The sequence below is a fragment of the Bufo gargarizans genome, chromosome 9 (genome assembly GCF_014858855.1).
Source record: "Bufo gargarizans isolate SCDJY-AF-19 chromosome 9, ASM1485885v1, whole genome shotgun sequence".
Lineage (NCBI taxonomy): Eukaryota > Metazoa > Chordata > Amphibia > Anura > Bufonidae > Bufo > Bufo gargarizans.
The window spans coordinates 75881950-76458665 of record NC_058088.1 but is presented as its reverse complement, the minus strand read 5'-3'; the positions used below and the strand labels follow the sequence as shown (position 1 = coordinate 76458665).

The window sequence follows — 576716 nt, the reverse complement described above, 5'->3', positions numbered from 1 at the left end:
CCTCCTGTATATGAATAAATGAGAGATTAATCTTTATTGGTGGCGCAGTGGCCATAGCTCCTCCCCTCCTCCTGTCCCCTGTCCTCCCATTGGCGGCAGCAGCAGCAGCACAGGGGGAGGAGACACTGCTCCTTCTCCCCTGTGCTGCTGCTGAGGGAACACGGAGAGCGCTGTCAGCAGCGCGATCTGTGTTCCCCATACGCTATCGGAATATCGGCAAAATAAATGCCGATACCAATAGCGTTCAAAATCCTGAATATCGGCCGATAATATCGGTAAATCCGATAATCGGTCGATCCCTACTAAAAACCTCAATAAAAATGGAATCAGGGAAAAAAAAAAAAAAAAAAAAAGGGAACCTATATGTGTCTTCAGTACTAACTAGATGATGCCACTATAGCTCAGAATAGTTTTTTGTAATTTCCATTGTCTTGCCAGCCAGGTACAGGAACGTTGTTTTCATGCTGCCAGGGCTTTCTGTAGGTGGGATTACCACAGCAGTACAGTTACCATGATTCCTTTCCGCCCTTACAGACATTGCTTCTATTTCTAGCCTCCTCTGGATGCATGCTCCTCTATTACAAACTATAAGGTAATGTAATGTGCTCTGCTGTTGCTCAATGAACCGGTATAATCCGTTTCCCAGCTTGTGAAACACAATCCATCCCGAGACAGAAAGGGAGGGGAGAGCCAGGGTTCAGTAGAGATAAGAAGCATGTGAGGGGTTAAAAAAAAACATGCAGGTGTTAAATAGGAATGATGCTGTCCAGCATATGTCCATTATAAAAAAAAAAAAGGACTAATATCTCCATATTAAACTTGCACGCAATTTTTAATGACTGGAAAATCCATGGTACTAAAGTGGCTCAACAAGTCTATACAACCCCCGTAGTCTGCAGGATTGTGAGCATATCCCTCTCTACTAATATTTAATGCAGCCGTGCAACGAAAAATACTCTACATTTGCCAAACCAGCACCTGGATATGAATACTTTTGTAATTGCGCATAATTAAAAATTTAATATAGTCACTGAACTATTGAATAAAATGTATCTGTATAGCGCCGCCTGCTGTTTGTTCTTTTCCTTACTTCTTGTCCACCTCACTGAGGTGGTCACATGCTCGGTTTCAACCTTTGCCTGCTATATCTTCTGTACGAACCTGTGGCAATTACAGGGAAAGAGCTACAGCAGAAAGGGCACATCCCCTGAGCTGCCAGGCTGAACTAAACCTAGCAGAACAACTGGAGCAACGAGTGGGTAGAGCTCTGGAACCATGGGAGGCACAGGGCTGGTTCTAGCTTTGTTAGAATGAGATGGTCATGTACTGTATGATGTCTGATTTTTATTTTTCACATCACCCCTTTAACATTGTTCCTGATTGTAACTTTAGGCTACTTTCACACTTGCGTTCAGAGCGGATCTGTCTGGGGTCTGCCCAGATGGATCCGCTCATATAATGCAGACGATGGGATCCGTTCAGAACGGATCCGTCTGGATTATATTGTAGAAAAAATTCTGAAAGTAGCTTCAGACGGATCCGTCCAGACTTTACATTGAAAGTCAATGGGGGACGGATCAGTTTGAAAATTGAGCCATATAGTGTCAAATTCAAACTGATCCGTCCCCATTGACTTACATTGTAAGTCTGGACGGATCCGTTTGCGGAGGCCAAACGCTGCCAGACTGAGACTGATGCATTCTGAGCGGATCTGCATCCACTCAGAATGCATTAGGGCTGGACGGATGCATTCGGGGCCGCTTGTGAGAGCCTTTAAACGGAACTCACAAGCGGAGCCCCGAACACTAATGTGAAAGTAGCCTTACCCTGTAACATTTTGTTCAGTGCTATGGAGAATATTAGTGCTTTTTTAATAAAATTATTATTACACGCCATGCTTCAGTTGGAAAAAAAAAAAAAAAAAAAAAAAAAAAGGTAATACACAATCCTTCAGTGGCCATACTTAGGCTAGTTTCCCACTTGCGGCAGGACGGATCCGGCAGGCTGGCCTCCCTGTCGGATCCGTCCGTCCTTCCGCTGTTTCGCCGGACCGCCGCTCCATGCCCATTGACTATAATGTGGACGGGGGCGGAGCTCCGGTGCAGTACGGCGAAAGCCGCCGGACTAAAAAGTCGGACATGCAGGACTTTTTAGTCCGGCGGCTTTCGCCGTGCTGCGCCGGAGCTCCACCCCCGTCCCCATTATAGTCATTGGGGACGGAGCAGCGGTCCGGCGATAAGGCGAAACAGCGGATCCAACAGCGGCGGCTTTCGCCGTGCACCACCAGAGCTCCGCCCCCATTATAGTCAATGGGGATGGAGCGGTGGTCCGGCGAAACAGCGGAAGGACGGATCAGGCAGGACGGAGACCAGCCTGCCAGATCAGTCCTGCCGCAAGTGTGAAACTAGCCTAAGGCAGATTTCCTCAAGGCCTAAGTTCCAGTAACATGTCTGGCCTTGTCCGGTGTGACTCCTACTGCCCACAATGGACCCATAAAGAATCAAGCTATATATGGCCAATATTAACAGGATAAGCAAAAATGTTTGCGTTCAGCCCAGTGAACAGTTCATAGGTGGACAGGCGGTTACCTGAGGTCTGGTCCTTGGATTCCACCTAATGTAGTAATTCACCCACAGTTCCAGGTGGCTCATACTGGCGACCGGGTACAGCACATGGTGCTCATAATTCACATAGAAAGGGTTTGTAAACTCATCCACATGGCTATTAATGTACGACCATAAAGATATAGTCTTTGTCTGCACCTCCTAGATGGGAAAACACACAATGAACAATTACACATTGCCTCTTTCCATACACATACTGTGGGATATTCAAAATGCAAAGCCAGTTATACGTGGAATGGGATTATATGAGCAAAAACAAATGTCGTTATTCTATATATATAAAAAATGGATTATACTGAATACTAAGTTGCTTATAAAAGCAACACAGGGATCCTATCTCCGTGAAGCGGCACGGAGGCACTGCTTTACGTCCGATATTATGGAAACATGATGATCAGGAAAGATGTGAAGAATAATAATGACTGTGTCCAGGCCGGAGAGAAATCTGGAATATATACTGTGGCGCCACCTAGTGGCCTGCAAGAGAATTTTGACAGGTCATGTACACAGCTATGTGTCTCCTTCCAGATGGTTACTATTAGGACACATGTGTCATTACAAATGCTGTGTGGCATCTTACAAGACATTTTCTACTTTTCTGTATGGCCTAATACTTTAGCATCTGTCGTCTGGCTGAACCAACGGTTCTCGTAGAGCAGCCCTGTATGGGGTCTGCTGAGATGCCGTAAATGTGATCAGTACGAGTTCAGCATAATGCCGGACCATGACATGCCATGAAATAGTGTATGTATGTAACGTAATATATATATATATATATATATACACATACATACATATACACACACAATGTATACACATAATTATAAAAAATATAATAAAAATAATAATATAAAAAAAATACCTCTTTCATTCTCTGCTGCTCACTATTGTATAAAAATGTGCCAAACAAGCAGCTGTAGAGATGGTCCAGAATGGTGATGAGGAAAAGCTCATTAAATTCAAAGGCTGCGGGAAACTAAATGAACGAAACAAAGAAGAGTTATTACAATATACAGATTCTGTTCCGCACCAAGATGTCCGCTCCCCCTTCTCACCAGCAGCCAGAACATTTTCTGTACCCAAGATGTCGGGATCACAGACACTATTGTGACCATATGAAAAGATGAATAAAAGGCAGACCCGAACCACCACAGATCATAGACCAGAGGCTAGAATATGGCCACCATATGGTCAGGATCCAGGTGTAGTGGCATTATAGGGTCTGTATAACGGTGCAGATTACGCACAATTTTTCTGCAAGGATTTTGTGCAGGAAAAAAAAAAACGATCAGTCAAATCTCATGTACACTTGGCTTTTATACTTCTTAGGGTCCATTCACACGTCCGCAAAATGGGTCCGCATCCGTTCCGCAACTGGGTCCCTACACATTTGCAGTGTTTTGCAGTCCGCAAATTGCAGATCCCCAAAACACGAACACCGGTCATGTGCGGACCGCTGGCACTAAATAGAAATGCCTTTTCTTGTCCGTGTCTGCGGACAAGAATAGGACATGTTCTATTTTTTTGCGGGGCCGCGGAACGGAAGTGCGGATGCGGACTAAAAAAAATTAATGGGTCAGCACCGGATGTATGTGGACGTGTGAATCCTTAGGGCTGTTTTACACAAGCGGATGCCGTGCGTGACATCCGCTGCGTGAATGACAGCCAAGACCCGACACGGACTGCAGAGGCACGGAGCATTAACATGATTGATCCTGCTCCGTGCCTCTCTGTGATCTCTTTACTACGAAAATCAGTGAGATAAAGTTGTCACCGTGATTTCGTAGTAAAGAGATCACAGAGAGGCAAAGAGCAGGATCAATCATGTTAATGCTCCGTGCTTCTGCAGTCCGCATCGGGTCTTGGCTGTCATTCACGCAGCGGATGTCACGCACGGCATCCGCTCGTGTAAAACAGCCCTTAGGGTGCAAAAATTTACCTGCTGTGCGGATTTTGAAATCTGCAGCACGTCAGTTGTTGCAGGTTTTAAATTTTTTGTGGATTTCACCCTTTTCAATGGAAGGGTGGACTGAGATCTGCAGAAAATCCACATCAAATCCACAAAAAGTACTGCACCAAATCGCAATAAATTGTGCGGATTTATGCGTGGTTTTGGTGCGGATTTCGTGTGCAGCCACCGTAAGGCTCTATTCACACTGTCAGTTTTTAACAGACATTATTTTTACCTGATGCTTTTCTGAGAAACTGACGTTAAAAACGGTCCCCTTCAATTGTATGGGGGCTGCTGGTCAGTGAAGAGGATAAAACAGAACATCATCTATTTTTTGATGTCTGTTAAAACTGCTGACTACAATTGTTCTTAAAATGGACGTGTGACTGCCGTCGTGTGACTGTAGCCTTAGGGTACAGCGACAAGTGGCGTAACGGCTGTGGATTATCTGCATACTATCCACGCTATCAGCAGTATCGTCACACTGAGGAGTTTCCATAATAAAATCTGCAGACTGTCCATTTATTCCGCGGATTCACTCTTTGCAATGCAATCTGAAGTAAATCCATAGCATTTAGGCCACTTTCACACGCGTTTGGTATGGATCCGTCATGGATCTGCACAGACGGATCCGTTCAGATACTACAACAGTCTGCATCCGTTCAGAACTGATCCGTTTGTATTATCTTTAAAGTATATCTGTATTATCTTTAAAGTATATCTGCTTGGTGGCCCTATTTCAACTTTTCACTGTGCATTCAATTACCCCTTAATTCCACAGTTTTGTTCCCTGTACTGCCTACTTTTACCTGTGCTTAAAGGGAGTCTGTCAGCAGATTTACCCCTTTTTAACAGTTGCCATTATGCTGTAGCCGCAAAACAGACGATTAACACGGTACCTTTAAACGCTTTGGTGGACTTTTAAATCTGCCAAAAACAAACTTTGATGAGGGCTCGCAAGTGCCCAGGGCGGAGTCCACCGTGTTGGAGCCCAGGCAGCTCTGCCTCTTCGGCTCTTATCCCCGCCCAGCCTCCTCCTCTGCTCGCCTATCTGTTGTCTCTCCCCCTCAGCGAGATCCCGCGCCGACGCGATAACTTCCTTGGCCGGGGCATGCGCACTGCAATGCCCATTGCTGACACGGCATCGCAGTAGCTTATGCGCATGCCCCGACCAAGGAAGTCATCGCGTCGGCGCGGGATCTCGCTGAGGGGGAGAGACAACAGATAGGCGAGCAGAGGAGGAGGCTGGGCGGGGATAAGAGCCGAAGAGGCAGAGCTGCCTGGGCTCCAACACGGTGGACTCCGCCCTGGGCACTTGCGAGCCCTCATCAAAGTTCGTTTTTGGCAGATTTAAAAGTCCACCAAAGCGTTTAAAGGTACCGTGTTAATCGTCTGTTTTGCGGCTACAGCATAATGGCAACTGTTAAAAAGGGGTAAATCTGCTGACAGACTCCCTTTAAAATAAGGTTGCTATGCAGGTCCGTCTATGTGTTGAAGGACGGAGGACGCAGAAGCAGGCAGCGTGCAAGGTCAGATTACAGACAGCCAGGGACTGTAAGTAAATGATTAAAGCCAGGTCCTCCCCAGCAGCTGATAACAGTGCCTGGGCTGTGTGCACTTCTCCCTGTCCCTGCACTTGGCAGACGCTCCCTCACTCAGCAGAGCTGAAGAATGTAGAGTTGAAGCAGTGCAGACCAGAGAAGGGAGATCTGCCGTCTGCTCAGTGTATAAATGAAAGCAACATGTGGTAAGAGGACCCCTCTGTGCTGCAGGAGATTAACCCTTTAGGGGGGAGGGCTCTGGTTACTGACACTTTTGGGGGGCTATTGTTACTGGCTAGTCAGGGCAGGCGGGATTAGCCTCAGGGTGAGGGCAGTGGCGGCCATCTTAACTGAATAGTGAAATTGCAGTTTTATGCAGACTGGTTGCTAAGGGCTGAATCTTATTAAATATGGGGTAAGTCAGTCTAATAGTAACTGATTCTGGAATATCATGTTATTAGTAACTACATATATAAAAATTTAAATTAGGGTCTAAGTGTGACAGTTATCCTTTAAGGCTACTTTCACACCTGCGTTTAGGTGCGGATCCGTCTGGTATCTGCACAGACGGATCCGCACCTATAATGCAAACGCTTAGATCTGTTCAGAACGGATCCTTTTTTGTTCATGATAATGCAAACTGATCCGTTTTGACTTACATTGAAAGTCAATGGGGGACGGATCACTTCAAACGGATCTGTCCACATTGACTTACATTGTAAGTCTGGACAGATCCGTTTGCCTCCGCACGGCCAGGTGGACACCCGAAAGCAGCGTTCGGGTGTCCGCCTGCTGAGTGGAGCGGAGGACAGATGGTGCCAGACTGATGCATTCTGAGCGGATCCGCATCCACTCAGAATGCATTGGGGCTGTACGGATCCATTCATGACCGCTTGTGAGAGCCTTCAAACGGAACTCACAAGCGGAGCCCCGAACGCTAGTGTGAAAGTAGCCTTATATAGCCAAGACGGATCCGTCTTGAACACCACTGAAAGTCAATGGAGGACGGATCAGTTTTTTTTTGCCAGATTGTGTCATAGAAAACGGATCTGTCCCCATTGACTTACATTGTGTGTCAGGACGGATCCGTTTGGCTCATTTGCGTCAGACGGACACCAAAACACTGCTTGCAGCTTTTTGATGTCCGCCTCTAGAGCGGAATGGAGACTGAACGGATAAAAACTGATGCATTCTGAGCGGATCCTTTTCCATTCGGAATGCATTAGAATGCAAACTGATCCGTTTTGGAACCGCTAGTGAGAGCCCTGAACGGATCTCACAAATGGAAAGCCAAAACGAAAGTAGCCTATCGCGTAGTAAATTGACCTTCACAACCTGTTCTATTAAAGTTGTCCATTTTTTTCATCAAGAGTCAGCTTTTGGCCAGAGGTATGGAGATCCACATGCCTCACTGAGTTCCATAACTTTGGTCAAAAGTAGAATTTTCAGTCTTTGCCTAAAAGTTCAATTAAAGCATTAAAAAAAAAAATAAAAAAAGTCCACACAGATGTCATATATTATTAACCACCATCAAATTAAAAAAAACTATTAAAAAAAACTATTACAATCTAATGTACAGCGCATGGTCCTGCGTTTTAAACCCGTGCGATTATACATATACTGCTGCACCAATTTATTTTTATTTTTTTACTTTTTGAAAAAAAAAAAAAAGACCTAGATGTCATGAAAAAATAATACTGATAGCTCAACACAAAAGTTGCTAAAAAGCTTCTGGTCGTTCAAGCTAACGGGTTAGCAATTCATAGATCCACATTCCTAGGGGTATGTATTGTACCCCAGTTTCTTCCCACAGTTCCCCCCCAAAAAACCACCACATAGTATTCCAGGTTAGTTTGCGTCCCATGAAATGAGCCCTCGTGAGTGTAGATGGCGGGGTCCGCTGGAGGCTGGGGCTGACGTCAGCCATTCTAACCTTTGCGCTGCACTATGGAATATGTTGCCACCTTATAAGTCATAGGAAAAACTCCTTAGCCCAAATTTTAAACACAAACTACAGTAGCAAAATAAAGCACCACCTACAGTGGATAAAACTATACAAGTGCGCACAACATCTAGTGGACTTGTAGAGGCGGACTATGCCATAGCAATGAGGAAACATTTACCTGATTCGTCATCTGCCATACACAGTCAATGAACTGAAGAAAAATTGGGGACCGGTCTGCATCTGCGTGATTATCCTCCCCATGGCCCACTCTCTGGGGAAAAAAAAAAATATATATAAAAAAATAAAATTAACAAATTTACAAAGCAATCAATTTTATTAATGCAGAATAATTACCCATTACAGCATGAGGATGTCATAAACGGGTGCCCCCTGCTTTGGGACCCCCTTCTAGGAGCCAGAGCCGCTAGTAAGAGTGACCCCCCCCCCCCTCTCAGACTATATTTTAATAAGCACCATATAATATTATAAGTGGTCTCAGGAGAACCCGCAAACTGATCTAGGGCTGTCCATAGATCAGATCCATAAAGGGGTCCTCTCACTTCAGCCAATGGCATTTATCATGTAGATTAAGTTAATACCAGGCACTTCCTAATGTACTGCGATTGTCCATATTGCCTCCTTTGCTGGCTGGATTCATTTTTCCATCACATTATGCACTGCTCGTTTCCATGGTTACGACCAGATACTGCACATTCTGGTCTATGCTCGCTCCCACGGTCCAAACCACCAGAGAGGCTGGCACATTTTTTCCTAAAATGTGCAAGCACGGCCACTGCTGCTGGATTGCAGGATGGTTGTAACCATGGAAACGAGCAGTGTATAGAGTGATGGAAAAATGAATCCAGCCAGCAAAGGAAGCAATATGGACAATCACAATAAATTAGTAAGTGGCTTGAATTAACTTCCTCTACATGATAAATGTGCTGAAGTGAGAGGACCCCTTTTAAAGACCTGTATTAACAGAAGCAAATAAGTAACGGATAGCTGCATTTCTGGTGCCTTGTCAATCAGGTTTCTTTGCTCATTTACATTCCAGCTTCCACATACATACCATAGCAAACCTGTGGCCGAAGCTTATCCATTCCTTCTCGATCAGAACTTCAAAGCCCTTGATAGTCCTGTAATAGCTGTCCAGCATTAGCATTGCCAGTGATGTGAGCTGTGCCGTCCGGTCCCAGCCGTCACTGCAGTGAACCACAACCGAGGTCTTGCTTGATTCAACCCTGTCTGCAATCCTCACAGAACCTGCCAGGAGCATCTGAAAGGCCGGAGAACATTACAAACAACAGTAAAGAGAAATACATAATGTGAGAGAAAATAATTCTATGCCCCATGTGGAACCCTGTATACTGACACCGGACCAGACCCAGACCTAGACCTTTTCCCAAAAGACTGACCTCTTATGTCCATCATGTTTTCGTCAGCTTTGAGTTAAGGGGGTTGTCCCACAAAAAATTGCATGTTTTAAACATTTCAGTTATTCACTGAAATGTATCTGTATAGCGCCACCTGCTGTTTGCTCTTTTTCAAATTTCTGTGCCCTGCGCACTGAGATGGAAGCACATGCTCGGTTCCAGCCTTCAACTGCCACCAGCGGCAGTAGCAAGGACATCCCCTCTAAACTGACAGCTTGAAATCAATCTAGCAGAGCAATTGGGGCAATGAATCCATGTGAGGCACAGTGCTGGTTCTAAGTTTGTTATTATAGGATATCACATTTTTACATTAATTATAGGATAACCCCTTTAATGAATAATGCAGCTGTCTAACTATGATACTCAAAAAGCTGCTCCTCTTCATGTGTAAAGACACTATACATGCACTTCTAGGAGGATCGGAGGGAGGCGAAGCACCGCCAGGTACCGCCTACATATGTCCCTGCAGGTAAAATGTATGGCTGGCCACGACTTCAGGGATCTCAGAAGCCAGATCCACGGCAATCAGCATCAGGCTTCACCTTAGTTTAGGCGTCTGACACTATAATGAGCGAAACCACTGCCAAACCCAGCAGTGCTGCGCGCCTTACCCGGATATACTCGAGCCAGTGTGTTCCATCCACGTTGGTCAGCCAGCGAGCCTCATCAATGGATGGATACACAATCTCCTTCAGCTTACGCAGAGATTCCCTCATGACATGGATGTTGTGAATCTCCAGAAAAATGAGCTCAGCATTGGGATAAGCGGTTTCACCCTCGTATCCCCCTCCTTTAGCCTGAAACATAGAAAATACTAAATTAAGCTGTGAAATCGCAACCGGACAAAGACGTCTTACGCTATTGTGAAGTATGAAACTTTAAAGAACACCCATCACCACCCTGACATTATCTCTTTAATTGTAAAAGATAAAGAAACATTGTCTAAACATAAAAAAAAAAAAAAAAAGCTTTAAACCTTAAACATTTTAGGCAAATGACTCGCATCTGTGCTAAAGTGCATATGAGGAAAAAGATAAAGTGCTGTAATACAGCAGTTAAGAGCACTGTTTGAAGGGGTATTCCTAAATATGACGTTTATAGAGGATAACTGCAGGACCCCTGAGAATGTGCACTGCTGCTCCATTCATCTCTATGGGACCTTTCCGGAAACACCAGCAATAAAACCCCCACTGATCTAATAGGTAGATAGGGGATAACTTCAAATTGCTGGAATGCATTTTTAGCCCCGAGACCGATGGAGCCATTCTGTTGCTATGGCAGCCGCAGGACCTCTGAAAAAGCCGAGGCCTGCCATAGCGAAGTTCCTATGGATTGCAATGGTAGTTCATTGCAATCTATGGGAGAAGCAATAAGATGATCGCATGGTCAAGTCCCCTAGAGGGACTTAAAAAGAGTAAAAGAAAAAAGGTTCTAAAAATATGTAAATCACCCCCTTTTTCTCATATTAAGGCCTCATGCACACGGCCGTTGTTTTGGTCCGCATCCAAGCTGCAATTTTGGCGGCTCGGATGTGGACCCATTCATTTCAATAGGGCTGCAAAAGATGTGGACAGCACTCCGTCTGCTGTCCGCATCCGTTGCTCCGTTCAGTGGTCCGCGAAAAAATTTAACCTGTTCTATTCTTGTCCGCGCTTTGCGGACAAGAATAGGCAGTTATATTAAAGGCTGTGCATGCCGTTCCGCAAATTGCAGAATGCACACGGACGCCATCCGTGTTTTGCGGATTGGCGATTTGAGGACCACAAAACACACAACAGTTGAGTGCATGTAGCCTAAAAATAATAAATAAAAATAAAGAAATAGAGGTATTGCCGAGACCCAAAGTGCCCAAACAATTAAAATATAAATGTATTCCCGTGCGATGAACGCTGTAGCAGGAAAAATAATCAAAATGGCTGATTCGCTGTTTTCTGTCGTTTCAGCTCTCCGAAAAACTGAATTAAAAGGTGATCAGAAAGTCATACACCCCCCCAAAATGGTATCAATAAAAACAACAGATCACCCTACCAAAAATGAGCCCTCACACAGCTCCGTAGATGAAAATATAAAAAAAAGCTATGGGGGTCAGAATATGAAGATTCAAAAACATTCTTTAAACAAGTCTTAATTTATTAAAACACAAGAAAAATTGTATAAATGTGTAGAACTGTGGCGGAATTGCTTTTTTTCCCCAATTCCGCCTCATTTGGAATTTGTTTTCCAGTCACCACTAAATCTAATAAATGGTGCCATTAGAAAGTACAACTTGTCCGGCCATAAAACAAGCCCTCATACGGCTATGTGAACAGAAAAATAAAAATGGCATGGCTCCAGGAAAGCAGAGTAAAAAAAAAATATATCAAAATCGGAAACTGGCCCAGTCCTTAAAGGGTAAAGTCGGTCCAGTGAGATCTTGCAATAACTAGAGAGATCTCACACCTATGGGAGCACTGATCTCCATGCTGGGAGACCCTGGACCGGAAGTTGAGACCTGACAGCTGTGAGGAGCTAGGCCGCTGGCATTTACAATATGGTTAAAAGCACTATTTGGTCTTTTTTTAATTTATAATTTGTATTTAGAAAATGTAATTTAAAGAAAAAGAATACCGAGATAGAGACCGCACATCTAAGAAAGTATCAAATTTATTTAAAGCAACACACAACAAAAATGGGCTAAAAACCATTGTATACAATGAATCCGGGCCATGTGGACCAATCATGTGCACATGCCCCCCTGACTCATCACTTGTATTTAGAAAATGATGTGGATGCACATATCAGTAGTAATCAGCAACTGGACTTGTATTTTTCTCAATTAGAATTTGAGGACGAGGGGACCCAGTTCTGGTGCTCAGTGTGAGTTCCGACAGTCGGCCCCACAACGATTATATGTTTATCACTTATATGCGGCTGATAGGTGATAAATCGTATTGTTCATGGGCCGACCCTCTTAATTTCTTCAATGTCTGCTGCATTACAGCTCTGCTTCACAAAGGCACAGCCATTATCAGCGACAGCCGCTCAAGCTGCAATGCCTATTGTCTGTACATGACCAATATCTGATTTCTACAGATTACACAGCTTTCTCCACAAAGTAAGCTCTAGACAGATTTTCACAATTTCCCATAATATGTTGCTATGACAATCTTACTCAGTCGTAAGCATTATTGCTCCTTCGCTGCTTTACCCAGTATATAATATCCACCATAAACATGTTAGAAGGGTCTTCAAAAGCAAGGTGATGACCAGGTACCCCACCCCCCTCTGTGTAAGTGTGTATACAGATATACTTGTCAGTCACTGATAATTGTACACAGGGGAGGAGTTATCAGTGATTGATAGCATTTCCTGTGTAATTGTGTATACAGATATAGCTGTCAGTCACTGATAGTTGTACATGGGGAGGCGTTACCAGTGATTTATAGCATTCTCCGTGTAAGTGTGTATACAGATATAGCTGTCAGTCACTGATAGCTGGACACAGGAGAGGAGTTATCCGTGATTGATAGCATTCTCCGTGTAAGTGTGTATACAGATATAGCTGTCAGTCACTGATCACTGTATACAGGGGAGGTGTCATCAGTGATTGATAGCATTCTCTGTGTAAGTGTTTATACAGATATAGCGGTCAGTCACTGATAGCTGTACACAGGGGAGGTGTTATCAGTGATTGATAGCATTCTTTGTGTAAGTGCGTATACAGATATAGCGGTCAGTCACTGATAGCTGTACACAGGGGAGGCGTTATCAGTGATTGATAGAATTCTCTGTGTAAGTGTGTATTAGGGCTGCACGATATGGGAATTTTGTGCGATTGCGATTAGGGCCCTAAAAATTGCGATAACGATATGCGATGCAATATTTTAAGGGAATTGTGCTAGAGGTCTATTTGCTTGGATTTTCCCATATGAGCCGCTGACGCGGCTGGGGGTGACGCTGCTATGTGGGGGATCTGTGGATGACGCTGCTATGTGGGGGATCTGTGGATGACGCTGCTATGTGGGGGATCTGTGGATGACGCTGCTATGTGGGGGATCTGTGGAGGACGCTGTTATGTGGGGGATCTGTGGAGGACGCTGTTATGTGGGGGATCTGTGGAGGACGCTGTTATGTGGGGGATCTGTGGAGGACGCTGTTATGTGGGGGATCTGTGGAGGACGCTGTTATGTGGGGGATCTGTGGAGGACGCTGTTATGTGGGGGATCTGTGGAGGACGCTGTTATGTGGGGGATCTGTGGAGGACGCTGTTATGTGGGGGATCTGTGGAGGACGCTGTTATGTGGGGGATCTGTGGAGGACGCTGTTATGTGGGGGATCTGTGGAGGACGCTGTTATGTGGGGGATCTGTGGAGGACGCTGTTATGTGGGGGATCTGTGGAGGACGCTGTTATGTGGGGGATCTGTGGAGGACGCTGTTACGAGGGGGATCTGTGGAGGACGCTGTTACGTGGGGGATCTGTGGAGGACGCTGTTACGTGGGGGATCTGTGGAGGACGCTGTTACGTGGGGGATCTGTGGAGGACGCTGTTACGTGGGGGATCTGTGGAGGACGCTGTGACGTGGGGGATCTGTGGAGGACGCTGTTACGTGGGGGATCTGTGGAGGACGCTGTTACGTGGGGGATCTGTGGATGACGCTGTTATGTGGGGGATCTGTGGATGACGCTGTTATGTGGGGGATCTGTGGATGACGCTGTTATGTGGGGGATCTGTGGATGACGCTGTTATGTGGGGGATCTGTGGATGACGCTGCTATGTGGGGGGTCAGTGGATGACGCTGCTATGTGGGGGGTCAGTGGATGACGCTGCTATGTGGGGGGTCAGTGGATGACGCTGCTATGTGGGGGATCTGTGGATGACGCTGCTATGTGGGGGGGTCTGTGGATGACGCTGCTATGTGGGGGATCTGTGGATGACGCTGCTATGTGGGGGATCTGTGGAGGACGCTGCTATGTGGGGGATCTGTGGATGACGCTGCTATGTGGGGGATCTGTGGAGGACACGGTTATGGGGGATCTGTGGAGGACACGGTTATGGGGGATCTGTGGAGGACACGGTTATGGGGGATCTGTGGAGGACACGGTTATGGGGGATCTGTGGAGGACACGGTTATGGGGGATCTGTGGAGGACACGGTTATGGGGTATCTGTTGAGGACACGGTTATGGGGGATCTGTGGATGGCACTGTTATAGGGGATGTGTGCTATGACACATAGGGCCATGAGGGGGGCCAGCATAAGACACACATATAGCATCTTATTCTGGTCCCCCTTATGGCCCTATTTGTCCCCTCATAAGTCCTAAATTGTGCACATAACTGGCTTTGTGTGTAAAGTATTTTACTACTGTCTGAAACAATCTCTCTCCTATTGAAAAAATGGCCAGCCTCTGTACTCACTTTCACTATGAATGCACAGTAGCGAGCGGGCCGGCCGGCGCGTGACTGACGTCACGTAGTCACGCTCCTTCCAATTAATTCAGGAAGCAGGAGTGTTCTGCCACTTTTCTATGCCCGGACAAAAGTCTATATCCGGAAGTGATGTAGCTGCACCAGAAGCCGCTCCCTGCAGTGCATTCAAAGTGAAAGTGAGTACAGAGGCTGGCCATTTTATCAATAGGAGAGAGCTTGTTTCAGACAGTAGTAAAATACTTTAGACACAAAGCCAGTTATGTGCGCGGGGCCCCTTCGTATATAATCGCAGCATTTTTGGGTCGGCCAAATCGCCATATCACATTTGGCGATTATCGCGATTCGATTATTTTTTCGATATATCGTGCAGCCCTAGTGTGTATACAGACATAGCTGTCACTGATCGCTGTATACAGGGGAGGTGTTATCAGTGATTGATAGCATTCTTTGTGTAAATGTCCCTTTAGATAAAATAATTCAGCAGGCGATTGTTGGGAAGGAAGCGTTCCTACCAGGCAATCACCTGCTAGTCAGTGAAGGAGACCGTTGCATATACATGTAGTGATCTCCTCCACAGTATGGTGAGGAGTGACGCCAATGCCATCGCTCGTCCCCGTACAGACTCTTTGTCACTCTGTTTGCAGCAGAGTGCGATTAGATGGCACGATCTGCTGCTGGCAAATGGCCATTTCGTTGACCACACAAATAATCCAATTACCCAATGAACAAGTGCTTTTCTCGTTCATCAGCGACACCTTTACACCGCCAGATAATCACTAACTAGCATTCCTATGAACACTCATTAGCAATTATCTGGTGAATTCTCGGCCTGTGTAAAGGGCCCTTTAGTATGTGTGCAGAGATAGCGGTCAGTCACTGATAGTTGTACATGGGGGAGGCGTTATCAGTGATTGATAGCATTGTCTGTGTGATTGTGTACACAGAGATAGCTGTCAGTCACTGATTGCTGTATACAGGGTAGGCGTCATCAGTGATTGATAGCATTCTCTGTGTAAGTGTGTATACAGACATAGCTGTCAGTCACTAATAGCTGTATATGGGGTGATCTCAAGCTCAGAAAAAAGAGATATAAATGTATACATTACAAGTTTTACTGAATTTTGGCCCATAAAACTATATATCAAACTGCTCAGCTCCTCCTGCTCTATAACCTGCTGCCTGCAGATTGCACTGGATTTTGCGGTGACAGTTCCTCTTTAAAAATGGGACAGTTTCTGTTAAGAAGGCAAAAGTAAAGCAAACATTCTTGCCTTACCTTGTTAGTATCTGCCACGCTGTTCTGTCTGGCATCAAATATAATAAGTTTGTGTGACTGAGCGTTGGCATCCATGATGGTCTGTAAATACTTCTCATCCTCTTTACATCTCTTGTCGTTAGGCCCCACTAAAGGCTGGCTGCAACGGGTGATGGTTGCCTGGCTTTCTGGGTGAATCCATGACAAAACCTGTAACACATGAAACCATGAGCATCCTCCAGCTAATACACATCAGCATCTGCTGCATTTAAAGAGAGTTTCTATTTGCTCCATAAGTTTTACTTATGGAGCAAATACAAATTGTTTGAGGTTTCCTGCCGAGTATCAAGTCACAGTGACTTTTTTAGCCATGGAAACAAACTCCTCATCTTACCGGAATGCGCCCTTTGGATCTAAATGCGCCCACCCTGGTCAGATCATCATCTGCTACACTCGTGGGGACGACAAACACTGCCGGGTACGTGTCACACAGCTCATAGGTACTGTTGATCTTGGAGATTTTCCAGCTTTCATTGGGCAAACCCTAAATGGAGTAAAGAAAACTAAAAATAAATAAAATTGAGCCCAATAGTGTGGTAACATGGTAGACAGCTTCTAGGACAGGGATCAGCAACCTGCGGCACTCCTACTGTTGTGAAACTACAATTCCCAGCATGCTCCATTCATTTCTATGTGAGTTCTTAGAAGAGCAGAGCAAGTATGCATGCTGGGAGTTGTAGTTTCACAACAGAGTGCCGGAGGTTGCCTGCCCCTGTTCTAGGATGTAGGAGGATGTGTGCTTTTTACTCCTATTTAGCTGGCTGTAGATACAAGGTAACGGTCTAGTAACATAGTATATGAGTTTAAAAGGCTGAAAAAATACATCTGTCCATCCAGTTCGGCCTGTTATCCTGCACAGTTGGTCCAGAGGAAGGAAAAAACCCTCATGAGGTAGAAGCCAATTTTCCTCACTTTAGTGGAAAAAATTCCTTCCCGACTCCAATCAGGCAATCAGAATAACTCCCTGGATCAACGACCCCTCTCTAGTAGCTATATCCTGTAATATTATTACACTCCAGAAACACATCCAGGCCCCTCTTGAATCCCTTTATTGTACTCACCATCACCACCTCCTCAGGCAGAGAGTTCCATAGTCTCACTGCTCTTACCGTAAAGAATCCTCTTCTATGTTTGTGTACAAACCTTCTTTCCTCCAGACGCAGAGGATGTCCCCTCGTCACAGTCACAGTCCTTGGTATTAATAGATGATGGGAGAGATCTCTGTACTGACCCCCAGGGGTGTAGCTATAGCAGTATCAATTGAGACCAGGGTGCACCACCAATTATGGATTGCCGCTCTCAAAGCAGCTGTACAGTTAGGTGCTGCAGCGGAGCAATGGAGTGATGTATCCCTGCTCAACCTTTCCCTCTGATAGGCTTTAGAAGTGCCTGTAGCCTATCAGAGCCTGGCACAGGCTGTGCCAGGCAGCGTACAGCTCAGAAAACAGGCTGGAAGAGACGTGCACCGCGTCGTTGACAGTCACATGGAGGTATTTCAGTTTATTATTGTTGTTTTTATTTAGCACCGTGCTGTTAGGCCAACATAGCGGAATGGGGGGGCACTATGGGAGCATTTTTGTACAGGCACATAGAATGGGGCATTTTTGCACTGGCACGCATTATAATGGGCCATTTTTTGTACCGGCGCACATTATAAGGAGATATTTTTTTGTATTGGCACACATTATAAGGTAATATTTTTGTATTGGCACACATTAGGGGACATTTTTCTACTGGCATGTATTATAAAGAGAATGATTACTACTGGGGGACTATGGGGAAGATGATTATTAGTATGTCCACTATGGGGGCATTATTACTTCTTGGGAACAATGGAGGGCATTATTACTATTGGGGGCACTGTTAACACTAAGGGCACTATGGCAGATTATTTCTATTAGTGTAACTTTGGGAGCACTATTACTGTGGTGGGCACTCTGGCACAGTATCAGCTTAGCACAATTATTTTTGGGGGACATTATATATACACATTAGTGATAAGGACACTTTGCTGGGCTCAGTTATTTTTTAGAGCACTGTGTGCCAATAATTATTGTCGGAAAACTATCAGTGTGGTAATAGTATTTTCAGGATGACTGTTTCTGCAGTATAGTATTGGGGGAGCATAGTGGGCACTGTATTAGGGGTGGCAGGATGGGGTGTTCAGAAGATGGGAGGATGATGGAAAAGTAGGAAACTAAGATGTCTGTTTGTCAAACAGGTTTATGAACCTAAGCCATGTTTCTAGTGTGAACAGAGCCTAAGCTGGCCAGACCTTTAGATCAAGACTGACCACCAAACAGCCGGCCTAAACTTCATCACAGGTCATTTCCAACACGTGAGAACTTGGGACCAACAGAAACGCTCGATATCTTCCCTGTATTTGGCCAAATTCTTGTCATAACCAAACCAAATCAAAATGAATTCTGTATAATAATAAAGTTTAACAAACCCTCCTATAATTGGGGTGGTAAAGGTAGGAATTAGACCTACAGGTAATTGTATTTCTAGGAGTCCGACATAACAGCATCACATGGAGGATGTCTCCCCGACCACTATTGGGTCAGGAACAGAGAGGTTAAAAGTCCCCCCCCCACAAACACCCACCAGTGTTTTTTAAATTATCACACAATGATGGATGTTAAACTTAAACTATTTCTGAATTATTAACATGACTAAAGTAAGATAAGGGAGGGAAATCTGGGTGCTTGTGGGTCTAATTCCTACTTTCCAGCATGTCCTCCATGACAGCACCACATAGAGCAATACCAGATTAGTACACTCATTAGGGAGGGACCACGCCCTGGAGGATGTTACGTCCGAACCTCTGGTCATAGTTTCCTGCAATGTCTAATCTATAGTGTTTACAAAATATATGCGAACTTGACCACGTTGCTGCTTAGCAAATCTGATCAATTGAAGTTTCTGCATGCTCTGCCCAAGATGCCGCCACCACACTGGTAGAATGGTCTCTAATATTTTGTGGACAAGCCAGTCCCTGCAGATCGTAGGATTCTATACATTTCTATAATTGCCCTTTTTACCAATCTGGCCAATGTTGTTTTGGAAGCTTTCCTGCCTTTATTTCGGCTCGCAAACTGTATGAACAGATTTGTATCCTTCCTAAATCTGCTAGTAACCTCCAAAGACTCCAGAAGAGTCCCCCTGACATCTAGCATGTGGAAGGTCTTTTTTTGTGTTATTTTGGGGATCTGCACAGAAGGAAGGTAATACTATTTCCTGATTTAGATGAAATGTAGAGACCACTTTCGGTAAAAAGGTAGGATTCAGCTTTGGAATGACCCCGTCATCTAGAATCTGAAGGTAAGGTTCCCGGGTGGCCGATGTTATTGCCACTAGAAGAACAGTCTTCAGAGAGAGATGGTTTAAAGAGCAATTCTGTATTGGTTCAAAGGGTTCTTTAATTAAGCCATTGAGAACGGTCGATAAATCCCAAGGAGGAACAGTTGATTTCAGAGTTGGTCTAATCCTTGTTGTTGCTTTTATAAATCTGCTTACCCATCTATTCTCTGCCAAGGAATAATCTAGGAACCAGTTTAAGGCTGCTATCTGAACCTTCAGGGTGCTGGGTTTAAGACCCTTGTCAAACCCTTCCTGTATATATATAAAAAAAATAAAAATAAAAAAAATTTCTGCCAACTTCGGGACCATATTTTGTTGTAGATAGCTGAGGTTACCTGTTTATGGCTCTTTTGAAGAATTGATATAACCCTGTCTAATAATCTTAACAAGTCACTTTCAGGATCGATGCCGTCAATCTTAGTCTGTTTATTTCCGGATTCCAGATCGGGCCTTGAGAAAGAAGGTCTGGCCTTAGAGTTATCGGCTGTTCTGTAGCCATGGAGATTAGGAGTGGAAACCATGATTGTTTTGGCCAGAACCGAAATTACTCTTGTTGACTCCGTCCTGATTTTCCTGAGGACTGCCGGTATTGGGGGAAACGGAGGGAACGCGTATGCCAGCTTCATATCCCATTTTTGAGATATGGCATCTACCCCATCTCGATGATCTCTCGTATTTAGGGTGAAGGTATCTACCTGCGCATTCCAATTTGTAGCAAAAAGGTCTATTTAGGGATACCCCATACCTTTGTTAACTCCTTGAACACCTGTTTGTTCAGAGACCATTCGCTCGGGTCCAGGTAGTGTCTGCTCAGAAAATCTGCCGACTGATTTTGTGATCCTTTGAGATGGATTGCCGAGATTGATGAGACATTCTTTTCCGCCCAGGAAAAGATCTGGTGGGAAAGAGCTTGAGGAAAAGGGAATCTCGTTCCCCCTTGATGCCTGAGGAAAGCTACTGTTGTCGGATAAAATTTTTATGTGGTGACCACATAAAAGATCCTGGCTTTGCCTTAGTGTTTCTTAAACAGCTTGGAGTGCCCGAAAGTTCGAGGATTTTTCTTTCATTTGTTGGTTCCAAACCCCTATTTTGGCTCCCCATCCCTGCTGACTGGCATCTGTCGTTACCACGATATAGGGACTTAGGTTCCATCCCTCTTGAGAGAGAGTCTCCACATTTTTCCACCATTTCAGAGATTCTCAAGCTTTGTCTTATGTGAATTTTTTGATTCAGTGATTGTTGGTTTCCATCCCAGACCGAGAGAATCATCTTTTGTAATGTTCCAGTGGAACTGACTGCATGGGACTGTCATGATACAGGCTGTCATCAAACCCAGGATGCTCATCTCTTCCCTTATTGTACATAAGGATTTCTTTTGAAAGGCCGCAACTTTTTCTAATAGGCTCATCCATCTGTTTTCTGCAAGGAAGGATTTCTGTAACCTGGAATCTAGTACGATCCCTAAAAAGATCTTCCTGGTGTCTGGAACTAGGTCTGATTTTTCTAGGTTCAGGATCCAACCTAAACTCTGTAGGAGGGAATTAGCACTCTGGGTCTGGTCGACGAGAGCCTAAATTGAATCTGCAATCAGAAGAAAGTTATCCAGATATGGCACAATTTTTATCTCTTTTCTCCTTAAGAAGGCAACAATTTATATTATCAACTTTGTGAATTACCCGTGGGGCTGAGGATATCACAAACGGAAGGCATTGGACTGATAATGACTTACCACATTTTCCCTTATTGCAAATCTTAAAGGGAACCTGTCACCAGGATTTTGGGTATAGAGCTGAGGACATGGGTTGCTAGATGGCAGCTAGCACATCTGCAATATCCAGTCCCCATAGCTCTGTGTGCTTTTATTGTGTAGAAAAAAATATTTGATACGTATGCAAATTAACCTGAGATGAGTCCTGTAGGTGAGATGAGTCAGGGACAGGACTCATCTCAGGTTAATTTGTATATGTATCAAATCGTTTTTTTGACACAATAAAAGCACACAGAGCTATGGGGACTGGGTATTGCGGATGTGCTAGCGGCCATCTAGCAACCCATGTCCTCAGCTCTATACCCAAAATCCCGGTGACAGGTTCCCTTTAAATATTTTTGGTAGTCTAGGTGGATCGGCACATAATATGCATCCTTCAGGTCCAGGCTGCACATTACCGATCCTGGAGGAATTAGAGGTATAGTAGATCTGATCGATTCCATCTTGAAGCGTCGGTATTTTATTGATTTGTTAAGGAATTTCAAATTTATTATAGTCCTGAATGAACCGCCCGTTTAAAAAAAAATAAGAAACAGCCTTCCTGATGTTTCGGGAACTGAACTACTGCTCCTAATTGTTTTAGTTTTGAAATATCCTTTAAGAGGTTTCGCTGTACTGCATTTTTTCCATACCAAGTTATCAGATATTTTTGTTAAGGGATTTCCAAAAATTCTTTTTTGTAGCCTTCCTGGATTATCTGTTGCGCCCACGGGTTTTGAGTCTGAAGTCACACTGGAAGAAAGAATTTCAATCTTCCCCCCCACAGGTCTGGCGTCATTGTTTGTTTTGAGAGTTGGGGTTAAGTAAAAAACCCTTTCCTTTCCCCCCTTTTTGATAGGACCATCTTCCAGACTTTCCTTTGTCCTTAACAGTTTTTTTTTTTGTAGGAATCCTTTATGAAAAAACTGCTGCTTTCTAGCTTTTTCTTCTGGAAAGCCTTTCTTTTTGTCTGAGGCTTTTTCGAGGATATTGTCCAGCACTGGACCAAAGACTTAGGCCCCTGAGAATGGAATGGCACATCATTTACTTTTGGAAGCCAGGTCACCCGACCAATTTTTTAGCCACAAGTCTCTTCTTGCCATGTTTAAAAGAGCCCCATTCCTGGCAGCAAATCTAACCAGTGATGGCCAGTTCGCCGGCAAACACATGCGACTGCCATCTTAACTGACCGGTCTGAAATGAAATGCGGTCACCGGGAGCAGGCAGTTACGAGAACAGCCGCCGGGGGCCTTCATCGGGCTGTTCTCGGAACTGCCTGCTCCCGGAGACCGCATTTCATTTCAGAGGACTTGCCTGTGCATCGCCGGACTTGTCAGTTAAGATGGCAGCTCGCATGTGTTCGTGGGCGAAACTGGCCATCACTGAATCTGACTAAATCAGCCGAAGATTTAGCTAGAAAAGCTGTGGCAATTTTTAACAGGGGAATAGATTCTAGTTTATGTTCCCTAGGAGTCCCCATTTTTAGAAGGTTTTCAAATGAAGACAACCATAAAAAGCATAGATCTTGCAACTGATGACGTTCCTTTAGGTTGGAATTGACCAGGAAAATGTTCCTCTTTTTTGGTCTTAAGCCTGCAAAATCTCATCCTGCACTGATCTTTTTTTGTTGCTCCTCTTCTATGTCCATAGTTTTCTAATGGCCGATAGAAGAGAGTCCATATCTTCTGAAGAGAAGCAGTATTTCCGCTGCTTATCATAGAATGTGGAGGGAATGAATTCGTCTCCTTCCTCTTCATTCGACCGAGTATATCGAAATTCTATATCCTCTGAGTCGGATTCTAAGTCCCCTCTTGGTCTTTTGGCCCTAGGGGCTCAACTAACCCCCAGAGAGGGCATGAAGAATGAAACTGACGCTTTCACGTCTTCTCTTATAATCGTTCTGAGGTCCGTCAATAGTGACAGCTGTTCCTCCTTTACGATTTTACTGATACAATCACTGCATAGTTGAAGCCTCTTGTTGCATGTAGCACATCTTTTAGGCTTCTTTTTAGGTTCCACCTTATAGGTAGTTTCTTTTTCCCCCTAGGAAGATATGACGGACAGTCTTTTAGAGTAGATACCCCAAGGGATAAAGAAATGGACCGGATAAGATATTTACTTACATGTCCCTGCACAGGAGGCTCTGGAGATTGCTCTCTGCATATAGCCGAGGTATCCATAAGGTGAGGACCCTGATGCTAGCTCCCCTGAGGTCTAAATACCTCTGGCACTTACCCCTTCTGTTGCCGCAATGCCCCTCCTCTTCCTTCTGCGATTCATGCTAGCAGAGTCAACCGGATGGGACGCGAGGCCGGACGTTGCAATCCTCCTCACTGGCCACCATATCGTTGAAGCCACTATGGGCGCCGCCATCTTGTTTCCGGCTGACCTTCCTTGGTTAGGGAAATTACGGCAGACGCCCTGCGCCTCGTGCATACCGCATCTCCCATGCGGTCCTGACGTCCGTCGATGAGGAGGAGGAGGGAGCCTGTTGCCCAGATGGCAAACAACTCCCCAGCCCGCGGCCTACTTGGAACTCCGACCTTCCTATAGCCACTTGGCCATCGGGTACCGGAGGGGGAATTCACCGGAATTGCACTGATGCTGTGACATTTTAAAGAGCATAATAACTAACCCCCCCCTTTGTCGAACCGTTTTATTAATATATTCCTATTATTTTCTAGATCCCTCAGTGCTGCCTTGTCTTTCCTTGTCAAGTTATGCACCTCTGGCTTGATTTCCATTTTTTCTATTTCATTTAATACTTCCCTTTTAAAGACTTTGATGCATTCATTATTTTTGTTCTTGGGGAAAAATTATTTTCCCCGTAGCGATGTATGCGTAAATTCATTCTTTTCCTCAAAATTCTTTATTGGTGCCATTTGACTATTAGTGAAATACTTCACTATATTTATCTTCCTTACATATTTATGAACATCTAAAAAGACTTCAAATTTATTCATCCCTCTCATAGGTGCAAATTTAAGGCCCTTAGGGTCCATTTACACGTCCGTAACGTGTTCGTGAATCCGCAAAACACAGACACGGCAATGTGCGTTCCGCATTTTGCAGACCGCACATCGCAGGCACTAATAGAATATGCCTATTCTTGTCCATAATTTTGGACAAGAATAGGACATGTTCTATTTTTTTCGGGAACGGAAATGCGGACCCGGAAGTGAAATGAATGGGTCCACAATTCTGTTCCGCAAAATGCGGAACGAAATTGTGGACGTGTGAATGGGGCCTTACTCAGCACTCTCGTTTCTTGTTCGGACAAAGTGTAACTGCTCAGTTTAAAGATCCCGGTTTCTCTCCCTTGCTTTTTGGGGGGATTGGTCCTGTGTTTTTTTCCTCCCCTTCCCCCTCTATAAGTGTTCTTTTTTGGGGGCTCAAGGCTACCTCAAGCTCACCCGGAAGCCAGATCATGTAGCGCTGACCTCCATTACACAGCAAAGCCAGAATGGTATAATAGAAGATACAAGCAACAATACCACCGGTGCAGACAAACTGGAGTAAAACCCGCAAGAAAACCAAATTAATTTTACATTAAAATTGCACCTAAAGGCAAGAACACTCTCCTCTTATGGGACATGTGTTAACTAAATAGGCTAAAGGCATAGACAATGCAGTATAAGGGTCGGCTGCTGAACCTTTATCCACCATGCACGTGATCAACAGATCACCAATCTGAAAATCCACTGTATAAGAAAAAAAACACAAAAAAAAAACACAGCATTGCAGGGGTTAAATTAAAGATGCAAGCTGTCTTTATTTAAGAAGGCACATCCATCATGAAATGCAGCATTTTGGCAGTCGGGTGGTGCCGCCGAAACGTCACACCTCGAGGTGGCTGCGCCTGCTTGAATAGAGACTGTATGCATTTTTCATTTAACCCCTGCTATGCTGTGATTTTTTTTCTGTTCATACAGTGGATTAAAAGCATACATATTCCTCTATGACAGTATCTATATCATCCTTATAGATAATTCGATTTTAAGCAGAGACAGCAGCTCTATAAGAGAACAGATCAATGTATTCTCAGGGAACGGGATCTAAGGAGGAAAATGAATCACAGAGTTTACCAAATGTATTTCTGACTGCATACACGGGACAAAAAATCAATAGCAAATAGAGGAGCGGAGGAATAACATGCAATCATCGGGAATGACATTAAATCAGTCACTGACATCCGCAGTGTGGCATGCATGGCTTCTGTACGCCTCTTTACGTGTATTACGTGTGTACACGATATGCATATTATCAATAGTAAGATTACTGATTAATGCTGCCTTACAAGGGGATGACTAGGGCTGAGATAACGGGTGCTTCCTCTAGAGTCCTAGCATTCGCACGTCTTATGTAGGGATAGCAGACTGCTGACTCTGCTGGGAAGACCCTGATACGAATCAATGCACTCTCAGTAACCACCGCAGAGAATGTCAGCACAATATCAGTAAAGGATAACGATCTTCATTTATATTTACTGCAATACGTCTTCGAGTGATTGTTCAACAACCCTTAGATCAGCAAAGCAGCGGCATCTCTGCTACAATTGTCCCATATATAGTACAGATACTTAAAGGGGTTGTCTCATCTGAGATATTGGTGGCTTATCGCTAGGATATGCTACAAATGTCAGATAGGTGTGGGTCCCAGAGGTGGGACCTGCACCTATCTCAGAACAGAATCCCCAAAGTGAGAGGAGAGTAGTTGCTCGCAGGGGTCGTCTCATCTGAGATATTGGTGGCTTATCACTAGGGTACGCCTCTAATGTCAGATAGGTGCGGGTCCCAGAGGTGGGACCTGCACCTATCTCCAGAATGTGACCACCAAAGTGAATGGAGAGGAGCTCCTTACGGGGGTTGTCTTATCTGAGATATTAGTGGCTTATCACTGAGATAGGCCACCAGTGTCAGATAGGTGTGGTCCCAGAGGTGGGACCTAAATCCATCTCCAGAACAGGATTCCCAAAGTGAGCAGAGAGCAGCCGTTCACAGGGGTGGTCTCATCTGAGATATTGGTGGCTTATACTAGGATACGCCAATGTCAGATAGGTGTGGGTCCCAGAGGTGGGACCTAAATTCATCTCCAGAACAGGATTCCCAAAGTGAGCAGAGAGCAGCTGTTCACAGGGGTTGTCTCATCTGAGATATTGGTGGCTTACCACTAGGATACGCCAATGTCAGATAGGTGTGGGTCCCAGAGGTGGGACCTGCACATATCTCCAGAACAAGACCACCAAAGTGAACAGAAAGGAGCTGCTTATGGGGGTTGTCACACCTAAGATATTAGTGGCTTATCACTGAGATAGGCCACCAGTGTAAGATAGGTGTGGGTCCTAGAGGTGAGACCTGCATCCATCTCCAAAATGGTAACCCTGAAGTAAGCAGAGAGCAGCCATGCATGCGCGGCTGCCCCCCATAAATTTCTATGGTACTGCCGAGAATAACTGGGGTTAGCAGTGTATGGAGCAGGGGCAGGGCTTGCGTTGTACGCTCCCTATTCATTTCAATGTGACTTCCGAAAAAGCCGAACATGCTTTTGGAACTCTGATAAAATGAATGAAGAGCATGCCGCACATGTGCAGTGTGCTCTCCTTCACTTTCGGGGGTCTGTTCTGGAAATGAGACAGAGGAGGCAACCCCTGTAAAGGGAGGGTATCAAATGCAGTGGTGTAACCCTGACACATCCTGATAAATGTTACTAAGCCCTTTAGGCTCTGGTCACATTAGTCAGAAACAGCATACAATGGACACCAGAGACTGACATAGTGCACTCTTTTGGGTTTCCTTCGAGGTGTCGGCTGCTTTGAAGGGAAGAATAGCGCTAAAAGATACATTATTTTTTCCGTCAAATCTATTTCTATCTGCAATCCATCCTCCGATGCAGATGTGATGACAGAAATGTGGACAAAGTATATAGAGAACACTGTAAAATAAACTAAAATATAAAAATGGCTGAGTGCAGTAAAGCATGACACTATACCTGTCTCTTGTATTCTGCTGCAGGGTCGTAGACTTTCCAGCCATTTACAGAGAACTTTTCTTTATAGCTGAAAGCAAACAGCGGCTGGAAGAGAAGAGAAGGTTTTATGAAGTCCATTAGATGAAATTATATGGCTATCTGCAAGTTTCCAAACAGAATTTCAGCACAGATTCTTTCTGCCTTTCCACACCACAAACCGTATGTGTTACCTGCGGATTTCTTTGTGGATGTGATGCGGTTTTACCCCATTCAGCACTAACAATCCACAGAAGCTACTGACATGCTGCAGATCTTAAAAATCTGCAAGGCAGGTCAATTCCTGCACAGAAAAGATATGCAAATATTTACAGGGGATTTGTCAAATCTAGTGTTTTTCGAGCACCAAAGTGCTCAAGTAGAACACCTCGGTATGCTCGAGTACTCTACAGAGAACCCGAGCACAATGGAAGTCAAGGGGAGAACCCGAGCATTAAACCAGGCACCCCCTGCTCTGAAGAGGGGAGGGTGTCTGGTTCACAGGAAAAGGTCAGAAAATGATGGAAACACCACCTAAATGGTTCGGGAACAGCATGGGGATGATGTCTGGATGCATCTTGGACTCCCAGGTCGCTGCTGGGAAAGATGTTGTCAGAGTAGTACGCCACTTTTACAGACTGACAATAATACGGACAAAACCAAAGATAAAATCGATTTTAGAGTAAAATTTGTTAGGAAACATTCTTTACTTGTATATAAAGTGCAAAAATTACAAGGAAGAGGCACTCCGATACAACATGTATATCACATAAAGGAGGGCCTCATTCACATTGTGGTACAATTGTTCATGTACTGGGACTCCTACACTCATAAAGCCTATGCACTAAGTGAAAGGGTTGCCATTACAAGGAAACAGCACTACAATACACCCTTTATTACACGTAAAGGAGGGCATCATACACAGCCATGAAAAATTTTGATTGATGGCCTGCTGGTGACCCTCAAAAACTATTAGAGCAAGAGCCTGCTGATCTGATCATCTAAAACATTAGGGGCGAGGGCCTGCTGCTGATCTGACCATCTAAAACATTAGGGGCGAGGGCCTGCTGCTGATCTGACCAACTAAAACATTAGGGGCGAGGGCCTGCTGGTGACCCTCAAAAACAAGAACAAGGGCTTGCTGGTGACCCTCAAAAACATTATGGGCGAGGGCCTGCTGCTGAGCTGACCCTCTAAAACATTAGGAGCAAGGGCAGCCTAATAAGCATGTTGATATGATGGAGGAGGAGGACGAGAAAAGGGAGATTGAACCATATACCCTTAGTGGTGGAAGGGGTGCATGGGAATACAGTACACTACGTGCAGAATTATTAGGCAAATGAGTATTTTGACCACATCATCCTCTTTATGCATGTTGTCTTACTCCAGGCTGTATAGGCTCGAAAGCCTACTACCAATTAAGCATATTAGGTGATGCGCATCTCTGTAATGAGAAGGGGTGTGGTCTAATGACATCAACACCCTATATCAGGTGTGCATAATTATTAGGCAACTTCCTTTCCTTTGGCAAAATGGGTCAAAAGAAGGACTTGACAGGCTCAGAAAAGTCAAAAATAGTGAGATATCTTGCAGAGGGATGCAGCACTCTTAAAATTGCAAAGCTTCTGAAGCGTGATCATCGAACAATCAAGCGTTTCATTCAAAATAGTCAACAGGGTCGCAAGAAGCGTGTGGAAAAACCAAGGCGCAAAATAACTGCCCATGAACTGAGAAAAGTCAAGCGTGCAGCTGCCAAGATGCCACTTGCCACCAGTTTGGCCATATTTCAGAGCTGCAACATCACTGGAGTGCCCAAAAGCACAAGGTGTGCAATACTCAGAGACATGGCCAAGGTAAGAAAGGCTGAAAGACGACCACCACTGAACAAGACACACAAGCTGAAACGTCAAGACTGGGCCAAGAAATATCTCAAGACTGATTTTTCTAAGGTTTTATGGACTGATGAAATGAGAGTGAGTCTTGATGGGCCAGATGGCTGGATTGGTAAAGGGCAGAGAGCTCCAGTCCGACTCAGACGCCAGCAAGGTGGAGGTGGAGTACTGGTTTGGGCTGGTATCATCAAAAATGAGCTTGTGGGGCCTTTTTGGGTTGAGGATGGAGTCAAGCTCAACTCCCAGTCCTACTGCCAGTTTCTGGAAGACACCTTCTTCAAGCAGTGGTACAGGAAGAAGTCTGCAAGGTAAGAAAAACATGATTTTCATGCAGGACAATGCGCCATCACACGCGACCAAGTACTCCACAGCGTGGCTGGCAAGAAAGGGTATAAAAGAAGAAAATCTAATGACATGGCCTCCTTGTTCACCTGATCTGAACCCCATTGAGAACCTGTGGTCCATCATCAAATGTGAGATTTACAAGGAGGGAAAACAGTACACCTCTCTGAACAGTGTCTGGGAGGCTGTGGTTGCTGCTGCACGCAATGTTGATGGTGAACAGATCAAAACACTGACAGAATCCATGGATGGCAGGCTTTTGAGTGTCCTTGCAAAGAAAGGTGGCTATATTGGTCACTGATTTGTTTTTGTTTTGTTTTTGAATGTCAGAAATGTATATTTGTGAATGTTGAGATGTTATATTGGTTTCACTGGTAAAAATAAATAATTGAAATGGGTATATATTTGTTTTTTGTTAAGTTGCCTAATAATTATGTACAGTAATAGTCACCTGCACACACAGATATCCCCCTAAAATAGCTAAAACTAAAAACAAACTAAAAACTACTTCCAAAAATATTCAGCTTTGATATTAGTTAGTTTTTTGGGTTCATTGAGAACATGGTTGTTGTTCAATAATAAAATTAATCCTCAAAAATACAACTTGCCTAATAATTCTGCACTCCCTGTATATTCAATACATCATAAAAGCCACATTTAAAGTGCCTTTATGTTCAGCCGCTTTCCTCTGGTGGAGTATAGAAATCAGGGGCAATCCAGGCCTTGTTCATTTTTATAAGAGTCAATCGGTCAGCATTTTAAGTTGACAGTCGGATGCACTTATCAGTTATTATGCCCCCAGCAGCACTAAATACACGCTCAGACAAAACGCTGGCGGCAGGGCAGGCCAGCACCTTTAAGGAGTAGAGCGCCAGTTCGTGCCACGTGTCCAGCTTGGACACCCAATAATTGGTCTGCTACATACTCCTTCACCATCTTCCAAAATTTTTCCCTCCTTGTGACATTAGGCCGCGCATCAGGTTGAGGGTGATGGCAGGGTGTCATAAAACTGTCCCAGGCCTTGGAGAGTGTTGTCCTGCCTCTGTTGGAACTGCCGATTGTTCCCCTCCTCGGTTGGCCAAGGACTTACGTACTCTGCAGCCAGCTGGAAATTTTTTGGGTAATTTTTCCACAAGGACCTTCTGGTATTGCACCATTTTGCTCATCCTCTCCACCACAGAAATGAGATATGAGAAGTTCTCTTTGTAGCGGGGGTTGAGAAGGGTGAACATCCAGTAATCTCTGTTGGCCAAAATGCATACAACGCGAGGGTCACGGGAAAGGCAGCCTAACAAAGTCAGCCATGTGTGCCAGAGTTCCAACAGACAAGACTTTTCTGTCCTCATCAGGAGGATGACTCTCAATCTCCTCATCCTCTTCGGCCGTTCCACGCTGAACAGATGGAATTAAGCTTCCATTGGTACTACCCTCTGTAGCGGAGGCAACCGTCTCCACCTCCTCCTCAATCAACCAATTTGCGCTGAGAAGACAAACTGAGGGTTGTCTGGCTATCACCATGTGTACTGTCTTTCCCCATTTCCACCTCTTCCACATGCAAAGCGTTGCCTTAATTGTGAGCAGTGAGCGTTTAAGTAGACACAGAAGTGGGATGGTTACGCTGATAATAGCGTTATCGCAAAGCCTGGCCAACATGTGGAACGTGGAGTTCCAGCGCGTGCTTACGTCGCACAACAGTCTGTGTGCTGTCTGCTGCAGCGTTGCCAGACCCGCGGAAGCTGTCGATGACTTGCGGAAATGGGCACACTCGCGGCGCACCTTTACCAGTAGCTCAGGCAAATTGGGGTAGGTTTTGAGAAACCGCTGAACCACTAGGTTGGGCTAGGCATGGTATGTGTGTGAGCTTGTTGAGCTCCAATGCCACCAAGTTACGGCCATTATCAGACACAACCATGCCTGGTTCTAGGTTGAGTGGCGAGAGCCACAGCTCAGTCTGGTCCCTTATCCCCTGCCACAGCTCTGCAGCAGTGTGCTGTTTGTCACCTAAGCAGATTATTTTTAGCATGGCCTGTTGCAGCTTCCCCATTGCAGTGCTACACTGCTTCCAGCTACTGACTGATGGCTGACTGGTGCTGCAAGATGATAATTCAGAGGTGGAAGTGGAGGAGGAGGCGGAGGAAGAGAAGGGGGGGTTGCTGCCACTAACATAGGTGGTGGCGGAAACCCTGATGAAAGTAGGGCCCACAGTCCTTGGCGTCGGTAGCACCTGTGCCATCACAGGGTACGACTCGCTCCAGGCCTCCACAACGTTCACCCAGTGTGCCGTCAGGGAAATGTAGCGTCCCTGGCCAAAAGCACTTGTCCATGTGTCAGTCGTTAAGATGTTACGGGACACATGCTGTTGCAAGACTGGGACTGCGCACCGTGAAAAATATTGGCGGCTGGGGACAGAGTAACGTGGGACGGGCACTGCCATCAGGCTGCGGAAAGCCTCAGTGTCCACAAGCCTAAATGGCAACATTTCTAGGGCCAGCAGTTTGGAAAGGTGCGCATTCAATGCTATGGCCAGTAGGTAGGTGACTGGTTATTTGCGCTTTCGTTAAAAGGCCTGGGGTATGGACATCTGTACACTGCAATGGGACACAGAAGTGGATGTGCTATCTGATGGTGCTTGCAAAGGTCCAGGTGCATGGCGGGAGGCATCCGTGCCTGCGTCTTCAACAGGGGATTGGCCAGCACGCAACACAGGGGAAGAGGAGGCAGTGGTGTGACCCGCAGACACCGATTGTGGACTCAGGCGTTTGGCCCACCTATTGTTTTGATGCCATTTAGCGGATCATGCTGGTGGTGGTGAGGCTGCTAGTGTTCATGCCCCTGCTCATTTTGATACGGCACAGGTTGCAAATTACAATTCTTTTATCATCCGCACTTTCCTAAAAAAAAGCGCCAGACTGAGGAACACCTACCTCTTGGCAAGGGAGATTGCCGCAAGGGGGTGCTCCAGAGAACAGTTGCGGGCCTGTTTGGTGTGGCCCGCCTTCTCCCTTTTGCCACCCCACTGCCTCTTCTAGACTGTTGCGGTGCTGCGGATCCCTTCCCCTCTGTACTGCTGTCCTCGCTCGGCTTTCCACATTTCCAGATTGGGTCAGTGACTTAATTTTCCTCACTCTGGTCATCCTCCTGACTTGTTGACCTAACAAGAACCTCTCTCATTGACAACTGTGTCTCATCCTCATCATCAACCTCTTTAGACACTAACTGCGGTTTACTTATTGGCAACTTTGTCTCATAATCATCATCCACCTCGTGAAACACTAATTGCCGTTCTCCACCATCATCTTCTTCTGACTGTGGATGCTCAAGAGTTTGGGAATCAGGGCACAATATCTCCTCATGTCCCTCTTCAAGCGGGCTTGTCGAGAGGCCCAAATCAAGGAATGGCGATAAAAAGAGCTCCTCGGAATATCCGAGTGTGGGATCACTTGTTTGCCAAGACTCTCCATGGTAGGAGGAAGGAGTATCAGGGTGAGAATTCTGTTGACCAGACTCTTGACTACTGAGACTGGACTTTGTGGAAGATAGGGTGGTGCTTAACCGTCTGGAAGCATTATCTGCTGCAATCCAACCGACCACCTGGTGGCACTGGTCTGACTTCGAGTGGTGTCCTGCGCCACCCTGAAAACTGGGACATGAAGCTAAGTATTGTGGATAAGTGTGTTTCTTGTGCTCTAGCAGCAGGTACAGTTTCAGCGGACACTGTCTACGTGGTGGCACTATATTATGCAGCGTTTTTTCTGCATGGAAAATTCACACGTAATCGTGTGCAGGTATCCTAAAATATGAACTTAGCACAGAACGAAAACCTGCCGAGAAGAAAGAAGAAATCAGGTCTTGTTTACAGCAACTGAGAAGTAATCCCTCCTCAATTATCACTGTGAACCAGATACATTATCACATAAGCAGATCACTGCAGCTGAGGTGCACCGCCAGACTGCACCAGAAACAGAAGATGCTCTTATATAGAGAAACCTCCTCTGGGTGATGACTGGGGGTCTAAAACAGAGCTAACCATAGAAAACCAAAATCCTTACACGACTCATCTCTCTACTTCTCATCGCTAGACAAGACACCCAAGTCTTTTGTGAGGAGAGATCACAAAAGCTGTGGATGGGGAGGAAAGAATGTAGAAATGAAGAAGGTCACGGCACTCCAAAAGCTTCCTTATTCAGTGTTCTTTATTGCACCAAAAATACAGCAGCAACGTTTCGACAATAAAGTCTTTATCAAGCTTGATAAAGACTTTATTGTCGAAACGTTGCTGCTGTATTTTTGGTGCAATAAAGAACACTGAATAAGGAAGCTTTTGGAGTGCCGTGACCTTCTTCATTTCTACATGGTAACCTTGGGGGTCTCTGAGGCCGGGATCTGACGCCACGAGCACCGCCGCAAAATCTTTTGAGTTTTTCCAAGTAAGTGGTGCTGTCCTACCACCTATTTTTTCTGGGGAGGAAAGAACGCACATGGCAGTGTACAGGAGGGGGACAGTAAATCACACAGGTTGTGTACAAACAGGAGAGGATTCAGGGGGGAAGAGAAAAAAAAAAATCACACACTCCTCAGCGTCATTGTCTGTCATCACAAAGAGGTCCTTTATGGGCTGAGAACTGGGAAATCAGTCCAAGAATGAGGCTGTGCTGATACATGAGAACTAGTGAAGGCAGCAGTATCCTGGAACTGGGACCACCTTTTCCAGCAAGTATTACTAGAAAGTTCTAATGAGCAGGATGCAAGCTGCCTACTAGGGGGACTGAAAATGAATAATTGTTGCAGTACAACCTTTAAAATCAATGTAACCACTAACAAACATCTGTGAGATAGTTGTTAGTCTGCTAGTTTACTGGGAGACTAGCAGGACATAGGAGGCAGTCACACAGAAGAAATGACCATGAAGTCACAGTTTAAATACATTTAATCCAGGTAGATTAAGCGTCCAGGGTTGCACTGGATTCATCCTTTCCATCTCCACAGCTGTCTTTAGTCTTAGTAAACAGTTTTTTTAAGCTTCTACGATTAATATGGCGGTCCTTCCAACATAAGGGTATAGTTTTCCTGGCAGTGAACAGACGTACTCGCAGCAAAATAAGATTTGGTTCCAGTGAGGACCTGGTCACAGGACTAAAACATGAAAACTTATTCAATCACAAAACACAATTCCATCCAAACCTGAAACCAGTGTCCAGGGTTCATTACTCATGGTGAAGGTTTTTTACTGGCCCCGAGAGGGTCTGAATACCCAAGGACATGCTGGGTGGTAGAGATGCTGATCTAGGCAGGTTTAACAGGAAAGTTTGCTGGTTTTAACCACGCAGGACTCACAAGGGATGACCCCCAGAGAAGCACATTTGCAAAAAGTGGCCTTAAATTACATTTTGAACTTATGAGCAGTGACAAGGTACAGGAAGACATGGTAACAAAAAGATAACGATAAGTTAAGGGACTGTTCACATGGTGGGTTTTACCACAGAATGTTTGCGCAGATAGCCGTACAGAAATTTTGCTAACATCCCACCGGCGGCCGCATCCTTTCTGCCTCTCATTTCATTGGGAGACAGCATTGAGGATTGTGGAGCGGTGGCTTAAAGCTGTGGCCGCCCAAAGAATGGTCATGTCCCTTGTCAGCGCGAATGCAACTTTAAGCCGCCACCACCACCACCATGCTCCCTCCCATTGAACTGAATGGGAGGTAGAAGCCATGTGGTCGCCAGTGAAATTTCAGCGTGGGTGTCCAAGCCAAAGTTCCACAGCAAAAAATGCCATGTGAACATACTCTAAGGCTCCCAAAAACATTAGACGTTTATTGGCTGACCCCACCAACTAACTAATGTGTATGGGGCCCTGCAGACTCTCTCCAGACAGATGTGAGGTTTCTATGGTGTTTGTGTGTAGGGACTCTTAAAGGGGTTTTACAAGATTTAAATATTGATGACTTCTCCCAAGGATAGGTCATCAATATCAGATTGTTGGGGCTCCAACTCCCACAGAGCAGTTCTTTGAAGGGTCTGCAGAGATCTTCACACTATACCAAGCACAGTGCTGTACATTGTATAGAGGCTGTGCTTGGTATTGCAGCTCAATCCCATTCACTTATGGAACTGAGATGCACAAAGGCCATGTGACCGATGGACATGACATCACTGGCCTAAGAAGAGGATGTGGTGCTTTATATACAGCTGTTCGGCAGTAGCGCTGGGAGTCGGACCATTACTGATCAGATATTGATGACCTACTCTGAGGATAGGTCCCTGAAAACCCCTTAAAGGGATTCTGTCACCTTGTTTTCGGATATAGAGCTGCGGACATGCACGGCTAGATCGCCGCTAGCATGTCCGCAAAATACTGATCATATAGGGCTGTGTGCTTTTATTTTATTTCAAAAAATATTTTTGAGATATGTAAATGAGCCTTGTAAGGTGCCCAAGGGGCTGTACGAACCTTCCTGGTGCCCAGCCACGCCCCCATGTAAAGGAGCCCAGCACCGCCTGTGTCCTCCGAATCTCCTCCTTTCGTCAGTTAGATTGCTGTGAGCTCGCGCATGCGCAGTGCCGGTATAGTAATCCTTCCCTGTGCTGGCATCAGCCTCAGGGAAGGAACTGTGCATGCGCAAGCTCGCGCATCGCAAGATTACAGCAATCTAACTGTGACGAAAGGAGGAGATTCGGAGGACACAGGCGGTGCTGGGCTCCTTCACAGGGGGGTGTGGCTGGGCACCAGGAAGGTTCGTACAGCCCCTTGGGCATCTTACAAGACTCATTTACATGTCTCTAAAATCATTTTTTAACAGCCTCCGGACCGCCTAACGCAGATCTGCGGTCCGGAGGCGGCAGCTGGGCGCTCAACGGCGCATCATCTCGCGATACCCGAGATTTCCTGTGAACGCGCGCACACAGGCGCGCGCGTTCACAGGAACTGAAGGTAAGCGAGTGGATCTCCAGCCTGCCAACGGCGATCGCTCGCTGGCAGGCTGGAGATGTGATTTTTTTTAACCCCTAACAGGTATATTAGACGCTGTTTTGATAACAGCGTCTAATATACCTGCTACCTGGTCCTCTGGTGGTCCCTTTTGTTTGGATCGACCACCAGAGAACACAGGTAGCTGTGTAAAGTAGCACCAAACACCACCTACACTACACTACACTCCCCCTGTCACTTATTAACCCCTTATGAACCCCTGATCACTTCATATAGACTCCCTGATCAACCCCCCCCCCCCCCCCCCGTCATTGATCACCCCCCTGTAAGGCTCCATTCAGACGTCCGTATGATTTTTACGGATCCACAGATACATGGATCGGATCCGCAAAACACATACGGACTTCTGAATGGAGCCTTACAGGGGGGTGATCAATGACAAGGGGGTGATCACCCATATAGACTTCCTGATCACCCCCCTGTCATTGATCACCCCCTGTAAGGCTCCATTCAGACATTTTTTTTTTTGGCCCAAGTTAGCGGAAATTGTTTTTTTTTTGTTTTTGTTTTTTCTTACTAAGTCTCATATTCTACTAACCTGTGTCAAAAAATAAAATCTCACATGAACTCATACCCCTCACGGAATCCAAATGCATAACATTTTTTAGACATTTATATTCCAGACTTCTTCTCACGCTTTCGGGCCCCTAAAATGCCAGGGCAGTATAAATACCCCACATGTGACCCCATTTCGGAAAGAAGACACCCCAAGGTATTCCGTGAGGGGCATATTGAGTCCATGAAAGATCGAAATTTTTGTCCCAAGTTAGCGGAAAGGGAGACTTTGTGAGAAAATACAAAAAAAAAAAAATCTATTTCCGCTAACTTGTGCCAAAAAAAAAAAATTCTATGAACTCGCCATGCCCCTCATTGAATACCTTGGGGTGTCTTCTTTCCAAAATGGGGTCACATGTGGGGTATTTATACTGCCCTGGATTTTTAGGGGCCCGAAAGCGTGGAAAGAAGTCTGGGATCCAAATGTCTAAAAATGCCCTCCTAAAAGGAATTTGGTCCGCTTTGCGCATCTAGGCTGCAAAAAAGTGTCACACATGTGGTATCGCCGTACTCAGGAGAAGTTGGGGAATGTGTTTTGGGGTGTCATTTTACATATACCCATGCTGGGTGAGATAAATATCTTGGTCAAATGCCAACTTTGTATAAAAAAAATGGGAAAAGTTGTGTTTTGCCAAGATATTTCTCTCACCCAGCATGGGTATATGTAAAATGACACCCCAAAACACATTCCCCAACTTCTCCTGAGTACGGCGATACCAGATGTGTGACACTTTTTTGCCGCCTAGGTGGGCAAAGGGGCACACATTCCAAAGAGCACCTTTCGGATTTCACAGGGCATTTTCTACACATTTTGATTTCAAACTACTTACCACACATTAGGGCCCCTAGAATGCCAGGGCAGTATAACTACCCCACAAGTGACCCCATTTTGGAAAGAAGACACCCCAAGGTATTCCGTGAGGGGCATGGCGAGTTCCTAGAATTTTTTATTTTTTGTCACAAGTTAGCGGAAAATGATGATTATTTTTTTTTTTTTCTTACGAAGTCTCATATTCCACTAACTTGTGACAAAAAAAAAAAAAATTTGAGGAACACATTCCAAAGAGCACCTTTCGGATTTCACCGGTCATTTTTTACAGATTTTGATTGCAAACTACTTCTCACGCATTTGGGCCCCTAAAATGCCAGGGCAGTATAACTACCCCACAAGTGACCCCATTTTGGAAAGAAGACACCTCAGGGTATTCCGTGAGGGGCATGGCGATTTCCTAGAATTTTTTATTTTTTGTCGCAAGTTAGTGGAATATGAGACTTTGTAAGAAAAAAATAAAATAAAAAATAAATCATCATTTTCCGCTAACTTGTGACAAAAAATAAAAAGTTCTATGAACTCACTATGCCCATCAGTGAATACCTTAGGGTGTCTACTTTCCGAAATGGGGTCATTTGTGGGGTGTTTGTACTGTCTGGGCATTGTAGAACCTCAGGTTCTGACAGGTGCTCAGAAAGTCAGAGCTGCTTCAAAAAGCGGAAATTCACATTTTTGTACCATAGTTTGTAAACGCTATAACTTTTACCCAAACCATTTTTTTTTACCCAAACATTTTTTTTTTTATCAAAGACATGTAGAGCAATAAATTTAGCGAAAAATTTATATATGGATGTCGTTTTTTTTGCAAAATTTTACAACTTAAAGTAAAAAATTACATTTTTTTGCAAAAAAATCGTTAAATTTCGATTAATAACAAAAATATCAGCAGCATCGAAATACCACCAAATGAAAGCTCTATTAGTGAGAAGAAAAGGAGGTAAAATTCATTTGGGTGGTAAGTTGCATGACCGAGCAATAAACGGTGACAGTAGTGTAGTGCAGAAGTGTAAAAAGTGGCCTGGTCATTAAGGGGGTTTTAGCTAGGGGGGTTGAAGTGGTTAAACAAAATAAAAGCACACAGCCCTATAGGACCGGTATATTGCGGACATACTAGCGGCGATCTAGCCATACATGTCCGCAGCTCTATAACTGAAAACGAGGTGACAGAATCCCTTTAAGGCCCGATTACACGGGCAAAGCACCGATTACACTGCGCAATTTGCCATGTTAAAAGTTCTCATTTGCTTGTTTGCTGGGTGATGGGCAGCACTATTATACTGACAGATGACGGGTGGCGATCATCTTCACAATAATCTGCCTGTGTAATAGGGTCTTTAGGAAGGTTGCCCATCTAAATTAGTCATTAAATTAGTCCCAAGAGTCCAGTGTTAGAAGGCATTATGGAGCAGTATTACTATAGAGGAGAAGCGCTTCCTATAACTGCAGAAAACCCATCCTACAACATGTAACCTCACATATTTCAGTATCTCAGGCCAACATATTATCAGGGTCGATGACTTCACTTACCATCCCATTGGAAACAGGAAATGCATTCTTTATAAGATTTTCAAAGATTTCCAGTTTGCTCTGCTCTTCCTGCTTGTACGCTAGCCGCAAGTTCCTCATATCCTTGCCAGACATAAACATAGGGACGTGTTACACAGAAAGCTATAATCTAGGGTTATAATACAAGAATGTTAAAAGCAGAGGAAGCTCAAGAATTTCACTATTTACAAGTGTCATGAGAAAATAATAGTGAACGTTTCCTCTCCAGATGGCACTGCACCATGCTGATCAGTCCTATATTGTATAAGATAATGGAGGAACATCCTGCCCCATAGAGATATTGTACTCCTAGATCAACGGGGGTGGAAGGGCCCTCCCCAGAAGTGCACACCTAACAGGGCTGCCCAAGTTCTCTTCGTTATGCAATGTTCAAGTATCTGTGGACTGACCTCTTGTTAAACATACAGTAAAGTTGTTTGGTTGCTCTCGGAACTTTGCCTCCACCTTCCTCGCATCTGCCCCTGTCCTTCAGTGTCACCTGAGATTCCCCAAACCAATAAGCCCTCCTCTGCTTGCTCCCCGTCTCTGAGGCAGGCTGTGCATCACTTCCCTGCTGCAGCAGCTTCCACAGCAAGGCCTCCTTGGCACACACCCCCAGCATGGAGATGCATCCTCTTAGGGCACTCTCACACTAGCGTTTTTATTTTCCGGTATTGAGTTCCGTCCTAGGAGCTCAATACTGGAAAAATAACTGATCAGTTTTATCCCCATGCATTCTGAATGGAGAGCAATCCGTGCAGTATGCATCAGGATGTCTTCAGTTTAGTCACTGTACGGTTTGCATGCTGCAGTATTTTCTCTGAACAAAATTCCGTAACACTTATCGGAATGCCGGCATTATTTTGCATTGAAATGCATTAATGCCGGATCTGTCCCCAAGTGTTCCGGAAAAACAGATCTGGTTTTGCGGTTTGCGCTTGCGCAGACCTTTAAGAATGTGAAAAAGATAAATACCGGATCCGTTTTTCCCGGATGACAACCGGAGAGACGGATCCGGTATTGCAATGCATTTGTGAGACGGATCCGCATCCGGATCAGTCTACAAATGGTAACCGTTTGCATACAGATTGCCGGATCGGGCAGGCAGTGCCTGCAAATGTCCAACTGTTCGAAGATGGCTGCTCCTGAATAGGTATGGATTGCTGTCTGCCATTGGCAGCAGATTAGGAGATTATAGATTACGCATAAAGATTTGGATACTTTTGTGAAGACATGAATATCTTCACTCACCACATATCATACACGCAGCCCCACTTCCACCTTTAGCACCACAGAGACCACTAAATTGTATTTTATGAAATTTTACGTTTTTTTTTTTTTAATCTCCTGTGCTGTGGGCAACATTATCTTGTCCAGTAAGATTAGAGTATTGTGATATAAAGAATCAAAACTACAAGTACTCATGGTTAGGTCAGAACAAGCACGATGGCCTCAATTCAAAGTTGGTGTGTTTCCTAGACTTTTATACCGATGACCTATCCTCTAGATAGGACATCAGCATCTGATCGGTGGGGTTCTGACACCAGGGAAACCCCACCGATCAGCTGTTTGAGAAGGCACCAGCGATCAAAGTGGCACCTTGGTCTTCTCGCAGCTTAGCCTAGGCCGTGTGACGTTACATTCATTGATCATTCATTGAAGTGAATGGGGCCGAGCTGCGATACCAAGCACAGGTGTTATACAATGTAAGGCCACGGCGCTACGGACTTCTCAAAAAGCTGATTGGCAGGGTTCCTGGGTGTCAGACCCCCACCTGTCAGGTACTGATGACCTGTCCAGAGGCATCAGTATAAGAGTCTCGGAGCAGACTTTAAGGTAAAACACTTTCCTTATGTAATGCACACAGATAGATACCTTGCAAACTATCTCTATACCACACGAGTTACTTCCTTGGCTTTGAACTCCAATCTTCTCCACTCGGCTGATAACACTCAGAGGTACATCAAGGATGAACGGAGGGTCCTGCAATGTAATACCGGAACGTTAGTTACTAAGTTAGCAAACTAAGACACTTATCCAGTCATAGGAAAATAATCATACTGGCCATTCGCTGACCGTATCACAGCAAAAAGAAGTTTGCTATGTGAGTGATTGTGTCCACTAGGGGCAATAATAAGCTGGCAAAAAGCAAAAAATAATAAGAAAAAAATAATGAAAAAGAAATCAGCTTGTTAAAGGGCAGCATTGCTTCTTTCCTTTCCATAAAATCTGTATTTAAAAAGGAAACCCCAACAAAGCCCCATCCGCTTGTACTGTACATAGCAAATCTACAGAGTCTAACTGTTCTGAATAAACTGTACAACTACCGTACTGACAAGTACATATTCTGCAGCACAAACACCTATGAACATATATAATTAGGGGGGTCTTTTATTATACTGAAATACGCCTATATTAGGCTACTTTCACACTTGCGCTTGATCGGATCCGTTCTGAACGGATCCGATCATATTAATGCAGATGGAGGCTCCGTTCAGTACGGATCCGTCTGCATTAATAACTTAGAAAAATTTCTAAGTGCGCAAGATGCCTGAGCGGATCCGTTCAGACTTTCAATGTAAAGTCAATGGGGGACGGATCCGCTTGAAGATTGAGCCATATGGTGTCATCTTCAAGCGGATCCGTTCCCATTGACTTACATTCAGACTGCATCAGGGCTGGACGGAGGCGTTCGGGTCCGCTCGAGAGCTCCTTCAAACGGAGCTCACGAGCGGACCGACGAACGCAAGTGTGAAAGTAGCCTTAGGCGTATTTCAGGCGCAGATGGTGGCGCAACAGTTAGTTGCACTATCTGTGACTTTTCCCAGCTCACGCAGGTCTAAGAAGATGGGCATGGCATGGCGTCTCATATACCACTTTCTACGCCTGTTTCAGGAGTAGAAAAAGGTCTAAATGTAAGGCTGCTAGGAAGCTGCCTTAGATTTAGAAGCGGCGGTGGATCCGCCGAAGTTATGAAGAGACCAGCGCCTCTACAAAACTCCGGCAGATCTACTGCCACAGATGGGCGTTATTAAGACCAGTCTTAATAAATGACCCCCTATGTCTTGATCTGTGTGCTATAGTACAACTTTATACATCTACAAGTCTACAGGTCAAAATGAAAAATATGGGCATTTACTAATGTGCGTGCACAGAGATCCTAATGTAAACTAAAATTTGGCCCATGTAGGCTTGGAGGAATTATCTGTGCCTTGCCCGACATAGGAACACACCATCATGGGAAAGGGGCACCAAGTACCCCACAATTCTGGAATGAAATTCTGCCTCATACTAAGCCAACAGTAGGTAGAAGTGTAGACTGACACATCTAGCCCTGACCACATTTACCACCAAGCCCGAGTCCCTGTGATAAATCTGGTGCAGGTCTAGAGAGCCTGACTTTGTGATCTATAGGATTAGTAAATCTTCTCCACAATTTGTCCATTTCGGACAGGGGGGCGTTAGGATGGTGGTGCAATGTTTCCAATGTTGGTGCGCCTCTCTAAGGGCACTTTAACTGTCCTTGACTTTTTTTTTTCAGTAGAAAAATCTTAACATAAAACGCTAAGTGTGTGATCAGTGGTGTGGCCCGAGACAGAGAAGCGGCGTCAGTGCACACACCGCCAAAGGCCAACAGATATATGTGGTTTGTCCAAGCTATGGACCTGTGGGTTTTATAGCTTCTGGTCTAAATTACTACATTTCTGGTGACCACTTACCCTTTCAACATTTTTGAAGTACATCTTGAAATCCGTTACTGTTAGCGTCCCACTCACGGCTCCCCAAAATGGACAGATATACATGACATCCTTAGCTGTAAAATAAAATCATATTTTATGAAAGAGTGGAGGAAGGCTTGGCTGAAGCAGACTAAGCACCATGAGTCAAGCCTCTAAACCCATTCATCAGCAAGTTCAGAAGAATCTGAAGTAGAGGCCATCAAATTAATACATCTGGCCGACCATGTAAACACAGGTGAAATCTACCAAAAATAAGAGTTACCGTTTTTTTTATTTTTTATTAGAGACTCTCTATTGTGGCAAGCATTGTGTAGATGAAGCGTCAGGTACCCCGACAATGACAACTGAACCCCAGCAATCAACTTAAAGGAGTTGTGTCACTTCAGCAAATAACTTTTATTTCTACATGATAAATGCTAATACAAGGCACTTACTAATGTATTGTTATTGTCCATATTGCCTCCTTTGCTGGCTTGATTCCTTTTTCCATCACATTATACACTGCTTGTCTCAAGGGCTTACATACGACCACCCTGCAATCCATCAGCGGTGGTTGTGCCTGTACAATATAGGAAAAGGCACTGGCCTCTCTGGTGGCCAAGACTGTGCGAGCTCACATAGGATGGTGCTTTTTCCTATAGTGGGCAAGCACGACCACCACTGCTGCTGGATTGCAGGGTGGCCGTAACCATGGAAACAAGCAGTGTATAATGTGATGGAAAAAGGAATCCAACCAGCAAAGGAGGCAATATGGAGAATCACTATACATTAGTAAGTGCTTGGAATAACTTTCTGCACATAATAAATGCTATTTGCTGAAGTGAGAGGACCCCTTTAACATCGGAGGTTCACCTAACAGAAAAAGGCTGCCAAAAAACACTTTGTGCAGCATAGGTATTAGTCACTTGGATAGCTCACGAAAACAAAAACCTTCAGCATTTGCATCCACATCAGATTCGCATATTTTTGCGGATCACACACAGGCCCATTTATTTCTATGGGTCCATAGAAAATGTGGACGGCCAAAGGATGAGATCCATGTGTTGTCCGCATCTGTATGTCCATTCTTCAGATTATAGAACGTGTCTTGTTCTTGGCCTCGAATTGCAGTCTCCTCATTGTGCAGACCTGGAAACTCAGGGACAGCCCTCTGAGCCATGTGTAACTGCGCAAACTGGCCCAGGAACAGATGAAGAGCATGTGCTGCTAGGCCTCGCTATACTGGTGATAAGAACAATACCACCAAGATGCCATGGATTGATGTGGAGAAGCTCATCACTTTACTGCAGGAATGACCCGGGTTATGGGATAAGAGGTGCAACTCTACCACAACCGTGCCTGCAAGGATATGTCCTGGGAGGAGACTGCAAGGGAGCTCCTGCCATCGAAATGGGAGACTGCTAGCCGGGTAAAAACTGGTATATGTGGATGGGAACCCACTATAGCATCCTAAAGTACATTAGCTACCTACTGCATTATAAACTATGTTAACCCCCTATTTTAGCCCAAAGTAAGGGAACCCATGTAGGCATGGTTGCAAATAGTCATTTGTTTTTGGTATTCTGAGGCTCTGTTCCTTGTTAACCATTCTAACGCTGATTGCCCAGGGTTAGAAAAACATGGCAGCCCCCCCCCCCCCCCAAAAAAAAAAAAAAAAAAAAAATCAACATGTCTGCCCACTGGTTGAGTGTGGTATTGCAGCTCTGAACCATTCACTTTAATGGAGCTGAGCCACAGTTACAGACACAACCCATGGACAGATGTGGTGCTGTTCCTCGAACAACTCTTTTAAAAAGGAAAAATCCACCTTTGACCACAATTTTGCTATTCATTCTACACAGGACAGGTCTAACATTCAGTCCCAATTATTTCCTAGCAGCTTATTGCTATGGTTTCCAGTGTACCCACTAATAAATCTGTCCTCATTAAGCTCCCCCTAGTGGTGGCTGCTGGCGGACAGAATTGTAATATTAACCTTTATGGATATATGGCGCATTTTGGGGGGGGGGGGGGGGTCACACCTGAGCGCTGATTCCCATAAAGTTATATTGTATATTATATACACCATAGTAAATGTCAACTAAAGAGACATATCCAGCAGGTGAGTATTACATAGGGCCACGTGATCCTCGTCTCCACTTACCAATGGCCTTGATAGACTCTCCAGGGAAAAGCGGTGCCTCCTCCATCTGTGCCAGCTTGTTCCCATCTCTCAAAGCCTGGCAAAAAGAAAATCTGTGTCATATCCCAGTTGAAGTGTTCCTAGAAGCACTCTTCCCCCCCCTCGGAGGAGCATAGCCGCTTACAGAATGGGTGGTGAATACAGGATTACTAGGACACAGCAGGCTCCATCCAGTCTACATCACCTCCTGCCACAGCCATTAGCTCATGTATAATAAATGTCATCTTTCTCTGTCTTTTCTATGGCCAAACATCCAGGGCAGACATTGATTTCTGCGGGCTGGTCATAATGGTAATGCACATGAAGTTACAGACATGTCGGTATTATGAAGCTCTCTACCGGGAGGTCAGGCGCATAAATCAATGTACAGCTTTTATATACAGCGAGAGACAGGCGTAAAGAATCAAAATCAATGGAAGCCCTAGTTCTGTAGGTTGAATGGAGCCCGCAAAAACGGGCAGCGCACACAATACGAGCCATTAATGGGAGATGCTTAAATTCTAAAGCGCATCTAGACCCAATAAATGACACTGCAAAATGCTGAGGGACCAGGTGATAGCTACTACGTGCCTCTTACTGGTTATTAAATATATACAATTACAAGTTTTACCGAATCTTTCCCACAAAACTATATACCGTATGAAACCGCTCAGCTCCTCCAGCTCTATAACCTGCTGCCTGCACTGCATTTCACAACAACCAGCAGAATTGTGAATGCAGCTCTGGGGTATAATACAGGCTGTAACTTAGGATCAGTACAAGTAATGTGATGCATTTAGAAAGTTTGGCCTTATTCACAGGTCTGTGTCAGTTTTGCGGATAGCAAAGGTTAAATTTTTTTTTTTACTGTGGTTGATCTTTTTTTTTTTTGCAACCAAGAAAAAGGCAAACTTTTTCTTTGCAAAATTTTTTATGAATTTTCTATGTAATGGATCAGTAAAAAATAAAAAGGCCCAGACACGCATGGCATCAGTGTGCTGTCTGTAGCATGGGTGTGATCTGTCAGCAAAATGAGCCAACCTAGTGCATGCTTCCATCTTTTTCCTACCAACCAACAGTCTGTGGGGAAAAAACTGGTAGGAAGTTCAACAGATCCATATTCTGTCTGGAGATAACGGACAGCACTAGACAGGAATCACTGACACATGAATAAGCCCTTAAAGGGGTTATCCAAACCCTATAATGCCCGGGCTTCTCATACAGGTTGTACTTACCCCTCCCCCCCAACACCAGCGTCGCTCCTGATGCCTGCATGGATCAAAACATCTGGCCACGGTGGGGGCTCGGGGCTGGGGGGGTCTGCCAATAGCAGGTCGTGACGGGAACGAGCCTGCTATTGGCTGCAAATCTTTCCCCACGCGGTCGCCGGTTGTTTTGATGCAGCAGTTCCGTGCAGGCATCGGGAGTGACGTGGGGAGAGTACAATCTATAGGAGGGGCCCAGGCATTAGAGGGGTTGGATAACCTTTTTATAGTGTAAATTTATAATTTGAAGAGGAACTCTTTAAAATAGCTTTCTAACTAGAGTTTTTTTTTTTTTTTTTAAGTTTACACTCCCTGTAAATGAGCTAAAAATACCGAAAGATGTCGTACTTACCCCTTTTCCCCCTGCTGCTACCAGCGATACGGTTTTGCACCGCTGATGTCATTTGCCTGGTGACGTTAAATGCAGACAGGTTACGGTGCAGCCAATCAGCTGTATATGGAACAATGCTGCAGAGGCCAGTGAATGGCTGCAGCAGTGACCTGTGTGCACACAACGTCACCACTGCAGTCAAGAAAACAAACAGCAGCGGGGAGAAGTGGAGAACAGTGGAAGTGGCAAGGGACAAAAGAGGTATTGATTTTTATTTTATTTTTTTGGACCATTTACAGGGGCTGCCCGAGATTTTTTTTTAAGTCAGACAACCCCTTTAATGTAGAACTGAAAGCAAACAATAAAATCCGATGGTGCAGTGTTTTATGGACCACTACAGTGTAACCTACTGGGAGAAATATAAATTGAAGGGGTTATCCAGGATTAGAAAAATACCGCTTTCTTCTTAAACTGGCACCATGCCTGTCCAGGGGTTGTGTCTGGTATTTTAGCGCAGCTCCACTGGGAAAGGGGCTGAGCCGCAATGCCACACATGACCTGTGAACACGTGTGGTGCTGTTTGTGAAAGAAAGCAACGTGCTTCTAACCCTGTTCACTCCTTTTAAAAAGGAGTTTACTAGGATTTTGAAAGGCAATTTTTTTTTAAAACTGTGCAGAAAAGCCACATGTAAAAAAGCTGTACATCAGCAACTCAAGGTGACATCAGTAAGGCGACATGGCCACAATGTGTAATTCCATCCTTACAGGCTTATTGAATTGCATGCATTTAGTTATAAAAATGTTTCCTCTTATTGGGTTTAATTAAAAGCCTCATTTGGCTTCTGTATCTGGCATCTACAGTGCATCCGAAAAGTCTTCAGATCCTTTCACTTTTTTCACATTTTGTTAATTTGCGGCCTTGTATTAAAAATAAAAAACAAACATTCACGTTTCCCCCCATCTGCACTCAATATCCAATAATAGGAAAGTAAAAACAGAATTGAAGAACTTTTTTCAAATTTATTAAAAAGGAAAAAGTTGCCAAGAGCACAGTGGCTTTCATAATTCTTATATGGAAGACGTTTGGAATAACCATGACTCTTCCTAGAGCTGGCCCCCCCCTGGCAAACTAAGTAATCAGGTGAGGGTGGCGCGTGTTCGCCGCTGTCCCGCTTTTCCAGGCCAACACGTTGCTGCTTTACTCACCCATTTGTGGCTTCACCTGTAGCCCAGACGCAAGAGCCCCTCTCTGCCTCCTTGCGGTGGGTCTGGCCAGCGGTGTCTGACACCACCTCCTGCAGGCTGAGGCCTGGTCCTTGCCGGCAAAGGCCTTTACCTTCGGACAATAGGGCAAGCAAGCGCTGCCTCTGGTTCTTAAGGAGACCTTGGTGTGCACTCCAGCCTATGGCTGACCACTTAAGGCACCTTTCCCTATGGGAGAGTGCCTGAGCAATAGGTTTGCTAGCCTGCTAGTTCTAGCAAAGGTGTGCTGACCTCAGACTGTTGTTTACCAGACTGCCTGAACTCCGTCCGTCCTGATATAAGTCTGTCCCCAACTACGATTTTGCCTGATCCCTTGGTGCTCCATACTGGTATCTCTGACCACTGTGGGTCAGCAGTCAACCACACAGACTATTTCAGGAGGTAGTGACTTGGTGGCTCCCCTGCAGTGAAGTCCAGATCCCTGTATAGGGGTTAAAGGGTGAATACAGGGGACTTCCAGGATAACGCCCTTAGGTTTAGCCCAAAGCTAAATCTGTTGGTTGACTCTGCGGTTCCACATGCATACAGGCACCGCTCATCACTTCCCAATACCACCCTACAACAAAGCATGGTGGAAACAGCTTCATGATGTGGGGTATTTTTTAGAGGCTGGGACAGGGAGACTGTTCCATTCAGCTTTCCCTCAACCCTGACCAAAGTACAGAGATATTGGTGAAAACCTGGTCCAGAGTGCTCTGGACCTCAGACTGGGCCAAAGGTTCATCATCCAATAAAACAATGACCCTAAGAACAGCAAAGACAACACAGGAGTGACAGGGACAACTCTGTGAATGTCCTTAAAGGGTTTCTACCACTTCGGTGTCACATATTTAGCTGTCAGACACTAGCGATCCGCTAGTGTCTGCTCTGCCCAACCATCCTAATATAATTGCTTTTGGGGCAGCCGTTTTGCTAAAAAAAGAACTTTTATTAATATGCTAATGAGCCTCTAGGTGCTATGGGGGCGTCATTAGCACCTAGAGGCTCCGTCTACCTTCAGAAACTGCAGCCGCCCAGCGCGTCCCTCCAGCCCGCCCATCTCCTCCTGAATGCGATCCTCCTTGTGAGCGTATGTATTCTGCGCATGCGCAGTGAATGTCTGACCGCTTCCTTGCTCAGACATCTCCACTGCGCCTGCGCGATGACGCCATAGTGCTCCGAGGAACAGGCGCAGTGGAGATGTCTGAGCAGGGAAGCTGTCAGACATTCACTGCGCATGCGCCGAATACAGGCGCTCACAAGGAGGATCGCATTCAGGAGGAGATGGGCGGGCTGGAGGGACGCTCTGGGCGGCGGCAGTTTCTGAAGGTAGACAGAGCCTCTAGGTGCTAATGACGCCCCCATAGCACCTAGAGGCTCATTTGCATATTAATAAAAGTTCTTTTTTTAGCAAAACGGCTGCCCCAAAAGCAATTATATTAGGATGGTTGGGCAGAGCAGACGCTAGTGGATCGCTAGTGTCTGACAGCTAAATATGTGCAACGAAGTGGTAGAAACCCTTTAAGTGGCCGAGCCAGAGCCCTGACTTGAACCCAATCGAACATGTCTGGAGAGACCTGAAAATGGCTGTCCACTGACGGTCCACATCCAACCTGACAAAGTTTAAAGAGGATCTGCAGAGAAGAATGGCAGAAAAAAAAAATCACCAAATCTAGGTGTGCAAACCTTGTGGCATCATACCCAAGAACATTGGAGGCTGTAATTGCTGCCAAAGGTGCTTCAACTAAGTATTGAGCAAAGGGTCTGAGTACTTATGTCAATGCAAGATTTTAGTTTTTACTTTTCAATAAATTAGCAGATTTACATCATTCTGGTTTCTCATTATGGGGTAGAATGATGGGGGAAATTTTTATATATTTTTTATTTTATCACAAGATAGCAACGTAACAAAATGTAAAAAAGTGAAAGGGTCTGAAGACTTTCCAAATGCATCGCATACAGACTATAGAGCAAGTTGAACAATGCCATTTTATAATACCGAGAGACATTTATCAAGGCCTATCTGCCACAACTGTGGCATAAAAAAAGTCACAGATTATGGCGCACGGTATGTGTGCACCATAATGTGCAACTTTTTAAGCTTCTCAGCACTCTTCAGAAGAAAAAGGGGTCGTGGCTTAGCTTTTGCCAGAAAGTGGAAGAAGTTATAGCTGAAGACTACACCAGCCTATAACTGGCGTAGACTTCAGTTTCGGGCGCACGGCAGAGTAGAGATGCGCCTGATTTGTTAAGAGGCTTCACGCCAGCGCAGGGAGTTCAAGACTGGCGGATGGATTTGGAAGTTTTGATATATCTCCCCGACTGGCTTCTCACCTGAGCAACCTTCTAAGCTGATTTATGACCAAATCACAGTTCATCTAGGATTTGATTATAAATCATAAAGATCATTCTCTAGGGAAAAGAGGGACTGCAGACTACAACCTTCAGAAGGCCAGACTGATGGATTTTTTTTTTTACAGAAAAGAAGGACATTCTGCAGCTTGCTACATAGTGTAAATACATGGCAGCTTCAGAAGCAATACAAAGCAAAATGTGTCATTAAATCCAATAAAAATGTTTTTTTTTTATAACCAAGCACATGCAATTCAATGAAAAAAACAGAAGCATTGATTCCTTGATAACATGCCTGGTTGAGGGTGAGTGGCTGCCAGGTACCCTTGACATAACTAATATCTGAGAAACAAACAGGACTAGAGAGGGATAATCCAACCAATCTGATGTATTTCTCTCCCTAATGTAAACCAAGGATCAATCTAAAGTCAACTTAGGTTTACAGACATTCTGCTAAAACAAGAAATAACCCCAATCAAAAGAGAAAATTATAAAATTTTAATTAAAATGTGTATGAAAAATAACAGCTAAGAGCTATATCATATCTGATGCCTCAATACTACCCTGTGAGAATGAGGCAGTACAATCTGACAATGTAGGGTTATGTTCAGTGGAAAAAATCCTCAACGAAAGTAAAATAAAGTGCTTTACAAAACCTCATTCACATGTGGCAGAAACTTTAAGTAAAGTACCAGGTAGAGAACATTGTTTAAAATGATGTTCCTAAAATGGCAACATCTCACCGATCCACAGAATAGGTGATAAGTGTCTATTGGTGGGGGTCCAACCACTGGGTTCCTCACCAATTATGAGAATGGAGACCCCGTGTCCCCTGTTTGAATGGTTCGCTGGTTAAGAATGTTCCCTGCCTCTCTATTAAATTCATTGGGATTGCCTGAGGCAGACGAGTGCTGTACTTGACTTTGGCAGTCCTGTAGACTTCGAAGGGAGTGGCAGCACCCATGCCTGACCCTTGAGGGACACGATCCACATCCTTTTAGCTGGGATGGAAGGGGGTCAGTGGTTGGATCCCCACTGATCATACTTTCATCATCTATCCTGAGGACAGGTGATAAAGTATCATTATGGAACAACCCCCTTGACCAGTCCTAAACGACTCGTGACTTCAATGGAAATGAATGGGAAAATGAACAAGGTCATATGAATGTTTCAAGTCATATTATACAGTGTTTTATGGTATGTTGGAACTCCCCAACCCAGTGGAAGCATACTCTTTTGGCCTCAGTCAGGTGAACGGTGGCCTATGTTCTATGACTTCACGTCCAATGCAGTATGACCGTAGTCACTCGCCCAGGCCTTAATGGCGTAGTCTATAACATATGGTGTTCTCACGGGTGATGATGGCTTCTAAATGAGCAGTATACGTACATGATGGATTGTTCTAGGATAGATCTAAAACCTAGAGACATGCACTACGGTGATATAAAATATAGGGGTACAACTTGCCAACTGCTCAGCCTCCGTTTCGGAATGGTAGCCATTGTGCTCGTCCTGTATATCCTGTGTATGTACGAGGCGGGACAGAACAGGGGCAACAAGAGAGAAATAATCATGCAGACAACAGATAAAAGGACAGGTTAGACTTAAAGACAAGTTCAAGACGTTAGCCATAAGTACACACAAAGTGGAGGCTAAATGTCCTCTTTGGCAGGTAAGTCACCACATGCGGAACAAGGGGAAGGAATGCTACACGGGTATTTGTTCATATAGGAAACACTCCACTTCCAACCACTGCAGTAGGAGTATACATCTTAGAATTACTCCTCGGTGAGGGTTGTTGAGTTGTCATGGCCTCAAGGGCATCATCTGCACCAAATATATCAGCAGAGAACAGTTCCATGAGATCAATACAGTACCTATGTATTCAGACCATGCACCTGCACTTGGGAGCTGCAGGGACCCTGCGAGTGCCCCGGATATCAGCTCCAAAAGGCCAGATACACAGTTCTTCTTTTTTTTTTTATATAGTTTGTGTGTTGTAAAGGAATGTTCCACATACAATGCTAATAAATAAAACCAAATGGTAATTATTCTTTTTTCAAATTATATTTTCTGGGGGCAACCATCATGTCTGATCTGTTGTCAACAGCCTTCTGAGATATTCTGAGAGCCACATGGACCATAGACATAATAGACTGGAAGGGACTCGATAGGATAGTTTTCTAGACATGCTCTGTGACCTGTGCAGAGGTCATTCTGCAGGGAGGGAGTAGATATGTCAAACACCTACTGTGAGTGGTGGATCTTGTCTATGGAATCTGTCTATGAGACGACTGCTGAGGTGTCAGCCTATTATTAGGTTCATTGGCTAGTGTATTCTAGGATGCACCAACATTTCTTTGAACATATGTTAAGGTGGTTGTCCCATGAAAAATATTCTACATTTTTCAAACCACAACCTTGATCGGAATATTTTTGCACTTGCATGCAATTACAAATTTACTGCACTCGAGCAGCCTCCTCAAGATACCTGCTCTACGAGGCTGTCTGATCATTAGACTATTTCATATGTAATACCTCTATTGTGTCACCACTCATTTGATGCAATTGTACGTTTCTATTTCTTCTTGGTTTTAAAGCCGTTAGTAAACAAATATTTAAGGCTAGTTTCACACTAGCGGAAAGGAACTCCGGCAGGCTGTTCTGGAGGGTGAACAGCCTGTCAGATCCGTCTTGCCGCTAGTGCACGCGTGTCCCCGGACTACAGCTCCGGCCCCATTGACTTAATGGAGGTGAGCGGAGATCCAGCGGCAGCGCATGCCGAGAGGCGGCCGGACTAAAAGTACGACATGTCCTTGCCGCTAGTGTGAAAGTACCCTTAAAAGAAAACTCTAGCACACTCAATGAGCTAATCAATAAAATGCATCTGTATAGCACCACCTGCTGTTTGTTCATTTCCTTATTTCTCTGTCCACCACGCTGAGGTGGACGCACATGCTCCGTTCTATCCTACTGTTAGAAGCTGTGAGAGTTACAGGGAGGGAGCTGCAGCAGAAAGGACAATCCATCTGAGCTGTGATCGTGAGAGGGCTGCAGCAGAAAGGACATGCCCCCTGAGCGGCCAGCTTTAAATATAGCAGAGCAATTGGCGCAATGAATGCGGAGATCTCCGGATCTATGTGAGGTACAGGTCTGGTTCTAGCTTGGTTACAAAGAGAATGTCATGCACAATAGGATGTCCGATTTTGATTTTTTTTTTTTTTTTTACGTTAATCATGCGATTACCCCTTTAAACATAAAGACTTGATTTAAACAATAGGTCATTTTCAGACAAAACACACATAGCTGAAATGCTTACGCTGCACATCACGGAAACTTGTGCACTGCAAGTTTGAGCATAGAATTCAGCGGAAGACATACATAACATGACAGACAAGCAATTACAAGACAGCATTTGAAAGCAGCCAGACACACAACAACATGCATGTAATAAATACAGCAGAGCGGTTACGCGGATCACTGATCAGACAGTGGAGATGTAACCATCATGCCTCTTGCATTATCAAACAGAATATCAGGCACCATTACAGGATGGATATCGTACTCACACTAACATTTACCTGTAAGCAATCCAGTTATTATCAGCAATGCAATGCACAAATACACATTTAAATTAATTAAACCATTACAGGAATATTTACCCTTTACATATAAAGTGGTGCAGATGTTTGGTATATAGCATAAAACCTTATTCACCGTAAAACATCACAGAGACAAAGAAACAAAACAAGAAACAAGTAATGGTTATGGCCGGCAAGCAATATGGAGCCTAAACCAGGATGCGATAACACTGCGGTCTGTATTACCAGTAGTAATCATTTTAAGCGCTATGTAGGGGGCAATTTTATTATTGCCCCTTTCTCTGTACAGCTTTGTGATTCTCTAGTAGTGGGCTCTGAATCTTTTGATCCCTTATCCTACTCATCCTAATAGAGATCTATTAGGGTGAATGGGATTCTGACACACTTCCTGATGAGCTGTGCCTTGCCTCACAGATGCCACCATCACTGTTAAATGCGCCATCTGAGGGGTTAATTGACCAGTTTCGGCGTGATGGCTGATAATGGTCATTGCGGTCGGTTGTTTGCTGTATTATACAGCTAGCAAACCACAACACCCCGCTCCATACAATTCCCTGCTCATAATGCGCGCCATGTTCTCTGATAGCGACTGATACTAGGCTGTGCAATAGCGCAGCTTAGTATCGAAAAAACTCCAGCCCTAGTATATCAAACCAGGTATCAAAGTATTGAAAAAATATCGAGAACTCATCCAGACCTAGTCCAAAACACTTCCTGCTTGTCCAGCCCTGCTCTTGGATTGTCCGGCACCGTTCACGCGCACAGTGTTGACCAATCTGAGGGCAGAAGGAAGTATCTTGGACTAGAAATGCACAGTGTACACCAGGTAGTCTGAGAAGTGCTGCAGCCATCATGGATGGCAAAAAAAAGAGCTTAGAAATTGGTCGATCTGCAGCTGAAAAGGAGGCCACCAGGTAAGTGTTCTGTAATTCCTAGGTTAATGTGATTTTTTTTCTTGAAACAGACGGTCACTTTTAAAAGGCTATGGGCAACATTGCATAGATTTTTTCCACTATCTGATTTAAAATCATTATTTCCATGTCAGAGGTGTCCACAGCCTTTAAAAAGGCTGAGAGGAGAACTTTTGGAGGTACAGGTATTTATCTTTTTGAGGGAATAAAAAGCAATCAATCTGTAATTCCCTAGTTTGTTAAAAAAGGTTGCGAGGGACCACAGCGTTCCCCCATGTCACGACATCTAAAGCAGACCTGCAATGTAAGGACCCCAACAAATAAGTCCTCAGGTCTCACCTTCCAGGACCCCTGTGAGAGTGATATAGGGGAAAGACATATTGGGGTTTACTGCAGTAAAGTGATAACCTTATGTAACATGGAAGGAGGACAATCAGAAACCAGGAGATTAATATACAAATTTCTTACAGACTACTTGAAGCTGACCGGCTAGTTTAATGTTGAATACCGGATGTTCACTTAAGCTCAGTAAACACATTGAAAAGTTGAGGATCAGGCACGCCTTGTCTGTTGATGAGGATCAGGCGGGCTGGGCCGGGCAAGAATGGCACTAAACAAACCGCATCACGCTGCACAAATATTGATCGTCTTCCAATGATGTGAAGCAGCCTCGAGCAACACATAGATCAAGCTGTCAAGGATCCTTACACACCAGTAACAAACAAGAACGGTGGATTACATGAAACCATACGAATCCATATAATTCCAGAGGGTTCATTAAAGGGGTTTTCCAAGATGCCATACTGTGTAAGGCTTGGTGAGCCGAGAGAAAGCTGTGGTTGATCGTCGGGGAGTCTCGGACCCCCACCAGAAAGAAAGATACATCAGATAATATTTCTAGGAAAACCCATTTAAGGCCTTTTCTCAGGATAGGTCATTGGTATCTGATCAGCAGGGGTCACCGGTGTCGGACCCCCACCGATCAGATGCTGATGACCTATCCAGAGGAGCTGGAGAAGCTTTTGGAGAAGGCACCAGTGCTCCTGTGAGTGCCACGGCCTTTTCCCGGCTCACCAAGCACAGCGTTGTACATAGTATGGTGGCTGTGCTTGGTATCGCGCTCAGCCCCATTAACTTCTATGGGGTTGAGTTAGGGGTGCAGCGAAATGAAAATTCTGGTCCGAAACCGAAACTTCAGGATGCCCTTGACCGAAAACCGAAACCCCTTGTCACTCTCATTTTACACCCCCCCTTGTCACTCTCATTTTACACCCCCCCCTTGTCACTCTCATTTTACACCCCCCCCCTTGTCACTCTCATTTTACACCCCCCCCCTTGTCACTCTCATTTTACACCCCCCCCTTGTCACTCTCATTTTACACCCCCCCCTTGTCACTCTCATTTTACACCCCCCCCTTGTCACTCTCATTTTACACCCCCCCCTTGTCACTCTCATTTTACACCCCCCCTTGTCACTCTCATTTTACACCCCCCCCTTGTCACTCTCATTTTACACCCCCCCTTGTCACTCTCATTTTACACCCCCCCCTTGTCACTCTCATTTTACACCCCCCCTTGTCACTCTCATTTTACACCCCCCCCTTGTCACTCTCATTTTACACCCCCCCCTTGTCACTCATTTTACACCCCCCCCCTTGTCACTCTCATTTTACACCCCCCCTTGTCACTCTCATTTTACACCCCCCCTTGTCACTCATTTTACACCCCCCCCCTTGTCACTCATTTTACACCCCCCCCCTTGTCACTCTCATTTTACACCCCCCCCTTGTCACTCTCATTTTACACCCCCCCCCCTTGTCACTCTCATTTTACACCCCCCCCCCCTTGTCACTCTCATTTTACACCCCCCCCCCTTGTCACTCTCATTTTACACCCCCCCCCTTGTCACTCTCATTTTACACCCCCCCCTTGTCACTCTCATTTTACACCCCCCCCCCCTTGTCACTCTCATTTTACACCCCCCCCCCTTGTCACTCTCATTTTACACCCCCCCCTTGTCACTCTCATTTTACACACCCCCTTGTCACTCTCATTTTACACACCCCCTTGTCACTCTCATTTTACACACCCCCTTGTCACTCTCATTTTACACACCCCCCTCCCCCTCCCTTGTCACCTCTAGTGTAGCCTGTGTAGCGTGGCCGAGCTCTGTTCGGTCCGCGGTACAGGAGCTTTTGTTTCTTGTACCCGGCCGGACTGAAAGGAAGTGCACACTAAGTGAGCACTTCCTGTCAGTCCGGCCGGGTACAGGAAACAAAAGCTCATGTACCGCGGACCGAACAGAGCTCGGCCACGCTACACTAACAACAGCAGTAGCACAGAGCAGACACAGCAGGCTGCGCAGCACTGAGCCGGAGATTCTTTAGAGCGGCAAGCGTTTAGGAGGCACAGCATGAGGGGCGCCGCCGGCCGGCCGGCCAACCGAACGTATATAACCAACCATATTTTCTGCCGATATGTACCAATATCGGCCGAAATGGATTAGGTCCATTTTCGGCCGCCGGAATTTTGGTGCACCCCTAGGTTGAGCTGCTCCCAAGTCACAAGAGCAATGAACGAGTCGTCACTTGCCTAGGAAAAGCCATGAGAAGGCACCAGTGACTTCTCAATCAGCTAATAGGTAGGGGTCCCACCGTCAGCCAGGTGTTTACCCATAGCTATGTATGTCAGTGCCACTATGACGTTATTTGCTATTGCTGTCAATAATTCAAGAGTTTAAAAGGGGGAAAAGAACAAAAAAATTAAATCAAGAGTATCAAAAGATATTAAAAAAGGAGTCCTATGAGACATCCGAGTGTGATATACCAATTTTAAGGCCAATTGGAGCATATTTGATTCAGACACAAATATAATTTTTTGTAAAATTCGACTAATTGGACACAAAACGAATTTCAAGAAATTGTCTCATCTCTAGAACATGGTTCCCCATTGCCGTTTCTTCGAAATGCAGAACCTCAATGAAGAGTTTAAATGGAGCAGTGGTCAAGCATGTGTGGTGCCCCTCTACCCAAAGAAACCAACAGGAACAGCCGGCTACAACACTCCGCTACTTCCGTCAGCCCTCCACACAATGATCGGGAGCAGCAGGGTGTATGATTGAACGCAGCTTCATTCAAACCGCTGCTCACTTCAATTACATCAAGAGGAGGGTGGGGGGATTCAGGAACCTCACTGTAATTATAATGGGAATATCAAGCAATCAGATATTTCTGTCCTATAATGTGGATTGGTGACAAACATCCATTGTGGTAAAGCACCTTTAAAAGGGGATGACTGGTTTAGAAAACCCACTACCGAGTTACTAAATGGTCCACCATCTATTTGTCCGTGAGTGGCTATAAGGTGTATCTCTTCCTCAGGAAGACCTCTCACATCCATTCATTACACTGACGCCCCACCACCAATAGAAATGGTGTAATACTTCCTTTTTCCTGCGGAGGAGCTGCAGGAAAACTTAACACTTGTTGCCATGTTCCCCCACATTATTATCTTATGACCTTTCTAAGAAAAAGAGAGCTATGTGCTAGAGCTATAGCTCCTGCCAACTTTACTGGCTTCTGACCAGAGATTGGACCAGACGGTGTACCTTGTGCACAATGTTGCAAAGTGTAGATGCTATGGGCCCATAAGGACTCCTTCATTTTATACTAAGACACACAAAAGATGGTGCAAAAAAGACATTCGGAATGCTCAAGTTGCAAGGCATATTATGCTGGTGCTCTTCTGTAGAATTATTGCTTCTGGGATGAAGAAAAAAAGCATGCCTCACGGGACACCACATGGTGTACATAAAGGGCCACAAAAGGGACTCTATAGGTCCTCAAAGAACTGCCATACAGGGTCTGTGTATCTGCATAAGCTGTAAGGGTCTCATACACCACCTTCAATGGTTGATGGCCAAATGCTTGTTGACAGCCATCTCTCCCGAATGCCCCATACATGTGTTTCAATGCCAAGGGAAAGCTTCATGGGAGAATAAAAGGATTGGGCACTGAAATTCAACATGCCTGATTTTATATATATATATATATATATATATATATATATATATATATATATATATATATATTCCTTCAAAGAACTCCACAGCATTTTCTTAATATCTATATTCATTATACTGTCCTACAAGACGGAATTTTCAACAATACCAAAAAAGTTAAAGAATGCAAGGACCATGAAATCATCTGGAGTTACTGGCGCCCTCAGGATAAAACAAATTTTTAGCTTCTGTTGTCATTTTCATGAAAAAAAAAAAAAAGATTAAGCAGCAAAATTTGGTTCAAAGACAGCAACAAGCTGACCATCAGACGTCAATGTGGAGCCTGTTCAACCGTAAAATACAAAGCACAGACACCAGTGAGGCTACACAGCAGGCAAACACAGCACAACTAATACAAGCAAAGAACACAGGCTGGAAAACCTGAAAAAAAACGTCTTCACGGCAGAAGGAAAAGACAACCTGCAGGACGAGCATCAAGATCTCCAAATGTACAAGAGGGGTAAAAACCCCTCGTAATCCTGGGATCTGTTTACCCCATTTCAGATGATTTCATCTGCTTGGTAAATGTTCTGCAGTAATTTCTGCATCAGATGAGAGATTTTGATACTCAATATACAAAAAAAATAATTTAACACGAGGCACATAGTGAACAAAACAGGCAAGAGGCCAACCACTGGACACCGTACATATCTTACCCTTGTATCGGGCCTCTTGTAGACCTGTTAAAATGCACAACAGTGTCAAAACAAAGTCAAATTCAGCCGGATCTTTCTATAAAAAGTCACATTGTTAGTACACTACATGGGTGGGTTTTCTTTTTCAGAGAAACTTTCATTTATTTAGGCTATTTTCACATCTGCGTTGTGCTGTCCGGTCCTGCTGAACAAACCGGAACAGGGTGCAGCAAATGGATTCTGTTATGGTTTGTGGTGTTCCCATGCCGGACACAAAACCGCTGCTAACATCTTTTTTGTGCACGTCATGGGATACCGATCAAGACGGATCCGGCATGAAACACAATGTAAGTCAATGCTGCCGGATCCGTTCTTCAGGACACGAAAAAAAAAAAAAACGGTCCACAAGATGCGGTCCACAATGCACTGGCACCGGCCGTGTGAATCCCGGATTGCAGCGGGAACCCATTAACTTGAACGATCTTGTGAATGAGCCCTTAACAATGGTTTACATAAGCAGTTCACCGGATCTGTGGAGTCAATCCTATTATTGGAAAACCCCCTAATAATGAGGTCTGAGATGCAACACATACAATATTTTGGTGGGCTCCACTATATTCACACTCACCCTATAATCTCGAGAAACATTTTCGGGGGGCACTGAACCGGAAATCTGACTGGATATTGTGGCTGCAATCAGCTGCTTGCACCATTCAACGTGTGATCCAGTAGGACTGCAAGAAAGAAGACAGACACATGTAATAGGCCACGATTTCACAAAGTCACGGGTTATTATTCCGCAGCACCCCCGCTCCCCGACACCAAGACAGAAGAACCAGTAAGGGTGAGAGGAAACAAAATGTCCCATCAGGCGCTCTCTTATTTATAGTGAAAATAGCACTGCAGTCTATTCTTGCCACCAAAAATAACCAAAAAGCTCAAGAGAAACCCAAGACGCACATGTGAACAGAGCCCGAGATATGGCCGAACATCAGAGTATATTATCCAGTTATTCTCCGCTCTCAAGAGAGATCCTCTGGTCAGAGAGTGGTTACACAGAGCGTCTCTCAAACTTGAGGACCTGTCCTGTATTAAACAGACAGTCGTTAGATTTGTATAAGCACTGTGTAATGCTTCATTTCCAATGTGGTGGCGCTGGAGGGAAAATTTACTTACTACTCGGTTTTTCCACAGGTAATAGCTTTGAAACCCAGTAGCAGGCTGGACATATACCCTACAGGGAAATTTCCAGGTGGGCTGATGTTCGGGGGGTGGGGGGCTTGGGGGTGGCAAGTTTGAAGGGGTCCTCATAACAGCTGCCCGAGGCCTCCTAACAGCCGCTGGTAGGAAACATCTGATGATCTCAGCATTAATTAATGCTGGGAGCATCAGGTACTCATGCACCTGGCTGGTGGCCGCAGGTCCTCCTCCTGAATTCAACTGTGTTACCATCCTTGGTATGGTGATAGGGCAGTTTATCATACTGCACTGTGGTATTTGGTTCTGCTGGGGGGATATTTTGTGCTGCACAATGGTACTGCTAGCCCCTCCTACTTCTGTTGTCCCTGCCTGCTTATAGCTTGAATTGCCCCGCCTTCTATCAATTTGGACTCTCCTACAACATGGGGCCACTTTTACGATCAGCCCCTGTTGCGATCAGCTAATTGTCAAGGGATTGCCCAAAGCGGAGAACTTCTTTAACAGCTTCTGGCACATGGTCCATGCCATTAGCATGTTCATTTACGTGGGGAGGGCTGGAAGGGGGTTAGATAGGATCAGTATCTGAGATGAAGCCTGCACTTCTGAGACTTGGTTGCACTGAAGGCATCTACTACGCTTGCGTCAGATTTTCATGGATTTACTCATCTGGACTGCTGACGCTATTCACCATGGATCCCACTATTTTTTGTTGTTTTTTCTTGTCAAAGTAAAAAAGTTTCAGTCCAACACCTCCATGCAGGTCAGAGGGTGGCCAGAAGGTAGTGGTGGAGGACTTGGATGGGACTAGTCAAGAACATGAACCTCTGAAATATTTTGGCCTTGGGATATTCTGTCCAAAACTAAAATTCAATTTTAACAGAAACTAAAGTAAAAGACCTAAATCCCACGACCTTTCCATTAATCTCCGCCATTTTCTGATCAATATGGCACCATAGAACATTTTCCGTGTGTGGGTTAGAGAAGCTCTTGCCAACCCTGCTTAGTCTGGAAGGACTCGAGCTGTAAGGATTAATGGAAAAACTATCAGTGCGACTCATGAAGAAGACTTTAAGTCTCCAGTCTTAAAATGGGGTTTGGACAAGTGAATGTTGGAGAAACTTTCCTTGTCAGAAGTAATCAGGATGGTCCCAGGAAAGAGGGGAAAGAAATAGCTCATATTCGGATTAGTCCATCGCTCAATAAATATGACCTTTACAGGAAAGAAGAGGAGAAATTAAACTGGAAAAGGAGAGATCCAAGTAGGAATGAACTCATGGGCACTGAAGACCTCAGATGTTAAAGGTTATATCCACCTAGGGCTCAGTCAGTTCATCTGTTACCATCCTATTCCATCTGAAATTGCAAAATGTGGCAACTCCTAGGCAGACCTCTGTGATTCCATGGTAACAGACAACAAACAAGCCCCGTGTAGTCTGATCCCATAGTCATACATACATCAAGACCAACTTCTTTTGGTACTACTTGGTACTACAGCTCAGTCTCATTGACTTGAATGGGGCCGAGCTAGGCCATGTGACTGATCTACAGGGATGTTACTGGCCTAGGAAGAGACGCCAGTGCTCAAGGCCTCCTCTAACAGCTGATCGGTGGGGGTCCTGGGTGTCACATCTCCGTAGATGTGATACTGATAATTAGGCCGCGGCACTCCTCTTCAGCGATTACCCATTGCGCTGTCTCCAGTGTTGCAGTAGTGCAGTGTAATTACACTTGAACAGGAGAAGAAGCTGTAATTACACTGCACCACCGCTATAAAGTAGACAACAGGTAAACACTAAAGGGGACGGTGCTCACACAAGCAGCACAGCCGATCGGCGGAGGTGCAAGGTGTCGGACCACCACCAATTTGATACTGATGCACAAGGAGTCATTTCTGACGGTTGAGTGCATGAGCCCTTTTGCTATGTTTTTTTTTTTTTTTTTTTACACTTTCCCATAGACCAGGGGTGCACAACCTGTAGCAGGAGCGGGACGGGTCCCCGGCTGTAAGAGACAGCGGAGGAGCCGAGGAGAAGGCAGAAGCAGTGTGTATCAGCGCTTCTGCCTTCTCCTCACACAGTTGAACGGCGTGCTGTGCAGTTAAGACCCGGCAATCGCCTGGTGTCAGGGGCAGAGGACTGCAGAGCCTCGCTAGCTCTGTCTTGTACAAAGCCCTGCCAGGAGGCTGGTTTTCACTTTAACTGAGGCTCCTTTGGATGCTCCAGTTACAGTGGAAGTAGTGCAAAAAAAAAAAAAAAGTATGTGTCCCCAAAGGTCTTTTATGGACCTTTTGGGGACAAATAATGTGGCATATATATATATATATTAAAAGTTAAAGGGGCGACATACCCAGTTCATGCTCTGATGCTCTCCTTTGCCCTGCGCTAGATCGCTTTAGTGCTGCCCTAGCCAGTAAAACGGCTGCCCTAGCTGCCAAAGCCCGCCCATCAGTGCCGGTGACGTCACCAGGCTTCCTGGCAGCCCTATGGAGAACCCGGTACTCCCGGTAAAAAAGTACAAAAAAAAGGGAAACAAAAGTTCAAAAAGAAAATAAAAATTAAGGTCAGTGTCCCACTGGGGTCTTTTAAAGACCTCTTGGGGACACAGAGCTGCAAAACTATATTTAAAATAAATAAAAAATTAAAATTTTAGCAAAAAGATGTAAAATAAATAAATTAAATACAAGTAAAAGAAAACTATAAAAAGGAAAAAATGCAAAATAAAAAAGTCAGTGTCCCCCAAAGGTCTTTTTGTAGCAGAAAATTATATATATTTATATATGTGTAAAAAGAAAAAAAAGAATAAATAGTAAAATACATAAAAGAAGAAAAAAAACGGCCACACCAACCAAAACTATTACAATTAGGGGTGGGCGATATGGCCTAAAATCTATATTGCGATATAATTTTAAGCATGTGCGATATGCGATATATATTGCGATATATTGTTTTCTATATTGGGGGGGGTGTTTAAATTTTATTTATTTTTTACTTTTTATTTATTAACTATTGGCCTCCTTAAGGGCTAGAACCCTTGTCATATTCACCCTAATAGAGCTCTATTAGGGTGAATAGGACTTTACACTCTCCCTGCTGCCCTGTGCATAGTGCACACAACAGCAGGGAGCTGACCATGGCGCCAGCCTCTCATGTGCTCCCCCAGCCTCTCATGTGCTCCCCCAGCCTCTGATCTGCCCCCCCCCCAGCCTCTGATCTGCCCCCCCCCAGCCTCTGATCTGCCCCCCCCCAGCCTCTGATCTGCCCCCCCCAGCCTCTGATCTGCCCCTCCCCAGCCTCTGATCTGCCCCTCCCCAGCCTCTGATCTGCCCCTCCCCAGCCTCTGATCTGCCCCTCCCCAGCCTCTGATCTGCCCCTCCCCAGCCTCTGATCTGCCCCCCCCAGCCTCTGATCTGCCCCCCCCAGCCTCTGATCTGCCCCCCCCCAGCCTCTGATCTGCCCCCCCAGCCTCTGATCTGCCCCCCTTCCCCAGCCTCTGATCTTCTCCCCAGCCTCTGATCTGCCCCCCCAGCCTCTGATCTGCCCCCCCCCAGCCTCTGATCTGCCCCCCCCAGCCTCTGATCTGCCCCCCCCAGCCTCTGATCTGCCCCCCCCAGCCTATGATCTGCTCCCCCAGCCTCTGATCTGCCCCCCTTCCCCAGCCTATGATCTGCTCCCCCAGCCTCTGATCTTCTCCCCAGCCTCTGATCTGCCCCCCTTCCCCAGCCTCTGATCTTCTCCCCAGCCTCTGATCTGCCCCCCTTCCCCAGCCTCTGATCTTCTCCCCAGCCTCTGATCTGCCCCCCTTCCCCAGCCTCTGATCTTCTCCCCAGCCTCTGATCTGCCCCCCTTCCCCAGCCTCTGATCTTCTCCCCTTCCCCAGCCTCTGATCTTCTCCCCAGCCTCTGATCTGCCCCCCTTCCCCAGCCTCTGATCTTCTCCCCAGCCTCTGATCTGCCCCCCTTCCCCAGCCTCTGATCTGCCCCCCTTCCCCAGCCTCTGATCTGCCCCCCTTCCCCAGCCTCTGATCTGCCCCCCTTCCCCAGCCTCTGATCTGCCCCCCTTCCCCAGCCTCTGATCTTCTCCCCAGCCTCTGATCTGCCCCCTTCCCCAGGCTCTGATCTTCTCCCCAGCCTCTGATCTGCCCCCCTTCCCCAGCCTCTGATCTGCCTCCCTTCCCCAACCTCTGATCTGCCCCCTCTGGTAACGCAAACCCCCCCTCCCTCGCCAGTATTAATCATTGGTGGCAGTGGCCACAGGGTCCGATCGGTTACCATGGCAGCCAGGAGTCACGCTGCTGAAGTCCTGGCTGCCATGGTATGTTAGTGAGCAGAGAGCAGCGCATTATACTCACGTGCGCTGTGGCCGCCGGTCGCTCCTTCTCATAGGTCTGTGCGGCGCATTGCTAATGCTGTAAGCATTAGCTATCCGCCGCACAGACAGAAGAAGGAGCGACCGCCGGCCACAGCGCACGTGAGTATAATGCGCTGCTCTCTGCTCACTAACATACCATGGCAGCCAGGACTTCAGCAGCGTGACTCCTGGCTGCCATGGTAACCGATCGGAGCCCCAGCATTACACTGCTGGGGCTCCGATCGGAACTGACACTGCCACCAATGATGGGGGGGGGGGGAGGGGGACCCTGAGGGATATGGCCGGCACATTCATTGGTAGTGCAGTGGCCACAGTCCCTCCCCTCCTCCTCCTCGGTCCTCATTGGTGTTCAGCGGCAGCCGCGCACAGTGGGGAGGGAGGGACTCCCTCCTCCTTCCTCCTCCCTCCGCTGTGACGGCCGGCTCAGAACATGGTGCGCGCGATCATATCGCGGTCCGGCGATATAGGCGATATGGCAAAAATCCATATCGTGGCCCAAATTCATATCGCATATCGCCTATATCGCCCACCCCTAATTACAATTATCACCCCATTCATGTGAATATACATATTGTATAATAAAACGATCCAACACATATAGGGAGCTAATTTTAGTAATTTGCATATTTAAATAATAAGCTATAGTTTAAATAAAAATGACAAAAAAAATAAACAAATTATATATATATATATATATATATATATATATATATATATATATTAAAAAGCTTTGTTTTATGTAATAAAAAGCTGTAAAAGTTATTTTGGTGCTCCAATAAAAAAAAAGTTACAAATGTTTGAAGCGGTCAACTGGAAAGGGGGATCAAAACCTTTCGCCACATAGGCTTCCTTGACAGCCAACTGAGACCAACGGGAGATGGTGGCTTTGACGGCTTGTAAACCCTTACGCAAGCCCTCAGGGACAACAAAGAGAGAGTCAGAACGACAGAATGACTCCGTTAACTGGAGATACAGCCGGAGTGCCCGAACCACATCCAGAAGGTGGAGAGACCGCTCTCTGGGATGAGAGGGGTTGGGACAGAATGAAGGCAGTACAATCTCCTCATTAATGTGGAAGGAGGAAACCACCTTGGGAAGAAAGGAGGGAACTGGGCGCAGAACAACCTTGTCCTGGTAAGAAACCAAAAAGGGAGACCAGCAAGAGAGCGCCGCCAGCTCAGAGACTCTGCGAATGGAGGTAATCGCGACTAGAAAGGCAACCTTAAAAGAGACATAAGAAAGGGAGATTTCCTTCAAGGGCTCGAAGGGAGAGGACTGAAGGGCATCTAAGAACAGATTCAAATCCCATGGTTCCACTGGAGAACGGAAGGGAGGGACCCGATGAGCCACCCCCTGAAGGAAGGTTTTCACTTGGGTGATGAGCCACCCCCTGAAGGAAGGCTTTCACGAAGCGAGTTTTCCGCACGGGTGCAATTCGTGACGTGAACGCATAGCACCCGCACTGAATCCTGACCCAATTATTTAAATGGGTCTGTGTACATGAGTGTTGTTTTTCACGCATCACTTGTGCGTTGCGTGAAAAATCGCAGCATGTTCTATATTCTGCATTTTTGACGCAACGCAGGCCCCATAGAAGTGAATGGGGCTGCGGGCAAAACGCATTGCATCCGCAAGCAAGTGCGTGTGCGATGCGTTTTTCACTGATGGTTGCTAGGAGATGTTGTTTGTAAACCTTCAGTTATTTATCATGCGTGTGAAAAACACATCAAAACGCATTGCACCCGCGCGGAAAAAACTGAACGCAATCGCTGAAAAAATTGACTGAACTTGCTAGCAGAATGGTGCGAGTTTCACTGAACGCACCCTGAACGCATCCGGAGCCAATCTGTCACGCTCGCGTGAAAGAGGCCTAAGGCTGGGTTCACACCTGAGCGTTTTACAGCGCGTTCCTACGCGCTGTAAAACGCTCAACAAGGAGAAACCAATGATTCCCTATGGGAATGGTTCACACTTGGGCGTTTTACAGCGCGTACGATCGCGCTGTAAAACGCCCGACGCTCCAAAAAGTACATGAGCGACTTTTGGGGCGTTTGTGGCCATAGGACACTGTAGTGAATCACACAAACGCGCGTCAAACGCGCGTTTACTATTACAAAAACGCGCATAAAAATGTGCGTCAAAAACGCGCGTAAAACGCGCGTTTGCGCAACGCTCAAGTGTGAACCCAGCCTTAGGGCGGGCGTGCCAGGAGGGCCTGGCCTTGAAGGAAGGATGAATAGTCTTTTTGTCCTGACGGGAGGAGGAATCCCGAAAGGAGCGAAAAAGCTGTGATCGCGAAGCAGACATAGGACGGCGGCTGCGGGGACCGTTCTGGGGCAGGAGACAACTTTTCCGACCCGTGGCCTCAGAAATAAGCTCCTACAAACGCTTCCCAAAAAGCCTACCACCCAGGAAGGGGAGTGATATAAGCGCCTTTTTGGAGGCGGCATCCGCCGCCCAGGCATGGAGCCAGACCGTGTGGCAGATGGCAACAGAGTTAGCGGCCGCCCTGCTAGTACGGCGGGACGATTCCAGGGAAAAAAATAAAATCACAAAGATACCGGGAAGCCTGGAGAAGATAAGAGGCAAGGAGATGGAGATGGAGCTCCCCCCCCGGGGGCAAGGACTGAACCAGCTGTTTGGTCCAGACCACACAGGCCTTTGCCACCCATGACGCAGCAAAGGCGGGACGGATAGCGGAACCTGCTCCCACGAAGGACAAGGAGTCTATCTTCTTGTCCGACAGATCAGACAACAAAGCCGTGTCAGCCAAATGAAGGGTGATGGCCTTAGCAAGACGGGCCACCTGTGGATCTACCTGAGGAAGGACAGACCACATAGTAATGGACTCCTCGTAAAGGGAAGTAGGACGTCCAAACTCTTGGCAGGCTGAAGACACCTATCCGGGTGACGCTACTCCTTGGCCAGGAGTGCGTTGAGATCCGCATGGTTAGGGAAAACCAAAGCAGAGTGCCTAGAATGGCGGAATGATATGAATCCCTGAGCAAAGAAGAGTGTCCCTAACTGCCCTGATGAGATCCTGCATGGCTGCAGACAGGGCAGTGCTCTGCTCTGATCCGGAATCTGAGTCAGAGGTGTCTCCCGAGGTGGCGGAAGGTGCAGCAGGGGAGGATTTGTTGCCAGCCTCAGACTTGTCCTGGAAGTGACCCAAGGAGGAGCGGGACATAGTTGTGACAACCCGAGGTCGTTTGCAGGACCTGGTGTCTGAATGCGAGCGTGCCCCGTCTGCGGAGGGGTCCAGCAACTCTACCATGGATTGGGAGAGTGTCGGGCAAGGTTCTCTATGGCTTGGGACAGGTAAGAGTCCCATTCAGGAGGGACCGACAAAGAAGGGGTGGACAGGGAATCCTGAGAGGGCCTGGGGACAAGGCACTGCGCACAGACAGGGTCAGGCTGACCGCATGGCAACTTTTTATTGCAATGGGCACCTGTAATATACATGGCGACCCTGAGGGTGGGAAACAGGGGAAAGGGTAAACTCCCTAGGCCCCCCCGAATATCCCAACCCCTGGCCAGAAGAAGGGAACTAACCCTGGAGACCCCATGCGGCAGGGATACAGGGGAGAGTACTTAACATCCAACGTCTTCAGGCACCGCAGGATTACTTCTTCGGCAAACTCGCACTTACGTGGGATTGCCGGCATGCCACTGCGGATGCAGAATTGGGGGACTAGGTGACCGGTGAGGTACAATAGTACTTGCCTGCAGAGGGTGCTACTAAAGTGGAGTCCACAATGAAGCCCCATCCTGCAGCAGGCAAAAAAAATAAAAAAATAAAGCAGCAAGACCTGCAATAAAAACAGAGCAGGTCATGTCTGCCTCCTATGGACACTAGACTAAAACTGGTTAGTTTAGTGTCTGTGCAGAGAATATAGCTCATCTGGGTGGAACCAACGCTTTTCCTTTCTAGGGTCAGCCTCCTAGTGGCAGCTGGGCATATACCCATGGTGCTGTGTACTCCAAAGTCATTCATGAGAAAAGTGACTGGTCATTAAGGGTTAACCAATAAGTGCGCTTTCCCTGCTAGTAAGGCCTCATACACACAACCGTACCTTTTCTTTTGGTCCGCAGAACACCAGCCATGTGTGTTCTGCATTTTGCTGTCCGCCTTCAGGGAAAGTGCTTACTGGTTATTGCAGGGCACCTACAGTATATCTGGGGGTATATCTGGGGGTGCAGGAGGCGGTAAGAACCAGTGAGCGCTGTCCTCTGCAGTGAATAGGAAACGTCATCACTTAACCCCTTAGTGTCCACTCATACGTGTTTTTACGGCGGTCACTAAGGGGCCTTGGGCTGGAGCGGCACTTCAGCCCAAGTTAGCGATAAAATCAATCGCTGTAGCTCTGTGCCCGCAGCTACCGGAGGAAGCTGAGGGCTCGGGGCAGTGATCAGAGACCGTGACAAGTGCCGGCGCTACACTTTATCACGGTGATCACAGAAAATGCCGGCAGCAGAGCTGCCCACACTAAACTTTCTCCCTCCTCTCATGTAAGAGAGGACGGAGAAAGTCTCCAGTGCAGCGATCGGGTCCCCCAGCGTTTCTGGCCCTAAGGCTACTTTCACACTTGCGGCAGTGTGATCCGGCGGGCAGTTCCGTCGCCGGAACTGGCCGCCGGATCCGCCGATCTGCCGCTGACTGAAAGCATTTGTGAGACGGATCCGGATGCGGATCCGTCTCACAAATGCATTGCAAGGACGGATCCGTCTTGTACATTTTTCTAATTTTTACAGATCTGCGCATGCCGGAACGACGGATCCGGCATTCCGGTATTCTGAATGCCGGATCCGGTGCTAATACATTCCTATGGGGAAAAATGCCGGATCCGGCGTTCAGGCATGTCTTCAGTTTTTATCGCCGGAGAGAAAGCCGTAGCATGCTGCGGTTTTCTCTTTTGCCTGATCAGTCAAAACGACTGAACTGAAGACATCCTGATGCAAACTGAACGGATTACTCTCCATTCAGAATGCATGGGGATAAAACTGATCAGTTCTTTTCCGGTATAGAGCCCCTGTGACGGAACTCTATGCCGGAAAAGAAAAACGCTAGTGTGAAAGTACCCAAAGCTGGGTCCCGATCCTCACCCCCCCCCCCCCCCCCTTACCCTCAAGAAAGATGTCGGCCAGGCGCATGCGCAGACTGAAAGCCGGCCGCCGCCGCTCACAGTAAGGTCTCTCTCCTCAGGAGAGGAGAGCGAAGTTCAAATTATGCCCCGATCGGGTCCCCCAGGAATATTGCCCCCAGATATGTTTAAATAAAGTTATTAGGGCGCCCCCCCACATCTAATTAAAAAGATATATAATGGCGCAGACATGCGCACTGGTTACTGTGCTGAAGATCTGCCTTCAGCACAGTAACCATCAGGGACCAATAATAATGTGCTCTGTAGGAAAAATATGTCTTTAAATTAATACTTTTGTGTAAAAAAAGGAAAAAAAATTTTTTTCCACCTTCTTGGCATTCAAAAAAACTCATTACACCCATAGATAAATACGTTAAGGGGCCTAGTTTTTAAAATAGGGTCACTTTTGGGGGGTTCTATTATTCTGACACTTATAAGCCTCTGCAAACTTGGCTTGTTGCAGGAAAAAATATGTACCTAAATTTTTTAATTTATGTTATATTGTTAAAGGGGTTGTCCCACTTCATAAAATAGGTTTTATCTAATCTATTTACCCCCACACAACATATCTTCCTTTCCATGTTATTATCCAAAAGCTACCTTTCATTCAAAAAATCATGTAAAGCGATTCCTTTGTTGTTCTCTGTATCCCATGGATACGGCCTCTTTCGTCCGGCCGCATCGCTGTGCCGCGCCTGCGCACAACAGCTGAACAAGTACTCGGGCCGCCTCTCCATTCCTACAAGTACGCGCACGTCCGCGCATGCGCAAATACAGGAGGCGGGTGCCGGAATCAAATAGCCGGCACCCGACCTCTATGACAGGGAGCGGGACCTTAGGGGTTAACTGCCGCTGATCGCAGCCCCCTATCATAGAGGTCGGGTGCCGGCTATTTCACTCCGGCACCCACCTCCTGCATTTGTATTAACATTGGTGGCGCAGTGCGCCCCCCCCCCCCCTCCAGTATAATATACATTGAGTGCGGCCACCCCCCCCCCAGTATAATATACCTTGAGTGCGGCCCCCCCCCCCCCGTATAATAAACATTGGTGGCGCAGTGGGAAGTGCCAATGAGGGTTAAAAAAAAATAAAAAAAATTAACTCACCTCCTCCAATTGATCGCGTAGATGCCGGTCTCCTGTTCTTTCTTTAGGACCTGTGAAAGGACCTGTGGTGACATCACTGTGGTCATCACATGGTACATCATATGATCCATCACCATGGTAATGGACCATGTGATTAGCTCAGTGACGTCACCACAGGTCCTGAAGCAAGAACAGGAGACCGGCAGCTGCTCGATCAATTAGAGGAGGTGAGTTAATTTTTTATTTATTTTTTTAACCCTCATTGGCACTTCCCACTGCGCCACCAATGTTTATTATACGGGGGGGGGGGGGGGGGGGGGCGCACTCAATGTATATTATACTGGGGGGGGGGGAGGGGTGGCCGCACTCAATGTATATTATACTGGGGGGAGGGGCGCACTCAATGTATATTATACTGGGGGGGGGGGCGCACTCAATGTATATTATACTGGGGGGGGTGGCCGCACTCAATGTATATTATACTGGGGGGGGGGGCGCACTCAATGTATATTATACTGGGGGGGGGGGGCGCACTCAATGTATATTATACTGGGGGGGAGGGGCGCACTCAATGTATATTATACTGGGGGGGAGGGGCGCACTCAATGTATATTATACTGGGGGGGGGGGCGCACTCAATGTATATTATACTGGGGGGGAGGTGGCCGCACTCAATGTATATTATACTGGGGGGGAGGTGGCCGCACTCAATGTATATTATACTGGGGGGGGGGGGGGTGGCCGCACTCAATGTATATTATACTGGGGGGAGGTGGTGGCCGCACTCAATGTATATTATACTGGGGGGAGGTGGCCGCACTCAATGTATATTATACTGGGGGGGAGGTGGCCGCACTCAATGTATATTATACTGGGGGGGGGTGGCCGCACTCAATGTATATTATACTGGGGGGGGTGGCCGCACTCAATGTATATTATACTGGGGGGGAGGGGCGCACTCAATGTATATTATACTGGGGGGGAGGTGGCCGCACTCAATGTATATTATACTGGGGGGGGGTGGCCGCACTCAATGTATATTATACTGGGGGGGAGGTGGCCGCACTCAATGTATATTATACTGGGGGGGGGGTGGCCGCACTCAATGTATATTATAATGGGGGGGGTGGCCGCACTCAATGTATATTATACTGGGGGGGGGGGGGTGGCCGCACTCAATGTATATTATACTGTGGGGGGCGCACTAAATGTATATTATACTGGGGGGGGCCGCACTCAATGTTTATTACACTGGGGGGAGGGGCGCACTCAATGTATATTATACTGGGGGGGAGGTGGCCGCACTCAATGTATATTATACTGGGGGGGTGGCCGCACTCAATGTATATTATACTGGGGGGGGGGGGGCGCACTCAATGTATATTATACTGGGGGGGGCCGCACTCAATGTTTATTATACTGGGGGGGGGGGGGGCGCACTCAATGTATATTATACTGGGGGGGAGGGGCGCACTCAATGTATATTATACTGGGGGGAGGGGCGCACTCAATGTATATTATACTGGGGGGGAGGGGCGCACTCAATGTATATTATACTGGGGGGGAGGGGCCGCACTCAATGTATATTATACTGGGGGGGAGGTGGCCGCACTCAATGTATATTATACTGGGGGGGAGGTGGCCGCACTCAATGTATATTATACTGGGGGGGAGGTGGCCGCACTCAATGTATATTATACTGGGGGGGGGTGGCCGCACTCAATGTATATTATACTGGGGGGGAGGTGGCCGCACTCAATGTATATTATACTGGGGGGGGGGGTGGCCGCACTCAATGTATATTATACTGGGGGGGGGGGGTGGCCGCACTCAATGTATATTATACTGGGGGGGGGGGGGGGTGGCCGCACTCAATGTATATTATACTGGGGGGGGGGTGGCCGCACTCAATGTATATTATACTGGGGGGGAGGTGGCCGCACTCAATGTATATTATACTGGGGGGGGTGGCCGCACTCAATGTATATTATACTGGGGGGGGGGGGGTGGCCGCACTCAATGTATATTATACTGGGGGGGGGTGGCCGCACTCAATGTATATTATACTGGGGGGGGCGCACTAAATGTATATTATACTGGGGGGGGCCGCACTAATGTATGATTATACTGGGGGGGGGGCGCACTCAATGTATATTATACTGGGGGGGAGGGGCGCACTCAATGTATATATACTGGGGGGGAGGGGCGCACTCAATGTATATTATACTGGGGGGGAGGTGGCCGCACTCAATGTATATTATACTGGGGGGGAGGTGGCCGCACTCAATGTATATTATACTGGGGGGGGGGCGCACTCAATGTATATTTACTGGGGGGGGGGTGGCCGCACTCAATGTATATTATACTGGGGGGGGCGCACTAAATGTATATTATACTGGGGGGGGCCGCACTCAATGTTTATTATACTGGGGGGGGGGGGGGCGCACTCAATGTATATTATACTGGGGGGGAGGGGCGCACTCAATGTATATTATACTGGGGGGGAGGGGCGCACTCAATGTATATTATACTGGGGGGGAGGTGGCCGCACTCAATGTATATTATACTGGGGGGAGGTGGCCGCACTCAATGTATATTATACTGGGGGGGAGGTGGCCGCACTCAATGTATATTATACTGGGGGGGGGGGGTGGCCGCACTCAATGTATATTATACTGGGGGGGGGGGTGGCCGCACTCAATGTATATTATACTGGGGGGGGGGGGTGGCCGCACTCAATGTATATTATACTGGGGGGGGGGGTGGCCGCACTCAATGTATATTATACTGGGGGGGGCCGCACTCAATGTATATTATACTGGGGGGGGGGCCGCACTCAATGTATATTATACTGGGGGGGGGTGGCCGCACTCAATGTATATTATACTGGGGGGGGGTGGCCGCACTCAATGTATATTATACTGGGGGGGTGGCCGCACTCAATGTATATTATACTGGGGGAGGGTGGCCGCACTCAATGTATATTATACTGGGGGGAGGTGGCCGCACTCAATGTATATTATACTGGGGGGGAGGTGGCCGCACTCAATGTATATTATACTGGGGGGGGTGGCCGCACTCAATGTATATTATACTGGGGGGGGGGGGTGGCCGCACTCAATGTATATTATACTGGGGGGGGCGCACTAAATGTATATTATACTGGGGGGGGCGCACTAAATGTATATTATACTGGGGGGGGCCGCACTCAATGTTTATTATACTGGGGGGGGGTGGCCGCACTCAATGTATATTATACTGGGGGGGAGGTGGCCGCACTCAATGTATATTATACTGGGGGGGGTGGCCGCACTCAATGTATATTATACTGGGGGAGGTGGCCGCACTCAATGTTTATTATACTGGGGGGGGTGGCCGCACTCAATGTATATTATACTGGGGGGGAGGTGGCCGCACTCAATGTATATTATACTGGGGGGGTGGCCGCACTCAATGTATATTATACTGGGGGGGGGGGGGGGTGGCCGCACTCAATGTATATTATACTGGGGGGGGCGCACTAAATGTATATTATACTGGGGGGGGACGCACTCAATGTTTATTATACTGGGGGGGGGGGGGGGCCGGACCTCACATACGGCTCCACATGAACGAGCACGCAAGGACTGAGCTCTCAGGGTGAGTCATGAGGAGGCGTGGCCGGCCTTCACTCAACTGCAGGAGCCAAACCAGGAAGTTATCAGGACATCTACTGCTGGTAAGATTAAAAAAGCAAAGTGGGGCAACCCCTTTAAAGTCTCCAAAATAAAATTAAAAAAGTAAAAAAATTTTGTAAGTGCAGCCACAATTAAGTAAAGATGTGGAAATATATTTCTGATAAAAATATTGAATAGTATTTATGTATGTATGTGAAATATTGCAGTTGAAAATAGGAAAATGTGCCAATTTTTTTAAATTTTCACTTTTGTAATAAAGATACGCATATTTTATCGGTAGAATTTTACCACCTTAGTAAAGTACAATATGTGATGAGAAAACAATGTCAGAATTACTTTGATGTGCAAAACCGTTACAAAGTTATTCTCTGCTAAAATGACACATGTCAGATTTCCAAAATTTGGCTTGGTCATTAAGGCCCAAACAGGCTTGGTCACTAAGGGGTTAAAGGGGTCTCCCAGTTGAAATGGTTTTTAACAAGTTCCTGCAGCATGGCTGGTGGCACAGAAGATTCCTACTTTCCTGCTCCGTGCTGCTCTCGCGGTCTCCATCCTCCTGGCTCAGAGCACCTCTGCAGCAGATGACGGACTTTAGCGGTGACACGCTGCTTGTGGCCACATCACCACTGAGGCCAGCCGGATGTAAACAGCGCTGGAACCCGAAGATGGAGACAGCGGGAGCGGCAGGGATCTTCTGCGTCAGGCCCATGCTGCAGGAACGTGTTAAAAATCATTTTTTAGGGTACTTTCACACTAGCGTTGTTACTGGATCCGACAGGGCTCAGCAAAAATGCTTCCGTTACTGATAATACAACCGTCTGCATCAGTTATGAACGGATCCGGTTGTATTATCTTTAACATGGCCAAGACGGATCCGTCATGAGCTCCATTGAAAGTCTATTGTGTCAGAGAAAACTGATCCGTGCCATTGACTTGCATTGGATCAACAAAGGAAACAAGGAATCCCTCGTTTGTCGGCTGATTTGCATATTTTATCAGGATGAAAGACGTACAATTATCGTCAGCACATCTCACTGTGTAATCAGGAATGTGCCGCCGATAATCGACAGAAGTGAATGAGGGAGGAATGACTGTGGTAGCGATCATTCCTCCCCAGTCACTTTGCATTAGGGCTTGTTCACACGACCGTGCAGTGTTTTGCCATCCGCAAAACACGGATGCTGCCTGTGTTCCTTCTGCAATTTGCGGAACGGAACAGGCGGCCCATTATAGAAATGGCTATTCTTGTCCGCAAAACGGACAAGAATAGGACATGCCTCATCATTTTTGCGGGGCCACGGAACGGAGCAACGGATGCGGCTCATGTGCTGTCCGCATCTTTTGCGGCCCCATTGAAGTGAATGGGTTTGGATGCAGACCAAAACCACGGTCGTGTGACCGAGCCCTTAGCCTGAGTAATAAGCCGATGCAAACAATCGCTGATTAACTTTGTTTTGCGGCCCCTTGAAATAGAGCGATGTGACAATGCGGCCCCCAGACCACACAAGGCCGCGCTCCCCTGACGTAGACCGTTTTATAGGAAGAAAAAGGTTTGAAGACCATGCGAGTAAAAATCATCACCCCCCAATAAAAATAAAACAGCCGTTGACCTCATGCACACGACCGTATGAGTTTTGTGGTCCGCAAAAAACAAAACCAAAACAGATGACGTCCATATGGCATCCGTTTTTTTTCTGCGGATCCATTGTAATAATGCCTATCCTTGTCCGTAAACTAGAAGGACGTGCACTATTTTTTTTTGGCGCGGCTATGGAACGGACATACTGATGCGGATAGCGCACGGTGTGCTGTCCGCATTTTTTGTGGACCCATTGAAATGAACGGGTCTGCATCCTATCTGCAAAATAAACCGGAACGGACAAGGAAACAAAATACGGTCGTGTGCAGAAGGAGAAAAACGTAAGCCTTCCCACTGATACACACCGAGGGGGGTGACAGTGCCACCCACCGCGGAGTTCTATGGGCAGAGGATTTAGGAGGAGCCCCAGCCCTGACTGCACCGCACAGATCAGCACCATTGAATGGACTGCTGCAGTCTGGGAAACCGCATGTAACAAAAATCCTCAGTGTGAACATGCCTGAGAAGAGTCACCCTATGTATCAGAAGGTGACAGTCAGCAGCTGACATTGTCATAGAGAAGTCGCACATCTGGGACATTTTCCCAGACAAGAGTCGCGCCTTATGCAGGGTAACCCTGGACCGCAGAGCTGACACTCCCCCCCCGTACCTGTCCAGGGTCTCCACGCTGGCCTGCCGGGAGCCGGGCAGTGACGGCGGAGCCGCAGGTCGCGGAGGCTTCCTAGCGGCAGATGCTCCGGCGGTGCCGCCTCCTCCGCTCGCCGTCTCCAGCGCCGGCACTTTATCCATGGCTCTTCCCTTCCTCCCCGGATGCTCGGGATGCAGCTGAGCCGCTTATCGCACAGGAAGGGCCGGATTGGAGGCCTCGCTTCCTGCCGGCTTCCTGCTGTGATGGAGAAGATTCTCTCTGACGTCCCCGCTGTCACCCTGCACGGACCGGCATGCACCGCGGCAGCGACCAGCCACCCACAATGCACCGCGGCGGCCAGACTGCTGGGACCCCGAGCCCACAATGCACCGCGGCGCCCGCCGGCTTCTAGTGCGGAGCGGGAGCCGCGTCTTCCCGAGGCTCTGCGCACAGAAAACGGGTGCGGCCACAAGGCGACATTCGATGCAATTTTTACTTGAAAAGTGTCGCAGGCCCCTTGTTGGAAGGTTTGCAGAAAAATCCCACTTGGATAGATTTCTGCGACTGTCGCATGTCCCATAGCAACACTAATGAAATGTCGCCGTGTAGCCGGACCCTAAGGCTGATTTTCAAAATACATGTGTCAAAGATCAGCTCTGAATCCAAGCAGATTTTGACATCTCAAAATGACGCACGTTTTTTGATGCATTTTGCAGGCAGATCTTTGACTTTATTAAATCGTACAGCTTTGGTGCGTTTACGCATTTATGTGCGCATCTCAAATGGTGCATTTTTTTTCTGCTTCCCATTTGAATGGAAAAATCCACGCGGATTCTGCCCCACGATAGGACGCGCTGCTTCTTCCCAATGAAATGAATTGGAGGCTGTTTTGAGGCATTTTTGGAGCCAATTTTTGTGAAATGACCCTAAATCTAGGGCTACACTGGTCGTGCGGCAGCTGTTGTGGCCAGGACCGCCGAGTAGCGGTGATCCTGATCCCATAGAAATGAATTGGATCGCTGCGACAGTCACAATAAATCCAGCCGCGACTGCTGTCACCCTATGGAGTAAGGCTAGGGCTACACGGCAACATGTGTCACCTGACAGCAAGTCGCATGTCACAAAAACACAGCTGAGTACCAGGCATGTCACAGGTGAGTGCGGTGCTCGACACATTGGAGACAATGGAGTGAATGTCACGCGCTACTTGTGACACCAAATACATACATCGCACCTTTAAAGGGGTTGTCCAGGTTCAGAGCTGAACACAGACATATCTCCATTTTCACCCAGGCAGCCCCCCTGACTTGAGCATTGGAGCAGTTCATGCTCCGGTGCTCTCCTTTGCCCTGCGCTAAATCGCGCAGGGCAAAGGCATTTTCTGCAGTACCGGGCTTTCCATGGGGCTGCCAGGTGGAGGCTTCTGCCCAGCAGTGAGCATGGTGACGTCACGGGCACTGATGGGTGGGCTTTAGCAACATCAGGGGGGCTCTGCCTGGGTGTAAGCTCTGAACCCGGACAACCCCTTTAAAGGGGTTGTGCAAGTTTTAAGTCTTTTTTTTTTTTTTTTAAAAACCCCTCCCCCTTTCCCCACACTTGGCAGGACCTGTAAAGGGAAGATTACTCACTCGCTCCTCCTCTTTCCGCACTGCGAGGCGCCACTGGGCTCCATCGCTGTAAACATCCAGCCAATCACTAGCTCGGGTGTTGACCGGTGTTCCGTGAAATTTCCCTACACTCGTCACTTCCTGTTGTGACGCGGCCGCACTGGACATGACGTTCCCAGGTTTGGAAGATGTGCCACGCCGCGCAGGCGCACAACGACCGTGTAGGGAAATTTCACACCAGAGTTGGGGAGAAGGGGCCACCTAATGCGCTTTACCTCTCAGCTGGCTCCAGATGATCAGACACCGCACGTGCGTAGTAAGTGGTAGGGAGATTTAACAGAAAAACTGGACATCAGATCTCCCTACCCCCACACTACGCAGGCACGGTGATCGGATGGATGTTCGGTATAAGAGATCTCCCTGTCCGCTGGTGCACATGGGCAGTGTATCCCGACGGCAGTAGTTAGCCGCGCTTGCGCACTGGCCCGTAATTTTTCCCTACCCTCTAACCGCTGCTGAGGCTCCTGGCGCATGCGCAGTGTTGGCCGGTGTCCAGCTGAGAGGTAAGGCGCAAGCGCATTAGGTGGCCCCTTCTCCGGTGTGAAATTTCCCTACCCTGTCGTTCTGTGCCTGCGCGGCGTGGCACACCTCCTTCCAAAGCTGGGAACGTCATGTCCGGTGAAGCCACAACAGGTAGTGACTATGGTAGGGAAATTTCACGGGTAGAGAAATATGGAACACTGGCTCCCCTTGCTTAATAACAAATGGTCACATGACACAAAGGGAGAGGGTCACTGCCGTGGCCAATGATTGGCTGCAGCAGTGTCAAACCGGATGCCCAGCAGCAGGAAGCAAGTAAGCTTCCCTCTTCATAGGTCTGGCCAAGAGGGGCGGGGGGAGAGTTTTGTATTCCCCCTTAATCTATTGTAGGCACGTCTCTTGGCCCCACCCTACTGTGATGTGCCATATACGGACTGGGGGATCTTTGGGCTAAGCACTACCTCTGCCCTCCTGTAGCAGCTCCCCGGCTCCGTGCCTATTATGTGCACCCAGTAGTGGCAGGGTTTGATTTTCTTTTTCTTTATTATCACAGGATGCGCTGTCATTTTGCACAGAATACACTGTATGCCTTTAATCGCCATGGAAACATGTCAGAGACTCAATGGACCCCATTATAGTTGATTTGCCAAAGTTAAAAAATAACTAAGGCATGGAAAGGTAGTGAATAAAAAAAATTCACCGTCCCAAGCACCTCCCTCCACTCCTGCTGTCAGCGAATTACTGGCCTCATCACGCTTGTGTCAAGTACCGTTGAGGCCAGTAATTGGCTGCAGCAGTGATATGTTGTATAAGGGATCCCATCACAGCTGGGGGGGGGATTGGTAGGATTAGTATGGATCTTTATTTAATATCTTTTACAGTGAAAGATTTAATCTCTGGGTGACAACCCCCTTCAAGAGGCATTACAGCTAATAGATATTGATGCCCGTCCGCGAGGCATGGGCACCGTACGTGTGCAGACCTGTTCACTCTAATAGGTTCACGATCTGCAAGAAACATGTTCTATTTTGTTTGCGGTGCAGAGGCACGGACTGAAATGCCAAGGAAGCGCTCCGTATGTTGTGGATTGCTTACCCATTCAAGTCAGCGGGTACAGAGTGCACACAGCCGATGCCCTATGTTGCCAACCTGCTGTATGCAGGCCGCACTTCAGGCACAGCCCTAAGTCAATATCAGATCTTCGTGGACCCGGCCCCCAGCACCCCCCACCCATCAGATGTTTTGTCAGCCACCAGCGCCTGACGCTATACAGGGACTGGAAGCAGAAGGTTCTGTCCGTGGTGTAGTGGTCCTGCCAGCTCCTGTCCTCTTTAATGCTGCAGTAACACGATTGGCCATGGATAATTTCTGTCCAGAGTTCCAGACCGCGGCAAGAAGAGACGTGTCTTGGTGACATTTCTGCGGTTGACTGCATCGGGTGTCCAAACTTGGATCCAGATGCCTTCTGTTTTTCACGTAGCCCCATTCACGTCTAAGGCCCCTTTCACACAGGCGTTGCAGGAAAATGTGCGGGTGCGTTACGGGAACACCCGCGATTTTTCCACGCGAGTGCAAAACATTGTAATGCGTTTTGCACTCGCGTGAAAAAAATTGTGCATGTTTGGTACCCAAACTTCTTCACAGAAGTTCAGGCTTGGGATTGATGTTCTGTAGATTGTATTATTTTCCCTTATAACATGGTTACAGAATGCATAGTCAAATAGCGCTGGAGGGGTTAAAAATAAAGAAATAATTTTTTAACTCCCCTTAGTCCACTTGCTCGTGTAGGACCTGGGGTGAGCATTAATTACATGAGCACAGGGACGTAGCTAAAGGCTCATGGGCCCCGGTGCAAGAGTTAGGCTTGGGCCCCCGTTCCCTCAGTGCTTTGTGCGTCTTCTTATGCAGCACAAGGGTCTTTGGGCCCCCTCAGGCTCCTGAGCCCGGTAGCGATTGCTACCTCTGCACCCCCTATAGCTACACCCATGCATGAACAGGACCAGTGGTGACGTCACTCCGGTCATCACATGATCTTTTACCATGGTGATGGATCATGTGATGACCGGAGTGACGTCATCACAGGTCCTGTTCATGTAATTAATGCTCACCACAGGTCCTGTTCATGTAATTAATGCTCACCACAGGTCCTGTTCAGCAAAGGAGACAGAAGGAGATGCCGGCTACGCGAACAAGTGGACTAAGGTGAGTTAAATAATTTTATTTTTTATCCCCTCCAGCGCTATTTGACTATGCATTCTGTATTCAGAATGCTATTATTTTCCCTTATAACCAAGTTATAAGGGAAAATAATAATGATCGGGTCTCCATCCCGATTGTCTCCTAGCAACCGTGCGGGAAAATCGCATCGCATCCGCACTTGCTTGCGATTTTCACGCAACCCCATTCATTTCTATGGGGCCTGCGTTACGTGAAAAACGCACAATATAGAGCATGCTGCGATTTTCATGCAACGCACAAGTGATGCGTGAAAATCACCGCTCATGTGAACAGCCCCATAGAAATGAATGGGTCGGTATTCAGTGCGGGTGCAATGCGTTCAACTCACGCATCGCATCCGTGCAGAATATTCGCCCGTGTGAAAGGGGCCTAAGGGTCCGGGGCTGCATGAAAAACGCACAATATAGAACATGATGGGATTTGTTTCTGAACCTAGAGATGATCATTGATAAAGGACGCCCATGTATAAATGGGTCAGGATTCAGTCCGGACGCTATCCGTTCAATTCATTCATCACATCCATACGGAAAACTCGCTATTGAGAGAGGTCCCATTCATGAGTCCGTATTTTTGCTCCGCATCCAATCCGCTTTTTTTGTGGAATGGATGCAGACCCATTTATTTCAATGGGGCCACAAAAGATGCGTACAGCACTGTCCGTTCCGCAGCCACGCAAAAAATTGAATGCGTTCTATTTTCTGTTTTGAGGACAAGAAAAGGAAGTCACATGGATGTCATCCATAATTTTTTTGCAGAGTGCAAAATACATACGGTTATGTGAATGCACCCTTAGGCCTCATGCGCACAGCCGTTCCATGCATTGGGGACCACAATTGGCGGTCCCCAATGCACAGACACTTGCATCGGTCCGTGATCCATCAACACCACAAAAAAATTTAACGTACCTTCTGGATTGCAGACCCATTCAAGTGCATGCTTGCGGGCCACAATACAGTCACGGCCATGTGCATGAGGCCTTAGTCACGACTGGTAGGTGTAACAAGCTGAGCATTTGGAGCCAAATGTTTCCTGACCATTATCAGCTCGACAGGTTCTTCCCACCTGGCCAAAACCTTCTCAAATAAAGGGTCCGACAGATGAAGGCCCCATGGATAAAGGTGCAGGAGGCCGCTCATTTCTCACGCAGAGTATAGGAGAGAACACCCAATCAGATGTAATACATGGTCGTAGGAGTCGTAGAGCAGGGATCAGCAACCTTCGCCATTCTGGCTGTTAAACTACAACTCCCTGCATGCTTGGCTGTTCTTCTAACTCCCATAGAACTGAAAGGAGGATTCTGGGAGTTGTAGTTTCAGAAAAGCTGGAGGTTGCCGATCCCTGCTAGTGGTCTTGAGTGGAGGACTCCATCTCCGACATCCATATGCCCCAAGACAGGGATGCTCAAGCTGCGGCCCTCCAGCTGTTGTAAAACTACAACTCCCACGATGTCCTTCTGTAGGATGATTGCTGTAGGCTGTCAGGGAATGATGGGAGTTGTGGTTTTGCAACAGCTGGAGGGCCACAGGTTGAGCATGCCTGCCCTAACACAACCTCTATCTTCTGAATTAAAGTTACTTCCAATTTTTGTAACGGAAAAATATAAACAAAAAACACCCAAACACACACAAAGCCGACTATATACAGATTTATTTCAGTTTTTATGCTGTTAAGGCAAACAAAAGCCGTACATACATTTTAAGGGGGAAAAAAAAAACCATTCTAGGTCAAATTTGACTTTATATAATTACAGAGGAGAAAAAAAAACCTGTTAGAAATATTTTGTACAGGCAATATACAGTATGTGCTGTACCTCCAAAGACTATAAGACGTACGAGGAAACAACCGATACATCGCTCTCTACATAGTAAAATGATTGGACATGCCCCATGTGAGCAGACGTCTCTGCTGACTGCTAGTATGGATCTTCTAGGTGAGCAGTGCCCTACATGATGGTGACGGCTGAGTACTGACACTGTCATGACCAAGTAGATCCTCCTTTGAAGGCTCTTTGTGGCAAAATAGGAGAAACACATAAAGAGCATTTTACAAATATATTCCAACTACTCCAACAGTCACAAACTATCTGAGGAGCAGGGGAGTACGGGAAAGAAGGGCAAATGCACCAGCTCAGAGACTCCAGTCCCCATAAACTCTACCCAACGATGGCGCTGGAGAGAGCATCTGCGGGACCTCACATTTCTATGCATCCAGCCGGACCCAACCGCGCACTGCCCGATCCCCATTGACTATCATGGGATCCAGCAGTGATCTGGCCGGGTTTCAGCTAGACCATTACCTCTGCATGCGGCTACCGGATTCTAACACTACTGTAAATGTAGCCTTACAAGCCAATTACGCTGAGATTCAGGTAGGTTTCTTTTAAATTCTACTAAAGCAGGGATGCGCAACCTGCGGCCCTCCAGCTGTTGCAAAACTACAATTCCCAGCATACACCAAACAGCAGGACATGGTGGGACGCAGGTTGAGCATCCCTGTACTAAAGCATCGGGAGACATGAAAAAAAAAACTAAACGAACCTTCGCTTCCTGCTCTGTCACCTTCCCTCAGCTGCAGCCAGTGACATTCCATATACAGCAGCTGCAGCCAATCACGTTCTTGCACCATATACAGAGGCCAGTGATTGGCTGCAGCTGTGTTCAGAACACCACCTCTGCAGGCAAATATGTCATCTCCAACAGCCCCTTTAAGGCTACTTTCACACCTGCGTTCAGGTGTCCGCTCGTGAGCTCCGTTTGAAGGCTCTCACAAGCGGCCCTGAACGCAGCCGTCTGGCCCTAATGCATTCTCAGTGGAGGCGGATCCACTGAGAATGCATCCGTCTGCCAGCGTTCAGCCTCCCCTCCGCTCAGTGAGCGGACACCTGAACGCTGCAAGCAGCGTTCGGGTGTCCGTCTGGCCGTGCGGAGGCGAGCGGATCCGTCCAGACTTACAATGTAAGTCAATGGGGACGGATCCGCTTGAAGATGGCACCATATGGCTCGATCTTCAAGCGGATCCGTCCCCCATTGACTTTCAATGTAAAGTCTGAACGGATCCCCTCAGGCTACTTTCACACTTAGAAAATTTTTCTAAGTTATAATGCAGACGGATCCGTTCTGAACGGAGCCACCGTCTGCATTAATATGAGCGGATCCGTTCAGAACGGATCCGATCGAACGCTAGTGTGAAAGTAGCCTTATAATACTAAATACACTTTTGGAGCTTTTTTTTTTTTATTGTATTTTGGGCTACAAAAAGTTTTGTAATAAACAATTTTGGACCTTTTTAGCTTATGCTTCTCCGTACATAACAGCTGAAGAAAACCGTTCTGTGATGAATCCCGAGAGCTTGCTTGGCGGCTCGTTCTCCAGCTCTCCGGAGAGTCTTAGCCGGTTTATGAACAAATCAAAGTCGAACTTTGTTTCAAAGATTGTTCAGGAGAGGAAAGAGAGGGACTCTTTCTGCAGCTGCTATGTACTGGGAGATACACAAGCTTCAAAAACAAAAAAAAAAGGTGCAAACATTTTTAATATAAATCCACAATACTTTTAAATTAGATAAATAAAACAGCAATCCAAAACCTTTAACATACAAGCGAATGTGCACAAGATAGTGAACCTTTGGTTGTCACAGCATATTCCTCCACCCAAACGGATATGGCCATGGAGAGTCACACTTACATGCCTGGCACAGTGGCCGAGGCAACCATCCGATACCCATTAAACAGGACCTGTGCATGATGCTTGCTGGGCTTTGTAGGGTTGCTCTTGTGTCTCTCCACACCCGATAGCAGAAGGTATCTGGACAGCCCCACAGAGCACATAGAGAAAGCCTGCGAACATTATGCCATTTATTAAAATGTACAGTTTATATCCAGTTTTCATTATCTGTCGATATACAATTCTGGTACCACATCAACTATGTACACGTGTATTTCAAAGATATTGTGACTCCAGGTAAAAACGTAATAAATTTTTTAACCCACGTTATAAAGGGATATTCTGCTTGCATCAAGTTATCCACCATACACAGGATAGGGGGTGACTTCGATTGTGGGGCTCCAACCGCTTAGACCCTACCGATCATGATAACAGGGGCCCCCCCCCCCCCCCCCCAGTAATGAATGAAGCGGCAGACTGAGCGTGAGCGCTGCTGATCTCTTTGTCTCTATAGGACTGCCAGAAACAAATAAGAACAGTCACATAGAGATGAATGGAGCAGCAGTAGGGGCATCTTGTGATCTGAGGGGGTCCCAGCGGTTGTAGTCCTTATCCCCTATCCTGAGGCGATAATTTGATGCAGCCGAAATACCCCTTTAAGACTGGTTTACATGTGTCAATTATCTTAACAATTCCCAGTATAAGGGCTCATTCAGATTCAGTTTTGCGGTACTAGTGCGGCCCATTCATTTCAATAGGGCCGCAAATGATATAAAACGTCCTACTCTTGTCCACAATTGCAGACAAGAATGGGAATTACTGTATAGGGCTGGTCCGGTGTGCTCCGCAAAATGCGGAAAGTACACAGCCAGTATCCGTAAAACTTACGGCCATGTGAATGAGCCCATTGTTTCAAATTAGCTACATACACACATTAATATGACGTATATTTCGACTCTTCCTATTGAGTTGTAGGTCAGCATGATCAGGTTGTGTCCTAGTATGTACAATAATTGTAATCGTCCATGTTCTGCTCATTATCACGTCGGCCGTTAGGGACTGTTCATCAGTAATAAAGGTCTCATTTATCAAAACTAACAGAAAAAGCAACAGCAAGCAAGGGGTAGGAAAACTTTACTGGAGCAAAAATTTAATTTTCTAATTTTGCAAAACATCACACTTTACCAACCCTACACGTTACACACTGCCAAGAGAAGGGCTCCAGCAGTTATGGTCTAATCTAGTCTCTAATAGTCAGTTTTTAAAAAAAAAATCATTGTCCTAATACATCGAGAATGAAAAATGAAGCAACTTGCAATAGGTGGTAATAAAAAAACAAAACAAAAACATTACCGTTTTGTTGGCTATAGCTCCTGTGCAGACTATATATCTCCATGGTAACAGACAACAAACAAACCCTCTGTAGTCTGATCCTGCAGTCATTCTTCCTTCTGCTAAAATATCAGATGTAAACTAGTGTAGAATAAGGGACAAATGGAAGAAAGTATGTCACTGCAAGATTAGGCTACTTTCACATCCGCGTTTTCAATTCCGCTATTGAGATCCGTCATAGGATCTCAATAGCGGAAGAAAACGCTTCAGTTTTGTCCCCATTCATTTTCAAATGGGGACAAAATTGAACTGAATGAAACAGAATGCACCAAAATGCATTCCGTTCCGTTTGGTTGCGTCCCCATCGCGGACAGAAATGTCCGAATGTGGTGCGGAGCAAGACGTATACGTCCTGACACACAATGTAAGTCAACGGGGACGGATCTGTTTTCTGACACAATAGAAAACAGATCAGTCCCTATTGACTTTCAATGGTGTTCATGACGTCATGGCTATAGAAGACATAATACAACCGGATCCGTTCATGACGGATGCAGGCGGTTGTATTATTGTAACGGTTTTTAAGAGTTTTTGCAGATCCGAAACGCTAATGTGAAAGTAGCCTAACACTACAAAATCTGTCACTTGTCGGAATTGTAGAAACCAAACAAAAAGGTAATTTTTAATGTAGGCCTATTGTAAAGTTGTTTCATTTGAGCAGTTAAAAAAAATGTAGAATAAACATATCCGGAAAATAAATAGTCAAAACACAATAGGGTGATGACAGCAGAATGGCTGGTTGTCTCAGAAGTCACCACAAAATCCAGATATAAAAAAGTGACCCTTGTGATGAATACATACATTAACACATCTGTGCAAAACGTAATCTACAGACAGCAACTTCTTTTATGCTTTAAAAACATATTTTTTAAAGCAATTAAAGTCTCCAACCCTAATTCACTATAGTTTGTTTTCCTTTACTGATATACTATTGTATATACATAAATGTTTTACTATGCTTTTACATCATTTTATACAGTAATCTAAAAAAGTTTACAATACTTTACAATCTAATACAGAAGAAAACTTCCCTTCAAATACTGCAGTTTGTATCGCTGGCTAGATGATAAAGATGGGATAGATACAACGTATAGAGTAATGAAAAATTACATGAGAAACAATGGAGCATCTGCTATGTCAATGCGCTAAGGACCCTGGTTGCCTTTATAAAAGCATCTAGTGATGCATCTAGGTTCTTTCCCGATAACTGCCTGCTTAAAAGGGGCTTTCTACTAATGACCCATCGTCTGGATAGAACATCAGTGTCTGATCTGGGGGCCCTAGACTCTCTTTCTATTGAGTCAGAGAAAACGGATCCCTCCCCATTGACTTACATTGTGTGTCAGGACGGATCCGTCTTGCTCCGCACCACATCGCGGACAGAAATGCGCTGCTTGCAGCGTTATCCTGTCCGCGATGGGGACACAACCAAACAGAACGGAATGCATTCTGGTGCGTTCAGTTTTGTCCCCATTGACAATGAATGGGGACAAAACGGAAGCGTTTCCCCCCCCCCCGCTATTGAGATCCTATGACTGATCTTAATAGCAGAATTGAAAACGCTAGTGTGAAAGTAGCCTTATTCTCCTGTGGCTTTGGGTGTGAATTCTATCTGCAGCCAAGTGTGCAACACTGGGAATTGATTGCAGATTTTAATTGGGAGATTTTGCAACAAACCTGCATGCTTTCCGTGACAGAAATGGACACGCTGCATTATAAAATTCACACATGGGTCAATATCAACGCAAATAGTTTTCTGATGAGTGCAGATGATATTCATTAAAAACTTCAAACCTTCATATTCACCCTACTACCCCTTTCTAGTGCCGTCAGTTGAAAGCTGCGGTCTCTCTCCAAGGCCTCTTTCACACTTGCGTTGTCCGGATGCCATAGTAGGAGCGGGGAGCGGTATACTTACACAGGGGTGTGGAAATTTAAAAAAAAACTACTTGTCGAAGGACTAAAGCGGGGTCTCAGTCTACTTGTCCCTCATGACAATCTACTTGTCCTGATACAAAAAGTAATTTTAAATCAAAACCATATTTAAGTGAATCCCTTTAATGTACATGCCATACTGGGGCAGTGAATCCCTTTAATGTACATGCCATACTGGGGCAGTGAATCCCTTTAATGTACATGCCATACTGGGCCAGTGAATCCCTTTAATGTACATGCCAGTATGGGGAAGTCCCCCCCCCCCCCCTATTCATGGAGGGTGAGTGGCTGGAAGTTGGAACCTGGCAGTACTCCTATTGACACTTCAATGCCATGGAGAAGAATCAGAGCGGCAGTCTGACAGTAGAGCATAGCTGACCCAGAGCAGTCACCACACACACTACCTGCTGGGCTATCTATCACGGCACGGGCTGCCACCATGACAGGAGCTCCTACTACAGCCGCTGACTAACGTGTGCCTCCGCTGGGAGCTGACTTCCGGCCTGCACAGGAGCGCTGATAACTAGTGATGGGAAGTTCGGATCTTTTAGGTGAATCGGTTCATTTGAGTAAGCTCATTCAAATGAACCAATTCATGAATCGGATCTTCGGTTCACTTGGTGAGTCAGACTGCTGAGCTGACTCGCAAGTGAACCGAAGACTCTAGGTGCCGGTGCGCATGCGCAGATGCTATACAGTCACAATCACTTGCTGCTGCTGACTCAGTGCAGTCGGCTCTTCAGCTCTCTAATTAGTAATGAGTGAGTCAGGATCAGGAAGAGTGATTTATTATAGTGATAGTGAAGGGAAGCTGAGGCCGGACAGGAGGACGCAGGACAGGAGTCAGAAGCTGTCACTGTGGTGTGCAATGTGCATTGTTACCCACAGTGACAACAGTCTGACACTGATATTAGTACAATGAACCAAGTGAAGTGATGTGAACCCACCCTTAGCTATATAGCTACTTAACTGAATGAGATGCCTTTAACATATATATCTCCTGACAAGCCAATTTGATCCTAAAGGGTTAATTTAATTCAACCTGTAATCTAAACTCTTGTGTCATCTGTCACTTCTCCTATCCCTTAATCTTATCACTGCTGCAACAAAAGCAGCCTCAGCCTCAGTGTAAGCTGTTCTACACTCTGACTCACGGCTCTTGGCTCTTTTAACTCAAAGAATCGAATGAGTCACAAACTAAGTCGGATCTTTAGATTCTTTTAACTTGTGACTCATTCGATTCATTTCTATTCTTAGACTCCCCTGTGTGACTCAGACGACTCAGAGCTGCTAGTGCTGTGCTTGCCCTGCCCCCTCAGCTCTGGTCGGTGATTGGTTGGTGGGCGGGGAGGGGAGGGGCTGGCAGAAGCCAGCTTCCACTCTAAGATCATATTACGCTCCTCCCCGTCCCTCCCTCAGGCTCCTCCCTGCTGCTGCCAGCGTCTCTGCATTGTCTGTGTGACTGAGCTGAGCCGTTTCAAAGGGATCGGATCAGTCAGCCCTGCTACTTGCCCGCAGGGCTAAGCTGCCTGCACAAACTACCTGCCCGGCGCCCGGAACTGCATGTCCCGGGCGTCGGGCGATAGGAATTCCACACCCCTGCTTACAGTCCGAGCGGCTCCCAGGGCGCTCCTGAATGAGGTCAGAGCGCCCCATGCGCATGGATGACGTGCCCATGTGATCACGTCATCCATGTGTGTGGGTGGGGCGCCCTGACGTCACTCTGGAGTGCCCCAGGAGCCGCACGGACGGTAAGTATGCTGCTCCCCCGCTACACTTTACCATGGCTGCCAGGACTTTAGCGTCCCGGCAGCCATGGTAACCACTGTAAAAAAGCTAAACGTCGGATCCGGCAATGCGCCGAAACGACGTTTAGCTTAAGGCCGGATCTGGAACTGAAGACATCCTGATGCACCCTGAACGGATTTCACTCCATTCAGAATGCATTAGGATAATCCTGATCAGGATTCTTCCGGCATAGAGCCCCAACGACGGAACTCTATGCCGGAAGACCATAACGCAGGTGTGAAAGAGCCCTAACGCAGACAAACAAGCTGCCATAGAGTAAGGACTGATCACATACAAAACCAGAACCCCACTAAATGCTCAGTTCACCTATTCGCAGCTTGGTTGATACAATCTGATTATCTGTTCGCAAGCCTTAAAGGGGTTGTGCCACTAATGTAATTGTACCTAGTCCAACAGATCGCTGTTATATCACTTTCTTGAAATACTACAGCCTTTTTCAAATGTTATTAGCCTACCATTGCATCCTGTGGCAAATCAGTTTCGATTTTCAGTCGCTGTTGGTTACATTCTGCATCGGAGTCTTAAAAAATAGGACGTAGGAAGGCTCATTGGTAAGAACAAGAGGTGTCATATGATCTGCTGATGTCAGGCACATCTCTGTCCTAAGGCCTGACGGGTCAGCTGTCACATGACAAACCAGGAAGTAGGAGTCAAACATGGGGAGAAAACTGAACATATATATAGAACATATACAAAAAAAGAGAAAACTGCAAATGAGGGAAATAAATAAAAAAAATCCAAGGAGGAATGGGAGCTAGAGTAACTGATGAAAACACACTTTAGAGTGAAAATTTGTTTATGGCACAACCCCTTTAAAGAGGGGAATGGAGTCACAACACAATCAATTTCATCTACATGGGATTCATTTTTGGCATAAATCTGGCAGAACTACATACTTTGCAATTATGGACATGTACTTTAGAGAACAGATGGCATCACTATAATAATAAAAAACTGCCGTGATTTTAAGGATTTCACTGAACATACAACCTTCATAATAAGAAAACCTTGCTTGCCATCTACCTAGGGTACATAAAAATAGTAAAGGGAGAATGGTCATCTCTGGTGAATACTGAAAAATACCCCACATGGTGCCCTGTGTGACCAGCACAAGGAGATATGGCCCTGGGGCACACTGCACAATAACATGGACTGCTGCAAGAAAAAGTACAAGTAACAGAAAATAACAACTGAAAAATTGCAAAAGAGACGGCACCCTTTACTCTGGTTAATATATATTCACAAGTCCAATGTGATATGGTGAGAAGTCGGCCAGGGAACGTTTCCTACATATATTATTTAACATGACCTACCTACCAGTGCAACATATAAAAAGGATAATATGTCAGGATCGTAAAAAGGCACATTTTTATTCAACCATGAAGATTCAAACTTCATCCAAATTAAGGCATCATTCAAAATGGCCTCCTCAAAAACGAGCAGAGTCCTCATCTATACTTCATATAAAGAGCTTTTTTTCCCCTTATGGTTCAAAACGGGGTTTGCATGATTCGAGAAGGTGACGGCGGAGAGGTGGAGGAGTTGTTCATTTTTGGTGAATTTGAGATTTGAAGTTCTTCAAGTTTCTTTATATAATCATCTCGTAAAGCCAGAAGCTCCATGTATCGCTGTTCCACTGGGTTTGGTTGCTATTGAAAGAGGTTGAAAAGAGGAGGGAAAGGTAATGCTAATGCACCAACAATAAATACAAAAATACAGATAAACTACATGACCATTCTATATACAGCAGTGACTACTGAGTGTAGATATATATATATATTTGTTTGTAGCAATCTGACATTTCTGTCTGGGTACAGTTTTGTTTTTTGTCAATGAGTGTAAAATAATTGGCCATCCCCCTCTTTATTTGAGGCTGTCCCCGTTGGGGGGGATATATATTTTAAAAACTATAAACCAGGACATTTAAGGAACACCTGCATACTCTCACCACTTTCACAACCCAATGGGGACAGCCTCAAATAAAGAGGGGGATGGCCAATTATTTTACACTCATTGACAAAAAACAAAACTGTACCCAGATAGAAATGTCAGATTGCTACAAACTCGTCATGCAGGTAAGTCTCTCGCACATATGTAAATGAGTACAGGTGTGGTCTGATTAGACACAATGTCTTGCCACTACAGTAGCAGTGCTTTCCCCCCGCTGCCCTATAAAAAGGCTCCCAGAGGCCACTTTTGGTCAGTGAATGTCTTGGTTAAAGATTGGTGACTGCTAGACATGCCTCTACGACACACATGAAGACATTTGGTCTTGCGGACAGACTTTGAGAGGAAACACCTCATTGGATTGGGAGAACTGGCCACCATCTAGGCCGTTCCGACCTAGCTGTTAGGAGGTGTTGAGAGAGGTGATTACATGAGGATGCACACACAAATAACAGGCTCCAGATGGCCCTGACAGACCATCAGTAGAGTGGATTGTTTCATCCGTCAACAAGCACAAGCAACTGCTACAGTTTCATTGCTCACCATTCAGGCACAGGTGGCACTTTTATTACACCCCTGTTTCTGCCCTAGAACATTTCCAGGAACTTAGCAGAAAGAAATGTGGTGTTACAGTGCCCATTGCGTGTCCTGGCAGGGACAACCAGTCACCGTTGTTTACAGTTGTATCAAGGACTTGGACCGCTATGGACTGGAGCGATATCGTTTTCAACGACAAATCCAGGTTCGCTTTGGGAATCTCATGACAGTTAGGTTCCAGTATGGAGGCCTTTGCTGTGATCCGACACACTGCCCAACTGGCGGCATGATGATCTTGAGAGCCATCGCACATGACAGTGGGTCACCCCTACTAGTGATACGAGGAACAGCTCAGCCATATGGACAGGACATCCTGCAGCCATGTGTTGCCTCTCATGGCAGGGCTTCCAACTAACATTTTTCATCAAAATAATGCTCGCCCACACACCGAAAGGGTTTCCCAGAAATGTCTTTGCCACATTGCAACACTTCCTGCAACTGCCCGGTCACCAGATGAATTACCAATCGAGCACTTATGTGACCAGCTAGGGTCCAGCAACCTACGAGTGTGCAGGATCTAGAGACCCAGCTGCAACATCGGTGGGCAAATGTGCTGCAGGATACCATAGGAAACCTTTATGCCTCCATGCCCAACCGTATCTCATCTTGTATCCAGGCCAGAGGCGGCCCAGCAGCCTGCTAGAGCTTCCTTTCAGTTGTATTGTTTTCCCCAATAGACGTATCCATTCGCTCTAATAGTGTAATCACTTACATAGATCATCATTACATTCACACAAAGAAAGTTTCATTCCATTCCAAAAACTTCTTCTTGGTGCATAATTTTTTGTCAATGAGTGTATATCGGCTACTTAAAAATAAATAATCACCTTCTCTAAAATGACATGCACTATATTAATATTATTTGATGAATATGAAGCCTCTTACACGGCCAACTCCTTTTCTATCCAATCTATGAGAGCACTGTGGGGGAAACTTTGGAAGGCTGGTCGGGAACATAGGTGCCAGGCTTCTGACGACAGGGAGATGTCTCCGTTACAGTAGGCGTTGGTGAGGCATATGGTTCTCCATATTAGGCTACTGTCGCGCTACTGATTGATTTTAACCTGCGAGTGACAGCTACAAGACTGAACAGGGCTCATTGTATTCCCTAGGATGCAGCTGTCACTCAATAGTTAAAAAAATCATACTGAAAATCAATCAGCAGCACTACATCGTGCGCGTGTAGCCCAGGCCTTACTGCTTATTAAAGGCTATGGACACCTTTGGGGGCTTTTTTTTTTTTTTTTTTTAATTACTGCATTCTACTTATTTTGGGCTAAAAATATTTTTTTTTCAGTTGGCCTTTCCTCTAGCAGTGATGGCTAACCTCCGGCACTCCAGCTGTGGTGAAACTACGACTCCCAGCATGATCCATTCATTTCTATGGAGTTCTGAGAACAGCCAAGCAAGTGTGCATTTTGGGAGTTGTAGGTTTACCACAGCTGGAGTGCCAGAGGTTAGCCATCACACATCTATAGCTTCACTGCATTTGTTGATTCCTTCTCAGTGAATCTGTCAGAGCTAATTTATTTTAAAACCCACCTAGAGGACCTGAACATTAGATCACTTTTACCATAGACTGCAGTGGAAGTAGACACAAGAGTCATCAGAGCCAGGGTTGGACCTTACAGGGAAACTCCCCGGTGGGCCGGTGCCCAGGCGGCCAACCTGAGCCGTCCTCAAGACTGCTAGCCAGTAATGACCACACGCTCTCCTCCTGACTTTTGAATTTCAATGCATCGCCATCCTGAGGCAACTAGAGTAGGACAGAACATGGCAGCTGGCCACCGCAGAGGGGCAAGTTACTGGGGAGGTATTTTGTGATACACTGTGGTACTCTGTTCTGCTGGGGCAGTATACGGTGCTGCACTGTGGTATCTCGCTACTGGGGTCAAATTGTATTGCGGGCCCCGCCTTCTGTCAATTCGGACCCTCCTACAACATGGGGCCATTTTAAGTTCTCAGTCCTCTCCTGATCAGAGGCAGATTTACAGAGGCAAAGGAAAAGGATGGAGACGCAATGCAACTGAAAGCAATAGAGAAAAAAATAAAATAAAATGTTCATTATATTTAATAAAGACCAACTGAAAAAATATATTTTGCCCAAAATAAAGTAGAAAATGTGTTCCTAGCCTTTAACTCCTGTCCTCAAGAAGGTCATGTTTTCCACATGTGGTTAGTAGTGCACAAGAGATATAATTATTGGCAGTAAAACAGGAATTGCCACAAGGTATCTGATAACCTGCTGGGGGCCCTGTGGGACTGGAGTTGTTAAATAATGGTCAACGTTGATCCAACTACTCCAGAGCGCTCACTTCACAGAATGACCAAATTAACTGTGAGGGTTGAAAGTTATTACAGGTCCACAGCCGATGACCCCCAGGGCCACAGTCCACTGCCCTGCCTGGTCTGGTCCCCAATATGGCTGCTGATGGAGGGACACTAGACCAGACCCATTCCTCAGCAGCCTCCATCAATAACACTGCGCACATCCAAGTCTCCTATGACAATAAGCAGTGTTACACAGGTCGCTGAGGAAAGGGTCTTTCCACGTTCCTCCCCATCAGTGGTCACACTGAGGACCAGAGCACACTGCAAACAGGGGAGGGGAATGCACTAAACAAGTGGACAGCTCTGCAGAGCACATCAGCTGTGGACCTTTAATAACTAGATATTAAACTGGCATATTGTGCCGCAGTCCAGCACACTAATGTTTAAGTGGCCACCCCCTTTAAGGATGCACCCTGGTTCATAAGATGATACAGAAAGGTTACCTGCTGTCTGATTCTTGTATTCCACCTAATATAGTAATTGACCCAGAGCTCCAGGTGACGCATGCTGGCAACTGGGTACAAGACTCGATTCAGCTCCTTGGTGTAAAAGGGATTTATGTACTTTGACTTTTCACTGTTTATCCAGGACCACAGGGACTGTGTCTTTTCTCTCAGTTTCTAGGAGAGAAAAACATTAATCTGGCGATGGAAAATTACAACAAAACATGTTTCTGCTTCGCTTCCAAGCAAATACGGGCTACTGAGCAATTGTAACTCAACTTCAGGTTGCATTACGGGAGCACAATGCCGCCAAGAGTTTGTGTGCCCCCTGGGAGTGCAAGTGTACCAGCTATGCTGAGAAATATCCTCCATACAATAGGGCAGATTTATAGAAAAGAGCGCACATGAAAAAAGAACCCGTACAGACTCGTATTACAGCTGTCAAACTGAATTAGGGACCTCTCCAAACTTCCCTCCACCTGTGACATGTCAGAAAGTGCCGTCAGAGAGCGATTACGCACCCTAAAGAAAGTGGCAGAGCAGTATGGAATTAACTTGGCCCAACATATTGCAACTCTTTTTGGGTAGAGTGACTACTCCTGAGGCACATATTCCTATCTCTAGATAATGCTTGAGATCATTGAGGAATTCGATGAGCCTTTTATAACAAAGCCTTAAAAGGGGTTCTCAGGATTGAGTTAAAATGGCTGCCAGCAACCGGTCCTAAAATGTGGACTGGACTAGTTGCCTCCACTTGCAGAGCCCTCACTAGACATATGGGTGAGATCTCCTGTCAGGCTGCTCAGCCATGGTGGCATATCGTAGGCAGGATCTCATCATTCCCATCTCCTTACATTCTAGGACAGGTTGTTGGCAGCCATTTTAAAATATTCCCAGAGAACCCCTTTAATTTATATGCACATTATTCAGTGCAAAGTTTAGTGCTAAATAATTTGTAATGCATCTTTATAACAGTTACAGTTTTACACTATCAGTTCTCCAAAGACAAAGCTAATGTTTTATCCGCCTGCTGCCACCACTAGGGGGCGCTTAGAAGTGCACTGCAGACTGAAATTCAATCATAAAACACAAAGGTTCCCATAGTGACAGAGGCCAGAAATGAACTCTGTCTACACAACACATTTAGGAGCTGTATGTCAAAACTGAAAGTAATTGGCACTCTTGAATGTTGGACAAGAAAAGAAATGCCTCTTTCACAGAAGCATGTTCGGTCCAGGAAACAGAATCTGTGTGATGGGTGCATTTTCTGGACCGAACACTCTGACCTGAACTCAGAGGAGCAGTGTTTGGTCCAGGAAACGCTGCCATCGCATGGATCGGGTTTCTCTTACCGATCACGCTCGCATGAAAGATGCCAAAAAAGGAAGGAACATAAGCATTTTACATTTTTGTAAAGTTTATTACTATTTAAATGGCTATTTTCAACGCTATTTACACTGTTAACCCTATGAGTCTCGGGAAGATTATTTTTGTTTTTGAGTTTTCATTTTTCCTCCCTGCCTTTCCAATGCCAAAGCTTTTCTATTTTTTCTATTCACAGAAAGAACTGCGCATTAAGCTGGCACATGGGTACTTCTTTCCATGAGGCTGATGCCAGCACAGGGATGAGGGACCGTGTGGGCGCAATTAGGTGAAATGCGCACGCGTGAGCTTACAGTGCGGCCTCAGAATGACGTCAGAGGAGCTAGAAGGGGACTTGAGGATGAGGGGAGGCGCTAGGCTCACTTGGAATGGGCGCAGCTGGGCTCTACTGACGGTTAGGCCAGCCCCTTGGGCTCGTCACAGGTGAATTGCATATATTATAATATATATATATATATATATATATATATATATAGATAGATAGTTTTTTTCAGCAAAACTACAGCAATCATAGGCTACATACTGGTATATTTCCGACAAGCTATAGGAGACCTCCAATATCAGGTCAATATACGTAATCTTGCTGACAATCCCTTTAAGTACACATAACAGAAAGCTTGAAGGTACTTACCTCTTTTTCTCTTACAGACTCACAGTTATACAAGAAGGAGCCGAACCGGCAGCTGTAAAGATGATCCAGAATAGTGATCAGAAAGTGCTCATTAAACTCAAACGCTGTGGGAAACTGAGGGAAAAGAAAAGCACAAATGTCATCCGGAAACTTTAACGGACGCTTGGATAAATATAAGGTTTCATACGGACGGCTGATGAATGGCGACCATCACAGAGGTAGGATATACCTGCTTAGACATCTGCCACACACAGTCAATGAACTGAACGAAGATTGGGGATCTGTCCGCATCGGCGTGATTCTTGTCACCATGTCCAATTCTCTGAAATTAAAAGTAACAATTGGCAACCGATTTCTGTACAGAAAAATTAATGTAGGTCAACGGAAAGTAAATGTACCATTTACTAGGTATGCCCAAGAAGAGTGGTTCTGACCCATGGAGCAGATTTCCACCAATCAGAGCGGATCTTCCTTATGACAAACATCTTAATTATAAAATCAAGTCAGTCATTCATAAAAATGTTATATGAATGATTGATGGCTGCCATAGTGTAATGGTCACTTTACACAGGCTGCTAAATCGGGAACAACGATCGTTCCCAATAACTGACCCATGTAAAGGTGCCACCGATCACCCGATGAACGAATCGCTGATGCGGACGCCTAAATCAGTTTCTGGGCAGCAGATCATCCTGTGTAAATGGCGAACCGAAACAATGAATCTGTATGTAAATGACGAGCAGGCAATTATCGACAACAAAAGGTTAATTCCTGATAATTGCCTGCTCAGATGGCCCATGTAAAAGAGCCTTTAGGCTGCACAGAGGCCGTGGTCTCCATCAGACAAATGGAAACACATTGCCTCCTACCCAGTCAGACCTGGATCTAACATAACCTATGCCATAAAGATGAGAGATGAGAATAGGGTCAGAGTACAGTTTTCAGAGAAAAGATTACCACTTTGTGTACTGGTATTGGGGGGTGGGGGGATACAGACCGTTTGGTACTGTAGGATTTAAAGGGAATCTGTCAGCTCTGAAACTGGCCCCAAACTAGAGCAAGCGGTGTATAGTGCGAGCGATGCTCGGCCTGGTTATGCATTCTGACGCTGCGCTCCCACAAACCAGCAGTACGATGTATTGAGAGGACTCCCGAGCTCATGCACATAATGGGGAGGACTCAGAGGAGTCCTGTCAATGCATTTTACTGCTGGTTTATGGGAGTACAGCCCTGGAATGCAAGTGAGTATGAAGATAAAAATTTGATAATTAGACTCTGCAACGCTTATACTGTACATTACTTATTCTAGTTTCGAGGGGGGGGGGGGGGGGATGGTTGAAGCTGACAGATCCCCTTTAATTAACAGAGCTGCGCTGTGGTCCTCCCCAGGGACGTTTCGTGCACACAGGAAGGTGTTGTCAGAGTTGGGGAGGAACATGGTACAGAGCTGGAGGACGCACTGGAGAAAAGGGGTGAGCATTTCTTCTTTTGTTAATTTAGCAGATTAACAGGGGCTGCCTCAGCTTTTATTGAACTTGGACAATCCCTTAAAATCTGACGACACACAAGGCATCGGCCACATTTATTTCTAGTGTTTTAAGTGTGTACTCGCAATGTTTAGCAGGCATCTTTTTTTCAAAGAAGGGCATTCTAAGCATTTGCCAAAGATAAATATTTGAAAGTGAATGTATATTTCTGTGGTTTGAGGTGACGTTCCAGTCTGCTGCCAGGCTCCTGTTTAGCGATCTTTATGCACACGTGACCCTCCGTACACAGATCCCTTTATCTTGTTGAAGATCTAACTGTTCTCAAAAGACATTGTTTGCCAGTGCAGAGCCTTACGCTGACAGCACTTTATCCCTCGTCTCGTGATGTACTCCATATAAACATCATGCAAAATATGATGGATAAAGTGTGGGGGATGGGGGCGCAGACACCTCTTTAGACTTATACTGAAGTTTGAAAACTTTGACAGGGAGGGTCTAAAAATAAAAGGTGGTTTCTCTACCTACCGATCCAAACTTATGTCCGAAACTTATCCACTCCTTTTGTACCAACACCTCAAAGCCTTCAATGCTCCTATAGTAGCTGTCCAGCATCAGCATGGCCAAAGAGGTTAGCTGGGCCGTCCGATCCCAGCCATCGCTGCAGTGCACAACCACAGAACTTTTCCCAGAAGCCACCTTATCTGCTACTTGAATGGCTCCTGTCAAGACCAGCTGAAAAAGACAAAAGACAAAAGCTCAGGTTACTGCTAACTAGTACAGTTGCAAGAAAAAGTATGTGAACCCTTTGGAATAATATGTATTTCTGCACAAACTGGTCATAAAATGTGATCTGATCTTCATCTAAGTCACAACAATAGACAATCACAGTCTGCTTAAATAACACACAAAGAATTAAAATGTTACCATGTTTTTATTGAACACACCATGTAAACATTCACAGTGCAGGTGGAAAAAGTATGTGAACCCCTAGACTAATGACATCTCCATAAGCTAATTGGAGTGTGGTGTCAGCCAACTGGAGTCCAATCAATGAGATGAGATTGGAGGTGTTGGTTACAGCTGCCCTGCCCTATAAAAAACACACACCAGTTCTGGGTTTGCTTTTCACAAGAAGCATTGCCTGATGTGAATGATGCCTCACACAAAAGAGCTCTCAGACCTACGATTAAGAATTGTTGACTTGCATAAAGCTGGAAAGGGTTATAAAAGTATCTCCAAAAGCCTTGCTGTTCATCAGTCCATGGTAAGACAAATTGTCTATAAATGGAGAAAGTTTAGCACCGCTGCTACTGTCCCTAAGAGTTGTCGTCCTGTAAAGATGACTGCAAGAGCACAGCGCAGACTGCTCAATGAGGTAAAAGAAGAATCCTAGAGTGTCAGCTAAAGACTTACAAAAGTCTCTGGCATATGCCAACACCCCTGTTAGCGAATCTACGATACGTAAAACATTAAACAAGAATGGATTTCATGGGAGGATACCACAGAGGACGCCACTGCTGTTCAAAAAAACCATTGCTGCACGTTTACAGTTTGCACAAGAGCACCTGGATGTTCCACAGCAGTAATGGCAAAATATTCTGTGGACAGATGAAACCAAATTTGAGTTGTTTGGAAGAAACACTAAACACTATGTGTGGAGAAAAAGAGGCACAGCACACCAACATCAAAACCTCATCCCAACTGTGAAGTATGGTGGTGGGGGCATTATGGTTTGGGCCTGGTTTGCTGCGTCAGGGCCTGGACGGATTGCGATCATCGAAGGATAAATTAATTCCCACGTTTATCGAGACATTTTGCAGGAGAATGTCCACCAGCTGAAGCTCAACAGAAGATGGCTGTTGCAACAGGACAACGACCCAAAGCATAGAAGTAAATCAACAACAGAATGGCTTAAAGGGATTCTGTCACCTCCCCTAACCCAAAAAACGATTTTAAAGCAGCCATGAAGCACAGCTTACCTGGATTAGGCTGTGCTCTTTGATCTTGTAATCCGTCCAGCAGTTTCTGCAAAAAACGACTTTTATTGATATGTAAATGAGTCCTGAATGTGCCCAGAGGGGCGTTTTGTTCCTCTTAGAGAGCCCAGTACCGCCCCTCTTTCAGTGCCCAGCCCGCCTTCCTTGCACTGTCTAACCGCCCCCAGCCTGCCACAGCCTCTCCTCCCCCTCCCTCACGCCGAACGAACTTTCGCACAGGCGCAGTACCCACTGAGGGCTGCGCCTGTGCGATCAGCAGGAGACTGAGGGCAGGAGCTTCATCCTCGTCACTGGGCATGCGCCGAGCCCAGTGACGTCCGATGCTCGCTCTTTCCTGCTGACTGAGGGAAGAGCGAGCATCGGACGTCACTGGGCTCGGCGCATGCCCAGTGACGAGGATGAAGCTCCTGCCCTCAGTCTCCTGCAGATCGCACAGGCGCAGCCCTCAGTGGGTACTGCGCCTGTGCGAAAGTTCGTTCGGCGTGAGGGAGGGGGAGGAGAGGCTGTGGCAGGCTGGGGGCGGATAGACAGTACAAGGAAGGCGGGCTGGGCACTGAAAGAGGGGCGGTACTGGGCTCTCTAAGAGGAACAAAACGCCCCTCTGGGCACATTCAGGACTCATTTACATATCAATAAAAGTCGTTTTTTGCAGAAACTGCTGCACGGATTACAAGATCAAAGAGCACAGCCTAATCCAGGTAAGCTGTGCTTCATGGCTGCTTTAAAATCGTTTTTTGGGTTAGGGGAGGTGACAGAATCCCTTTAAACAGAAGAAAATACGCCTTCTGGAGTTGCCCAGTCAGAATCCTGACCTCAAGACGATTGAGCTGCTGTGGCATGACCTCAAGAAAGCTATTCACACCAGACATCCCAAGAATATTGCTGAACTGAAACAGTTCTGTAAAGAGGAATGGTCAAGAATTACTCCTGACCGTTGTGCACGTCTGATCTGCAACTACAGGAAACGTTTGGTTGAAGTTATTGCTGCCAGAGGAGGTTCAACCAGTTATTAAATCCAAGGGTTCACATACTTTCTCCACCTGCACTGTGAATATTTACATGGTGTGTTCAATAAAAATATGGTAACATTTAATTCTTTGTGTGTTATTAGTTTAAGCAGACTGTAATTGTCTATTGTTGTGACTTAGATGAAGATCAGATCACATTTTATGACCAATTTGTGCAGAAATCCATATTATTCCAAAGGGTTCACATACTTTTTCTTGCAACTGTATAGTGGTTATGTTGCCCAGACCATGTGCAGATAAATATATGCTATAGGCGCTTGTCCACACTTATTTATTTTAAGAAAAAAAAAAGAGGTGTGAAGCGGAATCGTAACAAACAGGGATGAGCGAATCGACTTCGGATAAAACATCTGAAGTCGATTTGCATAGAATTTGTTCTAATACTGTACGGCTCCGATGAGCCGAAGTCTTCGCATATTAACTTCAGAAATTAATTTGTACTGTGAAAAAACGTTTCCCGAACTCTGGAAATGTTTTTTTTACAGTAGAAATCATTTATGAAGTTATTACTCGAACTATTAGAACAAAGTTTTATGCAAATCGACTTCGGATGTTTCATCCAAAGTAGATTCGCTCATCCCTAGAAAAAGAAAGTATACAAGAAACCTAATCATAACAGTAACCCCCCTTCCCCCTCAACTGAATGAGGAATAATAGAAGAATGGCACAACAGAGTCTACATGCTCCAGAAATACTACTGCAAAAACAGGCATGACAGGAGAGGTAACAGGTCCTCTTTAACTCCTTAAGGACACAGCCTTGTTTACGCTGGGTTCAGACCTGAGCGTTCGGGATGGAGCGCTCTGTATGCGCAATTGTACGGGCGTTTGCAATCGCGCATACAGAGACAAGCGAACGCCTATTGTCACGCGTTCCCGCTAAAGTCCATCTACGGGAACGCGCAACAAGACGCCCCAAAGAAGCTCATGTACTTCTTGGGGCTTCGGGCGATACGCGCTGTAAAATGCTCAGGTGACAACCATTCCCATTGGGAATCATTGGTTCTCGCCTGTTGAGCGTTTTACAGCGCGTAGGGACGCACTGTAAAACGCTCAGGTCTGAACCCAGCCTTAAGGACCAGGCCATTTTTTGCAAATCTGACCAGTGTCAGTTTAAGTGGTGATAACTTTAAAATGCTTTGACTTATCCAGGCCATTCGGAGATGAAAAAAATACCAAATTTACCAAAAATTTGAAAAAAAGTTGCTAATTTCCAAGTTTCAATTTCTCTACTTCTATAATACATAGTAATACCTCCAAACATAGTTATTACTTGACATTCCCGGGTTTTGCGCATGGCGTTATATGGCTCGAGGACTTGATCAGAGAGATCAACTCCTCCCATATACCAATTGTAGTCGACGATACAATCGGGCTTGAGGACCGTTGCCGCGGTACCTCGCACAGAGACGGGGGTGGTGCTGTTACCGTAGATTGTGGACAGTACAAGGACATCCCTCTTGTCCTTATATCTGACCAGCAACAGGTTTTCACTGGTAAGGGCACGGGTCTCACCCCTGGGGATAGGTACCTGGAGGGGGTAGGCAGGGAGGCCGCGTTGATTTTTCCGCACGGTCCCACAAGCGGACGTGGATCTGGCGGCGAGGAACTGGAACAAGGGGATACTAGTATAAAAGTTATCCACGTAAAAGGTGGTAACCCTTATCTAGCAGTGGGTGCATAAGTTCCCACACAAGTTTCCCGCTAACAGCCAGAGTGGGGGGACATTCTGGGGGTTGAATACGGGAATCTCGCCCCTCGTATACACGAAACATGTAAGTGTACCCTGAGGTACTCTCACAAAGTTTGTATAGCTTCACGCCATACCTCGCCCGCTTGGAGGGAACATACTGGCGGAAAAGGAGTCTCCCCTTGAACGCAATGAGACCTCCCTTCCAGGTACATAGGCCTGTACAAATTTTTCCCCAAAATGATCGATGACCAGCTGTATCTTATACAGACGGTCATAGGCAGGATCACCTTGGGAGGGGGGGGGGGGGGGGGGGGGGGGGGACATGCTGCATTATCTGAATAATGCAGACATTTTCAAACCAGGAGCGTGTCATGGCCGTACTGTAAAGTGGGGCCTGGTAGAGGACGTCCCCACTCCAGTAAGGCCTGACACTAGGTTTCTTGACCAGGCCCATATGCAGCACGAGGCCCCAAAATGTCCTCATCTCGGCTGCACTGACCTGCGTCCTGCCACCGGGCCTGGCCAAAAAGGAGCCCGGGTGTTGAGCAAAACCATCAGATTTACCAGTGGGTCACTGAAAAAATGACAAAAAAAAAAAAGTCATTCAGTGTAGCCCACTGTGGAAATCTGGATTCCTGATTGGCCTACAAAATCAGGAATCACGGGCTCATATCGCTCTGGGGTACACCAGACAGGTTCACGGGCAGGGTGCTCCGGTGGATTTAACTGGTGGGCCGGAACACTAGTACGAGCCCCAGAGCTGCTAGTACTAGTGTGGGCCAAAGGGTCCCTAGCATGGCGGTCCCCTTGCTCCGCCTGGCGGCGTCTCCACCGCCTTGGGGGCTCATCATCGCTAGATGATGAGGACGCGGATGACAACAGGAAAGTGGGGTCATCCTCGTCCTCACTGGGACTCTCGGAGTCGGAGGCAAGCTGGGTGTATGCCTCCTTGGCTGAGAATGTCCGGCGGGCCTTAGGGGAGTGTGTGTCTCCATGTGTATGTGCGTGTAAATCTTTATTTGGTGTGCGTCTGTGTGGGGGCACGGGTGTTTGCGGACTTATCCCTAAAACTAACAGGAAAAAAAAAAAAAAAGACTAACAAAAAAAAAGGGGGAAAAAATGTGTATATAAAGTAAAAAGAAAATTCAAAACCGCTGATCAACCGTCTGAGTGCCGGCCACATTCAGCGTATGCACAACAATAAATAAATACATTTTTAAAAAATGCGCACCCCAAAAAGTTGTGGGAGGGAGGGAGGGGGCAGGGGGGCAAGCAGCAGCACCCCTGGGGGGGTCTAGGGTCACACAGCTGTGCTGTGGACCCCAGACACCCTACTTAGGGTGATGCAACCAAACTTTTTTTTACCACTAACTTTCCCTTTTATATCCCTGCCTAGCCCCACCTTTCCCTATACTTTCCCTAACTACCTGATACAAATGGGGGTGCTGGGGCACAGATCAGACACGTGCAGGCAGAGCTGCTATCATTTGAAACTGCCGCCGGCCCGCCCTCCTACCAATCAGAAGCGATCCTGAGAGGTGATGTCACCATCACCACTCAGGATCGCAGGATGGTGATTGGTGGGGTAAAATCACACCACCGATCACCATCCTGTTCCGGGTTATCGGGTCCTCAGAGACCCGAATAACCCAGAAACGCAGAAAACCGGAGGTCTGAATTGACCTGCGGTTTTCTGCGATTGCATACACTGGGTGGTCACAGGACCCCCTGGCGCATTTGCCCCAGGTGCCTGCTCAATGATTTGAGCAGGCACCTGGTTCCGATCACCACCAGCCAGTGATAAAAAAAAATACACAGGGCGTACCTTTACGCCCCCTGTGTCCTTAAGTACCAGGACATAAGGGCGTACCTGTACGCCCTATGTCTGGAAGAGGTTAAAGGGAGTCTGTCACCTCCATATGGCCATATACAGTGCTTACATGGCTCTGCAGAACACCTATACAGGATTGTAACAGTACCTTTGTCTTTGTCTTTAGACTTGCACCCGCAGAAAAACGGAGTTTAATTCATATGCAAATGAGTACTCGCAAGTGCCCAGGGAGGAGTTCAGTGTGTAAGTGCCCAGGCTGCTCTGCCTTCTTTTCACTTTACTCCTCCCCAGCCTCTGCCTTTGCCCGCCCTCAAGTCTGGACCTATCGATGAGGCAAGAGACTTGGAGGGCGGGCAAAGGCAGAGGCTGGGGAGGAGTAAAGTTAAAAGAAGGCAGAGCAGCCTGGGCACCTACACACTGAACTCCTCCCTGGGCACTTGGAGTTTAATTCATATGCAAATGAACACTCGCGTTTTTCTGCTGGTGCAAGTCTAAAGACAAAGACAAAGGTACTGTTACAATCCTGTATAGGTGTGCTGCAGAGCCATGTAAGCGCTGTATATGGCCATATGGAGGTGACAGACTCCCTTTAAAGGGGTTCTGCAGTTTTTTTTAAACTGATGATTCAAATGGTACCCTGGAACCGGACCAGAGTTCGGGAAATGTTTTTTTTACAGTACAAATTAATTTCTGAAGTTATTATCCGAAGTCTCGCAAGACTTTGTGAAGCAATAACTTCGGCTCATCAGAGCCAATACATTCTAATACTGTACGGAGCTCCTCCTCCATACAGTATTGGAACAAAGTTTTATGCAAATCGACTTCAGATGAAACATTTGCTCAGCCCTAACGACAACCACTGATGGATTGCAGGGTGGTCGTCACCAAGGAAACGAGCAGTGTATAAAGTAAATGAATCCAGCCAGCAAAGGAGGCAATATGGACAATCACATGGAAGTGCCGTGTAGTAACTTTCTCTACATGATAAATGCTATTTGCTGAAGTGGGACAACCCATTTAAAGAGGACCTGTCACCAAAAAATTCATCACAATCTGAGAGCACCATATTATAGAGCAGGAGGAGCTGAGCAGATTGATATATAGTTTTGTGAAAAAAGATTTTACATTTCTATGTGCAGCCCTGTGAAGTGCCATCGGTACAGGCCGAGGTGTTCAGTGGCTGACAGCTCTCTCTCTAGGAACACAATGCTATCAATCACTGACATCCCCTCCCACATAGGGCTGTTTTGAAACCAAAATTTGGATTCAATTTCAATACCATAAAAAAGTATTGCGATACTCGATACCACGCAGAAAAAAAAAAGAAAAAAAAACACCAAAAGCCACGTGCATTCCGCATTAAAAAAAAAATTGAGAATCGCGCATTTTTTATTTTTTTCCTGTTCTTGCATTCACCGCATAGAAGACTTTTTTTTTAATATTTGATACAGGAGGCAGGTGCCGGCTGCAGAATCACATAGCCGAGACCCTGCCTCTGACAGGGAGCTTCTATCAGCGGCAGTTAACCCCTCAGGTGCCACACCTGAAGGGTTAACTGCCGCTGATAGCAGCTTCCGGTCTTAGAGGCCGATGCCGGCAATGCGATTCTGCTGACGGCACCTGTATTTGTATTAAATGTTAACTTTAATTGGTGGCGCAGTGCGCCCTCCCCTTCTCCATTCCGCTCTCTTCTCATTGGTGGCAGCGGCACAGGGGGAGGGAGAGAGCAACTCCTTCTCCCCTGTGCTGCTGAGGGAACATGGCGGACGCCGACAGCAGCACGCTCCATGTTCTCTGATACTAAATGGCAAATCGCAGTATCGAATCGATACCGGGACAAAAGTAACGATTGAGCATCGATATTTTGATACCCGAAACAACCCTACTGTCACCTGTACTGATAGCTCTTCACAGAAAGTATAAAAAGCAGAGATATAAATGTATAAATTACAGGATTTACTGAATCTTTTCCCACAAAAATATATATCAATCTGCCCGGCCTCTCCTGCTCCACAACATGGTGCTGTCGGATTGTTTTGTTTGTTAGAAGGTCCTCTTTAAGATACGCCATCAATTTATGATCTGGATCTGACTTCTAGGACCCCCACCAACCCTGAGAAGGAAGGAACAGCAGTAGCCGCCCCCATTCATTCGGCCAGGGAGCTCTGTGCAGGGAAAGACTAGGAAGGGGCTGCAGTACTGAATGACGTCAGCCCCCTCATTCTCAGGACTGAGCAGGTACCAGAGGTCTCTCCCCATCGATCATACAATGATGATGCCATCACTTGAAGAGATGGGAATAACATTCACATGTACGAGATGCCGAATTACTTTTATAACTCAGTGTTGCCTCCGTTTCCTCCACGCTGCAAACAAATGATTGCACATTACCTTAATGTGTTCTAACCAGTGCGTAGACTCCAGGCTGGAGAGCCAGTGAGACTCCTCTACATGTGGGAAGACTATGTCTTTCAGTTTCTTCAGAGACTCTCTCATGACGTGAATGTTATGGATATCCAGAAAAACAAGTTCTGCAAATGGATATGCATCCTCGCTCTCGTAGCCCCCTCCTGTTGCCTACAAAAAGATTGGATGAAATGTAGAATACGCTGTAATGATCAGGTATGGGTTAAAGCGCCAATTCACAGAAACCACCTGCATACTGTAACCATCGGCAAGATATTATCAGGACAAATGTAGAAACACAATCCCAATTACGCTCTTCCATGACTTTCTGAAGGCTACCTTCTACGTACATTGGATTGCTGGAAAAAGCACCTTACTGGAAACAGAACTGCTTGTGTCACGCTTAGATCAATGAACTGACCCTTCATTTACTATACAGGGGTCCACATATTAGCACCCCTACAAGGCTATGAGGGTCATGCATCACTGGTGGTGGACAATATGATGGCAAATCGCAATCGTGCAGCAGCTTCTCACACAGCACAGCAGGCGGCAGGGCACGGCAGCGCATGGACAGGACTTGGCAATAAAGCAGAGCTGCAATCTCTTTTCTATCCTTAAATTTTACTTTTATTAAGAGCATTATAACATTATTATTATTATTTAAGGGGCTGTCTAGGATTAAAAAAAAATATATGGTTGCTTCCTTCCCAAAACAGCACCACCTCTGTCCACGAGTTATGTTTGGTATTGCAGCTCAGCTCCATTAGGGTCAAAGGGGCAGAGCTGCAATACCGCACACAACCTGTGGACAAGGGGGGGTGCTGTTTTTGGAAGCATTTAACCAATTCTGGACAACCCTTGAAAATTATTTCTTATTTGTGTATTTCTTTCTCTAAGTTTAGAATAATGTCTCCTTACTGGACAATGCATGGCTCAGACCACATTATTTTATTTTATTTTTTTATTTCCCAACCACACAAAGTAGAAAACAAGACAAAAATATAAAAAGAAAATATTAACATAGGTTTAAACACCCCATTTCCCAACCCAGCCTTCCTTCTACATCCTCATGTCGATTGACAAGAAACCAATAAAAAAAGGGATATTCTACTAAACCCTCCTGCATCTAATACTAGAGGCAACCCCCTTTAAAAAAAAAAAAAAGTATTATCCAGCAATTGATCTGGATAACCTATCCTCAGGTAATCATTAGGGATGAGCGAATCAACTTCTGATGAAACATCCGAAGTTTATTCACATGAAACTTTGTTTCAATACTGTACAAAGCAAGAGCTCCGTACAGTATTAGAAAGTATTGGCTCCGATGAGCCGAAGTTATTAGCATAATACCTTTAGAAATAGATTTCTATTGTAAAAAAACATTTCCCAAACTCTGATTCGGTTCCAAGGAACGGAACCAGAGATCGGGAAATGTTCACTTTTATGTGACACGGAGTGGGAGCTCATTGGCGGGGGTCCCGGGTGTTAGACCCTCACAGATCTGATATAGATCCTGAGGATAGGTCATCAATATAAATTTACTGGATAACTCTGAAGGGAATGTGTCATCAGAAAATGACCTACTGTTTAAATCACGTTTTAATGTTAAACATTATGGTTTTAAAAATTTTGGCGATTGTTTTTTGTAGAAATTCATGCGCCTACTGCAAGAAACCTGTGACTTTACCATAGCAGAATCATATGCCTCCAACATCCAAGTGGACCAATCTCACAGGGGCTCGTTCAGTGCATACAAACACATCCTCACTTATCCTAAATCATACAGAGAGTGAGGACATTCGTGAGATTCAGACAACGCCAAGGTGGCGCCTCTTACCTTATTAGCCACAGCATTTACATTTGGCCTGGCATCGTAAATTGTCAGTTTTGAGCTTTTATTATTGGCATCTTTAATTATGTCCAGGTACCTCTCATCATCTCTATTCCGCTTGCCGCTCATACCCACTAATGGCTGGCTGCACCTTGTGATGACGGACTGATTTTCTGGGTGTATCCAAGACAAAACCTGCAGGAGGAAGACATTTATTAGGGGCGTATTACCCGTCCATCATTACTAGCAGGCGTCACGCCCCAACTGCAGGTTCAACTGACCCAACTTCACAGCATCAGATATGCTGCAAGTTCAGGTCGGTTAAACTGGTGGTCTGGCTGTTACACAATGGAGGATGGATTATATGTCCAGGATACATTTGTGTGAACAGCTCCTTATTCAGAAGGCAGGGAAAACTGTTGAAGACTTCATTAAAGGGGTTCTCCAAGAATAAAAAAAAACTAAAATACTTAATTTATTTTATAATAAATACAGTGCCTTGCAAAAGTATTCAGCCCCCTTGACTTTTTTCGTGTTATTACATTACAGCCTTAAGGTCAATGTTTTTGTTAATTGGAATGTGATGTGATGGATCAGAACACAACAGTCTAAGTTGGTGATGTGAAATGAGAAAAATATATCTAAATAAAACTATTGTTTAGAAATAGAAAACAGAAAATTGGCATGTGCGTATGTATTCACCCCCTTTGTTAGAAAGCCAATAAAAAGCTCTGGTGCAACCAATTACCTTCAGAAGTCACATAATTAGTGAAATGATGTCCACCAGTGTGCAATCTAAGTGTCACATGATTTGTCATTACATATACACACCTTTTTTGAAAGGCCCCAGAGGACGCAACACCTAAGCAAGAGTCATCACTAACCAAACACTGCCATGAAGACCAAGGAACTCTCCAAACAAGTAAGGGACAATGTTGTTAAAAAGTACAAGTCAGGGTTAGGTTATAAAAAAATATCCAAATCTTTGATGATCCCCAGGAGCACCATCAAATCTATCATAACCCAATGGAAAGAACATGGCACAAGAGCAAACCTGCCAAGAGACAGCCGCCCAACAAAACTCACGGACCGGGCAAGGAGGGCATTAATCAGAGAGGCAGCACAGAGACCTAAGGTAACCCTGGAGGAGCTGAAGAGTTCCACAGCAGAGACTGGAGTATCTGTACATAGGACGACAATAAGCCGTACGCTCCACAGAGATGGGCTAAAGAAAGCCATTACTTTCAGCTAAAAACTAAAAGACACGTTGAGAGTTTGCGAAAAGGCATCTGGGAGACTCCCAAAATGTATGGAGGAAGGTGCTCTGGTCTGAGGAGACTAAAATTGAACTTTTCAGCCAAAGAAAATGCTATGTCTGGCGCAAACCCAACACATTACATAACCCAAAGAACACCATCCGTTTTTCAGCAGCCAGGACTGGGAAACTGGTCAGAGTTGAGGGAAAGATGGATGGTGCTAAATACAGGGATATTCTTGAGCAAAACCTGTACCACTCTGTGCGTGATTTGAGGCTAGGACAGAGGTTCACCTTCCAGCAGGACAATGACCCCAAACACACTGCTAAAGCAACACTTGAGTGGTTTAAGGGGAAACATGTAAATGTGTTGGAATGGCCTAGTCAAAGCCCAGATCTCAATCCAATAGAAAATCTGTGGTCAGACTTAAAGATTGTTGTTCACAAGCGCAAACCATCCAACTAGAAGTAGCTGGAGCAGTTTTGCAAGGAGGAATGGGAAAAAAATCCCAGTGGTAAGATGTGGCAAGCTCATAGAGACTTCTCTAAAGAGACTTGGAGCTGTGATTGCTGCAAAAGGTGGTTCTGCAAAGTATTGACTTTAGGGGGGAGAATAGTTATGCACATTGACTTTTTCTGTTATTTTGTCATATTTGTTGTTTGCTTCAAAGTTGTGGGCATGTTCTGTAAATTAAATGATGCAAATCCTCAAACAATCCATGTTAATTCCAGGTTGTGAGGCACCAAAACACGAAAAAAAAGTCAAGGGGGTTAATGCTTTTGCAAGGCACTGTATATTGACAAATACCTTTCATTACTTAGGATGGCTTGTTTTGTCTAGGGAACAATCATTAGGTTAAAAAAAATGGCCGCCGTCCTATCAGTACACACAAAACCTGTCCTAATCACATAGGAGGACAAGTTACTTCACCACAATGAGCCATAGTGCTGCCTCATCCTCCTCTATGTTCTGCTTGTCAGGAATCATGATCCTGAATACAGGTGAATCTCTGTGGGAATGGAGAAGATGAAGAGACATGAGAGGAGGGTGAGGTATGGATAATGAGCAGTAGCACTTGTATGCAGTATCCATTACCACAGCCTGTCCTGACCGTCCTCTCTGTACTTCATGTCTCTTCATGAACTAAATTCCCCAGAGATTCAGGCTAAAGTTCTTATCTGCATTCAGGATGATAATCCCTGACAAGTAGAGCAGAGAGAAGGATGAGGCAGCTCTTTAGCTCAGTGGTGTGAAGTAGCTTGTCCTCATGTGTGATCAGGACAGGTTTTGTGTGAACTGATGGGACAGCGGCCATTTTGTTTCCCCTGATAATTGCTCCCCAGACAAAACAAGCCATTATAGATAATGCAAGGTATTTGAGAATATATTTATAATAAAGTAATATTTAAGCATTTTCATTTTCTTAATTTCCGGAGAACCCCTTTAAGCCATGATCATGTAACGGGTTAAAAACATTACGTTGACTGGAAACCTGCAATACGCTCAATAACACAGAAAGAGACATTGATGTAGTTTACAACTCTTGAAGCAAGTTCAGATGTAGCAGATTACCTGTGGTTTGAGGTGTGGATTCTGCAAAGCAAATCCACAGCAAATTACAGTACAATACGCGCGGATTGGGTTTTGAAAAAGTTGTGCACATGTAGCTAAAAAGCAGCATGCTGTGACCATTCAAATCCACGGCACGGCCATTATATTCCAGAAGTGCTATAGATTATCGCCGCAGATTTTACCCCTTGGCCTAAATACAAGGTGAAACCGCACCAAAAACCACAGAAAAATCTACACGCAACATTCATTTTGCCGTGAAACTGCCACGGATCCGCAGAGGAAAGACTCTAACGTGTGGCCTGAGGCCAACTGCACACGTACGTATTCAATGTGAAAGAAATACATTCTATGTGTTAGGTATTTCCTGTCCTAGACGCTGCTTCTATGACATGGACCCAAGTAGGGCTGCAACGAGTAATTCGACACATGAAAATCCTCGATGCAAATTTTTTGCATCAAGGATTAGTTTGTGTCACGTGACCACTGAGTGGGAGCGAAGCGCTTGCCATTATTCCTGCTCCATGGTCTCCCGCTGGCCCGCAATGCACTCAGAATACTCACCTTTCCAGCAGGGGGCCTCCGGACACTCTGACATACGCACTGCACTGACCTTCTGACATACGCACGCCGTGACCGGACGCGCTGTGTGACGTCAGGCGTAGAGCAGTGCGGAACAATGGAGTGTAGGCGGCGCTGCTGCTGGAAAGGTAAGTTGGTGCGACTAAGACCAGGCGCCTGGAGTGCACAGAGTCAGAGCAACCATTGACGCTGTGCACTTCGCGTGTCAGGAGGAGCAGGAGGGGGAAGAGAGCTGCTGGCACAAGGGGGGGGGGGGGGGGGGCGGAGAGAGCTGATGCACCTGAAGATAGTGGAGCTGATGGTACCAGGAGGAACTGATGCACTTCGCGTGTCAGGAGGAGCAGGAGGGGGAAGAGAGCTGCTGGCACAAGGGGGGGGGGGGGGGGGGGGGGCGGAGAGAGCTGATGCACCTGAAGATAGTGGAGCTGATGGTACCAGGAGGAACTGATGCACTTGGGCTGATCGCACAGGGGGAAACAAAGGGTGTTGGGGACTAATAGTAGGTGTCCGATGAGTTTTTATAAAGGAAAACAGTATTAATTCATTTTTTCTTACTTGAGTACTCGATTAATCGTAAAAAATAATCGATAGAATACTGAAATTCTAAAATAATCGTTTACTGCAGCCCTAGACCCAAGGCAATACAATGATTTATAATACTGTGCGTCTCTGCCCAACCTCAACTGTAATCATTCCTACTTACATAATGCCCTTAAGGATCTGGTTCTGATGGTGGTGGAAAAAGAGGAAGGAACGATTCCTGTTATGTTTATATGAAATGAGCGTAGCCTGCTTCGTTTTGTAACCGGTGAAGTTAGTGTTCTCTGAAAAATGCCCACCCATGTCTTAGCACAGGGTAGAATGACCGTAACCGAGCACTGTAAGCACCATGCCTTCTTAAAGGGAACCAATCACTACAAAATGCAGTGCAGTCAGCATGTTATAGAGCAGAGGGGCTGAGCAGATCGCTATGTAGTTGATGGGAAAAGATTCAGTAAAACTTGTCTTCTTTATATAATGTTTGTGTGTTGTTAAAAGATAGACAGCATCCCCCATAACAGTGACCTCTACAGCACCCCACCCCCTTAACAGTGACCTCTACAGCACCCCACCCCCTTAACAGTGAACGCCACAGTCCAACACCCTTTAACACTGACCCCCGCACAGTGCCCCGTCTCCTTAAAATGGGACCTTCACAGCAGCCCATCCCCTTAACTTTGACCTTTACAGCAGCCCGCTCCTTTAACAGAGTTTCACAGCACCCTATTCCTTTGACATTGACCTCCTCAGGGGAGACCGCCCTCTTAACACTGATCTCCACAGGGGACTGTCCCCTTACCGGTGACCTCCACAGTACCCAGTTCCCTTAACAGTGACCTCTACAGTACCCTGCTGACCTAACAGGGACCTCCACACCAGCTGCCCCTTTAATAGTAGCCCCTGCCCCTTTAACAGTGACCTCCACAGGGGCCGACCCCCTTAACAGTAACATCCACAGTGTCCGCCCCTTAATAGTGACCTCCACAGCACCCTGCTCCGTTAAGGCTAGGGCTACACGACATTTTGCTGCACCAATGTCGTGCAACAATTTTTATAATGATAGGCTGTGGTGTTGCACCGTGACATGTAACATACTGCAACATGACAGTCGCAAAAAATCCATCCAAGATGGATTATTCTGCGACTGTCGCATCAACACCATAAACTATTATTATACAAATTGTCGTGCAACATCAACGTCGCAGTGTAGTTGTGCCCTATGTGTCGCGGTGTAGCCCTAGCCTAAGGGTCCATTCACACGTTCCGCAAGTGTTTTGCGGTCTGCAAATTGCGGTTCCGCAGAGCACGGACACCGGCCATGTGTGTTTCCACATTTTGCAGACCGCACATGGCCGGCACTATAATGGAAATGTCTTTCTTGTCTGTGGACAAGGATAGGACATTTTCTATTTTTGGAGGGGCTGCGGAACGGAAGTGCGGATGCGGATAGCGCACTATGTGCTGTTCCGCATCTTTTGAGGCCCCATTTAAAAATGAATGGGTCCGCACCCGTTCCGCAAAATTGCGGAACAGATGCTGACCTATTTTGCGGATGTGTGAATGGACCCTAAAGCTGACCTACAGCAGTGAAGAAAAATGGTTGGGTTGTTATGGAAACATGGAGAAAAACTGTGTGTATGTGGAGACTAAGCGCCTGCGAGCTTCTATTGGCTGATAAGGGACATTTGACCGTGTGTACTGCAGTTGGGATAAGAGTGAAAGACTTGCAGGCTTCTATTGGTTAATGCAGGTCATTTTTGGGAAATATCTCAGGAACGGTATGTCCCAGAGCCGAGACCCGGTCTAAAACCTTCCCGGACACCTGATGTACCTGTGTGCCAAATTTGGTGAAGATCGGTCCAGTCGTTTGGTCGCGCATAAAGGACAGACACTAATTTAAGAAGGCAGCACTCCAGGTTGTGATAAAAAAAATAAAGTGGACGGTTTATTCACCCAACCAGCATCAACGTTTCAGCTCTCTCTATGGAGCCTTTGTCTAGCTTTGTCTAGGCTCCATAGAGAGCTGAAACGTTGCTGCTGGTTGGGTGAATAAACCGTCCACTTATTTTTTTTTTTATCACAACCTGGAGTGCTGCCTTCTTTTTGCTCTCTTATCTACACTCGGGGCCTTGGTCACAGGTCCCTAAGGAGAATTTTTTGCACCTGCATTTTGTGTATATATAATATATTATATATATATATATATATATATATATATATATATATATATATATATATATATATATATATATATATATATATATACACACACACATTCTGCTCCATAACATACTGTCTGCATATCACACTGCATTAGTGGTAACGGGTTCTCTTACTTCCAGCTCAGATCATGGAAAAGAGGAAACAAATCAATTCCTTTTAGCGACTAAGTAATACTACTAACTGACAGACTGGCAGTGAACTCCACAGTGAGAAATACTCTTAGTAAGCACTATTCATACTTCCAAATGTAGTGACCTAGATATCAGACTTCTCCCAAGGCCATTTAGAAATTATTATTTTTTTTAAAAAGGAAAAAAGTTAATGTGCTTTCTTCTAGAAACAGCTCCACTCTCTTTCAGAGGCTATGTCTGGTAATGCAGCCCAGCCCAATTCACTTGAATGGTGACCTGCAATACTAGACCAAGCCCATGGCATGATTGTGTATCCTAATTTCAACCTTCCTCTCACTGGAATGTGTATCCACTGGGTGGCTCTGCTCTGGCTTCTCCTTACCAGGCTCATCTTCACTGAAAGTGTTTCTCACTATATGTAAATAAGCCAAGACCTGTTAATCCGGCTGATCTGGGAGTGGAGAAGCCGGAGAGGAGCCGTTCAGCTATGAGACACTTCAGTGCTTGAGACTTAAAACATTATTCCTTGCGATGTGGAAGCCAGTTAGTATTTCATCCAGCCATCGGTTAGGTCAGCATGAATCTACCAACAGGTTCGCTTTAAGCCATGCTCTACTTAATTTACCATGTACAACGGTCTACTCCTTTACATACCGGAATCCTGTTCCTGGACCTGAAGGCGGCAACTTTCCTGAGATCGTCATCTGCAGCATGAAATGGCACCATTAACAGAGGAGGGTAGGTGTCACAGAACTCATAGGTTTTATTAATGAAGCTTAATCTCCAATTATCGTTTGGTAAACCCTGGGGGCACAACAGGAAAAAAAAAAGATATGATGTCAGTAATTTCATCTCTTTCTGCTTTGTCCACTGTAGTGAGACCCTGTAACCACAGGGTGGTGATCACATCTCACCATATGAAGACATCTGCGCTATGGATAGAGAGAAGAGGACAAAAGACAGAAATACCAGGCTGAACAATTCACACCGGGAGCTTCAATAGTCTCTGTGAGCCGGCCCATGGTGTGAGGAGGGCCTGGAGGTATATCCGAGCCCTAAGTGGAAATGCACAGACACAAAATGGGTGTAATCGCTTTAATGGAATAATGATTGAAAATGTTAGGAGGGCGGAGTGGCCATTGAGCTGGCAGCTGTTGTACTAACAGGCTGACTCAACCTGGGCAGGGAGCCCGGATGCCTTGCTCATACCACATGGAAGTTTTCAGACAATAATGGGAAGTGCTTATTGCGCTGTATGTCGGACTGACAAGGCTGAAAATGAAGAAAGTGTTAATTATTAGACTGTGTGACCCTTGCTATGATCAGTGCATATTCACTTCAAACTCCAATTACGTAGGACATTGCTCTACGATGCAACCTGTGGCTCTCGGCTGGCTGCAGTACGAGTCGCATGGACCAAGTGCTGTACACTACATGGTCAGACAGTCTGCGCTCACACCCAAGGACAAGGAGGGATCGCTCATTTGAATCCATCTCCTCCCTTCTTGGACAGCAAAACCTGGCTTGTATATTCCTATGATTGCAAGCGTGGGTTTCTGTTCTCCAAATTGCGGAACGCACACTGCCGGCATCTGTGTTTTGAGGAACCGCAATATGCAGACCCCAAAACACGGCAGGTTTTGTGTACGTAGCGTAAGGGTCTATTCACACGTCCGCATCCATTCTGCAATTTTGCGGAACAGGTGCGGACCCGTTCATTTTCAATGGGGCCGGAATGTGCTGTCCGCATTAGCGGATCTGCAAAAAAAATAAAAAATAGAACATGTCCTATTCTTGTCCACAATTGCGGACAAGAAAAGGAATTTTCTATGAGGGTGCCGGCGATGTGCGGTCCGCAAAATGCGGAAAGCACACTGGCGGTGTCCTTGTTTTGCGGATCCGCAAAACACATATGGACATCTGAATGGACCATTAAAGAATTTAATTACTGGGATCATCGCTTTCACTTTTAAGGGGACTACGTCATTTATTTAAATGGGGTTTCCTCCGGATAGGTCATCAGTATCTGATGGGTGGGGTCAGACACCCAGCACCGATGCCGATCAGCTGTTGGAAGAGGCTGCAATGCTCTGGTTAGAGGTGCAGCCTCTTTTAGGCCTGTGGCGTTACTCTCATTGGTCACGGCCTAGCTGCAGCTTCTTCCCATTCAAGTGAATGAGACTGGGTTGCAATACCAAGCACAGCCACTATACAGCGGATAGCTCTGTGCTTGGTAAGCTACCAAGAGACCACTGGAGACTCACCAGTGCGCTGCAGCCCCTTCAAGTAACGGATCGGCAAACGTGGTGGGAGTCGAATCAAATCGACATGCCCCATCTTTTCTATCCCCCGACGTGCAGAATGTTCAGGGTTTGGGACATTATCTTTTTAAAGGGTTTTCCAGCTAATGTCAAACAATCCCAGAAAATTCGGGGTCTAGGAAGTTGAGAGGTGGTGAGTTCAGCAGGATCCTCCCTTTGGGATGCTTTAGGCTCTGTTCACATTAGGTTTTGTAGTCATCACTTTACTGGGACTCTGAATATGATTTTGGGGGAAGGGTTGTGGTCACACTGTAGTCAGACATGATCTTTTAGATTTCAAATTGACTTTAAAGAAATCAATCTATAGCTGGGACACATTCTTTCAATAACTGTTGGCGTACAGCTAATGCATGCACCCTTGATTTGGTTGCGCGTGCATGTGTTTTTAATAGGAAGAGGGCAATAAGCTGCTGCCTGGTCTATGGCAGATCAAGGCTGTATTACACAGCCCAATGTGGCAGTGCCCTCCCAGCAATTGCCTGCTCGCTAGTGGAGGAGACCGCTGTTATTACATGCAGCGATCTCCTCTGCAGCATGGGGGAGATCACTATGCCATCGCTCGTCCCCATGCTGTATAGTGGTTTGCCGGCAGCAGATCGTGATTAGACAGCACGATCTGCTGCCTCCAAACGATCATTTAACATGTCAAAATATTTGGATTGCCTAATGATCAAGAGTTTGCTTGTTCATCGGGTAATCAGCCGCAGTATGTATTACATTGCTCGATTTTTCGGCAGATGACCACATGAACGCTTGTTAGCGATCATCTTGCAGTACTAATACTACCGATGAATGAGCAAACGCTTGATCATTGGGCAAACCAGATCTTTTGACGTGTTAAAAAATGATCCTTTGCAGGCAGCAGATCGTGGTGTCTATACGGCATGGGGACGAGCGATTGCATAGTGATCGCTCTCCCCTATGCTGCGGAGGAGATCGCTGCATGTAATAGCAGCGGTCTCCTCCGCTGGCGAGTAGGCCATTGGCGGGAGGGAACTTTAACTGTGTAATACAGCCTTACGTCTAATATGTATGGCCACTTTAATAATTCATACTTATGCCTGAGCACTGGGCAGACATGGCGCACGCGACACTGGGCAGACATGGCGCACGCGACACTGGGCAGACATGGCGCACGCGACACTGGGCAGACATGGCGCACGCGACACTGGGCAGACATGGCGCACGCGACACTGGGCAGACATGGCGCACGCGACACTGGGCAGACATGGCGCACGCGACACTGGGCAGACATGGCGCACGCGACACTGGGCAGACATGGAGCACACAGGCTTTAGGCTGCGCTATACATGTTTCAGAAAGAATTAAGTCATGGCCATTTATTATTGCAGTCATCTATTCGCATATTCCCTCCACAGTAATAACATTGAGTTCACTTTGTAAGTCTGATTGGGCTGGCTTCCTCCTTCGGACCTGGGGCACAATGTGCAGAAAGAGGAGGATCGGGGGCTCCTGACAACGAGGTGCTGCCTGCAGATCAGTAGGGTAGGGCCTCACCGAGCCACAAGCCGCAGTCACATAACTTGTGGTGTCCTGGCCTATGAGGTGGCGGAGAGTTTTCATTTGGAAAATTTTGTAGCTTTTTATATTTGCTAAAAGGAGAATAAAGTACTACACTACTTCCTTATTCTTTCCACCCAATTCCTAAGTCTGTTTTGTTTGAAGTGTAATGTTCTCTGCGGCTTAAAGCTACAAACCTATCCGAAAGCCCAGTCACACCGTTTGGTATGTGTCCTCTATTCACTAATGAGATGCTATGGCAAAAAATACTTCAGTTATTAAACAGAAATATGCCTATATTAGGAGTATTTCTGGCACAGATTGTGGCACAGGGGTCCGTCTCATTTACCATTTTGTACGCCTGGTTTAGGAGTAGAAAATGGTCTAAATGTAAGACAATTAGAAGCCTGGCGCCTCCTCTTAACTACGGCGGGTACACCACCAGCATAGGGCCTTATTAAGGGTGCCCCTTGGTGCTCCTGTCCACCCAGGAGATGAGATCTGATAGAAGAAGAAAAGACATGCTGATTTCCTGGCAGCACAGACACTTCATTTCTTAATTTTTGCAATTGGAGGGCTCATAAGAGGTGGACCACCGCCAATAAGACATTGGTAGAGACATCTTGTTAATGCGATTGGTCTCACTATGTAGACACAGAGCAACTTCTAAAAGGCCCCATGCATATGATTGTATTTTTGGTCCACATCCGATCCACGTTTTTGCAGATTGGATGCAGACCATCCATTTCCATATGTCCATTCCACCAAAAAGATAGAACATGTCCTATTCTTGTCCGTTTTTCGGACAATAGGCATTTTTAATGTGCAGAACAGGAAAATGTGGGACACGCGGTCAGTAACCATGGTTTTCCAGATCCGCTATTTGCGGACCACAGAACAGATATGGTTGTGTGGCTCAAGTAACATTTATTAACTAAAGATGTAACCTACACATCATTCAATTTTATATTGCTCAGACATATACATTATATAGACAAAATCCTGAAAAAAAAAGGCCTTATTTCTGTGTCAGAAATCAGTCCAAAATTCTGTTCACCAGATGGAGAGTCAGCACCATACAAGGTACACATCGGGAGCGTCTACATCACAACAATCACTAATGGTGCTTCATTTAAGGCTCCATTCACACTTCCGAAACGTATTTTGCGGATCCACGGAGCCGCAAAACACGGAAAGCGGCAATGTGCGTTCTGCATTAGGCAGACCGCACATTGCCGGTACTAATAGAATATGCCTGTTCTTGTCCGCAATTGCGGACAATAAAAGGAAATGTTCTATTTTTTTGCGGAACAGAAGTGCGGACCCGGAAGTGCGGGTCCGCAATTCCGTGTCCGGGCAGCACATACTTTTTTATTTTTTTTGAGAAACGCTGGGAACACTCAATAATATTAAAATAACAGATACCCATGTCAGCTGCCTTTTGTCTGGCGTTTTCTGAGACTTATACTGATGACCTATCCTTAGTATTATGGTGGGGGTCTGACACCCAGGACCCCCACTGACCAGCTGTTTGAGAAAACACTGGTACTGGTATTGCAGCTTGGCCCCATTCGCTTCAATGGGGCTGAGTTCCGCCTAGGTCATGTGACTGATGAACGTGATGTCACATGGTCCAGGCTAAGCTGCAAGAAAGCCACAACCGGTGTCTTCTCAAGCAGCTGATCGGGGCAGATACTGATGACCTATCCAGAGGATAGGTCATTCGTATTAAAGTCTCAGAAACCCCTTTTAGGGTACTTTCACACTGCCGTTATTCTTTTCCAGTATTGAAATCCGGTAAAGGAGCACAATACCAGAAAAAAAAAACGCATTTGTTTTGTCTTAATGCATTCTGAATGGAAAGCAATCCGAAAAGTATGCATCAGGATGTCTTCTGTTCCGTCCCGTGTTCGGTATTTGACCAGCTTGCTGCGGTATTTTTTCCAGCCAAAATTGCGGAACAATATCGCACTTGCCGTATCCAGCATTAATTTCCATAGCGATGTATTAATGCCGGATCCGGTACCATGTGTTCTGGAATTTGCCATGTCGCCAGATCCGATTTTCCGGTCTGCGCCGGGATATGGGAGGAGCTACTTTCACTTTTGATCTTTGAAAACTGATCCGGAATTTTTTTTTTTTATTTTTTTTTTTAAGTTTGCCGGATTCTAACAACGCTCGTGTGAAAGAAGCTGTTCTTTTGTCATTTTCCAGTATATACATTATTGGCTATTTATACACTGCTTGAGGCACGTTTATGAGAAAAGTGAAGAAGTCTTTTTTTAAGGACCATCTGCATCCAAATCTTTTATACTGCTGCATTTTGAAGCATTTCATGTCGTCCTTTATTACAGATTTATATGATTGTCAATACATGGACATGTGACACTCCTTTTCTTAATGTAAATGGTCATGACGATTCACTGATGGCAAGCAGGGATCTTGCCAATGGTGAGGAAGTAAAGCACAGTGAATATTAGAAGAATTTTCTTCCATAATGACCGCATAAGTCTAGATCAATCACTTTAACCATTTGTGTCCCAGGCTAGAAGACAATACACTAAACTGACCAGAACGTGCGCGGCTGAGCATTTCCCTTACCTGCCTCCGAAACTCTGAAACAGGATCATAGACATCCCAGCCATTCTGCGGAAATCTTTCTTCACTTACAAAGGCAAAGAATTGCTGGAATAAAATGAGAAGAAAAAGAAAAATCAGTACAAGCAGTCATCATATAAATTTTGGGCAAGACGGTCTTTCTTGGGAAACAGTACAGCGCATTCATGGCCCATGTACATAAACCCTTGGGTTGGCCATACATGTACTGGAAACATGGCTGCCGCTTTTACGGTCAATTCTTTGGCTGACTTTTTTTTTGGGGGGCATGTGACAAAAAACAAACACCTCCAGGGTGCACCTCTACAATGACCGGTAGCCCATTGCAGCGATTCTCATCTGTTCTCTGAACAGTACTCAGTATATCAGGAGTGGGTTTTATCTCCTCTGGTACAGCCTCAGTCGACTCCGGTGAGGTCACTGACCACCAGCCAGGAGTATGAATGTATGCTCCGAATAGAGGTCAGCCCGACGTCTGCCCAACTACAATGGGATATCATTGCAACGACTAGACATAGAAAGGTAGACCTTTGGAAAATGTCCCAGAATTCCAACCGTGTGAGGCCTGACTGCAAAAGTATACAATATGGCGGGTGGACCAGACAAGAAGTGGCTCCTGACAAGTGACATTAATTTATTCACAATGGGTTTTTTTTCCAGCTTTTTGAAATGCAGATCATAAATTACACAAAAAAATGCCAGAGAGCTTTCTAAAGAATAATAAAAGGCTCAACTGAGGGTGAACTGCGCGGAGTGCGGCTTCTCTACCTGTGCGTCTGTAATCAGAATTACTCATGTTACACTGTGCTCAGTGCGTCAAGGAGATCCGGCACAGAGCAGCCTCCAGAACCTCGCAGGGTCCCCAACATGGCAGGATTCTCTACTTCACCGCCAGATCCCCGTGGACGGTAATGAGGTCCGACGGTGATCTGACTGCTTTCCAGCATAAATGACAGGTTTCGGCCTGAGAAAACCGGTTGCATGCAATTGATTTGTGGCGGATCAGGCAGCCGGATCTCCTTGAACTCAGCCCAAGATACCCATAAACTGATAAACCAACCGATTAATGCACCTCATGCTGCCGCTCTGAAGGAGATACAGCTCTAAATTTGGCCATCCAATTTAGATAGCAGAAGGGGCAGACCATCCCGTACACCTACATGCTCCGTTTGGGCGAGAATGCATGTCTTTTGAACCAGAACAGGGGAGAAGGCGGCTGTCAGACACATTCAGCACACTAAAATCCCAATGTCTAGTTCTTCTCTCCCCAATATCTATCTGTCGGGGAGAGTCAGGAGGCCCCCATACACATTCGATGGCCAGTCAAGCAAAAACAAAAAAATAAATAAAAAAAAACACTCACGGTTCGTCCAACATTAAAGGGGTTGTCACATAATAAATATTCGACACCTTTACAAATTTAGTATAGCCACCAATTTATTCACTGTAATCTATCTATATAGCCCCATCTGCTGTCTGGCTCACTGAGGTTGATGCACATGCTCTATTCCATCCTTTAACTGGCGCTGGCTGCAGCAGAAAGGACACACCTCGTGAGAAAGTGCATGCTCCCCGAGCTTGAAATAAATCTAGCAGAATAAATGGAACAATAAATGGGGAGATCGCTGGATCCTTGTTTGTTTGTTACAGGGCTGGTTCCACGTTTGTTACAAAGAGAATGTCATGCACTATATGATGTATGATTTTTATTTTTTACATTACTTATGGGATGACCCCCTTTAATGCTAATGTGGATGGCCAGCTTAAAGGGGTTCTCCGGGCTTTTAATACTGATAGCCTATCCTCAGGATAGTTCATCAATATCAGATCGGCGGGGGTTCAACCGCCGATCGGCTGTATAAGAAGACGGCACGTACAGTGTGCATGGGCTATCTCCCTTCCTGTTTGCCATAGACAGGCAGCGGGGAGATGGCACACGAGTACTGCACGCGCCATCTCCTCATAAAGCCGATCGGCCGTTAGACCCCGCCGATCTGATATTGATGGCCTTAGCTGAGGACAAGTCATCAATACTAAAAGCCCGGAGAATCCCTTTAACACCCAGCTGCTCAATTGTTCAGATGTGCAGTATTGGATAAGGAAATTTCACCCATACTGCCCTCAGAGATTCCAGGGGGTACTTCCTAAACATGGCGGTACCCATCAGGACAGTTTGGCCTGCAGGCAGTAGCGGCATACATCTTGCAGAGCTCTGGTTGGGGGAGGAGTTGTACAGTGGCTGTTTTACAAATGTATGTCAAGTTCAGGAGAAATTATGGCGGCACGCACTGCTCTCGTTAGAGAAGAAAAAAAAAAGAAGCCTTATAATCAAAGTGTGAGCGAGGAGGGGGTAATGTGTACAGAAGCCATCCGAACAATGCGTCTACTGCTGTGCCGTGAATGACAGATTTGCTGTGATCAGTATCTTTCTCCAACACGGCAATTTCTGCACAAAGAAACATCTCCTTTACTTACAAGCGCCTAGCAATTTCTTACCGCTCCATCACTTAACACATTTAAATCGAGGTTAAGTTACAAAAGGCAGGATCTGAGCAGGGCAATAAATGCCATGACACAAGGAACAGGAAGGGTTAATAATATCATCATCATCAACATTTATTTATATAGCGCCATCATATTCTGCAGCGCTTTACAAATTAAAAGGTTAAACACATATGACGCTCACAGTCAGCAGTGAAATCTCAGATACAGCTTGCCATGACTAACCCCCAATATCTTCTTTGGAACAGTTACAATAGTCTACATCTTGACCTACAAGGTCTGACATGGAAGATTCAAAGGGTTCAGCCCCACCATGTATCATACCGGGTTAAGTAAGGTACCATGGTTAGTCCTCTGCAAAAAAACACTTGTGCCTTTTTTACACTAACTGATCCACATTTTATTTTCACTTCCACTCTGGATAGGTGATCAGTATCTGATTGGTGGGGGTCCGACAACTGGGACCCCTGCAAAACATCTGAGAAGGAACCAGCGCTTGCATTATCACGTTGTGTCATGTTCATTGGTTACATGGCCTAGGATAGGTCATCCGTAAAAATATTGCGGAAATCTCTTTTAATGTTAGATAGGACGTTGTGTAGCTTTGATTTCTATGCGTTAAAATAGTCACTGCACTTTCAACAAAGTTTACATAAATCAATAGTACAGATGAATATAAGAAACTTTGTAATATATCTCAAGAGAAAAATGCCTATTTCTCCCTGTAGCAGCTCACTCCTAATAGATTTCTATGGGCAGAACTTAATTATTTTCAGCTACAACACTGATATATGCAAAGTCTGATGTGACCCTTTAAATGTATAGATGAATACAGAAGGGGTTAAACAAAATTAAAAAAACATGGCTGTTCTCTAAAAGCATCGCTATACCTGTCCCTAGGTTGTATTCGGTATTGCAGCTCAGCCTCATTTACTTTAAGCCAAGCTAAAATACCAGACAAAACCCATGAACCGGTATGGCACAGCATTTTGGAGGAAAGCAGTCATGTTTTGCATCCCTGGACAACCCCTTAAAAATTTTTCTGCCGAATTGCGAGAGTTCATATTATACAGATACAGGGGTTGTTTAACTCTTTACAAGTGATGACCTACCCTCATCACTATCTGACCAGGGGGGAAAGGGTGTTCAACATCAGGCACTCCCGCTGGTCAGCTATTCTGCATGGAACTACGTAGCTCTGTCTATTGTGCGGTGAACGGAACTAGTTACTGCAGCATTGCTCCCATTCACTTCAATGGGGGCAATGCTGCAGTAACCAGATCTGTCCAATGCACAACGGACAGATCTACGTAGTTCCAATAACAGAGCTACTACAAAAGCTGAAAGGTGGGGGTGCGGGGTGTCCGATCCCTCCAACCAGATAGTGATGGCCTATCCTGAGGCTAGAACATCACTTATAAAGGGTTGGAATCTGTGCTGAAAGAGTTGGACCCCGCTGATCTGATATTGATGACCTACCTTAAGGATAGACCATAAATAGTAAAAGCGGACAACCCTTTAGCATTTTCCTAGTACACAGTACAGCTGGCACAATGTAGTAGTCACTGACGAGGGTTACAGCAGGCAGAACCCAAATGATCAGACATCAGAGCCACCAAGGTCTGTGATGAGACAACCCCTTTAAGACGGCATAATGGTAAGTAGCGCAACTCATTGATTCACACAATGATCAGATACATAACAGTACCAGTAAAACAACCTTCATAGACTGGTGGAATTAAGATATTTTTTTCCCCCCAGAAAATAAATGAGCACTACACTGAAAATCCTCTGCACTGAAACGCATCTCTACATCCTCTCTAATTAACCATTTCAGCAGCAAGTTTCTTCCAGCGCAGGTATTATCAAAGGAGGGAGTAATTACATTAGCTTACACAACACTGATGATTGATGGCTGTTAAATACAGTACATTACGCTGGGGTTTTGCATCATCAGGCCTTTCCAGCAGAAAGTAAGCAGTCTGACATGTAAAACTAGTCTGTTAATATAAGGACAAGTATGACTAAAGCACTTTGTGAGGGTGGAAGGAAACCCTCTGCACCGCTTCCTGTTTCCCCATGTAAATCATATATACACTGACAAAGACTTGCAGCCGCCACTGAACACTGATAAAACAGTAATAGAATAATCTGGTAAAAGCAGAACGGTGACACTCAAGTGACAATAAGCACTGTAAAAACATGTCATTGCTAAAGGGAACCCGTCATGGAAATACTGTGCAACCTGTGGGCACCATGTTATCGAGCAGGAGAAGATGAGCAGATTGGTGCATAGTCTGTGAGAAATTCATTGATCTAAATCAGGGATGCCCAACCTGCGGCCCTTCAACTGTTGGAAGACTACAACTCCCAGCATGCCCTGATAGCTGTAGGCTGTCCAGGCATGATGGAAGTTGTAGTTTTGCAAAAGCTGGAGGGCCACAAGTTGCGCATCCCTGATCTAAATCACTTCTGCTCATTCAATGCTTAGGCTTCGAGTGTGTGGTCCTAGTCAGTGACTGACCTGACGCCCACTGGACTCCCAAGGACAGACGGAGCAGAGATTTAGATCAATAAATTACAAGTTCTCCTCCAGCTCTCTAACATGCCACGTTCCATGTGACAGGTTTATTTTAAAGGGGTTGTGCAAGAATGTTTTTTTTTTGGCAAACCCCTCAACTTTACCCGACCTGTAAAGGGACGGTTACTTACCCGTTTCCCACTACTTCCCCTCCTGTGGACTCTCAGCTCAGAAGACCAGTATACTGTTGATTGGCTGAGGTGCTAGCCCCCACGATCAGATATTGATTACCCATCCTTAGGATGAGGCAATCAACATTAACATCCTGGACAAGCCCCCTTTAAATGGTGGGTCTCTGGAATTTCATAATTTCTGCTAGAATAGTAGTATGCCCGAAATGCTGCTGTAAAATGTAGATAAAACTGATCATGGGAGCCTGAAGTATTTTTTATTATTAGTTTTACAAGGGAAGGAGGGAGAATCTGTACAATATGGGTTTGCTAACGGGAAAGAAAAAGATGCACCTAGATTTCAGAGGAAAATCAGAAAGGAAGAAAAAAATAAAAAATAAAAAATAAATTTCAGCAGACCTCAGATCAGACCCCCCCCCCCCCCCCCCCCGACACACCCCCAAGCTTGATTAGACCCTCCGTCAGATACACCCCCAAGCTTTATCAGACCTCAGATCAGACATAAAATAAATGAACTTACCTCTGGCTGCTCTCACCGCTCTCTGGTATTTTTTCGGACCCCACGCTGCACTGTGACCTGATGACGCACAGCATCATGTCATACTGCACGTAAGCTATATGCAGGCAGGATACACTGCCGCACAGCGTCCAGAAGAAGACCAGGAAACGGCGAGTACAGCCAGCGGTACACTCACCACTCCCCACATGTGCTGCCACTTCTTAAGCTGGTACTACCTCTTCAAAATATATATTTCTAGGTTCATATTTTAACGCTAAATTGAGCCCATCACAAACTACTGAATGCGAAAAAAAAAATAAAAAAAAATACACGACACAATCCATACGCTCCCAAGGACGGACACATTATAGCTCAGGCCGGATGACTTGCTTACAATCTGACTTCAGAACTACACGTGCGAAGATTTCCAGAAAGTGAACTGTGAAAATAGCGGTCAGGGTATAATGGAAGAGCCGGCTGAACGGAAACAGAAAAGCCATTTGTCTTGGTCAACTGGGAAGAAGCAGGACAAGGTTATACACATCAAAATTCAGCACAGTTCATCAGGACAAACCTGCTGGAGGAGGAAGAAATGTTTATTTAGCCCTGGACACATAACCGATATACGGAGAGTACAGCTTCATGGCAAAATGCAGCCAACACACACAAGTTATAATAGGACAGTGGAATGCGGTTATGCAACTTGATTTTATGTGAGGGGCTCACCGTGCCACTGATCAAACTCCGAGCATAACACAACAAAGGCCTCCCAGGGAGCACAGACAATCAGCGCGCCACATGGCAAGACACTGGGCGCGACAACTCAGTATCAGGATTACAGGGCACTTATAGCTAATGAGGGTAAAGGGGCACGTTTCATGACAAGTGACCCTTTAAAGGGGTTCGCTGGCATTACTATGGCATGTAGATATGTTCATGTAGTTTCTCACCTCATGTACATCTTCCCCATGCATTATTTCAGTTTGTCCTCTCCTGACCCGTTTTCACCATGTAACACATCACTCTGCTTTCTTTCCATCCTGTACGTAGAACTTCCTGTTCCTGTATCCAACTAAACCCATGATTCACTCCTCTGCATCGCTCCAGCACCGCCCCTAGCACCGCCCAGCTAGCTTATAGCTCCTCCTACCGCAGCTATTTACATACACTCCCCTATGATTCTACTCGATTATAGCTCCTCCTTCCTCAGCTAGTTTCATAGACACTCCCCCAATACCCAGCTAGTTTATAGCTCCTCCCACCAGCTGGTTACATAGACACTCCCCTATCACGGCTCCGCCCATAACATCACAGAAAATAATAAAGAGCTGCATGGACACAGTCATGTGACCACAGCTCAGAACAGAAGATAGGAGCCATAAAGGTAAAAGTAATACATCACTTATGAAAGGCATCATTTTGTAATTATTTTTAAGAATGGATGATGCAAACCGGAAAACATGAGGAAATCACAAAGCTGTCAATCAGTGGACTCCAGAGAGTGCGCACATCATTGAGGGGTCTCCTGTCTGAGTTTGTCCGGCACCTAACAAAGTATGGTTTTAAGAAAACAAATCTAAGAAATAAAATAGAAAGAAAAAAAAAAAAAAAAAAAAAAGACAACGCTATAGAAGGATAGGAGAAACTTGGTGGCAGATTCCCTTTAAAATACAATCCTGTTGCACTGAGAGAACAGAGACTGATCAGTTATATTCGATGTGCATTTCCTGCAGGATCAGCCCTACCGTAAAGACGATATTGGGGAGCAGTTAGTTATGCAATTCATTTACAAGACACAGCTTATTTTTCTGTTACTACAGTCGCTGATCGCATACACTCCTGCACCACATTCAGCCAGCGCCATTCCGTCACCAGTTTGGCCGGCTGATGGATTTAGGCAGCGCCGCCCGCTGATTGTGAATCCAGTGTCAGATTCTTACCCTGACAAAACTCAGGCTGGGTTGACACCGTTTTAGCCCTCCGCAGGGCTTCCTATTAGGTGTACGTCTGAATACTCAAAAACGGTATTCAAAACATGTCCACGATGGGAATGTTCACCTTAATGTATCTGTCACAGAACACGCTTGAATGCGGTTTACACATTCAGACATATAACCCAGACAGAAAGCTCTACAAAGAGCTGAAATGCAATGTGAACCCAGCATTAGGGGGCCTTCAATGGTGGGTTTTTACAGTGGAATTATGGGGCAGACCGCCACCCTGAAATTTTGGCGGAATCCTGCCTGCAGCCACGTGGTTTCTACCTCCCTTCATGTGAATAGGAGTCAGATCTGAGATTTGCAGAGCAGTGGCTTAAAGCCTCGGCTGCACTGAGAATGGACATTTTCCTTCTCAGTGTGGCCACAGCTCTAAGCCACCGCGCCGCAATCAGATCTGCCTCCCACTCAAATGAGCAGGACCCGTTGCGACCAGCGAAATTTCAGCCCCCTGTTGGGCTCAATTCACACATCCACGGATCCGCAAAACTCAGACACCGGCAATGTGCGTTCCACATTTTGCGGACCGCACATTGCCGGCACGTAATAGAAAATGCCTAATCTTAGGACATTTTTTTTTTCGGGAACGGAATTGCGTACCCGGAAGTGCGGATCCGGGTAGCACATAGTGCGGCCTCATAGAAATGAATGGGTCCGCAATTCCGTTCCGCATAATGCGGAACAGAATTTCGGACGTGTGAATGAAGCCTTATGGTGCACTAACTGGCTATTATTTGGAGGCGAGCACCTCTTAACCGTGGAACATCTAATGCCAGCAGACCACAGATTCAGACCGACATAGAAAGCACTGGTCTTAAAAAAAAATAATGTCCCCAATCTCCAGACCTAAGTAATCAATGAAGAGGCTCCTAACCACTAAGCTCCTTCAAACAGCTGATGGGCGGAGGTGCTGATAACCCCCCACCCACCAAATCTAATATTGATGGCCTATCCTAAAGCCCCGTTTACACAGGCCCACTGACAATGGCAATCATTGGGAACAAACCAAACATTTCCAGTAAGTGTGGAATCGTGAGTGGAGGTAACTGCTACATATACATGGATCAATCAGCAATTACCTCCTCTGTATGGGGACGAACGATCACTACTGCGATCGCTCATCTCCATACAGATTCATCAATCCGGGCAACAGATCGATGTTCAAACAGGACTGCTCAGAAACTGTGATTTGGGGCGCTGCATCAACACCACTTTTACCCGACTGAGCAACAGTTTACTCATTCATTGAGCGATTGGTGGCACATCTGCATCTGGCAATTATCAGGAACAAGCATTTGTCCCAATAATTAGCCAGATAATCTGCCTGTAAACAAGACCCTGTTATACAGCCCAATGTCTGGGTGGGACGAGTGCCGAAAAACATTTGATTCGATTGGCGCCATTACCGAGGCCGATGCAAAGTGGGGAGGAATGGTTGCTGCCCCGCGTTCAGTTCTAATAAGGATTACACTGGGAGATGTGCTGCCAATAGTCGGGCATCTATTCTTCTGAATGAAAGACGCACATCAGCTAATCGGGAGGGCGATTATACAAGCATTACCATGATCGCTCCTTCCCCATAGAGGTCTCACAAATCATCCAGTCTAACAGGGAATTTAAGATAGACCATCAATTTTAAAAGGCCAGATAACCCCTTTAACGCCTGCTATGTCTGGGGCACCACCTCATTTCACAATATATAACCATATTTGCAAATGGGAAAAAAAATAATAAATGGAGAAGTATTTTCTTTGTATGCAAATCAACCTAAATTAACAAAGGAATTGTATTACTGCAAGGTCAGCAGCGGTGGAGGAGGTGAAGTTCTCCTTAGATCACATCGTTTAGCATTACAATCTCACTCGGGTCCAGCACCACAAGCTACTAAAACGCTGTCAATCAAAATTACGTCTATCTTCTGGGACGCCAAGTCTTCATAAGCGGGTTAATTACGAAAACATTAGCTACATACGGAAGCTTAATAAGGAAACATAACTCACAATAACGTGCACCTCACTGGATGGAGACCACGAGCATCACAAGGCTCATCCACATAATGAACAATGCAACATTTACATAATTTGTTACATCTCAGCAATTCTCCAAAACCCTGAAGGATCAACGAGGAAGGCCCAGGCAGCTACGGAGAAGGACAGATCACACACTGCCTTTAGCTACTGCAGTTGTGTCAGTTTATACAGGTATGTGGTGTCACAGGGAGGGAAATGCCAAGCATATAAGAAAAGCAAAGAGGGTTCAGACCTGCGGAACTGAAGAAATCTGCAGAGATGTTCCTGACTGGCGCTGGCATATATGGAGGCCAATCAGAACATCACCTCCCGACACCCCATGTATATTCTAATAGCGGGCCTTTCCAATTATATTTTGGTTGCCCTACAAACTATTAAAAGGGTTGTCCCATTACAACAACGTATCCCCTATAAACAGGATCGGGTATCAGTGTCTGATCAACAGGGATCTGACCAGTGGGGCCCCCGCTGAATACTAGAACTGGAGCCTGTGTTCCCCATCTGGATGGAGCAGCAGACAGATATGCACAGCAGGATAAGTCATCAATATCAGCTACGAGGGGGCCCGCCAGTTAGTTGTGTGAAGAGAATGCAGAGTTATGTTCTCTTCACTATTTACCAGCTGCCTGTTTAAATAAGGAGGCACGTGGCGCCAGCACACAGCCTGATTGGTCCTTGAGCTCTGCCTTTTCTCTACTATTCATCTTCGCGGTTGACATTGCAGTGGTGAGCAGGTGTAATTACAGCTCCTCCGTCCCATGCACTTCAATGGGAAGTAGCAGACGGAATGTAACTGTTCCTTCCCATTGAAGTGCATAAGACGGAGGAGCTGTAATTACACCGGCTCACCACTGCGATGTTGACGGCGAAGGTAAATAGTGGAGAGAAGGCAGAGCTCAAGGACCAATCAGGCTGTGTGCTGGCGTCACATGCCTCCTGAGGAGAGTAATTTAAACAGGCAGCTGCTGGCAGCAGGTGCCTGTGATTGGTTTGCTAAAGCTCGTTTCTCACTTAAGTGAAACACATGCGGCAGGTACCAGCCTGTCAGATCCGTTCTTGCTAGGCGCAGCAGTTTTCGTCCAGCCATTCCTCGGCATATTTGCCTGGTTGCAGCTGAATGTGGCCAGACAAAATGCCAGCAGCGCCCGGCAAGGACTGATCCGACATGCTGTTCCCAGCCGGAACAGCATGCCAGATATGTTTTTAACGCAAATGTGAAACAAGCCTAAGCCCCTTTAGCGTGCATTATACTTCTGTTTGGATCTCTGGTATTCTGACCTTTGGACTGTCCCGGACCTTGCTTCTGCTTGTTTGCCCTTTATTGTATGATGTGATATCCAGGCTCTGACCCAGACTGGTATTCGATTGTGTGTTTTGTATCTCGTCTTAGTTCTGATGCATCTCTCTGGTTTAGACTCTGACCTGATTTTGACTTTGCTTCTGAAATCTGATCAAGTTCGCCCGTCATTACGTTTATTATTTTCCCTCATAGGTCCCACCACCTAGTCACGAAAGGGACTGCCGTCCAGTTGCGGGCCGTCGCTTAGGACAAATAGTGCAATCAGGTAGGGACAGTGGTGTGGAAGAGTTCAGGGTTCTACCATTACCCTACCGTGACATCTGCCCTTAAGTCATCAATCCATCCATAAATATTATGTGTAACTTACCACAGTTCTGTGTACCATTACTTACAGTGATCTGACTAGTTGTGAGTGTACAAACTATCAATACTGGGGCTGTATATCACTTAGGTTCTCTGTTCACATCTGCCTTATGGTTTACGTTTATTACAGAAACCACCACTTAGTGCCAGATCAGTCCTGACTGCACCAAACGAAGCCTCGACAGATGTGAACATAGCCTTATCTATTAGGTGAAGAGATCATGTAAAACATATACTGTATGTCATTTCTCCTTTCTGACCTAATTTCTTCAATAAACTTTCCACTCGTGAGGTTACAGTGTATTTTTGGCTTGTGCGATACTGGATCTATGATGGTTTTTACCAGCACTAATAATACATATGTGGTCACACTGGCAAGAAATACATTATTCATATATCCCATTTTCAACAGGTTTTCTTAATGGGTACCAGTCTCTGAATTATGGATGGTGACACTGGAGACTGCTGTATTTATAGCACTGCAGGTATGTAACACGGGTTATTATGAGACAAGCTAGGTCCACCCTGAGATTAGTGACACTTACCTGGTCACTTCAATGATACCCATGAACAATACATTTACGCTTAGCTTAAACTATATCATTCCTTGTAGAGGAGGCAAATGTTCAGCTCCTTACGAGACACAACTCTGAGCTCTGTGTGATCATCAGTGACCAAGAACAGCTTTTATTCAAACGATGTAAACAATTAAAGGTCACCACTGATTGACTGCAAGCAGAGATCTTACCAAAATGAAGAACGGATACTGAAACATTAGAAAATTGTATAGTGTTTCATTAGGCCTCATGCTAAAGGACTGTTTTGCAGGTTGTGAACTCCGAGTACCCATAAAATGCAGACACCTGCTGTGCACACCCTGCACTTTCTGAGGGCCTCATTGTCCAAATGCCTAATCTTTTCCGCAAAGCGTACAAGAATAGGACATGTTGTATAATTGGCGGATGACATCCATGGGTCTGTGTGTGATCCAGAAACAAAATGCGGATCGTCGTGCTTGAGGCCTTAGATCTGTATCACACTGCCGCCACAGCTTTCTGGTAGGCTGTTCTGGCATAAACTGCCAGGAATCCACTGGACAGAAACTTTTCATGAGGTGTATTAGTACACTGTGGTGTATACTGTACATTACAGTGCGGTCACTCCGCAGGACTCTCTCAGGAGGATTAAGGATTAGAAGCCTTGAGTGGCTTTTCCCATCTATAACAGCCTATTCAACTCAAGCACACATTACTTCCTACAACCATGAGATGCTCTTTAATTTAGCTGGGGGGGTGACAATGACTGTCACACTTCAGAGGACAATAAGTGTCTGACTACTAAAGCCCTACTACGTTCTGATGAGCTGTTCAAACCAAAAGTATTCTTGAGACATACAAAAAGAGGGGCAGATTTACTACTAGAAATGTCCCTGAATTTTGTCCAATTTACACAAAAATACATTTTTGGACACTTTTTAACAACTTGTTCAACAAAAAAAATGTGGCTTATGCAAAAAATGGGAACAAATTTTGGTAACTCTGATATTCACTAAGCTAAAAAAATAAATGGGGTAAAGATAGAATAGACAGTCAAAAACATGCGCCAGATTTCTCATCCTAAAGTCACAAAACTTTGGACAAACTGTCATGTCTGCCGCAAAACATGCAACGATTTAACACCACGAAAATGGCATAACAGCCTTCAGAAGAATGAAGCATCAATGGAGCACAATACAGCAGAACCGATTATAGATGTCAATTCAGCAGTAAAGTTAGGGAGTACCGTATTTTTCGCTCCATAAGACGCAAAATGTGGGGGGGGGGGGGGGGGGGAGAGAAGAAATGTTCCTGCATCTTATGGGGCGAATGCTGACATTTTTACATCGAGCGGGGAGGGACTGGGAGGAGGAGCTGGGGGCCTGCAATTGCAGCGGGGCGGTGCAGTCACTGTACTATAGCCCCGCCGCTCCAGGGCTGCACTATACAAATATAAAATGTCTTATTCAATTTAAAGTGATTACACATGAGCGCCCCCCCCCCCCCCCACTCCTAATATTACTGTACATCCTAAACGCTTCTGTCGAATGCAGGAAGGCCGTGAGGCAGCGTAACTCCCTGATGTCACGTGCCTGCGCCGCCTACTTTATGAATGAAGCAGTGGGCGCAGACGAGTGATGCGCCGGCCGTCCGGCTTGCCTGCATTGTACAGTATCTGGTAGGATGTACGGTAATATTAGGCGTGAGGGGGCATGTTTAATCACTTAATTGAATAAGACATTTTATATTTGTATACTGGAGCGGTGGGGGGTGGGGGGTGGAATCTGTGGATGACTTATGGGGAAGTTGTGGGCTGGGGGGGGGGGGGGTTGTGGATGGCACATATATAACAGTGAGCAGGCAGTCTGTCTTTACTGAAGACAGATCTGAGCAGTAAATTGAGAGTCAGTAAGGAGGAGGAAGCATCTTTCTCTGATAAAATATATCACAAAGTTTCTTATATTACTCTGTACTATTCATTTATGGGAAAAAGAATGAAATGACCATGACTCTTTAACAACCCACTTTCAGCGATTTACTACTCCAGCGCTGTGACAATCTATGTTTGTGGCTGAATCCAGCAAGGATGACCGAAATAGACTGATCAGCCTTCATGACTACTAAGGGAAATGCAATTCTAAATGATAGCATTCATGGCTACTTACCAAACTGTGTGAGAGGGGAAAAGCATGTTTTGTTAGCTCTTCAAATATCTGTCTTCTGCTGTGTTTTTCCTGTTTCAGAGCAAAATGCAGGTTTCTCATGTCCTAAATTGGAAAAGAATAAAAATGAATCATTGTATCCATCTCACTGAAATGATTTGCAGCTTATGTAAAAGGCGTGTGCTTTCCTTTTAAGAAATGATCAGAAACAGGTGATGATTAAAACAAAAGTACTGAAACTTTTATACGGGAGTCAACCAGCGGCCAGAGGTTAGAAACCTTCTGAACATTAGTATAGATTATAAACCATCAGTCCTCTGCTGGTCAGCTTATCTTCTGCTGTAGCAGTAGTACAAGGAGCGTACATCCAGATGTGAAATGCTGCAGTAATCTGCAGTGTTGCACAATACAAGCAAAGCAGACGAGATCTTAAGAAATCTCATCCACGGTGTACACTGACCTGCAGTGCCGATATGAAATCTGCAGCATGTCAATTTATGCTGTAGATCTGAAGGGGTTGTCCAAGAGGAGTTAAAAACATTTCTTCCACAAAACAGCACCACACCTGTCCACAGGTTGTGCTTGGTAATGCAGCTCCATCCCATTGACTCCAAAGGATCCAAGCTGCAGTATCGATGGACAGGTGTGGTGCTGTTTTTGGAAGAAAGCAGCCATGTTTTATGTACAGTGCATTGAAAAAGTATTCATACACAAACTTTTATGTATTTTATTGGGATTTTATGTGATAGACCAACACAAAAGTAGCAAGTATGTGTGAAGTGAAAAGAAAATGATACATGGTTTTCTAAAGTTTTTAACAAATAAAAATCTGAATAGTGTGGCATGCATTTGTATTCAGCTTCCTAAATAAAATCCAGGGTAACCAATTGCCTTCAGAAGTCGCCTAATTAGTAAATAGAGTCCACCTGTGTGTCCACACAAATGCATGCCACACTTTTCAGATTTTTTATTTATTTATTAAACATTTTGAAAACAATGCATCATTTTCTTTTCACTTCACACATACTTTCTACTTTGTGTTGGTCGATCACATAAAATCCAATTAAATACATTTACCGTATTGTCCGCCCTACCAGACACACTTTTTCCCCCCCTAAACTGGGGAAAAATGTTAGTGCGTCTTATGGGTGAATACTAATCAGACCTTAGCTCAGGCAATGAGAAGGTCTGATGAGGATTGGGGGTCATAGCTGAAGTGCATCTTATGGGCAGGTGCGTCTTAGCCTCCATTCACACGTCCGTAGCGAGTTTTGCGGCTCCACAAAACACGGAAACCGGCAATGTACGATCCACATTTTGCGGTCCGCACATCGCCGGCACTAATAGAATATGCCTATTCTTGTCTGCAATCGTGGACAAGAATAGGACATGTTCTATATTTTTCGGGAGCGGAATTGCGGACCCGGAAGTGCGGGTCCGCAATTCCATATCTGGGCAGCACAATCGTGTGGCCCCTTAGAAATGAATGGGTCCGCAATTCCGTTCCGCAAAAAAAGTGGTACGTTGAAAGTAATGCAGTAATGTGAAACAATGTGGAATAGATCAAGTGGAATACAATTTTTCAAGGCACTGGAATCCTGGACAACCCCTTTAATTGCTATATATTGAGGATTTTTGCTTTGTACCACGTACTTTCAACAAAAGTCAAGTTTTATATATTGGAGCGTCCTATTAATCTAGATTTACAACTGAAATGTGTGTTCTGGACGCCATATGGAGAACTACATGCAGACTGTACAGATCCAGCAGTATCACTCATAACCAAACCGCAGCCTGAGAATATTCAGCTACTAAGTTATCAGCAAGGGGGAGAGAAAACCTCCTGATGAATTATTACAATGGGAACTCTCTGGCCTTTACCACTTTCACTGTAACATAACAAAAACTCAAAAATGTGTCCTGTACCCATGGGATGCAGGATGGCAGCGGCCGCTTCCTCTGGCTGCTCCTGAGTATCCTCTATGCTGTTCAGGTGCTGAGTGGTGCATGAGCAGATACAGGCGATTCTGCAGCCAGACATGTCCATTTACCGTTCAGCATCTGTGCAGTATAGAAGGTAAAGGAGCAGTTAGCGGAAGCGGGCACCGCCATGTTGCAGTCCATGAACACAGAGGAAGACAGGGAGACTGTATACAGTCAGGAATGCTTTTATGGAGCATACATGACTGTAAATGGCATTTTGATCAACTGCATTGCAAACTGGCCCACCCCTTTAATTGTAGCTTGTTGACCAGGTTTTTCTACTGCTTATTTGCAGGACTATGATTAATATGGCAGGAAACATCAGAGATGGCCAAGGTCTCAGTCGTGCCAAGCCATGCCCAGTGCTGAAGAACAGAAGCGACAAACTGGTTGTTTCAGGGCGAACTACCTCCGGCTGCAGGATTAGATGAAAATATAATGGCACTTCTGTAAACGGAATCTTAATACGACCACAATTATAGGGAAACATATTTAGGACACATTTAGACGACCTTAAAGGGAACCTGTCACAATGTTCTGACATAAAACCTAATAATGCTTGTTTACCCTGAGAACAGGTTAGTCCTGAGAAGATTATGGATCGAACGCTGGGAACTATTTTATCTCCCTTTCTTAGGCGGAGCTGAGGCGCTTAACTCTGAGAAAATATGACTCTTCTCTGGTCAAGCATGTACAATATGACTCTTTTCTGTTGATTAGCATAAAAAGTGGGAAAGAATTAGAGGGCGATAAAATAGGACAGGGTAGTCCTGAGAAGATTATGGATCAATTATCAGGGTAAACAAGCATTAAGGTACATTTGGTTTTATAGGTCAGAACATGGTGACAGGTTCCCTTTAAGGGCTCTGTGCCTGTATTGCGGCCCATGACCCATTGAATTGAATGGGTCCGTGATCCGCAAGATATGGAAACAGATAGGACATACTCTATCTTTAGCGGAATGGAGGCACAGTTCGGAAGCGCTTATGTGGGATTTCTGGTCCTTCCCTTTGCACCGCAATTTGCGGTCCGCACCACGGGCACAGACTACTTACACTCATTTGAATTTAACCCTTAAAGGGGTTATCCGAGTTATACATATTCACATACATATTCTACTTAGTCAACTTTCTATGGTGCTTTAATGAAGTGGAAAGTCCCTTCATCAGGCATTATACCACAGTTATAAAAACATGCACAGAAATATACACAAATACAAACACCATGGAGCCACCCCTTGCTCCCTGAGTAATAAAACATTAAGGGCGGATAGTATAATTAATATAAATTAAATTTAAATCATGCTTGTAAAAGTAAAATAAAAAATATATAAATAAAAAAAAAAAATCTGCTGCATCCCCAGATGTAGAGGAGATAATGCTGCGATTCTTGTTTTAAAACTTAGACTGTCAAACAAGACCAGAACCATATCTCTAGCTGCTCCAGATTAAAGCAGGCAACCCCACTCACCCTAATGCCGGAGCTCAGCAGAGAATGAGGTGCCAAGCATGTCATGGTTGCCTATACAACTCTGGCGCACTTCAGCCCAATGGTCGAGTGGATAGACTTTCAGAGGGATGAATCCCTCTAGAAAGCCTATCCACTCAAACTTTGGTAATTATTCATGGACATCGGGCTCCATGTAACTGAGCTGCCTACACCCACTTCAGTCTCATTTAACTTCATACATTATATTATTTTATTCCACACTATTATTGCATTAGTCTCATCAACAAGGGAGAACACCAAAAGGGTTCTTCTTAAAAGGGAACCTGTCACCAGTTTTATGGTGTCCTAACTAAGGGCAACATCAATAAGTGACTGATTCTCTTAGCAAAATGCTGGGTCACTTTCTTTAATTGACCCAGTCAATCTGCCAACATCTTGTATTGAAAAGCTCCAGCTGATAATGATGAGTCATGAATATTCATGAGCTCCTGACTCTCCCCGCCCACCTGCCGCTGATTTACAGTTATTTTCCATATGAATCAGCATAAGGTGGGCAGGGGAGTGGCTATAGCTCTGAATTAAATACAGGCTATTAAAGGGGTGGTCTCATCACAGGCATCGCCTTTAAATGTGGGAACTGCCACAGCCCACCACAAGAACAGATTTTCCTCTTTTCCATTATAAAAACTCAAACATATAAGCATGACGTACTGAAGTCCTACTTACTTTGCAGGTTATATCAAGACCATAAGCGTTTTCTCCTCTACTGGAGGCATTCCCCATCTTTTCAATTCTTGCGATAACTCCAAGAGGAACTTCAAACACAATTAACTGATCCTAAATCAAATCAAATAAATAATCAATCAATATGAATATTCCTTTTTAAACACAGGCTTATTTTTCTATTGCAGCATTGCTTTATGTCAGGGATGCTTAATCTGCTGCCCTCCAGCTGTTGTAAAACTACAACTCCCACCATGCCCTGCTGTGGGCTGTCCAGGCATGCTGGGAGTTTTAGTTTTGCAACACCTGGAGGGCCGCAGGCTGGGAATTCCTGCTTTATGTAAACCTGTGTATGAAAGGAAGCAGAGGTGCAAATCACTGATTCTAGTCAATGGTACTGAGCTGCATTAACCTGGCACGGTCACTACACAATGTACAGAGCTGTGCTTCCGTCCACTGTGTTAGTTCTGGTGACCACGACGCCTGCTAGCAGCTGACCATTAGGGTGCTAGGATTTGGACCCCCACTGATCTGATCGTGGCGCTATCCTTAAAACAGTTCATCAATACAGAAGTCCTGGAAACCCCCCTTTAAAACTGGATGGAGAGGGGGAACACTTTAACAAAAAGTTTGTAATTTTATACACACTCACCGTCACAAAATCTTCTGTGGCTAAAAGTAACTGGTATACCAAGACCTGCGTTACAAAGATTACAGGGAACTCCCAATACCCCAGGACACCTCTATGACACTTGTATTCAATATTCTATCTGAAGCCTAATGTGAGACCCACATCTTTAACTTACCGTCTCCTCACCTTTGAAGTACAGTTTATAGTTTGTGACATACAGCCTTCCTTTAACTGGAGCATTATATGGACACCTGTAAATAACTTCCTTATCTGCCAAAAAGAACATACAGCATAAACATAAGAACAGAAACGAATTTATATTGAAATAGAAATCTAAATATTTTTACATAAAAACATTTTTTTTTTTTTAAAGTTTGCAGCTTTCATCCAACTGATAATATGCAAAACTACCTGAAAACCTTATTTAACTAATAGGAATCATTTTGCTAAACGAAAACCATTTGCACAGTAACCAAGTGTAATGCATCTGTGATGAAGTTACTGCATCTATTCAGCTATGTTTCCAATACATTAAACGTACACCCTGTTTTTGCCCCATGAAAGCACCTCCTTTTCTTATGCCCCATTAGGGAATGTATGCCTCAGCGCCCCCCGCAGGCTATATATGTGAATGGCTGGTATGTAATTATATGTTACCCTTGCCAGCTGGAGATCTCCACCTGGGAGTCCTGCAAGCCAAAGTGCTCCGGGAGGTGTCATGGAAAATTGGCAGCCAATCAGATTCTATTTTTCCAGAGCTCCTTCGAAAATGGAAGATGGAATCAGATTGGTTGCTATGGGCAACTAAGCCAGTTTTCCATTACACCGGATTTGATAAATCTCCCTCCAGGTGCCTAGACTAAAATTGAAGAAGGCAAGCAGTGATCTGATTTGCGTCTATGGGCAATCACACCCCAGTAGGTCTGCATTAGGTTTTATGAATGAGGCCCATTGTGTTCAGAGGCAAACCTAGAAAAAAAACGACAAAAGCACAGATAAATTATACGTTAGAACTTGGCATCTTAAAGGGGATCTCCAGTAAAACCCGCTTCCTATTGCAGTTATCCAGTAATATTTTTGCTGCTTTTTGGTAAGCAGAGGTTTTATTGTGTTTGGGACGCTGCTGAGCAACAATGGACAAGAGCCGCGCATGAAGATACCAGAAAAGATCATCACTCTCCGAACACAGCTGCTAGTAGCAGACAGACATACAGTAAAGTCCGCTTTACACGAGCAGATCGCTGATTTGATCGAGCAGCAAACGAGTCGTTAACTTTTGGACAACACCCCTTTAGCTGCGCAGAGTATTGTGTAAGTGCGATCGTGTAATAGATCCGTTGTCAGGCAGTTGCATTTCCACCCCTTGTGGAATAGTCTGTGCTGATACCTGTTCACACTTGTGGAATTCTGGATGAAGAGCGAAGCTTTAGGTGTCTACATCAGGGATCGCAAGAACGACAAACTAAACGATTATCACTTGACGGTCGATAGGTCAGTGCTTTTATACTACTTGATAACTGATCACTTTTGCTTTATTTCACAATTTTTCAAATGATTAAAAGGGGCCTTAAAGGGTTTCTACCACCTTATTTTGACCTAATTAGCTCTCAGACACTAGCGATCTGCTAGTGTCTGATCTACCTAACCATGCTATTTTCAGACCTTTGTGTGGATCCATTTCACAAAAAAACGAATGAGCCTCTAGGTGCTATGGGGGCGTCTTTTCAGCATCTAGAGGCTCGGTCTACTCACACTGTATGCCGCCCCGCTCGTCCGTCAAGCCCGCCCATCTCCTCTAGAATGCCATCTTCCATCTCAGCCAGCGGACGAATTCTCACGCCTGCGCGTCTGTATTCGGCGCAGGCAATGTCTGACAGCTCCCTGCACAGACATCTCCACTGCACCGATTACGTCAGAGTGCTCCGAGGAACAGATGGAGCAGGCGCAGTGGAGTTGCCGGCACAGGGAGGGTTCAGACAGTCACTGCGCCGAATACAGACGCACACGGCACAGGCGCGAGAATTCGTCCACTGGCTGAGATGGAAGATGGCATTCTAGAGAAGATGGGCGGGCTTGACGGACGAGCAGGGCGGCATACAGTGTGAGTAGACCGAGCCTCTAGGTGCTGAAAAGACGCCCCCATAGCACCTAGAGGCTCATTAGCATATCAATAAAAAATCCTTTTTTTTAGCGAAATGGATCCACACAAAGGTCTGAAAATAGCATTGTTAGGTAGATCAGACACTAGCAGATCGCTAGTGTCTGAGAGCTAATTAGGTCAAAATGAGGTGGTAGAAACCCTTTAAAGGCTAGGTACCTTCAGGGGCAATTTTTTTTTTTATGATTGCATTTTACTCATTATTAAAAATATTCAACTGTTCTGTCACAAAGGTTTACGGTATTGTATGAATCATACTCTTACTTTCACTTTGTGCCGGTCATCTGATAAACCTTATCTCTACATTACTAAAAGGTCATAAACACTTACTTAAGCCACATTCTTATCAGTAGAAAATAATTGAGATATAATGAGTGTTTAGGAAGTCAGAGATGCCTGACTGAAGAGAGTGAAAGTACAGAGTAGATACTAGAGAATCTCAAAGCCGTACTGAGAAATTTTGCGGGCCACAGCACGACCACGGGGCGCACACGTTCATGTCCAGGAGGCCTAAGTCAATATCTAAGCTATAAAGAGGTTTGAAACTAAAGACAATATAGAGGTTTGGATTTTAGCTGAGGAAGAGAGCTACGTATAGGTGACTATGAAGTGCCCATTTTCACTTGAGGCGGACCATCAGGAAGACCTTTGTCTCCCTTTTCCTCTTGGACAGACAGATTAGTGTACATAATACATGCAGGCACATATGAAGCTTCACCTGTTACAAGGCTTTCTCCAGGTAGTAGTGGGACTTCACTGTTGTCTTCTTGGTTGGTGTCAGAAGGCTGAAGAATGCAATAATACAACAACCAGTAAATCATTGGTGTTATGGTAAAGGAAGCCAGCACACATGCTATATCAATTATTAACTAAGCCTGTTAAAAGGAACACAAGCTTAATGTATCAGTAAAACTTTACCGGGTGTTTTACTGCTGATTTATCAGCTTTGTTCCAGTCCTCCATGATGCCACTTCAGCAGTATTCTGACTGAATCCTATGGAGTCTGCTGTGTGGACAGGAAGTCAATCTCTCTATGCATGTCTATGACAAGCTCAATGGGATTCTCCCATAGAGAGAATAACCGCCGGTACACAAAGTAGACGGGGTGGATGCAGAGAGTCCGAGTGTGGGTCAGCGATAAACCAAACTTAACGGCACAACTGTTTACCTGGTGCACTTTACAGACCATGCACATTTCCCAGAATGCTTCTTTAAAGGAAGGACAGGAGTATTTCAAGCAGTGACTCATGTGCCTCACATTTATACACCCAGCATAGTAACCACTAACCTCTGGGCATAGAAAACGCTTTAGCACAAAGCTTATCGTTTAATCAGACAGAAAGATTGCAAGATCAGACTACAAAGGGTTTGTTTGTAGTCTGTAACCATGGAGACACATAGATCAGCATCGGTGCTGTATACACCATGGGCAACGCATTTTTAATTAAATACACATTTATTTCATGGGACCATTCAATTTAAAGGGTTTATCTCTAATTTTTTTTAACTAACTAGTGTGTTCCCCTTCATGTCGCTTACAACTGTAACATTAGTAACGATGACAATATCCCTACCCGGCCAGCTCTGCACTCCCCTGTGTAATTAGTCTCCCAGCACTACCTGGATCATGTGCCGTACACTGTGCACGCGATACGGGCCGAGCTACATCTCAATGTACGCGGGTTGCGCCTGCACAGTCAAGCAGCCTCGGGCACTGAACAGTCAGCTTTCTAGGGACATGGTCATCATCATCAATGTGATAGTTGTAAACCACATAAAAGGGGGACATGTTCGTTATAAAAAAAAATAAAAATTATGGATAACCCCTTTAATGATATTTCTAATGCCCCTATGGATCAAAAGTCATATGAAATACATAAATACCAGACTGCGGCTGAAAGTCAATAGAGCTGCTCTAAAAATGTTAGGCTCCAAGCAGACTAGGCCTCTTCTCGTCAGAGAATATATGGGAAACATTTATACCTACAACAGAAGCTCTGGCAACGCCACTGTATTGACTCCATTAAAAGACAAAGTATACCATGAGCTATACGTTGTTTTTGGAATCCACTTTATAAAAAGTGCCATCTGCTGTGTTTGCCTACGCTGTAGAAAAAAGGTAAGCCGATATATACAAGCTCAAGGGAGGCCCAAAATTTTTATAGGTGCGATTTCCCCCCTTCTCATCTGTTCTTGCAAGCTCCAGAGCTGAAAACAAACATAGTGGGAAGTAAGGGAAAGAATGTCACAGCAGTACAGTGCTGGCAGATTCCACAGAAGAGAGACACCCCTGCTCCTGAGAGAAATCCATCTAGCTGTGCAGCTAAAGGACTTTAGGGAAGCCCAAAAAGCACTAGTTCCTTCATTGTTATGACTGTACAAAAAAAGAACAGCCATTATGCATTTATTTTTTTAACTCTGGTACACTTTAAACATATCTTAAGTGGAATCTTCTACAGATGTAACCAGGTAAATGTTATATTTAAGATCAAAGCTGATAACGTCTCCTCCACAATGTAACAGTATGAGATCTTGTGAGCACTGCAGCAGCCGACCCTTGTACCACAGGAGGTTTAGTAACTAAAGATTACTTTGTCCTTGGTGTACTAAAAAGTTTGGCTGTAAACATTAACTTACCCTTCTTGAGGAGTTTTCCAAGGAGTTGGAATTGAACCTTGGTACAGAGAACGTGGCCATGATGATGAACCTTCAAAGTAAAAAAAGAAAATATACACCTGAGGATGGGAGAGCAGACTAGAGCGCTCTAGCAGTTCCTATTAAAGGGGTTGTCCCATGACAGCCTTTACTGGTTAACTCTCAGAGTGCTACTGGACAGGTAACCGTGAATACTACTAAGCAGAAATACCTTTCTTCTGACATGTTTGGCTCTATCTGCTCCTGCTGCACAGCACCAAGCGGTAGAGAAGCTGTGAGGGATCCTGAGAAGGCACACCCGATGGCACTGCATGTCCCCTCCCGATTGGTCCACCCACAGCTGCCTCATCCCTTCTTGAAGTCTCCTTGAAGTCTACCACATTTATTGGCTTAGGACTGGACAACCTGGTTTGATGACTTGAATCTAAGCTATCTACAACAGCCAAGTGCAGGTCTACTTGTATTGGTCAGCATACCAGGCAAATATATAAAATCATAAACACATACATAAAATGAAGCCAGTTTACCACTAACAGAGACTCTGAGGACTAATAAATAGGACCATTTAGAATGAATGGAAGAGCCCTGCCATGGGAAGGACCCCGGAAACCAAGAAGGCTTTCTTAGCATCATGATAATGGACTCATTTTGACATGTACTCTGGGGAATCGCAAGGTATAGCTCAGATGGAGGCTTCTGATATATGCCACTGTATAGGCAGCTCTTGAAAAGTCTTCAAATTACAGCGAGATACATTGCCCATAGGTTTCCATAGTAAAAATAATGTATTCCGTGCGGTATAAGACTTTTTTTTTTCTACACTGCATTTTGTTGTATGGAATAGTTTTGTGCATTATGCCATTCTATACTATTGTTTTGTAGAATATGGACATATTAGCCTGACAGATCTTTTGGCCTCTGACAGGTTAATGGAACCCTATGGACATCAGACTGTGCGTCAGGAGCTTTTCCTGGCATACATAATGCTAAGTGGAGGCCAAAAGTGATCTGAACAGGATCCATGGATCCTGAAAAGAATCGACCTAAAATACTGCATCCTAAGTGCCTTGAAGTGGGATGTAGGTCTGCTGGTACTTCACTGACCACGTTTGTAATTTCAAGGCATACAGTTTTTTTTTTTAAGTTTTTTTTCTTCTTCAAGGCCTCAAAAACTGGTAAGCATTGCTGCAGCACTTAAGGTAGGTTCACAGGAGTGGTCATCTGATCCGGCATTGCCGCATACTGTCACTTACCGTCAGACCCCATAGACTATAATTGAATCCAGCATTAGTGCCTAATTTCAGCTAATACAAAAGCCATTGCATGCAAAGATTTTTTTTGTCCGGCTGAAACACGGCACTCATGGCGAAAGGTGGTCGGATCCCATTATAGTCTGTGGGGTCAGGAGGTGATCGGAACCATGTGGTGATGCCGGACCAGGTGAACTCCAGAAGGCTGTTCTCTGCTGGATCAGGCTACCAGAGGTGTGAACTAGGGATCGACCGATTATCGGATTTACCGATATTATCGGCCGATATTCAGGATTTTGAACGTTATCGGTATCGGCATTTATTTTGCCGATATTCCGATAGTGTATGGGGAACACAGATCGCGCTGCTGTCAGCGCTCTCCGTGTTCCCTCAGCAGCAGCACAGGGGAGAAGGAGCAGTGTCTCCTCCCCCTGTGCTGCTGCTGCCGCTCCAGCCAATGGGAGGACAGGGGACAAGAGGAGGGGAGGAGCTACGGCCACTGCGCCACCAATGAAGCTTAATCTCACATTAATTCATATACAGGAGGCGGGAGCTGCAGGATCACATTGCCGGCTCCCGGCCTCTATGAGCTGTAGCTGCGATCTGCGGTAGTTAACTCCTCAGGTGCCGCGGATCGCAGCTACTGCTCATAGAGGTCGGGAGCCGGCTATGTCATTCTGCAGCTCCTGCCTCCTGTATATGAATAAATTAGAGATTAAGCTTCATTGGTGGCGCAGTGCGCCCCCCCAAGCCCCCCAGTATCAGACATTCATGGCGCAGTGCGCCCCCCCCCCCAAGCCCCCCAGTATCAGACATTGGTGGCGCAGTGCGCCCCCCCAATATTAGGCATTGGTGGCGCAGTGCGCCTCCCCCCCAAGCCCCCAGAGTATTAAGCATTGGTGGCGCAGTGCGCCCCCCCTCCCCCCCAGTATTAAACAGTGGTGCGCCCCACCCCACCCCAGTCGCAGTGCGCCCCCCACAGGATTCCCTCTCCCCTGCTCCTCCGATCGGAGCCCCAGCAGGGTAATGCTGGGGCTCCGATCGGTTACCATGGCAGCCAGGACGCTATTGAAGCCCTGGCTGCCATGATAAGCTCCATGCTACTGTGTGCACAAAGCACACAGCAGCAGGGACAGTGTGAGCTCCTATTCACCCTGATAGATCTCTATAAGGGTGAATAGGACAAGGGTTCTAGTCCCTAAGGGGGCTAAAAGTTAGTTTAAAAAAAAAAAAGAAAGTAATAAAAATAAAAACACCAAAATATTAAATATAAATGAAAAAGAAAGATTTAGAAAAAAAATAAAAATACACATTAACAATAAACATTAATTTTCAGCAGATTTGTGGGAATTTTAATTTTTTTTTCAAAAATGAAAATTCCCAGAATATCGGTATAAATTATCGGCTATCGGCCTGAAAGTTCACAAATTATCGGTATCGGCCCTAAAAAATCAATATCGGTCGATCCCTAGTGTGAACATAGCCTAAGCTACCCACCCACTGCTCACTCAGTTAGGCCTTTTTCACAATCATGGACGTTTGATGCCCCTGGTCTCCACAGACAGAACATGTACCCATTGACTTTAATGTGTGTAGTCACACATCAGTGGTTTTCATGGACCACTGGTGAGAGATGCTCTGGATGCTCTAGTGTCCATGGAATACAGATGACACACTGAGGGCAAAGAACGGACACAAGGACCTTCCATGGATCCTTCACGGACGATCCACTGATCATCTTGTCACAGATGTCATCACGGATATGTGAAAGAGGACTTCGCACTGCTGTAAGTTACAAGTACTGTAACACTACAATAACCACTCACGTGGCCAAAAGTAGCATAAACCCAAACAAACGGAGTCACTTCAGTGCATTCAGATAAAGTAGAGGATCAACACACATTCAATTTCTTCAATTCCGCCCCATCCCCCTTTTCTCCAAGATAAAAAAAGATTAGAGCCTGACAAGATCTCAGGTCTCAATCAGCCTGACACGGTCACAAGTATGATGTCAAATACAAACATTTTCTGTAAAATTGGAAAAAAATAAGCTAAAATAAACTGCCGTGGGCAATTATGAAGCACAGTTTATCATCCTAGACAGAGTACAAATAGATATAATTCCATTTCAAGACTCTCGCAGAGTAGGGAAAACACATTTAAGATTCAAAAATTCCCTATGGCAAATTGATAACAGCGAAGCAATAGAGCAGAACAGGCTAACAGCACAAGCAGTGAGGCAGAGAGGCGCGCACAGGAGCCGCCGCTGTCCGCCAGACCAGTGCAGTTTACCAAGTGACCAGCAACCTATAGACGTGCTGCATTCCTCAGAATAAGCCGCAGCACTGACGGGCACAGTCTGTAACTTTCCAGAACTGAACATAATTAGCCGGAAAATGGACAGAACAAAACTGCGAGTTTAGCCTGAAATCTAGACAAACAAGTGAGGAAACTCCGTACTTAATGGGGTTCTTTGGTATTCAAAATTTGGATCTGCCTTTTTCGAGAAACAGCGCCACTCTTCTCCATGGGTGGCATATGGTATTGCAGCTCAGCCTCATTTATTCGAGCAGCAGATTGTCACAAAATGATTTTACATACCTCTTAAAGGGGGTGCTGGATAGGTCATTAGCATCTGATCAATAGGGGGTCCGAAAGCCGGGTCCCCGGCAATCAGCTATTTGAGAAGGCCCTGATTGCGCCTCTGAGCGCTGTGGCCTTCTCGCTGCTTATCCTAGGCCAGTGGCGTGATGACCAGTTTAGTGAATTGAGCTTCAGATCAGAGATCAGAAGTCGATTCAGTCACACACTTCAGTTTTAATGGGCATTAAAGTGTATTGCCTCTGTGTAGGCAAAATTTGTTGACAGCACATAGACCCATTCATTTCTATGGGTCTGGGAAAAAAAAAAAAAAAAAAAAAAAACACAGCACACAGATGTCACCCGTATGTAGTGCTGAAACCATGACTTGAATCGATCGAGTAACTCAACACAAAAAAATCCTCAATGCAAATGTTTTGCATTGAGGATTCGTTTGTGCCATGTGACCACGGGGCGAGAGTGAAGGGCTTGCTGCACTGTATCTGGACGTACGCTGTGTGGCGTCAGCGTGTGAAGAAGAGGCTGGAAGAGCTGTGGAGTGTCGGCGGCGCCCCTAGCAGGAAAGGTATACGATTTCACTGGAGCTGGGGACTGATGGCTGGGAGGGGAAGATGGTGGCAAAGTGCAAGTAACTGATGGAACTGGGATGGGGGGGGGCTGAGGGCACAGAGGACTGATGGCACTGGAGGGGAGCCTGATGGCATAGGGAAGCCACCTGATGATAGTACTGGGGGGGGAGCAGCCTGATGAGTTTTTATAAAAGGAAAATGTTGGATTAATCAGTAGAATATTCGATTACTAAAATATTTGATCGCTGCCTGCAGCCCTATCCGTGTGCTACCCGTAGGTCAGTACTGCAAATGATAGAACATGGCCTATTCTTTTCCATACTGAGGAGAACAGGCATTTCTAGTGATGGGATTGAGAAAAATGCGCATTGCACACGGAAGGTATCCGTATTTTGCGGATCCTTGATTGCGGACTGTAGGAGGCCTTAGGGTAAAATCCACAGTGCAAATCCGGACTGCGCTACGTTATGCGGTGAATTTCCACTGCAGATTTCACTCTTTGCAATGCATAGGGTGAAATCCTCAGCAAATGCATAGCAAACTCAATCACCACCGCACAGTTAACACTGCGGCACGGGCAGGTCAGTCATACGGATCCAACACAGAATCTCTATGGCTGGATTTAGCATGCAGTTTTTTTTCAATGTGGTTTTCATTGTTTTTTTTTTTTTTCACCTGCAACCTGAAAACCCAGCTTATCACCAGATTTCAACGAGGTCTACTAAGGCCCCTTTCAAACAAGCAAGTTTTCTGTGCAGGTGCAATGCGTGACGTGAACGCATAGCACTGAATCTTGACCTATTCATTTCAATGGGTCTGTGTACATGAGCTTTTTTTTTCCACGTATCACTTCTGCGTTGCGTGAAAAACGTAGCATGTTCTATATTCACGCAGCCCTGGCCCCATAGAATGGGGATTCAGTGAAAAACGCATTGCATCCGGAAGCAAGTGCGGATGCGATGCGTTTTTCACGGATGGTTGCTAAGAGCTGTTGTTTGTAAACCTTCAGTTTTTTATCACGCACGTGAAAAACGCATCAAAGCGCATTGCAGCAGAGCGGAAAAAACTGAACATCTGAACGCAATCGCAGACAAAACTGACTGAACTTGCTTGCAAAATGGTGCGGGTTTCACTGAACGCACCCTGAACGCATCCGGACCTAATCCGTCACGCTCGTGTGTAAGAGGCCTAAGGCTCAAAACTAAAAACGGTAACAGCATGAGCTCCGTTTCCACATCTCATCGTTTTTTATAGGGGCACTGGGCATGACTGCAGAAGAGCGCCGCAGAACAATAGTGTCTCTCTAAACATCTGTCAACTCATAAGAGCTTTATTGTCCTCGCGAGGAACCACGGATGGTGGCAGCCAAGAAAACCAACAACAGACAGAAAGTGCGGATTGTGCTGGTGTTCTCCTGAATGCAATCCTTCTATGAGGAGACAGGTTAGCAACTGGGAACCAGCAGAAGAACAGAATTCACGGTACACACAGGTTGTGTGCAGCTTTTAATTATTTTTTTCTTCTTTCTTTCAATTTTTAAAGGGTTACTGTCACCAGATTTAACCCTATTAAGCTAGCTGACATTAGCGATGTGCTAATGTCAGCTAAAGCTAACTAGCCTATTCTTACTTTTATCTATGCCCCCATTACGCCAGAAATTGAACTTTTATAATATGCCATTTAGGCCTCCTGCACACGACCGTATGGCTTTTTCAGTGTTTTGCGGTCCGTTTTTTACTGATCCGTTTTTTGTTTCCGTTCTTTCTGTATGGCATATACAGTATACAGTAATTACATAGAAAAAATTGGGCTAGGCATAACATTTTCAATAGATGGTTACTCAAAAAAAGGAACGGATACGGAAGACATACGGATGCATTTCCGTATGTGTTCCGTTTTTTTGGCAGACCCATTGACTTGAATGGAGCCACGGAATGTGATTTGCAGGCAATAATAGGACATGTTCTATCTTTCATCGGAACGGAAAAACTGAAATACGGAAACGGAATGCATACGGATTACAATCCGTTTTGTTTGCGGAACCATTGAAATGAATGGTTCCGTATACGGAACACAAAAAACGTCCAGTAAAAACGAAAAAAAAAACGGCATGTGCAGGAGGCCTTAGCCTTTAGGAGCAGGAACAACGCGCACCCCCCCCCCCCCCCCCCCCCCCCCCTCCTAGAGGCTCAATTCTACCGGCGCTCGCATCTGTCTGCCAGCCCTGTGCTCTGGTGAAATCTTGCGCCGTTGAGTATTCGGCGCAGGCGCGTTAAGGAAGCTGGCAGCCTGCGAGCGTCTTTCCCTCACCGCGCCTGCACCGAATGGCACGAGATTTGACCAGAGCACAGGGCAGGCAGACAGATGCGAGCGCTGCCTGGCCCTGTCAATCAGGACTTGGAGGGAGGCGACAAAGATGGTAGAATTGAGCCTCTAGGAGCAGGAACAACAATCCCCCCCCTGCTCCTAGAGGCTAATTAGCATTTAATAAAAGTTATATTTCTGGCGTAACGGGGGCATAGATAAAAGTAGGAATAGGGTAGTTAGGTTTAGCTGACATTAGCACATTGCTAATGTCAGCTAGCTTAATTGGGTTAAATCTGGTGACAGAAACCCTTTAACCACTTCAGCCCCGCTAGGTGAAACCCCCTTCATGACCAGAGCACTTTTTACACTTCGGCACTACACTACTTTCACCGTTTATCGCTCGGTCATGCAACTTACCATACAAATGAATTTTACCTCCTTTTCTTCTCACTAATAGAGCTTTCATTTGGTGGTATTTCATTGCTGCTGACATTTTTACTTTTTTTGTTATTAATCAAAATGTAACGATTTTTTTTCAAAAAAATGACATTTTTCACTTTCAGCTGTAAAATTTTGCAAAAAAAACCACATCCATATATAAATTTTTCGCCAAATTTATTGTTCTACATGTCTTTGATAAAAAAAAAAAAATGTTTGGGCAAAAAAAAAAAAATGGTTTGGGTAAAAGTTATAGCATTTACAAACTATGGTACAAAAATGTGAATTTCCGCTTTTTGAAACAGCTCTGACTTTCTGAGCACCTGTCATGATTCCTCAGGTTCTACAATGCCCAAACAGTAGAAAACCCCCACAAATGACCCCATTTCGAAAAAGTAGACACCCTAAGGTATTCGCTGATGGGCATAGTGAGTTCATAGAACTTTTTATTTTTTGTCACAAGTTAGCGGAAAATGATGATGATTTTTTTTATTTTTTCTTACAAAAGTCTCATTTTCCGCTAACTTGTGACAAAAAATAAAAAATTCTAGGAACTCGCCGTGCCCCTCACGGAATACCTTGGGGTGTCTTCTTTCCAAAATGGGGTCACTTGTGGCATAGTTATACTGCCCTGGCAATTTAGGGGCCCAAATGTGTAAGAAGTACCTTGCAATCAAAATGTGTAAAAAATGACCTGCGAAATCCGAAAGGTGCACTTTGGAATATTTGCCCCTTTGCCCACCTTGGCTGCAAAAAAGTGTCACACATGTGGTATCGCCGTACTCAGGAGAAGTTGGGGAATGTGTTTTGGGGTGCCATTTTACATATACCCATGCTGGGTGAGAGAAATATCTTGGCAAAAGACAACTTTTCCCATTTTTTTATACAAAGTTGGCATTTGACCAAGATATTTTTCTCACCCAGCATGGGTATATGTAAAATGACACCCCAAAACACATTCCCCAACTTCTCCTGAGTACGGCGATACCACATGTGTGACACTTTTTTGCAGCCTAGATGCGCAAAGGGGCCCAAATTCCTTTTAGGAGGGCATTTTTAGACATTTGGATCCCAGACTTCTTCTCACACTTTCGGGCCCCTAAAAAGCCAGGGCAGTATAAATACCCCACATGTGACCCCACTTTGGAAAGAAGACACCCCAAGGTATTCAATGAGGGGCATGGCGAGTTCCTAGAATTATTTTTATTTTTTTGCATAAGTTAGCGGATATTGATTTTTTTTTGTTTTTTTCTCACAAAGTCTCACTTTCCGCTAACTTAGGACAAAAATTTCAATCTTTCATGGACTCAATATGCCCCTCACGGAATACCTTGGGGTGTCTTCTTTCCGAAATGGGGTCACATGTGGGGTATTTATACTGCCCTGTCTTTTTAGGGGCCCTAAAGCGTGAGAAGAAGTCTGGAATATAAATGTCTAAAAATGTTTACGCATTTGGATTCCGTGAGGGGTATGGTGCGTCCATGTGAGATTTTATTTTTTGACACAAGTTAGTAGAATATGAGACTTTGTAAGAAAAAACAAAAACAAACAAAAAATTTCCGCTAACTTGTGCCAAAAAAAATGTCTAAATGGAGCCTTACCAGGGGGGGGTGATCACCCATATAGACTCCCTGATCACCCCCCCTGTAAGGCTCCATTCAGACATCCGCATGATTTTTACGGATCCATGGATACATGGATCGGATCCACAAAACACATGCGGACGTCTGAATGGAGCCTTACAGGGGGGTTATCAATGACAGGGGGTGATCACCCCCGTGTCACTGATCACCCCCCCTGTAAGGCTCCATTCAGACATCCGCATGATTTTTACGGATCCATGGATACATGGATCGGATCCACAAAACACATGCGGACGTCTGAATGGAGCCTTACAGGGGGGTTATCAATGACAGGGGGTGATCAGGGTGATCACCCCCCTGTCACTGATCACCCCCCCTGTAAGGCTCCATTCAGACATCTGCATGATTTTTTACGGATCCATGGATCGGATCCACAAAACACATGCGGACGTCTGAATGGAGCCTTACAGGGGGGTGATCAATGACAGGGGGGTGATCAATGACAGGGGGGTGATCAATGACAGGGGGGTGATCAGGGAGTGTATATGGGTGATCACCCGCCTGTCATTGATCACCCCCCTGTAAGGCTCCATTCAGACGTCCGCATGATTTTTACGGATCCATGGATAGGATCCACAAAACACATGCGGACGTCTGAATGGAGCCTTACAGGGGGGTGATCAATGACAGGGGGTGATCAGGGTGATCACCTCCCCTGTAAGGCTCCATTCAGACATCTGCATGATTTTTACGGATCCATGGATAGGATCCACAAAACACATGCGGACGTCTGAATGGAGCCTTACAGGGGGGTGATCAATGACAGGGGGGTGATCAATGACAGGGGGGTGATCAGGGAGTGTATATGGGTGATCACCCGCCTGTCATTGATCACCCCCCTGTAAGGCTCCATTCAGACGTCCGCATGATTTTTACGGATCCATGGATCGGATCCACAAAACACATGCGGACGTCTGAATGGAGCCTTACAGGGGGGTTATCAATGACAGGGGGGTGATCAGGGAGTGTATATGGGTGATCACCCGCCTGTCATTGATCACCCCCTGTAAGGCTCCATTCAGACGTCCGCATGTGTTTTGCGGATCCGATCCATGTATCCGTAAAAATCATGCGGACGTCTGAATGGAGCCTTACAGGGGGGTGATCAATGACAGGGGGGTGATCAATGACAGGTGGTGATCAGGGAGTGTATATGGGTGATCACCCGCCTGTCATTGATCACCCCCCTGTAAGGGTCCATTTAGACGTCCGTATGCGTTTTGCGGATCCGATCCATGTATCCGTAAAAATCATACGGACGTCTGAACGGAGCCTGACGGGGGGTGATCAATGACAGGGCGGTGATCAATGACAGGGGGGTGATCAGGGAGTTTATATGGGGTGATCATGAGTGATCAGGGGTTTATAAGGGGTTAATAAGTGACGGGGGGGGGGGGTGTAGTGTAGTGTGGTGTTTGGTGCGACTGTACTGACCTACCTGAGTCCTCTGGTGGTCGATCCTAACAAAAGGGACCACCAGAGGACCAGGTAGGAGGTATATTAGACGCTGTTATGAAAACAGCGTCTAATATACCTGTTAGGGGTTAAAAAATTCGGATCTCCAGCCTGCCAGCGAGCGATCGCCGCTGGCAGGCTGGAGATCCACTCGCTTACCTTCCGTTCCTGTGAGCGCGCGCGCCTGTGTGCGCGCGTTCACAGGAAATCTCGCGTCTCGCGAGATGACGCATATATGCGTGACTGTGCGCAGGGCTGCCACCTCCGGAACGCACATCTGCGTTAGGCGGTCCGGAGGTGGTTAAAGCCAAAATGAGGAGTTCATTAAAAATGAAAAGAGAAGTGATGTCTGCCCTCCGAACGTCCTCTTCCTTTAAAGATCAACATTTGATTTTTGGCTTTCGAAACCAACTAAAACGTGCAGGTGTATGGGCACCACGGACTCCTCCACGCCCGATGATGGATGGTTGTTAGGAGATTAAGGTTCAGAGTATACACCTGCATCCTCAAGGCCGCTTGAAGGGTTGTGTTGCTAAAAATCTGTAGGAGGAGGACCTGGCGTCCTGAGCTCCACATGCCAATGATAGAAAAGGCAAACCTTGAGTTCAATTATTATCACCCTAAGGCCTCATGCTTGTGACCGTATGTATTTTGTGGCCTGCAAAAACCGCAAATCTGCAAAATTCGGATCAAGTATAGGACATGCTCTATTTTTGTAGGATGGACATACAGACGGTGTGCTGTCCACATTGAAATGAATTGGTCCTCATCCAATCTACAAAACAAAAAAATTACAGGTGTGGGCATGAGGCCTGAGGATTACATCTGAGGACTTTCTGCATCCTTGGAAAAACATTGGCATTTCATACAGGATTTTCAGTGTCCATCGCAGGCCAGGCTCTCAGGTGCATGACTAGCGTGGGTCCAGTAAATGGAAGCATACCAACATACGGTATGGAAGTCTAAGGCACTGCATGTGGTCACGTGTCTGGGACTGCTCTTGACCTAGTAATAGTTGTGGTCCCTCACTTTATGCACTAGAATGGCAGTAGACATATCATATGCAAATTACCGCCGCCATCTCACAAGACTGTGACGCATCGATGGCTGAGGCAACTTATATAGGCCTCGCTTATTCACACTTCAGTGTTAAAATCAGTGAGAAGATGGACAGTGATTGGTCCGTGAAGATTCCTGTGAAGCATCCATGTTTGGTCCATGTGTCAGTTTTTCACTCTCCGTATGTCATCCATGTTTCACCGACAATGCACAGCTTAAAGTTTATTTTCAGAGAACATCCTATACATGGTCCACGTCCATGTTTTTCTTGGACCCAGAGTATAATGGGCATGATGGACAAAATAGCGCACGCTTCCGTGCTAAACTCATGGACCGTGCTAAAGCACGGATGTGTGAAAACACATTAAAACCAATGGGTACGTGTGCTGTTGGTGGAAAATGTGGATAGCACACGTGTGAATGAGGCCTTAGGGTACGTTACCATGTGGAGTAAACACTGCAGATTTCCAGCTGCGGTTTTGCGCGCAGCAATTCCACATGGTGCACCGTGGGAGCGTGTATGAGAATCCGCACATGGCACGCGGTGCAGGTTTTAAATCCGCAGGATGTCAATTTATGGTGCGGATAACTGGCACGGATTTCACCCTTCGCGATGCAGAGGGTAAATCTGCAGCAAATACACAGAATTTTCCTAGCAAAAGCTGTACGTTTTGTGCAGATTTTGCCACTGCAGATATTCCCATGTGGCAGAAATTCGAACTGAATGACCACGGACTAATTGCAGCAGACTCGCAACGTGGGACGTACCCTTACAGCACAAATTCCGCTGGCAGCGAAATCTCAGTACAGTGCTTATGAATAGGGTTTGTCGAGGGCAGGCCTATTATGTTGTAGATTTGCACAGTTTTCACCAGTAGCAAAAGTCGGATTTTATTACAAATCCCCCCCCCCCCAGATCTGGAGCGGAAAAGATCGGCTGTGCCTGAAGATCTCACAGGACAATCCTCATGTAAGACACAGATCCCACCCAGACATCGGTATGCCCGCTTCTATTATGTGCCGTGTGAGCAGCAGTGTCACATTGCTCCATTGGTCCGCTGCTTCAGATGGACGTCACTGCGGCGAGCCCCCATGCACTTCAATGGGAAGGAGCAGAACTTATAATATGCTGCTTGTGAAAAATGGAATTACAGGTAGATGCAGCAGTGCCGCCGGAACGCTATTCTTCTCCATCTATACCTTTAGCCTGGGACAGTTCACAGCCTCCCATGTCTATCCGCCATACCTTCCTTCTGCTCCCGCTTTCTAAAATGTATTGTGGAGGAAACCGGATTCATCATTATTTTGCCAGGATTATCTGAACGGTTCCGCACTTTCCCCGGTCTCACAAGTCCACTGCCTTGAAACAAAATTTTATTTGGCTTTATTTCACATTCAAGCCGCTACCACCTCAAAACACTTCTATCTGCTCTTTCCAAGCCCTCATCATCTCCCGCCTAGACTACTACATCCTCCTCTGTGAGCTCCCATCTAGCACTTGTGTCCCTCTAATCCAGGGATGCTCAGCCTGCAGCCCTCCAGCTGTTGCAAAACTACAACTCCCAACATGCCCTGAAAGCTGTAGGGTGACCAGGCATGCTGGGAGTTGTGGTTTTGAAACGTCTGCAGGTTGGGCATCCCTGCTCTAAGCCATCTTCAGCCCTGCTGTCTGGTTAATCCACTCCTTCGTGTCTCCAGTCCCTTCCCTGAGCGCCCACTCCCCATCTCATTCATTTTAAACTCTTTCTAATTGATGCTCTATCCTCTGGATAGGTCGTCAGTAGGGGCGAGCGAATAGACTTCGGATGAAACATTTGGTTGATTTGCATAATGCTTCATTTGAATACTGTACGGAGCGAGAGCTCCGTACAGTATTAGAATGTATTGGCTCTGATGAGCCGAAGTTATTACTTCGAAGTCTCGCGGGACTTCAATAACTTCATAAATCAATTCCTACTGTAAAAAAACATTTCCCGAACTCGCGTTCGGTTCCAAGGTACGAATAGCAGCCAATGCAGTCTAATACTGTATAGAGCGCTCTCTCCGTACAGTATTCAAATGAAGTATTATGCAAATCAACTTCGGATGTTTCATCTAAAGTCGATTCACTCATCCCTAGTGTTCAGTATCTGATCAGCTGTTTGAGAAGGCACCGGTGCTCCTGTCAGTGCCGCAGTCTTCTCGCAGCTCACCAGGCACAGCGCCGTACACTGTATAGCGGCTGTACTTGGCATCGGGCTCCGCTCATTCACTTCTATGGAGCCACGTGACCGATAAGGGCCCATTCACACGTGAAAACACAGACACCGGCAATGTGCATTCCGCATTTTGCGGACCGCACATCGCTGGCACTCTCATAGAAAATGCCTTTGCTTGTCCGCAGTTGCGGACAAGAATAGGACATGTTCTATTTTTTTGCGGAATGGAAGTGCGGATCCGTAAGCGCAGATGCGGACAGCACATTCCGGTCCCATTGAAAATAAATGGGTCCACACCTGTTCCGCAAAATTGTGGAACAGATGCGGACCCATTTTGGGGGATGTGTGAATGGAATCTAAACATGTCATCACTTGGCCTGGGGAAAGCTGCGGGAAGGCTGTGGCGCGAGTGCTGATGCCTTCTCAAACAACTGATCGGCGGGAGTCTAGCGTGTCAAACCCCCACCAGATACTGATGACCTATCTAGAAGATAGTTAATCAGGTAAAAAGTGTCAGAATACCCCTTTAACAATGAGTAGAAGGCTGTCCAATCTCTACGCTCTTTCAGGTTGCATTCACATGACCATGTCCATTCTGAACACCACAAACAGCGGATCCGCAAAACACGGACACTGGCAGTGTGTATCCTAGACTTATTTATTTCAATAGGTCCACAATATACATCTTACATAGTTACATAGTTTATACGGTTGAAAAAAGACAAATGTCCATCAAGTTCAGCCAAGGGATAGGTGGGGACGCGAATCCCAGAAGGAAGCGAGACTCAGATTTCTACACGTTTTCATAAGCATTTATATTTTTTTACTTTTAAGAATTCATCTAAACCCTTTTTGAAACTGTCCACTGTTCCTGCTGTGACCACGTCCTGAGGAAGTCTATCCCACAGATTCACAGTTCTTACAGTAAAGAAGCTTTGATGCTTCTGGAGACTGAACTTTTTCTTCTTCAGTCGGAAGCAGTGCCCCCTTGTCTTTTGAGCACATTTTACATGGAACAGCTTTTCGCCGTATTTTTTATATGGCTCATTTATATACTTGCACCGGTTAATCATGTCCCCCCTTAGACGTCTCTTCTCAAGACTAAATCAATTCAATTCTTTTAATCTTTCTTCATAACTAAGACCGCCCATGCCCCTTATCAGTTTAGTCGCTCTCCTCTGTACTTTTCCAGCTGCAGTGCATCCTTTCTATGTACCGGTGCCCAGAACTGGACTGCATATTCCAAATGAGGCCACACCAGCGCTTTGTAAAGTGGTAATATTCCATCCCTGCCCCGTGAGTCCATGCCTCGTTTAATGCATGACAATATCCTGGTGGCCTTAGAAGCAGCTGATTGACATTGTATACTATAATTTAATCTACCATGTACACGGACACCCAAATCCTTCTCTATAAGTGACTCTCCCAGTGTTACATCTAGGGGTGCACCGAAATTTTTTCTGGCGGAACGCACCGGAACGGCGTTCCGCCACCTTTTGACATCGCAGCCTGCCATGCTCCAGCATCGCAGGCTGCGATGTATCAGCGGGGAGGGACTGGGAGGAGGATCTATGGGCCGGTGCGTTCACTGTGCTCCGGCCCCCAGCTCCAGTAGTTATAAAATGTGTACAATTAATAAGGATTCTATTCATGAGGCCCCCTCTGCAGTAGAACATTCAATATAGCTACATCCTACTCACAGGGCTGTTATCTTAATGCTGGCCGGCCGGGCAGACGAGCGGCAGCGTCACGACTTACGTCATGTGCCCGGCCTACTTTCTGAATGAAGGAGGCGGCGCAGGCATGTGACGTCAGTCGTGACGCTGCCGCTCGTTTGCCCGGCCGGCCAGCATTAAGATAACAGCCCTGTGAGTAGGATGTGGCTATATTGAATGTTCTAATGCAGAGGGGGCCTCATGAATAGAATGCTTATTAATTGTACACATTTTATAACTAGTCTGTACTGGAGCGGCAATGGGGGGGGGGAGGGGGGTCTGTGGATGGCACTGTTATGGGGTGGGTGGGGGTCTGTGGATGGCACTGTTATGGGATGGGGTGGGTGGGGGTCTGTGGATGGCACTGTTATGGGATGGGGTGGGTGGGGGGGGTCTGTGGATGGCACTGTTATGGGGTGGGTGGGGGTCTGTGGATGGCACTGTTATGGGGTGGGTGGGGGTCTGTGGATGGCACTGTTATGGGGTGGGTGGGGGTCTGTGGATGGCACTGTTATGGGGTGGGTGGGGGTCTGTGGATGGCACTGTTATGGGGTGGGTGGGGGTCTGTGGATGGCACTGTTATGGGGTGGGTGGGGGTCTGTGGATGGCACTGTTATGGGGTGGGTGGGGGTCTGTGGATGGCACTGTTATGGGGTGGGTGGGGGTCTGTGGATGGCACTGTTATGGGGTGGGTGGGGGTCTGTGGATGGCACTGTTATGGGGTGGGTGGGGGTCTGTGGATGGCACTGTTATGGGGTGGGTGGGGGTCTGTGGATGGCACTGTTATGGGGTGGGTGGGGGTCTGTGGATGGCACTGTTATGGGGTGGGTGGGGGTCTGTGGATGGCACTGTTATGGGGTGGGTGGGGGTCTGTGGATGGCACTGTTATGGGGTGGGTGGGGGTCTGTGGATGGCACTGTTATGGGGTGGGTGGGGGTCTGTGGATGGCACTGTTATGGGGTGGGTGGGGGTCTGTGGATGGCACTGTTATGGGGTGGGTGGGGGTCTGTGGATGGCACTGTTATGGGGTGGGTGGGGGTCTGTGGATGGCACTGTTATGGGGTGGGTGGGGGTCTGTGGATGGCACTGTTATGGGGTGGGTGGGGGTCTGTGGATGGCACTGTTATGGGGTGGGTGGGGGTCTGTGGATGGCACTGTTATGGGGTGGGTGGGGGTCTGTGGATGGCACTGTTATGGGGTGGGTGGGGGTCTGTGGATGGCACTGTTATGGGGTGGGTGGGGGTCTGTGGATGGCACTGTTATGGGGTGGGTGGGGGTCTGTGGATGGCACTGTTATGGGGTGGGTGGGGGTCTGTGGATGGCACTGTTATGGGGTGGGTGGGGGTCTGTGGATGGCACTGTTATGGGGTGGGGGGGGGTCTGTGGATGGCACTGTTATGGGGTGGGGGGGGTCTGTGGATGGCACTGTTATGGGGTGGGGGGGTCTGTGGATGGCACTGTTATGGGGTGGGTGGGGGTCTGTGGATGGCACTGTTATGGGGTGGGTGGGGGTCTGTGGATGGCACTGTTATGGGGTGGGTGGGGGTCTGTGGATGGCACTGTTATGGGGTGGGTGGGGGTCTGTGGATGGCACTGTTATGGGGTGGGTGGGGGTCTGTGGATGGCACTGTTATGGGGTGGGTGGGGGTCTGTGGATGGCACTGTTATGGGGTGGGTGGGGGTCTGTGGATGGCACTGTTATGGGGTGGGTGGGGGTCTGTGGATGGCACTGTTATGGGGTGGGTGGGGGTCTGTGGATGGCACTGTTATGAGGTGGGGGGGGGGTCTGTGGATGGCACTGTCATAAATATATCATTAAAAAAAAGTATTTTAAAAGTATTTGGGCAAAAAGGCAGTTTCGGTTTTCGGTCAAGGGCATCCTGAATTTTCGGTTTCGGACCAGAATTTTCATTTCGGTGCACCCCTAGTTACATCACCTAGGACCTATGAAGCACAGAGATTATTACTACCAAGATGCAGAACTTTACATTTGTCCACATTGAACCTCATTTGCCAAGTTGATGCACAATCACTCAGTGTTCAAGTCAGCTTGTAGTTTATGGACATCTTCCATAGACCGTACAGTTCTACACAGCTTAGTGTCATCTGCAAAAATAGATATGGTGCTATTAATCCCATCCTCAATATCATTAATAAATTAAATAATAAAGGGCCCAGCACTGAAGGGGTACACCACTTAGAACCCGGAATCATTGACCACAACTCTCTGGACACGGTCCTTCAGCCAGTTTTCAATCCAATTACAAACTATACTTTCCAAGCCTATAGACCTTACTTTACTTATTAAGCATCTTTGAGGTATCAAAAGCCTTTGCAAAATCCAGAAACACTAGATCCACAGCCGCCCCTCTGTCCAGGCTACTACTCACCTTCTGCTCACCTCGTCATAAAAACAAATCAGGTTAGTCTGACAACGTCTGTCTTATCTTGCAGCCAAAGATAACACATGTCCCTATGTTTAGTGGCACGGCCATGTGGACCCAGAGGCACACGGAAGCCCTTGGTGTGAATGACCTAACGTCTGATCCTCCCAAGACCTTCTCTCTTTTGCTTTCCTCTTGTACGCTACTCGCACAATAGTCGCCAAGATTTCTCATGTGTTCCCCCCACCCTCACCTCCCGTCCCTAGTACTGTCAGCCCTCACGGTCAGGGTCTCGTCTCGCTCTGTACCAGGCTTTCAGTTCATTTTCCAACGCTGGACTTCCACTGAGCTGTGACAGGGACTGGGTGCGTCTAACGTGCAAGTGCTAACATGGAGGGTGGGGAGAGCACTAGAAGTCATCATGAAGGAGGCCTACTTCAGATTTAAGTGGAGCCTAGAGAGAAGTACAATAGAAACATTTATGGGGGATATACTTTGACTAGAAGCTCATTTACACCACTGTATGAACAGGTCCGCATCAATTCCTCAATTTTGCAGAAGGGGTGCAGACCCATTCATCTCAACGAAGCCGCAAAAGATGTGAACAGCACACCGTGTTCTGTCCGCATCGGTTATTCTGGATACGGACGAGAATAGACATTTCATTCATAGTGCCGGCCATGTGCGGTCTGCAAACTGCGGAACGCACACGGGCCGGTATCCATGTTTTGTGGATCCGCAAATTGCTGACCGCAAAACACTGTGAATGTACCCTTATAGATCACATATAACTGCTGCACAAGCTGTAATAGGGCAGCATGGCATCAGTCCGAATCTGAGCAGATTTATAAATATGTTCGGCCAAATTCACTGTGCAGGTGTTAAAGGGGTCTCCAAAATTAATCATTAAATTTGTTAAAGGGGTTGTCCAGGTTCGTACATATTCCCATCTTCACCTCTCCAAACCCCCTGATATGAGCATCGGAGCAGGCCAAGGGCTTTTTGTTTACGTCGGAGGCTTCCGCCTAGCAGTGTTGTCGGTGAAGTCACCGGCTCTGATTGGCAGGTTTTAGCGCTGCCTTAGCCGTTTTACAGGCTAGAGCAACGCTAAAGCCCTCCCATTAGTGCCAGTGACGTGACTAGGCTCGCTGCTAGGCTGAAGCTTCCTCCTAGCTTTACCCATGGAGAGCCCGGTACGTCACTGGATCTCCATAAAATGCCTTTGCCCTGCGCCATTCAGCACAAGGCAAAAGAGAGCATCGGAGCTCTGAACCCCTTTAAAATAAGAGTCATTACTCACCTCACTGATCCTAATCTCGGACTCGATACACAGAAAATGGCTCGGACTACCCAGTCCAAGCCTATATGTCCAGCCCAAGACCAGGAAGTGGAGGGGAGCGGGGACTGGAGCAGTGAGGTGGAGAAGGTCTTCTGCTGCATTATGGCTCTGAGAAAAGGCGACATCCTCGTGCCATATAAGGCTACATCTAGTGGCTGGCTCAGTTTGTGCCCATGTACTGGACTGTGCATGAACCTTTATTCAACATGGCTGAGTATCATGCTGCTCAGAACCAAATCCATTTCAGATCAACAGAGGTCCTGCCAACAAAACCACAGTCCAAAAATAATGGTGAATAAAGTTTATTCAATCACTTAAAGAATCCACAAAAGAGCAAAATCCTAGAAGGGACAAGCACCCACTACAACCAGATGACAATACACCACTAGTACCACATCAGTACCCCAAGACAGTGATCATCAGGACAGTGTGCAGCATGCCGCTATTACAGTAGTGGTACACTGAAATGGGGTTAAAAATGTGTTTTTATGCAATATATGCATTCACTGCATTTATGGCATGGAAGGAGTTAATAGGCCGTTAACAAGGATCACTAGGTAGAGCGGTTACACTCTCCTCATAGGGAGAAGTGGTAGGGGTACAGTGAAGTGAGCAGATGCAGAAAACAGACCTGGATAGTGACCATCCAAAAAGCATGGAGGAAAAGTGGAGAGACAAAGAAAATATTGAAAAGCATTCCAGTGTTGAGAGGAGGTGCGTGTAGAAGTTCTGTGGAGATGAACTGACTAAAGACGCTTACAGGCTCCATAGCAGACATTGCCAAGAAGGTGAAAGCCTCCCAGCACCTGGATAGACTTAAAATGGTTTTCATACTGGTGACCTATCCTCTGGATTGGTCATCAGTATCCGATCGGTGGGGGTCCGACACCCAAGACCCCCACCGATCAGCTGTTTTGAGAGGGTGGCAGTGCTCCTGTCAGCACCACTGCCATTTCACAGGTCCCCTAGAACAACGTCATACATTGAAGAGCGGCTGTGCTCGGTATGGCGCTGAGCTGCGCTTAGTCCATGTGACCGATGAACGTGTCGTCACTTGGCCTAGGAAAAGCTGAGAGAAGGCCGCGGTGCTTAAGAGAGCGCCATTGCCTTCTCAAACAGGCGGTGGTCCCAGGTGTCAGACCCCTACCGATCAGATACTGATGATGACCTATCCTGAGCAGTAGGAAAATCTTAGAAAACCCCTTTTCAGGGGTATTCTGTTTAGAAGAAGTTATCCCCCATCCGCAAGACAGGGAATAACTATTCGATCCCAACAGTAGGACCCCCGTTGATCACAAGAACAGGGGCCACATACCCCATGGAGCACCCCCTCTTGAAAAGGACGGAGCAGCTGGTTGGAATGCACACCTCATATTTCATCACCATCCAAAAGGTACCCTAACCAACATCAGGCAGGGGAACCCCAAGACCAGGGTGAACCCCGAAGGCATGCCCCATAGCCAGTGAGTAACAACTACAAGCACCATTCTTGCTACTATCACTCCTCTCAGGTAGTTACAATTCCCCCCACACATAAGCTGGGGCGTGGAGCTGTACCATTCCAGAACAGACGGAGAGTCCCTATGACAGGGGCTTCTATACAGTCCCGTTCACACGGTGCGGGTCTCTGACATGACCAGCTCCATTACTACTTCCAGATATCGACGGGTGCCTGCAGGGGCCACAAATAGCAGCTGCGCCGCCGCTCACAGGCGTCCTGCATGATACATATACGGCAATAAAGACGACGACGACGACGACCCCGCACTGACAGCCGGGCACTCCTCACTGCCCCGCCTGCTCTCCACAAGTAAGCCGGGGGCCCAGCCGGGCACCATGCCCTACCCCCCTGTGACAGGAGCGGCCTCGGCCGCTGGCAGTAGTGCCTACCTGTGCGGGTCAGATCCGCCTCCAGGGCCGCCGAGCCTGACAGGAAGTTCTGAAACCGCCGCTCACCTCTCCAAAGGAGAACAACCCAAGCAGCTGTCACGTGATCCCGGCCTGGGCGGGGCTCTGACTGGAGGAACACTTAGGATTGGACGGGGCGCGGTGGCTGATGGGAGATGTAGTTTTTTGTTCTGTGGGAAAAGAGGTCTTGCGAGGCGACGGAAGAGTTATTTTTGTGTGTGAGAGCTGTCACTGGAGATGTGCATCCTCCCACCTGCACAGCATGTCATAGCCGGCTGCACACTGCACAGGGTCTGCTGATAGGAGAGGTTCTGTACAGCGCTGTGGACTAGGTCAGCACTACACCGGGTGGTGACATGGCTTTTCCAGGCTTTACAGAAAATTAACTTATTAAAAAGTTTAAAAAAAATCGAATACTTTACTTTTAATCCCCCCCTCAGCTCCAAATCTGCCGGTACACGCTCCCGCGTATGAGGTTCTCAAAACAAAGGTTTCTTTCACACAAGCGTGATTTCCGCGCGGGTGCAATGCGTGACGTGAACGCATAGCACCCGCACTGAATCCTGACCCATTTATTTCAATGGGGCTGTGCACATGAGCGTTGTTTTTCACGCATCAGTTCTGCGTTGCGTGAAAATCGCAGCATGTTCTATATTCTGCGTTTTTCATGCAGCCCTGGCCCTATAGAAGTGAATGGGGCCTTAGTGACAAACGCATTGCATCCGGAAGCAAGTCTGGGTGCGATGTGTTTTTCACTGATGGTTGCTAAGAGATGTTTGTAAACCTTCCGTTTTTTATCATGCGCGTGAAAAACGCATCAAAACGCATTGCACCTTCACGGAAAAAACTGAACAACTGAACGCAATCGCAGACAAAAATGACTGAACTTGCTTACAAAATGGTTACGAGTTTCACTAAACGCACCCTGAACGCATCCGGACCTAATCCGTCACGCCCGTGTAAAAGGGGCCTTTAAGGCTGTACTAATGAGTGCTCCACAATGGAAGAGCTCAATGGTAACAGTCTATATAGGAAAATACCGGCAATTATTATTGCCGGTAGAAAAAAATTACCAGCACCGGCTTGGCCGGTGAGTTACCGACCGGGTGGCAGCCCTATGGCAAAAGATATGTACTATATTTTGCAGTGCAGAGACATAGTCACGGAAACACGTGGAAGCCCTCCCATGGACTTCTGGGTCTGTGCCTCCGCACCGCCATATGTTGTGGATCACAGACCCATTCAACTGAATGGGTCCGTACCGTGATACGGAATTCACACGGCCGGTGCCCGTGTTTTGCAGACCCAGGCATGGTGGCCATTCTGTTGTGTGAATGGGGCCTAAGGGTGAGTTCACATGTAGTGCCGAAAACTTAGGCCCCTTGCAGATGAGCGTGAATGGATAAGATCCCGATGCTTTGCGGATGCGTTCAGTGAACAATGTGCGATTTCACAAGCAAGTTCATTCAGTTACGTATGTGATCGCGTTCAGTTGTTCCGTTTTTTCCACGCGGGTGCAATGCACATTAATGCGTGATAGAAAACTGAATGTTTACAAACAACACCTTTTAGCAACCATAAGTGAAAAACGCATCGCATCCGCACTTGCTTGCGAATGCGATGCGTTTTTCATGCAGCCCTATTTACTTCTATGGGGCCAGCGTTGCTTGAAGAACGCAGAATATAGAACATGCTGCGATTTTCACACAACGCACAAGTGATGCATGAAAAACAACACTTATGTATACAGACCGGATTCCGTGCGGGCACAATGCGTTCACATCACGCATTGCACCCGCGCGGAAATCATTCTCGTGTGAAAGGGGCATAAGGCCGCATTGCGCCCGCACTGAATCCGGACCTATTCATTTCAGTCTGTGTACATGAGTGTTGTTTTTCACACATCAGTTCTGCTTTGCATGAAAATCGCAGCATGTTCTATATTCTGCGTTTTTCACGCAACGCTGGCCCCATAGAAGTGAATGCAAGCAAGTGCGTATGCGATGCGTTTTTCACTGATGGTTGCTAAGAGATGTTGTTTGTTAGCATTCAGTTTTCTATCACACGCGTGAAAAACGCATCAATGCACATTTCACCTGTGCGAAAAAAACTGAACGCAATCGCTGACAAAACTGAATGCAATTGCTTGCGAAATGGTGCAAGTTTTCCTGAACCTATTCGGACCTAATCCGGATCGTTTGTGTGAAAGGGGCCTTAGGCTTTATTCACACGTCAGTGATCGGTCAGTGATTGTGAGCCAAAACCAGGTGTGGATGTAAACACAGAACAGGTGCAGATCTTTACCTTATACCAGGGATAACAGGCCGAACTGGATGGACAAATGTCTTTTTTCGGCCTTATGTACTATGTTACTATGTTACTATGTTACTATGTTACCTTATGTCTGTGGAGGTTCTAGTCCTGGTTTTCTCCTGGCTCACAATCACTGATGGAAATCAATGACCAAAACACTAAAGTGTGAACAAGGCCTGACTGTGTAAATGAGGCCTAAATAATCCTATACATGGAGTAAATGTAGGCTGTCTAGACCAGCGAACACATGCGGGCTGCCATCTTAAGGCCCCTTTCACACGGGCGAGTTTTCCGTGCGGGTGCGATGCGTGCGGTGAACGCACTGCACCCGCACTGAATCCTGACCCATTCATTTCTATGAGACTGTGCACACGAGCGGTGATTTTCACGCATCACTTGTGCGTTGCGTGAAAATCGCAGCATGCTCCTCTTTGTGCGTTTTTCACGTAACGCAGGCCCTATAGAAATAAATGGGGTTGCGTGAAAATCGCATGCATCCGCAAGCAAGTGCGGATGCGGTGCGATTTTCACGCATGGGTTCTAGGTGACAGTCTATTCGCTGTATTATTTTCCCTTATAACATGGTTATAAGGGAAAATAATAGCATTCTGAATACAGAATGCTTAGTATAATAGTGCTGGAAGGGTTAAAAATAATAAAAAAGTTAACTCACCTTCTCCTCTTGTTCGCGTAGATGCCGGTCTGTTCTTTATCTGTGGGCTAAAGGACCTGTGGTGATGTCAGATCACATGCTCCATCACCATGGTGATGGACCATGTGATTGGAGCATGTGATCTGACATCACCTCAGGTCATTCAGCCCACAGCTAAAGAAAAGACCGGCATCTACGCGAACAAGAGGAGAAGGTGAGTTAACTTTTTTATTATTTTTAACCCTTCCAGCCCTATTGTACTATGCATTCTGTATTCAGAATGCTATTATTTTCCCTTATAACCATGTTATAAGGGAAAATAATACAATCTTCAGAACATCAATCCCAAGCCCGAACTTCTGTGAAAAAGTTCGGGTTTGGGTACCAAACATGCGCGATTTTTCTCACGCGAGTGCAAAACGCATGACAATGTTTTGCACTCGCGCGGAAAAATCGCGCATTTTCCCGCAACGCACCCGCCTCTTATCCGGGCAAAAAACATGACGCCCGTGTGAAAGGGGCCTTACTCACAAGTCCAACGATTCACAGGTAAGCCCTTACCTGTGCCTGTGCCTGTGCCGCGAGCCGGTCTGAAATCAAATGCGGTCACCGGGAGCAGGCAGTTCCGAGAACAGCCCGATGAAGGCCCCCGGCGGCTGTTCTCGGAACTGCCTGCTCCCGGTGACCGCATTTGTTTCAGACCGGCTCGCAGCACAGGTAAGGGCTTACCTGTGCATCGCCGGAATTGTAAGTCAAGATGGCAGCCCGCATGTGAACAGCTATTGGTACAGGAGGGAGGTGTTATCAGTGACTGACAGCTATCTTATGCATGCTTATATACAATGCTTTCAATCACTGATAACCACTCCACCCTGTACCGATACAGGGAAAACTATATATCAATCCGCCCATCTTCTCCTCTATAACATGGTGCTTTCAGATTGCATTTCATTAGGTGGTGATAGGTCCTCTATAAATCTGGTGCAGGGGTAGATGCTTTTTACTGACCAACTATTGGTTGGCTTAGTTTAGGACAGAATTTTACACCAGAATTGTGTAGCTGTTTTGGGGCAAAATTGCTCATCATAGGCTACTTTTCTTTCCTGTAAAGTCACGGATCTCTTCCATTAAAGGGCTTCTGTCACCCCACTAAACCTTTTTTTATTTTTATTTTTGCTTACTTATAATCCCTACACTGCGATTTATGGCTACATGATCAAATTAATCATTTTGGTCCTGTAGATTTAGTTTAAAACAAGCTTTTAAAATATGCTAATTACCTTGCTACCAGAAAGTAGGGCGGCTACTTGCTGGTAGCAGCCGCATCCTCCGATCGTAAAGACGCCCCCTCCACATTGTGATTGACAGGGCCAGGGAACGGGATCGTTCTCTGCTGGCCCTGCCTGTTTGCATTTAAAATCCTGCGCCGCGGCCGTACCTGTCTTCAATTGGCGCAGGCGCACTGAGAGGCGGCCGCTCGCTCTGGGCCGCTCTATCCTTAATGCGCCTGCGCCGATGACGTCACATCTACACCCGGCGCAGGCGTATTGAGGATAGAGCGGCCGAGCGAGCGGCCGCCTCTCAGTGCACCTGCGCCAATTGAAGACAGGTACGGCTGCGGCGCAGGCGCAAGATTTTAAATGCAAACAGGCAGGGCCAGCAGAGAACGATCCCGTTCCCTGGCCCTGTCAATCACAATGTGGAGGGGGCGTCTTTACGATCGGAGGATGCGGCTGCTACCAGCCAGTAGCCGCCCTACTTGCTGGTAGCAAGGTAATTAGCATATTTTAAAAGCTTGTTTTAAACTAAATCTACAGGACCAAAATGATTAATTTGATCATGTAGCCATAAATCGCAGTGTAGGGATTATAAGTAAGCAAAAAAAAAAAAAAAGGTTTAGTGGGGTGACAGAAGCCCTTTAAAGGGGTTGTCCGGGATTTACATTTTGATAAATAGAGATGAGCGAATTTCATATTTTGAAATTCGTTCACGCTTTGTTTACTGGTAAAAGGTGAATTGCGTTATGGATTCCGTTATCACAGATCATAACGCAATTCTATGGTGGAATGCATAATGGGATGCCTTTAGAGGCATTCCGTTATTCCTTCCGTCATAATAGAAGTCTATGGGCTGCAAAACGGATCTGTCCTGTTTCTGTTATGCGGGGGAGTCCTGTAGCTGGCCAGCTTAGGCTCCATTCACACATCCGTAATAATGGGTCTGCATCCGTTCCACAAATTGCGGAACAGGTGCAGACCCATTCATTCTCTATGGGGACGGAATGGACACTATGTGCTCTCCGCATCCGCATTTCCGGAGGGCGCCGCCGATGTTCCAGTCCGTGGCTCCTGAAAAAAATAGAACATTTCTATGGGGGTGCTGGCCGGGTGTAATGCGGATCCGCAATGCACTACGGATGTGTGAATAGACCCTGAGACCTGTCCTAGGTTGCTAATATAGCTTGTGTGTTTATACAGCTAGACCTGCCAATAACCTTAATACAGTTCCTATGTTTGTGTGTTAAAGACAAAAGCAGAGTTATTTACAGTGACTTCATGTTTGGATGTCATATAATAGTTATATTTTGTGTCCCCAGAAGAAGAAAAAGATATTGTGCCTTTAAGATTCATTATATAATGTAAGGTAAGCTCAATGACACAGCAGACACAACAGAAAGCATAGAGTTAAACTGTTGTTGCTAAGCAGGAGTCTTGACCAATCCTAGCCAGCCTCACACACAGCAAGAGTTTTGACCAATTACAACCAGCCTCACACACAGCTTGTGTGGGAAATTAGCTGCTGGAATCATTATTCACCAGAGAGAGGAGCTGAACAGACACACACTCCACTAAGAGCTGTGTTTTATAGAAGCAGAGAGGACAAAATAGTTCCACCAATTGCAAACTACAAATTCAATCCAAATTCAAATTCCATATTGCAATCCAAATTGCATACAACTATACCAGATCATACTCAACCAATCTGCAAATAGTTACTGCTAACTGCATATTGCACATTGTGACTATATTCAGCACGTGAACTATTAAGTTAGACCTCAGATACACCTCTCAGAGAGATCATAAAGTGCTTAAATAACTTAAAGTGAGAGTACAGATACTCAAGAGAGTAATATATCCACAATTTTATGTTGAATGACAAGATTGGACAGTTGAACCACCATCTTATGCATACCGCCATTTTATGAATCTTTATGCAACACGTGTTTTGTACATGGACTATCTGCTGCGGAGGCCGCAGTGTTATATGAAGAAAAGTTGAAATTAATAAAGAAGTTATTTGAAGCATTTGGTGTGCTCTTTAAACCTACTGTTTCCATAGAATGGCGCTAGAGGAATTACAGAGTAATAGACAGTCTGGTTAGACTAAAAGTCAGAGATATCAGAATTCTTCTAATGCCACAGCGCAAAAGGCACTTCATAGTGCTGCGTCTGCCACAAGTCCTATCCTGCATAACGGAAACGGGACGGATCCGTTATGCAGGCCATAAATGCCTAAAGGCATTCCGTTATAGAATTGCATTATGGTCCGTGGTAACGGAATCCATAAATCAATTCACCTTTTTCCAGTAAACGAAGCGTGAACTAATTTCATAACCGGAAATTCGCTCATCTCTATTCATGACCTTTCTTAAGGATAAGTCATTAATATGAGATCGGCGGGGGTCCGACTCCTGGTACCCCTACCAATTAGATTTTAGAAGAGGCCGTGGCGCTCGGTCAGAGCTTAGGCCTCTTCCTAGGTCATATGACATCACATTCACCAGTCACAAGACCTAGGCTTAGCTCAGTCCCATTCAAGTGCAATACCAAGCACAGCCACTTTACAAAGTACCGTGTTGTGCTTGGTAAGCTGAGAGTAGGCAGCGGCGCTCACAGGAGCGCTACAGTCTCCTTAAATAGCTGATCCATGGGGGTGCGAGGAGTCGCTCCCTCTGCCAATCTCATATTGATGACCATAGGCGTGCGCACGGGGTGTGCCTGGGCACACCCTAATAGTCACCTCCGTGCTCACTGCCCGCCGCTGATTCCCCTGTCTGTTATGCTGCCGCCGCCCGCCACACTGTAGATTAATTTACAATACCTGGCTGTGGGTGGGCGGTGGCTAGTATTCACATAGGGGGTGGAGTCCTGGACCCAGCGGAGGCAGAGAGGGAGCTGTACAGTGCGTGCTGTGCGGGCCTTGCGGCGCAGGCTGAGTTGACATGACGTGACGTAACGTCGCGTCACGCTGCATCTGTGTGTACCTAGCGCACCTGCAAGGAGGTGAGGGCTAAGGGCTGATAAAAAAAGAAGTATGTACCTTTGTAACCCCCTTTCCCACAGTGCTACGCCTCCTCTGTTGTCCCATGTATTACCCTGATACCCCTCAGTTATATAATATTTCTGAGGTGTATCAGGGTACATGAGGGGTAATATAACTGAGGAGGGCTAGGCTACTATCAGACATTATACAGGGGTAATATAACTTTTCTTACCCCTCACCCCTGTATTATGTCCCTGATAGCCCTCCTCAGTTATATTACCCCTGTATAATGTACCCTGATACCCCTCAGTTATATAATATAACTGAGGGGTATCAGGTTAAATTATACAGGGCAGGGTAATATGACTAAGGGGTATCAGTGTACATTATTATACAGGGTAATATAACTAAGGGGTATCAGAAGACATTATTATACAGGGGTAACATAACTGAGGAGGGCTATCAGGGGACATTATACAGGGGTAATATAACTTATATTACCCCTGTATAATGTCCTTGATAGCCCTCCTCAGTTATGTTACCCCATGTATAATTTACCCTTATACTCCTTGGTTATATTACCCCATGTATAATTTACCCTCATACCCCTCAGTTATATTACCCCCTGTATAATATCCCCCTGTATAATATCCTCTATATATATATATGTAATCCACAGGTCCCCCATAACAGTGTGTCATCCACAGATGCCCCCATAAGTGTGTCATCCACAAATGCCCCATAACAGTGTGTCATCCACAGATCCCCATAACAGTGTGTCATCCACAGATCCCCATAACAGTGTGTCATCCACAGATCCCCATAACAGTGTGTCATCCACAGATCCCCATAACAGTGTGTCATCCACAGATCCCCATAACAGTGTGTCATCCACAGATGCCCCCATAAGTGTGTCATCCACAGATGCCCCCATAAGTGTGTCATCCACAAATGCCCCCATAAGTGTGTCATCCACAGATGCCCCCATAAGTGTGTCATCCACAGATGCCCCCATAAGTGTGTCATCCACAGATGCCCCCATAAGTGTGTCATTCACAGATGCCCCCATAACAGTGTGTCATCCACAGATGCCCCTATAACAGTGTGTCATCCACAGATCCCCATAACAGTGTGTCATCCACAGATCCCCCATAACAGTGTCATCCACAGATCCCCCATAACAGTGTCATCCACAGATCCCCCATAACAGTGTCATCCACAGATCCCCCATAACAGTGTGTCATCCACAGATCCCCCATAACAGTGTGTCATCCACAGATCCCCCATAACAGTGTGTCATCCACAGATCCCCCATAACAGTGTGTCATCCACAGATCCACCATAACAGTGTGTCATCCACAGATCCCCCATAACAGTGTGTCATCCACAGATCCCCCATAACACTGTGTCATCCACAGATCCCCCATAACATTGCACCCGCGCACTGAGGAGAGACTGAAAGCAGGGGAAGATCCGCAGAAGCAAGCAGAGGACGGCACAGCTTCTTTTGTAAGTAAATTATTTTATTATAGCGCTGAAACTGCTTTAAACTCTAAAGAAAAGTTTTGGAGAGTGTTTCTCTCTTTCTCAGGTCTGAAGCAAAACCGAGGAAGAAAAGAAAACTCTTGAAAGCTTGTCTTTTAAGTATTAGGATAGTACAATAAAAAGATATTGTGGTATCTTATGTGCCCCCCTATATATTGTTCCTAGGCGCAGAGGCAGAGTCATGACAACGCTAGGGTGAGACCCGGCCTGTGTGTGTATGTATATAACATATATATATATATATTGTGAGACAGTGACAGGTCTCACTCAGGTTAGAGGCAAGGAAGGGGTGGATAGTTCGGTCCACACCCCTGTTCCACCACAGGTGAGAGAAGCTGGAGGTAATCAGCCTAGCACAAAGCACCTCCCAGAGTGTCAGAAAGGGGGGAGTGTGGTACCTGTGGACAGAGGCCTGGAGGCTCTGTCTGTGTGGTCTCAGCTGGGCAATGCTGAGGGACCACAAGGCTGTGAGATAGCCTGGAGTTGGGGGACACAGCGACGCCTGGGAGGGTCGCAGGGCCATAGTCAGGCAGACTACTGAGCCCCAATCCCCCACAAGAAATACTGAACTGGAGACAGTGGGCGTACTGTGCTCTGTACAGCCAGGAGGCTGTGGGACTTTGGCTCAGAAAGCCGCACGTGTTCACAGGGTGCGAACAGGGACTTAGGTGAGTCAGGCATCTATTTGTTTAGTTAGAGCCTAGCCGGGCAAGTGTTTGTTATTTTGTATTATTGTTTATGTTTAAGCGGATGTGCCGCAATAAAGCACAGTGTTTGGATCTTAAACTTGGTGTCCTGAAGATATCTGTGCGAATGACCCCCAAATAAGAGGCGATCCCTTACAATATATACATACACACGTGCGCGGGCGTGTGTGTTTGTGCTTTAGAGTGCACACCCTAATGCAATAGGCTGCGCACGCCTATGTTGATGACCAATCCTAAGTATAGGTCATCAATATGTAAATCCTGAAGAACTCCTGTAAGCTGCGCTGCTTTTTCAGACTAGGCACAGAAGCTTTCTCTAAACCTAGTGTAGGAAGGCGCAAGGGTCCGTCATTGACGGAAGGTATGTGTCACCGAGATTCCTGGCCTCGGTGAGGTAAGAGTCGGTAATTTCATGTGTCAGCGGCAGCTAGTGCTTGCTGATAGAGTTGAGCGAACACCTGAATGTTCGGGTTCGAGAAGTTCGGCCGAACTTCCCGGAAATGTTCGGGTTCGGGATCCGAACCCGATCCGAACTTCGTCCCGAACCCGAACCCCATTGAAGTCAATGGGGACCCGAACTTTTCGGTACTAAAAAGGCTGTAAAACAGCCCAGGAAAGGGCTAGAGGGCTGCAAAAGGCAGCAACATGTAGGTAAATCCCCTGCAAACAAATGTGGATAGGGAAATGAATTAAAATAAAAATTAAATAAATAAAAATTAACCAAAAACATTTGGAGAGAGGTCCCATAGCAGAGAATCTGGCTTCACGTCACCCACCACTGGAACAGTCCATTCTCAGATATTTAGGCCCCGGCACCCAGGCAGAGGAGAGAGGTCCCGTAACAGAGAATCTGTCTTCATGTCAGCAGAGAATCAGTCTGCATGTCATAGCAGAGAATCAGGCTTCACGTCAGCCACCACTGCAACAGTCCATTGTCATAAATTTAGGCCCAGCACCCAGGCAGAGGAGAGAGGTCCCGTAACAGACAATCTGGCTTCATGTCAGCAGAGAATCAGTCTTCATGTCATAGCAGAGAATCAGGCTTCACGTCAGCCACCAGTGCAACAGTCCATTGGCATATATTTAGGCCCAGCACCCAGGCAGAGGAGAGAGGTCCCGTAACAGACAATCTGGCTTCATGTCAGCAGAGAATCAGTCTTCATGTCATAGCAGAGAATCAGGCTTCACGTCAGCCACCAGTGCAACAGTCCATTGGCATATATTTAGGCCCAGCACCCAGGCAGAGGAGAGAGGTCCCGTAACAGAGAATCTGTCTTCATGTCAGCAGAGAATTAGTCTGCATGTCATAGCAGAGAATCAGGCTTCACGTCAGCCACCAATGCAACAGTCAATTGTCAGATATTTAGGCCCAGCACCCAGGCAGAGGAGAGAGGTCCCGTAACAGACAATCTGGCTTCATGTCAGCAGAGAATCAGTCTTCATATCATAGCAGAGAATCAGGCTTCACGTCACCCACCACTGTAAGAGTCAATTTTCATAAATTTAGGCCCAGCACCCAGGCAGAGGAGAGAGGTCCCGTAACAGAGGATCTGGCTTCATGTCAGCAGAGAATCAGTCTGCATGTCATAGCAGAAAATCAGGCTTCACGTCAGCCACCACTGCAACAGTCCATTGTCAGATATTTAGGCCCAGCACACAGGCAGAGGAGAGAGGTCCCGTAACAGACAATCTGGCTTCATGTCAGCAGAGAATCAGTCTTCATGTCATAGCAGAGAATCAGGCTTCACGTCAGCCACCAGTGCAACAGTCCATTGGCATATATTTAGGCCCAGCACCCAGGCAGAGGAGAGAGGTCCCGACGAACACCGAACCCGAACCCGGACTTTTACGAAAATGTCCGGGTTCGGGTCCGTGTCACGGACACCCCAAAATTCGGTACGAACCCGAACTATACAGTTCGAGTTCGCTCATCCCTACTTGCTGACATGGTTTTGCTATTTAGTATGGCTGTAAAGCCGATCCAGGCCAGCTCTTACTGGGAGCAGCCAAAGTGCAGGGAGGGTGGCTTCTCCCCACATTCCAGGCCAGGTCTTGGTTTGGGCTATAAAACACAGGCAGCACTGTCAGGTGGTAGGAATTTACTCCTCTCTGACAGTAGAGCTCTGTCAGTCTCTGTGTTTGGACCTGGGAGTTTGGGCCTGGGTAAAGGCCTGCTACCTTGTTGGCGTAAGAGCAGGTGGTTCCTGCTATGTCCAAGGACTTCTGCATTGCTGCATTGTGTGAACAAACACCAGACTCAAGGTGACTGTTTTCCTTGAAACTGACTTTTTGTTTTGCTTATTCTTATGTGTGAATAAACACTGAACTGTTAAAGTTAAAGATGTTGTCATTGCCTCTATACTGCGTCCGCAAGCCTGTCTACCAGAGCAAATCCCCACAATTGGTGCCGGATGCGGGCAAACGCATTGAGGCAGGCCTGATGGCCGAAAAGTTTTTGTTTTCCCCTGCACAAGTGCATGTCCTACATTAAGCCGGCAAGGTTACGACCAGTGTCCCCTGACAAAATGTCCCCCTCGGATAACGTTGAGACCTATCTGGCGGTGTTCGAAAAGGTGTCCGTGAGGAAAGAGTTAACCCGAGACCAGTAGGCTGAGGTCGTCGCTCCGTTCCTGGCGTCTGGAGCCCAGCAAGTTTTTTTTTTTTCGATCTCCTCGATGATCGAGCGGCCGACTACCTGACTGTAAAAGGTGAGATCCTGGCATGACTGGGGGTGAACCAGAAATCCACAGGGGGGTTCTTTTAAGAGGGGGCCAGTCAAACCCGCAAATCTCCACCCCAGACCCGACGGCCGGTGCCAGCCAAGTCCGCCCGGGACGTACCCCCTGTAGACCAAGCCCCGGTGGTCTGCTGGCGATATCAGTTGTCTGGACACATAAGGGCTGACTGTCCCCATTGGGGTAAACCCATGGACACCAACTATGGCTACTGAAATAGCCACCTGTGCCAGGTGGAAGTGGGGGACACTCTGGCAGTGGCTCTGCTGGATTCAGGGAGCCTGGTGCCCCTGGTAAGAGCTACTCTGGTACGGCCCGCCGAGTATACTGGCCGAAAGGTCAGCGTAGTGTGTATTCATGAAGACTTAAAGGACTATCCCACCGCCCTGGTCTCTCTATCAACAGTGGCTGACAGATGGACTTATGAGGTGGCCGTCGCCACAAAATTACAGTATGAGCTCATAATTGGGAGAGACTTCCCTGGTTTCCCGGCACTATGGTTGGATACGAAAGTTACTGATACCCGGGAGACAAACTTAACCCTAGCAGAGTGGCCTGGCTCAGGGGGGAGACCAGAACCCTGGAAACCTGAGTCCGAAGGGCCAGCGGTAGGGGTGACCGCCACTTTGGTGGAAGAGGGGGAGACAACCCCGCTAAGTGTGATGGTAGGAGACGTGGAGGACTTGCCGCCAGGTCCGGAGTTGGCAGACCTCTCCGGAGATAATTTTGGTACAGCACAGCACCAGGACCCGAGCCTGGGAGAATGTGGTAGTAGTTGAGTAGCAACAACCGGGGGCCGAGTCTACGTTCCCCCGTTTTGTGGTTCAACAGGAGATGCTTTACCAGGTAAATCAACTACGGGGTGAGCATATTGAACAGCTCGTGGTGCCCAAGGCGTATCGAAAGCTCGTGTTGGAGTTAGCCCACTAACATGTTCTTGGGGGACACCTGGGCCAGCAGAAAACACAGGATCGGATTCTACAGCGGTTCTACTGGCCCAGTGTGTTCAGAGAGGTGGAAGAGTATCGCAAGTTTTGCCCAACCTGCCAGATAACCAGCCCCCAGCCACATTTCCGTAGTCCTCTGGTCCCTCTCCCGATTATTGAGGTTCCATTCAAGCAGATCGCTATGGATCTCATAGGCCCAGTACCGAACTCCACTAGAGGGCACCAACACATCTTGGTCATCCTCGACTACGCCACTCGGTACCCAGAGGCGGTGCCACTGCGTCATACATCAGCCAAACTCATAGCTAAGGAGTTAATGGAGATGTTTTCTCGAGTGGGTCTGCCTAAGGAGGTGCTGACTGAGCAAGGGACCCCGTTTATGTCCAAGGTCATGAGGGAACTCTGTAAGTTGCTCCACATAAAACAGTTATGGACGTCGGTGTATTATCAGCAAATGGATGGCCTGGTAGAGAGGTTTAATCAAACATTAAAAAATATGTTAAAAAGAGCGGTGTCTAAGAATGGGAGGGACTTCTTCTGCCCTATCTCATGTTCGCAGTGCGAGAAGTGCCCCAGGCCTCTACTGGGTTCTTGCCCTTCGAACTGCTATACGGCAGACACCTTCGCGGTCTGTTGGATGTCGCCAAAGAGGCGTGGGAACACCAACCCACACCGCACAAAAGTGTTGTTGAGTACGTCACCCAGATGCAAGGACAGATGGAAACAGTATTACCTCTTGTTAGGGAGCATATGGATGCAGCACAGCGAGCCCAGAGTAGGGTCTATAATCGGCAGGCTCGGGTCCAGAACTTTAACCAGGGTGATCGGGTGTTAGTTCTGGTACCGACTGTAGACAGTAAGTTCCTTGCTAGGTGGCAGGGGCCCTACGAGGTACTTGAAAAAATTGGAGAGGTAGATTACAAGGTACGCCAGCCAGGGAGGCGAAAGCCAGAGCAGGTGTATCATGTGAATCTGCTCAAACCAGGGAAAGATAGGGAAACCTGTACGGAATACAGCCCACGACCAGGCTTCTTAGCAGAAGCGGTTTCGGCCCCTCTGTCTGTAGCCAGGGAAGCGGCTGCCACAGTGAAAATTGCTGATGACCTCTCCTAAACAGGCTCAGGAAGCCAGGGAGTTCATTAGTCGCAACACGGATGTGTTCACGGATCTCCCTGGACGCAAGTCCATAATCTGGCATGATATTTATCACTGAGCCTCAGGCAAAAGTCTGGTTAAAACCGTACCGGGTACCCTGAGGCTCGGCGACCAGCCATCGCGGACGAAGTGCAGCTAATGCTCCAGCTAGGTGTCATCGAGGAGTCAAAAAGTGAGTGGGCCAATCCAATAGTCTTAATACCCAAGCCGGATGGGACATTGCGGTTCTGTAACGACTTCCGCAAACTGAATGAGGTATCCAAGTTTGACGCATATCCCATGCCCCGAGTAGATGAGCTTATTGAGAAATTAGGCCAAGCCCGGTATTTTTCTGTGTTGGACCTCATCAAAGGGTACTGGCAGGTACTCTTGACGGAGTCTGCCAAGGAAAAAACTGCTTTCATCACACCAGAGGGGCTGTATCAGTACAAGGTATAACCCTTTGGTCTACATGGCGCTCCCGCCACGTTTTAAAGGCTAATGGACGTTGTACTACGCCCACATCGTCGGTACACTTCGGCGTACCTGGACGATGCCGTTATCCATAGCACCGACTGGGAAAGTCACCTACCTAAAGTACAGGCTATGGTGGACTCACTTAGAAAGGTAACTGACTTCAAGAGGGAATTTGTGGTACAGACCGATGCCTCTGAAGTAGGCCTTGGAGCTGTACTCTCTCAGGACATCAATGGGGAGGAACACGCTGTTGTTTTTCTTAGCTAAAAGTTTACCCCAGTGGAGACTATGGTACAATATAGTGGAAAGAGAGTGCCTAGCCATCAAATGGGCACTCGAGTCTCTCCGCTATTATCTGTTGGGGAATAAGTTCCATCTGGTGACTGACCACTCCCCTCTCAAGTGGATGATCCAAGCCAAAGAGAGGAATGCTCGGGTCACCAGATGGTTCTTGTCTTTACAGAACTTTAAGTTCTCAGTGAAACACAGGGCAGGCCGCTTACAGGGAAACACGGATACCCTGTCCTTGGTACAATGTCTGACAAGTGTTCACCCCCTCAGGGTTGAACAAAGGGGGGAGGTATGTAGGAAGGCGCAAGGGTCTGTCATTGATGGAAGGTATGTGTCACCGAGATTCCTGGCCTCGGTGAGGTAAGAGTCGGTAATTTCATATGTCAGCGGCAGCTAGTGCTGGCTGACATGGTTTTGCTATTTAGTATGGCTGTAAAGCCGATCCAGGCCGGCTCTTACTGGGAGCAGCCAAAGTGCAGGGTGGGTGGCTTCTCCCCACGTTCCAGGCCGGGTCTTGGTTTGGGCTATAAAACATAGGCAGCACTGTCAGGTGGTAGGAATTTACTCCTCTCTGACAGTGAAGCTCTGTCAGTCTCTGTGTTGGGACCTGGGAGTTTGGGCCTGGGTAAAGGCCTGCAAATTTGTTGGTGTGAGAGCAGGTGGTTTCTGCTATGTCCAAGGACTTCTGCATTGCTGCATTGTGTGAACAAACACCAGACTCAAGGTGACTGTTTTCTTTGAAACTGACTTTTTGTTTTGCTTATCCTTATTTGTGAATAAACACCGAACTGTTTAAGTTAAAGACATTGTCGTTGCTTCTATACTGCGTCCACAAGCCTGTCTACCAGAGCAATTTCCCACACTAGATGAGCCAAATTGCATTACTTTTTGGCTCAATGTGCTCCAAAATTTAGATGTATTCACTTAAAATAATCTGGGCCAGTACATTATACTCCTCCTATTGCCACCACTAGATGGAGCTCAAGGCAATTCACATCTCAGTCTGTGTGGAAATGCTCGGGGCATGTCCTACTTGGTCTGTGTCTCATGGAATACAGGCCTGGAGATACTTGTCCATGTTTTGTATTAAAGTGTTTTACCAAACTATAAAACATGCCTCCCCCAATGCCTGGGCCCCTCATATAGATTATACTTACCCCGCTCGGGCACCTGCATTGCTCCTGATCCCCGCACGGCTGCCGTTGCATCTCCTCCCCAGATGAAAACATTGGGCAACAGGGGTAGCAGCCAATAGCAGGCCACGACGGGGACGAGCCTCCCTAGTATCGTGAGTGACTCTAAGGAGGCACACCCCTATTGCGGATTTCTGCAGCAAATTTTTAGTTTAAATGTCGTGGATCCAGTTTTGGTTTGCATCTGCATATGGACGCCAGCCTCTGTGTGGAAACCGTGACAAGAAATAACGACATTTTGAAATCTGAATGGAGATCTGTGGATGTATGAACAGCGGTGCAGATTCCCATTGAGGAACAACAAGGTTGATTTGCCACATTTCCTTGCAGATTTTGGCATAAAATATGCACCAAAATCTATGTAGAAAATCTGTCTTGTGAACATGTCCTTATATATACTGGCTAAGTAGAAGAGATTCTAAAAATCTCATCTACACACTGGAATTTTCCCTTGTGCTGCAGATTTGCAATGTATAGGGTGAAATCTGCATCAAATGAGAGACAAAATCCACCAATAACGAGGGCACTCCTGTGTGCATGTAGCTTTAGGGTATGTCCACACTGGATGGATATATTTTATAGTAACAGCAAAATTGATGAGTTTTTCCGCATGATGCAAAGAAATAAAAAATAAACAGTGTAAATTGACCTGTAATGTAGATTTTAAATAAGCAGCAATGTCTATTTAACCACCTCAGCCCCCCAGCTTAAACACCCTTAATGACCAGACCACTTTTTACAATTCTGCACTACACTACTTTCACCGTTTATTGCTTGGTCATGCAACTTACCACCCAAATGAATTTTACCTCCTTTTCTTCTCACTAATAGAGCTTTCATTTGGTGGTATTTCATTGCTGCTGACATTTTTACTTTTTTTGTTATTAATCGAAATTTACCGAAATTTTTGCAAATAAATGAAATTTTTCACTTTCAGTTGTAATTTTTTTTTTAAACGACATCTATATATAAATTTTTCTCAATCTATTGTTCTACATGTCTTTGATAAAAAAAATGTTTGGGTAAAAAAAAATGATTTGGGTAAAAGTTATAGCGTTTACAAACTATGGTACAAAAATGTGAATTTCCGCTTTTTGAAGCAGCTCTGACTTTCTGAGCACCTGTCATGTTTCCTGAGGTTCTACAATGCCCAGACAGTAGAAAAACCCCACAAATGACCCCATTTCGGAAAGTAGACACCCTAAGGTTTTCGCTGATGGGCATAGTGAGTTCAAAGAACTTTTTTTTTTTTGTCACAAGTTAGTGGAAAATGATGATTTATTTATTTTTTTCTTACAAAGTCTTATATTCCACTAACTTGTGACAAAAAATAAAAACTTCCATGAACTCATGGTGAAAAGTAGTTTGAAATCAAAACGTGTAAAAAATGCCCTGTGGGATCCTAAAGGTGCTCTTTGGAATGTGGGCCCCTTTGCCCACCTAGGCTGCAAAAAAGTGTCACACATGTGGTATCGCCGTACTCAGGAGAAGTTGGGGAATGTGTTTTAGGGTGTATTTTTACATATACCCATGCTGGGTGAGAGAAATATCAAAAAGTCAACTGTTCCCATTTGTTTATACAAAGTTGTCATTTTAGAGAGATATTTATCTCACCCAGCATGGGTATATGTAAAAAGACACCCCAAAACACATTGCCCTACTTCTCCTGAGTACGGCGATACCACATGTGTGACACTTTTTTGAAGCCTAGGTGCGCAAAGGGGCCCAAATTCCTTTTAGGAGGGCATTTTTAGACATTTGGATCCCAGACTTCTTCTCACGCTTTAGGGCCCCTAAAATGCCAGGGCAGTATAAATACCCCACATGTGACCCCATTTTGGAAAGAAGACACCCCAAGGTATTCAATGAGGGGCATGGCGAGTTCATAGAAGATTTTTTTTTTTGGGCACAAGTTAGCGTAAATTGATATATATATTTTTTTTCTCACAAAGTCTCCCTTTCCGCTAACTTGGGACAAAAAGTTCAATCTTTCATGGACTCAATATGCCCCTCAGCAAATACCTTGGGGTGTCTTCTTTCCGAAATGTGGTGGTCAATCCATAGTCATAGTCAATCCATAGTCTCTTGCTGTGCTGCAGTATCCGGCACAGATGCAGTAAAGAGGAAAGAGGCTCACAGCACAGAAGAAAACTGCCGCCAGCAGTTTTTCTTCTTCACATACTGAAGCGAACGGTGTAGCGCAAGACTTTGGGAAAAAACAGGGTGTGATGATGTTTTCACTGCCTGGCCCTGTCAATTAATGTGAAAGCGGAGAGGGCGTGGCAGTTGCAAAGAGAGCAAAGCCTTTAAAGGACTTCTGTCACCCCACTGAAGTCATTTTTTTGGGGGGGCTACTTAAATTCCTTATACTGCGATATATCAATATACACTTACCTAAAGAATTATTAGGAACACCTGTTCTATTTCTCATTAATGCGATTATCTAGTCAACCAATCACATGGCAGTTGCTTCAATGCATGTAGGGTTGTGGTCCTGGTCAAGACAATCTCCTGAACTCCAAACTGAATGTCAGAATGGGAAAGAAAGGTGATTTAAGCAATTTTGGGCATGGCATGGTTGTTGGTGCCAGACGGGCCGGTCTGAGTATTTCACAATCTGCTCAGTTACTGGGATTTTCAGGCACAACCATTTCTAGGGTTTACAAAGAATGGTGTGAAAAGGGAAAAACATCCAGTATGCGGCAGTCCTGTGGGCGAAAATGCCTTGTTGATGCTAGAGGTCAGAGGAGAATGGGCCGACTGATTCAAGCTGATAGAAGAGCAACGTTGACTAAAATAACCACTCGTTACAACCGAGGTATGCAGCAAAGCATTTGTGAAGCCACAACACGCACAACCTTGAGGCAGATGGGCTGCAACAGCAGAAGACCCCACCAGGTACCACTCATCTCCACTACAAATAGGAAAAAGAGGCTACAATTTCTACAAGCTCACCAAAATTAGACTGTTGAAGACTGGAAAAATGTTGCCTGGTCTGATGAGTCTCGATTTCTGTTGAGACATTCAAATGGTAGTGTCTGAATTTGGCGTAAACAGAATGAGAACATGTATCCATCATGCCTTGTTACCACTGTGCAGGCTGGTGGTGGTGGTGTAATGGTGTGGGGGATGTTTTCTGGGCACACTTTAGGCCCCTTAGTGCCAATTGGCCATCGTTTAAATGCCACGGGCTACCTGAGCATTGTTTCTGACCATGTCCATCCCTTCATGACCACCATGTACCCATCCTCTGATGGCTACTTCCAGAAGGATAATGCACCATGTCACAAAACTCAAATCATTTCAAATTGGTTTCTTGAACATGACAATGAGTTCACTGTACTAAAATGGCCCCAACAGTCACCAGATCTCGACCCAATAGAGCATCTTTGGGATGTGGTGGAACGGGAGCTTCGTGCCCTGGATGTGCATCCCTCAAATCTCCATCAATTGCAAGATGCTATCCTATCAATATGGGCCAACATTTCTAAAGAATGCTATCAGCACCTTGTTGAATCAATGCCATGTAGAATTAAGGCAGTTCTGAAGGCAAAAGTGGGTCCAACACCGTATTAGTATGGTGTTCCTAATAATTCTTTAGGTGAGTGTATTATGTTCTTACTCATTTTCCTTCAGCAGTTTCTTAAAAAAACTGACTTTTATAATATGTAAATTACCTCTCTACCAGCAAGTAGGGCGGCTACTTGCTGGTAGCAGCCGCATCCTCCTTTCATAAAGACACCCCCTCCTCATGTTGATTGACAGGGCCAGCGAACGCGCTCGTCTTCTGGCTGGCCCTGTCTGCGTTCAAAATCTGGCGCCTGTGCCGTACCTGTATTCAGTCGGCGCAGGCGCACTGAGAGGAGGACGCGCTGTAACGGATCTCCTGGCACCCCGACCGGGTACCTACGTCGATAGATGCTCCTAGTGCTTTCTGAGGACTCCAAGCACTCCACTTGACACCGTACGCACTGCAGACCCTACGAACCGCAGCTTGGTTGGGGTCTCACCATCCTCATCCCACGCTGGACCCAAGACCGGGCTTCAGCTTCCAGTGGGTGAACCTCTCCTACATCCAGAGAGCAGGAACCATGAACAAGCTCTTACAAGAGCTTATACTCAGGGGAGTATTGTGATATACCAATCCCCAAGAGTATAGTTATCGCATTCCCCAAACATGAGCCAAAACTTCATGAAGGTATAAAGCAGTCTCTTTATTTTAACACACAAGCATTTTATACACAATTTCCAACAAGGTTACCACCCACAGGGTTTTGCAAAAACAGTCAATAACCACGTACAATACACTCAGACACTCCCACACAAAATCCTCCCCTCTGCCTGTGATAGAATTACCTCACACTGGGTTGATGCAATCATCACAGGCAGGCGAATACACAATATCCTCTGTCCTGGAGACAACCGAGAAGTAATTCAATTATCTCTCAGGACAAAGATCATCGCCAATACACACAGAGAGACAATAGAACAGACCTCCCTACTCAACGTATACAATGTCCCACCCTTTTCAATACACATAGACATTTAACATCCCAAAATGGCACGAATTAGACCAGGGGTTCAAGTTAGTCCAAGTCCTTTGTGAACAACGGAGGCCTGGTTGATGAGAGGGCCCATAATCCTGGGGCAAGAGGCTAGTAGCCAGGCCCCTCCAAAACCCAGTGGCGAGGTTGGTTTTGCCACACTCGCGCTCGGCCGCTCCTTCCTCAGTGCGCCTGCGCCGGGTGTAGATGTGACGTCATTGGCGCAGGCGCATTGAGGATGGAGCGGCCAAGCGCGCATCCTCCTCTCAGTGCGCCTGCGCCGACTGAAGACAGGTACGGCACAGGCGCCAGATTTTGAACGCAGACAGGGCCAGCCAGAAGACGAGCGCGTTTGCTTGCCCTGTCAATCAACATGAGGAGGGGGCGTCTTTATGAAAGGAGGATGCGGCTGCTATCAGCAAGTAGCCGCCCTACTTGCTGGTAGAGAAGTCATTTACATATTATAAAAGTCAATTTTTTTTAAGAAACTGCTGAAGGAAAATGAGTAAGAACATTATATATTGATATATCGCAGTACAAGGAATTTACCGTAAGTAGCCCAAAAAAAAAAAATAATGACTTTAGTGGGGTGACAGAATTTTTTTTTGTTTCCGTGTCCATTCCGTTTTTTTTTGCAGATAGGATGCAGACCCATTCATTTCCATGGGTTTGCAAAAAATGCAGACAACACATCGTGTGCTATCCTCATCCGTATGTGCGTTCCATAGCCCCGTAAAAAAGATAGAACATGTCCTATTCTTGTCCGTTTTGCTGATAAGGATAGGCAGTGTTACAATGGATCAGCAAAAAAAAACGGATGCCATACGGAACGTCATCCTTTTTTATTTTATTTTTTGCAGATCCGCAATTTGCGGACCGCAAAACACATACGGTCGTGTCAACATAGCCTCACAGTAACAGCAACACCCCTGTTGCTCTTAGAGGCTCATTTGCATATATATTAAAACTTAAAGGGGTTGTCCAGGTTCAGAGCTGAACCTGGACATAGCCATAATTTCACCCAGGCACCCCCCCCCCCCCCCCCCGATGTTAGTATCGGAGCATTTCATGCTCCGATGCGCTCCCTTGCCCTGCGCTAGATTGCGCAGGGCAAGGGCTCTTTTGTTTACAATAACACACAGCCGGGCAGAAGCTTCCGCCCGGCAGTGTGTTCAGTGATGTCACCGGCTCTGATGGGCGGGCTTTAGCCCTGCCCTAGCCGTTTTAACAGATGCTAGCCAGTTTCATAAGTACAAATCTGCTGACAGATGCCCTTCAAAGGGGTTGTCCGGCCATATATATTGATGGCCTCTGCCGATCAGCTGTTTGAAGAGGAGGCGGCGCTCCATTTGTACGCCTCTTCCTGTTTATTGCACTGCACTTCGTCTCGGAAGTGTAGTGTAATGATGAGTACTCACTCTATTTACTTGAATGGAGCGAGTGCTTGTAATTACACTACTCCGCCTCTCCACAGGAGACGACAGGTAGTGTATTGATGAGGATCGTTGGTTTCCCAGGTTTCTGACCCCGCCAATCTGATATTAATGACCTACCCTCACAACAGGTCAACAATATATATTGCCAGACAACCCCTTTAAGTGAAATGTTCTGATTTACTGAATAGTATTGTATGGATAAGTCAGGGTTACCACCTTAACTTAAACCCCCTTAGATTGCCAGGAGATGGAGCTAGGTCCACCCCCTGCCTAGAGAATATGTTGTTTTGTGCTACCAGAGGAAGAGAGAGGACCTACATGTGCTTACTCCTCAGAACTAGGCCTGAACTCAGAGAATCATGAACTCTGAGGTTCCTACAGCTAAAGAACAACTGCTGCATAAAAGTGCAACAGAAAGAGAAATTAAAAGTTCTGAAATCTACAATTCTTTGCATTGGAGTAGGTCAGCAAGGTATTGTACTAGTCTATGGCAGAAAGAAAGATCTTACTGCGGCGAGAGGGAATATTGCTAACACACTCTTCCACACTTCGAGAAAGTTTTTGCAAGCGGTATTATAATTCTGTACCTTTCAGCCTGGGAATTACAGAATCCTCTACTAAGAATCTCATTGCCAGCCTTCGGTTCTGCAGAAGGATTTGGAGAGAGCAGGAGTATCACAATCCCAATCATTGCTATTGGGGAAGATTTGCACTGTGAACTGCTCGGGAATGTGCCTTGATGCTGTAGGATGTACTACTACTCCTAACCTGCACTTTAGTAAAAAGGGACTTATTTATTTGCTACAACTGGCCAGGCTACTTATTCAATCATGTACCAGCCACTTCCACACACCTCCTGTCTTGCACCCAGACCAACTGCAGCATTCCACATTTCTTTGAAAAGGGGACACTTAAAACATCTGTTTATTTATGTATGTATCTAATGTACTGAATGTAAGGTATTTCACATTAGCAGTCTGGCATGGTCATTTCACCCATTGGCCCCTAGGTGGTGCTGGCACCACACTTTATATAGCTTGGGTGTGTCTAGCTTAGAGGTTTTGGGAGAAGTAAGTGAAGTTAGTGGAGGAAGTGAAGAAGCAAGTTCATGGAGGAGAAAAACTGGCTAAACTCAACATGTAGCTGTTTTCCTTTCCTCTGGGCCCTGATCAACCCTGGAGAAGACAACCACAGCAACCAAGCACCAGACAGTGAGTCTATGTATAAATATGCAGTAAGCCTAGTTGGGGTTACAGCTGAACCTAGCTTATGGACCTCATCAGCACCAGTGCTTGAGAGCAACTTTCAAAGTGCCAGGACATGTATGGATAATTAGTGCGCTGAATTGTCCTTATCCACTACACAAGCCTTCCGGGACATAGTGGAAAAACCTAAATCTTTTTAGTGGATCATCCTACAAATAATAAAGCAGAAGTGTTTACCTGCCCCGAGGGAGATCGCCCTTATCGGATAGCTCAAAGTGAATAGATATCAGCATATTTGATACCAGGGTGCTATAGATTGAATTTAGGACTATCACAAGAAGTCTTTCCTGTGAAGTGTCTACTTTAAAGAGACAACTCCTTAATTAACAATTGCCTAAAACTGATAAGTGGAGTACAATTGTACCTTTTTCTGAGTCATCACTTATGCCATACGAATGCACTTTGTTGATGGACTGTAACATCTGCCTTGAGACTAGAGATTCAAGTAAAAATTGGAATTGTTCTATAACAACTGACTCCTCATAATTTCCACTATTAAACTCAACATTTGCACCTTATGGTGCTGTGTCACAAACCAGGGGCCCAGTCACCAAAGCACCTTAAACGCCAATTACCATCAAGGGCACCTCAACCAACATCTGGCTGGTGTTCCCTGCAACAGAGAGTGCCCCGGAGGATTTTGTGCTGTTTTCCCATCCACTGTACACCAAACCAGGGAGGCATCTGCTAACCGTGAGTATATGAACTATTACACCCATCGGTCCTCCATGAGCCTCACGTGTTTCCCCTGTGGTTTGGTAGGTTGCACAACCACGTAAGACTAAGGGAACCCCAACTACCACCAAGCAGGAGCCCCAACATCAGGGTGTCCTCATAAGGAAGAAAGAGTGTGCCCTGCTGTCACTGCATGGCCCTAGGGAGCATCAGTGTGAGAATTGGTACTGTGATCCGTGTGTACAACTATCATTGCCATGCGTACCACTACCACTCCCATCCTCCACTTTATTCTCCTGGGCTTGCTACACTCACGTGATGAACATTACCACATTAGATCTGGTGGCACAGGCCTTTTATATTTCATACATAGTATGCTACAAGATAGAAACCCAAGGACTGTGAGGTTTTCCTGACAAAAGAGTGTAATTACCATGCAACGGTCTAAGTTACCCTTCTCAAAACAAGATTTCTAGATCTTGTCCAGGAAATAGTAAAGTATTAGGTTATGTTCAAGTGAACAATATGGGGTAAGTACATGTTTTAACGCAGTATAATTTGATATTTTAAATTATATTTCGCTCTTCTCCCATACATTTTATAAGAAAAATAAGACCTTTTAAAATAAAAGACTAATTGATTATTTTATAGTATATTTATAGCAGAGCCATGTATTAATGCCCGTTTCTTGGTACTGTAGATATTGGTGTATTAGGCTAAGAGCCTAATCCATGGTGCTTCATGAAATATACAGTCTCCTTTACACGAAGGTCAAGAGGATTCCATTACATAACTTCCTTTCCTCTGTTCACACTTAGTGTACATTGACTTAATGTGTATGCTCCACTGCAGTAATGGATAGTGGTTGCATGGAAGTAAAACACCATTGTCAGCAGGAAACAAAAATAAATAGAAATACTTATGCATCTTTAAGCATATCTCCAGTGATCTATTTAAAAAAAAAAAAAACTCATAGGATTTACCCTGGTCCATAAATTCAGGCTTCTAATTTAAAAAATGCAACACTATCATGTTTGATACCTTGTTCACTTGCAGGTACACCACATTCAATTCAATATGGGGTGGGATAGTAGGAAACATGAAATACTGCTGCCCTTTACTTCCCTGCTGATGTCAGCAGCAGGAGCAGCTAGAGGGAAAGAGTGATAGATAGAGAAATAGCTAAAGTAACTTGAATTACCCAAAGATGGAATTGGAATCTATCTGTATCTATCGTGAGAACTTGGTAGTAAATAAAGTCATGTGATTACAGCAGCCTTGGCACCAATTTTTATCAGTGTGTATAAGTATACTGAGTTCGCAATTTTGTAGAAACAGTGACCATGACTATGCTGCAGCTCTACTTTATCTGTAAGGCTGGGTTCACACTTGAGCGTTGCGCAAACGCGCGTTTTTGACGCGCATTTTTATGCGCGTTTTTGTAATAGTAAACGCGCGTTTGACGCGCGTTTGTGTGATTCACTACAGTGTCCTATGGCCACAAACGCCCCAAAAGTCGCTCATGTACTTTTTGGAGCGTCGGGCGTTTTACAGCGCGATCGTACGCGCTGTAAAACGCCCAAGTGTGAACCATTCCCATAGGGAATCATTGGTTTCTCCTTGTTGAGCGTTTTACAGCGCGTAGGAACGCACTGTAAAACGCTCAGGTGTGAACCCAGCCTTACATGGCAGACAATGACAACACCCTCCTGTTAGTGAACTAGGAAGGAGAGGTCTGAAGCAGAAACACCTGAGATTTGAATGTTCATAAAGGTGCCATACATAAGAATCTGAAGAGCACTATGGAGTGTTTATATTTTTTTTAAAAAAGAGGTACACATGGCGCCTTTTTAAGTTGAATTTAGGTGCATCTTGGCTGCGGCCTCGACTTTAACCACTTCCAGACTGGGCCATTTACCCCCTTCCTGACCAGACCTAATTTTGCAAATCTGACATCTCACTTTATGTGGTAATAACTTTGCAACGCTTTTACTTATCCAAGCCATTCAGAGATGTTTTTTCTCATGACACATTGTACTTCATGATAGTCAAAACTTTGAGTCAATATATTTCACCTTTACTTATGAAAAAATCCCAATTTAACAAAAAAATGGGAAAATTTGCAATTTTCAAAATTTCAATTTCTCTGCTTTTAAAACAGAAAGTGATACCGCATAACACATTTATTACTTAACATTCCCCATATGTCTACTTTATGTTGGCATCATTTTGTAAATGTCATATTTTTTTTTAGGACGTTAGAAGGCTTAGGCTGAGTTCACACCAGCGTTCAGCCTTTCCGTTCTCCTGCTCCGTTATAGGAGCAGGAGAACGGAAAGGACGGATTGGGCACATAACTGAGACGAGCGGAGCCTACGGACCCCATAGACTATAATGGGGTCCGTTAGGTTTACGCTCAGAAAATGATTTTGGAGCGGAGACAAAAGTCCTGCATGCAGGACTTTTGTCTCCGCTCCAAAATCATTTTCTGAGCGTAAACCTAACGGACCCCATTATAGTCTATGGGGTCCGTAGGCTCCGCTCGTCTCAGTTATGTGCCCAATCCGTCCTTTCCGTTCTCCTGCTCCTATAACGGAGCAGGAGAACGGAAAGGCTGAACGCTGATGTGAACGAGGCCTTAGAATTTTAGAAGCAATTGTTAAAACTTTAAAGAAATTTCCAAAACCCACTTTTTAAGGACCAGTTCAGTTCTGAAGTCACTTTGTGGGGCTTACATAATAGAACCAACCCATAAATGACCCCATTTTAGAAATGACACCCCTCAAACTATTCAAAACTGGTTTCAGAAACGTTGTTAACCCTTTAGGTATTCCACAGGAATTAAAGCAAAATAGAGGTGACATTTAAAAATGTCACTTTTTTTGCAGATTTTCAATTTTAATTTTTTTTTTCCACATCAAGGGTTAACAACAAAACAAGCCTCAATATTTATTACCTTGATTCTGCAGTTTGCAGAAATACCCCATATGTGATCGTATACTGCTGTTTGGGCACACAACAGGGCACAGAAGGCAAGGAACGCCATATGGTTTTTGTAGGGCAGATTTTGCTGGAATGGTCTTTGGGCAACATGTTGCATTTGAAGAGACCCTGAGGTAACCCCACAGTGAAAACCCCCGAAAATTTACCACATTTTGTAAACAACACCACCCAAGTGGTGTAGTAAACACTTCACTCAACAGCTGTTTCATAGAATTTTTTATACTTGGCTGTGAAAATGAAAAATGTATTATTTTTTTTTACAAGAAAATGGTGCTTTAGGCCCAAACTTTCTTTTTCACAAAAGATAACAGGAGAATATTCCCCCCAATTTGCTACCCAATTTCTCCTGAATACAGTAACACCCCAATTGTGGTCATAAACTGTTATTTGGGGATACGCCAGGGCTCAGAAGGGAAGGAGCGGCATCTGCATTTTCTAACATGGAATTTTCTGTCATGGTTTTTAAGAGCAATAACTTTTTTTTTGTTGAATGATCTGCGTGAGGGCTTATTTTGTGTAAGACAAGCTGTAGTTTTTATTGCCACCATTTTGGGGTACATTTGGCTTTCTGGTTGCTTTTTATCTCATTTTTGGAAAGTTAAGTCACAAAAAAAGCTGTTTGGTGTCATTTTTCTATTTTTTTTTATTTTTATTTTACACAGTTTACTTGATAGGGTAGATCATGTGATATTTTTATAGATCCAGTCATTATGGACGCAACGATACCAACTATATCACATTTTTTTTTTTTTATGTTTTGCACAATAAAAACCATTTTAGGGCCCTTTCACACTTGCGTTGTCCGGATCCGGCGTGTACTCCACTTGCCGGAATTACACGCCGGATCCGGAAAAACGCAAGTGTACTGAAAGCATTTGAAGACGGATCTGTCTTCAAAATGCTTTCAGTGTTACTATGGCAGCCAGGACGCTATTAAAGTCCTGGTTGCCATAGTAGGAGCGGGGAGCGGGGGAGCAGTATACTTACAGTCCGCGCGGCTCCCGGGGCGCTCCAGAATGACGTCAGAGCGCCCCATGCGCATGGATGACGTGCCATGTGATCACGTGATCCATGCGCTTGGGGCGCCCTGACGTCACTCTGGAGCGCCCCGGGAGCCGCACGGATGGTAAGTATGCTGCTCCCCGCTACACTTTACCATGGCTGCCAGGACTTTAGCGTCCCGGCAGCCATGGTAACCATTCAGAAAAAGCTAAACGTCGGATCCGGCAATGCGCCGAAACGACGTTTAGCTTAAGGCCCGATCCGGATCAATGCCTTTCAATGGGCATTAATTCCGGATCCGGCCTTGCGGCAAGTGTTCAGGATTTTTGGCCGGAGAAAAAAGCGCAGCATGCTGCGGTATTTTCTCCGGCCAAAAAACGTTCCGTTCCGGAACTGAAGACATCCTGATGCATCCTGAACGGATTTCTCTCTATTCAGAATGCATTAGGATAATCCTGATCAGGATTCTTCCGGCATAGAGCCCCAACGACGGAACTCTATGCCGGATCCGGACAACGCAAGTCTGAAAGGGCCCTTAGTAAAAAAAATCATGTTTTTGTGTTGCCATTTTATTAGAGACATTTTTCTTGCTATACTCTTGTGTGAGGGCTTGTTTTTTGCGAGACGATGTGATTTTTTTTTTGCTACCATTTTGGGGTACATATGACTTTTTGATTTCATATCATGTTTTTTGTGAGGTTACTGAAAAAAAACTGTTTTGGCATAATATTTATTCTTTTTTTTTCTACACCGTTCACTTGATGGGGTAGATCATGTGATATTTTTGTAGAGCCAATTGTTATGGACGCGGTCATACCAAATACGTTTTTTTTTACATTTTACACAATAAGAGCATTTTTAGAAAAAAAAAAATCATGTTTTGTGTTGCAATTTTCTAAAGCTATATTTATTTTATTGTTATGGCTATGGTCTTGTGTGAGGGCTAATTTTTGCGGGATGAGGTGACATTTTTATTGCTACCATTTTGGGGTACATTTGGGGGGGACTATTTGATTGATTAACATTATGTTTTTTGGGAGGTGAGCTCTCATATGCTGTGAAGATATGAGATGTGCAGCACCTGAAACTACGGATACTGGAAGCCTGTGCTAGCATTTCTCCTGTGGTGTTGCTATCAGTGTGGGAAGAGTGGGAGAGGAGGGTTGCATTGACAATCCAACACAATGGGCAGCACATTGAACACTTTTTATAAGTGGTCAGAAACTTGTAAATAACTCATGAAAGAATAAAGTTACGTTAAAACCAAGCACAGCATTGTTTTTCTTGTGAAATTCCAAATAAGTTTGATGTGTCACATGACCCTCTTCCTATTGAAAAAACAAAAGTTGGATTCAAAATGGCCGACTTCAAAATGGCCACCATGGTCACCATCCATCTTGAAAAGTTTCCCCCCTCACATATACTAATGTGCTATAAACAGGAAGTTAATATCACCAACCATTCCCATTTTATTAAGGTGTATCCATATAAATGGCCCATCCTGTATTATTAGGCTACAATAAAGAGTTTAACATTAAAAGTAATATATGTCCTGTGCCATATGTAGTTTATAGGAGGTTATGTTCCAACTTAAAGGGGTTGTTCGGGTTCAGAGCTGAACCCAGACATATATCCTTCTTCACCCAGGCAGCCCCTGTGAGATGAGCAGATGCTCTCCCTTGCCCTGTGCTGCGGTGACATTGCCCTAGCCCGTTGCAGCTCTAAAGCCAGCCCATTAGTGCCGGTGACATCATTGGCAACACTGCTAGGCAGAAGCCTCCGCCTAGACATCTAAAAATGTAAATAAAAAAGCCTTTGCCCTTGCGATACAGTGCAGGGCAAAGGAGAGCATTGGATCATTTCATGCTCCAATGCTCATCTCAGAGGGACTGCCTGGGTGAAAAAGGGGATATGTCCAGGTTCAGCTCTGAACCTGGACCACCCCTTTAAGGGTATGCCCACATGGCACATCCTGTTACATGACGCTAAGCCACACTCAACAGCCAATAACCACATGATTTTGCATTCTTTTCCTTCTCCGATCATACAATCCTATCCTCTTTCTTTGCTTGTTTTTTACTGTACTGTATGTACTTTTAGTACTTTTTTGGGCTTCTTGTGAGATATAATTGGATTTGTGACATGTATCCACTTGAGAGTCCATTTTCTGCTTTTATGTGTTAAAATTAACAAAAATAAGCCTATGAAAATGGAAGCTGCAAGGACAAGACACTGCACTAAGTTACATTTACTTGTCTGAAATAATGCTTGACTAATGACTATCTATCATTGACCATGAGCTACAATAGGTTATTCTTAAAGACTAACTAAACTTTTAGGAATCTTTTTTTTTTTTTTAATGTTCCAAATGCTGAAAAAATCATGTTCTAATATAATTCATTAATCCCTTAGTGACCACCAGTACGCCTTTTTACGGCGGTCCCGTGCAGCAGAGAGCGGGGACATGGCTGTAACATGTTAGCCCTGCTCCTGCTCTAACGGCAGGAGCACCCATCTGGGCCATTTAACCCCTTACATGCCACGGGCAATGGCAACCGGGGAATGTAAGTGGTTATAGAGGGAGCAGACTGCTTATGTCTCCCACTGATGCCCCTAAGCTGAGGCCTAGTGTAGGCCCCAGGTAGTATTGAGCAAATCCAAGGTCGATTTGGTCAGATACTTTGATTTTAATGCCATTTCCGTACAGCATTAAAATGTATTGGATTTGTGCAAGACTTGGGCAAATTACTACTGTATTCATATCTGCATATTTAGAAACAATTAAAAATAGGATAAAATCTGAAGTGGGCTTTGGTACCGAGGCACCAGCCCGTAGTAGCCTCTCTGGCGCAGCCTGCTGGTAAATGTCAGAATATCACTGACATTAAAATACAATGCACTATAGAATATGCAATGTATTTTATAAGTGATCAAAAGATTGCTTATTATAATCACCTTGTGGGACTATTAAATGGTAAAAAAAAAGTAAAAAAATTTTACTAAGTAAAAAAAATTCCAAGTAAAATTTAATAAAATCTTTTTCCCAATGAAAAAAACACTTTTGAATGAAAAATTGCAAAAATAAAATCTCAACATATTTGGTATTGCCACATCCATAATGACCTTGCACTACGCAATTATCATGTAATTTATCCCGCACTTGCTTATTCGTCACCAAAAAAACGGAATGAAAAGCAAGCAAAAGCTGTTATATACTTCAAAATGATACTAATGAAAACTACAAGTTGTCCCACAAAAATCAAGCCCTCACACAGCTTCGTAGAAAGAAAAATAAAAAAAATTAGGATGTGGAGATTTTAAACTTTTTGAAAAAAGGGTTTTTATTGCGCAAAAGTAATAGAACATAAAAAAACTATATGTATTTGGTATCACTGTAATTGTACAGACCCAGAGAATAAAATTATCATGATGTCGCAAAATGTATAATGTAAAACGTCAGTGACAGTATTATAGCATTATGGAGTCCGTTATGGCTTTCCGTTATAACAGGGTTATAACGGAACATAACCGAATCCATAGGATTGAATGCAAAACGGACACCTTTAAGAGGCATTCCGTTTTGCTCCGTCCTAATAGAAGTCTATGGGAATCATAACGGATCCGTCTGGGTCCCGTTATGCAAGACGGAAAACAAAGTCCTGTCGACAGAACAGTGTGAACCCACCCTTCACACGTCAGTATTTTTCTATATCCCGAATTTCGGTCCGTTTTTTGCGGATCCGTTGTTCCTGAAAATGTTTCCGTATGTCATCCGTTTTTTGCGGATCCGCAAAAAACGGAAACCTGTATAAATTTCACAAAGCAAATAAAGTTGTTTGGATTTCTTTGAAAAAAAATTGAAAAAAAAAAGTGAATAAGTGATTTCTGTGGGCAGGATTTAATTTCCAGGAACGTATTCCGCATAAAACGGATGAGATACGTAATGACATACGAATGTCATCCGTTTTTTGCGGAACCATTGACTTTGTATTGTACCAGGATCCGATTTTTGCGGAAAAGAATAGGACAAGTTTTATATTTAATCGGACATGCGGAACGGAAAAACGGAAACGGACAGCACACATTGTGTTGTCCGATTTTTTCCAGGACCCATTGAAAATGAATGGGTCCAGAACTAGTCCTGATCTGTTCCGCAAAAAACGGAACAGATCAGGAAAGAAACAACGGACGTGTGAATGGACCCTTACTGTGTTTTTCCATCTCCCTCCCAGAAAGAGTTAATAAAACGTAATCAGTAAGTTATGTGTATCCGGCAAAAAACAAGCCCTCATACTGCTACATAGACAAAAAAATTAAAAAATCTCTTGGTCATAAAGGCCCAAAACAGGCCGGTCACTATTGCTGTTTTCCTAGCGAAATGGGCACTTGAAGCTCAGGTGTGTATTGTTCTTTACGTTCAGTATGTTCGCACACTGCTGACACAGTATGAATGAATTGCTAGCAGTTTGCACTAAGGCAGGGTTTCTCAACTCCGGTCCTCGGGACCCACCTACCAGTCATGTTTTCAGGATTTCCTTAGTATTGAGCAGGTGATATAATTAGTGTCCATGCATCAGGACTTACCACAGGTATTCATTCTGTGGGATAGTCTCAAATCCAGACTGGTAGGTGGGTCCCGAGGACCAGAGTTGAGAAACCCTGCACTAAGGGCACAGAGGGAGATTTGGGGGGGTGTACCTGCACAGACTCACTCTATCCAATCAGTGCAGCCATTTGCAGACTGTGCAGGTACACACCCTCCCCCCAAACTGGTTACCTCCCCTCTGTACCCTTACTGCAGACTGCTCGCAATTAATTCATAACTTCTAGTAGAAATAATAGAGGAATGGCACAACATAGAGCCATAGGAATAGTTGCTCCAGAATTGTTATTACATGGGGAATGCATGTAGCTATTAAAATAGGCAGGTCAGGAGTGGTGAAAGCTCCTCTTTAAGGCTGGTTTCACACCTGAGCGTTTCTCAAACGCGCGTTTTACGCGCGTTTTTGTCGCGCGTTTTTATGCACGTTTTTTGTAATAGTAAACGCGCGTTTGACGCGCGTTTGTGTGATTGACTGCAGTGTCCTATGGCCACAAACACGCGTCAAAACGCCCAAAAGAAGCTCAAGTACTTGATTATGCGTCAGGCGTTTTACAGCGCGATCGTACGCGCTGTAAAACGCCCAGGTGAGAACCATTCCCATAGGGAAGCATTGGTTTTCATGTGTTGAGCGTTTTACAGCGCGTTTGAACGCGCTGTAAAACGCTCAGGTGTGAACCCAGCCTAAGTGATGTGCCTTTTTATAAGGAAATGTATGACAAGCCACGTAAATTTGTTAATTTTAATATTTTGACTACTTGACTGTAGGTCTGAAAATAACCTTCTGCTTGAAAGAGAGGTCGTCGTCTCCTCCATCTGTCCACAATCTAGTCCCACGATGGAAAACAAAAAAAGGATATTGCTCACTGTAGCAATTATCTCGTTGTCTGATGCAGCAATATAAGAATAGCTAAAGGTATTTATACCGCAAGTGACTAACGTGACAAAGGAATTGCCATTTCCAGGCTTTGATACATACGGCAGTACACACAGAGATGGTCTGCGGCCTGATGACTATGCGTGGCAAAGATTCAGCCAGGCTGATCGTCATTAAAGCAAGGGGGGATCTTACTATGCCTTGAGATGGCGATATGATTCTTTAATTGTAATCATTTGACAGCTCAGGTTGCGTCATAAGCATAGATTTACAAAGATTAACCCCATAGATGCCTTTTTATTTAACTTGTGATATATCTAATCTGCCGAAGCCTCTGTTTAAAGTAATATTACTCAGAATTATAGGATTTGATGGTCTTATATTTTTTTTTTCTTTTTAATCAAATGTAATTACCAGCCTCCAAATGTGATGTGTTTGAAACCCTGTGCTGTAGCTCTGCTGTCCTTAATGATCAGAAGCCATCTGTTAATCGTACCCTTAAACTGTACAAAGGCAATATTTAATCTAAGGCGATTACTTCTCACAGTAATCGTCTTAATTAAAATATGGTGCATTTTGGACAAGTCTGTCCCTCAATCCAATTGCTGTCCTCCTGCTGTACGACTGATGTCACCGCAGGGGCCCAAGATTCTAAAGTTTGCACAGACTGGATTTTTTTTTTAATTCTACTTGCCTCTTTTACATGCATTAACAAGCTCGTAAACCCTCAGGATAGAAAAGGAGCACAGAGCAATATTAAGCGAGAAACTGGCGCATTTACATTTAGGTATAATTTAACATGGCAAACGTTTTTTTTCTGGCCAGAACGTTCAAGATATTCATTTTTTTATTTTTTTTGTTGATGTCATTTTCTTCTTTTTCACATTTTGCTTCCCTTTTTCCACATCTTTGTGCTACGTCTTGAATTATCATATATTTGTCCTGTTCATGTCTAACCTGCTTATCTTACTCGTTTTCTGAAGCCACATCGTTTTGACACAATTTGCAATCTCAAATAGATTTGGAAAGTTTTTTATCTGCTTATTTGTCACAGTAATTTTTAAGCAGACATGCAGTTGTTTTATTTAAGTGTTAACGGCTCCACTGATGGTCCTATTGCGCTGAACTGGACTGTATGGATATGTATGATCAGTGGAAGACTGGCCCCCAGACTACTCACACATCAGCGAAATGAAGCAGCCATGGGCCTAATGGTGGGTTTACATGGCCTGATTTTCAGGCAGATAATCAGGGATCAACGGTCCTATGAACACTTATACATAATCTGCCTGTCTAAAGGTACAACCGATCACCTGATGAACGAGCGAGGCGCTTGATTATCGTGTGACACACTTGTTAGTGCAGGCAAGTAAATTATTGTTCCTGGGCAGCAGATCGTGCAGTCTAAACAATGCAGTTGTATAAGAACGAGCGATCTCAGTAGTGATCGTTTGTTCTAATACTTTGGAAGTGATTGCAGCATTTGAACCCCACTAGTTGTTGGGAAGGAATGCTTCCGTCTAGATAATTGTCTGCTCCTCGAGACATGTAAACCCTCCATCAGAATATGTATTCTTGGAAAACTGCTTTCAGCTCTTTGTCTTTGTCCCTCCCCTAGTCCGCGGCTTCAGTGGATAGAGAGAAGCACCCTTTCTTCCCCTCTGGGCACCCCTTGGACTAGGGAGCAACTGCCTGATGGTGGCTGGGGTGCACTGCACTTCATGGTGAGTGCAAGGCAGGAGTACAGGCGCAAAAGCCAGCAGATAGTGGAGGTAGGGACCAGGACTGATTGGTTAGAATAAAGTCTCTTTACTGAATAGATGATGAGGGTTGCAGTACTAATATAAGCAGTAGGCACAATTTTTATGTATTTCACAAGTAACTTTCCAGAAGGCTCTGTATTAGAGGTATGCAGTTTGATGTACCCCTCTAAGTCTATCTCTAGATATACCATGCAATAGTCCCAAATGACCACAGATGTCCAACCTCTTTCTCTATATAACTGAAGTTCCAAACTGCAGTGTGCAGTCCTAGATCGAATGGCCAGTCCATCTCAGAAGTGTGGTGGGTGCCAGAAACAACCCTAACCACATAGAGTAAAGTCCAAAGCCATATGCGAGAGTTACCTTTACTGTCTCAGTCCAAACACAACTTTTATGATCCTCAACCTTCTGTATAAATTCACTGTGACACTAAGCTGCACATCAGGGTGAGGGTGCTGGCGGGGTGTCATGAAACTGTCCCAGGCCTTGGAGAGTGTTGCCCAGCCTCTGTTGGAACTGCTGTGTGTTCTCCTTGTCTCCCCTCCATGGTTGCCCAAGGAACTACGCACTCTGCTGCCAGCTTTGTCGGCTGGAAATTTTTGGCGCAATTTTTCCACAAGGACCTTCTGGTATTGCACCATTTTGCTAGTCCTCTCCACCACAGGAATGAGAAATGAGAAGTTCTCTTTGTAGCAGGGGCCGAGAAGGGTGAACAACCAGTAATCGGTGTTGGCCAAATGCGTATAATGCCAGGGTCCCGGGAAAGGCAGCATAACATAAAGAGTCCCAACAGACAAGACTTCGTTGTCCTCATCAGGAGGATGACTCTCAATCTCCTCATCCTCTCCCTCCTCTTGGGCCCATCCACGCTGAACAGATGTAAAAAACCTGCTATGGGTACTACCCTCTGTAGCGGAGGCAACCGTCTCCTGCTCCTCCTCCTCATCATCCAATTCGCACTAAGAAGATGAACTGAGGGTGGTCTGGCTATGACCCTGTGTGCTGTCTTCCCCCATTTCCACCTCTTCCACATGTAAAACGTCCGCCTTCATTGTGAGCTGCGAGTGTTTCAGTAGACACAGAAGTGGGATGGTTACGCTGATAATAGCGACATCGCCGCTCACCATCTGTGTTAATTCCTCAAAGTTGCGTAAAACCTCACAGAGGTCAGACATCCATGCCCACTCGTCGCTTGTAAAGAGCGGAGGCTGACTGGAAAGGCGACGACCATGTTGCAGCTGGTTTTCCACTACCTACCCTCTGCTGCTCACAAAGCAGGGCGGGAGGCATCCGGCCGGGCCTGCGTCTTGGACAGGGGATTGGCCAGCACGTAACACAGGGGAAGAGGAGGCAGTGGTGTGACCCGCAGACACTGATTGTGGACCCAGGCGTTCGTCCCACCTATTAGGGTGCTTTGATGCCATGTAGAGGATCATGCTGGTGGTGGTAAAGTTTCTAGTGTTCACGCCCCTCCTCATTTTGGTATGGCACAGGTTGCAAATGACAATTCTTTTATCGTCCGCACTTTCCTCAAAAAAGCGCCAGACTGCGGAACACTTACCCCTTTGCAAGGAAGGTTGCCGCAAGGGGGTGTTCCGGGAAACAATTGCGGGCCTGTTTGGTGTGGTCCGCCTTCTCCCTTTTGCCACCCCACTGCTTCTTCCACTCTGTTGCGGTGCTGCGGATCCCTCCCCCTCTGTACTGCTGTCCTTGCTCGGCTTGACATCTTCCCAGTTTGGGTCAGTGACTTCATCGTCCATCACCTCCTCTTCCACTTCCTCACTCTGGTCATCCTCCTGACTTGTTGATCTAACAAGAACCTCACTTATTAACAACTGTGTCTCATCCTCATCATCAACCTCTTTAGACACTAATTGACGTTGACTTATTGGCAACTGTGTCTCATCATCATCATCCACCTCGTGAAACACTAATTGCCATTCCCCACCGTTATCTTCTTCTGACTGTGGATGCTCAAGAGTTTGGGAATCAGTGCACAAGATCTCCTCATGTCCCTCTTCAAGCGGGCTTGGCAAGAGACCCAAATCAAGGAATGGCGATGAAAAGAGCTCCTCGGAATATCCGAATGTGGGATCACTTGTTTGCCAAGACTCTCCATGGTGGGAGGAAGGAGGATCAGGGTGAGAATTCTGTTGACCAGACTCTTGGCTACTGAGACTGGACCTTGTGGAAGACAGGGTGGTGCTTAACCGACTGGAAGCATTAGCTGCTGCAATCCAACCGACCACCTGGTCGCACTGGTGTGACTTCGAGAGTGGTGTCCTGCGCCGCTCTGCAAACTGGGACATGAAGCTAGGTATCGTGGATGAGTGTGTTTCTTGTGCTCTGGCAGCAGGCACAGTTTTACCGCGCCCAGGGCCACGGCCTCTGGGTGCACCATCAGCAGCACGACCACTTCCCTGTCCCTTACTGCTCGCCTTGAGCATATTAAATGGTATATATGCTTGCAAGTATGTCACACGTACAGTAGCGCAGGTTTTGTAAGTGTGTGTGCAAATAAATTAGACTGAATGTGACAGATATTTAGGATGCACAAACGTTATACAGGAGATGTAGTGCAGGTAATGTCGCTGTCACCAGCAGGGAAAGAATTAGACTGAATGTCACAGATATTTAGGATGCGCAAACGTTATACAGGAGATGTAGCGCAGGTAATGTCGCTGTCACCAGCAGGGAAAGAATTAGACTGAATGTCACAGATATTTAGGATGCGCAAACGTTATACAGGAGATGTAGCGCAGGTAATGTCGCTGTCACCAGCAGGGAAAGAATTAGACTGAATGTCAAGGATATTTAGGATGCGCAAACGCTATACAGGAGATGTAGCGCAAGTAATGTCGCTGTCACCAGCGGGGAAAAAAGTAGACTGAATGTGACAGATATTTAGGATGCGAAAACGTTATACAGGAGATGTAGCGCAGGTAATTTCACTGTCACTAGCGGGGAGAGAATTAGACTGAATGTCACAGATATTTAGGATGCGCAAACGTTATACAGGAGATGTAGCGCAGGTAATGTCGCTATCGCCAGCGGCCAAACAATTGCACTGAATGTTATAGATATTTAGGATGTGCTAATGTAACACAACAGATGTAGCAGAGGTTGTTTCACTGTCAGCAGCGGCCAAACAATTGCACGTAATTTTGCGCAAGTTGCGCAGATAAAACAATAGTCCTTGAAAGGACTTTTGGGTCTCTAACATTTTTCAACACTAAACATTTCCTGTCCCTACACTATCTGTCCCTTCTGCTCTCCAGCTCTCCCTGACTAAGACTGAGCCGAACCACGTGTCATCGGGTGTTATATAGCACCCAATGATGCGTTCCGGCCAGCCAATCACTGTAAAGCCAGTAACCAACATGGCTACAGCATTATAGTGAGTGCCAGTACTTCCCCACAGCAAACGTGCAGGGAGGAGACTCGAGCATTGCTCTCGAGCACACACGGTGTTCGGCCGAATCAAAATGGTGTTCGGCTGAGCATGCTCGCCCAACACTAGTCTTAATTTTAACATTATTTGTAGAGATGAGCGAATCGAAGTGTAATTCGATCTAAATTTCAGGAAAAATTTGATTTGCACCGAGGCCGAATTTCCTCATGCTTCATGGTAACAAATCACATGTTTTCCTAAAATGGCTACTGCACGTGTGAGGACGTGGAGAAAGGAACTCTGGTAAGGCAGGATCACCCAGATTGACATGCATGCATGCATGCAACCAGTCAGCAGCCAGCCCTGTGATGTCACAGCCCTATAAAAAACGGCAGCCATCTTAGATTCTGCCATTTACCAGCGTACTGAGTGCAGAGAGAGATGTCTGCAGACACTAGGGACAGTGTTAGAAAAAACGATTTAATTGTGCAGGAAAATTAGTTTAGGGCTCTTTCACACTTGCGTTCTTTTCTTCCGGCATAGAGTTCCGTCGTCGGGGCTCTATGCCGGAAGAATCCTGATCAGTTTTATCCTAATGCATTCTGAATGGAGTGAAATCCGTTCAGGATGCATCAGAATGTCTTCAGTTCCGGAACGGAACGTTTTTTGGCCGGAGAAAATACCGCAGCATGCTGCGCTTTTTGCTCCGGCCAAAAATCCTGAAGACTTGCCGCAAGGCCGGATCCGGAATTAATGCCCATTGAAAGGCATTGATCCGGATCCGGCCTTAAGCTAAACGTCGCTTCGGCGCATTGCCGGATCCGATGTTTAGCTTTTTCTGAATGGTTACCATGGCTGCCGGGACGCTAAAGTCATGGCAGCCATGGTAAAGTGTAGTGGGGAGCGGGGGAGCGGTATACTTACAGTCCGCGCGGCTCCCGGGGCGCTCCAGAGTGACGTCAGGGCGCCCCACGCACATGGATGACGTGATCGCATGGCACGTCATCCATGCGCAAGGGGCGCTCTGACGTCACTCTGGAGCGCCCCGGGAGCTGCGCGGACTGTAAGTATACCGCTCCCCCGCTCCCCGCTCCTACTATGGCAACCAGGGCTTTAATAGCGTCCTGGCTGCCATAGTAACACTGAACGCATTTTGAAGACGGATCCGTCTTCAAATGCTTTCAGTACACTTGCGTTTTTCCGGATCCGGCGTGTAATTCCGGCAAGTGGAGTACACGCCGGATCCGGACAACGCAAGTGTGAAAGAGGCCTTACCAGTGCAGGGAAAGATTATTCAAGGTGTAGGGAAAGGATAGGGAGGAATCATTCCACAGCGTTTTGTAGAACAGCGTTCAGTAGGGGAGGATACAGCCTGGGTAATAGGAAAAATCCTATTATAGAAACATAGAATGTGTCGGCAGATAAGAACCATTTGGCCCATCTAGTCTGCCCAATATACTAAATACTATGGATAGCCCCAGGCCCTATCTTATATGAAGGATGGCCTTATGCCTATCCCATGCATGCTTAAACTCCTTCACTGTATTTGCAGCTGCCACTTCTGCAGGAAGGCTATTCCATGCATCCACTACTCTCTCAGTAAAGTAATACTTCCTGATATTACTTTTAAACCTTTGCCCCTCTAATTTAAAACTATGTCCTCTTGTAGCAGTTTTTCTTCTTTTAAATATTCTTTCCTCTTTTACCTTGTTGATTCCCTTTATGTATTTAAAAGTTTCTATCATATCTCCTCTGTCTCGTCTTTCTTCCAAGCTATACATGCTAAGGTCCTTTAATCTTTCCTGGTAAGTTTTATCCTGCAATCCATGTACCAGTTTAGTAGCTCTTCTCTGAACTCTCTCCAAAGTATCAATATCCTTCTGGAGATATGGTCTCCAGTACTGAGCACAATACTCCAAATGAGGTCTCACTAGTGCTCTGTAGAGCAGCATGAGCACCTCCCTCTTTCTACTGGTAATTCCTCTTGCTATACACCCAAGCATTCTGCTAGCATTTCCTGCTGCTCTGTGACATTGTCTGCCTACCTTTAAGTCTTCTGAAATAATGATCCCTAAATCCCTTTCCTCAGATACTGAGGTTAGGACTGTATCACTGATTTTATATTCTGCTCTTGGGTTTTTACGTCCCAGGTGCATTATCTTGCACTTATCAACATTAAATTTTAGTTGCCAGATTTTTGACCATTCCTCTAGTTTTCCTAAGTCCTTTTCCATTTGGTGTATTCCTCCAGGAACATCAACCCTGTTACAAATCTTTGTATCATCAGCAAAAAGACACACCTTACCATTGAGGCCTTCTGCAATTTCGCTGATAAAGATATGAAACAATATGGGTCCCAGAACAGATCCCTGAAGTACCCCACTGGTAACAAGACCTTGGTCTGAATATACTCCATTGACTACAACCCTCTGTTGTCTGTCCCTCAGCCACTGCCTAATCCAGTCAACAATATGGAAGTCCAAGCCCAATGACTGCACTTTATTAATAAGCCTTCTATGTGGGACAGTATCAAAAGCCTTACTAAAGTCTAGATAAGCGATGTCTACTGCACCTCCTCCATCTATTATTTTAGTCACCCAATCAAAAAAATCAATAAGATTAGTTTGACATGATCTCCCTGATGTAAACCCATGCTGTTTTTCATCTTTCAATCCATGGGATTTTAGATGGTCCACAATCCTCTCCTTAAGTATGGTTTCCATTAATTTCCCCACTATTGATGTCAGGCTTACTGGCCTATAGTTGCCCGATTCCTCCTTACTACCTTTCTTGTGAATGGGCACAACATTTGCTAATTTCCACACTATTACACCTTGCTGCACTGACTGGTTATCCAAATTGCCATTACACAGCTCTGTAGTCTAAAATTTTTGGCTTTATACACCACCACAATGGATTTGAAATAAATTGAACAAGATGTGCTTTAACTGCAGACTGTCAGCTTTAATTTGAGGGTATTTACATCCAAATCAGGCGAACGGTGTAGGAATTACAACAGTTTGCATATGTGCCTCCCACTTGTTAAGGAACCAAAAGTAATGGGACAATTGGCTTCTCAGCTGTTCCATGGCAAGGTGCATGTTATTCCCTCATCCCAATTACAATGAGCAGATAAAAGGTCCAGAGTTCATTTTAAGTGTGCTATTTGCATTTGGAATCTGTTGCTGTAAACTCTCAAGATGAGATCCAAAGAGCTGTCACTATCAGTGAAGCAAGCCATCATTAGGCTGAAAAAACAAAACAAACCCATCAGAGATAGCAAAAACATTAGGCCTGGCCAAAACAACTGTTTGGAACATTCTTAGAAAGAAGGAACGTATCGGTGAGCTCAGCAATACCAAAAGACCCGGAAGACCACGGAAAACAACTGTGGTGGATGACCAAAGAATTCTTACCCTGGTGAAGAAAACACCCTTCACAACAGTTGGCCAGATGAAGAACACTCTCCAGGAGGTAGGTGTATGTGTGTCAAAGTCAACAATCAAGAGAAGACTTTGCCAAAGTGAATACAGAGGGTTTACCACAAGATGTAAACCATTGGTGAGCCTCAAAAACAGGAAAGCCAGATTAGAGTTTGCTAAACGACATCTAAAAAAGCCTTCACAGTTCTGGAACAACATCCTATGGACAGGTGAGACCAAGATCAAATTGTATCAGAGTGATGGGAAGAGAAGTGTATGGAGGAGGAAAGGCACTGCTCATGATCCTAAGCATACCACCTCATTAGTGAAGCATGGTGGTAGTGTCATGGCATGGGCATGTATGGCTGCCAATGGAACTGGCTCTCTTGTATTTATTGATGATGTGACTGCTGACAAAAGCAGCAGGATGAATTCTGAAGTGTTTCGGGCAATATTATCTGCTCATATTCAGCCAAATGCTTCAGAACTCATTGGACGGCACTTCACAGTGCAGATGGACAATAAACCAAAGCATACTGCAAAAGCAACCAAAGAGTTTTTTAAGGGAAAAAAGTTGAATGTTATGCAATAGCCAAGTCAATCACCTGACCTGAATCAGATTGAGCATGCATTTCACTTGCTGAAGACACAACTGAAGGGAAAATGCCCCAAGAACAAGCAGGAACTGAAGACAGTTGCAGTAGAGGCCTGGCAGAGCATCACCAGGGATGAAACCCAGCGTCTGGTGATGTCTATGTGTTCCAGACTTCAGGTTGTAATTGACTGCAAAGGATTTGCAACCAAGTATCAAAAAGTGAAAGTTTGATTTATGATTATTATTCTGTCCCATTACTTTTGGTTCCTTAACAAGTGGGAGGCACATATGCAAACTATTGTAATTCCTACACCGTTCACCTGATTTGGATGTAAATACCCTCAAATTGAAGCTGACAGTCTGCAGTTATAGCACATCTTGTTTGTTTCATTTCAAATGTATTGTGGTGGTGTATAGAGCCAAACATGTTAGAATTGTGTTGATGGCCCAATATTTATGGACCTGACTGTATATGTTCTAAAGCATTTTTTGGCTTGTATTAGTGGGAAGAAAAGGGCTTATTAGTCGTTGTGTGGTGAAGTGCTAAAATTACAGCCCTTTTTGTCGTGTATTAGTGGCAAAAGTAAAATATATTTGCCGGTAACCGATGCAGTTATCAGTTCTAAAGCCATTTTTGCTGTGTAATAGTGGCAAAACCAAAATATAATTTCCGTTTAGCGGTGCCGTTACCGTATATGTTTTAAAGCCTTTTGTGGTGTGTATTAGCGGAAAAAGAAAACATATATTTGCCGCTCAGCGGTCCAGTTATCCTCCTGATGCTGCCGCCACCTCCACACTCTGTCATTGTGCCGCTCTGTGGCCTTCTGATGCTGCCACCACCTCAAGACTCTGTCATAGTGCCGCTCTGTGGCCTTCTGATGCTGCCGCCACCTCCACACTCTGTCATAGTGCCGCTCTGTGGCCTTCTGATGCTGCCGCCACCTCAAGACTCTGTCATTGGGCCACTCATGCTGCTTCCACCTCACCATTATGTCATAGGGCCACTCTGTGGACTTCTCATGCTGTTCCCACCCTCCCCACATCATGACTGGGCCACTATTTTGCCTTTCGGCCTGGCTGACATCATCATTGTTTTGACCCTTCTTCTGATCTGTCAAAAATGAGACGCACAACGGATCCTGTCTGTAGCAGCTGTAAGGCCTGTTTGGTCCCATCAGAACTGGCTTGTGATTTGGTAGCCAAGAAGACATGCAACTATTCCATTAACGTGTCATCTCAGTTTTGGATCCACTTCAGTTTTTTTGGGCATTAGCAATACTGATGGATTACTGAGCAAATACTGACCGAGTAAAGGCGTATGCTGAACAGGCAGGATCTGGTTTTTGTGAGTTATTGTTCTGACAGATCAGAGGAAGGGCAAAATAATCAGTGACGTCGACACAAACTTACTGCTGACAACCTCTGCACTCTGTCGGGGGGCCCTGCTTGTTATAAGTGTTTAATAGAACAGGTTCTGTAGACATCTATGTGGAATCAGCTGGCGGTGGTGTAAAAGAGTGCGCTTCTTCTTGGCACTAACATTGACCTGTAAGGCTGAGTTCATACTTGAGTTATTTGGTCAGTTTTGGCCCAAATAAGTGAAGTGTGCAGTGATCCTAAGAGCGACGCCTGTCATCTGCATGTCATACTGACTGACAGTATTATTTCACTACCACAGCAGACTCCCTATGCGTGTTACTGCAAGGCACAGTGTTCTACACCACTATACAGGATCTCTGCAGCCAGGAAATAGCATTTTTTTTATGTGATTCGCCGCAAATATATTCAGATCAAACCAAATTTAGCGAAAAAAATTTGGCGAACTGGCAATCAAATTTTTTAAAAATTTTGCTCATCTCTTCTTACTTGCTATTAACTTTAACCAGGGGAAAATGGGACCAGTCCACAACCCAGCAACTGTTATCAAGGCTGCCAGTTTAACCATTTCCTCCCATACATAACCTTTCTGGATCACAGGGTGCATAAACCACAGAATAACAGTAATTTTTTTAAAGTGGTGTACCTGAGTATTAACCCTATTAGCAGTGATCCAGTGCGACTGTGGCATGGAAGTTCTGTGCCACAGTGTTGTTGTAAGGGGGCAAATAGGAGTGTTAACAAGAGAGCAGTTTTAAAGTCAAGGGGAGGAAGTGTGTTTGGACAAAGGCCTGTTGGCCTTTGTAACTGTTAAGTCTGGGCTTGTCCCTCGTGAGAGTATCGGTAGAGTTGAGGCTGGAAAAAAAAAGGATGAAGAACCTGCTGATATGCTGTGTAGTGGGTCACCTAGACTAATATGTGAACCCATAGGCTAGAGGTGCTATCAAGGTATCGCATAGCAAGGATTGTGGATTGTCACCAGGGAGTAGGTGGTGACCTGACAGAAGGAACCGTTGCCACCTTAAAGTAGGTAGAGTGTTTCAGCCATAGTAGGAGACAGCTTTCAATATTCGGCAAGGGGTCAGTAGGGAAGTGTAACTGAGAGTGTCATCAGCTCTAGGAGTCTCTTGGCTGTGAGAGATTTCAGCCTAGGGGTTAGATGAGTTAATTGTGTTGTGAGAGACTCCAACCCCGGGAGAGGCTATAGTTGACTCAAGAAGGGTCTGAGCTTCAGCTTGAATAGGCAGTGACCAGCATATTGGTGCAGTGATTGTATTAAGCGGCGTCCCGCTGTTACTCACTGTTGAACTACTGCGTTAAGCTCCCCTGTTGTGGAAGTCCTTTGGATCAGGGATTTCTCCGGCAGTCCGCGGTTCCCCTGCTGTTTCTCTAGCGTCGCTCCGTAGGTGAAAGAGCCGGCGCTTAGATGTTTTCACAGCCTCCTTTTCTCACGCTACACTCGTTGTGCTGGTGAGCGTGTTTAGATATTGAAATCCGCTCCCAGAGAGTGCGCGTCAAGACTGTAGTTGCAGCAGCAAAGGTTCCAATAGTAGCGGTATAGTAGTCCTAGACGTCCAAGTGTAACGGGGGTCCTGGCAATTGGTGCGCGTTTGATACAGGATGTCGGGCGCATGCGCAGTGCGGCGAAAGTAAGACGGCGCGTAGTACGCGCGGCAGCCGGGACCGCGCTCCTGCCGCCCTTTACTGCGCATGCGGCCGTTGAGCGCGGTCCCGGAATCGGATTTCGGCTGTCAGTCACAGAGGCAGGGGGCGGGGAGAGGGCCATGTAAGACGCCGAGGCCGCTGCCCCCGTGACTTCAAGCCTGACTTGAAGCACGGGGCAGCAGCTGAATATAACATCGATTTCTGACTGAGCATACATGCTGCAAAACTAACAAAAAGTGCATCAGGAAACGACTATACAGCACTATAAGGTACTGTAAACAGCTTAATAGGCGATTTTTGGGTGACAGGTTCCCTTTAAAGGGGAACCTTCAACCGCCTCTTACACGCTATCTCTAGTATGCTTCTTTTATACACTAATACGAATGTTACTGTTATTTTCCTATTCATATCATCCCACACTGGTGCTCAGTGCCCCCTCCTTATAGTGCTGATCTGCAGGCATTTGGACCCCCTTATGATATCTGTAATTTACCAGATCATTATACACTAGACAAGACTTTAATATACTTTCTTATCACTACAGGCTTCTCAGTGGGTATTTACACTGTTACTATGGTTAAGAGAATTCAACTTAACATGAAAAGCTTGGATTTCTATTAATAGAAGATGTCTTGCTCTGGAAATCTTTAAAGAGCAAGCAAAATTACTGCTGCACTTAGCGAAATAATATACAGTCCATGAACAACAAGAAGGTATAAATATGTTCAGCATATTCTTTATTTCACTGAATGCTGTCATGTATAGGAGGTATCTACTAGTTAAAACTGAATGTCCATCCTTGAACACCATTTTATTCATTTTTATGTAAATCTGTTCCTATGTCTGCGCTGATTGATTTCTCACTATTTCTGAGAGACAGAGAGAGAGAGATTCTAGTTTTCTTGTCTCACTTTCAGTTGGATATTACATTGGGGGTCTCGCTCTAGTTTGAAACAAACTACCCAAAATTTGGTTTGCTAAAATCCAAATTTTGTCGGGACCTTTGGTTCAATTCTGAAATGGTAGAATGGATTTGCTCATCCAATTCAGGCAAATTAAGAGACATCCACACATGAAATACATGCACATTTTCTTTCCCCAAAAATATTTTAAAAAAGCCAACTGTTTCACAACATAACCTTCCAGTCATTGCTCAGTCTTTAAAACAGACCAGCTTTTTCTGGACAAAAACCCTTTATCAGAGCAAAGCAGATAGAATCAGACAGATTTTGTAGTTAAGAGGCCTTGGAGGGACCTCTGGGTGTTTACTATTTCTATTATGGAGACTAGTTAATATATGCAATGACTGTTGTAGGCTAGGCAACGCTGGTCTTGGTTTCTGGGAAAAATATATGCAAATTAGCGTGTCTAACATCAGCTGCCATCAGAAAGAATTACCTTTCTTATCCTTTTTGTCAGAAAAGCTAATTTGAATATTTCCCCCACCCAAACCCAAAGCTTTGCAAAATAGCTTTCCTCATAAACAAGATAAAGTAATTCTTTATGTCCATCTTCGCAGTGATCTCTACTCCTTGCCCTCAGCCAGGGACTTCCTGCTCTGTGGCCTTCTCTGCTGGGCCTGGTCTCCGCCCCTTCTTTCTTGGTGCACCGGTGGCCACAGTATATCCAATACTACTCATGTGGCATACCCCCAGCATATAAATGTGAATGTCATTGTGCAACTGTTGCACCATTTCAATAGTGTACAAGCAAGAGGTTTCTTTGCAGGAAGAAGACTCCCTTTTGTAGTCACCTGCTGCTGCAGCAAACCTTTACTAGTTCTCACCCCCAGCAGGGGGTTAGAGCAAATCAATCATGGCACCCCATTTGGCACTTATATGTAGATACGCCTACTAAGTTTCAGGAGCAGGTGACGCACCACATTGCCGCTCATCAGCAGCAGGGAATCTGACTCTCCCACACTTCACTGATCTCTCCTGGCAGAGTATAGCTATAGAATACCCATCCATATTGTCAGGGCCAGCACTTATTTTCTCTCCTATATTATTAGGCTGGGGCTTGTTAAAGGAGTCTTGCTATCCAGTGGCATAGGAGCAGCAATATAGCTCATTTGATCAGGGGAGCAGCACCTCTTCTAAGGTGGGTGGCGCTACTCCACCTTACGTCACGATATTGCAGCTTTAATGCATTTAAAGTGAACAGAACCTGCACTGAGGATACTAAGTAAATGGCATGACGGTAGACAGACTTACTGTATGTAAACAATGAAAAGGGCTGTAGCGCTTCAAGCCATTCAAACAACTGATTGGCAAGGGTCCCAAGAGTCAGACCTCTAACAATCTGATTTTGAAGGCCTATCCTGAGGATAGACCATAAAATATTCTGAAACAGGAAAACCCCTTTAACTCTGAGTACACTTGGTAAATTGGCGTGTGGTATACTCCACTGAGTGTACTGGGATTTGGTGGGAGAAGGAAATGGAGCCGTGAAGAAACAGGACCTAGTTCAGGGGTGAGGTTGTCATTGGAACGGGTAGGAGATTGAGAGGCAGCTGGGCCTGTGTGAAGTAACAGTGTCAAGTTAGGAGAATAAAACACAGTTTCTTTGGTGAATTTTTAATTATTAAAGGGAACCTGTAACCAAGATTTTGTGTATAGAGCTGAAGACATGGGTTGCTAGATTGCCGCTAGCACATCCGCAATACCCAGTCCCCATAGCTCTGTGTGCTTTTATTGTGTAATTTGTTTTATACATATGCAAATTAACCTGAGATGAGTCCTGTCCCTGAGATGAGTCAGGGACAGGACTCACCTCAGGTTAATTTGCATATGTATCAAATCGTTTTTTTTACACAATAAAAGCACACAGAGCTATGGGGACTGGGTATTGCGGATGTGCTAGCGGCCATCTAGCAACCCATGTCCTCAGCTCTATACACAAGATCCTAGTAACAGGTTCCCTTTAAGCTGTAGTGCCTTCTTGTGTGTAACTGTAACCTTTATAAGCCTGAGCCTTCTAAGGATACTTTCACACTAGCGTTAATATTTTCCGGGCCTGAGATCCGTCATAGGGTCTCAATACCGGAAAAAAACGCTTCTGTTTTGTCCTCATTCATTGTCAATGGGAACAAAACGTAACTGGGCAGAACGGAGTGCTCCAAAATGCATTCTTTTCCGTTGTCATACCAGAGAGCAAGGCTGCGTTTCTGTCCTGGGATGCAAAGCAAGACGGATCCGTCATGACCCACAATGCAAGTCAATGGGGACGGATCTGTTTTCTCTGACACAATAGAAAACAGATCCGTCCTCTATTGACTTTCAACGGAGTTCATGACGGATCCATCTTGGGTATGTTAGCGATTATCAGTAACAGAAGAGTTTTTGCTGAACCCTGCCGGATCCAGCAAAAACGCTAGTGTGAAAGTAGCCTTAAAGTGACAGTAATTACCACTCTGTTTGCAGTTGTGTTCAGTAAAGTTGAGTTGTTTGCAATGGGCTACGATTATTATTTTTCTTTTAATGGGGAATCAAGTGACTCCATTTTGGAGACTATACCCCTCAAGGCATTAAAGGTTTTTGCCCCATGAAAAATATTCTACATTTATCAAACCAGCACCTGGGTATGAATACTTTCGTATTTCTATGTAATTAAAAGTTTAGTATAGCCACTGAGTTCTTCACTGAAATCTATCTATATACAGTAGAGCCACTGGCTGTTTGTCTTTTTTCAAAATTTTCTGTCCAGCTCACCGAGGTTGACATACATGCTCAGTTCCATCCTGCAGCTGCCATCTTCTGCAGCAGAAAGGACACACCCCCTGAGAGGGTGCACACCCCCTGAGCTGCCATCTTGAAATAAACCTAGCAGAGCAATTGCAGCAATGAATGGGGAAAATCTATGGATTCATGTGAGATACAAGGCTGGTTCTAAGTTTGTTAGAAAGAGATTGTCTTGTACTATATAGTGTGATTTTCATTTCAGTGCCCAATATATAAAGCCCAGCTTGTGGTGCCAGAGACTCGGACCCCATGGGATAAGCGCTTTAATGTAGGGTTGTAGTGGGCTTTTTGAATCCACACTTTTTTTTTTTTAACAATAATGGAACAAAGATTAGCAGCTCACTACCACTTAGGCTACATTCACACTAACTTATTTAGTTTCCGTGTTTTTTCAGATTGGATTGGATTTTTCATTTTAATGGGTCCACAAGCCACAAAAAATGCGGACAGCACACTGTGTGCTGTCCGCATTCGTATGTCCGTTCTGTTCCGTAGCCTCGCAAAAAATCTAGAGGCTGTCCTATTCTTGTCGGTTTTGCAGACAAGCATAGGCATTGTTACAATGGATCCGCAAAAAAAAAAAAAAAACGGATGCAATACGGATGCCAAAAGGATGTCATCTGCCTTTTCGGCGGATCGGTGTTCTGCGGACCACAAAACACATACGGTCGTGTGAATGTAGCCTTAGCCTGGATCTCCTAAGCTCACAGTACTCAAAAGCGGATAAGGGAAAATACAATTCTAGAATAATACGATTGGAACTCAGGGTGAAAAGGATAATAGCAATGATTTAATGAATAAACCGGTGGTAAATAAAATACAACGTTGGAAACAAATACAGGTAAAACTATATATCTCTGATACCTAGCACCTCGTATATCATAAAATGGCTATAGAATAGTCTCATTTAGTGGAATCTACACCTGAAGAAAAATAGTGATAATAGTGGTGATAGGCGGTGTACTGTTCACGTTTTTAGCAGTGCACTGCCGTAAATGAACAGTGAGGCTCACTTGGTCAATATTACAGGCATCATAGAATATAGTTGTCAAGCTTGATCCGTGCAAGTAAAAGTGTCAAGCCTGTAATTATGGGGTGAAGGTCATCAAACACTAATAGTAGAGCTAGACGCGTTTCGGGTCCTCCTCCGTAGCATCAATAATAAAAGTTCTTGTGGTGAAGATTCCTTTTACAGGTTGTAGATAATACTAAAACCATGTAATGGATTCTTAATGTGGGATAAAACTCGTAACTGAATATGGCGATCGAGGTGCGTTTAAATAGCTTACATGCTAGTGCGTTTTCAATGAGTTATTTATACAATTCATCTTACGAAGCCGGAACTGCATAAAGTGCATAAAATTACATATATTGTTTTTTTTTCCCGGTAAGTGCAGGTTAAAAATGTAATGTTGGATGACCATATAAACATTTGTTCAAATGTGCGCAGTATGCACCACTGGAGAAATGGCCAGTGTAGTGACAGGTAGCGACTGGATGCTATCAGGACAGCACCTGCCATTATTCTGTCACTGTATCCCCGGACATGATGACCTGTAATGGACTTAGGAAGCTGCCATCAGTCATTCAGTAATGACGGACCAATTGCAGCGATCACCAATAAGGGACCACAATGATAGGTCTGTCACCGATGTTCAGCGGTAGGCTGCTGCTGAGCAGAGCAGCCATCATTACGCTGTTACCCTGCCATTAGATAGGGTGACCTGCTAACAGTCCGTGTTAACAGCATTGCGCCTATGATGTAATAGTGTGCCATGGGGCAGAAAGTTGTTAAAGAAGCACTCCCACAAACATTTTTATTCTCTGACCTGTTAGGTATGTGAAAGGTACATGTTGTAATCTGTAGTGAATGTAATCTTCTCATCAGTGACTGTATTTGTGAGCTATCACCTCCCTTCTGATCCTCAGCTGTGTCATGTGACCAGCTATCAGACTTTCCAAATAATGCAGTGTCTTATGTATGGACTGGAAGCCAGTTTCTCCATGTATTCCTATGGGAGCCTCAATGTCAGTCTTACAGGAACAGGGGAGGACTGGAAACGTAAAGTGGCCCAGGAAAAAACTCAAAGTGGTCCCATGTTGTAGGCGGATCCAAATAGACAGAAGATGGGGTAACAGAAGCAGGCAGGGCCAACAGAAGTAGGAGGGGGTCAGCAATACCACAGTGCAGCACAAAATACTGCTTCAGCAGAGCCAAATACCACAGTGCAGCATAAAATACTGCTGCCCTCGCCACAGTATTCCTGAGGACGGTGATACAGATGAGGGCACCTGTGGCTGTTGGCCAGGTGCAGAGGTCCCTGGTGCTCCCAACAGTAATGCTCAGAGCATTAGATCATTATGTACCCAGCAAGTGGTTGTGAGGAGGGTTCGAGTGGCCCCCCCTGGGCTTCCACCCCCCAGGAAATATCCCTGTAGGGTCTATGGCCAATCTGCACCTGCATAGATAGAAATAGAGAAGTAACTGACTTCCTGTGTCAATTGGAGAGGCAGAATGTTCGTCACATGACACAGCTGAGGATCAGAAGGGAGGGGATAACTCACAAATACAGTCACTACAGTTTACATCATGTACCTTTCTAACAGGTCAACCTTTTCTAATATGTTTTGGTAACTACTACTACATTTCTTATTGAATTACAATTCTGAAGCATCTATTATTATGACTGTGATATGTCAACCATGTTCAGGCTAGAGGTTAGGAATAAATTGCTAGCAGTTTGCAATGAAGGTCCAGATGGGTGATACCAGTTAGAGGTGTGTGCCTGCACAGTCTGCCGCCTGCAGCACTAATTGGATAGTGTCAGACTGTTCAGGAACACATCCCCAATTGGTAACACCCATCTAGACCTTCATTGCAGACTGCTGGCAATTTATTCATAACATCTAGCAGGAATAATAAAGACATGACACATCATAGAGTCATAAGGATAGATGCTCTAGAATTGTGATCACAAGAAGGATGCCAGTAGTTACTAAAACAGACATGTCAGGAGAGGTGACAGGTCTTTAAAGCATAACACTGGCTGCCAGGGGGAGCTATGGTGCTTACTAAATGCGGATTAATAATACCTTCAATAAAGGTAGACCACATGACTGCTATGGGGCCCATGAGGGAGTGGGGCCCGGCGCTGATCTCCTTTTTTGCATTGTTCAATGCCCAGTTGAAAAAAAATGCATTTTAATGCTGCCACCACCAGAGGGAACACAGTACAAAACATTATAATAACTTCCAGTGCGCTGTAAATTTCCTATACACTGAGCTCCCCCTAGTGGTGGCTGCAGGTAGCCATCTTTTTAATATGTGGAGTGAAGTTGTAGAATTTATCAATGTATTTATGTCAGTTGTCTGCTGTAAATACATTGAGAAATTTGCTGTTCAGGATGAGCACCATAGTTTTAAAGCACCAGAAGTTGGATAAAGTGGGTGAGGCCAAGAGTGACTTTTTTTATTATACGTTTTTCTTCAATTAAAATTTCTTCTGATTAATAAAAAAAAAATGTAAATTTGTCAGAAATGTGGGACACTGTGCTTTGCATTCTGCATTGCCGGGGAGTGATTGACGCCTGTGCCCTGAGAAATTGGTGGGACTGAGAGGCCCACGCTAAGTTTCACCATAGTGCCCCATGTGATCAGTGTACGACCCTGGTGGGCTGCCTATGTATCGAGTCCCTAAGCATCTCAAACTCGCGGCCCTCCAGCTGTTGTAAAACTGCAACTCCCACAATGCTCTGCTGTAGGCTGATACCTGTAGGCTGTCCGGGCATGCTGGGAGTTGTAGTTTTGCAACAGCTGGAGGGCCGCGAGTTTGAGATGCCTGCATTATGATCCTCCCATGAAGATGTGTTGCTTATTTTTTTTTTGCATCCATTGCTCCTTCTGCCATTCTTATTAGTTGATATGCCTCCTTCAGCCTATATTTTTTTTTTTTCACAAAGGTTCATCCATTTGCTGCTGCAATCATTTGGTAGAAGCAGTAACCAGGGATCATCATGGCTTCCCAGGAATGACTGCGGTAGTAAAACGATCAGGACAGTTTAACACACACCTAAAATCTTTTGCATGTGCCATTAAAAAAAAAACCCGGTTATGACATTTTTCAGTTTATATAAGGATACCGCATAGCCAATAAAAGCTCCAATTAAGTCAAGATTTCCTTTAAACTGCTGTGGATAATTCTTGACAATTTCATTAACACTAGACTCTTATTAGTACCTGTACCAACTTCACTTAGTGCCAGCGGCAGACAGAATTACTGCTGAATACAAATTATGCAGACACCTCAGTAACGAAAATGGCTTTTCATGCATCCGCAATGAGAATTAAACGCTGACAGCACTTTGCTATTTGAAATGATATTTTTCTAAAGAGCCAAATTATCACATGACTCGTTAATCTGCATAAGAGCTGTAAAGCAGAACTTCAGCAGGGAAAACGGTTTTGGAAATCAAAATGGGGGAAATAATATTGCCGAATATCTCTTTCAATGGATGTGTATTATTTTTCAATATTACTATGATGATGGGGTTGTATTTAAATGGATTTTTATATAAAGAAATTCTTGGTTTATTTTATTTTGTCATCTAAAATCCTATATCTCCTAAACAGACCTTCAGAGACAGTGTGGAAAGAAATGAATAAATTACAAGGACCTTTACATTTACGCAGATACATTTAGCTGCAAAAATTGTTTCCATTTCAGCTAAAAAGGCCCGACATTGCTTCTACTTTCTATTCACCATCTACATGCCACTATCTATTATTGGTACCCCACTATCATAGCGGTATTAGATCAAGACCAGACTGGGGGAAAACATTTGAGAATTTTTTTTATCATTAAGACACATAGGGAGTCATTTATTAACTTATATACACCACACAGATTTTGTTGCACGCCATTTTGCTGCAAATCCTGTGACTTTTCCCTGCTCAGGGGGCAGCATTTTCCACACCAGTTTTCGGCTTAGAAAATGGCTTAAATCACCAGGAAAGGAGTCAGTGTAGATTTAAAGGGGTCTTGTCACTTCAGCAGATAGCATTTATCTTGTAGATAAAGTTAATACAAGGCACTTACTAATTCATTGTTATTGTCCATATTGCTTCCTTCCCTGGCCGGATTCATTTTTCCATCCCATTATACACTGCTCGTTTTCATGGTTACGACCACCCTGCAATCCATCAGCGGTGGCCGTGCATTCACACTATAGGAAAAAGCACCAGCCTATGTGCGCTCTCGTGGTCTCGACCACCAGTGAGGCCAACACTTTTTCCTATAGTGTGCAAGCGCGGCCACTGCTGATGAATTGCAGGGTGGTCGTAACCATGGAAACGAGCAGTGTATAATGTGATGGAAAAATGTGTCCAGCCAGCAAAGGAAGCAATATGGACAATCACAATACATTAGTAAGTGCCGGGTATTAACTTTCTCTACATGATAAATGCCACTTGCTGAAGTATGACAACAACTTTAAGTCTGTCGTACATCCTGCTGGAGGAGGCGCCAAAGTTATGTAGAGACCTGCGCCTTCACATAAACTTGGCACTTCCTGCAGCAGTACATAAAGAGTTAAGATCTGTGTGGAAAACACCTTAAGAAATAACCCCACATAATGATTAGACCCAAACATTAACACTTGACCAATGACACTAATTATAGTCAAATCATATAAAGATTACAGAATTTTCTATATTTCTGCATAATTTTGACCTAAAACCACAAAATTAGACGAAGATCACCAAATCAAACAAATGAGTCAAAAATATCTTTGTGGAGCAATAACTGCAACTAATTATTTCTGTTTATTGTTGATGAGTCCTGCACCTCGGATTGGAAGAATTTGAGCCCATTTCTCTGTACAAAACAGCTTCAACTCTGTAATGTTGGTGGGTTTCCTCCCATTAACTACTCGCTTCAGGTCCTTCGACAACATTTCTATTGGATTAAGGTCAGGACTTTGACTTATACATTCCACAAAGGGGTTATCCAATATTATAAAAATGTCCCCCATATGCCGAGCCCCTCACAAGGAATATACTTACCCCGCTCACCGCACCGCCACTGCAGCTTCTCCCCGTGCTCGGATTAAAAAACATCCGGTGTTGGCGAGAGCAGCCAATGGCAGGTGGGGATGGGGACGAGCCTCCCTAGCGTCACCCACGATGCTAGGGAGGCTCGCTCCTGGCTTGACAGTTCCTGGGCCTGCACTGTTCTGTAAATTTACATAATTTGTGGTAACCACTTCCCACCGAGGAGGTAAAGATACGTCATGGAGCGTGAAAAGGTTTAACTAATAGAGGGTAGCACTAGAGATGAGCTAATTTCTATAAATACATTTCATGCCTGATTTTTCCTAAATTCGGTTTTTGGCCAAATCGATTCTACTCAAATCAAAAATTCCCCAATTACCCTAAATTTAGTATATGACACTGAGGTCTCCTGGGACTCATATTTTTCTATCTTGTCTTTCTGGGGGTTTTTCATTTTTTTTTTTTTTTTTATTCTTTCCCCCAACTCCCCCCTTAAGGCCTCTTTCACACTACAGTATGTTGCATTCAGTGTTTTGCGTTCCGTTTTTCACGGATCCGTTGTTCCGTTTTTTGCTTCCGTTGTGGTTCCGTTTCCGTTCCGTTGTTCCGTTCCGTTTTTCCGTATGGCAAATACAGTATACAGTAATTTCATATTAAAAATTGGGCTGGGCATAACATTTTCAATTGATGGTTCCGCAAAAAACGGAACGGATACGGAAGACATACGGATGCATTTCCGTATGTGTTCCGTTTTTTTTGCGGCCCCATTGACTTGAATGGAGCCACGGACTGTGATTCTCGGCCAAATATAGGACATGTTCTATCTTTTCAACGGAACGGAAAAACGGAAATACGGAAACGGAATGCATACGGAACACATTCCGTTTTTTTGCGGAACCATTGAAATGAATGGTTCCGTATACGGACCGTATACGGAACGCAAAAAACGGACCGTATACGGAACGCAAAATACTGTAGTGTGAAAGAGGCCTTAGAGTTTTAACACAATGACAGCAATAGCAAAAATTGACAGAGTGACACTGAGATATGTAGCTATGGGTAAAAACATTGTTTATGGTGTTAAACAGTATGTTTAAAGACACACTGCACAATCGCATTTGTCTTTTGTATTTATTTATTAGAAAACGTTCCAAAAATTGCCCTTATTGAGGACAGATGGTGTTCAAGCACAGTGCAAACTGGGCCAGTTCCGGCCGCTGTTCTAATCTGTATGCCCAGAAGTCCATGGGGTCAGGGAAACATGGTATGTGTTGGGGAAAGGCCACAGTAATCAAGAAACAGACAATTTAAAAAAAAAAATTGGAAAAAAAATGGACACCTGGCAAAAGGTCTGATTGCATGCAAAAGTCACAGGTTTGGTACATAGATTATTAAACAGTATTAGCAAATTTCAAGTGTTTTATCCATAATTAACAAACAGAGCCGCCTGTTTCACCTCTTGTGAGGAATAAAACAGGTATTTACAGCAAAAAGCATTCCCTAATACTACACGATATCGTGATGCAATACAATGTGTTAACGGCTAAGTGGTATATAAATCCTGTTATTGCAACACAACGCTTTCAACTAATAATGCACAGTATCTTGATGTAATACAATCCATGGAATAAAACAGGTGAATAAATGCTATTATTACAGAACAACGCGTTGACTGATAATGTAAGGTAATCTTGGCGCAATACAATGCATCACCTAATCATTAACTGGTATATAAATACTGTTATTGCAGCGCAACACGTTCACTAATAATGCACGGTATGGTTTTCAGAAAAAGAAAAGGGGCAGTTGCTCAGCATTTGCAGCACAGTGTATTGCTATGGATGCTGGAGGTGCTGGCAATAAGCCCATACAACTATTCTGAGCTGGCCATTTACGGAAAAAAATTAGGCTGTTGCTGAATTTTGTTGATTCATTTGCAGATATTTTTAGTGCAAAATTAACTTTTTACTTTCTAACACACAATTGTGAGTGACCAATCCCTCCCTAATCGCTTTCCCTAATAAAATCTCCTAAATCTACCCAATTATGTCCCTATACTATCCCTACCGCACCTAGATTAGTGGCTTGTGTCTGAAATTGCTTTTTTGCTGTTTATCAGCCTCTGAGCCAATCAGGGCAAGACCCGTCCCTCCATGTAATGTGATCCTCCATCTTTATTCTTCCTCCTGTTTTTCCCCCACCAATTTTTACAGTAAAGTGGCGCGGTGGCGTGATTCATCCAAAGCAAATTGCAAGACTTCAGTTTCCTTCGGCAGCAGAATATGTGTGTAATTCGTGGCAAATATGGTCTGTTCCGAATTGTTTTGCTCAGCTCTAGGAAATACCTAATTCCGGTAGAGCGAGGATACAAAAGTGTCTCTCTGGGGACTCGAACATGTCCACACTTTACTTGTACAGCTCATTGCTTTCAAAGGGCACCGTGTAATGCTCATTTTCAATATGGCAAAAAGGCAACATTTCAGTTCCCACATGGATTACAACGGACTCCTGGGGTACATTCTATAATCTACCTATTTTCAGAGGGACTTATCCAAAGCAGCATCCCCCTATCAAGAACAAACAACAACTGCACATATAATTAATTAAAACTACAAGTCCAAGCATACGTGACAGATATTGTATAAGACACATTTCTTAAACATAAACTGGCACTAAAAACTGCAGTAAATAAAAAAAAGAGCTAATTACAAGAGCTAGGAAGCTTTGCACTATGGCTATCTATGAGTGCACCATCAATATGCACATAATCCATTACAAAAGCAGGATTAAACACATATCGGTCAGGTATTGCTTGAAACGGCATCTTGAAGTTTAAGCAGAACTGACCTTCCATAAGATCTGCGTAAAGTGCCCCAAACCAATTTGGTCTTAGAAGCCAGCACAAAATGCAAATATTCTTATTAGATATTCCAAATCAGCTTTTCGATGCAAATGAGGCAGGAAACACAGTGAAGGAAATCTATTTTTATACAGGAGATGTGAGTCTGTGCAGAGTTCTGAAAGAGACATTTATTACTCAGATGCAGGGCTGATTAATGATTTCTTTTGTAAATGAATTCGAATAGACTGCATATCTGCTGTATAGTCCCTGTACATTTCTGTCTGTGTATGTTCACTTAAAGGGCTTTTCCAAGATCATTTAAATAAAGTGGCCAAGGGGGGTGAAATGGCATAAAATAATAAGAGTTATTACTCACCTCCATAGCTCCCTCCAATGTTAGTCTACAGTGCTGCAGTGATGTTGTGCCATCGACACACATGACCACTGCAGCCAATCACGGCCTCAGCAGTGTACAGCAACAAGAGCTAAAGCCAGTGACTGGTCATGTGTGTAAATGGCACATCCACACTAAACATACACCGCTGTAATGTGCAATGGCAGGGGATTTATTAGCTGAGCAATGATTTTCTTTATTATTGTACGCCATTTCCCCTTTGGGCTGTTTTTCTTTTTATGATCTCAGAAAAACCATTTAATGGGGATTGTCCAGAAGTGCATTTTTTTTATGGAACAAGGGAGTTTATAACATACTTACTTTTGGAATTATTCATCCATCTCTTCTCATCGCCTTACTCCCCATGATCTCATTTCTTCAGAGCTACCACCTTATGTTATGCCACCCTCTAGTAAAATAACTTACATCAAAGTACCCCTAAGACCTGGGGTCCCTGCTCAATGACAGCCTGGGCTGGTGTCCACAGTAATGGATTGGCTGGTGGCACAACCTTAGACAGGCTGGACTCGTCACAGGAATGCTGACTGGTAAGTACCTGACAATGTCTTTTCCACTTGTGCTCATGGGATCACATCACCCCTGTGTCTCAGGAGCCGTGGGACAAAGTAAAAAAAAATAGCCAAAGCCAGGGAGGATACTTTAAGGGTGTTACTGGGGTTCAGTCAGTTCATTATCTGGCCGCTTCATTAATCGGATATTGGGATATTCTTCAGTGAACATAACTTTAGTTGCAGTACCCAATGACTCTGCATCTTTTATTTGCAGTTCAAAAGCAACTACACTGCACTGGCCCATCAATCGGCAGCGGTCCAGCAAGATTATATATACTGGTAGATTACAATAGAAGCAGGTCTAGTGTGCAACACATATAATGCGGACATACTAGCTCCAGACGTCATACCACACACCACCAGTGTGGTCACATCTATCTGTCGCCTGATTTGCTCCTATATTTAAAAATGCTCCTGATGATTCTGTCTAGCTGAAACGCGTCGAGTATGTCTCAACTTACTTAGTACTGTCTCCAGCATTAGTTCGACCACCCATGTGCACTGTACATACTCTACCCGTGGAGCACATGTAAGTTGTAGATGTAGTGGCTGTTACTGAGACGTGGTTCAAGGGGAGTAATGACTGGGATATATCAATACCAGGGTTCTCTCTATACAGGAAAGACAGAGAAGGCAAGAAGGGGGAGGGGTGGCCCTGTATGTGAAAGATAGCATAAAATCTAATTTGATACAAGTTAACGAGAACAATTTAGAGTCAGTTTGGGTTACCTTGCAGCTTGATAATCATAAGGTAACTCGTGTAGGTGTGATATATAGACCACCTAGCCAAGTCAAAGAATTAGATGATCTACTAGTTGAGGAAATAGCTAAAATGACATTGAAGGGGGAAGTTATCATTATGGGAGACTTCAATCTTCCAGATGTAAACTGGAAAACCAAAATAGCTAGTTCTGCCAGGAGTACAGATATTCTAAATTCCATACTGGGATTATCTCTAAAGCAAGTAGTGGAGGAGCCAACCCGGAAGGAGGCCATTTTAGATTTAGTATTCACAAATGGGAATTTTGTATATGATATTACTGTAGTGGAAAGCTTGGGATCTAGTGATCACCAGTCAGTGTGGTTTACTATAAATACAGTGACTAAGTCACACCACACAAAAACAAAAGTTTTAGATTTTAGAAAAACTGACTTTTTTAGAATTAGATTAGTGGTATACGAGTCCCTATCAGACTGGAACAGTTTCATTGGAGTCCAGGAGAAATGGGACTACTTAAAAGTGGCACTATTGAAGGCAACAGAAAATTGCATTAGGCTTGTCAGTAAAAGCAAAAAAAGGGAAGAGACCACGGTGGTACTCAGCAGGCCAAAATCACTAAAAACAAAAAGATAGCATTTAGGAATTATAAAAAAAAAAAAAACGAGGATGACAGACAAATTTATAAGATTAGGCAGAGAGAGGCCAAACAAGTTATAAGAGCTTCTAAAGCACAGGCAGAAGAGAAATTAGAACAGTCAGGGAAAAAAGGCGATGTATATGGAAGAAGATAAAGAACTAGCTGACTGCCTCAATGAATACTTCTGTTCAGTTTTTACAAAGGAAAATGAAGGAGAAGGACCTCAGTTAGGGAGGAAGACTAATGAATCTTTTGATGCATGTGTCTTTACAGAGGAAGAGGTTCTAAGTCAACTGTCTAAAGTTAATACAAATGAGTCACAGGGGCCTGATGGGATACACCCAAAGCTATTAAAAGAGCTCAGCGGTGAACTAGCAAAACCATTAACAGATTTATTTAACCAATCACTGGCAACAGGAGTCGTCCTAGAAGATTGGAAATTAGCAAATGTTGTGCCCATTCACAAGAAAGGTAGTAGGGAGAAATCGGGCAACTATAGGCCAGTAAGCCTGACATCAATAGTGGGGAAATTAATGGAAACCATACTTAAGGAGAGGATTGTTGAACATCTAAAATCCCATGGATTGAAAGATGAAAAACAGCATGGGTTTACTTCAGGGAGATCATGTCAAACTAATCTTATTGTTTTTTTTGATTGGGTGACTAAAATAATAGATGGAGGAGGTGCAGTAGACATAGCTTATCTAGACTTTAGTAAGGCTTTTGATACTGTCCCACATAGAAGGCTTACTGTCCCACATAGAAGGCACTTATAAAGTGCAGTCTTTGGGCTTGGACTCCCATATTGTTGAATGGATTAGGCAGTGGCTGAGGGACAGGCAACAAAGGGTTGTAGTCAATGGAGTATATTCAGACCAAGGTCTTGTTACCAGTGGGGTACCTCAGGGATCTGTTCTGGGACCCATATTGTTTAATATCTTTATCAGCGAAATTGCAGAAGGCCTCATTGGTAAGGTGGGCCTCATTGGTAAGGTGTGTCTTTTTGCTGATGACACAAATGTTCCTGGATGGGTTGATGTTCCTGGAGGGATACACCAAATGGAAAAGGACTTAGGAAACTAGAGGAATGGTCAAAAATCTGGCAACTAAAATTTAATGTTGATAAGTGCAAGATAATGCACCTGGGACGTAAAAACCCAAGAGCAGAATATAAAATCAGTGATACAGTCCTAACCTCAGTATCTGAGGAAAGGGATTTAGGGGTCATTATTTCAGAAGACTTAAAGGTAGGCAGACAATGTCATAGCGCAGCAGGAAATGCTAGCAGAATGCTTGGGTGTATAGGAAGAGGAATTACCAGTAGAAAGAGGTAGGTGCTCATGCCGCTCTACAGAGCACTAGTGAGACCTCATTTGTATTGTGCTCAGTACTGGAGACCATATCTCCAGAAGGATATTGATACTTTGGAGAGAGTTCAGAGAAGAGCTACTAAACTTGTACATGGATTGCACGATAAAACTTACCAGGAAAGATTAAAGGACCTTAACATGTATAGCTTGGAAGAAAGACGAGACAGAGGGGATATGATAGAAACTTTTAAATACATAAAGGGAATCAACAAGGTAAAAGAGGAGAGAATATTTAAAAGAAGAAAAACTGCTACAAGAGGACATAGTTTTAAATTAGAGGGGCAAAGGTTTAAAAGTAATATCAGGAAGTATTACTTTACTGAGAGAGTGGTGGATGCATGGAATAGCCTTCCTGCAGAAGTGGTAGCTGCAAATACAGTGAAGGAGTTTAAGCATGCATGGGATAGGCATAAGGCCATCCTTCATATAAGATAGGGCCAGGGGCTATCCATAGTACTTAGTATATTGGGCAGACTAGATGGGCCAAATGGTTCTTATCTGCCGACACATTCTATGTTTCTATGTCTCCAGTAATAGCTTTAGCGCCCAGGTGCGCGTTATACGTGCTATCTGTGAGCTGATTTAATACTAGGAGAACAGTAATCTATAGCACCTAAGCACCAGTGAGCACTTTACTGATGTCATCGGGGGGGGAATCTGTCACCCAGTCAGTTACTTGGGCGCGACTGAGTGCTGTTTTCATAGCCCGATCCTGGGTACCGTTGGCGTGCCGCTACAGAGCACATGGTACCACGTTTTGTTGATGTGACGGCCATTGCACATGCAAGGGTCTATATAGGATGTCTTTCTGCTATTTGTGGCAGTCAGAGCTTGGACGCTGCTTGTATTGTCGTCATTTGCTCTGACCGTAGCTTCCCTCAGGGTGCTATAGGGTATGCTCCATCTGATACCACGTACAGATCGTCCTATATACTACTCTGAATCTGTCCTCCTGGGTTCATTGGCAAATCTTAAGTGTAGCTACCCCTTACCTATGGGGGCTATAACACTCCGCGAGTGCCATTAGGTCCAGGGGACTTCTTATGTTTTGAAGCCTGTGATTGGGTGCCACTCCTACTTTTAGAAGATATTACTAATAAAGATTTATTATTTTCTCTTTTAGCGTCTATACAGGCAGTGACACAAACACATATAACGCCCATGGATTGTTTATGGTATGATCTAATAATTACGTTTTTTTTGGAACCCATTACTTATCCTTAGCATACGTCATCAATATGAAATTGCCTGACTCCCAAGCACCCCCACAGATTAGCTGTTAGCGGTAGCTGCAGTTTCCGCATGTAAAGAGTGTATGGAGCAGGAGCACAACAGCTCCATACACCATGTAGTGGCCATTCTCAGGTATGACACCTGGTTTTAGATGCAGTTGCTCTTTATTATATGTATGGTATAAAACAGGACTTTAAACAGTATTACAAAACTAACTCATTTTAAAATGGAATGTTTCTATCAGGATAATAGGTGTTCAAAAGGTAGGTGGTCCAGAATTGTAATCAATTTCTATCTCAACCCAAAAAAAAAAGAGCCCCCAATAAATATAACTGGTCATACCATACCAAACAAGGAAATATCACCAAACAAAAGGTACTGAACCCAAGATACCATGACAAAACTACAATCTTTATGGAAAATTCATGTTAAAAATACACAAAGCGACATAAGATACATATAAAAAATAAAGAAGGCGAGCCAGCTTACAAAGTACAGATAATTACAAAACCTAATCAATCAATCAATCAAGTAGTAGTAAAGGCAAATGCCAAAGATAACCCACTGCGCTGGCATGGCGTAATGACATAGGGAGGAGCTACATCGGGTCTCCTCCTACCCCGCCTGCGGTGAATTTTGACGTCCGCATGAACGGAGCCGTGCTGGATGCTGATGGCCCTGCTGTGCCGCCGGGATTAGCGGAGGTGCTCCCATGTGGAGTTGGTACTCCCTGGACTTAGGAGGGTGCAGGCTCCTACCGGTTTTATCCGTCTCTTCTATTATATTACAGATCGGAGCGGAAGGTTGGCTGTCTGATCTTTTCACCCTATACACCTACACCTGCCTCAATGCTACCTCCTACTGCCGGGGTTCATGATTAAGCTATCTACTGCCTCCACTCTACTCCCGATAGGATCGGAAGGTTTGGTTGTCTGTGTTTGTCGTCTCTATTCGTCTTCACCTGCCTTAATGTCACCTCCAGCCTTCTGGCTCTATGAATAAGTTATCGGAGGCCTCCATGAATAAGCTATCTTTTTTATAAGCCCTGAATGTGCCTTCCCGATTCGTACGCCGTTTATTAGATATATACATGTGAACAAGGATTTACAGCCTGTTCTGTGTGTGATACCATGATGTAGCTACTAATATGCATTGGTACTGATATTGGTAAACTGTGGCTGAACGTTCTCAATCAGTATGGAAAAACTATTGGGAATGGCTTATATTGAGAATATTTTTGTTGTTGTTTTTTTACAAAAAAAAAAGGTGAGAAGGGAAAGAAAAAATAAAGGAATGGAAAGTTGGAAAAAAAAAAGAGAAAAAAAGAAGGAAAAGGAAGGAGGGAGGAAAGAAAAAAGAAAAAGAAAAGATGATTATATATAAAAAGAGGGGAAGGAAATGGCCCCTAAGCAAAATAGACGTTCAGTGGAACATGCGTCTCAAAAAATGGGGCAGAAAACATTAGAATCCGCCCAAATTGACCAGTCTTTAAAGTCCCCAAGTATAAATTCAAGAGCGGGACAAAGAGTTGATTTAAATGGTAAAAAAAAAATTGCAGGATTTAAAGTGGGTGAAGTAATGGAGGAGGATCTTCAGAATGAGGAGCTGAGGAGGGAAGAGTTAAATGATTCATCTACTGTGGAGCCTGCTCCACTAAAATAAATTCTGTCTGCGGTAAAAAATAAATGGAGATTTAATCCAGAATATCTTAACGCAGCTTGGGGTAATCCAGACAGAATTGGTCCTGATAAGGGACGATGTTACAAAGATCCAGGACAAAGTTACAACTATAGAAAAAACTGTGGGGGCATTGGATAATGAAGCTAAAATATCGAAACCTGAAACTTCCACATTGAGAATGGAGGTTAATATTCTTAAAAGAAGGTGGTGGATCTGAAGGACAGGTCTAGGAGATGTAATTTGAGAATTTTGGGTCTACCTGAAGGCTCTGAGGAAAAAAATCTAGCCGAAATGATACAGACCTTAATTCAGGAAAAGTTTGGGAAGGAAAATTTCTCTCCTCTGTTTTTGGTGGAAAGAGCACTTCGGGTGCCAGGGGGCAAACCTATCCCTGGAGGGCAGCCACGGACACTTTTGGTGAAGATTTTGACGTCACAAGACAGAGCTACGGTTCTAAGAAGGGCAAGGGAGTGCCCACCCATTGTATATAATGGAAGTAAATCGTTTTTTTCCCCGGATTTCTCAAAAGAGATCCAGGAAAAGAGATGCAGCTTTATGGTGGCAAAAAACGCTTACAGGAAAAGGATATTAGATATTCATTTGTCTAGCCAGCTAAACTGTGAATTATTTTTAATGGTGAAATCCATTTTTTTTTATTACTTCGACTCTGTTATAGACTGGCTGGATCGGAATAATACTTAACTAGTTTTTTTGAGTATTTTACTTTTTGAAGTTTCCTTTTTCTACTTTAGACGTCGGTGGGAAGGGGGAGAGGGGGAGGGGTGGTCTTAGGTGAGAGATCTGTCCAGTGATGTGGCAGATCAAGAAGTGCAGGGGGGGAAAAGGGATGTGGGATGGGTTGTGATGCGTCTCCTAAGTTGGTGGGGTAGGGGGTGGAGGATGAGATTATACTTATAGGGATTCTGTCACCTCCCCTCAGCCAAAAAACGATTTAAAAGCAGCCATGCAGCACAGCTTACCTGGATTAAGCTGTGCTCTTTTATCTTGAAATCCGTCCAGCAGTTACTGCAAAAAACGACTTTGATCGATATGTAAATGTGTCCTGAAGGTGCCCAGAGGGGCGTTTTTTTTCTTCTTAGTGAGCCCAGTACCGCCCCTCTTTCAGTGCCCAGCCCGCCTTCCTTGTACTTTCTAACCGCCGCCCCCAGCCTGCCACAGCCTCTCCTGCCTCTCCTCCCCCTCCCTCACGCCGAACGAAGTCTCGCACAGGCGCAGTACCCACTGAGGGCTGCGCCTGTGCGATCATCAGGAGACTGAGGGCGGCAGCTTCATCTTCGTCACTGGGCATGCGCCGAGCCCAGTGACGTCCGATGTTAGCTCTTTCCCTCAGTCAGCCTGGTAGGAAGTGCAGAGGATTGCCGATCGGCTGCTGCACCCTGCGCTTTCTCCAGTCTGCCTGCCACAGTGAAGACGGCCAGCGATTTCTTTCCCCACCCTCCCTTCAGGAAAGAAATAAGTATTTGTTGGGGCGAATTAGGTATTATTATATTAAGTAAAGGCAGGCAGACTGGAGAAAGCGCAGGGTGCAGCAGCCGATCGGCAATCCTCTGCGCATCCTACCAGGCTGACTGAGGGAAAGAGCTAACATCGGACGTCACTGGGCTCGGCGCATGCCCAGTGACGAAGATGAAGCTGCCGCCCTCAGTCTCCTGATGATCGCACAGGCGCAGCCCTCAGTGGGTACTGCGCCTGTGCGAGACTTCGTTCGGCATGAGGGAGAGGGAGGAGAGGGAGGGGAGGCTGTGGCAGGCTGGGGGCGGCGGTTAGAAAGTACAAGGAAGGCGGGCTGGGCACTGAAAGAGGGGCGGTACTGGGCTCACTAAGAAGAAAAAAACGCCCCTCTGGGCACCTTCAGGACACATTTACATATCGATCAAAGTCGTTTTTTGCACTAACTGCTGGACGGATTTCAAGATAAAAGAGCACAGCCTAATCCAGGTAAGCTGTGCTGCATGGCTGCTTTTAAATCGTTTTTTGGCTGAGGGGAGGTGACAGAATCCCTTTAAACTATGGGAATCTGTATGGTGGTTTGATGGCAGTTTTCACTTGGAATGTGCGAGGTCTGGGGGATAAGATCAAAAGACAGGCAATTTTTGACCAGGTCCATAGACATCTCCCAGCGATTGTTTGCTTGGTCGAGATGCATGCTACTGAGGAGTCGGTTCTGCGACTCGGTAGGGGATGGGCTGCGCAGACTTATCATTCTACCATTACTAGTTATCCCAGAGGGGTTACAGTTTTGATTCATAGGGGGATTGATTTTGTCTGCGAGGCATCCTCTATCGATAAGCAGGTAAGGTTTGTTTTTCTTTATGGTAAACTCTCGGGAAGACACTGTATCTTGGCCTTTGTTTATATTCCGCCCCCCTTTTCTTTAAATGTACTTAATAGATTTTTTACCTTTTTGGATCGGTGGCCTGAATGTCCCTTGCTAGTTGTGGGGGACTTTAACTGTGTTATGAATCCAGAAATAGATAGGATTTCTTTGGGGGAGATATTCACACTCCAGCCCAAGGATCCCCTTTGGCATGCTTTCGTCTGGAAGCAGGTTCTGTGGATGTGTATGGGGATGGATTGGAAAAGGGAAAAGAGCTTATTCCTGTATAAGTAAATATGGGAACTCCATGTCTAGGATAGACTTGGCCTTGATTAATTATAAAACGTATTAAATCGATGAAATACAAGGCCAAGTCGATATCAGACCATGTACCCTTATCTCTTGAATTAACCATGGGGGGCAATGAGTATAAACTAAGACCTCTATTTAGATTGAACCCCGATTGGATTTTTATAATGAATAAGGATACTCATGAATTGGTGAAACAGGAAATAGAGCATTTTTGGGATAGTGATGAGAACACTTCTGGAGTCCAACTGGTATGGGATGCATTTAAGGCCTTTATGAGGGAAATTTTTGTTAGTAATATTTAAAATCTAAAAAAGGGATATGGTAAGAAGGAAGGGGAGTTAAAAGAAGCAGTGTTAGTTTCCATGAATGAGTTCTCTAGGAATAAAACACCAGGAAATAAGGAAATTATGCAAAATGTAAGTCAGGCGTATGCCGACTTTCTCTTGGAAAAGGCCCAGCAGAGACTCTTTTTTTAAGGGACAAAAATGTTTTTCTGCAGGGAGAGAACAGGGAAACTTCTGGCGAGGGTGATCTCTAATCAAGAACTAAAAAAAGAGATAGTTAGTATCCGGTCAGCTGAGGGTATAATTATCAGATGAAGAGATGAATTCATATTTGGACTCTATTCTTCTTCCAGTTCTTACTGAGAGTTTCCAGATCAGGATCTCTCTCTAGAGGACCTAGAGGCTGCACTGAAGGCATGTTCAGTGAATTCTTCCCCCGAGTCAGATGGACTCCCATATGAATTCTATCATAAATATGGGGAGATCATTCTCCCTCGTTTATTTAGTTTTTTTTAAAATTTCAATTGAGGACGATAGCCTTTTAAAATCAATGACAGAGGCTGTAATAATATTAATATTAAAAAAGGGGAAGGACCCACTAGATATGAAATCATATAGGCCTATTTATTTACTGAATGCAGACATGAAGCTTCTTTCAAGAATTCTGGCTTACATCAATTATACACCCTGATCAAAATGGGTTTATTCCTAATAAGGGCACTCACTATAATTTACATTGTTTGTTTGCTAATATACAATCCTCCGGGGGGTTTCTCGCTCCATTCTGTCCTTAGGCGCCTCTAAGGCGTTTGACAGGGTGGAGTGGGAATTCCTTTGGAAGGTTTTGGGGAAGATGGGATTTGGTAATAGATTTATAAATTTGATTAGTTTATTGTATAAATCCCCTATTGCAAGATTGAATATTAATAGAAGCTTGACGGAGCGCTTTTCCTTGAGTAGAGGTACCCACTTTCTCCCTTATTATTCGATATTTATATTAAGCCCCTTGTTGCTAGAATTAGTCAGGATTCTGGGATTGAGGGGTTTGGGATATTAGGAATAGAGGACCGCATTTCTCTATATGCGGATGATGTGTTGTGTTTCAAAAATCATTCTAATATCTCATTGCCCGAACTTATTCAAACAGTTAACGCCTTTGGTGCAGTCTCGGTTTTTGATATTAATTGGTCAAAGACAACGCTTATGCCCGTGGATAGACCTGAATATTCTATTAAGGGGCCCTTGAGTTTACTTAGGATTTCTGATTCATTTGACTATTTAGGCATGACCATATCCTCTAGAGTTGAAGGTTTTCTGCACTTAAATTTGATTCCATTGATAAGTAAGCTGAGGTCTAAAGTGATGGTATGGCTTTGACTCCCTTTATCTAGAGCTGACAGAATATCCCTGGTAAAGATGGTGATATTACCCCAACTCCTATATATTCTTAGGAATTCCCAAGTGTGGATTGAGGCTAAATTTTTTAAGTTAATTGAGAGAATTATTAATGATCTGGTGTGTAGAAGAAAGCGGGTGAGGCTTAAATTGGAGTATCTTTATAAGCTGATGGAACAGGGAGGGTTGAACCTTCCCTATTTTAAGGCTATTTTATAGATTCGCAGCTATGGCTATATAACCACTGGGAGGAAAGTCTATTTTGTAGGAACTTCTTGAGTAGATCTACATGTGATAATATGTTTACATTATTTAGAGTCTGGGTTATTATCCAAAATTCAACAGGATTATAGTGAATCTATTTGTTAAGACTTGGAGCACTGTTAGAGGGTGGTTGGGAGTAAGGGGAGTTCTCCACTGCACACCCCTTTGGCATAATTATTATTTACAGGAGTTGGATATTTTATCTGAAGATAAATATTGGCAAAAAAACAACATCCTGTATGTCGCACATGTGGTGAGTAATGGAGATATATAAACTTTTTTGAAGTTGTCACAAAGAGAGTTTCTAATTAATTTATCCTGGTTTAGATATCTACAGTTACGTTCGGCATGTGAAAGTCTAAAAGGTAAATTTTTGCTACAGATTTTTGCTACAGATAGATACTTGTTCACCTTTGAATGAATTGACAGGAAATTTGGGGCAGAGGTCCTAATAGATGGAGAGGATAGGAGACACATCGCAAGGGAGGGGGAGGGGATTTTGGGGATAAAAATGAGAAATTTGACAATGTTGAAGATTGGGTTGTTTTGAAGTTGTATTTTTTCTTCTGTCAATAAAAAATATATTAAAAAAAACTAACGATTAGATTTGGTGATTATGTGTTCTTTGTAAACTGGCTCACCCTCTTTATTTTTTATCTTTATCTTATGTGGCTTTATTAAAATTTCATGTTAAAAATGTATAATAAAGATAGTAGTTTTATCATAGTATCTTGGGTCTAGTACATTTTGTTTGGTGATATTGTTATTAATTTCTAATACACCCTTGCAGTCATTTTGTGTAGATGGCATTTAGGTGTAGTAGTCCCTTAAACTCTGTTTTAATAGCTTTTAATTTTAACAAAAAAGCCCTTATTGCAGATACAGTAAGGTATAACCTGTTTATTGCAACAAAGGAGCTTTATCAGCAAGATTAAATCATGCTTTTATAGAGCTGCCAAAGCCACAACCCCAGAGGTTAGCAGGCAGAGCTTTATTGCAGGTGCAAAAATAACAGTGTAACTGATACTTAGAATTAAAGCAGTGGATTTTAACCATATCACTGCTTGGGGGCCATTCTATGCAAGTTAGATTATTTGAATGGATGGTTACTACACAAAAATCCACCTATGACTGTTGAAAACATGAGTATAGTTGGAATCCCAAATCAAGTTTACCATATACAGTCAGGTCCATAAATATTGGGAGATCGACACAATTCTAACATTTTTGGCTCTATACAGCACCACAATCGATTTGAAATTAAACAAACAAGATGTGTTTTAACTGCAGACTGTCAGCTTTAATTTAAGGGGATTTACATCCAAATTAGGTGAACTGTGTAGGAATTACAACAGTTTGCATATGTGTCTCCCACTCGTTAAGAGACCAAAAGTAATGGGACATAATAATAATAATAATCATAAATCAAACTTTAACTTTTTAATACTTGGTTCCAAATCCTTTGCAGTAAATTGCAGCCTGAAGTCTGGAAAGCATATACATCACCATATGCTGGGTTTCATCCCTGGTGATGCTCTGCCAGGCCTCTACTGCAACTGTCCTCAGTTCCCGCTTGTTCTTGGGGCACTTTCCCTTCAGTTTTGTCTTTAGCAAGTGAAATGCATGCTCAATCGGATTCAGGTGAGGCGATTGACTTGGCCATTGCATAACATTCCACTTCTTTCCCTTAAACTCTTTGGTTGCTTTTGCAGTATGCTTTGGGTCATTATCCATCTGCACTGTGAAGCGCCGTCCAATGAGTTCTGAAGCATTTGGCTGAATATGAGCAGATAATATTTCCTGAAACACTTCAGAATTCATCCTTCTGCTTTTGTCAGCAGTCACATCATCAATAAATACAAGAGAACCAGTTCCATTGGCAGCCATACATGCCCACGCTATGACACTACCACCACCATGCTTCACTAATGAGGTGGTATGCTTAGGATCATGAGCAGCTCCTTTCCTTCTCCATACTCTTCTCTTTCCATCACTCTGCTAAAAGTTGATCTTGGTCTCATCTGTCCATAGGATGTTGTTTCAGAACTGTGAAGGCTTTTTTAGATGTCATTTGTAAAACTCTAATCTGGCCTTCCTGTTTTTGAGGCTCACCAATGGTTTACATCTTGTGGTGAACCCTCTGTATTCTCTCTGGTGAAGTCTTCTCTTGATTGTTGACTTGGACACACATACACCTACTTCCTGGAGAGTGTTCTTGATCTGGCCAACTGTTGTGATGTCACCGATGGTGTTGCAGAAAACAAGAAGTAACAAATAAAGATCCGACTGACTTGATCCCAAACTAAGGAACAAAAGGGTGAGCCCTATTAAAGCCCTATAGCTCTCCCTGACTGCTCAGCCCATGCAAAGATCTCTGTGATAGAAAGTTGCATGTCCACGTACCTAGACTGAGTGACACCTGAAAACCCTATAATAGTGAGGGGACACGACCACCGGCTCCCTGCACCTAATAGGGAGGGAGTCAGGGTCACCTAGAATCAAGCCAACAGGAAAACACAAATAAAGGGATAGACTTATCTGAGAAACCAGCAGTAGCAAACTTCTAGCAGTGAGCACAATCCAGGAAGTAATATAAACCGCAAAGTGAGGCAGTATAAGAGGGGATATAAAGGGAGGCAATCACTGCTAATAGATGACAGCTGGAAGAGGGAAAAGAGATGTCAAAGCGAAACCAAAACAAAAGAACATCATGCAGGAGGTACTGAAGAACGTCTGTCAGAACTTCTCAGAGATCTGGCGGTGACAGTACCCCTCCCTCTACGAGTGGACTCCGGACACTCAGAGCCCACCTTCTCAGGATGGGACCTATGGAACGCCCTGATAAGATGAGTAGCCTTAATGTCCGCCACTGGGACCCACATCCTCTCCTCAGGACCATAACCCTCCCAATGAACAAGGTACTGGAGAGAACCGCGGATAACACGACAATCCACAATCCTAGAGACCTGAAACTCAAGATTACCATCAACCACAATCGGAGGAGGAGGCAAAGAGGACAGGTACAGTTGGTTGGTCATAAGGTTTTAATAGGGACTTGTGAAAAACATTATGGATCTTCCAAGTCTGAGGAAGATCAAGACGGAAGGCAACGGGATTGATGACGGACAAGATTTTGTAAGGCCCAATAAACTTAGGACCCAACTTCCAGGAGGGAACCTTCAACTTGATATTCTTAGTACAACAACACCAGATCACCAACATTCATGTCCAGACCAGGCACACGTCTCTTATCCGCCACACGCTTATATCTCTCACTCATGCTCTTTAGATTATCCTGAATCTTTAGCCAAATAGATGACAAAGACGAGGAGAATCTCTCCTCATCAGGTAAACCAGAAGACCCCTCTCCAGAGAGTGTCCCAAACTGCGGATGAAACCCATATGCACCAAAAAATGGTGACTTATCAGAGGACTCCTGACGACGGTTATTTAAAGCAATCCTGATTCTCCGCCACAAAACAGCGCAGATATGTCTCCAGATTCTGATTGACGCGTTCTGTCTGGCCATTCGACTGCGGGTGGAAAGCAGAAGAGAATGACAACTGAACCCCCAAGCGAGAACAGAAAGCCTTCCAGATTCTGAAAACGAACTGCGTGCCCCTATCCGAGATGTCTGAAGGAATGCCGTGCAGTTTGACAATGTGATCAACAAATGCCTGTGCCAGCGTTTTAGCATTGGCAAACCCAGGAAAAGGAATAAAATGCGCCATTTTGCTAAAACAGTCCACCACCACCAGAATCACAGTCTTCCCCGAGGAACGAGGCAGGTCTGTAATGAAGTCCATGGAGAGATGTGTCCAAGAACGGGAAGGAATGGGTAATTGTCACGAGGGTATCGAGAACCACGCCTGACTCCGTTATACCCGGGTCAGGAAGTCGCAGCGGTTGGCTGCACGCTCTATTTAAGATAGGGCTGTTTTCCTTATGGTAGCTTTCTGAGTTTGCTTTGCAAACCCTTTTGGCTCACTCAGGGATCCGTAGCTCCTTCTCCTCAGCTGTTCCTTGTCCAGCACTCCCAAACCTCCTTATATTCCCCTCTCACACTTCTCTGGTTGCCAGAGATAGAGCTTCCTGCCTGGACATCTATCCTGACCCACTGGAGCTGTGTTGCTGCATTCTCTGACTGTTGATTCAGAACGCTACCCTCCGGATCCCTGTTGGACCTTTGTGGACTGCTGTGGTCGTCCACCTGGGTGTTTGTGTTTGTCTGTATTTGTCTGTCCTCTCCCTGGTGTTTCCCTCTTAGTGCAGTGGTGCGGACTAGCGATCCCACCGGCCCGTTCACTATCTAGGGCTCATTTCAGGGAAAGCCAGGGTTTAGGCACGTGATCGCCGCACGGGTGAGGAACCCGTCTAGGGACGTCAGGGCAGTCAGGTGCCAGCCGCAAGGTGAGTTAGGGGTCACCACCTTTCCCTCTCCCTTGGGCAGGGCTTTCCCTGTTTTCCTCTCTGTGCGTGACACCGGTCATTACATTATCTCTGGCCCTTATTTTGTGTAGGTAAAAAAAAAAAAAAAAAAACCTGACAGATTTTCTGGGGGAAGGGACAAGTTTTTGACATTCCGTGAGGCCTGTAAGTTATATTTTAAACTGCGCCCTTACTCCTCTGGTAATGAAGATCAGCGGGTGGGGGTGGTTATTTCCCTGCTGCAGGGGGACCCGCAGTCCTGGGCGTTCTCTTTACCTACTGATTCCCAGGCTCTTCGGTCAGTGGATGAGTTTTTCGGGGCCTTGGGTCTCATATATGACAACCCTGACCGAGTAGCACTGGCTGAATCAAGATTACAGAGACTCTTACAAGGAGAACGGCCGGTAGAGGAGTATTGCTCTGAATTCCGTAGGTGGGCTACGGATACCCAATGGAACGACCCGGCTCTCAGGAGTCAGTTCTGCTCTGGGTTATCCGAAAGGGTTAAGGATGCACTTGCATTATATGAGACCCCCTTTTCCCTTGATGCGGTTATGTCCCTTTCTATCCGTATAGAGAGACGCCTTAGGGACAGGTTGAAAGAACCGGAGAAATTGGTAACTCCTCCCAAGCAGCAGTTAGTCTGTACGGACTTAGACGAGCCTATGCAGCTAGGAGGAACTACTCGTCAGGTCCGTCCTCCTGAGGCTCGCCGTAGGCGTGGGGTTTGTTTTTTTTGTGGGGAGAGGGGTCATTTCATTAATGTCTTTCCTTCTTTCCACAGAAACAAAAGACCGTCGGAAAAACTACTAACCCCAGGCTGTGTGGAGGATGTCAGCCGGGGGGTATACGTCTCCTCCATACGTACATCGCAATTTGTGTTGCCAGCGGTTATTATTTATGGTGATAAGACAGAGACTATTTCTTTCTTTTTAGACAGTGGAGCAGGGGTAAATTTGATAGATGCCCATTTTGCCTGCACTTTGGGTTTGTCTCTCTGTACGTTACAGAGACCCATTCCCATATTCGCTATTGATTCTGCTCCCGTCTCAGAGAAACCTCACCCACATTGTTCATAATTTACACCTTCGGGTAGGGGACCACCATAACGAGATGCTTTCAGGTTATGTTCTGGAGGGGCTTCCCACTCCGGTGGTACTGGGTCTTCCCTGGTTGGTAGCGCACAATCCAGTAGTGGATTGGCAGGCCAGGGAGATATTGGAGTGGAGTGAGCAGTGCAGAGAGAATTGCTTAAATAGCAATTGCTTAGTCGCCTCCATAACTACCCTACCTACATTTATTTCTGATTTTGAGGATGTTTTTTCTGAAAAGGGTTGTCAGAAGTTACCACCTCATCGTCCTTATGATTGCCCGGTTAACCTTATTCCCGCCGCAAAATTACCCAAGACCAGGTTATATAATCATCGGGTCCAGAGAGACAAGCCATGAAAGATTATATCTCCGAGAGCTTGGCTAAGGGACACATCAGGCCCTCTTCTTCACCTGTGGCTGCAGGGTTTTTCTTTGTTAAAAAGAAAGATGGGGGCCTGCGTCCTTGCTTGGATTTTCGCGAATTAAATCGGATAACCATCCGAGACCCATACCCTCTTCCTCTCATTCCTGACCTGTTTAATCAGATTGCGGGTGCTAGGTGGTTCTCCAAACTTGATCTTAGGGGGGCCTACAATCTGATTCGTATTAAGGAGGGGGATGAGTTGAAGACAGCGTTTAACACCACTGAGGGGCATTATGAAAATCTAGTTATGCCTTTCGGTCTGACCAATGCTCCTGCCGTCTTTCAACATTTCGTTAATTACATTTTTAGTCATCTAATCGGCAGGTTTGTGGTAATATACCTAGATGATATTTTAATTCATTCGTCTGATCTGAAAACACATGAGGTGCATGTCAGACAAGTACTGCAGGTCCTACGGACGAATGAATTATATGCTAAGATTGAAAAATGTGTCTCCGCCGTTCAGGAAATACAATTCCTGGGTTATTTTTTATCTGCTTCAGGTTTCCGTATGGATCCTAGGAAGGTCCAGGCAATTTTAGATTGGGATCTTCCTGAGAACCTCAAAGCACTACAACGGTTCTTGGGCTTCGCGAATTTCTATAGGAAATTCATAAAAAATTATTCACTTATTGTAAAACCGCTTACTGACATGACTAGGAAGGGGACTGATTTTTCTAAATGGTCTGACGCCGCTAAAGTTGCTTTTTCCTCTCTAAAAGAGAGGTTTAACTCAGCACCTGAACTAGTCCAACCTGATGTCTCTCAGCCTTTTATTGTTGAAGTCGATGCGTCAGAGGTGGGAGTGGGGGCGGTGCTGTCTCAGGGTCCGTCTCCTGGCAAATGGCGTCCTTGTGCTTTCTTTTCGAAAAAACTATCTGCAGCAGAAAAGAACTACGATATTGGCAATAGGGAACTATTAGCTATTAAACTTGCGTTTGAGGAGTGGCGTCACTTCTTAGAGGGGGCAGTCCACCCCGTCACTGTGATTACGGACCACAAAAATCTCCTGTACCTCGAATCAGCTAAGCGTCTCACCCCTAGACAGGCTAGGTGGTCGCTATTTTTTACCAGGTTTAACTTTGTGATTACCTATCGTCCTGGGGCAAAGAACACCAAGGCTGATGCACTATCTCGTTGTTTCCCTGGAGGGGGTAATGTGAGTGATCCGGTGCCCATTCTACAAAGAGGAGTGGTTGTCTCTGCGGTACACTCTGTTTTGGAGGGGAAGGTGTTAGAGGCCCAGGGGGACGCCCCGGTCTCTTGCCCCTCAGAGAAATTGTTTGTACCGTTGAACCTATGTTTCGAATTATTAAAGGAACATCATAATTCGGCACTTGCTGGGCACCCGGGTAGTAAAGCAACCTTGGAGCTATTGTCTCGTCGTTTTTGGTGGCCAAGGTTGCGTCAGGATGTATTGGATTTTGTGTCTTCTTGTTCTACCTGTGCGCGCGCAAAAGTTTCACATACACGTCCTGCAGGGTCTCTATTACCACTCGTCATTCCCAATAGACCGTGGACACATCTGTCAATGGATTTTATCACTGACTTACCTTTGTCTGCGGGTAAAACTGTTATTTTGGTAGTAGTGGACAGGTTTAGCAAAATGGTACACTTCATTGCGTTACCCGCACTACCTAATGCTAAGACTCTTGATCAGGTATTTGTCAGTGAAATCGTGAAGCTTCACGGGGTCCCCTCCGATGTTGTTTCGGATCGGGGTACCCAGTTTATTTCTAAATTTTGGAAAGCTTTTTGTTCCCGTTTGGGGGTACACTTGTCCTTTTCCTCAGCTTTCCATCCTCAGTCGAATGGACAGACTGAGCGTACCAACCAAAACCTTGAGACATATCTAAGATGTTTTGTGTCTGAAAACCAAGAGTTGTGGTCATCATATTTACCGTTAGCTGAGTTTGCCATAAATAATCGTCGTCAGGAATCCACTGGCAAGTCACCATTTCTTGGTGCATATGGTTTTCATCCCCAATTCTGTACTTTCAAAGAGGGGGGGTCTTCTGGGGTTCCCGAAGAGGAACGTTTTTCGTCATCTCTTTCATCGGTATGGCAGAAGGTGCAAGCTAACTTGAAAAATATGGGAGGTAAATACAAATGCATGGCTGATAAGAGACGGTCGCCAGGTCCGGACCTAGGAGTGAATGACTATGTGTGGTTGTCTACTAGGAATATTAAATTGAAGGTTCCCTCTTGGAAACTGGGTCCTAGGTTTATTGGCCCTTACAAAATTGTAGCCATCATCAACCCCGTGGCTTTTCGCCTGGAGTTACCTCAGACTTTTAAAATTCATAATGTTTTTCATAAGTCGTTACTCAAAAAATATGTTCCACCTCTAGAACCATCACCGCTGCCACCCCCTCCTGTTGTCGTGGATGGTAATCTAGAATTTCAGATATCCAAAATTGTTAATTCTCGTCGGGTCCGCCGCTCTCTTCAATATCTGGTGCATTGGAGAGGTTACGGTCCCGAGGAAAGAATGTGGGTTCCTGCGTCTGAGGTAAACGCCGACAGGTTAGTTCGGGTTTTTCATGCCTCTCATCCTGAGAGACCTGGTCCTGAGTGTCCGGAGGCCCCTCGTAGAGAGGGGGGTACTGTCACGAGGGTATCGAGAACCACGCCTGACTCCGTTATACCCGGGGTCAGGAAGTCGCAGCGGTTGGCTGCACGCTCTATTTAAGATAGGGCTGTTTTCCTTATGGTAGCTTTCTGAGTTTGCTTTGCAAACCCTTTTGGCTCACTCAGGGATCCGTAGCTCCTTCTCCTCAGCTGTTCCTTGTCCAGCACTCCCAAACCTCCTTATATTCCCCTCTCACACTTCTCTGGTTGCCAGAGATAGAGCTTCCTGCCTGGACATCTATCCTGACCCACTGGAGCTGTGTTGCTGCGTTCTCTGACTGTTGATTCAGAACGCTACCCTCCGGATCCCTGTTGGACCTTTGTGGACTGCTGTGGTCGTCCACCTGGGTGTTTGTGTTTGTCTGTATTTGTCTGTCCTCTCCCTGGTGTTTCCCTCTTAGTGCAGTGGTGCGGACTAGCGATCCCACCGGCCCGTTCACTATCTAGGGCTCATTTCAGGGAAAGCCAGGGTTTAGGCACGTGATCGCCGCACGGGTGAGGAACCCGTCTAGGGACGTCAGGGCAGTCAGGTGCCAGCCGCAAGGTGAGTTAGGGGTCACCAACTTTCCCTCTCCCTTGGGCAGGGCTTTCCCTGTTTTCCTCCCTGTGCGTGACACCGGTCATTACAGTAATGGGAGGAGAGGACCTGATGGCCGTGAATGAGGGACTTTGGCACGAGTGCAGGTCTCGCAGGCTGCCACAAAACCCTCAACCGACTTACGAAGAGCGGCCACCAGAATCTCCGAGCAATGAGATCCACTGTGGCTCTACCCCCCGGGTGCCCAGCAAGGACAGTATCGTGATGCTCCTTAAAAACCTTATGTCGTAAAGCGAGAGGCACAAACAACCTCCCAGGAGGACAAAAATCAGGAGCCTCTGCCTGGGCTGCCTGAACCTCTGCCTCCAATTCAGGATAAAGAGCAGAGACAACCACCCCTTCAGCCAAAATGGGACCCGGGTCTTCAAAGTTCCCCCCTCCCAGAAAACAACGTGACAGGGCATCCGCCTTCACATTCTTAACCCCAGGGCGGAACGTGACAACAAAATTAAACCTTGAAAAGAACAAAGACCATCTGGCCTGTCTCGGGTTCAGACGCTTGGCTGACTCCAAGTAGGCCAGATTCTTATGGTCGGTAAACACGGTAATAGAGTGTCTAGCTCCCTCTAGCCAATGGCGCCATTCCTCAAAAGCTAACTTGATGGCAAACAACTCCCTATCTCCCACATTGTAATTTCTCTCTGTGCAGGGGAGTTTCTTTGAGAAAAGGCACACGGTCGCCATTTGGCAAGAGAGGGACCCTGAGACAAAACCTCACCCACACCCACCTCAGAGGCGTCCACCTCAACAATGAAAGGCAGAGAGACATCAGGTTGTATCAAGATGGGAGCGGAAGCAAAACTCTCTTTGATACTAGAAAAGGCCTTACGCGCATCTACCGACCAGGAGGAAAAATCTACCCCCTTTTTAGTCATATCAGTGAGTGGCTTAACAACAGAGGAATAATTCAAAATGAACTTCCTGTAATAATTGGCAAAACCCAAAAAATGTATCAGCGCATTCTGATTCTCAGGAAGCTCCCAATCAAGCACAGCGCGGGCCTTCTCGGGGTCTATGCGAAAACCAGAAGCGGAGAGAAGAAAACCCAGAAATTGAATTTCTGGAACTGCAAACACACATTTTTCCAGTTTAGCGTACAATTTATTCTCCCGCAGAATGAGCAAAACCTGACGTAGGTGGTCCCTATGAGTCTTAAAATCAGGAGAAAAAATCAAAATGTCATCTAGGTACACTAGTACAAATTTCCCCATTAAATGATAAAAAATACTGTTCACAAAATGTTGGAAGACGGCTGGAGCATTCATAAAACCAAAAGACATAACCAAATTCTCAAAATGGCCCTCAGGGGTATTGAAGGCCGTCTTCCATTCGTCCCCTTCTCTGACCCTGACCAGGTTGTATGCCCCACTCAAATCCAACTTGGAAAAAACTTTAGCCCCAACAATCTGGTTAAAGAGATCCGGGATCAGAGGAAGCGGATAAGGGTCACGAATTGTTATACTGTTCAGCTCCCTGAAATCCAGACATGGTCTTAAAGAACCATCTTTTTTCTTGCCAAAAAAAAGAAAACCGCGGCAACAGGTGACTTCGAGGGTCATATGTGTCCCTTTCTCAGGCTCTCAGAGATATAAGTACGCATAGCGACCCTTTCAGGTTGGGAGAGATTGTATAAACGAGATTTAGGCAGGTTGGCGCTTGGCATGAGATTAATAGGACAATCATACTCCCGGTGAGGGGGCAGCTCCTGAACACCACTCTCAGAAAACACATTCGAAAATTCAGAGAGAAAAGATGGTACAGTCTTAGTAGAAACCTCTGAAAGAGACGTCGAGAGGCAATTCTCTCTGCAGAAGTCACTCCAACCATTTATTTGCCTCGCTTGTTTAGTGAGCCAGGGTAGCCCCAACACCAGAGGAGTAGGTAATCCGCTTAGGACGAAACATGACACATCCTCAACATGAGCATCACCCACAGTCAAACGGATATTGTGAACTATGCCCTTTAATGATTTTTGAGAAAGTGGAGCGGAATCAATAGCAAAAACAGGTATGTCCTTTCCCAAAGTGAATACCTGGAAACCATGTGTTTTAGCAAATTGATTATCAATGAGATTGACAGTTGCTCCACTATCTACAAAAATCTCACAAACAATATTATTGCTCTCTAGTGCCACCCTGGCAGGTAGGACAAAACGGGAACTACAAGCAAACGGAAAACCTTCAATTTCCGCATCAACCTTACCAATAGTAACAGATAAAAGTTTTTAGAGGACTTTTTTCTTTTTGTTTCTTTATTACCCTCAAAAAACTCCCTGAATCTCCTAGAGGGACAAACATTTGCCAAATGATTTATACCTCCACAACAGAAACAAACCCTCCTCTGAGAGTTGAATCCTCTATTATTAGAGGCAAGAAAACCCAACTGCAATGGCTCCTGCTCAGAGAGGATTGAGAGAGACTGAGGCTCCTGCGCACTGAATGAGACCACCCCACTGTCCTTGGACTGAGTATGACAGGACGGAGTGATCTCTCCTCTCTCTCTAAGACGCCTGTCAATACGAACAGCCAGAGACATGGCAGACTCCAAGGAGGTAGGTTTCTCATGAAAGGCAAATGCATCTTTCAATCCCTCTGAAAGACCATGGCAAAATTGACTTCGGAGTGCAGCATCATTCCAACCAGTATCAGCTGCCCATCTCCAAAATTCTGAACAGTAAATCTCTGTGGACTGTTTACCCTGGCATAAAAGATGCAGTTTAGATTCAGCCAGAGCAATACAATCCGGATCATCATATCTGACCCAGGGCTAAAAAAAAATTCATCCACTGAACGGAGGGGCCGTGCCCCCACCGGCAGCGAAAAGGCCCAGGACTGAGCGTTATCCCTGAGTAGCGAAATGATGATCCCCACCCTCTGCTCCTCATCACCAGAGGAATGGGGAAGTAGGCGAAAATGGAGTTTGCAAGCCTCTCTAAAACGAACAAAATTCTCACTACCCCCGGAGAACGTATCCGGAAGCGAGATTTTAGGCTCAACGGTCACCTCAAACTGACAGACAGATTTCCGGAGATCTGCTACCTCCAGTGAAAGACCCTGCATGCGGTCAATCAAGGCTGATACCGGATTCATGCCTACAGACGGTTTTGGCGGTTTATAATGTCACGGATGGTGTTGCAGAAAACAAGAAGTAACAAATAAAGATCCGACTGACTTGATCCCAAACTAAGGAACAAAAGGGTGAGCCCTATTAAAGCCCTATAGCTCTCCCTGACTGCTCAGCCCATGCAAAGATCTCTGTGATAGAAAGTTGCATGTCCACGTACCTAGACTGAGTGACATCTGAAAACCCTATAATAGTGAGGGGACATGACCACCGGCTCCCTGCACTTAATACAGAGGGAGTCAGGGTCACCTAGAATCAAGCCAACAGGAAAACACAAATAAAGGGATAGACTTATCTGAGAAACCAGCAGTAGCAAACTTCTAGCAGTGAGCACAATCCAGGAAGTAGTATAAACCGCAAAGTGAGGCAGTATGGGAGGGGATATAAAGGGAGGCAATCACTGCTAATAGATGACAGCCGGAAGAGGGAAAAGAGATGTCAAAGCGAAACCAAAACAAAAGAACATCATGCAGGAGGTACTGAAGAACGTCTGTCAGAACTTCTCAGAGATCTGGCGGTGACATGTGAAGGGTGTTTTCTTCACCAGATAAATAATTCTTCGGTTATCCACCACAGTTATTTTCAGTGGTCTTTTGGTGTTGCTGAGCTCATCGATGCGTTCCTTCTTTTTAAGAATGTTCCAGTTGTTTTGGCTACACCTAATGTTTTTGCCATCTCTCTGATGTTTTTTTTTTTTTTTGTTTTTTAGCCTAATGATGGCTTGCTTCACTGATAGTGACATCTTGAGAGTTGACAGCAACAGATTCCAAATGCAAATAGCACACTTGAAATGAACTCTGGACCTTTTATCTCCTCATTGTAATTGGGATAATGAGGGAATAACACACACCTAGCCATGGAACTGCTGAGAAGCCATTTGTCCCATTACTTTTGGTCCCTTAACAAGTGGGAGGCACATATGCAAGCTGTTGTAATTCCTACACCGTTCACCTGATTTGTATGTAAATACCCTCAAATTAAAGCTGACAGTCTGCAGTTAAAGCACATCTTGTTTGTTTCATTTCAAATCCATTGTGGTGGTGTATAGAGCCAAAAATGTTAGAATTGTATTGATGTCCCAATATTTATGGACCTGGCTGTACATCAGAGGATTCAGATAGTTGTGTCCAGATCCATCTGCAGTACCCCACATCTGGGGGTAACTGCAATGGTTTGTAATGTAATGGTTTTGTAATGTTCATGTTATGTCACACTTCATGCTGTACACTAGCAGTTGGAGTATGGTTGGCAGTGGTTGGCAACAGGAGTGGGACTTACCATCGCATTCTGACTCTCTTGGTAGGAGTGGACTGGTCTGACTTCCTGCCAAGGGAGGGGCAGAGCTTGTTAGAAGTGAGAGTGTGTAAGAGAGTGAGGAATGAGGGAGCGTGCGATCCAGATCCCGCTCCTCCGAGCTATGAAGAACACAAAGTCAGCTCATCTGGGAGGACCACTACTACCCTACTTCAGGACATGCATAGCTAGAAGCCTGCATCATACAGTGGATACCAACAGCCAGAGGTGCCTGAGTACCGCCATAAGGAAGGGAATCAGGAGAGAGACTTTATCAGCTAGAAAACTTCTGAGTTTCATCTTCTGCCACATTGGCAGCCATCATACCCCATTCGCCTAGCTTCTGCTTAGGACGTGATGAAGCTAGGCGAAATGTACATAGGTTACTACTGCCCCCTGGTTTGTATTATCATCTGTTATCATCCTCCTTTAATTGTTTATTTTGGGAATTACTGCATGTAGGTTATAGTGAAGGTTTGGTGCCTGATGATTAAGTAATGGTAGTTAGGTGTTTGTTAATACTGTTTATATAAGCATTTTGGGAGAGTTATTCTTCCTTATATGAATTCCCTATACCAATACTATCTTCTCTCCTTCTATAGTCATATGGCTTTTCCCACAGTAGACAGGTGTATATATTAGATGGAATTTTGGCAGGCAGGTTTTGTATATGACATGTCATGTATGCCCCAAGCTTTGGGTACGTTTTTAAAGTATTTTATGAAATAAGTATGCAACAATAAAGATGTATTTCCATTTAATACAAATTTGTGTTGCCATTTTTTTTCTTTAGTTTTTGGAGGTGTATGCATTGGTGTATGTGTATTTTCCCAATAGTCATAGCTGGTGTGATGACCTATCCTCCTCAAACAGTTAACTGGTGGGGTCATCAGGAGTCAGACCCCACTGATCAGATACTGAAGACCTATACTGAGGATAGGTCGCCAGTATAAAACACTTGGAAAACACCTTTAACATAACGTTTAAAAGGTGTACTCAAGCTGTTTCAATTATGTCTGAAGCACATCTAGGCCCAAAAGAAAACCTTAAAGCAAGGTTTCTCAACTCCGGTCCTCTTGACCCACCTACCGGTCAGGATTTGAGAACATCCCACAGAATGAGCACTTGTGGTAAGTCCTGATGCATGGAGACTAATTATATCACCTGCTCAATACTAAGGAAATCCTGAAAACATGACTGGTAGGTGGGTCCCGAGGACCAGAGTTGAGAAACACTGCCATAAAGGGTTATTCCCTTCTGGGACATTTATGGCATATCAATAGGATATGCCATGAATGTCCAATAGATGCTTGTCCCACTTTTAGGAACCTGCTTCTATCTCAAAAACAGGACCCAGATGTGAATGCAGAGCATGCTGTGCATGTGTGGCTTTCTCCATACACTGCTATGGGACTTCCCATAATACCTAAGTGAATGCTATTGATGGGAATTCCCCTTTAATTATGCAACTGAAAGCTTAGTAACCTTTATGTTATATTTTCTGGTATGATCAGCCTTTTGTGCCCCAGACTTCTCCTGCCTTTACTAATGAGAAGAAGCTATGTCTTTATAGCCATATTAGCTATCACAGACCTAACATAAGTCTCATATTTAAAGGTCTGTGTCTGTATGTAAGTTTTCTCCTTCTTGTTTCTTTCCATTAGGACTGACAATCAATCACTCTCAAACCAAATATCCAGTTTTCTCCACCATATGTTAATTTTCCTATTTGTTGCCACCAGCAAACATGTCCATTTGCAGTGACTGCCTCTATTAGATGTTCATGCTTGGTTTCATGTTCAGCCAGTTCTTTCATTCTAAGTGAGCTTTTTCAATCATGTTCTGGTCAAGAATAGAAGAAACAGTGAAGGCTATTGCTTCCGCTTAGGCAGATCCAGTAAGTCACTGTTAAAGTAGGATTGTTGAGCTGTTTCAGCCTTCCCTCGGCAGGTGTCCATAGCTATTTAACATCATAATCAAAGTACATTTTCAAACCTTTACAACAGTTTCCATTCTATTCATATTTACCTTAACCTGGGTTTACACTAGCGCTAGTAATGTTTGATCTTTTGCTCTGTTAGAGGACCAGAACAACAAAAATAGCGTAAGTTTCATATACCACAAAAAACTTAACCGGGCAATGCAGAAAAGACCCCCACTGACTATGATGAGGTCTGTTCGGATTCCATTTGGGGCACAGCTTTTTTTACTGGACAGAAAATTCCTACTTCCAGGACAGAATCTGCTATAGAGGCCCTGAATGGAGCCTTCAACAAAAATGTGAACATAGCCAAAAATTAACATAATTCAGAAAACGTTATTAGGAAATTGCTCTGTAGAATTTTTTTTTATATTCTATTTAGGGAATAATGATTGAATAGAGGGGGGTACTCTATCCAGAATCTTCGTCTATCAGCCAGTATTGAGACCTCTCATCAGTAGGTCAGTAGGTCCCAGCTTGTGTGGGCATAACATGTAAAACTTGTTTATTTCAATGGATACGTCGAAGAGGGTATGCAAATGAGCTCTTAACAAACTTTGCCTCTGATGCAACCAGATGTAAGGCAGCTATCTTATAAGTCAATGGTCAACCTTTTAAACAGACTTGAGACATGAAGGATAATAATTAAGCCAGCACCTCATCTGCAGTCAGCTGTTTCGGTTTCTCTAATCAGTGCAGAGCTCATTTGAATCCCCTCTTCCCAGAATTCCAGAGAAATTAAGTGCTCTCCATAAGGAGATATAGTATTCCCCAAATGGATACTGTGTAATGCTTCATCCCTCCTTAGGTGGCACTGCAGGTAATTTGAGCACTGGTTGTCTCATTGCTGGGGTTACAGGAAAAGGAAATCCTGTAATTGGTCTATTGTCAGAGGACTATTTTAATAAAAAGGGATTGTCCAAAATGAACAACACTTTTAAGCTTCAATTTGCCCTTTTACTGTAATTCTTTGTCTACTAGCTTGGTAAACCAGGATATACAGGATTTAAGTCTATTGAGTTGAGTTGTCTCTTAAGGCCCTTAAGGCTGAACTTGCCATTTTTTAGAAGATCCCGACTCTCCCCAACAGATAATGTCGGGGGTGAATTTTAACACTGATCCTTTTGTTCTCCAAAGAGATAAGTTGTTTATGCACATGGCAGTGTATGCTGTTTTTGCTGCATTTCATCACTCAATCTTTACCAAAGTTCACATGTTACATGTGGATTTTGTAGTGGATTTTGACACAGATTTGCCCCAGATCTCACTCTTTGCATCTCAAAATCCGCACTAAAAGTCAACTTCCAAGTAGAAAATTCCTGCACTGAGATTGTGTACGTCTCATCTACTTAACTGGTACTGTATTATTATCATGATGGGGGAGACAACTCAACAATGAACACAGGAGGGAAGGGGAACAGTAACTGGGCCTGGAAACTAGGTAAGAAACAGGTCACCTCCTAGACAACCCTAATCCAGGCCCTATCAATATGAATAGACCTTGAAGGTAGGAATATTCAAAAGCAGTATCCCTAGGCCCTGATTTCCCTATAAGTCCCTGGAATAAGTGAAGGACTAGAGACAACCCATTCCTCCCCAGATGGATGAATGGAAGTCTCTGTCTCAGGCCCAGATACAACAACAGGGAATAACAAATACAAACAAACGCGACACTTAACTTCTGTAGAGATGGAAGAACAGGAACACCAGAGAGGATCTCACACTAGCTCAGCCAAACCCGAATGAAGCTATCAACCGCATAGTCAGAAGGGTAGGGTGAGACTATAAAGGGTAGAAGTGATGACATCTGAGAAAAGGGAAGTGGTCATTAACCCTATCAAAACTGAATCAAGAGAAATCAAGGAGGCTGTTAGATTCCTCCACACTCAATCTCCTTGATTTCCTGACATCAGTCACCCGAGGGACCATGACAGTACCCCCTTCTACGGGTGACCTCCGGGCACCCAGGACCGACCTTATCAAGATGGGCTCTGTGAAAGGCCTTCACCAGACGATTCACATTAACATCAGCCGCTAGAACCCACATCATCTCCTCTGGTCCGTAACCCTTTGTCATGGTCTTACCTCCTTGCTGTTCCCTTCGTTTGACATGTGCTGGCGGCCATCTTGGTTTCTGGGTTTTCTTGTAGCCTCCCACCCTGCGGCTCCTCCTTCCCACTGGGAGGAGCTGGATGCCTAGCTCATATATATAGGAGGTCTGTGGCTTCAGTTCCTTGCTTGGTCCTCCTGTGTTCACATGCTTCCAAGACTGCTGCTGCTTCTGGTTCCTGATCCTGGCCTCGTCTGACTACCCCGTTGGTTCCTGATTCCGGCTTCGTCTGACTACCCCGTTGGTTCCTGATTCCGGCTTCGTCTGACTACCCCGTTGGTTCCTGTTCCTGGCTTCGTCTGACTACCCTTCTGGTTCCTGACCTCTGTCTCCGCAAGACCCTGCTTCGGTTTAGCCATCCGTTCGGACTTTGCTTACGGCTTGCTCTTCAATAAAACCTTCTTATTTTCCACTTATCTCTTGTTGTACGTCTGGTTCATGGTTCCATGACATTAGGACCAAGCCATGAATTCTGACGGTACAGGGCCACCCTCGCTACCTACGCTGGTTGCCAGACTTGATCAGCAGGATCACCTGTTGGGTCGGTTCGCTGTGGCGTTGCAAACCCTGCTTGAACGCACGGCTCATTTAGCTTCCGTTGCCGATGGGTCGGTTGTCGCTCCTGGGCCCGCTCCTACTGCCGCTCCGGTTGTTGCGCCAGAGTCTACCCTGACACCTGTTGCTGCGCCTGTGGTGTTTCAGGGTATGACCGGTTCTGCCCCCCTTCCACAGCGCTTTGGGGGAGAGCCAACTCAGTGCCGAGGTTTCCTTAACCAGGTGGGCATTTACTTCGAGTTGCTGCCACATGCCTTTCCTACTGAGAGATCAAGGGTGGGCTTCTTGATCTCGCTGCTCTCGGACAAGGCCTTGGCCTGGGCCAGCCCTTTATGGGAGAACAACAATCCGGTGGTTGCCGAGTTTTCCGGTTTTGTTGCTTCTCTCCGGAAGGTATTCGATGTGCCGGCTCGTGCTGCCTCTGCTGCGAAGCTCCTTATGTCCATCAGACAGGGTTCACGATCCGTAGCTGAATACGCCATTGAGTTTCGTACCCTGGCAGCAGAGGTGGGCTGGAATAATGAGGCTCTGGTCGCTGCTTTCTCTCATGGTCTCTCGGATGCCTTGAAGGATTAGGTTGCAGCTAAGGACCTACCAGTGGAGCTCGAGTCTCTTATTTCTTTCCTGATTTTGATTGACACCAGACTCAGGGAGAGACCTTCCTTTAAGGAGAGCCTGCGGAGGTCTCCTAACAGATTGGCGCCTACGTTTGCTGTCCCACCCGTGCCTCCCTCTCCTCCCACGCCTCCTGGGGATGACTTGTCTGGGGATGAACCCATGCAGCGGGGGTTTGCTCGCCTGTCTGAGGGGGAGAGGGTACTCCGGAGACGCGAGGGCCGATGCATGTACTGTGGTCTCGGTGGGCATTTTCGGTTGGCATGTCCGAACCGTCCGGGAGAACGCTCGCACCTGAGGTCCTGTCGGGGGCAGATCTTGGGTGGAGTCTCCTCGTCCCCGGTTTCCCGTGTTGACAAACCACTGATCACGGTTGTCCTCTCCTGGGTCGGGGGCTCGGTGACGACCCAGGCGTTGGTGGACTCTGGTGCTGGTGGTTTGTTCATTGATAGAGTGTTCGTTGCCGCCAATTCCATTCCTCTGCAGCCTCGAGGTTCCCCACTGGCTCTTGAGGCGATAGACGGCAGACCCCTTCTGCCGCCACACGTGACTCATGAGACCCTTCCAGTGGGGATAGCCATTGGTGCCGTTCACAGAGAGTCGGTCTGTCTCCAGGTTATTTCGTCTCCACACTACCCGGTGGTCTTGGGGTACCCCTGGCTCCAGAAGCATAATCCGACTTTCGATTGGAGATCGGTCGAGATCCTCTCGTGGTCACCGCAGTGTGGGGCTAGTTGCATCCATGGGCCTGTCAAGTTGCTGTGTACTTCCTCGGACTCTCTGTTGCCTCCTGAATACGAAGAGTACCGGGATGTATTCGATAAGGTGCGCGCGGTTGCCCTACCTCCGCACCGCCCATACGATTGTGCCATAGAGTTACAATCCGGTGCCGTTCCTCCTCGTGGCAAAGTCTATCCACTGTCGGTAGCGGAGAATGAGGCCATGGAGGAGTACGTGAGGGAGGCGCTTTCACGCGGACACATTCGCAAATCCTCGTCCCCAGCAGGGGCTGGATTTTTCTTTGTGAAAAAGAAGGGCGGCGAGTTGAGGCCTTGCATCGATTACAGGGGTCTCAATCGCATCACGATCAAGAACGCTTACCCGATACCCTTGATTTCCGAGCTGTTCGATCGCCTCAAAGGGGCCACGGTCTTTACCAAACTCGACCTGAGGGCGGCATATAACCTGGTAAGGATCAAGGCGGGCGATGAGTGGAAGACCGCGTTTAACACCAGGACCGGTCATTATGAATCCTTGGTTATGCCCTTTGGGTTGTGCAATGCGCCCGCAGTCTTCCAGGAATTCATCAACGATGTTTTCCGTGACCTGTTGCAGCAGTGTGTGGTGGTCTATTTGGATGACATCTTGGTATATTCTGCATCCATGGAGGCCCACATTCTGGATGTCAGACGAGTGTTGCAACGCTTACGAGAGAACAAGCTGTTCGGTAAGCTTGAGAAATGCGAATTTCACCGATCCCAGGTAACCTTCTTAGGTTACATCATTTCCGCTGAGGGGTTCTCCATGGATCCTGAGAAGGTTTCGGCTGTCTTACAGTGGCCCCAGCCCAGTGGGCTTCATGCCCTGCAGCGCTTTTTGGGCTTCGCCAATTATTATCGGAAGTTCATCAGGGACTTTTCCATGCTAGCCAAGCCTCTCACGGATCTGACCAGGAAGGGCAGTAATCCTCAGGTCTGGCCGCTCGAGGCCATCCGAGCTTTTGAGGCTCTAAAGTCCGCCTTTGTGTCGGCTCCGATTCTGTCGCATCCCAACCCTGGGTTGCCTTTTGTCCTCGAGGTGGACGCGTCTGAGACGGGAGTAGGCGCCCTCCTGTCTCAGCGTAGAACACCAGAGGGCCCTCTGCTTCCTTGTGGGTTTTACTCCCGGAAACTGTCTTCCGCGGAGTGCAACTATCAGATTGGTGACAGGGAGTTATTGGCCATCGTGCAGGCCCTTAAAGAATGGAGGCACTTGCTCGAGGGCTCGGTGGTTCCGGTTCTCATCCTGACGGACCACAAGAATCTGACCTACCTCTCTGAGGCCAAGAGATTGACACCACGTCAGGCCAGATGGGCTCTGTTCTTGTCACGTTTTAATTACGTGGTCTCCTACCTACCCGGCTCCAAGAACATCAGAGCGGATGCCTTATCACGGCAGTACTCCGAGCTGTCCGGGGAGGAGTCGATTCCGACTACGGTCATACCCCCGAATCAGATCCTGGCCGCTATTCGCACCAGCCTGACTTCTCCTCTGGGTGAGCAGATTTTGGCGGCTCAATCTGGTGCTCCCTCTGGGAGACCCAACGGCAGATGTTTTGTGCCTGAGGAGTTGCGCACTCGGTTGTTGCGAACCTACCATAACTCCAAGGCCGCGGGGCACCCTGGAAAGAATCAGCTGTCCTGGGCGGTTTCACGTCTGTTCTGGTGGCCTTCTCTACGTTCCGACATCGCCGCATATGTAGCGGCATGCTCCGTTTGTGCCCAGAGTAAGTCCCCTCGGCACCTTCCGTTGGGCCTTTTGCAACCCATAGCCACCGGGGAGCGTCCATGGTCACACCTGGGGATGGATTTCATTGTGGACCTCCCTGCATCCCGAGGCCATACGGTCATTCTCATGATTGTGGATCGGTTTTCCAAAATGTGCCACTGTGTTCCTCTCAAGAAGTTACCCTCTGCACAAGAGTTGGCCTCGATTTTTGCCAGGGAGGTCTTCCGGTTGCACGGTTTGCCCAAGGAGATTGTGTCGGATCGGGGGAGTCAGTTTGTGTCCAGGTTCTGGCGCGCCTTTTGCTCCCAGTTGGGGATTCATCTCTCTTTCTCCTCGGCCTACCACCCTCAGTCCAATGGGGCCGCAGAACGATCCAATCAGGCCTTGGAGCAATTCCTTCGTTGCTATGTCTCCGATCACCAAGACAATTGGGTTGACCTCCTGCCTTGGGCTGAGTTTGCCAGGAACACGGCGGTGAACTCTTCCTCTGGGACGTCTCCCTTCATGGCCAATTATGGGTTCCAACCTGCCGTGTTACCGGAGGTATTCTCTCCCCAGGATATTCCGGCTGTGGAGGATCACCTTTCCGTCCTACGTGCTTCTTGGGTACAGATCCAGAGGTCCCTTGAGGTCTCTGCGCAGCGCCAGAAACTCCAGGCTGATCGCAGACGAGCGCCCGCTCCTTCCTACCAGGTCGGAGACCGCGTATGGTTGTCCACCCGCAACCTCAACCTTCGAGTGCCCACTCCCAAGCTGGCGCCTCGCTTTGTTGGTCCCTTCCGAGTGCTTCGCAGGGTAAACCCGGTAGCCTATGCCCTTGCGCTTCCTCCTGGCATGCGGATCTCCAACGTGTTTCATGTCTCCCTGTTGAAGCCACTGGTGTGTAATCGTTTCACTTCCTCGATTCCTCGGCCTCGTCCGGTCCAAGTGGGCAATCGTGAGGAGTATGAGGTGAGCAATATCCTGGACTCACGCCTGGTCCGCGGCCGGGTGCAGTTTTTGGTCCATTGGCGTGGTTATGGTCCAGAGGAGCGTTCCTGGGTTCCCTCCGCAGATGTCCATGCTCCTGTCTTGCTCCGAGCCTTCCACGCACGCTTCCCTCAGAAACCGTTCCTTACTCCGCGGAGGAGGGGCCCTTGAGGGGGAGGTACTGTCATGGTCTTACCTCCTTGCTGTTCCCTTCGTTTGACATGTGCTGGCGGCCATCTTGGTTTCTGGGTTTTCTTGTAGCCTCCCACCCTGCGGCTCCTCCTTCCCACTGGGAGGAGCTGGATGCCTAGCTCATATATATAGGAGGTCTGTGGCTTCAGTTCCTTGCTTGGTCCTCCTGTGTTCACATGCTTCCAAGACTGCTGCTGCTTCTGGTTCCTGATCCTGGCCTCGTCTGACTACCCCGTTGGTTCCTGATTCCGGCTTCGTCTGACTACCCCGTTGGTTCCTGATTCCGGCTTCGTCTGACTACCCCGTTGGTTCCTGTTCCTGGCTTCGTCTGACTACCCTTCTGGTTCCTGACCTCTGTCTCCGCAAGACCCTGCTTCGGTTTAGCCATCCGTTCGGACTTTGCTTACGGCTTGCTCTTCAATAAAACCTTCTTATTTTCCACTTATCTCTTGTTGTACGTCTGGTTCATGGTTCCATGACACCCTTCCAGTGGACGAGATACTGGACGGATCTACGAAGAACTCAGGAGTCCACAATCCTACTGATTTCTAATTCTAAATTACCATCCGCCATGACAGAAGCGGGAGGCAAAGAGTACGGCTCAACAGGTTCGACACATTTCATAGCAACGACTTATGAAATACATTATGAATTTTCAAAGGCTGAGGAAGTTCAAGAAGGAAAGCTACAGGATTAACAATGGCAGTGATCTTATTTTAGACAAATAAATCTTGGGCCCAACTTCCAAGAAGGTACCTTAAGCTTAATGTTTCTTGTGGACAGCCACACAGAATCACCCACTCTTAGGTCCGGACCATTCATACGTCCCCTGTAAGCCACACGCCTATACCTGTTGCCAATCTTTTTCAGGTTATTTTGAATTTTACGCCAAATCGAAAACAAAGAAGAGGAAAATCATTCCTCCTCAGGAATACCGGAAGTTTAAGAACCAGAAAATATGCCAAACTGTGGATGGAATCTATATGCCCCAAAAAACGACGACTTATCAGTGGACTCCTGTCTACGGTTAATAATGATAAACTCAGCTAACGACAAGAATAAAGACCACTCATCCTGGTTCTCCGAGACAAAACATATCAAGTAGGTCTCCAGATTCTGATTGGTGCGCTCCGTCTGTCCGTTCGACTGAGGATGAAAATCCGAAATAAAGCACAATTGTACCCCCAGTGGAGTCTAGAACGCTTTCCAGAATCTGGAAACAAACTGAGTCCCCCGATCAAAACCACATCAGAGGGAATGCAATGTAGTTTCACAATGTTATTGACAAACACCTGTGCAAGAGTCTTGGCATTAGGTAGAGCAGGCAATGCTATAAAATACGCCATTTTGCTAAACCGATCAACTACCACCAGGATCACGTTTTTTCACTAAGAATTTGGTAAATCCATGATAAAGTCCATGGACAAATGCATCCAAGGTCTGGACGGGATGGATAAAGGAAGAAGAGATCCAGAAGGCCGAGTATGTGTCACCTTAGCACGACCACAGGTACAACAGGCTGACACATAGTCCTCAACACACTTTCGCAGCCCCGGCCACCAAAATCGGCGCAAGTAAGTCTGAAGGAACAAACAATTTCCCTGGAGGACAAGAGTCCGGAGCATCCTCTTGGGCCTCCAACACCTTAGTTTTAAGATCAGGATATAGGGCAGATATGACTGCCCCTTCAGACAAAATAGGACTAGGATCTTTAGAATCACCCCACGCCCCGGAAAGTTGCACGACAAAGCATCCGCCTTGATGTTCTTAACCCCAGGGCGGTAGGTGAAAATTAAGTTAAATCTAGTAAAAAACAGCGACCGTTTGGCCTGCCTTGGATTAAGTCATTTAGCTGACTCAAGGTAAGCCAGATTTTTGTGATCAGTAATTACCGTAATAGGATGAATTGCTCCTTCCAACCAATGGCGCCATTCTTCAAATGCCAACTTAATGGCCATCAATTCCCTATTACCCACTTCATAATTTCTTTCAGCAGTCGAAAGTTTTTTAGAGAAAAAAAGCACATGGGCGCCATTTACTAGGTGAAGGACCTTGCGACAAAACTGCTCCCACCCCTACCTCGGATGCATCAACCTCTACAATGAATGGCTGAGACACGTCCGGTTGCACCAGAAGAGGGGCTAAAGCAAAACATTCCTTCACAGCAGAAAAGGCCTGTAATGCCACCTCAGACCAAACAGAGAAATCAACCCCCTTCCTAGTCTTGTCTGTTAAAGTTTTAGCCACAGTTGAATAGTTCAAGATGAATTTTCGGTAGTAGTTGGTGAATCCCAAAAAACACATAAGCGCTTTCAGATTTTCGGGTCGATCCCAGTCCAACACCGCACAGACTTTCTCGGGATCCATACGAAAACCTGAGGGTTAGTGCAGGTAACCCAGGAATTGCACTTCCTGAACAGCAAAAACACATTTTTCCATCTTCGCATACAATGTATTCTCTCTTAGGATCTGTAACACCTGTCTCACATGATCCTTATAAGTCTCCATGTCTGGAGAATAAATTAGTATGTTATCCAGATATACAACAACAAATCTTCCCACAAGATGATGAAAGATGTCATTGATAAAGTGTTGAAAAACCACTGGAGCATTGTTTAACCCAGGCTCAGAAGAGAAGAGGGTGTCTGGTTAATAAAAAAGGTTAGAAATTGATGGAAACCCCATCAAAATGGTTTGGAAACAGCATTAAGAGGATAGCTGGACTCCTATTATGTACGACATACAATAGACAACCACACAAAGGCTTAATGCCAAAAGCGAGGTATGTGCAAGCCATAAATCTATCATAAATCTATCATACCTTACAATGGCAGCCTTGTGCACTATGAGATATTCCAAACCAGCTCTCATCTCACAGAACCAGTAAACCTCAAAGTTATTTTGCATCTGTTGGATGGCTTGGGTGGACCTGCACACCTAGATCAATATCAATAGGAAGACAAAATGTTTTCTGATTGTGATAACATAATATTCAATAACCTTTCGATACAGTTTTGTCATGTAAAAACTCATTTGCATAAACATGGGCATATGAGAAAGACATGGAAATGAGCAGAATCTGCCTTGTTTTTCAGCTGTCATAAGACTGAAAACCAATAGAGGGCGCTATTGAGTTATGATCTGCGCCCTCTATTGGTTTCACAGTCTTATGACAAGACTAATATACTTGTCAGAAGACTATGAAACTAATAGAGGGCGCTGTTAATAACTCAAGAATATTAGACTGAGTCTTATGACAAGCTTATTAGTGTACCCATTTGCATAAAATCTGACACTGGGAAAGCTAGGTAGTAACTCACGATCTACACTGAGTTATTACCAAGCTTTTCCAGTATCAGATATTATCACTGACTACATAATTATTACATAATATTCACTATATTGCTATATATTCGTTTTTTTGAATATGATGAATATTCTACGAAACGAATATAGAGCAATATAGCGAATATGATCTCAGCGAATAGTCTTGTCATAACACTATGCAACTAATAGAGGGCGCTGTTTATAAGTCATGAATCATGACTCATGAACAGCGCCCTCTATTAGTTGCATAGTGTCATAACAAGACTATTCTCTGTTGTGAGTGAATAGTCTTGTCATAACACTATGCAACTTATAGAGGGCGCTGTTCATGAGAGATTCTGCTCATTTGCATGTCTTTCCCATATGCCCATGTTTATGCAAATTAGTTTTTACATGACAAAACTATATAGAAAGGTTATTGAATATTATGTTAGGACAATCAGAAAACTTTTTCTCACCCTAATGATATTGATCTAGGTGTGCAGGTCCACCCAAGCCATCCAACAGATGCAAAAAAACTTTACTTGTTTACTGGTTCTCAGTCAGATGGGAGCTGGTTTGGAATATCTCATAGTGCACAAGGCTGCCATTGTAAGCTATGCTGGCTGTTATCTGTCTTATGGATAGATGGATGGCTTGTACATATCTGACTTTTGGCATATAGCCTTTGTGTGGTTGTCTGTTGTATGTCGTACATAATAGGAGTCTAAGACACATCCAGCTATCCTCTTAATGCTGTTGCCAAACCATTTTGATCGGGTTTCCATTAATTTCTAACCTTTTTTTATGAACCAGACACCCTCTTCTCTTCATAACAAAAACAGACTCCCTTCATATGACCAGAGCTCTTACCAGCAGTCCCAGGAGTAGCTCCCCCAACTGCATAGGCTCCTCACAAGGTGTAACCACCTTATTTGACAGTACGTCCTGAGGATGAGGACCCTTAGATCTCCCCCTCAGGCGTCTATCCAGACGTACAGCAAGGGACATAGCTGCTTCAAATGAGACAGGGGAAGAAAAAAGAGGCTTAGTCACTGGGCCTTCAAAACGAGGGTCCAGGGATAACTTCGCAGGGTGCCAAAGGGAAGGCAGACAGTGTGGGAAAAAAGGTTCAACTCGATTTGACAAGATTAATGGTAGAGCAAAGAAGGGCAGGCTGCCAATGGTCTCAACCTAACCCTGATACCTTCAGGGTAGGTGATTGGAAGGAAAAGTGATGTTGCGTAGAAACGCTAAAAAAGACCACAGAGGAGGCGCCAAAATCCCTAGGGTCTAGCACTTGTATAGTATATAGCCCAAAGATAGAAGCTTATGTGGTTAAATGTACACAAGTGGAGTAGCAATACTTACACACTCACAAGATGTATATAATCTCAGGATCAATTCATATAAGGTAAAATAATGGTAAAGATAAAACAATAATATGCAGATATAAAATCTAAATTTTTGTGTCTCACAACACCCAGGAGGGTAATGTGGGATAAAGCTCAAGGCACCCACATCATACCTCCTGCACCTGGGTCGCCCGTAGAGTCTCAGAAACGAACAATGATCACTCAGGAGTCTTTGTTCTTTTTTCTTTTCTTTTATTCCAAAACCAGGGTAGGGGAGTGAGCAACTCAACGCGTTTCGGGGCCTCTTAGTGGGTCCCCTTCATCAGGAGCAGATACAGTCATAACAGAAGACAATGGGGTTTATATAACAAACAAAAAAACGCCAAACAGCCTAAAAAGGTTCTGGCTACCTTGTCACATGATCGGAATCACATATCATCGGTCTGAAACTGTTAAGTACTAGCAGGACCTGATAAACTTCACCTCTACATACTATATTGATTAAAAATCATTGTGAAATCAAAGGAAAATAGCCTATCATAAATAATAATGATACTGATGAATTGATGATTTTTCTAAATACCGTTGTTATTTATGATTATTGTGTGTACCAGTAGTTTGTTAAAAGATGGGCATACGAGTCAGAATAAAACAGGAGGATAAAACCTGAATAAGCTAGATAAAAGATGCTACTATGATTTTTAATCAATATAGTATGTAGAGGTGAAGTTTATCAGGTCCTGCTAGTACTTAACAGTTTCAGACCGATGATATGTGATCCCGATCATTTGACCAGGTAGCCAATCATGTGACTCCGCCCTTACCCCTCCTTGTTAAGGATACTTTTTATAAAATCTGCATTTGGGCTACTTGCCAGCCTATCCTTTAGGGACCGCTACCTTTTAGATATATTATAGGGAAAGTTAAAAAGGATTCTTCATGTTAAATGCGCTCTTCCGGTTCGGGTGCGTTCCACGGTGGAGTGCACCGGAAGTCCGAGATGCGTTCCACAGAGAACGCACCATAGAAACTAAGAGAGAACTAATAGAGACATCCGAGGACTGCGATGACTGGTAATCTAAACACCACTCATCATCCTCGCATCTATTGAGAATGATCTATATGCTTATATATTTATTAACTTCTTTGTGAAACTGGCGACCTGACGGCCAATCGGGCGTCGCTTCCGGTGCGTTCCACTGTGGAACGCATGCAGACACCGGAAGTGACGTCATTTTAAGCTGTTTGGCGTTTTTTTGTTTTGTTATTTAAACCCCATTGTTTTCTGTTATGACTGTATCTTCTCCTGATGAAGGGGACCCACTAAGAGGCCCCGAAACGCGTTGAGTTACTCACTTCCCTACCCTGGTTTTGGAATAAAAGAAAAGAAAAAAGAACAAAGACTCCTGAGTGATCATTGTTCGTTTCTGAGACTCTACGGGCGACCCAGGCGCAGGAGGTGTGATGTGGGTGTCTTGAGCTTTATCCCACATTACCCTCCTGGGTGAAGTGAGTCCCTAAAATTTAAATTTTATATCTGCATATTATTGTTTTATCTTTACCATTGTTTTACCTTATATTAATTGATCCTGAGATTATATACATCTTGTGAGTGTGTAAGTATTGCTACTCCACTTGCGTACATTTAACCACATAAGCTTCTATCTTTGGGCTATATACTATACAAGTCCTAGACCCTAGGGATTTTGGCGCCTCCTCTGTGGTCCTTTATAGCGTTTCTACGCAACATCACTTTTGCTTCCAATGACTCAGGTTTTTCATGAAAGGCCAACGCATCCTGCAGCCTCTCAGATAGACCCTGACAGAACTGGCTACGGAGAGCAGGATCGTTCCACTCCGTATCCATTGCCCATCTCCTAAATTCAGAGCAATAGGTCTCTGCGGAGCGTTCTCCCTGCCGTAAACCACGTAACTAGGTCTCAGCCTGAGAGATCCGATCCGGGTCATCATAAATAAAACCCAAGGCTCTAAAACATTCATCTACCAACTGGAGGGACGGTGATCTGGTCGGCAGAGAAAAAGCCCAAGACTGTGCATCATCCTTAAGCAAAGAAATGATCATACCCACACCTTGACACTCATCCCCAGAAGACTATGGACGCAGCTTAAAGTACAATTTACACGATTCCCTGAACCAAATGGAATTGTCTCTACCCCCAGAAATTCTGTCCGGGAGGTCAACCTTAGGTTCAGGGCAGGCCTGGTACCCACCATCGGAACCAGCCGCCTGTGATCTCTGAATCCTTAAGACTGTCGCGCAGAGGTCAGCTACCTCCAAAGACAGTCCCTGCAGCTGTTCGACCAGTACAGACATAGGATCTATAGCTGCACTGACCCGAACAAAATCGCAGTTTTTGTGGCGGTTGATAATGTCACGATCAGTGTGGGGGGGAAACTCCACACTAAACACAGGAGGGAAGGGGAACAGTAACTGGGCCTGAAAACTAGGGAAGAAACAGGTCACCTCCTAGACAACCCTAATCTGGGCCCTGACTACCTATCAATATGAACAGACCTTGAAGGTAGGAAAATTCATAGGCAGGATACCTAGGCCCTGATTTCCCTATAATGCCCTGGAATAAGTATAGGACCAGAGACACCCATTCCTCCCCAGATGGACGAATGGAAGTCTCTGTCTCAGGCCCAGATACAACAGGGACTATAACAAATACAAACAAACGCGACACTTAACTTCTGTAGAGATGGAAGAACAGGAACACCAGACCAGTCACAGTGTTCATATAGAATCTAAATCTACATTTTTACGTAGGATTACCTCCCTGCCGCTACATATCTGATACTACTCTGGCCTTGTCAGTCTTTACAATGATTAATATAGGCCTCCCCCAGACAGAGAAGTAGTGCCTATAGAAGGGGGTGCAAAAGAAAACACCACTGAAATGGTAAGAAATGACATTTTTAGATAGATGTGGCTAAACAATGATGTAACATTTGCTGAATTCTATGGAAGCTTCCTAGAATTACTCTTTAAATCTGCGTCTATTAGTTGACCTCCCGGGATATTTACAGCATTAAATGCAGAAAAGCAATTTATTTCCCTGGCTCTTTATTATGGTATGAAGAAAAACATCATTGATTCTGTGCTTGATGCCGACATTATATTACAAATGTATTACAGAAATATGGTGCGACTATTAAAATATGATTACACAAAAAGTATGAACATTTATAGGTTTACAGTACAGTGGATTTTTTTTTATAAACAGACTCTTAAATATACATTGGACAATATTAGCCGACAGAAAACATCATAGACAAAATTGACAAAATTCATGTCTAGTTTTTTTTTCCCGTTGAAACAGTTTTTTTTCAGTAAAACATAACTGGGAGAAAGCCTTAAACCCAGGAACGAGTCACCTTTATACTACAAATATATACAGAGGTGTGCAAACCAACAATATGTTTTCCTCATTACATTGACATTAAAAAGATGGATAATTGAGCTGAATATTTGGTCAGTTGATATTTCACTGTAAGTGCATTCAGTTCTGTTGTAGATAATGTCACCTTCATGTTTGAATTTTTTTCTTAACATAGGTAGCAAAGGATTTAAACCAGGGGTGTAGGCAATGCAGGGGTGACTGAGGGGCTCAAAGTTCCCTCTGTCACATAAGAAGACACCAGTGTAATAAATGGTTGGGGGCTGTTGCAGATTTCGCATTGGGGCCTACAAGCTTCAAGTTACACCTCTACACATTGACTTGTCTTCTGGCACTTATGGGTCATACCATTTAGAAAAAGACAGATAGCATAGTGGTCCTTATCAAACAAAGCAAAATTTAATTTGCTTTTGTACCTTATTTTTCCCAAAATAAATTAAGAATTTGGATAGCAAGTAAGATTAGGGTGGGTTTACAGACAACTTTTAAAGCTTCTGAGGGGGAATTTATCAAGCCCTGCACAGCAGCATTCTGGCTTCAAAAGTAGGGGTTTTGCAACATTTTTGGGTCACTTGCACAAAAGTTATATGACTTTTTGAGCACTGCACCTTCCAGCGTCACCTACAGATTTGGAGTAAAACTTTGGTGAGACTTTTTGAGTAGATCACTCTACATTAATGAATTGTGACTTTTTAAAAAGTTGCAAAAAAGTCACAACTCCAAACCAGGCAACCCCCAGGTGTACTTTTACTGAGATAGGTGCAACCCATATTGTACCAAATTTATTATTACTGAGTCCTAGTTTCATAAATTTGCCGCAGGTGCGCATAGAAACTCCAATATAAAAACTAACCTCAGTTGCACCTTCAATGATAAATTCCCCCCTCCTATTTTTTTTACACTGTGGTCATATTTGAAGATGCCAATGTTTTGCCCCTTGGTTAATGTAATTAAAAGGACAACCCGTTCTCATGTTGTGGGTTCCTTGGTGACAAGCATTACATGGAAGCCACTCAAATCAATGGCCGATGACCATTTTACTCAGCTCTGAGTTACCGTTATTCGAGGCAAGTCCTAACTGAGGGCCTCCCTCTATGAGATTCCTTTCTATTGTCGGTTGGCAACCCTGTATGCTGAAAAAGTAAATTCCTGCTTAATTGTAAATTTAATTTTTGCAGTCCAATTTTTTTTAGGGTCACTTTACCATGAACTTGCATTATTATTAAGAAAATTATAGTTTGTGGGCATGCATTGCATTCAGTTTGCGTTGTCACCCCCTACAATTTTGTTATGTCAAAAAACATAACAATTTTTCATACTGTAATACATAGTATTACTGAAACTAATGATATTTGCATATTTAAACAAGGTGTTAGAAATGAAAACTCTCTAATGTAACAAAACATTATGCTATAATTTTATATACAGTCACGCACAGAAGTAGCGATACTTCTATTAACTGTTGGGAAAAAAAAACATAATTTAAAAAATATTTAAATATTTACAAGCATGAATTGCCGATATTAACCACCGGGTTAACCTTGTGATTTAAACAATTGATTCCAAGTCTTTTGAATGAAATCCACATGTCTTTGTTTACGGAGGGCTACACTGGACCAGAGTTCTGATTGTGCTGTCCCAATATGTCATCAAGAATTGTCAAATTGTTTAGCCAGTCTTCGTCATTGCTGCTTCCACCTCCACCCTTCATTAGGCAGTCAATGAAATCTGCTTCATTACAGTTTGCTGACAGTACTGAACTGTTCTGTGCTGCCACAAAATCATACTGATGGATCTCGGCCCCAGAGTTCATCCGATCAAAGGTTTCAGGTGTTTGGACCGATGTTGGCCCATAAGAAGGTGGACCAAGTTGACCAGGGTTCATTTGGTTAAAGGTAGAAACACCTTGAGGCATTGCTTTCATAGCATTGAGGGCTGCTAGCTGTCCACGGGACAAACTGTTCACAATATTAGGGTTATTTAGGGACCCTACACCTTGATTTGCCTGGGACAGACCAAGTTTTTGCATTTGTCTAATATGAACCCCAGGAGCTATCTGGTTTGGAGGAACCACTCCCTGATGAGGAAATTGCTGGCTTGCCATATTTGGTCTGACATTTTGTTTGGTGAACAGTGGATTATTAGAAAATTGCTGCAAACTGGGATCCATTTGGTTTTGACCTGTTATTCTTGAAACTCCACTTTGAGTCCACATCTGAGAAGAAGGGCTGGCGTATACATTCGGAATTCTTGATATGTTGGCCTGCCGTAAATGTTGCTGAGCTGCAGAATGATTTATTAATGAACTGGTGGTATGTCCAGACAGTGTCATTCCAGGTCGGACGTTAGACTGGCTATGCACAGTTTGGTAGCCAGGAGCCATACTAAGTGCATTCTGGTTTTGTCTAAGTGACATACTGAAATCTGAAGATGCTGCTGGAAATATTCCTTGCTGCTTTGCAGTATTCATCATAACCATTGACCCACTATTCTGATTCATTGTTGGTGGTGTAATCCCAGCACCCATGTTTGTTTGAATCATCCCTTGTGTTGATGTGATGATTCGATGACCTTGGGGTGGTGTTGGCATAGGCTGGATGCAGTCTGTTCGGATAGACTGGGGGATATCTGCAATTGGGGAAAAAAACATAGGTTATGGTATTTAGTCAGGCAGCTAACACATTCCTGTTGCAACACAACTTGGTGTAGCATAACATGGAGATCAACATTTTACATTGCTAAGGAAATTATATGAGACTGATGAGAAACAACAATGGAAGAGTTTTAAGTTGTAACACAATCTTACTGTTGGAGCTGAGTAATGAGACCAACTTCACTATCCCAATAATTGGGGGGGGGGGGGGGGGGGGGGGTTACTATAATGTGTTGGCTGTCATTTTCTAGAACTGTAATATTTGCTATTAACTGAACTTCAGATTCCTTCAAGTGCATTTAGAGGTAGTTAATGGCTTATAGGGGGTTTTATGGATTAAGAAAAAAAATAGGTCAATAGTGGGAAGGGAATTGCATAAAAAAAATTAAAGAACCATTACTTATCTGCTAACTCATCGCAGCTCCAGTGTCTCCTACTGGCCTTTGTTTACTGTGCTACAGCAATAACATCATGTCCGACACACATGATTACTGCAGCCAATCACTGGCCTCAGTGGTCTCATCACTCTAGAGCAATAAAATAAACAAAGACCAGGGACAACGGAGCAATGACGCAGAAGCAGTGGGACTCCTTTCTCTGCCACAGCTTCAATACTGCCCCTAACACCACCCAGCTAGTTTATAGCTCTTCCCACCAGCTAGTTACATAGACACTCCCCTATCACTGCCCCTAACAACATCTGGATAGTTTGTAGCTCCTCCCACCAGCTAGTTACATAGACACTCCCCTATCACTGCCCCTAACAACATCTGGATAGTTTGTAGCTCCTCCCACCAGCTAGTTACATAGACACTCCCCTATCACTGCCCCTAACAACATCTGGATAGTTTATAGCTCCTCACACCAGCTAGTTACATAGACACTCCCCCTAACACCGCCCAGCTAGTTTATAGCTCCTCCCACCAGCTAGTTACATAGAAACTCCCCCTATCACTGCTCCAGCCACGAACATAACATAACAGGAAATCAGAAAGAGCTGCATGGACACAGCCAGGAACAGAGGATAGGCGCAATAAAGGTTAAATAAATACATTACAAAATTACAGCAACCTTCAGAAATGATTATTTTAAAGGATGTTGATGCAAACTAGAAAACCCCTTTAAAGTCTGAGATTTCACACTGCACATTGCCATCAGCTGTACAGCAAGTCCTGGATTTCAGGGACACTCTCTTAGCACCATTACTTACAATAAACATTTATTCATAATGAAGAAACAACATTTGTAAGGAAGCAACCTTTTGCAGAATGATTCCTAGTGTTTTCTGCTCGGAGAACAGGAATCAGCACTATGTCCTAATGACTCAGGCAATATGATTGCAATAACAGATACACTCGGAAACCTGATACAGATTACGATATGTGATACTGGGGACCGTGTAAGTAAATATATTTGTTTTCCACTTACTCTGAAACTGGTTCATCTGCTGAGCTACAAATGTGCTGCGCTGTTCAGGCGTCATGCTCATCATATTTGGCCTGGGTTTTACCTATAATAAAAAGAATATACTTTAATGTAATATAACATTCCACATCATAATCCTCTTCAGTCTGGACTCTGGAGATGGACTTGTTCACCCATGTTTAGGGAGAGAGTCTGGAGTATGAAGTATATTAGAGAATCGCTATACATGGACTTCCCTAATAAACAAATGTAAGTATATGATTGACTCCCTCGACTTAGGTTACAAAATATGAATTTGTTTTAATGACTGTTGACAATTAAAGGGACATTCCATAGGAAGTAATGGCATCAATAAAGAGGACCTTTCATGGGATTATGGGTTACAAACTGGTATGCTTACCAGATAGGGTGTCCCCTACAGATGAAAGCGCTTTTTTTTTTCTAAAATTTCCCTCCATTCAGCTGCAGTGTCCCCCTCTGTTTTTGGCGTCTGATATGTTAATTTAGAGTATTGGTACAGAGAGGAGGAGATATTTGGTTTTATCAATAGGCCTCACCTTCTCTCTGGCGGTAGTGTGATCCAATCACAGCGGAGAGCGTCATAGCCAGGAACAAACAAAAAAGCTCACCTTCTCCCTGGCTATGATGCTCTCCACTGCGATTGGACCATGCTAAAGGGAGAAGGAGACGCCCATTGAGAAAACCAAATGTCTCAGGCACCAGAAACAGCAGAAGACACAGAGGCTGAAAGGAGGGGTATTTTAGAAAAAAATAAAATAAAAGCTTGCATCTGTAGGGGCCACCCTATCTGGTAAGCATACCAGTTTTTTAACCCATAATCCCATCAAAGGTCCTCTTTAAGATATGTGGTCACTTTCCGATCCCTTGGTGCCATCCCTAAATAATCTTTAGTGTTATTCTGTCTCATCAGAATGAAGAATTGTATGGCCACATGCTCTTCTAAAGACCCCTTTACATGGACGGACACAGCAGGCAATTAAAGGAAATAATCAGTTAATTCCCAATAATTGTCTGCTCATCAGAGGAAGTGAGAGCAGCATTTACATGCAGTAATCATCTTCTCTGTATGGTGACAATTGATTGTTGCTGCTCATCCCCATAGAGAACCATTGCTTCTGGGTAGCATGTCCCTGTTTACACCTGATGATCTGCTGCCCAGAAATGATGGCATCACCAGATATGCTTTCAACTGATGAACAAGTGCTTCCTTGTTCATCAGGTGATTGGTGACAAAGGGCACCTAACGGGAACGAGCCCCTAAGAATGCTCCTTCCTGATAATTGCTCCTATATTGGCATGTGTAAAGGGGCCTTAAAGGGAATAGCTTATCTCACACATTAGTGGCATATCACATCCAGGACTCCTCTATCCACTTTCATGGGAGTCCTGGAAATAGCCAAGCGTAATTGCTCAGCTCCTTTGAGAACTCCCATAGTAGTGAATGGAGAGAACACCATGCATGCACAATGTGCTCTCCTTAACTTTGGGGGCCTCATTGTAGAGATAGATGTGGGTCCCATGAGGTGGGACCTAACTTGATCACCAATGTGTGAGATGGGCCTACCCCTTTAATGCTGTCCCTAGTAGATTGCGACCACTCTGTGGTATATATCACACAGATATATATGCTAAGCTTATATTTACAATGGTAAATTATAGAAACTATAATAGGGAGTGGTTACTAAAATAGTTCCTTGGGGTAGACATTTTGGGGAAAAATGCAGCCTCCCATGAAAAGCAATATTGGCAGCAATCAAGTAACTCACTTGATCAGATAGAGTATGTGTGAAGTGAGATGTATTAGCCTCCTCCTAGGATATCCTAAATGCATTGCAGTTGCTTCCCTGCAGAAAGGTCACTATAGCCTTGTGTGGTCAGCAACGCTGAATGCCATCTCTGATACAACAGGCACTATAAGAAGGTAATTTACCAATGTTTGCTTCTCTAGAATACATATCTATTATTATTACTATCTGGACATCATTTCATGATCATGCTTCGTGCATAACTGGGAGAATCTCATGACATTATACTATCAACGGAGATAGAATGACGACCATAAGCCCTTAGAGGGTGTCACATGTGTGGACTTGTCTCAATCATAGCCCATATTTGTGCAAGAAGGTCATTGTGTATTTTGAAGGTTGAAGTGTGGATTCACTATGCATATAGTAGTTTCTTAGAATATCTTTCTTAGTTTTGGACCTGTATGCTTTTTTAAATGGAACTGACGCCGGTTTAGTTATAGGAGGTCTAGAACTAGCAGTTGGATGTAGGTTGTGCTGCCTGGGGTGTCCCAAAAGCCCCAATGACATATAAGAAGGCACCGGTATTGTATTCTATCAACAGATTGTCGAGAATTGGTGCCGAGCAAAACTGTTTCTGACGTCCTGTAAGGGTATGATCAGATTGATCCTGCTTAGCAGGACATGTAAGGGAATGGTTTATGTAATTGTTGTTTACTTCATTCCCATTGTCTAAAATAAAGAGTACCACATGCATCAGCGCCTCCCAGCTTCTTTGCATATTTTCCTCTGCTTAGAACCATTAACGGGTACAGAGGACCTTTGTTCTTTGAATTGTTTGGGATCACAGCAGTCAGACCTCCAGTGATCAGACATATAGGATATGACCACATGTAAAAGATCTGCTTGGGATTTTCTGAGGCAGAAAATTCAAAGCTGATCTGGCTGAACCCACAGTGTCAAAATCATGTGGATTTTGCTGCATATTCCGGTGTGGAAATGTTGCATTTTTGTAAAGGGTAAAATCAGTGTTGGACTTCCTTGGGCCCACCAGAGGAAATTATTCTTGAGGCCTAACCTCCATATCATCAATAAAGTGTAAAAGATTGTGTTTTAATGAGATTGGCTCCAAAGGAAGCCAAATCGTTTTTTTTTACCTGGACCTTTGGGACCCACTGTGGTATTAGAGCCTGGGCCAACCAGAGGATTCTCTGGTACTCTGATGGGCCAGTCCAACCCTGGTTTAAATCTGAATCAGGTATATGTGATGTAAATTGACGCACTGCAGATTAAGTGCATATTCCTGTGAGGACACTCTCTACATTGTTTAGGATCATTTAAAAAATCTCACCCACTTTTCTGCTACCGTAAATGTTGTGGATTTTCTGCACAAAAATCCAAAGAATTTGTTGGCGTAACCTCAAAGCCTGAGGCATATCTTGAAGGACATAGGTCCAATTCAAAATCTTAAACAGGTCCTGTGCCATTTATGTTACTGGTGTCATCTTAGGTGGCACCAGGGCCCATGTGTGAGTTCTACCTTTCCATCAAATTCAACTACTAGCTGCTTGTGACTTATCTTATAGATATGGGATACATATTTCTCGTTAGAATACCTTGCCTTGTATTGCTTATCAACTGCCATACAAATCAATAGAAAATGCGTTGATTAATTCATTAAAATGCTTTAGCTCAATCAAATGTAATATCTGCATCCTCTGTAGAACAAAGCCTTGGTCCTACTTCCCGCCTTTTGATATTTTCCGAGTACTCAGATACAACCTGTGCACAAGCTGTAAGCTGCCAAACACATTATAGAAACAAGTTTCATCCAGGAGAGAAGTAAAGAAATGATTTTTACCAACCTGCTGCCGCCTCATTATTTGCTCCTTCAAGATTGCATTGCGTATGTAGCCATTAGCCGTGAGAGGAGTAGGCCCCGGTCCTGCACTTGGTATGGAGCCTGGTTCTTGCATTCTGGGAACAATTCCAACATTTGGATCCTGCCCAAAAAAAAACTCTGATGAGAATGATTGCTAAACTGAGATTTCACCATATTTTGTAGCATTCATATCATTTCATCTCCTTTCAGGCAAATGTCTCACAAATTTCCTTATTTTGTTTTAAAGAACAATGTATTAATGTATTTCTCAGAATATGAAGAGACTATAATGACTTTGAAAAAGAATTCATTTTTGGCCATGTTTGACAAAACATCACAGCATCAGAGATGCCGCTCATTACTTATAGGGAACTAATCACCAGGAGACATGGATTTACCATAACTACCAGATGGCCATGGTAAAGTTCTACTTCTATGCCTTCCTCCTAGTTGAGGGGACCTGAAAAATATGTATGATCATATGGTATATTTTTCCTTCCTTTGAACACTGTCATCCAAGCAGCAGAGGTTTTTTACATATGATGGGCATTGATTAGAAGAACGGTTTAACAGAGACAGAAATGTCAACAGTCTCTTGCTGGGGCCCAGAGGAACGTGCACTATACCACAAACCCTCTGGGGCAAAGTACACCCAAAATGCCTGTTTACTCTTGCCCGAAACGTCTATGTTGATATACATCAAATGCTACGTCCTATCAAAGCCTTCTCCATCTAGACATTGATGACAGGACTGAACCAGCCTCTTGTATGAGGATATCCTTGTGTCTCTGGGGTTCTCTACAACTGCTAGGTCACCACCCATTTCCACAATTTCACCTGACCACTCACTGCTGCATGCATGCCGTCAACACTTGAGTGTACCTAGAGAGCAGTACATGACAGCAGAGCTCAAGTCTAATGTTCATAAGCAGAACTAAGAGTTCTCACCAGGGGTGTAGCTATAGGGGGTGTAGAGGTAGCAGTCATTACCGGGCCCAGGAGCCTGAGGGGGCTCAATGACCCTTGTGCGACATAAGAAGACACCGGTATTATAGACAGAGCATACTGGGAGGGCTCTGTTATAGAATTTGCACTGGAGCCCAGAATCTTCAAGTTAGTCATTTGGCTGGAGGGAAGAGGTTAGGTCCAGAATTTGGCATGGGGGTCCCGTTTTAATTTTTGCCTCAGGCAGCAGAAAGGTTATGTGTCCCCCTGCCCCTGGTCACAAAGCACTGAGGGAAGGGGGGCCCAAGCTGAACTCTTGCACCAGGGCCCAAGAGCCTTTAGCTACGCCCCTGGTTCTCACACAATTTATTACTATAATTTAAAGTGGCATTAATTCCTTACAAAGAGCCCTCTTTATTTCTGAGCCTAACACCAGAGACTCATTAAAAAACATGGCCTCTAGTTCTGAAGTGATGTGGGTGTGAGTCAGAAGGCATTACTAGATCTTCACCGTTGGGTCTGTAAAGATTTGATCATATTAGCCGGCTTTCTGTGGCTGAGCAGCGAATAGCAATAATCTTTCATGAGTCTAAAGGAATTAGCGTATTACTGAGTGCCGGAGTTTCCCTTTAAATCACGCCTTTTCACAATGTGTTCTCTGATTCAGTGATGTGTCAGCAAAACAATGATCAGCAGATGAACTCAAAGAAAAACCCAGGCTGTATGAGCTGTAACTGGGCGGCAGGAAGCAGTACAAGACTTTAGAGGCACTAAGGATTCCTATAGGGCGCTATCCCGCTATGATACACAGAAAGCTATTTTCGATTTGGAGTTTGTGAATTTGTACTAAAGTCACGTAGATAGCGAGATTATTGTAGCTTTCTTTTTTGTACACAGACATTTTATTCAAACTGCTTCTCCATGTGAATAAGAGGAACTGTCAACAAAAATCTTAACCACCTGCCTGGCATTAAAAACATCCAGGCACCAATATAGATATCTGTATTGAATTGTGATTTTAGGTAAAGGGTAGCAGGATCATTATTAATGGCAAATATTTGTTCTGACTGGTATTTAATTATTACCCTTATCATAAAACTGTACACTGTATGCATTAAAAGAAAAAAAAATACATATACTAATACTGGTTAGTATGGCATACAAATAAAAGAATCTGTAACTGAAATGGGATGACACCTGGTGGTAATAACTGGTAGTGCATGTCGTAAATTTACATGTTTTTAACAGGATTACTGTATATGCGTCAGTAACGTGACCCTAAATAGCGCGAACACTGGAACCAACTGAAAGATTAATACAAATATATAATGTTATTATTACAAAAACTCCTTATATTGGTGTAGTCAGATGATAACCCTGAAGAGGATCGGGATGTTTCAGCTTTCCTAGTTGACTTCGCCATAGTCACTGACAGATTTACAGAAAGTGATTTCTCAAATTTTTTAGAAAAGTCTAAAATAACAGCGAATGCCTGCTGCGTAGTACCTAACCTACTGCAATAATGTCAATTGTGTTAAAAGATGAGCACTTGTAATCATTGGGGACTTTCAGGCTGCATAATAGCAATATCTAGTAATGACTGGAAAATTTAATTTGGCTGCTTCGCTGAATTTTACAAAAAAATTAGCTTTGTGACGAATTACTTCATCACAAAGCGCATTTCTTTGTATGTAGTGGGTGCAATGACAGGGAGCAGCGATTGCACCGCTCCCAATCATTGCACCCCTTAGATGCCACATTCATCACTGATTGCGGCACCTGACATTAATATTGAAGTGCAAAAAAAAATAATTTAATCATACTTACCTTATCCATTTGATTGTGAAGAGTCGGCAGCTGCCATCTTGATTGAAGTTTAAGTGTGAAATCTCGTGTGGACATCATCACAGGCCGTGCGAGATTTAGCACTGAAACTTCAATCAAGATGGTCGCGGCCGGCTCTTCGCGATCAAATGGAGGAGTTAAGTATGATTTATTTTTTATTTTTTACTGCCATTTCAGGGAAATTGATTTGTTTTCACGAAGCACAAGGAAATTGGGCTTCACGACGAATCAAATTTTCTACTTCATGGACTTCGATTCGCTCAGCACTAATTTCTAGCCATTGTAGAGTGGAATTATGTGTGTATTATATGACACTGTTACTTCAACACCATATGGTACTGTTATGTGAATTACACTATTATCTAGGCACTATATGGCAGTACTATATGGATTCTGTACTGTTTGGTATCACTACTTACAGTATACCGTATGCTATTCTCAAGGCCGGCTCCAGGTCCATGTGGGCCCTTGGGCGATAAAGCCTCAGTGGGCCCCCTTGTGGCATTTTGCACAACACACGAGAAAACTGCATGTATTATATATGGTGCCAAATACAATAGACAGAACACGCTACAGCGTGGATATATGTGAATCAATACTTATGTCCCTACTTTATTTTTCTACCCAGTGTTTTAATCCCTCAGGTCTACTCACAGTATTCCGTTTTTGCTGTACACCCTTCTAAAGAGAAACCGACAGATATTGAATATGAAAATATTTTATTTGGTCATTCTGTAAAGACATAAAACATTTGAAAATACATGGTCTGGGGGTCTGAATTTAGAAGACTGGGGTAAGAGTTAATTTAGGGGTTCTGGTCTAAGTACCGAATTTAGGAGTCTATTCTGGGGCTCTGATTCTATTTAGGATCTAGTATGGTGCATAAACTAATTTAGGGGTCTAATCTGGGGTCTGAATATAAGGGTCTGAATTTAGGGGTCTAATTTGGTGTTTCCATTTATTTTGGTAGTCTGCAGGCAGAATTTATTTTCTGTAGAGGGTGGGGGAAGCTACAGAATATAGATAAATTATTAGGACCCCAGACCAGACTCATACACTGGTTTGCATGGCGTGTGTGTGCTACCAAATGCCACGTACTAATGCTACATGGTGTGGTGGTTTTTGGGGAGGGATCCCCCAGCCTCCACTAATAGGAGAATAATGAGTATACCAGTATACCTCAGGCTGCCACATACTATGTACATACATGTATATGGATGAGGAAAAGAAATGCACAGCAAGCAGTAAAGCAAATATTCCTAAAGGCTCAGCAGTATGTCCAGCCTCAGTCAGCAGCATGTCCAGCCTCACTCACTGCTGACTGAGGCTGGACATACTGCTGAGCCTTTAGGATTATTTGCTTTACTGCTTGCTGTGCATTTCCCATCCATATATACATTACATTGTATGTGGTAGCCTAAGGTATGGGGGGGGGGGGGGGGTCTAAGGAATTCCCCCACATAGAGGTTTGTGCTGAGTGCTCAATTCATTATTCTCCTAAAGGCTGGAGGGGGGGGGGGGGGGGGATCCCTCCCCAAAAACACCACACCATGCTGCATTAGCCCCGCGGCCGCCCCCTCATGTTACTGGTCACTGCTGATCAGCTCGGCCCCTGCTGTGATCCCGTTTGATCACGTTCCTCCAGCAGTCCTCCTCCGATCTGTCTAGCAGGCCTGGCGATCCTGTGAGATGTAAGAGCTGGCGCAGCAGCATAAAGTATGTCAAAATGTTTAAAGGGGCCACGGAAATGATTGGGCCCCAGCACTTGCCCGGGTATGCCGGGTGCTGATGCCGGCCCTGGCTATTCTTATTTGGGAAGTATTGCTCCTCTACCTCCTTCTAAAAAGGAAATGGGGGCCCCGACGTGTTCTGCTAATGGACTTTACAGCGCCTGATCTGGCCTTGGACGTATCCTGTGTACCATATACATAAAGAGGAACTGAATCTTAGAACAATGAATATATGGAACTTGCATCACCGCATGAACTCAGATAGTTTCACCGCATTACGGTATATACAGTAAAAGTACTAACCCGCTTACCATGTCAAAAAAATGACCCTATTTTAAAGTAGAGGAATATTTAGTTAGAAAATCCTCTGAATGAAATGGCTCTGCAATGGCGATATATTTCATCCTAAGTAATGTTCTCTAAAACTGAAATTTTTCCGTGTAATGCCGCCTTTCACAATCTGCTAAGTATAACAACCTCAACGCGATGCCTGTCAGAGCTATTCAAACCCTGCCATTGAAAAATCACTGTTTTATACGTACCTTAGAAAGACAGAATTCCCCGCTAGGTAGTTGGAGCTGCTAAAAAATCACTTTCTTTATTTATCAATGTGTCACTAGGTGAATACAGTCGCCCCCTCCTGTGTTGTTTAACATGGCACCTTAAAATATAAGACGCTCAATGCAAACAATGCAGCATAGCCCATATCCAGCTGGCTGGCTGCCTCTGTGTCACAAGCTATCCATTATTCTGCAGTTACTGTTAAACTTGGAATAATATGGATTGCCTCTGGGGGAATATTTGAAGAAGGACGGATCCGGTTTTATATTCTGTACATGAAAGAGGCCGCAGTGCTTCTAACACCACAGTCCTCACTGCCTCCTTGTTTTCCTCCTTTCCCTAGACGCCGCTTGTTGCGTGCGGGCAGCCCGCTTTTATTAAAAGACTCAAGTACAACATGCTAAGATCCTTTGTGATGTTCTGCTTACGGCTATTACCAGCCACAACAATGGGCAACTTAGCAGTCATCATGTTCACCCCGATATGTAGCGAACCCAGACAGTATCTGACATTCTTCATAAACTGATGCCTGTAAACGCCAACTGTATAGAGGGGGCGTATAGCGACCTATTAGATGAGCATCTCCCCCCCCCCCTTCAGAAACTGTATTCATGTCAATGCATTTTTCAATTCTTTGCATGAAACTATATATCAACTACAAGTCCTAGAATTTTAGGTCGTCTGCTAAAATGTTACTCAGCCATATTCTGTGTACTTATTTCTGGGCCACAACCTATCTGGCTGCCCTTTAAACATCCTATTTGGGTTGTCCTTTCTTGGACATCAACAGTTTTTTTTCTTACTGGACACCAGTTCTGTCCATCGGGGTTGTCAGCTCCTAGGCCGAACAAGACTGGCGTTTCATATGCAATTATTAATCAAAAACTTGTTGGAATAAATTGTGCCCAATAGACATCTCTTTGTGTCTTGGTCTGTCCTAATGGAATTTTTTTTAAGTATGGTGTGTTATATCATTTGTGACTTTTTATAGCTAAAAATCTGGCATAAAACTTTGCAATGAATTCCCCAGGGACAATATTTTATAAAATAAAACAGGATAAAGATGGATCTACTATGTACACCCTAAATTTAATACCCAACAAAAGTAAGGTTCGAACCTGTTTTTTACACTGAGTTTGACATAGACTCAACGAAAGTTTTCTGTACATGCGCTAATACGTTGACTTGTTAATGCTAATATGTTTTTTGCTCTATTAAAAAGTGTTGTGTGAGACTTTCCTACATAATCATATAATAGTGTATTAAAAGTAACACAGTTTACCAGGTGCACATAAAAACACCAAAGCATATACAAAGTCATTACAATCAATACAAGCAATAACATGTTACCGGCATGATGAGGGGGCCACCATGGAAGTTGCACCATGGTACTTCCACAGACAGGCCGACAGTAGTTTAGAGACCAGAGCAAAATAAAAGCTGCCTAGTTAAACCATGATACTGTGCGCCATCATGCCCGTATCGCTACATTACTAGAAACAGCCCTGATCATTAGAAAGTTCAGAGAAAACCCTTGTAGATAATTGCAATGGTGAACATATTGGTTGTCATCTAAATATCTAAAAAAGTACACAGAGGGCGCCTAGAACAACACCTGGGATAACCAAAAAACAAAGGGTCAGGGTATGAAACCCACTCATCTTGGGGTGCAACTAGGGGCAATTGAAGCTACTGCCGTGCTGTCTCACCAGCTTGAGTAGCATCAAAAGAAACAAAGAAACATTCAACTTGGTATATCCTCCTATTTGTGCAGAATAGCAACACATTTCGGGGCTGGTCCAGCTCCAAAATGCGTTATTACTCTGCAAAATAGTATTGCGTGATGCCTGAGCAAGGTGCTTGTGCAGCCCCAAAACGTTTTATTATTCTGCACAAAAGTATTGTGTGACTTTTGAGGAAGGGGCAGGTCCAGCCACAAAATGCGTTATTACTCTGCAAAATAGTATTGCGTGATGCCTGAGCAAGGTGCTTGTGCAGCCCCAAAATGTGTTATTATTCTGCACAAAAGTATTGTGTGACTTTTGAGGAAGGGGCAGGTCCAGCCACAAAATGCGTTATTATTCTACACAATAGTAGTGCGTGATGTCTGAGGAAGGGGCTGGTCCAGCCCCGAAACGCCTTATTATTCTGCACAATAGTATTGTATGAATCCTGCGGAAAGGGCTGGTCCAGCCACGAAATGCGTTATTATTCTACACAATAGTATTGCGTGATGCCTGAGGAAGGGGCTTGTGCAGCCCCAAAACGCGTTATTATTCTGCACAAAAGTATTGTGTGACTTCTGAGGAAGGGGCTGGTCCAGCCACGAAATACGTTATTATTCTACACAATAGTATTGCGTGACATCTGAGGAAGGGGCTGGTCCAGCCCCGAAACGCGTTATTATTCTGCACAATAGTATTGCATGCTGCCTGAGGAAGGTGCTGGTCCAGCCACGAAATGAGTTATTATTCTACACAATAGTATTGTGTAATGACTGAAGAAGGTGCTGGTCCAGCCCTAAAACGCATTATTATTCTGCACAATAGTATTGCATGATGCCTGAAGAAGGTGTTGGTCCAGCCCCGAAATGTTTTATTATTCTACACCACAGTATTGTGTGAGTCCTGCGGAAGGGGCTGGTGCAGCCCCGAAACGCGTTATTATTCTGCACAATAGTATTGTGTGACGCCTGAGGAAGGGGCTGGTCTATCCCAGAAACATATTGATATTCTATACAACTTAACGGAGATACCAAGACTATGCAGTTTAAAGTTTCTTCATCAAACGGTGCCCGTTTTGTCTTCATTTCTTTTCATACTGGTTGTCAGGCAGCTTTTCCATAAAGCCTCCTATCTACCAGAGAAGCAGCAATGTGTAGGTAGGTGTATCGCCACTAGTGGGAAGTGCTGTATTTCTTATAGCTCGCTTACAGCAGAACGTGCAGCTTTGTTATCACACTGGTAGATGTTTGTGGGTATTGAGATATGTTCCTTCATTTTCTTTTCAAGGAAATGGAATTGAATTCCCTTAAAGCAGCAGCAGCGCACGTGCAATCCTACGCCAGCTCTTAATGCAAAGATTATTTATTCTGATCTGACACGAGCTTCTTGGGTGGTCAGAGCTCAGCAACGTTGGTAAGGGCTTCACAGAAATTCGGTATGACACAAGAAAGATGACGTCTTCTAGTTTTGAAGCAGTCGATGCCTTTTTTTTACATTAGAGGAAGTATCGAATGACAATTTTATATTTATGCCGCCTATAATCATAACATGTTTCCAGTTAATCTGTATGCAATTAGCATTGCAAATGTTTTCAGGTATGAGCACGTGCCCTGGGGCTTAGTTATTAAATGCAAATTCATATGCAGCACAGATATTACACACAGACGCATAGGCTCACGCCGCCTGTTATCCCTTACATATTTTGGAATTGTAAGCTCTTACACCCAATGTCTGTTAGCAATTTTGTATCTTTACTATAGAAATAAGGACTAATCATTCTCATTGTATCATGCATAATGGAGGAGATTGATCAAAACTGGGGTAAAGGAAAACTGGCTTAGTTGCCCATAGCAACATATCAGATTCCATCTTTCATTTTCCAAAGCAGCTCTGAAATATAAAAGGTGGAATCTGATTGGTTGATCGGGGCAACTAAGCCAGTTTTCCTTTACACCAGTTTTGATAAATGTCGCTTAAAGGGGTTCTCTAATCTCAGACAATGGGGGCATATCACTAGGATATGCCCCCATTGTCTTATAGGTGTGGGTCCCACTGCTGGGATCCAGACTTATATGGAGACTGGAGCCCCAAGGCGCCCTCTATTCATTTTCTATGGGGCCACAGAAAATAGCTGAGCAGTGGCCGGTTATGCACGTTGTGCTCCCATTCACTTCTATGGGGAGAGTGCTTGGTGGTGGCCGCACCGGAGTCCTCCAATAGGGTTGCCAACTGTCCTGAAATTTCTAGACAGTCCATGAAAATGGGTGACTTTTTCCTGTGTCTGTTAAAAAAAAATAGATGTGTCCATATTTTTTGGAGGCTGGTGGCACTTGACTAGATTATTTGGGTGGTAATTACCATTATTGTAAAGTAAATGCTGATAATGAGTTATAATTATATTGAGCTATAGACAGGGATTACTTATAATCGCTATCATTTATTATGGTTTTTCAATAGGTCCATAACAAATGTTGGCTGTCCGTGATTTTGTGTTAAATTGTCCAGAAAAAAGAAAAATTCTGGTCCTCCAGTCACCACTTTCGGGGCTCCGTCCCTGATATAGGGGCAGGTCCCAACGGCGAGACCCGCACCTATCAGACAAATGGGGGTATAGCCTAGCGATATGCCCCCATGGCCTGAGATTTAGACAACCCCTTTAAAGTCTTTTCAGCTTCTTTGCCCCTTCCATTTACAAAATACAGGACGCTTGTTTTTTCTGACAGCCTTGGGGACAGCGGGGGGGGGGGGGGGGGGGGGGGTCATTTGATTTCCCCACTGCAGCCCTGGCATAGCATGCAAGAATTCTTGCTACTAAAGGAACAGCTGACATAATAGCTTTTTAGGGAGTTGTCTTCAATTCTTATGCATCTGATAGGACTTCATGTAGAAATTAGAATTTGTATATATATATTTTTAGGTATGATCAGTGGTACATCTCATTCACACGTCAGTGAATCATGGACAACACACGGATCCATTGATTTTAATGTAATTATTCGCAGTTTTTGCAACATATTGCATTACTTAAATCTTAAAGTGCATCTGAGCCCCAATCTTTATAATAGTTCATAACCCAGGGCTACATTCATAATTCTGAAAGCTTCTGAGCTGAAATCTCCCAAAGCAAAAGAATAAAAACAAAAAATGTCAACTTGATTACCTGTGCAGTGACATTGGCTGAAGGTGCTGTCCACTCTTATACAATGGGTTCTCAAAAAGTCCCCTTATGACAGGTTTCCTAGACTTGGGGGGTTCACAGCATGATGAAAGCACAGCCATCTAATATGACCTGGACACCACTGTGCATTCATTCTAGTTTGCTCAGTCCAAGATCTATGGACAACTTGTTCAGTATGGAAACAATCCATATCAAAATGCTATGCAAGACCCGTTATGCATTGTTTCCCTCTGGATGGCGCTACAAGTGCAACTGAATATAAACAGCTTAGGAGCCGCAGTCATCATGGTTAAAAGTTTTACATGATATTTAGTAATTAAGCTGAATATTATGTGACTTGTAAGACACTTCCAGCTATGTCTTATCTCCTGGAGAACAAAAGGATTGGGAGTGTTGAAATCCAACATCCTGATCCTTATATCCCTTGACATCTACCACCGGAGGAGATTAAGAAGCACATCCATGCACATTAGATGATCAATCAGTCTTGCAAAAATTGGTGGAGTTCAGTCAATATCCATGTAATGTGTAAAGCCAGTTTTAGAAGTGGGGTGTGAGGTGGGGTAGGATCTGGGAGACTGATAAATATGGCCCTTCACCAGAACAAGAAATTGATGTAATTCCATGAATATACTGTATTTTTCGCCTTACAAGACGCGCCTGCCCATAAGACGCAGGTTTTTGAGGAGGAAAATAAGAAAAACATATTTTTAACCAAAAGGTGTGCTTTTGGTGAGTTTTGAACTAATGCTGGTCTGTGGATAACACTATTATGGGGGATCTGTAGATGACACTGTTATGGGGGATCTGTAGATGACACTGTTATGGAGGGGATCTGTAGATGATGCACTGTTATGGGGGATCTGTGGATGATGCACTGTTATGGGGGATCTGTGGATGATGCACTGTTATGAGGGATCTGTGTATGACACTGTTATGGGGGGATCTGTGGATGACACTGTTATGGGGGGGATCTGTGGATGACACATATATAGCATCTTATGCTATATATGTGTCATCCATATAACCCCCCTATAACACTGTCCTTGTGTAAATAGTGACCCCCAATACAGGGGCTTGAGGCCGGCAACTTGTGTTGGAATCGCGGCAGGGCCCGGTGCAGTCACTGTTCTCTATTACATTGGCCCCGGCTCACAGCAGTATTTATTAAGTCAAGTCATGGGTAAAGCTTTGTTAAGGTATAGTAGCTCCGCCTGCTTCAGTCATAAAGTGGGAGGAGAATGCGCGTGAGGAAGTGAGCGCCCGGCCAGCCTGCCTGCTATGGGAGTTTCATAGTGAGTACTATGTGCGCTACTGCCGCAGAGGATTGCTATACCTTAACAAAGCTTTACCCATTACTTCACTTAATAAATATGCTGTGAGCGGGGCCCGGTGTAATAGAGAACAGTGACTGCCCCGGGCCCCGCTGCGATTCCAACACAAGTTGCCGGCCTCCAGCCCCTCCTCCCCACTCGCTGATACATCGCAGGCCGCCCTGTGCAGCATCGCGGCCGGCGATGTATCAGTGCAAAGTAAAAATGGCAGCGTTCGCCCTATAAGACGCACTGCCATTTCACCCCCACTTTTGGGGGGGAAGTGCGTCTTATAGGGTGAAAAATACGGTATGTACATGTCTCTATATATAGGCAAAGGATCAGATCAAGAAGAAATTGTCAGATAGGCTATGAACTGTCAGATATGGTGTAGCTGAAGTTCCCACTATACAGATGTGAATCCTGCAATTTTAAACCAATTTATTTGAATTTTGGGTCTATTCATCCTATATTTTGCTTTTCTCCTAGTTCTGATATATAAACGCTGATAAAAGGAGCCATAATGTAGCCTTAGATTTATTCCATCTCTCCTTTCCTTCTTGATGTACGGCTACGTAGGAATAGTATCAAGCTCAGGTTTCTGAGTTTATCTCTGGGGCTGTCAGTTACGGGAGGCTTTGTTTGAAGGCTGTAAGTGATCCATGAGTAGATGCTATTGTGAAGAAGTTCTTTTAAGTTTGTCTTTATTCTGTCCTTGTGGTGCTTGGCACATCCAACTGCACACAACAAAGCAAAATATCTTTGATGGGAGCCTTGAGAAGATTCTCACACCTGGCAGGGAAAGTTCTCGGCATTCAACAAAACCTCGCAGTTAGTCAGATATCTCCAGCAAAACGGAGCCAAAACGAGTGACGAGATACTGGTGGCCTTGTTTTGCCTTGAACTGTTCTGAACTAATGGTAATAAAAACTACAGGCTAAAAGCCCCTGTTCATCCCATGTTACCTTCACTGCAGACTGGTCATGGCAGCCACAGAAGTAGCGGCACTTTGGCCAACCTGACTGATCGATTATGGTTAATCATGTCCTTTTTGGAGGAGAGCTAATTTACATGTCACACAAAAATGGATTTCTATCTGATTGGTTAAAAAAGTTATCAGGATGGACTTATCTCCTTATGAAGAGCTTTACATCTGGTGGCATTGGAGGAAGAGCTTGTTAAGAGCCTTTTACACAGGCCAATTTTGCAGGCAATTGTAAGGAAGGAAGCATTCCTTCCCATCCAGATCCTGCTTGTAAGTGGAAGAGATTGCTGCAGTCAGTATGAGGAGGAATACCATCCCTCATCCCCATAGAGATGATCTGCTGCCGGCAAACAAAGATTTTTGTGACCACATGAATGATGCGATCACCCGATGAACGAGTGAAATAATTGGCGGCACTTTTACACAAGATAATTGCTAACGAGCATTCCTATGAACACTTATTGGTTATGATTTGGCCCGTGTAAAATTATTTTTGGTTGGTTGGAGAATCAGAGTTAAGGCCCTTGGATATAGGCTGAGAGAGCAGGCAATGATCAGGAACGGATGTTTGTAGCAACATTCATTCCCGATCATTGCCTGCTAGTTAGCTGTGTTTACATGGAGCAGTCACTGCTTCTGTATGGAGATGAACAGGGCAGGTTTACACAGCGCCATCTATTACTGTCTAAACAATGAATTCTTTAGTTTCTGATAATTAGCTTGATCACCTTTCCATATAAAAGAACCTTTAGCCAAGAATGTAGAGCAGTTTAACCATTTCACCTACAGTGGTGGTGCCCATCATTGGAGATACACTTTAAGTACTGGACTGGGGTACTTTGGTGTAATCAAATAAATAATTCTGGGTCTCCATACTTTATATTTACAAGGTAAGAGAGTGTATTATTTATCAGTATCATCAGGCTACACCACAAGCTCCTTAGAACAAAGTTATAGAATCCACCAGAAACTAAACCCAAGCAAGGCTGCCCACTATCAAACTTATGGGCTCTGTAGAGGATAGGCCTCATTATAATGTCTAAGCTTGGCCTACTAGGGGATCCTCCAGTGAGCCAGCCCAACCCTGCATACATTAGGTGGAAATGTCACATCGTATAAAGGCCTCTCTCAGAATTGCCAGGCTTAGACTGATGCTTGCCTAAGGAACTATTACACAGAGTTTCCAAATATAACAGTCTCCCTGGCCAAATTGAACATATAGTCAGCATATTAATCATCATATAAATGAGACTGCACAGTCTTGCTACCATTGCACTCTTCATGCAACCCTAATTACTGGGACATTGAAAGCATAAATAGATCCCTTTGATACAGACGCAAAATACTGCATAAATGAGGAAAGTCCTTTGTGGGATCATTAAGTTGAGCACAAATAGCTTGAATTCGGGCTACATGGAAAACATGAGCTGTCCAGCCATATGAGCTGCACAGTATATAGGGTTAAATGCTCCCAATAATTTCTCACCTTGAATATTGCAACACACTATTAAAGGGAATTTCTAGTGCAGATTGTATACATTTACAAGAAAAACTCAAGCACCATACAGCAGGATCAGACACAACCAGCAGAGGGGTCTGCACAAGAAGGGTATGTGGGCACCTTACTGTTCAACAATGTGGCTATTGCTGTAGTGGGGGTCCATGCACATTAGTTGAGCACTGGCCAAACTTGCAGATTTCCGACCATCTAATGTGTATGGGTTGTACCAATTCCCCAAGATGTCAGGAAAAAGAAAGACCTGGCATATTGGATTTGTTCCTTTGTTCTCATGGAAGATAAGCCTCTGCCAGAAGAGTCTGGGGCAGCTTACTTCCTTCTCCCTATTTATGACACATGGACATTCAGCTGAGCCAAGTGGACATGCGTTTGGTGTGGTCAGGAGAAAATGGATGGAATTGGCCAAGCATTCTTTGAACAGCTAAGATGTACGCCACCTCAAGGGAATCATTATCACAGTTCCATGCATGCAATCTAGCAGACAATAAGAAGAAATATTATTTTCCTTTGAAGGTGGTCGCATGCCCTCTTGTATGTGTATGCCCGTGCCATAGAGACAACCTTGGTGCTTTCTATATGTCTGAGGAAAGATAATGTATATCTGATCAAGGTGTGGGAAGATGGAGGCAAATGATGTGTCTGTGGCAATAGAGTCATTGTAGTTTTTGCTATTTTTGCTCATCCCTACGTTTGCCCACGACTGGACCTAGGTACCTTAAACATGTCAATAACATTATTGTTCCCATAAATGTATGGGTTGGTTGTAATGCCTCCATGGAGAACTCTATCACCCCTCTCAATGCTATAAATGAAAGAGGATAGAGTGCTAGGCTATACACAGTGCACACTAGTGATTTGTCACTGACATTTCATAGATCAGGTGAAAATAAAAGCCTTGTAGCTCTTTCAAAGGAAAACTGTACATTTTGAAGCCCTGGAAATAGAAGCCACCAACTCAATCATTTAATTCCATCACTAAGTGAAATCGAGGCTTTATAGTGTCTTGTCTGAACATTGCTATCTAGCCTCCATGACCTTGCTACAACTACAATCTGTAATGTGAGGCAATTTTGCCTCCTACACAAGTTGATTTAGTGTGTCCTCTGTAAAACATTTTATTCCTCTATTACATCTCGCTAACAATGAAAAGAGTAGCTAATATGAAGGTTCATGGGAAGAAAAGTGATTCAACTTGGCTTGAACCGGCAAGAAGGTTTTTAACAGGGTGTAGCCGAAAAGTTCATTGTACCCGTTGATGTGAGAGGAAATAGAAGAATAAAGAAGGTTATCTACAGCTGAATATTTGCTGAACTGGCTTATTACATTTTGATATGTGTGAACAAAGGGCTTTTTTTTATGTCTGTCAGTTTTCCCATTTATCACATGATACATAACAGAATCTAAAGCTGGCATTAATATTGGCCACAAACACTGATTTCAGCTGGAGTGGCAAACATTTAATGGGTATAGTGGCCTTCTGACTCTCTGTTGGGGAAGATCCTTTAGTTCTTGGTGAGCTACCAGAAGGGTCTCCCTAAATTGTATGGCCAGCTTCAGTCTACTGGGGAGAATTATGAAAAAGAAAATGTTGGTGTTTTGTAATGGAGTTCAAGGGTTAGTATAACAAAGTCAGCCAAATGCAGCTGATATGGGATGAATGGTGGTGGTAGGGATGGTTTTTGAGCAGATGAAACCTGGGCAGGAGTTCCTATGTACATAAGCAGTGCAGCATTGTCAAACAAAAGAGAAGGGGGCCAGCCTGTGAACTACACCCAGGGGTGTAAATACCAAGGTAGAAGATATACCAGTTTCTATGAAGCTGAGGAACTCCAAATAAAGCCTTAGAGGGGACAAGAAGCGGGAAGGAAGGCAATATATAGTGTAATGTCAAACACTAAAATTAAGGAAAAAGATCTTAGGGACAGAGTAATGGCCATTTCTTGAACCCACTGAAGGTGGTCATTGTAGGCAACGTGTTTGCAGTGTCAGTATGGGGTTATTTGTGCCTACCAGAGGAATGTATTCTCGAGGCCCAATCCGTATATGATATATAACTTTTAATAGGTTTGGAATCAAAGAAATAGACCATACTTGTAAGTAATTGGCATCCAATATGGTATTGAAGCCTGGACCCACAAAGGATCCTCTGGTACTCTGATGGGCCAGTCCAACCCTGAGGGTTCCTACAGGTTTCAGATCCCTATTATAGAGTGACGTTTTACTAAAATGCTTCATGGGGCCTCATGAGAACTTGTAGTGTTGAGCGAAGCAAGCTTTGGATGTGAAGCATCCAAAGCTTGCTTCGCTCAACACTACAAGTTCTCATGAGGCCCCATGAAGCATTTCAGTAAAACGTCACTCTATAATAGGGATCTGAAACCCCATACATTCTACTACTGTATGGAGACGAATCTCCATACACTATTATTCCGAAGTTTTGAACGAAGCGACTTTGGATGAAGTCCAAAGTCGCTTCGTTCAAAACTTCGGAATAATAGTGTATGGAGATTCGTCTCCGTACAGTAGTAGAATGTATGGCCTCCAATGAGCCCAAGTTAGTTATTCACAAAGTCGTGAACCAAAGCCTTGTTTGGTTTCAAGGTTTAAAGTGGTTTTCCACCACTTTTGCTGAAGTTATTCAACGAAGTCACTTCGAAGCCACCAACTTTGTGGATAACTAACTTCAGCTTATCGCAGTCCATACATTCTAATACTGTACAGAGACGGATCTCCGTACAGTATTATTTCGAAGTTTTGAACTAAACGACTTCGGATGAAGCATCCGAAGCTTGCTTCGCTCAACACTAATTACTTGCTATACCCTTGGATCACAGGTGTGTGTGTATGGGGGTATAGTTAACAAGCATTAGCACAAAAGAACTTTAAGACGTAGAGCCTATTTTGATGGGGGCAGGGGGGGGGGGCACCTCTCACCTACGGTTGCTGCTTTACATAAAAGCAGAGAGCATTTTGTTATATTTGTTCCAAATACTGTAGTGCCTTGTATGCATGAGTTGTTCTGTACAAAGCATATGATTGGAATAAGCCATCTAGCAGCACATTACATTAAGAATAGCAGACACAAATCTCACTGATGAAACATGACTATAAACTTATTACTGTCAATTAAATCAAAAAGCCATAGGCATGCTGTATTTCAGTGATAAATCAGGAAAGATCGAGATTGTGGTGTGGAAATGTAGCACACGCTCTAACACAAGGTTGCAAGACATTTCTTTTACTATGACTTTTTTTCCATAGTGAATTTCCCCAGCATTCCTTATGAAGACCCTCTAAATGAGGGCACCTGACAGGTATGCACACGTTCAGACCGAGTATGCTTTCCTTGATCAGCTCTTGAAAGAATTGTCGATTGGGTCTTGAGTGTAGAGATTTATATCAGTTGGATCTAAAACAATAAATGTATGCGCAACCAATGCAAAAACCCTCTTGTTTGGAATCACAAGGTGCTAGTCATCTTATTTTACTATGGAGATTTTAACTATAGTCATTTTTTTTATATTTTGTATATGTAGGAAACAAATAACAATGTATGTAATGGTGTTTCTCGGATTATAAACTCTTGAGCAGTGAAGCAAAGCAATAATGATAGGGTCAGGGTTAGAAAAAGTACTTAGTTAACACATTTTTCAGTGGCTGGACCTTTGGAAAGGAATTGAAATAAACACTGCTGTCATGGGGGCATGGTTAAGGCCAATTTTTGGCAAGCTGACCTACACCAAAACAACAAGCGTTTTCTAGGGTAGATGCCTAGAAGGAAGGCCTAATAAATAATAATAATAAAGTATAGTAATATCTGATTGTTACATATACAATGCATTCTTAAGACTCTCTTTTTCACATTTTATTATGTTGCAGCCTTGTGCTAAAATTTTAAAAAAAATCTAATCCTCCCCCCTACATTCAAAACCCTATAATGAGAAAGTGAAAACACTGTTTTAGAAATGTTTGCAAATTTATTAAAAAGGAAAAACTGAAATTTCACTTCACAAAAGTATTCAGACCCTTTGCTATGATACTTGTAATTTAGCTCTGAGGGGCCTCCGATTTCTGTTGAGCATCTTTGAGATGTTTCTAAACCCTGATTCCAGCTGTGGTAAATTCAGTTGATTGGACATGATTTGGAAAGATACAGCCCTGTCTATATAATCTCACACCTAACAATGCATATCAGAGCAAAAACCAAGCCATGAGGAGGAAAGAACTGCCTGTAGAACTCCGAAACAGGATTGTGTGAAGGCACAGATCTGGAGAAGGGTACAAAACAAAATTCTGCTGCACTGAAAGTTCCCAGGAGCTCAGTGGCCTCCATAATTCTTAAAATGGAAGAAGTTTTAAACAACCAGGTCTCTTCCTAGAGCTGGCTGCCCCACCAAACACCAAAGTGTTCAGAGGAGAAGGGCCTTGGTAAGAGAGGTGACCAGAAACCCAATGGTCACTTTTACTGAGTTCCAAAAATCCTTTGTGCAGACTGTAGAAACTTCCAGAAGGTCAACCATCACTGCAGAACTCCACCAATCTGGGTCTGAATACTTATGTCAATGCAATATAAATTTTTTCGTTTTCAATAAATTAGCAAAGATTTCAAACATTCTGTTTTCATTTTCTCATTGTGAGGTATTGAGAGCAGAATGATGAGGAAAAACATGATTTTTTTTTATATTTTAGCACAAGACCAAAATATAAAATGCAAAAAAAGTGCACTGGAAATCCGCACAAACAATTGATATGCTGTGGATTTGAGTACAGAAAAGTGGAGAACCTGGTTGTGTCTTGCTGCCTTGTTGCTCCATTTCAATAACCCTGGTAAAGTGTCGAGATGCTAAAAGTGCCTTGTCCTTGTTGCATTTACAAACTATTTCTGGACCATTTTTTTCCTTGTGTCATTTCATTATTGCAGAGTTGAGATCACTCGCCATCTGTAGACTCATTTCATCAGCCTCCCTTTTTATCCTTGGAGCAAGGTCATTTGGGACATGCACATAAACTGAAGCTTCTCACAACTGACGTTTCTTTATGTCTTACTGTAAATCTGCTTGCTTATTTCAAATTCCTTTCAGATTCCTTTTTGGAAATTACAGGCAGAGTCACATTAACAAGGAGCAGAAGTATTTAGGCAAGAGCAATTAATGGTGTTTATTTGGAGATAGCTGAGGCATTTCAAGTTTAGGCTTTGGCATCTTCTGTAGTTTTGTATGATTGGTTAGTTATTAGCTATGGGTCATGGAACAAGACCCCCTTCCATATTAGCATATGTTGGGGGGAAGGTCTCTGTAGTCCATCAAGCACAACAATAACTGCAGTCAGTGCACAAATACTACCAGCTGCAAGTTCTGCCCCCATAAAACACCAAGTATGTATGTGCTAAGAATTGGGTGGTCTGAGGGGCTTCCTGACTGTGATCTGCATTGCAGTCTGTCCCTCAGAATACTATCTCTACTTTATAGCGGTTAATAGGAGTTTGCGCTTCATTTCAGAAGGACCTTGCTGACTTCTATCTAGGTTGTCAGGGGCAATTGATTTTTACAGGCCCAGATAAAAGACCTTCCAAAGTATAATTGTATTAAATAAGACAATGTCTAATGGCGGTACACAGAAAAAATATTTGTGCTTTACAAATACATAATTATTCATATATAGAGATGGTAGTCACTCCTCCAGGATTGAGATTCTCAGTATGTAAGATTGATCTTAAAATATTAAAGGCAGTTTTGTGACAAAATGTGCAACTTTGTAGCCTTTTCCGATGCCCTCGCCACTTTTCCAAAAAGTGGGCAGGACGTGAACGGGAGTAGGCAGGCCATGTGCAAAAGCTCCGCGGACATGGCTCGGGTAGATTTAATTTCTGAAGCATGGACAGTGGAAGACAGAAATGTCAATAAGTTTATTGCATCTTTCACTAGTGCTGAGCAAATTAAGACCTACAAATACAATACCAGTCTTAGTAAATCTCCCCAAAGACATCCTATTTCCTAATACCCTATTGGAGCATATGGACATCATAAGGAGGTCACCACTGGAGATCCCCATCTATGAGTCAGTGTCGCTAACCAAGAACATATCGCCCTCTGACAGCCATTCAGATGAAATACTATTACACCTATAGGACTGTGAGGAAAAGGATAGGTTCCCCATATACTCCCGTGGGTTTCATTTGGACATAGGGAATATTTTACTTTTGCATATTGTTGTTTCAGGTATTTCAATAGTTTCAGAAGGAGCTTGATGATTAAAGTGAACCTGATGTCAATGTTGGTGAGTCTATGGGAAGTCTGGGGTAGTCTGATATCTACCTCTTGTCTCTCATCACAAGTAAAGATGAGCAAAGTTTTTGAAAATTCGATTTAGATGCTTCACCAAATTTTATAAAACAAAATTCGCTTTGTGACTAATTACTTCGTCACGAAAGCACTTTTTTTTAGTGAGTAGCAGGTGCAATGACCTGTTACAAGCAAATAGAGGCGGTAAGTTCGATTTTTTTTATGTTAATTGTACACCGTTTTTACACTCAGATGCTGCAATCGTGTATGAACGCAGCATCTGAGTGTAAAAACGGTGTAAAATTAACATTAAAAAAATCGAACTTACCGCCTCTATTTGCTTGTGATAGGCCGGCCGCCGGCATCTTGCTTGAAGATCTGGCTTAAAATTTCACACGCTCCGAGATGCTCATACGTCACCACGCACGGGATTTTGGCCGAGATCTTTCATCAAGATGGCAGCCTCCGGCCCGTCGCGAGCAAAATGGAAGAGGTTAATAGGAATGTCTTTTTGTTTTTTTACACTATTTCAGGTTAAATTGATACTATGAAGCACGTGGTAATTCGGCTTTGAGGCAAATCGAATTTATCCTGAATTCCGGATCGAATTCCACTTCGGTGGATTCGATTTGCTCATCTCTAATTACATGCCAAAACTGCGTATCAATCCTCCATACTATACACTGCAGCTCTGCCTCTTCAGATTGAATGCTGTTCATGTTGTAAGACCAAATTTAAAAAGATGTCGCTACACAATGTAATTATTTCCATTATTGCAAAGATAGATTAATTATAAGCTAAAGGCAGCTAAGCTACACATATAGTAAGTGATCAGGTTGGGAGTTTAGAGATCTGCTAATCAATTTATATGAAACGTAACACTTATTAATGAATATAATGGATGTGTTACTCAAACCTCTTTTCAATGTTAATTACCAATAGTAACAATAATAACAAGGATCATACACATGATAATATAATTATTCATTGGGTATTACTTCCTTTCCCAAGCAATGACTGGATCTGTTTAGGCTGTTGCCTGGCAACAAGCACAAGGAGACAGTGAGTGACCACACTGGCCTCCATTAGGTTTAGTTGACTGCTATTGTCAGCAAGTTTATAGAGGTACTGGTGGATGTGTAGAAACCCCTCCCTACCCACAGCTTCCACTCCACCCTTCCTGGTTTCCTAAAATAACATGGCTGCAGATCCCAACTAAGGAGAAAGATAAACATGCAGATTTTTTAAAAAATATTAAAGGGGTTCTCTGGGAATTCATACAATGAAATTATTGAAAAACTTAAGTATTACTTTATTATAAATATATTCCCAAATACCTTTCATTAGTTATAATGACTAATTTTGTCTAGGGATCAATCATTAGGAGAAATAAAATGGCCGCCACCCTATTAGTACACACAAAACATCTCCTAATCACGCAGGAGGACGTTACTTCACAACACCGAGCTAAAGATCTGCCTTATCCTCCTCCCCTACATGTCAGGGATTATGATCCTGAATACAGCTGCTAAGATCTTCAGCTGAATCTCTGTAATAATGGAGTTCATGAGGAGACATGAAGTACAGAGAGGACGGACAGGACAGGCTATGGTAATGTGGGGCTGTGGTAATGGAGACTGTATACATGTGCTGCTGCTCATTACCACTTCCCCACCCTCCTCTATATACTTCATGTCTCCTCATGAACTCCATTTCTACAGAGATTCTTCTGAAGATCTTATCAGCTGTATTCAGGATGATAATCCCTGACAAGCAGAGCAGAGAGGAGGATGAGGCAGTGAAGTAACTTGTCCTTCTGTGTGATTAGGACAGGTTTTGTGTGTACTAATAGGACGGTGACCATTTTATTTCCCCTGATGATTGCTTCCTAAATCCTAGACAAAACAAGGCATTATAACAAGCCATGCACTTCGTCTCGGTGAATGGAGTGAGTACTTGTAATAACACTATGCCACCGCTCCACTGGAGATGAGACGTAGTGTAATGACGAGGAAGCTGTGCTCCATCCTCCTCGTCTGATAGCTGATCGGCAGGAGTCCTGGGTGTCGGACACCAGACGATTAGCTATTGATTACCTATCCTAGAAAATAGATCATCAATATTAATGGCTGGACAAGCCCTTTAAGCATTTTAGGCAATTTTGTAAACAAACACTATATGTTCTACAGAACTTGTCACCAAAGTAGCCTAGGTTACTGAAATGTAAATCTACCTAACTACAGAACCATGGCTTCTATCATTACATAATTTAGAAACTCCTGGCTTGTATATCTTGGAGACTTGGAGCAAACACCTATAGGAAATGATATGGGTGCAATATTGTAATCCAGGTCTTCAGAGGCATAGCTTGAAGCTCCTGATATTCAGTGTAAAAATCTTTAACGGAGGTCCCCTACCTACCATATGCAATTTATCATACAGGTGTCCCTTGGGGCTTCCTCAGGTCCTACCTCTGCACCCGCTATAGTTACACCCCGGCAGTTCTCCCACAAACAGATAAAAAACTTAAAAATGTCCAAGTAGGAGTCATAATAGTTTGAGAAAAGATGTATTTCCAGGAATAATTTTCATTTTAAAGGGAATGGCACAAAATAGCATAGCTAGGGTGACAACAGTAAGACATAGTTGACAAACCCCCTATACTTCATGAAGCTACATAGAAAATTAAACAGCAATGGTATAAAACTTGCTTGATTCCAGAAGACGGTTACATCTGCTGTGTCGGCGGCAGGCCCATAACCCGTAGGATCGGCCATAGGGCTTTAAATTTATGCTGCGGGGAGTGCAAGAACATGTTTGTACGCTTTAATGACATGGCGGTACAATGATAAACAGGAAAATAAAAAGGGGAGAAACGGTAACGCCTGCACATATGTCACACAGAGCCGAGGACCTGGCATACTGTCTGATCCATTTTTCTTCTCTGTGAAACATAAAATCCAATTAATCTTCCAGTTTAAAAGGTAGCTGAACTGTGCATTTAAATAGGTTTTCTCTGGGGAAAGGAGAATGAGTAAGCTTGATAACTGGAGAGAGAGAGAAAAAAATAAAATTAGGTCATCAAGCTCATCTAGATTTAAGCCTCGTCAAACCCCTAACTGTCATAGGCTTATCACCGACCACCATTGTGAGCTATAGCATTATTAAACATTCATATGGGAATATAATCTAAGCAAACACTCCTCCCCAACGGTCTGTAAATTGCGCTTCCCATTAACATTAGCCAATCAGTAAAATGGGAAATAGTAACGAGCGCTCTTCTATCCACGGTCCGTTCCCTTGTATAAGCAGCGCCTATTATCACGCTTCCAGACCGCAGTCTATTTCTGTTCCTACTACAAAGCAGTTTATGTAAAATGTAATCCAATGACCTATGCTTCCACTGCATGCAGTTCATTTAGCAAGCATTTCAAATGCATTAGCTAATTAAATCTGAGCTGGAGATGATCATTTTCACACTGCTGGATTAAAGTGTGTTACCTGCGCTTTACAGAGAGGGAAGGCGGCCATTTTGCTTGCTTAATTAATAGTCATCATGAAGCAATCAACACGCTGCTAGAAGACAGTGACATCACTTAGGTATTACACACAGGCAATAAAGAAAATACAATTTTCCATTAATGTTACCAGTTAAGCATGGAAGGCTAATGCTTTCAATGTTGCCAGTGTCAAAATATGGAGCATATAGCATTCACTAACAGACTAGGAGGTCCTATTAGATTGCATGATTTTCGGAAGGCTCATTTACAAAAATTAGCCTATATAATCAAACACCCGATGAATGATCACGCACTCGTTTGTCGGCCGATGGTCATCTTTCATCAGGGGTGTGCTGCTGATAACAGAACTGAATGAGGATGCAACAACTATGGTAACAATCACTCCCCAAGGAGCAGTGTCGGACTGGGGTACCTAGGGCCCACCAGTAAAATTTATTTTGGGGACACACAGTACGGATACATTAAAATATAATAAATAATTTAACAAGTTTTTTTTTATTATGAACATAGGCTGGTTGTGGTGCTGCACATTGTATATATGTTTGTAGTACAGTAAGTCTACTGTGTTATGTGCCACTTGTGCAGGGGGTGGGAGATTAGAAACATAGAAACATAGAATGTGTCGGCAGATAAGAACCATTTGGCCCATCTAGTCTGCCCAATATATCTGAATCCTATGAATAGCCCCGGCCCTATCTTATATGAAGGATGGCCTTATGCCTATCCCATGCATGCTTAAACTCCTTCACTGTATTTGCAGCTACCACTTCTGCAGGAAGGCTATTCCATGCATCCACTACCCTCTCAGTAAAGTAATACTTCCTTATATTACTTTTAAACCTTTGCCCCTCTAATTTAAAACTGTGTCCTCTTGTGGTAGTTTTTCTTCTTTTAAATATGCTCTCCTCCTTTACCGAGTTGATTCCCTTTATGTATTTAAAAGTTTCTATCATATCCCCTCGGTCTCTTCTTTCTTCCAAGCTATACATATTAAGGTCTTTTAACCTTTCCTGGTAAGTTTTATCCTGCAATCCATGGACCAGTTTAGTAGCTCTTCTCTGAACTCTCTCTAGAGTATCTATATCCTTCTGGAGATATGGCCTCCAGTACTGCGCACAATACTCCAAGTGAGGTCTCACCAGTGTTCTGTACAGCGGCATAAGCACTTCACTCTTTCTACTGCTTATACCTCTCCCTATACATCCAAGCATTCTGCTTGCATTTCGTGCTGCTTTATTACATTGTCTTCCCACCTTTAAGTCTTCTGAAATAATTACTCCTAAATCCCTTTCCTCAGATACTGAGGTCAGGACTGTGTCGAATATTCTATATTCTGCCCTTGGGTTTTTACGCCCCAGGTGCATTATCTTGCACTTATCCACATAAAATTTCAGTTGCCAGAGTTCTGACCATTCTTCTAGTTTTCCTAAGTCCTTTTCCATTTGGCGTTTCCCTCCAGGAACATCAACCCTGTTACATATCTTTGTGTCATCAGCAAAAAGACAAACCTTACCATCGAGATTAGGGGCCCACCTTGCTCAGGGGCCCACCGGGGGATTCCCCTGTAACCCTGTGGGCCAGTCCGAGCCTGCCAAGGAGAGATAGTAGCCCTCAAATCCTGACTTAGGCCTCTCACCCAGTTAAGCCAGTACTCTGTGCTCTGCACTGATGAGGGGCAATCACCCTGAAACAGTTGTCTGCAGATGAGGTACTGGCTTATTTAATATCCAAGTCATGTCTCAAGGCCTATTTAAAGGGCTGAACATTGACTTATAGGATAGCTGCCTTACATCTGGTGGCATTAGAGACAGAGCTTGTTAAGAGCTCATTTGCATCCCCTTCTTCCCAGAATTCCAGAGGAGCATGTATGGCCTATAAGTCTCCTCACGCCGACTAAGGCGCTCTCCCCAAGGATAGTACCCCCCAAATCACTCCTCCCACATTCAGTTTGCATTGTTCCCTGTAACTAGGCCAGTGAAAATGAGCATTGATGGATGGGTGTCCTGCCTAAACATCTGGCAGTGTAATACAGTCCTAAATAACACTGAGGGTCTTTGAATATCCTTTTCATTTTAAAGGGGTTTTCTCTGCCACAGCTCAAGCACCTCCCCTAACACTGCCCAGCTAGTTTATAGCACCTCCCACCAGTTAGTTACATAGACACTCCCCTATCACTGCCCCTAACAACTCCCAGCTAGTTTATAGCTCCTCCCACCCAGCTAGTTATATAGACACTCCCCCAACACCCAGCTAGTTATATAGACACTCCCCCAACACCCAGCTAGTTATATAGACACTCCCCTATCACTGACCCTAACACCGTCCAGCTAGTTTATAGCTCCCCCCACCCCGCTAGTTACATAGACACTCTCCTATCACTGCTCCGCCCATGGACATAACATCACCGTAAATAAGTAAGAGATGCATGGACATGGTCATGTGACCACAGCCCACAACGGAAGATAGGAGCAATAAAGGTAAAAGAAATACATTACAAAATTACAGCAACCTTCATAAATAATTATTTTAAAGGATGTTGATAAAAACAGGAAAAACTTTTTAAACATGAATAAATTCAAAAATATGTAATTGAATGTCTTTGTAATCCTGAGTTCCAGTCGGTATTATCCTCCAGAGCTGTATTTACAATTCTGCTGTTTGCTGTTGCTTAGCTGGCTTCTATGGTAAAATACAGCACTCTCACATACACTTTTGATAGTTTTCAGATATATTTCCAAATCAGATTCCTTTGAGTGTCTGGGTTAAAGACTACACTTCCTAGACTACAAATCACCAGGCTTTGCTATACTAAACAACCAAGGATTTGAGTCTTAGAAGTCTATAGAATTGCATATGCAGCTACAGAGGAGACTGGACTGTGATATATGCCATGACTCGGGTTCTGTACAAGTTAAGTACAGTAATATATGTGCAAAGTTTCCCTTATGATATCCTATAAAATGGTGTTCCTAAGGGGAACCCAAACATTTAGCAGCTCCGTACCTAACAACCAACTCAACTGCGTGCGCTAAAGTCACATTCTGTCTCCTCCATCTTGGCTGCAATATGGATTTAATTTTCTTAAAGTAGCAGTGTACTTTCATTAGACTTTTGATATGTTCTAGGGACATATCAAAAGTTTAGATCGATGGGAGTCTGAGTGCTGAGACGCCCACTGATGTCTAGAATGAGGGGAGAGAAGCATGCACTTAGAGCGCTCTCTCCTCACTGCAGAGATGGGAGCAAAACGGACCCATACTGGAGAGAGAACACGCTAAGCACACGCTCCTCTCTCCTCGTTCTAGAGATCGGTAATGCCACCAGCCAGGTAAATAATGATCTGACACCCCTTCCTGACTCCTGAAATCCACTGCATTGCCATCCTGGAGCAAGGAGGAGAACAGAATGTAGCAACAGAAAAGGGCAGCTTCTGAAGGGGTACTTTGTGCTGCTGGGGCATTCATTTGTGATGCATGGTGGTATTTGGTTCTGCTGGGGTGGCATTTTGTGCCGTAATATGATATTGCTGACCCCGCCTACTGGGGGTTGGCCCAGCCTTCTGGCATTTTGGAGGTCTACTCTACAACATGTGGCCACTTTTTTTTTCCAGGGTCACTTTAAGTTCCCAATCCACCCCTGGCTAGACTTATACTTTTTGTAGGAAGATTTTTTTTTTTCAAAAGAGTCATTTAAACCTTATTAAGTAATTGACAAGTGTTATGCAAAAGTTTCCCAAGCCATTTTAATTATATGGAGGGAAAAAGTGGCTGCTCATTTTTAAAATTGCTATGAAATCCCAACAAAAACCTTTGGTGTAGACCTAGGCTTGAGGTGGCCATACACATTAGGCGGAGTTCACACTTCAGTTATTTGGTCAGTTATTTCCATCAGTGATTGTGAGCCAAAACAAGGTACGGGTTAAAAAACAGAGAACAGGTGCAGATCTTTCCCTTATACCTGTATGGACCCTTAGGAGTCCACACTTCGGTGGTCCACATTTTGCAGACATATTCTATCTTTTTGCGGAACAGACATACAGATGTGGAGCGCACACGAGCATTACGCATCCATTTCGCAAAAAGTTAGAACATGTCCTATAGTCAATGGGTCCTCAAAAATGCAAATGCTACAGACGGTATCCATATTTTGCGGATCCGCAGTTTGAGAACTGCAAAATACATACGGCCGTGTTTTATGAGTTTCATTTTTATGGCGTTCCCTATGTGGGAAAATAGCTACTGTACATTCTGCAGGTCAGTACAATTCCAACAATACCATATTTATATAGTATTTTTTTAATGCTGAAAAAATAAAAAATGTATAAATCTTTTCTTTGTATCACCTCCTAATACAGGCCTCAGAGCCCTCACAAGGCCCCAGTGCCAGAGTCAGACTGTGCAGGTACATGACCCCAACTGGTAACACCCATTTGGAATTGTATTGCAAATTGTTAGCAATTCATTCATTTCTTCTGGCAGCAATAATTTAGGGATGGTACTATATAGAGTCATCAGAATAGATGCTCCAGAATTGTTATTACATAGGGAGTGCAAGTCGTTAGTAAAACAGACATCTCAGGAGAGGTGACAGGTCTTCTGTAAATGTAGCCCTAGCCTTGATCAATGTGTGGCAAAGTAGGCTGAGTGATTGATGGACAGGTAAATTGCAACTGTTCAGAATTCTACCAATGGCGGCACCGGGGCAATCAGCATAGTGTAGGAGACATGTATGTATGGGAGGGAGATGCAATAGGGATGACCTATGTGCTATACCCCATTGATTCTCGCATGCCAGATTATTTGATACCATATAAAGCGCTGCAGTATATGTTGGAGCTATATAAATAAAGATTATTATTATCATTAATAATTAGTAAATAAAGATTACTATTATATACAGAGAAATTTCCATCTTTCAATCTCTCGATATATATGATATGTCGATCATATCGTGTTTACAGTGACAACCATCATTGTCTGAGCTGTGTCCTTTATAATCACTTTATGAAACAAAGCACAAGTTAAGAGAGAAGCGAGTAACATTTGCTGCATGCTCAAATGATTAGGTAAGCGCTTGTTTGACTGGAAGGTCTGATACACTTGGCATGTGTGACATGGAATGCTGAGGATTTGCCAAAAGTTAAATGGTAAGGGTTGTTTGTTTGTTGTTTCTTCGTCTTCTTTCTGCCGACCGGTAATCTAAAATCACATGGGTTACTAGCTTTGCTGAAGGAAATTAATTATGTTCTTTTGCTTAAATGTCACAGTGTCTTAACTTCTAGGCTACTTTTTTTTCCCATTTAATCACTTAATGTGCCTATAAGGAACATATACAATTTTTTTGATTTCTGCTCACTATGTTAATCCCACTGTAATTAAAGAAACAATACACATGTCTTAAGGAAATTGTAAGTCCACTGGAATAGCAAGTGACACACTATAATAATGCTAATATTAGTGGAAAGGAGTTGCCTTGGCTTAGATTTCCCCCTTTCTATCTGCATGCTGTGCACAATTTAGGAGGGTATCCCAGTAGGACAACCGCTGCCCATGTGCTGTATCAGGGATTAGGGAACAATCCAGGATTAAAAATCTTTTGAGACAGTGCTCCCAGATCAATATGATTAGAGTTTAAAGAAATTAAATTGCAGGCTCACCTGGCGTAAGGAGGATGTCCTACGTCACTAGACATCGACCATTATCCTAGGGGCCATGTTAGCCTTCAAATAATCCCCAAAAATGTATCTCTATTGACGGAACATCCAGACAGGAGATCGCCGGTGGAGACCTAATTCCAAAGAGGTGCTTGGTTGGGATGGATATCAATGTACAAATGTAAAAAGGAGAAGAAACCAGTGCTCAGAGACAGCAGAAAGCTAGGATCACATAAAGTGTAATTATTGGACCAATATAAGGGGTGACACTTCACTTTAGGGGGTAGTAGATGACACATCGATATGTCTGATGAAAGAGGGAGTCCTTTTCCTCCAGAAATGTGTTACAAGGACCTTTTGTCTTAATAAGTGCTATATCCAATAAATATACCTTTGAACTATAGTGCATTTGGAGGACCGTTTATGGACACTAAGGTTCTACCCAAGAACCAACAAACCCTATGGGTGATAAGTGATCCAGGAAGGGGTTAAGTTGATGGGTGATCTACTTCCCCCTAAAGTGGAGTAAGTCACCCCTTATATTGGTTTAATAACTACCTATGGGATGCTTTGATACAGAGGGGTCCTCCCTCTATGAGCCAGAGTTGAGAGTTTGTGCAAAGAGTCACCAGATGTGGAAGACTTGGCCTGGGCATGTATTACCTGGTTGCCAATTCATTTGATTCATTGTATGTGACCTCTCCCCACCAATATAAGAGATGATCTCCAGTGCTTAGAGCAGCCTGACCTATGGATATCAGCAGATCACTGGGTAGCTTCATTCTGAGAAGGTGTTGCCCAGTCAGACCAACCTCCTTAATTTAATGGGCCCTTAGTTGGCTCAATGTTATCAGTTTTATCCATGTAATCAGTGGTTCCACTGGCAATAACCACTCATTGTATATGCATCCAGCAGCATGACCCCCCAACCCATCTCCCACAAATATCCTATCTCCAGGGGGATTTGCTGTTTTGGTTTAAAAAAAGAGGTTCTCCAAACAAAATAACCCCTCTAATAACAATCATTACTTTGTGAACACAGTTATCTGCTAATTATTCTTTGATATTCATTTTGTCTTATTTTGGTTTGATATTTATGGGTCTTCTGAACCATTTACTAGTATCTCAGAGACATATGGTCTCAAGTCCCAGAGGTCATTCTAAGGGCTCTTTCACACCTGCGTTATAGTCTCCCGGCATAGAGTTCCGTCGTCGGGGCTCTATGCCGGAAGAATACTGATCAGGATTTTCCTAATGCATTCTGAATGGACAGTCCGTCCTTCAGGATGCATCAGGATGTCTTCCGTTCCGGAACGGAACGTTTTTTGGCCGCAGCAAATAGCGCAGCATGCTGCGCTTTTTGCTCCGGCCAAAAATCCGGAACACTTGCCGCAAGGCCGGATCCGGAATGAATGCCCATTGAAAGGCATTGATCCGGATCCGGCCTTAAGCTAAACGTCGTTTCGGCGCATTGCCGGATGCGACGTTTAGCTTTTTCTCAATGGTTACCATGGCTGCCGGGACGCTAAAGTCCTGGCAGCCATGGTAAAGTGTAGTGAGGAGCGGGGAGCAGCATACTTACCATCCGTGCGGCTCCCGGGGCGCTCCAGAGTGACGTCAGGGCGCCCCAAGCACATGGATCACGTGATCGCATGGACACGCCATCCATGCGCATGGGGCGCCCTGACGTCACTCTGGAGCGCCCCGGGAGCTGCACGGACTGTAAGTATGCCGCTTCCCCGCTCCCCACTACTACTATGGCAACCAGGACTTTAATAGCGTCCTGGGTGCCATAGTAACACTGAAAGCATTTTGAAGACGGATCCGTCTTCAAATGCTTTCAGTACACTTGCCTTTTTCCGGATCCGGCGTGTAATTCCGGCAAGTGGAGTACACGCCGGATCTGGACAACGCAAGTGTGAAAGAGGCCTTAGCTGTGCCTAAGCCATGTGACCAATGAACGTGACATCACATGGCCTAGGAAAAGCTAGAGAAGGCTGCAGCACTACTGTGAGCACCACTGCTTTTAAAACAGCTAATCGGTGGGGGTCCCAGGTGTCAGACCTCCACCGATCAGATACTGACGACCTATCCAGAGGATAGATCATAAGTAAAAAACTTTCGGAAAACCCCTTTAAATTGTTAGAATGGGGAAGGGGAAGCTATCTCCTCTAACGCCACTTAGAATGTTGCCTCAGATATTGAGCTCATCTCATGTTGAGATCAGCCCCATTTGGAAATCGTTGCCGGGAGTAGTAGTAGGAGATTTACTGAAATCTACTGCCCAGCATGGATATTATGCCTCCCTTAGTGAAAATAATAGTTTAAAGTGGGATTTCCTTCAGGGACAGGACTTTGAGAACACTTGTGCCAAATTTAAAAAGTCTAAGTTTGTACCTCTGGAGGAACCTACCTGGCTAGAAACGTACACGTTGCTTCCCAAATTTCCCCCGAAGTGCATTTCACTTATTTATAAACAGCTGATGAGGGAAAGGTGTGATAGCTCTCCTTCTTATGTGGAAGCTTGGGAGAAAGAACTGGGTTGTGTGCTAGAGGACTCGGAAAAGAGATATCTCCTAGCACACTCACATGGTTTCTCTAAGTGCATTTTAATCCAGGAGAATTCACTCAAAATACTCACTAGATGGTACAGAACACCTGAGTGGTTATTTCAAGTAGGATTGGGACAAGATGATCTGTGTTGGAGGTGTGGGGAAGGCAGAGGAACGCTATCACATATTTGGTGGTTTTGCCCGAAGCTGAAGAAATTTTGGGAGGGTATCGAAAAAGTGATTAATCAGGTTTGTTGTATCAACCTGAGGCTCTCACCGAAACTGGTCTTACTATGGCTACCCACGAAGGACTTCAGACCGGGCAAAACGTGTTTACCCACATGCATGATAACGGCGGCCAAATTATTGGTACCTGTAAAATGGAGAGATGAAGAGCCACCGTCCTTATAGATGTGGCATGACAAAATGGCAGATATATGTAGAATGGAAGAATTAGTGGGTTGGACATATCATACTAGGGAAAGATATCTACGGGTTTGGGAACCATGGTTGAAATATGTGATGAGGAGGGATGGAGATAACTTGGATGTACCTAAAAAACCCTGAGTGAACTAGCCGTCTTGAAACACACCTTAGGGTGTTGAAAAGAGGGGATTCGAGGGAGGTCGGGGTAGACAGGACCCACATTTGTTTTTGTTTATGTGTGTTTATTCAGTACTTAAATATGCACCTAAGGAACAGCTGATTTGTTGTGCGTGATTTCAATGGACCACCTACCTGTATTGTCGGGTTGATTCCCTGGAAGCCAAATGTCTAGGAATATGATTATGTGGCTATTGTAATCTGTCATCTGCTCTGTGTTGTTTATACATGATGTAAGTGATATGCATATATTATGTGTAAGCTATATTTCCTGAAAATAATAAAAACAGATTTGACTAAATTGTTAGAATGGAGGGTTTGGTTGACAATACCCTAATGTATGGGTGTGGGTGCCTTAAGACATATGGCAACTGCCATAAAAGACTCTTTTCCAATACCATTGCTCTAGACCTCTCTGCTGCAGCAATGATTTAATGTGAACGGGTATGTAATGGATCTTTTGTTTTTTTGGCTAGATTTTGTTTATTTTTACTTTTGGGGAACTTTGAAATAATGATAAGATATCAGTAAGCGTTAGACAAGATCGGACAAATATTAAAGCTGCCTTGAGACAATTTATTTAACTTTCCAATATACTGGACTATTGCTCTCCAGTCACCATTACAGGGAAAATGTTACATGTTGGCCAATCAAATAAATGACTGACCTTATAAAACATATCCAGGCATCGACCACCAGAGTGGGATCTACTCGGCCAAATAGTGGAGGACTCCTCTATAATGTCTTTACAGACCTAACAGATAATACAGAAAGAGATTGTCTTATGCGCCGTTACAGAATTTTTGTTTGATGTCTAGATAGTATAATACATTCCACTTAATGATCACTTAGTTCAAAGCAAATCCCTGACTGTGAGCAGCATATCACTGACTAACCTCTACAGGCCCTGCTCGGAACATGTAACAGACGAGTGTCTAGGAAGAAGACCAGTAATCTTTTACAAAACACTGCCACATACTTATGGGAAGACACAGCTATACACATAGGCTACGAGAAATGTGCAAGTCTCTTTCACAGGGTGGACTTGGAAACTATTTTAGGAATTTGATCCTGCTTATGTCTGGAAATCTTGGAAGAGGATTCCTCTGCCTGTAAACAGTTGCTTCACTACTGAGAGGCAATGAAAATTTTTGATTAACTCATTCGGGTGCATGTAAGCATTTTATGTGCACAATACAAGGATATCCTACAGTGCAGGCATTATAATGTAGACTTAATAAAGGCAAGGACTAGGGTTTAATGGTCTTATGGTCCAGAGTTAATCATGCACAGTTTGCCCAAGTGCCCTCTCCAACATTGTGCCTCCAAGACACCCAAACAGTAAAATACTGTAATTACTGAAGGCATAATAGCCTTAGCCTGGCCATACACCTCATTTGCCTCCAGCTATCTATTCTGGACCCTCGTACACATGCACACTTGGCTTGATTGAACATGTATGTGTTCTCAATTGGGTGAGTGTAGTATGCCACTGCCAGGCATCTCCTGCTCTAGCATACCGACCTGAGAACATGTTTACATCCAGCTGCCTGATCCCCATCTCCTCTGACCTCTACAGTCGAGAGAGAGTTAAGAGGTCCCCAATGCACATTAGATTGTCTGCTTGTACTATAGAAATCGGTGGGTTAAGTTGATATATATCTAATGTGTATGGCCAGGCTTAGGATCTTTTCAACTCTATCAGATTTTAGAAGGTTTCCATTCAAGGGCAGGCTGACCAAAGACCCAGGGGGACACCCAGGCACTCCTCTCTGACCCTGGCCGGGTACATAATGAACTCTTTGTAGTTATTAATGCTGTGAGAACTGCACATGCCCCCCTGAATTCAACTGCTATGGCCCACATGTTACCTCCTAAGCCACATGCTCCATATCTTAATCCGAGAAACCTGAAGGAGGAAGAAAATGGTAGCTGTTGATGGCCAGTGGCCACCACAGAGAGACATGTATTGTGCTGCACTGTGGTATACGCTTCTGATGGAACTGCATACTGCGCAATGATATTGTTGACCCTGCCTACTTTTTTTTTTTTTTCCAAGAACACTTTCATTTCTCAGTCCGCCCCTATTTCCATAAAAAAAAAATTTGACCAAAGATATATAAAAACACGTAACGATGAATTTCATAGATTACAAATGATAATGATGACTGTATATTGAACCATAATAGCTCAATAAAAACTACTAAAAACCAAAAGGCAACTGAATTGAATTTATAGTAATGGAGCTGGACACAATTTTAGTGTTAACACACCTGTAAGAGGCCAGATATGCTATGGTGACAATACTAGTGTTTAAATGCCTAACTTCAGGTGTAGCCGGTATACAGTGTCAAAACCGAAACACTGTGCTCTTGAGTAAGACCATACCAGCCTATACAAGCAAATCATGAGCCACCAGTGTATCTGTATTTAGGATTTAGCAGGAAAAATGGCCACTGGTACCCAAAAAGTCAAGAAATTTTTTTTATTCTACTTTTCAGAAGGAGAGACATTAGTTTTGTCTTATTGTTGGAGTTTCTCTTTAAGACACAATACAGTAGCCCAAGAAATGTAAGGAAGATGGCCATCCTTTCACCCTTGTAAATTCTACTTTGACTTTTCCCGTAGCCTGGTAATGGCTGACATATTTATCTTCCACTGGATCTGACATATATGAAGCTCCAAGATTGGTTTATGTGTCTCACTGTTGTATATACAGAAGAAAATGAATATATACATGCTGCATATAGGAGGCAGGAGCTTACATAGAAGAGTGGAGGACCTATAGCAAAACCAAACTGGTTTACACTTTGGGTTTTGAATACAAATCTCTACTACCCCCTTCAATCTAAGAACAGAATGACCTGGTCTTGCTTGTGTGAGGTCACTCAACCTTAGTGTATTCATCACATTGTAATCTACACAGTACATCAGTGAAAGACCAAATGGCTTTGTTTTAAGGTATGAAATATTAATGACTGGAGAATACAAAGTGCTTGCATAGCATTGTACCTGAAGTGCTGTCACGTCGATGCCTGTTTTGTTTTAATTACAATGTGCACATATAAATTGCTATGAAATAACTAAAAACTGTATTATGTCTTCCACTTGACTGATTTACCTTCCTTTAATTTCCTAAGACATTGACCTCACTGGCAACTATTTACTTACATAAACCAGGACACACATATTCCCATTACAGTGCTAACAGGCAAGATGACGTAGACAGTATTGAATTATCTGAAACTGAGTATCTTAAAATGATACGGCTTTCCTCTAGAAAACCCAGTTAGTCTGTCTGTTCTATTGCATATAAAAAATATAATAAATAAAAAAAATCTCACTTTAGATTTTCTTTCAATCAATATAGGATATAAAAGAGTTTAATGAATGTTATGTACGTACTGTTTGTACATGTTCTACATCTATAGTCTCTGACATGTGAGGATGAGAGGAAATCAGACTCCCAACTTCTGCACTGTAGGAGCTGTCAGCAGAATGCAGACATATTTCATAGCAGCCTTTATACTGCCAATAGGCCATTAACAGTTGGTGTTTCGATGTGAGATGTATAACAAATATGTGTTACGGCAGTGGCTGTGGAACCACTGTGTTAACAGATTTGGCTTTGGGCTAAACCTAGGAGAGTTATACTGGTGGACCCCGGGTATTCACCCTTTAGCCCCTATACAGGGATCTGGACTTTGCTGCAGTGGAATTACCAGGCTGCTGCCTCCTGGAGTAGTCTCTGTATGGCTGAAGCAACCACAGATGAGTCCGGTGCCTGGGTCCACCTCAAGGAGGCAGAGAGGAGTCGGCAGGTCTTAACCACTGGAAAGGCAGCAGATTGGTGAGTTAAAGGGATTGTCACCCCGGCAGCCCCCCTAACTTGAGCATCAGAGCAGTTCATGCTCCGATGCTCTCCTTTGCCCTGCGCTAAATCATGCAGGGCAAAGTCATTTTTTGGAGATCCGGTGATGTACCGGGCTCTCCATGGGGCTGCCTTGAAGCCCGGTGATGTCACCAGCACTGATGGGCAGAATTTAGCGCAGCCCTAGCCAGTAAAACGGCTAGGGCAGGGCTAATGCCTGCCCATCAGAGCTGGTGACGTCTCCGAACACACTGTCGGGCGGAAGCTTCTGCCCGGCAGTGTGTAATGATAAACAAAAGAGCCTTTGCCCTGTGCGATCTAGCGCAGGGCAAGGGAGCGCATCAGAGTATGAGATGGTCAGATGCTAACCTAGCTGCCTGGGTGAAAATAAGGGTATGTCCGGGTTCAGCGACTGCACAGAAGAGAGCGACAGTGGCTGGCCGCTGATGCAAAAAAAATGTGTAAACGTCTCAGCCAAGCACAAATTTTATCCCACCTGTCCTGTAGACAATCCATTTCCATATGCCCTACTGGAATGCATGGATATCATAGAGTGTGCTCCCACACTATTTTCCATAGGGGAGAGTCACTAAAATGAGCTCTCACAAAAAAAACTCAGCCCTCCATTTAATAGTCTGTCATTCATTTCTGAATTACTGTCATTTAGAAACATGTCCAGCCAGGAACAAAGTTATAGGGAGTGCACAGGTTTTGCCTGAAGTGACCAATAAGGGTCCTCTGTCCATATGAAGAGACCATTTTTATAAGTTGAGCGTAATGGTTGGGGACCTGTTAGACATTATGCTTTTGAGCCCAGGTCCCTATAGTTATACCTCCGTCTAAGTAAATTATTTGCCAGCAGGGTATCACTTAGCAAAATCGGCTGCTCACTGGGGATTACTGATGTTCATCCCCAAATTAGAGTTTTATTTCAGTACATTTCTGAAATGTTTTATGTTAAAGCAACACTAAACACAGATAATGCATAAAAAAATATCTGAGCAGTTCCTCCCTTCATCTCCTTCATTCCCTTGGTCCTATTTTGTCTCATATTGCAATTAGTGATGGACGTTTTGCGAAAGCGAACGCGCGTTCGAGATCAAATGTTCGCGAACCACATGTTCTCGGCGGGCCCCATTGACTTTAATGGCAGGCGAACCTGAAAAACCTTCAGGTCATATTTGCAGCCACCAAATAATTACTAGAAGTGCACAAATAGTCCCACAACATGGACAGTGACATACCAGAGGGGAATCATTGGCAACAATTCCCACACAAAATATTTATTTTATTCAGGGGCCATTTTTATGTGTCTTAAATGGAAACTCTCAAAAATGTGCCCTGCTGGAGCCTAGACAATTAATATTTTAGGCCATGTGTCATGGAACCATGAACCAGACGTACAACAGAGATGAGTGGAAATAAGAAGGCTTTATTGGAACTCAAGCCGTAGCAAAAGTCCAAACGGATGGCTAAACCGAAGCAGGGTCTTGCGTAGACAGAGGTCAGGAACCAGGAGGGTGGTCAGACGAAGCCAGGATCAGGAACCAACGGGGTAGTCAGACGAAGCCAGGATCAGGAACCAACGGAGTAGTCAGACGAAGCCAGGATCAGGAACCAACGGGGTAGTCAGACGAGGCCAGGATCAGGAACCAGAAGCAGCAGCAGTCTTAGAAGCATGTGAACACAGGAGGACCAAGCAAGGAACTGAAGCCACAGACCTTCTATATATATGAGCTAGGCATCCAGCTCCTCCCAGTGGGAAGGAGAAGCCGCAGGGTGGGAGGCTACAAGAAACCCAGAAACCAAGATGGCCGCCAGCACATGTCAAACGAAGGTAAGACCATGACAGTACCTCCCCCTCAAGGGCCCCTCCTCCGCGGAGTAAGGAACGGTTTCTGAGGGAAGCGTGCGTGGAAGGCTCGGAGCAAAGCAGGAGCATGGACATCTGCGGAGGGAACCCAGGAACGCTCCTCTGGACCATAACCACGCCAATGGACCAAAAACTGCAACCGACCGCGGACCAGGCGTGAGTCCAAGATATTGCTCACCTCATATTCCTCATGATTGCCCACTTGGACCGGACGGGGCCGAGGAACCGAGGAAGTGAAACGATTACACACCAACGGCTTCAACAGGGAGACATGAAACACGTTGGAGATCCGCATGCCAGGAGGAAGCGCAAGGGCATAGGCTACCGGGTTTACCCTGCGAAGCACTCGGAAGGGACCAACAAAGCGAGGCGCCAGCTTGGGAGTGGGCACTCGAAGGTTGAGGTTGCGGGTGGACAACCATACACGGTCTCCGACCTGGTAGGAAGGAGCGGGCGCTCGTCTGCGATCAGCCTGGAGTCTCTGGCGCTGCGCAGAGACCTCAAGGGACCTCTGGATCTGTACCCAAGAAGCACGTAGGACGGAAAGGTGATCCTCCACAGCCGGAGTATCCTGGGGAGAGAATACCTCCGGTAACACGGCAGGTTGGAACCCATAATTGGCCATGAAGGGAGACGTCCCAGAGGAAGAGTTCACCGCCGTGTTCCTGGCAAACTCAGCCCAAGGCAGGAGGTCAACCCAATTGTCTTGGTGATCGGAGACATAGCAACGAAGGAATTGCTCCAAGGCCTGATTAGATCGTTCTGCGGCCCCATTGGACTGAGGGTGGTAGGCCGAGGAGAAAGAGAGATGAATCCCCAACTGGGAGCAAAAGGTGCGCCAGAACCTGGACACAAACTGACTCCCCCGATCCGACACAATCTCCTTGGGCAAACCGTGCAACCGGAAGACCTCCCTGGCGAAAATCGTGGCCAACTCTTGTGCAGAGGGTAACTTCTTGAGAGGAACACAGTGGCACATTTTGGAAAACCGGTCCACAATCATGAGAATGACCGTATGGCCTCGGGATGCAGGGAGGTCCACAATGAAATCTATCCCCAGGTGTGACCATGGGCGCTCCCCGGTGGCTATGGGTTGCAAAAGGCCCAACGGAAGGTGCCGAGGGGACTTACTCTGGGCACAAACGGAGCATGCCGCTACATATGCGGCGATGTCGGAACGTAGAGAAGGCCACCAGAACAGACGTGAAACAGCCCAGGACAGCTGGTTCTTTCCAGGATGCCCCGCGGCCTTGGAGTTATGGTAGGTTCGCAACAACCGAGTGCGCAACTCCTCAGGCACAAAACACCTGCCGTTGGGTCTCCCAGAGGGAGCACCAGATTGAGCCGCCAAAATCTGCTCACCCAGGGGAGAGGTCAGGCTGGTGCGAATGGCGGCCAGGATCTGATTCGGAGGTATGACCGAAGTCGGAATCGACTCCTCCCCGGACAGCTCGGAGTACTGCCGTGATAAGGCATCCGCTCTGATGTTCTTGGAACCGGGTAGGTAGGAGACCACGTAATTAAAACGTGACAAGAACAGAGCCCATCTGGCCTGACGTGGTGTCAATCTCTTGGCCTCAGAAAGGTAGGTCAGATTCTTGTGGTCCGTCAGGATGAGAACCGGAACCACCGAGCCCTCGAGCAAGTGCCTCCATTCTTTAAGGCCCTGCACGATGGCCAATAACTCCCTGTCACCAATCTGATAGTTGCACTCCGCGGAAGACAGTTTCCGGGAGTAAAACCCACAGGGAAGCAGAGGACCCTCTGGTGTTCTACGCTGAGACAGAAGGGCGCCTACTCCCGTCTCAGACGCGTCCACCTCGAGGACAAAGGGCAACCCAGGGTTGGGATGCGACAGAATCGGAGCCGACACAAAGGCGGACTTTAGAGCCTCAAAAGCTCGGATGGCCTCGAGCGGCCAGACCTGGAAATTACTGCCCTTCCTGGTCAGATCCGTGAGAGGCTTGGCTAGCATGGAAAAGTCCCTGATGAACTTCCGATAATAATTGGCGAAGCCCAAAAAGCGCTGCAGGGCACGGAGACCACTGGGCTGGGGCCACTGTAAGACAGCCGAAACCTTCTCAGGATCCATGGAGAACCCCTCAGCGGAAATGATGTAACCTAAGAAGGTTACCTGGGATCGGTGAAATTCGCATTTCTCAAGCTTACCGAACAGCCTGTTCTCTCGTAACCGTTGCAACACTCGTCTGACATCCATAATGTGGGCCTCCATGGATTCAGAATATACCAAGATGTCATCCAAATAGACCACCACACACTGCAACAGGTCACGGAAAACATCGTTGATGAATTCCTGGAAGACTGCGGGCGCATTGCACAACCCAAAGGGCATAACCAAGGATTCATAATGACCGGTCCTGGTGTTAAACGCGGTCTTCCACTCATCGCCCGCCTTGATCCTTACCAGGTTATATGCCGCCCTCAGGTCGAGTTTGGTAAAGACCGTGGCCCCTTTGAGGCGATCGAACAGCTCGGAAATCAAGGGTATCGGGTAAGCGTTCTTGATCGTGATGCGATTGAGACCCCTGTAATCGATGCAAGGCCTCAACTCACCGCCCTTCTTTTTCACAAAGAAAAATCCAGCCCCTGCCGGGGACGAGGATTTGCGAATGTGTCCGCGTGAAAGCGCCTCCCTCACGTACTCCTCCATGGCCTCATTCTCCGCTACCGACAGTGGATAGACTTTGCCACGAGGAGGAACGGCACCAGATTGTAACTCTATGGCACAATGGTATGGGCGGTGCGGAGGTAGGGCAACCGCGCGCACCTTATCGAATACATCCCGGTACTCTTCGTATTCAGGAGGCAACAGAGAGTCCGAGGAAGTACACAGCAACTTGACAGGCCCATGGATGCAACTAGCCCCACACTGCGGTGACCACGAGAGGATCTCGGCCGATCTCCAATCGAAAGTCGGATTATGCTTCTGGAGCCAGGGGTACCCCAAGACCACCGAGTAGTGTGGAGACGAAATCACCTGGAGACAGACCGACTCTCTGTGAACGGCACCAATGGCTATCCCCACTGGAAGGGTCTCATGAGTCACGTGTGGCGGCAGAAGGGGTCTGCCGTCTATCGCCTCAAGAGCCAGTGGGGAACCTCGAGGCTGCAGAGGAATGGAATTGGCGGCAGCGAACACACTATCAATGAATAAACCACCAGCACCAGAGTCCACCAACGCCTGGGTCGTCACCGAGCCCCCGACCCAGGAGAGGACAACAGTGATCAGTGGTTTGTCAACACGGGAAACCGGGGACGAGGAGACTCCACCCAAGATCTGCCCCCGACAGGATCTCAGGTGCGAGCGTTTCCCGGACGGTTCGGACATGCCAACCGAAAATGCCCACCGAGACCACAGTACATGCATCGGCCCTCGCGTCTCCGGAGTACCCTCTCCCCCTCGGACAGGCGAGCAAACCCCAGCTGCATGGGTTCACCCCCAGACAAGTCATCCCCAGGAGGCGTGGGAGGAGAGGGAGGCACGGGTGGGACAGCAAACGTAGGCGCCAATCTGTTAGAAGACCTCCGCAGGCTCTCCTTAAAGGAAGGTCTCTCCCTGAGTCTGGTGTCAATCAAAATCAGGAAAGAAATAAGAGACTCGAGCTCCACTGGTAGGTCCTTAGCTGCAACCTCATCCTTCAAGGCATCCGAGAGACCATGAGAGAAAGCAGCGACCAGAGCCTCATTATTCCAGCCCACCTCTGCTGCCAGGGTACGAAACTCAATGGCGTATTCAGCTACGGATCGTGAACCCTGTCTGATGGAAATAAGGAGCTTCGCAGCAGAGGCAGCACGAGCCGGCACATCGAATACCTTCCGAAGAGAAGCAACAAAACCGGAAAACTCGGCAACCACCGGATTGTTGTTCTCCCATAAAGGGCTGGCCCAGGCCAAGGCCTTGTCCGAGAGCAGCGAGATCAAGAAGCCCACCTTTGATCTCTCAGTAGGAAAGGCATGTGGCAGCAACTCGAAATAAATGCCCACCTGGTTAAGGAAACCTCGGCACTGAGTTGGCTCTCCCCCAAAGCGCTGTGGAAGGGGGGCAGAACCGGTCATACCCCAGGACACCGCAGGCGCAGCAACAGGTGTCGGGGTAGACTCTGGCGCAACAACCGGGGCGGCAGTAGGAGCGGGCCCAGGAGCAACGGAAGCGAAATGAGCCGTGCGTTCAAGCAGGGTTTGCAACGCCACAGCGAACCGACCCAACAGGTGATCCTGCTGATCAAGTCTGGCAACCAGCGTAGGTAGCGAGGATGGCCCTGTACCGTCAGAATTCATGGCTTGGTCCTAATGTCATGGGACCATGAACCAGACGTACAACAGAGATGAGTGGAAATAAGAAGGCTTTATTGGAAATCAAGCCGTAGCAAAAGTCCAAACGGATGGCTAAACCGAAGCAGGGTCTTGCGTAGACAGAGGTCAGGAACCAGGAGGGTGGTCAGACGAAGCCAGGATCAGGAACCAACGGGGTAGTCAGACGAAGCCAGGATCAGGAACCAACGGGGTAGTCAGACGAAGCCAGGATCAGGAACCAACGGGGTAGTCAGACGAGGCCAGGATCAGGAACCAGAAGCAGCAGCAGTCTTAGAAGCATGTGAACACAGGAGGACCAAGCAAGGAACTGAAGCCACAGACCTTCTATATATATGAGCTAGGCATCCAGCTCCTCCCAGTGGGAAGGAGAAGCCGCAGGGTGGGAGGCTACAAGAAACCCAGAAACCAAGATGGCCGCCAGCACATGTCAAACGAAGGTAAGACCATGACACCATGGGAGTACAGGACCCAAAAATTAGGCATTCACCTGACATAAAAGAACTTGTGATGATGTGGCTGGAGGTATATTAGGCAGTCAATGGATAACAATTTTACTATAGGCCACTGGAGTAGAAGGGCCCAAAAATAAGGCATTCACCTGAGAGAAAAGAACTTGTGATGATGTGGCTAGAAGTACATTAGGCAGTCACTGGATACAAATTTTACTGTCGGCCAGTACAGGCCCCAAAAATTAGGCATTTACCTGACAGAAAAGGCGTTTTATGCCGCTGTATATACATAAGACAAGGACCATTCTTTGTTCTGGGTGGTGACGGATATGTGTGGGCTGGCATGAGGAAATTCAATTACACGTGGTTGTCACAGGTGTTGAATTCCTCAAAGATCCATGCCTCATAAATTTTTAGAAATGTGAGGTAGTCCACACTGTCGTGAGCTAGGCGAGTGCTGTTATCGGTCACGATCACACCTGCTGTGCTGAACGTCTTTTTCGGACAGGACACTGGACGAGGGGCAAGCCAAGAGTTCCATGGCAAATTGTGCCAGCTCATGGCCACAGGTCAAGCCTGCACACCCAGTAGTCCGGGGTACCTCGCTTCTCAGATCGTCCACATCGGCCGTTAACCAGATGTAGTTGGATACCTGTCGGCCTAGGTGTTCCCTGAGGCTGGATCTGGAGGGCGGCTGTCGATGGGTTGGCTGAAAGAATGATCTCATATCCTAGGTGACAAACACATCTTCAAACCGCCGTCTTCTTGCAGGCACGGTAGTATTGGTACCTGCACCTGTTTTGCTGTCGGTGGAAATTCCTCTGCCAGCGCCAGCAACAGAAGAATGCAGCATCTCTTGCAGCAAGACCTGGAAATGCTGCATTCTGCCAGCCCTCTGTGATGCTGGTAACATGTCTGCCATTTTGTGTTTGTAACGGGGGTCTAAGTACGTGGCCACCCAGTACTGGTCCTTGCCATTTATGCTTTTTATACCGGGGTCCCTCTTCAAACACTGGAGCATGAAGGCACCCATTTGCACTAAATTGGAAGCCGTGGAGCTCCCTGGCTCCTGCTCATCACCCAGGAGAATGTCGTCCTCGGTCTTCTCCCCCCAGCCACAGACAACACCAGGGATTCATGAATAGTTTAAAGTCCCCCTTAAAACCTGCTCTTTTTGCTCCTCCTCCTCTGACTCCTCGCCAGACTCCTGCTGACTTGTCTCAGATGGAGTAGCCTCCCCATGGAATTCATTCAGCATTGCGACTTCCTCATCTTCCAGGTCCTGCTCCTTTATGGCTTAATCAATGACACGATGCAATGCACGCTCCAGAAAGAAGGCGTAAGGTACGATGTCACTGACTGCGCCCTGGCTGAAACTGACCAGTTTGGTGATCTCATCAATTGGCTGCAGAAGTCTGCATGATTTGCGAATGAGCAGCTACTGGCACAGTGAAAAGAAACCAAGCTCCCCAGAACCTGTCCTGCTGCAGAGTTTGTACAGGTAGTTGTTAACGGCACATTGCTGGTGGAGCAGCCTGTTAAGCATATACAAGGTGGAGTTCCAGCGCATCGGGCTGTCACAAATCAGACGTCTGACGGGAAGGTGGTGTCGCCGCTGAACGTCAGCAAGGCGAGCCATGGCCGTGTAATATCTTCTAAAATGGCCAGAGATTTTCCTGGCCTGCCGCAAGATGTCCTGGGCCCGGGGTATTTGGCAACGAATCACTGCACTACTAAGTTCAGGACGTGTGCCAGGACGTGTCATTTTGCCCTGTTTCACTTTACCAACTGTCAAATTGAACAGGGTTAGCCACTGATCGGCCTGTGACCGCATTGCTGAAAGCAGTGCAGGACCAGTGTGGCTTTTGGCTTCCAGGCACGATAGCCACAGCACAGCATGGCAAAGTCTCACCTGGCACGTCAAATAGGTTCTGGGGAGCTTGGGGGGTGCAGCGGAAGAGGCGGTAGCAGTGGAAAAGGATGAGTCAGCCGAGAAGGAGACGGAGGATGGAGTAGGAGAAGAAGAGGCAGGCCTGCATGCAATCCGTGGTGGTAACACTAAGTCCACATGGGAGCCACAGGTTACATGCTTGATGGCCGTCAGAAGGTTCACCCAGTGGGCAGTAAAAGTTATGTACCTTCCCTGCCTGTGTTTGCTAGACCAGTGTCTGTGGTACGATGTATCTTGGCACCGACACTGCATGCCAGAGATATATTTACTTGCTGCTAAACGTGGCCATATAGCTCTGGGATGCCCTTCTGGGAGAAATATTTCCTTCTGGGGACCTTCCATTGCGGTGTGCCAATGACCACAAATTTATCCGGCGTCATCAACTTTTTACGTTCGAACATTTGGGCCACGGAAGCATGCCTGCTGCCAGATGAACGCGACGACGGCATGGTGGAAGGTGGAGTGGAGGACAAATGAGAGGAGAGAGGAGAAGGAGAACAGGCAGGACATGGAGCGCCGGGAGTGTGGCTTTGTGGGTTCTGACAGCGTTGCTCCCACTAGGCTCGATGATGGGAGGCCAAGTGCCTTCTTAAGGCGGTCGTCCCTAGGTGAGTGTTGGGCTTACTGCGACTTATGCGTTGACAGCACAGGCTCTAGATGGCAACACTATTGTCAGCAGCTGACTAGTTTAACAAACCCCACACTGCGGAGCCATGTGCCGGCATCCTGGGAGCACCAGAAGTGACCGTGCATAGTGGATGGCTTGCTCCAGATACATTTGCAGTCTACTTTTTGCCTCCTGTGTCCTGCGAGCTCTGCCTGCTTCTCCTCCCTCTCTGCTGCTCCGTCTCTCCCTCTGAACTCCCCTCCCCTTCTTTTCTTGTGGGCACCCACTCGACGTCCATCAACACGTCATCATCGTCACCTTCCCCACCACTGATATTTGAGATCTCGGAGTAGGCAGCAACAGGGACCTTCCTCCTTGGGCTGATCTGGGTACTGTCGTCAAACCGCTGGGTGGCAGCCATTGCTACCTCCTCTTCCTCATTCAATGTCAAGAATGGCTGCGCATCGGTAAGGTCTGGGAATGGTTGGGAAAATAATTCCTCTGACTCGATTGGAGGGGCTATGGTGGTGGTGGTGTCTTTGGGGGTGCACACAGCAGAGAGTGAGGAGGGTGCAGATACAGAGGATGAGGAGGGTGCAGAAGTTGAAGGCTGAATGAGCCACTCAACCAACTCTGGTGCATCCTTTGAAGTAATCGCACGCGCCTTATCCAACTTCCCACTTAGGCTCCGGCCTGGTGCACCTGCCTAACTCCTACCACCCCTGCGGAACGGCCTGCCTCCTCTGCCTGCCTTTTTTTAAATCACCCTGTGCCTAAGTCCGTAGAGAAGAGCAGTATTTGTGGAAGCAGGTATATCGCAGGCCTCAATCAATATTTTGTGGAAGCAGGTATATCAAACCCCTTAATCAGTATTTTGTGGAAGCAGGAATATCGCAGGACTCAATCAATATTTTGTGGAAGCAGGTATATCAAACCCCTTAATCAGTATTTTGTGGAAGCAGGTATCTCGCAGGCCTCAATCAATATTTGGTGAAAGCAGGTATATCAATCCCCTAATCAGTATTTTTGGAAGCAGGTATATCGCACCCCTCAATCAATATTTTGTGGAAGCAGGTATATCAATCCTCTTAATCAGTATTTTGCGGAAGCAGGTATATCGTTGGCCATAATCAGTATTTTGTGGACGGAGGTATCTTACATGCCTCAATCAATATTTTGTGGAAGCAGGTATAGCAAACCCCTTAATCAGTATTTTTTGGAAGCAGGTATATCGCACCCCTCAATCAATATTTAGTGGAACCAGGTATATCAATCCCCTTAATCAGTATTTTGTGGCCCTATTCGCTAGCATTTGGTGTCCCTAACAGCCTGTCCCTGCTCGACAAAGCAACCTCTCCTTACACTGGCAAAACACAGAATGTAAAATGGCTGCCAGATCGGGTTCTGTTATAGGGTGAGGGTGTGTCCATGTGCTGAAACGTCTCAATTGGCTGTCCTGTCCCACCTGATGGATGTGTCATGGGTCAAAGTTCGGCTCAATGCAAAAGAATATGGCACCGGCAGACATCGCCATATGTTCGCATGTTCGGCGAATCACGAACGCGCAAAGTTCACCGTGAAATGACCGCCGGGCGAACTGCAAGGCCATCTCTAATTGCAATGAGCAATTTATCAATAAATCTCTATATGTCCCAGAAGATCAGCCATGTCCCCTTTCTCCTCTTCACTGTAACAGTGGAGGTAACTAAACTTCTTGTTTGCTTTTAGCATTTATTTCTAGACTTAGTGTTCCTTTAAGTAAATAAAACATTGTATTCCACAAAGTTTATATCATCTGCATAATAAAGAAAAGAAATGTCATAGTTTTGGTGATTTTGTGTTACTCGGGGGAGACGTCATCAGACAGTTCAGTATATCGATGCATATAGCAGACGAAGATAATTGGGAAAAGTGGTGATATCATCAACAACTGCTTAAGAACACACTTTGTATCCTGGCGTTTCACAATGTTTCTCTTAGCTGGAATAATACTGAATCTGGAAATCTGGGAGATGAAAAAGGGCAGAACAATAACAACAGCTGCAATCCAATTAGATGTGACTCCCCCTCAGTGTCCAGAGCAGTCAACCTAAATCAGCTTGGTGCCGTTCTTCCTTCAGCCGTCTGGTGCCTGCCCAAGACTCAGGAAAGGGGCTGTCTGCCCACTTCATCTCAGCAGCCAAGCAGGCCCTTCCCAGTCAGTGCTTCCAAGGGAAAGAGGACTTGGCTGAAGTTACGGATCAAAGCAGCACAGCCTTTTAGTAGTCTGGCTGGGAGTCATGTCTTTAGTCTCTAGTCTCACTATCGTCTCAAAACAGAACGGGTTAAACGAGTTGTAAATGTGTTTTCCCCGTGTTCTGGTAAACAACCTCCATACAGAGATCTTACTTTTCCTTCCAAGTTTCTTGGAGCATTGTTTATTTATAACAAGTTTAATTAGGAAGTAATGCCTTATTAGGACCGAGTAAAACACCAGCAAATCGCTTGTTTCCAGGGGTTTTACATCTTGCATTCATATGGCTAAAGTAACGATGGAGTCGTCTGAATTCCTAATATAATCTTTAGGTCAGATTCTGGTCAGAAAGCTAGTTAGATAACTGCAAAAAAACATGAAATGCCATTGCAAAAGTAGTGGTACGTGTATTTTTCTTGCTTGTTTTTTTGGCCTTTTCTCCCTTTGTGTTCAATAGAGCAAAATGAGAGAAATATGAAAAAAAAAACATAAAAAACCTTAGGCCTCAAAATTTGTTGCAGTTCAGCTTTTTGTTTCATTTTCAGTGTAATATCAAGTCTGGTGCAAAACTGTACATTTAAAGGAGTATTCTCATCTTAGACATTATTGGCTTATTGCTAAGGATATGTCATCAATGTCAGATAGGTGTGGGTCCCACCTCTGGGATCTGCTTCTATCGCCAGAACTGGACCCTTAAAGTGAAGGAGAGAGCACACTGCTATGGGAGTTCCAAAAATAGTCAGGCAAGCCCGGATATTTTTGGAATTCCCATAACGGTAAATGGAGAGTACACTATGCATGCACGGACACCACTTCATTTACTGCTATGGGACTGCCTGAAATAGCCAAGCCTATTTTTTGTATCTTTGGAACTCTTATAGTTGTGAACGGAGGGTGGCTGCGCATACTTGGCCGCTCTTCCTTTATTCTGGAGATAAGACTGTGTCCCAGAGGTGGGACCTGAACCTATCTGACATTGATGGCATATCCTAGCGATATGCCATCAATATTCGAGAGGAGACCTCCCATTTAAAATCTTTTCCCCTCCGAGACCAATGTTATACAAACATCCTGGGGGAATTTCATCAAGCCTCGTCCTTTACTCCAGAATTCTGTCATCAAAAAGTTGCAAAATAGGTCTTTGCAACCTTTTTTCACATAAACTTGCATCATTTTACATTTTAACATCACTCACTCTAGTTTTCAGGCATCATTCATTCTAGTATTCACTCTCTCACTTTTCCCAGATTCAAAATGAAAAAAAAAAAAAAAAAAACATCAAAATCACTTTTAAAATGTTCCTGTTGAATTCCACACTAAATAAATAAATAAAATGAATACAAATGAATACATTGACATGACACAGTAGCTCTATTGTTAGCAGTATCTGCTTGAACCACTCGGGTCCTGGGTTCGGATCTGACCAGGGGCAACATCTGTGTGTAGGTTTTATATTCTCCTCATATTTCTGTGACTTTCTTCAGGGGTCTCCACTATACTCTCATACTCCAAAATCTACTAATAGGTTTACAGGCTTCCTATGAAATTAGCCCTTTAGATTGTGAGCAGTGTCAAATTAGGGTTTCTGGGGCGCACCAGAGGAAATTATTCTTGCGTTTCAACCCTTATATTATCAAAACAGGTCAGCAAGTTTGGAATCAAACAAATAGACCCTAGTGGCAAGTCCTGTTTTTTTTTTTCCGCCTTGATCATTGGGGTGACTGCGGCCCGTTATGGTATCAGGTCCTCAGGTACTGTGGTGGGCCAGTCCGACCCCGATTGTGAGCCTTACCATGAAATGAAAATGATGTTGATCTCTGCACAGCGTCGGAGAAATATCAGCACCAGGAATAAGAAAAATACTTAACTATGTCAATATATAACGCACATTCCCCCCCCCCCCCCCTTTTCTGAATTTAGAAATGTACAACTACAACCTGAATTGTGCTCAGTATCTGAAATTGCTGCGTACCTTCATCAAGCATTGTAGCCATGCAGGTAAATTAGGGAATATATGGCAGCGTTTGATAACATTGTAATACGTGTGTTCATACTTTATCTTAAGTACTGGGAAATGTTTCAAGACATATTATGAATACTAATTCAACAGTGGACACATTTCAAAGGCATTAATTCATTTCAACAATAATTGAGGTGTCAGAGTGTTTTCTTTTGCTTTCTATGAGTTCCTGTGCAGAAATAAATTATTATACGCTTTTCATTCTCCTATAGGGCCATGCTTAGACTGAAAGCTGCTGGCTAAAAAGCCTACTATCTTATTTTCCGTGGTTGGCAGCAGTATTGTGGTTGCCTGAATGAGCTAATCCTGAAAGTGATGTTGTAGCGCACTCTCCAGCTTCCTTTTAGGTGTAAGTGTCCATTACCTCAATCATGGGTATAACTATAGCCATAGCACTTGCTATGGGGCCCAGAGGTTGAAAGGGCCCTATCAGGTGCAAGCATATTGTACCTTTTTGTGGGGAATAACAATATAGTGGCTTTTGCTATGATGGGAGATTTTTGATATATGGTGCTATGATGATACTTATGCTACTGTCTTAAAGGGCATCTGTCGGCAGATTTGTCCCTATGAAACTGGCTTACCTGTTACATGTGTGCTTGGCAGCTGAAGGCATCCCTGTTGGTCCTATCTATGTTGAGAAAAATGAAGGTTTAATATTTGCAAATGAACCTCTAGGAGCATTGCCATTACACCTGGAGGCTCAGCTCTCTCTTCAACTGCCTTCTGCACTTTGAGTGACGGGCCAGGCGTAATAATGTTTTCACTGCCTGGCCCTGTCAATCAAAGTGCAGAGGGGGCGGCAGTTGTACAGGGAGAAGAACCTCTAAGTGTAATGGCAACGCCCCCGTTGCTCCTAAAGGCTCATTTGCATATATTAAAACATCATTTTGTGGGCACATATGAACATGGGACCAACGCAGATACCCTCAGCTGCCAAGTGCACATGCAACAGGTCAGTCAGTTTGATAAGTACAAATCTGCTGACAGATGCCCTTTAATATTATTACACTAGGTAGTGGGGGCCCCATTTTATTTTTCTATGGGGCCCTATGAATTATAGGTTTGCCCTTGACTCAAGTATCACTGCCAAAGGGAACTGGTTTATTTTTGGCAAGGTATCTGATGGGAATTCCTCCTCAGTGTCCCATAGAGAAGACTGGCATCAGATATGGCATACGTTAATTGTGGGAGATTGGGAATGGCCAGAATGAAGCTGGCATTGTGATTGCTTCTGTTGTCACAGAAAACACCAAGACATTACTTGTAAAATGACAATAGTTTTCCAGAAATGTTATGGAGAAGATACAAATTATATATACAGTTTCATAGCAAATGCCAATAAACACAATATTGCTTTCACTATTGAGCACACACATTTTCAGTAGGTTCTACCCACAATCTAATGAGTATGGGGGCCAGCAGTCCCTGCCAGACATCCTTTGATCTTTTTTTTGGATGAGTGGTGCCAAAGGGGTCTGGCAGCTACTCACCCTTCCTCCTGGGGGGGAATTTACAGCAGGCAGTAGTCTATTGGGCCAGCATTGGAGGTCACTTTCCTTTAGAATAAGTGGACTCACGGCTGATAACACAGAATGTGCAGTTATAGATTTTAACTTACTTTTAGAATTATTAGAGATGAAGTAAAATAAGCCATGTTTTTTTCAGCCAAAACACAAGGGGAGGAAAGTCCGACACCATAAGGCAACCAACATTTGTGAACATAAATGTATGAACATACATATGGCAACACTAAACCCTTAAAGGGGTTTCCCACAAAAAATATTCCAGAGTTTTCAAACCAGCACCTGGATCTGAATACTTTTGTAATTGAATGTAATTAAAAATTTAATTGATTGAGTTATTCAATAAAATGTTTCTGTATAGCGCCACCTGCTGTTTGTCATTTTTCTTATTTCTTTGTCCTGCACATGCTCAGTATCATCCTTCAACTGCCTCCTGAGCTGTGATAGGGAGAGCATGGACAAGCCCCCCGAGCTGCAGCAGAAAAGACACTCCCCTGAGCTGTGATAGGGAGAGCTGAGACACACCCAGTGAGTTGTGATAGGTGGAGCATCGACATGCCCCCTGAGCTGCAGCAGAAAAGACACTCCCCTTGAGCTGTCATTTTGATATAAATCTAGCAGAGCAATGAATGTGGAGATCTCTGGATCCATGTGAGGTTTTAAAAAGATTGTCATGTACTATATGATGTCTGAGTTTAATTTTTTAAATGACTCATGGGATAACCCCTTTAAGGCCCTCTTAGGCCTCTTTCACACTTGCGTTGTCCGGATCCGGCGTGTACTCCACTTGCCGGAATTACACGCCGGATCCGGAAAAACGCAAGTGTACTGAAAGCATTTGAAGACGGATCCGTCTTCAAAATGCTTTCAGTGTTACTATGGCACCCAGGACGCTATTAAAGTCCTGGTTGCCATAGTAGTAGTGGGGAGCCGGGGAGCAGCATACTTACCATCCGTGCGGCTCCCGGGGCGTTCCAGAATGACGTCAGAGCGCCCCATGCGCATGGATCATGTGATCCATGCGATCACGTCATCCATGCGCCTGGGGCGCCCTGACGTCACTCTGGAGCGCCCCGGGAGCCGCACGGATGGTAAGTATGCTGCTCCCCGCTCCCCACTACAGTTTACCATGGCTGCCAGGACTTTAGCGTCCCGGCAGCCATGGTAACCATTGAGAAAAAGCTAAATGTCGCATCCGGCAATGCGCCGAAACGACGTTTAGCTTAAGGCCGGATCCGGATCAATGCCTTTCAATGGGCATTCATTCCGGATCCGGCCTTGCGGCAAGTGTTCCGGATTTTTGGCCGGAGCAAAAAGCGCAGCATGCTGCGCTATTTGCTGCGGCCAAAAAACGTTCTGTTCCGGAACGGAAGACATCCTGATGCATCCTGAAGGACGGACTGTCCATTCAGAATGCATTAGGATAATCCTGATCAGTATTCTTCCGGCATAGAGCCCCGACGACGGAACTCTATGCCGGAAGACTATAACGCAGGTGTGAAAGAGCCGTAACATGAGCTGAATGAGAAGGCAGGTATTGGGAATTAACCTTTCCGTACTTTTATTGTTTGCCCGCAGCCTATCCCTGCTTACACAATGATTTTTGGTGGTACATTGAAGATACAATCAAGTCATTGGCAACACACAGGCAATTGTTGGGATACTGTTCACATGGTGTGGTGCTGCATGGGGGCCACTGTGCTGTTTTTATGGCTGGTTGGTGGGGCCCAGAGCTAGGTATGGCATGGTCAAGCCGCCGGCCGGGATGGCGCCACAGCGCTGGTGGTCGCCGTGTAGCGCCGCGCCAATTTTAGGTTAGGACCCACTCATAGAGGCAACCTTGGCGTGGTGAGTGGGCTTATTGCCTTTTGATCAAAATGTACACAAATGCCTCATTTAGCATGTAGCTTGGAGGTGGTACACATGCGCTATTCAGTGCTGTCTCCTGCAGGAACGCAGGGATGAGATCATAGCATTAGCAGTGGATGTGCGATTCATTTCTTCTTTTCTCTCCTTATTTTATACATAGAATTCTGTCCCTGGATCTGCACTCCTTCCACTAGCCAGGTGATTTTAATTAGCCTAGTATTCTGTAGTAAGGGTTAAATTAGCCTATCATGCTCTCAGTTGGAGTTCCTGCGAGCTTCAGAGCAGATGAGCTTTGACAACTGTTCACATGGTGCGGTGCTGCATGGGGGCCACTGTGCTGTATTTCTGGCTGGTTGGTGGGGCCCAGAGCTAGGTATGGCATGGTCAAGCAGCAGGGGTGCTGTTTGGCCACTGGGTCCCGCCGCCGGCCGGGATGGCGCCACATCGCTGGTGGTCGCCGTGTAGCGCCGCGCCAATTTTAGGTTAGGACCCACTCATAGAGGCAACCTTGGCGTGGTGAGTGGGCTTATTGCCTTTTGATCAAAATGTACACAAATGCCTCATTTAGCATGTAGCTTGGAGGTGGTACACATGCGCTATTTAGTACTGTCTCCTGCAGGAACGCAGGGATGAGATCATAGCATTAGCAGTGGATGTGCGATTCATTTCTTCTTTTCTCTCATTATTTTATACAATTGTTGGGATACAGTGTGCTTCCCGATAATTGCACCAATTCTTGGATGATGTAAAATAACCTCACCTGTAGTAGTTAATGGATTGGCTGGCCATCAATGCAAGTATCTATCTAAGGCTATGTTCACATCATGTTTTTGCTGTACGTTTAACGGATATGTTTTGAAAAAAAAGGATGCAAAAGCATAGTGCACTACGCCTTTCTATCCTGCAGTGAAAAGTATACTTTTTTTTTTGCAGTGGAACTCTATGGTGATGGATGTCACCGTATGGCATCCATCTGAGGCATCTGTTTAATGTGCACTTTTTCTACACATTAAAAGTGAAACAAAAAATATGAAGTGAACCCAGCCTAAATCTCTAGCTCCAGTTCAGTTATGATATGAAGTCAATGCAGGATATTATAAATCAAGACTTGTAAATGCAGGATGCTTTGCACAAGGACATGTGGAGGTGTAAGGTAGCAAGCACAAGTTGATAACCACGGCTAAGGCTCACGTTGTCAGAGAATGGTCATATTGTTAGGGAACACAATGATCCAGTCTCAGCAGCTATGATTTAGAGCAGGATGAGACAAAGCTGTAAATTGTGCCGGTATCTCCCTCGGTTTGGTGAATAGTTGATCTTGATATGTCGGTTCTCCACTCAATCGACTAACATTCTAATATGAGCTTTGCAGGAAGGGTTAAGACAATCTCTGCAGTATGAAGAAATATGACTTGTAATGTAACATGAGCCCTCAGTGTATTGTATTTGTAGGCCTTGAAGATTTAAGAGCCTATACTCAAAGACTATTGCTGAAGAGAGACATGAAATAGGAGGTCTTTTTCATACAAGAGGGGAAATCATCTTGTTCATAGGTGAGCCCACAAGTGGAAAATATGTAAGTTGTATTATCTAGCATTATAATAGGATACTGGCAAGCATCATACATTGTATGATATTTACTGATTACTGCATATGTCATAGAGTGAGGGTCCTCCAATCTTCCTCTAAAGCCAGATCTGAGAGCACTGCAATAAGGTATGGTAAATTCAACTACGCCATGTATTGTTAAGGCCGATCTAATGCTACGTTACCTCCTGAAGATGATACTTCTGGTGAAAGGAGTGACTGGAGCTTTCTGGGTAGCAGGTGTCTACATAAACTCATGGGTGTCTTCACTGGACAACCCCTTTCCAGAAGTCGATGGGAGACTCCCCAGACTCCCATGGAGCACCCTTTTTTGCAATTTTTTTAAAGGGTTGTCCAGTGTTTACTATGTGATGGTTTATGCTTAGGATAGGCCATGGACCCATGTTTAATGATTCTGGATCCGTCTGCAGCTACAGTCCCCAATAGACGGAACATCCGGCACGCATTTGTGTGCATGAGGCCTAAGGTTGATGGTATTGTGTAGTTACAGCACCAACTTCCGCCAACGGAGCTTTACCCAAACAGCTGATCGGCGGGGTTTCGGGGTGTCTGACCCCCACCGATTGACTAATGCTAACCTCAAGTACAGAGTGGAGGGGTTGGGGACCATTTACTGCAGTGAGCCCAGGTCTCTTCACTGCCCAGCAGAGTTTTGGCATTGTAGCTGGAGGTTGATTCAAACGTTTCTTCATTCAACTCCTACTAAAAACCTAGATATATTTTAACTAACTTTCTAGCCACGTTTGTGTGGGATTAAATCTGCTGACAGCTTCTCTTTAAGAGCTAGCCTAGTAACTGTCACGACCCATGGTTATGGTCGTGACTCTTGTGGCCGCATGCAGTTGCCTGCGGTCTTGGTGTTGTTGTCAATCACAGGTAAGGGCTATTGTATGTTGCCTCACCTGTGGTTGCCGCTGGCAACATTGGGTATGTGGCAGCAGTGCAGCCTGAGCGGTGTTAGGCAGCTTGCTGCAGTAGGCATGCGGTTGCACCTGGCAACCTCTCCTTATAGGTGTGCCTTTTACCATCTGCCAGTGGGGACCACCCTGGTGGTCATACTGTCAGATGGTAAATAACCAGGAGGATGTCTCCAGCAAGCATGGCTGAAGCACCCTCTCTGACTACTGCCTTCCACTGAGGCTATATAGGGCCAAGTAGCCACACCCACAGTCAGACACACCCAGTGCACACACACACTAGGAAGGAAGTTAACCCTTCCAACACCAGGGAAGGGAAAACATCAACTTAAAGGGGACGTGCACACAACACATATAACACCCCGTGCATACTGATAAAAGGCACACCTATAAGGAGAGGTTGCCAGGTGCAACCGCATGCCTACTGCAGCAAGCTGCCTAACACCGCTCAGGCTGCACTTCTGCCACATACCCAATGTTGCCACCGGCAACCACAGGTGAGGCAACATACAATAGCCCTTACCTGTGATTGACAACAACACCAAAACCGCAGGCAACTGCATGCGGCCACAAGAGTCACGACCATAACCATGGGTCGTGACAGTAACTTTGCCTTAAATTCTATACATAAACAAATTCAATTTACACAAACGACATGTTTGCTAGCGCCTTTATAGAGTTCTGCAAATAGAGCAGGTATAGCAACGTCCTCAGCATTTTGTTCAGCTTCACATACAGTAACTTAGAGCCACACATTACATTTTTGTGGTTTAGGCTATGGACAGATTGTAGATATTACTGCTTTTAATCAGTTTCAAGCCATGAAGGGGGCATTTTCTACAGACCACCCGTATGTCACTGCTGTGGCCAGTCATTGGCTGATGTGGTCACGTGACCCGGCGTCAAATGAGATGCTGACATAGGGAAACCCAGGATCGGCGATCAGGTAAGTATGATCACTACCACTGTTCTGACCGTGTTGTGGGGTCTGTAGAAAATATCCAGAAAGGTGAACAACCCCAAAACAATGATATTCTGAAAACTTTTTAGAATTTTTCTGTCTTTTATTGAATGTCTTTAGTCTATCCTAGACCGCTGCTCAGCATATTTGTAGCCTGCACTATTTATTTGTAGACATAACAACCTACATACGGTAGTTGTTACACATGCACGGGCCCCGTGCACTGTGCCAGAACATTTATGGACAAAATCTAAGGGGGAATGTATCAAGTTTGTACACCAGATTTCTGGAATACAAAAGTCACAAGTGGAGCAGCATAAGGTTTAAACATGTGCCAAATTTAACAAACATCATGCAACTTTTGATAAATTTGGTTCACCTTTCGCCAAATCAAAGTCAAAACAAAACTGACTTCAAAAAGTCCCATCACGATACATGTCCCCCAGAGTGTTTTTACACCAATTTTTATATTCCCTTTCCTGCCTAGCGCCCAACATGTATGGCGCAGGGCGGGGTCTTTAAAGATGGCACGCAATAACGTCTATTGCATACATTTAACCCCTCAGATGCCACAGTCCAAAGTAACCACGATGAGAACCCTAGCGGGGATTTGGGGTGCCGGATAGTGTGTGTGGCAGCCTCCCTCATCCTGAATGACCTGAGGCTGCCGCACATGTGCAAAAGCGCCCGTACTACCAAAATATAAAATATTTATCCCATATGGCAAAATGGAATTAAAAGTAAAAATGGCCGATTTACCGTTTTTTGGTCGCTTCACCTCCCACAAAAGATGTAATAAAAAGTGATCAAAAAGTCAAACACACCACAAAATAGAATCAATGAAAAGTACAGATTGCCCTGCAAAAAATGATCCCTCACACAGCGCCGTACACATAACTACAAAAAAGTTATAGGGGTCAGAATATGGTGATGAAAAGAAAAAAACAACATTAAAAAAAATTCTGCATTAAAACACAAGAAAAACTATCGGCATAATCGTACTGACACAGAGAATAAAAGTCACCAGTCAGTTTTACCACATAGGGTACCCCGAAAAAAGAAGACTGTTGTGGAATTGTGTTGTTTTTTTTCCAATTCCACTCTATTTAGATTTTTTTTCTAGCTTCCCACTACATCATATACAATATTAAATAATGCCATTAATGCAACTTGCCCCTACAAAAAAACAAGCCCTCAAACGGTTACGTGAATAAAAAAAAAAAAAGTTATGGCCCTGGAAAGGCAGGGAGTTAAAAACAAAAACGCAAAAACTAAAAACCTTGCTGGGATCAATGGGTTAAAGGTTGTGCGAACCAGATAGTTATCAGAGAAACTGTAAAAGTGATGTTCTCCATTTCAGGAGGCATTATCAGTGCTGCCAGCAGATGGCAGCAGTATTCAGTGAAGTCACCTTCTGCTCACAAGGAGACATATGGGAGGGGACTGGAGCCTGGAGGAGGTGAGTATTCTAATTTGGGCCCCTCCCCATGGCTGTTTGCACTTATGGGGGGCATGCGGTAGGACTGTATATGAAACAACCGGGACTGACAGCCATATGAGACATGTGGTGGGCATTTTCTGTGGTGGGACATGCAGCTGACACTGTATATGGGGAAGGAGGGGGGTACTGTTTGCTCCCTAAAGCTGGCACTATTCAAGAGCCCCTAGTAGGGAAGAGTGTGCCTCATTCACCTCTTGAGAGGTGAGATAGTAGTCAGGTTTTTGTACAAATACATTAAAGAAGAATCAAGGCTTTCCGCTCTGTGGTTTATATAAAGCAGCTAAAGAAACCCAACTTCTGTCTGTCAGCACCTGACATAACGCTTCCTGTTTACTGCTCCGTCTGCCTCCGCACACAGGCAACGAAAGTCTCTCCAAAATCTCCCAGCTCACTTCATATGGAAGCAGCTCGGTATGGCCGGGTCATCATCATAGAAATACAGACATTTGTGTCTGTTTGGATCTACATGAGCCAGACATGCCCAACCTGCGGCCCTCCAGCTGTTGCAAAACTACAACTTCCAGCATGCCCGGATAGCCTAAAATAGCTGTAGGCTATCCAGGCATGCTGGGAGTTGTAGTTTTGCAACAGCTGGAGGGCCGCAGGTTGGGCAGGCCTGACATAAGCAAAATGACTAGAATCATCTGGTGTAACCAGGGTTAGTAAAGTGGTACTGTACATAACACATGTATGTACCTGTTACTGCCCCTATGCAGTGCAAGCATTGCTGCATCAGATTGTAGAGATTACTGGGAAAAACAAGAAACAGGCAAACATACAAAACTTAAAGGCGTTATCCAACCCATATAATGACCCCCCTAATGCCCGGGCACCTCATATAGAGTATACTTACCCCCCCGACACCTGCATAGTTCCGCCTACATTTCCCTGCCACGCGGACCAAAACATCTGGGGAGGGGGACCAGAAGGAGGTTGGCTTTGGCCAATAGCAGGTCTCATCGACGATCAGCCTCACTAGCATTGCTGGTGACACCCCCCTTCCCAGAAACTTTTTCACAACCCCTCCTCCCGTGCAACCCTCACTCCTGTGGCTAGTCAAGATCGCTCTCTCGGCAGAAGCTTGTAGGAATGCTTGTTAGTGATAATACGCCCATGTAAGGTGCCGCCGATTAGGCCTCATGCACACGACCGTTCCGATTTTTGCGGTCCGCAAACTGCGGATCCGGAAAAAACAGAAGCTGCCCGTGTGCCTTCCACAATTTGCGGAACGGGCAGCACTTTGTAGACACGCCGTTTTGCGGACAAGAATAGGACATGTCCTATTTTTTTTGCGGGGCCACGGAACGGAACAACTGATGCAGACAGCACACGGTGTGCTGTCCGCATCTTTTGCGGCCCCATTAAAGTGAATGGGTCCGCATCCGAGCCGCAAAAACTGCGGTCGTGTGCATGAGGCCTTACCCGATGAATGAGCCAAACACTCGGGTAAAATAGATCGTTGGTGTGAACACCTAAATCATCATTTGCCAGCTGCAGATCATGCTGTCTAAATAGCACTCTGCTGCCTTCAAACAATTATTGTGTATGAGGATGAGCGATGGCATTACCGATCACTGCTCCCCATATTGTGGAGGAGATCACTGCATGTAAATGCAGTGGTTTCCTCCACTGACGAGCAGACGATTGTTGTTCAATTGAGTAGTGTAAAGGGGCCTTACTACTACTAGGGGGAAAGGTTGGATTACACTGGCCCACATCAAGGTCAGACTGGCCCACCAGAGTACTAGGGTATCCCCTGGTGGGCCCATGTTCTGAAGCCATAGTGGGCCCAATCACTTGCCACTGGGGTTTATTTTACTGATGAACAAATCAATTTGTACGAGTTGAATTCATTCATCTGAACGTACACTATTGAGAGCGCATCCCCACAGCCCAGGACGCTCCCGCTGCCGGCAGATAAACATGGCTGGACATCTTGTGTGGATTTGGTAATCTCGCTCATGCACCATTAATGCATCGACACATGCGTGATGATCAAATCCATATCAACAGATTTGCACACTCTGCTTAACGAATTTCAGCCGCTTGCGCACAATCACTGATTCGTCTTTCTGTAGGCAGATCATTTGTGTGCCAATACTTGAAGTAATGTCGCATAAGCGAGATCATCATGGCTGCGCAAGATGTGCAGCCATGTTAATCTGCCGAGTCATCAGAGAAATATCCGTAGAGTTATGCGCCTTCAAAAAACGTTAAATTTGTTCAGATGAATGAATTGATTCGACCCTAGTCTGTTTCTTTGATTTAAAACTATTAGACTTTCTTGACAATATAGAGAATGGGCCCCAAGAATTATTTCCTCTGGGGGCCCAATGAGTCTGACACTGGCCCATATTTACTAATGTGAGTGCATCTAGATTGTAGCATAAACTGCGCCAAAAAAGTGGTGCAATTTGGAAAAGAGTATCCATGCTCTCCTTCATCTACTTGATTATTGAAAGTAGCCAAACTGATTTGTCAATTATTTAGACCCATTTATGTACTTGAACAACTTTAATTGTCTGCTACTGTACGACTTGTGAAGCTAATGTCATAATTGCACGAATTTATCTGTCATACTAATGCATATTTGTTACTTGACTATATAAAAATGAAAAATAAAGAATTTTTAAAAAATAAAAAAGTGGTGCAATTTGGCACATCCAGGTGTAGCGTAAGAGTTGTGGCTTATTGGGAGAGGGGCAAGGCCTCACATGAAAGGGGTGATGTTGATCTGGGAAAGAGATGGTCCCAAGATGCACATTGGAAGAAGGCAAGCTAGCAGAACAAGTATGATGAAGCTTTGGCCAGTGTTCGACTGGGATCCCTTGGATCCTGGTGGATATTACCCTGACACATACCACCTACCAAAATATTGTTGTAGACCAAATTTCCTAATGTCCATGGCTTCTTTCAGCAACATAACTAATGTTATAAAAATAGAAAAAATATCGGCTTGTATGATGATCATATTTGATAAATGAACATATAGAGCAATGCGTCATAAATTATCTATTTCCTTTAATAGATCTATTTATTAGTCTCTCAGTTCAAAATGTTATATATCTTGAAAACATAAATCGAAGAATTCCCAAAAATTCTAAACTTGGTGCCATTACTGAAATCTGTCCACATTACGGACTGTAGGCACTTGTGCTGCTATATGGTGCCTCCATTATATGGCATGAGTAGCAACTTGTGATAACAGAGGTACAGTATGAGTCCACAACAGGCTATAGGCACTCTATTACAGGTATTCCTAAAGGGGTCATTTACAAACAGATATACGCCAGTGCAGTGCCAATGGAAATGTATTTAGGTAGTGGGGAAGGAAAGAGTCCCGGACCTCACTAGTGACTTCTTGGATAAAAGCAGGATTTGCAGAAATTTTTAATTTTGATACATTGAAAGGGAGAGCTGTCCATAAACTTTGAGATACACAACTGATACCTATACTATGTGCAGTTGGCCATTCACCTTCAATAGCTGTTCAGCCGACAGCAATTCTTCCTGACCCCCCCCCCCCATACACAGGCATGCTTGGCTTGGCAGTTCTGCAGCACCTTATTGTCACGTTAGTTAGGGATCTCCAACTGCACCTGACCTCCACCCACACCACTGTCCCTAGTTACTTGAACGATCCGACCTAAATGATTGCCCCCAACTGGTCGATGGTCCCTGACCAGTGAACAATACCTACCTATATGAGACAAAAGGGGAAGTCAGAAAGACTGAGTCAAAACAAAAGAATAATGACCACAGAAGAAACAAGTACAGAGTAATACACTAAGCAGGGTCAAAACCACAAGGAAACATCAGAGCCAAAATCGGCAGACAGAGGTGGTCACAAACAGACAGAAGGTTAGAAGTCTAGGAATCCAAATGAATCACAAACTAAGTGCCTAGTCAGCAGTTGCCTGTTTAAATACCTCACTGACAGGAATCACATGAGATTGGCGCCATCTAATTGGCCCCATCTAATTGGCCCGGCATCCCTGCTCCCTGATAGGTCGATAAGCTGCACTGCCAACTGGGGGGCGCTGCATTAGTGAGGGCGGACTCACTGCAGGGGCGCGGACGGGTAAGTACATGACACATCTTCTGTGAGAACAAAGGATCAGGCGTGTTGAAATCCAACATGCTGATTCTTCTTTTTCCTGACATCATCTATTGATTGAGTGTTGAGACACCCTCCCAGACATAAGATAGTGTTCCATTCCCACAAAATGTAATGGGTTCAGTTTATTTTGAGTATGGGCACTTTAAGGCTTCATCCCATTCTCCTCTTCACCAAAGACACATCTTGGAGATCCAGTACTGTTATACATATTGAAAAAGCTATATGATATATAGCAGTTCCTAATGCAGTGAAAATCTACCCATACACAGTCGAACTTTTCAACCAGGCTTAAAAAATCCGACCATGTATGGCCACCTTAAGAATAAGCCTTCTTGTATTAAAAAATGCTCAGTAGGGAAAGGACCGTCCACAGTTTCTTCCTGAAGCTTTAAGTAGGTCTACACATCTCAGATTATGCACTTCAAAAATTCTAAAAGCTCCTTTCTTAGTAGAAGAAGCTTAACAAGGTTTGAAGCACATATCTATGAGAGAATGCTAATTGCTGAGCAAACCTTTTCGCTGTTTTGCAGCACATTGTTGGAGTCACTCAAGGTTGTTGAATTCTGATATAAGATCTTTTATCGGTCAGTGAAATCTAATCCACTTTCCTTGTGCATGTATGTTCTATAGTTTACTTAACAATATTTAACCTTGCACTGACAGCCACGTACTTCATTATGTGGTACTGTGTTGCCTATTCACTCATCATTCCAGTTCTTTTTTAACACAAGTGCACTGCAATAACTGCACACAATTGACGTGCTGTTACATTTAATAGATATAATAACATATATTCTTCATAGACCTTCAAAAAACTTGAAATTTCATATATGATAATAAATACTCTGTAAACCTATGAAGCATGGCAAAGAGTTTTTCCCATCTCATAAAGTGATGGCATATTAAAAGGATTGGTGGGGCACACCCTCCGAGCCCCTCACTGATCCTGAGCATAAAAGGGTTCTAGTTAGAGATGAGCGAATTTATGGAAAGTTCGATTCGGCTGATTCGGCGAACATAAAAAAAAATTAGTTTTGTGACTAATAACTTCGTCACGAAGAGCATTTTTTTTGTAAGTAGCGGGTTCAATGACAGGGAGCTGCAATAGCGCCGCTCCCCATCATTGTACCCCTCAGATGCCGCATTCATACGTGATTGCGGCATCTAAGTGTAAAAACTGTATGAAATATAAACATAAAAAAAAAATGTAATCAAACTTACTGCTTCCATTTGCGCCCGACAGGCCGGCCGCCGCCATTTTGCTTGAAGATCTGGAGCCAAATCTTGCCCGGCGCGAGATTACGTCATCATGCCTGCCGATGTGGCGACGTCATACGTCACCAGGTACGGGATTTTGTTCGAGATCTTCAATCATGATGGAGGCTGACGGCCCATCGTGAGCAAATGGAGGAGGTAAGTATGTTTTTTTTGTTTTTTACACTATTTTAGGTTAAATCGATTCTCTAACACGAAGCATGAGGAAATTAGGCTTTGAGGTGAATTAAATTTATCCTGAAATTCAGATCGAATGCCACTTTGTGGAATTCGTGTATCTTTAGTTCTAGTGTCGCAACAGCTCTGTAACTTTTTTATTCTGCGCGGTGGTGCTCCCGAACACCAAGCTGTGCTGAGAACTGCTGCTGTCACCCTTCACTTGAATGGGGCTGTGCTGCAGTTCACCTGCTGAGCAGATGGACAGGAGAGCCTGTGTGCAGGTAAAAGCTGAGAAGACAGATTCAGCCCTGCAGTTCCATTATTCTCAAGATCAGTGGGGATCCAAGAAGTTAGATCCTCACAATCATACAGTGATGGCCTGTCCTAGTGATCTGTCATCATTTTATGAGATGGAAATACCCCTGTAGTATAGTATCAAGCAGGAAGTGAAGTCAATTTACATTAATAGGGGCTTCCAGGTAGAACACTTTTATGACGTGTCAGTAGGACATATAAAAGTTCGTTCAGCTATGATCCATTTGTTGAGACCCACACTAGTACTTTGAACAATAGATCCCATTCCCTATTCTCAAAGATAAGAAACTCATTTTTGTTTGGTCACTTTCTTTTGGAATGAGGCCTTGCAGAAACCCTTTTCTGATTGACATGTCAAAAATGGCATTCTCTGAACAGCCCTTCATAAAATTTTTGATTGATATTCCAATATATACTCCAATTCGAGAAGAAATAAATATGAAAAACTTCTTCCCTTACCATAAAATGCAGATCTTAATACACTGAACAAAAATATAAACGCAACACTTTCGGTTTTGCTCCCATTTTGCATGAGCTGAACTCAAAGATCAGCTCAAGCAAAATGGAAGCAAAACCGAAAGTGTTGCGTTTATATTTTTGTTCAGTGTAGCTTAAGCAGAAGTCCAGTCATTGTGGTTACCTATGCTCATTAAATAGTTATGTAATGTAAAACATTGCTTAATTTCTGTGTGAAGATTCTGAAATGTATGAATTAGTAGGAAACCTAGGAGAAATTCTAGGAACCCCTAGTATCTAATGTGAGATTCTGCATTACAGAATTCTTGGCAACTAAGGACATAACTATAAGAGACACAGAGGCCTTTATGCCTGAGGACCCCAAGGATCCACTTTTAGAACATCAGTATTATAAATGACACATGGTAGGTGTAGATTCCTTATTACACATTTTGTATTGAGGCCCAAGAAGTTCAAGGTATGCATTGGATGGTAGCATTTTTTGGCCATATCTCATGGACCACAGCTTTACATTGAACAATGCACATATAAAATGAGCTATACTATTACTTGTCTAGTCTGGATGTCAGAAGCCCAGAAATTATTTAATCTGAGCTTGTGTTAGCCATATTGCTATTTTATTAAGTGGACATTGTCATATCTATCTTATCGTTTACACTATTGTCCTCTGCAGGAGAGGAGAGTGATATTACTTTTGGAATTATTATTTTCTGTGTTGAGTTATGAATGAGTATTTTAGCAGGCATTGGATGTTACTACAGCCATGAACCCTACTAATAGTTTACATAGCCTATGTGTTTTGATTGTCTCGCGTTCCTCCTCCAGTTGCTTGATGGTGGCACACTAAAGATGTATTGACTTTCAGGATTACTTATGCGTGCCAAGCAATGGTAATGATTAATAGCTTTGCAGACCACAAGAAATAGATTTAAGATTAAAGACTTGGATATGAAGCAGATATTAGCTTTGCTGTCCCAAATCCATCTACACTTTAAGAACAGAAATCCAACAGGGAATGCCCACAACGATGCCTGAGGGATTCTGGGTAAGTTTTCTTGATCTGACAGCACTGTCGTACAGATGTCTTTTCCGTTGTCCCTAAATTAGCATCTGGCATTGGTAAGGAATGATTATGCTTTGATTTTTATGATAAAAAAGCCTTGTGAGAAAAGCTATTTGAAACCATTTCTTGCATTCCATTGAGCCAGGCAAGTGCTGATAAGCCCCATAAGGCCGAAACAGTTCTCTGATATTTTTGACATGCCGTTTCATGTAAGCAACAATAACAGGAGACAATTCTAAATCGTAATATTCAGAAGGTATTAAAGTGAATGCAACATTGGCCTCAAGTATAACAAACTAGTGAGGGTATATAAAGGCATGAACCTATAAATATAAGGGCAGCAAAGATACAAATTTGTGTACAGAAGCAGAATAGGCACTATCAAGAGCTTGCCATCATCTTAGAAAACCTCTAGAACAGCTCAAAAGCAAATCCTGCATTGATGGTGGAATCTACCAGTAATTATGAAGCCTGGGAATGATTACTGTAATGCAATATAGCAGATGGTAAAAAGCTATATTATTTTCTTTTAAAATGGCTAGTCTGTACAGGCTCCATATGTGATATGTTCACCAAGCAAATAAGCCTTGGTTATAGAGCTTTAGAAGTTATGATTGGTGATTGGTGTAGGCTATACTGACTTTAATCCTCACAAGGTGGCTGCTGCCCTCCAAGTAATCGGTGATCAGTGATGTTGTTGGGACTGAAGACAAGGTCTGAAAACAGAATCGGGAGCCAGAAAAGCACAAGAATTGAATCAAAAGTATCAGCATGAACCTGAGTTAATGACAGAGAAAAATCAGCAAAAAGTTCAGAAGAATCTAATTCCTCAACTCAGCTGCCTGACTAATCCACCTCTCCCCCACTAATCCCTCCTCTCTTCTGTCAATCCCTTCACTGGCTCCCAATTGCTCAGAGAATCCTCTACAAGACACTAACTATGACATACAAGGCCATCCACAACCAGGGCCGGTGCTACCATAAGGCAGACCAAGCGGCCGCCTTAGGGCGCACCCTGGGGGAGGGCGGAAAAATGTGACATGGAGGGGGAGAAATGTGACATGAGGGTCTGATGGCTGACATTGGGGGCTGATTGCTGGGGGATGATGTCTGACATGGGGTTCTGATCTGAGGTCTGATTAACATTGGGGGTCTGATTGCTGGTCTGACCTGAGGTGTAATGGAAAATATTTTTTTCTTATTATCCTCCTCTAAAACCTAGGTGTGTCTTAGAGGGCGAAAAATATGGTCCTTAAACCAGCCATTGTCTGAAGCAGAGAGAAGATACCAGGACCACAGAGAGGAGAAGCGTGGGGGAGGGGGCGCCAAAATGTAGCTTCGCTTGTGTTGGCAAAAATCCTTGCACCGGCCCTGTCCACAACCTGTCCCCTCCATACATCTGTGACCTCATCTATTGGCACCTTCCCACACACAATCTCTGATCCTCACAAGACCTCCTTCTCTACTCTCCTCTTATCTGCTCCTCCCATAATTACCTCCAAGATTTCTCCTGTGCATCTCCTATACTCTGGATTCTGGACCTATCTGTCCCAAAATATTAGACATTTAACTTCAGTGGAAACCTTCAAAAGAAACCTGAAAACCCACCTCTTCAGACAAGCCTACAAACTACAGTAACTCTGCTGCTACTATACTGCCGTATGACCCTATGTATCCTTTTCCCATCCCTTGCAGATTGTAAGCCCTCGTAGGCAGGGTCCTCTCTCCTTCTGAACCACTTTATATCTAGTTTTGTTCATGTATGTTGCATTTGTATGCATTATATCATGTATGTACACCCCTTTTTTCATATAAACTGTGCCATGAAAATGAATTTTGCTTTATTAATAATAATAATAATAATAATAATAATAAAGTCTGGAGGTGGACCAGAAGGCCTGGCCAGCAGGGCCAATGTAAGTATCTGGCAAACCCAAAGCATCTGCGTCCAATGCACTTTGGCAGAACCCATGGCTACATGGTTACAGTTTTTTGTAATACCTATTTATGGGTCCGAGGCAGCCCTGTCACCATGCAGGCAAAAAAAACTCTCCGAGACCTGCCTAAAGCCTATGTGGAGGTTTGCAAATGGGTGCGGCTTGTCACTATCTGGGCAATGTGCAATATATCGTATAAACAGATCATAAATTGTGCCCTGCCAGCCTCACCCTGTGATCTGCTATGGAATTTATCTGGTATACTGAAGAGTCAGCCTTGGCAAATGTGACCCAAAGAAACAGGCAAAGAGCACTACCTTTCTGGCAAACAGCCTGGAATTGAAATAAACCTTCGTATGACCTGATGTCATCCATAGTCGCCAATTGCTTAGGCAACCGGACACTTCCCCAGGGAGAAAGCAGCTGGAGCAGGTGCAGTGAAGAGCATTAGTGCCTTTTGAGGTCAAGTTTTTATGAAATGTCTCCATTCGAGTCAAAGAAAACCTCTATAACCAGATACAAATATGTAAAAGAATTTTTTGAAATCCAGACTTTAATAATTCTAAACCTCTGATAATCTGGCACTGAACTGCAGTCTACTGTAAAATTCCACATGACCAGAATCGGAAGAATTAGTGAAGAAAAAGCGAATGTAGCATATGTTGTGTTAATAAACTTTTCTGAAAGTGTCCGATAACAGAGAATATCTGATGATCTGGCTCCCATCAAGCTCTATTGATGCCACGTTAAAATAATTTTATTGTATATATAGCTTCTAGTCTTATTTTAGGATTTTGCTTGCTACATCTACTACGACAAACACTGTTTAATCATCTTCATTTCAGTCATGCACATTTTCAGAGCAGCTGCTTTTCATATTTGATGGAAATTAAATCATTTTGTGCACTTGATTAAAAAAACATTTAGAAAGGCATGATAAAAGCTGTGGCCAATTGTATTTCCTCATGGTATTTTTATTTTGATGATGCTTTTAAAGACTACACTTGAGTACTTCTCATTTCTACGGGTAATAAAATCTGTCGATTAACAGGTTGAAATAAGAATTTCAATTTACTAGAAAATGATAAACTTTGTGTTCCTACTTGTTGGTAAAATAGCAAAACTAGACTACCAAGCATTTATATAGTGTCTACAGAACTAAACTAAATGTCACCATGTGTACAGTATCTCTCTGCTTGATCAGCTAGAATATAATCAATACAAGAACAAGGTTAAGACCCTTTTACATGGGCCGACGATCGACTCAATAAGCGTTCAGAAGGATGCTTGTTGCTCATCGTTGCCAAGTGTAAATGATCAAACGCTTGTTTGTCAGCTGACTGGATCTTTTTTGAGAATGTAAAAATGCTTGTTGGTGATTTAATGTAAAATGCATGGAGGATGAATGATCGTAGTAACAATCATTCTTCCCCCATATGGTATACATCGGCTGATTAACATGTTATATCATTGAACTGCGGTCATTATGGCCCTGCAATTGGCCATCTAAAGAGATCCTTAGCATAAAACACTGTCGGGCAAAACCAGTGTCAGGCTGATGTACAAGAGGACCAGAGGATCTTCCAGATGTTCCAGAGTCTGACACAATGAGCTTCAAAGGAACCAATGTTTGGCTTGGGTTTGCATAATCTATTTTAAAATTAAAAGTAGGTGGGGGGAAGGGAGTATAGTACTTGTTCTTATTACTCTATCTACAGATGGGTGGCTCTTCCTTTAGGTGAAGTCTAGGTTTGGCTGACTTGTCATGGGGCATTTCCTGAAAATAAGTCTCCATACATCTGATCAGTATTTATTTATTAGTCAGATTCAGATGCAAAAATTTACCACAGATATATAAAATGAAATTGTTATACCTTCTAAACTTTCAGCACCCTAATAGTTCCATAAATGGTTATGCAGTTTTTATTTATAAACTATGTCCCATTCTACCGTTAGTTCTCATCGGTCATGCAAATTATGATAAATGACAAATGTATTTTCTCACAGGGACCTCAAAGTGCAGGGATAGTTGTGCGGCTGGGGCAACTCCCTGGGAAGTCGGTGGCTGCCATATAGATACTCGAACCCTGACACACAATGCACACTAGGGTCAATTTTGTAGTAGGCCAATTTTACTATCTGTATATTTTTTGACATGTCAGTGATTTCAGTGATATACCATGGAAGGATCCCACTGAAGTACCTAAGGGGCTTTAAGGGGTTCAGGAGCCTTCTCCAAACAGCTCTATTATTTAGGGATTGGGTAGGGCACGTCATAAGTCTCATGGATTTCAACTAGATGGAAAACCCATCCCCTAGTCAATGTGTACAGAGTGCCATAAATAATTTTTCTTAAAGGGGTTCTCCACGGAGTAAAAATTTGTGATAGTAATTGACTGAGCAAGCGTCTCCAGACATTTCCTACATATCAAGATGGTAAAGAAGGAAGAGTCCAGCAGGGACCTAAACTATGAGGCTGTGTACAACTAATTTCACCCTCATGGATAACCCCTCTATCAATTCTTAATCAATAGCAGTTTTAATAATATATCATATGTATAGTCTGCAAATGCTTGCGGTCCCAAATCTGTTTTGTGGTCCTCTGTTTCTAGCTTCATCTGGGGCTCTAATATAGTGACAAATATGGTCCTTTATCTAATACTGACCAACACTTGGGGTCTTACAGTTGAACCTTAAAGAGGACCTTTCAAGGGTCCAGACTTTATAAGATAAGTAGCACGTTAGTTAGGGCATTAGATCCTATAGTGCTTACTATTATTCCTGGGCGCCGCTACGCTCTCCTGCTGTGCCCTCCGATATTTTCCCCCGCTCAGTATGCTAATTACTAGCATCAGAACAGGGAGAAGGAGACGCCCACTGAGAAAGACTCAGTCTCCTCCTGATTGTTCTGATACTCCTCATTATAATACAAGGCGCCAAAATCAACGGGGGGCCACAGCCATGGCATCAGTGGAGGGCGCCCTATAAGGTAACACCCTAATTAGACTTTTGCAAAACTGATGAAAGGTCCTCTTTAACATGACACTATTAATGGCTTTTACTTTAAGTGTCAATTTAAAGTTTGCCACAACTGTACGTAAAGCAAAAATTATTCGTAAAAATTGTGCACACACCGTCCTTCAGGACATGCAGTGTACTTGTCTTACAGGTTCCTATGGGCGCATTACTAAGCTTATGAATAGTTTAATGTCTCTAGGAGTCTTCTTGAAATACAAAGAGTACCTAAAAGGCTGTTCTTGTGGGTTTATGTCACAACAGCTGTGCCTTTCCCTCTGCTCCACTGTTTGCTACAAGGATCAAATTTCATGTCTTTGTGTTCCTACTCCAACTGGCAGTCATCCACATTCCTTCTCAGTACACAAGCTGCACCTCTTTCCATTATATGGGAAAATGCTGTGCAGCTTTAGTTCCAGTCTTAAATTGTACTAGATTTCTTTATTGCAAATAATGAAGCTTATATAATTGGGCAGTTTAATTAATAAGATCTAATATGACCAAGAGACTAAGGAAGAGCAGCCAGGTTACTAGGGGTCCCGAGTACTGTGGTAATCCAACAATTAGTCCCCAGATGACTATGCTGAAGGAAAGTTTATTGTATCATTATTTGGGCAGTGGAGTGGTATTTACTGTACTAGGAGATGTAGAGTTTAGCACAGACCTTTCGGTACCTCCTTATCACAATGTTCTTTATACGAGTTTGGATGGAATTTTGCAGGACACATTTCTTTACATTGGCTGCATGAGTGGAAAGATTACAACTTCTGCAGAAAACCTATATGAACATACAGAGTATATAGACTGTGAAAATAACTGCAGGGTGAAGGTAAACCCACGGCTCCAGCGATGCAAAAATAAATACCAACTGTAGAGTTTTTTTGCACTAGTTATGTCACTTACATTGGTACAACCAAGGTCTTAATAAATGTGCCCCAAAATGTTATAAATGTGACTAGAAATGTATTGGATATATTTTGGCTAAATATTAGGGAGCTGGTGCATAACACTGAATATTATCTGAAAACAACACGTATGATTTTGGTAATGGCACATCCTAAATTCACAGATTTATACTGTAGGTATATTCCTTCTTCCCTCAAAGGGTTTTCCAATGATTATAATTTAAGTGCCTGCACTCTGCTCCCTGAAACAGAAGATTCATACTTTCCGCCTGTCCCCAGACTGTTTACATCTGATGGTCACTTGCACTGCTCCAGGCAATGACTAGAATCAGCGGTGATGTGGCCACAAGCAGAACGTTACCACTGAAGACAGTCATTGGCTGGAGCTGAGCATGTGACCATATCCATGCACCGCCAGAAGAAAACAGTGCAGGGATTGGAAGGTGAAGACAGACAGAAGGACCAGAGCAGTATGGAGATGGTAAGTATGAATCTCTTTGTTTCAGTAGGCTGCGGGCAAATCGTTATTACCAGAAAAAACATTTAAATGTGTTTATTCAGGATTATTGCCTCAGGATTGCAGCCGCTATAACGTGCACTACCTAATGAAAAAAATATACTCACCTGCTCCTTGCCACTCTGTTCTTGCTCCCTGGCTCCATTCGGCAATCTTCTTGTCCCTGACTTGTTTACTTCTGGCCACGATACGGACAGGGTCACATGCGCCGATGCAGCAAATGACTGGCTTCAGAGGTGACATTTCTCCAAGTGGCACGTGATGTGTCACTTTGATACACGTCACCTATGAGGCCAGTCATTGGCTGCAGCGATGCATGTGACCTCATCCGTACCCCAGCTGGGAGTACCAGAAGATTACTGAACAGAGTCAAGGCACCAAAATGGAGTGTCGGGGAGGAGGCAAACATGATTTTTTCATTAGCTATCACACATTACAGGGGTTAATTAAAAATGATCATCAGCCTGGAAAACCCTTTTGAGTTCAGGTGGCCATACAGAATGCATGAATATCAGCCAAACACACCAATTTAGTCAACACTGGCCAACCAACTAATCTGTATGGGAGCTTCAGGCTCTGACTCAACAGCAGATTCAGAGGACAGAGGAATCAGACTGTTGGATTTCAACATGACTGATCTACTTGTTTTGGGGGATATAAGATGCCATCAGAAGAGTATTGCAGAGGCGTAGTCCCTTTGGAGAACAGCTATGTAATATGTATGGCCAGGTTATTGCTTATATTGCAATTCTCTAATACTTGAACCAAGATCCCTCAACACTGGAGGCACACTATAAATTAGTCTTAGATCTTTCTAGTTTTATTGCCATTTCTTTATCCCAGAATTTCCTTGCATTTCCTGTTAGCCTATGATCCTCCTGTTTCACAGCTATTCTTGTTCTTATCTTTCTCTAAAATATGCTTCCTTCCTGATCTTTGTTACATCCATTATGAGCTACATAGTAGGAAAAATGTGAATAATGTCTCCTAGTGCTAAATATCCATCTAGGAGGACTTTTCCTCCATAAAAGCAGATATAGGAAAAAGTGCATTCACCCTAAAGAACAAAAAACTACACAAGATAAATATAGAGTTCATGAGTTAGGCAATACATTCAGAAAATCAAAGGCATTGAATATCACCCAGATATGAAGGCTTTGGGATGAGACAAGGTAATTTTCCTTTGTACTGTGCATACGCTTGTACCAGAAAGTGGTAAATGCAACAAAAGTTATTGCTGTAGAGTCTAGTTTACGGGTTGCCCATTGACTAGAATACAGCACTGCACGTCAAAAAATTCTTACCTGTCTGGATTGAGGAGGCAAAGCACTGGACTGCATTTGTCTCTGCATCCTTGAAGGCTGCATCAGCTGCCTGATCTGTTGTTGGAGAAACTGACTGTTGCCAACTTGCTGATTCTGCTGCACCGTTGGCGGCTGATGTTGGGGCTGCTGCTGTTGTTGCTGCTGCTGCTGTTGTTGCTGCTGAAGATAATGAATTAGTGATCCAGGATTTGATGACAAGTTCATTTTCTGGTTAGCAGAATCGGGGGCAAAATGAGATAGTGGCTTAGTGTTGTTAAAGGAAAACTGGTCGTGGCCTCCTGAACTGTCATTGACTATCCCAGCCTGCAAGCCATTGGAAGGCTGTTGCATAATCATGTTCATATTTTTTGGCTGGTTTGTGGTCATTGACTTAAAGAGAGAATTCTGTAGGCTTGACTGGCTGCCTGTAGGGGTAAGACTGGACATTAATGTGTTCTGGGGACTAAATGGCTGCTGATGCAAAGCTGGGCTTGAGAGCTTCTCTGGTTGATAGGGTGGTGAAGGTCCAGCATTGGCAGGTGCCATACTTGGCACCATATTGTTTTGGGGACTTTTGATAGTGTTTGCTGGGATGTTGCTTGTTGTAATATTCTGCAACATAGAGTTCTGAGGGCTGAACGGTTGCTGGTTAATAGCTGGACTTGCAATCTTTTCTGATACATAAGGTGGAGAAGGCCTGTTGCTTGGGTTGCTGGCTGAAGGCATGCTTGATAACATAGCATTTTGTGAACCTTGTATAGTATTTCCCTGTAAATTTCCTGTGCTCATGCTCGTTACCATGACACTTTGTGGGCTGAAAGGCTGCTGAGGAGAAGATCCAGGTCTGTATGGTGGAGACAGACCTGTAGGTGATATTGTTGGCCAGTTTGGTGTTGGCACTTGCTGCTTGCCTGGAGGTACTTGTTTACTTGCAGCCAGTTGCTTCAATTGTTGTGCATGCCAGTTTGACCCAGGCATGTTAGCAATTGATGCAGGTAACATAGTCTGTGACTGACCCTTACTCTGATTTGCAGGAATAGGTGACTGAGCAGGCTTGCTTGATGAAGAAATTGGATAACTGGTTCCTGTAGATGAAGGTCTAATTTGGGGGGAACCAGCATTTGCAGAACTACAACCACCAGAGAAATCCTTGCTAGAGATATGGTTGTCCAAATGAGATGATTGTGCTGGGGAGAGTTTGGGAGTTGAACTCAAATTAGGTTGAGAATGACTCATGACAAGTGGCTCGTCTGGCTTACCAGACAAGATTTTCTCAAGATCCAAGTCATTTGGAGATGGATCAGGCATTTTGGTTAACTCTTCCAAGAGGTCCTGCAGTTCTTGGTCCACAGATTGTAGATTGGTATTCTTTTCTTCATATGAGACTTTCTGATTCATTTCTGCATTTGAGAACGGAGAAGCCATCCCTCTCCCATTCATGTGGTTATTTTCAAGTAAAACTTGATGTCCACCAACCCCCATGGATGAAGCACTGTGATTGGCAGAGAAAGGAGAATGCTGCAAATCAGAGCATGATACACTTGAGCTGCTGCTTTGTGTTTGGCCCATAGGAAGTGTAACATCATCGAGACAGAGTCGTTTGTTGTCACTTGAAAATATAATATCGTTTATGCCAGAGGACACAGGGGAACTGTCATCTTCCAGCTTTCTCTTTATGGATCCTTGTAGCTGAAAGATAAAAAGAAATATTCTTATCTCTGTTTGTTAATCATGGCATTTAGGTCACATTAGATAGATTACCAACATAAAGAAGATAGCATAAAAGGTTTTACAAATCTTCATATTAAAATGTCATTGTCATAATGATTAATACTGTCACCAGCTTGCATTATTTTACATTCAGACACACAGACAATACGTGTTATTGGATCACTGTATACTAGAACATAGAATATTCCATATTACACGTATTCAAACATTTATCACATGGTTTGTTTCCTCTTATAATGGATCATAGCATATATTTTGTGCAGATTTTTGATTGTTGAATTTTTCTGTGGATTTAAAGGGCGATTTTTCTTTTCCCACTATCTGGTGATACTAATGGATATCCTCCTGCATCTAATTTCAAATGCCTAATCTTTTGTTCAACTTGGGGGATAAGTGGTGGCAGGGGGTTTGTGCAGTAGCTCTTCACCGTTCCAAATGTGATCCAAATGGGAGTCAGGAAAGAGGGCTGAGAGCCAAACAAGTTTTCCCATGACATCAATCTCATAGGAATGAGCAATTGACCAGATTAGCACTGCAGTGAAAACCTTAATATCCACGTATGACTGCTGCTATCCTCCATAACCCACTCTCCATAATTTATACTCGCAAGGTCCCAGAAAGCTGAGATATTAGGTGTTTGGTGGGATCCTAAAGGAGCAGTTAGATGCTGCAAGTAGCCGCCGACTGTGGGGAAGGAAGCGTTCCTTCCTGACAATTGGGTGCTCGTAAGTTGAGGTAAAGCACTGCATTTACATGTAGCGATCTCATCCACAGTAGAGGACGAGCAATGGCTTCTGCTATTGCTCGTCCCCATACAAAATCATTGTTCCATGGCAGCAGAGTACTGTTTAGACAGCAAGATCTGATGTCCAGGAACGATGATTGAGGCGTCTGCACCACCCAATGAACAAGCGTTTCGGAAACAAGCATTCATAGGAACATTTGTTTCCAATAATCGACCCAAAAATCGGGCTGTGTGAATCCATCTTAACACTGTAGAGCTTTTTTAGTTCTTAGTTCTTTAGTAAAATGGAGGACATGTTGTTGCTGTCAGTGATTTTTTTTCATGTTATAAAGTCAGCTCTCCATTGTGCAGACCCCTCAATAATTGGCACAGATGCCAGCCTCTTGGTATCCTACAGTATGACAGGAGAGAATAAGACATTAGCCTTAGGCTAGGTTCACATCCCCATTTGGTAAATATGGTAGTCTGTGCTGGCAACGAAACAAACTGCCGGATTTACCATATCTGGCACAGCTAGATACACTAGATTTTCATTCACTACAATGGATTCCGGAGGGTTGCAGGCATAAATGCCAGATTTCTGTCCCGCTGGATCCCATTATAGTGAATAGGCATCTGGCAGTGCCTGGTGGTATCTGGCTATGCTGGATATGGTAACCCTGGTAGTCTATTCTTCTGCCAGAACAGACTACCAGATATACCAAATGGAGCTGTGAACGAAACCTTAACTGTGGTTACATCTGAGACTAATGCAGCTCATAGATACGATTATCTAGGTTCAACTGTCTTCCAAGTAAAGGCGCCTATGTGCCTGCATGAAGAAAATATGTCTTTTTGAAAGGCTACTTTCTAATCTTGCTCTTAAAATAAGAATTGTAAATATAAAATCAATACTTCCCCTTAAGCATGATTATTTAATAAAAACATAAAAAATTTACTAAGTACATAAATAAAAGCAAACACAGCAAATCATTTCAATATAAGTGTTATTATAGTACGTGTAGCCACTGGCTTAATAGCTATGACCTGTGTGTCAACTTGATTAATCTATCATTAACACCACTGCCTCATGTAATGAGGAAAAATCTTTATAGCCCACAAGAAGCACAACAAACAAAGACACCAAATCATCAAGGTGTTAACAAGACTCCAGCAGGACAAAAGCAATAAAAACAACATGGCGTACATGATTTGACAAGTAATCCAGACTACCTACAAAAAAAAAATCATTGCAATAAATCTCTCCCATAGAGGCAAAAATGAAAAATGGCCTCGATTATATGAAGATACACTTGGGGCGGGATAGGCTTTCTTTGTGCCTAAGGCAGTTTTTTTTTTTAAATAAACACGTTTCGGAAGTTTACCGCCATTAATTTATTCTGGCACACTAAAAATGCTCATCATGCTCTGGCACCTGAACTATTATTAGCAGGTTGGACAATGTGCCCAGTTGATTGGCACAATAAAGTTAAAGGCAGATACATTTTAAATCCATACATTTTGCCCCCACCTCATTGATGCCGTAGGCAGTGTCCTTCTGTGCCTACAGTACCACCACTCTTGGCCCTGTATATCATAGCTTTTTATATGTGAGTATATTGATGGCCTCAGGTTAGGCTATCACTCTGTAGTAATGATAAAGTCTGTAAAACGCTGTGGAATATGTCAGTGCTAATATAAGTGAGTAAAAAATAAATAAATCACTTCAATGCCTTATCGGAAGCATCTAAATTCTATATATATATCACTGTGTTTTTAAATTTGTACATCAATCAGATGTTCTTATTGGGTAAGGTAGTGGGAGCAGAAATATCCATTAAATAACTTCCCAAAAACAAACCAGCTAATTGTAGATCATTGGTCAACCAAGAGGAGTGCATAGTTTTAAATTCATTACGCACTAATTGTCTAATGAGAAGGCCACTTGTTGCCAATTCTACTAGTTTAGCATCTTGGTGACAGATTATCTTCTAGTTTTATATAACAAATTATAAAATGGGTCTAATATCTATACAGTGGATGATAAAGTTGGTTGTTTTTGGTGAGGTTGAAGTTGGTTGATAGTTGAACAAACAAACATCTGGTGAACTTTCCTTTCACAGACATGGACCTAGACACTTTAGACCATATTGCCCATAGACGTTCAATTAAATTGGGCGATGGGTAAAACATCTTTATAGGAGCGTTTTTTTCAAAGAAAAAACTTTTGTTCATGAACAATCCTTCTTTAAATGAAAGATCTTTCATCCGACTACCTGATGAAAATATTAAACATGGCCAACTTTTCAAACGATAATGCTATGTCATTGTTAAATTTAAACAGACGAATTTTAGTTTTGGTTTAAAATCATTTGTTTTGATCAACTTTAGACTAATGTGTATGGCCCCCTTTCACTTGGTCTTTCCTTGATCGTAGAAATCTAGTGAGGGACCACAGTGTGGTTGGGGTAGATGACAGAGAGGTGGTTTAGATCAACACAAGGAGACAAACAGACAGGACGGCACTTCTTCAGCTTCCCCTCTAATTCCGGGAGGACACTTACCCTCAGCGATGACACCGGGACCCAGGGGCATAGCTATGGGCCATGGGCCTTGGTGCTAGAGTTAAGCTTGGGCCCCCCCTTCCCTCAGTGCTTTGTGGTCAGGGGCAGGGAAGCACATAGCCTTTATGCTGCATGAGGCAAAAACCTCACCCCCACCCCCGCCATGCCAAATTCTTGGCCTAACCCCTTCCCTACATCCAGAGGGGTAACTTGACCAGCATGCACTTTCTATAATGCCAGTGTCTTTTTATGTGGCACAAGGGTCTTTGGGCCCCTTCAGGCTCCTGGGCCCGGTAGCGACTGCTACCTCTGCACCTCCTAAGGCTACGCCCCTGCCGGGACCCACAGTCGACTTCGGTGGTGCTCAGTCTCAGCACACATAGTCCCGCACTAAATAAGAAGATACGAGACGGCACTCACCATGAAGGTCCAATCTTTACTTTATTGAGGTAAAAGGCATGTGGGCAGGCAATAAAAGCGTGGTGCTCCACACAGACACCATGTAAGTCAACGGAACCAAGGAGTCTCCCAAGCTGGTACTTGCCTAGCCTTAAGCTGTTTATCATCTGCGATCATGGTGTCTGTGTGGAGCACCACGCTTTGATTGCCTGCCCACATGCCTTTTACCTCAATAAAGTAAAGATTGGACCTTCATGGTGAGTGCCGTCTCGTCTCTTCTTATTTCGTGAGAGTGGTGGTTTAGCACATGGATAGTCAGTGCTATGTTCTCCCCTCTACTTTGTGTATGGTCATGTTTAGGGTTTATAAATTAATCATAAGTATTAAACCCAGGATCAGTTGTGTCCTGACCCAGGCAGAATAAGCAGACTACTGTATGGTGGATTTGCTGCCCATGATTAATAAGTGTATAATAAAATGATGAAACCACAGTATTAATTCTTTACTAGTCCATGGACATAACATATGACCGTTCATTAGCCTACTGTACAATTATTATTCACGGAGTAGCCAGATAATGGCCTAAAGTGTCTTAGACAAATCTGCTGCCCGTCAGTAGTTTATAAAAACCTTGTGTGCTAAATATGCTGAGGCTAGAAGCAAGGCGCTAAGGGTTTGCCTGACTTTACACACTGATACAAAGTAATATGTCTTATTACCTTCAGATTTTGTTTTCAAGATGATCATAATATTCCCTGGAGCTCATATTCGAGCTGTACAAAGTGTACACACTGAATGCAAAAGTCCTGCGGAGTTTGCAATTTTTTTGTAAATATACATGCTATATGCCTACGGCAGGAGAATTTAAGCATAGTCTCAATGATACCTAAAGCCCCTTTCCTCTGTCACAGAGCCAGCAATTCTTAGGAAAGTTGAGGTACTCATCCATTTTAATAGCCCTCCTGCAGTTATCCTTTGTCTATTCTCAGCAGACATTCTATTTTAGCGTTACATGGTTTAGCGTCTCCTTTACAAGATCTTCCATATGCCTCAAATTCACAAGGAAAATAGGTTGACTGTCTATAATAAGGCAACTTTTTCTGTGGTGGGCTCTTATTTCTAAAAAAAATTCTTCCTGTATTAGTGGATTAGAAAACAATATTTCCTACAAATTCTTTACAGATTCTTAAAAAACTTGAATGTTTTCAGAGACGCATTAATACCCATTAATCTTTATTGAGAACACTCTCAGCTCATTCATCTTCCTATAGCATATCCAGAATACATATACAATCTAATATATATAGGAACAGCCTGACTCTACACAACATCTGCAGTCATGGGAAACAAGGGCCAGTCATATTGGGTTTTAATTCACCAGATCCCTTGTTTCCGTGGAAAATAAGCATCACCAGAGATGTTTGTCTGCTTATCTCCTCTCTCTGTGCCCATAAACAAGTCCAAACCTGAGCGTGCATCTTTATGAAGGAGATTAAGTGTAAGGCCAACTTAAAGGGGTGTTCTCACTTCAGCAAATGGCATTTATCATGTAAAGTTAATACCAGGCAATTACTAAAGTATTGTGATTGTCCGTATTGCCTCCTTTGCTGGCTGGATTCATTTTTCCATCACATTAAATACTACTGGTTTCCAGGGGTAATGATCAATCTGCAAACTAGCAGCGGTGGCCGTACTTGCATACTATAGGAGCCGGCGTCGGTCTCTCTAGTGGCCGAGACTGGGGGAGTGTGCATAGGCCGGCACTTTTTCCTACAGTGTGCGACAACCATTTGTTGAAGTGAGACAGCCTCTTTAAGCTATAGGCAACATGTACAAGATAAAAAACATGACCGCTTTTACCAAAAACTGTGGCACGCTCAACCATAGGATGTCATCTCATTGTTTGTAGAAGATGGCACCCATGTTTACCTAATTTTGTACAACCCCTTTACGAGGTATTGAATCTTTTTCTTCTGGTCATCAGAACCTTGGTCATCAGAACCTTTTTGGACTTCTTTCTGATGTTTTAATTAAACTGGAAGTCTAAGTCTCGAAAGTGGCTAGGATTCTGTACAGGATGTTTAATATGTTCCAGTCTCAACTTTCTAGAAAAGTAATAGTACCATGTAAAGTGTGTGGTCGGTTATTGCCATGCAAAAACAGCACGCTCAGCACGCTCTTGGACAGCAAGTCCTTACTCTTTGTTCATTCGTTACACATACCCAGCCATTACTAAATCCATGGTATAATTTTCACACCTGTTGCGCTTTCATAGCACCAGGACCATATATGCCTACATGTTCACAATGAATTTCGATTGGCATCTTCCAAATGACAGACCTCTTCTTTCATCTGTTCACCTGTCATTGTACTAAGATAGTGGTAGAATATCAAGCTATTTAACTTTATAAATTATATCCAGTGCACCTGGCTACCAGGAAAGGAATCTAAATACCAAAAGAGTGTAATGATATCACGTGACCTAAAAAAGAGATTGTGTGGTTAAAAACAAGGTATATATAATTATACATAAGGATATAAGAAACTAGACTCATAAATTATTAGGGTGATTAGCATTGAGTTTCTTTCTTTCCTAAAGGCTACCGTTTCACATCTAATCTAGTCGAAGACAGGAAAGGCTGGAAATACTGATGCACAACTATGTAATATATAGATTTAAATGTTTTAATGTCCTATATTATTATTAAAGGGGCTTTTCGGGGCTCCACATATTGATGACCTATCCTTGCAATAGGTCACCAATATCAGATTGGTGAGGGTCCTGCACTCGGCAACCCCACCAATCAGAGAAAAGTAAATATGCCCCAACGATATGATATTGATTCACTATCCTGAGGGCTATCAACATCTGGTGCGCATAAAAATCATTTAAGATTGTACTTTAAAAAAAGCAGCTGTCAGAAATCTCTGGCCTTGGCTCATCTCCAGGAAAAACAATGGGATGGGGCACTAAATTGAAGATGCCTGAATTCTTCTCCTTGACATCACCTCTTGGGGGAGAGTCAGGAGCTCTAGATACATATTAGATGTTAGCCAGTCCCTATAAAAAAGGCTTGTTGACCCAACAGCCAACAATAGTCTAATGTGTATGAGGGAATTGATCTTTATTTAGTTGTGAGTGTCATTAAGGCATTACATGGTAATGTTATTTGGGCACTTGATGATTGTAATTAGAGATGAGCAAAGTTTTGCATTTTCACAAATCGGCATGTTAAAACCCCATTCAGCCTATCAAACAATGGGACCATTTTTAACGGCACCTGTTTAACGGACATTAAAAATGGTAATACGCTAGTGGCCTTTTGAGTAAAAAAAAAAAAATCTCTCTTGATTGAAAAAGACCTGCTGAAGGACCTGTGCTGAGCGTGATGATGTCCCCACACGATCCTACCGTGATCATCTGGTGATGGCATCAGTGATCATGCTGATCACGCTCTCACAGGTCCTTCAGTACAGGTCCTTCTGCAGGCAGTGGGTTTTTTGCCCATTCTTTCTAAGACAACTCCAGTCGCCATTTTAGGAAAAATGATTTGTTATCACGAAGCATGAGGAGCACCAACCAACCACCAAAGGTCCTACTTTTTATCCTCAATCCCTCCCTCATAAGATAAATAGTTGCATTTTGCCAAGCATTCATGGTAAAATGGATCCTTACCCTGGAATCTGCATTGCTATAGTGGTAGGGGCTTGAAAAGGAGAGGGATGCCATTTTAATTTTGCTATATATATACGCCCCAAAAACTACCCATAAATTCATGAGTCCAGAGTATCCAGAAATCCAGTAGTCTGATCCATTAAAATAAAGTAAAACATTTCCTTTAATAGTTCAGTTCCAACACGAGTAAGAGATCTTCTAATTGTATAATCCTAATATCTATCAACTCGTGACTTTACAAATCACTCAGATAGTAACAGTGCGATGCACATGACAGAAGCTGTATGCCTTCAGGGGGTACTGAAAGACTGTTATAGAACACAAAGAAGAGTTTATTTGCTCTTTACTAAATAAAACCATGAACTCACGCCGTGAAATCTAAAAAAAGGAACAGCCAGTAACAAAACATAACAAAAAGCATAATTTTGTAGGAAACACCCAGGCATCGGAATTACTTATTCCTAACAGAGCTTTTGTGTAGAAAACATTGCGTGGATAACACACTGCGGTCTTGATAAAAGCACTGTAAAATAAGGAACAGTAGGGTTTAGTATGCAATTAATTAGGAAAAATAGTCATTCTTAGCAACAATTAGTATTTGTTATATGTTTGGTTAAAACCGACAACAACAATAAAGATGAAGTATCACAACCTATGTTTTAATCATTAAGAAATGGATGAAGGAAAACACAGATAGTGTGATAACCCTGCGTCCACATCTGCATTGTGTAAGAGCAGCAGACTACTGGAATTAACGTATCTGGCATAGCTGGACACCACCATGGGTCTCTGAATCCCTCTTTACAATAATGGGATCCGTCAGGTGTCCGGCCTTCTGCCAGAAAAAAACACTTCACGCAGCAGTACTTTTCCTGCAGGAAGCCAGCATTCATGCTGTAAATATTATAGTGAATGGGAATCCGACAGTACACCAGCGAAGTCCGACTATGCTGGTCATTTCGGTAGTCGGCTCCTCTGCCGAAACAGACTACTGCATTTACAGAACGGAACTGTCAACCTAGCCTAACTTCAGAAAATGTATCTACTCATGCTAGCGTTTAAGTTTTCCGGTATTAAGTTCCGTCATAGGGGCTCAATACCGGAAAAAAAAAATATGATTCAGTTTTGTCCCCATTCATTGTCAATAGGGACAAAACTGAACTGAACAGAACGGAGTGCTCCAAAATGCATTCCGTTCCGTTTTGTTGCATTCCCAGACCGGAGAGCAAACCGCAACATGTTGTAGTTTGCTTTCCGTCCTGGGATGCGGAGCAAGACATGACCGGCATGACCCCCAATGCAAGTCAATGGGGACGGATCCTTTTTCTCTGAAACAATCTGACACAATAGAAAACAAATCCGTCCCCCATTGACTTTCAATGGAGTTAATAACGGATCCGTCTTGGCTATGTAAAGATAATACAACCGGATCTGTTCATAACGGATGGAGACGGTTATATCATCTGCAACGGAAGCGTTCTTGCTGAACCCTGCCGGATGCAGCAAAAACTCTAGTGTGAAAGTAGCCTAAGTTGGGTTGTGATAATAAAGGCAAACAACTGATAAAAATGGGTGGCTGCCAAAATAAGAATTGAAGCTTTTACTATATCTTGCACTCAACCTAAATTGAAAAGGTTGACTTATGAAGTTAAATCCTTTTAATATGCCCTACTAAAGCATATGAACATCATATAGAGTGGTTTCCTGAATAAAGAGCATGTCAACTTGCCAGAACAGTTCTGATTGCTCCAGTCTATCCTTCTTTGACTTGGTCATCCATCCATATATTACATTGTATGATCAGCCTCAACATCCCTTGGCGATCATTGCTGATCACATGAATGAGGATCCGGCAGTGCACAGTGAAATCCAGCTATGCTGGATACAGCGCAGACGTGAACCTAAAAATGTTCATCACTTGTAAAAAGTGTGTCTCCACTGCCCCCACTTATAACGCTACACCCTCCAATATAGGGAACTTAGATTGTGAGCCCCATTGGGGGCAGTTGGATGCTAATGTCTGCAAAGCGCTGCGGAATATAGTAGCGCTATATAAGTGCATAAAATAAATCAATAAATATAGGGGGTCTATGAAATTTCTAGCCATGTGGGACCAGTTGCAATTGTAAGCTCTGCAGACCTTTCTTTAAGCTCCTCTGGGCCAGCTGTATTACCAGAAAAAATACAAGGGTATTTTTTTTTCTTTTGACAGAATGTTACAGAGCGTTGTGGGCATTGTCTGTAGAACATTAATTGCTACATGTCTGAAGATTTAATGTGCCCTTCTTTGAACCAAATATTCTTTTAGTGAGTAAGGAAGAGGAGTTTTATTTCCAGTGATTTATTCCAGAAACATGCCGAGTTTCTGACCTTTGTTTGTGGCTAATATCAGCAGAGAGCATTAATCTTGGTAAGCCTTCTTTTCTAACAGCGGGGTATGAAAATATAACAGCTATGCATATGGCAGAATAAACATATACTATATCATAGTCAAAGAAGCTCAAGATCATTTCAAGGTTGAATCCCTACATGCCTAATGTACCTTGAGGTGTTCCAATTGACCATGAATATAATTTTGAATTAAAATAATAACAATTCTAAAATACCAAAATTGATATTATTTTATTCAAGAGCAGCAATAAAGTAGTAGCAGCACTTTAGAGAATATAGTATCCCATGTTAGTGAATGTAACTGATTTGGGATTACGTTTCGAAATCATAACTTGAACTAGGAGGTGCTGAGTTCAGCAATAAAAAGGTCTACCAAAAAAAAAAATTACATATCTGTTCATAAACATTTCTGCTATCTTAGGCGTCTTTCACATTTACAGAATGTTGCAGAAGAGAACAGCCGGCCGGCATTCTCTCGGTTCGGCATAGCTGGATGTTACCGCAATGCCCGCCAGCCCTATTGACTGTAATGGGATCTGGCAGATATCCGGATGCCACCCATCAAATATGCCAGGATTCAGCCAAGCAAAAACCATTGCGCGCGGCATTTTTTGTCTGACCAAATCCATGCATATTTGCTGACTCTCGGCTGGATCACCTCTGGATCCTATTAAAGTCAATGGGCATTGTGGTAACATCTGGCTATGCCAAACCCAGAGAGTGCTTGCAGGCTGTTCTCTGGTCATTAGTAGTGATGGACGAACATCTAACGGGACGGTTCGCGAACACGATCAAATGTTCATGAACTGCAAGTTCGCGGCGGGTCCCATTCATTTTAATGGCAGGCGAACCTGAAAAACCTTCAGCTCATATTTGCAGCCAAGAAATAATTACTAGAAGTGCACAAGTAGTCCCACAACATGGACAGTGACATACCAGATGTACTATTCAAATTTGCGATCTCCATTCATAATTTTTTTTTATGCAAAATATCGGCAATATAATAAAAAAAATAGGCTGCAGATGGCAACACTATTTTCAGCAGTGGACACGTTAAAAAAGCCCACACTGCGAAGCCATGTGCCGGCGTCCTGGGAGAGCCAGATGTGACCGTGCATGGTGGATGGCTCGCTGCAGATACATTTGCAGTCTGCTTTTTGCCTCCTGTGCACTGTAAGTTCTGCCTGCTTCTCCTCCTTCTCCTCCCTCTCTGCTGCTCTGTCTCTCCCTCTGAACTGCCCTCCTCTTCCTCTCTTGTGGGCACCCACATGACGTCCATCGACACATCATCATCGTCATCTTCCCCACCACTAAGATTAGAGATCTCGGAGTAGGCAGCAACAGCGCGGACCTCCGTCCTTGGGCTGATCTGGGTACAGTGGTCAGACTGCTGGGTGGCAGTTGTTGATACCTCCTCTTCCTAATCCGATGCCGAGAATGGCTGCGCATCGGAAAGGTCTTGAAATGGATGGGAAAATGATTCCCCTGACTCGAGCGGAGGGGATATGGTGGTGGTGGTGTCTTTGGGGGTGCACACAGCAGAGAGTGAAGAGGGTGCAGATAGAGAGGATGAGGAGGGTGCAGAAGCGGAAGGCTAAGTGAGCCACTCAACCAACTCTGGTGTGTCCTCTGACATTATCGCACGCACCTTCTGCAACTTCCCACTTAGGCTCCGGCCTGGTGGTCCTGCCCAACCCCTACCACCCCTGTGGAACGGCCTGCCTCTTCCTCTGCCTGTCATTTTTTAAATGACCCTGTGACAAAAGTCACTATAGAAGAGCAGTATTTGTGGAAGAAGGTGTATCACACCCCTGCCCCTTTTTTGGGGGTCGACTGGTATATCACACGAGTTATAATTATTTTTTCCAATACCGTTTGTCACTCTGTGTAGCAGAGGGAACGCAGCAAAACAGCAAATAAATGCTGCTGTACCCAAATACACTATTATGAAAGTATATTATTAATATATAACACCCCAATTCTATCAGTTTTTTGGGGGGCGGCTGGTATATCACACCAGTTATAATTATTTCTTCTAATTGCGTTTGTCACTCTGTGTAGCTGCAGTATCGCTGCAGAACCGCTCACCACTGCTGCACAATACAAATCCACTATAATATGCTTTCTATGTTAGAAAGTATATTATAAGTGTATTACACCCCTCTGTACTGCACACCTATCGATAGTACACCTATACCAGTCCTTAAAAGGACTTTTGCGGACCTATTTGATAGCGTTTTTGTCCCTAACAGCCTGTCCCTGCTCCACACAGCAACCTCTCCCTACACTGGCAAAAGACTGAATGTAAAATGGCGACCAGATCGGGTTTATTTATAAGGTAGGGGGTATGTCCATGTGCGGAAATGTCTCAATTGGCTGTCCTGTACCACCTGATGGATGTGTCATGGGTCAAAGTTCTTCACAATGTAAAAGAATATGGCGGGAGTGAATATCGCCATATGTTTGCATGTACTGCGAATCATGAACGAGCAAAGTTCGCCGAGAACCGACCGCCGGGCGAACCGCAAGGCCATCACTAGTCATTAGAGATCACTGAAGATAAAGCAGATGGACCACACAATATGGTTATCGGCGTAAAGTATTTAACAGGATTTCATGGAGGTTGTCTTATGAAGACAACCCTTTCTCTAATGGTTGCAGCCACAGTGATCAGTTGTCAGCTTCAGTAGTGGCTCCTACAATGGTTCTGACTGGTCATAGTAGTATCCCCAGAGGCAAATGTAGTATACAAGCTACTCTAATGGATGCCCAACCATATAACCATAAATAGATTGTGTTCAACAAAGTTTGATAGCCACGTTTACTTATTTCCTGAGTAGGGAATCCAGGTCTATGATGTACAAAAGCCCTAGTAGGAAGTACAGACAAGGGTATTCTATATTAGTCAACCCATTTAGGAGCTTTTGAAATATCATATAGAAAATATACATAGAGACAGGCGTATCATAAGAAAACCTTGCTTATGATGGTGTCACCTTGACATTGAGCTGTATTTACTATCAACATTAAAAATAATTGCCTCGCTTGAATATGTAAAGTGCATCTCAGTCACTGAAATATGCGGACAGTAGAAGGGATCGCTCTAAAATAACCTGCACTATTGTGTTGTTTCTATGTGTACTGTCATGCTAGTTAATTACATTCAATTTAGTTTTTCTCTCCAGGCTGCATATGAATGTTTTACTGACCAAACGCAGGTGTAATTTGCATTTAAATCTCCTATCAGCACTTGGCTCAGATCACATACATGTACTTCCCAAAAAAGAATGCAATTAATTAATAGTCATTCTAATTTAGTTGCGTATTTACATATTAGAGGGCAGTCGTTTCTGCATTGCACACACTAGCCAATGTGATGTGAATGCTAAAGAGATACTGTACTCCGATATCCAGAACTGTGATTGTCACAAGGCAGGTCAGCTAATTGAGGAAGCGTCCCTTCATTCTTGTTTTCTATGTGATTGCCGTTATATCTAGTTGGGGAAGTGTGTAAATATATTTATGATGCCGAAAGATTGAGTCCTAGCCACATTAATTTGTTTGAAGAGATATTTATCAAGCAGTTTATAAGCTGTGAAATAGTCTTGCTGAAACACTAGACCGTGTGCCAAAAACTATGCTTGAATTAAGAGTTCAAACACAGCAACACATGGTTTAACAAGTAAGGGAATGTTATACTCGTATTGTAGCTTTCATCTTTAAATCCAAACAGAAAAAGTTTGTAAAACCCATTGATTCAATAGTTACTCTCATTATTTTAAGAATGCATGCCGAAAGCTTTCAACATTTCATCCCCATAGCGCTTTGTCCTGGTGGGGGTTCTAATATTGAAAAGCTTATAAGCAGCAACTGCGGGGTTCCCTGTTGACTAAGGCTAATAGGACCTTCATGGCGGACACTAAGACCGCGGCAAGGTGGAGCAGTTTGTTAAGAGAGAATTATTAAAAACATTGCCTAGTCTATGCGGAAAAGGAGAAGCAACCCATTTATAAACAAGAAAAGACAAGCAGAAATGAAAATACACCTAAAGTATTATCTTGGTATCTAGATCATTCCAAATTAATTATAATATGTGAATTGTGTTATATAGGAATACTTTTACATAATGTGCTGTCTATGAAAGCTTTTCTTTTCAGTTTTAAAGGAGCACAAGTTTATAAAATGGGAAATCCTAGAAAAGTTAGAGAGGACCTCTTAGAATTCTTCTACAGAGGTGGTCCTCTCATAGTATATGATTGAGCAGGAAATAGGTCACAGAAAACATGGTTTAAACATAGAGGTAGCCTTTTGGAGAGGTTTGACCGGTTAAATGAGATAAAGGAGGAATATACTATACATATGATATAACAATAAAGTTTTAGACCACTTTCAAGTGCTGTAATGCAGTAACATTTTATCCTTTGGCTATACATTTCCCCTCCAATAGAAATTTAGGACATGCCATTGAGTGGCCCTCCATGTGTTACATGGTCAGTCTTGGTCAACAAGAGAGAAAGATATGCATTTTGTTGGCAGCTCTCAGCTCTTTCTAATAGAAAAGGGTCCACTCCTTATCTATGATGTGTATATGCCCTCATAAAGCATACAGTTTAAAATGGGTTCTTGTGAGATGGTTATTTTACAGTATGAATTTGAGGGACAATTAAGATACTTCCAGCAAATCCACCTTCTTTAGCGAAATGTTTTGCGTGTCTTTTTGAGCACAGATTAATGTCTTAGCAATACTTGGTGCATAAAGTAAATTGTAACCTTTAGTTATGGAGTTAGCCTTTAACAAATTAGGTTCTCACCAAAATGATGCAGAGCTTTAAAAAGTTTACCGAAGCACACATGCTTCAAACAACCCGATATAAAGCAAAAAACACCAGAAGAAACTGAAAACAGGCTGTTCAAACATTCAAAGGAAAGGCTAAGTACAAAGATCAACAGACTTGTGGCTTCTCGACATTTAGCAGAGCCAGATATGAAAGGATATATACACTAGGGATTATCGTTTTTACTAAGACAGCCGTATAAGTGGTGGTGTAAAATGCTGGTTTATTCTCTTCTAGGATTGTGTTTCGCAACTTCAAAACTGCAGGCTACTAGCTATATCTACCGTACAGGTGCCACAGTCAATAAAGCCATTAGGATAGATTAGATGGATAGACATCTACCCTTCTGACCTTACAAAATTAGCTTTTCCTTCTACTCATAGGGTTAGAGAAAATGTACCATAGTACGATATGTGGCTGTACAAAACATGGTTATGGGAAAGGTATTCAAACGCAACCATAGACAAATACTAGAGCCAATATGTAATACATGTCATTGAGGTGTATGAGTCACCTAAATAAAGTTGGTATTATCCTTTGCTTTATTAGGTTTACTGCTAAATACCAAGATGTGAGTTTTGTTTGATGCCAATAGGACTATTATTTGCTATTTAAATGGGTCAGGCTGGTCAACATATAGTACTCAACTGTTTAAATAAATTCCCAGAAGACCTTTATGGCAACTGAATGGACATATTAAACGCACTCCATCCATCTGTACCACATGTACAAGTACATTGTCTACTTTGCATCTGCCTTATGGACATCATCCATCCACCATTTCCAAAATACTAGTCAAACAGTTTTTTATACATCAGTGGCCTTAACTTATTCAAGCAGCTGTCTTGTTGTCTATAGCCTGATATACTGTATATGTATGAGTTACCACAAAGTGTAAAACTAGCTATATACATTAAAGGAAGCCAGACCCATTTCAGCACCATCAACCAACCATCTAATGTGGTAGTGTTCTGAATCTCCCCAGACATCCCCAGATATCGTAAAGAATGGTTGGGTATATTGGCTGCGGGAGCCTTATTCCCTTCTCTCTGATGAGAATACATGCCGAGCATGCATGGGTGTATGTGTTGTGGAACAGGAGGAAGAGCTCTCAGCCGAACTATCTAAAGTGTATGGCCACCTTAATTTTTCGTTGACATTGGTCTTCTTTCTAGGCATCCATAGACCTTTTTACAAGTTTGGGTTTTAGTGTACAAAACTGTACACTTAATTAAGACATATATAGAGAATTCTGCTTCTCACTTATGTGTCAATACATACCTATTAATACAAGCTTAATCTCTGGAAACTTCTTTCCCTCTCATAGATTATAACAACCTAATATTAAAAGCTCAACATCAATATGATTATCATATTTACAACATAGTGTATTAAGAGTTTCAAGAAATTCAAGAACATGCCCAATTAAAGTATTGATAGTGAACGTTAAATCTGTCATTTAAGACAGCGTAATATGTATAATTATGCAAAACAATGGATAACACTTCATGATACAAATGAAAATCGCAGCTCTCCTACACTTCTATATCCTTTTAATCTGCTCTGTCAAAAGCACCTCATATTCCTGCCTGTGACATCAATTGTTCTGGACACCAGTGGTCCATTTTGATAAAATGATTAAAGAAAGTAGGGGGAAAGAATTAGCCTACAGCCTTTGCGGCCAATGAGACCAGGTTATTGAAGACCATGGATGTGAAGTGATACCTGCTGCTAAGTGGAACGTAGAAAATCTTATATATATATAGTTTTATTGGCTTCATATCCCTACCTTATATCGCGGACCTAGATATCTGTCACTGTAGGAAATAACCATTGGTTTGATGCTCATTGCCCACTAGAATAAAGGGACGGAAAGAATAATGTTGTAACTAGGCAGCCTGGCCTATTTCTTCAGAACTTTCTCTATTAAGTTTTGGTGACCTAAAGCTACCTATTTTTGTTCAGATTGCTAACAACTTGTTTGTACATTTCTTTCTACAAATCTATTCCTTCTGGGTCAGTATTAGAAACTGCTTGCAGGGCACAGTAATTGGATATCTAAACAGGCAATCTAAGCAAGGTTGGTTATAGGAAGCAGATTATATAACTCCAATGAAATCATTATGACACGTACTACCAAGATGAAATCTCAGGGTCAAATATAGAAATAGTTGGATTTGTAATTAATAATATGTATTATATTGTGTCTATGTACTGGAAATATAATTATCTGTTATTTGTGATACAGTTGACCATTGGGGGTCCATAACTTGGGACCACAAAGGAATCCCAACAACTAGAAAAGGATTTCTGTTTGCTATTGGATATATGTCAATATGCTTTTTTATCTCATATATCAAATTAAAATAAAAGTTTATGATCCTAAATTGCATGGATGTAACTACTAGGGTGACAAGCAAACCAGCAGTTGTAGATCTCAGCAGCCAAGGGGGCAACCTCCACTCAGGGTGAATGGATAATAGAAGGGGAGAAGGAATGAGAACAGTAGAACATTTTATACAGATCACTGGGAGACCAAGGGAAAAGACACAAAAATATCTATAACCTATTGTCCTGAACTCATTATCTGCTTATGGCAGTTGTGGTAGAGTTGGGGTACCCTAAAGGCCCCTTTACACTGGCATTGTCCAGATAACCACTACACTGATTATCTGCCAGTGTAAGGGTACTTTAACACTTGCGTTTTTCTTTTCTGGCATAGAGTTCCGTCACAGGGGCTCTATACTGGAAAAGAACTGATCAGTTTTATCCCCATGCATTCTGAATGGAGAGTAATCCGTTCAGGATGCATCAGGATGTCTTCAGTTCAGTCGTTTTGACTGATCAGGCAAAAGAGAAAACCGCAGCATGCTACGGTTTTATCTCCGGCGAAAAAAACTGAAGACTTGCCTGAACGCCGGATCAGGCATTTTTTCCTATAGGGATGTATTAGTGCCGGATCCGGCATTCAGAATACCGGAATGCCGGATCCGTCGTTCCGTTATGCGCATGCGCAGACTGAAAAAAAGGTGAAAAAAATAAATGCCGGATCCGTTTTGCCGGATGACACCGGAACGACGGATCCGGCATTTCAATGCATTTTTTCGACTGATCAGTTAGCATACATTTTGCCTGATCCGGCAGGCAGTTCCGGCGACGGAACTGCTTGCCGGATCTCTCTGCCGCAAGTGTGAAAGTAGCCTAAAGGTGTCGCAGATTACCTGATGAACGAGTGTTTCATAATAAGATTGCTTGTGCAGACACCTAACTCATCATTTATCGGCAGCAGATTGTGCCATCTAAACATGCTCTGCTGCCAACAAACAATGATTCTGTATGGGGATGAGCGATGGCAATAGCGATACTACAGCAACACCCATACTTCATTGACGAGCAGGAGATTGTTGGGAAGGAATGCTTCCTTTACAACAATCGTTTGATAAATCTAGTAGTGTAAAGGGGCTTTAAGTGTTTCTACATGCCCCACTTGTGATGCCCCTGCATTAATAGTGTTGTAGCAGATTATAAAAATCACCACATCTGTCCATGGATTGTGTCTGTATTGTCGATGGGTTGCATCCGGTATTGTGCATGGTTTGTGTCTGGTGTTTTATTGTCTATAGGTTGTGTCTGGTATTGTCTATAGGTTGTGTTTGGTATTGTCCATGGGTTGTGTTTGGTATTGTCCATAGGTTGTGTCTCATATTGTCCGTGGGTTGTGTCTGGTATTGTCCATGGGTTGTGTTTGGTATTGTCCATAGGTTGTGTCTCATATTGTCCGTGGGTTGTGTCTGGTATTGTCCATGGGTTGTGTTTGCTATTGTCCATCAGTTGTGTCTTGTATTGTCATGGGTTGTGTCTGGTATTGTCATGGGTTGTGTCTGGTATTGCCCATGAGTTGTGTCTGGTATTGCTCATGTGTTGTGCTTGGTATAGCACATGAATTGTGTCTGGTATTGCCCTTGGGTTGTGTCTGGCATTGCCCATGGATTATATCTGGTATTGCCCATGTATTGTCCATGGGTTGTGTGTGATATTGCAGCTCAGCTTGTATTAGATTGGGCTGGGCAATACCACAGACAAGTTATAGACAGGCATGACATTGTTTTTGAAAGAAAGCAGACATTTTTCTGATCCTGTTCAAACCTTTTAATGTTTGATTTTAAAAAATTTCATCCCCACAATCAACAATGATCAGTCCATGGGCCTATTTATACGACTGGTGTCTATTGTGTAGAAATGTTCCAGGAATGGAATTAATTGCATCATCATGTTCATCACGTCTGGAGAATCTAATAATCTTTTGTGTAAACACATATGGCCTGTACAATACATTTTTCAGCACAATTTATAGATTTGTATCTTCAAGTGGTTTTTAAAGGTTTATCACAAGCAATAGCAAGCAGATTAATCTTACAAAACGGAAAATGAAATGGTTATCCAGCAAAAGAATGATGTTATACTCCTCTGCACAGACAAATACATATAAATTATATAGAACATTTACAATTTTTCTGAAACTTAGTTAATTGACACTATGCATAAAGAAGATATTAGAGATAATATTCTATATCAGAATTTACTAATCTGATCAGTGACATTTGTTACATCACTAACATCTTTTTATTAAACCATAGAGCAGAATTGGTGCAAAACAACAACTCCTAGCATCCCTGACTGCTAGGGGCTAAGGGGCTTAATGGGAGTTGTACTTTTATGACAGCTGGAGATCCACCAGTTGGTGACCACTGTCACTCAACCAAGCAACAGAATGTCTTCTATCATGGTTGAGATACATATGGGACAGGTAATAAAGTAAATAAGGTAATATTATATTATATATAGTAATATTCCAGAATTACCAATCCTATGTAATAACATATTTGGTTATATCCAGGAAGCTGCAGTATGGACAACCCCTTTAAATGAAACTGTTTCAAAATGGTGTCATAAAAGCCTAAATTCAATTTCATGTTATCATCCATTGTCATCTAACAATATGACAGTCCATTCACGAATGACCTGCTGTGTCTACATTGGATGCAAGTCATCAAGGCACGGATATGTTCTCCAGGTCTAAACGACTGCACAATAGTAATAAAAAAAAAGTTATTGATGAATTACGGTAATTGCAGTGCTTGAAAATAACTAAAATATGTAACCATAGATCTTTAACAAATGAAATCTGTATATGCATTATATTAAACCTGAGGCCCGGTTGTCTGCTTTGACAACTTGTGAAAAATCGGAAAACTAATTTGCTTTGGTTTTGTTCTGCAATAGGATTTGCATTTGATGAATGTAATGAATATCTATTGTGGGCCGCTTCCTTTTCTCTAAAAGGCACATTTTTTTACCGCCGTTATTAACACAATCACATTTCCCATGAACACATCTGACCTTACATACCTCACCCTGTGTTCAATGTGGCTTTAGCCCATAAATAAAGTACACGTGCACAAAGGCAAGAGAAATTGGAATTTCCATTTAAAAAAAAATATATAACATTTTTGTAAATTCCATCCATAGAAAGTAATTTCAGGAGATTTGGAGTTTGGTAGTCACTTTGATTTGTGGAGCGGAATATTCTTATTGTTGTTGCTCCCCTCTATTATGAAAGAAATCTGATTGGTTGCTCTGTGTCCTGGTCCGCAAAGGGGAGCTCCATCCAAGCCAAATTGAGTCTTTAATCATGAAGGTCATATCTACATGATCTATTTTGTCGCCTAAACAGTTCCATAGATTGACAACTTTAGGATAGACGTTGACTGAACAGTCATACAGCTTACAGTGTTCTCCCCTGACCTTCCCTTAAATATCTTTATTTCAATGGAGAGAGATGGAAACAAGCTGCTGCCAGGCACGTCTAACAGTTGCTTATTCCCAGCCAGACAGATAAAAAGGACTGGGCATGTTCTAGTTTCCCCTGACATTTTGGAGCTCACATGACACATTATATTGTCATAGAGATCTGTCCACCTTAATCTCATATGTATGGGCAGTTTAAACAGATATTCCCATCTTCCACAAGTTATACCATAAATCTCAGATAAATACTGGTTCTATGAAACCTATGCCTTTATCCAAAATGGGAGTCCCCTGACCCCTATGCTACCTGGTAAGTTGGCACTCAACTACCTCATTTGAGACTGAATTGAGATGTGGTTGTACTCATGTATAGCTCTCCTCATCCACTTGTGTCTAGGTGGGACTGGGGTTTGGAGACCCTTGTTCTGGAGATAGGTATGGGTCCAACATCTATAAGACATTTATAAGATATTCTGTGGATATGTCATATAGGATTAATATGGAAATACACTAAGATCTAGCTGTTTAAGTCAGAGGATGATAACCTAAAACCCTCTGGGCAACCTCAGCCACATTTGCTTCGGGGTGACTGGCTTCTTAAGGCATATGGATATTAAACATGTTTGGGTCCCCCCTTTGCTTATGCATCAGAGGAGAGTGATCTGGTAAAATCATCTGTTTGCTATGGATGCCAGGAGCCAATCCAGAGACATTTAGTCAACTTCTTTAACTTTAACCCTCAACATCAAAAGTCATGGGATACATGTTTCGCCCTTTTATCAAATGCATATTTCCTAAAGAGGGGACAGGTTTTCTTCAGCTGAAAAGTAGGTTGTTTTCTGAGTTACAGAAATAAATCTAATGAAATGTTTTTGGTTATTTTTGTGAAATATCTGGTAGCAGAAAACACATCCTACGTTACAAGGGAACTCAATTGATCTAAACACATTTCTTTACATCAATGTACTCTACTCCCCTATGATATACGAAGGGTTTTCTTAGATCACTCAGATACTTTGTAAAGTGGTTATGATAAAAGACACCCTTTATATTCTGATCACTGCTCATTCCCACTGTACAAGAAGCTGCTATGGATACACAAGTGAAGGGGTTGGTTGCACATAGTAATGTCACAAGACTTCCCTTTATTTCTGCAGCCGCCTCTTGTCACAGGGGCTTATGAGGATTTGTGTCAATTGAGTGGAAAGTCCTATATCCATAATTTCTTCCTTAAATGAAAGTACATTATTGGAAATTATTATTCAGCATTAGTAAAACTCCAAATAAACTAATAAGAAGCATGCACTTACAGGTACCATGGATTCACAAAATCAGTTATGAGTAGAGCATTGGCTTGTGTTAGGTAAAAAATTCAGAGATGCAAATGTCAGCAACAGCTAATAATACAATCATTAAAAAAGTTACAAGAATAATTATAAGCAATCAGAAGCATCTTCTGACAGGTAGATATAGGATCTGGGGCAGTTGGCGCGTCTTACCTAGACACGCAGTCAGTGAATATTCATAGCAGATAAGTTGCATATCAATTTAATTAACTTAAAGGGGTCCTCTCACTTCAGCAAATGGCATTTATCATGTAGAAAAAGTTAATACAAGGCACTTACTAATGTATTGTGATTGTCCATATTGCCTCATTTTGCTGGTTTGATTCATTTTTCCAAAGACTCCTCGTGTCCAGGAGTTACGACCACCACTGCAGCGCAGATACGACAGGAGCTACTTGTGCCTGCGTGCCTATGTGCACTGCCGCGGTCCCGTTTACCAAAGGAGAACAGTGCTTTTTCCTATAGTGTGCAAACACGACCACCGTTGCTGGATTGTAGGGTGGTCATAACCCCTGGAAACAAACAGTGTATAACGAGATGGAAAAAAGAATGAAGCCAGCAAAGGAAGCAATATGGATAATCACAATACATTAGTAAGTGCCTTGTATTAACTTTCTCTACATGATGAATGCCATTTAGGCATTAACTTGCCTATGTTAAAAAGGGAATAGCACCACTCTTGTTCATACTCAGTGTCTGGTACTGCAGATCTGTTTCACTGTGAATAGGGATGGACTGCAATACCAGACACAACCCAAGACAAACAGGGTCTCTAGGCCGGATTTACACTTCTGTATTCCAGAGTGCATTTTTTGGATGTGTTCCTGTCCAAATGCAGGTTAGGCTACTTTCACACTAGCGTTCGGGTGTCCGCTTGTGAGCTCAGTTTGAGGGGGCTCACAAGCGGACCCGAACGCTTCCGTACTGCCCTAATGCATTCTGAGTGGACGCGGATCCGCTCAGAATGCATCGGTCTGGCAGCGTTCGGGTGTCCGCCTGGCCGTGCGGAGGCGTGCGGATCCGTGCAGACATACAATGTAAGTCAATGGGGACGGATCCGTTTGAAGATGACACACTATGGCTCAATCTTCAAACGGAGCCGTCCCCCATTGACTTTACATTGAAAGTCTGGACGGATCCGTACGAGGCTATTTTCACACTTAGAAATATTTTAACAATATAATGCAGACGGATCTGTACTGAACAGAGCCACCGTCTGCATTATATGAGCGGATCCGTCTCAGACGGATCCGCTCTGAACGCTAGTGTGAAAGTAGCCTTAATGACCCTAGTTCAGTGCATCATATGGATTTATGATACAGTGAGTTTGGGTTAATATAAATATGGTCAAAAACTAATGTCAGTCCAGGACACATCTGGAATATGAACTTCGGAACAGGGACATGTAGCCAACCAATGGTTCCTTCTAACTTGTAGTGTATAATATATATAATAATAAAGGAGCAGTAATAATAAAAAAATAATAAAAGAACGTATATTCACCTATTTGATCTCCCACCAGGGGCTGGCGTAGACCTTAGCTAAAACTTATGCCGTTTTCTGGGGCAAGTTAAAGTGAATCAGGCGTGTCATGCTAAGCCCCGTTCCTCGCTAAGCCCCTCTTCTCTTTCTTGCCACTTCAGTAAACGAGAAACTCAAAAAGTCAGAGGTAATGGCGAATATATTGTGTATTCCATAACTTATGACTATTTTTTACGCCACAATAATGGTGTAGAAGCCTCATTAAATTTACCTCAATGTATCTATAGAATCCCTTGAAGAGGATTTTTTTTAGAAAGGACCTCAGGTTGGGATAAAATAATAAAACATGGGATATTCACTCTTATAACCTCACCGATCTCTACTCCCTAGACTTATCTCATGGTGAAGGGTCGGTAAGGGTGAGCATCCCTTTCTTTAATTATTTTATCCCACCTAGAGCCGTTCCTAAAGAATCCTCCCCAACCAACAACCTCTTTATAGCTATTAGTATCTTATGTTGTGAGTCCTTTTGCATCCTCCTCCTCAGGATCATTATCTTCTGTTGCACTCGAGCCTATAAACCTCTTAGTTTGGAATTGCATTGAATTCCATAGTCTAAACCATCCCAGATCTAATTTATACTTATAGCACGGTACTCAACTGGCCCAATCAAATTCAGATATTCTTCTGTTATTCACATGCACACTATTGGTCCCTATAACAGAGTTTGCCGAAATTTGATGAAAGTAAAGTAATATTTTACAATTTGATCCACAGGTATTCATAAACCATTCTTCAGTCTATTGAGTATAACAATCTAATTGGAACTTGTGAATTCCGGCAGCACAGTTCCCATGAATGCCGCAGTATACATTAAGCTCTGTTGTATTACGCTTGAAGTGTTTTTGATTCTGAGGCCCCAGGACATGCCCATCTGTTACAAGCTACAATGAAATCGCTTCGCCAGCAGCTCTGTGGTCCTTGGGGATTCACTATTGTACCTGTATGACTAATTACACAATGACAAGACTCACTGGAAAGAGAGGTAATGGCAAAACGCAAATTGCAAGGTGTGAGGAAGCGGGAATGAAAGACAATATGAGTCTTTTCCATTTCAGCATTAAATTAGCCTCGATAATAAAATTTAAATGATTAGACTTTACTTGTACAATAAATCTATTGTAGAAGAATAAATTGATTATAACAAAAGGCCGGGCAAGCTCAGTCTTACTGTTGATCTTAAATTCACCTGTACTTTACTGTGCTGAGAATGAATCCCATAGCACAGGATATAGCTATTGTCATGTAGATTTCCTGCCACATCCCTAAGTGCTGGACAGCCGTCTGCTCCCGGCGCCGAAACGCGGCAGCTGAAACCTTGACAACCTTAGTGAATGTGCTGATTTCAATTAAGTGATCTAAACAAAGAAATCCTATCAACATCTTGATTGACCCAGAATTTATGCCATGATTAAACCACAAGCTTAGCACACGGGTAAAGAAACACAAAATATAACACAACTATAATTACTCCAACACTGAATTTCTCATTTGACTGAACAATAGTAAAATGGGAATAAAAGTGAAATAACAGTTCATGTTCCACTGAGTTAATATTTGTGGAACAAGTCGGTGGCTAAGCTCTACCAGATTGTGCTGTTAGCAGGAACATCTAAGTGGATTCAGTAGAAGATACAGGAGTAATTATTAGTCTAATATGAAGCCACTGATTGAATAAAAATGAGTATGTTCACCAAATCCTGGACTCTGGGTTCAGTGTCAAAGGGGTTGGCTTACAAACAATATTTTTCACCTGTCCACAGCATAAGTAATAAATGTATCATTGCTTGGTTTCTGACCACTGGGACCATCACCAACTCCAGGGTGGTGAACATGCATGCACACTACCACTCCTTTCACTGACAAAGATAGCTGAGGACGGAATTAAACTATTTTTCCCAAAACCCTACATATGCAAATTAGTTCATACCAGACACCAATCTTCTGACTGCTGTTTCGAGGTTCTTGCCACTCACCAGTACAGAGTAGGGTTCTGGTTGGCTGGGTTAAATGCCTTAGATGCTGCACTGGAGGGGTACTATACTGCATTGTAGAGACACACAAGTGTGTGGAGATATGTTTTTGAGAAAATGCTTCATGGGAAAAAGTATGCAAATTAGATCTTAGCAGACAAACCAGGGCCACCCATCTGTAGACAGCTGTTTCAGGGTTCTTGCCTCTCATCAGTACAGAGCAGGATACCAGTCAGGAGAAAACTGACAAACCTTCGGGATCGGCCTGGAATAAAAAACTGATAAGTACCTACCTGGCAGGTCCATTGCACCCAGTCCAGTTCTCTCAGCCAGGCTTTATTTATCCAATGCAGCGCTGTTGTCACATCAACAACACTTGACCTCTGCAGCCAATCACTGTGCACAGCTGAGGCCAGTAACTGGCTGCAGCAGACACATGTTGTCGACATAGTGGGGTAAATAGAGCTTAGCCAGGAGAACTGAAGTGACAGTGCTGGATCTACTAGGTACTTATCTTTTATTTATTCTAGGCTTATGCTGAGCATTATCCTGTTTTCTCCTGAAACTGGATAACCCCTTTAAACACAGATACTGATGAGGGAGAAGAACTATGAAACAACTGTCTACAGATGAGTGTCTCTAGTTTGGCTGATATAATCTAATTTGATGGGGGAGATTTATCAAACTGGTGTAAAGTAGAACTGGCTTAGTTGCCCATAGCAACCAATCAACTAATCCAAGTTTTGCATGTCCCCGTGAAAAGGAATCATCATCTAGGATGGACCTCTATGACGTAAGGAATCTGTTTCCATCAGTTAATTGACCTCCATCATTGAAATACACAGAACAAAGTTTTCCTCTCTCAAATGTGAAATGCCTATGTCTGGCTGAATTTTTCCTGGCATGTGCAAATGGCTGATAGGAATCACTAAGGAGCGGAAAGCCACCACAGAGTCATAGTCAGGTTTTCCTTCCCTGGAGCAAAGATTCACTTTCCTTTCATGGCCCTGCATGTAAATGCCTTGATAGGCAGAGTCGTGTTGATGCCTCCAGAGTTGCCTTGTTCTTCCTAGCTGCTCACCAGCAATGGACCCCATATTCTAATAGTCAAGCATCATTCAGGCTCATTTTTCTTTACACCAGCATGTTATTTAGGGGAAAAAATGTCGATCAAACTGGTCAGACTATAACATCATTACAAATGCCGTCTTTTAAATGGGCCTGCCCCGCTGGCAGGTCTCATTTGATGGATGAGCTGCTCTGGAGACAATATATAGACCTCATACATATAACATTATGATTGAAACAGAAGCCACCGTTCATGTAGCAAGGCAGAACGCATGGTCAAGTAGCTGAAAATCAAACAATTAAAAAAATCAAATTCATCTTCATCCTTTCTGTGTCTGGTGGAGTATAAAATGGATAGAAATATTACAAAAACATCAATGTAATAAAGTAAAATAGTAAAGATTAATCTATTAATCTGCATCACAATTCAGTGGTCCCTCTAGCACTGCAGATGCCAAGGATTTAATAAGGATAGTACAATCTTAACAAGCTCTTAGATTGGATAGAACACATTTGCCTGATAAAACCGCTGCTGCTACAATCAAAATCCTTTTAGCAATGTAGGTTACAAATGATAAGAGACAAAGCAGAATACTAAATTTGATGATGTTAGGCCCTTGACTGCGGGATAATGTTGCAATAGAAATTGTATTTAGACTATTTAAAATGTTTCTCCATGAGTGTTTTTTCTTGCAAATGGAGATTAAAGAACTAATTGCTGTATCGTTTCCTACTAATATCAATGTGCTTGATTTTTAGGCAATTAATTCTCTGTTCTGCTTGCTCTAGGAAAAGAAAAGGCAACAAAAAAAACCTAAAAACAAAATACTACTTGAAATTAGCTGTTTAACCAGTGCTCCGAATAGGATTACTTTTAAATAGGGTTACTGACTCTATCTAACTGATGACCTATCCTCTGGATAGATCATCAGTATCTTATCCGAGGGGTTGGGGGGTCCGACATGAATGAAGCATGCTGGGAGTCGTAGTTTCACCACAGCTGGAGTGCCGGAGGTTAGCCATCACTGGCTAGGATAAGCAATAAGAAGGCTGTGGCACTCACAGGAGCTCAGCTGCCTTCTGAACCAGATGATCGGCGAGGGATCCCACCGATCATATACTGATGACCTACCCAGAGGATAGTGTTGGAAAACCCCTTTAACCCTGTGTAGAAGGTGGAACCTATAGACAACTTTTTATGTTTTAGACAACCCCACCTTCCTAGAGATAATAACACTTAAAGGGTATTTAGCACCATTTTTTTTACTAACTAAAACCAGATGCTTACACATTTTCTTTTTTTATCTGCTTTATTTTTTGATGATAGCTTTTTAATGCTATTTTCCATGCGTTATGGGGACAGTCACTTTGCCCAAGCTGCTGTTAACAACATTCAGAGTTTACAGTAGCCATATGGAACATAGGACACGATAGAGAGGGTATGTTTATTGGCTCCTATGAGAGACCTTCTAGACATGCTCTGTGACCTGTGCAGTGGTCATTGTGCAGGGAGGGGGAGGAGGTGAGCTGTGACAATCACCTATGGTCAGCAGTGTGATCTGTTCATAGGTGTTACGTTTCATTGTAACCCTGCCTGTGATGTCCAGTGAAAAATGATCTCTACAGAAGAGGAAGTGTCATGCTACTATAAGAGTTAGCGGCCAGTGTGAAAATGCTGGGATTTCAGGAGTTTTATTAATGTAGATAGTGGCATGAAAATTGAAAAAAGGACCAAAAAGGCTTAAAAATATTTAAGCAATAGGTCATTTTCTGATGACATGTTTCCTTTAAGTGGGGTTCCCAGTACTTTCAGTGCTTCTCACATATAGGCAGGATGTTAGGAAACTTCTTTCTATGCCAACTCTCAAAAGAGCTCTAACACAAGGTAGGGTTCTTGGAAGAGAACTGGTTGCAGTGTAGGTATTTGGCACACATCCCAGATATGAAAAAAGTGTTGGGAACCTGCTAAAGATTAAAGCTAGCCTAAAGAAAGATATTTGTTGGCAATTTTGGCAAGATGTTTAAACAATGTAATGTCCATGGTTGCCTTAAAAGGGTTACTCTACTTTTAGCAGGACCTGTACCCACTCCTCACATGTCAGTTTTAGCAACTATTTGCATTCCCCATGTAATAACAATTCTGGAGCATCTAATTTTATGACTCCATGTTGTGCATTCCTTTATTATTCCTGCTAGAAGTTATGAATGAATTGCTAGCAGTTTACAGTGAAGGTTCAGATGGGTGTTACCAGTTTGGGGCATGTCCCTACACATTCTGACACTATCCAATCAATAAAAAAATATGGGGGATTCAGCCCGCACAACCCCTAGCAGGTGCAGATTGCTATGGCGAAATACAGATACAAACGTAAAAACACAAAATGCAATCGCACACTGCAACCAGCACTCTGCCCTGCCTTTATGCTGGATGTTGAATAAGGCATTGGTGTACATTTTGGCCAAAGTGTAATAAGCCACTCACCACGTCAAGGTCGTCTTACTAACTGGTCAGGTGTGCATGGCTGTAGTATATATTGGAGGCGTGGCGATCTCCAAGCAGCCATGCACACCTGACCTGTTAGTATGCCCTGGAGGCTGGTTTTAAAGTCAGTATAAAGCTGAGTCTGCTTATATAGCACCTACCAGTAGCCATTTGGCTCCAGGAGAAGTATATAGTGGGCTCAGCATGCATGTTGGTACTTGCATCCCTGGATCCGATGAAAGCTGTAATGGCACCGGAAGGGGTTAAAAGCAGAGTGTGCTTGGCAAGCATGCTGTACCTGCACTCCCTGGACTTTGTGTGGCTGTCATGGCCCATAACAGGTAGGAACTAGTGTTAGGGACCACTCATGGAGGCGACCTTGACGTGGTGAGTGGCTTATTACGCTTTGGCCAAAATGTACACCAATGCCTTATTCAACATCCAGCATAAAGGCAGGGCAGAGTGCTGGTTGCAGAGTGCGATTGCATTTTGTGTTTTTACTATCCAATCAATGTTTTCAGTCTTAGATTGTGCAAGGACACACTTCAACCGGTAACACCCATCTGAACCTTCACTGTGAATTGCTAGCAATTCATTCATAATATCTATCAGGAATAATAAAGGAATGGCACACAGAATAGATGCTCCAGAATTGTCATTACAAGGCAGGTCAGATCTTCAACCATGATGAATGAGATTAATTTGCAGTTGTCTGAATACCCCTTTAATAAACAGTAAAAGCAAAGATGGGAGATGTTCAGAGTAAAAGTTGGATAGAACATGGACGAAACTTGGGGAGTTGAGTTATTTTATGTCCACTGGTGTTTTCTTCAGAGACACTAAGTTCATAGAGGTCCTCTAAAAATATTATGAAGAGGGTTTATCACCACATGACAGGTTTAGTTCATAGCTGCATGAAGCTCATGTATATGACGATGAATTACCTCCAGGTCTCACATGTAAATCATGAAAGACATACACTAGGGCTACGATGATGAGAGAAGCTTGCAAGGGCTCATTGTGGTTTGACAGATTAGGAGGAGGTGAGCCAGAAAATTCAGTTAGAAGAGGAAGTGTCACTTCTTCATGACAAAGGAAGGGTCTTTTTCTGAGAAAGGATATCCATGATAAAACAACTCTGTTGCCTTGTAATATTTCTCACCGATTCATGTAAAGTAAGAAAACTACTGTAAACTCAAGGTTATGGAGGTAACTGCAGCCTCATGAGTTTCTTTCCACTTTTGGTCATACTTTGGTCAAAGGCTAGGAGAACACTGAAGAAATTCAAGGCAGTTTACTGGGACAAATATGCAAAAGTTTCTCTACAAAATATCCACAGTTAATAGTTGTGTTACCATGCCTGCATCGTCATAATTTGATGTGAGGTCAAACGGTCATCACGGCGGTCAACCTAGCTAAGCTGGCGGTTGACTCACAAGTCATTACATTGTTGCAACATAAAGCTTTCAATGTAATCACACAACAACCAGCATTAGGCTATGGCTACACGGTGACATATGGCGCTGAAAAGTCGTGGAGCATTTTTTGTAATGATAGTCAATGGTGTCCAACTGCAACATGCTGCAGCAAGTTGGATTTTTGTAGAACTGTTGTGTCGCTGTGCACAGGGCTGGACTGGGAAGTTAAAGTGGCCCTGTAAAAAATACTAAAAGTGGCCTCGTTTTGTAGTTGGGTCCAAATTGATGGTAGGCAGGGCCAGCAATACCATATTGTGGCACATTATACCACCCAAACAGTGCCATATACCACAGTGCACCATGAAATACTGCCCCAGCAGCACCGAATACATCCCCAAAAGCTTCCACTGGCCGGCCGTGAGGAGGGCTCAGGTGGCCCCCTGGGCATCGGCCCACTGGGAAATGTCCCTGTAAGGTCTATGGCCAATCCACCCCTGGCTGTGCGACACCATTGACCATCAGTACAAAAAATGTTGTGCAACTTTTTAGTGACACATGTTGCAGTGTAGCCGTAGCCTAAAAGTTTTTTTCCGAGATTCTGATATTAATAACCTATCCTCATGATAGGTGATTAATATCATATCATTAGGGATCTGACTCCCGACACCCATGCCCATCAGCTGGTTGGAGAGACTGCGGTACCCGGAGGAGTGCCATAGCTTCTCCCTAGACCAGTGACGTCACGTTCATCGGTCACATGGCCTCAAGTGAATGGAGCGGAGTTGCAATAACAAGAACTCCCGCTTTCCTGTGGATGGCGCTGTGCTTGGTAAGGAGCAAGAAGGTCGTGGTGCTCACACATCCTCAAACAGCTGATCGGTGACGGTCCTGGGTTTTGGACTCCTGTTGATCTGATATTGATGACCTATCCTGAGGATAGGTCCTCAATATCATAATCTCGGAAAACCCTTTTAGGGTTGGCTATGCACTTGAGATATCTGGTATTCCCAAACACATGCCTTCTAGGCTGACCCTGTATATCTTCTGAATGAGGATAGGGAAGTAAACTTCTACCAGACACCTCTCAGAATGGCGTATATCCCTGAGAACAAAAGTATCGGGCATGTTGCCATTGGGGTAGAGTCAGGAGGCTCCTATACACGATATGCCATGGTGGGGCAAAAGATCTGAAGTTTTTGTTCTCTGGGCCAGTGGCTGGTGGTGGAAGACAGCATTCCCATGGTTCCTAATAAAGTGATACATTTTATTAAGAGAAATTTATAATAATTCTTTGTTTTGCCGTAGCCTAGTTCATGTGGGGGTCAATTGAATGCATTCTACTCTTTACATTTTGCATGTTGTGTAAATCCATTCTTCTTTCTTCCCCGTGGCCATAGACCATTCATATTTTTATAAGATTATTAGTTTACAGTTTTTTTTTGTTATTTGCCTAGGAGCCTTGCAGTATTATAATATTCTACAGTGCTGATGAAAATAAGAAATGTTTCCTTATGCCATGTCCGGCAGATACCAAGAGGAATAGTAGAGAAAAAGAAAAAAGAAATGCCAGAACAGTGCCCCATAAACCCAGAGAAGATAAATATATGTTGACTTTTCAGTGTTGCCTCTGGCAGGGTTGAGATGGATTCATAGAGGCAAACATACATGCACACACAGCTCTGTGGAAAGCCTTGAAATACCGCCAGCTTATCAGAATAGATATGGACAGGCACAGCCAGGGCTGGTTTTCCACCTCATGAAACAATCATCATGTCCGGCTGTGAACAGTTTCTTTGTTTCTGTTACAAAACCAAATGTCTATGTTAAACACTATTGAAAACTATTATAGAGGTCCCAGTCCTTATTATTAAATGGGTTACCCTATGATTAATGTAAAAAAAGAAAATCAGACATCATATAGCACATGACAATCTCTAACAGAACCAGCCCTGTACCTCTCAATCATCCAGAGATCTCTCCATTCATTTGTCCAATTGCTGCAGCTCGGGGGTGGTGGTGGTGGAGGTGGTGGGGGGTTTGTAAAGACTTATTCACACAGTAAGTGTTTGGTGAGTGATTTCAATCAGTGATTGGGAGCCAAAGACAGGAGTGGGTCCTCCACCAAGATAAGGTATAATGGAAGTTTTTCCAGCTGATTGGAGTTAACTGTCACTGCTTCTAACCCTAGAGACGACTGGTGGCAGTTGAAGGTTTGAACTGAGCATGTGCGTCCACCTCAGCAATATTACTGAAGTGGGTGGAGAAATAAGGAAAAAAAAAATGTGGGTGGTGCTATACAGTTTTTAGGGAATATCTCGGTGGCTACATTTTTTTTTAATTCCATCCAATTAGAAAAGTTTTAAAATTCAGGTGCTGGTTTGAAAAATGTAGAATATTTATCATAGGACAACCCCTTTAATATAGTTACCAAGGTAACCAGATAATTCTACATAGCAAGCCCGAGGAAAAGAATCTGAGAGATTCTAGATTCTATCTAGAAAGTCAATCAGGTCTCTTCTTCTAAACAGATAAAAGAAAGCTGGATCGGGTGCTATGGGGAACACCAGCACATTTTGTCTGCCCATACATGAAGCGTGACAGGTTTACATACCATAGGCCAGAGCTCTCCATACAAAGGAATGCTATTTACCTGTTCCTACAACATATGTGTTCAGTCTTGCATTTGCGGCATATAAGTCTGATAACTTTCTATTTCCATAGTAAGGCTACATTCACACAACCGTAGTGTTTTGCACATGGCCGCCACTATGATAGAAAATTCTTATTCTTGTCTACAATTGCGGACAGGAATAGGACATGATCTATCTTTTTGAGGGGCAGCAGAACAGAACTACGGATGTGGACAGCAAATAGTGTGCTGTTCGCATTTTTGGCGGCCCCATTGAAATGAATGGGTCTGCATTTTGGATACGGCCCCATTCATATGGTCATGTGAATGAGCCCTATTGGTGACCTTATTCTGGTAACCAAAAGTTACTCTCATCTTATACCTGCTGCACCTGTCTGAAAGACCCCTGTCCGTGGTACTAATAGGGGAAAGTGGACGCTTTAGGTTGAAAAAAAAAAGAAAATGCCATCGACAGAACATAGGAAATATTTTATGAAATATTAGAGAACTACATGAACAGTGATCCCCTAATCTATGGATAATTATGGAGTACCTTCTACAAGCTGAAGTCCCCCTAGGTGTCTATAACCACCAGCGATGACATCCTGCTGGGACTAGCTGTAATCACCTTTATTTCTAGGAATAACATATTTTTCCCGCGGTTTCAAGGCAATGGCTGCTACATTATATGTGCTGACTTATGATAACAGATTGTTTCAATGTATTCAAGGATTTTATACAGAACCTCAGCTAAATGAGCACTTAAAGTGCATGTCCCTGCAGATATTTCCTGTTCTGAAGAAACCCATGAAATACTTGCAATACTTTTTGATTTACATTTCCTCTCATTGTATAGCTCAAAGGGGTTATGCAAAACTAAGGTCAGCTCTCTTTCTAGCACAGTGCCATGCTTGTCCATGGGTTGGGTCTGGTATTGCAGCTCAGACTCATTCACTTGCTGCAATACCAGACACGGCCTGTTGACATATGTGGCGCTGTTTAAAGTAGCAATGGTACAGAAATGGCTGTAATATTGCTCCATACAACCTCTGAGATGAAGTCTATGGGAACCTACTCTACCTAATTTCATAGGGAGGCATACTGTAGATCTGATTTAACATGGTGCAGTCGAGACTGTGTGGGTCTCCTTAAAGGGATTGTCTAGATAATTTTTTTTACCTTTTAACTCCAGCCTGTTAAAAATCTCTTGTCCCTCTGGTCCCTGCTCTCATGACAAGGCACTTACTAATGTATTGTGATTGTCCATATTGCCTCCTTTGCTGGCTTGATTCATTTTTCCATCACATTATACACTGCTCGTTTCCATGGCTATGACCACCCTGCAATCCAGCAGTGGTGGCTGTGCTTGCACACTATAGGAAAAAGTGCCGGCCTCTCTGGTGGCCAGGGCTGTGGGATTGCGGTTTTTCCTATAGTGTGCAAGCACGACCACCGCCGCTGGATTGCAGGGTGGTCATAACCATGGAAATGAGCAGTGTATAATGTGATGGAAAAATGAATACCGCCAGCAAAGGAAGCAATATGAACAACCACAATACATTACAGGGAGTGCAGAATTATTAGGCAAGTTGTATTTTTGAGGATTAATTTTATTATTGAACAACAACCATGTTCTCAATGAACCCAAAAAACTCATTAATATCAAAGCTGAATATTTTTGGAAGTAGTTTTTAGTTTGTTTTTAGTTTTAGCTATTTTAGGGGGATATCTGTGTGTGCAGGTGACTATTACTGTACATAATTATTAGGCAACTTAACAAAAAACAAATATATACCCATTTCAATTATTTATTTTTACCAGTGAAACCAATATAACATCTCAACATTCACAAATATACATTTCTGACATTCAAAAACAAAACAAAAACAAATCAGTGACCAATATAGCCACCTTTCTTTGCAAGGACACTCAAAAGCCTGCCATCCATGGATTCTGTCAGTGTTTTGATCTGTTCACCATCAACATTGCGTGCAGCAGCAACCACAGCCTCCCAGACACTGTTCAGAGAGGTGTACTGTTTTCCCTCCTTGTAAATCTCACATTTGATGATGGACCACAGATTCTCAATGTGGAGTACTTGGACGCGTGTGATGGAGCATTGTCCTGCATGAAAATCATTTCTTAGGCTACTTTCACACTAGCGTTCGGGCGGATCCGTTCTGAACGGATCCGCCCATAATAATGCAGACGGAGGCTCCGTTCAGAACGGATCCGTCTGCATTATATTAGCTAAAAAAAGCTAAGTGTGAAAATAGCCTGGGACGGATCCGTCCAGACTTTCAATGTAAAGTCAATGGGGGACGGATCCGCTTGAAGATTGAGCCACATTGTGGCATCTTCAAACGGATCCGTCCCCATTGACTTACATTGTAAGTCTGGACGGATCCGCACGCCTCCGCACGGCCAGGCGGACACCCGAACGCTGCAAGCAGCGTTCAGCTGTCCGCCTGTCCGTGCGGAGGCGAGCGGAGCGGAGGCTGAACGCCGCCAGACTGATGCAGTCTGAGCGGATCCGCCTCCATTCAGACTGCATCAGGGCTGGACGGCTGCGTTCGGGTCCGCTCGTGAGCTCCTTCAAACGGAGCTCACGAACGGAAACCCGAACGCTAGTGTGAAAGCAGCCTTACCTTGCAGACTTCTTCCTGTACCACTGCTTGAAGAAGGTGTCTTCCAGAAACTGGCAGTAGGACTGGGAGTTGAGCTTGACTCCATCCTCAACCCAAAAAGGCCCCACAAGCTCATCTTTGATGATACCAGCCCAAACCAGTACTCCACCTCCACCTTGCTGGCGTCTGAGTCGGACTGGAGCTCTCTGCCCTTTACCAATCCAGCCATCTGGCCCATCAAGACTCACTCTCATTTCATCAGTCCATAAAACCTTAGAAAAATCAGTCTTGAGATATTTCTTGGCCCAGTCTTGACGTTTCAGCTTGTGTGTCTTGTTCAGTGGTGGTCGTCTTTCAGCCTTTCTTACCTTGGCCATGTCAGTATTGCACACCTTGTGCTTTTGGGCACTCCAGTGATGTTGCAGCTCTGAAATATGGCCAAACTGGTGGCAAGTGGCATCTTGGCAGCTGCACACTTGACTTTTCTCAGTTCCTGGGCAGTTATTTTGCGCCTTGGTTTTTCCACACGCTTCTTGCGACCCTGTTGACTATTTTGAATGAAACGCTTGATTGTTCGATGATCACGCTTCAGAAGCTTTGCAATTTTAAGAGTGCTGCATCCCTCTGCAAGATATCTCACTATTTTTGACTTTTCTGAGCCTGTCAAGTCCTTCTTTTGACCCATTTTGCCAAAGGAAAGGGAGTTGCCTAATAATTATGCACACCTGATATAGGGTGTTGATGTCATTAGACCACACCCCTTCTCATTACAGAGATGCACATCACCTAATATGCTTAATTGGTAGTAGGCTTTCGAGCCTATACAGCTTGGAGTAAGACAACATGCATAAAGAGGATGATGTGGTCAAAATACTCATTTGCCTAATAATTCTGCACGTAGTGTAGTAAGTGCCTTGTAGTGGAAGCAGTCATAGTCATAGGCATTCCGGCAGCCTCCTTCTTCTGTAACGGATTGTGAATACCCCTTATTTATCAAAACTGCAGCTAGTAACCAATCAGGGACCAGCTTTCATTTCCTAAACTGCTTTGGGAAAATGAAAGCTGCGCTGTGATTGGTTGCAATGGACAACAAAGCCAGTTTTCCTAAATCTGCTGTGATATTCTCTGGCATGGCGATCCTCCGGTGAGCGGTTGTGAACGTGTTAATATAACAAGCCGTGTTCCTGTAATTAGTGGCAAGTTCTTGACTGTGCAGAGTGTGATGGAATCAGAGGGAGACTTGCTGTGCGCTCTTTGTGTCTATGAAAACGAAAGCACTAGATAAAAGGTACATTTTGAGTAGCTGTTTGATGTTCAAGTCAATTTTCCTTTCTCTTGTCATTAGTCATTACCTGTTAGGTTCTCTAAGCCGGGGTTAGCTCAGAAAAATCCACACTGCAACGTTGCACTTTCCCGTAAAGCACTTATTAACATACCGTCACCGAGTAAATTGAAACCATTGAGCATTTTGGCAATTTCAATATTAAAAGAATGAAAGCTGAGCTTTTATTAAGGCAACAAAGGAGCAAGAAGCATCTATGCCAGCTCATTTCTCTTTTATTCATAGTCTTATTAATTTATAGTTAGCCAATTCTTCGGATTATTCTTGGCGATATTGATTTTATATAACTGCAAGCAAATAAACTGCTTTATAGGGCGATACCATCGCAGTGAATGTTCACCCTTGAGAGGCTTTCCCCCCCCTAAATACGTCCATTATTCTCTGCTGATTAAGTTTTATAGCCACTGGAGCTTCTTTTTCTGATACACAGCGCAAACCGCCTGCATAGACCTATATTTAAAATATAACATCCTGACTGTCTAAAGCTACCACTAGAGGGAGCTTAGGAGCTAACTAAAATACACTAACCTCAAGAATTTCTTAAAGGGGTTTTTCCAGGATTACTATGATTTTTAACAGACATGATCATGTAGTCACTTACATAATTTACATCTTCCCCATGTTATTTTTATTTTTTTAACAATTTGACCCCTCCTGACCTGTTTTCACCATGTAAATCTGGTTTATTTTCATCCTGTATGTAGCACTTTCTGTTCCTGCATTCAACCAAACCCATGATTCAGTTCTCGTTTCTCTGCCGCAATTCCAGCATCGCCCCTAAGAACACCCAGCTAGTTTATAGCTCCTCCCACCAGCTAGTTATATAGACACTCCCCTATCACTGCCCCTAACACCGCCCAGCTAGTTTATAGCTCCTCCCACCAGCTAGCTACATAGACACTCCTCCAACACCCAGCTAGTTTATAGCTCCTCCCACCAGCTAGCTACATAGACTCTCCTCCAACACCCAGCTAGTTTATAGCTCCTCCAACCAGATAGCTACATAGACACTCCTGCAACACCCAGCTAGTTTATAGCTCCTCCCACCAGCTAGTAATATAGACACTCCCCTATCACTGCCCCTAATACCGCCCAGCTAGTTTATAGCTCCTCCCACCAGCTAGTTACATAGGCACTCCCCTATCACTGACATCACAGGAAATAAGAATGAGCTGCGTGGACACGGTCATGTGACCACAGCTAAGAACGGGAGATAGGAGCAATAAAGGTAAAAGAAATACATTACAAAATGACAGTGACCTTCATAGATAATTATTTGAAAGGATGCTGATGCAAATCAGAAAACCCCTTGTATGCTTCCATGCTCGCTCTTGTGGTGGCTGCAGGAAGTCAGCATGTCTTATTTTACTGCAGGCTTGTACAGGCAATTTGGAGCTCTGCAGCTCTTCCTGCCATAAATATACATTAACCCTTTTGGGAAATGGCCTATTTATAATTTAAATTTTTCCTTCCCCACATTCCAAGAGCCATCATTTTTTTGTGTTCTCTGTTCACATAGGCATATAAGGACTTTTGCAGGACACGTTCTAATTCTGAACAGGTAACTTTTCAGTGCCATTAACATAATCCTACAGGCAGAATTACAATGAAAGTAATATGGATGACCTATCTTCCAGGTAGGTCATCAATATCAGATCGGTGGTGGTCTGACACCTGACACCCCCACTGCTCAGCTGCCAAAAACAAGACAGTGTATTGCGCTGGAGGTAGACAGCTCCCTACACTGTGTAGTGGTCACGCCGGGTACTGCAGCTCAACTCCCATTCAAGTGAATAAAAGCTGAGCTTCAATAGACCACCTCCAAAACTAAACAGTGTACAAAGTCTTCTACACCATTGGTTTCCAGTTCTACGTCAGCCCGACACAGACCTAGACCTAGACCTTACAGGGAAATTTCCAGGTGGGCCGATGCCCAGGGGGCCGCCTGAGTCCTCCTCATGGTCAGCCAGTGGAAGTTTTTGGGCATGTATTTTGTGCTGCTGGCAGTATTTTGTGATGGACTGTGACATTTGGCTCTGTTGGGGTGTTATAATGTATCACAATATGGTATTGTTGGCCTTGCCTTCCATGAATTTGGACCCGACTACAAAACTTTTTAGTATTTTTTTCCAGGGCCACCTTAAGTTCCCAGTCCGCCCATGGTGGGGCTGCCTGGTGTCGGACCGCCATCAATCTGATATTGATGACCGATCTGTGGCCCAGAGAACCATTTTAATGCAGGTAAGTTGAGTCCTTTAGAGGGAGTGATGCTTTTTGTAGCTCTTCTCTGCTCTGGCTAATAGATGAGAGGAGTGAATGGTGGACCTATACCTCATAATCCCCTAATTGCATGTTTTTTAAATCCTACAAGGGGCATATTAAGCTTATAGATGGGGTCCTTGTATAACACCCTCATTTTATTAGATAATACTAAAAAAAGTTTGCTTTATGAAAATCCTTAGCCTGTAACATTAGTAGGCAGAGACCGGCTGACCTGCCAGCTACAAATACGTCGCATAGCTCCAATCCATTATCTTTTCCCTTCCTTGTCAAACAAATTCCCTGCAGTCTATAACAAATATGCAGTGACCTTTAATAAGGTAATGGCCTTTACCACTGTGTATCCATTCTTCTGACACATCCTACTTTATAGGAAATAGAACATATGAAACAGCGGCATATATAGAAGATACAAAGCCAGAGGCATAAGCTACATAACTCCAGTACTTGCTGCTTTGACATCTAAGACTAGGTAAGAAACGAGATGAATCAGAAATCTGCCAGCCTCAAAGCGTCTAATACACGATAAAGATCTTTTCTGCCTAAAATGCAAGTCATTGAGTTGTCTTGTTGGTAACCATTCAATTCGGTTTATTCATAGTTATGTTTCTGGGAAGACTTGGTGACAGCTGATATGAGCACCATCATGGGTCCTACAGGGTTACTAGTCTTTAGCATTAGGCAGTGCTATAGCATTGCAGAAGAAAAATATCCTTGATTTAAGGTGGAAACACTTTTTAATGTTTTTGTGTCATAAGAAGGAGAACCTGGGCTGCGTACACTACAGGCAGCACAAGCAGAAACAAGAAAAGTTCTCATGAACCTCCTGTGGAATGCAGACAAAATGACTGCTCTCTTATAGACAAAGGGCTGATTCTCAGGAATACAAAGCTCTCATATTCACAGACACCACATTCCTGTGGTAAGTCACTGAATGGCTAAGTACGTATAATATCTTGTTGGTTTCTAGAAACATTACCACTTGGGTTGCAGTATGAAAGATGCCAAGTTAGGTGAAACTGCGGAACAGGCAACTGTACCTGGTATACCTGCCACTGTGGTCACTTAACTTCTAGGATGGATCACGTTTTAGTTAAGGAATACGTAGATTGAAGTAGCAAGTTTTTCCAAATTTCTTTATTCTACTAGATCTTTTATTTTTTTTTATATATATATATATATATATATATATATATATATATAAAATTTATTTTTATAGATGGTCTTGAGAAATGTTTGTTTTAAAAAAACATGACCAGGTCATGACAAAGCTGCATGTATTGTGGTAGAGCCTTCTGTTTGGGGGTTTGTTGGAATCACCAGTGATGCCGGTCCTTTTCAGGCACTGTGTCACATCTGTACTGGCCTCTATAGCTGAGCCCCATTCAAGTGGCGGTATGTTATTTCATCCTTATAATGCAACATAAGTGACAATAGGCATCATGTGTAAATGCCATAATGTCTCCTAAGATTTGAATCTTATTTCAATGAACATTTTAAGCTCTGTACCATTCGTCGGTGAATTATCTACAAGCCCTATCAGTTTCATCTACTTTGGGTACACTAACATAAACCTTACCACCGGTGGCTTAGGAGGTAGGAACATATCTCAGATAAATCATGGCCTTTGTGCCCATGGTACGTATCAGAGCGCAGGTTTTACTTAAAAACGCTTCTCAGACTCTTTGGGTATAGGCACAAGGAAAATATTCATGTGTATTCTATGCCAAAATTTGGGTGAAATCCACTTAAAATTTGCTTCCCATTGTTGCCAATGGCTAATCTGCACTGTCCTGTATAGTATGCTGTGACCCTTTTTGCCGAGAGGAAAACTCAGTGGGTGGCTAAATGTGACCAACTCCTATTGAATGTGGCTTATCTGCCTGCGGACCCACAGCATTTCCTCAATGCAAATCCACGTCAGAAGTCTGAGGATCTGCTTTTCACTCTTGTCAATGGCCAATCTGCACTGTAGTTTATACTATGGCATGACCCTCTTTGCCGTAGTATACGTTTACTAGTGCAAAAAACGCGCATAAAAACGTGCGACAAATACGCGCGTAAAACGCGCGTCTCAGAAACGCTCAGGTGTGAACCCAGGGTTAAAGATATACTGTGCTACAGTTGACTATGGAGATATCAGCACTTCCACAATGGAAGCGCTCATTTCCCATGGCATGACCCTCTTTGCCGAGAGGTAATCACAGGGACGCACCTAGCCTTTCTGCTGCCTGAGGCAAACATTGAAATGGCACCTCCGCCAGACTTACTGTTACCCTAAGTTCATACCTGAGCGTTTTACAGCGCGTTCAAACGCGCTGTAAAACGCTCAACACGTGAAAACCAATGCTTCCCTATGGCCCTGGTTTGAACGCGCTGTAAAATGCCCGACGCATAAACAAGTTCTTGAGCTTTTTTTGGGGCGTTTGTCGCGCGTTTTGGCTATAGACTCATTGGACAACACTGCAGTCAATCACACAAACGCGCATCAAACGCGCGTTTACTATTGCAAAAACGCGCATAAAAACGTGCGACAAATACGAGTGTAAAACGCGCGTCTCAGAAACGCTCAGGTGTGAACCCAGGGTTAAAGATATACTGTGATACAGTTGACTATGGAGATATGAGCACTTCCACAATGGAAGCGCTCATTTCCCATGGCCCTGCCACCGCCCCACTTGTCTCCAGGTTTTGCCACCTGAGGCAATCGCATCACCTGGCCTCATTGGAGGTGCACCCCTGGATAATCGTGGTGTGTGGACGCCTGCAGATTTTCCCCATTGAATGCGGCTAATCCATCCATAGGCAGACCCGCAACTATAGTTCAAGTTCAAGTCCATGGCAGAAATATGAAGATCAATCTTTAATTTGTGCCGTGGATTTTTCTGATGGAAAAATCCTCTGTGGGTACATGCACTCTGTGCCATCTGTGTGCCTGCTAAGGATACAGTTACATATAAAAAATAATTAGCAGTGGATTTTAATGCCAATTTGCCACCGGGGTAAAATCTGGTGGTGAAAATCTGCAGAAAGAATTGACATGCTGTGGATTTAAAACATGCAAATTTTGGCAAATTTTTCCCCCCAGTGAGTGCTGCTGTAATTTGCTGCAGATTTTCTACCTGCAAAAGGAGACGGACAATCCGCCGCTTATCCGCTAGGTGAGAACATACCCTTATTGATCACTGTGGCGACAGGAACTTTTGATGTTTAAGATGTTTGCATCCAGTGGTATTGAAGTTTGTCCACACAGAACCAAAACTACTAATTGGGTAATAGTGACACGGGCCAAACTGCAGCTAAGGCCTCATGCACACGATCGTTCCGTTTTTTGCGGTCCGCAAACCGCGGATCCACAAAAAACGGAAGCCGTCCGTGGGCCCATTGTAGAAATGCCTATTCTTGTCCTCAAAACGGACAAGAATAGGACATGCTATTTTTTTTTGGGCGGGACCACAGAACGGAGCAACGGATGCGAACAGCACACGGAGTGCTGTCTGTATCTTTTGCAGCCCCATTAAAGTGAATGGGTCCGCACCCGAGCTGCAAAAAATGTGGCTCAGATGCGAACCACAACAACGGTCGTGTGCATGAGACCTAAGACAGTCTTCTAAAAATAAATGCCATTCACAGGCCAGCCTTTCACAAGCCTTTCACGCTTTGCCCACTGGGCATTCAGAACACAACGCATTTGTAGACAGCAGAAACAAAAGAGATGGCTTCACAGATTGTGCCACAAAGCTAATTAAAATGTCAGCTACCCAGTTAGCACCACTGTCACATACAATACTGTTTTTCTAGTACTCCACCGAGTATTAGACAGGGAGATTTCATATACATTGAATTATTAGGAATTCCATTGCTTCTTTTGGAAATTGCTATACTGTAGCATTCTGTGGGTTTCTCAAAGCTGGAAAATCTAAGACTTCAATGTATTACTACTAGGTGGCAGTAAAACATATTGGGGGTAATTTACAAACTGATATACGCCAGTTTCTGGCATATATCTGTCGCAGATTGTGGCGCAAAGGTCTGCGACTTTTTCCCGCTCACGTTAGGTCTCAAAAAGGGGGCATGGTGAGGGCGGGCAAGGGGGCAGGCCATCAGGCCCGTCACATTTATCACTTTCTACGCCTGTTTTAGGTGTAGAAAATGTTCTAAATCTATGCCAGCAAGAAACCTGCCGTACATTTAGACCGGCGGTGTATTCTCCGAAGTTATGTATACATATTATACATCACTTCGGCAGATCCACCGATCTGTCGTCTAAAACGCCCGTCTTAATAAATGACCCCCATTATTTACCACTTCACAGCATATGAAATGCATAAATACCACCTAAAAGTATAAAGATATCTGCATGCTGATGTTAATTATATATATACACACACACACCATCTGCCCCATGAACAGTACAAAAATGTATGAAACTAGACAGGAGATCAGTGCTGAATATGCAGAGCTATTGAGGACACTGGGCCTAATTTCTCAAAGTGGTCGAACAGACATAATTTCTTTGTTACTACTAACAACCAATCACAGCTCAGCTTTCAATTTTCCAGAGCTGTGTAAGAAATGAAAGTAGTGCTCTGATTGGTTGCTATGGGCAACAGGGCCAGTTTCTTATGTGATCACTTCATTTGTCAGCATGATAAGCTTTAGTCAGCATTCACACGAAGTCCGTGCCGTAAAAGATAAGACATTTCCTATCTTTGGCCACAAGCAGGGGCAGATAGGACATGTCTCTTTGGCTGCATCTTGTGGATTGCAGACCCATTAGAGTCAATGAGTCTGCAGAGTCATGCAGGGTGCACACAGGCGGTGCCCGTGTTTTGCTGATCCACGGTTTACAGTCCATGAAAAGGACACGGCTGTCACATGGTTGTGTGAATGCTGCCTTACTATTCTCCTCAAACTAGGAATAAAGTGGTTCTCGGGCAGTAATCAAGCCATTGGCATCCATTCCCTATAACTGATCTCATGTGGTATCACTGTGGAAATTCCACTAAAAAGCTATTTTCAGTAGGAAGACTAAAATGTTTGTAGTGCTATTGCTATTTTATCATCCACACTATCCATTGTCCAATGCAAAATCGGTAACAGCACCAACCATATGCCACTTTTATGATACTGGTGTTTTCTTATTTTGGAAAGAGGCCTTTGAAGTCCTTCAGGCACAAGGGGCTGAGTGGAACTGCTACTTCTTCATCTACTATAGCTAAATCCACATCCTCTGGATGTGGTTTTGAATAACAGGAGCAATATCGAGGCTGGTCATACAGATGAGATACCTGTTGGTCGAACAAGTTATCTCATCCAATATCCACCTTCCCCGTCACCACTACAGCACAAAAGTATTGGGTTGGTTACATCTAAATTGAGTCATTTGGTCAACATACATCTAATGTGTATGGCTATCCCAACCAGGCACTTCCTACTATCCCTTTTTTTTTTTTTTTAAATATGTCCTTCACAGGCTGTATTCATAGTTTACGGGGTATTTCCATCTTGGACATTGATGGCATATCCTAGCGATATGACATAAATGTCCCAGATGGACCAATCCCTTTAAGTGTTTGCAGATGAAATCTTTATGTTACATGTAAAACCATAAATATCTTCATATAAGTATCTTGGGAATGACACTTTTGTGCACTACTCTCTATAGCTTGATCCTACTGGTAAAAGGGCCATGATTTACTGGAGTAGTTGGGCCCAAACTAAAAAAAAAACAGGGTACAGCAGCTGAAAGCCCTCTTGGCTAAGTTCTTGATATACATAGCTGCTGGTTCTCCTCAGCAGAAGTCCACCTTATCAGCTCAGAGGCACAAGATCACATGTACCAGATTTTGTTATCATTTATATTGCAAAGTTTGAGCAGCACAGATGCTTATTCTAATAAACCCATATTTCTGTAAATGAAATTTCCCTTTTAAGACTAGATTATATCCACATAATGACACAATGGCAGGAAGTGTGTGGCTCAGTATAGCTAATTGAGGCATAGATCACAAAGATATTTCAAATGAGAAAAGACCTATAACTCAAGGACTTCACAGATGTACAGGAATTGCTGACCCTTTATGACCCAATTGAGTAAATAAAGGCCTGAAAACTGTCCTGCTTTACATTACCTGTGTAATTCTTTACTGCCTGACCTCAAAATGCCTTTCCTGTGAGTGTAATTGCTGACACAGTCAAGAAGCCTACTTTCTAATCAACTGGAACAACCAGCAGATTACGAAATCACCAGGCAAATGTACTCTGATCACTGCCGATGAAGAAATGGAGCCTTTACCAGCTTCAGAAGTGGGTGAAAGGTGCCATGAATGGTGCCAACATGGATATCTATTGCCCAAGAATAAGTCCCCTCAATGTATTGTAATTAACAATGAGCATTAAAATGCATAAATCAATTCTTATAATAAATCATATCCACATGGGAACTTTGGAGGTTCACCTTAAAGGGGCTGTCCGAACAAGCTTTCGCCCGGCAGAGTGTTATTGTAAACAATAGAGCCCGTGCCCTGGGCGATTTAGCACAGGGCAAGGGAGCTCATCGGAGCATAAGATGCTCCGATGCTAGCCTCAGGGGAGCTGCCTGGGTGAAAACCCGACAACCCCTTTAACTGCATTTACAGCAATTCCTTAAAGTATTATTATTCTTAGAAAAGCTTCATTTAAAAGCAAGAGCAATTCAATATTAAACTTGCATGGCTGAAGGGAATAGAAATGCCAGTCTGTTTTCCTGCAAATCTTCCTCTATGGATCGTCCTGGGTCTGCTAAGCAAAGCTACAGGGACCTAAAGTCCCTCAGTGACTTGATGTTCCTGGGCCCCAGTGCAGAACCGCTCCCACGGCCCACCATGTCTCATTTATGCTACTGGTGTCTTTGTCTTCATATATGGTAGAGGGGCTTTTGATATGGGCATGGCCTGTGTAATAAAGAGGTTGTGGCCAGTATGAAACGTAGTCTCTATCCACAGAATAGGAGATAATAAATTGTCCGACCATTGTGAACCTCTCTGATCTAAACAACGGGGATCCCATGTTACTGTCCTGATGGGGGCGACATGCCAAGCATGTGCCCTGCAGCTCCATTCATTCTCTAAGGAACTGCCTGAGATAGCTGAGTATGGCATTCCTCTATTTCTGGCAGTCTCCTAGGTAATGAATGTAGTGGCAAGGTGCATGCTCGGCCTGCCACCCCATCAGGATGGGTTCATGAGATTCCCATTCTTGGGACTGGTGGGGGTCCTAACGGTCGGTTCAGTTAATCTATCCCTTACCCTGTGGATAGGGGATAACATTCACACTTTGCACAACCTCCTAAATGCTACCTTTGCCCTTCCTATAGCTCCCGCTCTCATAATTCCTTATGTTAAAATGTTATAAAGGGAGCAATTTAGATAATACTATATTAGAGAATAGGTTTTTATGTGGTTCTCCATTATATTAAGGGCATCTGTCAGCAGATTTGTACCTATGACACTGGCTGACCTGTTACATGTGCACTTGGCAGCTGAAGACATCTGTGTTGGTCCCAGACAGCGGCCCGAGGAAGCGCGATCCCACGCGCGAAACGGCCGTCGCCGCTTGCAACAGTGTGTCCGCCCCTGGATCCTTCATGTATCGCCTTCCAAGGAAGCTTGAATAAAGTAACCACTACTTATCTACTCCGGTGAGTGCCGCGACTTCTTCCACTTTTCCCTACCCATCGTATACCATGTTCATATGTGTCCTCATAGCTGAGAAAAATTATGTTTTATTATATGTAAATGATTGTCTAGGAGCAACGGGGGCATTACCATTACACCTAGAGGCTCTCTCTGCAACTGCCACGTCCCCTGCACTTTGATTGACAGGGCCAGGCACTGAAAATGTCATCACACCTGTCTGGCCCTGTTAAAGTGCAGGGAGCGCAGCAGTTGCAGAGAGAGCAGAGCCTCTAGGTGTAATGACAACGCCCCCGTTGCTCCTAGAAGATCATTTGCATTTTTTAAAACATGATTTTTCTCAGCAATGCAGGCTCATATGAACATGGGACCGACACAGATGCCTTCAGCTGCCAAGCACACATGGAACAGGTCAGCCAATTTCATAGGTACAAATCTGCTGACAGATGCCCTTTAAATTAAGTTCTTAGAATATAGGTTAGATTGGTTTTATTTCTATAATTCTAGAAATTATTAATTTAAAAAAATGAGAAAAATTTCTATTTAAATATCTTACAACCGTTCACTGAGACGATCCAGAAGTTAACATTGGTAAGGGGTGTGAGCAATGTGTCCCTCCACCGATGTGATCATTATGGCACTTTTTATTCTTTGACTTTAGCTGTGGTTTTTATGTGATCATTCATGATGCGCTTCCACTATGACTGTTGGCACCTTGCATGTGAAGGAACCCTAATGTGCTTCAGATCAGCAGCAGAAAAGCTAAACGGAATGTAAATGACCCACAGTCTATTGTTACAATCCATATAGCGTCCATATTTAAGAGTCTAGTGTTACACTAACCTCTGCAAATTGTCCAGGTAATGAGTACAGCCCGAAACCGCATGGACATATTCCAGCAACCCAAGCTTAGAAAGGACATGATCTTCCAATCAGGCACCGCACCACAGAAATTAATGTAGCACCTCTCAAGATTATTTAATGATATCTGGGCTTAAGGAACAATAAATCATTTTCTGGCACAGACAATTCAATAACCTTTAAGCACAATTGCTTCTTTCTCCAGGAAAGTATAATGTATAAGAGCTCTGATTACACTGGTCAAGGAGAGTGGAAAAACACAATTTGCAAGGAAAATGCTCCCAGTCAAGCCAGATTGCAGCCGCACTTCATGTTAAGGCGACAATCCCTGTTGAGTTTTGTGCTCTGTAGAACTCATTTCATTTAGACGCTACTACCGAGCAAACACCTGACATTATTGAAGTGTTGTATAACCAATTTATGGCCAGATCCGCACAATGAACCTGGTCTAGTGCCTTGTAACAACACTTTAACTAGTGACAATGATTGATCTGCTCAACAACACTCCTTTTCCCAGCGTCTCTATAGACAAGCCTAGAGAATGACTTCTATTTAACCACTGGCTTTATTGTCCATGGAATGCTTAAAGTGGATCTGTCAGGGATTGCCTAGTTAAAAGCAAAATTAAAATGCAGGCCCTGCTTTCGGAGCCACTTTAAAGATAACGCTGATATAGAAAATCCCTAATGTGGCGGTGTTATCCAAATCATTCCATTGTACGCTAATATTGAAAAATTCCATGTGCGATACCCTTTGCAGATTTCCTCTACCTGATATGGTGTCCAAATAGCTATACAATAAAGTGCTTAATTATAACCACCGCACGGTATAGTACCCAAATGAGAATTTTTTATGTTAGCCAAATAACACTGCCATACACTTGCCCAATAATAGCGCCGTCATCATCATGCTCTGTAAAACATAATATAGTAATTTCTGTACAATGCCTAATGGCCCCTTTACACTGCTTGATGGAGCAGGCGATTGTCGGGAAGAAAGAGTTCCCTGCTCGTCAGTAAAGGAGACTGTTGCATTTACATGCAGTAATCTCCTCCATGGTATGGGGAGAAGTGTTAGCTAATGTCATTGCTCATCCTCATACAGAATTTCTGTTTGATTGCTGGCACAAACTATCTATTACCTGATGAATGAGCGACACCTTTTATATGGGCTAATGAGAGTTCATACGAATGCTCGTTAGTGATAATCTGCCCAAATATCGCACAGTGTAAAGGTACGGCTACACGAAAGTCATATCTGTCCTTTATACTTTCTCTCCTTTTACTCCTAATTTTGTGGTCCAGCACTGCATCAGGAAACCTGACCATGTTGCCGTACTAGGATATGCCCCCATTGTCTCATAGGTGCGGGTCCCTAATTCTGGGACCCGCACCTATCTTGTAAACGCAGTCGAAAAAGTGAAGGAGGACGCACTGTGCTTGAGCGGCCACTGGTTCCATTAATTTCTATGGGGCCACCAAAAATAGCCAAGGGCTGGTTCAGCTTTTTTCGTCAGCCCCATAGAAGTGAATGGAAGTGGTGGCCACACAAGCAGTCCAATAGGAACTCTTGGTGGTGGCCGTACCCGGCACTGCTGGCCACCAGTTTGCCGGCTTAGTTTTTTCAGCTGCATTTACAAGATAGGTGCGGGACCCAGAGGTGGGACCTGCACCTATCAGACAATGGGAGTATATCCTAGCGATCTGAGATGGGAATACCCTTTAAGGCCTCATGCACTTGGCCATATTTTTCGTCAGTGTGCTATCCGCATTTTTTGCACCAACATACAGGAACCAAATAACATCTCCATGTATACAGTAATCTAATAACGGTTCTGTAAACAGCTATACGATTAATTTTAAGATTTGTGATGGTCACAAGCCAGGCCATCTGTGGTGTCCCCTAAGGCAGGGCCAGCTGAAGAGCCTTATGTGACCGCACACCCCTAAATCTGTCCCTATAAATCTGTCTACAAGTGGGTAGAGATATAGTAATCCTGCAGCATGCAGGGGATTTCAAATCCCTCCACTCAGGTTCCACCAGTAGACTGCAGCGTGAAGTCTACTGCTTTGTACAGCTTGTACATAAAGCACAGCTAACATAAGAAAACAGAAGGCAGTCAGCTCGGTAGCTGCCTGATAAGCAGCAGGAAATAGGTATTTCTCGGGTGTCTTATTGTATTATTGGAGTATAGTATCATTTAAAGTCATGCAAATCAGATATCATATGGATCCCATGGTGGCCTTAGAGCCCAGGTCTATAGAATTTATGAGTTAGGGTACATTCACTTGATAATGAAAAAAAAAAAATTGCAGTTAAAAATTGTTAAACTGGTAGTTTTTCATGGCCATTTTGCCTCCGTGTTTCTATCCATTTCCTGTCCTAACTATTTTTAAAGGAAATGTGTCACTGTGAGGAATATGGAGTATGATTTCATTCCTGCCATTTGCTCCAGGAGTGGCAGAGGAAATCAAACTCCTCAAGGGGCACCCTGCTTCAAAGCGCAGCCAGATAGCATAAAACTCCTGGCAGGCCACATTTCGTTACATTTCACACCTTAATTCAGACAGCATAGATCCTGCAGGAAAACTTTCCTGTCATTACTCAGAACAAAAGCAATTATCAGACATCATGGAACTGGTGATTCATAAGGAATTATGAATCGCCCATCCATCACAGGCATAAACCAGATATATATTTGCGACCCTGTTGCCAAGATGGACAGGCTCCTGCTCGTAGTTGGGTGGTAGGATGCCAGGGAGGGGAGATATGGAGATCTCCCCACAGAAACCTAACAACAGTACCATGTGTGGACTCTACCTGTAGCAGGAACCCAGGTGGACCCGTTGGTTCCAGAACCATCTCCCTGTGACCTTCTGGTCTGGAGTTATTAGCCCTAATGGGTCGTTTGGCTGCAAAGGACCAGGAGGGAGGGGGGACCAATCCCAAAGGCAGGAAGGGGCATGGCCAACTACAGGTGAAAAGACGCATGCAGGCAGATTCCAGCATCTTTTCTCTGAAGGGGGTCATGCTGAGCATCGTGTTTGGAGGGACCTTGGAGGCAGTATACCCGGGCTGAGGAAGCACTGTTTCACTGGGGCAGTGAAAAGGTTCTCAGCTTTTTGCCTCTCTGTGCCCGTGTGGACAGGAGGAGTCTGTGAAAACTGTACCAAGCTGACCTTACCTGCTCCTTAGGGACGGAGTAATGTCACGCCTTGGTAACCAGTGACTATACCGTATCTCGCTGGCCCTACGTATTTTACGTCATGCAGGGTACGGTATTCGTCACATATTGGCGTCAGCAAAGTGGGATCGAGATACTAGAATGTGTGAGTGTGGGACCCATACTCCCAGACACTAAAGACTACAAGCAGTAGCTTTTGCCGCTGGAGTCTTAGCATCAGCTCAACACTAGACAGTCTGAGTGCAAATACAATAAGGTGTGTGTGTGTGTGTGCATCAGGTTGCATTCTGTGTCAGTGATTATCCATGGCAATGATGGCCAGTAACACAAGAAGCAAGGCTAAGGAGATGGCCGGGACTATGAGCGGTGGTGGGAAGGACACAGTCCAGATAATGGGCCAAGAGGAGGTGGAAGGCAACTTTCTTAAAGACGAGGGGGAGCACAGCCAAAGCTCCCCAACGAGCCAGTTGCCGGCGGTGGGCCGCCCTACACCTGCCCATTCCCCCAGCCAGGCAGGTTTGGCTGCTCTCCTAAAAGCTGCCGTGGACTGTCTCCAGGCCGGAGACAAGGTTGCCTACGAGACCCTCATGGCAGCTGCCGAACGTCACAAGCAAGCAGAGGCTGCAGACCGTTGTGAGAAAGCTGAGCAGGAGCACCAGCTGCAAATGCTCCAGCTCCAACTGCAGCAGCCCTCCCCAGCCCGATGTGGGTTTCCAGAGATCCGGATTCCAAAATCGCGGGCGGAGGACTTCCCCCTGCTGGACAAAGATGGAGACCTGGACATCTTTTTGCTGGTGTTGAGCTGGCCTGCCATCAGTAACAGCTGCCGGAGGACCAGTGGGTCAGATTCCTAACGCCACGTCTCAGAGGGTAAGCCCTCGAAATCTTTGGGTACCTGCCAAGCAAGACCATCCTGAACTATGAGGACATCAAGCAGGCTCTGCTCTGGCAGTACAACTTAACCCCTGAGACGTACAGGAAAAAGCTCCGTAGTTTGCAGCGGGGTTCTACCCAGAGCTGTGCCGATCACATGCAGGCCTTGTCCTTGCCCTTGTCAATTTTCAACCGGTCACCGTGGGCCAGGCCGTGGCCATGGGACTTAGAGACACCAGAGCTGAGATGACACTGGTACGGCCTGAGCGGGTTGCAGTATACCCGGGCTGAGGAAGTGCTGTTTCACTGGGGCAGTGAAAAGGCTCTCTCAGCTTGTCAGGGTTGTGAGTGCTTGTCTCTAAACCTCTGCCTCTCTGTGCCCGCATTGACAGGAGGCAACTGTGTAAACTGTACTAAGCTTACCTTACCTGCTACTCCGGGAGGGCGTAACGTCCCGTCTTGGTAACCAGTGACTATACCGTATCTCGTGAGCTCGACACGAGGTGCCATATTCGTCACAGTCACCAAAAATGTTATCTGCCAGTTAAAACCAGATAGTAGCACATCTCCTTTTTATCTAATCAGATTTTATTTTCAAATTTCTTTATTCTCTTCGCCAAACATGATTATGGGGGCAGCCATATTGCCTGAGCTGTTCTTAACAGCATTAACACAGCATTTGAAAAATTGCTTTACCGAAGCCCCATGGTTCATAGACACAATGGTCAGGAGACCTCACTGATTTCTAAGGGAGAGTTTTCTAGGCATGCTCTGTGACCTGTGCAGAGGTCACTGTACAAGGGAAGAAAATATAAACTTTTACAATCACCTATTGTGAATAGGTGGATCCTGTCTTATCTGTCATTCTCATCCTGCCTGTAATGATATCACCTCTGTGGATAAATAAGCAGATAACTGCAGTAATGTTATCTGTACAGACCAAGAAGTGGCGTCTCTTATTAGGTTTAGTGGCCAGTGTAAAAACTGCAAGAATTTATTGATTTTGTTTAAATTTTGAGATTGGCATGGAAAATTAAAAATAACATCATCAAAAATTCTTTAAAAATATGTTAAAATTGTGATTTAAACAATAGGCCATTTTCTGATGAAACATTCCCTTTAACATCTGTTTGTCATCTGTTCTGCACCTGTTTTGAACTGTAACGGTTCAAAAATTACCATTAAAATGGATGAATTTCATAGGCTTTTTTTTTAACCTGTTTGAACCCAGAATGGATTTCCTACCCACTCCTGGTGTCTCCTAGGAGCCAATAAAACAGTAAAATATTAAACAGCCATTAAAAGCGGGCCCATTGACTTCAATGAGGTTTGTCTTGCTATTAAAATGGCCAAAAATAGGACATGTTCACTTATACACAGGCCATAAAACAGCGCAGTGTGAATAACCCCATAGACTTGTATTGCTTTTAAAATGGTAGTGTGAGGGCTCTTAAAAAAAAAAAAAATGTCCATCACACAGTCATTTTTAACCTTTCATGTGAATTTACCCTAAGATAATTTATAGACTTCTGTATCCTTCTGGTCTCTGTCCTTGTGTGGCCATGCATTCTTTGTGATCCCTCCAGTGCTGGGACTAATCAAGAGTACAACCCCCCACCGATATGATCCCTATAACGTACTTGATTTCATGGTAATAGTCATAGGTTCTTTAAAACGTGAACACGTCCAAGATTACCTCTAGTTAGGTGCCTTCTGCTACCAGACTGGAAAGCTAAACTTTCTTGTCTAACTTCCTTCAAGAACTGATGCCCTTGGCATATCAGAATGCATCTTTTTTTAAGCTTTCTTTAATGCCTTCTGAAGCTGAGAACACCAGCAATATAATACACCAAGGATAAGTCTAACAAAACAGTTGCTAAGGCTAAAAGTGTCAAAAGCTCCTCTTGTTCCAGAATCTCACAGTGGAGCTTGTGACTCAGAAAACATCGCTGTATTCCGGCAATCACCGGGGTCATGGCTGTGACCGGAAGTTTGGTCACATGATCATTTACAGCTGTGGGGCAGCTTAAGGGAGCTGGTACATTGCCAACCAGCAAAACCACTTTCACAAAGAAGCACTGGGATATACAAAGCAGACATTGTCGCTTCACTGTATAGAAATTATAGAAGAGACTTGATCGCCATCCTAAAACACAAGAAAAGCTTCAGCAATCAATGGACAAGCATGAATGTTTTAATATAGAAACGTCACTATAGATAGAGGGGTTTTAATACTGTATCACCAAGTAACATGAAACTCAACTTCCAAGCAAACTAATGTACTAAATAGTGGTATTGCACAGGGAGACTGTCACATCTCATACTGTATGCTATATATACCAAAAAGACTTGTCAAGGAGGACCTCGCTATATTACTGCTCAAATGTTTCCAAATACTTAATAATGAGCCTGGTGAATGTTCAAAGCTGACCATGGACATTAGATAATGGAGGGTTACATTTTATTTTGATGACAATTATCCCCTTAAAATGCATTGTGCCCCCATGTAAATGCCCCCAAATATATTTGTGTATTGTTGGCCAAACTCACTGAGAATCGGTCTGGCCAAGAATTTAATGTGTATGAGATGCTCCCAATTTTTTGCCCTATCATTTTATTCTCCCAGGAAGTAATCTGCTGTCAGAAGTGTCTGGCAGGGACTCTCTCCCCCCTAACCATTGACAACACATAAACGCTTGACCCAAACGAACATGTATGTGTATGGAGTAGTCAGGAGGAAGCTGGGAGAAATAGCCCGTGCACGAACATCGATAGCTATTTACTGTGTATGGCCATTTTAAGAAGAAGGAGGAGTAAGCAAGTGTAGGACGCCCCTTATACATCTGATTCCTAGACAGAGCAATACATGATTCGGAGAATGGACACCCGATGGGGTTTGATGGCACAGTATTCATAATCTGGCTCTTAAACGAAACGTGTCACGAAAAATGTTATCTGCCAGTTAAAATCAGATAGTAGCACACATCATTTTTCTCTAATCTGTTTTTATTTTCTGATTGTAGATTTTTTTTAATTCTACTTCCTGAACATTATTATGGGGGCGGCCATCTTGGCTGAGCTGTTCTTAACAGCATTTAAAAAGCATTAAGAAAAAATTGCTTTACGGCAGCCCCATGGTCCATAGACACAATGGGCACCTCATTGACTTCTATGGGGGAGTTTTCTGGGCATGCTCTGTGACCTGTGCAGAGGTCATTTGAACAAGGAAAGAATAGATAAGCTTTGACCATCACCTATTGTGAATGGTGGATCCTGTCTTATCTATACACAGAGGTGATATCATAACAAGCAGGATTAGAATGAGTTAACTGCAGGAAAGTGATCTGTATAAACCAAGAAGTGGCGCCAATTATTTGACATACTGGCCAGTGTGAAAACTGCAGGATTTTATCTTTTTTGTTTAAATAACGTGGAAAATGAAAAACATGATCAAAAATTCTTTAAAAATATGTTAAACATAAAAAATTATTTAAACAGCAGGTCATTTTTACCAACTTCTGCTTGTTTCCCGGATTTTACCCTTCTCTGCCTGCCCTGACTTCAGACTGTTTATCAGATTGCACAAACTCTGCCTGCCATGGTCTCGGCCTTTTCTTGACTATGTTTTTTCCTGATCCCTTGGTGCTCCACACCAGTGTCTCTTGAATCCCATGGGTCAGCAGTCACTTGAACAGAAACTACTCCAAGAGGTAATGGCCTGGTGGTTCCCCTGCAGCAAAGTTCAGATCCCTGTATAGGGGTTAAAGGGTGAATACCAGGTGACCACTCAGAGGATCCATATCCCCTTCATAACAGCATGATCTTTGGAGGTTGGCCATTGTGAAGCAAAATTTTGAGTGTAGTTGGTTATGATTAATGCATAACAGTGGACAAGATGTGCGCAAATGTTTGTACCTGAATATTTGCAAATGCCATGGGCAAGAACACTTCTTAAAAATGTCTACATAACTTGTGTTTGTACTCCAGTGCAAATACTAAAAAAGTACATCTACCAACAGAGAAGACAACCCATTAATAGCTTGCATGCTGAAGAGGGTTATTGTAGGTTGACTCCTAAGTTTGGAGTTTTACATGGACTAAAAATGTACAATATTCCCAAAAACGAATAAAGTGTTGACTGAACCTGCTGTACAGTAGACTAATGGTTCTAGACACCCAATGAGACTATAAAACAGCTTGTATTATTGTATGTTAAAACAAAAACTCTTTACTAATAGCTAAGCTGTTACAATAACTAATAACTAAACTAGTAATTTATCGAGACAAAGTAATAAAAGTTATCCTTCACAGGGATTGCTTATTACAACCCCCAAAAACTGTACAGTAAACAGATTGAGGCATCTTAAATTTTGAATTGCATTAAAATATTCAGTTGTTATCAAGTCAAATCTGTTTCTAATTTTTGAAGATCTATGATTGGCTTCAATGTCATGTAGGTATATGGCCATATCACTGCTGCAGTCAAGTAAACTGGTGGGAAAGACCTGAGAGATGGTGCTGTGATGGAAGTGTTGGGTGGGAATGGTTAAGTAATACTTCTTTAATTTCTTTTTTACCCAACTTAGAAAATGCCTTTTTTGAAAAATCTGTAGATTTCAACATGCCTGCCACCTCTTCCCCCTCAACCACCGCCACCTGTTCAGAGTTAGGACACCCCCATTCCCATTAGAGAGTCAAGCAGCCCTAATGAAATTAGCAGGCTCGGCCGTCATTAATCTGAAGGGGTTATCCCATGAATAATGTAAAAAATTAAAATCAGACATCATACAGTACTTGACAGTCTCTTTCCAGCCCTGTACCACAGATCTCCACATTTATTGCGCTGCTAGATTTATATCAAGATGAACGCTCAAGGGGAATATCTTTTCTGCTGCAGCTAAGGGGGGGGGGGGGGTCTCAGCTCTCCTATCAGCTCAGGAGGCAGTTGAAGGATTAAACTGAGCATGTGCGACCTTCTCAGTGAGCAGGTCAAAGAAATAAGAAATTAAGTAGCACTATACAGATACATTTTATTGATTAACTCAGTAGCTATACAACATTTTTAAATACATACAATTACAAGAGTATTCAGATCCAGATGCTGGTTTGAAAACTGTAGAATATTTTTCTTGGGACAACCCCTTTAACTGTGTAACGATCATCTGCACTCTCGTAATTCACTTGCCTCTTGAATAAGAAAACCAGCAAAATTCTGAATTTAGCTTTAGAAACTAAAGGGTCACTGAGTTTTCAATAAATGTTTGATATGTCATAGAGACATATCAAAAGTTTTGATTGATGGGGAATGCGGAGGGCCCCACCGATCGATAGAACAAGGAGAGAGAAGCACTTGCATATTGCAGTCTATCCTATGCAATAAATGGGATCAAGATGGGCTCACAGACCGTCTTGCTTCCTGTCTTGCAGCGAGGAGCTAGTGTACAATATGTGAGTTCTAGCAATCATGGGGTCTCAGCACTCTCACTAATTTACAAGGTATTTGTGCTGCCTGGCAGTTGCTAACAATGAGAGAGCTGTTTGTTGGGAGAATAATGAGAGAATCGCTTCACAGATTTGAAAAGATTCCAGGAATCATTTTCTCTTGGAAGAGCCATTTAGCATAAACAATCCAAACAGGTATTAACCTGAGTGTAATTTAATAGGGATCTGCTTATCTTTGTGGCATGATGGATAATAGGGTCATTGAGCCAGGACCGGCTCACCACAATCTACCGTGGGATCACCTAGCTCTGTGGGTGCTAATTCTAAATGGCAGGAGCAAAATATTTGTTTAACCCACTTTTCAAACACAAAACATCCATCGCCCTTTAGGTCTTGTAAGGAAGGATTGCATAAGGATTATTTTGACACAGAAATACTATAGATAACAATAAATCATAAATGAAATGTGGAAACACCACTGCAAAACCACAAAGTGGTGATTCAAGTATAATTCTGCAAAAACTGTTTGTGAGTCCACATCTTTAGGCTGAGTTCACACTTCAGTCATTTGATCAGTGATTTCCATCAGTGATTGTGAGCCCAAACCAGGTGCGGGTCAAAAACACTGAACAGTTGGAAATCTTTCCATTACACCATATCTCTTTGTGGTCTCCACTCCTGGTTTTGGATCACAATCACTGACAGAAGTCCCTGACCGGGTAGAAAGGTTATTGGAGAGTTAGAGAAGGTTAATCTAAAACCATCTTTGTAAAGCTAAGCATGCTCTAGTTGCAAAAACAAATGCTTTCCAGGTGATCTTATTGGTATGTGTATACTACTGGGTACTTGAAGGACCATGCACACAGCAGCCAGTGATTTTTATGAACCTAAGTATACCATCAATTTCATAGAAATTATTTTTCTGTCATGTTCCACGTGAACATAAGAAATGTTGTCGTGCTCCACCAGATGCTATTTTACGGAGCTAGAGTAATCTTGTACTGTGGCCATCTGATGGAGCACCATATGGCAGCAAATGAAGTGTCTACAGCGCTGTAGTACAGGGTTACAAGGACTCCATTAGAGTCTACACAACCTCCACATGACTCTGCTTTACTCATCAGGCCTTGATATAGAACCAGTCAAGTGGCGGAATGTCCTACTGCAAGAGGCAACATCAATAACATGATTTGGTGGAGAGCCAGCTGTGTCCCTCTCTATTCATGTAGAATGCTGGCACTTACTGACCTTACTAGCAGACACAGGAAAGTGATGGCAGATAATAGCAGTACTGGATCATAGATTACTAGCTAAATAATTTGTAATTCTTTGTAGGGTCAGACTAGGGTTCCTTGGGCTCACCAGAAAAAAATATTCTCAGGGCCCAATCCCCACATCATCAATATCATGAATAGTTTTGATTCAAATAAATAGACCCTAGTGGCAATTAATTGTCTCCAAAGACCTTTGGGACCCACCATGGTATCAGAGCCTGGGCCCACTGTAAGGATCCTCTGGTACTCTAATGGGCCACTCCGATGCTGTTTCTTTGTGATATTTTATCACCAGAATATTCCCTGGTTTGCTTATTCATAGGTACTGGACTACAAGAAATCTCAATAAGAAAAACAAAACAGAGGAAGCCACTGCCCTGTGTATCATTCTTTTAATTTGTCTACGGCAGGTTTTAGGTGCACCATGGGTAACAACATTTAGTTTTATTGACAGCCCCCAACAGTCTCTTGCAACATTGATTTCAGAGTTGGGAGCAATAAGGCAGGGAAAGCCAGGGACTTCCAATTAAAAAACAGGGCTGGTTACTGGCAGAGCGATGGTACACCATACATATATCCCCACCCATGGTGCACCTAAAATCTGTTTTGCAAACAAATTTTAAGTAAAATGTCTCATGATTACGGGACAGCATTTTAACAACAAAGATATGATTATGTTGCAGGGCACCTTCCTTACTTGGTGGTATGCTAAGTTAGAAAGTGATTTTGGAGCTGATGGACTCCTATAAAGGGTTTGTTCACTCTTGGGGACCTTTTCTACAAGACCCCCCCGCCCCCCAGCATTTCCAGACCCACGATAGGAATCATACGTACCCGATCCCCACTGCTGGGTTCCGGCTTTATTGCTCCCTCTCAGGCAGGTCTAGGGTCTCCCCTCGTCATCATCTGGTTTGATGCAGTGACATGACGCGTGGGTGATGGTCACAGCGACCAGTCATTGGCTGCAGCATCCATGTGATCTGCATAAAACAGGATGTTGATGCCAGGAGACCTGAGACCTGGAGTGGGAGCAATGTAGCTGGAACTGAGCAATGTAGCTGGAACTGAGGGATCAGGTAAGTATGATTCCCATTGAGGGTCTGGTCATGCCGGGGTGGTCTGCATAAAAGGTCCCCATGGGTAAACAACCCTTTTAAGGCTAATGTTCGCCCCGTCAGCTAATATTCCCATGACAATCTAAAAGGTAAGGAATTAAATAGTTTTCTTAGGGACCAGTCAAATAAAAAATTTCATGGACCTATAGCACGTTTTCTGGCTGATTGACTGTCTGGGATTTGTCCAGCCCTGCTGTCTGAAAGGGTTGACGTCTTAAAAGGGTTTTACTCACATTGACAATGAACAGTAGAGAGAAGGGAACGTGTCAAACACTGACTGTCCGAACAAAGAGACCTCTCAGATAGACAACTGTTGTGTTTCATGCATTTGCAGCAATGAAAGGCTGCATGGCTACAAGGATAATGTCAGCATTAGTTAAATTTATGCATACATAGGAATCAATATGTCCATTTTAGATGAAGTTTGGCCAGCTATTGCCAATGGCTATTTAACAATGCTTCATAAACCCCTGCACTGAGCGCACTGCATCAACTCACTTGACCTAGAAGTTGAAAGTCAAACCTCATCTGATTAAAGCCCAAATAGGAACATTACTGTTAATAGATGTCCTTGCAGCCTGAACAGTCCTCCTCGTGAATTGCACAGAGGGACATACCCATTGGCTGCTATCTGAGTCAAGATGTAGTACTTGTGCAATTAGGCATGACTCATTGGGCCCTTAAATATTTCAGTAGATAGTATGCAGATGCAGACTTTAACCAAACGAGCTCCAGAACGAGCGACAAATTGCACTGCAAGCAAACAGATGGCATATGTGACACGATCGAAATATATGGCGCAATAGAACTTGATAGAACAGTTTAATATTACATATTTTCCTTGTTAAATGAGATTAACATTTTCACAGAGATCTACAGCGTGCGATGATTCGGTAGCCTCTGGTTATAAACCTGGAAACATCATTAAAATATAATATCTGATATGCTTAGAAAATGGCAGGATGGTAATTACAACTACAATAGATAATAGGAGCATTCACGAGGATATGAATTTCATATCTGCACTGGATCGCTATACATAAAGCAGATGGCACAAATACGTATGCCAGTTTTACGCTGTGTGATCACACCTGTGCCAATGTCATCATTGATCCCCAAGCATGTGTATTTTATAATTCAGGTCCGTCACTTGTCCTTCTCTGTCTCAAATTGTATACAGAATTTTTTGTTAACATTTGTTTCTGAGAAAGTTGGGTGATTAAATGCTCTTCCACCTTTCTCAGCCTGCGGAAGAGCAAATCTACCTAGCCGTGTTTAGGTACGTCTCCAACTTTTGTATCATCCCTAAATTCTTGGCTCATGGATATGGTGATGCAGGGACCCCGTACAGTAACACATGGAGTCCTTACTACAGACCAGTAAGCATTTCATATGGTCAATCCTTCTAGGTCCCAGTTGCCCTAGAGGGTGATCCTATCAGTGACTGGCAACCTTCCCTGTATTAGGCTACATTCACACCAAAGGAAAAAAAAAACTACAATGTTTTCAGAACCAATAGAAGTCTATGGGGCTATTCACATATGAGGCTTTTAATGGCCAGTGAATAACTGCCGTCACAGCCAGACGGACCCCATTAAAATCAATGGGCCTGTGTTTCAGGGCTGTTTAGACAGGAGTGCATCCATCTACATACAGCTGTTGAAAACGGATTAAAGTGCATATCAGGGGTTAAAAAAAAAATACACACCTCGCTCTGCAACGGAGGGAGCAGGACCTGATGCTCCCAATGTGGTGACGTCACATGTGTCAGGTCCTGCTTCCTCCAGTGCAGAGCGAGTGTCCCTTCACATTCATCTAGATAAGGTATTTTGTTTTACATTTTTGGACCCAGCAGAATGGGGGGCATTATTGGGTGCAATATTTATTCTAGAGGGCGCTTTTGGGGGGCATTTTATATACAGGGGCACTGTGGGGGGCCTTATATATGCTGGGGTCACTATGGAGGGCTTTGTAGACACTGAGAACACTTCAGGGGTCCATTAGAGATACTGGGGACAATATGGTGGCTATTATTTATACTGGATACGCTGTGAGATGTATAATATATTCTGAGTGCACAGTCTGCAGGGGCTGGGATATTACCCCCCCCAAATAAAATAAAAAATATATGACATTCATAAATTTTTCATGGCTGTTTTTAATGGACAAACAAAAGAAAATGGATGCAGACATGGATGTAAAATGGCAATGAAAAACTGACAATGTGTCCATCTTTTTTCTTGACATTTTTGTCGTGTGAATGTAGCCTTATAAGTACCGTAATCACTGATCAAACTGGTCACTTGGGCTACTGAGCTCAGAAAGAGCAGAGATATAAAAGTATAAAGGACATGTTTTATTGACCATTTTCCCATAAAACGATACATCAATCTGCTCAGCTCCTCCTGCTCTATATCATGCTGCCTGCAGGTTGAGCTGTGTTTCATGGAGACATTTTCTCTTTAAATGCTGTTTGTCTAAACAAGCCATACAAAACGTTTAATCAAGATCTACTCCAGGGGTCGTTTCCTGAAGAATGTTCATAAAAATCAGAATAGGATTATGCGAATTAGCCACCCAGTGACTCACCAGTGTTTATAGGATTCCAGCTCAAATATGGCACCATGTAAATGCAAAGACATGCAAATAAAGTAAAAAAAAAACTGTTTAGGTTAGTACATTAAAGGGGTTCTCTGGGATTTACACAGTGATGACCCATTGTCAGAAAAAGGTCATCAATATGAGATTGGCGGGGGTCAGACTCCTGGCACTTCTGCCTATCAGTTGTTCAAAGAGGCTGTGGTGCGCCGTTAGAGCTTAGGCCTCTTCCTGGACCATGTGACATCACGTACACTGGTCACATGACCTAGGTGCAGCTCAGTCCCATTCAAGTGATTGGGACTGAGCTCTGATACCAAGCACAGCCGCTATAAAATAGACGGTGCTGTGCTTGGTGAGCTGCGAGGAGGCCACACCGCTCACTAGAGCTCCAATAAGTGCCGCAGCTTCCTCAAATGATTGGCGGGGTGCCAGGAGTCGAATCCCCCCCAGATCTGATATTGATGACCTATCCTGAGGCAATCACGTAAAACTCCTTTCAGTCACTGTAGTAAAAAAATGTGATGCTCTACAGCTGAATTCATTGGTGATCACAATCACCGCTGCGGTCTATGGCAAAACAACAGCGAACAGGAAGAGAGACGGGAGACGGCACGTGTGCACTACGCGCGCCATCTCCTCATACAGATGATTGTTAGGGGTCCAGGGTGTCGGACCCCCGCAGATCTGATATTGATGGCCTATCCTGAGGTCATCAATATTAAAATCCGAGACAACTCCTTTAAAGGGGACAAGTTGTAACTTCCGGTATGCAATTGGGAAATACAATAGGGGACATTTATCAAGTCTGCTACGTCAGTTTTATGGTGTAAGAATGTGGCGTGCAGAATGCAGTTCATATTTGTGCGAGACTTCGTCAAATTTTACGACATTTGGTGATTCTCGCCGCTTCTAGAAGTGGAGGGAAAAGTAGGTCAGGATTTTAGATTAGAACCCCTAAAGTCTTATTTATGATGTGCAACTTTAAAAAAAAGTCATACACCACATTGCACTTGTGCCGCATATATTATTACTGAGCGCCATTTCAGAATTTTGGTGCAATCTCCCAAAGCAAAGACTCACTTAAATCTGTCATCAAAACCAAGGCAAATGATGAATCCCCCCCCCCCCCCCCAAAATCTGTAGCCGCAGTACGGTAGTAATATAACAGTGTAATATAGAGCGGACAGATGCCGAACACTCCATCTGAAAAGCATTTCACTTGTGCGTATCGAAATAAAACCAATCTTACATTCAGTATGATGGCACAAAAAAGGAAGATGCGTACAACTGATTTCTGCTCAGCGTCTGAATTTATCTGCAGCGGACTGTACTAATGCGGGCGAGCATGATGTCTTTCTGGGCAGACAATGAAAATTTCTATATGATAATGAAGGAAAGGTCCTCTGTGTTCTATTATATATTTATACATGTGAATGAGCGAGCACTGAGGCATTCCCCTTAGCAGATCATGCGTTTAATTTTATGCCAAGCAGAGTGGAGGAAACTGGTTCAAGACGCCTGCCTGAGATAACCTATTGGAATCCGTGAAACGGCGGAAAAGGATGCAACTATGCATTTTTCCAATACATCTCAAAATGGGCAAATCTAAGCCAAACTTTAGTTGAATATCTTAGATATTCAGTTTGTTCAGTGGGATAACATTTTTAGAAGAGTACCACAATAGGTTAAAGAAAATTAAATAAATCATAACTCACCTCACTGATTCTACACTGCTGCTTCACTGACCAAATCCCTGCTGGTTTTCTGCTTCCTGATCCCATCTCGACACACAGGAAATGGCAGGAAGTGCCTGCTGAGCCAATCACCACCTGAGGCAGGTCACTGCTGCGGCCTGTGATTGGCTGAACTGGCATTTCTTGCCACTCCCTGTGCGTTGAAACAGGACCAGGAAGCTGAGAACTGGTAAGCACTGGAACGAAAGCAATTCAGTGAGATAGTAATGGTAGTCTTATATTTATTTATTTTTTTACCTATTCTGCCACTTTTGTAAACAGAAAATATCCCACCAGACAACCGCTTTAGGCAGAATTTAGGCATCTTTTTTGCGGAATGGATGCCTGACCCATTCACTTCAATGGGGCAGCAAAAAATGCGGGCAGCACACCGCGTGCTGTCCAAATTCGTATGTCCATTCCATGGACCCGCAAAAAAGATAGAACATGTCCTATTCTTGTCTATTTTGTAGGCAAGAATAGGCATGTTACAATGGGTCCACGAAACAAAACGGACATCACAAGGGCATCATCCGTATTTTGTGGATCCTGATTTTGCGGACCACAAAATACATACGGTTGTGTGAATGCACCATAACATCTCACCAGGATCCATGTTCTACTGCAAAGATTCAGTCAAAGTTAGATACGAGGAGTTGTTTCATGGGGTTCTCACACTTTTTAGCTACCCTTGTGGCAAAAGCAAGGTGGTCTCCAGTGAATATTTATTAATTTTTAATATACACTCACCTAAAGAATTATTAGGAACGCCATACTAATACGGTGTTGGACCCCCTTTTGCCTTCAGAACTGCCTTAATTCTACATGGCATTGATTCAACAAGGTGCTGATAGCATTCTTTAGAAATATTGGCCCATATTGATAGGATAGCATCTTGCAGTTAATGGAGATTTGAGGGATGCACATCCAGGGCACGAAGCTCCCGTTCCACCACATCCCAAAGATGCTCTATTGGGTTGAGATCTGGTGACTGTGGGGGCCATTTTAGTACAGTGAACTCATTGTCATGTTCAAGAAACCAATTTGAAATGATTCGAGCTTTGTGACATGGTGAATTATCCTGCTGGAAGTAGCCATCAGAGGATGGGTACATGGTGGTCATGAAGGGATGGACATGGTCAGAAACAATGCTCAGGTAGCCCGTGGCATTTAAACGATGGCCAATTGGCACTAAGGGGCCTAAAGCGTGCCCAGAAAACATCCCCCACACCATTACACCACCACCACCAGCCTGCACAGTGGTAACAAGGCATGATGGATACATGTTCTCATTCTGTTTACGCCAAATTCAGACTCTACCATTTGAATGTCTCAACGGAAATCGAGACTCATCAGACCAGGCAACACTTTTCCAGTCTTCAACAGTCCAATTTTGGTGAGCTCGTGCAAATTGTAGCCTCTTTTTCCTATTTGTAGTGGAGATGAGTGGTACCCGGTGGGGTCTTCTGCTGTTGTAGCCCACCTTTCTTTCCCATTCTGACATTCAGTTTGGAGTTCAGGAGATTGTCTTGACCAGGACCACAACCCTACATGCATTGAAGCAACTGCCATGTGATTGGTTGACTAGATAATCGCATTAATGAGAAATAGAACAGGTGATCCTAATAATTCTTTAGGTGAGTGTATATTTTTTTAATTAATAAAAAATGCTTACTTTTCACCTTGTTTGGTTCAGCCAAGCATGTATGTGTATTCAATGGGGAGAGAGGTAAAAGCCGCTGCCAGACACTTCTATCTCTTGGGAGAGCAAAAGGATGGGGTGAAAATATTCACTTTGCCCTACCCTTCTCTCCCTTGACATCCTCTGTCGGCGGAGAGCTCCCTATACACATTATTACACTGTCATCCAAACTCGCCCTTCTTAATTAATTCATGGTGGCCTTAAGGTCACTGATTTGGTCAGTGATTTCCATCAGTGATTGTGGGCCAAAACCAGCAATGGAGCTTAAACAGAGATATGGTAGAATGGAAAGATTTGTGCCTGTTCTGTGTTTTTGACCTGCACTTGGTTTTGACTAACAATCACAGATGGAAATCACTGACCAAACCCTGGTATGTGAACTAGGCCTAAAGGTACATTCACATGGCGGCCATTATAAATAACATAAAGGTCCATTTTTAACTGATGCCTTTCTGAAAAACAGCAATTAAAAAATGGCCCCTTTGATTTGTATGGGGGCTGTCGGAACAAGATAGGACATGTTCTATTTTTTGATGCGTAAATCAGGAATCAAACCAGCACTACCCATATAGTCTTTTATGCAAGGACCTGGTCCAGTCTGTAAACGATCCAGGCAAAAACGGAAAAAGATGTCCAGCACTGAGATGAAAATAAAATCTTCAGTCTTTATTTAACTTCATGTAAAAATAGATCACCACATGGACGCGTTTCAATCTAACTGATCTTAGTCTGTTTTTTTATGGCGGTTATTCATGGCCATAAAAAAATAATTGCGGCGTTAAATAGAACCATAGACTGCAAGAGTTCTGAACGACCGTTTTTCATTGTCGTGTGAATGTGCCCTAAGATCCCATCACATGAGCCAATGCCGATCAATGATATACACGGAGTTTGTTTCACACAGCCTGCTGAAAATTGAAAAGAACTGATTGTTCTTGCCATTATTCCTTCCTAATTCACTTTGCATATTGTCGGCGTCACGTCCCCTGTTCGCGCAGGAGGATAATCTGCTGACAATAGTTTTACATGCCGCAAAAAAGATGCACTCGCTCGACAAGTGAGCCTTTGCTCACTTGTTGGGTGATTAACGCCACCTTTACATAGGCCAATGATCCCCATCCTCAGCTTGCAAAAACGACCCTTATAAACACCAGCATGGGGATGGGGTATTTTTTTTTTATTTTTCCTATGTACGGTCCCGGGCAGATGTTTTTTTTTTTAACGTTTTCATCTTGATGAGCAATCATGATCAAATCAATCAAAATGTATCAAATCACCTTGGAAACCATTGTATCCAATGGAAACAATAAATGACACATTTAGTTTAAAGGATTGGGTCACATCTGCAACATCTTTATCCTATGATAATAATGTTAATAAAAAATAAATAATAAAAAAATAAAAGCGCCCTGGAAAACAGTGCCCATTCGGGGAGGTAGACAAGCTAGTTATAGCTAATTATGTTCAGAAGACGCACTTGCATTTTCTCCTCTGCGAGTGTTTATTTCAGCTCCCAGTGCTCTGATAGCTCGTGACAGCTTGCTGGGACACAAGAAAAGAAGTAGGTCAGGGTAAGCTGGAATCAACAGCGGAGGATCCCATTAGACAGGCTTGTAGGGCAATAGCGAGTCTATGATGTAGTGACAGTATAAGATGCACATAACAAACAGCCCGAGGACTGCCTCCAGCTAAACCAGTATATTTATCCTCTGTGTGTTCTAATGATCCCACATATAGCTTAAACAGCCTGCGATTCATTGTACAAACTGCATCCAGACAGTCCTCCTATCAAAAGACAGCCTTGCACGCAGCAGAAAATATGTAAAGCCACAGGACATGCAAACTGTACTCTAATCTGCCGATTGCCCTTATCCAGCAATATTCTCTGCTTACTTCAGCAAAACAGTTTGTTTTCTAATTCTGCTGTGCCAGGTAGGCACCTCGCCTCCGGTCCAACCGTACCGTCTCTGCGTTCTAGTTTTCTTTGTTAGACACTGAGCGCAGCAATCCAGGACGAAGATATATTTCTACGTTATATATCACCGCTCATCGGGAAGAACTACTGGTTAACGGCATGGGCGATCGCTTCTAATGGTGCTGCATCAGATACAACCCAATGACAAGATGGGCGCAGTCCGCTGGGAAAACAAAAAGCAGACCCTTTTTGTCTAATCTCAGACAATCCCTTTTGTTCTTGCTTGCTGCCATGAAGACAATAGTAGCCATCCGAATTTCCTACATGCTGTTAAGATTGTATCTAGGATTCTGAGGATATTCCCCAGGAAAATGAATTCTAGTCATAGCAAAACGTTTGCAAGCGTCGCGTTGTATGACGGATATTCTGATACTGAATAACTATTGGATTGCTAGTGTAATCCGCAGAACGCGTTTGCGTCCCTTGTGTCATTTTCCTTACGTTGTTAGGTTGCAGTTCTCCTATTAAAACCTTTAGTCTGTACAAAAAAAAAAAAATCCATAGTCATAAGCCTCATTCACACGTCCGTGAGAAGGCGGTCAGTGATGCCTCCGTGAAGATGTCCATGGTGGATCCATGTTGGGTCCGTGTCCGTTTTTTGCTGTTCGTGTGTCATCTGTGTCTAACTGACACTAACCAGACGAAAAATTATTTTCAAAGCATCTTCCTAATGATCCGTGAAACATGGATGAAACACGGATAGCATCTGTGTTGTATCCGTGGCTTTCACGGACCCATAGACTGTGCATCAGTGCTAAGAAAAACGGACCCACGCACCATGCTAAAACACTGATGTGTGAATACACACAATAAAATGGATGTGGAGAACGCGTACAGCACACGTCCGTAGAACACGTACATGTGAATGAGGCTTTAGTGTAGGGGTGGTCTGAGAGTGACCCAAAGCAGGACCATTAGTGGAGCTGAACTTGAATGGGGATGAGCTGCAATACCCGTCCTAGAGGGTTCCTTCCAAGACTTATAATGTTAAGAGTTAACCTGTCTGAATGTTAACAGAAGGTGAGCTTGTAGAGGAAGCAATTAGCTATATTTAATGAGGTTGATATCATTTCTTGGAAACCAGATCATCCTGTACCTTTAATAAAAAGCATTACAACGTGAACTGAATAGCAATAATAGAGAAAATTACATCAAATTTGTCATAAAACAACTAAACATCATTGCAGCCTTGTGTTTATTTCTCCCCATAAATTGGTGCCAGTAAAGAGTTAATAATAAATTACCATTTGCCTCTAAGAACGAAAAAAAAAATCTCCTGCGATCTCTCAGGGCCCTGAACATCTGTCATTATTCAATAGGGTAAGGTTTTATTGCCACAACAAAGCATCCTGTACAATTAATCTCTAGCAGGTCTGCCTCACAAGGCTCCAGAATTGCCGGTTTCTCGCTGCAAGTAATATGAAGTCGCTGGCACTTTGGGAATAACGCAGAAATAGCACACCGAAGGAGAGTCAGTTCTGAGCTGAAAAAATACAGAAATCACCAAAAATGCAAGCGGAACATTAAATGCAATTAAAAGCTAATCTATCTATCTATCTATTCATTAATATTTATTATGAAGTGTAATTTATTTCATGACCTGGTACATATATATATATATACACACACACATAAACACACAAAAAACCTTATTAATAGGGATGAGCGAACTCGAACTGTATAGTTCGGGTTCGTACCGAATTTTGGGGTGTCCGTGACACGGACCCGAACCCGGACATTTTCGTAAAAGTCCGGGTTCGGGTTCGGTGTTCGTCGCTTTCTTGGCGCTTTTGTGACGCTTTCTTGGCGCTTTTTGAAAGGCTGCAAAGCAGCCAATCAACAAGCGTCATACTACTTGCCCCAAGAGGCCATCACAGCCATGCCTACTATTGGCATGGCTGTGATTGGCCAGAGCACCATGTGACCCAGCCTCTATTTAAGCTGGAGTCACATAGCGCCGCCCGTCACTCTGCTCTGATTAGCGTAGGGAGAGGTTGCGGCTGCGACAGTAGGGCGAGATTAGGCAGATTAACTCCTCCAAAGGACTTGATTAACTGATCGATCTGCAGCTGTGGATCATTGAGCTGCTGATCCTCAATTGCTCACTGTTTTTAGGCTGCACAGACCGTTTGTCAGTCTCATTTTTCTGGGGTGATCGGCGGCCATTTTGTGTCTTGTGGTGCGCCAGCACAAGCTGCGACCAAGTGCATTTAACCCTCAATGGTGTGGTTGTTTTTTGGCTAAAGCCTACATCAGGGTGAAGCTGTCACACCAAGTGCATTTAACCAGCAATAGTCTGTTCATTTTTTGGCCATATACAAAATCAGGGGCAAGCTGCGCCTGTCACTAAGTGCATTTAACCCTCAATGGTGTGGTTGTTTTTGGCTAAAGCCTACATCAGGGTGAAGCTGTCACACCAAGTGCATTTAACCAGCAATAGTCTGTTCATTTTTTGGCCATATACAAAATCAGGGGCAAGCTGCGCCTGTCACCAAGTGCATTTAACCCTCAATGGTGTGGTTGTTATTTGGCTAAAGCCTACATCAGGGTGAAGCTGTCACACCAAGTGCATTTAACCAGCAATAGTCTGTTCATTTTTTGGCCATATACAAAATCAGGGGCAAGCTGCGCCTGTCACCAAGTGCATTTAACCCTCAATGGTGTGGTTGTTATTTGGCTAAAGCCTACATCAGGGTGAAGCTGTCACACCAAGTGCATTTAACCAGCAATAGTCTGTTCATTTTTTGGCCATATCCCAGTCTAATTCTGTCACTAAATCCATACCGGTCACCCAGCGCCTAAATACTAGGCCTCAAATTTATATCCAGCTAAATCTGTCCCTAGTGCTGTAGCTGGGCGAGTTATTTAGTGTCCGTTCAAGCACATTTCTTGTTCTGGGTTGAAATACAATTCTCAATTTAGCAATTTCATAATTTAGTGGTTCCTGCTATATCAGAGCTCTTTGAAATCTATCCCAAAAAGGGTATATAATATTGAAGGTGCACATAGGGTCATTCAGAGTAACTTCACACACACCCGCTACTGTGTATTTCCAAGTCTAATTCTGTCACTAAATCCATACCGGTGACCCAGCGCCTAAATACTAGGCCTCAAATTTAATTCCCTCTAAATCTCTCGTTACCCACCGCTGTACTGTTGTTGCTGGGCAAGATATTTAGTGTCCGTCAAAGCACATTTTTTGTTCTGGGTTGAAGTACAATTCCCAATTTAGCAATTTCATAATTTAGTGGTTTCTGCTATATCAGAGCTATTTGAAATCTATCCCAAAAAGGGTATATAATATTGAAGGTGCACATAGGGTCATTCAGAATAACTTCACACACACCCGCTACTGTGTATTTCCAAGTCTAATTCTGTCACTAAACCCATACCTGTCACCCAGCGCCTAAATACTAGGCCTCAAATTTAAATCCCTCTAAATCTCTCGTTACCGTTGTCCTGTTGTAGCTGGGAAAGTTATTTAGTGCCCGTCAAAGCACATTTTTTGTTCTGGGTTGAAGTACAATTCCCAATTTAGCAATTTCATAATTTAGTGGTTCCTGCTATATCAGAGCTATTTGAAATCTATCCCAAAAAGGGTATATAATATTGAAGGTGCACATAGGGTCATTCAGAATAACTTCACACACACCCGCTACTGTGTATTTCCAAGTCTAATTCTGTCACTAAATCCATACCGGTGACCCAGCGCCTAAATACTAGGCCTCAAATTTAATTCCCTCTAAATCTCTCGTTACCCACCGCTGTACTGTTGTTGCTGGGCAAGATATTTAGTGTCCGTCAAAGCACATTTTTTGTTCTGGGTTGAAGTACAATTCCCAATTTAGCAATTTCATAATTTAGTGGTTTCTGCTATATCAGAGCTATTTGAAATCTATCCCTAAAAGGGTATATAATATTGAAGGTGCACATAGGGTCATTCAGAATAACTTCACACACACCCGCTACTGTGTATTTCCAAGTCTAATTCTGTCACTAAATCCATACCGGTGACCCAGCGCCTAAATACTAGGCCTCAAATTTAATTCCCTCTAAATCTCTCGTTACCCACCGGTGTACTGTTGTTGCTGGGCAAGATATTTAGTGTCCGTCAAAGCACATTTTTTGTTCTGGGTTGAAGTACAATTCCCAATTTAGCAATTTCATAATTTAGTGGTTTCTGCTATATCAGAGCTATTTGAAATCTATCCCTAAAAGGGTATATAATATTGAAGGTGCACATAGGGTCATTCAGAATAACTTCACACACACGCTTCTGTGCATTTCCAAGTCTAATTCTGTCACTAAATCCATACCGGTGACCCAGCGCCTAAATACTAGGCCTCAAATTTAAATCCCTCTAAATCTCTCGTTACCCACCGCTGTACTGTTGTTGCTGGGCAAGATATTTAGTGTCCGTCAAAGCACATTTTTTGTTCTGGGTTGAAGTACAATTCCCAATTTAGCAATTTCATAATTTAGTGGTTTCTGCTATATCAGAGCTATTTGAAATCTATCCCTAAAAGGGTATATAATATTGAAGGTGCACATAGGGTCATTCAGAATAACTTCACACACACGCTTCTGTGCATTTCCAAGTCTAATTCTGTCACTAAATCCATACCGGTGACCCAGCGCCTAAATACTAGGCCTCAAATTTAAATCCCTCTAAATCTCTCGTTACCCACCGCTGTACTGTTGTTGCTGGGCAAGATATTTAGTGTCCGTCAAAGCACATTTTTTGTTCTGGGTTGAAGTACAATTCCCAATTTAGCAATTTCATAATTTAGTGGTTTCTGCTATATCAGAGCTATTTGAAATCTATCCCTAAAAGGGTATATAATATTGAAGGTGCACATAGGGTCATTCAGAATAACTTCACACACACGCTTCTGTGCATTTCCAAGTCTAATTCTGTCACTAAATCCATACCGGTGACCCAGCGCCTAAATACTAGGCCTCAAATTTAAATCCCTCTAAATCTCTCGTTACCCACCGCTGTACTGTTGTTGCTGGGCAAGATATTTAGTGTCCGTCAAAGCACATTTTTTGTTCTGGGTTGAAGTACAATTCCCAATTTAGCAATTTCATAATTTAGTGGTTTCTGCTATATCAGAGCTATTTGAAATCTATCCCTAAAAGGGTATATAATATTGAAGGTGCACATAGGGTCATTCAGAATAACTTCACACACACGCTTCTGTGCATTTCCAAGTCTAATTCTGTCACTAAATCCATACCGGTCACCCAGCGCCTAAATACTAGGCCTCAAATTTAATTCCCTCTAAATCTCTCGTTACCCACCGCTGTACTGTTGTTGCTGGGCAAGATATTTAGTGTCCGTCAAAGCACATTTTTTGTTCTGGGTTGAAGTACAATTCCCAATTTAGCAATTTCATAATTTAGTGGTTTCTGCTATATCAGAGCTATTTGAAATCTATCCCTAAAAGGGTATATAATATTGAAGGTGCACATAGGGTCATTCAGAATAACTTCACACACACCCGCTACTGTGTATTTCCAAGTCTAATTCTGTCACTAAATCCATACCGGTGACCCAGCGCCTAAATACTAGGCCTCAAATTTAATTCCCTCTAAATCTCTCGTTACCCACCGGTGTACTGTTGTTGCTGGGCAAGATATTTAGTGTCCGTCAAAGCACATTTTTTGTTCTGGGTTGAAGTACAATTCCCAATTTAGCAATTTCATAATTTAGTGGTTTCTGCTATATCAGAGCTATTTGAAATCTATCCCTAAAAGGGTATATAATATTGAAGGTGCACATAGGGTCATTCAGAATAACTTCACACACACGCTTCTGTGCATTTCCAAGTCTAATTCTGTCACTAAATCCATACCGGTGACCCAGCGCCTAAATACTAGGCCTCAAATTTAAATCCCTCTAAATCTCTCGTTACCCACCGCTGTACTGTTGTTGCTGGGCAAGATATTTAGTGTCCGTCAAAGCACATTTTTTGTTCTGGGTTGAAGTACAATTCCCAATTTAGCAATTTCATAATTTAGTGGTTTCTGCTATATCAGAGCTATTTGAAATCTATCCCTAAAAGGGTATATAATATTGAAGGTGCACATAGGGTCATTCAGAATAACTTCACACACACGCTTCTGTGCATTTCCAAGTCTAATTCTGTCACTAAATCCATACCGGTGACCCAGCGCCTAAATACTAGGCCTCAAATTTAAATCCCTCTAAATCTCTCGTTACCCACCGCTGTACTGTTGTTGCTGGGCAAGATATTTAGTGTCCGTCAAAGCACATTTTTTGTTCTGGGTTGAAGTACAATTCCCAATTTAGCAATTTCATAATTTAGTGGTTTCTGCTATATCAGAGCTATTTGAAATCTATCCCTAAAAGGGTATATAATATTGAAGGTGCACATAGGGTCATTCAGAATAACTTCACACACACGCTTCTGTGCATTTCCAAGTCTAATTCTGTCACTAAATCCATACCGGTGACCCAGCGCCTAAATACTAGGCCTCAAATTTAAATCCCTCTAAATCTCTCGTTACCCACCGCTGTACTGTTGTTGCTGGGCAAGATATTTAGTGTCCGTCAAAGCACATTTTTTGTTCTGGGTTGAAGTACAATTCCCAATTTAGCAATTTCATAATTTAGTGGTTTCTGCTATATCAGAGCTATTTGAAATCTATCCCTAAAAGGGTATATAATATTGAAGGTGCACATAGGGTCATTCAGAATAACTTCACACACACGCTTCTGTGCATTTCCAAGTCTAATTCTGTCACTAAATCCATACCGGTCACCCAGCGCCTAAATACTAGGCCTCAAATTTATATCCCGCTGATTTTGAATACAATACATTGGGCCAAATAATATATTTGTTGTTGTGGTGAACCATAACAATGAGAAAAACATCTAGTAAGGGACGCGGACGTGGACATGGTCGTGGTGGTGTTAGTGGACCCTCTGGTGCTGGGAGAGGACGTGGCCGTTCTGCCACATCCACACGTCCTAGTGTACCAACTACCTCAGGTCCCAGTAGCCGCCAGAATTTACAGCGATATATGGTGGGGCCCAATGCCGTTCTAAGGATGGTAAGGCCTGAGCAGGTACAGGCATTAGTCAATTGGGTGGCCGACAGTGGATCCAGCACGTTCACATTATCTCCCACCCAGTCTTCTGCAGAAAGCGCACAGATGGCGCCTGAAAACCAACCCCATCAGTCTGTCACATCACCCCCATGCATACCAGGGAAACTGTCTCAGCCTCAAGTTATGCAGCAGTCTCTTATGCTGTTTGAAGACTCCGCTGGCAGGGTTTCCCAAGGGCATCCACCTAGCCCTTCCCCAGCGGTGAAAGACATAGAATGCACTGACGCACAACCACTTATGTTTCCTGATGATGAGGACATGGGAATACCACCTCAGCATGTCTCTGATGATGACGAAACACAGGTGCCAACTGCTGCGTCTTTCTGCAGTGTGCAGACTGAACAGGAGGTCAGGGATCAAGACTGGGTGGAAGACGATGCAGGGGACGATGAGGTCCTAGACCCCACATGGAATGAAGGTCGTGCCACTGACTTTCACAGTTCGGAGGAAGAGGCAGTGGTGAGACCGAGCCAACAGCGTAGCAAAAGAGGGAGCAGTGGGCAAAAGCAGAACACCCGCCGCCAAGAGACTCCGCCTGCTACTGACCGCCGCCATCTGGGACCGAGCACCCCAAAGGCAGCTTCAAGGAGTTCCCTGGCATGGCACTTCTTCAAACAATGTGCTGACGACAAGACCCGAGTGGTTTGCACGCTGTGCCATCAGAGCCTGAAGCGAGGCATTAACGTTCTGAACCTGAGCACAACCTGCATGACCAGGCACCTGCATGCAAAGCATGAACTGCAGTGGAGTAAACACCTTAAAACCAAGGAAGTCACTCAGGCTCCCCCTGCTACCTCTTCTGCTGCTGCCGCCTCGGCCTATTCTGCTGCTGCCGCCTCGGCCTCTTCCTCCGCCTCTGGAGGAACGTTGGCACCTGCCGCCCAGCAAACAGGGGATGTACCACCAACACCACCACCACCACCTCCGTCACCAAGCGTCTCAACCATGTCACACGCCAGCGTTCAGCTCTCCATCTCACAAACATTTGATAGAAAGCGTAAATTCCCACCTAGCCACCCTCGATCCCTGGCCCTGAATGCCAGCATTTCTAAACTACTGGCCTATGAAATGCTGTCATTTAGGCTGGTGGACACAGACAGCTTCAAACAGCTCATGTCGCTTGCTGTCCCACAGTATGTTGTTCCCAGCCGGCACTACTTCTCCAAGAGAGCCGTGCCTTCCCTGCACAACCAAGTATCCGATAAAATCAAGTGTGCACTGCGCAACGCCATCTGTAGCAAGGTCCACCTAACCACAGATACGTGGACCAGTAAGCACGGCCAGGGACGCTATATCTCCCTAACTGCACACTGGGTAAATGTAGTGGCAGCTGGGCCCCAGGCGGAGAGCTGTTTGGCGCACGTCCTGCCGCCGCCAAGGATCGCAGGGCAACATTCTTTGCCTCCTGTTGCCACCTCCTCCTTCTCGGCTTCCTCCTCCTCTTCTTCCACCTGCTCATCCAGTCAGCCACACACCTTCACCACCAACTTCAGCACAGCCCGGGGTAAACGTCAGCAGGCCATTCTGAAACTCATATGTTTGGGGGACAGGCCCCACACCGCACAGGAGTTGTGGCGGGGTATTGAACAACAGACCGACGAGTGGTTGCTGCCGGTGAGCCTCAAGCCCGGCCTGGTGGTGTGTGATAATGGGCGAAATCTCGTTGCAGCTCTGGGACTAGCCAATTTGACGCACATCCCTTGCTTGGCGCATGTGCTGAATTTGGTGGTGCAGAAGTTCATTCACAACTACCCCGACATGTCAGAGCTGCTGCATAAAGTGCGGGCCGTCTGTTCGCGCTTCCGGCGTTCACATCCTGCCGCTGCTCGCCTGTCTGCGCTACAGCGTAACTTCGGCCTTCCCGCTCACCGCCTCATATGCGACGTGCCCACCAGGTGGAACTCCACCTTGCACATGCTGGACAGACTGTGCGAGCAGCAGCAGGCCATAGTGGAGTTTCAGCTGCAGCACGCACGGGTCAGTCGCACTACAGAACAGCACCACTTCACCACCAATGACTGGGCCTCCATGCGAGACCTGTGTGCCCTGTTGCGCTGTTTCGAGTACTCCACCAACATGGCCAGTGGCGATGACACCGTTATCAGCGTTACAATACCACTTCTATGTCTCCTTGAGAAAACACTTAGGGCGATGATGGAACAGGAGGTGGCCCAGGAGGAGGAGGAGGAGGATGAGGAAGAGGGGTCATTTTTAGCACTTTCAGGCCAGTCTCTTCGAAGTGACTCAGAGGGAGGTTTTTTGCAACAGCAGAGGCCAGGTACAAATGTGGCCAGCCAGGGCCCACTACTGGAGGACGAGGAGGACGAGGATGAGGAGGAGGTGGAGGAGGATGAGGATGAAGCATGGTCACAGCGGGGTGGCACCCAACGCAGCTCGGGTCCATCACTGGTGCGTGGCTGGGGGGAAAGGCAGGACGATGACGATACGCCTCCCACAGAGGACAGCTTGTCCTTACCCCTGGGCAGCCTGGCACACATGAGCGACTACATGCTGCAGTGCCTGCGCAACGACAGCAGAGTTGCCCACATTTTAACCTGTGCGGACTACTGGGTTGCCACCCTGCTGGATCCACGCTACAAAGACAATGTGCCCACCTTACTTCCTGCACTGGAGCGTGATAGGAAGATGCGCGAGTACAAGCGCACGTTGGTAGACGCGCTACTGAGAGCATTCCCAAATGTCACAGGGGAACAAGTGGAAGCCCAAGGCCAAGGCAGAGGAGGAGCAAGAGGTCGCCAAGGCAGCTGTGTCACGGCCAGCTCCTCTGAGGGCAGGGTTAGCATGGCAGAGATGTGGAAAACTTTTGTCAACACGCCACAGCTAACTGCACCACCACCTGATACGCAACGTGTTAGCAGGAGGCAACATTTCACTAACATGGTGGAACAGTACGTGTGCACACCCCTCCACGTACTGACTGATGGTTCGGCCCCATTCAACTTCTGGGTCTCTAAATTGTCCACGTGGCCAGAGCTAGCCTTTTATGCCTTGGAGGTGCTGGCCTGCCCGGCAGCCAGCGTTTTGTCTGAACGTGTATTCAGCACGGCAGGGGGCGTCATTACAGACAAACGCAGCCGCCTGTCTACAGCCAATGTGGACAAGCTGACGTTCATAAAAATGAACCAGGCATGGATCCCACAGGACCTGTCCGTCCCTTGTCCAGATTAGACATTAACTACCTCCCCATAACCATATATTATTGGACTCCAGGGCACTTCCTCATTCAATCCTATTTTTATTTTCATTTTACCATTATATTGCGATGCTACCCAAAGTTGAATGAACCTCTCCTCTGCCTGTGTGCTAGGCCTAAATATATGCCAATGGACTGTTGCAGTGGTGGCTGACATGAAGCCTGATTCTCTGCTATGACATGCAGACTAATTCTCTGCTGACATGAAGCCAGATTGTCTGTTACGGGACCTCTCTCCTCTGCCTGGGTGCTGGGCCTAAATTTATGACCATGGACTGTTGCAGTGGTGGCTGACGTGAAGCCTGATTCTCTGCTATGACATGCAGACTGATTCTCTGCTGACATGAAGCCAGATCGTCTGTTACGGGACCTCTCTGCTCTGCCTGTGTGCTAGGCCTAAATATATGCCAATGGACTGTTGCAGTGGTGGGTGACGTGAAGCCTCATTCTCTGCTATGACATGCAGACTGATTCTCTGCTGACATGAAGCCAGATTGTCTGTTACGGGACCTCTCTGCTCTGCCTGTGTGCTAGGCCTAAATATATGCCAATGGACTGTTGCAGTGGTGGGTGACGTGAAGCCTCATTCTCTGCTATGACATGCAGACTGATTCTCTGCTGTCATGAAGCCAGATTGTCTGTTACGGGACCTCTCTGCTCTGCCTGTGTGCTAGGCCTAAATATATGCCAATGGACTGTTGCAGTGGTGGGTGACGTGAAGCCTCATTCTCTGCTATGACATGCAGACTGATTCTCTGCTGTCATGAAGCCAGATTGTCTGTTACGGGACCTCTCTGCTCTGCCTGTGTGCTAGGCCTAAATATATGCCAATGGACTGTTGCAGTGGTGGGTGACGTGAAGCCTCATTCTCTGCTATGACATGCAGACTGATTCTCTGCTGACATGAAGCCAGATTGTCTGTTACGGGACCTCTCTGCTCTGCCTGTGTGCTAGGCCTAAATATATGCCAATGGACTGTTGCAGTGGTGGGTGACGTGAAGCCTCATTCTCTGCTATGACATGCAGACTGATTCTCTGCTGTCATGAAGCCAGATTGTCTGTTACGGGACCTCTCTGCTCTGCCTGTGTGCTAGGCCTAAATATATGCCAATGGACTGTTGCAGTGGTGGGTGACGTGAAGCCTCATTCTCTGCTATGACATGCAGACTGATTCTCTGCTGACATGAAGCCAGATTGTCTGTTACGGGACCTCTCTGCTCTGCCTGTGTGCTAGGCCTAAATATATGCCAATGGACTGTTGCAGTGGTGGGTGACGTGAAGCCTCATTCTCTGCTATGACATGCAGACTGATTCTCTGCTGTCATGAAGCCAGATTGTCTGTTACGGGACCTCTCTGCTCTGCCTGTGTGCTAGGCCTAAATATATGCCAATGGACTGTTGCAGTGGTGGGTGACGTGAAGCCTCATTCTCTGCTATGACATGCAGACTGATTCTCTGCTGACATGAAGCCAGATTGTCTGTTACGGGACCTCTCTGCTCTGCCTGTGTGCTAGGCCTAAATATATGCCAATGGACTGTTGCAGTGGTGGGTGACGTGAAGCCTCATTCTCTGCTATGACATGCAGACTGATTCTCTGCTGACATGAAGCCAGATCCTCTGTTACGGGAGCTCTCTCCTCTGCCTGGGTGCTGGGCCTAAATTTATGACAATTGACTGTTGCAGTGGTGGGTGACGTGAAGCCTGATTCTCTGCTATGATATGAAGACTGATTCTCTGCTGACATGAAGCCAGATTGTCTGTTACGGGACCTTTCTCCTCTGCCTGGGTTCTGGGCCTAAATTTATGAAAATTGACTCTTACAGTGGTGGGTGACGTGAAGCCTGATTCTAGGCTATGATATGAAGACTGATTCTCTGCTGACATGAAGCCAGATTGTCTGTTACGGGACCTTTCTCCTCTGCCTGGGTTCTGGGCCTAAATTTATGAAAATTGACTCTTACAGTGGTGGGTGACGTGAAGCCTGATTCTCTGCTATGATATGAAGACTGATTCTCTGCTGACATGAAGCCAGATTCTCTGTTACGGGACCTCTCTCCTCTGCCTGGGTGCTGGGCCTAAATTTATGACAATGGACTGTTGCAGTGGTGGCTGACGTGAAGCCTGATTCTCTGCTATGACATGCAGACTGATTCTCTGCTGTCATGAAGCCAGATTGTCTGTTACGGGACCTCTCTGCTCTGCCTGTGTGCTAGGCCTAAATATATGCCAATGGACTGTTGCAGTGGTGGCTGACGTGAAGCCTCATTCTCTGCTATGACATGCAGACTAATTCTCTGCTGACATGAAGCCAGATTGTCTGTTACGGGACCTCTCTCCTCTGCCTGGGTGCTGGGCCTAAATTTATGACAATGGACTGTTGCAGTGGTGGCTGACGTGAAGCCTGATTCTCTGCTATGACATGCAGACTAATTCTCTGCTGACATGAAGCCAGATTGTCTGTTACGGGACCTCTCTCCTCTGCCTGGGTGCTGGGCCTAAATATATGCCAATGGACTGTTGCAGTGGTGGCTGACGTGAAGCCTCATTCTCTGCTATGACATGCAGACTAATTCTCTGCTGTCATGAAGCCAGATTGTCTGTTACGGGACCTCTCTGCTCTGCCTGTGTGCTAGGCCTAAATATATGCCAATGGACTGTTGCAGTGGTGGGTGACGTGAAGCCTGATTCTCTGCTATGACATGCAGACTGATTCTCTGCTGACATGAAGCCAGATTGTCTGTTACGGGACCTCTCTGCTCTGCCTGTGTGCTAGGCCTAAATATATGCCAATGGACTGTTGCAGTGGTGGGTGACGTGAAGCCTCATTCTCTGCTATGACATGCAGACTGATTCTCTGCTGACATGAAGCCAGATTCTCTGTTACGGGACCTCTCTCCTCTGCCTGTGTGTGTGCTGGGCCTAAATATATGCCAATGGACTGTTGCAGTGGTGGCTGACGTGAAGCCTCATTCTCTGCTATGACATGCAGACTAATTCTCTGCTGACATGAAGACAGATTCTCTGTTACGGGACCTCCCTCCTCTGCCTGGGTGCTGGGCCTAAATATATGCCAATGGACTGTTGCAGTGGTGGCTGACGTGAAGCCTCATTCTCTGCTATGACATGCAGACTGATTCTCTGCTGACATGAAGCCAGATTCTCTGTTACGGGACCTCTCTCCTCTGCCTGTGTGTGTGCTGGGCCTAAATATATGCCAATGGACTGTTGCAGTGGTGGCTGACGTGAAGCCTCATTCTCTGCTATGACATGCAGACTGATTCTCTGCTGACATGAAGCCAGATTCTCTGTTACGGGACCTCTCTCCTCTGCCTGTGTGTGTGCTGGGCCTAAATATATGCCAATGGACTGTTGCAGTGGTGGGTGACGTGAAGCCTCATTCTCTGCTATGACATGCAGACTAATTCTCTGCTGACATGAAGCCAGATTCTCTGTTACGGGACCTCTCTCCTCTGCCTGTGTGTGTGCTGGGCCTAAATATATGCCAATGGACTGTTGCAGTGGTGGCTGACGTGAAGCCTCATTCTCTGCTATGACATGCAGACTAATTCTCTGCTGACATGAAGACAGATTCTCTGTTACGGGACCTCTCTCCTCTGCCTGGGTGCCGGGGCCTAAATATCTGAGAATGGACTGTTCCAGTGGTGGGTGACGGGAAGCCAGATTCTCTGCTATGGAACCTCTCTCCAATTGATTTTGGTTAATTTTTATTTATTTAATTTTTATTTTAATTCATTTCCCTATCCACATTTGTTTGCAGGGGATTTACCTACATGTTGCTGCCTTTTGCAGCCCTCTAGCTCTTTCCTGGGCTGTTTTACAGCCTTTTTAGTGCCGAAAAGTTCGGGTCCCCATTGACTTCAATGGGGTTCGGGTTCGGGACGAAGTTCGGATCGGGTTCGGATCCCGAACCCGAACATTTCCGGGATGTTCGGCCGAACTTCTCGAACCCGAACATCCAGGTGTTCGCTCAACTCTACTTATTAAACCTAAAGGGGTGGAATATTGAATCCAGCCAGCAAAGGAGGCAATATGGACAATCACAATACATTAGATAATGTCTGGTGTTAACTTTCTCTACATGATAACTGTAATTTGCTGAAAGGGGTTGTCCAAGATAATTAAAAATTATGTTATCACTGCAGCCATCTACTGTCCTCAGCAGTCTAGTCTATCACTGAGGACAGTGATTGGATGCAGCCATGACATTCTGTACACCTCCACCTATGTCAGTGCGCAGGTCACCGATACTGTCACTGCTGGTAGACCACTGAGGACAGTGGTTGGCTGCTGTGGTCACATGCTGTATACTGGCCCATCACTGCTGCTGCTTGCAAACAAACAGTGGTGGCAAGCCTGGATTAGCACCACAGAGAACCTTAGAGAACCCTATTAAGGCCTCTTAAATATAAGAGAAATGTTGGCCGAAACAGACAATTTCAACAGGACAAGCCATCTGTCTTATTGGTATGGGGGCCTCCCAAATGTCCCCCGACGGATGAATCCGGAGTAAGGAGGGGTCTGGTGTGGGTCCGATCCTTCAGCTCTTAGGGGAGATAAGCTGCAGCCAGAGGTATCATTGACAACAATTGGTTGAGAAGTTGAGAAGATCGGCTGTCAGCTCAGCAAGCATCCAGCTGACATGTAGTGAAAGTGGGCACCATCATCTACCCTACAGTGCACCGAATGCCCACTCAGGCTCAGGAGAATAGATTGGATGCAAAACTTGTGACATAAAACCCCAACCAGTTTGCAAAAGTCTTGCAGCTTAAAACAATAAACCACAAGATTTATCACCGAGGAACCATTTAGCTGACAGTGGCAGATTGTTATCCCTTTAAACAAATAGTGCTGTGTTTGTGTGAAGCGGAGACTGTTTCATGTTAATAAGCTGTTTAATTGTAGCAAATGTTCAGACTGTTCACTTCTCTGTGAACCCGGGCAGTTTTCATGGCAACCCCTCACTAGAGAGCATGATGCAGCTCAGCTCCCAGTAATAATGGCAGGATCCTCAAGAGCAGATTGACAGTGTCAGTGTCTGACCCGCAGGATGCACTGCGGTATTTCAGAGCCCATTGCACGGTAAATCATCGTATTTAAACAATATATATTTTACATTAACATGATAATAAGTTGCACCATGCAGGTGTGAACTGAGGTGGTCTCGGGACCCCGGGACTAGTGGTGTCAATAAAAAAATTTAATTGCCAAATCATCAAAAGCCGTAAGTGAGAAAGTAATCTGCTCCAATGACTGCTTCATGCAGAGGTATACCAGTGGCCGCTTCATTCTGCACGAGCCGCAAGGGGGCACACGTAGAAGCCGTTCTCCCTATCACTGCTTATAGTCCAAATATTAAAAACAATTGCCCACGTTGTAATTTGCACATTTTAAAAAAGTTGACCATTTTCTGTTGAAATTTTATTCAAAAATGGCATAAACCGGTGTGTAATGGCATATAAAACTCAAAAAATCCTTTTGGCAGCCTTCACACTTGGTTCCCTTGTATAAACGCTGGCTGCAGCCACGATATACCCACATGACTCCCCCCACAACCAAGGGTGTAGCTATAGGGGGTGCAGATGTAGCAGTTGCTACCGGACCCAGGAGCCTGAGGGGGTCCAAGACCCTTGTGCCGCATAAGAAGAGCAATATTATACAAGGTGCATGCTGGTCAAGTTACACCTCTGGCTGGAGGGAAGGAGTTAGGTCAAGAATTTGGCATGGTGGGTGGGTTTCTTTTTACATTTTTGCCTCAGGCAGCATGAAGGCTATGTGTCCCCCTGCCCCTGGCCACAAAGCACTGAGGGAAGGGGGGCCCAAGCTGAACTCTTGCACAAGGGCCCATGAGCCTTTAGCTACGCCCCTGCCCCCAGCCACTTCCTCCTCTGCACTGGAACTAAAAGCGTTCGCCACATGTGCAGATACCAGTAGCATCCTGGGAGCCATGGACACTGGTATGGCTGGATATATATATATATCTCATATCGCTACAGTATTTTTGTGCACCTTTGTTTTTTGTTTTTGACAAACCTGCAGGGGAAGAATACTTACCTGCTTCCAGGCACTGGCTCCCCTCTCCTTCTATGCCCAGGCCTTGGCTGCTCCACTGCATTCCCAGGATGTAAACTTCGGTTTTGACACGGCCCCTGCAACCAGTCACTGGCCACAACAGTGACTGCTCGCCTTGCGTCATGACAAATAGTCACATGATCCCAGGGGAGCAGATCACTGCTACGGCCAGCGATTGGCTGCAGCGATGTTAAAGCGGAAGTTCACATCCTGGGAACACAGCGGAGCAGCCAATGGCGAGGAGAAAGGAGTGAGGAGCCAGCTCCAGAAAGCAGGTAAGTATGCTCCCCTTTGCAGGTATGCCCAAGGGGGGGGGGGGGGGGGGGTGGTCTTTCCCCCCTCCAAAAAAAGTGCAGAAACCCTTTACATTCTGCAATCTTTTCTCCATACACCCTTCATAAACTCATCTTAGAGGATAGATAACCACAGAGCTCAAAATGCAATACATTGCAATGCAAGTCTTTGGAGCAATTTCAGTTGTGTGACTTTTTACCTATAGGGACTTTGAATACAAGGCACCCAGAGCTGCAGATTTCACATAATAATGGGGTGTTTTACATAATTCACAAAAATTTAATCCTATATAACGTCGCACTGCAAGCTACCTGTAGTGCTGTGGAGAGAGCAACTGGGTTAGACCACAAGGTACTGTACTGAATAAGGGCTACCAAGGCAGTTAAGTCTACAGTCATGTGAAAAAATTAGGACACCCTTTGAAAGCATGTGGTTTTTTGTAACATTTTTAATAAAAGGTTATTTCATCTCCGTTTCAACAATACAGAGAGATTAAAGTAATCCAACTAAACAAAGAAAACTGAAGAAAAGTCTTTTCAAGATCTTCTGTAAATGTCATTCTACAAAAATGCCTATTCTAACTGAGGAAAAAGATAGGACACCCTCACATGTATTCCCTCTTAAATTGGCTCAGATCTCACACAGGTATATCACACCAGGTGCACATAATTAGTAGATCGTTACTCTGCATGTTGAATGAGGCTTGCCCTATTTAAACCTCAGACATTTAGTTTGGTGTGCTCCTGACTGTTGAAGTGAGAGTGAGCACCATGGTGAGAGCAAAAGAGCTGTCAGAGGACTTCAGAAAAAAGATTGTAGAAGCCTATGAGTCTGGGAAGGGATTTAAAAAGATCTCAAAAGATTTTGAAATCAGCCATTCCACTGTCCGGAAGATAGTCTACAAGTGGAGGGCTTTCAAAACAACTGCCAACATGCCCAGGACTGGTCGCCCCAGCAAGTTCACCCCAAGAGCAGACCGCAAGATGCTAAAAGAGGTCTCCAAAAACCCTAAAGTGTCATCTCGAGAACTACAGCAGGCTCTGGCTACTGTTGATGTAGAAGTACATGCCTCTACAATCAGAAAGAGACTGTACAAGTTTAACTTGCATGGGAGGTGTGCAAGGAGGAAACCTTTGCTTTCCAAGAGAAACATCGAGGCCAGACTGACATTTGCCAGAGATAAAGTTGACAAAGACCAGGACTTCTGGAATAATGTTCTTTGGACAGATGAGTCCAAAATTGAATTATTTGGACACAACAGCAGAGGACATGTTTGGCGTAAACCAAACACAGCATTCCAAGAAAAGAACCTCATACCAACTGTGAAGCATGGAGGTGGAAGTGTCATGGTTTGGGGCTGCTTTGCTGCAGCAGGACCTGGTCAGCTCACCATCATAGAATCCACGATGAATTCTACTGTGTATCAGAAGGTGCTTGAAGAACATGTGAGACCATCAGTTAGAAAATTAAAGCTGAAGCGGAACTGGACCATGCAACATGACAATGACCCAAAACATACTAGTAAATCAACCAAAGATTGGCTGAAAAAGAAGAAATGGAGAGTCCTGGAATGGCCAAGTCAAAGTCCAGATTTGAATCCCATTGAGATGCTGTGGGGTGACTTGAAAAGGGCTGTACGTGCAAGAAACCCCTCAAACATCTCACAGCTGAAAAAGTTCTGCATTGAGGAGTGGGGTAAAATTTCCTCAGACCGATGTCGAAGACTGGTAGATGGCTACAAGAACAGTCTCACTGCAGTTATTTCAGCCAAAGGAGGTAACACTCGCTATTAGGGGCAAGGGTGTCCTATCTTTTTCCTCAGTTAGAATAGGCATTTTTGTAGAATGACATTTACAGAAGATCTTGAAAAGACTTTTCTTCAGTTTTCTTTGTTTAGTTGGATTACTTTAATCTCTCTGTATTGTTGAAACGGAGATGAAATAACCTTTTATTAAAAATGTTACAAAAAACCACATGCTTTCAAAGGGTGTCCTAATTTTTTCACATGACTGTAAGCTATGGTGGATAAGGCCACTGCCATGAGCACAACTTGGAATATTTTAAAAGAATGCAAATTTATAAAGAAGGAGGCAAAATGAGCCGGGACCTGTAAAAATGGTCTTCATTGTGGGTGAAGTGTTTAACGGGTTGTAATAGTTGATACAGGGTCTCTTTAAAGGTCTGTCACTCTTGCCAAACATCCTACACAAGAGGAGTCAGGGTGGAAGCAGGATATTCACATGATACAGTTGGCATCATAGAACTCAATGTAAGCTGTCACTGTTGAGCAGCATGTGTCTATTGGTCTTATTTGTTAATTACGTCCCCCTATGCAAACCTGACATCTGTAAGTGGATTACACATCAAGTGCGATGAAGACAATACATCTTATATATCACCCTTCTTAATATGAACGGCATGATAACGTGACGTTTTGATTGCAGGTTCGTATTGAGCAAGCAACACATGTAATGATATCATGTAGAAATTCAATCATTTTATTGCAGCCAATTTTCATTTTGCCCACAAATCCTCCTGGCAGAGGCACATTCTGTTTACCAGTGTACCCGTATTATTATGTGAAAGTAATGGGTTTGCTGAAGTGAATGATGGAATCATGTTGCTGTAAAGAACAATCAGACCTCAGATTACTATGTCGCTAAGACAAGTGTGAAGCCTTCTAAAGATGTGCGCTAAGCCATTAACAGAATTAAAGAACATGATGGCTTATCACATTCTGTATTGAATCTATTAGAGTATTAGATGATCAGGAAGGCACTCATCAAGGTGACTACTCGCCAATGTACTGCAAGGAGTTTGCCGCAATTTCAAGACAGATGCAAATGAGGTACTTGACACAAAAATGAAGAGAAATTGACTTTGAGACCAGCCCAAAATGTCTGAATGTGGACCATTGCCAAACTGCATCATAGTCCTACATTTTAGGAAAATAAACTGGCATTTAGGGGATGGTATATAGAGAAGATGAAGATGTGTGTATAATCAGTATTCAAGTGGTATTGTTATTTTGGCAGCTCGTGCCTGCGGCTGGCCTGCTATATCCGGTCAGTATGGGAGCCACTACTCTCACTCTGTCCATTTATTGAACTTCACCTCTTTCTGAAGTACTACACGAGTTAATACCCTCCTCAGCTCTGTTTGCTGCTGCTAGGCTGCTTTCAATTTGATAATCGGCTTCTGCTATATATACTTCCTTGCCTGAACAATAAGGTTCCTAGGTTGCTAGTTCCTTGCTAAGGTGTTTGTTCTTGTTGTCTGTTCATGTACCAAACTCTGCTTGTTTACAGCATTCTGACCCTCTGCTGCTTCACCTGTGCATGTTTACTGTAATGATCACCTGCTGCCAGCCCTGACTTCACACCTGTTTCACAGATTTGCATGAACTCTGCCTGCCCTGACCTTGGTCTGTTACATACTACATGTTTTGCCTGACCCCTCGGTGCTCAGCACCATTGTCTCTGATTCCCATAGGTCAGCTCTCAGCCACACCAGGACTCCTTCAATAGGTAGTGGCCTTTTGGCTCCCCTTCAGTGAAGTCCAGATTCCTGTCTAGATCTAGCTTGGTCAACCTATTCTCATATTACTGATGCTTTCAGCAGAATATTATTTATGGGAGCTCCTTTGTCTGCAGCTGAAGTACCACAAAAGGGGTTAAAGGGGCTACCCCATGAACACACCCGAGACCATATGCCTGAGCAGTGAGGGACCCTGAAGCAGGGCCAGGGGGTTCGGCGTATTTATCTTCTTTTATGCCAATTTTCTGGGGGCTGGCATAGATTTCAGTTTAGGTGCATGGACTGCCTAAATTAGGTGCAGCCTCCCTGCAGCCCACAGGCATATCGTAGAATGGCATAAAAACACAGGTCTATGATGAATTCCCACCAATGTCCCCAAAAATACATCTGAAATGATCTCAGACCCAGATGATAGAATACTTCAAATGTGTAAAGTGCATGTAGGATCTGCAGATATCAGACTATGCCCCGTTCAGTATGGTAATAGGTATGCAATATTTACCATTTATCTTTTAATCTAATTATCAAGTGCAATAAGAAGGATTATTATCTCATATATTATGAAACTTAAAATACAAGTTCAGACCCAATTAAGCTTTCATAGCGCCAATATATAAATTTGATTTATTTATATGTGTAATAAAGATCAACATAATTAGCATATGGCAGAACTGTAGAAACGCAAATTAATTGCCGACAGAAGCAGAAAACTGGGTTTTTGCAGAAATCCTTACGCGCAATAAACTATAAAACGTTACTACTTTTAATAATCTTTTCCATGTTGTTTTACTTTAATTAATTACACTGAGATCTCCTTATTTGCCGTTAACATACTTGAGCAAACAGACTGGATGGACGACACAGAACATTTGGACATCTCTGTGTATTTTCTTCCAAGTTTATTGGCTAATGGAAATGAAATTGGTTTACTTAATATTTTATGTATAGCGGTTTAAATAAATGTTTGGTATACAAGATTGGATCTGCTCCATCAAGTTTTCAATTTTTTAAGTGGATTCCCATTTATTTTCTATGCAAGCGTCTGATGGACTTTCACCAAGCGGAATATTATTTTGACAGATTTAAAGCAGTGCTAGCTCTGGAGGACTTTTTAGTTTTTCCTATGTGTCAGTATCTTAAAAATGTCTTAAAGAGGTTGTGCCACTAATGTAAATGTATCCCGCCCAACAGATATCTCTCTGATAGCAATTTCTCCAAATACCACCATTTATCAAAACTGCCATATTCTAAGGTTATTAATCTACCATTGGACCCTGTGACAAATCTCTTTGGTGACATCCTGCATTGGAACCTTGTAATCTAGGAGATAGAAAGTGTCACTGGTAAGAACAAGGGACGTGGTTGGTGTCACGTGATCTGCTGATGTCAGGACACATGACAAACCAGGAAGTATGATAAAAGCATGGGAGAAAAGAGAAAACTATAAGTGAGGTAAATCTGAAAAAACAAAAACAAGGAGTAATAGGAGAAAAGTAGTTCATGGCACAACCGCTTTATAGACCTTCAACCTCTCCTGTCTTGTCTGTTTTAGCAACTACGTGCATTCCCCAAGTAATAACAATTCTGGAACAACTATTCTTATGGCTCTATGTTGAGCCATTCCTTTATTATTTCTGTTGGATATAACCAGTTGGGATTGTGTCTCTGCACGGTCTGACACAGCCTTAACTGGTAACTCCCATCTGGACCTTCATTACTACATGGGGAATGGAAGTAGTTACTAAAACAGACATGTCAGGAGACTGGTCTTCTTTAAGTCATATATTTCCATGTTTAGGACAAATTCCTTGTCCAGCATCATTTACTTGGCGCTGGTCAGTATAAATCAGGGACCACATTTAAACTATTGCTCTGGGATTCTATATTCATATATGACTATGGTACTGATAAAAAAAATTTAATGCTGATTAGTTGTTGGTTATGCTATAGTAAACTATTTTTGAAAACTATACATTAAAGTAAGAAATATAAATGGAGCAATTTCCTAAAGGAAAAATTTCGTTAAGCTCTCATTCTTCCATTAGAGGGCTGGATATTAAAGGGGCTATCACTTTCAAAATATGTTATAGAGTAGGAGATGATGAGCAAATTGATGTATAGTTTTATAAAAAAACATTCAGTATAACTCGTCATAGCATTTAGGAGTCATGTGGGGGAGGAGGGTCCGAATCAATGATTGACAGCTATCACTAAATGCAGTCGTACAAGGATGGCTGTCAATCATTGAGTCCCTCCACCCCCTAAACTCCAAAGTATAGAAATAAACTATTTTTTTTAGTCAAGTAAATACAAGTTATACTAAATCTTTTCTCACAAAACTATACATTAATCTACTTAGCTCCACGAGCCTTATAAAATGCTGCTGGTAGACTGGATCATATTTTCCTGTTTAGTGATCATAGCCGGCATGTCTACTTTTTGAGTGAGTCTTCCTACATAATGTCCTATATTTGCCTCAGCCTCCCCAGTCTATTTAGATGAAGTGAGCAGAAACCATACACAACCTTCGGACGGGTACGACACTGTTTTTGAAAGAAAACAGCCATATTTGTCTACTCTTGGACTACGCCAATAATTCAACGCCAATATTTCTGAGGAGGTGAGTGGAGGACACCCATGAAGGAACATGGAGAAGCCTGCAGAAGGTAGTAGGTATGCTTTACTTTTTAAAGCCTTACATGTGTGGCCTACTTGATGGGTGGAATGTAAAGTACCAGCTAATTTGTGTCTTCAAGTTCTTTGAGATGTTAAATCCTGTACTGATTGCTTTTGAGTCATTATAAGTCACAATAGGAAATCAGATGCACATGTATCCAGATGTTAAGGAACTATTTCACGTTCTTGAGGCCAACATGTTGTCATGAGGTCTTTTGGAACACCGCTGGATTATTCATTGAAATAATATGGTTACAAAAATCGGTCTAATGCGTTTAGTGCATGTTAACCACGGTTGGCAATTCAGGGTTAAAGAGAACCATGTTGTATAGAAAACCTTTTTATGTTCACAAGCTGTTGGAGATAAGTCAGAATGATGTGTTCACACTTACAATTTTACCCTAGGATCCAGTGCTAGGCAAACCTGTCTACTGTTGTAAATTAGCTTAAGTGCATAGTTCTGCTATCCATTAAGCAGACTCTCCCCCCTCCCCATCCCGTTCTTGTAATTGAACACCTCTCAGTTACAGACCTCAGGCTGTCTACTAGGAATTGTAATAGCCAGGTGAAAAAAGAAGGCTTTTCTGCCTCAAAACACAGCAAATTCTCCATCTAAAACAGGGAAATGAATCTCGCAGTCCTCAATGGCACGGTATACACCAAACACAAAAACACCATTGTTTCTCAAGCTACTAGATAAATTGGAAAAGAAAAAGTCACCTGCAATCAGCACTTACTCCGGCACAATGGCGATACTAACAATTCTCGTATTATAGTCAACTTGCTTGGATCACAAAGAGAATTTTCTTGGGCCTAGACAGCGTACAAAGCTCTAATGTTTATCGTGCACTGTGTTATTATAACTAGCGTCGGGATGCGCAGAAATTTTACATATCAAAGAACATTTTTTTAAAAAAATGAAATATGATGGCAGGAGCCTTTAAAAAAGATTATCTGCTCTGGTAACAGCTTTCTATGATTAAATTCATTTATGCAGTAATTTGTCATTTACAATGCATTTAAAAACTGAAATTGAGTTGTTCCACTGAAAATTGTTTCAATATTTAACAGCTGTTCTGGCTTCTAGAGAATATTTTCTGAACATGCAAAAGACAAAATTTGGATTAAAGCAGGATTTTATTTTTTAATTTACATATGGTCAGACTCGAATTCTTTGGCACACACAGGCACGATAAGGTGCTGGTCTTTGGGATTTTCTGGTCCATTGAATGTTTTAATAATTATTTGGAGATGATTCTATGAAACTATGCTTCTTGAGAATGATGAATAAATGTGAAAATGCGGTGCCTAGGCAGCAATTGTCTGTTAGGGGGCATTCACACTACCGTATCCGTTTTGCGGGATAACCCCCTTTAAATGAGCTTGCATTTTGATTATGATATACCATATTTTTTGCCCTATAAGATGTACTTTTTTCCCCCCAAAGTGGCTGTCTTTGTACTCACCAATTCCTGGTCTTTTCCTGCAGGCACTGACCTACGCACAGCATGAGGATGTAGGCACGCTCTGTGACCTCACGCTGTGTGACGTCAGGTCACAGGTGTCTGAGCTGCAGTCTAATTAACATTGGGGATCTGATCAGAGTCCTGTTTAGGGGTCTGGTTAACATTGTGGGTCTGATTTGGGGTCTGAGCTGACTTCTGATTAACATGGGGGGGGGGGGGGTCTGAGGTCTGATTAACATTGGGGGTCTGATCAGAGGTCTGATTAACATTGGGGTCTGATCTGAGGTCTATTTAGGGGTCTGATTAACATTGGGGGCCTGAGCTGAGGTCCGATTAACACTGGGGGATCTGATCGGGGTTCTGAGCTGAGGTCTGATGAAAAATAAATTTTTTCTTATTTTCCTCTCTAAAACCTAAATGCGTCTTATGGGAAGGTGCGTCTTATACTTTAAATGACTTTAGAATTATATATATATGATCTGATTGGGGTTCTGAGCTGAGGTCTGATTAACACTGGGGGACTGATTGGGGATCGGATCTGAGGTATGATGAAAAAAAAAACTTATACTTTAAATGACTTTAGAATTATATATATATATATATATATATATATATATATATATATATATATATCAAATATTAGTGCAAAATCCTTTAAAAGCACAAGTGTCTGCATATATATGAAAGCACAGAGGGAATTCCAGTTTGAAGACTGATAGTGGCTTTAGAAGCTCTGTAGTAATGACATTTCATTATTGGTGACACTGGCACTTCACATCTTTCAAGCTTTGTCCTCTGACTGCTGGAATGCTTCCCTGTTCCCAAGATGCAGAGATTTATTCTCTAAGTTTAACACTACAGAGTAATGAAATCACTCTACAGCAGCTGACAGGTTGTGTAAGGAGAGCTCTGGGGCATCGCTAGGCATTATATCTTCTATCTGCTTTGAGTGCTGTGTCTATGAGGTACAATTAGTTTGTAAAGATCTATTTTCAATTGTCTGTCTATACAGAAGGTGTTTTAGAGAGTATGGTAAGTACATTAGGTATGGTTTTCTATGATAGAGTCCAGACATTTCACCTAAAAAAAACCTTGCCAACTCTGCAAGTAGGGAAACCACAACCAATTTTTGTGACCCATCGAAATTAGCATTTTTGCAGTTCCTTGCTTGAGCTAGATAAGATGGGTCCCAATAGAATAGGTGCAGTTCCAAGAAAAAGTAAGCAAACGTGTGTTTTTCACAGGCAAGTCAGAATCCTGATCTTAACCTTTTGTGGCAAGGCTTGACCTGATGATGAAGGCTGTGGAAGAAAGGAATCCCGGGAAATATTGATGGACTGAAACATTTGAAGTGAAGAATGGTCTAAAATTCCTCCTGAACATTGTGCAAATCCTTTTTGCAGCTATAGGAAACAATTGGTGAAAGTGATTGCTGCTAAAGGGGGGTCTACAGGTTATTAAATTGAAGGGTCCACAAATCACCCACATTTACTAATTTGATTACACCTAGACCAATAATGGATAATCCAATGTAATCAAGATGCAATCAAAGGGCAATGGGTATTGGACTATGCTTGTTGTGTGGGGTCCTATATATTGAGTCAGATTACAACAGGAATATACAGAAGAATAATGGACCAGAGTACTGTCAGATACATACAGTACAATGAGGTATATTCCATGCTGGATAAAAAGCTAATTCCTGTGCTATGAAATCTCATCATACCCTGAGACTAAACACAATGACAATGAGCAAGTTTGCAATTTCTGTAAATCCGTCACATTGTGATCCAGTCACTTCAATAACCAGACTCCAATAGGCCGTGGCTTTTGATTTGCAGCTAATTTCCTCCAGAATATAACTGTCAGCCAGATATTACAGCTTTCAACATGAGCATCCAATCCAAACACATATCGTTCACACCCAGCCTGGGAGCCTGCCCAGTCCCTTCCAACACTGCATTACAATCTAGCATTATGGTAAGGACTAATGTTTCTTTCAGGAACGGGTAATAAATACACGCAATGTCACCGCAGCATCACAATTTTCATGAATAAGACAGTTTTTTTTTAGCTCAGTTACAATGACAAGATATCATTGAAAACACATAAAACACATACATTGAGCATTAAATATATGCAAATGTATATCCATGAACAGCGCTGAGCGAATAGAAGTGGAATTCGATCTGAATTTCAGGAAAAATTCAATTTGCCACAAATCCAAATTTCTTAGCGCTTTGTGATAACAAATCCATTTTTCCTGAAATGGCAGTAAAAAAAGAAAAAAACATACCTCACCCATTTGATTGCGGAGAGGCCATTGCGATCAAGGTCATCTTGATTGAAGAAAACGTGCCAATTGTTGTGCATGCTGATGTGTTATGTCACCACATCATCACGCTGGGTGGGCGAGGTGATGTCACCGTGCCTACCAAGTGTGATGACGTGGTGATGTCACCAGGTCAGCGCGTATGAGAATTGGCACATTTTCTTCAATCAAGATGACCGTGATCTCTGCAATCAAATGGATGAAGTGAGTATGTGTTTTTTTGTTTTAACCCCTGATCAACCCCCTGATAGGTTGAATTGGATGCCATTACAATACTTTATTGTAGGGATTGTATTGAGCAGGTAATAAGCAGTGGCTGGTTTCCTCCAGACACAATTGAGACCAAAAGTTCAATCTTGGTTTCTTCAGACCAGAGAATCTTGCTTCTGACAGTCTAACAATCCTTTAAGTGCTTTTTTTGAAAACTTCATGTGTTTTTTTTATTTTTTTATTTACAGAGGAAAAGCTTCTTTCTGGCCACTCTTGGCCATAGAGCCCAGATTGGTGCAATGCTGCAATGTTGGTTGACCTTCTGGAAGTTTCTCCCATCTGCAGACAGGCACACTTGTTTTTTGGTCTCCTCTTTTACCAAGACCATTTCCCTCAGATTACTTAGTTTGGTGGGGCAGCCAGTTCTAGGAAGAGTCCTGTTTTTTCCAAAGTCTTTAATTTAAAAATTAAAGAGGCCACTTAGGAACTTTCAGTGCAGCAACATTTTTTGTACTCTTCTCTAGATGTGCCTTAACGCAATCCTGTCTCTCAGCTCTACAGGCAGTTTTTTCCTCCTTTTGCTTTGGTTTTTGCTCTGATATGCATTGTCAGCTGACTTTTTATAGACAGGATGGTGTCTTTCAATATTATGACTAATCAACTGACTACACCACAGATGGACTCCAATCAAGGTGTAGAACACCTCAAAGCTGATCAAGAGAAATGGGAGACCCTAAGGCCTCTTTCACACGAGCGTGACGGATTAGGTTCGGATGCATTCAGGGTGCGTTCAGTAAAACTCGCACCATTTTGCAAGCAAGTTCAGTCAGCTGTGTCTGCAATTGCGTTCAGTTGTTCATTTTTTTCCTGCGCAAGTGCAATGCATTTTGATGCGTTTTTCACTTGTGTGATCTAAAACTGAAGGTTTACAAACAACATCTCTTAGCAACCATCAATGAAAAATGCATTGCATCCACACTTGCTTCCGGATGCAATGCGTTTCACTGAAGCCCCAATCACTTCTATGGGACCAGGGCTGCGTGAAAAACGCAGAATATAGAACATGCTGCGATTCTCACACAACGCAGAACTGGTGCGTGAAAATGTACACAGACCCATTGAAATGAATGGGTCAGGATTCAGTGCAGGTGCTATGCGTTCACATCACGCATTGCACCCACGCGGAAAACTTGCCCGTGTGAAAGAGGCCAAAGAGCTAAATGTCAGGTGTCATAGCAAAGGGTCTGACTCTGAATACTTATGTCCATGCAAAGTTTTCATTTTTGCGTTTTTATAATTTTGAGAAAGTTTCTAAAATTCAGTTTTCACTTTGTCATTAAGGGGAATTGAGTTCAGATTGATGTGGAAATTTTTTTTTATTTATTTTAGCACAAGGCTGCAGCATAACAAAATGTGAAAAAAGTGAAAGGGTCTGAAGGCTTTCCAAATGTATTGTATGGATGTTCACAGATACTGCAATATTAAAAAGATGTGGTAGCAGAATCCACTTTCGATAGCTGGCACCGAATGCTCATTTTTATTCCCGACTACTGAGCATGCATGTGTTCTCAATGGGGAGAGGGGAATAAGCCTATGGCGGAGGCTTATCTCTCTTGAGAACAAAGGGACTCAACATGCATGATCATGCTTCCCCTTGACATAATCTGAGAGTGGGCAGACCCTCATTTAGCCAACTTTGCTCTTATGCTTAATGGGCAACTTTAGTCCTACAATGGGTAGAAACAAGACGGACTATGACAATCAGAAGGGGCTCTATACAATAACTTTTACAATGACCATAGACATTATGACAATTAAACCCTCGATATACCCTACTTATAAATGAAAAAAACTGACATTGACTAGGGACTGGACTTCAATCGTTAATCAGTATATCCTTGCAGAGGCTACTGAGTCCCTTATTTCTGCTATATTTTAACAAACCATAAAATAATGATGTGATGTCTGAATTTAGAACTGAAGAAAGAAGCACATTAGGCATCTTACATCATCTTGTGGAAATTATGGGAGAAACAAACACATCCAAAAAGGGCAGGTTAAATTCCTATTCCGATAGTCAGACTTTGCAATTAGCCAGGAATTCAGATGTTATGTTCACATTTTCACTGTGCTGTGCACTGCTGATTTTGTAGCCAACAAATAATTTTTGGTAGATGGCAAACGTAATTTAATGCAGACGGAGCTCTATAGAAAACAGATCTTATGATCTTTACTGCAGTGTATGTGTACAAATAGTTTTTTAGTTTTCTGATTTATCTACGTTTTTCAATTTGTAGAAAGTTGCCAATTTTGTAAAATTGTAATAGATCTCATGTATCATGAAATAACCAGAGACAATGTACCTAAACCTCCCAATCCAAGTTCAGCATTCATTTTGTAAGCATCCCATGGAAAATGGAGCACAGGCTCTGATTGGCTGGTTAACAAGGTCACTTTTTCTCTGGAATAGTTTTGGTGCATGAGGCTATATGGCTACTTCCCCGCATAGTATGGCTGGACACATTCTTCCAGTATTGTACTGAAAGTCAGGACACATGAGTTCAAGTATCCGCTTTTACTGTTAATGGGTTGGATTGTCACAATCTGAAAAAAAGCAGGACAATTTGTACTTGCTGTCAATTTATAATTATAGTCGAAATGTAATAAATTACATCAATTTACCTTCTACCTCTACATTAATCCAATCAGCCAATGTAATACTGACTGCAAAATACAAGCCAGATGTACGCCTAAACCAGCTGAATTTCACAGATAATGCTTAAGAGCTCCTGAAATACTCCAATCTCTTTAATGTGAGTAATACCAAAACAACGTGATAGATTCATGGTGTATTCTGGGCTCCATTGGTGTCAATTATCCAAATGATTTGACAGTTTTACTCAAGCTATCAGAGGATCCGATATATTTGGTCTGTGAACTTCAATTGCGCAAGCCATAAAATTGCTCCTTCAATTCATATTTCTCTGGCATTTCACTTTTTACATATCCCAAATGCAAACATTTAGGGGGACATTTATTAACAGATAGACAGCACAATAGGGGCATATTAAATTCAAATATTTTGTCGAACCCCAATTTGCGGAAAAATCTGCAAATTTTTCCCACTCACACCACTTTTATGAAGTGGTGAAAAAAGTGTGTTGTGGGCGGGGAGTTTAGTGTGGCTCATTTATCATTTTTCATGCCAGTTTTTCACCTAGAGAATTGTTTAATTCTATGCCAGCAAGGGAACTGGTGCAAATTTAAAGTCTATGTAGACCATTAGGGGCAAATTTTTGTTTATGATTGCATTTTACCAATTTGGGGCTAAAAATATTTTTTTCAATTGGTCTTTATTAAACATATTGAGCCGTTCTGTCACAAAGGGTTAACAGTTTTTTGTGCATCCTACGTTCACTTTCACTATGTACAGGTCAACTAATAACCCTTATCTTTAAATTACTAAGAGGTCATAAACACTTATTTAAGCTACATTCTTATCAGTACGATAAGAACTGAGCTATAATAAGTGTTTACAATATCAGAGAGCAGAAATAAGGACCCTGTCAGCTCCCCAGCTGACGGAAAAGAGAGGAAATCTAAAGGGTGCTCCTAGATCGTCTCAGCCATGTACAGAAAAAAAGACTCCATATTTTTAATAAAGACCAACTAAAAAAATGATTTTTAGCTCATAATGAGTACAATGCACTAATGTGTACATAGACTTTAAGTCTGTCACCTGCTGGAAGAAGTGCCAAACTTATGTAGAGGCCTATGTCTTAACATAACTTTGGTGCTTCCTCCAGCCAGGCAGAGAGACTTAAAGGATAACTGTCACATTTAGACCCTAATTTAAATTTTTATATATGTAGTTACTAATAACATGATATTCCAGAATCATTTACTATTAGACTGACTTACCCCATATTTAATAAGATTCAGCCCTTAGCAACCAGTCTGCATAAAACTGCAATTTCACTATTCAGTTAAGATGGCCGCCACTGCCCTCACCCTGAGGCTAATCCCGCCTGCCCTCACTAGCCAGTTACAATAGCCCCCCAAAAGTGTCAGTAACCAGAGCCCTCACCCCTAAAGGGTTAATCTCTTGCAGCACAGAGGGGTCCTCTTACCACATGTTGCTTTCATTTATACACTGAGCAGATGGCAGATCTCCCTTCCCTGGTCTGCGCTGCTTCAACTCTGCATTCTCCAGCTCTGCTGAGTGAGGGAGCGTCTGCCAAGCGCAGGGACAGGGAGAAGTGCACACAGCACAGGCACTGTTATCAGCTGCTGGGGAGGACCTGGCTTTAATCATTTACTTACAGTCCCTGCCTGTCAGTAATCTGACCTTGCACGCAGCCTGCTTCTGCGTCCTCCGTCCTTCAACACATAGACGGACCTGCATAGCAACCCTATTTTAAGCACAGGTAAAAGTAGGCAGTACAGGGAACAGAACTGTGGAATTAAGGGGTAATTGAATACACAGTGAAAAGTTGAAATAGGGCCACCAAGGAGATATTAATCACCACAATCCAATACTCCCAAAAAAAAAAACAATGACAGTTATACTTTAAGACTGGCATTAAAAACGCCTATCTAAATAAATGTTCCCCTTATTGGTTTAGTATAAACAAGGTATACTCTATCTGGCCATACACATTAGAAGAATGGTGTCCAAATCCACTGATTTCTAACATTTATGGGGCCCACCAGACTTTCCCAGCAGAAGGAAGAGAAGGATCGGGTAGTTTTATTTCAACATGCCACCACCAGAATTGCTTGGCAATGGATTACTCCCCTCTCCCCATTTTGAACACATCTCACACTTGACATGTAGAGGGCATCAGAAGAGAAAGCTTTCAACAGAATGAGCCTTTGGATGGATGCTGTATGAAGCGTATGGCCAGCTCTAATATTGTACAAAGTAATCTACACTGAAATCTTATTAATTATGTACACTTCCATTTCTTCGGTTATATCAACCTTCACAGATAATTTTACTGTTAACAACACATCTTCACCCAAAAAAGCTCTTTCTGTAATTAAAAGTAATAATTCTCATTCTGGGTGATTTTGAAGTGATTTTGTGTTGATCCAGAATTATTGCTTCATTGATGGCCTGCTTGGAAAAATCTTGTGTCTGTGGCGAGCATAAGGAAATACACTGACAGTATGGTTTATTTGATATTTTTGCTATTCCCGTTCCTATAGAACCTGCACAGAACTGTAGATTGGAGCCACAGGTGCTTTAAACCAGCTATAATTACTCTCTTATCTACAGAAACTGCAGCTGTGGCTGCCACAAATAACCACACCATCATTCGACAGATTTGCTTTTTATATTACCCTACAAATATTCCGCTCTGTTTATGCTGGCTGACAGTACTAATAGAAGGGGTGTTGCTTGACCATTTCATGGAACGTCTTCAGCGAGCCAGCTTTCCAAAGAGCTTTTAAAAAAAAAAAGTCCCTCATGAACAGCTGCTTTTAAATAGCTCTAATATTTACCAGGAAAAAGAACTAAAACTTTGGCCACCGATTTGCCAAGAAACAATAGCATATTTCATCCTCCAGAGTCTTACTGCTGAAAAGCCATTAGCAAACTAGCTGTCATTCGTAAAACATTGATCTTAACTTTTATTATCTAAACCATTATCTTGTGAATCATGAATTGAGACTAATGAGGGTGCGAACACAATGAAGAATTTATGAAGGCTTTAGAAGGCTCTAAGGTTCTGAGCTCTGCTGTGTACAACGCACAAGAAGTGAGATGACATGTCGGTGATTAACCATTTGTAAAGTATACAGGTTGTTTAGATGTGCTGATAGTCATATTGAGGTGTGTTATTATATATTGTATGATATGTATTTCTCAAAAATCTTTCTAGCAACTGTGGGTACATACAAAAAAAATGACTGCCTTTTTCAGAACCATGGCAGACTATGGTTCTGTTCACTCAGCCGTTTTTCTTAACGGGCTATGATTAAAAGCCTTAAAAAAAATAGGATTGACAGCCCCCATACAATTTAAAGAGGCCATTTTTAATGGACAGGTTTCAGAAAGGCATTCGTAAAAAAAAATTTTTTTTTATAAAAAATGGACTATTTTGCCATTTTTAATGGTCGTTTTTTTTTTTACTGTTTTGTCTGGTGGCATAAAAAGTTGTTTGGGTATTTTGAAAATTGAAATCAATACAATTACTAATGTATTTTACATTTACATTATTCACTAATCCACCATCTTTGACGGTCACAAGCTTGAAGGCTCAGTTCATTAGATAAGCCAGACTACTAGAGTTGAGCGAACACCTGGATGTTCGGGTTCGAGAAGTTCGGCCGAACATCCCGGAAATGTTCGGGTTCGGGATCCGAACCCGATCCGAACTTCGTCCCGAACCCGAACCCCATTGAAGTCAATGGGGACCCGAACTTTTCGGCACTAAAAAGGCTGTAAAACAGCCCAGGAAAGAGCTAGAGGGCTGCAAAAGGCAGCAACATGTAGGTAAATCCCCTGCAAACAAATGTGGATAGGGAAATGAATTAAAATAAAAATTAAATAAATAAAAATTAACCAAAATCAATTGGAGAGAGGTTCCATAGCAGAGAATCTGGCTTCCCGTCACCCACCACTGGAACAGTCCATTCTCAGATATTTAGGCCCCGGCACCCAGGCAGAGGAGAGAGGTCCCGTAACAGAGAATCTGTCTTCATGTCAGCAGAGAATTAGTCTGCATGTCATAGCAGAGAATGAGGCTTCACGTCAGCCACCACTGCAACAGTCCATTGGCATATATTTAGGCCCAGCACCCAGGCAGAGGAGGGAGGTCCCGTAACAGAGAATCTGTCTTCATGTCAGCAGAGAATTAGTCTGCATGTCATAGCAGAGAATGAGGCTTCACGTCAGCCACCACTGCAACAGTCCATTGGCATATATTTAGGCCCAGCACACACACAGGCAGAGGAGAGAGGTCCCGTAACAGAGAATCTGGCTTCATGTCAGCAGAGAATCAGTCTGCATGTCATAGCAGAGAATGAGGCTTCACGTCAGCCACCACTGCAACAGTCCATTGGCATATATTTAGGCCCAGCACACACACAGGCAGAGGAGAGAGGTCCCGTAACAGAGAATCTGGCTTCATGTCAGCAGAGAATCAGTCTGCATGTCATAGCAGAGAATGAGGCTTCACGTCAGCCACCACTGCAACAGTCCATTGGCATATATTTAGGCCCAGCACCCAGGCAGAGGAGGGAGGTCCCGTAACAGAGAATCTGTCTTCATGTCAGCAGAGAATTAGTCTGCATGTCATAGCAGAGAATGAGGCTTCACGTCAGCCACCACTGCAACAGTCCATTGGCATATATTTAGGCCCAGCACACACACAGGCAGAGGAGAGAGGTCCCGTAACAGAGAATCTGGCTTCATGTCAGCAGAGAATCAGTCTGCATGTCATAGCAGAGAATGAGGCTTCACGTCACCCACCACTGCAACAGTCCATTGGCATATATTTAGGCCTAGCACACAGGCAGAGCAGAGAGGTCCCGTAACAGACAATCTGGCTTCATGTCAGCAGAGAATCAGTCTGCATGTCATAGCAGAGAATCAGGCTTCACGTCACCCACCACTGCAACAGTCCATTGGCATATATTTAGGCCTAGCACACAGGCAGAGCAGAGAGGTCCCGTAACAGACAATCTGGCTTCATGACAGCAGAGAATTAGTCTGCATGTCATAGCAGAGAATGAGGCTTCACGTCAGCCACCACTGCAACAGTCCATTGGCATATATTTAGGCCCAGCACCCAGGCAGAGGAGAGAGGTCCCGTAACAGACAATCTGGCTTCATGTCAGCAGAGAATTAGTCTGCATGTCATAGCAGAGAATCAGGCTTCACGTCAGCCACCACTGCAACAGTCCATTGTCATAAATTTAGGCCCAGCACCCAGGCAGAGGAGAGAGGTCCCGTAACAGACAATCTGGCTTCATGTCAGCAGAGAATTAGTCTGCATGTCATAGCAGAGAATGAGGCTTCACGTCAGCCACCACTGCAACAGTCCATTGGCATATATTTAGGCCTAGCACACAGGCAGAGCAGAGAGGTCCCGTAACAGACAATCTGGCTTCATGACAGCAGAGAATCAGTCTGCATGTCATAGCAGAGAATCAGGCTTCACGTCAGCCACCACTGCAACAGTCCATTGTCATAAATTTAGGCCCAGCACCCAGGCAGAGGAGAGAGGTCCCGTAACAGAGAATCTGGCTTCATGTCAGCAGAGAATCAGTCTTCATATCATAGCAGAGAATCAGGCTTCACGTCACCCACCACTGTAAGAGTCAATTTTCATAAATTTAGGCCCAGAACCCAGGCAGAGGAGAAAGGTCCCGTAACAGACAATCTGGCTTCATGTCAGCAGAGAATCAGTCTTCATATCATAGCCTAGAATCAGGCTTCACGTCACCCACCACTGTAAGAGTCAATTTTCATAAATTTAGGCCCAGAACCCAGGCAGAGGAGAAAGGTCCCGTAACAGACAATCTGGCTTCATGTCAGCAGAGAATCAGTCTTCATATCATAGCAGAGAATCAGGCTTCACGTCACCCACCACTGCAACAGTCAATTGTCATAAATTTAGGCCCAGCACCCAGGCAGAGGAGAGAGCTCCCGTAACAGAGGATCTGGCTTCATGTCAGCAGAGAATCAGTCTGCATGTCATAGCAGAGAATGAGGCTTCACGTCACCCACCACTGCAACAGTCCATTGGCATATATTTAGGCCTAGCACACAGGCAGAGCAGAGAGGTCCCGTAACAGACAATCTGGCTTCATGTCAGCAGAGAATCAGTCTGCATGTCATAGCAGAGAATGAGGCTTCACGTCACCCACCACTGCAACAGTCCATTGGCATATATTTAGGCCTAGCACACAGGCAGAGCAGAGAGGTCCCGTAACAGACAATCTGGCTTCATGACAGCAGAGAATCAGTCTGCATGTCATAGCAGAGAATGAGGCTTCACGTCACCCACCACTGCAACAGTCCATTGGCATATATTTAGGCCTAGCACACAGGCAGAGCAGAGAGGTCCCGTAACAGACAATCTGGCTTCATGTCAGCAGAGAATCAGTCTGCATGTCATAGCAGAGAATGAGGCTTCACGTCACCCACCACTGCAACAGTCCATTGGCATATATTTAGGCCTAGCACACAGGCAGAGCAGAGAGGTCCCGTAACAGACAATCTGGCTTCATGACAGCAGAGAATCAGTCTGCATGTCATAGCAGAGAATGAGGCTTCACGTCACCCACCACTGCAACAGTCCATTGGCATATATTTAGGCCTAGCACACAGGCAGAGCAGAGAGGTCCCGTAACAGACAATCTGGCTTCATGTCAGCAGAGAATCAGTCTGCATGTCATAGCAGAGAATGAGGCTTCACGTCACCCACCACTGCAACAGTCCATTGGCATATATTTAGGCCTAGCACACAGGCAGAGCAGAGAGGTCCCGTAACAGACAATCTGGCTTCATGACAGCAGAGAATCAGTCTGCATGTCATAGCAGAGAATGAGGCTTCACGTCACCCACCACTGCAACAGTCCATTGGCATATATTTAGGCCTAGCACACAGGCAGAGCAGAGAGGTCCCGTAACAGACAATCTGGCTTCATGACAGCAGAGAATCAGTCTGCATGTCATAGCAGAGAATGAGGCTTCACGTCACCCACCACTGCAACAGTCCATTGGCATATATTTAGGCCTAGCACACAGGCAGAGCAGAGAGGTCCCGTAACAGACAATCTGGCTTCATGTCAGCAGAGAATCAGTCTGCATGTCATAGCAGAGAATGAGGCTTCACGTCACCCACCACTGCAACAGTCCATTGGCATATATTTAGGCCTAGCACACAGGCAGAGCAGAGAGGTCCCGTAACAGACGATCTGGCTTCATGTCAGCAGAGAATCAGTCTGCATGTCATAGCAGAGAATCAGGCTTCACGTCAGCCACCACTGCAACAGTCCATTGTCATAAATTTAGGCCCAGCACCCAGGCAGAGGAGAGAGGTCCCGTAACAGACAATCTGGCTTCATGTCAGCAGAGAATTAGTCTGCAGGTCATAGCAGAGAATCAGGCTTCATGTCAGCCACCACTGCAACAGTCCATTGGCATATATTTAGGCCTAGCACACAGGCAGAGGAGAGGTTCATTCAACTTTGGGTAGCATCGCAATATAATGGTAAAATGAAAATAAAAATAGGATTGAATGAGGAAGTGCCCTGGAGTCCAATAATATATGGTTATGGGGAGGTAGTTAATGTCTAATCTGGACAAGGGACGGACAGGTCCTGTGGGATCCATGCCTGGTTCATTTTTATGAACGTCAGCTTGTCCACATTGGCTGTAGACAGGCGGCTGCGTTTGTCTGTAATGACGCCCCCTGCCGTGCTGAATACACGTTCAGACAAAACGCTGGCTGCCGGGCAGGCCAGCACCTCCAAGGCATAAAAGGCTAGCTCTGGCCACGTGGACAATTTAGAGACCCAGAAGTTGAATGGGGCCGAACCATCAGTCAGTACGTGGAGGGGTGTGCACACGTACTGTTCCACCATGTTAGTGAAATGTTGCCTCCTGCTAACACGTTGCGTATCAGGTGGTGGTGCAGTTAGCTGTGGCGTGTTGACAAAAGTTTTCCACATCTCTGCCATGCTAACCCTGCCCTCAGAGGAGCTGGCCGTGACACAGCTGCCTTGGCGACCTCTTGCTCCTCCTCTGCCTTGGCCTTGGGCTTCCACTTGTTCCCCTGTGACATTTGGGAATGCTCTCAGTAGCGCGTCTACCAACGTGCGCTTGTACTCGCGCATCTTCCTATCACGCTCCAGTGCAGGAAGTAAGGTGGGCACATTGTCTTTGTAGCGTGGATCCAGCAGGGTGGCAACCCAGTAGTCCGCACAGGTTAAAATGTGGGCAACTCTGCTGTCGTTGCGCAGGCACTGCAGCATGTAGTCGCTCATGTGTGCCAGGCTGCCCAGGGGTAAGGACAAGCTGTCCTCTGTGGGAGGCGTATCGTCATCGTCCTGCCTTTCCCCCCAGCCACGCACCAGTGATGGACCCGAGCTGCGTTGGGTGCCACCCCGCTGTGACCATGCTTCATCCTCATCCTCCTCCACCTCCTCCTCATCCTCGTCCTCCTCGTCCTCCAGTAGTGGGCCCTGGCTGGCCACATTTGTACCTGGCCTCTGCTGTTGCAAAAAACCTCCCTCTGAGTCACTTCGAAGAGACTGGCCTGAAAGTGCTAAAAATGACCCCTCTTCCTCATCCTCCTCCTCCTCCTCCTGGGCCACCTCCTGTTCCATCATCGCCCTAAGTGTTTTCTCAAGGAGACATAGAAGTGGTATTGTAACGCTGATAACGGTGTCATCGCCACTGGCCATGTTGGTGGAGTACTCGAAACAGCGCAACAGGGCACACAGGTCTCGCATGGAGGCCCAGTCATTGGTGGTGAAGTGGTGCTGTTCTGTAGTGCGACTGACCCGTGCGTGCTGCAGCTGAAACTCCACTATGGCCTGCTGCTGCTCGCACAGTCTGTCCAGCATGTGCAAGGTGGAGTTCCACCTGGTGGGCACGTCGCATATGAGGCGGTGAGCGGGAAGGCCGAAGTTACGCTGTAGCGCAGACAGGCGAGCAGCGGCAGGATGTGAACGCCGGAAGCGCGAACAGACGGCCCGCACTTTATGCAGCAGCTCTGACATGTCGGGGTAGTTGTGAATGAACTTCTGCACCACCAAATTCAGCACATGCGCCAAGCAAGGGATGTGCGTCAAATTGGCTAGTCCCAGAGCTGCAACGAGATTTCGCCCATTATCACACACCACCAGGCCGGGCTTGAGGCTCACCGGCAGCAACCACTCGTCGGTCTGTTGTTCAATACCCCGCCACAACTCCTGTGCGGTGTGGGGCCTGTCCCCCAAACATATGAGTTTCAGAATGGCCTGCTGACGTTTACCCCGGGCTGTGCTGAAGTTGGTGGTGAAGGTGTGTGGCTGACTGGATGAGCAGGTGGAAGAAGAGGAGGAGGAAGCCGAGAAGGAGGAGGTGGCAACAGGAGGCAAAGAATGTTGCCCTGCGATCCTTGGCGGCGGCAGGACGTGCGCCAAACAGCTCTCCGCCTGGGGCCCAGCTGCCACTACATTTACCCAGTGTGCAGTTAGGGAGATATAGCGTCCCTGGCCGTGCTTACTGGTCCACGTATCTGTGGTTAGGTGGACCTTGCTACAGATGGCGTTGCGCAGTGCACACTTGATTTTATCGGATACTTGGTTGTGCAGGGAAGGCACGGCTCTCTTGGAGAAGTAGTGCCGGCTGGGAACAACATACTGTGGGACAGCAAGCGACATGAGCTGTTTGAAGCTGTCTGTGTCCACCAGCCTAAATGACAGCATTTCATAGGCCAGTAGTTTAGAAATGCTGGCATTCAGGGCCAGGGATCGAGGGTGGCTAGGTGGGAATTTACGCTTTCTATCAAATGTTTGTGAGATGGAGAGCTGAACGCTGGCGTGTGACATGGTTGAGACGCTTGGTGACGGAGGTGGTGGTGGTGGTGTTGGTGGTACATCCCCTGTTTGCTGGGCGGCAGGTGCCAACGTTCCTCCAGAGGCGGAGGAAGAGGCCGAGGCGGCAGCAGCAGAATAGGCCGAGGCGGCAGCAGCAGAAGAGGTAGCAGGGGGAGCCTGAGTGACTTCCTTGGTTTTAAGGTGTTTACTCCACTGCAGTTCATGCTTTGCATGCAGGTGCCTGGTCATGCAGGTTGTGCTCAGGTTCAGAACGTTAATGCCTCGCTTCAGGCTCTGATGGCACAGCGTGCAAACCACTCGGGTCTTGTCGTCAGCACATTGTTTGAAGAAGTGCCATGCCAGGGAACTCCTTGAAGCTGCCTTTGGGGTGCTCGGTCCCAGATGGCGGCGGTCAGTAGCAGGCGGAGTCTCTTGGCGGCGGGTGTTCTGCTTTTGCCCACTGCTCCCTCTTTTGCTACGCTGTTGGCTCGGTCTCACCACTGCCTCTTCCTCCGAACTGTGAAAGTCAGTGGCACGACCTTCATTCCATGTGGGGTCTAGGACCTCATCGTCCCCTGCATCGTCTTCCACCCAGTCTTGATCCCTGACCTCCTGTTCAGTCTGCACACTGCAGAAAGACGCAGCAGTTGGCACCTGTGTTTCGTCATCATCAGAGACATGCTGAGGTGGTATTCCCATGTCCTCATCATCAGGAAACATAAGTGGTTGTGCGTCAGTGCATTCTATGTCTTTCACCGCTGGGGAAGGGCTAGGTGGATGCCCTTGGGAAACCCTGCCAGCGGAGTCTTCAAACAGCATAAGAGACTGCTGCATAACTTGAGGCTGAGACAGTTTCCCTGGTATGCATGGGGGTGATGTGACAGACTGATGGGGTTGGTTTTCAGGCGCCATCTGTGCGCTTTCTGCAGAAGACTGGGTGGGAGATAATGTGAACGTGCTGGATCCACTGTCGGCCACCCAATTGACTAATGCCTGTACCTGCTCAGGCCTTACCATCCTTAGAACGGCATTGGGCCCCACCATATATCGCTGTAAATTCTGGCGGCTACTGGGACCTGAGGTAGTTGGTACACTAGGACGTGTGGATGTGGCAGAACGGCCACGTCCTCTCCCAGCACCAGAGGGTCCACTAACACCACCACGACCATGTCCACGTCCGCGTCCCTTACTAGATGTTTTTCTCATTGTTATGGTTCACCACAACAACAAATATATTATTTGGCCCAATGTATTGTATTCAAAATCAGCGGGATATAAATTTGAGGCCTAGTATTTAGGCGCTGGGTGACCGGTATGGATTTAGTGACAGAATTAGACTTGGAAATGCACAGAAGCGTGTGTGTGAAGTTATTCTGAATGACCCTATGTGCACCTTCAATATTATATACCCTTTTAGGGATAGATTTCAAATAGCTCTGATATAGCAGAAACCACTAAATTATGAAATTGCTAAATTGGGAATTGTACTTCAACCCAGAACAAAAAATGTGCTTTGACGGACACTAAATATCTTGCCCAGCAACAACAGTACAGCGGTGGGTAACGAGAGATTTAGAGGGATTTAAATTTGAGGCCTAGTATTTAGGCGCTGGGTCACCGGTATGGATTTAGTGACAGAATTAGACTTGGAAATGCACAGAAGCGTGTGTGTGAAGTTATTCTGAATGACCCTATGTGCACCTTCAATATTATATACCCTTTTAGGGATAGATTTCAAATAGCTCTGATATAGCAGAAACCACTAAATTATGAAATTGCTAAATTGGGAATTGTACTTCAACCCAGAACAAAAAATGTGCTTTGACGGACACTAAATATCTTGCCCAGCAACAACAGTACACCGGTGGGTAACGAGAGATTTAGAGGGAATTAAATTTGAGGCCTAGTATTTAGGCGCTGGGTCACCGGTATGGATTTAGTGACAGAATTAGACTTGGAAATACACAGTAGCGGGTGTGTGTGAAGTTATTCTGAATGACCCTATGTGCACCTTCAATATTATATACCCTTTTAGGGATAGATTTCAAATAGCTCTGATATAGCAGAAACCACTAAATTATGAAATTGCTAAATTGGGAATTGTACTTCAACCCAGAACAAAAAATGTGCTTTGACGGACACTAAATATCTTGCCCAGCAACAACAGTACAGCGGTGGGTAACGAGAGATTTAGAGGGAATTAAATTTGAGGCCTAGTATTTAGGCGCTGGGTCACCGGTATGGATTTAGTGACAGAATTAGACTTGGAAATGCACAGAAGCGTGTGTGTGAAGTTATTCTGAATGACCCTATGTGCACCTTCAATATTATATACCCTTTTAGGGATAGATTTCAAATAGCTCTGATATAGCAGAAACCACTAAATTATGAAATTGCTAAATTGGGAATTGTACTTCAACCCAGAACAAAAAATGTGCTTTGACGGACACTAAATATCTTGCCCAGCAACAACAGTACAGCGGTGGGTAACGAGAGATTTAGAGGGAATTAAATTTGAGGCCTAGTATTTAGGCGCTGGGTCACCGGTATGGATTTAGTGACAGAATTAGACTTGGAAATGCACAGAAGCGTGTGTGTGAAGTTATTCTGAATGACCCTATGTGCACCTTCAATATTATATACCCTTTTAGGGATAGATTTCAATTAGCTCTGATATAGCAGAAACCACTAAATTATGAAATTGCTAAATTGGGAATTGTACTTCAACCCAGAACAAAAAATGTGCTTTGACGGACACTAAATATCTTGCCCAGCAACAACAGTACAGCGGTGGGTAACGAGAGATTTAGAGGGATTTAAATTTGAGGCCTAGTATTTAGGCGCTGGGTCACCGGTATGGATTTAGTGACAGAATTAGACTTGGAAATGCACAGAAGCGTGTGTGTGAAGTTATTCTGAATGACCCTATGTGCACCTTCAATATTATATACCCTTTTAGGGATAGATTTCAAATAGCTCTGATATAGCAGAAACCACTAAATTATGAAATTGCTAAATTGGGAATTGTACTTCAACCCAGAACAAAAAATGTGCTTTGACGGACACTAAATATCTTGCCCAGCAACAACAGTACACCGGTGGGTAACGAGAGATTTAGAGGGAATTAAATTTGAGGCCTAGTATTTAGGCGCTGGGTCACCGGTATGGATTTAGTGACAGAATTAGACTTGGAAATACACAGTAGCGGGTGTGTGTGAAGTTATTCTGAATGACCCTATGTGCACCTTCAATATTATATACCCTTTTAGGGATAGATTTCAAATAGCTCTGATATAGCAGAAACCACTAAATTATGAAATTGCTAAATTGGGAATTGTACTTCAACCCAGAACAAAAAATGTGCTTTGACGGACACTAAATATCTTGCCCAGCAACAACAGTACAGCGGTGGGTAACGAGAGATTTAGAGGGAATTAAATTTGAGGCCTAGTATTTAGGCGCTGGGTCACCGGTATGGATTTAGTGACAGAATTAGACTTGGAAATACACAGTAGCGGGTGTGTGTGAAGTTATTCTGAATGACCCTATGTGCACCTTCAATATTATATACCCTTTTTGGGATAGATTTCAAATAGCTCTGATATAGCAGGAACCACTAAATTATGAAATTGCTAAATTGGGAATTGTACTTCAACCCAGAACAAAAAATGTGCTTTGACGGGCACTAAATAACTTTCCCAGCTACAACAGGACAACGGTAACGAGAGATTTAGAGGGATTTAAATTTGAGGCCTAGTATTTAGGCGCTGGGTGACAGGTATGGGTTTAGTGACAGAATTAGACTTGGAAATACACAGTAGCGGGTGTGTGTGAAGTTATTCTGAATGACCCTATGTGCACCTTCAATATTATATACCCTTTTTGGGATAGATTTCAAATAGCTCTGATATAGCAGAAACCACTAAATTATGAAATTGCTAAATTGGGAATTGTACTTCAACCCAGAACAAAAAATGTGCTTTGACGGACACTAAATATCTTGCCCAGCAACAACAGTACAGCGGTGGGTAACGAGAGATTTAGAGGGAATTAAATTTGAGGCCTAGTATTTAGGCGCTGGGTCACCGGTATGGATTTAGTGACAGAATTAGACTTGGAAATACACAGTAGCGGGTGTGTGTGAAGTTACTCTGAATGACCCTATGTGCACCTTCAATATTATATACCCTTTTTGGGATAGATTTCAAAGAGCTCTGATATAGCAGGAACCACTAAATTATGAAATTGCTAAATTGAGAATTGTATTTCAACCCAGAACAAGAAATGTGCTTGAACGGACACTAAATAACTCGCCCAGCTACAGCACTAGGGACAGATTTAGCTGGATATAAATTTGAGGCCTAGTATTTAGGCGCTGGGTGACCGGTATGGATTTAGTGACAGAATTAGACTGGGATATGGCCAAAAAATGAACAGACTATTGCTGGTTAAATGCACTTGGTGTGACAGCTTCACCCTGATGTAGGCTTTAGCCAAATAACAACCACACCATTGAGGGTTAAATGCACTTGGTGACAGGCGCAGCTTGCCCCTGATTTTGTATATGGCCAAAAAATGAACAGACTATTGCTGGTTAAATGCACTTGGTGTGACAGCTTCACCCTGATGTAGGCTTTAGCCAAATAACAACCACACCATTGAGGGTTAAATGCACTTGGTGACAGGCGCAGCTTGCCCCTGATTTTGTATATGGCCAAAAAATGAACAGACTATTGCTGGTTAAATGCACTTGGTGTGACAGCTTCACCCTGATGTAGGCTTTAGCCAAAAAACAACCACACCATTGAGGGTTAAATGCACTTGGTGACAGGCGCAGCTTGCCCCTGATTTTGTATATGGCCAAAAAATGAACAGACTATTGCTGGTTAAATGCACTTGGTGTGACAGCTTCACCCTGATGTAGGCTTTAGCCAAAAAACAACCACACCATTGAGGGTTAAATGCACTTGGTCGCAGCTTGTGCTGGCGCACCACAAGACACAAAATGGCCGCCGATCACCCCAGAAAAATGAGACTGACAAACGGTCTGTGCAGCCTAAAAACAGTGAGCAATTGAGGATCAGCAGCTCAATGATCCACAGCTGCAGATCGATCAGTTAATCAAGTCCTTTGGAGGAGTTAATCTGCCTAATCTCGCCCTACTGTCGCAGCCGCAACCTCTCCCTACGCTAATCAGAGCAGAGTGACGGGCGGCGCTATGTGACTCCAGCTTAAATAGAGGCTGGGTCACATGGTGCTCTGGCCAATCACAGCCATGCCAATAGTAGGCATGGCTGTGATGGCCTCTTGGGGCAAGTAGTATGACGCTTGTTGATTGGCTGCTTTGCAGCCTTTCAAAAAGCGCCAAGAAAGCGTCACAAAAGCGCCAAGAAAGCGACGAACACCGAACCCGAACCCGGACTTTTACGAAAATGTCCGGGTTCGGGTCCGTGTCACGGACACCCCAAAATTCGGTACGAACCCGAACTATACAGTTCGAGTTCGCTCATCCCTACAGACTACATCTCCGTCACACCTAATACAGTAATAAAGAAGGAGGCAGACTTAGGCTAGTTTCACACTAGCACTAGAATGATCTGGCAGGCTGTTTCGGCAGAGGAACAACCTGCCAGAGTTCATTGCATCTGACATAGCTGGAAGCACCGCCAAAGGCCATTGACTATAATAGGACCTGGCATGGATCTGGCTTGTTTCCGGATTAGTGCCAAGATTTGCCCAGACAAATACTGCTGCAAGCACTGTTTTTTGTCTGGCCGAATCCCAGCACTAATGCCGGAGACAGGCCGGATCCCCGCCTGGTCCTATTATAGTTAATGGGCTCTGGTGGGAAAGGTAGTATCCGGCAATGCCAGATACGATAAATTTTGGCAGGCTGTTCCTCTACCGGAACAGCCTGCCAGATTATTTTATCGCTAGTGTGAAAATAGTATTAGCTGATGAACTGAGCCAGACTTCCAGCCTTCTTCATACTTCATACTTCATCGCTGAGATAGAAAGGGGAGGAATAGTGTTGAGCGAATTGAAGTATCCAAAGTGGACTTTGATCCGAATTTCAGGAAAAATGTCAAGATTTTGCGCTGGATCTTTAATCAAGATGGCCGCCGCGGTCTCTTCACACTCAAATGGATGAGGTGAGTATTAATTAAAAAAAATTTAACCCCTGAAAGACCTAATTTTTTATGTCAGATGATGAAGTGTTCAATGACGGGGGGCGGCACAATCGCTGTTCCCTGTCATTGCTCCCGCTACTCACAAAGAAATGCGCCTTGTGACTAAATAATTCGTCAAAAAGCTAATTTCTTTGTGAAATTCAGCAAAGCAGCTGAATCAAAGTTTTCTAAACCTCGCTCATCTCTAGGAAGGAAGCTCTCTGCCTGTGTCGGATTGAGAGTAGAACTAGAGTTTCTAGGACTGCAAAGAGAGTCTTAAATAAAGAGATTTCATAATTAAAGGATATTAGTAAGTTTTATTAACTTACATTTGTGAAACACCCACACAAATTTGTTTGTCACCAGACAACCCCTTCAATCTATATCATGCTGATCTTAAAGGGGTTAACATACCCTTATTTTTACCCAGGCAGCCCCCCTGAGGCTAGCATCGGAGCATCTCATGCTCCGATGCGCTCCCTTGCCCCGCACTAAATCGTGCAGGGCACGGGCTCGTTTATTTATCATAACACACTGCCAGGCGGAAACTTCTGCCCGGCAGTGTGTTCGGTGACGTCACCGGCTCTGATGGGCGGGCTTTAGCGCTGCCCTAGCCATTTTACTGGCTAGGGCAGCGCTAAATCTCGCCCATCAGTGCCGGTGACATCACCGGGTTTCCTGGCAGCCCTATGGAAAGCCCCGTTACTTCACTGAATCTCCAAAAAATGCCTTTGCCCTGCGTGATTTAGCACAGGGCAAAGGAGAGCATCGGAGCATGAACTGCTCCGATGCTCAAGTCAGGGGGGCTGCCGGGGTGAAAATGGGGATATGTCCGATATGTTCAGCTCTGAGCATCATTAAAGAGGGTGGAAAAGTGAGATGTAAATAGGTGTCAACATTTTTATGTAATTTTTTTTATTTACTGCTCTACTTTTTGTAATGTGCTATTCATTTGAGTATATTGTTAAGGATGCATAGTCAAGTATTCATTTCCCACGTCAAAGGCTTTATAATGCTACTCTACAAATGTCATAAATAGGAGGTTCTATATGGAGTTCTTTTGTTCTTCTCAAGACATCACTATAGTCGATTGACTGATACAGAAAGAAGAGATGAAAAAATCTCTTGATGCTGTTAACAGCCTCCCTGCTGAATCGATCCTTAACTTGTCTACAGAGCTAATAGAAGACACGTTATGTGGTCTACATTCTGTTATACTTGTGTTTCATGCAGATAATATAACCACCACAAGTGACATGAGCATTAGATACTTTAGTTTTAAATTATACAAAATGCGTGTAGAATATGGTCTCTATGACTGTACACTTTGTGTCTTTACCTGGTCAAAATTTAGCCTAACCAACCTACTGTTACCTAGACACACTATTATCAAAAACCTCCTTGCTGGGCCCTACTGAGTTTCTTTTGATTAACCATTAGAAGTAAACCAATATTCCAGTTCTTTGGTTGGTTTAGACTTCTGTCTCAGTATGGTCAACATCTGTCAGAACAGGTGGTGGAGTTACAAAGTCCGTCTTCCCAGCAGCTCTCAGTGATCTCCTCTGTAGTATTAATTTACCTTTTACTTGAGACCCAGCATCGCTAATGAGCTACTAAATGATTCAGAGAATCAAGTCAATAGTCGCAGCTAGTATTTTTTGCATATCTGAGGTGACCATAGTCATATTCCAACAAATATGTTCATGTCTTTGAGATCTATCAGCCTATAGTAGTCTATATGTATAATCCCCACATGATAATTTATATTCCATGTAAACAACAGTATAAACTAAGAAGGCAGAGACTGCTGCTGTTATATATCCATATGCCATGCCGAATTGTACTGAAAGACTCAAGGGCACAAGCTTGTGGTGAACCTCCATACCTATCCTCTGAATTGCGTGCTGTGCACTCTTCCAATATTGACATGGAGATATGTAATAGAAAATTACAGTGCATGTGGATTTCTTAAAGAGGTTGTCTCTTTTCATATATTGACTGCATATTGCTAGGATATGCCATCAATGTCAGATAGGTGCGGGTCTCACTTTTGGGTCCCACTCCTATCTCCAGAATGGTGAATGACTTTCTTGCAAGGGGTTGTCTCATTTCAGCAAATGGCATTTATCATGCTTGTTTCCAGAGGTTAAGAGTAAAACCACCCTGAAATATAGGAACGCTTGCCGTTCTTTCACACTATAGGAAAAAGAGCTGGCCTATGCCCACTCCCGCGGTCCCACCCACCAGAGAGGCTGATTTATTTTCCTATCGTGTGCAAGCATGATCACCACTCCAGGATTGCAGGGTGGTTGTATGTAACCCCAGGGAATGAACAGTGTATAATGTGATGGAAAAATGAATCCAGACAGTAAAGGAGGCAATATGGACAATCACAATACATTAGGAAGTGCATTGTATTAGCTATGTTTATGTGATAAATACCATTTTCTAAAGTGTTTTAAAGAAAAAGAGGTTATTTTTTCAGACGATAAATACTGAAAATTGTTTTTAAAATCATTTCTGTACAACTGACCTGATTCACTTAGCACTAAAAAGAATTCTCCAGAAAGTTCAAATATTCAGGAAGAATATTACACATACCCAGTGCATTTCATGTGCTGATGTATTGTGTTATTAGGGGACTTTCCATATACATTAAGCCAGGTTTTCCCCCTTCAATATGCTGTTTATTTAAGATGTCAAAGAACAATTAAAATTTATATTGGCAGTATAATGTACATGTCCCTGAACACTGCAGGTTGCAAATGGCCATAAATGAACATATATATATATTGTGGGGTTTCGCTCTGGTAGACAGGATTAGCGGACACAGCATAGAGGCAACAACAAGTTCTTTGGATCAAAAAGTTCAGTGTTTTATTCACACTTTCGGCAAGTGACAAAACAAGCAGTCATATTCAAGCAAAAAAGTCCCCTTGCGGTGTTGGTGGTAATTCACACCATGCAGCAATTCTGCCTCAGAGTCCTTGCTCATAGCAGCACCAACCGATTTCCACGCCAAACAGGTAGCAAGCCTTCTTCCAGACAAAAGGCTCCCAGATCCCAACACAGAGGCCTGGATTCTGAGACCAGCTGCCTATTTAAGGACAGCCAGGTGCTGCCAAAACCCGGACCGGAACTTAAATCCGGTCCGGTATTTGGACTTACCCTGGCTGTAAATCAGCCCAACAGCACATGCTGGGTAGAAAATACCTGTTTTCCCAGACAAAACTAATATATATATATATATATATATATATAAATATATATATATATATATATATATATTACATACACACATTTCCTTTTTTTCTCCTGCGGGTATGAAGTCTATATTGCATTAGTCTCTTTCCACACATCAGATCAATCAACCTGAGAAACATACCTGCCTGCTGAGGTTATCACACAGATCTCTATTACAGAGAAAGAGAGGCTGCGGGAAATGATTGACACCATTCAATCATTTCTAGGCATTGTGTCACAGTTGACATTCAGTGGGTCAGCTTATAACACTCTTACAATCAAACATGTACAGCACTGTTCCAAATTAGTTTAACCACTGTGATACCAGAAGAGCACAAGTCATCTACAGCAACAATGCTCTCCCTTTATAGTAGGAATGCATTGGTTTTGTGTGTGCCCCTGCATCAAAACACACACCCTGCCGCTCAACCGTTACAATGTCGCAGTATTGAAATTTGTATAAATAATTATTATCTACCGAATACTCTTTCCTAATATAATTGTTATTATTGTTCTTTTCAATGATATTAAATAACATTTCTTCAATAATAAATCTGTGGATTTTTTGATGGCAGATCCCATCATTTCTATCATGTTAGTCTAAGGTTTCTAGACTCCTTTCTCCAGAGATGTAATAGCGATCAGGGGCAAAGCTTTAGGGGGTGCAGAGTTGAACTTAGGCCCTGGTGCTTTAGAAGGCCCAATATCCCACTGCCACATAAGACATCTGTGTGGTAAATTGTACATGGCAGATCAGGGGTCCTGTAACAGATTTTGCATTGGGAGCCAATACCTTCATCAGGATGGACATTGGATCAACTTCATATGTGTCACTGGCAGTGTCAGACAGCCCTTGCAGAGTACCAGAGGATCCTGCAGTAGACCCAGGTCCTCATACTATAGTGGACCCTAAAGGTCCAGGAAAAAAATCCCATTTGGTGATGCTTTTAGAGCCAATGACTTGCCACTAGGGTCTATGTCTTTGATTCAAAACCTATTAGACTTTATAGATATTATAATGGTTGGACCTCAACAATAATTTCCCCCGCTGGGCCCCAGGAACCCCAGTCCAACACTGGTCATTGGGGGTTTGAGTGCCCCCCCCAAAAAGAAAACAGCTTTAATATTGTATCTGAGTTATCATGTCCTCTCAAATAGTTGAGTAAAGGCTACTAATGACAGCCAACACAGACCCACAATGGCATGTATATCTGCATTACCATGCAGAGTTACCCTACATCCCTTCTGCAAGTTGGTCATAGACCCTACAAGGGAAATTTCCTGGTCGGTTGATGCACAGGGGGCCACTTTCCTGGTGGGCAGGTGTCCAGGGGACCACCTGAGCCCTCCTCACAGCATCTGGCTGGGTGCATATTGATCTGATGCTCTCAGCATTAATTAATAGGAGCATTAGGTAGTTATGTCCCTGGCCAGCGTCCACAGGTGCCCTACTGAATTCAACTGTATCCCCCTCCTCAGGACAGTGATACAGTTGAATACTGCGACACAGGCAACAATATTTTGTGCTAAATGGTCGAGTTTGGTTCTGCTGGGGCAGTATTTTGTGCTGCACTAAGATACTCCTGACCCCCGTTTACTTTTGTTGTCCCGCCTTCCGTCAATCTGGATCCACCTACTACATGGGACCCCTTTTTTTTTTTCCAGAGTCACTTTCCACCCCCTGGCAACTTGTTTTCTACTGCTCTGCCTATGTAAGTATAAGGGTTCATGCACACAACAGTATGTATTTTGCAGTCCACAAAAAACGGATCCACACAAATTACAGATGGCGTCCGTGTGCATTCCGTATTTTGCGGAACAGAACAGCTGGCCCCTAATAGAACAGTCTTATCCTTATTTTGTCATGGACCAGGTGGTCCAGGATGGGCAGCTCTATAGATCTGAAGCCATTTAAATAGCGCTGCGGAGCATAGTATCGTCGTAAGATGACTACAGCTGGCAAAAAATTCCAATTTGACCTTTTTATTGCCGTTTTAGGTTTTATTTCTTTGCACTTTCAGCCACTTTAGTTGTCATCGGCTCTGACCATTTCCTCTTTTCATCTGGAAGAGCGTCTTGTCTTCCATTAACCATCCTAATTCGAAAAGCAGACGCTGGCACGCAGTAACGCTGCACGTGCCAACCATTGTGGAATAGTAAATGTACTTATTTGAAAAATAAATCTGAAATCATTTCCATATTGATATCATTCATTAAAATCTTTTTTTTTCCCATCTTTCTAGGTTCTGCTATTTCTTTCCAGCTGAATAAAAAACTAACATTTTTTGCATTATTATATTTTGAGTGCTGCCTTTTCTTTGCATATATATATATATATATATATATATAGTAGAGGAGATTTCTATATTACAGATAAGAAGAACATTTGAAAACATACAGATGACTGGCGCTCCCTAGGTTACCCTTCAATGGCATTAAATCTGGTACATTATTAGGAGAGGTGTATGACGGGAATTGGTTTATTGTGCTGATCCATAGTAACCAACTTCTGTTCGTCCATCATTTATCTCCCGAGCCAGTGACATATGGGTCTGTCTATTCACACTCTCAGCATTCTGTCTGCTCCAACAAACACTCTGCCTTTTTCTGCTTGGATAAGGAGATTTTTTTGTTACATCCATTATGTGTGTATCAACATTTATGGCAGCAAGATAATTGCCCAAGAGCTCAGGGGAATAAAAGCTCCCTCTTTATAACCATAAGCCCCCTTAAAAAAAAATCAATATTAATATGAATTACTCTAAAAACCCCAACGCTGCTTTTAGCTACAGCTACAAAACAGAGCAGAACAAAGGTAATGCAGAAAAATGGGTTTGTGGCTGTTATATCTTGACCTAAAACGACTGTAATCATTTGCAAAGGGGTGGGCTTAGTTAAAGGGCTCAAAGGAATTCCCTTGTTATGATGTTGGTTTTTGTGCGAAGGCGAGCTCGCAAGGAGGAGGTTTACAAGAGGAGCCTTATTGTAGGTTATTTAGCTGTGTCGCTGACACCCGAGGGACTGACACTTGCCTCTGTCACCTCCGAGTGAGACATTGAGGACAACCGCTGTAACCTTGTTCTCACTCACAGAAGAGAATCCCCATACCCGATTCACGTCAGCCCTTATAAAGTCAACCAACCAGAGTTGGGTAAACCGCCAATTTTGCTAAACCACTTTTATCTGGGAATAGCCCCATTCTTAGGCCTCGTTCACATTTCCGTTTTTCACTGACGTGCGCTGTCCACATTTTCCACGGACAGCACACGTACATGTTTACATTTCAGTATTTTTTCTACTGACCGTGGGACAGTAAAAAAAAAAATCACGGAGACATGCACTACTTTAATCCTTGATGCAGACCAAGCACACCCATTGAAGTCTATGGGTCCATGAAAATCACGGACACAACATGAATGGCATCCGTGATATGTCCGTTTTTCACTGAAGACTAATAGGGGATTCTTTGCAAATTAATTTTCAGCTGAGCAACGTCACTGAATTACGGATGACACTTGAGAAATAGAAAGAAAATGTCTCAACATACGTTGCCTTCCTTCAATGCACTGCAGGTCCTGTAGTGATATGGGCCAATTCACATTATCGCCCCAGACAAAGCGTCAAGCGAAACCCGGGTCGGGTATGAACATAAGGCTATACAGCGATGTTTTAAGGCTTTTTATACTATTTCTCTTGTGAGTATAATAAATTGTACATCTTTAACCTCTTGTGGCAGTACTTCACTATTACGCACATCCCTTTAAAGGTTATACCATCTACCAGGAGGGTAAAAGCGGTTGTGAAGAGTCGTATGTCACTGCATTTGATGGAGAGTGAAGCAGCGCGATCCTACACTCAAAACGGATGACACTTGGATGGTAAAAAACGGACACACGGATCCTTCATGGACATCTTCGCAGATGATATACATACGCTTTTTTTCACAGACGTGTCACTGATATGGAAATGTGGACGAGGGCTTAGTCATGGATTGTCTGGTATTGCAGCTCCGTGCCATTTAATTGAGTTGCAATACTGGGCAAGAAGTGGTGCTGTCCATGTTTCTCACTGTACTGTGCTATCTCTGGAGAAATGAATGGAGTGGCGGCGCACTTTTCCGATCAGCCGCTCCATCCATTTCAGGGGGGCTTCACAGGGTACAGGGCTTTCATTCTCATGATCTGTAGGGGTCCCAGCGGTAGGACCCCCGCTGATCTGATAGTTATTTGTTAATTATTCTACCTTGAATACCCCTTTAAAGACTAAGTTGCTTAGAGCTCATGCACACGATAGTATGTATTTTGCGGTCCGCAAAAAACGGATACATGAAAAATCCGGATGATGTCCCTGTGCATACCATATTTTCCGGAAGAGAACAGCTGGCTCCTAATAGAACAGTACTATACTTGTTGGTAATGCGGACAATAATAGGACATGTTCTATTTTTTTGCGGAACGGACATATGGAAACGGGATGCACTCAGAGGAACTTCTTTTTTTTTTTTTCTCGGACCGATTAAAATGAATGGTTCCACATACAGTCCGAATGGAATGGACACGTGAAGAAAATACGTTTGTCTGCATGAGCCCTTAAGCCCACAGCTAGTGGTCGTTTCCTCTGCCGTTAGCTTCACGCGGGTGGAAACGTTTCAAGAGATCATTATTATGGATTGTAGATATTTTAAAAGACCTCCGAAATTTCATCTAACCAGGACAGTAAAGCAGTCAGCCAGCAATACAGTCCTCGTGTAACCCAACTGACTGCTTACATCAGAATATAAGCCCTCCCTGACCTACAGATGGTGGAACAGACATTTACCTGCACATATCTCTAGGGAAATTAAAGGGGCACTCTAGGGAACATAAATATAGTGCAATTAACAGACAAGACCTGCTCTAATTTCTTAGTATATGATAGAGTACCACACCATTCAGTCTATGGGAGAGATGAATAGTGATCTGTGTATATCTCCCATCTATGGACGAGCTGAGAGTACACTAACAGTCCTGCATTCAGCACTCAGGAGTCTAATTGCCGCATTGTAACATACATCACATATCACAAAACTATGGCAGGTCGTATGTGCTGCATTGATGTCCAATGGAGACCCTATTAGCGCTATGTTACTGCTATATTAAACTGCAGTAAAAATGCCATGTATTTTAAGCATTTGTCATAGCATTTTTGGCGGCTTTTTAGTTTGTAACATATACAACATACATTTTTGGGGCATTTTTCAAGCCCTATATTGAATTGAAGCCTGTGGAAAAAATGCTATTTTGTAGAAGCTCCACAATTGACAAATACACCAAAAACAGAAACTTCACATTTGTCTATGCACGTGTCCATTTGTCCAAATTTAACGTTTTCCGTGCCAAATTTATGAAAGTGGCACACAGTACTTTTAGCTCAGGCAAACTATCACTTCCTGACTTACCCTACTGGAAAATGAAAAGTATAAGCTGTCAGTGGTGCTTTGTCAATGCTCACACAACTATGGTGGTGCAACCCTTTATTGGGGGTTCTTCAGCAGGGTGTAGGTTGAGGAAGGGTCACATTAATACTGGGGGGTATCTCCACTTGCTGTGATAAGGGCTGACACTCTGACATGGTAACGTCATAGAGATGCCGCATCTTCTCCTGTAGTATGTCATTCCAAGCTCTTTCAACTTGGAGCCATAGTTCAGCCAAGGTGGTTGTTGGCTACTGTGCATGGAAGATCCAATGCCCCATCCAGTCCCAGACATTGTAGATGGGGTAGAGATCCGGCGAGCAGGCTAGAGGAGCTGCTGAGTACACAGGAGGGCTGGAGAGCATCTACTACCATTATGCATAGTGCAGAGACACACAGGACCAACACCAGGTGTCATGGTGGGGGGCGCCTTTAGTTATCATGGCTGTTCCCATCTGGCATTCACAGAAAGAACACTGACCAGCCTTCAGTGTTTCCAGGACACTGTGGAACCAGTCCCAATGCCTCCATTAGGAGACGTGGTGTTCCAACAAGATAATGCCTGCCCATACACTGGCCTATAAAGGGAACCTGTCACCATGATTTGGGGTATAGAGCTGAGAACATGGGTTCCTAGATGGCCGCTAGCACATCCGCAATACCTAGTCCCCATAGCTCTGTGTGCTTTTATTGTGTAAAAAAACAGATTTGATACATATGCAAATTAACCTGAGATGAGTCCTGTATGTGAGATGAGTCAGGGACAGGACTCATCTCCGGTTAATTTGCATATGGAGCAAATTTTTTTTTTTTACACAATAAAAGCAAACAGAGCTATGGGGACTGGATATTACGGATGTACTAGCGGCGATCTAGCCACCCATGTCCTCAGCTCTATACCCAAAATCCTGGTGACAGGTTCCCTTTAAGAAAGACATTACAAATGCCAACAAATGCAATAAAACAATGCTGCAAAATGTTGCGTGTGAATCCAGCCTTAAAGAAATTTTACAGGGTTAGAAAAACATGGCCGTTTACTTCCATACATAGTGCCGCACTTGTGCACAAGAAGATCTTGAGCTCCCGATGCAACATTTTTAACAGATCCACCATATGCCATTGCGGCAGAGGGGCTTTTCGTCTCCTTCCAGTGCCATGTCCCAGGCGGAAATGCTACCTCTGCACCTCCTATGGTTATGACACTGCTCTGCACCCTTAATAGGCACATCCATGACATCTTGTAGTTACAAAAGCAAAGATATCATAGCGGATACAAATGGATAGATTAATACATATTTACTTTTTCATTTTTAGAATTTATCTTGATTGTGGAATAAAAACTAAGGCAATTCAATCATATGTACCGGGGTAAGCTTTATGCTCCGAGACATGTAGTTTATGATGCCTTGTTTGTTTTCCACCTCTGAGCAACAGGCCATTTCCTGGTTGAGCTAAAACTCTGACGTTCTGGTCTCAACCCACACAGCACATCTTTGTCATGCTCGACGTCAGCAACAGGAAAACAGGACTCTTCATCAGCTGTGTCTGGAATATCCCAGTCCTTCTCAGCACTGATTCTACTGCGCTTATTAACACTTCCCCTGACTCAGAGAAGTGAGATACAATTAGGATTCAAGGGCTTTTTCTGTTAAATGGAAATGTGCCTAATCATTGTGTAATTAAAGGGGTTGTCCCACTTCAGCAAGTGGCATTTATCATGTAGACAACGTTAATACCAGGCACTTACTAATGTATTGCGATTGTCCATATTGCCTCCTTTGCTGGCTGGATTCATTTTTCCATCACATTATACACTGCATGCTTCCAGGGGTTACAACCACCCTACAATCCAGCAGCGATGGCCGTGCTTGCACACTATAGGAATAGGCGGCAGCCTCTCTCAGCCCTCATCTGCTGCTGGATTGCAGGGTGGTTGTAACTATGGAAATGAGCAGTGTATAATGTGTATAATGTAATGGAAAAATGAATCCAGCCAGCAAAGGAGGCAATATGGACAATCACAGTACATTAGTAAGTGCCTTGTATTAAAGGGCTGAACCCGGACATACCCATAATTTCCCCTAGGCAGCCCCCCTGAGGCTAGCATCGGAGCATCTCATGCTCCTATGCACTCCCTTGCTCTGCGCTGGATCGTGTAGGACAAGGGGTCATTTATTTACAATAACACACTGCCGGGCGGAGGCTTCCGCCCAGCAGTGAGCACGGTGAAGTCATGGGGTCTGATGGGCGGGCTTTAGCGCTTCCCCAGCCATTTTAAAGGCTAGCGCAGCACTAAACCCCGTCCATCAGTGCCAGCGATGTCACCGGGCTCACTGCTGGGTGGAAGCCTCCGCCTGGCAGCCCCATGGAGAGCCCGGTTCATCACCGGAACTGCAGAAAATGCCTTTGCCCAGGGCAAAGGAGAGCATCGGAGCTCAAGGCTGCCTGGGTTAAAATGGGGATATGTCCGGGTTCAGCTCTGAACCCGGACAACCCCTTTAACTTTCTCTACAATTCCATTTGCTGACGTGAGACAACCCCTTTAAGTTATGCAAGTTTCTAATTCTTATTTCCCTAAACCCTAGTATATCAATTTATTACTGGTTCAAAGACCGCTATCTGCTTGCTGTCAGTGAATGGATATATTTCACTGTTTACTGATGAAATTGCTCATTACAAGACAGTACTACCCCCTGACAGAGCATAGGAACATCTAGAGTCAGACTACCAAAGGATCTTTTGGTGGGCCTAAACCCTTAAAGAATAATGGACCCCTAATATAACAAGGCCTCAAGCATTGATGTTTGGTGTCCGCTTCAACAAGGCATTTACTCGAATAATGAGCATTTGCTCATTTATCGGGTGATCGGTAGAAACTTTACACAGGGCAATTATCATTGCAAGTGTTCCTAGGAACTCTCCTTCACAATACTTTCCTTGATCACTGGCCCATGTAAAGCGGCTTTTTTTTTTTTTTGGTACACGTAATAACTTTTGTTGTTGTCCACCTTTTTCAGATTTGCCCCTCCATTCCCCCCCTATGATCCCCCCTATGTTTTGCCACATAATATATAAATGGAGAGTATAGGTACAGGGAGAAGGAGGAGATCTCTGCTCCCCTCAGTGGGTGATGTCTTCTCCCTCTTTGTGATGCTGTCTAACCAATGTTGACTACTTCACAGCCAGGGAGAACACATGCTGTTCTCGAGTGATTTACCTAATTTAAGGAACTCATTCTAGAGCTGATACCATTATGATGAGACCTTAGGTGAACCTTGTGAGAACAGTAAGGTCTTCTGCCTGGCTGGAGGGTGAAGACTACGCCCGCTGAGGAGAGCAGAGTTCTACGCCTCCCTGCACCTATATTCTGCCAAATCAAAGCAGGGGCTTTAGTGGGGGGAACAGAGGGGTCGATCAGAAAAAAAAGTGAGCTGGAATCTGCTTAAGATGGACAACAACATAAGGTATTAGGTGTAACAAAAAAAAAAGATCACAGGTTCTCTTTAATTTTCCACCGATAAGAGATGTTAGGAGTCAGTTGGGTTGTCCCCTATCTCAATGAATGAATATAATATCTATTGGTCAAGTTCTGTCAAACTGTCTAAAAGTAAAAGATACGTAAGTGCGCCCCCAGTGGTCACTAAATTTATAATATCAATAACACATTCTTACATATAGAAAAAAAGCCCCAAAGACACCCCAAGTGGAGGTTGGGGGATAATATTCCTTTTTACCGGATTAAATATAGCATGTGTATACATCTCTAAGTGTTTTTCCACAAGAGCTGCTTTGAAATGAATGATCAACCTGAAAAAGATTAATGTTCCGCACAGTCACAGTGCACAGAAACACTTCTTCAGTAGCTCGGAGCTCAATACAGATGTCCCTCAAATAGCGGATCAGGGTAAAATGCTAAGGAACTCACGTCTTGCAGGTGAAACAGCAGAGAACTGGAGGATGCGCCTGGCATTTGTAAAAGAATTCAAGTCAATAAAGATATCAAGGATAAGAGTATAACAAACTATGAATAAGACTTGGAAATATAAAGCATCAACACAAGATTTCCAGGATTCTGATGTTCCTGATGATGCGTCTGCATCTAGATTACAAAGAAATAAGCAATGTCTAAAGAATGCTACATCTTTGGATCAATGTTTGTCAGAGAACACGACCATTCCCTGTGGCTGAATCTGCTAATCCATGACCACATCTGTTGATATGCTTCCTGCTGCTTGAGGCTTGTAGACACAAGGAGACACTACGGTCATGTTCATGCCATCTTTATAACTGTCCAGTGGCTGCAACATGGCAAGCATTCGCGTATTGAGGATCACAACTGATTGAAGAAACAAGATAGATACATGTCACATAAACATCAAGAGTGGAAAAACGTATAAAATGAAAGTGTAAGCTCTGATGAAAAATGTTGAACTTGGAGGCCTCTTATCTATTCTAATGCAGGCCTTGCACAGTCATCCAGTCATCAGCCAAAGATCAGTAGAATTGTGGTTTAGATTAACCTATACTTAAACAGGTTATGCCATGATTGATGTAAAAAATTAAAATCAGACGTGACAAACTCTTTCTAACAAAGTTAAAACAAGCCCTGTACCTCAAATAGAACCAGAGAACTGCTCATTCGTTGTTCTACTAGCTCTGCTAGATTTATTTCAAGCTGGTAGCTCGAGTGGTGTGTTCTTTCTGTGCAGCTCTCAGAATATATGGATTGACAGTTGAAGATTTAAAATGCATGCCTGCGACCACCAAAGTGAGGTGGACAAGAAATAAGGAAAAGAGCAATCCGCAGGTAGTGCTATACAGCTACAGGTTTATAGAACAGCTCGGTGGCTATACTAAATTTCTAACCACATGCAATTACTAAAAGTATTCAGATCCAAATACTGGTTTGAAAAATGCTGAACATTATTTGTAGTGCAACTCACATTAAGGGGCCCATACACATAATAGATGGAAATTGTTCAATCATGAACCAATCATCTAATGAAAGTTATTTTTGCAGACGCATCCCTGCACCTAGCCTTCCTGCTGCCTGAGGCAAACATTAAAACGGCTCCCCCCTCCAGCCCTACTGTTAAAGGCATACTCTGATACACAGTATACACAATGGAAGCGCTCATTTCCCATGACCCTGCCACCACCCCCACTTGTCTCTAGGATTTGCCACCTGAGGCAATTGCCTCACCTGGCCTTATTGGAGGTGCAACCCTGGACAAGACCATACCTATTTTAGTCCATATTGGCTGGAACCAGGGCCGGACTGGCCATAGGGCAGACCGGGCATTTGCCCGGTGGGCCGGGCCGCCTCAGGGCTCGAGTGGGTGTGCCTAATCACACCCCTGTCTGTCTGTGCTCCGCCTCCTGCCAGCCCCGGCCGCACATCTTAATAATCTGATCAGGGCCGGGCCGCCTCAGGGCTCGAGTGGGTGTGCCGGTATGGCCTAATCACACCCCTCCCTGTGCTCCGCCTCCTGCCAGCCCCGGCCGCACACTCATACTTACTCACTGTGTGAGTCCACCCCCACTGCTCCGCCTCCTGTGCCCGGCCTCTGTGAATCCATCTTCCGGCGGCCGGCAGCGTAACGTCACTCAGACGTCACGCGCCTGCTCCGCCTTCATTAATAAAGAGGGAGGAGCGTGCGACGTGACGTAGTGAGTGACGGCACGTTACGCTACGCGGCCGCCTAGTTTGAATGTTGAAGAGCGGGACTGGACTGGAGCCACCACCGCACCAGCCCACCAGCTTCTGCCTGCCCCAGTACTAGTGCCCAACTGGCTTTGGTAAGTTAGTGATGATAGTGATAGATTATATTAGATAGTAACTTTATGTAAGTGAGAGAGCTATTGAGCTTGTAAATAAACTTGTGCAAACTGCAAAGTATATGAGTAGTTTAGTTACTAACTACTCATATACTTTGCACAAGTTTATTTACAAGCTCAATAGCTCACTTACATAAGGAACAGACGTCTTACAATAGGGAGGGACACTGTTATGGGGGGGGGGGGAGATGTGATATGTGGATGATGACACATTTATATAGCACAAGATGCTTGCGCTGCCATATATGTGTGTCATCCACAGATCCCCCCGGCCACCCATAACAGTGTCATCCACAGATGCCCCCCCCCCCGGTATCTGTGTCAGATTCCATCATTCCACAATCCACACAGATGCCCATACCAGTGTGTCATCCACAGATCCCCCATAACAGTGCGTCATCCACAGATGTCCCCATAACAGTGTCATCCACAAAAACAGTGTCATCCACAGATGCCCCATAACAGTGCGTCATCCACTGATGCCCATAACAGTGCATCATCCACAGAAACAGTGTCATCCACAGATCCCCCATAACAGTGCGTCATCCACTGATGCCCATAACAGTGCATCATCCACAGAAACAGTGTCATCCACAGATCCCCCATAACAGTGCGTCATCCACAGATGCCCCATAACAGTGCGTCATCCACTGATGCCCATAACAGTGCATCATCCACTGATGCCCATAACAGTGCATTATCCACTGATGCCCATAACAGTGCATTATCCACTGATGCCCATAACAGTGCGTCATCCACTGATGCCCATAACAGTGCGTCATCCACTGATGCCGATAACAGTGCATCATCCACTGATGCCCATAACAGTGCGTTATCCACTGATGCCCATAACAGTGCGTCATCCACTGATGCCCATAACAGTGTCATCCACAGATGCCCCCATAACCGTGTGTCATCCACTGATGCCCATAACAGTGCGTCATCCACTGATGCCCATAACAGTGTCATCCACAGATGCCACCATAACCGTGTGTCATCCACTGATGCCCCCATAACCGTGCGTCATCCACTGATGCCCATAACAGTGCATCATCCACAGATGCCCATAACAGTGCATCATCCACAGATGCCCATAACAGTGCATCATCCACAGATGCCCATAACAGTGCGTCATCCACAGATGCCCATAACAGTGCGTCATCCACAGATGCCCATAACAGTGCGTCATCCACTGATGCCCATAACAGTGCGTCATCCACTGATGCCCATAACAGTGCATCATCCACTGATGCCCATAACAGTGTGTCATCCACTGATGCCCATAACAGTGCATCATCCACTGATGCCCATAACAGTGCATCATCCACTGATGCCCATAACAGTGCGTCATCCACTGATGCCCATAACAGTGCGTCATCCACTGATGCCCATAACAGTGTGTCATCCACAGGTCCCCCATAACAGTGCGCCTGCGAGGAGAGACAGAAAGGAGGGCAAATAATCAGTGGAAGCAAGCAGAGGACGGCAAAGCAGACAACTTAATAGCTTCTTTTGTAAGTAAATTGTTTTATTATAAATGTAGTAAGTAAATGTAGTGGTGCTATAATGTGGACCCCAGGCGTCTCTGATGTCCTGCAGGCTGGCGCTGTGGCAGCATACGGTTGGTCAGGCAGCAGAAAGGCTCTGGGGCAGTCATTGCGCTCTGGAACTTTTCCCTTCACAGCCACTGCTATCTCTCTCTCGTACAGTGCAGACTCTGCAAGAGGCTTTCAGTTTGCTCTCCGTCCTCATAAAAGTCTATGGGAATCAAAACAGATCCATCTGGTTCCTGTTATGCAAGTCGGAAAACAAAGTCAATTGTGCTTCCGGTTTTGGCTCCACCCCTAGACTGCAAGGGGGTGGGGCCTGTTGGGTGTCATGTGATTGGGCTGCTCAGTCAAAAATGCCCGGGCCTATTTTTTGTCCCAGTCCGGCCCTGGCTGGAACAGTTGTTTAACTTGGCCATAAATGTTTGATGAATGAGAGATCTTTCTGGGAACATTATTTCAATCAAACATCTTTCATCCGTGAAGATATTTCTTTGAATGAAAGATCTTTTGTCCAAAAATTTCAAACATGGACAACTTCTTTTCAGACAATGATTGTCTGTCATTGTTTGGCTGCCATGATTATTCGTTGTTGAATTTCACGTGACAAAATTATTGTTTTGGTTGAAATTGTCCATTTTGATCAACTCTAGACTAATTTGTATGACCCCTTTACTAGTTAGATAAAAGTTGGCTAAATCCTGATGGCAAATAGCAGAAAAAGAAAAATTGGGCATGTTGGGTCTCAATGTGCCTGATCCATTGTTCCCAGAGATGTCCCTGCTAGAGGGATCTGACAGAGCTTTTGTATATGTCCAACTTTAGTCAGACATGTTCCTTTTCATGTTCTTGGATAACTATTACTGATCAGTACATGTGACCACCTTCTGGACCCATATGGATGCTTTCAATATTAGCAGGATCACTGTAAAAATTCTTTGGATGATCCATTATATTAGATATGTGTAAAATCTATCCTATCTAATCCCTCTAATTAAGTAATTTCAGCTCCATAAAATATAATTGATATGTGCAGCATAAGAAAATATTTGTAACACGACTCATTTCTATTGCGTTCTGCAGCAAAGTGCATCATTTCATTTAGGCTACTTTTACACAGTTTTTTAGTGGCGCTTTTTAGTCACCTGTATTTTTTTTGCAGCATATTTTGCTGCAAAAACGCCAGCTCCAGTTGTTAGCTGAAGGTCTATAGGAAACAGAGGAGATACAAGCGTTTTGTTGGTAACTTTGTTGATCTGGTACGGAGCCGTATTTCTAGCTCTCGCTGCCCTAGACACTAAGACTGGGCATAAACACACCGCATTAACTCATTTAGGACACAGCTATTTTGGTCCTTGAAGACATTGATTTTTTTATGTTTTTGCGCCTCTCTGCTCTGAGAACCATATCCAATTCTAACATCACTATACAAGGCCTTGTTTTAGCTATACAGGACAAGTTGTATTCTTTAATAGTACCATTATTATTATTTTTTTTGGGGGGGAGGGGGAGGAGTTGGTGAAGAGAAAAATAGCAATTTACCAAATTCAATCAAGTATGAATGATGTACAGTGCCCCAAAAGGTGACTGCAAAGGGTTAATTACTGCAAAAACGGTTAATTTAATGTTGCTGAGTTCAATGCTGTGATTTATTGTTAAAGCACTTATTTCTTTATGCACTGTATATACCTAATAGCAATGTATGGACAACAAATGGTTAACATTGGCAGTTTATCAGTAGTTTTGGTTAGGTTACCAGGGTGATATACCAGACCCGCCCCCTAGTTAGTTAGCTGAACAGAGCTACAGGCCAGACTTACTTGTGCAAGCTACTGCAAACTTGACCCAAGTCCAGGGAACTTTTGTCTCTGAGACTACAGAGAAAGAAATCGGCCATCTTAGAAAGGACGATCAAGGCTGTCCAAGATAACAACAGCAAGGTATTTGCTTGTTTATGGCACAAAGACTTTGCTGCTATGGAAAGGGAATATTGCCTCAATGCCCAACACATTTTCAGATGGACTGGCCATCTGGATCTAGAATATGCACCCCTCAGCCTGGGAATTGCAGAAAGAGTTAATAAGAATAATATAGCACACCTATGGTTATCTTGGAAAGATTGCAAAGTACTTAGAGAGAGACTCAGGACTACTACTACTATTATTGTTGCTGCCTGTACACAGCCATTGGAAAGAGACTACACTATGATATACTTTGGAACTGCTCCTTTTGCTACTACTTTTACTACTTCTCCTATGATCAACTCAGTAAAGAAAGACTTTATTTACTGAAACTAACAGGCCTGGTTATTTACTGCATCATCCATCCACCAGCTCAGCATCCGCACTCTTGCCAACTATGTACCATCAAGGGCAACCCAATTACCACCAGGCAGGAGCCCCAGTACCTGGGTGTGGGAAGAACGGGCACACTGTGCATGGCCCAGGAAACCAGGCTGAGGACTGCCATTGTAAATGCGAGTACCGTACATGTAGGTGTGTGTGCTCCTCCTCCCACCGGTTGCTGTTGCACATGGAGGTAACTAGGAGCAACACACTATATGTGCGGGGTCTGTGGTCCTGAACATAAATGCATAACGGCATAGGCAGGTTTAGCGTAGGACCCACCTGAACTGAGACCACCTTGTCGCTTGGTAGGTGGGCTTAGATGTGTTTTGATCAAAATGTATTGACCAAGTGTCTCAGATTTTATTAATAGCGTGAGGGCTTAGTCCATATGTTATGCTTGCATCTATTATTATAGCCACAACCACTTCTCCTATCTTCACCTGCCCTCCTGGTCGCTGCTCATGTTAAGTTTATTCTTAGGCCCAGTTACAGTAATATGAAATATATATAATTTTTTGCTTTACTACTTTTGCACAATGAATTTTTGTATAAAAACAGAACTTGTGAGGGTTTAGACAGATAGACAGGCAGATAGATAGATAGATAGATAGGAAATAGATATATATATAGATAGATAGATAGTGTGATAGAAACCTATGAGGTAATTAATGCCAAAGCAAAATTCTTATGTGTAAGGACCCTTATATATTTCTTTTTGAAGTAGCTTAATGGCAAATGACTATTTACCAGTACCCCCTTGAAGCCCCATGAGTGGTAAGTTGGGCATGCATACTGCCACTCCATTCAACTCTATGGGAGTTCTGAACACATCCAGGCATAGAACTTTGGTATTTCCAGAACTCCCATAGAGATTAATGGAGCGTCAGGAGCAGCAGTTCACGTGCACTGGACCAGGGATAACTGGAACATCCCTTTAATAATTTCTTATCCATGCAAAGTTATCAAAGGTCAATATCAATGACAAACCTTCATGGCAAGATTCAAATGTAATTCTCAATGTAGCCACCATGTTGTCATGGACGTTCCCGTGACAGGTGCCAGGAGATCAGTGAGATTGGCTACACGTGGTTTGATCTGACAGGTTCCTTGTGGATCAATTTGTGTCTGTGTTGTTTCTGGTAAGGGCCACACGCTCATGTGATAATTTAACCTATTTATTGTGGCTTCTCCCACCATGCTGTGCGGTTTATAGCTTCAGTCTTTTGTGGATTGCTGGTGTTTGGATCTCGGCTGAGTTCCTGTGCTTCCATAGCCATTTGAACTTAAGTGTCTCCTTCCCCTGTTGTTTATTGTTGGGGTTTTCTTGTGTTGCTCTTCTGCCTGCCATTTGTGTTTAGGCCTGAGGGAGACTCCTGTTCGCCCTACCGTTTGGAGGAACAGGTTGTCTCTTTTCCTGACATTAGTACCAGGGTCCTACAGTGTGAGTTAGGACTTTAGGTTCCTGTGTATGAACTCACCTTCCTCTGGGGTCAGTTTATATTTGCAGTCAGTCAGGACTTTGATTAGGGTTTCTCTAGGAGGTGACCTTGCTCCTTTCTCTAGTTTCCAAGCCTACTCCCCTCACCCCTTTCCCTCCTATGTTCGGTGTGGGTTTCACTCCCACTCCAAAGCGTGACACATGTACACTGCTACAGGTCACAACAAGCAATTACCGATGTAGTATTAGTCAGGCTTTATTCAGCTTAAATCATCACCAGTGGACAAGTTCATGCCTTCCCCTTACAGAACTGCAGAAAATTATAGAGCGCCTGAAAAAATGAGTGAATCTGCCAAGGGGACAACTCTTTTTTTAAGCAAAAAGCTGATTAGCTGTTCTTGCTGGCAAAAAGCAGCTGGGCAGTGCGACAGGTTCAAGGCCAATGCGAGTCTCCTTTCATGGAGGCACCATATGTTAAAACTCTCACACCAGCAGCTTTGCTCTTTGATAATCTCACTCCAGAGAAGTACAGAAAGGAAGGATGTGAATTGTACTAAGAGCATGGGTGGGGGTTAGCATGGGTTCTGAATAAATACAGCCCAGGCACCCATGATAATCCCCGTATGTAGATTGAGTGCTAGAGAAAAGCCAAACCGCATTGATATTCTCAGGCTGAATGGCATTGCCGTCATAACAGTTTTAACTAGTAATAAATGCATTTATCTTAATTTCTATGAATTGTCATAAATGGCAACAATCCCAGTGTACACATTTTAATTAGAGTTTGTGATCCAGACATACTATTATAGCCACAGCAGGCTGTCCTCATAAGGAACACAATGGGCTGGGACATTAGGTCTAGGGCTTACCGGTAACAGTGGTCACATGAAGGCAAGCCATAATGAAACTTTCAATTTTGGTCACCACACAAGCTTGTTGCATTAAAGGCATCTTTCACTAGGATCAACACTATGAAATCAGACACACTGCTTGGTATGGTTGATCCTGTTGATTAAAATGATACCTGTCTTGTGAAAATCGGTTGCAGCGTTCCAGAGAAAAAAGACTGTCTTTTTTTTATACAGATAAGAGCATCAGTGCACTGAGGGGTGGGGCCAGCACCGGAGGAGCTGAGGCTAGGCCCCACCCCTCAGTTCACTAAAGCTCTCATCTGCATAAAGACTTCAAGCGGTTTTCTCTAGAACGTTGCAACCGACAGGGCATAAGGGGTTAATTGCATCTCCCGTGAGAAAATCACCATCTATAACATGAACATTGACATTGGGACTGCGAGTTAAAGTGCGCACCCATAGCTTCTCCACGTGGGCTTGTTCAAATGAACCGTCCCGTATGTCCTGTATCTAAATAATAACTGTAATTATTGAACACAGATGTAAATGTCATGGAAGAGTATTTCTATATCACGCAGAACATTCCTCATACTTGTAGGCACCGGCATACTGACGTGAACACTATAAAATGCTGTAAAGGTCAACAGCATGGCTAAAAGATTTATTACAACTAATATGCACTAAACTAATATGTAGCCAGCCAGGCTGGAGTGGCAACTCCCTGCATTCTCAATAGACGTCTTATGCAACGCACATGGAGATTTGTCATGAAAAGGACACACGAAGGCAACCTGACCAGAGCAACAGGAAACGGGTAGGGAAATAAGCCTATTTATGGCAAGAGTCTATCCTATGCGGTTGTTTATGTCTCAACAGCTTAGTGTTTAACTCTATTCTGTCTGCAGCACAATAACCCAATAATGAGACCTCACAGGACTGCTATATAGCTAATGCATGTACTGTATATTACACGATACAGTGAACTGTCAATGGCTAGTCCTCGGTTTTCTTAGTTATACTCCCTTTCGGAAGGATTTTCCCTCATGCTGCCAGACAATACACCCCTTTACCCATAAGAGCTGCTGCTCTTCCCTGACAGATGATGTTGGGGTAGACAGGGGTGCACCTAGCCTTAGTGCTGCCTGAGGCGAAAACTGAAATGGCGTCCTTCCTCCCCAATGCCAATTTCTTAACCTAACCCCTTCCCTTCCGCCCATGGCTGTTCGGCTGCTCCTCTCTTGCCCCTACTTGGTGCTACCTGAGACGATTGCCTCACTTGACCTCATTACTGGTGCACCCCTGGGGTTGGACAAGGATCGGTGAAGTAAATATTTTTGCCCGATTCTTTTGTTCTTCTGGGAGAAAAGTCACCGCCACTCAGGAGATAAGCCACCATCAGAAGTGTCTGGCATTGGCTTTCTTTGCTCTCAGCTTCAGCAAATAGGAAAGCCGGGAATGAGTCAGAAGAGATATGGCTGGTGGATGAACGATCGTTCAGCTGACAGCTATTGAATGTGTCTGGGCACCTTTAGGCCGCTTTCACACAGTCAGTATTCAACCAGTGATTGTGAGCCAAATCCAGGTGCAGGTCAAAAAACACAGAACAGATACAAAGCTTCCCACTATACTTTATCTCTGTGTGGGACCACATATGTCCTGTGTAGAACACACGTGATTTTGGCTCACAATCACTGATGGAAATCACTGACCAAACACTCACTGTGTGAAAGCGGTTTCTTGATGGAGTTTAGTCAAAATCAAGAGGGGATCATAAAAGGAGAGAAAGTATAAAGGACAGAGTTACAGATACGACCTCCTCTTTTTTGAATTCACTCCTGGTTTTGGCTTCCAACCTGCATCAAGAAGCCCGAGCATGTGGTTATAAGAGTATGGCCGCATAGAGCAGTTGTGACACGGTTGCGACACAGCCATGCTGCTGCAGTTGAGTACCATGTGGCCCCACGAGCTGCAGCGGGCTCCAATTAACTAATTTGGACCACGCTGCCTACTACGAGCAGTATTGCAACCGCGCTGCGACTGCCCCATGTGGTCGTACCCTTCCTTAAAATAGGACATGTAGAGGGCAAACCAAAGACGTGATTTTTGATTCGTGCTGTTTATAATGTCTATAAAGTGATACTCTTTATATTCTGCCGCATGAATTCTCAGAATGAATAAGTTCCTGCGATTTTCTTTCTGAAAAACATTTTTTTTCGCCAAGCATTTCTGTTTCACTTCTTACGCCGTTTTATAAGTAAAGAACACATACACACACTAACACAGTCAGATGTCATTCCCCTGAACTACCCCTCCTCGCCTGCACAATTTCTCATGCAAATCCAGATTCTTAGCTGGTGCCTTGACTGATGCAGACACAGGGAGGAGGGCAGAATTATGGGAAGGAATCTCAAAAGACTTCTCCAGTGTCATGGAAACAAAGATGATCGCAGTTTACATTTAAATAGCAATATATACAAACATTAGAGATCACTCAAGAGGGGGCAAGCGGTATTAATTAGCCTTTATCCAAGCTAAAACCATCTAGTAAGAGCAAGGGTGGAGGGCGTAACAAAGGGTTAACCAGAGAAATTCTGCTGACTAAAACAGCTCCTAACTCAACATCAATCCGAACACGGGATAGATCTTGAGAATTGAGAAACAGGTCTGCTCTGATCCTTATAATGTCACACAACTTTGTAAACAGGAGTATAATTTCAGCATTTGTCTTCTGCCGCTCCTCCCTTCTGTCTCGTAGGACGGCTTGAGGAGGATCCAGCAGCCTTTCTGTTTTATTCAATGACATGCGGAAAATTAGCTGACAAAGTCAAGTTTAACTTTTTGACCACTAATAGGGCATGGGCGGCCATGTAACAGAGATATAATGGTTAGCTGAAAAGGCTGGAGCGTAGGTGGATGAATCTGTACTACTTTTGAAGGAAATGTTATGAAGGACAAAGATTTGGGTTGCCTTTACCTATTCTAATTTTCGTGTTACATTTATTTGTAATCATTTTCATAATTTTATGGATTTCTTCTTCAAGCTGCGGTTATGGATCGATCACTAGGATAACTAAATTAGCAAGGTCAAGTGGGGAGCCTCTAGAAGAGGTTGAAGGAGTCATGGAAAATGTTTCATGTCAAAGTGGGGCACCTTGGACTCAACATAGAGAATTATAGGAGGCTCTACACTACAGATCCCTTGCATATTCATTGCACCAAGGATTGTAATACATAAATAGTGGATTTAAAGAGGTAGTCAGGCATATGAGCTTCATAGGAGGGAAGTTCCCTGCCCAAGACCTGCTCTATAACCCTTAAAAGAAAGCCCTCTACAAATGAAAAGAAGTTATCTCTGACAGCAATTCATTTGGTCTGGTCAGTAAGAATCATGGGGGGATCTTCTGTTGCAAATGTCCATGAAAAACACAGTTATTGAGCTGGATGGGCCTACTGAAAAATCTTCAAATTCTCTGGTTGACCAGTGTGACCTTGCTGAAGGGTATTTACTGTCACTATGACAGACCTATAAACCAGAGACATCAGTATGATACCATAATTGTGTTATATTAGTAGTAGATAATATTACATATGATAGGCAGCCCCTAAAGTGCTCAGCAGGGACTGGTCAGGAAGCACTTCCTAGTCCATTGGAGTTTATCACATGATCTTTCTCAGCCAATCAGCAGCTCTGAAAATGACCACGTCATACAATGTTTGACTCCTGCCTAAGGAGTCAAGACATGTATGCTACATGATTATTTTCAAAGCTGCTCACTACCATTGAGAGATCAAGTGATATACCATGTGAGTCTTAAACAGGACATGCTGGTTTTTTACTCTCCTGTTTGGCAGAGGAGGGGGCTGTTTAGGTATAATTGTACCCACTAGTATAATTTTTTTAAGGGTATCATACCAATGCATCTATTTTGAGGTCTTCCACAGTGATAGGTCCAAACTTTATATAGGATCCCTTTAAGAACATTTTAACATATTGCATTTTGGCATGGACCTGGGAACAGTCAGTGGCCACCATGTAAACCAAGCAAATGCTTGTGATCCAAGAAATCAGGGGGATAGCACTAAAGGGGCGGATATAGAACCTGCACAGGGGCCCAGGAGGCCCTTCCCATCCTTAGAGCAGTAGCAGAACTGCCCTGAGCTGAGAGTGGGGCTTAAACAGACTGATGGGGTAGAGATTAGAGGTGCGACAAAGGGAGGATGACAAGTGTGATGAAGGCCCCTAGACATAACTTTGCTTGAGGCCCTAGAATGCCATATCTGCCCCTAGGTACAGTTTGATCAGCAGCCTACTTTTGGGCCAACTAATCCAGAAAATGAAAGAGCTGCAAGGTAAATAGATGGGTGGGTGGGGTTGGGTGGCCGGGGTTCGTTGGTTGCAGGCAGGACATTTTCCCAATGTGCTGAGTGGTATCTGGTGCACCAATGAGAGCTTGGCAGACAGATTCTGCACAGTCATGCAAGAGCAGTCAAAAATGAATCTTTGTCCTTGCTGAAAAAAACACCACTTTACACCTCTTATTCCACCCATATGTCCATATTCTACTGGGCCCTACAATAAACAAAGATAAAAAAAAGAAGCAATGAATAAAAAATTGAGAAAAGTTGAACTTGATGAACCTGTGTTTTTTTTTTCAGCCAGTCTTATCTATTTCAAGTATAGCTTGTAATGAAACACCCCTTCCACAAACTTTAGTCAAATCAGGCCAGAGTTTACCTTTCAGAAGTCTAGTATGTTTTCTTTGTAGAAACACAGTTGTCCCTCTACCTCTGTTGCCTATAGGCACAAGCCTACTGTGCCCCATAAGATATTCGGTCGTTTTGGGAATACAGATATGGTGCATAAGGGCATATACCAAAGAAAAGTATCTGTATCCTTCAAAAAGGGACAAACTATCTTATTTTGTCTGGCAAAATGCCCGTATTCACGCAGGACACCCGATGGACCCCAATATAGCGAATCTGTCAGGCGCTGGCAAGGTTCGGAATATACTGGATCTGGTGGTTTCAGTATTCTGGATCTTTACTGACAGAATGCCGTAAATCCTACCTCAGATGTGCACTTAATGGGTTGTAGATATTTGATTACATCCAATTGATCATATCCTTTCACAGAATAAAATCCTGTATGCAAATCTACTTATATTGTTTCCCTTTGAAGGTTATCAAGGTATTATCCCAGAGCTGTGTTCATAAAGATCAATTTCTTTCTAGTCAAGTGTATATTAGATAACAGGAATAATTGTTTTTTCCCTCATTTTCTGTTTTACTGTATTATTAAACTTGGTCCCTAGACACTGATCTCAGGAATATGATGGTGGGGGAGGAATAGTGTAGACACCTAATACATCCATAGAGATCTAGAGATGCATCCCTTCCCCACAGACAAACTGTATGTAAGGATATTAAAAATTGTTTGCTGGTCTAGAAAATCCAAGTTTTAAGTAGCCTGTTGACACATATAGAGACAGGTTAGTAGCTTTGGTTGCTCCGAAGGCAATTTGAATGATAATGTTATATTAACAAATCTAACAGGGTTTTAATACGGGAGCTGTCATGGGGATCAGCTGAGAAGTTAAGGCCCCCCATACATATTAGTGTTGTTGGCTGATGTTAGAGATAAGAAGGATCCGGGAAAGTGAACATTTTTACCACAACCTTTTGTTCTCCTGGAAGATATGGTGTCACCAGAAGTATCTGGAAGCAGCTTTCTCCTCAATTCATATTAAAAACACATACTCATTCGGCTTGGATGGAGGAACCAGAAGGGAGTAAGGAGAGAGCTTTTAGCCGAATGGCCTTAAGGCCACCAATTACTACATGGTGGCCATTCAAGTCCACCAGAACAAGAGATATTGCATTATAGTGGCTTTATTATTGTTCACATAAGGAATATAGAGTGTAGGACCACCTCTGTGTCATCAATATGCCCTTATTGTCTTGATAGGACAACCAGGGGTGTAGTTATAGGGAGCACACGGGTTACAATTACATCCAAGTCCTGGTGCCTGAGAGCGCCTCTGCCATATAAGAAAAAACTAGGACTACAGATCTAGGGAAAACCCCTTTAGGCAACTTGCTAGAATTTTCAAGAAACTAGCTCCAAAGATGCATTTAGAACCAAGAGAGTGCCATCGTCTGTGGTAAGTGTGTCCCTTAACCATAAACTCTATTAAGGCAGATATTTTATGGGCAGAACCAGAAGTCAAGTCAGCAGATTACCAGGAAGCATTGACATTGCACTGAAACACAAGGTTATCATAGCGTGCCTCCAGTCCTGGTTGAAGTTAGGAATATATTAGGAAGCCATTAGACAAGCAGGCAATGGCTGTCGAAGCCACAATAATAATAAAAACAATCACGGATTAAACTAGCTCACCCGTGTTACCATCCTTCATTGTGCGTTTTTCAATATGAGCCTAATAAAACAAGAAATGGCTTTGTGATACCGTGTCGGGAGGTTATCAGCAAGAAAGAGAAAGGAAAAAACGGATCTTTTTTATTTCCATGACTGCCAGCCTATTTTCCATGGGAGTGTAAATAAGAATTGGCTCCGCTTTCCAGATATAGACAAGAGGGATTAGCTGCAGGATGCCACACTAACAAAAGCCAAGACTGTGATCCAAGGGCCTGGCACCGCTGGGACTTGGGGGATGGGAGGGGACAGCGGGTATGCTGTTACACACACAAAACTTACTTGACCCTTCTTGACAAACCATCGAGGTCATTTCTACAAGCACTTTAATTGCACTGTTGGCACCAGACAAGTAGAAATGAGAAATGAGTTATCAACACTTTCTTCACTAATCTAACAAAACTTTCTTTGAAAGGTCTGGAGATCTTTGAAAAACATAGTTCACCCGATCACCTTACGACTCTCCATTCGCCTTCTATAACTTTCAGCTGGTAATTTTTAATCTTCTGTGCTATGCAGGGTGTTGTAGTTCAGCAACATAGCTAAATCTGCTCTTTAACTCTTTGGGGCCGCATAGTAGTCGTTTATGCAATGCAACATAGCGAGTTAAAGGGGTTGTCTGGTTTCAGTAGGAAACCGGACAACCCTTGGGATCGCCTTTGAAAAAGAACTGGCAAGTACATAACTAAAAGATCCCTCACTGCCACTCCGGTTCTCCCGGCAGAGCTCTATTTACACGGCTGCAACGGTGACACCACCTGAACGCTGCAGCCAATCACTGGTATCAGTGGTCCACCCAACAAAGCCAGTGATTGGCTGCAGAGGTCACGTGTTGTTGATGTGGTGTCACCGTTGAACCCGGGTAAATAGAGCTCGGCTGGGACTACCGGCTAGTTCTTACTAGTTCTTTATTGCAGACGTATTCTGGAGGTAGTCTGGTTTCCTACTGAAACCAGACAACCCCTTTAGGGCTCAAGCACTCGAACGTATTTTCTTCCGTGTCCGTTCCATTTTTTTGCGGCCAGTATGCGTAACCATTCATTTCAATGGGGCTGCAAAGAAATGGAAATGTCTCCGTGTCCATTCCGTATCCATATGTCTACATGTCTGTTCCACACAAAAACGGAACATGTCCTATTCTTGTCCATTTTGCGGACAAGGACAGGCATTGTTACAATGGATCTGCAAAAAAATAAATAAAACAGATGTAACACGGAGGGCACACGGATGTAATCATTTTATTTTTTGCGGATCCTTGTTTTGCAGACCACAAAATACATACGGTCGTGTGCATGAGCCATCAAAACATTAGGTGTACAATATATTGGTCAAAGTTGCCAATTTTGGATGAACAGGCTATCTAACATGTATGAGGGCCTCCCAACTGTCTCCTGATGGGAATTTCTGGAGGAGATAAGGATCAAGCATGTCGGATTTCAACTCCCCAATCATCAGGGAGACAGGTCGCTGCCAGATTCTCTTCCTACTGAGAACACATGCTTTCTGGCTGAGCCGAGCATGCATGTGCATGCAGTAGCCAAACAGCTATCTTATATGCAGGGCCGGCCTTACAGTAACGCTTCTGTTACGCATAAGACATAGGAGCAGATTTAGACTACAGTGAATAGAGTCAACATTATTAGAATACCAGCACCTCATGGACTGTACAAAACTTTTGACAGTTTTTTGGCTTTAGTATTAATAAGGCCTCCTGTACATGATAATTTTTTTTTTCTGTTTACTGATCTCCATATGCATTCCGTTTCTGTATTTCTGTTCCGTTGAAAGATAGAACATGTATTGCGTTCCGTGTGCATTCCGCATTATGGATCCGGACCCATTCACTTCAATGAGTCGCAAATCCGGAGATGCGGAATGGTGCGGAACGGAAGCACGGAACCCTACGGAAGCACTAAGGAGTGCTTCCATGGGGTTTCGTACTGTACTTCTGTTCCGCAAAAAGATAGAACATGTCCTATCTTTTTTGTGGAACGGCCAGATCGTGGACCCATTAAGGTGAATGGGTCTGCGATTCGCTGCGGCTGCCCCACGGTGGGTGTTCGTGCATTGCCGCCTGCATCATGGCCACGGGGGACACACGTTTGTGTGCAAGAGGCCTTATCGCCCTAAAATCACGTTCCGTGGCTCCATTCAATTCAATGGGTCTGCAAAAAAAACAGAACACATACGGAATGTACTCCATATCCGTTCCGTTTTTGCAGAACCATCTTTTGGAAATTTTATGCCCAGCCCAATTTCTTCTATGTAATTACTGTATACTGTATATGCTGTATGGAAAAACGGAAACACAACGGAAACAAAAAACGGAACAACGGATCCATGAAAAACGCACCGCAGAACACTGAAAAAGCCATACGGTCGTGTGCAAGAGGCCTAAATCTAACATTTTTAGACCACGTTCCTCCTGATAAACCCCGAGATTAAACCACTGGTAAACTTTTGCTGAGGATGATGTATAAAATGATTTTTTTTTTTGCAACCTTTTGCAATTTTTTCACAATTCACTCCTGTTCAATGCCATAAAACTGCCGCAAAGCTGTCGATAAATCCCCCATAGTGATTTCACCATAAGTTGTGCGAAAGGCCAAGCTCTGCTCTGCAAAGTGGACGGTTTAATGTATTTTCTAACACTCTAGCTATAGTCATCTGTTATATATGACAAAGCCACATGGACTCTTTTACTTCTACTGGTCATCAAATCTGCGAAGATCTGGAAATCAGTCTGATCGGACTTCAACGCTGACACAAGCCGAACGGAAAACGGAAGACTGTCCTTTACGCCGCTGTCAGTCGGTGCCTTGTACAGTAATGTTGAATGAATAGATTGAAAACTGCAGAAAATGTTGCGCCCCTCTAAAGTCAATAGGTAGGTTGTTCTCGGGGAACCAATAAAAATAAATAAATGGCAAGCTCCTATGAACAGCAGCGTGTTGTCACATGGACAATGAAGGCTTGCTGCAGAATTGAAGTCAGAAGATATTACTCAGTCCTTAGCACAGAGAAAGGAAACGCTTATTAATACTGCATCCCAACCTGCTGCCATGTGCGGGTATAATGTACACAATAGATTGACATGAACTGCCACTGACTTCTAGAGGACAGGCGACGAGGGAATCGCAGCGTTAACCCTCTCTGTGCTCTTTCCCATGCAGCTCCTTCCCCGTGCAGCGCCTGGCCTCACTGTACCCTGCAGCCACACACGGGTTAATCAATGAGTGGGTGGGGGAACATAAACCAGTTTCAAAAAACATGAGCCAGCTCCAAGCTCCCACACTGTGTCTGGGAGGCTCTGAGGGTGTTTTCCTTGCAACAAAATCTATTTCTCCTGGCTGTGCGATGTGCTGCAGAAACGCCAACTATTAACATGTTCAGTGCCAGGGAATTAGCGCAATTCGAGGGGCACAACGAATCGAAAATCTATCTTATCAATATTTGACGTGATCTATTGTTCCCCTCGAAAAAAGCAACCCTTTCCGGCTGGTGAGACGTCGACAGTGGTGATCTTAACAGGGTCTGGAAAAATGTCTGTCGCTGCTACTACATCTCAACTCTAGGGTCTAGTTCCCAGAACATATTTAGGAATGATATCAGCACCTCTAGCCTGACTGCGGTACGTGTAACTGAGCTGGAGTTATCGCTTCGGGGCTGAACGGCGCTAACTCTCACATTGGGATATTAGCGAACGTTTTTTCCGAAATACCAACTCAGCTCTGCTACGCGGTACAGGCTCGGCACGGTTACATCCGCCTGTACAAGGCACACAATGATCATCCAAGTAATCCCAGATCGCTCAGCACACAAACACACATTCACCCCCTGCTGGACAGGGCTCCAGCACATCAAGCCGAAGCCTTGCCACTGGTTGACAATACAAGTCTGCGAGGCAGGTGCCACTTTAGCAAAAAGGAGAGGAGGCGGCGCATTCATCAAAGTCTTTGGCTTACAAAAGATAACAATAACTGGCTGGGAAGGGGTTTACCTGCTGCATTAACACATGCTTCATTGATCCTACACGAGAGGCGACCTTAGACTAACGCTCGCTATTCGCAATTAATAATATCGGAAGGGCACAGATCTGCAGTGCAGTTAAAAGCCTTGTGCTCTATTAATTCCTGGTGACACTGCGGTGACCTGTGACCTGCGTAGAATGGCATCAAATGAAGTCATACCGGTTATTACACTGTAATGCCTTCTGCCAGATTAATAGGCTGCATGTAACACTCCCAGCCCATTCAAGACACTTTGAATGGGGAGGGGAGGGGGGGGGGGAGTTGGTACCGCTGTTCAGTGCAGTGCAGCCCCATATGTAGTCTGGGCGGTTTAACCCCATCCTGACATTCTGCCTGTAGACCACCGCTAATCGTGGAGCACCCAAATCATTAGAGCATAAGGCAGAGACCCCCTCTGTTTATACAGGGCTATTCCAGCTTTGAAACTGGAGTTTATTGGCAAATTTTTAATCCTATTAGTCCCCCTGTGCAGTCATCGGCATTAATCTGGGATAATTCAGACATTATTTCAGTAACCCTGCAACTGTAAAATGCAACACCACCGCTTGCTGATGGCAAGACGCTATCAATCACCCAGGGGCAGCTGCCCTTGTTCTCTGCCACACATTATATAAGAGAACCCGTATCGCTTGGCCATAATAGCCCCCTCTCCCAATCTGATCAGTCACGCTTTGACAATTGTTTTGTCTGGTAATGCTCATTAGATAATGACAAGCCCTATCATCATGTCCTACCCTTTACCCATCACACTTGGCTGACGGATCCTCACCACCCTAAACCCACGGGAGACAAACATAATATGACACTTTGGGTGGACGGACACTTCACGGTCCAATTCAGAAGCCCAGGGGTTTGTCCTACGGGATGATCGGATACAATGACACTTGGATCAGATACAATGAGACTTTAGGGAGAGGTCTAGCTATAGGCGCTGCATGTTACTTACTGGTATATAGGGCTCCATGCGTGGTGCTTCTGTGCGCTGGGAAACCAGCAGCATTTTGGACCGGAGATCCACCAGATATTACATCCACTTTGGTTTATTGGTAAAACCCCCAAAATAAAAAGAGACAGTCAGGAAGAGAGTAGATATTGCAATGTCTATGTGAACGTATATATTTTCCTTTTAGACTCCAGACAAAAGCATCCCAGTGAGGCAGTTGGCTAATGATTCACCCAGTGCCTGTCTCAGACTGCTCACTACATTTCCATCAGCCCACAGTTCTCACTTCGAGGAGGAGTCTCTGGGCTTTAAATTACTGATAGGACATTTACAACTGCTGTGTCACCAAGGGAGGAGGAGACAGCCTGGAGTCACTCAATCTTAAAGGGGAAACAAGCATTCACTTTACACTGCTCATTCCTGACAATTACATCCCAGTGTGGGAAAGTAATGGACAGGGAGCATTTGCAGGAGCAAGCCCACCACCCCCCCTCCTCCTCTTGTCGAAGCATGATGTTCACATTCGGAGTATGTACAATCGTAATTACTAATGACAACAACGCCACAATGTACACAATAGCCAAGTGAAGGCGCACAGAGATTTTTAGTTTCAATTGACATTACTACAGGATGGTGTGAGCGTTGCCTCCATACTGTTTTGTTATATTGTCGACTTCATTGTCAGTATATATACCTAATTACTACACAGCGCAGGCTATGAGACGTGAACCAGCTATGACGGGTGTAGCCTGTTGCTCATGAACACGTTTTTTTGGGGGTAATGCTCTGGAGTATCAGGCTGATACCTGTGTCACATTACATGCACAAGGCAACATGATCTCCATCAACGCTAGCAGCGGATGCATTCGACTATGACTCATAGATAAAGAAGGTTAAAAAATGTCTATTTTCCTATAATAATATAATAGTAATAATATTTATATAGCGACAACATATTCTGCAGCGCTTTACAGTTCAGGGGTTCGTGTACAAGCAGTCATAAATAAAATAGCAATAGACAAGTCAATAGTTACAAGAGGAATCAGGACCTTGCTCGCAAGAGCTTACAATCTATGAGGACTATAAAATGCTTATATGTCATTTTAATAAGGGCAATACGTTGATACATAATCTTCAGTTTACAGTATTTGCTTTCAACAGTCTGCACTTAGCTTTAGAAGTGTTGCTAGGGTCTTAAAAGATCAGGAACACAAGCCTAATGACAAATGTTCCCCAAGCTTCCCCCCCCCCCCCCCCGCCTATATACAGTATATAACTTTCAAAATATGTCAGGCTTAGATACAGCAGCCCAGTGTACCTTGAGTTGCACAACGGCTTAGTGGTTAGCTATAATGGACAGTGGATGTGGACCCACTATGCCAGGGGTAGGCAACCTCTGGCACTCCAGATGTTGTGAAACTACAACTCCCAGTATGCATGCTTGCCCTGCTCTTGTAAAAACTCTCATAGAAATGAATGGAGCATGCTGGGAATTGTAGTTTCACAACAGCTGGAGTGCCGAAGGTTGCTGATCCCTGCACTATGCCAACCAGCTGGTTTGACTTTTAGATGGTTCTAAAGGTGTTATCCTGACAGTCCCCTGGTTTTCATCCTTTAACCCCAATACACTTCAGGATAGCCACCAGGCTGCTACCTCCATGAATAGTCCTGTTGTAGTTGACAGATGACCCATGGGGGTCAGAGACACTGGTGCAAAGCACTGAGGGAACATGCAATGCTGGTAATCAGGTAAGACCCCCTACACATTTTCCCAGCTATCTGGCACAGTTACCCTCTGGCTTGAGGCATAAAACACCTGAGGAGAACTGAGCTAGAACTTATCCGATAGTTTTCTATGGGATCATGCACATACATCTAGAGCAGGCATCCTCAAACTGCGGCCCTCCAGCTTTTGTAAAACTACAACTCCCACAATGCCCTGCTGTGGGCTGATACCTGTAGGCTGTTCGGGCATGCTGGGAGTTGTAGTTTTGCAACAGCTGGAGGGCAGCAGTTTGAGGATGCCTAATCTTGAGCATCATTTGTGGTGCCGATTGCCAAATAGCATAGCGTTTTTCAGTCCGACGCTATCAGTGTACAGACCCTAGATTTGTGCATAAATCAGTTGTGTCCAGCTCCTGGCCTAAAATACCTTGCTGGACACAACTTATATATGTGGAGCTGGCCTAGCAGGCTAAGGTCAGGGCAGGCAGAGTTCATGCGAATCTGTAAAACTCATCAGGGTCAGGGCAGGCAGCAAAGGGTCAGTAAAATAAGCAGGCAAAGGATGGATCAGGCAGCGGAGGGTCAGAATCGGTAGACAGGCAGCTGTACGGTACGCGGGCTGACAATCAGGATGGCACACCTTCACTGGTTCCTCCAGGGGAAGGTGCTTAAAACACCCACAAGTGGGTAGCCATAGGCAGAAACAAATCTGAGCTCTAAAGACAGAGGAGGATGAACCTTGCCAGCAAGAGAGGGTTGCGGCCTGCTAGGAGAAGACATGTGGGATAGGCGGGGCCAGACCCAGGAGACCTTGGCTGAAGTGGCAAGAGAAAAGAGATTTGGTGCTGGTGCCCACCCCGGACAATGGGACAGAGGTGGGCATGGAGATCCACCATAACAATAGCACTTTTGCCTTGTAGTCCTGGGTTTAAGGGTACTTTCACACTTGCGTTGTTTGATTCCGGCAGGCAGTTCCGTTGCCTGAACTGACTGCCTGATCAGGCAAACTGTATACAAACGGATGTCATTTTTTCTGACTGATCAGGCAGTTTTCAGACTGATCAGGATCCTGATCAGTCTGAAAAATGCCTGATCAGTCAGAAAAATGCATTGCAATACCGGATCAGTTTTTCCGGTGTCATCAGGCAAAACGGATCAGTTTTTTTTTTCTTTTCTCATTTTTAAAGGTCTGCGCATGCGCAGACCGAAAGGGCGGATCCGGCATTCCGGTATTTTGAATACATTAATACATTCCTATGGAAAAAAATGCCATATCCGGCATTCAGGCAAGTCTTCAGTTTTTTTCGCCGGAGATAAAACCGTAGCATACTACGGTTTTCTCTTTTGCCTGATCAGCATGGGGATATGCCTGATTAGTTCTTTTCCGGTATAGAGCCCCTGTGACGGAACTCAGCGCCGGAAAAGAAAAACGCTAGTGTGAAAGTACCCTAAATCCAACCAAGGGCAAGACTTGGCTGTACAGTTCCCCGGGTGGTGTGTTGATGTTATTATGTGACATAACCCTAACCCCAGTGTTAATGTCCACAGAACAGGAGAGAGACAAAGAGGGTGGATCAGGTTGAACTCATGGTTTCTTTAATTGTAAATAAACTGCAGTTACCCTTCTGATACACAGAGGATGATATGGGCTTAGTGGTTTCTCATCTGTTCCAGTACATAGAGGCTCAGTATTTCTCACCAGGTTACCACAGGTTGCATCAAACGGCATCCAAAGGGTATTTATTTCCTTTTTCTAGACCTTGGGCTTGGCTATACTGATCTTGTCTACCATGTGGCTGAACGCCACCATTTTGTTCTCGGGAGGATGCAGCTACCATATATGTTTGTCATATACAATCTACTAATTGCTACACATGACCAACCAAAGTACAACTCAGATCCCACATAAGTGCTTGAACTGTCTAGCCCTTAAAGGGGTTTTCTGGAAGTTTAATATTGATGTCCTATCCTCAAGATACCGTATTTTTCACCCTATAAGACGCACCGGCCCATAAGACGCACCTAGGTTTTTGAGGATGAAAATAAGAAAAAAAATATTTTGAACCAATAGGTGTGCTTTTGGTGGGTTTTGAACTAATTGTGGTCTGTGGATGGCGCACTATTATGGGGGATCTGTGGATGGTGAACTGTTATGGGGGATCTGTGGGTGACACTTATGGGGGATCTGTGGGTGACACTTATGGGGGATCTTTATGGGGGGATCTGTGGGTGGCTCTTATTGGGGTCTCTAGATGGCACTGTTATGGGGATCTGTGTATGACAGTTATGGGGGGGCGGGGAATCTGTGGATGACACATATATAGCATCTTATGCTATGTGTCATCCACAGATCCCCTCCATAACAGTGTCCCTGTAGTGAATGACCCTCAATACAAGGGGTGGGGGTCGCATCTGCTTTTATAATGACAGCAGGGCCCATGCAGTGACTGTATTCTACTACACGGGCCCCGCTGACTGTATAATCGTATCTGTATTCTGTAATAGTTAATTATGTATATACCGGTAATCGCATAATCAGCGCTACTTACAACTACAAGCGCTCAGTAGCAGAGAGGAGGGAAGAGGCAGGCCGGGAGGACGGGCGCTGGCAGCGTGAGTCACCACGTCATGCGCCCACGCCGCCTGCTTCATTCATAAAGTGGGCGGCGCAGGCGCGTGATGTAGTGAGTGACGCGCCACCCGCCCGTCCTCCCGGCCTGCCTCCTCCCTCCTCTCTGCTACCTACCGAGCACTTGTAGTTGTAAGTAGCGCTGATTATGCGATTACCGGTATATACACAATTAACTATTACAGAATACAGATACGATTATACAGTGAGCGGGGCCCGTGTAGTAGAATACAGTCACTGCACGGGCCCCGCTGTCATTATAAATGCAGATGCCGGCCCCCAGCCCCTCCTCCCTCACAGCTGATACACCCGCCGCGCGGCATCGCGGCAGGTGTATCATTGAAAATATGGCAAAATCAGCAGCATTCCCAGCCCCATATTTTCCTCCCACTTTTGGGGGGACAAAAGTGCGTCTTATAGGGTGAAAAATACGGTAAGTCATCAATATCTGATCAATGGGGGTCCAACTCCTGGCATCATCACAGATCAGCTTTTTTAAGAGGCCATGGTGCTTCAGTAAGGTCAGTGACATGACGTTCACCAGTCACATGGCTTTTTCTGGAACTCATAAAAATGAATAGTCCTGTACTGCAATAACAAGCACATCCATTATATGAAGAACAGCGTTGTGTTTGGTATGCTGCGAAGAGGCCGCTTCACTCAGCCTCTTCAAACAGCTGATCGGTGGTGGAGGACACATCTTCAATATTCTTCTCTTAAAAGTCCCTCCTAATGGTACACATACTACCTGGTAGGATCCACCCCATGAACTCAGCAAAAAACAACAACAACAAAACAAGACATAATACAGACAATGTCAGAACAAGTACACATTCTGCCATTTTCTATGAGTAAAAGAATATTCTGACAGGTAAAATAGTGCAATTTCTCATAAGCATCACATACATTATACACAGTCAAGTTACATTATTATGACCACTTCCTACTTTTGACGTCAGCAGCATGTAGCTCATGAAGGAAGTCATGTGTCATGAGCTGGCGTAGTGGGCATATAAAGTGTGCAACAGGCTTTCTGCACACATCTGTAATTGCTGCCATGGGTAAAAGAGGTGATTTATCAGTTTCAGAAAGGTTACATAGTTACATAGTTAATACGTTTGAATATAAGACAGAAGTCCATCAAGTTCAATCAAGTTCCAGAAGGTCCATCAAGTTCAATCAAGTTCCAGATTTCTGCACGTTTTCATAAGCATTAATGTTGTTTACTTTTAAGAATTCATCTAAACCCTTTTTAAAACTGTCCACTGTTCCTGCTGTGACCACGTCCTGAGTAAGTCTATCCCACAGATTCACAGTTCTTACAGCAAAGAAGCTTTGACGCTTCCTGAGACTGAACTTTTTCCTCTCCAATCGGAGGCAGCGCCCCCTTGTCTTTTGAGGGCATTTTACATGGAACATTTTTTTACAGTTTTTTTTGTATAGCCCATTTATATATTTGTATAGGTTAATTATGTCTCCCCTTCGACTAAGGCCTCATGCACACAACAGTATTTTTTTGCGGTCCGCAAAAAGGGGTTCCGTTGTTCCGTGATCTGTGTCCGTTTTTGTTTCCGTGTCTCTTCCTTTATTTTTGGAGGATCTCCAAACATGAAGGAAAGTTAAAAAACAATCTAAGTTTAGTTTGACATGCAAATGATAGGAAAAAAAACGGACGCGTATGCGCGGACGCGACTGACAATCTTGTGTTCATCCGTGTTTTTTCACGGACCCATTGACTTGAACCGTTGTCTGTGAAAAAAATAGGACAGGTCTTATTTTTTTCACGGACTGGAAACACGGATCACGGATGCGGATGACAAACAGTGCATTAGCTGAGTTTTCCACGGACCCATTGAAAGTCAATAGGTCCGCAGAAAATCACGGAAAACGGAACAACGGACACGGGACACAACAACGGTCGTGTGCATGAGGCCTTAGTCTCTTCTCAAGACTAAATAAATTCAATTATTTGATTATTTTTTTAATAACTAAGACCCTCCATGCCCCTTATCAGTTTAGTCCCTCTCCTCAGTACTTTTTATGGACTGGTGCCCAGGACTGAACTGCATATTCCAGATTAGGCCGCACCAGCGCTTTGTAAAGTGGTAGTATTACATCCCTGCCCCGTGAGTCCATGCCTAGTTTAATGCATGACAATATCCTGGTGGCCTTAGAAGCAGCTGATTGACATTGTATGCTGTTATTCAATCTATGATCTACAAGGACACCCAAATCCTTCTCTATAAGTGACTCTCCCAGTGTGACATCACCTAGGACATATGAAGCACAGAGATTATTACTACCAAGATGCAGAACTTTACATTTGTCCACATTGAACCTCATTTGCCAAGTAGATGCCCAATCACGCAGAGTGTTCAAGTCAGCTTATAGTTGTGGACATCTTCTATAGACCGTACAGTTCTACACAGCTTAGTGTCATCTGCAAAAATAGAAATGGTGCTATTAATCCCGTCCTCGATATCATTAATAAATAAATGAAATAATAGAGGGCCCAGCACTGAAACTTGGGATGCACCACTTATAACCCGAGACCATTCTGAATAGGAATCATTGACCACAACTCTCTGGACACGGTCCTTCAGCCAGTTTTCAATCCAATTACAAACTATACTTTCCAAGCCTATAGGTCTATAATTACCTGTGGAAAACCTAGATCCTTTTTTGAATATGGGCACTGCATTTGCCTTGCGCCAATCACTTGGCACTGTGCCAGTACCTAGAGAATCTTTAAAAATTATAAACAGGGGCACAGCAGTGACTGAACTGAGCTCTTTAAGCACTCTTGGGTGTAATCCTTCTGGACCCGGAGTCTTGTTCACATTTATCTTATTTAACTTATCTTGGGCCATATCTACAGTTAGCCAATTGAGTATATCATTAGATGTACTAACAGCCCCAGCACCACAGATATAAGTCTACTTTAATACCTGCGTTTAGGAGCGGATCCGTCTGGAATCTGCACAGACGTATCCGCACCTATAATGCAAACTCTTAGATCCGTTCAGAACGGATCCGTTTGCATTACCATGAACAAAAAAAATAAATAAAAATTTTCGTTCGGGTGTCCGCCTGCTGAGCGGAGGACAAACGGTGCCAGACTGATGCATTCTGAGCGGATCCGCATCCACTCAGAATGCATTGGGGCCGTACGGATGCGTTCGGGGCCGCTTGTGAGAGCCTTCAAACGGAACTCACAAGCGGAGCCCCGAACGCTAGTGTGAAAGTAGCCTAAGCTACTTTCTCTTCTTTTGTATAAACAGAGCTAAAAAAAAACATTTAATAACGCTGCCTTTTCCTTATCTTTAGTGACTAATCCCCCTTTACCATTATTCAGGGAACCTACCTGCTCAGACCTTGTTTTTTTTAGCATTTATATATTTAAATAATTTTTGGGGATTTGTTTTGCTCTCTTTTGCCACCTGCTGTTCGTTTTGTATTTTTGCTAATTTTATCTCCTTTTTACAGATTTTATTAAGCCTTTTGTAAACTTCAAACACTTCAGCTGACCCCTCAGATTTGTATTTTTTAAATGCCCTTTTTTGTCTTTTATTACCCTTTTCACAGTAGCTGTAAGCCATGGGGGGTTTAATTTTAGTTGTGATAATTGATTATTGGCTTTAGGGCCAAGGGTGGCAGTATTTCTGAAACTGTGCAGTTTGTGAAATGTTCATGTGATGCTGTGGTGAAAGTGTATCATGAATGCACAAATGGCACCAATGTCAGTAAGTAATGTGGAAGCTGCGGAGCACCACATGCCATTAATGTGAGAGGTGAACATTGACTACGAAGGTGCACAAGGGCGGACCCACAGACTACAGTGGAGCAGCTCACCGCCAAAATGAACCAGTGGGCTACCAGATGTGTATCTAAAACAACAGTTCGGTGAACCCTTCTGCGTTTAGGGCTCCAAAGCAGACGAATGGTCACTGCACCACTGCTAACATAGTTGCATCGGCAGAAAAGGCTTCAATTTCCGAGGTGGAATTGGAATTGGACCTCCACTGATAGACCAAAGGTTGCCTTCTCAGATGAGTCACATTTTATGCTTCATCAAACAGATGGACGCTGGCATGTCACACGACAAACATGAGAGAACTAACACCCTGCAACCATTTTTGGAAGAATACAAGCTAGTGGTGGCAGCATTGTAGTCTGGGGAATATTTTCGTGGCATTCTCTGGGCCCACTCATCTATGTGAAACACTCTCTCAACCGATTTAGGAATGACTATGAATCCATCCTTGCAGACCATGTACAACCATACATGGTGATTGCATTCCATGGGGCAGATGGGATCTTCCAGCAAGACAATGTGACATATCACACAGCTAGAAATGTCTAACATTGGTTGGAAGAGCATGACCAAGATTACCCTGGCCCTGTAATTCCATAAACTTGAACTTAATTGTGCATCTGTGGGACCACCTTGATCATCATATTCGTTCTATAGATCATCCCCAATGCACCATCCAGCAGCTGTGTGATGCCCTGCAGTCAGCATGGCCCCAGATACTTGTGAAAACCTTATTGAATCACTCTCAGCCCACCTAGCTGCTGTCTGTCCTGCAAACAGCGGTTGAATATTAGCTGGTGGTCATAATTAGTGTTGAGCAAAGCAAAGCTTTGTAAGTGCAACAACAAGTCAAAATTACCTTGCACTTTTTTTCCTAAAATGACAGCTATACATGTTACAAAGTGAAAGTATTAATCCTCAGAACATGCGATCACTCATAATGCCGTGCCAACAGCCATTCAGAAGCTAGCCAGCCCCTGTGATGTCACAGCCCTTTAAAAGCCTAATTTTGCAAGGTCTCCACCATTTCATTGTGAGCTGAGCATAGCGAGAGACGTGACAAGCGCTCAGACCAGTATTACTAAAACCTTTCAATTGTAGAATATTGGATAGGGAGAGAGCAGGGACAGTGCAGGGACAGTGTAGGGAAATCATAGGGGGAGGTTTTACAGGTGAGCATAGGGAGAGCATAGGGAGACTGGGACAGTGCAGGGACTGTAATCTGAAGCTGAATGGATCCATAGGAGACAGCACAGTTTGCATCAAATCCTGTGTAGGGCACAGGGCAATATAATTGAATGGTGTCCTTCTTGTGTAATAGATAAACAATTCAATTAGACCTTGATTCTCAAATTGGGGTGAATAACCTGTCTTCTTCTACTGTTATTGGGTCTCCACTACTTTATTGGTACTGCTTCCATGTACTTTTGTTCCACTAAAGAGTCATTGGGACACAACTCCTTCAGGGGCGCATAGTGTTTTTTCCCTTTACTGAAGGCTGTTGTATGCTTTTATTTTGGTTTAGCTAGGGATTAGCTAGGACTGTTGGTGGCCTGCACGACAATGCGCACGTCCATATACTGTATCAGACCCCCCTGTCATACTGACGCACAGTAACTGTTTCACTACCACAACGAACTAGCTATGTATTCTGCAATGCACAGTGATGTACACCGAGACACACTCCCCCTGCAGACCGGGATATAGCTGATTTAGCTTCGTAACAAATTAAAGCGTAACAAAGCAAATATTTTGGAGAAAGCTCTAGTCATCTCTAGTCATAATAAATGTCATAATTGACTGTGTAAAATTGTAGAGAAAAGGTATCAAGTAAAACACATGACATATTAATTCAGTGCAATGCAATACTACTTCAATAAAGTACAAGAACATGGAGGCCATTCCCAATAAAGTTCTGGCTGGTGGTTTCCGACAAAGTGATGAAAAGCGAGTCACCACATTTTCATATACTGATTCAGTTACAGAAAGTCATACATGCTTGCCATAGATGCCTAAAATTGTAATAACCCCACTACTTGCTAGGTAAGGTAGCACATTGAGTTCCTACAGCTCCATAGTAAATATTGTATTATACAGCAATGATTTTAGAGCAGGATATCTAGCAACCTTCAATTTTTGACAGTATCTGCATGAATCTGACCCTCCCCCTAAAAATCTCAGTATGAAACTGTAGACATAGAGAAGTGTACTATAGCCACATAGACAGCTGTGAGTGCTGAAGTTGGCTAAACATTATATTTTTTTCAAATCAGGAACCTCACAGGAAAGGGGCATACACAAAAATGTATTTCCCATCATATTTTTTTCTAGGAGAAAAATCAATATATTAAATTCTATGACGAAGAAACATTTTGAAGAAACAGGACATTTTCCGAATCGTGGAAGAGATTTCCATTGGTTGCAAGTAGTGTTGCGTGAACCAAAGCATCCAAAGTGGAATTCGATCCGAAATTTAGGAAAAAGTCAATTTGCCGCAAAGCCAAATTTCCTCGTGCTTCGCTGTGCCGAATGAGATTTTTTTTTCTAAAATGGCTGCTGCACATGTTACAAAGTGAAATTAAGAAGGCCAGGAATGCGATATGACCCATAATGCTGTACAGCTAGCCAATCAGCAGATAGCCATCCCCTGTGATGTCACAGCCCTATAAAAAGCCTCATTCTATGCAATCTCTGCCATTTCACTATGAGCTGGGATTAGCGAGAGATGTGACAAGCGCTTATATGCTAGGATAGTGCAGGGACAGTGCAGGCAGATCGTAGGGAGAGTTTTTAGACACTGTAGGGAGAGCATAGGCAAAGCATAGGGAGCCTGCAGGGACAGTACAGGTTGATTGTAATCGCTGTGTGCATCTTGTTCACTTGCTGTCAGAATCTCAGTTAATCTTTTAATTTATACATATAATTACTGTGCCTCAGTATTAAAGTGCGGTGTAATATATCGCTGTCTGCATCTTGTTAAACTGCTGACACATTTGCAGTTAATCTGTTATATTACTGTTACAGTTACTGTACACTATGGCCAACAGATAGTTGCCTGGTCCCTCCAAAGGAACAAACAGTGGCAAAAATGTTGCTGTAGCTGGCACAAGTAGCAGTAGAAGAAGGATTGGTGGTAACAGCAGCGACAGCAACAGGCCAGAGCTGCCACTGTCATCCCCAGTCGTGTTTTGACCAACAATCCAGCTGTACTGGAATAGTTGACTCTCTCTTCAACATCATCTCGGGTGACAACAGATACACACAGCCAGTAATTGGTGGGTTCCTCTGACACCATGCATAGTTGCCATAGCCCAGGAACTGTCTTTGTGCCCTCACCTGTCCTGAACCTGCCGCTTGCTTTTGCTGCTCCTTCTGCTAGTCAAATAAGGTATGCCTCCGGCTCTGCTCTACTTTTCAGTGAGGATGAGCTTTTCTAGGACAGTCAGCAGTTACAGACCAGCAGAGACTTGGAGAGGTCCGCTGCGGACTTCTCTAGGGGTGCAACTACAGATGATAACAGTCAGGTGGGAGCACATGTTGTGAGAGGTCAAGGATGTATGCAACAGACAGGTGAGGATGACATTAGTAAGGAACAAACCGATGTAAGCATAGTCAATCGCACATGGGAGCCGGGTGAAGAGCAGGCATTGTCATCATCAGGGGGCAAGAGTGGAAGTGTCCCTGTCTCGACAGCAGGGTAAAAGCAGTAGGAGATCTGCAGGCAAACGCGTGTGAGGAACCCATTAGCAGTGCATGGGTTTACAAAAGCAGCGGCAGGCAACCATCACACAGTGGTGGAGGGAAAATGGCATACTCGGCAGTGTGGAAATTTTTCAGCAGGGTATGCAAGATATGTGGTCAGAAGGTGAGGCACAGCCAGGGTGCTAATGTTTGGCCTGCGTATCCACAATCTGAAGTGGAATGTGATCCGAAGTTTAGGAAAAATTCACCACAAATCCGAATTTCCTTGAGCTTCGTGGTAAGGAATCAGTTTTTCAAAAAATGGTGGCTACACATTATACAAAGTGAAAGTAAGAATCCTGGAAACGTGATATGATAGTTCACAGAAAGTAAGGTAGAAAATGTTTACTGTCCCTATCGTCTTGACAAAAATTACTGAATGGGAATGGACGGTTTAAAATGAAAATAACAACATTTTATTGATGTTTCTCTATAAAAATTTCCCCTCAAAGATGTAAAAAGGCTCGGAAGAATACACACTGGTGACCTCACACTGATACTGGTCACCTAAATGAAAAGTGTCTTGTAAAACTGCTTCTATCGGACGGTAAACATTTTCTACCTTACTTTCTGTGAACTACCCTATCAATTTTGCTTTAGTTGTATGGGGGATGGCAGGCTTCTTAGCTGGTGAGGTGGATGTGGAAAAATGGAGCATGGAAGCTAGAGAAGTATTTTCAGATAAGGAATTATCAACACACACTTCCACTCTCAGCATAACTAGTGCGTTCAGAAATCTAACTAGGGTTTACAAAGAACATGTGACGACGTGGTGGGATGTACAGTCCTTAGAAGCATATATTAAGGACAAGATAGTCCCACGGGGATTACGTATCCTGATTACACCTGCTGCTAGATTGCATTTTCCAGAATTCCTTGCAAAGTGGGAAAAAGAGTCAGTCGAATCCTCCCTACGTCTGATGCGACTGCTATTAGAGGAGGAAAAGGTATTATTGTCAAGAACTGACGGAATTAAAGGAGAGCGTTTACCAAGCAAAAAACTTTAGCAACAATCCAGATTTCAGCAAAAAAAGAAAGCACCTTACAGCTAGCTGTGGAAAAATTCCCCCTCTTCATTAAAGATAAAAAAAACATTCCCAATACCTCAGGGATACGCGAGATTTTAAAGAGGGTAGAATCTTCGATTTTGGGGGTAGCAAAAGCAAGACTCCAGGTACAGATACTGAACACTCCTCCTCAGAATGTGAAAGTGAAACAGATTTAAACAGAAAAAAATCAACCTCCAACACACAATCAAACAGAGGACAGGGTAGAACCCATAGAGGTAGAGGTAATACACGAGGCAGGAGGGGTTATTTTTTAGGAGGCATTCCGCCCGTCTCAGACTATCTTCTGAGGGACAGGTCAAACCGATAAAAATGTGCCTTGCGGGTCGTACAGAGTCAGATAGCCTACAAATCATAAACCTTTCCACACGTAATCTCACAAAGAGGGAAATTACCCACCTACTATGTGGTTTGTCATTTGAGTCCACTCAAAGATTCAACACGTTTGAATGGGTTAAGGATATTAACCTGTTCATAAGTTGAAATGGAATTTTTATTTTTCACAACCATTATGCACGATAATGTGCAGAGTTGGATATCATACCCGAACATATGCCAGGTGTAGAACTGCTGGCTGACTTATGAGAGGAAGGGCAAAGAAATGTGGGTGAAGATCCCTTTACGACCTTAAGGGTACCCTTGACTCAGTCCCCGCCAATCAATGATAATTCCCCGTTAGAGACATTTCTTGAAGTGATAACACAGGGGTTATACCGATTGGAGGGACATGTTGCATACTACCCAACTCGAGGGATTACTATCTTTAGAAAAGGATGAAACTATTGTTATTAAACCCTCTGATAAGGGAGGAAATATTGTCATCTGTGACGAATACCATGCCTCGTGCTTGCTTGACGTCACCTACATCAAGCTCACGAGACGCAGTATGGTCACTTGTTACCAAAGCGTGATGTAAACACCCTCCAGAGGAGCAGGTAAGGTCAGCTTGGTACAGTTTACACACACACCTCCTGTCCATGTGGGTACAGAGAGGCAACCAGCTAAGAGAGCCTTTTCACTGTCGCAGTGAAACAGCGCGTCCTCAGCCCAGGAAATCTGCCACCAGCTTCTCGTTTGATAAAAGCCCGGTTGGCTAACAGGATTATATAGGGTGAGAAACCAACCCGGGGTAGCTTATAACTAGGCCAAAACACGGACGTGGGGAATCGTGATCGAGATACAAAATAGCAGAAGATTAAATTATATATTTAATCGCCTTAAGGGCACACTACATGACACCATATACACAGAGTATATTTACAGTGGTCTGAGGTTACAGATACAGCTGATATAGGTACAATAGGGTTAAGCAGAGCAAAAGTCAGTTACCGGGTAAGATGAAAGTTCCTTTGGGTTATAATGGTGGAATACCCCTTGGCTGCAGTCACGTGGGGGCAGTGATGTCAGCTGGTTCCCGGTCTCTCCAAACACATTGGCACGATGTGACCCCCTTCAGAAAAATGATACCGCCTGCTGGCTTGCATGGGCTTATGACTTGTAGCCGGCCGCTCCCCTCCCTGCCTATGGGTAGGGTTCACTCTCCTGCTCTGGTGCTGGCAGAAAATGACCCCTAAAACCCCTTAGGGCTCATAGGCCCAGACCAGAATGTCGTAGGGAGATGGTTCCAAGCCCAATTGATCCGCCTGGGTTCCGGCTACAACTAGAGTCCAAGCTGGTACCGTTATTTTGTTTCTGTGGGGAGATATGTATATCTCCCCTCCTGGGCTTCCTAGCATCAAGCCAGGACCACGTGGATGTTTGGCTTTGCCCCAGGATCACAAAAAGATAGCCGAATTATGCCTGGGATGGATGGACGATTCATAATTCCTTATGAAATGTAGGTGCCAACATGTCTGGGCGGTATCATTGATCCTGGGCAAGGGCTGAGACCTCCTGTTGGGGGTTTTCCTGCAGGATTAGCTTGCCTCCAAACTGGCTGGTTGAGGTGTGACTTTATCCACCTGGGGCCTCCTTGAAGCCTGGACCTCTGGGTCTTTCTCCCTTGCTAGCTGACAGCAGATGTTTGGGGGTGAGAACATATTTTGCATGTACACTGTGTACATTCCAAAAGGTGAATCAAATGACAATCAGGGCTGCCAGTAAATGATAATCCATATTCCTCACATCATCCTTGACAAGCAGCAATATTTCACCATGTGTGTAAATATACTTTCAGATGCACAATATTATAAAGTTGTATGTGCTAACCCGTCTGATCAATATCGCTCTCATTTGGCCATTAATTCAAAAACAGCCCTCTCCAATCATCTGATTGATAAAAATTAGTTGAACTTCCTGTTGCCTCCACATCCAGTTATGACTTGCTTTTACAGTATACCTAAGGTGCATAAAGGCACTAGTCCCCTTAAGGGAAGGCCCATAGTGTGAGGGGTCGGCGGCCTCACACAAAATATAAGTACATACTGTGGTAATGGGAACAGTGCTGGAAGGCATGTTGTCCCACTCAGGTACCTCAGATGGGTGAGACAGATAAAATCCAGAGAGTGGCAGTGGTCTCAGCAAAAGCATAGTTTGCTGAGACAGTTTTGTATAAATTTTCTGGGCTGCATTTTACTTGGACTGGCAGTAAGGCTTGGTAGTGGGAGCTGCCAGGCCACACACCGGCACGGGTATTCCCTTTCACCTGAGGTGATCGCTGGAATCAGGCTGGCATAAAGTACCTCCGAGTATGTCAGTGTGGGGGAGAAATTCTTTGTGACTTGAGTCCTGCTGGAGGCTTTGTAAGAGTGGTGTCAGCTGAGCTGGCTGAGGGGCCACGGGGCGAGGTGATAGTCTGAACTTTGGGGGACTCCGCAAGGTCTGGGAAACGACGGTCTCAAGGTCAGAGTCGGCAGAGCTGCTAGACCACATACCCCAAAGGTACTAGACTTGCTACAGCCTGAGAGGCTGTAAAAGCCGCATGTTATTACCGTGTGTGTGAACGGTGCTTTAAGTGAGGTAGGGATATCATATGTTTAGTTAGAGCACAGACGGGCAAGGTGTTAATTTATATTTGTTCTGTGAAAACGTTTGGACCTTGAATTTGGTGTCTGGTGAAGATACTTGTGAGAGTGACCCCTGGAAGAGAGCTAATACTTTACAGTACATGGACACTGTTTTGCGCCCATTTGTCGTCTCGCTGCCGTCCTATGTATGTGACACTATGGACGTCCTGAATCATCTAGATGATGTTATCATTGAGAAGGATGTATTTTTGGCCAGTCTGCATGTAGATGCCCTTTATAGTTCGATTCCATATGCTAACTAAGGGATCGGAAAAGATAAAGGGGTCCCTTAATGAGAGGGGCACTTATTTAGCAGGCCTTAATGAGTTTGTGGTGTCCTTATTGAACTTCATCCTCCAACACAACATTTTCCTTTTCAATAGTAAAATCTTCCGCCAGCTCAGGGGAGTGGCAATGGGGAGTCCCTGTGCTCCGACCTTTGCCAATCTCTACCTGGGCTGGTGGGAGAAAGAAGTGGTATTTGGGGATGATTGTGAAGAGTGGTCACAGTGTATCCAGCTCTGGTTAAGATACATCAATGATGTGTTGTTGTTTTGGAAGGGGGATATACAACAATTCAACTCCTTCGTCACACGATTAAGCATCAACGATTGGGTGTTATTTTTTACCTCCACGATTGATCACCACTCTATGACTTTCCTCGATTTGACAACAACAAGGGGGGCAGACAATCAGCTCACCACCTGTTTATACAGAAAACCTGCCACTAACAATCTCCTGCAATGGGAAAGCTGGCATCCAGGGGCTGATTTTAAGTCTGTGGCTGATGACCTAAGACAGAGATTTAAATCAAGGGGATACCCAGATTCGGTCCTCAACCAAGCATACCATCATGCCCGTTGCGAGGAGAGGAAAAATCTCTTTGTCTCTAAAAGAAGAGATAGCAACGAGGAGATCCCAAGAATAATTGGGACCTATGATGCAGGACACCACATTGTGAAAAATCTTCTCGATCATCACTGGGGCATTCTTAAAGCTGACCCCGATATAGGTGGCTCGATAGAATCCTCTCCATCAATTACGTTCAGGAGAGGACGTAATTTAAAGGATCAGTTGGTACACAATTTCATGAGTCAAACACAGCCCCAAACGTGGCTATCATCTAACATTAAAGGCTGCTTCAGATGTAGTAGATGCGTGGCTTGTAACTCCACAAAAGTAGGGAAGACATTTACAAGTACCATCACCTCTCAGATCTATGATATCAGGACGTATATCAATTGTAAGACCACGGGAGTTATTTATTTAGCCACCTGCTCCTGTGGCCTACAATATGTGGTAAAGCCGTTTCATGAGTTCAGACGGCGTGTCGGGGAACACCTGGCAGATATCTGGAATAAAAGGGATACCACTCTTGCGAGACACGTTATCGCGCTACACAACGGCAACGCGGATACTATCCTCTTCCAGGGAATTAAACATATTGTCCAATCACCTGGGGGGGGGGGGGGGGGGGGGGGGGGGGGAGGGGGTATTTGGACAAAAAAACTACTATGCAAAGAGCTGGAGTGGATTTTTCGTCTACGTTCAAAAAAAGGTCTAAATGAGAGGAGTAGCTATACTTGTTTTATATGACCCCGTATAGCCTCACTTTTAGATACAGGAAAACCTGAAAGGTCTAAATGAGAGGAGGAGCTATACCTGTTTTATATGACCCTGTATAGCCTCATCTTTAGATAATTCTCAGCATTATGTTCACTCAGCTATATATTCATCTGAGTGTATACCAGTTACCCACAGTATTCCTGTTGTGTGACATATTTATCAGGTCCCTGGGGTCTTCCACACTTTATTATCCACCTATCGGGGTTAATTATATTTTTTAACAGCCAGATCGCAGTCATGTTACATGTGACATCCATGAAGCGGTACAGTTCAGTTATTAGCAACACTGTTTATATCATACTGTTCTGTTGTTAATGTGTTGCAAATTTATAGTTTCTAGTGTGTAACATACTTCTCTCTACGGGTTCATGCCCTGCTTTGTGTCTACCTCCTCATCAACAATACTATACGGCCGCTTATTGGTTTCCCTGTCTATTCACTGTCAGGCTGGGACACTCCATTGTGTTTTGAACAATAAGGCAACTCACTGAGACTTGGGGCGGTGCATGCCGTTCATGCCACGCCCCTCCCCCAGTGATCGGGTGCTTTGGCCGAGCCTCCCGCCTACTTACCCCTACTTAAACATCAAATAAGAGCGGGCATGGCCATACTAGTGCCGGTGCTGCTGCGCGATCCACATGCAGCCGGCAACGTTCAATAGGCGATAGTGTTCTGTACTGATGCCCTCCAGCGCTTCTGATGAAATGCCCATAATAGGGTGATTAGAAACTCGTAGAGCGTACAGGCGAATGGTTATCAGCTACACTGTTACAGCAGAGGGGGGGTCCTTGACGATCTTAGAACCTATAGAGTCGTCACACCATTGATTAGGACCCTGGTTTATACGTACATGTCATGAGCATAACTGGAACTGAAAAGTACAAATAGTTCCAGCGCTGCTACAATCATCACTTGGAGGTGGGGGGTGCAGGTGTTGTATGGATAGAAGCTGTTTTACAAGACACTTTTCCTTTTGGTGACCAGTATCAGTGTGAGGTCACCAGTGTGTATTTTTCCATGCCTGCTCCCAAACTCTACAACCCTTTTTACATCTTTGAGGGGAAATTTTAATAGAGAAACGTCAATAAAGTCTTATTTTCATTTTAAACCGTCCATTCCCATTCAGTAATTTTGAACGTGGTATGATCCATAATGCAGAGCAGAATGCTAATCCACTGTTAGCCACCCCCCTGTGATGTCACAGCCCTTTAAATGCCTCATCCTGAGCTGTCTCTGCCATTTCACTGTGAGCTGAGCAGACGGAGAGATGTCGCAAGTACTCATGCGCTAGGGACAGTGTTGCTGAAAACTGATTTAAAAATAAATATTGGAGAAGGCAAGTCATGGACAGTGCAGGGAGACTGTTGGGGACTGCAGGATAAGTGTATCGCCATGTGCAGCATGTTCTACTGCACTCACATTCAGAGTTAATGCGTTATTTTAGCAAAACAATTATGTTGCGTCTGTATTCCAGAACGGTGTAATATTTCGCCATGTTCAACTGTGCAGTGGAGTCAAATTTATCACAGTGAATGCATTCTGTTAGCTGTCACGTTACATAGTGTCAGTATTAGGCCACGGTTAAATATTTCACCCTGTTTAAATGAGCAGTGGAGTCAAATTGATCATAGCAAATGCATTCTGTTATCTGTTGCGTCACATAGTGTAAGCATTAGGCCACGGTTAAATATTTTGCCCTATTCAATTGTGCAGTGGAATGAAATTTATCATAGCAAATAGCTTCTGTTAGCTCTTTCATTACATGGAGTCAGTATTAGGCCACAGTTAAAGATCCAACTACAAGCTTCTTATCTTCATGAATCTTTAATGGAGCTTTAGTTATTGCGGCTGCAGGTGTTATATGTCTCAGTGTTTATCATGTGCTACTGCACCAACAGTTAGTCCATTATTTTAATAGTACAGTTGGTTAAATATTCTGCCCTGTACAAGTGTGCAGTGGACCTAAATTTATCATCACTAATACGATCTGCTAGCGAAAAAATTATTCTGCATCCGTATTGCAGCAAGTAACCCACACCTGTCGGCGAAGGGTAGATCCACGGTGATCCATTCAGTATAGCGTGCGTGCATTCCCGGACATCTTAGGGCATCACAGACCTGTTATTTATGAATGCCACTTGTCCTTCGAAGATGTTGGATGGGAAAACTAGCTGCCATATAAGTTGATGACCAAGCAGGGGCTGTTGCTGGATATTTTACTGCCTGGGGTAAAATAACTACTTAGCACGGAGGAGTGTCGTCGGTTATTGGAATGAACTACACAAATTGCTCCGCCAACTCCACCCAAAGTCATCATAGCTAATAAGTTCTTTTAGCAAAAAAATTAGTCTGCGTCATTATTGCAATCATTTATGGTCCGAACTACAACAGTATTACCAGACAAATCGCTCTACCAACCGGACCCAAATTCATCATTCCTAGCTAACACGTTCTGTTAGTAAAAATTTTATTCTGCGTCACTCTGACAGACACGACAACAATTCTAAACAAATTCTACATCACTGCGCAGGGCAACAAAATTTCAACCCATAAGGTCCGGGATTCCTCAATACTATGAACCTAATGATATTTGACTTTAAACATGTATTACAGTTAATACTAGATGGGTTGAACATGGTGGATGGATCAAACATGGCCTCAGGATTATTGCCATAAGGGACTGGAGCCTGAAAACTATCTGCCATATAATATGGTGACCAAACAGGGTAATGGCATCTGAAGGGTTAAAAGTCTGCGATCGCCATTACCATGTGTCACGGACATTATTGCTAGGTGTCTGCTCATTAAAACAGCAGATATCCGGCGCCCATGCACGTATCATTTTTAGATGCCCGGCCGCAGTCAGGAGAGGGTTATCTTCTAAGCCTTCACACTAAAAGGCCTAGGTATACCTGATTTATAGTGATTCGTGACAAATGCATTCGTAACTAATTGAATTTCTTGTTGAAGTTTAGCAAATCTTCTGTCTAATTTTTCAAAACTTCGCTCATCTCAGCAATCATCTTAGTACAGTATATGCAATTATTATTATTAATAGTCAATACGTCTATGATCAGCTTATCATGGGGAAAAAAATTGTTATGCTTTCACAGTACTTTAAGAAAAGAAGATAAAAGAAAAAAAAAACATTAAAATATGAGATTCAGGAAAACATTTTACGGTACATAATAGCTAATAAATGTTACTCAATCCTTTTTTCACAACATGCAGCTATATGATTCTATATAATAGGTTATATGGCGGAGAGTAGATACATATGTTTTTCACCAAGACTTTACGACAGTACGACATCCTGTCACTTTATAATTGAGACCTCCCAAAAAGACAAGCAAAGCACATAAAAACAGGCTTTCACATGACCTGTGTGCCTAGAACTGGAACCCTACAGTACAGTATAAGCTTGCCTATTGACCAGTCATGAACTAACTCAGTCAAAGTGATGAATTTAACCAGGGTCCTGCAGAACAGTGCCCGGGGCTGCGCAATTTGTAAATCCATCTTTTATTGACTTTCTAACAAGCCCCCTCACTTAGGCAGGAAACAATAACAGATAATCAATCTGGTGAATCATATTCCTATTTTTCTCTGTAACTTTAATGATTGGTGGGGGTTAATATAATAAGCTAAGATGAGCCCCAAGCGGGTTATTTACTAGCCTAGGTATAAATCTCATGGCATAGTAATTTCGAGCAACAGTCAATGCAGAGTAGTGTACAAATGGCAATGAAAGCGTCTCACTCCATGCTGTGATGAAGTGAGCTCCACTGGTTGCAGTGGTGATCTAAGCTCAGCTAAGTAGAACAGCAGAAGGAACCAGTTGTTGCAGCCATAATAAAGAACCTAAGATGCAGGCATATGATGGTCATGTGAAACTAGCCTTACTGTACAGCCACATAGGTGGATTTTCTGCACATTTACACATTGATTTGTTGCTGCGGATATGACCCTATGTATTACAAAGGGTGAAATCAGCAGTTGAAGTCTGCACCATAAATTGACATGCTATGGATTTTGAAGGGGCTGCAGAGGTCAATTTCCACTGCTGATTTTTTCTGCAGTGCATGCAAAAACTACCTACTTTGCCGTTACTGTAATACGAGGAAGATTTTCCACTTGCATTTCCGAAGTGTCTGAGGCCTATCTGTCACCAGGGGTGTAGCTATAAGGGGTGCAGAGGTAGCAGTCTCTACCAGGCCCAGGAGCCTGAGGGTGCATGCTGGGAGGGCTCTGCTATAGATTTTGCAATGGGCCTCAGAATCTTCAAGTTATACCTCTGGCTGGAGGGAAGAGGTTAGGTCAAGAATTTGGCATGGGGAAGGGGTGCCGTTTAAATTTTGGGTGAACTCTTGCATCAGGCCCCCTCTGTCACATGTGAACATACTTTTAGGCTATCACTGTCTCAAGCCCCCTTGATAAAATATAACTAACAAAAACCCCTTATATACCTTAAGAATATTTAGCATGCAAGATAGCATAATATGATCATAAGTCACCACACATTTGAGGGTAGGTGTATAGCTAAAGTAGTTGTACAGTTTTGCTCCTCATCCATCTTATAATTTGTAGATATAGAAAGGTTCTGTAGAAGATACTCGGTCGGGACCATCTCCTCTCTTCTTGTGGTGTCTTTTTTAGCTATCCCTGCCTACAGCCATTTCAGAGCTTGAATCTGACAAAAATTTGATCTTTAAACCATTTGATAAAGGTGTAAATATAGTAATATAGATATACAGATCATCATTTCTATTTGAACATGTGCCATACCCTCCTAGATGATAGAATTTGTTATGGTTTATTTTAGATGGACCCAACATCTGACTTCATGGAAGAACTAGAATCAATTCTTATTGATGGTTTTGAACAGGGACTAATATCTAGGGATGAACCAAAATGTATGATTCCGAACAAACCCCCAGATTTCAACCTTTTATGTGCTACCAAAAATCCACAAAGGGATGACCCCATTCAAGAGTAGACCTATAGTGTCACTCCAGCTTGCTACGTTAGTGTATATGTGGATGAGATTCTACGTCCGTATGTTGTTTCATTGCCATCTTACATACAAGACACCGCTGACTTACTCCTGAAAATTGAGTATATAACAGTAAATAAACAGATTTTAATGGCCTCAATTGATGTAGAGGCGTTGTACAGTAGAATACTGGTGACTGAAGACTGTTGACCATTTTTTGGGAGCCAGGGGTATCCAGTTTCGAACACATAACACTTTTGTTCTTGGACTGTTGAAGTTTATCCTACTCCATAATTACTTCCTATTCAAATCAAATTACTACCACCAACTCAGGGGAAATGATATGGGCAGCCCATGTTCCCCGACATATGCAAATTTGCTCCTGGAACGGTGGGAAAACAGAATGGTGTTTTGGGAGGAGGATAAAGAATGGACAACTAAAATAATGTTCCGGGGAACATTCATTGATGACATCCTAGTCTTATGGGATGGGTCAGGGGATTCCTTGACAAAACTTTTGTGGAGCATTTCCTTGACAAAAGTTTTGTGGAACATTTAAATTAAAATTAAATTGGCATGAGATTTACCTGGGAAGCAAATGAATATAAGATTCCCTTCTTGGATATTGTAATATCTAAAAAGGATGGTGGCCTCCACGCTGAGATGTATTGTAAACCAACTGTGACTAACAGTTTACGTTATTCAGAAAGTCCCCATCCTGGGCCTTTAAAGAGGAAAATCCCTAAAGGCCAGTATATCAGGGTCAGAAGGAATTGCTCTAGTACATCTACTTATCTAAAACAATCTAAATAATTTAGAGAAATAATTTCGCAAAGAGGTCATCTGAGAGAGATCCTAAGTGGGGCTCTCAAATGTCCCCTATCCATAAATTGAGGCCATTTTTTACAATCACAAAAACCAATAGAAGGGGAATGCAAAAATCCCATCCAAGTAATAGGGACCTTTGACAATCAGAATGAAAGGATTTTTGAGATTTCGAGAAAGTACTACCCTAGAGTCACCTTTAAAAGAGGTAAATTAATAAGGGACCGTTTGGTGCACAGCCTTTATAAAAAGCAAAGACCAGAAGGAACTTGGTTGGATTGCAAACCCACCAGAATGTATAAATGTTGTATTAGTAGTCCATTTGTTTTGAAGTCCAAATGTTTTCATAATGTAGTAACAGGGAGAGAATATCAAATAAGAGATTTGCCAACTCTGTGTTGTATACTTATGTACATGTGGTTGTACCCGAAATTATATGGGTAAAACCAAACGAGAATTAAGAAGGAGAATTGGAGACTAACCACAAATATGACACACCTTTGGCTAATTATGTGATGAAATACCATGGGGGTGACCCTAAATAACTTACATTTCAGATTATTGAAGTTGTCTGCCCCTCATTAAGGAAGGGGGATTGGGACAATCACAGATTAAAAACTGTGAATCCCCTGGGCCTAAATGAACAATTATCATTTAGTTGCTTTCTTTAATATAGTCCACAACGTTTTTCTTTGACTACTTTTTGTAGGCTTATACCAGAATAAGTCTTACTATAAAATTGATCTGTAAAAGGCTCATCTTTATGTATTCTTCACAGTGACCCTCTGTATGCGTTACCATTTTTTATGTGACATAGGGTACGACTGCATTTTACCCGATCTTTGCAGTGTCCCAGGGGGTCAGTAGTGTATGCTGGGCTTTGTAGTGCAGATTGACCACTAACCTGGGATCCACTGTCGTCTTCAATTGGGGCAAATACAGGAACAGGCAGATGTTAAAAGTTCGTGACGCCAGTGTCAATTAAACGGTGACACGCCGTGTATGATGTTATAAAAGAATGAAGCAAGCATAGGGTAGCCAACAAAAACTGGAACTTTACTGAATATCAGTCAAGGTAACACACGGACACTGGTAGTGCACAGTTCCATAAAAGACGGTTGGTTTTCATAAAAATACAGGTGGTTCTTGAGAATACAGAAAGGCCGGTCTTAGCGATGAATTATACAGAGTGTTGATTTCAGGAGATGCAGTACAGGCGGATTGCTCACTATTCCTGACTGGTCCTGCTACATGTGACTTTCTCTCCAAGGTCTAATGCCCTTTATCTGGCGTACCCTTGAAGCTGTCCTTATCTAGTACCTCCTCTGTTATCTTGAGTACCTCTCGCTTTATCTGATCGGCCTCTGTGGTAATCTGTGTCTTGGCTTGTGGCTTGTTTATGCTGCTTCAGCTAAACGGATGACGACTCAGGAGGGGAACCTTTTCCTTGGATCCGGAACCCGGTTACAGGGCCTTTACTACCCTCTCCTAGCCGACAGGCTTCAGGCCTGCTATGCTCTCACAGGCCCATAACCTGGCTTTCCCTCAGACACAGGATCATTTCTGACCTCTGCTCCCACTGTCTGAACACACTGCTGTTACTTCCTGACTGGGCCTTATATAACCTAGGGCTCCCTAGCTCCCTCTAGTGACTCAGAGCTGGAATGACACCCTAGCCGGCCTGCATAAGCACGTTTCACAGTAACAGGAAAATACATAGCATGACATTACAAGATGTTTTTACCAACCTCCCCTTAAAGGGGGAACGTCAACACCCAAGTGACCCTTCTGTAGTGACGGGGTATTACTCTCCCGTACACTACATACCCCGCTGCTTTAAGCTGAGTACGACCTCGTACTCCATCAGGGCCCGCCCAACTGGAATCATGACCTGAAACAGAGAAAGACACATGCATACATACATATATGTCAATTACACTCTTATCAGACCCAATTGGAAATGGCGAAGTCTGGTGACAAGGGGCGTCGTTCTCTTTTTCACAGGATAGTGAGTGGAACGGGGGCGCTGACCTGGCACAGCGAGATGTTTAAAGAACCAGGATAGTCCATGACAATAAATAAGTCCATAGCAATATTAACATCTCAGAGGCTTGCACATAGGAAGTCCATCTCTGGGCACATATACTTGAATAAGAAAACCGGTTATTAAATACTGTCAGCAGCACATATATAAAATGACAATACAGGACTCTGACAATACCAGGGCCTTGTTATCCTGGCAAGTCCTGCTTACCCTTTAAAATAGTGCTGACATAAAAATGTCTTTTCAACCTGAAATGGGGGTAAAAGGGGTAAAATTTGTGCAAAAACTTCAAGGCACAACCGGGAATTCAGCAGCAAACCGGATGTCCCAAACAAAACAAAGGCAGCTGGAAGCATTGACTCACAGTGGCACATCATTCAACTAGGAGGCCACCGGCCGTGGGTAACTGGCAGCGAGCTTCACCAGCTCTGCCAACTGGAGGGACAAACGGCCATTAAGGAGAGGAACAAGAGGGCAAAAGTACTCACAGCCGGGTATCATGTTCTTCTTCAGACGACGAGTCGACATATGGCACCTGCAGCAGTTGTTCCGGCAAGGACGGCCACATTTGAAACCCGTCTCCCCTGACAATTTTTAGAGGGGGAGGTTTGTCTTTCACGGCCTCCATCTCGGCCTCCGTCCTCGGGAATGGAAACCACCGCTCGCCTCCTGCGCAGCCGAGGTCCGCCACCCAGTACACCCTCTTTCGTAGGGCCTCCAGTTCTGCTTTGGTACAGGTGGTCGGATCTACCGGAGGTCCAGGGGGTCCGGCCGCTGGGGGAACAATGGCAGCGGCTGCTTGGCGCCGGGCCTCAGCACTTTCCTCGGCTCTCCGATAGCTGTCCTGCCGCTCCTGCTCTTCCTCTCGTTTCACTGCAGCCGGAGGGGGGTACCGCTCCTCCAGGCCCTGCAGCACGATCGGCTCCCAGAAGACATCTGGACTGAGGTAGACCTGGTTTTGAAGATGGGTGGTCCGGCCCTTGTCCACACGCGCGCTAGCTATCTCAGCCGGTTCGGCCCTGTCTTTTTCAGAGTCCCAGTTTCCAGCCGGCGCCTTCGGGCGAGTCACTGCGGTGGCGTAGGGGCCCCTTAAGCTTTCGGCGGGAGTGTATTCCACGATTTCCCCTATGGTTAGATTGTGGAGATGTTCTGGGAGGTAGTGCCGCTTTACCGACCGCCGATTGACATAGAAGTCCCGGCCAGTCCCCAGCTCCTGGATAAATCCATAGCCTTTGTCCTTGTCGAAGGACACCACTATCCCTCGGCGCCTTTCGAGCTGGGGCTTACCCGGGAAGGAGTCTCCCTGGATCGACTTAGCCATCTCCTCGAAGCGCTTCTTCCGGCTAGTATTCTTTGCTGCCACCGCGGCTTTCAGCTCCTCCATGATAGCCGGCCATTCTGCATGCCGGCGGCGGATCGGTGGGGACTCGGGTCGGGTGATGCTCAGATCCATGGCCTGGGCTCCGGGATTGACCGTCCAGGCTAGAGGATCCCACGGCCCCAACTCCGGAAAGTCCGGTGGAGTGGCGCCCCACTCGCACGTGGTCTCATCCTCGCTCTCCGCAGCACACGCCATCTCTTCTCTTCCTGATTGCTGCATCGCTTCTGACTCCTCCCACGCACTGGGCCAGTCTATCTCCATCGGAGCCCCGCCTCCCAGGCGTAACTTTTCAAAGTAGTTAGCCGCTTCGCCACTCCTCAAGGCGGGCGGCGCTCCAGGGCAGTCGTCTCCTCCTTCTTCTTGGAAGGTTTCGGCGCCAAATATTCGCGCCTCTGCACATCCTGATGGCGCAGTAAAAAGCCTCATGGCGTCGGCGGCCATTTTAGATGTCCTGATGCTGCAATTCACTGCCAGCAAGCAGGATGACGAAAAATCCAGTAAAACACAGTCCACAAATACGATTTTTCTCTCTGGGGGTAGCGCAACACAGTACAGCGTCTCTGATTCCTCCCAGGCACAATTTCAATCCACAGATTTGGGAATAAAGGTTACAGTCTTTGCAATACGGTGGTGGAATAGTTAAAGCACACAGTTCACACTTCTCTGCACTTCAGAAGTATGCGGATCCTGTTCGTGACGCCAAAAAGAACGATGCAGTGTCCCAGGGGGTCAGTAGTGTATGCTGGGCTTTGTAGTGCAGATTGACCACTAACCTGGGATCCACTGTCGTCTTCAATTGGGGCAAATACAGGAACAGGCAGATGTTAAAAGTTCGTGACGCCAGTGTCAATTAAACGGTGACACGCCGTGTATGATGTTATAAAAGAATGAAGCAAGCATAGGGTAGCCAACAAAAACTGGAACTTTACTGAATATCAGTCAAGGTAACACACGGACACTGGTAGTGCACAGTTCCATAAAAGACGGTTGGTTTTCATAAAAATACAGGTGGTTCTTGAGAATACAGAAAGGCCGGTCTTAGCGATGAATTATACAGAGTGTTGATTTCAGGAGATGCAGTACAGGCGGATTGCTCACTATTCCTGACTGGTCCTGCTACATGTGACTTTCTCTCCAAGGTCTAATGCCCTTTATCTGGCGTACCCTTGAAGCTGTCCTTATCTAGTACCTCCTCTGTTATCTTGAGTACCTCTCGCTTTATCTGATCGGCCTCTGTGGTAATCTGTGTCTTGGCTTGTGGCTTGTTTATGCTGCTTCAGCTAAACGGATGACGACTCAGGAGGGGAACCTTTTCCTTGGATCCGGAACCCGGTTACAGGGCCTTTACTACCCTCTCCTAGCCGACAGGCTTCAGGCCTGCTATGCTCTCACAGGCCCATAACCTGGCTTTCCCTCAGACACAGGATCATTTCTGACCTCTGCTCCCACTGTCTGAACACACTGCTGTTACTTCCTGACTGGGCCTTATATAACCTAGGGCTCCCTAGCTCCCTCTAGTGACTCAGAGCTGGAATGACACCCTAGCCGGCCTGCATAAGCACGTTTCACAGTAACAGGAAAATACATAGCATGACATTACAAGATGTTTTTACCAACCTCCCCTTAAAGGGGGAACGACAACACCCAAGTGACCCTTCTGTAGTGACGGGGTATTACTCTCCCGTACACTACATCTTTGTGATGGCAGTTGAGCATTTAACTAATGGTTCTCTTCTATCTCTTTTCTTGAGTATATGTTTATAATGATGGCAACAGTAGGTTTATGGAGGACTGTGCCCCTTTTTGATCATTAATGGTTGTTTGATAATAATACTTGTGCACAGTGTATACAAGATTTGGGCCTATTGATGATGATATTTTGTACTTGTGATCAACAATCAGATGGCCAAGAAAAGGTTTTACTGTTTGACAAACCAATACAGGATTCACTCATATAATGAGAAAGCGGTGTGTCTTTTATTAAGCACTTCCCCTTGTGTCTTTAAACCACTCTCCCATGACTGTAATGGTATCCTTCTAAGATACGTTGCGTATCATTTTAAACCATCTATTATATAAAACTATAGAAGGTGTGAGAATGACATCCTAATTGGGGTACGCTCAATATGAATATTTAAGGTATTCAGTGATTTTCTTTCGAGGTTCTCACCACACTTTTCACTATGGGAGAGCAGCACCATAGACCAGTACAATTAATAAGGTTAATGTCACCCAGCCATTCATAATCACATGAGAAGTTTAACACGTGCGCTCTCATGAATGTCTGTGCTAGGCATTGCTATGACTCTTGCAGTGAACCAATCTATACTGATTCTTTGCGGTTTAAGTGATTTGACAAGCTTACTATAAATTTTTACAGCAATTTCAAAGCTTGCGTGTATGACAGATATGGAATTGGAATATGCTTAAGTGATTGAAACAGCATTCCCGGTTTCAATATACTTAATATAGGATATTAGTAAAGTGCTGAACAGGAATTCCTTATTATAGTATCAGTATATAAGGAATACCCATACTCATCCCAACATAGAGTGGCATCTAGGGAATTCATAGCAGCCAGGAAATTGTCTGACTGCAGACCATTTATGGTCTACATGCTCCAACAGTAAAGCATTAGACACAATGGTAATACTACTTACAGGTAAAGTACGTGTGTATAGAACCTCTATGGTAGTAGATAGCTTCTGTGCCGTGTTCTATATTTCATAAGCCATGTTCTCTTGCTGAACAAACCTTCAGTTCTGTCCACATAGAAGTCCTATCCATAAGTTGGCCGCTGATGGAGGGTCTTGTAACCAGGCATACTACCCGCCATTCAGGTACACTGTACCCACACTAAACTCCCAACAGTGCATGTAATATGGCAGGTGTAATGTATTTGAATGGAGGAGACATCATATGGGCTACCATGCCACTACTTCTTGCAATAGTCCTCATGTAGTTGGCAGCTGACCCATGGGAGTCAGAGACACTGGTGCAAAATACAAAGAGATCAGGCTATACTCGTAGTCAGGAACAGCCAGAGGGTCAGGACAGGCAGAGTATGTGCAAATCTAAATACTGTCCAGAGGTCAGGGCAGATGGCTCAGGGTCAGCATGGTAAACAGGCACACCTCGGGTCAGGCGGCACAGAATCAGAGTACAAGAGACAGGGAAACAAATGGATATTAAATGCTCTTTTACATGGTCGAGATCTATAGAGACCTATTGCTCAGGCAAAGAAGTGAGGTCAGCAGCAAATCTATAGAGCAGAAGCTGCTGAGCAATTTTGAACAGCCTCTCAGCAGACCACAGAGCAAGAGTAGGTTAACCCTTGCAGCACTACAAAAGACGAGATATACGTGAACAGACGAGATATGTACGCTGATGGGCAAGGAACAGTGGCAGCCATGAACCTCCATTGTAATAGGCTGCAATGAAGTGTCTCTACTTTTCATCAGCTCTAGATTTGAGAAGTCTTAGCCCCATGCCAATTTACATACTCTGTAGCATCAAGATAAAATTGGGGAAAAATGGAAATCTAGATCTGACCATAGAAACTGGAAAAAGACTAAGGCCTCATGCACACAAATAATGGCCGTGTGATGCCCGTCTAAGTAACGTGGTGACATAACCACATGGGAGTGCTCGGTGACGTCATTGCGCACATCGCAGGTCTTTCGGCAGGTCCTGTTCAGTGAGAGAGAAGAGACTGCCGCACCGCGAGCAAGTGGACAAGGCGAGGGTTGTTGTTTTTTGTAAAAAAAAAAACTAAACAAAAAAACACAGCGGTGGGCCATTATTGGGCAATTATTTAAACCATGGGGGAAATTATTTAAGATGGGGCCCTACATTGGGGGCATTATTAAAGCTGGGGACATAAAAAAATATTTCTATAATATGGGGGACATTATTTAAGATGGGGGCTTACATTGGGGGCATTATTAAAGCTGGGGAGGTAAAAAAAAATACACTATTGGGGACATTATTTTACCATGGGGCCTATATGGTGGCATTATTAAAGCTGGGGGCAGCAAAAAAAAAAAAAATCCTACACTATGGGAGACATTATTTTAGCTGGGGGCCTACTATCCTGTGGGTATTCTAAGAAGGGTGGGTCTAGAAATAACTGGTAATTAAATTCATCAATTTTTCATGTCTGTTTTTAACGGACATAAAAAACTGATGCAAAGCGGATGCAAAAAGGACAATAAAAACGGACACACGGCCAGAAAATGGATGCACACTGATGCAACATGACCATGAAAAACTGACAGTGTGTCCGTTTTTAACGTTGTGTGCTTGTAGCCTAACTTCAGTGTGATGGAAATGTAATGAAAGATTCCCCCATACAACATACCATATATTGATCACCGAGGTGTAAGTGGAGTATGTTGATTGGCCATTTCAGAAGATGAGCAGCTGCATAAATCCAACATGACCAAACACTTAAAGCAAGCAGCATTTTAGGATGAGCCATTGTAAATGGTCATACAATCATGTACCAAATGTTCATCTTTTTATGAACAGATTTAGGTCTTTTTTACACATGCAGATGATTGGACCAATTATTGGGAACACATTTTTGTATGAATGCCAATTCTTGATAATTGCCCATGTAAATGTGTCACCAATCACCTGATAAATTAGCAAAAGGTTATTTTTTGATTTGTTGGGTGATTGCATCTTTCATCTGATGCCAAAAATTGTTGTTAGTTCACAGCACATAGCCATGTATAAGCAGAGAACGTACTGCCATAAATATGAAAATGGAATAGGGGTATGCATGATCCTAATAAAAATTCTCCTTACCCCTTTCATTTTTCATCACCCCATGTGAGATGTTTTTTTAAATTGGCCTCTATACTGTCACTCGTTCGGTGCTCTAATTGCCCAGTGTGAAAGAACCCTTAAAGGTGCTGTCTCATTTTTTTACATTGATGGCATATTGCTAGGATATGCCACCAATGTCAGATAGGTGAGGATCCTACCTCTGGGATCTGCTTTTATCTCCAGAACGGATTCCCCAAAGTGAAGGAAAGAGCACCACACATGTTTGATGTATTCTCCATTCATCGCTTCTGAGATAAGGCAACCCCTATCATTTGCATTCATGCACAAATTAAGAGTAGTTAACCTATGGTCCCCTATGGTGATGCCTGGAGACCAAATTGTAAAAAAAGGAATATTACAAATCTACTGTTTTCACTCTGTTAGTATATTTACTGTATGTTCATTAAAATATAGTAAATTGTGTAGTGTTATAACTATTGTAAAAAACTATTAAGGGCTTTTTTGACATTGAGTCTGTAGTGTCCACCCAAGGTTTCTGTCAGGAGGACTCCCCAATGGAAAGCTCAGGCATATGAGTTTAACTGACTTAAGTAATTAAAAATTTTGCATAGCCACTGAGTTATTCAATAAAATGTGTCTGCATAGCGCCACCTGCTGTTTGCTCCTTTTCTAATTCCTCTGTTTTGCTCACTAAGACGGAAGCACATGCTCAGTTCCATCCTTACAACTTCCAACCAGCTGCAGTAGAAAGGACATGCCCTCTGTGAAAGCACCTAATCTGCATCTTGAAATAAATCTAGTAGAGCAACTGGAGCAATGAATGGAGAGATCTCTGGATCCATGGGAGGTACAGGGCTGGTTGTAAGTTTGTTAGTAAGAGACTATATGATATTGGATTTTTATATTTTTTACATTGATCGTGGGATAACCCCTTTCAGATCATGTCGTATGTGTTGTAGGCTCAAATTTGGTGTGGTTTTCAACATGCTGTAGACATGCAGTTATACTGTTGACATACAGTAGATTAACACCGTGAAATTACAAAACTTGTGTATGCAAAAAGTTAATGTTTATTGATCAAGTCTTCAAAGTTCGAGGTATACTTTTACAAATGTCCGATTTTGTATTAGTAAATATGAACTCGTCTAAAAGAAACCTTTAGGCCCACTAAATCATTTGTCACAGTGCAAACAGGAAGTGTATGTCAGACAGCAAGAAAGAGACTGCTGTACATGAAGTCACGCTCATTAGTGCAGGGCAGGATTATTTTAAAGAAATTAGTGCTCTGCTTTGTAGAAAGAGTCATAGGAAGGTTTGAGGAAAAGCCAATGCTCTCCAGAAAAGTTCTGCAGGTGACAAATATCACATTTAAGTATTTCCACCCTGAGATGACATTTACAGATGACCGTACTATGACTCAATACTTGCTGACTTAATAATGTATAATAAATAATCTCGGAACCATCAAAGCTGCAAGGAAATTGTTTATTTTATGTTTAACTACTGTTTTCTGTCTTTTGTGGTCCCCGATAACGTTTGTTCTTGTTATAATCTGATTGGTCAAACCGGACAGAAAGTGAAGGTTCCTTTTTAAGGGACGATTGATCGGTATAATGATAGGAAATTAATGTTCTAAGGGGACATGAGAGAATGAGATGGCTGGAAAGTATCATGGAAGCAACAAACATGAGCTTAGGCAAGCTTCGAGAGACAGTGGAAGATAGAGGGGCCTGGTGTGCTGTGGTCCATGGGTTTGCAAAGAGTCCAGCATGACTGAATTGCGACTGAACAGCAATGTTCTTATAAAAACCTGTACCCGATAATTGGCCCATGTAAAGGTGTCACCGATCACCATATGAACATTTATTGGGTAAAAGAATTGTTGGGGTGGTACCCAAAATACTTGTTTCTGGGCAGCAGTTCCATGTTTACAACAATGAATCTGTATGAGGACAGGCGATCACAGTAACAATCGCTTGTCCACATACAGTGAAGGTGATTCCTCCATCTCCTCTGATGAGCAGGCAGTTGTTGGGGACCGAGAGTTCATACCTGATAATTGCCTGCTCGATCAGACTGAGGAGAAGCAAGTCAAATTTATACTAATACAAAAGTGATGGAAACAAAAAAAAAATTCTAATCAAATCTAATCAGCCAGATATGTATGACTTGTGTTAAATGTATTATGAGGAGTAATGCATCCACTGGCAGAAAAAGTAGACCAAAATTATTTGGCTGTTTCCAAAATGTGTACTCCTTCTTCCCAACCAAGTTCCTACAATGCTATATCTATATTCAACATGACTTTTCTATGGTAAAATTGACAACTGGGTGTTACCATTCCCCTCATCTACGTAGTGCTAGTGTTATCTCTAACAGTATGAGACTGTGTATGAACACATGCTATTGTCGAGCAAAATGTCCAGTTGTCAGTTAGGTCTGGGCTACATGGAGACTTTTTGTAGACTTTTTGTGGAATATAATAATTTTTTCGAACAAACAATGTCAGGCGAAATGACAGCTCCATCAGAAATCCAATGACTCCCAGTTGATGTCTTCTTTGATTGTAGAAGTTCGCTGTTATGTCTGCAGTTCGTGCTGTTGGACGCCGTGCCACTCACTATGCCACCCGGCATCCTGGTTGCCAGTGTCCTGCCTAAGTTACAGCCTTCATCATCTTTCCTAGTGTGCCCTTAGGGCACGTGTGCTCTCCCGTCCGACTTTTTAAAGGGCCAGTATGCACACTCACTAAACCTTCCCCTGCAAATGGCTGGTGGCACCCTTTCCAGGCAGAGGGTGTCTGATCTTTAAGATTCCGTGTGATCCGCAAAGGTGTTTGTAATACTTAGTGGGCTTTAGTGTTTCTTTTGCAATTTACCTCTGTTATCCAGCCTGTGTTCCTGCCATGTACGCATCCTGCCTGTGTACTCCTCACCTTACAGTTCAGCTTTCAGTTTAAGTCTGTATTTAAGTTCTCCTAGTCTGTCCCATGTGTGCTACAATCTACAATCTTGCTTCCTTCCTGTCTTGTTCCTGTATACACCAGTTCCCCGTCCAAAAGCTCTCCTAGTTTATCCCGTCCAGTATTGCAAATATTTGCAGTTCCAGTATTAGGCTACATTCACACAAATGAATTTTGTTTCAGTGTCCGTTCGTTTTTTTTTGCGGATAGGATGCGAACCCATTCATTCCAATAGCTCCACAAAAAATGCGGACAGCACACCGTGCACTATCCGCATCCGTATGTATGTTCCGTAGCCCCGCAAAAAAGATAGAACATGTCCTATTCTTGTCTGTTTTGCTGACAAGGATAGGCATTGTTACAGTGGATCACCAAAACACATACGGTCATGTGAATATAGCCTGAGACTGTTCTGAGTGCCTCACCAATTGTGCGGTGGTTTCCCTGTATCTCTGCCTTCCAGCCAAGTTTCCTACAGTCAAGTTCTGCCAAAACCCACAGAATCATTATAAGTGACTGTTAAGACTGTACCTGTGGGTTTCATGCGTTTTCCATGCCTAGAGTCTCTGATCCTAGTGGGTCAGCTGCCAAATATACTGGGAGTATCCCAAGAGGTTGAAGTCTGGTTGCTCCCCTGCAGTGAAGCCCAGTTCCCTTCACAGGGGTTAAAGGGAACCTGTCACCATCTAAAAACATCCCAAGCTGTGAATACCAGTGGAGTGTCAGAAGAATACCAGTGGAGAGTCAGAAGAACACACTTAGGATTTAGCCCAAAGCCAAAACAGTTAGTTGGCAAACTGGGTACACATTCCCTGTAACATTCTCTTTCTTTTCCTTCTCCATCCAGCCCTGACCACATAATGACTTCTCCTTTCACCGGCAGTTCTTTCTGCAGTCATCCCCAGCCTCTATAAAACACAAACGTTGAGCCCCAACTAGAAACTAGAATAAATACAGGATAAAAAAAAACACAGAAAAGACAGACTACTGACCAAACCCCAGACAAAATACAGACCAATGAATATAAATACCAGACCAGGTTAGGTATGGACTTGTACACAGAGGAGCAAGTGAATCCCCCGGTGTATCCCTAAGTCAGGGTCGCTTCTAGCTCCACATGCCCTGCATCCCCGAAATCTTACTAATGTGCTCTAGGATCCCTATTCCAACACTGAAGTACCTAATTAAAGTCAGACCCCAGACCAAACGCCCCAAATTTATACAGACCTTAGACTAGATTCTCAAAATACAGACCTGGACCAGACCATGTAATTAATTCAGACCCCAGACCATACCTTCCATAAAAATACAGACCTCTTAACGACAGACCCCAAACCCTATACACTTATACAGCAGCCCACACTGGTTCTGTGCACCAGGCTCCAGGGCCTGCACAGATATGCTCATAGGACCATATCTGTAGAGGTTCTTCTGGAAGTGCTACACAGAGCTCCAAATGACAGCACTCAATACACTATAATGTTGAGCCACAGGGACTTATTGGGCCAATCTTTCATGCATACAGATTTCCTTTAGTTTTAATGGCATGAACATAGGAAGTAAGTTGTTTTATTTGGATCCATCTTACAACAGTCCTGGCACGGCATCATAGCTTCTGTCTTGTTGAAGACTTCCATATTTAAATATCTATATCTTTTCAGTCTAGACCTTGATGGTTTCAAACATTAAACAAAAGTTTTTGTCACGAACCAGCGGGTGTAAACCCACTGTGCCAAGTGTCCTACCTCCTCTAAGGGCGTTGTCTAAGTGAACCCCTGGATCTTCACAGTACCCCTGATGGTGGGGATAGACTTTCCCCAGGGGAACAACAGGTCGCTACCTCTTGAGAAGGATAGGCACACAAGGCAGCTGAGAAAGGTACCAGAGGTGCAGGACCAAAGGATGAGGCAGAGGAATAGTCAGACAGGCAAAAGGTCAGGGCAGGTGGCACAGGTACAGGTCAGGCAATCCGTGTCGGCAACAGGAGAGTCAAGGCAAGCAGGTAGGGATATAACAGGTAGCTGAGTCCAGGAATATAGATACGAGTCAGGAACACAAGAACACAAGCTGAAAACCAGAACCTTAGCAGGGCACAAGGACCTTGACACCTAGGCATCTGGGAAGGGGGCTGCACCACTTATATATGCGCAGGAGAGCTATGATAGGTCAGCGTGGTCACATGACCTAACCCATAAAGCCCAGGAAGTGATGCGCGCCGGCCCTTAAGGATCTGCTGCAGGTAACAATCAGCAAGCATGCTGTCGCTAGGGCTGAGAGCAAACTGTGGAGCGGATCCCAGAACAACAGCACCCACACAGACAGAGCCCAGGACTGCAGCGTTGAATGGGAAGGACCGACCACAGATCACCGCTGAACATGGCGCCTGGGACCGCGGTGGTAAGCAGGGGAACAGTGACTCACAGCAGCCGCTGTTACAGTTTTTTTCTTCATGCTTTTTTAAAATGCTTAAAAATTTATAAACATGAAATATCCAGCTGTTGACAATGAGCTAATCATATAGCATACGTCATATGTGTAATGAAAACATTATATATTTCTGTATGTGACTGGCCACAAAATATTAAATTTCTGAAGTGAAAGCAATAAACCTTTAGGTTAAATAAAACAGATAAAATGAGAAGGGTAAATGCATAATTTTCATCTTAAGAGCTGAGGGGTTTATCTCTTGAGCGGAATTGACATCTAAGCCTGGATAAGCAGATGATGGGGGTCATTTATCAAAGTGGTGTAAAGTAGAACTGGCTTAGTTGCCCATAGCAACCAATCAGACCCCTCCTTTCATTTTCCAAAGGAGCTGTCTAAAATGAAAGGTGGAATCTGATTGGTTGCTACGGGCCACTAAGACAGTTCTACTTTACACCAGTTTGATAAACGACCCCCGATATTTTTCCAAATAGAACATTACCATCCCTCTATAGTTGGGACAATGTATATTCATGGTCCTGCCCTCTTTTTAACTCACTGTTCGAATAGCCAACCCCACATGTTCCCTCAAGAACTGATGGATGGTCCTGACAGAAAAAAGGATTAAAGCTTGTAAATGTTAGGTATTCTGTTATTTTCATTTTTTATACTTTTCCAAGCACTGCAATTTTTAGGATCAATCTTAAAACTTTAATAAGTTTGGTCCTTGTATGCTCTAAAATAATCCATAGTGTTTCCTAAAATGTTGACACCTTTGAAAGCCGGAGAGCAGATTGCATATATTGGGTTTCCTATTGGCAAAATTTATTGTGTTTTCTTGCAGTGAAAATTGCTCCATCCAGGTGTTACATGTTGGGCAGTAGTAGTAAAGTATAAAAAGCCCTACAAGCATACAGTTTTTTTTTGGCGTTATATCATAGTTTCCTTGTGTATTTTTGCATTTTTTTTAATCAGCATGCACTGGCATTTTCACCTGTTTTAAGGGTATTGTGGCAGTACCCTTAATATAGAATCACTGAACTTAAAGGCTCCAAGATATTTTAGGCTTATAGGGGCTATCCAACTCTTTGTAACTGTTAAACTATCCTCTCGATAGGTCATCAGCATCTCATTGGTGGGTGTTCAACAAGCGGGAACCCTGACGATAAGCTGTTTGAGAAGGCCCTGGTGCTCCAGTGAGTGCAGTGGCCTTCTTGCTGCTTACCCTAGGCCCAGTGACAACACATGAATGGGGCTGAGCTGCGGTTAGGCCTCATGACCAATGGTAGTGATGTTACTGGCCTACGTTAAGCAGCAAGAAGGCCGCGGCCCTCACAAGATTGCTAGAGCTTTCTCACACAGTTGATTAGCAGGGTTTCCCACCTATCAGATGCTGATGACCTACCCAGAGGACAGGTCATTCGTTACAAAGAGTTGGATAACTCCTTTAACTTCAATCCAAAGCAATGAGCTTCCAGTCCTTATGTCTCTAAGTGGCTAACCAGATGACTACTCTCTTAGAGATCACAATAGCAAGCTTAAGCCACTAATCTGATGTCAGTATTAGAATAAATATGTTTAAAGGGATGCCACTGTAGTGCAAAGACACTACAGAACTCCAGTTCTAAGACTTTTACATTTTACTCCTGGTATAGCTAATGCACAGACATACAGTATATAAGCCATGAGAGTTTGAAAAGATTTGAAGCGTGCCTGTGTAACGCCCCAGAGGTACATTACCACCTTTTACACCTCCTCGCTATCTCATATGGTTGATATAACGTCATCTATGCACTTATTTCCAGGTCCTGCAAAATGTGTATATTCTTTTCTATGCAACTGTTATGTTTTGATGTAATGTGCCTGGTTTACCAGCCGATGGCGGCAACAATGGCAGAGCTAATTTACCTGGAACGGAGCCTTTCTTTCCATTCTGGCCCTCTCTATAGAGGGAGGAGTTTTAGTTAGTGAAAAGTCAGTCTAGAGTACCCCCACTAAGGGGAAGGAAGCAGGCCCTTGTCCCTGCTGGGCGAGCCCTGCCTAAGCCAGCTACAGCACCATCAGCTCTGATGGACCTGAAGGCCTAAGCTACAGACTTCAGGAGCCAGGAGTAAAAGTCCCCTGGATAAATATGAAGAGAGATAGTTAGACTACAGAAAGCTAAGTACAGCAGAGAGGAAAAGTTCCTGTTTAATCCTGTCAGCACAGCAGAGCCAGAGAGTAATAGATGTAGCAGATGTAGATGGGCCGAGTGTGCCAAGATAAAGTTGGTAGATTGTTGCCTGATGAAAATGTATTCAAGTAAAGCTGTTGTTCAACGTTATACTCCAACGTTATACTCCAATTTATTTCTTCACCCGACCATTTAACTACACCTTTTTCTGCAACGGACGGCCACGCTTGGGGTTCCTGAATATCCAGGTAGGAGCACCGTGACACATGCACATGCTATCCCTACACCATCTTAAAGGGATATCATGGACGTTAACCCCATGTGCTGCAGAAATTTGGTGTCATGAACAGAATCCGAATCCATTAAATCTGTGTGCCTATGAACTGTCTATCCTATTGGATTTACAAAGAAATAACTTTGGTACATTTACTGCTGAGCGACCGGCAAAGTGTGAAATTGCCATTTTTACATGTAATGGCGCAGCTTCTTCATAAGCAGATAGAGTGGGAAAATTCAGGAATGCCCCCAGTTAGAGCGAGAAAGTCTAGCCCTGCCCACTGGGAGCGATGCTACTGTGTGAAGACAGAAAGTGGAAGCCCCTTCTGGAAGCCCCTCCTTCATCTCCAGTTCCTGCCCACACAAGAGAAAGCAGCATGGCGCGTCCTCTTCAGCCGGACTGGGGTGAAATTGTGCGTGGTGACGAAGGCCCTGAGGAGAAGTCAGCCCTGAGGAGAAGCCGGAGCCACTCATACCAGGACTTCCAGCGCACCCAACACCCCTTGCTCCGCAGGCATGTGTGTCCACCACGTCAGTGACCATAAGCCCGACGGTAGTTAACTACCAGCTACCGTGGAAAGTGGAGGCAGCTATGAGGAGGGCAGCAGCACAGGATTCACTCACCAGAGAGGAGGACTATTTTCCGACACCCCTACAGCCAGAGATCCTAGATCCCCTTGAAATGGCAGGAGCACCCACTGCAGTAAACCAAAAAATAGGCGCAGCTGTAAAGAGTGTCACCACCTGGGCGATGCCAAGTTCAGCCACAGGAGGGCAGTGGCGCTCCACCACTCATGTCAGGGTGGACTATAGAAGACAGGACAAACCACTTATGAGTTTATCCAGCAGCAGCAGCTGCGAGGAGGACCTGAGGCCCTTCCTATAAGGAGCCTCTTTCCAGCATCCTGTTCAGTTTAAAGAAAGAAGGGTGAAGGGCTTGTTGGTGTTTTATCTATATTTTTATGTTTCAGGTTGCCCTATTTTAGCCCTCACTGGGATGGCCATGTGAGTCAGGACTCCTCCCACCATCGTTTACCTTAATTTGCATATGGTTTACGCCAATTTTCCTTTTTCTTCCCTTTTCAGGTTATTTGGGTGCCCCTTTGCTAAACGGTTCTCATGACCTGTGCTACTATATTACATCTTACCCATGTGGATTACAAATTACCTCATTACCTTGTGTGGATTACAAGTCACTTTTACTACCTCATTTGGATTACAAATGACATTGTTTCTCGTGGATACGTTACAAGCAGGTCTAATATCGTGAAGGGAAAAACCCGCTGCTATTATGTGTATGGAGAGAGAACCAGCTCCCCCTCCTTGTTTAGTGTGTCCTAAGGCAATGGCTCCTGCCTTAAGGAAAATGTGTGTTTAGCTACCAGTTTAGTCATCAAGGTGACCATGCAAAAAGCTATTTTCAGACCTTGGTGCTTGGAAGGGGTTACAGGATGAAGCCACCCTTCTGGTTTCGGGCGTATCAAAGAATGTGGTGGGATTACAGTATATGACAGTATATATCTCCATATATGACTATGGCCAAGTCGAAGAGTGTTGAGCGCTTAGTGCAGTAAAGTAGTACTTAGTGAAGTACATGTAATTGGTTTGGTTTGCTACGAGAGGGAGAACCGTTGAAAGACACCATTCTCAGTCAGGAACCTAGTGGTAGCCGTCTTCTATGTTAGTCTATGTCAGTGTATTTTCATGCAGCACTTTGTATTTTTCTAGGTACCCTGAGAGCATATTTATATATATACCCTAAGCACAAGCCGAGGGCGGCTTGACTCTTAAGTGTGGCGGAATGTAACGCCCCAGAGGTGCATTGCCACCTTTTACACCTCCTTGCTATCTCATATGGTTGATATAACGTCATCTATGCACTTATTTACTGGTCCTGCAAAACGTGTATATCCTTTTCTATGCAACTGTTATGTTTGGATGTAATGTGCCAGGTTCACATCCCACTGGCCTGCATTGCTAACTATGAGATATCTGATGGTCAAGCATTTTTTGAAATTGTAGACAGAAAACAGAAAGTAGCTGTGGATACCTATGTCTTTGTCGGAGCTGAAAAACAATCCAAGATGTTAAAATACAAACTCGAATCTTGTTTTATCATGGGTTTGATATTTTGGGCAGTCAGACTTCCTTCATACACCTTAGATTGTTGTCAGATCTTGTTGGCATCTGCATACCCTGCTAAAATCAAATCACAACGCTAATGGGTAATATACCTGCCGTCACAGTTATGGTGGTAATTTACTCTTTCTAACTGGACACTAACCCTTTCCCTGTATTACACATTTTAGATGGTCACTTTCTGAATATTTTGTCATTTAAACTTGACATTCTGAGCCATAAATTAAAATGATAAATCGCTGACAATTACCAGAATGATCTCTTCTTTCCTCTGGAACAAAGAGTGAGAAAGCTGTTTGTAGACTCATGCCACCACTATTCGAGGCCGACCATACCCTGTGGTGTAAACTGTTGTTTCTCATGAGCGACTATGCACGGAAAAAAGCCAACACTGCAGGTTAAACTTTTTTGTTAGTATCTGTCAAAAGCTTTCATGTCACAGAATGACTGTAAGAGTCTCCATAAATTGGTGTTAAATCGATTTTATAGGAGTTCTCCACTTTGAAAAGTGATCGTGTGTAACCTGTGGGAAAATCAGTCGGACGGTAAGTGCTCAATTTCCCCGCAGCGCTACTACAGGAGAACCTAAGCCCTTTCACAATGCTCTTTAGAGGTAGAGCTAGAGATGTTCTTTATAAAAGATGAAGACCTGGATCAGAGAAGTGACCTTCTATTAGCTCAGAATTCCCTAATAGGGTATGTGACAATGGGTTTTTTAAAGTGGACAACCCCTTTAAGTGTGACTGGCATCAAACTGGGTTTGTGTTCTTTCAGCCTCCCTAATAAAAGATCTTAGCAAGTTCCAATCCTTAATTTAGTTTGGGCATTTCTTTAGCATCAGGATCAGCTGCCATAAGTGACCATGGTGGCTCTCCATTTGGTCATCAGTTATGTTAAAAAGCTACTGGTCGTTCCTATTGCTGTCATACCAATAGCAGTTGTTCCTGTATTTTTCAGGGATATATGGCTGCTGGTCTCCAGTACTTGGTAATTGGCATTTCCGAACAATAAAAAGTTCATATAGAATTCTTTCATAGTGTAATTTGTCTTGAATTTGTTACAAATGTAACGGGACCATAAGTCACATCTATTTTTCAGAGTTTTTCTATTCACGTAGTGACATAACACACTGGTCTGGTAGTCATAACATTAGCACAGAACATAGATAACAGCATTAGACTACATAATAGTTGATTTATCGTCTGCTGACACTCACTGGCGGTAAGTACATTTTCATTTACATATTTCACAAATTGCCATCCTCATGAATTGTTTCTCTAGCTACTGTATATTGTATGTAGAAATATGGATCTAACTGTAGAAATAATCAAGCAATAATATAAGCATTTTATATACGGTATATCATTGTCTGTAAGTGTACAGTATGTAATTGCTGTTATTAATATAAATATGTTCTACACATTATACATGTATTTGCTTTTTATTGTCTATTTTTATATTTTTTGTCATAATTATGACATTTTGTAATTCCAGTTTGTTAAGAATTATCCCCTATTCACAGGATAGGGGATAACTATTAGATCGGTGAGGGTTCTACCACTGGGACCACCACCAGTCATGAGAATGGGTACCCTGTATCCCTCAGCCCATTGACACAGAGTGGCAGGTCAGACAAGCAAACCTCTGCTCCATTTATCTCTACAGGAATTTCAGAGACAAGTGCGGGGGCGTATTGGGAACTTAAAGTGGCCCTGGAAAAAAAAAACTAAAAGCGGACCCATGTTGTAGGATTGTCTAAATTGACAAGAGGCAGGGCAACATAAGCAGGAGGCAGGGTAACAAAAGCTTTCCCTCTATGTTGGCCATCAATAGATGCCATTTTCTGTTCTCTTCCTCGTCCAGTTGTCTCTGATTAAGATTTGGAGCATGGGCATAGGAGGTGAGATGTGAGACATAGTTGAATTCAGGAGGACATGTGCGGTCACTGGTCGAGTACATGAGTACTTGATTCTCACAGTGATACCGCTGAGAGCTCATTATGTACCCAGCCAGTGGCATAAAGACGGGCTTGGGTGTCCCCCTGGGCATAGGCCCACTGGGAAACTTCCCTGTAAGGTCTATGGCCAATCAGCCCCTGGACAAGTGCGTGGAGATGACTGGAATAGCAGTTTATATGCCTGACTTGCCACTCCATTTATTTTTTGGGGGCTGCAAGGGGTACAGGGTCCCTGTTCTCATGATCGGTGAGGGGTCCCAGCAGTAGGACCTCTACTTATCTAATTGATAGCCCCCATTTTGAAGATAGGGGACAACTTTTAACAGCTAGAATACGCCATTAAGGAAACTGACATCCTCCTCACCTTCCAGCAGCCTATAGTCTACCTCTCCCAGCTTGCAGGTACAGATCTCGGCTATTTCCAGAACTCCCATAAAGGTAACAGGAATAGCAGTTTGCATTTACAACCTTCCACTCCATTCATTTTGGAGGTGTACAAGGTCCCCGTTCTTATGATCGGCTGATGATAGGGGACAACTTTTAACCACTAGAATACACCTTTAAGGAAAGTGACATCTTCCAGCAGCCTATAGTCTACCTCTCTCAGCTTGCAGGTACAGATCTCGGCTATTTCCAGGTGACTGGAACAGCAGTTTGTATGCCCAACCTGCCACTCTATTCATTTTTATTTGGGGTGGGGGGCTGCGAGGGATACAGGGTCCCCATTCTCATGATTGATGAGGGTCTCAGCGGAAGGACACCCATTGATCTAATGGGTAGCCCCCATCCTGAGGATAGGGGACAACTTTTAACAACTGGAATACACCATTAAGGAAAGTGACATCTTCCTCACTTTCTAGCAACCTATAGTCTACCCCTCCCAGCTTGCAGGTAATCAGAAAATGTTCACTAACTATAAAAATCAGTGTAACATAAAACATTAAATAGATGAATTAGGGGCGAGGAAGGAGCGCTGCAGCAGTATCTCTTCCTCAATGTCTATGACAGTCATGGTGAGAGGGAAGAATCATGTCGTATCCTTTCTTCCTTAAAGCCTCTGCTATGAAAATGGAGGGATAGCATTAAATGGAGATGCAGGAACAGAGAAAATCTTCAAATGCTAAAATAAAGCAGACGGAAGAACAAGATCCAAGATATGCAGTTTAGACGCAACATTTTGAGCTGCACTGCAAACAACTACAGCTGTCGATAAAGGAAACGTGTGGTTTATTCCTGAGGATGGGTCAATCAATGATACATCGATGGTTGACAGCCATTCTCTTTTCAAGTTTCTATATCATATTTGGTGTTCGGGTTTCCATGAAGTTACAGACAGCTCACACGATCCTAAATACTGCAAAGTGAACAATCCTCATAGATGTGGACCTGACCATACACATTCTTCACCAGAAGCTGTAGCACAAATGCTTTTCAGGCTCCTTGGCTCACTTCTTATTTAAATCCCACACAGAAATATTGACACCGTGTGCTGCTACATTTCTATAAGCAGCAAAATAAATGAGTGTCATTGACAATTCTCTCGACTTCAGTCTTAATGATTGATGACTCAAAAATGTTAGAACCGCCATTCTTTGTAATGGTTTTTGAAAGTTGCCTGGCAAATTATAGCAAACATTGTAAACTCAAGTATTGGATTTTCTTTTAATTACCTCATCCTCAGACTTTCGATGTCAGACTCTGTTAGATAATAACACTGTCAGACAGACTGAAAAAATATATTGTAGCAATGTTGATCAAACAAAACGTTCTTCAACAATGATGAATATAGGTGTGTGTAGGAATCTCTTAGCCTGTCAGTCTAACATTTCCGGAAAGTGTAGGAAATAAGTATTTAGTACTTTGACTCCGGATTTTATTTAGCAATATTATGGAGGTAGTGATGTTTTAATAAATGTTCAGGTATATAGCCATGTAACGTATGTGCGCTCCACTGATCTGTAGGATGGCGCCCATAGAATTCTGTAGGTCAATACCTTCTAGTTCCTCTATTTTTACAAAGTATATAATTCCTCACACAGGCACCAAACAGTAGTGCATGGAGTGATTTGGGGTCTCTTATACAATCATGCAACAACTATGTGGGAGAATTACTAAGACCTGTTTCCTATACCAATACTGGTGAGCTGGGAACTCTTTTAGGAAATATAAAACTTAGCTTTTACTTCGTTATACAGATAAAATAAGATGAAAAAGGTGCTCAAAGAAGTATAATGGTGGGTCAGATCAGGTACTGTTTGTTAAGGCTAAAGGAGTAAAATAAAGCTCACAAGTCTCAGTAGTGGTGTGAACTCCACAATGCAGCAATATAGCAAAGTGCCTAGGTACACTATCCCTCATAGACCCTAGTCTGTTGATGGGAAATACCTAAATGGTTTCAATCGGAGCACCCGCCCTGAAAAGAGCGACCCCCAGGCTCTGGAACCTCGGACCTATGTAATTAATCCTAACATAGACTAACCCCTAATGGCCCCAACATGTTTCGCCGGTCATCCGGCTTATCAGGGAGCAGCGTTGTGGGTCAGTGCATTACTGAGCAGCAATGCCAAGCGAACGCTGCCTGCCACTTCCTTTTGCACACCTAACTCTACCCACAAAAGGGGCTCGTCAACGCAATCAACCAATTTCAGGTAGAGGGAGGAGACCAGCCAGGTCAGCTCAGTCAGTCTCTCTCTCTGCCCGCTCAGACGCGGCCAAGGCGTCACAGGGTCGGGGAGGTAATTATGGGGATCAGAATACGCTTCCCCTGCAGGTTTGTCCACATCACAACTCGGGAGAGACATGCCTTAGCAAAAGGGATAAACAATTGGGTAATCTGTCATCATGATAGTTATACACATTGCTCTTTGGGATCCATGGGGCTAAAAGTTATAAACACCCAAATCAAATTCAGCAGGAGCTTGTATAGAAAGATGGGATGATATTTTATTAGATCAGACTTACAAGACAGGCAGCTCAGTGCCTGGAGATATTTACAAGGGGCTAATAGAGAAACAGTAGTAGCACATTTGAAGTCAAATGTCTCCCTCAGATCATAAAAAGGGCTTATATGAGAGAACCTCGTTAAGACCACTGGGGGTGACAGTTTTCATTTTAAAGATCCACCTTGTTTCAGCTCTCAGGATCAAATTGTCCCAATCACCTCCTCGGGGGACCTGCGGTACATGCTGGATCCCCATGAAGTGAATAGATGCTATATTGCCGTTAAGGACTTCTTCATAGTGTTGATCGAGCACCAAAGTGCTCGGGTGCTGTGGCCGAACACATCGGGATGCTCGGGTGCTCTACCAAGCACCCGAGTATAATGGAAGTCAATGGGAGAACCCGAGCATTAAACCAGGCACCCCCTGCTCTGAAGAGGGGAGGGTGCCTGGTTCATAGGAAAAGGTCAGAAATTGATGGAAGATGTCTTGATCCATCTTGGACTCCCAGGTCACTGCTGGGAACCATGTTGTCCGAGTAGTACGCCACTTTTACAGACTGACAATAATACGCACAAATTTTTTTTTTGAGGAAAAATTGTTAAGAAACATTCTTTCCTGTATATTTACTTGTATATAAAGTGCAAGTGCTGCCAAAAATTACAAGGAAGAGGTACTCCGATGCAACCTGTATATCACATAATAGTACAATAGTTCATGTAGTGGGACTCCTACACTCATAAAGCCTATCCACTAAGTGAAAGGGCTGCCAAAAATTACAAGGAACCGGCACTTTGTTACACATAAAGGAGGGCATCATACACAGCCTTGAAAAATTATGATTGATGGCCTACTGGTGACCCTCAAAAACATTTGGAGCAAGAGCCTGCTAATCTGACCATTTAAAACATTAGTGGCGAGGGCCTGCTGCCGCATTGGTGACTCTAGATAACCATTTGGATGTCTGCCCTATCAACTTTCGATGTTCTTTTCTGCGCCTGCCATGGTGATCACGGGTAATGGGGAATCAGGGTTCGATGCCAGAGAGGGAGCCTGAGAAATGGCTACCACATCCAAGGGAGGTCAATGGCTGAAATCTGATTGGCTGTTCTTACTTTGCCCCTTTTTTTCCTAATTATGAACCACCCAGAGAGGGTGGGCCAAGTTATTAAAGCACAAGCGTCCAAGGAAGGCAGCAGGCGCGCGGCAATTACCCACTCCCGACTCGGGGAGGTAGTGACGATTAGTGATGTTGCGAACATAAAATTTTCAGTTCGCGAAAGGCGAACGCGAGTTTCCACAAATGTTCGTGAACGGGCGAACCGGGCGAACCGCCATAGACTTCAATAGGCAGGCGAATTTTAAAACCCACAGGGACTCTTTCTGGCCATAATAGTGATGGAAAAGTTGTTTCAAGGGGACTAACACCTGGACTGTGGCATGCCAGAGGGGGATCCATGGCAAAACTCCCATGGAAAATTACGTAGTTGACACAGAGTGTGGTAAGTTGAATTCGCAAAGCGATTAATATAACCTGCATTAATCGCATTGCGATTACAACTTAGATCTGAGTTCCTAATGGTTGTATTGCTAGAATTGACGAATATAACCATTATAGCACTATATTCTCAATCTTCGTTATATTCTAGCAATGCAACCATTAGGAACCCAGCTCTAAGTTGAATTCGCAATGCGATTAATATAACCTGTATTAATCGCAATGCGATTACAACTTAGGTCTGAGTTCATAATGATTGTATTTGTCGCACCGTTTCGTGTTAAAGGGGGACGGGGGTGTGACTCACTGCAGCCTGCCCTGCAGGAGTCTCTGGTGCCGGGAGGAGGAGGTAGGTAGAGCGGCTCTGACTTTATAGACCAAATTATTTTAATAATACCCCAATAATAATAAGTTAATAACCTAACCCCATTCATAAATTACTGTGGATTATTATATAGACGGCCCCAGGCCAGGAGACATAAGGGGTTGGGTTGAACTGTGGGCTGGGGCCACCCAGCCACATTTAATAATCTTTGCTCAGGGGGGCCCTCATAAATATAGACCCACATAGTGTGGACTGGTCATTTTTACTAAGGAATATAGTTTAAACCTTTATGTGCAAAAGAGAAAATAAGAAGTCAGCTCCAATCAGATATCTGCACATAGACCAAGACTCTGGGTCTTTGTAGATATCTGATTGGAGCTGACTTAGTGACTTCTTTTTTTTTCTCTTTATCTCTTTATTATGGCTTCGGGGGGGGGGGGGGTGGGGGGGGCAGGGGTTACACAATTTTCTACTTCATCGGGTGACACCAGCCATAGCAACGTCACTGTAACCATTAGGAATCCAGCTCTAAGTTGAATTCGCAATGCGATTAATATAACCTGTATTAATCGCATTGCGATTACAACTTAGTCAAATTTGTGACACTGCAGCTTCAGAATGAATCTAAGATGGATGCTGTTTCTAAGATGGATGCTGTCCTTGCTATTTGATAGGTCGTGGGAGGGTCTGGGAGGCAGGGTATGCTGATTGGCTGGAATGTGTCTGCTGACTGTGAGGTACAGGGTCAAAGTTTTCTCAATGATGACGTATAGGGGGCGGACCAAACATCGCATATGTTCGTCCGCCGCGGCGAACACGAACAAGCTATGTTCGTCGGGAACTATTCGCCGGCGAATAGTTCGGGATATCTCTAGTGACGATAAATAACAATACAGCACTCTTAAGAGGCCCTGTTATTTGAATGAGTACACTTTCCGTTATGAGGATCTATTGGAGGGCAAGTCTGGTGCCAGCAGCCAACTTGCTTCCGGCCTCCGCAACGTTCACCCAGTGTGCCATCATGGTGAGGATTGTGTTGAGCAGACTCTTGGCTACTGAGACGGGACTTGGTGGAAGACAGGGTGGTGCTTAACCGACTGGAAGCATTATCTGTTGCAATCCAACCGACCACCTGGTCGCACTGGTCTGACTTCAAGAGTTTTGTCCTGCGACGCCCTGCAAACTCGGACATGAAGCTAGGTATCGTGGATGATTGTTTTTCTTGTGCTCTGGCAGCAGGCACAGTTTCAACGCGCCCAGGGCCATGGCCTCTTCGTGAACCATGAGCATCACGGCCACTTCCCCGTCCCTTACTGCTCGCCTTCTTCATATTAAATGGTATATGCATGCTTGACACACAATATGTGGCACGGATTTCACAGTTCACAGCAAGCACAGTATATGGAAAAAGTACGTAGAAGTATGGAAAAGGAAAATAGATTTCACTTATATTTTTCCTATCTCTGGCCCTGACTCACAGAAGGTATTAGACAGATGTCACTAGTCACTGCAGACACCCTCTATAGAACAAGTATTGAAAATGATGGAAAAAATATACTCGTTATTACTTATTTTTTTCCTATCTCTGTCCCTGACACACAGAAGGTATTGGACATATGTCGCAAGTCACTGCAGACACCCTCTATAGAAAAAGTATTGAAAATGATGGAAAAAATATACTCGTTTTTACTTATATTTTTCCTATCTCTGGCCCTGACACACAGAAGGTATTGGACCTCCGAGTACAGCCATGTGCTGAGCATAGCGATGCTCGAGCCGAACAGCAGCTTGCTCAACACTGCTTCTTCATTAATGTGTCTCGCCACAGACGTATCTTTTTTATTTAGGATATCATTGACATGATCTCTAATCCTGTGTCTAAGCTCTCTCTTGATCTTCCCTATATAATCTAATGGGCATGAGCACTTGGCGTGGTGCACTACACCACTAGTCTGACAATTGATGAAGTCCCGAATGGCATATTCATGGCCAGTGGATGCAGAAGTAAATCTTTTGGTGGCTGTGACTTGGTCACAGGCGACACATTTACCACATTTAAACATCCCCTTCGGACTTCGTGACAGTCAAGCAGTGGGCTGCGGAGGAGGCCGAAAGTGACTATTCACTAATCTGTCCCTTAAGCTACGCCCGTTGTTATAGGTTATTTTAGGGTGCAGGCCAAAGATTGCTTTCGAATCTGGATCATCGCAAAGGAAATTCCAATATTTGTTGATTATCCGTCTTACCTCAACATGTGCATTGTCATATAGACCAATGATTCTAAAAGTACGTTCTGAGGGGCTATCTGTTTTTTCGGGATTAGTAGTTCCTCCCTTTTAGAATTACAGGCGAATTCAAACTCCATGCTCAAGATATTATCTGGATAGCCCCTCTCTAAAAATCTCTGATGCAAATCACTGGCCTGCTCCTTGAAAGTTCGCATATTGGAGCTATTCCTCTTCAGTCTAAGATATTGGCCCTTTGGAATTCCTCACCTCAGAGGGTATGTGTATAGAGTAGACTATTTAAGGCTGTAGGTTTTTTTTAATACTTCAGTAATGATCGCATTATTCGGTCCTCTTTGAATCATTAAATCAAGAAATAATAATCGGTGTACCTCACACGTTGAGGTAAAATGAAGTCTGAGGTTGTTCTTGTTGATGACCCCTATAAAATTAGAGAAAGACTCCTTGGTGCCTTTCCAGAGAACAAAAATGTAATCTATAAATCTCAGCCATAGGCAGATGTCATGCCAGTGACTGAGATCCTCTGCCCAGATGACATTGGCCTCCCACCAGCCAAGGAGCAAATTAACATAAGATGGCGAACAGGGACTGCCCACGCGGTGCCCCTGAGCTGGTGGTAATAGCGGCCATTGAATATAAAAAGTTTCTGGTTACTTTTACCAGTCTTAGTACAAAGTGTGCTGGAGTAAGATGCACCAGTTTTATTAAGAGGCACAGACCTCAGTAAAGTTGGTGCCTCTTCTGGTTTTCCATGTGCCAGAAGCTTTTACCTGGTGTCGAGTTCAGCTACATTTTACTCCAGTTTTAAACTTAGGGTTCTTTTACATGGACTGATGGTCAGGCATATTATCAAGAATGAAGCAGACATTTCCGATAACTGCCTGTTTGTCAGTGGAGATGAGGACTGTATGGGGACAAATGATCACTATAGTGATTGCTTGTTTCCATAAAAATTAATTGTTCCTGTGCAGCAAATTGTTGCTAAGGCCACTTTTACACTCGTGTTTGGTGTGGATTCGTCATGGATCTGCACAGAAGGATTCATTCAGATAATACAACCGTCTGCATCCGTTCAGAATCAATCCATTTGTATTATCTTTAACATAGCCAAGATGGATCCGTCTTGAACACCATTGAAAGTCAATAGAGGACAGATCCGTTTCGCCAGACGGAACAGAGGCAAACTGATGCCTTCTGAGAGGATCCTTTTACATTCAGAATGCATTAGGGTAAAACTGATCCATTTTGGACCGCTTGTGAGAGCCCTGAACGGATCTCACAAACGGAAAGTCAAAATGCTAGTGTGAAAGTAGCCTTAGACAGTACAATCTGCTACATAGGAATGATGATCTTTGGTGTTGGCAGACTTGTTGGCAGAACTTTCTTCCTGACAATCATCAGCTTCATTTGTCAGTGTAAAAGGGCCTTCAGAAATGACCTTTCACACACCTTTATCCACAGTAAAGAAGCATGGACCCTGCTCGAAGTCCACAGAGTAGTCTCTAACTGGTGGGATATTTGTGATCGTGACGCCAAAATCGGGTTAATAAATTGGTGATGCTGCGAATTAGAGGACAAACAGCCAGTAAGAGAGATGGATTCTAATACTTTATATAGGTTCAGATTTTTAGCATTTAAATACTATGTTCATATAGTAAATACAGGGGCGGACTGGGAACTTGAAGTGGCCCTGGAAAAAATACTAAAAGTAGCCCTGTTTTGTAGTTGGGTCTAAATAGATGAAAGGCAGTGCCAGCAATACCATATTGTGGCACATTATACCACCCCAACAGAGCCAAATACCACAGTCCATCATAAAATACTGCCAGCAGTACAAAATACATTCTCAAAAACTTCCACTGGCAGGCCGTGAGGAGGGCCCAGACGGTCCACTGGGAAATTTCCATGTAAGGTCTATAGCCAATCTGCCCCTGAGTATACAGCAGTGCACAGAGCCTTATGGTAGTGCCTAGATGCTGTATGGCTCCGCATTGCAGAGCCAGTTCATCTCTGTGTACTGCCTCAGTTAAATGCCATGTATAAAATGATTAGTTTCTGGAGGTAATGCACATGCATTCAACAGAATCTGACAAATAAAAACCTCTGTATGATATCTAAGGAACAATACTAATACAGTAGAGGCCTCATGCACTAGAGTAGGAGCCCAATTATATCTCTGTACGAAATGGAACCATAATATGGCCATGTTCATTGGGCCTTCAATAAAGTGGCTGGAGTAGGAACCAAGTGCTACTTGGTGTCAGCTATTGCTCATAATGCTAGAAAGGGAAATAGGTAGATAGGGAGTTTGTGAATTTATAATGAATCATATGACCGTCTGGAAAAATATACTTGAGTCAGATGGTTCTTATCTGCTGGTTAAGTCTTTGCTTTGAACTTAACCGTATTGATTTTTTTCAGAGATTTTTTTCATATTCATAAAATTTTTAGGTTGCCTATAATTGTGGTAGTTGATGCCAATGTTTTTTTGTTCAGGTTTCCCGTACACGTTCAGGTTTTAGTCAAGTTTTCCGGTGCCTTTTGAAGCTAAAACCAGGTGTGGATTCAAAAACGAGAAGAAGAATCTGCCATTTATACCATCTCTCCTTTTACAATCCACACCTGGCTTTAGCTTCACAGCTGCATCTGAAAACCTGACTAAAACCTAACCGCGTACAGGCAGCCTTAACAAAACAAAAAAAGTTGGCATTAACTACTCCAATTACTGCATTAGGCACTAGCCGGGGGAGACCCCATGTTAACTCCTCCTTCACCAAGGCAGGTGCTTCATGTTAGGAGGCCAAAAATGTAAATGTATTTAAAATGTGAGCTGATTTTCAAAGACTTTGAACTCTACATAGAGTGAAAAAAAAAACAGATGTCCGTGATGAATTCTCTGAAACGAGATGGCACAGTAAGTACAGAAGCATACTTTTATGCTCCTGCTCTTGACAATGATTACTTGATCCAATTGATAAGTTGGGCTCAGTATTGTAAAACACTTAAAAGTTCACATGACATGGTGGATCATGGTCTATTCAGTAGGCCTTTTGTACTGCATAAATGGCCAATGTATCATGTGATTGAGGCGTTACCATGGCAAGTATACGCAGTGTCAATGAATAGTAAGGAATGTGCAAGCCCAAGTTACGGGTTCACGATATTATTCAAGTTACTAGTTGCCTTCAGAGTCTCTATTGTTCTTTTCCTGTGTATCCAATCTTGTTTTAAAGTACTACAGTATTTACAAGACTACTTGCATCAAATGTCTAGTTCACATAACTTTTGTTAAACTATATACTTTTCACATGGTGTTTAAATATAGGCATGCTTGTAGAATATCTATGCACAGATGTAGCACTGCTGAAATGGTCTCTTAAATGTTTAGGGCCACGTCTTTTTGTGTATTGGGAAGATTTTCAGTGAGTTTAGATTGAGTCCTATGGAAAAAAAATCATGATAAGTTGGGCCAAATGATTAACTCCCACCTTTGCTACACTGAAAAAAAAATCTATGTACAATATACACAGACACGTACACATCACAAAAAATTACATTCTAACCACAGCTACAAAACGATATGTTGTTGAGACACAGAAAAAAAAATGAGGGAGGTTTATCACAGGTCTTTGATATCCCCTCCGCTACTGAAGGATGCACCTAATTTATGGCGAGGCTCAGGTCTCATCATATATTAGGCACATCCTCTGTCAGCCCATGCTCCAGAGTAAAATCTACGGCAGCTCCGAACTCCATCTTACCGCTATTTATTGTCCAAGCTATTGATTACTATATTGAAGTTACTGTAGAGTGCTCTAGTGACCGTTGTCAGTAGAAAGTCTTGTTATATCCCACAAGGAACTCATGAGTTAATGTTCTGTTCCACTTTTGGCTGGGGAACACCTGAGATGGTTGGGGGTGGGGTTGTAGAACACAATAACTGGAGCCAGAGCTGCACAAGCCAGGGTCCAATAGAGCACCAGGGTCTTGGATATGCATCTGTCCGGCCTGACGTCCCCATCAGCTCCACTGAGAAAGTGGTGGTTGGTAGTAACAGTCATCACAGGATTGTCGGGAAGTAAGTATGTTACACATATATGCTTTTCACTGAGAAGGAGATACAAGGGTTGGGGTGTAACTTGAGGATTGTGGTCCCCAATACAAAATCTGTAATAGGGGAGCTAACCTGCTATGTGCTATTAATAATACTGGTGTCCTCTTTTGTGACAGAAGGTCTAGAGTGCAAGTACCACTGCTACCTCTGCAACCCCTAGAGCAAAGCCCCATTACAAAGCTGCCAGATATTGCTGGAGTTACCCTACAATAGGCTAGACAGGTTGAAAAACTCAAAGTCAAGGAGAAAAAAAAAACAGCTAAGGCTACTTTCACACTAGTTACTGATAATACAACCATCTGCATCTGTTATGAACAGATCTGGTTGTATCATCTTTAACATTGCCAAAACGGATCTGTCATGAACTCCATTGAAAGTCAATGGGGGACAGATCCGTTTTCTATTGTGTCAGAGAAAACGGATCCTTCCGCATTGACTTGCCTTGTGGGTCATGACGGATCCGTCTTGCTCCGCATCCCATGACGGAAAGCAATCAAATGGAACAGAATGCCTCTTAGAGCATTCCGTTCTGTTCAGTTATGTTTTGTCCCCATTGACAATGAATTGGGACAAAACAGAAGCTTTTTTTCCCGGTATTGAGACCCTATGACGGATCTCAATACCGGAAAATATTTACGCTAGTGTGAAAGTAGCCTAAATATGCTAACAAAACCTTTTTACATCTCATTGCCTGATTATTATTTTATTTTAACCTAAATAGTGTTTTGTCTTCTTTTGTTCTTTTACCTATGGTTGTTCTGTGTTGATAGAGACAGATTTAATTACATAAAACCACTTTGTATGGCATAGAGAGCCCTCGTCACAGTGTGTCATCTGCATCTTCTGGAGAATGAAGACATGTGAATGGTGAAGGTCAAAGAGTATGATACTGCCTGACCCGTTGTCTCTCTCTAGGAGCCACAATTAGTCACTGTTTAGGTCTCATTTGGAGGAATTAGCAGAAAACATGAAACTACAGAATAAGGGGTGTTTGCCATTATTTTCCATAATACTATTTTTAGACCTAGACCCTAATGGCTAATAGTAGTATCGTGTGGTTGGTTATTTACAATGAGACAATGATGCACAAAGCTTCTGCATACTTCTTCAACACCCTCCTCATTATCTCACTCCTCCCGCACACCAACTCCTTCTTACAAAATAAAACCTTTCTCCCTTCCCCCACAACTTTCTCCAAATCCCCTTATTACTATATATAAATATATACATATATATATATATATATTTTTTTAAACGAGTTGTTCACACGTTTGGCTATAACAGTATATTAAAGAAACTGAGAAAAATTGTACATAAAAAAGGGAAGGAGTAGATGCAAGCCATGCAGTATCTCTTGGTATGAATAAGACACCAACATGCTAATCTTTGCATAGGGGTACTGCACAAAATGATTTGCCCTTTTCCAGTGCAGTTCCTTTCCTGGGGGATCGCCTGCCGCCTAAATGAACGTTTGGGGGTGCTCAGCCAATATGCTTTCCCTATGCAGACTAGTCTATAAGCAGGGAAATACCTGACTGGCTGTAGTCGAAGCACCCGCCCCGAAAAGGGCGACCCCCAGCTGCTGGAACCTCGGGCCTGTGCTAGAAATCCCTTAAACTTCCCTTCCCTACAAATCTAGTCCATCATCCGATGGGTTTCGCCATCTAAAAATTGGATCTTCAGGGACATGGATCTGGTAGTGTCACAGAGCGCTTAATGCAGTGGCAGCGCTTCTGCTTAGATATTAGGGCAGTGGCAGCGTATGGGTTGTTGCGTCTCCTATTTATGGTGCCAGACCCGCCTACCAACATTACCATCCAATGGGCATTGTAGGGGTGCGGTCCATTGCTCACTCCCACCTTATCTAACAACAAATCCAGAGCGGAGGCGCGCATTCGTAAGGCACCGCCTTCTGCTGTGACGGACTCGCAGCGCTCCTTACCGGAAGTGACGTGGTCTGTGGGCGTGCAAGTTGCTATGGAGATCTTACTCCGCGTCCCCGGACGGTTTTAGCTACGCAAGTTTTTGTTTACACTTGCACGCAGATGTGAGTGTGCAATAAAGAAAAGAAGTATTCTCATAATCTATTACCACAGTTATATTAACCCTATCTATCTCTAGCGCCACCGTATTCAGGGCGCCTCATTTGATCAGTTGCTGTGTGTCAAAACAGGGGGTAGATGGTAAATCTTTAAAGGATAACTGTCACATTTAGACCCTAATTTGAATTTTCATATATGTAGTTACTAATAACATGATATTCCAGAATCAGTTACTATTAGACTGACATACCCCATATTTAATAAGATTCAGCCCTTAGCAACCAGTCTGCATAAAACTGCAATTTCACTATTCAGTTAAGATGGCCGCCACTGCCCTCACCCTGAGGCTAATCCCGCCTGCCCTCACTAGCCAGTAACAATAGCCCCCAAAAGTGTCAGTAACCAGAGCCCTCACCCTAAAGGGTTAATCTCCTGCAGCACAGAGGGGTACTCTTACCACATGTTGCTTTCATTTATACACTGAGCAGATAGCAGATCTCCCTTCCCTGGTCTGCGCTGCACCAACTCTGCATTCTCCAGCTCTGCTGAGTGAGGGAGCATCTGCCAAGTGCAGGGACAGGGAGAAGTGCACACAGCCCAGGCACTGTTATCAGCTGCTGGGGAGGACCTGGCTTTAATCATTTACTTACAGTCCCTGGCTGTCTGTAATCTGACCTTGCACGCTGCCTGCTTCTGCGTCCTCCGTCCTTCAACACATAGACGGACCTGCATAGCAACCCTATTTTAAGCACAGGTGAAAATAGGCAGTACAGGGAACAAAACTGTGGAATTAAGGGGTAATTGAATACACAGTGAAAAGTTGAAATAGGGCCACCAAGGAGATATTAATCACCACAATCCAATACTCCAAAAAATAAAAATACGACAGTTATCCTTTAAAGTATATTTGGGAAGTTGTTTGACTAAATCATTTGCAAATTTAAAACAATGTGGCCTCCAGATATATACTAGATGTTTACTTGTTTTGATCACTATTTAGGAGGCAAGTATTACTAAATAGGCACAAGGATCATAAAACAGACACATGTGTCCAGCTATCACTAGGCTGATCAAATGGCACTAGTAATATAAATATATTACAGCACCAAATTTTCACATAGATGTTGGATGGAATCTAGGCAGATGATATGTACTTTTTACATCAAGTAGGTACAGCGAACCAACTCATAGTTCACAGGAATGGCTTATATGACAGATACTCATTTATACCGTTAGGTGTCACGGAGTTCAGTCTATGTATCCACTTAGTTTCTTCCCTTAGAATAATTTTATCCCAATCCCCACCTCTCCTTGGTTTTGAAATGTGCTGTATGCCTACAAATTTGAGACAGGTAATGTCCCCTCCATGACGCTGAACTATATGATGTGCCACTGAGGTATCCTTTTTATTTAGGACATCATTTACGTGGTCTCTTATACGCCGCCTGAATTCTCTTTTAGTTTTACCCACATAATTCTCTGGGGGCTGGAAATGACTGCTTACTAATCTGTCCCTTAGACTCCTTTCCTTCCTGTATGTTATTTGTGGAACTGGTCCCAGTATCTTGTCTAGATCTGGGTCCGCTTTTAATATATCCCAGTGCTTAGATAAGACTTGCCTCACTTTTTGATGTGCATCATCGAAAGTACCTATGACATGGATTTTGCTAGGGCATACAGACGTCTCTGTTCTTTGTTTTTTGGGGGCAAGAAGCGTATCTCTCTTTTCGCTACAGGCTACTTCAAAAGCCGTTCTGAACACTCCATTGGGATAGCCTCTTTACCTAAACCTTGTTCTTAGGTCTTTGGCCTAACATCTAAATCTTTTCATTGTTGAACAGTTTCGGCGAAGCCTAAAATACTGGCCCTTCGGGATGCCTTTCCGTAGGGAGTATGGATGTGCGCTATCCCACCGGAGGAGGCTATTAGTTGCCATAGTTTTGCGATATACCGAGGTAATTATACTATTATCCAGACCTCTTTCAATTAATATATCCAAAAATGGTAATGCTTTGCGGTCACACTCTGAGGTAAATTTTAAACCTAGATCATTGTTATTAATCAGTCCCATGAATTCTGTGAATGAATCTTCTGTCCCCTTCCGAAGCACAAAGATGTCATCTATGAACCTTAGCCAAAGAACTACCATATCCTGCCATTTCTCAAGCTGTTCTGACCCAATGTAATTGGCCTCCCACCAGACCAAGAGTAAATTTGCGTAAGATGGCGCGCAAGAACTGCCCATCGCGGTACCCCTGATCTGGTGGTAATAACGGTCATCAATGATAAAGTAATTCTTAGTCAGGCTAAAGTTCAATAGATCCAATATAAACTTGTTATGGTGATGCAAGTCTTTCACCCCTCATGGATAAATTGCTCTCTACTGCCCTTAGGCCCAAATTATGTTTTATGGAGCTATACAGAGTCTCAACATCTATTGAGGCAAACATTATTGTATCATCCATACATACACCGTTGAGTCTCAACAGTAAATTTGATGTATCACCTATGTATGATGGAAGTGATTCCACAAATGGTCGAATTAATTTGTCAATATAGATGCCGATATTTTGCCCTAGACTCCCTACCCCTGACACAATGGGGTGGCCTTTTAACAGCTTTATGCCCTTATGTATCTTAGGTAGGGAGTAAAAGGTGGCCGTGACCGGATTTAGTGGAAGGAGAAAATCATATTCTGCCTGATCTATCAGTTTTTCTTTTAGTCCCTTATTTAGAATATTTCTCAATTCCAGGAGAAATGTGGGACCAGGGTCAATTGGTAATAATTTATATTATTCCCTATCTTCCAGGATGTCCAGACACATCCTCTTGTACGTCCCATGATCCATAAGGACTAAGTTACCCCCCTTGTCTGAGGGTTTTATTACCACATTACTGTCACGCTCCAATCCTTTTAGGGCTAAATGCTCTTCTTTGCTCAAGTTAGATCCTCCTTTTGTTATTTTGATTAGTTCTAGGTCTCTAGATACTAATTTATGGAAGATGGATACAGTTGAGTCCGGTAGGGGCGGTGGCATCTGGGTACTCTTTAATTTAAGCTGTGTAAATGGACTCTCTGCCCTATCTCTTTTTCCTCCATCAACTTGACCAACGTTCTCGTGGCCTCTAATTCCTAGACATTCATATTAAAATCATCAATTTTTTTAAACAAAAATGTTTATGCCATAACAATTTCTGTACAAATAGGGATATATCCTTACTCCATTCGAAGGTATCGTTGTGGGCTGTAGGAACAAAGGATAATCCTGTCACTACCAGAGCTTTGAGACGTTCTCACAGCTCTGTGTCTCCACCCCTGTGATGATGTCACTTAGAGTTTGGAGGTGTTCTCACTGTTCTGTTTCTCCGCCCCTGTGATGAGGTCTTTACTCCCAGCTGTTCCTCCTGCGTTTGATTTCCCTGCCTTTAAATCACCCCTCCTCCTATTGCAGGGCGTGGATTATATTTCTCTTTTCAGTTGTAGCTCTGCCTTGAGTATCTTCACTTGTTAAGCTATTAGTTCTCTGGACCTGTGTTCTGTTGCTGCAAGCACTCCGGATATTGCCAGCGGCCCTTGGATCCGTCTTCTCTGCGGCTGCAGCTCCATCAGCTAAGTGTGCAGACATTGTTGTGTACCTGGTGATTTTCTGACTGGATCTGAGGTGGCCACGGTTCCCTCCATATTCTGAGCAGGGCATCGGTGGCCGTGCCCCTTCCACTATTGTAGGGGTTACAGGGCTCATCAGTCTTAGGCACGCGGGCATGCCTCGTTCCACGACATGGATCCGGGCATGTGCTTTAGCAGCATAGGGAGAGTGTTGAGGGTCTGACAGGGGTCACCCTTTCTCTTCCCTAGTTTGGGTCCGGTCAGTAGCTCTTTTTACTGTGTATGCTCTTGTTACCCTTAAACAGCCGTGACATTATAATCCACCAAAACCGTCCTTGTTGACATGGATCCGCTTTCTGGCTTGGTTGACCGCATGCAGGGTCTTTCTTTGGAAGTAGCGGATCTGCGTCAATCTGTGACTCAGCTACAAGCATTGGGCTCTGCTCCGGCTCATGGAGTCTGTTGCGAGCCAAAGGTTTCACTTCCGGAAACGTTCTCCGGGGGCAGTGAGAATTTTGTTCGCTTCAGAGAGGCATGTAAACTCCATTTTTGTTTGTGTCCCCACTCCTCTGGTAATGAGGAACAGAAGGTGAGGATTGTCATCTCCTTGCTCAGGGGTAATGCTCAGACTTGGGCTTTTTCTCTGCCATCAGGGGATCCTTCCCTTCGATCCGTGGAAAGATTTTTTGTGGCCCTGGGGCAGATATATGATGACCCGGATCGTGTTGCTCTGGCAGAATCGAACTTACGTGTTTTATGCCAGAACAACCTGTCTGCGGAGCTTTATTGTTCTGAATTTCGGAGATGGGCAGCTGATTCAGGCTGGAATGATGCTGCACTCCGAAGTCAGTTCTGTCATGGTCTCTCAGAGGGTTTGAAAGATGCCTTTGCTTTCCATGAGAGACCAACGTCCTTAGAGTCTGCCATGTCATTGGCGGTAAGCCTTGACAGGCGTCTAAGGGAAAGAAACAAGACCTCTCCGTCCAGCCATTGTTAGTCTAGGGGCAATGGTGCGGACTCATTCAGTATGCAGGGGCCTCATCCTGTCTCGCTCCCCTCTGAGGAGGAGCCCATGCAGCTAGGCCGACTTGCCCCTGATAAAAGAGGATTTAGTCCTCAGAATATGGTGTGTTTTTGTTGTGGGGGCATAGGTCATTTGGAAAATGTTTGTCCGTCTAGGAGATTCCTGAACTGTACTAAGAGTGATAATAAGAGAAAAACCTCAAGAGGTAGATCATCAAGTTCTGCTTCATCTGCTACTTTGGGCAAAGTTGATGTGGGAATTGATGCTATTCCTCTGACCTGCAGTTCCCGTTTTCTCCTGTCTGCCAGGGTGGCGCTAGAGAGCAAAGTAATTCCTTGTGAGATTTTTGTCGATAGTGGAGCGGCCGTCAATCTTATTGACACTCAATTTGTAGCCTTGCATGGTTTTCAGGTTTGTACATTAGAAAAGGATATACCTGTTTTTGCTATTGACTCTGCCCCACTCTCGCAGAGATCTCTGAAAGGCATTGTTCACAATATCCGGCTAGCTGTAGGTGACACTCATGTGGAGGAGATATCTTGTTTTGTCCTTAACGGATTGCCTTCTCCTCTAGTTTTGGGGCTACCCTGGCTCACTAGACATAACCCCACTATTGATTGGCAAGGAAGGCAAATAAATGAGTGGAGTGACTTTTGTAGAGAGAATTGTCTCACAGCGACTTTTGCAGAGGTGTCTACTAAAACTGTGCCATCATTTCTCTCTGATTTCTCGGATGTGTTTTCCGAGAGCGGTGTTCAGGAGCTACCTCCTCACCGGGAGTTTGACTGTCCCATTAACCTCATTCCCAGCGCCAAGCTGCCAAAAGCACGCCTCTACAATCTCTCACAACCGGAAAGACTCGCAATGCGAACCTATATCTCCGAGAGTCTCGAGAAGGGGCATATTCGTCCCTCAAAGTCACCTGTTGCCGCGGGTTTTTTTTTTGTTAAAAAAAAAGATGGCTCTCTGAGACCTTGCTTAGATTTTAGGGAGCTGAACCGTATCACGATTCGCGATCCCTATCCCCTTCCTCTGATCCCGGACCTCTTCAACCAAATTGTTGGGGCCAAGGTGTTTTCCAAATTGGATCTGAGAGGCGCATACAACCTGGTCAGGGTTAGAGAGGGGGATGAATGGAAAACGGCCTTTAATACCCCTAAAGGGCATTTCGAGAATCTCGTTATGCCTTTCGGCCTGATGAATGCTCCGGCCGTCTTTCAGCATTTTGTTAATAGTATTTTCTATCATTTAATGGGGAAATTTGTATTGGTGTATCTTGATGATATTTTGATTTTTTCCCCTGATGTTCAGACCCATCAGGATCATCTTTTTCAGGCCCTGCAGATACTGCGGGAAAATAAACTGTATGCCAAGCTGGAGAAATGTCTTTTTATGGTATCGGAGATTCAATTTCTGGGTTTTCTCCTCTCTGCTTCTGGTTTTCGCATGGATCCGGAGAAGGTCCGTGCTGTGCTGGAGTGGGAGCTTCCTGAAAATCAGAAGGCATTGATGCGCTTTCTGGGTTTTGCTAACTACTACAGAAAGTTCATTTTGAATTATTCCTCTATTGTCAAACCCCTTACTGACATGACAAAAAAGGGGACGGATTTTTCCTCTTGGTCGGAGGAGGCGCTTGCAGCCTTTTCTAAGATTAAAGAGAGTTTTGCGTCTGCTCCCATCTTGGTGCATCCCGATGTTTCCTTACCTTTTATTGTTGAGGTGGATGCTTCCGAGGTGGGTGTGGGTGCAGTTTTGTCCCAGGGCCCCTCTCCTGCCAAATGGCGACCTTGTGCCTTTTTCTCTAGAAAACTCTCCCCGGCAGAGAGAAACTATGATGTGGGAGATAGGGAGTTGTTGGCCATCAAGTTGGCTTTCGAGGAATGGCGCCATTGGTTGGAGGGGGCCAGGCACCCTATCACCGTTTTTACCGACCATAAGAATCTGGCGTACTTGGAGTCGGCCAGGCGTATGAATCCGAGACAGGCCAGATGGTCTCTGTTCTTCTCCAGATTCAATTTTGTTGTTACTTTCCGCCCTGGGATCAAGAATGTAAAGGCTGATGCTCTCTCTCGCTGTTTTCCGGGAGGAGGAAACTCCGAGGACCCGGGTCCCATTTTGGCAGAGGGGGTAGTTGTTTCTGCTCTATATTCCGATTTGGAGGCCGAGGTCCAGGCTGCCCAGACTGAGGCACCTGCCCGTTGTCCCTCCGGGAAGTTGTTCGTGCCTCCTGAGCTACGTCACAAACTCTTTAAGGAACATCATGATACGGTTCTTGCTGGTCACCCCGGGAGTAGAGCCACGGTAGATCTCATTGCTCGGAGATTTTGGTGGCCGGCTCTTCGTAAGTCTGTGGAGGGTTTTGTGGCGGCTTGTGAGACGTGCGCTCGCGCTAAGGTCTCTCGTTCACGACCTTCAGGTTCCCTTCTCCCGTTACCCATACCTTCCCGTCCTTGGACACACCTGTCCATGGACTTTATCACGGATCTTCCTCGTTCCTCGGGGAAGTCGGTGATCCTGGTGGTCGTGGACCGTTTTAGCAAGATGGCTCATTTCGTTCCTTTCCCTGGTTTACCCAATGCTAAAACGTTGGCGCAAGCTTTTGTCGACCATATTGTTAAATTGCACGGCATTCCCTCTGATATTGTTTCCGATAGAGGCACGCAGTTTGTGTCCAGGTTCTGGAAGGCTTTCTGTTCTCGCCTGGGGGTTCGGCTGTCCTTCTCTTCTGCTTTTCACCCGCAGTTGAATGGTCAGACTGAGCGCCTCAATCAGAATCTGGAGACATATTTGCGCTGTTTTGTGGCAGAGAACCAGGAGGATTGGTGTTCATTTCTCCCTCTTGCTGAGTTTGCTTTGAACAACCGTCGTCAGGAATCTTCTGATAAGTCACAATTTTTTGGTGCATATGGGTTCCATCCGCAGTTTGGGACATTCTCGGGAGGGGCTCTTTCTGGTTTACCTGAGGAGGAGAGATTTTCCTCGTCTTTGTCTACCATTTGGCAAAAGATTCAGAGTAATCTCAGAAAGTTGAGTGAGAAGTATAAGCGTGTGGCTGATAAGAGACGTTACCCAGATGCAAGATCGGACAGAGACAGTGTTGCCTCTTGCTAGGGAGCATATGGAGGCAGCTCAGCGTGCCCAGAGTTGGGTCTATAATCGGCAGGCTTGGGTCTGGATCTTTAACCCGGGTGATCAGGTTTTGGTTCTGGTGCTGACCATGGACAGTAAGTTCCTGGTACTCGAGAAAATTGGAGATGTAAAATACAAGGTACACCCACCAGGGAGGCGAAAGCCGGAGCAGGTTTACCATGTGAATTTATTCAAACCGTGTAAAAATAGGGAAACCTGTACAGAAGACAGCCCGCGGCTGGGTTTTCTAGGAGAAGAGGTAACGGCCCCTCTGTCTGATGCAAGGAGGCGGCTGCCACAGTAAAAATTTCTGTCAGCCTCTCCACTAAACAGACTCAGGAGGCCAGTGAGCTTGTTAGTGGGAACACGGATGTGTTCTCGGACCTCCCTAGACGCACTTCCATAATCCAGCATGACATTGTCACTGAGCCTCAGGCAAAAGTCCAATTCAAAACCATACCTGGTACCCGAGGCTTGGTGACAAGCCATATCGGAGGAGGTGCAGCTAATGTTGCAGCTAGATGTCATTGAGGAGACAAAAAGTGAGTGGGCCAGTCCTATAGTATTGATACCCAAGCCGGATGGGACATTGCAGTTTTGTAACAACTTTCAAAAACTTAATGAGGTTTCCAAATTCGATGCGTATCCCATGCCCCGGGTGGATGAGCTCATTGAGAGATTAGGACAAGCCAGGTATTTTTCTGTTTTGGACCTCACGAAAGGGTACTGGCAGGTGCCCTTAACAGAGGCTGCCAAAGAGAAAACTGCCTTCATCACGCCTGAGGGGCTGTATCAATATAAGTTCTTACCCTTTGGTCTGCATAGCGCCCTCGCCACTTTTCAGCGACTACTGGACATTGTGCTTTGTCTACATCGTCGGTACGATTCGGCTTACCTGGACGATATTGTCATCCACAGTACCGACTGGGAAAGTCACCTACCTAAAGTGCAGGCTGTAGTGGACTCCCTTCCGAAAGCTGGCCTAACCGCTAACCCAAAAAAATCTGCTATAGGGTTAGAAGAGACTAAGTACCTGGGGTATGTCATTGGGCGTGGAGTCATCAAACCCCAAGTGAACAAAATAGAGGTGATACGGAATTTGCCCCGACCTGTCACCACTAGGCAAATAAAGTAATTCCTGGGAATGGTGGGCTATTACATGAGGTTTGTTCCCCACTTTGCTACTCTAGCTGCGCACTTGACAGGGCTCTTGAAGGGATGAAAATCAGTGATGGTTCGCTGGCATGATGGGGCGGAAAAGGCTTTTGCTGCTTTGAAATCGGCCCTGTGTGGGTCACCGGTTTTGGTGACGCCCGACTTCAAGAGGGAGTTCGTGGTACAAATGGATGCCTCCGAACTAGGCCTCAGTGCTGTACTGTCTCAGGAAGTCAAAGGGGAGGAGCATCCCCTTGTCTTCCTAAGCCGCAAGCTCACCCCAGCTGAAACAAGTTACAGTATAGTGGAGAGAAAGTGCCTGGATATCAAGTGGGCATTCTAGACTCTCCGCTGCTATTTGTTGGGGAGAAAGTTCCACCTGGTGACCGACCACTCCCCTCAAGTGGATCTGCCAGGCTAGGCTAAAGACAGGAATGCCCGGGTCACCAGATGGTTTTTGTCTTTGCAGAACTTTAAGTTCTCGGTAGAACACAGAGCAGGTCGGTTGCAGGGATGCCCTGTCCCGGGTGCAATGCCCGGCGTGAGTCTACCCCCTCAGGGTTGAATAAAGGGGGGTATGTGACACAGTGATGGATTGTGTCTGGCAAGGCGGGTATTTTCCTCCCAGCCTGTGCAGCTGGGCTGATTTCCAGCCAGGTGAGGTCAAATACCGGAACAGAGTTTCAGTGTGTGTCTGGGTTTTGGCAGCACCTGGCTGTCACCTTGCTGGCAGTTCTGCCTCCAGTAGTCCACAGCAGGCTTTAGCAGGCCTGTTTCCCCAGCATGCGTCTCTCAGCCCTCCAGCACAGCACAAAGCCTCAGATCCCAAAAACAGAGATGTCTCTGTTTTTGGGATCTGAGGCTTTGTGCTGAGCTGGAGGGCTGAGAGACGCATGCTGGGGATACAGGCCTGCTAAAGCCTGCTGTGGACTACTGGAGGCAGAACTGCCAGCAAGGTGACTTGTGTTATATGAACTTTCCATTGTGTGTGAATTAACACCAAGACTGCAAAGTTACGTGCTGTTTTGTGCAATTGCCTCAAGTGTGAATAAACACTGACATTTTGAGTTAAGAACTTGTATTTTGCCTCTGTACTGCGCCCGCTTACCCTGTCTACAAGAGCGAAACCCCACAATACATACATGCTACAGACATAGTGCTGTGATGTCACAACAATACTTAGTGCACCAATCAGTAATATCTACTTAGACCTGATAAAATGTGAAGTTACATGTATTGAATGTATTGCATGTATTGCATGTGTCGCAAAAATAATGACTGGAGATCACAAATTCTAGAATTCACTAATTTATTGCGAATATTATGTGAAAATTTGCGAAATATCTCAAAAACTAATATTATCTATGCCGCTCATCACTATTTGTTGCATATTCCCAGTAAATTGTATTCTGTCCCATTATTGGCAAGAAGTGTGTTCTTCACATGCATTGTTAATATAGAGGTGTATGCAGTGCCCCAGAGGTTAATTTAATGTTGCTGAGTTAAATGTTGTGATTTCCTCTTAAAACATTTATTGGTGCACTGTGTATACCTAATAGCAATACATGGGGAGCATATAGCTAACACTGGCAGACTTAGGTTAGGGTGCCCTCTGGTTAGTTAGTTGAGTGACTCTTAGCAAAGCAGAGCTACAGACAAGTCCTTCATATGTCCTTATAACATGGTTATAAGGGAAAATAATAGCATTCTGAATACAGAATGCATAGTACAATAGCGCTGGAGGGGTTAAAAAAAAAAATCATTTTTTTTTTAACTCACCTTAATCCACTTGATCGCGCAGCCGGCATCTCTTCTGTCTGTCTTCTGTGCTGAGTGCAGGAACAGGACCTGTGGTGACGTCACTCCGGTCATCACATGGTCCATCACATGATCCATCACCATGGTAAAAGATCATGTGATGGATCATGTGATGACCGGAGTGACGTCACCACAGGTCCTGTTCCTGCACACAGCAAAGGAAGACAGACAGAAGAGATGCCGGCTGCACGATCAAGTGGATTAAGGCGAGTTCAATGTTTTTTTATTTTTTTTAAATCCCTCCAGCGCTATTTTACTATGCATTCTGTATTCAGAATGCTATTATTTTCCCTTATAACCATGTTATAAGGGAAAATAATACAATCTACAGAAAACCGATCCCAAACCCGAACTTCTGTGAAGAAGTTCGGGTTTGGGTACCAAACATGCCGATTTTTCTCACGCGAGTGCAAAACGCATTACAATGTTTTGCACTCGCGCTGAAAAATCGGGCGTGTTTCCGCAACGCACCCGCACCTTTTCCCGCAACGCCCGTGTGAAAGAGGCCTAAGAGTTTAAAATGAGTTGCATACAGTCCTAGGTGAACCCAGATTGACATCCACAACTTTTTAGGACAATTGGAGCAGTTTGGATTAGTGTCAAATGCATTCTCCGCCCGACCAATTTGGATGAATTGAATCAGAACCAAATTTCAAGATTCTTAAAATCACAGAATGATCCTTCACATGCTCTTATACTCAAGTATTCTAGACTCGTTGCTTCTAGGGGAGAATGAATGACCATGTGGAGGAACCATACGATAGCACATGGGGTGCCTCAACTTTACTGTGCCATAAGCCCTATTTCCCAAGTGTAGGTCTACCAAAGATAAACCCACACTTTAAAGTCAGTGGTAGTTGGATTGGGAAATTAATGCGAAAAGCATTGGAGGGATGTTTCATTTTATTATTTTTAGCATTTTTTCAATGGAAAATCAAACAACAATGCTCTTCTTTTCCTCCCATTATTCCTAAGCTTTTGGTATTCTGTTTTGCGCCTGTCCCTGTTTCACTTGGTTCATTTGCGCTTTGTGCTTGCCCAAGGTGAGATGATAATATTATATACTGGTACATGTTGGTGCTTTATAACATGGTTAACCGACTGGTGGTACTGCCTGGCTCCCCTTTTCTATTTGAAGTTATGTCACCCTGCTGTACTCGCATTATACAAATATTATGTGCAAACTGCTGGCAAGATTTCTTTTATATGTGCATTTCAAATGCCTTGACTTTTGTGTTTCTTTTCTTCTTGTTTCTTTATTGGAAAAAAAAAATCTGTGAAACTTTAAGTTTTAGAAAATGAAATGTATTTTGTACATCTGTTATCTAATCTGTTTGGATCACTTGTAAAAAATATGTGCCCATGGAAGAAACAAAGTGTGAACTTGGCTAAAATCTCATTTATCAGTATTTCTGAATATGTTAGCAAGAGGGATAGAGCAGTGAATTCCTGTGAATAACATATTCTGTAGATCAGCCAGAGAGCAATGGTAGGATTTCTCTCCTGCATTTACATTCTCTTGCTGAGGTTCCCTGCCAAATAAGTGCACTTGCCGTCAATTTCTGTTAATATACAAGATGATGGAAAAGTCTGAATAACTTAACGCATTCACCTCATCTATTCTATGGCCCAAAACAGTTTTTGTATTGAATATATTATTAGATATAACAAGATAATAATAGACTTATGTTTACATACACATACAACATATATATGCAACATACATACACGTATATACACCATATACATGGTACACATACATAAATACACTATATATACACTACACACACATACCACCCAGCTAAACTATCAATGGTGCGCAAAGCAATGGAAGTAAACTTCTCCAGCTGCCCTGCCACCGCCAGATCACCGGATCGGGACTCAGCTGGTAACACGGTTCTCCGATCCAGTTGTAATTTTAACAAGCGGATCTGGAGAACTGGAGGGAACTGGCTGAATCCCATATAAAATATTTCTTAAAAAGGGTTGTCAGGTCCAGAGCTGAACCCAGACATAAGCTCACATTCACTCATTTACCATGTCTGAGCGGAGCATCGGAGCATTTCTTGCTCCGATGCTCTCCCTTGCCCTGCATTGTGTTTGGCATGGGCTTTTTCTTTACTACCGGTGACCTACCAGGCTTCACATGGGTATGCAAGGCGCAGACTTCCACCTAGCAGTGAGCCCGGTGACATTACTGGCACAAATTGGCGGTCTTTGGCGTATTGCAGGTCTCCGCCTAGTATACTGAGAAAAAGCCGGGTAAGTCACTGGCAGTAAACAAACAGCAGGGCAAGGGGGAGCATTAGATCTAGAAATGCTCTGGAGCAACAAATGCGCCGATGCTCCACTCATACATGGTAAATGAGTGAAGGGGAGCTTATCTCCAGGTTCAGCTCTGATCCCGGACAACCCCTTTAAAGAGGTCTTCTGCACCCTGTCCATAAAGTGGACACTGCAGAAGAAATGTATGGCTGTCAGCAACTTCTCAGGAGCCAAAGCTGCCGCAATCAGGAATTGTCATGGTAATATCCTTACACGGTAAGGTAATATCCTTTTCCCTATGAACAACAGATTCACAGGTTAGCTAATACATGTCTGATAGCTGGGAGTCTTAATGCTGAGTCCCCAAATAAAAATGAGAGCAGGGGTCCCTGAGTTTCCTGCATGAATGGAGCATTGGTGTGCATGTGTCACATAGAAGTGAATGGAGAAGAGATAACACATACTGCTGCATTCACAAAGGAGACTCAGAGACCTCTGTTCTCTTTATGAGTGGGGTTCTCAGCTATCAGACCTTTATCATCTTGTAGAGTGAGGGGCTACAAAACCCTTTGAAGGAGTAGTCTGTTAAGGGCAGTGTATGTGGAACCACCACACCAACCAACCAGTTTGTATCACGATCGGCGTGACTATCACATACGTGACACAGAGGGAGGGAAAGAGGAAGGCCCTGCCCAAGTGAGAGGGAAGGTGGTGACCCCTGACTCACCTTGCGGCTGGCACCTGGCTGCCCTGACGTCCCTCGACGGGTTCCTCACCCGTACGCCGATCACGTGCCTAAAACCCTGGCTTTCCCTAAGATGAGCCCTAGATAGTGAACAGGGCGGTGGGAACACTAGTCCGCACCACTAGCTCTAAAGGAAAACACCAAGGGGAGGACAGACAATACAGACTAAACATATACTCCCAGGTGGGCGACAACAGGAGACAACAAAAAGCCCAACAGGGATCCGGAGGGTAGCACTCTGGAACAACAACCAGGATTCACAGCTCCAGTGGGTCAGTATAGAAGTCCAGGCAGGAAGCTCTATAACTGGCAACTAGAGAAGTGTGAGAGGAGAATATAAGGAGGTTGGGAGTGGCAGACAAGAAACAGCTGAGGAGGAGAAGCTACGGATCCCTGAGTGAGACAAAAAGGATTGCAAGGCAAACACAGAAAACAATCACTAAGAAACAACGTGATCTTTAGACATAGAGCGCGCAGCCACCCGCTGCGACTTCCTGACCCCGGGTATAACGGAGTCAGACGTGGCTCTTGACACCCTCGTGACAGTACCCCCCCTTTCACGAGGGGCCTCCGGACACTCAGGACCAGGTCTCTCAGGATGAGAGGCATGGAAAGCCTGAATTAACCTGTTGGCGTTTACCTCTGACGCTGGAACCCACATTCTTTCCTCGGGACCGTAACCCCTCCAATGCACCAGATACTGAAGAGAGCGGCGGACCCGACGAGAATCAACAATTCTGGATATTTGAAACTCCAGATTACCATCCACAATAACAGGAGGAGGTGGCAGCGGTGATGGTTCTAGAGGTGGAACATACTTCTTGAGTAACGACTTATGGAAGACGTTATGGATCTTAAAAGTCTGAGGTAGCTCCAGGCGAAAAGCCACAGGGTTAATGACGGCTACTATTTTATAAGGACCAATGAACCTAGGGCCCAGTTTCCAAGAGGGAACCTTCAACTTAATATTCCTAGTAGACAACCACACATAGTCATTCACTCCTAGGTCCGGACCTGGCGACCGTTTCTTATCGGCCATGCATTTATATTTACCACTCATATTTTTCAAGTTAGCTTGCACCTTCTGCCCTACCGATGAAAGAGATGAAGAAAACCGTTCCTCTTCGGGAACCCCAGAAGACCCCCCTCTTTGAAAGTACAAAATTGGGGATGAAAACCGTATGCACCAAGAAATGGTGACTTGCCAGTGGATTCCTGACAGCGATTATTTATGGCAAACTCGGCTAACGGTAAATATGATGACCACACCTCTTGGTTTTCAGACACAAAACACCTTAAATATGTTTCTAGGTTTTGGTTGGTACGCTCAGTCTGTCCATTCGACTGAGGATGGAAATCTGAGGAAAAGGACAAGTGTACCCCCAAACGGGAACAAAAAGCTTTCCAAAACTTAGAAATAAACTGGGTTCCCCAATCCGAAACCACATCGGAAGGGACCCCGTGAAGCTTCACGATTTCACTGATAAACACCTGAGCAAGAGTCTTAGCATTAGGAAGTGCGGGTAGCGCAATAAAGTGTACCATTTTGCTAAACCTGTCTACTACTACCAAGATAACTGTTTTACCCGCAGACAACGGTAAGTCAGTGATGAAATCCATTGACAGATGTGTCCATGGCCTATTGGGGATGAAAAGTGGCAATAAAGACCCTGCTGGACGTGTATGAGAGACTTTCGCGTGTGCACAAGTAGAACAAGTAGACACGAAATCCATTACATCCTGACGCAACCTTGGCCACCAAAAACGACGAGACAATAGCTCCAAGGTTGCTTTACTACCCGGGTGCCCAGCAAGTGCCGAATTATGATGTTCCTTTAATAATTCAAGACGCAGGTTTAACGGTACAAACAATTTCTCTGAGGGGCAAGAGGCCGGGGCGTCCCCCTGGGCCTCTAACACCTTTCCCTCTAGAACAGAGTGTAGAGCAGAGACAACCACTCCTCTTTGTAAAATAGGTACCGGATCACTAACATTACCCCCTCCAGGGAAACTACGAGATAATGCGTCTGCCTTGGTATTTTTTGCCCCAGGACGATAGGTGATTACAAAGTTAAATCTGGTAAAGAATAGCGACCACCTAGCTTGTCTAGGGGTGAGACGCTTAGCCGATTCTAGGTACAGAAGGTTTTTGTGATCCGTAATCACCGTGACGGGGTGGATTGCTCCCTCTAAGAAGTGACGCCACTCTTCAATTGCCAGTTTAATCGCCAACAGTTCCCTATTCCCAATATCATAGTTCTTTTCTGCTGTAGATAACTTTTTGGAAAAGAAAGCGCAAGGACGCCATTTGCCAGGAGACGGACCCTGAGACAATACAGCCCCCACTCCCACCTCTGACGCATCTACTTCAACAATAAAAGGCTGGAAGACATCAGGTTGAATTAGAACAGGTGCCGAGGTAAATCTCTCTTTTAGAGAGGAAAATGGAATTTTAGCGGCGTCAGACCATTTAGAAAAATCAGTCCCCTTCCTAGTCATGTCAGTAAGGGGTTTAACGATCACTGAATAATTTTTAATGAACTTTCTATAGAAATTTGCGAAACCCAAAAACCGTTGTAGAGCTTTAAGGTTCTCAGGAAGATCCCAATCTAAAATTGCCTGGACCTTCCTAGGATCCATACGGAAACCTGAAGCAGATAATAGATATCCCAGGAACTGTATTTCCTGAACGGCGAAGACACATTTTTCAATTTTCGCATATAATTTATTCGTCCGTAGGACCTGCAGTACTTGCCTGACATGTACTTCATGTGTTTTCAGATCAGCCGAATAAATTAAGATATCATCTAGGTATATGACTACAAACCTGCCGATGAGATGACTAAAAATATCATTAACGAAATGTTGGAAGACAGCAGGGGCATTGGTCAGACCGAAAGGCATGACTAAATTTTCATAATGCCCCTCAGGGGTGTTAAAAGCTGTCTTCCACTCATCCCCTTCCTTGATACGAATCAGATTGTAGGCCCCCCTAAGATCAAGTTTGGAGAACCACCTAGCACCCGCAATCTGATTAAAAAGGTCAGGAATGAGAGGAAGAGGGTATGGGTCTCGGATGGTTATCCGGTTTAGCTCACGGAAATCTAGGCAAGGACGCAGGCCCCCATCTTTCTTTTTAACAAAGAAAAACCCTGCAGCCACGGGTGAAGAAGAGGGTCTGATGTGTCCCTTAGCCAGACTCTCGGAGATATAATCTTTCATGGCTTGTCTCTCGGGACCTGAAAGATTATACAACCTGGACTTGGGTAATTTTGCACCGGGAATCAGGTTAACCGGGCAATCATAAGGACGATGAGGTGGTAGCTTCTGACAACCCTTTTCAGAAAAAACGTCCTCAAAGTCCGAAATAAATGTAGGTAGGGAAGCTATGGAGGCGATTAAGCAATTGTTATTTAAGCAATTCTCTCTGCAATGCTCACTCCACTCCAATATCTCCCTGGCCTGCCAATCCACCACTGGATTGTGCGCTACCAACCAGGGAAGACCCAATACCACAGGAGAGGGAAGGCCCTCCAGAACGTAACATGAAAGACACTCATTATGGTGGTCCCCTACCCGAAGGTGTAAGTTATGGACAATGTGAGTGAGGTTTCTCTGAGACAGAGGAGCAGAATCAATAGCGAATATGGGAATAGGTCTCTGCAGTGTACAGAGAGACAAACCCATAGTGCGGGCAAAATGGGTATCTATCAAATTTACCCCTGCTCCACTGTCTAGAAAAAAAGAAATAGACTCCGTCTTAACACCAAAAACAATAACCGCTGGCAACACAAATTGAGATGTTTGTATGGAGGAAACGTATACCCCCCGGCTGACATCCTCCGCACAGCCTGGGGTTAGTAGTTTTCCGACGGTCTTTTGTTTTTGAGAAAGGAGAGACAGACATTAATGAAATGACCCCTCCCCCCACAGAAAAAACAAGCCCCCCACCTACGGCGAACCTCAGGAGGACGGACCTGACGAGAAGTTCCTCCTAGCTGCATAGGCTCATCTAAGTCAGTACAGACTAACTGCTGCTTGAGAGAGGTTACCAATTGCTCAGGAATTTTCGATCTCTCCCTAAGACGTCTATCTATTCTGATAGAGAGGGACATAACAGCATCAAGGGAAAGGGGGGTCTCATACAGCGCCAGCGCATTCTTAACCCTTTCAGATAACCCAGAGCAGAACTGACTCCTGAGAGCCGGGTCGTTCCACTGAGTATCCGTAGCCCACCTACGGAACTCTGAGCAATATTCCTCTGCTGGCCGATCTCCCTGTAGGAGTCTCCGTAACTTCGACTCAGCCAGGGCGACTCGGTCAGGGTCATCATATATGAGACCCAAAGCCCCAAAAAATCCCTCCACTGACCGGAGAGCCTGGGAACCAGGGGGTAACGAGAACGCCCAGGATTGCGGGTCCCCCTGAAGCAGGGAAATAACAATCCCCACCCGCTGTTCTTCATTACCTGAGGAGTAAGAGCGCAGCTTAAAATATAATTTGCAGGCCTCACGGAACGTCACAAATTTGTCCCTTCCCCCAGAAAATCTGTCAGGAAGAACAACCTTGGGTTCTGTAACAACCTGGTTACCCATAGCAACCGCTGGGCTTGCGGTCTGCTGCATTTGCTGCTGTTGTTGGAGGACAGACGCCTTCAATCCTGCCACCTCCAAAGACAGGCCTTGAAGCTGTTTTGCCAAAGCAGCAATAGGATCCATATTGGATTCTAAGTAGAGAGACATTTTTTTTTTTCTCCCAAAAAATAAGGGCCAGTTATAATATCACGATCGGCGTGACTATCACATACGTGACACAGAGGGAGGGAAAGAGGAAGGCCCTGCCCAAGTGAGAGGGAAGGTGGTGACCCCTGACTCACCTTGCGGCTGGCACCTGGCTGCCCTGAGACATGAGAAATGAGAACAGGGGTCCCTGAGTCTCCTGCATGAATGGAGCATTGGTGTGCATGTGTCACATAGAAGTGAATGGAGAAGAGATAACACATACTGCTGCATTCACAAAGGAGACTCAGAGACCTCTGTTCTCTTTATGAGTGGGGTTCTCAGCTATCAGACCTTTATCATCTTGTAGAGTGAGGGGCTACAAAACCCTTTGAAGGAGTAGTCTGTTAAGGGCAGTGTATGTGGAACCACCACACCAACCAACCAGTTTGTATCACGATCGGCGTGACTATCACATACGTGACACAGAGGGAGGGAAAGAGGAAGGCCCTGCCCAAGTGAGAGGGAAGGTGGTGACCCCTGACTCACCTTGCGGCTGGCACCTGGCTGCCCTGACGTCCCTAGACGGGTTCCTCACCCGTACGCCGATCACGTGCCTAAAACCCTGGCTTTCCCTAAGATGAGCCCTAGATAGTGAACAGGGCGGTGGGAACACTAGTCCGCCCCACTAGCTCTAAAGGAAAACACCAAGGGGAGGACAGACAATACAGACTAAACATATACTCCCAGGTGGGCGACAACAGGAGACAACAAAAAGCCCAACAGGGATCCGGAGGGTAGCACTCTGGAACAACAACCAGGATTCACAGCTCCAGTGGGTCAGTATAGAAGTCCAGGCAGGAAGCTCTATAACTGGCAACTAGAGAAGTGTGAGAGGAGAATATAAGGAGGTTGGGAGTGGCAGACAAGAAACAGCTGAGGAGCAGAAGCTACGGATCCCTGAGTGAGACAAAAAGGATTGCAAGGCAAACACAGAAAACAATCACTAAGAAACAACGTGATCTTTAGACATAGAGCGTGCAGCCACCCGCTGCGACTTCCTGACCCCGGGTATAACGGAGTCAGACGTGGCTCTTGACACCCTCGTGACAGTTTGACTTTGGGTTAGACCTTGGACTAGGGCGTTATCCTGGCAATGCCATGGTATTCACTCTTTTACCTCTAGCCTTTCCTCAGCATCAAACCCTTCTTTTGCCAGGGAGGAGACTGGAGAATCCAGCCCTCTGCCTCGCCTGTACTGTTTTGTACCTGATTTCCTCCAGTAAAGAAGCTCCCTGGCTACTGCAGACCCTGACTTTCTGGACTTGTTTCCTATTGGGGTGCACCATGTCTTACCATCCCTTCTGGAGAGCAGCAACTTGTGGTGACAACTCGATAGTGTCCAGTGGAGCCAGCGTAGAGTTGGGGCCACCCCAAACCTGGTCACTGAATGAAAGTGGTTAAATATTAAAAAAGATGGCCATATATTTACAGGTAATGTCAGTTCTTCTTTTAGTGTATAGAGTTCTTTAAAGGAAATTTGTCATCAGTTTTCTGCTGCCCTAACTTTTAAATCCTAACAGCTCCAGCACATTCCAATGAGTCGCCATATTAACGTCACATCTCTCCTGCCCACCTGCCTCTGATTGACAGTATTTTCCCATATGAATCAGCAGCAGGTGGGCAGGTAAAGCTGTAAGCTCATAAATATGGGGACTCATTGGCATGTGTTGAAGCTGTTCAATACAAGATTTTGGCAAAGCGGTTGGGCCAATTAACGCGACCCAGCATTTTGCTAAAGAGAACCACCACTAGTTGTTGCCCTTAGTTAGGACACCATAAGACTGGTGACAGATTCCCTTTAATTTAAAAGTTGGATTCTGATCAGAATTCCTAACTTTATCTTAGCACCTATTTTTAGCTGACTATCCCAAAAAATACTGTTTCTTATATATGGTTTTAAGAGTGTCCGCTATATAAAAAAAAATCCAATAGAGGCTATTTTGACCTCCACGTTATTGTGCTGTGTTTGGCTGGATCGGATGGACTTCCTCCATTGCAACTCAAACCAGGGTCTGCCACATTATTTTGGAGTCCCTGGAGTCCCTGTGATCGACACTGATTGCCGATGCCGGTCAGGGGCCCTAGATTGTGGCCCTTATCCACTACTACCGATCACCATTGATCCTGTTTGTACCACCGATTTAAATGAGTGCTTTGCTTTATGCTTGACATTCGCTATTATAGCTTGACACTGCTCAATGGTTTTTGACAATTTACTGAGCTCTCTATGCTATGTAAACAAGCGTTGCTCCATTATATATGTATATGTATATGTTCACATAGTCACACCCGTCCCCTAGACGGGTTGGTATAAATTAACTTTAGGTTTGCATACAACACTTCATTTCGCCAATATTGACGCGTCGCGGAGCCAGATGCTGTGGTAGTGCTGGGATATTTTCACCCCTGGGCGGCACTGTGACAGCATCTGGGTTTGGAACTGCATATGGTGTATCCTTGCTTGATAGATTTAGAAAATATGCCCGCTAAATACAACAGGAGATCCGGGGGTACGGGATCCCCTAGGGCGGGTGGCGGTAGTAGTCCACAGGCGAGAATGGATAAATACCTGAAATCTCCTCCACCAAGACAGAGGGGGGGGAGGAAAATGCCTGAACTGGGGGAAACACAGATAGATCCAGCTACTCAGACTGAGCAACACACGAGATTTGATAATATTGAGAACAAATTAACGGATATATTATCGGTAGTGCAGACCACCAACCAATCAGTTCTAGATGTTTCCATCACTGTACAGACACTGCAGACTGATCTTACTCTTATTAGAGAAGATATGAATCAAATTAGGGCCGGCATCGCACTTGTCGAAACTGGGTTAATTAAGGTCCAAACAGAACAGTTACAGATGGAAAAAAAAATAGTAGAATTGGATAAGGAGAATAAACGTATTAATGCAAGACTAACTGATATGGAGGATAGGGCACGACGTAACAATCTGAGAATAGTTGGCCTCCCTGAGGGGGTAGAGGGGGGTAACCCCGTGGCGTTTATGCAAAAATGGCTGATTGAAACGCTTGGATCCGGTGGAGATCCCCCCGCACTATGTGTGGAGAGAGCCCATAGAATCCCTCCAAAAAAGAAGCCGCCGGGTGGCCCCCCCCGAGCCATCCTAATTAGGATACTCTCCTCCAGTGATAGAGACTGGGTGCTTCGACGTAAGAGAGATCTAGCTGACACTACACTTGACGGACACTCGATACAGATATACCCTGACTTCTCTAGGGATACCCAAAGTAAGCGCAGGGAATATTTTGATATTAAGAAAAGACTACGTGAGGGAAATATTAAATATTCAATGTTATACCCCGCTAAGTTAAGAGTAGTGTATAGAGATACCGTAATGTTTTTCCACTCTCCTAGAGAAACCGTGGAATGGTTAGACTCTGTCAGGGTTTAGACGCCGGGCCTCGGTTGATGTGGCAGTAATGCCACTCAATCTTGGGTTGGGGCAATAGCGGTGGGCGGCCCATGGACGGATGGGCGAAATGTAAGAGGTTGACAACGATGCATTGCATCAGTGAACCAGTAAGGGGGTTATTGGGGGGTGGGGGTCAAAGGATGTGGGTGGATAATGGGTGGGGGGGGTCCCTGGCTTGGTTGCGGTTGCCTTTGGGGGGTGACGGACGCCTCCTCTACAACTCATGATATGACTAATAATAGAGTCATGATATGGAATGTGCGTGGACTGGCTGATAGAACGAAAAGGGTAGTGGTTTTTGATTTAATTACTCGACATCTCCCTGCAATAGTTGCTTTATTAGAAACGCACGCTACACCGAATATCCCTGAATATTTAATAAAGAGATGGGCAGGACATCAATTTCACTCTGGCCTCTCGGCATATTCCCGAGGGATTAGTGTGTATATACATCATAGCATCGACTTTATCCTGCTAGACCAGTCGATTGATAGGGATGGGAGATATATCTTCCTCTTTGCCCAGTGGAATGGCAGTAGGTGCGTCCTTGCTTTCTTGTATATTCCCCCACCGTTTACAATGACAGTTCTAAGGCAGCTGGCGCTTTTTGTACATAATAAAGAGCGATCCCCGATATTAATATGCGGTGACTTTAACTGCGTGCTTGACCCGGCGCTGGATAGATTTTCAACCGCCCGGAAAAGTGCGCAGGGTAAACACGGTCTACTTCGCGGGTTTTGTGAGGAGATGGGTTTAACAGATGTTTGGCGATGGCTCTACGGCAACAAACAGGTGTTCTCTTGCTTTAGTAAAGCGTACAGCGCTATGTCGAGGATCGATATGGCATTGGCCAATGAGCAGATGCTTGAATCTATCTCAAAAATGACATATGAGATCCATGGCATATCCGACCATTCACCGATCTTACTGGTGATGAAGACCGGACAACAAACCGGGATTAGCAGATCGTTCAGGTTGAACGAACACTGGCTAACCATACTAAATGACTCTGTTGGGATAGATAAAGAACTCTCACAATTTTGGCAAGAGAATATCGGTACAGCTCACATCCACTTTGTTTGGGATGCTATGAAGGCATTTATGCGTGGGCTGTACTTTTCCAGAATAAAAAAGAAAAAAAAAGATTTTTTTGCTGAACAAAAAAAGCTGGAGGCAAATATCGCATACCTGGAGGGCTGTATCCGAGTACGGAATGATGTGAACACGCGTACCAAGTTAAAATCTGCCAAAGATCACTATACTACCTTTATGAAGGAAAAAGCACAGAATCAATTATTTTTTAGGGGCTATAAAGACTTCTGCGAGGCGGGTACCCCGAGTAAGCTATTGGTTTCTGTCATAGCTAATCAAAAACCCCCTCAAAGAATCAGACAAATACTGACGGGGGACGGGCGTAGAATGGAAAGAGGAATGGGGATGGTAGCAGAGTTTTTTAATCACTTTGATAATTTATATCGGTCCGGCATGGTAGATACAGTGACCAGAATAGACGACTTTTTAGAACAAGTCAAGATCCCGGTGCTGTCGGACTCCGATTCCGCCTCCTTGTGCGCCCCTATCTCTTTGGAGGAATTACAAATGGCCCTGCATAGGACCCGGGGTTCTTCGGCGCCGGGATCTGATGGACTCCCATATGGCATTTATAAGTGCCATGCGGAGATGCTTCTGCCCGCACTGTTGCTGGTCCTAAATGAGTCTAGCAAATGTGGAAAGCTGCCCCCGTCCTTGACCGAAGCAACGGTTACACTGATCCTTAAAAAGGGAAAAAAGGGAAATAAAGTTGAGGATTACCGCCCAATATCACTGCTTAACGCAGATTACAAAATAATCGCAAAAGTCCTTTCCAACCGGCTAAAAAAAGTAATAGCCCGCCTGATCCATGTAGACCAGACAGGGTTCATTCCTGGGCGACAGATACAGACCAATATACGGCGGACCTTTCTTAATATTCAGATTGGCGGGGGGGAGGACCGCTCGATCCTATCATTGGACGCCGCTAAGGCGTTCGATCGGGTCGAGTGGCCCTTCCTCTGGCGAGTTATGTATAGGATGAATCTGGGCCAGGAATTTATTGGATGGGTTAAATTGCTATATAGTGGAGCAA

At 44.3% G+C, this 576716-nt stretch overlaps 3 protein-coding genes across 4 annotated transcripts in view; all 3 read right to left on the bottom strand.

Annotated features, from left to right (window-relative positions):
- MTMR1 (myotubularin related protein 1) overlaps nucleotides 1-77809 on the bottom strand; it is a 97569-nt gene extending 19760 nt beyond the window's left edge. The window contains exons 1-15 of one of the 2 annotated variants that reach the window (XM_044306048.1): nucleotides 77506-77809; nucleotides 60415-60520; nucleotides 59808-59831; nucleotides 45371-45446; nucleotides 43207-43301; nucleotides 41363-41470; nucleotides 39470-39571; nucleotides 27320-27403; nucleotides 16556-16705; nucleotides 16183-16371; nucleotides 10109-10294; nucleotides 9134-9340; nucleotides 8240-8332; nucleotides 3487-3600; nucleotides 2589-2765 (exon numbers count right to left, since the gene is read on the bottom strand). In XM_044306048.1, the coding sequence (XP_044161983.1) occupies nucleotides 2589-2765; nucleotides 3487-3600; nucleotides 8240-8332; nucleotides 9134-9340; nucleotides 10109-10294; nucleotides 16183-16371; nucleotides 16556-16705; nucleotides 27320-27403; nucleotides 39470-39571; nucleotides 41363-41470; nucleotides 43207-43301; nucleotides 45371-45446; nucleotides 59808-59831; nucleotides 60415-60520; nucleotides 77506-77645 (1851 nt within the window). In that variant the 5' untranslated portion in view covers nucleotides 77646-77809. The remainder of the gene's footprint in view (nucleotides 1-2588; nucleotides 2766-3486; nucleotides 3601-8239; nucleotides 8333-9133; nucleotides 9341-10108; nucleotides 10295-16182; nucleotides 16372-16555; nucleotides 16706-27319; nucleotides 27404-39469; nucleotides 39572-41362; nucleotides 41471-43206; nucleotides 43302-45370; nucleotides 45447-59807; nucleotides 59832-60414; nucleotides 60521-77505) is intronic. The other variant, XM_044306050.1, reaches the window with a different exon arrangement.
- A 12973-nt stretch (nucleotides 77810-90782) lies between these two features.
- Nucleotides 90783-167688, bottom strand: MTM1 (myotubularin 1). Its single transcript, XM_044305888.1, has 15 exons — nucleotides 167579-167688; nucleotides 146713-146782; nucleotides 144794-144860; nucleotides 142093-142187; nucleotides 141290-141400; nucleotides 137135-137236; nucleotides 123016-123099; nucleotides 117227-117376; nucleotides 110278-110466; nucleotides 108423-108608; nucleotides 100009-100215; nucleotides 98226-98318; nucleotides 97997-98110; nucleotides 95983-96159; nucleotides 90783-92313 (listed from the first exon to the last, which is right to left on the bottom strand). Exons 2-15 carry the CDS (start codon nucleotides 146770-146772, stop codon nucleotides 92155-92157), a joined length of 1794 nt encoding a protein of 597 aa, XP_044161823.1. The 5' UTR covers nucleotides 146773-146782; nucleotides 167579-167688; the 3' UTR covers nucleotides 90783-92154.
- A 99841-nt stretch (nucleotides 167689-267529) lies between these two features.
- MAMLD1 (mastermind like domain containing 1) lies at nucleotides 267530-496139 on the bottom strand. Its single transcript, XM_044268252.1, has 5 exons — nucleotides 495893-496139; nucleotides 348825-350513; nucleotides 275590-275727; nucleotides 271962-272043; nucleotides 267530-270508 (listed from the first exon to the last, which is right to left on the bottom strand). Exons 1-5 carry the CDS (start codon nucleotides 495944-495946, stop codon nucleotides 269487-269489), a joined length of 2985 nt encoding a protein of 994 aa, XP_044124187.1. The 5' UTR covers nucleotides 495947-496139; the 3' UTR covers nucleotides 267530-269486.
- Nucleotides 496140-576716: the final 80577 nt, after the last annotated feature.

Bases quoted from the DNA above. Each gene is read 5' to 3' on its own strand.
- MTM1 (XM_044305888.1), bottom strand. From the start codon at position 146,772: ATGGCCACGTTCTCTGTACCAAGGTTCAATTCCAACTCCTTGGAAAAC. The intron at 137,237-141,289 runs GTAAGTAGGACT...TTTCCAATTTAG, and splicing joins GTCTTGATATAACCTGCAAA to GACATGAGAAACCTGCATTT. The intron at 100,216-108,422 runs GTAATGTGCAAT...TGTCTTTTTCAG, and splicing joins ACTGGTTAGAACACATTAAG to CTGGTCTTGACAGGAGCCAT.
- MAMLD1 (XM_044268252.1), bottom strand. From the start codon at position 495,946: ATGCTGCTGGTTTCCCAGCGCACAGAAGCACCACGCATGGAGCCCTAT. The intron at 272,044-275,589 runs GTTGGTAAAAAT...TTTTTATTATAG, and splicing joins AAATAATGAGGCGGCAGCAG to GTAAAACCCAGGCCAAATAT. The intron at 270,509-271,961 runs GTAAGTGGAAAA...CCCCAATTGCAG, and splicing joins GCAGATGAACCAGTTTCAGA to ATATCCCCCAGTCTATCCGA.